The sequence below is a fragment of the Channa argus genome, chromosome 1, assembly GCF_033026475.1.
Source record: "Channa argus isolate prfri chromosome 1, Channa argus male v1.0, whole genome shotgun sequence".
In the NCBI taxonomy this organism is placed as follows: domain Eukaryota; kingdom Metazoa; phylum Chordata; class Actinopteri; order Anabantiformes; family Channidae; genus Channa; species Channa argus.
Genome location: NC_090197.1, coordinates 19,810,971 through 20,316,994, shown reverse-complemented (window position 1 = coordinate 20,316,994; position 506,024 = coordinate 19,810,971). Strand labels below are relative to the sequence as shown.

At 38.8% G+C, this 506,024-nt stretch overlaps 1 protein-coding gene across 2 annotated transcripts; it reads left to right on the top strand.

The window, feature by feature from the left end:
* The first annotated feature begins 189,699 nt into the window (after window positions 1–189,699).
* csmd2 (CUB and Sushi multiple domains 2) lies at window positions 189,700–433,871 on the top strand. Of its 2 annotated transcripts, XM_067505569.1 has the most exons (72): window positions 189,700–190,574; window positions 208,309–208,525; window positions 229,351–229,463; window positions 253,536–253,730; window positions 258,006–258,213; window positions 307,172–307,284; window positions 309,804–309,881; window positions 311,502–311,589; window positions 312,518–312,642; window positions 318,302–318,423; window positions 321,313–321,416; window positions 323,195–323,307; window positions 328,915–329,097; window positions 331,096–331,286; window positions 331,563–331,698; window positions 335,196–335,390; window positions 338,663–338,801; window positions 339,796–339,983; window positions 340,531–340,719; window positions 341,294–341,410; window positions 341,872–342,087; window positions 342,870–343,058; window positions 344,395–344,564; window positions 344,701–344,857; window positions 345,030–345,221; window positions 348,794–348,920; window positions 355,982–356,184; window positions 356,399–356,590; window positions 357,451–357,589; window positions 357,762–357,949; window positions 361,936–362,130; window positions 362,783–362,899; window positions 365,190–365,303; window positions 369,944–370,039; window positions 371,598–371,801; window positions 372,607–372,731; window positions 374,606–374,702; window positions 375,542–375,646; window positions 375,882–376,000; window positions 377,754–377,823; window positions 379,472–379,588; window positions 379,804–380,013; window positions 382,654–382,842; window positions 385,800–385,977; window positions 387,307–387,452; window positions 387,532–387,612; window positions 388,185–388,298; window positions 394,517–394,705; window positions 395,514–395,660; window positions 397,646–397,834; window positions 398,861–399,046; window positions 399,228–399,422; window positions 399,695–399,868; window positions 399,964–400,137; window positions 403,670–403,843; window positions 407,000–407,188; window positions 407,451–407,624; window positions 408,800–408,982; window positions 413,253–413,429; window positions 415,497–415,676; window positions 415,871–416,044; window positions 416,222–416,395; window positions 417,122–417,195; window positions 419,968–420,079; window positions 420,335–420,514; window positions 421,833–421,898; window positions 422,265–422,426; window positions 423,541–423,653; window positions 424,338–424,425; window positions 426,544–426,676; window positions 426,992–427,169; window positions 427,629–433,871. In XM_067505569.1, the coding sequence occupies exons 1-71, from the start codon at window positions 190,400–190,402 to the stop codon at window positions 427,149–427,151; spliced, it is 10,806 nt and encodes a 3,601-aa protein (XP_067361670.1). In that variant the 5' UTR covers window positions 189,700–190,399; the 3' UTR covers window positions 427,152–427,169; window positions 427,629–433,871. The 2 variants fall into 2 exon arrangements, 1 of the variants encoding a protein (XP_067361670.1); XR_010914488.1 differs by lacking the exons at window positions 417,122–417,195; window positions 421,833–421,898; window positions 422,265–422,426; ... (3 more) ...; window positions 426,992–427,169; window positions 427,629–433,871 and having other exon boundaries at window positions 420,335–420,473.
* Window positions 433,872–506,024: the final 72,153 nt, after the last annotated feature.

The following is a 506,024-nucleotide window of genomic DNA, read 5'->3' as shown; positions in this document are numbered from 1 at the left end:
TGACCTAATTAGCATACCTATGGGAAAATAAATCTTGCTTCCTGTGCGGTGCTGTGCTACTTCTTCACATCTTTTTTGGGTAATGTTTTTTTTATATGTTTCTTTTTGTATGAGACAGGGACATGGAGAGAGAGAGAGATCAGATATGCAAAAAGTTCAATCAAGCAGGCATTAGCTCTGGGCAAATGTTAGCCTAAGCCACCCTGTATTTGCATCTCCCCTTGCCAGAGTCTATTTCGCTGTCACTGCAAACATTTCACTTTTCTGCCTTCTCTTTGTGAGTGAAGGAGACAAGAAACTTGAAGACTCGTGGGCATCTCCTGGCTTGAAGCGATGCACAGAGGCATATTGTCAAGCAAAACTTAGGGAGGCAGTGGATAGATGGATGGATGGAGCGATTGTGGGTGGGTGGACAGACAGAAAACAACTTGCAACACAGGAGAATTACATTATATGAATTGTGCGGCATTTTTCCTGAGGGCGCCTGATATGCCAATCACATAGTTCATTCCACTTAGAGATGACAAGGGGCCACTTGTCACAGTCACAACAACATGTGAGGAGAAATATCCCACAGGGGAAACATGTATGATCAATTTATTTAAATGCATGCATGCACACACACACACACACACACACACACACACACACACACACACACACACACACACACACACACACACACACACGCACACACACACACACACACACACACACATCAACTCTCTTGCTTTTAAGGTTATATATAAGGCAATTAAATGAACCCTTGTGTGTAAATTCAAAACAAATAAAACAATAAGTAGCAAGCATAACAGCCCTGCTAGTGTGTATTCAGAGTCTCTTTACTTGCCCCAACAGAGTTTATCTACTCAACTACACTGTGAAGTTAAACACACTTCTGTTGGCATTATCAAAAAGGACACAAATACACACACAACCATAGTGTCACACACCACCTCTCTTTGTGGTGATAGTGTTATGTATTTTTATGTTGGGCCGAGGACTCACTCTAAATAGCAGTGTCACGGGGTGCCAGGTTCGGTAACCTTCTGTTTTATTGTCTCAGGGCTGGAAAATGGGTTTTATTCCAAGCTGAAGATGAGATAAGGCTCTGTCAGGAATACTGGCCTTTTTTGCCTCTCACCCTCACCGCTGGAGGCTTATTGCAGCAGAAAGGACTAACATTCCATCTCTCCTGCACTCTGTCTTGTATAGATTTTCCCTACTGCCACTATCTTCTCTGCTTTGACTTTCATGTTCTCTAACTCTTTCCTCAACACCCACAATTTCACCCATCTTCATTATGCTGTCATTAAAACAGTTCTGAATTTATTGCAATCATTTATCATTCTCTTGCATGGATTAATTATCTGGATCTTTTATTGTTTTTTCTCCAATGTTTCTGTCTTTTTCTCAGTCTGACCCTGCAGTGAGACGGCCCCAGTGCATTAGGATTGTACTGTACTGTACGTGTGTGTGTGTCTGATTGTGTGGGTGTGAAAAAGACAAAACAAAATAAAAAAAAAAAACAGCTAGAGAGAAAGCAAGATTGTACAAATTCCTCACAATCCAGACACTCGTCCTTTCCTCTTTCTCACATACAGTGTCACTGTGACCACTACTTTGTCTCTTAGCCCATCCTCCTCATGCTGTTCCCATGCTCTCTTCCCCAGCTGAGGCCACGTATCATAGGGTCACATCTGGTGACAGGCTGCCCTCCCCATAAATTGCTGCTGCTGGATAAATATGTGTGCAGCTGTTTGCCAGAGCTGACACTTTACCTCTAAGTGCCCCCTGTTGCCAAGGGTTGGCTGGCCATAAATTGTTCCAGGCTGAGAGGCAGGAGGCTGCAATCACTGTGCGATGCTTCCCGATGTTATATCTTATTCTGTTTTATGCAGTAGTGAAACAACTTTATAATTTTGTTACATATTAGAATTATAAATAGAATACAGCAAATACAGAAGTTTTTCAGTTTACAGGTGTTTCATGACGCTATTGGGAAAAACCTGCACAGTTTTCCATCCAAATGTGCTGCAAATGTTACAGAAAATTCAAGAACAAACCTACATAAAAGTGTGTTCCCAGCTTTGACCAAGTGATGCTCATAGCTCAAAAAGAACAATGATTTGCAGCAAGATAATGTAAGGAAGAGAGTGCAAATCAAACATAAAATAATCAAATTTTTCTTTATTTCTATTTTTATAAAAGCTAATAATAGCTCTTTTAACTACTTTGATGTCAGGGTCCTGCTGTTGTGGCTCAGTGTAACTTTGCAAAATCTTATTGACACACTTAAAAATGCAGCATTTGTTCCTGTTACCATTGTAACACCTGCTGTTGGCTCCGCCCCTTCCCTTCTCTAGCTAATTAGCCCAGTTGTTGAAACCTACTGCTACCATTGTTTTTGTTTGTTGTCATGTAGCACTTCATAGACAGACTGTCCCACTAACAAGTCAATTATGTTGTTTAAAGATCATTTTATGAAGGATTAACTGCTGCTGGACCAAGACTGTGTTTATTGGCCACCTATCATGTTAACTGTTGGCCTTCAACTTACACTTAAACATGGAAGTGAAGTTTTCCTGTTCTGCCTTCCTCAACTTGGGACAATGTAGGGTTTTTAAAAAGGAATAACTCTCTGCTGACGTGCTTGACAACACAGCTTCACTTCACCTAGGTAAGTGTTTATGAGTTAATGTTTTTGCATTTGTTAATGTCGTGAGGATAATTAAGCTTCTGGCTGTTTGTTTACTCTCTCTGTTTGTCTTCTCTTAGACCTTGTAGAGATATTTGGTAGCTGCTAACCTTTGCTGTCCTGTCTGTCTGTGTTTGTTGTTTGGCACATGCACTTTCAAATTGTTAATTTATGTAGAAGTGCAACATGCATATTCATATTTTCGTAGTAATAAGTTCATATATCCAAATCATGTCAGGTTGTTGGGAGTTTTTCTTTTAGCTCCATGCAAACATTAAACCTGTTAACATGAATTTACCTTGTGTTGAGCTCATTAATTTTCTGGATGTCTAAAAATGAAAAAAGAACTCAACTTTTGTCAAGTTTATTTTCAATTGCTGTATGTTTAGTTAATGTTAAGCAGTAGAAAAACATTTCCATTCTTGGGCTTATGTCAGCTTGCTTTACTATTTTTCATATCATAATTACATCTAAACTACTGGGCTCCTCTTCTTCTTGCATGGCTGCTACACTGAGCTGCTCTCATTGCCAACCTTAAGCTTATATATTTATGTACTGATACTTATCAATGCAACACAACGTTTGATCCATAAGAGGAGACTGTCTGCCTTTTCCAAGATATAAAATGTTGTGTTTAATGTGCTGATGTTAATTACTCTACGATACATAATTGAGATGCTTTAGCCATGTGTGGATTACTGAATAGACACAGGACAGAGCCTGATTTCTTGTTTAAAAGTCCAGAAGCTCAGTTAAAAGACATTAAATGGCCATACACAAATGCAAATTAATCCCAAAGAAAGCTGTAGCATCCACAAAGAGGCTCAAAACATCCATAAAGACACACAAAACAACCAAAAACAGATGTGATTGAGCCTTTTTAGTCTGGGGACTCTTTATAAGAGGGGTAAAGGCCTTTTTATCTGCCACTGCTCAATGGCCTGTTTTCTCATAAGCTGTCCATGTCCTTGGTCTCCTACTGTACATTTGGGAGACTTGTGTGCTGGGACTGTGTGTATGTATTCACCTTAACATTTAGAATTGTATATACCAGACAGGTTTTTAAAGGGGTAGTATGACACAGTGAGGATGATACAGTGGAGACTCTAGAAAGTCACTGCTCCCGGCTATAACCATCCCCCATTTCCAAAGATTGGGACGGTACACTGTAAATTCTACTTCATCTTACTTAAATAAAAAACAGTTGCCTTTAAAAATCCAAGTAAACTGGAATAGCAATTGTACTTCTACTTACAAATGCTTCAGCATACTATAATACAATTTAGCTACAAAACTAAAAAATGTTGAATGTATTGTGTGCTGTCTTTGAAATGACACACCTATTTAAGTTGGGCTTACTAACATGACATTTCCTGCAACTTTGAATGTCTAAGTTGCAGTCACTTGAACAGCAGTCTGATTTAATTACTAAAATCATGCAAACTCATTGCCTTAACAGGATATAGTACATAACTTTCTACTTTAGTCAAATCGTCTTCAGTCATGTTTTTTTAACCACGCCCCTTCCCCCAAATGAACTTACATTACTATTGTAACAATGCACTATACCACAATATTATGCTATTATATACTATACAACAAAGGTAGATAGGGGCCCATCCTTCCAGCCCTTGTGCTCAAATCACTCCCACCATAATGTAAAATGTTATTCACATCGTACTGCATAGACGGGTTATATAGTTTGCAGCAGTGCAATTTCAAAAGATCCCATCCTCCCTTCATCCTTAGCAAATGTCAGTGGAGGATTTTCCAAGAGCAGAAAAAACTAAATGGACTGGGTTTATGAATTGCACCAAGATGTTCTGACCCCATTAATACTTACCTTCATGACCCTGTTAATACCTGCCTAAAGGTTTTCATGGCAGATTAACTTGATGAGCACCTGGGTCACCCACTGTACAAGATATTTCACAATTGCACCAGTCTATCCCAAACAAAAGTCGACAAACTATACCTTGTTAGAAAGTAGAAAAGCTCACAATTCCAATTATATAAAGCAATCTAAGATTGAAGAACCACCACAACAATGTCTGGTGGTCCCAGCACCACACAGAAGACACCTTCCTTTCAGCAAGTTTTCTCCTTGACTTAGGTTTTTGCTTGCCTTGTACCACAATTGTAAGTCGCTTTGGATAAAAGTGTTTGCTAAATGATTAAATCTAAATGTAAAAATTTAAAAACAGTTTCTCAAAATGTAACAAGAGTTCATAAGTTGCGTATTGCCATCCCTTATTTTTATGTTTGCAGGGGTACGGCGTCATTGAATCTTCAAGTGCTGCACACCATTATCTCCGTGAGACTCCAAAGAATGAAACGGTATCAAGTTGTTTTTTTTTTAAAGTCCAAAACTATAAGAAAGAGAAAAAGCCTTAAAATTGCCATTCCTCACTTTTTAGTTGTTACCAAAATTTTGTATTTTTCTTTTATTTTGGCTGCATTTGAAAAGTAAACATTGCGTCCGTCACCATTTTGAAATTGGCCAGCCTTCAGGGTTCAAACAAGCCCACATCAATGTTTCTGAGACATGGATTGGCCCTTCAGAGGACATTGACAGACGCACAACATTGACGGGCAGTAACAATTCTCGGCCAGACAATGGTTTGCGTTGATGATGTAACAACACTCCATAGTCAATGAAATAACGGTTTAAGAGATGTGTAGTTCATTGGCACTCTGTAAATGGCAGTGGCTCTTTATTCTCAGTGAAATGTCCTATTTTACTTAGAATAATGGGCATGCACAACTGCAGTGCGCATGCAGAATGGACAACATTGAGTTTAGCACAAAGGAACCCTTATATAAGCTACTTATGATTAGTTTATCTAGTTTTGTTGATTTGTAATAAAAATATGTTTTGCAGTTCTAAACATCTATGAAGCAATTTGGTTGCCTGGTCCAATTTTGAAAATACAAATTGCCACTTTGGTGTCCGCCTGGCCATACCCTTAAAAGAAACAATCCAAATAGCTCATTTTCATTTATTTCTTCACATAATTTAGAAGATTTCTGGTTCACAAGTGTGCCTGTGAGGCAGTTTTGTTGTTTTGTTCAGCTGGCAACCCTCCATTTGACTATTTACAGTCAAAAAAACAAAAACTTTGTGCCTATGTAGGTTTGCTTCAGTATCACTTAACAAGATTCTGATAAAACTACAAAATATCCCCATTCCAACCAAGTTCATTAGTATAGCCCTTACTAGTTAGAAATTACAACCATTTTGTTTGGATATGCTTTTTTCGGCCTTGTGCTTTATTGTGCACAAAAAGAGGGGTGCAATTTTGTGATTTGCTGCGTCTCTTTGGTTAAGTAGTTTCACTGCCGCATTTGCTGCTAGTGTACTTGATTGTTTTATGTTAAACGTCACTTAAAACAATGAGTAAAGTGTTTTTTTTCACCCTGCATTTGCCTTTAACTTGAAAAAAATTAGTAAGAAGTGCATTTGTTGAAAACTAAGTAATGTTAACAAAAAAAAATCAATGCAATACAATATTATACAAATCAATTGAAACCTCTTTTTTGATTATAAACATAACAATGATATTATATCAAATGGCCAAAAGCCAGTTTGGAATGGCTGTGATCTTGATGTCCTCAGGCAGCACTGGATTAAAAAACAGATAAGATTCTCTAACTGAGCACCTTTATACCATTGTCAGTGAAGCCAGTTTGTTGCTGCATCCACACCTCTACCATGCAAACTAAACAAGTATACTGCACATATAAAAAAAGATTCAAAAACACAGTGGCCTTGTTGTCTTTTTACCATTTATAGTCAAAAAAAGGTTTAAAATGACTTTCAAATAATTCCAATTTCACTTTATTAACATTTTAAGTAGACACACATTGTCTACTTGCTTCAAGAAAACTTTTTTCATATTTTGCATTATTAAAAACTCATACTAAAAGGAAAATTAGACCATTCCACCATCTGATATTTCTGCAATCTTTAATTTGTTTTGGACAAACATGACTGTCCTTCCTCCTGTTGACTTCCATTACAAATGCAAATCTGTTTTTGTTCTTTTTTGAGAATTCCAACCTGTGGGAAACAAAGTCTGAAATACAATGTGTACAGGGTGACAGTGAGTAATTAATGAAGTAATTACTGTTTCCTTTATGTCATGTACCTGATTCTGACAGAGAGAGGTTACATTTTCTCCTGTCACCTAAATAAAACAAACATGACCCACACTGTTCGTTTTGAGGTAAGCTCCTTAACCTCAGCAACCTCACTGTTTTGTGAGCTTAATGTATAAATGCCTGTAATGCCAAAGGAAGACAATGACCCTAAATTTAATTGGTGCCACTGCCAGTTCCAAAGCACATAAATCATATTCACCTGTTTCTATTAACTAGTCAGTCAGCTTAATTGAAACTGTAGCATTTTTCTCGGAGGAAAACTGTTATCTGTGAGACATACCAAATGCTGTTATATCTTAGAATCTCGTGTTGCGTTTTGTTTTATTCCCTGTGCTTGCAGTGATCACTGGTGGCTTGGCTAAAGGGTACATAAATGAATCGGGTAGTGCAATAAATCAACACACTTGCCGCAAACCAAACATAAAACCAGAATGCCAACTTTCATCCCTCTGCGGAAAGAAGGGATGTTAATTGGTTGGACAGAGTTGCAGTTTAGCCCAACTGTTTGATCTCAAACAACAAAAGTCTAACATGCCCCAAGGGAGCCACGAAGTTAAAGCTAGGCTGGTATAACTCTGACAGTTGGTAGAAGAATACATTTTTATTGGATGTTTTTTCACGCATACATAAAACTCAGCAAATGACATGATCTAAACTACTTTTGAATACTGTGAGCTATTCCGAATTACAAGTCACCTGTCTATCCACCTCATTAGGCTTATTCTAAAAAGCAACAATGATTTCTGCCTCATTCACATTGCAGATCCAAATCAAGGTCTGAACAGTCAAAGAATTGCCATGTCACATTATTATGACTCGATGAGTCAGTTAGATGCTGTTAGCTTTAATTGCCATGTCTGATTGGTTGCTTCTTTGTACACATAATCCACCTGCGCTCCATTCATCACATTTGTCCTGCTGAACAATAGTTAGGGGTCATTACCAGTAAGCGAATATTGTGCCTGCGGGATTCTTGGGGGACAAGCTACTTGTCTTGTTCACAGTAGGAAGTTAGGGCTTTAATTAAAGAAAGTTAATTTGACTCTTTGTGTAGAGTTGGGCCATCTTTTTATCGCAAAGCCAATATGGTTGTTTCTTGCCTGATTGATGTAGGATAATTTGTGCTGGTGTCCATTTTGTGAGGGTGTGTGACTAATCTATTGTGCAGCTGTGAATGGCCTTCCTCCATCTGCCTCAGTTGCCATGATACATCACAGATGTGCTCCCTTGTTGCCTCACCTCCCCTATCCCCTATTTACAGAATTTTTTTTTAAAGCAGGTGACAAGTTCAATTATAATATTGAAAAAAAAACTGCTATCTGTTAAATAGTTGTGAGGGTGTTATCAACTTCAGCATTGTAAGAAATGACCAGTTAATGAAAATATGACACATAGGTATGCTGTTCAGACCAAATGTTATGGGAGGATGATTTGTCTTAAGATCGTTAAAAGAGATTACTTTACAAGGCCTATAATGTTATTCCAATTTGGGTCAGAGTTGGCTAAAAGGCAGGCATGATCATGTTTGACTTGCTGCTGAGATACAGCCAGCATCTTTGACACAGCAGACGAGTGTGATGTGAGCAGTCTTCAAATTATTCAAAAACTGTTTATCTGAGGAGCACAGTGAACTTTTGATTGATGTCTATCCTCATCCTGGAGCAACAACGTTTCACAGAAACACTTTCGGTTAGATGGCAGAGAGGGGGGAATTGGGGGATACAGTGCTACTGACAGAGAGAGACTGCCGCCTGGCTCAGTGAAGCTGAGAGCCGGTGTTTGGATTCCCCCTCATTCTGTCACTGCAGAGAGTCTCAGTGCTTTTTTTAGGTCAGGATGATCACAGTGCTGCTGCTGCAGCAGCAGCAGCAACACACACAAGCACAAATTCATCAACTCAGCCAGATAAAATTGTGTATGTTCATGGACTTGAGAGTGGATGTAGATAAGTGGATGCACAGAATAAGCTTTAAATGCTTTTGATATATACATGCACTTGAACTTCAATTTGTTGTCTTGTCTACTCTTCTTAAGCCTGTAATGCTGCTCTCTTTCAGAGACAAAGACAGTCCTATTGTAAAGCTGTGATTGTGCAGACCAACACAAAGCATTAGGTCATTTACACAAGGTCAGGGACTGTGTATTCAGATTGTGCTCCTACACTGTACATCCAATGCAAAAGTGCTGGCTAAGGTAGAAGAAATGGGGTTTTATTATTAAAAATTTTCCTCTCAGCCAGTTATATTACACTTTTTTTTAAATTTATTTATTTTTTTTATATCTTTTGAAAACAGTTGAGTCAATCACTGTGCAGCGTGATGAAAATTTCTCACAAAACTGAAAGTACAGCATCTCTGAGTAGGAAAGTAATATTGTCTGAGAGGATCAGAATGGAAACGTACAGTGTTTTTATCCAAAAGAAAATGATCCACTGTTTTGAAATTTAATTTGCGTTGAAACGGAGATATCCACAACATATTTGTCATCTGCAGTTATCGATTTTGTTGTGGGCTGCATAAAAAAATTGTACAAAAAAAGTTTCAAAAAAGGGGAAAAACACTGCTTTTGCTGAGATTGTTTTACTAATTGTATAGCATTTAATTGGCTCTGGCTACATTTATGGTAATGACAATCTCAGTCCTGCCAATACTATGGAAATTCGTTTAGGGTTTTGGTATGGTTGGAATTTTTGACAATTTTGTATAATTCTGCTTACATGACTATCTAGTCAGTACTCATTCCCAAGAAATCAAAAAACACCACTTTGTCCAGTCCTCCTTCATTACAAGTTGAAGCATAAAGTACTCGTTTGCTTTGGTGACCGATGCAGGATTTTTAGTTAGGTACAATGGAAAACCTGGCTCGGAAATTTTTGACACCTAAAGCAGTGTATAAACTGAAAAGTTCTTGTAGGGAGGTGGATATAACAAGACACCAGACTTTCCCACAATAGACCGGGGTTCGACTCTAATGCGAGATGTGTGGTAAGCAATGATCGTTACACAACGTGATGCATGTGGTTACTATAGTAAGGAAGTAGGTGTGTAACATTGTCACAATGTGGCACATTTAGTTTTTATGTAAATGGTACGGTGGCCCAGTGAGCTCAAAGCACTGCAATATATATTGATGAAACACAACAAATTTAAAAATCCACTTAATCAATTTGACAACACAGGTGCAGCATAACGAAACGTGTTGCAAAAGCCTCAACACAAAGCATATGGCTCCAGGAGCAACTAAAATTACATTTACAAATCTAAATGGTTTTTTAGTGTCCCCCTGAAACATTGCTATGATAGGTGTTGGTTCCGGAGGACACTAAATGAAGGACATTTAGGGCGTTTCATAATACTAAGCACACAAAGTCTGCACTCCAAGGATGGGAGAACAATTTACAATTGGGGCAGCGATTTTCTTGGTGACAGCAGATGCTTAGCTCATTACTGATAATTACACTGAAACACAACTGTAGAGTAGTTGATGTACAGTTTTAAGTTTTATAAATAATAATAAACAGTAGGCTGTATGTAGGCCTGTATATTAAAAACAATGTAATTTACTCTGCAATACTTATGTTTTCATTTATATAATCTTTTTATATGCAAGCATGTATGTACCTCTATATTGATTTGTGTGAATCCAAAATAATTTGTAATATCCAATAAAACATGTAAAATCTCCTTCAAACTGGCGTCAACCTATTTCAAAAGCTTTCTGTCTTCTGAAATGAATAAAAACCTATATAAAATGCTAATGAAAAAGAGCTAATGGCAAAACTACCACAGCTTACTGAGATAGATCTGTCCCCTGGGAGGAGTGCAGACGTCATCTATCAGCTCCTCTCAGAAGCTGGGCTGCAGCCTGCTGACATGACTGCTTTCTTAGCCGAATGAACGGTTCTCACGGTGTCAAAAATGTCCGATCAAATTTACAAATAGAAATTATTTGGACAAACAAACCACATATCATAAATATAAAAGGATTCTCCTGAAAACAATATTAACACCTGATAAAGTGGTGCAATAGCAGTACTAGAATTAATTTATAATCTGCTCTGAGCTTAGCTGAAAGTCTCTGGAAAGACCGCTGGCTGACGTGCAAGGCACTCTGGGATGCCTGGCAACCACAAGTCTGCATAAGCTCCAAAAGCATCCTTGATGAAATGGGCGGGGCGAGAACACTTCCAAAACTATCTTACCAAGAATCCTAATTCTCTTGCCATAGGTCATATCATCTCAAATAAAAAATTAAAAACCACTTCGGAGAAATTGGAAGGTGTGACACAAAAGGTTGCATGCATCAGGATTTTGTAAGCTGAAGTGTTACTGAATATGAGTGGTAAACAAAGTTCAAACTCTTTCTCACCTATACAGTGGAGCACTTTGCTTAATGTGTGCAGTGAGAAACCTTAGAACTGCAGTGCTGAAACCTGTGAATTACTCTACGGCATACATCGTCAAATGGGTCAGAGGTCAAATGGGTCAGAGGTCAGTGTTTGTGAGCAATGCGGTTTTTATAAAGCCCATGTCGTTCTGTTTGTGAAGATCCACCTATTTCGGTGATTTGACAGACGTACGCCGGATGCCCTTCCTGCCGCAACCCTCTCATTTTATCCGAGCTTGGGACCAGCACCAAACTACAGATTTCAGATTAGATAAAATTGTATCGATCACCCAGCAGGGAAATTTACTTGTTAAGCAGCTCGCAGGGATGGTATAAGGTGCAAACTGCATTTACAAGTAAACATTGTATATCCATAACTAAAATAGACAAACACACAGTCAAGAGAATTTACAGTAATCAAAAATGACCAGAGGTAATCATCTTAACTGTCGAGTTGTAGAGCCACAGCAGTGGGAATGAAAGATCTCTGGTAACACTCCTTCCTACAAAACAATTTAACTATTCCTTTTTTTTGCAGTGCAAAGCAGGACAAAACTAAATTTATATCTGTTATGTATCCAATAACTCCCCTAAAAAACTTAAATTCACACATCTATGTGCTGGGTATAAAGTGACACAGAAAGCAACTCGTTGCAGTACTGGCTATGCAACAAGAAATTAGACCCCAGCAGTGTTCTGAGAAAGATGGCAGACATAAGATTGAGGAAACATTCAGCGGAGTACCTTTTGAGATGGCAGAGAAGCTTGTTTACAAAAGGAACAGGCTGCCATTACCCCAAATTAGTAGCAAAGTGGTCAAAGAGCCCCCCCTGATTAACAGAAATGGCTCTGTCAGCCAAATAGACAGTGCCAGATACAATTTAACCATCAGTTCTTGAGACACTAATTAAAAGCTCTCTGTAAACAAATTACATTATAAAGTTCACATTTCTATTTATGCTTTTGTCAAATCTCCATCCAAAACCGCCTCTCCTTCACCAACCACTGAGACTCCCTCACGAGGAAATACGGCTCCACAAAGCAGGCATCTGAATGGGAGAGAAGATGGAGCCTCAGAGATTTGAACCTTCATTTATAAGTTGCCATGTCAGTATTGGCACCATGTAGAAGAACAGTTTGCACCAGATAGATGGGTACACATATCAAATGGGGAGGAGTGCAATATCACCGAGAGATGAGCAGCCCTCAGATGAGATAACATGCTTTGCCATTGAGAGACAAACAGAAGAGAAAGAATGGGAAGAGCTACACAAACAAACAAAACATACAATAATGAGCATTCCCCTGACTGGTTTGATTGCATAACTCATCAGCTTTCAGCATTGTCTTTTTAGCACTTTCCCTGGAGTTCCTGCTGTGCAAAGTTTGCAAGCCTAAGTTTGGTAGTTTTGTTGACTGTTTCCTGAATGCTGAAGGTTTTCCGGGGATAGGGGCGGGTAGATCTTACAGATTGTCATCTGTAATGGCTAATCGGACAGTATAGTGATAAAGCCATTTGTGATCACAGTTTAATGTGTGAAAGGTAAAACACGGAAGAGATGCACCAACTTGTATGTCATTTAAATGAACCGAGTACTTTCCAGCTGCAGGAATCTGCAGTAGTGTCATTGTGTGATGTTTTTGTTTGTTGTTGACGCCACATGCAAACTGATGCTGTCTGACTGTACACATCATTGTGCGCTGACACAATATGTTGTGACGTTCCAATTAAATCCATGTTGTAAATTATAGACCTTGTGAGGCTCTACAATCCTGTTTCCCTCACTACTGAACTATTGAAACCCTCATGTATACACAGATTTACTCAGCTGTTCTATTCCTCTGTGTGTGTGTGTGTGTGTGTGTGTGTGTGTGTGTGTGTGTGTGTGTGTGTGTGTGTGTGTGTGTGTGTGTGTGTGTGTGTGTGTGTGTGTGTGTGTGTGTGTGTGTGTGTGTGTGTGTGTGTGTGTGTGTGTGTGTGTGTGTGTGTGTGTGTGTGTGTGTGTGTGTGTGTGTGTGTGTGTGTGTGTGTGTGTGTGTGTGCGTGTGTGTGTGTGCGTGTGTGTGTGTGCGTGTGTGTGTGTGTGTGTGTCTTCTTGTCCCACCATAGAAAGCCACAGAGACCTAACAATAATGTGGCAAAGTTGCTCAACATGGCGTGAAATGACTTTATTGCTTTTTTACATTAAAAGCACTGATAGAATACATTTCTAATAAAAGGACCACAGCGCCCCGGGGAGCAGGCATGGGGTCTGCCAGTCATGCGAGGTGACATGCAAGTGTGTATTTTTTTTGTGTGAATGTGAAAGTAAGTGCGAGTGTGGAAAAAGAGGGGAATGACAGGCTAATCAAAATGGCACAGGGAAACAAATGAAACATGGCAAATTTGCTCAGTCAGAGGCACGTTGCTCCATTTTAATGGTGCTAATCAGTGTTAAGTTGTCGAAACAAACATGCATGTTCCCCCAAAGATGGATTACCTGTTTAACGTGGGGCATGGGGGTGGCCATAAGCATGATCAAGGTGCAATGGAGCAGGCTTAAAGGATCGATGGGAAAACATGGTGATTTGCGCTTTTTATGTGACGACATTTCAGCTGGTATTTTTCCATTTTTATATTAAGAGAATATCGATTCTGTCTCATAGTTTTATAGTAATGTTTTCTCAAATATTTGATTAGCATCTAATGTAGGGAAGAGAAAGCACTCAAAGCCATGAAAACTACTGTGGCCTACAGAACGTGGTCTTATGAGAATCTCTGTTTGCACTAATGGACCTGCAGTAATACTCGCTTCAGGAAGCTTGCACAATGAATCCACCCATCTACATACTAATTTCCTCTTTCCTCTAGAGACATCTTTATAGTTCAATAGGTTTTAGACCTAATCCAGCATTGTTTTTACCACTGTCATCTAAACGGTGTGAGAGTTGTTTGTGATTTCCATAAAACTTTCAGACATGTGGGAGCATTTTTCTTTAGCTTGAAAATGCTAGTTTTTCTGGGTTTTGAGCAACATGATTAAATATTTAAAATAACGTTGATACACTATTGTTATTTTTAACTAGAATTACTTGAACATGTTAAATACTAAACATAATTAATGATTTTAGGTCCCACATTTCACAAACTGCATTTTCAGTTTCCCTTAAGTCTGATAATGATGCCTGGTACATGCTTTCCAGTGCTTTGCTATGTGTCTGCTGTGTGGATTTTTTTCTTCTCTCTATCTCCTCCGTCTTTCCACATCACCTAATATGAGCTTCCAGAACTGTGATTTGTCAGTCTACTTTGCGGCTGGACCGGCATTACTCCCAGCCTCCTAATGTGTGTGATCAACCCACAAAAGCATCTGTCTTGCAGGACCCTACAATAGTTCAAACAAATCACCAGCTAGAAAGGTTCAAAAAACCAAGTCCACTAAGCTGGGACATCAACATTCTGAAGAATTTTGTCAATAAAAATATGTTGTCTGTGCTATCGTCTGAGAAACCATTTATAGTGACCGGTGGGCATTGGCCATACATGGCAGAAGCAGGGGAAAGATGGAAAGGCAACATAAACCTCCCAGATTTGCCTCAGTCCAACAGCAATTGGTCATGCTTTCACATCCCCTCATCTGACACGTTATAATGCTGTCAGCCCTCACCAGATACCCTGATGTTAGACAACCGCTTAATTGCCTGGCAACATGTGTAAATAGCCCATACTCTGCTAGGGAACAAGGCTAATTCTAGCTGAACCCTGTGGCCTGGGGGACTCTAACACATAAAGTGACCTAGCAACAACATTGCGGGATGGCTAATGTGCAAGTGTGAGGTTTTGTGTTTGTGTGTGCACAATGGAGATTGAGACAGAGACTCAGGTTATCATCATTACAAGGCTAATCACCAACATCTGCAGTGCACTGTCACATGGGAGCAAAGTTGGAGGACCGTTTAGTCAGTGCCAGTTAGTGTGTGTGTGTGGGGGGGGCACAAGCACACTGCAACCAAAAGATTATTTTTGGGGAGACTACGAAGAGCCAAGGCAGATGAATCTGTAGTAGATGTAATTTGGAAAATGAGCATTGAGGCCAACAAAGCAAAAGTAACCACTATTGTGATGGTAAGCAAGATTTAAATGGTCAAGTCAGTGTTCTTAATTACTGGATTCTTGAAGACTTGATACACTTTTGTCTTCATGGCTGATGAGTCGTTCTTTTATGCAACAGAGTGGGTGATGGCCAATAGACTATTTTGGTGTTCAATTTCTCATTGCTTCAGAGTTTATGGATACTCCATCAAAACTGCTTGTTGGATCATGGAACTGCTTTACACCACTCAACCCCCCCAAATATTTGTTGCATCAGAAAAGTCCAATGTGTTTGCAATCTCTCTGTCACACTTTCTTTCTCCAAAGTGTGCAGCTTCAGTTACTATTCAGTTACAGAAATACACGTACACGGGATGCAATTCCACATAATGCCACTTGGCAGCAGCTTTAAATAACAAGTTTTGTGGGGAAGCTTATTGGGAAGCATACAGAACTACCCACATCTATACACCTGCCATCTACTGGGTGTGTCTGCTGCCTTTTTCTCTGACGTGACCATGGCTTCTGTTTATGTTTTGAAAAGGACAAAATTCACAAGAAAGAACAATTTACAATTTGCTCTGTGTGTTAACCCTGACTCTGATGATGCTCCCATTGTATACCTGGTCCCTTACAATAACTTTGCAAGGCGCTATGCAGAGTGTGGCAGAGTGCAGCAGAGCACAGGAGAGCAGAGAGAGGCAAGGCTGGGCAAAGCAGAGTGATTTGGAGCTTCTATAGTAGCTGAAGTTCCACATTCTGGCTTTAAGCTACATACTGTATACTATAGCTTTCTGCCCTCCTTCTCTCTGTTTTGCTGTGCTCTGCTACAGTCTGCACAGCACTTCAGGTAGTTGTCAATATGAAATAACATCAAATGCATATAGATTTAGAGATTACAAAGTAGATATATAAATATAGATCTATATCTATATCTATAGATATCTTTAGATGTAGAGAGAGAGAGAGAGAGAGAGAGAGAGAGAGAGAGAGAGAGAGAGAGAGAGAGAGAGATAAAATAAAGAATAAGATTACTGACCACACTCAGGGCAGTGAGTGTGAAATTATGTCTCAATGTGGTGTTTGTCCACTTTCTCTATCCCATGCTCCACTGCAACATCTAATTAGTGCTTTACAGATGCCCTGTGCCAACACAGAGATGCTGCTCAGGCAAACAGAGATTGACAGAGGATTGAATCTTAAGAGACACATACTCAATTTTATCATTGCACATACTGTCACATGCACAAAAGAGACATCTTATTACTTTATTTTTTACATTATCATTTACATTTTACATTATCAGTGTAAAATCAACTGTGTCTTAATTATGCAGGTATAACTAATTTTCTGCTCAGTGTGGCACTGTATGTGCACCTATGTTTAACAAAGGTGAGAACACTTTAAAACCAAAACATGAGTTAACTGTAGATATTAAAACACGATCTAATGTTATGCCTGTAGATTCACTATGAAAGTTTTACTATTTATGAAAAGCTGTTGTAAGCTGATTTTATTTTTTATTTCCTGAATTCATATGTGTGACTGTGTATCGAGTGATTTACAAGATACACAACAAAATGGGTACTTCAGTTATAATTAAAGACTGTGTTTCATATCATGATCTTATGCATCATGCAAAAGATGATCTTGCTGGAAGCAATTGCACAGAGTTTCTGGCAAGCTGTTCTTTAACTTTGTAATTTTACTTTATAATTAATTAGAATAATTACCTAACAGAGTTACACCCTCTGACATTTTAAAAAATTAATCACATTGTTATTCGTGATTCACCAAGCAAACACATGGCCAGAATTGTAAATCACCAAATAAGTGCAGCTGTTAATATGTAAGTAAATACCCACCACATCACCTAATATATCTTTTGTATTTAATTAAATTGCCAAGCTTGGTTTAGAGGATCAACAGCTAAAATTTAACGTCATAATTCCATAAATTAACACTGCGGTTAAAACTTCAACTGCCACATATTTCCTATATTCCACTTCATGATTAAACAACATAATATAAGCACCATGTGTTTCCAATAAAGGATTAAATAAAAAACCCGAGATATGTGAAATACTGACACACACCAAGGAGAAAATGAGCTATTTCATTAGCTTAGCCTGCTGCTGGGTGCTGGTCATGTAGCACACAGAGGGTTTTTGGAGCTTCCTTGCCTCAAAACAGTGCTGTGTGTGTGTGTGTGTGTGTGTGAAAATGAAGCAGATGAGAGCAGTGAAATAGAACCAAAACAGTAAAGTTGCAGACTGGAAAACTAAAACAGTGAGATGGAGGACTCTATAAAACTCTTCAGACCTGTGAGGAGGTGCAGAGCTGGGTGAAAAGTTTATCTAAAAATTTGGACCTTTTAAATATATTTTGAGGCAGAAATTGCAGCTACGTAAGTTGTAACAGAACTCGTTTAGAGTAAAGGAAACATGTTAATTAATATGGAAACAACTACTATGCCAAAACCTTTTCAAAATTAGAAAATACGGTCGTTGCTATTGGTGAATATCAAGGTATTAAAGTAAGCAGTGTTATCTCAAGCATTCCTTGTTCAGTCTGGATGTTATCGCCCTGTTCAATGGGCCATTTTCTGTTATTAGCTCATTCATATTGGTTTAGTAGGTGCTCGTTTTATCTGCAGACCTTCACTGTCACAGTTAAAATGCTAAATGTAGATCTGCAACTATGTTACACTTTGGCACAAAAACTACATGAATGGGTAAAAGATCTGATTCTGATTAAGGAGAAGATTCAAATTATATTGAAGTTGCATAGACTACATTTAGAACAATTTGGTATCTCTTGTTCTAAAGGCCCATGTTTTGTTTCGCACCCATCCATTATGACCTATAATATAACATGAGAAAACATCCCGACATATTGCAGGAGTGCCTACTTTTCTATATACAGTATCTCTTAACTGTGCAGTTTTAACAATGAACTATTAGTCAATTATGTAAAATGTATTTGAAACATGCAGTTGTATTGCATACATTTGTTTGACCAACTGGAGTGTTTAAGCAGCTTATAAATGTTCCAGCAACAAATGAACAATTGAGTTTAGCCTTTGTGCTCAGTGACCTTTCGTCTTTTGTTTTTCTTTTGCTGTAGCCCTCTGCATGGGTTACACTGGAATGAATAAAGAGCCTGTGTTAGATGGAGCACTATTGTCAGATCCATTAGATTAAAATTCTGTTACCTCCACAACTAAGATTGGGTTAAAGTTAAAGCTTAATCTTTGTAGAACTACTTAAACTACCTGAATAAATTTAGTCAACAATATATTACTCACTTTTGGATATCGAATTAATGTTGCTCACACATACTCATACTTAAAGCATTTAAGAATTGCTTTTAATAGAAAAAAGTGGTTTCATTGGGCACAGCATTCATTCAGTTTTATATCATAGTGTCTGTTGAATGCTACTCTGGCCAACTGCTGATCAGTCTACCACTGTTAAGAGAATGAGGATTTATCCCCAATCATTCTCTAAAGCTGCTGCAAGCAATGGAAATAAAGATACAACGAAGCTGGAAAATATGATTAGCTTGGATTTTAAGAGTGATGCAAAATCAAATAATGGCATTTGGGAACATAGTCTCCCAAAAATATATAAAATTCTAATGGTGGCATCAAATCCCAGAGAGTTGCACAGGAAAAATCAGCCAAGCAGACTGCAGTAAAAAACAGTGTAAAACAATGGCAAGGCAAAAAAAAGTCGACTAGAAATGCAAATTGAGACTTTGAAGGGGTGCAAGGGACTGACTGTGACGGCAAGACAGAGGCAAGAAGATGAATGTATAGAGATTTGAAGGAAATTGAAATGGAGCACAGGAAAAGAACTGAATTGAAGCAAATTGGGAAGAGGGAAGATATATAAAGGAGGTAAGGGACAAAGCTACTGAAAGGCCGTAGAGACGGAAAGAAATTAGGGGTGGATGAGGTTTGGTGAAAACAATAAAAATGACAAAGAGCGGAGAGCAAGACAACAAAAGGCCCTGGAGACAGAATGACGAGACCAGCTAAAGAAAGAAACACTCCAGTGGAAACAACTGAGGGTGATGGAGGTAGACTGGGATCGAATGTTCAGAAGTGCAGGGAAAGATTTTGAGATGGCTACATGTAGGTGCAGAAATAGCAGCTGTATTTGTGTAGAGGAAAATAAACAGATTTAATGGCAAATAGTCTTTCTGTTACAAGGTTACTGTTAGCAGTAAAATCAGCAAACATATAGTCACTCTTACCTCTTTCATTAATCTGTGATATTACAGTATGTTTAAGTGGGTCTTGGGAATCCATCAACAGCCAATAAAATGTTTACCATGGGATTTTCAAAGGTCATGTCTTTTTTTTTTTGTTTGCCACATTTTCTGGAGACCTGTGGGCCCGAAGAGCTGTACAACTTTCACACTATTATCAGAAATATAAAATTAAGGCACGAGTATTCAGAGTGATATTTTGGATGCTGTAGTCTGACTTATTTTGGCTGAAAAAGAATCAGTGTCATTAGTGACTTTGGAGTGGAAACATGTTGAAATTTTATTTTCTCAGGGAACAGTACGTGAGTACGTTAATAATTCCAATATTTTTGGTTGTTAATGCCAGCACTCTGGCTTTAATCTGGTTGCAGACAAGATATTTGCACCAAAACGTGCATTTATTGTTCTTTTATTCACTTCACTTATCAACAAGATTGATTTGTCCCAGGCCAAACTTTTTTGTTTTTGTTTTTTTGGTACTAATAGTAACATTAAGGTGTGTTCACAGGGGAACAGCATTACAAAGGCGATTGGGAGATTTGTAAAAGTATTGCACAGTTGGTCAATAAGACCAGAGTGTAGGCCTTGGGTTCTTCATATCCTCTAGCTTTATGTCCTCTCTCATCCTCTTCAAAATCTATTCAGACAGGCCTGACAAGTGGTAGTGAAGCATTAACACAGAATTTTGCTGCCTCAGAGACCATCAGCCGCACACAAGACAGAGTGATAAAGACACAGAAGCCTGAAGGACCAAAAATATAATGAATTCAGCCACCCTGGACCAACAGTAAAATATGGTATATGGCCTTTGGGATTTAAGTGTACTCTGACTCGGCCTTCAAGAACATACCTTGTTTAAAATGAACAAAATTCACACCTACACTTGACAGCAGTGGCACAGAACACAATGCCATAAAGCATCCGCCAACCCACTCCTTGCCACGTTCTATTTTGCTTTGCCAGCCCACAACTTTTTTTCCCCCCCCTCGCCCAGCGATGTAAAAGTGTTGCTTGGGTTGCTAATGGCAACGTTCCATTAACCAGTGATGATGAAGAGCCCGGTCAGGGAGGATTGCGGTGGCCACACTTCTGCTCGCCATTAAGACAACTGGAAGAACAAAGAACAAGATCAAGAAATGAAAGCAACACCTCCACAAACAAACAGCATTTGTTAGTGGAGAATACAGTTAATTAGAGGACATCCTTGAAAGATCTGACAAATCCCACAGGTATCTATGGCTAGTGGCCTTTGGTTACTGTTTCTTTCTCTCTTTGAATAAGTGGCAGGTCGGTTGTTGTGAGCTTCCTCACCTCAAAGAAGATCTGGTGTTGGTAATTTTTTTTTATGTGTAGCTTTGTTGTTACCATCTGAGAGTCTTGTACTTCATTGTTTTCTTTTTTTTTGTGTCTTTCACCGTGGGGGGAGGAAGACAAAAAAAAAGAGTGAGAGAAAGGGGAGATTTAGACTTAACTAGATTTTTTTTGGAGATAGATGCTATGCAATTATTTGGGGTTATGCAAACATGTGTTTGCTGCATGACTCACAGCCAATGTGGGTGGTATTTTTCCATAGCCCTCCAAATGCAAACCAAAACAAAGTGCTCTGTCTCTTGGTGCATTGGAACCCCAAAGGACAATACAATATCTTGTGCCGAGGACAAAGTAAAATAATGCAAGCAAATAATCACAACAAGAACTAGAGATTTAATACAGATGATTTATTTGCCTTGTACTTGTTACTTCTAGACTTGCTTTGTGTCATACCGAGCAAATGCATTTTGGGGGATAAAATTAACCTCAGAAAACAAATTAACTTTATATCAGCTTGTGAGAACATAGAGTATACTGTTGTTAAAGGGCATTTTCCTTCTAACATGATTAATGTAAACAAGGTGATATATATGGTATGTTAATCTACACTTATCTCTTGACATGTTCTTGGCATGGTGTATCAAGAATGCTCATGTACATACTTTACAGCATAGCTTCAGTGATGGCTTGTATCCTGCAGTCTCACTCTTAACAGTGAACTGCTCTTTGATTTATAAATGTGTCAGAAGTAGGGGCCTTTTCACTGCCGTGCATGAACAAAAGTGGAAATTATGTGGCATGTAATACATAAGGACAGAATGGATAGCCATAAAGGGATCGGAATGATCACTACTCAATGTGCTTCAGGGGGCCATGGGGGAGTAAGTAAAGGGACACGAGGTAAAACATCTCTTGCTATAGCACTTAATCTCAAGGACATACAGTGCATGAGGCTTTTAATATTTCTTGCAAAGAGAATTAGACAACATGCATATCTGGAGGGATGGGGAGTGTATCGTGCCCTCACTGTGCAACACTTATGTGAGAAACTTTTTGTTTTTGCATGCATTATTCAGATCTATTTTAAACACCTAATAATCAAGACATAAGGGTATAGATCAAAAAAAGTGTGAAAGACTCGGAGCATCAGCAACTTTGGCCTGCAAGGAATATATTTTGTTACTTTGAGTCATTTCAGTTCTTTGAGTTCTCTTTGTCAGCATTATTTTCTTTTATTCTACCTCCTGGGTTTTATATCACTCTTTTACACAAATGCAAAGGCTCCTTCTCTTATACACAGATACAAATATTAAAACAGTGTCTTGTCCTCTGTGTTTTTTGACTCAGGTGAGGCCAACTGGCAGTATATTGGCATTGTGGCAATATACTGCCCCCCCATCCCCCCTCCCCCCGAGTCTTCAGCCTGTTCCTCTGGATGCACCTTGGCCAGGAAATGTCTGCATAGTAATTTTTGTGTCTTTCTGATTAGAAATATTTTGCCGTGTTTGTCTTTCAACATTTAACATATCCAAATAAATTACAAATGACATAGAAATGATACAAAAATGTATATAGAGATGTGGCATAGTGAAACAATGCTTTGATTATTTAAAAAACAAATTCTCATGTGTACTTCCATACCTTTTCCTAAGGGAAAAAATGTGAAAGCCTTACAATTGGTGATAAATAAGTGGATTGTTAAGACATTTCAGGCAGACTATTGTGTTTGCTGAGAATCACAGGTGTGCTCTATCTTCAGCCTATTTAAATGGAGGAAAGTCCTCATTGTGCTGTATCATTGTGTGCACCACACTGACCAGGGAGAGGAGAAAGAGAGAGTTTTCTGCAGAGATAAGAACTTAAGTAATTGCCAAGCTAACAAGACTACAAGACCATCTCTAAGATGCCTTATGTTCCTGTGACCTTTTTATTACAAATATCATGTTGAACCTCCATGTAGCTGTGCTAGAAGTGGCTGAAACAGAAAAATAGTCCCCACATTGAAAAGAAGTATAGTTCAAGTGGCAGAGAAACAAAAGAGATACAAGCTGACCTCCATAATCAAGGTTACAGAGTTTTATACTATAGAACTTCACTATACTATTCATTGGTTTGTGAATCAAAGTGGCCTCTGTCAAGGAACATCTAGCAAGAGCCCCAGAAACTAACCATAAACATGACAGCAGTTTGCTAACATCCATATTGACAAACCACGATGCTTTTTGGGAGAATGTTTGCAATCCATGTCTTATCAATTAGGCATTTATGGAAAGAGATGAGGGTGACACCATGGTGCAGTGGTAAGCATTTTATGGTTTTCCATTAAGTGCTCCAGCCTCCTCCCATTGTGACAAAACATGTCAGTTAAATTAACTGGCAACTCATCGACGTGAGTATCATATTTTATTTTGTTTATTTTTCTCCTCAAAGTGGAAGGGTGCAGACATCTTTTTATTCAAATCTAAATGTATTTATTGCCAGCATCTGCAAAAACATAGCCAAACCTTTTTTTAAATTTATTTATTTGGTTTGTTTTAATGTTTTATATGCGGTTTAAATGGATTTTAAGTAATTCATTTTCCAGTTTTAATCCTGTGATTGCATGGTCATGTTTTCTCACTTCTCTAGCCCATCTAATAGCAAACATTTGCATCATAATACTAACAAAGTGGGAGAATGCCAAAGAAGAAACCAATAATACTTACTCAGTCTCACTCATCTGTGTAAACATGGACTTAAAAAAAAAGGGAAATGGAATGAAATTAAAATGAACAAGAAACAATAAACTCAAGATAAAAATATAATATAATTGAAGATAAGAAATGACCGTGGAAAAAACTGGATGTTCAATTTGACCCCCTCTGCTTGATTTACATGCAATCATAACCATGCACATGCACACACTTGCATGTACACCATGTGCCGAAACCAAGCCTTGCATTTACACATGCGCGCACCTTCAAAGGCACACAGAGATGTCCCTCAGGGCTAAATCTCATTATTTCCCTTTATTCCATATAACAGACTCGCTCTCTTTTCACACTTGTCATACACTCACCTGCCACTTCATTACTGTAGGTAAACCTTTGTAGTTCTGGGTTTGGCCCCATTTTTGTCTTCTGCATTAATCCTTTGTCCAACAGACTTAATAAGGTGCTGAAAACATTTAAGTTCATATTGACATAACGTTACCGCAGATTTTTCGGTTTCACGTCCACTTTTTCTCAAGTACCATCCTAAAATCCTAAAATCAATACATATTTAAACATACTGTAATTTACTACAGATGTTCCTGATCCGAACAGGATGAAGCCTACTGACTTTGGTGACCTTTCTCACCTTAGTGCTCCCAGGATCTAGTATCTCAGTATCTATACTGCCCTGTAGAGCCTCTAGTGTGCCTGTATATTTGTTGGGGTTGTTTTACGCACAAGTGAGACAATGAAATGTAATCCAGGAAGTCCAGCTTGAGTAATGAATTTATGTGTTAAAAGCTTTTGAGACATCAAAACCCAGCACAGGAGTTGGCAATACTCCCAGACATCATTGTACACCTCCAGAAAGTTAGTGCAGCAGCAATAGTCTGTGTTTTGTTGTGATGATCTTGAGGTAAACAAAAGGAATACAGCGTTGACATGAATCCTCCTGGAATATGTGCTTGCTTGTACATGATTGGTCAAAGCAAAACCTTACCAGACCACATGGTGTTGTTGCAGATAAGTAGAACAAGTCTTTCTTTTTCTGCATAACTGTATATTGTTTTGGAGGTAAACCCCCTGTGGTGCCAGTCCCTGCTGCATAACAGACTTCTCCACCAAAATTAATGGAAGTCTCAGTTGAGACAGCTTTTCTCTTGTTATGGCATATTTCACTACTTTGATAGTCACAGAAATGGGTTTCTTCTGGGATAATAGGAGTTGCAGACCTGTGGTCCTCTAAGAAACTACTCTCTGTTTGCAGCCACCAACACAGTCAAAAACCTACTGACATTAACTTATGATTACAGTGGGTAACTTTAAACTAACATTTAAAGCAACTTCATTCCATGGATTAAACCTTAAACCATTATTGATCATGAATGATCATACTTTCCAAGATTTATTCCTAAACCTCTCTTTACTTACTATGGGAGTGCAATAAAATGCAATAATTTCCTCTTCTTTTTAGGGGAGGCGTTTTTTTTTTATTTTTTATTTCAAGAACTCAGCTCTAAACACCATAGGAAACCCTTCAGTTGGGAGTGCTGACACCAGGAAACCTCAAACTATGATATGGGTGATAAATAGTTGACAGGTTTTCTTTCCAATTAAATGCTATTGCAGTTGATTTCACTGATTAGCACATATTAAACCATAGGGGCGAACTAATCAGTGAAATCAGCTGGAGTGTAGTGTTGGGGGTTCAATTACTTTTTTTTTGTTTGTTTTGCTTGCATTGTACCTCACTTGTAAGTCGCTTTGGATAAAAGCTTCTGCCAAATGACAAAATTAAGGAAAAGCTGCAGACTCTTGGCACACTTTGGGTCCTCAGTTTTGAGACCTCCTGCTCTATGCAGTATAGTATGTGTCACAGCCAAATCAGACTTGCATTTTAACTCTTCGTCTTTATGTTTAAAAGGGAGTGCACACACTCTTTTTGCAAATCCAGACCCATGATTATATGCCAAAAAACCCGATAGTGATCTTAATTTATTCTCAACAGTCAATGGACCAGAAAAAGTCTTAAAGGCAGTCTTGTCCTCTTTTTCTCAATTTTTCAATCCTTCCTGTCCACTTCTCAGCTAAGGCGTGCAATTCACCCCACAGGCGACACGTGTTTCCCAGGGCTATATTATTATTATTTTACATTCTCATTTTCTTTTAATGCTGCAGACCCTAATAAACCCAGCCTGTTTTTTTTCTTGCTCAGATCTTACTCAGTGGCACAGTGGCTCTGCATGGAAATAAGGACCTTTTGAGTGCATGATTCACTGTGTGTATCCTCTGAAACACTGCAATAATAACACGATCATTGCTGAGCAGCATAAAACAAAGTTGTTAAGTGACTTGCCTGTGCAAATAAAAGTGAAATTATGTAAACAAATACAAATGGATAATATTTCAAGAAGTTAGTAAGGGATTTTGAGCCCCACATTTGAAGCTAAAGGCAAATAAAATCTCCCACGAATCCAAATGAACAAACAATATAAATAGAACAAAGTATGTTTTTACTGCTCCTTACATAGCCTTGTTAATTGTTATTTCTTCTTATTATATTCCCTATATGTTTGATTGTTCCCCATGCACCACTTGCTGCTCCCTTAATCCAACACATGATCTGCATTTCAGAGCAATCTTGTTATTTTTATCTGCTTCTCTACCCCTCTACCCATATTCACAAGAGGCTATACAGTTTCCTTTCAATTCTAAAAAAATTCTAAACAAACTCAATCACAAGAAGTCACGTTAACATGTATGCATCATATCAGATCTTTGATGCTCTTTTATGGCGAGCTTACTACTGCTGCTGCAGCTGTTTTTAGCTACTGATTGGTATCTACAGGATTTTAAACCACCTAACAGCTTGACTGTATTGACAGCTGCATTACTGTAGTTTGTTGGTTGGTTAGTCCATTACTTTAGTACAAATTGAAATATCTCATCAGTTGTCACACAATATCTGCACCTGCAGGCAACAAGTCAGGAGAGAAAAAGTTTAAGGGGCCCCTCATACTGATTTGGGAATGGCCATTCTCATTCTCACATTTTGCAATGACACCTGTAAAGCTTGTGAACCTCCCATAAAGGCAAAGCTGCTTCCCAAACACCCCGTAGTGACGCTATTGTACAGTCAGCTACTTTAGCTACCTGTGACTACAGGTACAACTATGAGCCTTAGATAAGCCTCAGTGGGCTTATTTGCCTGGGGCTTGCCCCAAAGTTTGGGATTGACACACACACACACACACGCGCTTGCGCTGCATTTAGACACTTTTTAACAGTACCTGCTTAACATGCAAGCTACAGTTTTCTTTTAGCCTGGTTAATTTGTGACTACGTACAAATTAACTATCAGAGAAGCCGGTGTGATACGACACAACAGAAACAAGGAATAATCAATGATGGCCATGTATAATCTGAGTCAGTGCATATTCTTATGCATATGTAATTATTTACCTCACAAATTTTCCCTTCACATATCTGTATGTGGATAGAACAGCGTGCGTGTGTGTGTGTGTGATAATGATGTCAAGAATGTGGAAAAAGCCTTGAAGTGAGCAGAGCTGAATATGAGCAGCAGTCTAGCGTCGTTAGTGCTGTCTCAGAACAACTTGTCAGCTACAGTAAGTGACAGGGGAACAAGCAAAAGCTGTTATTGTTGTGGCTGTCAGACAGAAATTCAGGACAGCACACCCATCCTTTGCTCAGACGTTTATCTTTTCTTCCAGCTGCTTGACTTAAACCCAAATTAACACTGCAACATTTACTTTTACACATTGTTCATGAAGAATTAATTAGACTACAATTGGTTTGTGTTTGCCAACACTTCATCACTACAATCAATCTACCATTATATGCATTTAAAATAATAAAGAAAGGATAATTTGTTTATCCACCAAATCCTTTACAAGCAAATTTCCTCTGAAAATGTGTTCGTAAAGGTACTTTAGAAATGAGTTGTATATAGTAATACACTCAGTAAATTGTGCCCACAGTGATCTTTAGTTGTGATTCACATGTTGCATCTGTGAGTGTTATAAGTATTGTCATTGTTATCATTGTTATGATAAGTTGCAGACAGCATTGTTATGAAAAGCTTTGCAGACAGCTCTGCAAAGCTTTGATATTGATCAAATATAACAACCCAATGATTGTGCTCACATTGAAGCTTAATGCGTCTGATATGTTGCTCTTTACTGGAGAAAGCTGTCGAAGTCCTGCCAGGTTCATTCAGTTTGGATGACAACCAACTAAAAATGGGTGTAACCGAAGCTGCAGCCAATCTCTACCATACACTATGAACAAAATTAGTGGGAAATGACACTCAAAAAGTTTTAGTCACTTTCTTCCTGTTGTATTGCTCCTGCCTGTTTTGTTCTCTGGGGTTTGATCTGTTTCTCAACATTGTGGTAAATGGTTAATTTAAAACTAGGGTGACAGGATTGTGGGAAGTTACCAGGGTTCGTCACATCCTGAAGGATCGCCTCACAATAATCATTTTTTTGAAACCATTTTTTTTAAACAATATTTTTTGAGGGGGAAGGGGTGGTAATTGCTTCATAGAACTTTTTTTCACCAACAATCTTTTCAGCCTCTCTTTTCTCTCTCTCTTTTTAATTGCCAATGGTTCACTTTCTTGAGAATAGTTACAGTAACAAAATCTAGCCACCAGCACCTCTGAAGTTCTCTAATTAACTTGTCACCTTGAGCAAAAACTTCAGGAAATTAGCTTTAACATTTTAATTAGTGAGCTTGAGAGGTGCTGTATAGTGGCCCTTACATCAACATTGTTTTCGCGAAAAAAGAAAATGCAGACACTGATTCAAAAATAATAAAACAGGACAAGTATCAAATTGAGAAGGTCGTCTGAAGGAACAAAGCACCTTCAAAAAAGCTCATGTCTAAACACGTCTCAAATTAAAAAATAAAAAATAAAAGCTTCCATGAAAAAAGCTTTGTTTCCAGTCTGTAGTTACTGCCCGTACCTACATGCCCAGTGTTTTGTCCTGTTGCTGGCAGATGGCTGTCCACCCTGAGTCGGGTTCTGTCCAAGTTTTCTTCTGTTAAAGGCACTTCCTCTTCTCTACAGTAGTGCTGCTCCAAAATCAGTATGTGTACTAATATGTTTAGCAAGCTCAAAGCGAATTGAATATACAACAGTACATGCTGCTTCCAGAAACACTCAAAAGCCCTACACTGACAAAAGCTTTCACCTTTTATATGTTACCCAAATAACTAGCCACCATATAATGAGTGCTAAAAACTCACTTGAATACTATATGACAATTTTACGTTTTAACATGCATTGCAGTGGAAGACACGTTTCTCCTCTGGCCTTCATGTGTTTCTGCTGGCTGCTACTGTAACTCTATTTAGTATTTCAGTAAAACTCTTTGAATCATGGCTGAAATGACGCCGGTACCAGCCCTCCCTTGACACTTATCGCATGTGCTGAGCTGAGCTCCTGATTATTTTTCTGCCAACACTAACAGATTTGTGTGGTTAATGGGAGCCAAGGCCATCTACCGAACTATTCACAAAAGCTGTAAGACTACACACACTGCCTGTCCTCACATACTGTTCCTTTAGTGAAGTATTTTCTGACCTTTAGTGTGTTTACTTCAAAGAAATAAGGCAAGAGGTTTCTTAACAAAAACACTGGTGCAGCATCTTTCCAGTCACAGATCCTCAACTTATGCTGGGGACCCACCTGAAGACTAGCTGAAATTTTAAGTACTGCACAGTTCACCAACATTGTTTCCACAACTTGTCACAGATTTCTAGTCTTTGAATTCTGTAGAAAACACACAATCCTTAATGTAACTTTTTGTTTTTTTTAAATTAACACTGCAGTTTTTAACTTTTTACTGAAACGAACAAAAGAATAAAAGTAAAGGTTCTGGATGAAGAGGTGAGAACAATGCAGAGTATAGAGCTTATATAGAGAAATGATGTCATATACAGTATGTAACTTTGTAAAATGAAGCTACATTTGGTGAGTTGTGGTAGTGGTAGTGAAGTCATCACCTTGGCCTTTAATATTGAACACGTTTAAAAAGATATTTTTGAGAACGGCTGGTAGAGACCGGATTATAAGCCTCAAATCTTTACGCAGAAGAGGGCCGACTACTGTAGGTCCAACAGGTCATCCTGTTCAAATAATTCATAATCTTTAAAGTCCTTTAAAGGTATGCTGTCCTTTGCATTGAGAAAGATGGTTGTGTGTTTTTATATGTTGTTTAAAATGACAATCAGAATAGGATGGGTCTGTGTTGTTGCCATGCTGCTCAGCACCACAGATAGCTGTCTCTAAAAACATGTAAAACATTCTTAAAAGAGCTTTATATAACCAGAAAAGTCTCAGTAAGTGTAAGGTTTCAAAACTTTGTCAAAGGAAGCTGCTTTAACACTTTTTAAAATTAATGTGCTTCTCACAACCCCATGATCTGCCATTCAGACAGACTGGAATCAATAGGTGAAGAGGTCACTCTTCCTGTCACCCAACTGAATTTCATTTTCCACCTCATATACATACCACTTTTAAATTTTTATATTCTGACCACAACCAATTTTAAGCCAGCAAATATTAAACTCCAATCTTGGTGTGAAGCACTGCACAGATCAACATAAAGTCCAACCGCAGTTTTATACATCAGACATCATCCAGCCAGTGTCACCAAAAAGATGGAGCAGCTATGTATTCTGATCATACGTCGATTTTAAAAAATTAAAAAAAAAGCTAGTTTTCTGTCATCTGTTGGACAACTGCATTGGCGTGAGCCTCTTTCAAAACACAGTGAATTAGGCCCTTCATGGATGTATAGCCTTAAAGGAAGTAGTTTAAAGAGAACAAAGAATATTGAGAGGCAAAGGACTGAATAACAAGTATCTTTCTGACCCAGGATCATATTCATTCATATTCATGCTTCCTTTTTTTCCCTCTCCTCCAATATGATAGGCCTTCACTCAACTTAAACATGTATGACACATGTTTCAAAATGCAGCACTTAGTATAAAAAATGCAGACAAGAGCAACTGCCATACACATTTCGGTTTTAATGTAACATAGCTGAATGCATGTGGTGGCATGTGTGTCAGGGCCAACAATTGTCTCAACCCAGTTCACAGGAGCCATACGAGGATTATAGAAAATGTTTCACTAGGCACATAGAGTACAGTATGTTGATGTAACGCTTGTATGGGCAGAGGCCACAGGTTCATGCTCTTTTGTGACTAATGACAAGCTCCTGAAAGATTTGATATAAAAAAGGACTTCCTTGTTTTGTTTTTTTGCCCTCACAGACTAATTTCCCTGTAGAAAACATCTAAAAATGCCAATGTGCTGAATCACATTGTTTATAAACAGTGAAGAATTTAACAGATGGTTTCTCGAACAGTGTCTTCAATAACAAGAAAGCTCCTACAGCAATGGTGCTTTACATTTTGGGGGGATTTTTTTGATCTGGCCTTAAAAGACAACTGCATTACTTGTCACTATTTGATATGTACACCCTTGTAATGAGCAATACAATGACCCGAGCTGCTGTCTTCGCCCTACTAAGCTAAATAAGTGACTTACCCACCAACCCCAAGGCATGATTCTTTGGTTTCAGTCATAACAACCAGAGCTTGTCAGAAAAACAAATGTGATCCATTAATAAAGGGAGGCCCTTCTCAGTTTAAATGTTCACTCTGAATATTTCTACTGATAGAATTTTTAGCACAACAGATTGCAATTAAAAGAAATGACTCATCACATCTGTTATGAATGGCAGTTTTTTCGTGGTCGTAAAAGTTTCCTGCATTTTATCATTTTACTGACGGCACTCTTTACATTGGATGTGAACAAGACAGAGTTAGAATTATTAGTGGGAAAATGAGTAGTTTAACGGACATAAGCGTTTTTCACTAGTTTGATAATTGGCTGATGAATTGACTATTGCTTTAGTGGATGAATCTGAAATGGCTTGTTGTAAGTCAAAATGATATTTCTAAATCTCTATAAGTAATGTTTCTAAATATACCATATGTAAAATCTGTTGGCTTATACCAAGTTTGAGAATTAAAAGCTTTGTTGTTTTAAACACTTGCTGCTCCCCTAAGTTTGCGTATACACACATACACACACACACCGTCCTAGTAGTATCCCATATCTGTATTTCTGATTAATACTGCCCCGTGGTCATCCATCAGCATATGGCTGTCATTACCTCAATCGAATCCTCACTCTGAAATGCATTTAGGGGAAAAAAATCTGACTTTCTTTTGCTCGTCGTTCCATCTGGTGACATGGATAATTAATCACCTAAGCGATGTGCCTCCTTTCTTCATTATTTAGCCCCGGAAAAGAGGCTGACGTTCAACTGCGTGTGTGTGTGTGTGTGTGTGTGTGTGTGTGTGTGTGTGTGTGTGTGTGTGGTTTGTTGCGGCGAAGAGCACGAGCGAGGTCTGGCTCACTGCTTCAGCTTGCTTATGGCAGCTTGTTTGCTCAGCTCAACACAAACATGATCAGATTAACAAACAGTATTTCTCCGGCAATCAGCCCTCCCGTGCTCCAGTGTAACAGTAACTAATGAGGGGAACGAGGTGCAAAGGTGCACTTCTTTAGTTATTTAAATGGAGGTCACATCATTTTTACAAAAGGTAATGTAGCATAAAGAATAGCCAGCATGTGTGGAAGACAATGGTACAAAAACCTTATGGAGTGGGCAAGATTTCGACCATGCAGAGAGTGTTGCCTATACATGTAGAATTCATTTGTGCTGCAGCTTTGCCAGGCCAGACCTTGGCCTTTAAAAGTGCTGGAAAAATTGAGTCTGTGGGTCTAATCACAAAGTTTGTTATTGCTAGTCACCCACCAAGTTAGTGGAAAATCTTAACATTATACTTTATTGCTTTTCTGCTTTGTTGATTGTTTCCGCTTTATTTTAGTTGGCTACATATTTAAAAATGGAAAAATGAGAACTGCACCATTTCAAGGCGCTATCAATGAGTCATGAAGGCAGCATGTGGTTTAAAGAACCAGTTGGCTGGATTCGTTTTTCTAGGTTTGAATACATGGAAATTAGGGAAACAATCGAAAATGTGTAACTGCCAGATTATGTGTTGATAAAAGCTGTTGAGAGAAGGTGATGGCTTCAGTGGGAAAACAGGTACTAGAACAGCTACTTCGAATAAAACTCTTTAAATTATGGGCTTTAACCCACTGAACCACAGTACTGTGTGACCCTGCTTGATCCTAATATCTCACAAGGTTTGTTAAAGAATGGTGAGCTGCAGAGTCATCTATCTACTTAGTCTAGGTGTGAATCAATTACTTGCTGCTTACAAGTGGAAAATGTGATTCAACGTTCTTGAGATATCAAATAAAGCACAGACAATGCATTTTACTGTGAATCACTTGCAAGGTAGAAGATCATAGGACACAACAATACAGGACACACATGCATTAAAGATTTATATCTTATAATTATTCCCTGAATATGCATTTGCACACTGCCTTTAATAAACAGTTTGTATACATGGTCTGAAGTATACCGTAGGCGTGCATTTTACCCCCACAACTTCTGTGTTTCTACATACCAGTTAATTTGTGGGAAAAGACATATGCACATTTTCTCTGTGTACACATTGTTTAAATAGCTGGCTCCCGTTTGCATACATCTTGTGAATGACACTTTCCAAACTTTTGAAAGTTTTCTTCTATATAATGACCCCAAACATAATAGGAATGGAGAAAAGACAATATTCTTCCTTACTGAAAACTCTCTCTCATAAAGCCTGCAGTAGCAAAAATAACCTGTCCATTTACATTTTGTAACTGCTGCATGCATATAAGCTTACACAACGGCATTCTCATTTAAAGTCCCTAAAATTAAATATTTCTCTGCTTCTAGCTGAAAAACTGAAGGTTCCTCCAAGTGATGTGATCTTGAGGTGTTTTTTGGTTAGAAGTAGAGAGATATTTCAATGTAGGGAAGCCAGAGTGACGTTTACTGGCACATAAAGTACATAAAAATATGTTAAGAAAACAGTATTGTGTCACTTTAAAGCTGTACTCTATAATGAGTAATATAGTTTTAAGAAATGCTGTTTGTATGTATGTATATATGTATGTAAGACAAGTGGAACAGAAATGATCTTACTCAAGAAACAACTTTTTAACCAGATCATTTTTTAATCTGGAGAGTCAAAGGATTTGAGAAATGTCTTTAGGATTTGGGTAATTTATAAAGAATCCCCTTGTTCTGCTTTCTGGAGATAAAGTGCACTGATTCAAATGTATGTAATACATGTGAGACACAAGCATGAGCCTGGGGACAGAGGGAAATATGATATGTATAAATTCATGTATTATAGTGTATTAAGCAACCGTGAATATAAGTGTAAAATGATCTGCACACTGTAAGCTTGAAGTGTATATACTATTGATGAGAATTTGTAATCTGTTTATGATGGACAAATAGTGTAAATCAGGGAGAGTATCTGCATGCTATGTGCCTCCAGATTGTTCCCACATCTTGCCAGCGTTAAAACAAGTGCTTTTGTGTTTCATGGCTAATTTCACTGGCCCCTCTAAAATATCAACTGGCCTCAACAAATGGTCCAGAACTGCCTCTGAACCCCAGCAGAATCACCCAGTCAATCCAGGCCCTTTTTGCTCAAATAAGCTCAGTTGAAGGCATTATAGCCACAGTCATTCAGATCATGAGCATGCCATCCAATTTTCCAGCAAGAAGCATTAACCAGCATTTAGATATCAACACACACACACGGGATGAGAAAACACACAATTTCTGGAGCCACAGAAACATATGAACCCAATTTTAGACACCTAGGAGTGGTGATGATTGAGCTACCAGTTACTCAACTTGCACTGATTTCACTGTAATGAAACCCTAACATGTTCACTAATCAGAACTTTATTACACCATGTCAGAGTAAACTGAGTGGGTGTTGGGGGAGAGGAGAGGGAAATCAGGGTTTTGACAGAACAATAAAACGTGCATTTGTGACATGAATCACACAGCAAAGTGGGATCATGTTGTAGTGTACAGTTTGACATAACCACTCTGAGGGTCATCAGGAGGTTTGTGACAGTAATATGTGAACCATTGTTTTTAGCTTGACTACTGCAAATTGGATTTGAGAAAAAACAATGACACAGAGGCTCCATTGCTGACTTCTACCTGCAGTGTGTAGCTAATAGCCGATCACTTTACGCTACAGTGTTTGTCCATTTTGAACAGTACACACTGGGAGTCTGGCCCAATGCAGTGATCTTAGCCTGCCATTCATAAATTCAGACAGCCTTGCACTTAAACTAACTCTCTTAAAGTTTGACAGCAATGCTATAAAACTTAGCATCAGGTGGCCTAGTTACAACCTAATTAGAGTGATCAGTGACAAACCATAGTTTGTTTAATATTTTAGTAATTTGTAGTAAATTACTGGCTAAACTCACTTTACTTAAGCACTTTACGTTTCAGAAATGGGACTTTTAAATAACTGGAAGAGGAACTCAAGTTCAGAGCTCAGTCTGGAGAGCCGATTTCAAATGCTGTAAACCAAGCTTAATTAGAATGGATAATTCCAAATAGAAAAAAAAAAAACAATAAGGGGCGGCTATAGCTCAGTTGGTAAAGGCAGTTGCTTACGGACCACAGAGTGAGTGGTTCGATCCCCGGCCCTGGCTATATGTCGAAGTGTCCCTGGGCAAGACCCTGAACCCCTAACAGCCCATTCCCCCTCCCCAGCGATGCAGTGCCGGTCCAAGCCCGGTAGAAATTGGGGAGGGTTGCGTCAGGAAGGGCATCCGGCGTAAAAACTGTGCCAAATCAACATGCAGACAATGATCCGCTGTGGCAACCCCGAACCCACGGGATAAAGCCGAAAGGAGAGTAGTAGTAGTAGAAAAAAAAAAAACAATAGCCAAACTATGTTTTAATTATTTCTACTCCTCTGTGATCCAATCTTATTTGTTTCAATTTATTTAGTTTTAAATATTCACGTTGTACATCGCTAGTCTTATACGTGTGTTAATTGTTGGCACAAGTGTTTAGTTGGCCTTGGCGTTTGTCAGACCAGCCAACCATCTCTAAAAAAACAATTTAATGTAGTTGATTTTTCATTTGGTGTCAGAAAAGCAATTTTGAGGATATCAGCTTGGCCCGAATATGATTCTATACACATGTACAAATTCTCACATACACAGTGTAATTATGTAGGCCAGGCATCTAAAAATTGTTCAAAAACACAGTAGTATGCAAAAAAAAAACCTACAGTAATGAAATTGTGCAATCTGACATCAACATTTATCTCTAAGTACCACAGTACATTTACATTTAGCCATTTAGCAGACTCTTTTATCCAAAGCAACTTACAAGTGAGGTACAAGGCAGCAAAAATCTAAGTCAAGGAGAAAACATCAAAGCAAACATCAGAAAAGTGTTTACATTTCATGAGATGCAAGTGCGAGAAAGCGCAGAAAGCAAGTTAGTTTTAATTACATTTTATCGTTGGATTATTGCGCTGAAGAGTTTTGCTTGGTGTCTTCTGTGTGATGCTGGGACCACCAGACGTTGTTCATTGGCAGACCGCAGCGGACGGGAGGGATTGTAGACCTGAATGAGAGTTGAGGTAAGCAGGAGCAGTTGAGGCAAGAGGCAAGAGACAGAGCTTTGAACCTGATGCGAGCAGCTACAGGAGGCCAGTGTGAAGACCTGAAGAGTGGTGTGACATGAGTACTCTTTGGCTGATTAAAAATGAGGCGTGCTGCCGCAATTTGGATCATGTGCAAGGGTTTAATTGTGCATTCCGGCAACCCCATTAACAGAGCAGTTACATAGTACCGCTGTAGCCTTGCAGAACTGCTACCAACTGTCTAGTCTTGTTATAATTGATGCGGCTATACTGTGCAGCATTATTTATGCAATATGTTTGTAATTGCGCCTACTGTACATGGTAAACTAAATCAATAATCTACTTATTCCTATCTAGATCACCCGTGCTTCATTATTTATGTGGAATAACTGTGTGTTGCTGGGAGATAAGTCTTAGATAATTTCCTATTCCATCTTGTCCAATCCAATTACATTAGTGTATTTATTTATTTTTAATATACAGGTATATCATGTTTGTTAGTTTCACTGTCTTTGCTGAAGGTCTCCAGTGGTTTCCCATACTGTTACAAGCTTCAGGTAATAAACCATCCTCTTCCTCCTTCAGCCTGCATCTCACGCCATCTCTTCTGTTTTGCAGCTCCTGTCTGCCTCTCTCATTCTCGCTTTCTCCTTCTTCCCCCAGTGGGCATTGCTGCCAAAGGACGTGCTTCCAAATGCATGAAGGGTATCTTGAACGCTGGTTTTAGGCAACTTTCTCAAAATAACGACTGTGCAGTAAAAGCTGCCTCTATGTGCTTGCACTTGCACAAAAATTACAGTTCTGTTCCTTATAAGACAGCATCCTCTCATTTGTCTTCCACACTCTGGATCACAGAGCTGTTTGTAAAGCTGTCAAAGTAATGATTCTTATCTCTGTTGATAATGACATCTGTTCCTCTTCATGTGTTCAGTGCAAAGTGCCCTGAATAAAATGTACATGTTGTGTGTGTGTGTGTGTGTGTGTGTGTGTGTGTGTGTGTGTGTGTGTGTTTCTTGTGTCTATATGTGACCATATGCCCCTGAAGGATGAGTTTGAGGTAGGGAAGAGACGGGCAATGTAGTAACACCAGTCTTGTGTAAAAGACATTTCTGGGGAAACGATGACAAGTGTCTTGTCAAAGATTTGGTTAAAGACTTGTTACCTGAACTAAGACAATTCAGTGTGAAACACACTTTAGTAAGAAAAGAGACCGAGCTGATGCAATTAGGCAACAGAAGAGCCTGGTTTTCTGAACTTATTTGTAACAGTACAGAACAGCCTGGATATTATGGTGGCTACTAGAAAATACACAGGGTCTTAAATGTTTGGTTAGGATAACTCTGATTTACAGGCACCTGTGCATTAAGTCTGATAAAGTAGACATCATCATTTTCGAAGAATACTGATGGATTTGTTTATTCCAGAATTCATATAAAAGGAGTCCTAGAATAGAAAGTAAAGATTTTTCATTGTTTTTATCTACTTTCATCAGATTTCTCTGCAGTGACACAAACTGTGGCAGCAAATAAATAAATAATGGCATCACCATATGAGATAAAAAAAAATATCATGAAACAACCTTGGCAAAGGCTAGGTCCAATTTTTGCTTAAAAAAATCCCCCCCCTCCTTATTTCTGAAATTGCATCATGGCCTCGAGAAGAAAGCATCCATATTTATAAGACCTTCTCCATGACAAGAGTCGCTTGGAAGGTAGAGGCAGGGCCAGAAACAAGGGGAGCCTTGGACAAAAGGTCAAGCTGAAGCTCAATGCCTTTTTCCAAAATGTTCTGCCATCGTGCTGACACACAATATCGTGCCAAAAGTATAATGCACTCCTTCGCAAAAATCTCATCAAGTCTGGTTTATCTTCAGGAACAATAGCCAATCCCATAGGGCTCTATGAATATGATGAATAGCTCAACGTTTGGTAAGAAATGCCCAAATTATCATCTAAATGACACTGTAGTGGTAATTATGATGATAACAATAGCAGCTGTGATCAATGAGATAATACTTCCAATTATAAACATGACATCTCATGGAGAAATAATGGGGATCATGTACTGCAGTTAGCTGTTCTGATGTCCTTTGTGAATCAGATAATTAGAAAATGCATGGGTCAATTACAATGCAGCTGAGGACAAATCCTTATATCAGGCAACAAAAAAGTAAGCCAACAATAGATTAAACTGCAGCTTTTGTTGTTCTGTCGAGCAGTGGATAATGCTTAATGACAATATGACCAAACAGGACCATCCTATAAATGCTTCACGTGAATCTGTGCCTCGAGCTGTCTGTGTGTGTTCGGAGCAACTGCTCTCTCTTTTTTTCGTTAAAGTCTTAGATTTTATTGTAGCCTCAATGCATGACTGTGGAGCTGTGCCTGGGGTTGCTTCTCAACAGAGGGTAAGTGTGATGGACCCAAGTCCATCAGTGAGCGCTGTAACCTGAGCCTGCTCACCTCTGCAGAAGGGGAGTATTCAGCAGCAGGCCAGATAACACAACCACTCAATAGCTTTGTCTGGCTGGCTAGTATTCAGGCCTGTGAAGCCTGTCCAACTCAATCTACTGCTATTGTTATGCTGAGAATGCTACAGCAGCTTTGTTACAGGCTGCTGTGTTATATGCCCATTCGCTCTCCATTTCTCTCTCTCTCTCTCTCTCTCTCTCTCTCTCTCTCTCTCTCTCGCTCTCGCTCTCGCTCTCGCTCTCGCTCTCGCTCTCGCTCTCGCTCTCGCTCTCGCTCTCGCTCTCTGTCCTCCTCTTCTGAGCGTCACTTTCTTGCAGCCACCTGCCGTCTATTCTCTAACTGGCATCATTTACTTTGCAGCCCTGTCAGTCTGCTGTTTATTTTGTGTGCCAAATCATTTTGCTCCTCTTATGTTTCAGGGAGCAGAAGCATTGACAGGAGACATGGAAGTTCACTTACGCAGACAGGAGCAGCCCGGAGGCACAAACAGAAACCGTCGGCTTCATATAATGCCCATGTCTCCTTGGTGGGGTTTAAAACCAAAGCAAAGAGGGATTATCTTTTTTCCATAAACACTGAAACATGGCTCACTAGTGCGAGCTGTTAGTGTGACTAGTCGGTTTGTAGTCACTCATCTTTAAAGATTCAAGCTGGTCAGATTTAAATGTCAAAATAAACATTTTTGGACAGCCAAAATCATAAAGTGGGACAGCCATAAAAAAACAAGCAGCTCATCCTCTGAGATTGTGAGCATTCACAATGTTGTGAAACCAAAAAATAAACAGAAAACAAACACATGGATGTAATAAAAGAAGACTGCAAAATGAGCAGTTTTTTAACATTTTCACGGACTCCATTGGCTTTTTAGTTAGAGACACATGTTTATAATGAGATGCCACATATGTGCATATGTGTGAAGCCCCTAAGGGAACAAGATGTAGTCCTCCCCAGTCTGGCGAAGGACTTAATATCTTGAGCTCAACATGTGCAGCATTTTTATGCTCACATCCCTTACCTTGATGCTCTGTGATGACTAGTGTGGTTAATTATCAAACCAACGAGAATCGTGACTATTTCTGTGGTGCTACTGGACATGCTTGATGGTTAACTACACCTGTCACCCAACAGCCTGTCAGCCTCCTGGTACTCGTGACTTTGTAATCAACTTTCAAGAATAACTAAGGTCATATTCTAAACAAATTGTACAGTATTTTTAACAAACACTAAAACCAACAATGACTTGGCAGTGTAATGTACACCAGTCTGAAATAAGCCTGTCAACTGTGCATACAAAATCAAATCACAATTTTATATTTAAATAATTTTTTAGTTTCTTTTTTTTTCTACATATTTTCAAACAAAGAAACATGTCTTCCAGTAAAGGGTTGTTTTTATGTTTTCTAGACAGCTGCACAGACGAGTAAACTAGTCAAAGTTGCAGACTGACAGACATTGACTTTTATTAGAGGATATTCATTGTTGGTTTTAATGTATGTATGAGCATTGTTAAAAATCAGATTAATTTATAAAATGGTCTGCTGTAAACATCAAACAGAGAAATATTCTCCATTGAAGTCCATTTCAATGATTTCTGCTTTCCAATCACCCTCAACTTAATATGATCCTATAAGAATTTTTGGGGCAGTATCAAACAATCTCAGTAGTAGCTTTGAGTCAAAACAAAAATAGCTGAAAGTGCTGGAAAAAATTACTGAGCTCATTCAAAACTACTTACATCTACCTACCTAATATTTGTTTTCATTGCTCTTTACGCTACCATAATCTCAACGTGACCCTCTATTAAATGTTGCTATGGCTTCTGTTTATGTTAAAGAAAAGTGTAAATTAATAAGGAAAAAATCCGTTGTCAATCAGAGATAATTAGACCCAAGTGTGCCCCAGACATACAAAAAGTAAACAAGGAAGCAGCTGTGGAAAGGAGGAGGAGATGCCTTGAACTTGAGTCAGGCTGGAGACATAAATTTGATGACTCAGGACATGATGAAACTTGTTCAGCAGGCTGACTGCAGCGGGGAAGAAACTGTTCTTGTGGTGTGAGGTCTTGGTCCTGATGAACCGGACCATCTTGCCAGTAGGCAGGGGTCAGAGTTTGGGATGAGAGGGCCTGGCTGCGATCCTGGATGCCCGTGCCTGGATCCTGGAGACGTACAGCTGTGTCAGAGGTCCAGGAAGTACTAGCCTGCTAATTTGCTTGGAAATAGAAAACAACCCCTCATTTTTTACTTGCTAAAAAAGCTAGATTTACCACACGTTATCCCGAGCATTAATGTTGACGTGTTACACAGTGTCATTTATACTGTAGGTACCACTTGCTGGCATCAAAGTGTGTTCAAAACTTGTTGAGGCTTTAATAAATGAAATCGAGACAAACAGAAGATGAAATGAAAGTTTATTTACATTACGTCTGTGAACACAGATTCAAAACAAAGTGAATGTACCACCTGATGTTAACACTCGCTCAAAGAGGTGAGAAAAATACAGACGGTGAGATGGAGTTGTGCAAAGCTTGAACACAATGCAGAATGGATAATCTTGTATGCATTACATTCGCAGTCACAGGTTTGTTCGAATAGTTCTTCTTAACCTGTCCTCCTCTTCGGCATTATCAGTCAGTCTCACCAGAGTCGATAATGTCAAGACAACATCACTCAGGCTGAAATCATCCATTTGATATGCAATGGGAGGCCTTTGTGCCTCATCACATTTTCTGTCTGATGTCCAGTGCTGCTCTTTAGGAGAAATTATCACGTCCCGTCCCCATCCTGTCTTGCACTCTCATCTTTCCTACGCACCCTGAAAGTAAACAACACTCCTCCCTCTACCACAACCCTCCATCTCTGGCCTAAGATGTCCTCTGCAACATGCTTTAGTCCCCTGATCCATTTCCTGCTTGAAAGACCATCTGAAAATTGTAATTGGACTCAAATACTTAAACTTGCACTCAAACTGTACCTTTCTACATCCAGTGTGTGGACACATGTAGAAGCAACCCACATTCCTTTGATCCTTTCTTCCTTTCTTGCTGAACATTAGTAGGCTACTCATCACTTTGGAGGTTTTCATTAATCATATGCTGTGATGAACGGACAACTCTCTGAACCCCATACGCTTATCTTGTAATAGTTCTAATTAGCTTGTCCTAGCGTATTTAGTCCTGCATTTTACTCTCTCTCTCTCTCGCTCTCGCTTTTGCTCTTGTTCTTGCTCTCGCTCCCCCCCCCCCCCCCCCTCTCTCTCTCTCTCTCCCCCATACCCATATCTCTGTCACAATTTCCTTTTCACACTCCTTACCACATCCACCTTGGAAATGTAATTGAGGCAGTGCTTGCGAAAGGGCAGGCAGCATGTACGTGCAGGATGCGAGGAAGTGAGTGACACTGCAGTGGACTCCATTGGCACAGCAACTAACTACCTCCTCAGCCATCCAAAACCCCCAACACAACTTAGGTGATTAAATTAACAAATTCTGTAGCGTGGATTTTGCTTCAGGTATTTCAGCATCACCACAACTTTTATTTTCTGCACTATATCACATTTATTCCTTGGTGGGAGATTTCTGAGATGACATTATTGCATTGTTGTCATCTCAATACATTGCACTATTTTTACTTATTTGAATAAAACAATTGAAGAGAGGGTGATTTAATCAGATTTTACTGAATCAAATTATATATTTTAATTAGCATCATGACTATTGATGATATATAATCAATTTGTCAAGGTCAGAGTGCTCAATTGATCCATGTACAGTAGCAGGAAGCAAACAGAGGAAGATATTGGGAGGGAGCACGGTCAGAAATAAAGACTATCTTACTAGCAGAGACACATGTTAAAAAACGAATTCAATAAAGGTATGCAAGGTGTGGAACTTTGTTGCCATTGGCTCTTTGTCTAAACTCACCGTACCCTTGGCTGTCCCTGGAATTAAAGATCATTTTTAATCACTTTGGTAATGGAAGCTTCTTTTTTTGTTAAGAGGAAGCTCTGATGGATATAAGAGTTTATGAGAGTTGACAAGGGACATTGCACTGAGGGCATTAAAACTGGCAGCTTGTCAAACAGCTCACTGGAAAAAGAGCAGCAAGTCAAGAGTGGTATACAAAGAAAAAGTGAGGGAGAGAGTGAGGTGGAGGGAGACCGCTTTGGGGGCTTCTGGGGGGCAACCAGCAGACCACCAGACAGGATGAGTTCGCACTTTGTCTTTTTCTTGTTCTTCATCTTCCATCTTCTAATCTTCCTTTGTCCATTAATTACAGTATAGGGCACGAGGGGTGCAGCTCGCTCTCATTAAGCTACAACAAATAGCCGGGACACAAGAAACCTAATTACCTTGGGACTGGAGATTGTTTTGTTGGACTACTAAGAAGATTCTGTACCTCTAAACAAGATCTTTGCCCTTGCAGAGAAAAGCTCAGAGTGACTTTAAAGCCAGGAAGAAGGACATTAAGGAAATTTATGATTCTGCTGTGCCATGATCTGCACGGATGACCTCTTTAAAACCTTTCACTGTAGTAAATATTTGTTGTTCCCAGTTGTTTCTTTATTAACAATGAAAATGTACCATCCCAATTTGTTTCATATTCTGATGCCACTCTTTAGCCTGTGTTGCGTGTGGTATTTTAGGATTTTTAATAACTGCTCTCCCTTATGGTGTCTGTCTTATTCAATTAATGACTTTCATTTCCCTCGCCTCTCTGCATGAGATCTGGACTGATGATGCTCCTTAATATCTCAGCAATTGTTTCACGGCCCTTTAATTCCGGCATCTGTTCTATCCCAATCCTCTCTTTTATGTCATGTATTTATCAGTGTAATCACAAGGTTTGCCTATAAGCAGAATAACTGATCACACAGGGTTTACATAGACAGCAGCCTTAATCTGCATAGGGCCCAATGTAGAGCCATGCAGGGTGCCACAATGATGATTATCTTAATTAAACTCTGTGTCACTGGAAAACGTGCACAAACAAGCAATAACAACATAACTTCCCATCCAAAGCTACAGCCACTTCCCAAACAAGCCAACGCTGCGCACCTCCCTAACGCTTTTCATAAGCCTCAGCAGCAGCAATCAGATATTCAAGTCAATACCGTGCCCTCATAAGGCTCCAGAACGGAGCAAATAAGAGAATAAAATGGGAGATGCAATATTCCTCATGGAATGTTGCCCACACCTTTGGGTTTTGTCAATAATTGTCAATGTTTTCTAATCTCTCGCAATGACTTGGAGGGTGCATATCGGAAACCATTTTTGGTATGCAAATCAGGACGCTATTGTCATCCAAGATGGATGGGCTCAGGAGATGGGCTGAGGGCTGTCAGAGAGAAATGGGGTGCAGGGAAATTTGTCTTGCCCCTGCTCCCCTATCCTCCCCCGACTCTCACATTTCTTTAGCTTATCACTTCCCCTTGGCTCTGCCAGCATTACCTCCTGTTTCAAATTCCCCCCAATAAAATCTGCCCTATAGTCCTCCATTTGCCAAGTCTTTCATGTTGGTGTGTGACCTCCATCTCTCTCTTTTTTTTTCCACCCTCTGGCTGGCTCTTTGAGTGTTTGCAGGTTTATGCTGCAGAGATCTGTCCTTTCCCTCTCTTGCCCTCTAGGCCACGTGCAGGTGAGTCCCATTTTTACAGCCCATAGAACAGCCTCTCTTCTCAGAATACAAAAGGCTTTCTAATTTGTGGGATTTTATTTAATTATCATGGATGAGGTATATTCTGGTGATGCTGCAGCTTTCTTTTTCTCAAAGTTTCCATTTCTTCATTAAAGGCCTGTTGTAATTTACGACATCATGCTAATTCACACGGTAATTTGATGAACCCCAAATTAACCTGGCCGGCTAGTATTTTCCCCATTAGCTCATTTCACTTCCCACTTCATTGTCTGGATAATTAAGAAACATCAATGTCCATGAGCTGAATCAAACGTTGTCAGCGAGCGGAGGAGCCGGTGTCATTCTGTGTCTGAGTTCACCGGAGAACAGCAGCCGCATATTAAGTACAGGGATGACGGGTGAATTACAGCCGATTAAGATCTGGTAATCACATCCCCTGCTTGTAATATTATTACACTGTTGTGCCAGCCTCATCTAGTAGGGCAGGAGGATAGCTTGGGGAGAGCAGGGTGGTGGAATGAGTGCGGGTCAAGGGCTGTAATTCTATACCAGTGTACTACCAAGAACTCCTCTTTAAAATGTCTCCTCCTTAACTTTTAATTTACCTACACTGCATGGTGTTGATAGGATAGGATGTGCCTTCCCTCTGTTTCCTGCCACCTGAGCCTGTATGTTACAACAGTGTATTTTTGATGGTTAGATGGTTAGGCTCAGCTACTTATACAGAGCAGTATAAAATGCATATTATGAATGAATAAATTAAATAATTTGTTATGCAATTAGTTGCAGGGGTTGAGAGCATAAAACACTCAAGACCAAGTCTACAAGAGTACTTTTACATTAACTTATGCAGTAATGTGCCACACAGCCACACTTATGCCAGTGTTTTGATCCAAACACTGACCGTAATTGATCTTCTTTGAGAAGTTGTCAAGTGGCTCTTATTTGACAAGCCAATTGTTCCACTCTGCTTCTCAATGATAGCGGGCATTACTCATATCACTGCTGCCAGCTGGACTTGGACATTAGACTGGTGAGCTGAGGCCAGTTCAGTTGTATCAGAGACACAGTAATACACATGGACACACGCACACACACGCACACACACATATATATGGAGGGCATAATAGACCTGACCTGTTTTATCACATCCTGTCAGTAATCCTTAGCAAGGGTTGTCTCCACAGTGTGCTTTATGAGAAATGAAGGCCTTTGAGTGTTCAAGTGATTCAACACCATGAACCATCTCTCCTCTTATGTGTACAAGAATCAAACCTTAGAGAGCCTGTAGCCTTTAAGCCTTAATATATTTCCACTCAATTCAAAAAGATTTTTATTTTTTTGATTGTGATCATTTAGCTTGGGTTCCACTAAATACACACTGTTTCAAAGACTAAAGTCTTATAGATGGGAAAATCTCTAAAAGGGTAATTTTTTTATTTGATATTTCCCAGATATACATCTTATCTAAAAGTTACATGTGAAGCTTTTGCAATATCTATCTCATAGTGGAGTCATGTCATACAGAGATGCTATGCATCAGAGCTTATCTAACTGATGATTATCTTCTTTTGTAGATGTCTGAGTTTTGTGCGGATCATTTGATTTGGACTTTGTGAATTTGTTTTTCTTTTTTTTTTAGAATAATCATTAATGTCACATCTGCTGCAAGAAATCTTATCTCTAGGCTCTTTTATTTCTTTTTTCAAACAAGGTATCACATCCCTCTCAGGTGCTCTTCAACAATCATATGTACACTGGTATTTGTGGGTTTTTAGTTTGAAGTGGTTCATTTTAATTATAGGAAAGTTATCTTAAAGAGGCCATATTATACATTATTTTAAGTTTATTTTTATTCTGGGGCTACTAAAATAATTTTGGGGTATTTACAATTCCAAAAACTGCTTATTTTTCTAATAATGAGACTTTTAATGATATTAATGAGAATTATTCTTTCGCGGTGTGAAAAGGTTCATTTTTCAGTCTCTTTATGGCCAAACCCTGAGTGTACTGTTCTGTGCTCTGACTCTCTCCACCACCAGGCGTCCATACGCTAGTGTGCTGAACAGAGCAGAGAAAACATTTACAACGTGAAGGCCTGACTGTGCACTACCTAGGTTTGTGGACCCAAAGAGGAGGTTTATGCTTTGCACTGTCTGGAACATGTTGTACTGGTCCAGAAAGTATTCAGGAGCTGCTCAACTCCAACCCTCATACCTTTTGTGGAATGAACAAACATTTTTTTCTTTAAAATCAAAGTTTTATGTTTTCAAAATAAGGTTACGTTTTAAGTATTAGGTTAATTTTTTTTTTTTGCTAACAACTTATAAACATTAACTTTTCAGACATGAAATTTCTTAAGTTGAATTGAGTTGAATTAATGCAATTCTGCGAGTTCACTTAACTGATTATATTAATTTTTAAAAGAAAATCTAGCTTATTAGTAGACCTCTTTGAGACTTTTTTTCTGTGCAGAATAATAATAACAGTGCTTACTATGATAAAGGTTGCCATTGAATTCAGTGTCTAACCCTGTACAGAAGTATGTACAGCTTCAGAAGTTATCTTTGTACTGATTTCGGTACTAAATGACTCCATCGGCTGCAGCTGTTCATGTTTAATGAAGAACTCACTCCAAAGGAAATCTGCTGATTTTGAGTAATGACTATTAATGAAAACTTGATTGGTTAACTGCATCTAATGAAGGATTTATGTTGACACGTTTAAACCTGTTTAATTTCACCTTTTTAAACCTAAAAACGTTTAAAGAGGTTCCCCTACTTTTATAGTAAAGCCAACAAATTCAGTTTAAGAGTGTGGAAGTCCTGAAGAAAGTCACGTGAATAAACAGTGCAGACAGAGACATTTTATTTTTGTGTGATTTCTTCTACAGACAGTACATTCAGCAAACGTGGTGTTGGAGAGGTTAGTGATGCCACCTCGCAGCTAGAAGGTCCCCTGGTCCAAATCTACCTGCTGGCTGCAGCTTTACTGTGTGGAGTTTTCATGTTCTCCCTGTTCTTGTGTGGGTTTCCTCCCACAGTCTAAAGACATGCATGTTAGGTTGATTGGTGACTTTAACTTGCCTGTAGGTGTGAATGTGAGTGTAAGTGGTTGTCGGTCTGTGTATGTCTTTCTGTGTTGGCCTTGAGATGGACTGGCAACATGTCCTGGGTGTACCCTGCCTCTCTAACACCCCATGACCCTGAACAGGATAAGTGATTAAGATAATGGATGGATGGATGTTGGTAATGTTGGTTTTCTTTACTGGCTTGCTGATGGTGGTCCATCTTAAAGTAACAACTAAAAATACGAAAATCATAATGCAAATCTGTTAAGCTGCCCCAAAAGACAAAGTTGACAAACTCACTAACCATTATTGATACCTAGATGGCACACCAGATAACCATCTTGGATCACAGACTCATCCCACTCGCTTCTCTTTTTCAACAACAATAAAAATCAGTTCCCTAGTGTTGCTGTGAAGATGTTTCACTAATCCAAGAGCAAACTATTGTTTAACCATTATTGTTTCAAATGCACTTTTGTTGTTGTCCATGTTTTCAAGTTAAAATATGCCTTACAACCCCCCTAAACCACTTGCTTCTAGCTGATTGGATGCCTGTCGGGTTTATCAATGAGTACGCATATCCCAGAAGGGTTTCTTAGTTTAAACAATCAATCAAGGATCTAAGACTATCAACTAGACCTAAAGGGAAATGAACTATCATGATGCTTCATACTGGGGTAAAAACAATACGGTCTGGCAGTCTGGGTCAGCAGGGCAATTAGATAACCAAGAAACGCACATTCTAAACATTATGTCTGTCTTAAGATTCACTTGGAATCTTTGGCTTCAGAGCAGCTGTTGCTAAGCTGCATTTACTACCATTTATTTATGGTATGGTGATATGTATTTATGTTCAACTGTAGAAATCCAAGTATGAGGAAATACTGAATATCTATATCTATCCATTCACTGAAAGCTATTAAAGTCAATCCTTTAGACACCTTGCATGTTCATGGAGCTCACTAGATGGCACTGTTCCCACTTTCCTTAAGTACATAGTGTGGGAAGTGAAGAGCAACCTTATAGTCTAAAAAGGCTTCTTTATCTTGTAATGAATTTCCCACCCAATCTAATCTTATGTGAAGAGTGAAGTAGATCAGATGTTTGCAAATAGGTGTGTTTTCAAAAGTTTAATTCTATTTTATCAGATCAAGGTGAAGGGTCTGCAGAAATGGAGGCTTTAAGATAATCATGCTATTCCATTTCCATAAAAATAACTCAAAGGACACAAATCTTCTCTGACTTTTATGCAAGTGAGGATTTTGATAACTTGTGTGGCTGCTCACCGACTCAAAGTATATTTTCTAATTGAACAACATGTAACACAAAAGCAGCTAAAACAGGCAGAAAGTTAAACTCATGAGTGTGGAGGGGGTGAGTAAAGAAGGAGGGTTTAAAGAGAGGAGGGTGAAATGATGGTTGTGTGGATCACTGCTTATGACACAAACAACCTTTTGCTTTGCCTGCCATCATGGGGACTCACTACGTGCATGAATGGAAGCCACACATAGAGAGAGAGCAAACAATACACACCTCAGTGCTCCTCAGTGCTTTCTCTTGTTTGAACGATACACACACCTGCTCCACACTTATGGGGCATGAGAGAGATAAGGTGTGTGTGTGTGTGTGTGTGTGTGTGAGTGCAAGGACACTTACTTTAAACATTCCAGGTGACTTTGTTTTAGTTTTGGAGTGTTTGTTTGTTATTCTGCATAGAGAGCATTCGTCAGCTATATTCTTGAAGGCCTTATGGCGATGTACCTGTATAAGCTGGCCATGTTCACTTGAATTTATAAGCACCACAGAAATCCAATTTCCTTCTGTAGATTCATACCAGTACGGCGTTGCAGAGCGAGGAGCTTAGAAACTTAAAATATTATTTCTTAAAAAGTTAGGGAAAGAGTTGGTGGATTAGGGTGATGTTGTTAGCTTTTTGCTCTCTATCACGCTGGCTTGGTGAGCAGCAAGGTCTAGCACAAATCACATTGTGTTATGACATTGTGTAGGTGCACCCAGTACATTCTCTACCTGTGCAACCTCATCCCCTTGTTTATAAATTTTAACACACCACTAAACCTGTATCTATCAGATCCATGCATGCAAACAGGGGAGGTGCATGCCAACACGCACTTTAACACACCTGCTAAACGAATTATACTCTGGGTTTGACCTGCATATTCACATGCGGTGTGCACATTCTCACATAATCGTATAAACGTTTCTGCAGGTGCACACGGTTTTACACACACACACACACACACACCTCTGCCCTCCTTTGGGATTATCATGCTTGACGCCTCTGAAGCTGAATGGCTGGTTTCACGCAGACTGGTGAGCTCTGTCTCAGTCTGCTTCTGAGAAGCAATGGAACTTCCCTCCATCCTGCTCTCACACTCCAATCCCTTTTTTCCTCCACTCTGTGTATGTAAATCTCAACCTAAGTGTATCTCAGCAAGAGAGAGTGAGGCAAGCAGAGTGTTTGAGAGAGAACGAGTTTGCTTATATAAAAGAAGCCAAATCCAGGTCAGACTGTAGAGTCTTCATTAGGCACTGCTTCCTTTTTTTTCTTTTTCCACATGGGCACAAGAGGGTTCTATAGTGGATACCATGTGTCCCAAAGACCTGCAGTATAAATTTTAACACATGTTGGCTTGAAACCTTTGGCATATGAGGATTTGCTGCTTCTCAGTTTAGCATGCATATTAACATTGGGATGTGAAAGTGCTTGTAAATATTTTGAAAATTTTGAATATTTTGACAATTTGTAGATGATGAACAATGGATCAATGCAAAAAAATAAAATAAAATCAACTGATTGTATGGTGCACTGTGTGGGTATGCGATTTTGGGTAGAGTTTCTTTGGTTTAGGGATTCCCTTTTTAAACTGTGACTCTTTCACCTACAGATACCTGCTTTGTACCAAAGATGGGTGTCTTCCTGAATCTTATCCGTTACCTTTTATTTTACCTCTCAGTCCTTAACCTGGCACACTCTCACTCATACTACCTTGTTAGCACAAAGAGGGTCTTTAATTAGAAAAGCAGTACTAGGTATCAGTGAGTCAACTAGGAAAACACAGCGTGTCCATGTAGACACTATTCATCCACAATTGTTGCATTTGTTGGCCAATGTCAGTATTTCGTATGTGCTCAAATTATATCCTTATTGCTCAGGCCATAGGTGGGGGAGTGACAATAAGGCGCTGATTTAGTGCCACTCCAGGATGAATATGTGGAGCTTTAAAAACAAGCCAACAATAATGATGGGACTCTTAAAACATAAAGCAGGAATCTAATGAAGCAGATGGAAATTTTAACGTGACTAGGGACTGTTTTGTATCTCATTTAATTGCAGTTGCACTAAATCAGTACAGCCTTGTCAAGCATCTTGTCCCGATTTCCTCATGGGAACGTTATCTCCTCCTCTGAGAGCAGGCGTGACTTCAAGTTATCCTCTTGGTAACTCTCCAGCACGTATTTATGTTGGTAAGATGGGGTATAACTGTGTTTATGATGCTATAAAGTCTTTTTGGCCAAAGCTCTCAGCAGCCCATGGCATGTCTTTAGGTCCATCGTAAAGCTGGAATGGGCTCTGCCCTTGGAAATGTACTGTGAGTATTAGTGCATGTGTGTAGTTGTGTATCCACCCTCTTGTATATGCTAAGTTTATAGTCATAGGGGCTCAGTTTCAAGGAGTTATCTCTGTTGTTCCACAGCATTTTAACTTGAACAAGTAATTGCATGAGTCAATGTAAAGTATACATGTCTTGTCATTGTGCTTTACAAAAGACATCTTAACTTTGAACTACAGACACCAAAGCATTTTATTTCATTTTGCAAACAGAATGCATGACCTGACTGCTGTTCAGCTGGAAAATGAACATATTTTGGAGGTGCTATGTGACCTACGTTACCTTGTTAAAAAGGGTATGATATTTAAATTATACTTAAAGTTAGTTTTTAGTATAACAAACTTTATTCACCTTTTAGGCTTTAAAAGTGACTGTAAGCAGATGTGATAAAAATGTGATGAATTTTATAGGTGGTAGGTATTAACTGCAAAACACTTTTTGGCTGACTAACTTTTTGGCTTTTAATCTATATCCTATCTATATCTATATTCTAAACTTGTATTTTTACCAAAATTCATTATTTCCAATTTATTGTATTGCCCATTTTCTAGCACCAAAGGTCTAGTGGACAATAATTGTTTAGAGCATACTAAGCTTACAGACAGACAACAAGAGACTGTGTGTTACTCTGCAAGGATGATTTCTGTGGACATGTTGTTACTTTCTCCCCATACTGTGGAAACTAGACATCATTAAAATCCATTATAACCAACATGCTGCTATTCGTTTTAGCAGCAACCACCTTTCAGATATGATAGGGTTGGTTTTTGATTCACTAAAGAAAGCTTTTAGTTGGAATATCACTTTAAGTTGGCGATTTAAATACATTTTAGTAATTTACTTACCGAATTTTCTGACAATACTGCCACTGCACCATGCACCATTTGGAATGACTGCTACTATTTCTACTAGAATTGTTTCCCCACTCACCTTCCATTACACAACAGAACAGCAGCTAAAGGTTTTTCTGCTGTCAGAAAGTGTGTGTGTCTCTAAGATAGTATTTAGGGTTAATGACAGTTCACAGCTCGCCACCTCCAGAGTGCACACTGGAGTCGCGGTGTAAGAGAGCATTTTGACAAACAAAAAGGGACAAATAGGCACAGAGAGCAGTCAAAGAGGGCAAATGAAATGACAGAAAACAAGTGGCACCCTGTTAAAGTCATGCCGACAAACAAGTAATTGTCAGAAAGATTAATTGGACTCAGACACACCTTGTTGAGCACAAGGTGTGTGTGAGTCCAGTACATAAATGTGTGTGTCTGTGCATATGTATACTGTAGGTGGGAAACCAACAGCATACACTATCAAACCAAACTATGCATCTCTCTCACTCTCTGAATATGTGTGTGCAGGTGTGTCTTCCTATGTAATGTGTTGCCCACTATATCAAGCTTGCTGCAGGCAGTCAGTTTCAGGTGGGTCTCATTACCGAGGTAATTCCTCCGGAGCAACAGCTCTTTAATGGCAGGAGATAGTAATGATTCTTTAATAGCCCTCCACATCGCCCACTGGCCAAATCCTAAAACCTGATTTGCCTACTGTTCTCCCACTGATGAATAGGAAGTTAACCATCATTGTATCTGCCAGAGAAATCAAATGAAAACACCCATAATCTACTTCTCAGCACCCTTCTTTTTGTCTCTTTTTCAAACTGTCCACTGCTCACCCTATACATCACTCCCCCGGCTTCTTCTTTCTTTCTTTCCTTCTACTCTTGTGACGTTCTAGCTCTTATCCTCAGTTCTTACTCTATTGCTTGTCTTCTGTCTCAGGCTGAATTTCTATACTTCAAAAGGCGTCAGTAGATTGGATTCTATTTTATTGGCATTTGGAGGTAATGAAGGATGACACAATGTGAGCTGAGAAAGTAGAGCACCCAAAGCACAGCAGCTTCACCAAGCAAAGGATGGGAAGCAGGCTAGAAGAGGAAGTAGGCTAAGTAGTATAGTGCACATCAGTAAAAGTGTAAGTGTCTTGGCTGCATGGGAATGTGTCTCAGTCTCAAAAGGTCTTGTTCAATGCTTAAGGATTTTGTTTTTACCCTTTAAAGAGTCAAAGAAAACAATTGTAAATGTTGAAATTGAGTGTGTATTTGTGTGCGTGCATGTGTGTGTTTGTACGCGTGTGTGGCCATGTGCATGTCCGACACTCCCTTTTATCTAAAGTGAAAAAATCGAGAGAGGCCAAAACTCCCCACTAATCTCCTCCACATATGGCTGGGTTTCTCCCATATCCTTGATAAGATTTATGGGGATTAGTTTGTCCCCCAAAATAGTCACAGTGTGGAAAAATGGCTTTCTGGAGGGTCCTTTAATCTCTGAGCCATCGATGCTGTTGACACGATAGGCTGACACAGAGGAAGGGACAGCAATTCTTTGTTTGGTTTGGGAAAAAAAAACTAAAATCAGTGTCCAGGACCTGTGCTTGCTCGGTTTAAAAAGCAGGGAATGATTAGCAAAAGAATAGGTTTACATGTGTAAATGACCACACACATGCACAGAGTAGTTGTGGTTTGTGTCCCTTAGGGGCAGCTGTACAGTGACTCAGATGATCCTTCGCTTAATAATCCTTCCCCTTTTTTGATATTTCGACTTCTCTTGTCTTTTTCTATTTCTTAGCGTCTCTTGCTCTCTTCCCTCTGTCAGTATGTTCTTCTAAATAATTCAACCCAAATCCAAGCCGGTCTTTAATCAGATGTCACTACTTGTCATCAGTGAAGGGTGCCCAACACATTAATATAATTATTCGCATATTCAGACTTCCCAGCTGCTGAAGTCTAGGTACCGTACAGTGTTTCCCCTTTTTGCTTAAATATTAATTTACATCTTGTCTGATGTATTTGTGAAATCATGATGTTAATGCCTTTCAACACTATCTCACATCCCATCTCTTTTCTATATTCTTCTTAGTCAAACTGACCTTGAATTACTGTAAGTTATTTAATTCACTTGCGGGATAAACTTCATAATAGACAAGAGTGTCGGTTTGAAACTGCTAACAAGGAAACTAAAAGATGAATCCAGTGCGACATTGTTAAAAGGTGCATTGCTGTGATGAATGTTATACAGCCAAGTCAATACTGAAATATAATGCACCTAGTAAAGCTCTGTTAACCTTGGAATGTTTTTATTTATTTATTTATCTTCAATGCCCATACAGCTGTTCTGGAGCTGTCAATCATGTCAAATCATGTCATCACACACATACTGTATACTTCGCACCACTGAAATAATTTCAAGTACCAAAAAAATGTACACCATCCAGCGACCTGCCTTGAAAATGATTTACTAGAATGAAGTGTAAAGTTAAAACTTGCAACACCTCTCCAGGTGTAGGAGAGCCTACGGCTTCTACCACAGGTCATGTTGTCATGTTGTTGTCTCAGCCATGCAGAGTAGCAATATACCAAATGATAAGGTTATTTTGAGGACAAGGTATTTAATAAAATTAATCATACAATAATAAAATTAAATGAAACTGCATGAAACAAGGAGGAAACGAGATGGAATTCCATTTTTTACAGTCCTCTTAATAAGAGACATGCAAACTGTATATGGTATGTTCAAGTGAATTGTGATTTGTCAGAGGCATCTCCTGGAAACAAATTTGTTTAAGGGTGTGCATTAGTGTGTGTGTGTGTGTGTGTGTGTGTGTGTGTGTGTGTGTGCGTGTGTGTGTACTTGGAAAGCTCTGTGGTCTGCAGTTTCACAACAGTTGCTTGGCAGCTTCTCTCCACTTTTAATTAGAGAAAAAGCATCTGCAACAAGGGGCACAACTGCAGGAATGAGAGAGAAAGAGACAGCAGTGTTTGCATTGTAAACTAGCCGAACCCATTTATCCTGAAGAAATGAAAAAAAATACCTCAAGGTGGTTTTCACCTAATTTGGAAATAACTTAATGCGTGCATAAGAAGGAAAATCAAAAATCAATATCAACATTTCAATCAGTGTACATTGTTTAGCTTTTAACCTTTAATTACTTTTATTAAAGCAAGTTAGATAAATATACTTTAAAGACTATAATGACAACATAGGACTATTCACACTCTTTTTTGGGGGCCTCTATATTGTGGCCTGGTGGATCTTGTTTGATTTCATTTTTATTCAAATGTGTCTAGACTGTGCCTGGAACTGGTCCATATAATTCTCTGTAGACCTTTGCTTTTAAATTGTAGTAAGTGATAGATCAGGTCAAGGGTATAAAGCCATTTTTAAAGTTTTCAGTAACTGGGCTAAAGGGCCCTTTGTCACGAAGCTGACCAAAAACACAACAGGTCACTCATGAAGAGCTTCAGTCCTCAGCAGTAGGAAAAATAAGCAGCTGGAAGGACAACCATCTCACTAACAGTCCTTTAAAAATGTCTATTACCATAATACTACTATATATTACTGCTTCTATTACCATAATATGGAGTGGCTAGTTAAAAGTAGCTTGAGTCTAAGCCATATGACATTCTGCTTGCTGTTTGTCAAACAGTATTTGAAGAGGTCATTTTATTATTTTTGGCGTAGATTTTTTATCATGGGGTTTTATGGAATTAGTTTTGGGTAACATAAAAATATAAAAAGATAACGTTTATTTTGTATTTAAAGTGATGATTTATTATTGATTTATTTTAGCTCCTGTTTATTTAACATTGCCTGCATCTCAAGTCTGCTCTGTTGTGACTTGTCAGCTTGTAGAAGCATGCCAGTGGGCTGAGCAGAGCAGTGGAAAAACTTTACAGCTAGCCTGAGCTATGGATGTAATATGAGGACAGGTGGGCATACTTGGTGGGCATGCACACCCAAAATGAGGATACTTTTACAAGACCCAATACTTTTCCATGGGAGACAGGAGTGTGACTCTTGTGTGAGATGTTGTTCGTTTTATTAATGATTGTGGCGCACACATGGTTACTATATTAAGGAAGTATGTGTGTGCTGTTGTCGCTGTGTGTAGGATTTTGGTTTTATGTAATTTTTCTTCTAACTTAAAATTACCCTGAAATTTTTGTACCTAGTGTACTTTTTGTGTATATAAAGTCATTCCTGTTCCATTGAATAACATTTAAATCTACTGTACATACTGTATGTCCTGACACTACTGTAAGTCAAAGCAAACGTGACCAAACTAGGCTCATATCTGTTCCTTTTTTATCACAGCATAGCAGTGGACGATTTATGGTCACTAGCATTGCATTGTTCAACAGATGATCTCAAATCCTAGAAATATTGCAATAATGACATTAGGTTTTAGTCAAATGACTGAAATCTGTATTCCTTTATGTCCTAAATTAAGCACAATAGAACTGCTCTCATAGCATTAGTATTATTAGCAGCTGAATAATTACTCTGCACAACGGGCTGCCCTGGTCTTCAGCAGCACGCTAACCTGTAGAGTAATCTCCTTTTTTTTTGTTTGTTTGTTTGTTATCCTTGTTCGTCCACGACTCATTTCCCACCTCCTGTTTGCTACTTTTTGTTTTTCCTCAGCTCATGCTACTTGCATGTCATCTCCTGCACACTGCCTAAAATCCAAAATAGTATAAAGTCCTTCAATTTTTCTCTGTGTGTCTTCCTGACTGAAGAATTAAGTCTCTTTCTCTCATTTTCCCCTCTCTTCCCGTGACTCTCTTTTTTTTTTTTTTTCTGCCCCCTGCTGTCCACTTTCATTGTCTGCCAGGTACTCTATAGCTCTTTTTCTTGTTTCAGGTGTAAAAATTGGATGACATGTGGTGAGTTGTGGATTAAAGTGAATGTCAATCACCTTCTTTTTTATCCTTTCTCCCCCAGGCAAACTTCCCGGTGGCTTTATGTACCTGCAGGGATTTTACAACACATGAACTCTCTCTACGACTTCCATAACTTTGTTCACATAAGCTACACCAAACCACATGTTATTTGCATTCCTCAAGTAACTGTAGCCCATTCACCATGTAAATTTCTGACCCATCCTCAGGTCCAATTTGACTCTTCTCAGGCTTCCCATCTAATTTGTCTCTCCCTTTTCTCTGTCACTACACATCTGTGGTACCTTCTACTTTCCTTCTTCATATGCTACCTTATAATTCATAGGACCTGAGAAAACTAGAAGAAAAAGATCTCTCGTCTTTCAACATGATGGAAAATCACAGAGCTGCTACTGAAGTCACTAAGCTTGTGAACGAAGAGTGTTTTGACAAGCAGAGAAATTGGCAGAATGGGCTGATGGAAAAATAGTAAAAGAAAAGTCACATCTATAAACTATGGAAATAGATGATCACCTAAAATTGCCCCTAAATGTCTACCAGTTCATCAGCCATTGCGATCCAAGGGCAGTAAGAACTGATCATTATCAAACAGTTTTTGAGCATTATTTTGTGCATCAAGGTGCAGACTCAGGGAAACTTTACTTTTTTTTTTTGTAATAACATCCCCAGCTGTGTCACTGGGATACCTCAATGTAGAAGAGGTTGAAATTTGAAGTGTGTGTGGGTGTGTTAGAGGCTGACATCAATCATGACCAATCAAATTAGCTCTTCCCCTTTAAAATTAGAGCACTCTCCACCACAGTGTGCTGACATTTTGATAATGGAGAAGAGACTAAAGACAGGCTGCCGGGAAGAGGAAGTGGAATATGAACCAGTGCCCTGGATACCTTGAATACAAAGCCTTTTTTAATATTGCACTGCATCAGATGGCTGTGAAAATAGGCCTGGCATTTTTATTAGTTGTAGGAATTTGGCAAATGCGTCAGAGCATTAAAGAATACATAGGATACAATCAGACATCTCCTAGGATTCTCCTCACAAAAGGAATGTGAGGATTTGTGAAGCTCAAATGGTATTATGATGCCAAAGGGGTATTTTGTGAAATTACTATCCATAACTCACATATGGAATAATTCATACAGTGAGATATTGCTTCTTGAAAGTATGCATAAAAGTGGGGCATAGCCCTTCGTGCCAAACAAGAGAGGTCAAACTGAATTACAGCTGTTTTAAATCATAATTAGTCTGATTTCATGGAGGCAAGTTTCCTTAATATCTCAATCATTGCTTGTGAGATATTGATCTTTTTAGGATAAGTGACTGAGATGCAAGGCCGGAAAGCACATTGAAGTTTAGCTTTTGATGCACATTTATTTCTAGCACAGTAGGTGACAAATGGTCAATCATAAGTACACAGAGTGCTGATAGTCAGCATCTATAGGGACAGACAGGCACACATTTGACAGTTGTTATTCTTTTGATTGAGGACATTGTTTGGGGTCATTTGTCAAAGCCTGGTGCTATATCTGCAGAAGGATTTTAGGGTTTCTTCATGAGATAAGAAATTTCAAAATATGCAGCATTTTTAAAACAAACACAACCACCATAGAAAAGAAGCTGTAGAGAGCTTATTCTTTACATGGCCATGAGAATTTAAAAAGTTGTAATAAACAGTGGTTTCCTTTCAAAATATGTGCAACTGTTTGTTGGACTGTGAACTGTCTCATATAATTTAGTTAAATCGACCTAAGCACATAAATGAAATGACTTGCATGCAGCACTTTCTAAAAATCCTATACGATTTAATCCGCTACAAAATTGGCAAAGCAGAAGAAGAAAAGGGAGAAGGTGTGTCCATGTCAGCAGGAGAGGAGAAAGAGGTGGTGAGAGGAGGACTCTTGAATGCTCACACATCGATGGATAAAGGGAGCTAACGGGCTGATATAATGGAGATGAGAAAGTTAGATATACTGTGAATAGGTGGAAAAGGTAGTAATGCCAGAAACCCTGGTAAAGGGTTCAAACTGTTTTGCAATGGCATGGATAGGAAGACAAATGCTCTCGGGTAGTCAAGAAGGAAGAGTATAGTAAGAGTGTTTTGGAAGTGAAGAAAGTTTTTAAAAGAATCAAAGGAGTGAAAAAGGAAATTGAAGGAGTAATGATAAATGTCATCAGTGAATATGCCCCACAAGGTGGGTGTAAGATTGATGAGTAAAAGGATATCTAAAGCAAGCTGAAGTGACGGAGGGTATACCCAATGAAGAAAGAGTAGTGATTGGAGCTGACATGTCCATTTGAACACATTGGTGAAGGAAACAGAGGCGATGAGGAGGTAATGGGTAGGTATGGTGTCAAGGGCAAGAATTTGAAAGGGCAGATGGTGGTGGACTTTGCAAAAAAGAATGGAAAAATTGGAAAACAGGTGGACTACATATGCAGGAGATACAACCTGAAAGAGATCCAAGACTGTAAGGTTGTGGGAGAGGACAGCAGACACAACACTACAGACCCAAGAGGGATTCCTGAATTAGATTCAGGCAAGAAAACCACTGAAGTTATGGTCACAAAAAGATTGTGAATGTTTTTTAAAGCAGTCAAACACGTTTTGTGTAAAATGTTACATTCTCATCTGGTACACCAGCCCTCAATATTCCTCTGACACAAACCAGCAGCTGTAACTGCGTGAATACAACAAACAGAAAATGAATGGGATATGTTACTGCAAGATAAATATATTGACAGACAAAAATATGTTGTCTGGTAGCATTTTATTTATATGTTCAGTCCCAACATACTTGTAGCGAAGGATAAGGAAAAGGTATATAATGAGAGGCATGAGAAGCTGCACTAAGCAAGGAGAAAAGGACTTACTGTATATTGACTGACCAGACAGCAGGATGGAGCTGGAAAGGATGTAAGTCAGGTTAGAGTGTTAAAGGATGCAGATGGAAATGTGCTGACAAGCCAAGAGAGTGTGTGAGGAAGGAGGAGGGAGTACTTTGAGGAGCTGATAAATGTAGAAAATGAGAGAGTTAGAGGAAGTGGACATAGTAAGTGCAGGGCATTAGTAAGGATAAAGTGAGGAAAGCAATGAAGAATGGAAAGGCAGTTGGTTCAGATGACATACCAGTGGAGGCATGCAAATGTTTAGAAGAGGTGACAGTGGAGTGGTTAACCGGTGTGTTTAACACATTTTTGAAAAGTGAGAGGATGCCTGGGGAGTGAAGAAGAAGTGTACTTGTTACGGTTTGTACAGAGCTGCACCACCTACAGAGGCAGAAAGTTGATCAGCCACATCATGAAACTGTGGGACAAAGTAATGGAAGCCAGGCTAAAAGGAGAAGTAACAATCAGTGACTGTCAAAATGGTTTCATGACAAGAAAGAATATCACAGACACAATGTTTCCTTCGAGAGTGTTGATGGAAAAATATGAGGAATATAAGAAGGAGCCACATTGTGTGTTTGTGGAGTGCTAAGAGATGAGTTGTGGTACTGCATGAGGAAGGAGTGGTACAGGGCGCTATAGAAACAGTGTGACAGCAGTGAGGTGTTCAGTAGGAATGACAGACGGCTTCAAGGTGTGATGGGTTTGCATCAGGAATTGGCTTTCAGCCTCTTCCTGTTTGCAATAGTGAGAGACAGGTTGACAGACGTGGTCAGACAGTTGTATCCATGGACTATGATGTTCGCAGATGACATTGTGATGTGTAGTGAAAAAAGGGAGCAGACTGAGATGAACCTAGAGAAGTGGAAGTGCAGATCGGAGGGAATGAAAGTCTGTAGGAGCAAGACGGAGTACACGTGTTAAAATGAGAGAGGGTGGTGGAATGATGCATTTACTGGGTTCAACGATACTGTGAAAGAGGACATGCGAGAAGTTTGCGTGACGGAGAAAGACGAAGGGGACAAAGCGAGATCGAAACAAATGATCTGCTGTGGCGATTCTTAAAGAGAGTGAAATAAAAAAGACGATGAAAAATTTTAAATTGTGAGACATTCCATTGATTTAGTCTAATTAAAATAAGCTTACTTGTGCAAGCACCTTTTTTATGACCTGTAGTTTTACTCTTTTCTGAGATCTAGATATCATGTAAGAGCATGATCTCCCGCATGTAGCAGACACTACATTTATAAGAGACAATGGCCTCTCGTGGCCATAGTAATTATGACAAGAACAACAGAGAAACTTCTATACAGTTAAATGACAAAGTCAATGCAAGCAGAAGTCAGAGTGAATGGACTGGTCAACAGACCATAGTCTTTTCCTAAACCCAACTATCCCTTTCATATACAGAGCTATTACCTGGTTATTAGTTTAGGAATTACCTTTGGAGTTTTTATTATTTTTAACACCATAAAAACTCTGTTACATTGTTATTACAGAAATATTATAACTATTACCTTTTAATAGCCTGCATATTACACCAGTATTCACCTTATATTACTCTGGTACAACTTAGCTATAAAAGAAAGTGCTATTCATTATTACTTTTGTGATTTTTAACAGTTTGTCCTTGAGATCTACCACCGATGAACGTGAGACATGTGAGCTCGTTTAGTTTGGAGGACCTGTTGACCATAATAGGACGGAAGGAGCAGTGGTAACAAATTGCAAAACTGTGTCAGCAGAGTCATACTTATTGTAGAAGTCTCATGTTATAATCGCCCTGCTGCAAATTGGCATTGATATAATTTGATATGACTAGTCTCCTAGAAGCCCCAACTTATAAATGAGCCAGTGAAGCATGAAGGTTTTATCAACTAATGCAAACATAACCTTAAGGGACCCAGTCAGAATTAAGACTATGGCAAGCTTTGCTAACAGGTTAATGTAAGATACATTGAGAAGGCTTTTACATATGTATTTCATTTAAACTTTTCATTTTACTTCCAACTCAATAAAATATAAAGGCCATGCCTGTGTTACATTTGACCTTTATATCCTCATGTTACTATCGCTTTGCTTATTTTCAAAACGGAAAAAAAAAAACATTCAAGGGATCCAATCGGGGTTAGATGATGGAAGCAATCAGTAAACAGGTGGATCACTTTCTTTATGATGTGATTAGCTTTTCTCCATTCTGACAGCAATCACCAGATCCAGTGTAAATGCTAAATGCTAGAAAAACATCTACAGTACATTTTGAAAGTACATTGACTGCACCTTCAGCATGTGGGGCTATAGATTATCATAGTTTATTGTAATATATTGCTACAGTGTGGTACTTCCTCTGAATGTAGAGTGACAATATGCTTGTACAATGAACTTTGCCAATGCACATGGCAATGCTCCAGCTTCAGAAGTGCCTACTTATCATGGAGGTGCTTTTTCTTCTTGCAAAAGAGTCTGGGTCAAATGATCATTACCAGTACCTAAGGGCAATTTACTTCACATTTAGCCTACGTAGCACTTTGATCTGAACTACCGTAAATCACTTTAGGCAGCCATTAGGGTAGTAAGTATGGACCACTGTGTATATAATGCAAAGAAGAGTTGGGGGTGTAATCTTGACATCAACCCTTCCAGCAAACACATTGGACTCTTTTGCTCTTGATGTCTCTTTTTAAAAAAAATAATAATAAATGTATGTTTCCTTCTTTTTTTTCTTGTCCGATCCAAAATAGGCTTGATAGATGCCTTATGTCTGGAACTGGGCAGTAGCTGGGCCTTTGGACACATTCAAATCAGGACAAAGGAAGGAGGCAACTTGCACTATTTCAACACACATGTATAATGGATGCTTTGATTGTCCTACAAGAATATTTTCTATTGGGAAAGTTTGTATAGATGAGTGGAGTGGTTTGTGCTACTGCTTCATAGCTGGAAGGTTCCTGGTTTGACTCCATCTGCTGTCTCCGGCCTTTCTGTGTAGAGTTTGCATGTTCTTCCAGAACTTGTGTGGGTTTCCTCCAGTACTCCAGTTTCCAAAGACATGCATGTTAGGACAAATGGTGACTAACATGCATGTCAGTGCGAGTGAGTTTCCTGCAGGTGTGAATGTGGGTGTGAATGGGCGTCTGTGTACGTCTCTCTGTGTTGGCCCGGAGATAGACTGGTGACCTGTCCAAGGTGTACCCCACCTCTCGCCGAGTGAAAGCTGGGATAGGCTACAGGCCCCTGATGACCCTGAACAGTAGATGTGGTTAAAATAATGGAGGGAACTTTGTATTAAAAATTCTATGATAGTTTAAAAGAACGGAAATGTTAATGTTGTTTAGGGATACAACAGTAACTCAGTTCCACTAAGCCATGTATAAATACCAAATTTGATTTACATCCATTGCTGGCTTTGCATTATATTTCAAGTTTTATGAGAATTACGAAACTAAACCTTCCGATTAATATAAACTTGAAATATCCACGAATACCATTTGGGGATTTATCCCACTGGCTGGCATATAATGTTGTGTTTGTGCAATAGATCTAAATAAGTGATGATTCAGCCAAACAACTAAAATGTTCCTTGTATTATAGTCTATTTAATTAACTAGGGTAGTGGGTTATGCTTTTTCTGACTGCAGGGCTAAAATGTTCCTTTATATGTTTTATGCGTAGTTAACATAAGGTTTCAAAAGGTCACACTTTTCAAAGGGAGCTAAAGTGAACTTTTAAAAAGATGGGAAAAAAAGAACAGGATATAAGTTGTTAGGGGACGAAGGAGTGGGAGATGGAGAAGCAGAGTAATGTATCATGCTGGCAGAGGTCAGGCAAGAGCAGGCTATGTAATTAGCTATAGAGGAGCTTGGTAATCATGCAACTAATACAGTGTTTCAGCAGACAATTAGTCACAGCACTGTACCACAATGGCTTATACATATATAAACATATATAAGACACACGCACACACAGACACAGACACACACTCACAGCACTGACTTCAGAGTATCTTCACATCACCCACATTCACTACTACAAAGATCGAACAACCTCCTAACACCACCCTCCCCTTTTGTTTTACTTTACTTGCACACCACCTTCCTTCCATCTGTGGTCTGTCTCCATCTCCATCCAGCTCCAGCTCCCCCCCCCCCCCCAACATTGGGACTAATGAGGGCTAACAATGGGAAACCATGCTGCCGTTTCCCTTTCATTACCGGGTCCACACTTGTACACTGAACACAGCTTTTCATCATCAGCAGTCTGTTTTTTTTTTTTTTTTCAGTGCCGGCTCTTCTTCTCCCTCCATCCATCACCTCTTCGCTCTGTCTCTCACCCTTCGCTTACTTCATCGCTCAAATGGAGTGCTTTTTCTTCATTTTTTCCAATCTATACTTACAGTATCTTTTTTTGTCTTTTGCTGGTCTATCACTTACCACCACCATCCCCTGATCTTTAACACGTTAGTATTCAATGTGGCTCTAATTACTGCTCAGTATCATCTCAGTGGGCAGAAACAAAGTCTTTTGGTAAAACAAAGGTATCTTTAAACACTAATTTCGGATTCCAGAATCTTTTGAAACTGAAGCCATTATTTATATTTAGCACAGAAGTTAGAAAATGCAGCAAGTGGTGGAGTGGTTAGCGCTGCCTCCTCACAGCTAGAAGGCTGCGTGTTCACACTCTGGCCAGCTGTGGCCTTTCTGTGTGGAGTTTGCATGTTCTCTCTGTGCTTGCGTGGGTTTCCTCCGAGTACTCCAATTTCGTCCCACGGTCAAAAAGCATGCATGTTAGGTTAATTGGTGAATCTAAAATTGCCTGTAGGAATGTGAGAGTGGTTGTCTGTCTGTGGCCATGAGATAGACTGGCGACCTGTGCAGGGTGTACCCTGCCTCTTGCCGGATGACAGCTGGAATTGGCTGCAGACCCCCCGCGACCCAAATGGGATAAGCGGTGACAGAGTGGATAGATGGATGGATATTAGAAAACCATTTTGGCTTGTTTCCTTCCTTTAGTACAATAAAATATAAAGCCTTGTCACCCTATTACACAATTATTTATATACATTTTTTCTGAATAAATCTTTCAAATATGAATTCTAGGACTGTCAATCAATTACAATTTTTAATTGCAATTAAAGGCATTACTGGGCTCCGTCTCCTCTTCCACTGGCAGCAGGTGGCAGCTGTTCTGTGTGTGTAGGAGCTGAATGCCTCTTTTCATTTGACAGAGGCCCAGAGTAGCAAATCTGTATCATGAACCACACAACTCCTGTTTAACTGCACCTCCTTCACATGATCTTACTCTGTGTACTTTTCAAGTGTAAATAGGGTATTCAGGGGATTGACTCGAGTTACATGACATGACTGGAGCCAAGTTGGAGTCAATATTTTGAAGACTTAAGGCTTGCTTGACCAACACTGATAAAAGACTAATATGTTTTGGTTGATCTTCAGATACCTGGAAAGCTACCAGAATGCACGGTTGACTAGAGCACCCAGCGGCTCTCATGAAGAAAACTGGTCCAAAAATTTGTATATTGTTTCAACTTGTATATCATGAAGAAAACTGGTCAAAAAATTAACATATTGTTTCAACTTGTATATCAGCTGTAAGAAACTATGCACAGGGCTGGCTCATGGCTCAGGGTGCAAAATGCAGAGGGGCACAGCACAAGACGAGAGGTGTTTTTTGTTGGTGGTGGTGTTGGTGTGTATGTGTGTGTTGTTGGTGGTGTTGTTTTAGTTTTGTGGATCCAGTTTGGCCATAGTAAATTCATTCAGTATGCGTTATCCATTGTCATTACTCCAGTAAGCAAGCATCACTACTAGCATAGAATCAGTAATGCCCTCAGTAAGATGGTTTGCACTGCATCCTTCACTCCAGCTTCTGACATCCACGTCACCGTGCTAGACTGAACCCCTGTCTCAGTATCACAGTGTGATATTTGTAGTCACACTTTTGTCTTAAAGATCGCAGCTTTCAGACACTGTCTCACTGTTGTGTCTGAAAGATGAAACTGTTGCTCCTTTACCTTAATTTATATCTGTTGCAGTCACAAAGCAGCAAAATAAATGTTACTCCAAAATGTGTGAGAGAGGGACAGCGCACAGTTATGAATATTAACATCAACATGTTTAATTTTTGGATCTACAGTAGAAGTTTATCTAATAACCAAAGTACAATTAAAAACAAAGTTGGTCTATTAATGAAAAAAATTGTTTGTACTTCGGTACAAGGCATATGTCAGTTTTAATACAGAGACAATTTTTTAGTGATTAGTGAATTGGTACAAATCAATTCTTTATTGGAAATATTCCTGTAATTAGGTTGAGTCTGAGGTCAATTCCCTTCCCCTAAAATGATTTTTTTTCTGAATTACCCTAGTTAATATAATACACTGTACATAATGTATTTGCAATAAAATATTGCCTGATAAATCTTGGAAAGCAAGTGTGTGTGTGTGTGTGTGTGTGTGTGTGTTTATGACATCAAAACAAAACGGGTACCAAGAAGGTCAGGGCTGACTCTGCATCTGGATGTAATGTTGAAAGAGTCCATGCTATTTTTCTCTTGAACAGCAGCCAATAATGTTTTATATTTGTACAGGTTTTTTTTATTTTCATTGACTTGATGACAAGTCATTTATTGTGCTGTGTATAAGTGTAGGATGTAGAACTTACACTGTATTGTAATTTAATTTAATATTTAATGTATGACAACACATGTACAATATAAAGTTGTAAACAAAAGTGACCTTTCTAATGTATTTATTAATTTATGAAACTGAAGTAAGTGAAGGGTTTAATGAGCAGCCATTAAAGCTTCATTTGTTTTTAGTTTTCACTGTAGGTGATGCTGGTCACTCTGCTCATCAGGATGCCATAAGCAGTGTTGAGGGAAACTTGTTATGTATAACATGGTACAGTGTATATTACATTTCATAATAAATGTATATATTGCCACCGCAGCCAAACTAGCTCCTCAGTTGCAGGTAGTTTTGTGTATAAATGAAGCCGTTTCAGTTTTAGGGTTTGTGAGTTAGAAACATGAGAGTAGTCTATGTGAGAGCTCTGAAGCAAACTACATTGTTGACCTGTCATGAAGACATGAGGAATGTCTTAGAGATGTGAGGATGATATTTAGCAGTTATTTTGGTGATGTGGGCTTTGTAATGTTACTTTATTCTTTAAGACGTTCACATTTCCTCCAAGCTGTCATTGAAGTGACACCTACAGACTGACAGCTGGATTAGGTGTTGTCAACGTGAACTCTCAGTAAGATTTGAAAGCTGCAAGCATAGCGGAATAGTTTTACTAATGTTGGAATTGCAACCAAACTAGTCCTTTAACAGATTTAAATATGAAAATCAGAATTTTATATGACTTGAACTGTGACTTGTTTTGAATTATAGCAGGGACTCTACTTGCTTGACATTCAGCACTGTGACTTCGGATTTGAAACTTGAAGGTTATGACTTGAGATTTACTTCTGACTCTCAAGTATGACTTTGTCCCATGTCTGGGTAAAGTTTTTTGGCATTTACATAGACTCACTTGCACTGTCAAGACCTGTGAGGCAAGGACTCATCATAAGAAGAATCAGCAATAACTGTGTCTTAGAAATTACCAGGGTTAAAAGATCGGAGTTAATATTGCATTAGTGTTGACCGACCTAGTGAATTCATTAGAATGAAAATCATCGGCTATAAAGTGTTTGTTAGCAGCATTGAGGGACACTGAGGACAAATCCAAAACACAAAAAGAACAGAAAGTCACGGGCTTAAAAGAGAAAAAATAGAGATGAAACCATTACATGAGCTGCAATTGACAAGTGTTGTTTTACATGTGCAGTTCATTGTTTCACTCTGGAAACTTACTGGAAACTCACTGCCATTGTGAGCATATTTGGACGTTCTTTTCAGGTGATGGAGGAAAGGGAGGGAAGCTGCTTTGTTGGGCTTAAGCCACTCTAGCTGCCTCAACCTTTCTGTTTCAAATGCTACTGCACCATGTAGTTCATGTTTCATATAGCTATAAAAGTTACATTTAAAAGCCACCAAGAAAATAAATAAAACATCAGTCAGAATAGGAAAAGCTGTTCTGCTTCTTGGCAAAGCCTAGTGGTGCACCTCATGTCTGGTACATGTATCCCACACACAACTGACTCTGTTAAACTAAACACAACATCTCTGGGATTTTCTGAAACAGATGTAACTGTAACTAATATCCACTGCTGTTAATTACCACTATAGTTCAAGAAATAAGTATGGCTGTTGTTTGTTTGCTTTACAGAATTGTTTTATTCTGGAAAGCAAACAAACAACATCCATTAGTCCCTGCTATAACACATTATTACTGGCATTGCACATTATAGAAATATCTGCTATTTTTTTGTTCTTTAGACACTTAAAGAAAGTGGACTGCTGAGAAACTTGCTGTAAAGTAATGGATAAGCTGTGGTTTCATTTTGTAACTATTCTCAGACTCTCTCAGTCTGAGGGACTGGGAGTGTTTCCAGGTTTTTGCACATGATTGGTGTCTAGCAGATGTGTGGATAAAACTCTGATCACCACTGGGCTGCCTGTAGCCACAACACCATCCGCTTTCACTGACGGTCATTAATGATTTCAATTTTGCTGTGTGATTCCTTTACGCTCCACACAGTCTGGGGAATAGATTTCTCGCCTGTTGCACTTGCTGTTTTTGGCTCAAATCGATTTGGTAAGCGAGACATAATTAGATAGCATTGCGCTTCGTTATCATTCCCCATGACGAGTGGCTACTACGCATGACAACCATTTCTTTCTTCAATTCACGCTGTCTTGCTCTTCAGTTCTGCTCCTCTTTCTTCTTCATGGCCTTTCTACAATCTGTCTTTTTCTCCATCTCTCTATTAACATCTCTTTTTCCCGTGTGCACATTATTTTGGTTTATTCTCTCGTTAGTACACTAAAATTCCCTCTCTCAAACAAATGTTGCAATTAAGACTTTCTCATTAAAATTTCTCTGCCATGCTCCCTCTTCTCTTCCAAAATATCACCCCTGCCTCATCTGTTTCTATCCTGGTCCTGAGGGCTTTGCAAGGAAGAGGTGGTTCCCTGATATTGTGGCAGCTTCTAACTGATGTGTTTTGTCCGTGGAGCCATGGTTCAAATGCTAAGAGTACACAGTAAGAGTTTCTCACAGTACTCAACTACAGCAAATCCTGCTCGGCATTAGTGGCATGTAACTTATTTGACCCCACACTATTTTAGGGGTATTTAGTCATGCACTTGCATGCTTTATACTTTTTCTCTGCAGAAACTAATGTTGACCTAAAACAATAAGTCAATTAATATATCAGTCAGTGGATAGAATCAATTGGCATCAAATTATTAAAATTCTACGTTGTCAAGACACTCAGGTTCCAAATTCACCATTGAGAGGATTTATTGCATTTTTTTTTCGTACCACATTGTGGAATAAATATAGTTCCACTGTTGGATGAAAAAAAGGTAAGCTTAGGTAATGCAAGATTGTAACAAAGTAATTTCAACAGTTTTGTTTTTACAATTTATGCACTAATTAGGAACTAAGTTTAAAAAAAAATCTTCAGGTCAATCAAGAATGACAATTAGTATAGGTTGCAGCCCTGCCAGATGTTAATAATACTGGCTCTGGTCTTTTTATCAGTTTAATTTTATTTATTTATTTGTGATTTAATATATATATTTTTTTGTTATCTGTTTCTTGTTGCTCCGCTCTTGTGTGGCATCAGCAGAAAGAAACGTGTGGACCCTTTTCACTGTTTTTCTTGCATGCTTGCATTTTTTGCTTGTTTTCTTGCTTGATAAATCACTGCATATTTTTTTTCACCAGATGACACATACTGTATGAGCTGACGTAATTAACTGCTACCAGTTGTTAGACTAGCCTGAGTTTAGCGAAGACTAAAAAATTTAAAACCACAGTTCCTAGTGGCGGGTCTCTGGCTGTGTTTGTCTTCTGTTAGCAGTAAATTATTAACCTTGCTCATGTGTTGTCGTCACCATGTTCTCTATGACATGTCCCATTGTGAGGAAAAGCAGGGTTAAAGAGAAACCAAGAAAACCTTTCAGCTATCAGATATTGTAGAACATGGAAAGGGATGAACATGATTTTCCTTTAATAAATTTTTGTCTATTGTCAGAAAATACATGTTTACACTAATATGATTTATTAAACTTGATAGCACAATAATGACTAAACCAAAAGATAATTAATGATGATATTGGGCAATACATGTGATAACACCAAATAGACAAAAAATGCCACCTACAAAAAGTAATCAAGTAGTCAGACACTGAAATGCCAAAATAAAAATCATAATAACTAAAAAAAGCTCAAACACAATGGCTGCCAAGAACAAAATGTGAGCATTGCTTGATGTTAAAGTAAAAACAATGATAACAAAACAGTGATATGCATCGCTGGGCTGATTAACACAAATGCAGGTTTAATGTTTTTCTTTTGTTTCATGAACAATATGTAGACAGAGGAAGAAACGTGTTTCAAATGCAGATACTTTTGTATCTATAGTTTTTGTCATTTTACTTTTGAATACCCTCAACTTTACCTTAATCTTAATCTTGTCTCTTTTAAACTTTTTAAATTTTAAATTTTATTGACAAAGAAATGTCTAATCATAGATCAGAAGTACAAAATCAATCAATAATAATTAAACAAACAAACCAGAAAACCACCTGGAAATAGAATGTACTTCATACGGTGGTATTGTTGAATGACATATTTGGCTAATTATCTAGGCCTATTTAAGTCATAAAATCAAACATTTTACAAGTGTGTATATATATATTGCTCATTTCTTCAAAAGAAACACTAGAAATAAGTGGGGGTGTATTCTAATAATGTTGAAAAAACACTCCACAAGTTCCACAAGGCAAAATGGTGTCAAATGCTGCTATTTAGACTTATGTAGCTGTGAATTTTGACTGTGTAAAACAGGTGACTAATTATAGCCCAATATGAAAGTTTACTCAAGGAAATGCCACATACAGAATGTCACATGTAACACCGTCTTGTTAATTGTGATAGACGAATGAGGGTGCAGAGATTAGAGCTTTTCTAAAAATGGAAGCAGCTCACTTAAAGGCTTAAAAGCCTCTGCAAATACCTGAAAATGACTAGTAGGACTTTGCTGTCAATGGAACAGTGGGAGGCCTTGACAGTATTGTCTTTGATTTTAGGGATATGACTAAAGACACTTGTCTGAAACATACTTACTTAACACATATGCACAAGAGAATGGAAATAGAGGTTGAGGAGCTCTAATGGATCTCCAAAACCCCTATGGTGTGACATTCCTCCACTACTGAGTGTCACTGTCCACAGTGCTAAAAGGTTAGTGGTAGATGCTCCTTACTGAGATCTAGTAGAGTAGACAAATCAGAGGCAGGCGTACTTCTCCCCAAGCATGTCCTCTACTACATCCCAACAGTGACTGCTATCGGCAACCATCAAGAATATCAACACTCGCTCGTCCACACTATGGTCAAGTGGATTTTCTTAATGAGTATAAACAGAGATCAGCTTTAGCACTGATACCACTGACAGATGAATGACATTGATTATCACATTATAGTGGCACCCTGTCAAGGCATGGGATTAGATTAGGCAGCAAGTGACCAGTCAGGTGTGAAAGCTGAAGAGTTGAAAGAAGGAAAAAAGGGGAAGCATAAGGATCGAAGTGACTTTGACAAGGGCCAAATTGTGTGCTACTGTAGCAACAACTGCTGAAAACTGCTGGCTGTGACTGTTGTGTTGGGACACACAGAGCATCACCGCTTGCCGCATATGGGGCTTGCAGAGCAGCAGAGTGGTCAGAGCACATGTCCACCACCAAAAGAATCTACAATAGGCAAGAAATTACCAAAACTGGGTCATGGAGCAATGGGAGAAGTTGGCCTGGTTGATGAATCCCATTTTGCTTTACATTATATGAATGGCTGGGTGCTTGGTCATTGTTTATCTTCCTGTCTTGCTTTGTCCCTCATCACAAAAAAAAAAAAAAAAATGCCATTTTACAGAAATAATAAGAGAACAGCCTCTTGCTATTTTTAGAATATTTCCTTACAAATGTATGACACGATAATAGTGCTAATTGTGCTCTCAATTTGTTCTGCTACCCCCAGCTGGCCAATCAATCAGCTAATGCAGCTTTTAGTTGATTGTGTTGCCACTTGCTCTAGAATAAAGCTCAGTTCGCAATGAAAAGGAAACACATCAAAAACGTAATCTATAGAGTGACGATTAAAGCTATCGTCATCTACATGCATGCATACAACACAAACACCTGTTGTGTGCAACATCAATAGATGTTAACTTGAAGCTGCACAAGGAAATTCCTGGCATTGACAGCACTGTTTTCCCTCCCACACAATTTCTTGCACATTGCCTTTCATATCGATATACAGACATTCAGTCATCACATTACTGCAATGATTTGCTGTTGCGCTGTTGCCTGCTCTCTGCGAGTTTGAACTAGTGATATGCTCATCATCTTATGTTCTGGGCTGCTCCTTTGAATTCTGGAAGATTTGAAAGCTTTGGCAAAGCATCGAAAACGATCCTGAAAATTCACTTTGATAAACATGTATCTTTAGGCTAGATTAAAACAGAAAGCAACAAACCGAGCACATAGGGTATCATAGCACTGCTCTTTTGAACATCCACCAGTGGGAGTCATAATAAGCTGCCACCCCCACTCCCCCCCAACTTTCTGCATTTTTATTTTTCTCCTCACACTGGAACAGAAAGTTGGACACACAGTGGTACGTGGGAGGAGCACAGCTTGCAACATTGACATTTCTGCCATATTGGGATATCAAAGAAAATTACCTAAGTGTAAGTATTAAAATTCCTTAACTATATTTTTTACACACTCCCAACAAAGTGACAAGGCAGACGAAATGAAGAGACAAGACAAAATATTTCCACATTAAGGTTTTTTTTTTTTGGTTTGGCACATTTGTGGAGTCAAATGAAGGGAAATAGATGACATGCAGTTAGACCTTTATTCCTTTTCTCTCTCTCTTCCTGCTCATTGAAGCACACATTGACTCCTTGGATTTTTGTTGTACCCAAATTTACTGTCCTTTTGTACATAACTTAACACATATTTCAATATGTCAAGCATGCTTTGCTTGAGTATGTGGGTGACTACAGATGTTTGCGTCATTCTTTTGTGATGCCTCATCACAGACCATCAGCAGTCGGCGTTCATCTCTGCCCACATTACATATCTATGCTTTATCCCATTTCCAATGCATTACATTCTTTGTGTCCACTTTCTGCTGCCTCACTGTCTGCACCGCATGCTGTGTGATGAAAGGCCAATCAAGTGGAAAAAGAGGATCCTGACATGGAAATAAAGTGCTACACATTTCCACTTATCTTCCTGCTCTCAATGCCAGTGAAGTAAAACTTTTATCCCACTCATGTGTAGACAAAATGTGTGTGTGTTAAAGAGTGTACAAATATAGATAACCTGAGAAGAGCACAATAGGAGAAAATACAGTACAAGTCTAATATTAACTTGTCGGTTCCATTGTAATAAAAGGTGTACCCGTGTGCCATTGCAGAAATCTGTGTGCTGTATATGTGTGTCTGTGACATGGTGTGTGAGTAGGTTAAAGATGAATAAGGATCATTAAAGCAGTCAAGGATGTCTTCAAGGCTCCCCACTGTGAGGCAATGGGCCCTCTCTCAAGACAGTTTTTAAATGTCAGCCCCTCATGGCCCATCACAGAGTTCAGGGTTCCCTTCTACTGTATATGGTGTAGTATTACTGTGATATTTCCATCATGACTCAATTTGGGTCTTGTAATCATCCAGAGCATCTCACAGTTGAAGATATACTCTAGAAGTACTCGCTTTTGCCAAATATTGAAAAAGGATGTCATTTTCTTTGTCTGTATTCTCCACCACAAAATAATTTAAACAAGTCATTTTGAAAATGTTACCTCTCATACATTCATGCCACATACTATGACATAATAATTATCCATGGACCAATATGAGTGTAATATGCATTTATATTGACTGGGTGGCATTTTGCCATGACATTCAAAAAGTCAATATTTGTTATAGAGCGAAAACAAGCACACACATAAATGTTGAACTTAAACTGTTAGGTCAAAAGTAGGGTATGTTATAGGAGTGACTGGTATATTTGGATTAAAGCTGCAATATACAACTTTTGGCAATTAAGCTGACTGACATGTGAGAATCGAAATCAATCCACCCAGGGAGTCACACACTGTAGCAATGTCAAAGCCGGTAGTGTCTCATTTATGCAGCCCCGTTTCCCGTCACCACCTAATGCAGAGTTTGATGAGACTTTCCTTCTGTAAAATACAACTAGGTAGAGAACTTTCTCATAGGAGATTGGAGTCTGAGTTTAGTGTGAAACAATTGTTTCTTTGTTGTAACAAGCTGTGTGCCCTGAGTCATGTAATAGATGTTATGCTATATAGTAAATAAGCTAATTGAAGTTATAAGCCACACATTTGGATAACACCTAACCATGTATTTTCAGACCCTAAACCTAAAGTGAAGCCTGACAGTTTTGTGCCTAACCCTAAACTAAAACACTATGTTTGCACACTTGAGTTCATGGGGGGGATCCATTTTGACTCTCTTTTGTGATATTAAGCACCATATTGGTGCCTTTCTTCATGGGGGCACTATTTCATTAAACAGTCCTGTCGGCCATAAGAAAGGGTAGGGACAAACTACTAATATGGGCATTTAGGTTGCAGAGTTTGTTGAGTTTGGCCTCCTCTGATTGCTTGGTGGAGTTAGCCTCACCCTAAAATCTTTAGTTATGGTAGTCTTTTATCCAAAGCACATTACAATGTTGCTTTGCATTTGCACAACTAGAACAGCACCTCTCCACAATAAGATACGTTGTGGAGCATATCTCTATTAAAAATATTTGGAGAAAAAAGTATTTTATCCAGCATTCATGTCATTCTTCAGCATTTGCATTGACATTACGTGTGCCAATGAATCAGTCTAGTTAAATCTGTTGGTTTATTTATTCTTCTCTTTCTCAGACATGATGAGAATATGTTCTAGTTAGTGAATATGATTGGTCTTACAGGGTTCGTGTTTCTTTAGTTTGTTGGTGGTGTATGGTTGCTTAAACATTCAATGAAGTGAATAGAGTTGTGATAAAGCGCTACAATGTAAGCAGATGGACATTCCTTTTTTTCTTAAAGAAAACATTCCTGGTAAATCCCCTTCCTTTTGTCTGTCTAATGCTAGATTTTGATTTCTAGCAGGACAATACACATGCTTCTATTTATTCCTGGCTGGTGACCTGAGCAACTTTAAAAGCCTTTTATAATGTTTTTGTTTCGTTATGTGTGAATGTGAAAAACTCCAGTGAAGTACATGTAGATTTTGGCTCCTTCACTAACTCATGTTTAAATTTTATACAGATTATCCACACTGACTTCCACGAGTCAATGTGAACCACCTACAGTAGTTGAAAGTCACTATACCAGCTTTTTAGACATGCACATGTGGATTTTGCTGCCTACATGGAAGGAAAAAAATTATAGACAGGCAATGCATGTTAAAGTTTTAATGTATAGCTGCAGTTTTTATCTGTCAAATAATGCTTTACCATCTCTTCTAATCACCTTTGAGCCAAATAGAAAAATATTGGATAAAAACACAAAATCATAAGTAACACTGATTTATTCTCTAAATCAGTGGTACTGGGGGACAAAAACTATATGTATTTTCCACATCACTTTCTTACCATTTCGTTTTCATCCCTTTGTGAACAGAGCTGCATTTCTTTTCCATGAAAAATAACACTATGTTGCCTGGCGGGCAAGAATTTGCAGTGTAGTTTAACAGCCCCTTTATTTCATAGTGAACCTGTTGGCCCCTGTAGGATATTAGCTTTTGAAGCCATCAAGAGTATTCTGCCAACCTACCACACACATAGCAAAGTATTTTGCTGTGAAAAGTGTATTTTTCTTACCTCTTTTCCTACATGCCTTATTCACAACATGGCTGTTTTCCTTTTAATTCACTGCCACCCCATTTGTGATTTAGCAATATCACCAATCAGCTGCCAGGATCTCTTGTACAAGTTCATGTGATGGTATTACTGTATTGAAGTCATTCACCTGTTCTCAAAACCTGCTCCAACCAGCCATGAATGGCTCCAAGGCAGCCTCTCAGAGCATGAACGATGAACACTACAAGGTGCATTAAGATGTTCCATGTTTCATGATGTGATCCGTGAACTTTCCCACAGCAGTGTGTCTGATAAAAGCGAGGGAAACTGAGAAAAGAAGGAGCAAGTAAAAAACAAAACAAACAAAAAAAAACCCCGTTAGCCTTTTATACTCAGTGTGTTTTCGTTCAGGGGGGACACTGGCTTAAACTAAACATACTCATAGTGTAGGCTGTGCAGGTGTATATTTTCAGTAGGGAAGATAATGAGACGCATTTTATTTCAAAGTTTCGTGGCTTGTGTTGTACGCTTGTCACAATCAGCAAATAATTTAAAAAGAACTGCAGTGCTTACTGTCCTCATAATGCCCATTTTATGTTCAGTAGCACTGTCAGGATGCACCAGCAGTGTCAGCTAGCAGTTTTCATTCAAAGTCTACAAAATGCAAAGATCAAAGCCTGTCTAATTTGAACAAATGGTCTGTTTCGTTTCACGCTCTTTGTTCATGTACAGGGATCAGTATAAAAGTGCAAAGCAGTCTGGTAGTCATTTGTTATCCCACTGTCAATCTTGAGTCAATATAATTTACAAATATGAATATTTATAACCTTTGGAAACGTTCAGATAGCTCTGCAGACAATTACTAAAGGTTGTATAGGAGGTAGAGGAAGTTCAATGCAGTAAAATCATTCTCTCTATCCACAATCATTTCACATCCCTCTACACTGACAATTGTATTAAGTTCCACGTTTCTCCTATTCTGAGTCTGTTTTACCTGTTTCTATTCTGTTAAAATTGCAAAGAAAAACAGCAAACGTAAAGGTACTCATTCTTTGAGTATCTTCTATACAGTAGTAGTACTTAGTGTTTAGTCACTGTATATTAAAAATAAAAATAAGACATACAAAGGATTGGATACTGTCTGTACACACTATGTATGGAGACATTTGTATGCCTTTCTGTAAATGTGCCTCATGTTGTGTACAAAGAGAATGAGTGAAGATAGTGGGACAAAAGTGCCAGAGTGAAACAAAAAGCACTGTCATAAAACATAATCTATAAAAAGGAAAGACAGTCACAGTAGAGACACAACAACAGAACAACTCAGTGTGGTGCATCATGGGGCAGAGTCATCTGAATTTCTGGTGATAGCTTTGGCACTCCGGGACGGCAACAGCAGCAACTCTAGTCTCATGCAGAAAATGACAGCAAGCAGCGCAGGGAAGGGGGGTAAGAGCACTGGGTGTGGTGGGGGAGAGGAGGTGCAAGAGAAAGGCAGGGGTGAAAAGGTGAAGTGGGGCTTCAGGTTAGCACACATGTGTGTGCTCCCTGCCCTCAGCCCTCTCACCCCACAGTCTCAGAGTGGGTGATTAGTGTGGGCAAGTAAAAAGGACGATGAGCCCTCTCCAGCTGTAGAGAGGAGGGATCATATTATCTAGGAAGCAATGTTTAACAAATGAACTGGTAGGATATGCCATGTTTAGAAGATTTCCCGTTTGCAACAATCAGTAAAACAAAGAAGTCTTCTGCAATGGGTTTTAAATATCTTATATAGCATTTATGGTTTTATTTCTGAATGTGGCACATTACTGCTCAAAGTAAGACTATTGTTTAATTGACGTCTGTTTTTTGATGGAGTAGTTTAGTAAAATTGTTTTGAAGAATATTTTTATTGGTCCTGTGTTGTTTGAAGTGTCTGACAAATGTTTTAATTAATTGACTCCTAAAGAAATAAGAGATTTTATTATTAATCAAATCTGAAGGACAATGAATAAAAATAAGCATAGTTGGCAAACAGTTTAATAGAGCAAGAATTATTAAAAAAGGAATCATATTAAAGATATAAAGTGTTTTTGTCCTGCAGACAGAAAGTTATTTACTATGCTCAAATCCCTGTTAAATGTGCTCTCAACTGATATTACACATGAAGGTCATGATTTTTACTCTTCTTCTAAAAGTATGCTTAACTTTAGAAAACATCTGTAAACTGTCTTTGTGGCTTTGGGGGAGCATTGTCATCTGGGCACCCTGATGATGTCATCAAACCGGCACTATCAGGTTGCATTACGGTTAATTAACTAAAAGCACTACAAGTCAGAGACTGTCCTTCCATTAAAAAAACAACCCATAGCACTTGTGCAAGGAGCGTATTACATTCCAAAATGGCAAAGCCCTTTAGTGGCCCTGGTGAATAAGGAAACCATTATAGAGCTACAAGATAAATTACTAAAATAAAATAAAAAAAAATACTAAACTCTTTGAAAATCATAAGGCAGAATACTGGGAGAAGAAATTGAATCACGAAAATCAAACACAGAAGTTGCACTGAATGGATAAGCTTTGGTTTTAATCAACTGCCAATTCTGACTGATTCATGTCCCACGGACGTTAAATGAGCGAAAGCTTGTAGCTTTTTTTTTTTTCATTACTGAATGTTGCTCATACAAAGGAGCTATGGTACATCTTGGGAAGAGTTATCTGTCCATCTTGTTAGTCCTTACCATTTTTCATGCCATCCCCATCTCTACCATATCCACCGGAAACATGGACCTCACCTTCAAACAAAATTATAGCACCACAAAGATGACATATTCAGTAAAATGCAAATGTTATTTGAGGGTTTAGAAATAAATAATGATCAAAAATCTTTACAGTACGTCTTTGGTATAGCTCCTGCTGCTAGGACTGGCAAGTAAGAGAAACTGCTGATGGGAGTTTTTTGTAGTGCCCATGTCGGTTCAAACACTGTAAATCTGCCTGAATGGAAAGGCAGAAATGGATTTCAATAAAAACAACATTTGTGTGCAAATTGAGTTAATCTAAAACCACTAAATCAAAGAATTGATTAAGCAAAGAATGCGGTTGCTACATATGTAAGTATTTACATACCTTTCACCCGTTCTCTGTTCTGCTATAGATGGAGAGAATTCTTTTATCCTAATTGGATTTCTTATAAAATCTTACAAGCCTGTTGCTATGATGAGAATTACATTGATATTTTCATTTCTTAACTCTCATATAAAATCGTATTTATGATGAGTATGTTGCATAAAAAACCTATATGCCAGTTTGGCCTGGAGTTACAAAAACCCATTGAGCATAGAATTATCATCTCCTTTTATTAACATTTCTCCTCGGTGTACATGTGTACCTGTAACCTTGTTATCCTGTGACCTATGTGGGGTCAGTGTGTTATTAGCCTTAACAAAATGGTTTGTATACATCAAAATGGAAAACACTCCTTCGGGCCCATTGAATTAAATGGAGAATACAAATCTGAATCTAATGTACAATAATAATATACTGTATATTTAAACCGTATAATATTTATAAATTATGATTGCCTTTAATATTTTCTAAAGAGTAAAAAGGAACCTTAGTCTGTAAACACTACAAGATATTTAGTTTCTTGATAGAAAACAAATAGAACAGTAAATGTCCCTAGATACATTTTACTGTAAATCAATAGTCTACCGTAGGTAACATAGACATTCAGCAAGAAAGCATACTTACAGGATGTGGGACAGTGGTTTGTTTTTAACTCAGGATTTTGCAGGATCAATGATTTTCTTTTTACTAGTTTCCCATCGTCCTGGGTTTTTCCTAAGTGGAGAAATGTGTTTAACTAATGAGAAAAGGAAACCATGGGACATCCAATAACCACAATTCTCTGTAAGGGTAAAATAGTGGATTGGGTAAAGGGATACAGGGAATTTATTTGGGAATATATTTCGGAATACTTGGGAGTAACAGAAAACCAATCAAGAATGGGTATTGTTAAGGTACAAAGTTGACTCACATTAAAAGTCAACTAATTAATCTGGCAGACAATTGACCATCATTAAATAAAGCAAAATTATGTTTTTAAGAAAGAGTTTCAAATGTTACTTCACAAATAAAGTGAAAAATGCTTATTTGATCTGCCTTTCCTTTTTTATTTTGTGGAAGAACAGTACCACTGCTCAATAAATTACTTTTGCATGTAATGGCAGGGAGGTTTCTCCAGTGGAGATGCTCATATATGCTGACAAAGTATCCAGTTACATTAGTCCAACCAAAGACAGAGTTGATGCCCCACATTCTGCAATGAGAGAATAGGCACAGTGATGTGGCAATGTGAATGAGGGAAGCGATCTATTGGTGCTAACACGACATGGCTTTAAGTAGGACGATGAGATGGGGAGAACTGACTTTAAAGAGATCATTCTGATAAATAGACTTGATGAGGCTAGATGGTTGAGTGTTCTGTCCACGGGGTAAGCGAGCTGAGCCGTCATGGTGGTAGTTCTGCAGTTCTGATAAAGTGGAAGGGATTATGACATTAAGTTGGGTAAACGTCTCCGATTTTTGAGGGGGGGTTTTGCTGCTGCAGCATTAAGTGTGTGTGCTCCTTCTGCACACAGACCAATATATTCCAGTTTAATCATGGCCTTTTGATTTAACCATGAGGATTGGCTGGTCACAAGGATTCATCTTTGATTAAATCAAATGCTCTGGTAACTACCCCAAGGTTGGTCACTAAAAAATTTGGATTTATCCTCTGGAGACAATAAATAAATAAATGCATGAGTTGGTTTGTGAGGTATTTATTGAAACTCAAGGGAAACCCATGACCTGGCAGTAGCAGAGGCATTTAGGACATTTCTGGAAAAAGTCAGTCATCTCTAAAACAGGTAACAGTATTCTTCAAAGTAATTTGTTGCCAATTGCTTTTCACATTGATCACCATGAGCATCTTTATAATCTAGACAATTCCAATTATTTGTGCCATTCCAAAATGACTAATGTGATCAAATATACAAGTCAGTTGCTGCAGGATTTGATGGCCCTTTTTCTGATTGTTGTGTCCTAAAATGCCAGATTTTAAGACTCCTTCTCTAAGAAAACTGCAGTGCATTCAATGCTTTTAGGATGCTTTAATTTGCAAGGTTGGACAGAGTAATTGTTATGATCACTTTACAGTAGTTGTCTGCATAAAGTAGACTATTATGATGGATTATGATGGGTTCAGTGTCAAATTGTCAGAGCCTTTGCACATTCAAGAAGGATTAGTGGCAATATACAATGCATTCTATGCACATGCTTCTGAAAGGGGATATTGATTTATTCTGTAACCAGAAAATATGTTACAGAAAGTGTTATGTGTTATGTTATGTTATTCTTGTCTGTAACTGCCATTTACAATGACATCTTCAAGCACTGTCTAATCTGCTAGCCCTATCAGAGAAGAGAAAGATAATTGGCAAATATTTGAATAAAGTTTATGTTCCACGGTTGATCAGAGTTCCAGCCCATTGTAAAATTACGGCTACTGTTGTAATTGTAACCAGTCGCGTACCACACGGAGCAGTGATTTCCGCAATTTTTAGTAAGCCTAACCATGTTTAAATAAAGCCTAAACCTGACCAACCCACTCTGTTTGTCAGTATTTTTGACTGTTTATTGTGAACATTTGTGTTGCATCATGATGAAAATGTTAGTTGCATCTCTCAATTCAATGCAATTCTGGTAATACTACACATGCATCAAAGCTATCACACATGCCACCATGGGATAAAAGACCAATGTAGGCATGTCCCCTGAGAGTTTCAATGTAATTCAGTGGTAATCATGCTGAGTTAATTGCTATTAAGTTTCTTTGTGTTTACACTGTAACCCCCAGGCCTTCTCTTCAGTAAACGTCACTGGGGGCATACGTCTGACGGCCAACACGAGACACTCTGGGTGTGTAATTGCTTTGGAATTAGCACCAACTGGGGCCAATATGTTGTAATGCTTTGTGGGTAACAACTGCTTTTTTTGTTTGTTTGTTTGTTTCATGAACTAACCACAAATGCTGGGTCAGATATTCTGTAACTGTAGCTCAGCTGCCATGATATGAACACAGTGTGAGAAACAAGAAAGGGAAACTAAAAAAGTAATAAATCCACAATTTCGTTTTAAAAATGTGAAACCCTTTTATTATTTAATGAGACATTTTTATTGTTTGACCATAACTTTCATTAAATATCAACAGCTTTTCTGGGGCAGTTTTTTATTCATATAGTAAGACATTTAGAACTTTAATTCTGTACTCATGAACATCTGCACCTAACAAGGTTTAACATTAATAATTGCAACAAAAAAAAAGATTTGATAAAATAACAAAATAATAACTGATTTCTCTATAGCTGATTTTCATTAGATCTTTCAAAATGCTGCTTATTGCTCATTTAAGTATGTGCTCTGTTAGATCGTAAAAATAAGTTTGTTGAAAAGTTATCATTCCGATTGAATGACACAAATGGCAGCGGGGCAGGAGGGACAGACATTACCAAATGCTATTAAGACAATATAAACAGACGGAAAGCTAGCTTCATTTGAAACATCATTTTAAAATTCTGTTTCATCTAAAAGTCATAATCGATGTAACTTGAAACTGATGCCAACCAGTTGTAAATTTGTTTACAATGAAATGTTTTCTTGACTGTAAGATCTGAAAAGAAACTCCTAGTTTAACTCCAGCACACAGACAGTAGCGTCCTGGTTGCAGCAGGTGTTCATTCTGGCTAATGAAGGTGTGTTGTGCACAAAAGGCACTTCAATCACCTAACACTAAGGCTTATCTCTGGGACTGATGCTTACAGAAAGCATCTCGAGGAGACAAGCTGACGATGTATGTTTGCATCCTCGTGTGTCGGCAGAGAATGGCTAAAAGGACAGGAGCAGCTATGCTCTCGGAGGATGCCATGTCTGCTTTCAATGGCATGACACTCAAAGAGGTCTCTCCTCTCTCTTTCCCCCACGACACCCTCCTTCTCTCGAACAAGACAGACGACATGTGCAAATCCCAAAACACAGTTCCATTAAAACCTTTCGGCTGCTGACAAGACCCCAGAAGATGGTTGACATGTGCCGCCTTTGGGGAGCAACGCAGGGCTTTTGTCATGTCACCCTATCTCTCTCCCTGAAGTGAGAGAAAACGGAGAGGAACTGCCTGACTGAAGCTTTGTGAGACTCACTCGTGTGTGTGCATACAAAAAAAAATATTACCAATTGATGAGCATTTTTTTAAGATGTGAGACATCTACAATCAAGCATTTAGGATGCATATGTGGCAAGATTTATCTGACAGTCATAACATAAGCATTTGGATAACGAAATAAGGTAAACCCACCATTCAATCATAAGTTTACTTTTTTGTCATAATGAATTTAATCCAAATTAAAATTGATTTCTACATTACACATCTGTCTAAGCTACAGGAGGAACACAATAGGCAAAAATGTTGGTATTTGCGAATGAAGCCTGCATTAGAATGGAGTCATGCAGAGTGATAAACAATCTAATCATTTGTAGAGTATTAAACAGTCAATCAACATAGTTTTTTGTTTGTTCATGAGGCTCAGTGCACATATTGGAGGTACACAAATGTATTCAGTTGGGAAAATATCAGCAGCGATTGTAATTAAAATAGATTTTAGTGCAGTGTACAAAATATGCAAAGTTCAATGCAGGATTCAAATGTAAAACTATTTTCATGAAAAAAAAAACAAGGCAACAGGACTATGGTAAAGAAATAGCTCACATATGATGTGAGTTTATCTAAATTTAAGTTTCCTTGCAAACTGTGGAAGTTTAAAAACAGCAAAATTAGCTCAGTTCTATGAACTCTTTTATTAAAACAAATGTCACCAAACGAGAAGTTGGGGGAGACTATCTCTTACAACAGAATCACTCCAGAAGCAGTGACACATTATTGACAATAAATGGACTTTATATTTCAACAGTACTGCTCTGCCTTTTTCATGTAGGCAGTAAACAATGTGTCGCTCCTGTCACATCGACACGAAACGAATGTGGTTGTGTTAATGTGGTGAACTGAATGGGAGGGTGAAATGTACCTGCCAAGCACTTGTTCCCTGGGGATTGTGGCCATAATAGCAGACAAGGCCAGTTATCATTAAGCCGGTTCCTCTTCCGCGCGTCCAGTCATAACATTATAGGTTTGATTAAGAAGTGCCTCGTGAACATGACAGGGAGAAAATTGGTTGGAATAAATCAGCTAAAACCAATGCAGTAAAACCTGCCCTCTCTGAATGATCAGATTCATGGAACACAGCATTTACATGCTTTAAGGAACTGGTTTGAAATAACTTAAGTTCCCCAATAATCTGAGTTTACAGCAGAAAGGATGGTTATTCGTTTACAGATTAATGTACTATTTCCAGTTTTGACTGGCCGCACATGAAATAGCGCGCCTTTTAGCCAACTCGGTGGTGCATCAGTATGTAAGAAAACTTAAGATATGCAAAACAAAAGGAATAAGCAAAGTCACGTGACAGTTAAATTAAAATACATGGAAATAAATGGATAGCATGAAGAGCAAAATTGAAGATGAACAAGGTGAAATAAAAATGTTTAAACATGACAATGTTTGCTAGAACAATCCAGAAACAGAATGCACCCTTTTGTCTGCAGCAGTAGTTAGATGTGACATTGTTCACCTTGAAGAAAAAAGAAAAAAAAGGAGAGAAAGTAACAAGTTTCTACTGTACATTAGGTTTTTCTCTAGAGAAGAAATTTGCTTTGCAAATGAATTGGGGTTATTTCTTACTGATGTGCTGTCTCTAAGATTTATTTTTGCAACAAATCACTTGAGATCAGGAAAATACTGCTGTGATTAACTATTTCGAAGTTAGGCTCCACCTCCTACTTGTCCATTCTCTAAATTTGTTACATAGGTAAAAAAAATTGTACTGTACTATATTCGTGCTGTTAATTACTCAACAGCAAGACACTCAAAACTGTCTGCTTTGTTTCATATGCTGATTTTCTTTTTCTTTTTTTCTTTCTTTTTTTGCCTTAGTGTTAGGTGATTGAAGTGCCTTTTGTGCACAACACACCTTTAACCAGACACAATGTGTTATAAGCCGCATGCAAACATGTATAAGTTCACATTCTAGGAAAACAGGATTGGGACACTACACTGTTTTTGACAAATACATTTTAAACCAGACCAACTTAAAATTATTTTATTTGTCCACTTTAGATGCCATTAGTAATTTAAACACAGGCTGAAAGACATAGAAAGGAGTATGTCAGGAAAGTATTGAATACATTGCAGTCACCACAAAAAAATTGGCGCCCTTATCTTTTAATTACGAGATACAGAAATATGTATCCCATAATTATGAGATGTTTATGACTGTGATACTGAAGACATTTTAAAACCTTGTTATTCTAAGGCAGGTTCTAAAACATTTATGAGACCACTAAGTTATAATTACAAGAGCTTGTAAACCTTTAAACCTTTAAATATGAGATACATCAAAAGAGATCAAAACTGCTCTGATCTGATCGCTAATTAATCTTTTTTTTTTGCTTTGTTTAGGTTATACTGTTGTAGAACAGTGAAATCTGGCCGTCAAGACAGCCTTCACTCTGTATGAGTGATGGCCTTCTTGCACTTGTATCTGCAAACACAAACTTGCAGACAGAGATAAAACTTACTACTAACCTTTGTTTTTCATAAAGGATGCATCCTATCAATGAAAAGAAATCTGATATTAAACAATCTTTAATGCTGTGAGTACCTAACTGTTACCATTAAAAGATACAATTATGTCCTTGGCACATTCATAGGTTTTATTCTCATTATTTTTCTCACAAAATAAATTTTCTGTTGTATTGTATTGTAGCAAAGAGCAAATAGTATTGCATCATCCGAACCGAACTTAAATTATCTATACGTCTGTTAAGGTTGATGTCAAGCGCTACATTATGCATGAATATATCACTGAAACATTCACTGAGCAGTCAGCAGTCATCCTGATGTCAGATTAAAATGACATGCATTCATACCCTTCTCACCCTCAAGTAGAAGATGAGCAAAAAACAAAACAAAAAAAACAGCACAGTACCTCCCCCTCTCTTTACTCCTTCTCCAAATAAAAAAGGCAAATAAAAATCCATGGGATGGATTGATGAGCAATGAATTTGCCAGGAGCATCTGCAAGGGGTACAAGGGTGAGTTGCCAGCTGATGACACAGCGTCACATTAAGACTGAAGCACTTGGACGATAAAGCGCAATCACCGCACCACAGTCAGATTGCAACCATCCGCCACAAGTTTTGTTGGAGGCAATTGACTTTTACACCTACTGATTTCTCATCTCAATCTTTGAAGTGGGCGGTGAAAGAGCAGGAGGGAGAGGCACCAGACATTATCAACGTCTCCTTACCTGCAGCTCCATTCACCTAGTCACAGTGAGGGGCTAATTATTATCCTTATCTCCCAACTACCACTTCAAAGTAACCCCATTGACAGCTGCCTATTGATATACAAATCACTGATTGAAAAAGAGGCAGCTGATATTTTCACTTCCTTTTATAAAAAAATTATGACAGTATGCTGATGATATTATCCTTTTTCTCATTCATGCATATCGAGATTAAGTGGGAGGCAATGCGGTGGCTGTCAGCCCTGGCTTTTGATAGCAGTTTTTCTATTTACCCATCAAAACACTGCAAAACATCTCCAGTAATGAGCTGTTCCTCCCTCCCAAGCATAAAGACCCCAGCTGTCACTGTGAGCAGAGCGTCCTACACTCATGCCTGCCTACTGTATAGTGGGCTGATGTGTGGATGATAATGCCATCACGAGGATTAGTGTCTCTGCAGAGAGCAGAGTCGCTGCTGTTGTCTCACACCCATCACTTCCACTCTGTCTGAAGTTGAAACAAAGCCTCACCGCTGAACAGATGACTCAGATCTTGTTTTCTTTGATATAAAAGTTAACTCAGTGACATTGACAGAACCAGGTCTTGCTGCAATTGCTGTTGTGGTTTGAAATCTATACATTTGCAGATAAGTTGAGGTGTACCATACCTGCAGTTATAGCATTTACAATGACAAGCACTTCTAATATGTACAAAATGTATTTAATATTCAATCATATGTTGATGCATGGTTGGAGCAGTGACTTCTTTTGTTCCCTTTATGTTGCTTGGATTTTCTAAGAGATTATTTTCAGCACTCTTTCCTTGGATTTTACTCCCTAGCAATATTTTCCCCCCAAGGGTTGCAACATTATCAGATGGCTGTCTTTTCAGAGTAGGTGCGGGGAATTGAGTTAGACGTTTCAAAGACAAAAATGCCTTTGTTATAGAAAATTCTCTTAGAGATCATAATGCAGATATACTCTAAATTAGAAATGGTATTTTCATACAGCTAAGCAAGAGCAGCAATTGTATACCAACTGAGACCTTTATTTTTTAAAGCCTATTCATCCAACTTCTTTCGTCAACTCTCCTTTCTCCCCCTCCTTTTTTTCTCTCTGATGACTAATTATTCTTTATCAACTTTAGTTAGCTGGCTAGTATAACTAGTGTATGGCAGCGTCTGCCTACCTCTTCCAATATCCAGATGGCTGCCTTGCCTGTTCTCCACCTAGTCATGCTATATTAATGTCCCTTCCTCTGACAGTTCTTCTCATGCACAGATGTAACCAACTTTTTAAAAGAAGATTGCAAATCACCTATTAACGCTTTGCACCACTGCCATAGCATTTTCTTCTGCTCTGCATTCTGACTCGCCATCCTTCATGTGTCATCCACGTTTTCACCCAGATTTTCTCATTTGTGACTCCTTCAGCTGCCACATTAGCCTTCTATGTCAGTATCTCTCTGTCATTCTCCTAGACAAAGCTCCTCATCGCTCTTTTCTCTCGCTTTCTCTCTCTCACTTCTGTCCATCTCAGGAGCTCTTCCTCAGTCTGTTTTTTTTGTGTGTGTGTGTAGGTGTGTGTGTGTATCCCTCACATGTCATCATCAAGCTGCAAGGTAGACAAATGTGGCTGAAACAAGCTCAGAATCCTCACAGACCACAAGCTGATTGAGAGATGAGGGACACTCCAATTTCCAGCCAGAGGATAAGTATGCATAAAAGGGAAATAGAGTAATTGCCAAAACTGCTGCTTGACCTCGGGAGGATGAGCTCAAAACCAAACATAAACTCTGAACTCAAGACTTTATCGTGTGCTTAAAGGGGCTAGAGATTTTCAGCCCAAGCTTGAGAGACAGGGACGGAGATAATCTATTATTGGACATTCTAATGATGGTTATTTTATTCATAATGACAGTGTATATCACTTGTGACCACAGTGACACGTTTCACATTTCAGCAGAGTGAGCAGAGATTGAGGCGTTGAAGAGGGAATGACTTATGGTTCAGCACGAAAGGAGCTAATCATACTATTCCCATACAACATGCTTGATGATAAAATAGAGGAGAGGAAAAGAGACAACCACACACACACACACACACACACACACACACACACGCTGTATTTAGTCCTACAGATACACCAAAGGATTGACCTTCAAAATGGACTCTATTAATTACAAACTCTTGGCAGGCCTGTCGATTCCACTTCACACAGGGTGTTGCTCGTTAATTAAAATAATAAGGCAATTAATAACAACATGACTAAGGTCACTGTACATACTATGCTGGACTACTTAACACAGTCTAAGAGGCTTTGTGTGTGTGTGTGGTAAGGAATTGGTTATGCATAAAGAAAAGATTGACGTGTAGCTCTTCTCTTCATATGCCCTCTTTCTCTCTTAAATAGCCACTCATCCACCCACTGCTGCTGCCGCAGCATCCACCCCCTTTCTTCAAGCATCCCATTTCACACCCCTGAAGCTGAAAGACAGTGTGCCCTTGCTCGGTGATTATATTAGGTTTGGTGATAGGGGATCATAAAACTTAAGGTACTCCACTACCTAGGAATTAGCTTTGGCGAATCCTGCTGCTGTGTTTGATGCCGTATCAGGCCTGTATACCCCCCCTGCTTGCCTCTTGTAAATGAAGTCATCATGCAAAATAAATAGGCATACTAAACAAATAGTCTTAAATCAGCATCCTTAGGAATGTAGCATGTGCCACCTTGCTTATTTACAGGCTTAGTCCCTGCATGGCTGCACAGGGTGATGATATTTAGCTTTATGGCCTCCTCACCTGCCTGCCACCACCTCTACCTATTGTCCTCTTGAACTTTCCTCCCTTCTCCCACCTTCCTTACCAAAGCCTCCCCCATGGCCCTGCAGGTCATAAAAGCAGGGAGAAATCCTCCTCCCCAGGCTTCGCAGCAGGTTCAATAACTGCTCAAATGATCCTTCAGTTGTAATTAAAGCATGCCACAACAGCCCAGCTTACAACCTTGCCAAGCTCCCTGTCCCCCACCCCTCTCACCATACCCCATGGACACTGTCCTCGTGTCCCACACACAGCCACATGCATACACACCCACCAGCTAAGTGGTCCACGGTGGCCGGGTGCACACCAAGGGTGATGGTTGAGTAATGACTATGGATTACTTCATTATCCCTCCCCTAACAGGCTGGCTGGGTGCTTACGTGGGGCTGCCTTTAACAAGCTGAATGAAGGGAGGAAAGAGAGGAAATGCTCCGAGTACTCATGTCCCTGTTACTGTCAGAGATGTTAAATACCAATACTAGCTTATATGTTCCAACACAAAATCTATTTTCTCTCAGTCTGCCCTACAGTTAAACACTCTCGCTGTAAAGATATACTTTCAAGAAGCAACACAGACTAAGAATAATTGTTAATTAAATGTTATCGGCCAGTATAATAATCCCTTCCTTTTATCTATTTGAACCTTCATCAGGTCCAGTAGTCCAAGTGACACAGATGTGACCCCAGTCAATATCTTATCATCTGGAGGCAAAGAGTAGCCACCTAACCTTCCAATCAAGACGAAGGTGAGTCAATGAGTGATTTGCCATTTAGTTCAAATTATGTTATGATTGTAGTTAATGATTTAAAAAGTGAGGGTATTCTATTAGTAGAGCATATAGCTTCTATATTAATTATTTTTCTAATTATATGAGCAAGATCTTTCTTCTTGTTGATTCTTCATCTCCTCATGGGAATGTGTAATAAAGTACATAATATCTTTGTATTTAAATTAAATTACTCATTGGTGTGTATACATGCCATATACAGTATGTCCTACCTTGCCATACAACCCACGAACTGTCCGTTCAAACTGCATGACTTTTGGCACCATGCACCAAAATAGCAGATACTGTTTTTTATTATGGTGCCATGGCTAGTAGTTTCACACAATTTTATATCACAAATTTATATATAATAGTATTTTAAATAATCACACATATTTTATAAATATAAACAAAGGAACAAATGGTTGTTTCATACGGGACTTGAACTCCTGTCTGCTGTAGGAAAGTCATTTTCTTTGACTTTTGCTTTGCACAGTCTCGCTGTTACAGCTTACATTAAAAAGCTAAATTTTTACTTCAAAATGAGATTAAAAAGCAGCTGAATTGCAAAGACCTTCTTAGGCTCTGAGATCAGGTTGTTAGGATGTTTTTGGAAATGGTGTGTGCATGTAGATTTTACATTTTGGGCTTTCTTTATTTCCCTTCTCTCCCTTCCCTCTTTTAGGAAGAAAGAAGTATGTGCTTTCCTTAACAAGAGGATAAACCACTGTTTTTTTTTTTCCCCTCATCCAAATTGAGGCTCTAAAGGTTAGAATTGTGACACATCCTGCAAAAACTGTAAGCCCTTCTGAAATAAATTTGTGATATGTGTTTCGGTTATATTGATAAAATTGACATCCTAGGAGCGGGAGTAGCCATCAGGGAAGTGGATAGAAGGCCCCTGTACTAGAACCACAAACTGTTATATTTACAACTGTACAAAATATCCTTTACCTGAAAGGAGAGAACAGGAAATGTGAAGGAACTGCTTAGATGCATTGTTCCTTTGACTTTCATGTCATTACCCATACTCCATTGCTGTTTGGAAAGAAAGGTCCTTGCTATCTTTTGAAAGGAGTGATGGCCATGAAAATAAGAAATACTGCAAGATAAATGAGAGTGAACAACAATTCATTGAGGAGAAGTTATTTCTCTGTCAGCACAGAGTGGTCACCCTCAGGCGCTCATTTGCATGTCTTTGTGTGAAAATCATAATTGTTCCCATATATAGATGCACATCTCCTGAAATTCTTTGTGTTGTGTTAAAGTTCACATATTTTTCAAATAGAAATGTGCTCCTATGCTTAATGTGAAGAGAATCAGAGGACGCGACACAGGCCCATTCAAAATCACTTGTTGCAGAGATTTGCTGAAACATGTTTTGAGCGAGACTCGGTCCACTGACCAAAAAGAAAAAGCTGCTCCTTACACTTGATTGGTACAGTTTGTAACATGCTTATTTATTGTAATTTGATAACTACCTGAAGGGCTGTGCACAGCATCGTGTATGAGTGAATTAAAGCAGTTTTAGAGCAAAAAGAGGGAGAGCTGGGCAGAGCAGAGAGGACTGATTCAGACTCTCTGTTGGCGACAGCTTAAACTGCACACTAACTTTAACTTACATGTTGACATTTTACACAGTTTGAGAAGAACAGCTGACGAATCCAGCTTACAACTCTATTATTAACTTTGGTCACATTGTTCTTATTCAATCATAACTTTTAAACACAAAACATGTTGTTTTTTTTAGGTTAAATGTCTGCGAATCTGTGGTTGAGGTTTATTCACTAAAAATTCACTCAAAATTTCTGTTAAAAGACGAAGAAATACAAAATGAACAGAGGCTGTGCAGAGTTGTAACGACGTAAAAAGGCAAACTGTCTTCAACCAAGGTTTTTAAATGTGACCAAAGGTAGAATTTTTCATTTGGTTGTGTGGTCTCTCCCACAGTTTTGTAATTCTACATTGAGAGAGTTTTATCTCCGGCGTGTATCCACAGTCCTACTTGTATTGGTGTCAGCAGTTTGAGGTCTGATTATGCAGACAGCTGAAAGCCCTTCGTGAAAGAATATCTCTTCTCATTTCATGAAGATCATGTAGTTCATTCAGATATTTTGCTCAGAAATGCTCTATAAAAAATTCAGTGCATATTAATTGTGGCGATATTGTATCTGTTCCAGGTATTTCAATAAAGAAAACAACAAAAACAAAAGTGAAAGGTTACAGCAGTGTTATCATCCCTTAATATAGAAATTCCATGTAGGCGTGTGATATTTTCACCCAGGTTTATACTGGTTTGTAAAACTAACAAACCAAAAACTAGTTAATTCCTTGGCTGCCTCACAGTTGCACAGAAAAAAACAGTGAACCTACAGACACTGTCATGGATCCACCAACGTGTCTGACTTTGCAGTGAAGCTTTCTTTAGCTTTCTTCAAGTATAAAAACATGCAAATAAAGGGGAAACAAGAATATCATGTCAGTGTATTTTTTCCGCCTAATTTTTACATACACTTGTGTTCCAGATGTATCTTGTTGATTTATTGATGAAGGGCAGTTGTGTAATAAATTGGCAATTTGTAAATCCTGTAATATAAAATTGTTGTTGATTGTGCCACAGGTGTATTTTTTTTTCCGGCAGTAATGGTATTTAGACAATACTTATGACTATAGAGTTATTTAGAATTAGTTTGATACTGAATCACAGTCATTGGACTAACAGACCACTCTTCGTTACACTAGATAACTTGTGAATGGTGCATTCCCACAAACAGCTATAGTTGTTTGGCTAAAGCTGGTCTCTAAACCAGCAGTTCTGCCCATGTATTCAAGTGAACACGTTATTTACATGCTCTACTCCAACTGGGCAGTTTTTTTCTCACTGCTGTATCTGCCACCATTAAAAACAAACAATGGTGGCGAATAGTTTTTAAAAGTCTTTACTGTTTCATTTCCACCCACACAGCATGTTAAACGGTCACCTTTTCATCTTTCTACCTTTTACTGACATTGAGTAGTAAATTTACTTTAGACACACATCATTAACAATCAGGAAACCATGGCAATCAGCTTTTCTTCTTTTTTTCCTCCACGTCCACTACCTGTTTTGTTTTCAAAATTATTGGATGTTCCCGATTGGCTCTTGGCCACTGTTGGAGATATTAAACGTGCAGTTGACCAGCTGTCACACAAGGAACAGCCTAAATGTCTGACTTGTATGGGAACACAGCACAGTATGTTCACACTTGCTTATGTGTATGCTATCATTGTGCATTGTGTCAGTGTTTTTTTTCTCCTTCCCAAAAACCTCTTGTAAAATCCCTCTAATACACTCCATTTTATGACATGTTAGTAAATTGGTGTTTGCCTGGAGGTGTCCATGTGCCATTTGAGTGAGGCCTAATGTGTTTACCACAAGATGTGCTTTTGTGCTGCTGATGTCAAATTGCTGTGAGTACTCCATCTGCAATTATACAGCGACAGATGACTGGGTTGCAGCATTGATCTGGCTCAACTGATTGCATCTTAACCATGCACTGCATGAAATTAAAACAGAGTGGGGGATTAATATAGATGCATCATGGATATATGAAAGTGTCCAAAAATCCATGATGCATCTATATTAATCCCCCACTCTGTTTTAATTTCATATAATTTCATATATATATATATTAAGTGGCAACAAAATGACAAGGTTGCTCACAAAGCTTATCTTTGAAAAGATCAATTTGTGTATTGGGTATAGCACTAAATTGATGAGTAGTAAAAGAAAAATAATATAGACCATTAAAGTTTGAGCATGTGCACTAGTGTTTGCAGGAGTTCATATTATAAAATATGTATGGATGAAAAAATATATTTTTTAAATATGTCCTTCCTACATTATTGAATTTGGATGTTTATGCTTTTTTAGCTTTTATTTCCTCTTTCAACAAGCACTTGAACCTCCCACAGTGTACTTACTTTAAGGGTTTCTTCCTCCCAGCTCTCTTAGGCTGCCAGTCTATTTCTTTACCTTTTCCCATTTGCATGTTTGAGTATGAATGTCTGCCAGTTGAATGATTTACTCTCGGGCGGAGAGGTCTTTCAAGATTGGCCCTCCTCCATGCATGACCACATGTCCACTTCATTCAACAGCTCTCTATCCAGCCACTGAAGAACTGCTGTACAAGCATTTTGCTTTATTTTTACAAAGCATTTTTACTGCCTACAAAAATCACTGCAAAAACATTTGGATGTTTGTTGTCAATCTTGGCTGAACAGGGGATTGAAGTCTCCAGTGTTACTGTATCCACTGTAGAAACCACACAGACTTCGACTGCTGTAACATTGCTTAGTTACAAGATGTTACCTGTACAGTATCTTGTTTGCCCTTAGCGTTGTTGTCCTCAGTGTTTTGTCTCTGATATTATCACAGTAGAGGTTGGCTTACAGTACACAAGCTCATTGTGTTTATAGCGCTGCTGATCGCCTCTAAAGCGTTTCATTCGCTACAGGTGATTGATGCTTGGACAAATAGGGCTTCTATTTCACTATGATGCAGGGTATTTGCAGGCATGTTTATGCGTGTGCATGAGCAGGTAGGTGTGTATGCTTCATTATGTATTCATTTCCATGAATTTAAATATACTGCCAATAATTTCTTGTGACCAAGGTCACTTTGGCATGAACCCAGGTACAGTATATGGCACTGTACCTGATATATGACTTGCTCTTAAAGCCTGCTGCATAGTGGATACAACCTTCCACTAACAGGCTGCAATGTCATAAATTTATGGATTGTAGAGGGCGAAGGGATGCACTGGAACTAAAAAATGCAAAAATGCAAACTGCTTCATCCATTTATATAGGTGTCATTGGATATGCCCATTATGCTGCCTAAACTTTAGAATAAATACGAGCTAAATCAGGTCTAAGCAATTCATAGTCTCACTCCACTCTCTTATTTTAGGTGTTTTTATTAAATCTGTCTGACTTGGCTTATTAGGCACTATATGTGATATCTAGCCTCACTTTCCCATTGGTATGTTCTCAATGAAGTGCAAACATCTGTCACTTGATTCATGTTTGTCGCCTATTGTGACCCTCAGTGTAAACGACAAATGGGAGATCACTCTATATACAACCGCACACCATGAAAGTGCTTTCTCCTACTGTATAATAAATATTATTGCTGACATTAATTATCGTTACAAATCTTATTGTTCATCTTGACAAAAACGAACAAGTGCTTTCAAGATATTTATGTAATTGATGATGTTCGGTAATCAGCAGTCGTAAACAGCACAAGTTGGCTCAAGTTGAGCTGACTTTGAACAGAGAGCTTCTAACACTGTGACGGAGGATGGAGGTGCCAACAAAAGCTGTCACAGAGTAGTTCCTTTGCTAAATTGGTGCCATGCGTATCATATTAGGCCAATCAGTCAACCTCAATGATGCAGATAATTACAACATAAATCAAGGTGGAGTGATGCCCATTGAGGTGTGAAGCAGCATTACAGTAGTGGTAATGCAATTTTTTTTTAACTCCTTCTCTTCATCTAGCTTTCTTTCTGTTATCCTGCTGTGCATCCATCTGTATCTATAGATGTATTTCTATGTGCTTTTTTTTTTTCGGAATGTGACAGAAAGTGGAGATGGTGTCAATTAGATGGATCCCTCTTACTGATGCTGAAGTCTTATTTATGATTCATTGACTACCCTCCCTAGAACTAATGCATTATACATATTGTATATTATATGTTATACATATCTCTGTCATTGAGAAAATGTTTCAGGTTTTGGCATCATAAAAAAAATGGTTAACAGTTTGCTGCACTTTTTTGTCCTGTAATGCTCAGAATCATCAGTCATTCTGTCCACTAAAGCTAACACAGCATTTTACTGTATGTCATTATAATGCCATCCTCCTGGAATGGCATTTTTGGAATTTGGTATTCAGTCACTAACTTACTCAAAAACATGCTCGATAATATATTCTTCATGAGTTCAAATGTTGACAACTTTGGATGAAATTTTTCAGAGATTAAAAGGAGATTAAAGATCACTGAACCAATCTGTTTTTACTTTATTTTATAATAACCTGAAAATGATGCGCTAACATCATTTTATAATTTTGCATCTTGCCTAAAAATCCTAATTTACGCACCCGCACACACTCTTACTCACTCAGACAGTCTTTTTTCCCCTCTTCACTGCTCATCCAGGGCCAGTTATGCACTTCATGATCAGCGGTCAAAGGCGCTTCTCAAACAATCACCTTAATGAGTTGGATCACCTCCAAATACAGCTCCATCACTTGGGGTGTCCACTTGTGAATGTGTGTGTGTGTGTGTTTAAACGAGAGAGAGAGAGAGGCAGTATTTCTGCAGTTCAGCAAACACAGTTTGATAGTAACAGTATTTGTGTAAGACATTGATTTGAGGCATCAGCAGTATTATATCACTGATTATGCATAGGCTAAACACCATGACGGACTCTTTAAATGATCTGATCAATGAGTTATCTTTCCAGAATTTAAAGATGCAAAGACAAAAGACTTATGAATCTTTGTGTAACATCGTTATCTTGTATCACAGCATTAAGCACCGCCGAAGAGCAGAGCAGAAGGGCATCATTAAATAATTTAGTGCTATCTCGACCACAACTGGGTACAATCATTTCTGTGTTCCTCTGTTTTCTTCTATAAAGACTTTAGGAAACCAAATAAATCTTTCAACTTCATGCTAATTCTGCTGCTGTAGCTCTCTAATATAATAATTCTTCCTCCACATACTGAGTAGCCAGGGTTTTGAGATGAGTAACAAAGGTTTTGTGTTTGTTTAATGAATATTTAACTTTTCAGTTTAAATGGGAACACTACCAAGAAATCGTAGACACGATGCTGTAGAATACAAGTAAATTTATGGACCCCTCCCCCCTATCCAGCTAAAAAAGTTTTTGTGAATAATAAAAAATGACTTTATAGCATTAAGGATTTTTGACTCATGCACAAACCAACTAGTCTGGCAAAGGTAACCCAACAAAAATACAGTGAATGAATTTAACAATCTCAACTGTAACATAACATGCGTAATATGTGCATAAGTAATGCTTTTATTATTACTACTGCCTACAATAGTAACATGACATTTCTGTAACACTTTAGATTACAGCTCATGACTTACAGGGTAAGTACAGTGAACTTACTGGTTACGAGATGACAACAAGAAAAATCCTTCAGTGTAAGTATTTTGTAGTTATGGGGTAGTTAAGTTCTTATAGTATATCTACTGTGTAACTACAAATAAGAAGAGGGTAACAGGCTCCACTTTAAAGCTATCACACCTATCATGTAATTTTTAATTATTTATCAATAAGTTTATCCATAAGTTTTCTTTTTGTTATCAAGCAACAACACACATGTATACATAGGTATTGTGGAGGTACACCTTTGTTACTAATAAGTACACAGTAATTTCACGGTACTTACCCTGTAAGTCGTGGACTGTAATCTAAAACCTTACCGACATTTTACCATACCGACTAATAAAGTTAGTTGTAGAAGATGTAGCTACAGTGAGATATCATAGCAACTCTGTCCTCCTTTAAATTGGGTTAAATGGCCAATTATATACATTAAGAGAGGTATTTTTTTCCTTTTCAAAACATTAATCTTTTTCCTAGAAGCCTTGTCTGTACCGTTAAAATTGAAACATCCTTTTCTGAAGCACAAGCTCTAAGCCATCTCTTATTAGAATGGAAAGAATACTTTCTTTTCTTCTTATCAAATGCACATTACACGGATTATGCACTTCTAAACTGCAAAACAAGAACAATGTTGTTTCTATATATTTTCTATACACTAGTCATATTGTTGAGGCAAATGTTGTTTTAGCCTCACCTTTTTAGCGTGATATCATTTATCAATCCACCCATCTATTATCTTAAGCACTTCTTCTGTTAAGGTTTGCAAGGTGCTGGAGGAAAATAGTTGGGTACATCCTTGACAGATTACCAGTCGATCTCAGAACCAACAGAGAGACATACACAGACAGACAACCTTTCCTGAAGGAAGTTGGATAAAGTGTTGCTGGCCAGAATTGATCAGCCTTCTTTTTTCTACTACTACGATTGTCGACTAATTGTTTAAAATATAATTTTAAAACAATGCTTTCATATGTGCCATGCAAGAGCAAAAAGTTTAACAGATAGAAACCACAGCTAAGAGGTGGGGCTTAAAAATGATAAATTGAGCCAACCTTTGACACATTAGAAAGCAAAACTAAATTGTATTTGGTGCAATACTCAAACTTCCTGTCCTACAACTGATGCGTTTGCTGTCTCTGTCGAGTCTAATTGGACAAGATTGAGCTAAAATCCCCTATAAATGTCAGCTGTCACCAACAGGCTATTCACCCAAACCCTGTTGCTCAGTGAACTGTTTGGGAGTTTAGAATCTGAAATCTGCATTTTGTTTCATTTTATCATGTGTACTGACAATGTCCTGGCCATCTGCTCTGCTGAAATATTTAGTCATGCTCTGTTGGAGCATCCCTCTCCGGGACTGTGTTACAATGTGGAAAGACCAAGGGGTGATGCGGTGGCAGTTTGCGAGGAAAGGCCACTGTCACAGCCACATCTGTGCACAAAAACATGCTCATGTATCACACTGGTATGAGGGGGAAACAGCAGGGTTTTTCAGTGCCCCCCTTCCTTAAACAAGTCCCGCTGAGGTACTTCTTAGGCAATGCACTGTATCCACAACTGCTCAACTGTGAGTAACAGTATTGTACCAGCTCTTGAACCAGATATTGCTGTATACATTTAAAATGAGTGTTGATGGTAAAGAGCATGTATGCTTAGGCCACCTGAAAATAAATAAATGTTTAAGCACATATACATTACATGTACACTTGCCACATGTCTTGCAGCCAATTGTTTATTGTGCATCAAACAATTCCCCTAGTGCGATGTACAATATCATACAATTTCATGCTGTGTAGAAACGCATTGTGCATGATCTACAATCCTGTTGATGAAAAGATGGCAGGAGCAAAACCGATTTAATGTACATGCAGCTGCGCCTGCCGTTTATGCATGGGTGACTCTATCCACTCAGGCGTTTGTGTACATACTGTATGTGTGTAGGCGCATGCATTTTTGTGTGACTGTGCATTAGATTTGATAGGCAATCTGATCATATCATTTGAACTTGTTATTTTCATTTTCAGAAATGGAAAAACCAATCATTCCATGCTGTCAAATCTCCATATCATAGAAATAAACATACCACAGAATTTCTTCTGTGGGTTCCAACAACTGTGTAAATTGTGTGCCAGTACTGTACAGTGTATGATAACACTGCTTTGCAAAATTGCTACTTATTGGTAAATAACAACCAATGCGTTTGCCAAAATTATTATGTCGAAGGTGCTCCCACTCAATTATTGTGAATATCTATTAAGGGGTGCAGTTGCAAAATGAAAAAAAAAAAATGATTAGAGGAGTAGAGACAGTATTTTCCTAAACAATTACATCCAGCATTAACTAGGAGAAATCCAAGTGCTTATGGCCAGATGGGAGATGTAGTCCCTCCAATATGTTGTGGACTTGCCCTGGGGCATTTTCCCAGCTGGTCATGCCTATTACATGTACAAAGGGATCTACCAAGGGGCATGCACATCAGTGACTTTCCATCTCTACACAGAACAAGCTGTTATATAGAAAGTGAACACCAGTTTCAGCAATCGAATCGAAGCAAAGTTAGCAATTTGAAAACAGGTTAATATTAAATCTTGTGATAATTTGTTGGGTTCCTAAAAATATATATACAAATATATATAGTAGTATACAAGGTTTTTCTTATCCCATTTACTGCATCAAATCATGTCATACACAAATACAGCAAAGGGAATACTGTACTATATCCATCTATCTAATCTATTTTCTTTGTATAAATGATAATTTGTTGATTTGTAAGTTTTAACGATTCCAGTGAGACCAGGAGCATAACATCAGCCACAAAAACCAGAAAGTACATCGAAGCGCATGCTTTTTAAGTACCATGATATTTTGGCTATGAATGTTGCACAGTGTGATGACTACCTTGCGTAAAAATGGCATGAATGCAAACAAAGTGCTTGCTCTGGCGTTGGACACAGAGACTCATCTAATCACTGTCTTTATCTGCCTTTACAGCCTTGTTAAGTGTATAAATTAGAATCACTAGCTTTATCGTGTCCCTCTAAGAATAAAAGCTTTTGCATAGGAGGAAAGTGCACTAGACCAATATACAAATTGAAAGTTTACTGGTGGTGACGATGACATCATGCAACCAATGTGTAGTTTGTTTTTAGCCTTACAAAAGCTTTTTACTTCTGCTGACTTTATTTAAACGTAGACAAAATCCTAGAAGTGGCGCTAATCTGTGATGGTTGTATTGCTAAACAAAATGTGCAAGTATCATAAACCTCTAATTGTCTTCTTCTTTTCCTTTCGGCTGCTCCCTTTCAGGGGTCGCCACAGCGAATCATGTGCCTCCATCTAACTCTGTCCTCTGCATCCTCTTCACTCACACCAACTAACTTCATGTCCTCCCTCACTACATCCATAAATCTCCTCTTTGGTCTTCCTCTAGACCTCCTGCCTGGCAGCTCCAACCTCAGCATCCTTCTACTGATATATTCACAGTTTCTCCTCTGAACATGTCCAAACCACCTCAATCTGGCCTCTCTGACTTTATCTCCAAAACATCTAACATGAGCTGTCCCTCTGATGTACTCATTCCTGATCCTGTCCATCCTCGTCACTCCCAAAGAGAACCTCAACATCTTAAGCTCTGCAACCTCCAGCTCTGCCTCCTGTCTTTTCTTCAGTGCAACAGTCTCTAAGCCGAACAACATTGCTGGTCTCACCACCGTCTTGAACACCTTTCCTTTCATTCTCGCTGATACTCTTTTATCACACAACACACCTGACACTTTTCTCCACCCGTTCCAACCTGCCTGCACTCGCCTCTTCACCTCTTTTCCACACTCACCGTTGCTCTGAACCGTTGACCCTAAATACTTAAAGTCCTGCACCTTCTTCACCTCTGCTCCCTGTAACCTCACCGTTCCACCTGGGTCCCTCTCATTCACACACATGTATTCTGTCTTGCTGCGGCTAAGCTTCATTCCTCTGTTTTCCAGAGCAGACCTCCACTTCTCTAGATTTTCCTCCACCTGCTCCCTGCTCTCACTACAAATAACAATGTCATCTGCAAACATCATAGTCCAGAGAGATTCTTGTCTAACCTCATCTGTCAGTCTGTCCATCACCAGAGCAAACAAGAAGGGGCTCAAAGCCGATCCTTGATGCAGACCCACCTCCACCTTGAACTCCTCTGTCACACCTACAGCACACCTCACCACTGTCTTACAGCTCTCATACATGTCCTGCACCACTCTAACACCTCTCTGTACTTCTCCATCAGCGTCCTCAAAGCAAATACTGCATCTGTTGTACTCTTTCTAGGCATGAAACCATATTGCTGCTCACAAATGTTCACCTCTGCCCTTAGCCGAGCTTCCACTACTCTTTCCCACAACTTCATTGTGTGACTCATCAGCTTTATTCCTCTGTAGTTGCCACAGCTCTGCACATCTCCCTTGTTCTTAAAAATTGGTACCAGTACACTTTTCCTCCAGTCCTCTGGCATCCTCTCACTCTCCAAGATCTTGTTAAACAAACTAGTCAAAAACTCTACTGCCACCTCTCCTAGACACTTCCATACCTCCACAGGTATGTCATCAGGACCAACTGCCTTTCCACTCTTCATCCTCTTCAATGTCCTCCTCACTTCACTCTTACTAATCTTTGCTACTTCCTGCTTCACAACAGTCACCTCTTCTACTCTTCGTTCCCTTTCATTTTCCTCGTTCATCAACTCTTCAAAGTACTCCTTCCATCTTCCCATCACACTACTGGCACCTGTCAATACATTTCCATCCTTATCTTTAATCACACTAACCTGCTGCACATCCTTTCCATCTCTATCTCTTTGTCTGGCCAACCTGTACAAATCCACCTCTCCCTCTTTAGTGTCCAACCTAGCATACAAGTCCTCATATGCTCTTTGTTTGGCCTTTGCCACCTCTATCTTCACCTTACGCTGTATCTCCCTGTACTCCTGTCTACTCTCTTCAGTCCTCTCAGTGTCCCACTTCTTCTTAGCTAACCTCTTTCTCTGTATACACTCCTGAACTGCCTCGTTCCACCACCAAGTCTCCTTGTCCGCTTTCCTCTTTCCAGATGACACACCGAGTACCCTCCTACCTGTCTCCCTGATCAAATTAGCTGTAGTAGTCCAGTCATCTGGAAGCACCTCCAAACCACCCAGAGTCTGTCTCAGCTCCTCCCTGAAAACTAAACGACATTCTTCCTTTTTCAACTTCCACCACTTCGTCCTCTGCTCTGCCTTAGTCCTCCTTATCTTCCTCACCACCAGCATCATTTTGCACACCACCATCCTGTGTTGTCTGGCTACACTCTCCCCTACCAATGCTTTACAGTCACTGATCTCTTTCAGATTACAACGTCTACATAAGATGTAGTCTACCTGAGTGCTTCTCCCTCCGCTCTTGTACGTCACCCTATGTTCCTGCCTCTTCTGAAAGAAAGTGTTTACTACAGCCATTTCCATTCTCTTTGCAAAGTCAACCACCATCTGACCTTCTGCGTTCCTGTCCTGAACACCAAACCTGCCCATAACAGTCTCATCACCTCTGTTCCCTTCACCTACATGCCCATTGAAATCTGCACCAATGACAACTCTCTCAGCTCTGGGGATGCTCTGCATCACTTCATCTAACTCACTCCAGAATTTCTCCTTCTCTTCTAACTCACATCCTACCTGTGGGGCATAACCACTCACAACATTGAACATCACCCCTTCAACTTCCAGCTTCAGGCTCATCAACCTGTCTGATACTCTTTTCACCTCTAGAACATTCCTCACAAAATCCTCTTTCAATATAACTCCTACTCCATTTCTCTTCCTATCTGACCCATGGTAAAACAACTTGAACCCTGCTCCTAAGCTTCTAGCCTTGCTACCTTTCCACCTGGTCTCCTGGACACACAGTATGTCCACCTTCCTTCTCTGCATCATGTCGATCAACTCCCTAGCCTTCCCTGTCATAGTACCAACATTCAAAGTCCCTACTGTCAGTCCTACATTCTTAGCTTTCCTCTTCTCTCTCTGCCTACGAACACACCTTCCTCCTCTTCTTCTTCGTCTTCGACCAACAGTAGTCCAATTTCCACCGGTACCCTGTAGGTCAACAGCACCGGTGGCGGTCGTTGTTAACCCGGGCCCCGACCGATCCGGTATGGAAGCCTTTGTCACGATTCGCATGTTTGATTTGGCATGTATTTTACGTCGGATGCCCTTCCTGCCACAACCCTCTGCATTTATCCAGACTTGGGACTGGCACAAGAAGACACTGGCTTGTGCCCCCTTGCGGTTGCATTATAAACCTCTAATTGTCATGGAGTTTATTTTCTGCAACAATCCATTGCCAAAATCCCACTGGCTTTCTGTTTAGGGAACCAGGAAGATGCTCTTCAGAGTTGGCGCACTTCTTGCAAACTCTGATCATGTATAGAATTTTTAATACTTTTTATAAATTTCAAAACATTTACTCAGTCCAAAAATTAACATTATTTACAACCTTCTCATAGGCTGTTTGTTACCTTTGTTTTAGGGGTTATGTAAAGGATACTGACATTCACTCTGCTGTGTATTGGATAGGAAAGGTGGCAATAGGAGCCAGGCAGATCCACCTGAGAGATGGCCTGGGTGATGAATGAGAGACATATTGCTTCCTAGATTAGGTTTGTTTTCCAATCATCTTCTAGCCATATACCATATTGATTAAAACCTAATAACCTCATAAGATGCTTTCCTCAAGCTTTCTCATCCTCCACCACCACTCTTTCATTTCTCCCTCCTTCCTCCCTCCTTCCTCCCTCCTACCTCCTCCTACTCCCTCTCTCCTCCTTCTCTTTCTTTCTCTCACTGTCTCGAAAGAGAGACGACTTCCCGGTTCTCTTCTCACTATTAAAGAAGCACTGACAGCAAATCACTCTTCCTGACCTCAAAGTTGAGCCTTTAATTTTGATGATATCTATCAATCATGACAAGGATATCAAAAAAAGATTGGCTGGGTTATACATCCGACCCACGATTAAAAGATATTACCTTGCAACACACACATCAATCTGGGGGTGTCAGGTGTCAAATAGACATGAGGGTTAGGCAACTTGATGACATTAGCTTTTATTCGTGTAACATTTGGCTGACAAACCTTTACATTTATTTAGGGGCAATTGCTCATTGTAAAACTCACATTTTAAACATTGATGCCTCCTAAAATTTTCATGAAGGTGAAGGTAACCTTGTGGCTATATGCACTTCGCTTCGGCAGTTTGTTTGCATTTGTTACTCTGAGCTTTACATGAGCCGAGAGTGTTTGTCACCACTCCATTTCACAGGTGCCATTCTGCTGCTACTTGTGCAACTCGTGTTTCCTTCATCAAATAGTCCATAATGGGTCTTAAAGTATCATTTAAAACTTTTTTCTCTTCCTATCAGGGCTCCTCACACTCTTTTCTATGCCTCCTTCATCTGCACCAAAACATCCTAATATAACATACCATCACACTTCAGGAGTCTAATGAGCCTATATTTTTAGGAGCGAAAAAAAAATTCAACAGTATTAGAAGGCACAACGCCAACCAACACACGCGTGCAAGCAAACAGACACAGCAGAGAACCAGCATAACCTTCCTGTGGGCTATATTTTACTGCCGATTAACCGCTCCATGTTTGATCGCCTTTTTGAGTGATGGTCACATTTGCCCCTTTGCCACCCCTCCACCATCCTGCATCAGCTTACATTTTCTCTGTCTTCATCTTTGTTACTTTCACTTTAATCCCCCTAAGAAAAAAATAGAGAATAGAGACAACACGCACCGCCACTTCCGCCTTACACTTGACATTTGTGAAAGTCCGCTCAATTTCTTGGGATCACTTAATTTCCTTCCTATTCTTTGCCCTGGTCACAGGAAAACAAGTCTTGGTATATTAACCTTATTAGTGATATTTGCATTCTAATTAAAGGGGAATTTACTAGCATAGCAGGAGGGATTAAGGAGAATGAGGACTACTGGGGCATGTGGCAGACGGCAACCTTTAACAAGGCTCGCGCTTTCATGTTGTAATGATACAGTGGTTGGTTGCCTTTGTGGAAATGCCATTTTTCTCCATCTATCAAAATTTCCTGCTTTTTTTTTACTGTTAAACATTTTCACAGGAGGGTGTCTCATAGCTAAACCCCTGAGTATGCCAAGGTCCCTGCATCTCTAATGTGCCACCAGAACATCATATCAAAATGTGCTGAATTTAGAGCTGAGGGTAACTTACTTTAAAACTAAAGCAATAATCTAAAAAATATTAAACACTCCCCCCTGTAGAGTTGAAAAATAAATGGTAAATGGTCTGCACTTATTCACCGCTTTTCTACCAGTTGGTACTTAAAGCAGTTTACACTGCTTCTCATTCACCTATTCGCGCACACACACCAATGGGGCAGCTGCTATGCAGCTGGCCGACACTCAATGGGAGCAACTAGTTGGGGTTTTGTGACTTGGTCAAGGACACTTCGACGCGTGACTGGAGGAGTCGAGGTTTGAACCAGCAACTAGGGAATTGGCAGACAACCCCTCTACCTCTTATGCCACAGCCACAGGAAGTACACGATACACGTCCATAGTTTTCTCCTTCACTAAGAGCATTAACTGCAAGTTGTCAAACTATTATTGCACTATAATCAACTTCTCCACCATTTATACTGGGGATTCAGATAAAAATGACACCATGCGTCAAAAGTGGGGGTTGTATTAATGTGTCAAATATTATACAAAAATGTACCAGAGACACCAGAACATTGCACAGTGATTTATTTTGTGATGAAGGATTTTACTGCTGCTTACTGCTGCTTAATGCTTGGCAAAGTTACCATGATATGATTTAGACCACAGATCACAAGGTAAAGAGTTGACCTACAGAGTTTGCGTTACAAAGCTGCAATCTGCAAGTAAAATCTCTTTTTGGTGGATGACCATGCATTTTTTTTTTTTTTATTTACCCTGAGCCCATTGCATTGGCACCTGGAGTGGTCTCATTAAAATGAATGAGGAGGCTGTTGCTTCATGCTAGGCCAGAGGTTTTCAAACTGTGAGGCTCCTCTCCCCAGGGTGGCACGATACTGTGTGAGGTGAAAGGGGCAGATGCATGCAGGTTTGGCCCACTCATGTGGACTACTAAATTGTAATATTTGCATTCAGTAATTACATTTAGTTACAAGTTCACTGCAACAAAATTGACAGAAGGTAAGGTGAAGAGGATGGTCTGTATAACTTCAACTATTTATATGAATAATAATAGTTTCAAAGCAAAGTGATTTTTGTTTTTGCTATTACATGTACATTTCAGGCACTGGTAATAGCAAATTTGACATATATTGAAAGGTGGAGGAGGGGTGATTGTCCAATGTTAAAAAGCCCTGTACTGGACTAATGCAGCAGTAAAGAAGAATACAAAAATTCATACTACTTTTATTAAAGCCACTAATACTCCATTATTTGAGATTCTGGGGTTAGCTGGAGTTAGATTTGAAAGCTGATATCAGTTTTATTTCTGCATGCCACAAAACAAAAAGTACAGTGCTTAAATGCCTGAAATTCTGTTGCAATGTTAATCCAAAGGAAGGGAGACCTACTTTCGGTTTGTTTGTGTTGGTTTGTTTGCTTGTATCATCTGATGTGATTCTGTGCTTCCCTGCTTCTTTGCAGTGTCCACAAGACGTCACAGAGGACACACGTGATAGTAAACCAATTTAGGCAGGTAGACATTTTAACTAATAAAACTGCTTAAGGGGGGCACTGACACTAAAATGATTTTAGGGGTGAGGGGCCTTAGCTGTGCACCTACTCTGCACTGGCACTATTATATGAATTGACGTTGAGGGGGGTGAATTCTAGTCCATGTTGTGTTTGCTGCAGGGCAGAAAGTGACAGCTACTGTAAGTTGTCTTATTTAAATTTGTTTTATTAGTTGGGTGGGTAACCACTATTAGGCTTTATTTCCAATTCACTTGGATTTTATTAAGACTTGTGTGAAACCTGTAGGACTAACCTCTTAGAGGGAGGCTGTCTACCTGTGATTCTATACTGTCTTGGATTTATATCTTTGTGGTAAATACAGGAGGTTTGTGGATATGCACAATGTAGGTGCTATGGTTTGGATTTTGGAAAGCATGAAGGAGCAGGGCTGACAAACAAAAAGCCAAGACAGCAATGCAATACATAATGTAAATGGTCATTAATACCGACTCAAAGTATTGCAAACACACAAGCTTGCAAGCAGTTATCAGCATTCTGTCCATGCCGGCATTACATTTCAGTTTCTCTCCAGCCTAAATGTCAGTCTTGCGTATACTTGGCCCCATATTGACTCTTTGCTATTTTGTTTCACTGGTTTTGTCAGGTCTGTCTTGCTGGTCATTTTCAAGCTGAGTGGATCACTGTGTCTGTCTCCCTGATGTCCTCTGCTTGCCTCGCTGTAGAAATCTAAAGTGACGATGAGGAGATCTGAATGGATTTGTTCTTGCAGACTGTCCCATTGTCTCAGTTTTACTGTTCTGCTCTGTTGTCATATCTTGCCGTTTTTGTGTAGTCAGTAGTCTTCTTCTCCTTTCTCCCTTTTTCCTACTTGTTACCCGTATAAACAAAAGAAACATAAAAAAAGAGCACACAAAGTGACACTACATGTCTCATGTGGCTATTGGTGCAGTCAGCGTTGCTTGTTGTGCAGAGAAGTAGTTATAGAAGCAAACAAGAAGCTCAGACTCTTAAGTGGTTAAAGAAAGTAAATGAGGTGAGGTTAAGATCCATGTGATCAATAGGAATCACTGACTGATTACAATCAATCAGATTCACTTGATAAGTCAAGGAAACATGTGACTTCAATGCAGCTAACAAGCTTCCACTGCAGAAAGAGAAGATTTTAGATTCTCAAATTAAAATCTCTCCTCTTTTTTATGACTATACATTATTTATACATACTGGCTAAAATATGCTTCAGTAAAATATGAAGATGTCTAAATCAAATATTCAGTGCTTGGGCTGACGTTTTTCTTTTTTTTTCCTTGTTTATTCATTTGCAAGGTCTTGATTGGATTAAGCAGTAGCCTGTCTGCCTTCATTCACATTTGACATGTCTGCTTTGTCCTCCCTACTTAGTCCTCTTTTCTATGCTGTCTGAGCCTATATTGTCCTCCACAATGACCAGCAAAGCCCATTTCACCTGGTAGACTGCTAAGCCTTCCACATGGCTGCACTGAGACGTTTATCTATATTTACATTTATGTGCATTCGTGCGTGCAAACTGAAACGTACATACACCTACATGTGACACTTCCACATCTGAAAAAGAGGTGGTAATGTTAACTGTAAATGTTTAACTGTAAATTAACTTTAAATATTGAAAACTTCCTGGATTTTTACGTGACCTGCTGTATGCTCATGTTAAAATACCTTAAACACAATAAACATTTAAAACTGCAAGAGAGCAGTCAGAACCATTAATATGCATTTACTCTCAGTCTTACCACCTTTGCTAAAAATCTAATCTTTACTTCAGCCTCTCTTTTGAGAAGATTTAATGTGGTGTCTAAGAATGTGTTTCTCAAACTTCTGTTTGCTGTTAATGTACTCAGACTCAGAGCTGATATTTATATGCTCTCTGCTTTCCAGTCTTGGGTCAAACCATGACTTTTAACAACAAATTGTTGCTTTAAAAAAAATGGAAATACACAACTGACCTCCTGTCTGGTGCATGAAATCGCATCAGAATTGCTCTCACAAAACTGTTTAGATAAAGTAAGAATAACCGTCCTTTTTTTTTTTTTTAGGAAATAGTGTGCTTGAGAGATGTGTTGTGTGCTTCAGAGATGCATAATTGGACAGTGCAGCTGAAAATGTTTTGTTCGAAAACTGAGGCAAGGGAGTAGTGTTTTATTTAATTTGCATTTGACTATTAAAGAGCATAGTGTGTGAAATACAGACAAAGAGAAAGGTGAGGAGAATCTTTCCTCCAAGAGCCTCCATTTGAGGGTGGGTTGAGGTACTAGAACCAGGCTGCTGTGGCTGTACTGGGTCATGAAATTTTCATTTCATTTTCAACTTGCAGAATGTACTATGCTCACAAACCAAGCTGGTTGTTGAGCCTTCACTATCACCAGATTACAACATTTGTATTTGCCTGCTCTTCTACAAATTCCTTTGAGGCAAGCAAGGCTAGCTATATAACATACTGATGATACAATTGAATGCACAATGTCAAACATACTTTACGATCACTGAGAAAGCTGTCTTTCCATTTATACTGTACATGTTTTCATTTCTTTCACATTCAGACGATGTGTGAAAGGTGAGTTGGCCTTGGTGAGGACTACTCTTTAGCTACCTGCAGAAAATGGCACAAAGCACAGTATCTATAGTAACCAAGTGATCACATATAATCTGAAGCAGATTTTTGTTGATTGCAAGCTCAGCTGAAGGACAATATGCGGTGGAAATGAAAAAACAGAGCACCCAACTGATGTATGAACATGCACGAACGTAAGCGACTGTAAGCTAATACATGTATTAAGAACAAAGTCCGCTGAGTAATGAAGCTTCTTACAAAGTATATTGCAGCCCACCAGCAACTATAGCTGTCATAGAGTATCGCTATCAACTGAAAATACATATGTATGCCGTATTCATGTTTAAATAATTTAATTAATAATTCAATACCTAAGTCACCCTGACTGGATAATGGCTTCGTTGGGCTATCACACTTGACAAGCCACTTCTGTGTTGCATTGATGTGGGTAACAGTGCCCTTGGACTGGGAAGGTTGATTTGAAAAATTCCAAAAATAGACAGTGAAGGATGTAGAAACACACTGACATTTTTCCTGGAACAACTTAGTGCACAATAGTACCACATTTCTTGAAGATTTGACATTCATAAATGTAGGTGACACCATAGTGCATAGGAAGTCTTCAACAGCTGTGAGGCTGCTGAGCGTGCAGGGTTACATAGCTCCTTCCACCGTGGTGACACCACTGAGCTGGAGAGCTTTGCTTAGGATTATTTGCTGTGTGGTGTAGGACCCCCAGGTACTGTTAAATAGCAAAACATAATGGGAAGGAGGGATTGACAAGGTGTTGAACTCAGTGTGTGCCATTAGTGGAAGCCAGTGCAGAGATCTGAACAGTTGTGTGAGATTTGTCTTTTGCCAGATGAAAAGAAATGAAAAGACCTGCTGCTGCATTTTTGGATCATCTGGAGAGGTTTGATTGTGCATGCTGGAAGCCCTGTCAGCAGGGCACCTCAGTGGTTAAGACAAGATATAACCTGTGCCTGCATGACGAGTTGGGTAGCATATTCAGAAATGACTGATATTTCTGATGTTGTAGAGGTCAAGTAGGAATGTCTGACAGATGAAGGGGAGACACGTCAGTTAAGCTGGTTGTTAATGATGACGTTCAGATTTCTGGCAGATCTTAAGTTGATGCTGATGCTGTGTTGTATGACAAGTAAATGGTAAATGGCCACTTATATAGTGCTTTTATCGAAAGCACTATACAATGTTGATTCCCATTCACTTACTCACAGTGTTGTAAGACAAGTGAATGGGGGCAGTGGCCGCTCACCTGACCCACTGGGAGCAGCTTGTGGTTCCGTGTCTTGCCCAAGGACACTTCGGCATGTAGGTGGGAGCGGGAATCGAACCACTGACCCTTTGGTTCGTGGACAACTGCCTTACCAACTGAGCTACAGCTGCACCTAGTCTGGCTACAAGTTACAGAAATGCAACACATATCCTGCAGTTAAAAAAATTGCACTTACATTATGATTCTCAATTTGGAAAAGGACCAAGTGCTTTGCAAGGAAGAGACATATGTACCCCAAAGAGGACAAAAGTGTATAAATTGTTCAGCTGTCCAGCAGGTAGGGTCAGATTGTAAACGTACCCTTCAGGGGTTTGCAGGGGCCCGAGGGTAAACAAGATTTATTCTGATCTAAGTGGAAGGAGACAGGTATTTTAAAAAGAATGGACAGTCGGGCTGACTGGCGATATAAATTGAGTTGAACAATATAGTAAAGCAGTTAATCTTCCAGCGCTCACCTTTGGGTAAACTTTGAGTAGTGATCAAAAGTATGACCTCTCTGTTACACTTTTCTGCAAGTTCTAGAGACAGCAGAGAGCAATTTAGGAGAATCTATTCACTGAACCACTGATTTCTTCCCATTAAGAGAATTAATTTGAAGTAGTCTGCAAACTAGAAGAAGTGCTTGTTGGTTGCCGCCCTTTGGAAATATTCTGGGCACATTCAAGGTGTTCCAAGGGTACAACTAAATGCTCGAGGGACTACTACTTGTAGATGCCCTCAGGATGGTTGATATCCCACAGGAGGAGTTCAAGCAATTTGCTGTGGGAAAAGACATATAAGCTGTTCTGTTCACCTTCCTTGCTCCTTGACCATGATCAGAATGATCAGGAAAAAACCTTGAAATGCATCAGTGAATTGATAAGGAAGATAGGTGAGCAACTAAGAGTCATTATAAACTAAACTAAACTGCTTTCAATGAGGTCTTCTATCCTTCCATTCCATTTAGTTGTGGAATAACGCAACATGCATCTTTCTTTTACCTTTTTGAATTTCCAAACGTGATTGTCTAGAGAAAAACAGGATTCATGAAGGATCAAGACTGCTGTAGTAGCGTGACAAACCATTCGAATGTTTGTGTGTGTGTGTTTGTTGATGCATGGTAAATTTGTTGCTTATCTCCTGTTTTGAGAAGCAATCAGTTTTCACTCAGTGAAGTGGCAGTGGTGACTTTAGCAATTTAGGGTGCTAAATTAAGAAGAAATCTCTTGTTTTTATGTGTACCTTGGCAGATGCCGAAAACATTTGATGAATCACATGCAATTTTCTGCATCAATTTTCAATGGATTTAGAGAACCACCCATTGAAAAATGATTTTCAAGAAACTTGGAAAAAAGTGTGTAAGAGAAGATAAATGGTGAAAATTAAGATACAATTAACAGTAGTGTTTACAAGAAACCCATTCCACCTATATAATCAGATCTAGCACACGTAGTAGGGGTTAATGTATAAATGGAGGATTATGCAAATTAGTGGAAACATTACATTTGTCATCAGGCAGCAGTCAAAGCGTTCATTTTATTAACCCAATTACCATCTGAGACCAATATTACAATGGTGAAGTTCACCATTAAGTCACTGTCAATGTGTTTTGATTACTTACTCTGTCCCTTTTCTCTGTTCTCTCTCCCTCACTCTCTCTCCCCTCCTTTTTTCTCTTTCTCTCTCTCTCAAACAGAAAATGCATCTTATTATGCAAAGGCCAAGCTGTAGAATTAGCAAGGTAATAGATGTGATCCGCTTGCTAACCTCAGCCAGCAGTCATGCACAGAATATCAAAAAGGGTCTCACACACAAGTGAGCTGCATATTGCTGCATAGGGCTTGTCATCACCCTGTTAAGACACAGCAGAGTGTGCTGTGCTCCATCACATATGTGTCCAACATCTGTTGCTATAGGACACATTTTTGAGGTCGTTGGGAGCAGATGTGGTCCTTCACTAGACGTACAACATATCGGGTATTTTTGTGAGTGTGCATGTGTCTAAAGATTTTGGTCTATATGGTTACACGTATTTTTTATTTTTTTGGACCATTGGATGCATTACACTGTCAAACCCTTCATCCTGCAATCTAACCTTAAAGCCAACTTTCCGCCATCCAAAAAGAAGCCAGAACTGATAAAATGTCTTGAGTTTGGAAGGTTTTGGAAGGATAGAAATACAGGGATACACACAAGCAGGCTAAGTAATATTTTCAGATGGAATGAAAGGCAATAGCATCGCCTAACACTGGCAGCAGTGGCAGATGTGGGTTGCCAGGCGCTCTTGCCCAGCTGGAATGACATTGCGCCTTTCAGTCGCATATCAAATTCAAGGCTAGATTCTGATCAGCTGAGGGCTTGTACTCAATCTGCATAAAAGGCATTTCAAGCCATCACAATGTGACTTTCAGAGTGTGTGTGCGCACACATTGCTTGTAATGCTTGTGTGTGTGCAAATGTGCATATGGCTGGAGTGTGCTTGGGTGTTCACATGCATTTGTGTCTGCTTGTGTATTACTTCCAGATTTTCATATACTATTTTCAGAAATGATACTATAATTAGGGCAGGTAAGATGATACAGGAAGCTAAAGTGTGACAGGCTGAGGGCACTAAAACTATAATCTTACATTAGGAACATCATCAGACCCATGCCTTTTAAATACATTCATTAAGACTGGAAAAAGAGGAATGCTTCGTGGACACAGGATCATCTGAAGGATGTTTTTGTTCTCTTAAATCCTCAACTCTTGTTTCTCTTTTCTACTCCTTTGGCTTTCAGAGAAAGGTTTGGAATCAGTTGAATAATGCATGGTGCAAAATGACTGAGCTATCAAAAAAGAGAGCAAGCAGAGGGAAGAGGGAGTAGCACTTGGCCTTTTCATCCATTTTGGTTGCCATGGGCCTGTGCCCCTTTTCCAAGCCAAGACAATGACAAAGGTAATGATGAGTGAAATATTGCTAATGATATGACTTTTTTGATAAAAGTCAAACTAAGAAAATGGGGAGCAAGAAATGTGGAGGTGTAAAAAGGAGAAGGGTGGAGAATTTAGGTCTGGAGGGCGCTGAACCTCTGGGTTGTTATCTGCAGACTGTAGAAGGATGGAGGGGTAGAAAAAAAGGAGAGACTTTCTTTATGAGGAACCAGCAATCATTGTTAGTAGGGAGCGAGCAATGGATTGATATGAGGGAAAAGCCAGGAAGATAAAGAAGGAAGGAACAATGCATAATGTGAGAAATGTCAGCTCTTTAGAGAATACTTGGCCTTGGCAACTCCTGAGGACTGCAGAACTCAAGTTTATTTTGTTTTACATTTAAAAATTGCATTCAGTTGCAAAATGTACAAGACAGCAAAAACAGAGTCATGGCAACAATAAAGTATCTGCAGTAACAAATAATGACCTGATAGTGACTGAAAACTGCCTAGACCTGCAGACTACAATGGTTTTTATTAGTGTAAATTATTCTAGCAAACCTTTCACTCTTCAGGTGGTCATGATATTAAATCTTTGTATAAAAATAATTGCTCTGTATCTCCATTAAAACCATGTTGTAGAATATATGCTAGTTCTCCTTCGAATGACCAGAATCGTGCTTAACTGGATGCCCTGATGGTTATTGTCTCCGGACATTACGCACTACTTAGTAACTACTACTTCTTTTCTTTTTTTTTATCATTGACTAGAATGATAGTGTATTTTTTTGTTTGTTGTCAATATATCATAAACAGCTGTTCAGATAATTTCCGCATTTATGAAATTTCTGTTTTTGTATAGTGAGTCACTACAGAAAAGCATTATTGTTCTCATTGTCCTTAAAAATTACTAGAATTTATTCTTTGTCACATTGCTCCAATCTCAACTTTTTGAATTATTTTTTTTTTCACTTTATAGTGTGTAGCCCCTAACATTTGCTTTTTTGAAAGGGTCCATTTTTCAAATAGAGAAAATAAAAAATTGCAAATGGAAATTTTAGAAATAAGGTTTAGTAGGTGGATGTCGCCTTGAATTTATACATTAATTCATTTTAAAAAAGACCATAACATTTTACATTTCTGCATAGAGCTTTTCTATGAGGCACATGCAAAAAGTCTGGTGTAGCACTCAGTATCAAGTTCAATTGTTTATAGAAATCTTTTCCTCTTAGAGGAGATCCTGTACTTTAAATTTTAAAACATAAACTCATTACTTCAACTCGAATAAAGAATCTGAAGTAGTGCTTATAGTGGAATGCTTTTCATGACAAGTATTTAATGTTTTATACTTGAGTATTGAGATTGTGTACTTGCCACCTTTGGATGCAGACGAAAGCATGTGCACACCAAAGTATCAAGGTGTTGATGGAGTGTGGATTTGTTTTTTGTTTTTTTCTCTTTACACGACCCTGTTTTACCCTAAAGCAGGGCATTGTTCCTGTCCTCCCTTCCATCTTTCTAGAGCAGCAGAGAAGACCTGGCCTGACCTGCAGGCAAGTGTACAGCAAAGGCCACAGAACCATCCATCTATATCCATTCCCTCTCTTCTTAAATGTGTGACAGAGGTCACCTTGCAGCCAGACACTTTTTAAATGTACAACAGAAGAGCCAGACATACACACAAGCTCTGAGCCCTCATTCTGTCCTTGTCCATCCCTAACCCTTCCTGTCTGTATCCTCAGGTATCTTGTGTCTGACCTCCTCTTTCACTTTTGTCCACTTTAACATCCTCCTCATTCCTCTCTTTTCTCTCTGTCCTATTATTCTTTTAATATTTTCTAAACCACTGAACATATGCTAGTTAGCAATACTGAAAACTGCCAACGGTAAGATTTCTACATAGTATTAGTAAATGGCATGTGAATCTCAAGTCATCAGCATGTCTGAATGTGTAAGACGCTGAGGGGAATACTAGACCTAAAGTGATTAATTGGTGACTTTATTGGTTGATTAACAGAAAATTAACCAATTTTTGCATAAATCACCATCAAAAATGCCAAATACTCTTTTGTTCCGTTACTCTACAGTACATTGTTAGAAATTGTATATCTATGAGTTCTGGACTGTAGGCTTTTCTAATAGCATGAAACTTTAAGACTGGGTTCTGATCCAATTGATTCAGATCTTTTTCGTTGAAGTTCTATAGACTTACAGATTTCTATAGTTTGTATAAATATATGAAATGAAACCATGGAACAGACTAACATGATTATCCCAAGTGTTGCTAAAACCAACAAGGGCCACAAAAATACAGATCAGTCATCATCCGCAACTAGGTTGCACTGAAAATCCATGTTACAGCTCGGCATTTGCGATTAGCGGTTGCATGGTTAAAATGGACAAAAACAGCTTTCAATGTCCACTGTTGTTAGAGTAAGAAACAACACAAGAAAAAACAAAGGGTATGAGGTGCATTAAGCCAAAAACTATCCACAACAAAATAACATTTCTGAATCCACAGATATTTTCTTTCTATGTATTAAAGAAAAAAAAACAATTGTTAGTACTTTTAAACTGTTATTGTTACTTCTATTATTACTGCAGGGTCTACTACCAAGCAAAACCTACAAGCCAGTTCAGAAATCCTCTAGTAGTATCACTATAGCTACAATAAGTAGTTAGACTTTGTATGTAACCAGTAATGCATCAATTAACCCCATGCCTGTGCTGAATGTAGTGTTTTTTTATTGTTTCTATTCTTCAGTTTAGATTTTCAAAAATAAATTGACTAATTTACCTCTTGATTAATTATTCAATTTTGTCACAGAGAACAAGATTGCAAACACAGCAAGTCTTCAAAGGTCACACACGCACCTGTACGAACACACACATTAACTCTCGCACACAAACCACACCTCCCGATCTTACAGAGAAGGACAGATGCCCTTATTCAGCATCAGTTAACAGGCGGTGTGTGAAGACACTTAGAGCAGCACATTCAACATCCCCACCTTGTCTCTCACCCTATCCGGAGTTGTTTATCTTCCGCCCTTGATAAAGTGAAGGGCCCTTTGTGTGTGTGTGTGTGTGTGTGTGTGTGTGTGTGTGTGTGTGTGTGTGTGTGTGTGTGTGTGTGTGTGTGTGTGTCATGAACAATCAGTTGAAACATTTCCCACAGTCCCAAACCAGATCAATTGACCTTCTGCAGACATGTGAGCAATGAAGAGTGATGGACGAAATGGGAAAGAGGATCAGTACTGTGGAACAGTTGAAGAAACAACAGGGAAGGAGAGGAAGTGGGGTGATCCGAATAAAGTAGAAGGAGCGGGGGGGATCATGGAGTGGGAAAGATGACAGGTACGGCTGTCTACACGTGATAAGCAGTTTGAGCGGCACTCACTGCTGGATTAGAGTCTGTGCTTAGAGCTCAGCTTAACGCTCATGAGTCATCATGTGATTCATGTCTTTTATAACCACTTTTAGAAGTAACATTCACGCTACACCAAATCATATTTTTTAAGACTACTATTTAGACGTTAGAGCATTGTTGTATGTCTTAAAACTCAAAGAAAGTCATTGTGTGTTTGAACTTCCAAGTTACCTGTGGGTTTAAAGTTCCAATAATTTGGATTTCAAGGTGTAAGACAGTCACATCTCCTAAGACGGTACTATCATGATGATTGACATCATCACTGTCATTACAACTGTAACAACTTTTGTTTGGTACTTTGGCCAAGCAGATAACACAACCCTAATATATCATCCTCTAACTGCCAACTATGACAGAATGAATTTAAGTAATTGTTACACTCAAACCAACCACATCCTCCTCTGTGATGTATCAGGTCACTGCAAAAGAATTAGGTTCACATGTATCACAGACCAGCTCCACAACTGGCTTCAGATCACCACCTCTGTGGCCTGACATTATTCAACATGGTGCCGTTTCATGTGGCCACCTGTTGCACCGGCTCTCATTAAATTGTAGGGTATTTTTGATTTTTCTGTGTGTTGTCTACGTGGTTTACATTTTTTTTAACCTTTCTCTTAAAAATGTCCATCCGGGATTCATAAAATATCTATCTAACTGGTCGCACACACTTACAGATGCTACGTTTTTGCCTATAGCCGGGCTCTAGCGTAGCTGTAGTTCTTAGGGTGTGTTGTGTTCAGCACAGTAGTAACTGGGCTCTGCTCTGACTGAGCATGACATATATTACATAAAATTATAAACGCACATTGTTGATTACTTGACATCAGGTAGTAAACTGACTCTCTGTTTCAGTTTTCCCAGGAATAACAATTTTCCCATATTTGCTCGCTTCCAACTGCAGATGAACTACACCAGAGTGTATTTCCATAAAGTTGAGATTTCTTTAACTTTCCCCTATCATGCAGCTGGGCTCCTGTTGCATCTAAGGTGCACAGCTGGTGGTTCTCAGTGGCATAGCTGGTTTTCTATTGACAATGAATGGGCAGCTGTCAGACATTTGTAGCTGTATGTGTGAACTTCCAGTAAGAGAAAGGGCAAAGTGAAGGTCTGTAGACAGTAACCAACTTCTCCAAAAGAGCTAAGTCAGTTACAGCTAAGAAAAAAGAAGAAAACCAAACCAGAGAGGAAGGCAGAGGAGTAGAAAATGGGAATATGAACCAGAACAATCCAGTAGCAATCCCCAGAAAAGAACATTTTTCTAACAAATCCTGTGGACATTCAGATCTCTCAATAGCCTCTCTAGAATTCCTCTAAATCTTTTCCAAATCCAACCTTAAAAGACACTGTGAAAAGAGAAGGCATGTATGAGCCGAGGCCATCTTATTTTGCCTGCTACCACTCTATCCTGACAGCACATAAGCCATGTGCTCTGAGAGCTGCTGAATAAATGTCTTTCCTGTAAACAGCCAACAAAGCCAGGTTTAGGTGTTCAGCTGAATAGGTTTGTGTGTGCAAGAGCGTGTTTGTCTGTTTCCGGTGGCATGTGTGGGCAAACTGTTAATTATGTCTTCTTCAGAGCTACATACCAGTGTGATATATAAGATGAATGCAAAAGGTTTTCTGGTTCAAGACTCTAGAGTATATTATGTGTTGCATAACATAAACAAAATCTGAGTTTTTTTATTACTCAATTTATATAAGTTTGTAAACAAACATAACCACTGTTAATGGAAGAGAACATTTGTTGAAGGAAAATATCTCCCATTGTTACCAACTAATACTTAAGTGAATTCTAATTTAGGTCAAATCACACAAGACCACTGTCTGATAGGTGTCCAACTGCATACCAAGCAGGTGAGGCAGCTTTGTCTTCATGTTTACAGCAGCTCTTTGTTTCACATCCTTTGGTTCTCAAATTTAGAACTAGGGTCACTGTGTTGTTTCTTAGGTTTAGCTGAATAAGTTCACATGGTCTGTGAAGTTTTTCCTTCAGCTGTCTTACTTTTATTCAATTTTTTGTCAGCCTCACCTTTAGACATGTTTGCACAGAGGCTTTTAACATTACAATATTTGTACTACTACAGTATAGTTTCTTTTTTTTAAATATATATTTTTTTAATATATCAACATTGCATTAGAGTTGTCTAGTTATTGTATATACTTATTGTGTATGTAACAGAAAAATACCTGCAAGCATGTTCATCCTCTGAAGGGAAAGTACTGGAGCAAAGGTATTTTAACACAGAAATGCTTATGTACAATTTCTGAGTGGAAATTAATAAATGAGTGCTGTGTGTGTGTTGTTATTTTAGTATTTAGAAAAAAGTTTAACTGGGGAAATAAAACAGTTTTATTTAACAGTCATAAGGTATCATCGTAACAAAATGTTGCCGTCTGTTAGAAATCTACAATATACATTCATACTTTCAAAATTTGGACGGCAACACGCTAGCAAAAACAAAGTTGCTAATTAGGTGAAAAACAAAGGCATTAAATCATGGATGTATGGATGTCACTGTCATGGTTATTTAAAGGTGTGTAATTTGAGTGGCTTCACTTATAGCATTGCCACAACACACTACCGTCAGTGTTTCCCCACAGGCTCAGAGGTGTACTCATCCTGTGATGTGGTTTTGGTGCTTAGTTTCAAAAATACATTTTCTCCTTTCTTTTCCTCTGACAATCACTGCAGCCTGGCCGACTACTGGAACCCAGCTAATCTCCTTTGTCTGTTGCCTCAGCAGCCTTATGATGCTTTTGTCTTTACTGCAGTCTGTGTGCTCCTTATCCCCAGATTACCAACAGGTGCCTAGAAAGCAACAAGAGTGTCACAGAGCAGCTGGTGCTTGAGGCGTTGACTTGAGTCTCCAGCTGCGCAGTGACTGCTGACGCCAGGCAGCGGTGTCAGGATGGAGAGGAAGGCCTGCAGAACATGAGACCTGCATCATAATGACTGCAGGCTGCTGAGGTCAAAATCCTGGTGTCTGCAAACCCTCTTTCACACTCACCAATTTTAAGCAATTAATTCTTTTTAGATATCCTCCTCCTTGAATGATTTTTTCCAATGTCCCCTCCTTTTAAATAATGCCTTTTGTTAAATCGCCTGAGGATTGAGGTAATCAGCAATGTGAGGTTTGAATGAATTAAAGGGTGATCTGTGAAAAGGAAGCAATTAACTATTAAATTCTGGGGTCTAAAACACAATGTTTAAAAAAATGTATAATTAAATTAACTTACTAATGAAAATGTAGAAGACTACCTGTACTTAACAGCAATTTTGAAAATAGAAAAGTTCCTATTGTATGAATTATGCATATCTTCTCAATTTTCTCCCTAACCTCACAATTCAAAACTCAAAAGGGATTTTACCAGTCTTGGTCATCTTGAAAAACAATTAAAGACTTTAGTGAAAATAATATCAGTATTAGAAAATAAATTTGCCCTTCACTTCTGGTGTGTACTAACATCATGCTAATAATTAACACTTCAATTATCAGTGCTAGGATTAAATTAGCATGTGTCAATGAGTGTTGCTCACTTTTAGTGAGCAGTGTTTAATGTCTGCCTAAGACCAAAGAGAAGATTTATGGATGTAGTGAGAGAGGACATGAGGTTAGTTGGTGTGAGAGAAGAGGATGCAGAGGATAGAGTTAGATGGAGGCACATAATTTGCTGTGGCGACCCCTGAAAGGGAACAGCAGAAAGGAAAGGAAGAAAAAAGAAGTTTAATGTCTGCCTCTGTAAAACACAGGCGGCAGCCTTTTGAAACAATTGGACTCTGTTTTGCTGTATATACAGTAATATATTAAACTATAACGTAGATTGTTGTTGGTGGGTTTCCAAAGTTTCTGGAGCTGCATGAGCAAGTTTTGTTTTTTGGGGCGATAAAGCACTTCAGTGCATCATGTTGGTCTGCACAGGGCACCTGTGTCTATAAACTACAGAGTGTTTTGTAGGAATAAAACGCTGTAGGAAATCCTGGGCTATGAAATAGCATATTGAACTTCTAAATAAAAGTTTATAATAAAAGCATAAAGAAAATTTAACCAGCTCTTGCACGTTGTATAGATTGTACAAAAGTGACTGGATTCTTCGGTGTGAGTATATCAGCCGAGAAGAGACACTGAAATACACGGTAGTTTATTTAATATCCTCCTGGTACTATTGACAAAAATGGAAGGAACGTAACTACCGAAACCACTGCTAGTAAATTAATGTTCTGGGAACTGCACATAATAGAGGAACATCAGTGTTAATTACTAACACACTATCACACTGCTGCTGTTGTGTCAGGATTTTCACATACAATGGCCTCACATTCAGAACCTCATTAGGAAATCCTATTATCATGTATGCACCCACGGACTCTTGTGTACACACAGTGTGCTACTGTTGCTGTGTAGGCTCCTGCTCACACGTCTGTTCTGTTAAATAATTTGTCACATCCCACAATCTGTTTGTCTGTTTCCCACTTTTTGTTCTTACATCTTTATGATGTGTCTTATTAAGGTTTATGCAGTGTAGCCACTGTGTTAAAAAGTGAAATAAGAGATCTCTGATACTGCAGTAAGTACGATAGATGCAAAAAAAAACATAAAAAAAAAACAAGAAAAAACATCTACTTGAACTGACTGCTACATTTATAGTCACAGTGTTGGGATGTGTCAAAACAAGATTTGGGACGGTCACTCAAGGTGAGACTTTGCTCTCTTTATACTTCAGGGATGTGAAATTCTGCTTGAGTTTGCATCAGATGTGTGTCTATTCTTTACAAGGCGAGGAAATGACAAAACGTATCCCACAAAATTAGCTACCTATGCACATGTAAGCAGTAACTTACTGCTCTAAATTTATTTGGTGATACAAAATGAGAAATTGCTTTCATAATGTAAATGGAAATATAAGGTAAATGCATTTCATCTTTGATTTTTCACTCTATATTCACTTTCAACTGTAATTACCTTTGTGTTTTCTGTGTGACAGGCCTACAGAGAAACAAAGTGCGAGCGTGCATACGATGCGCTGTTAGTGACACCCTCCCACCACCATCTTCAATAAAACAACAACAAAAAAAATACTATTTACACTGGAGCCCATCAGTGTCATGTAAAAACACAGATGCTATGTCATTGTCACAAATGCACCATGGGATTGCGTTGAACCTGTACTTCTTTCATATACACAGTGCAAATCCTCCACTAATCATAAATCATAGACCCATCTGGGAGCAATGATTGATTTCATCGCAGTGAATAAAAGGCAGAATCAGCGTCGTCTCTCTATTGCTCACAACCCCTGCAACGCTTCCTGCTGTGCTCACTCTGCCAATCCTGTGAAGTTACATAGTAGACAGCAGCAGGGTGTGTGTGTGTGTGTGAGTGTGTGTGAGAATTTCTGGGTGTGCGTCAGAGGGAGTAATGAAGCAGAGGATGAGGCTGACATGAAGTCTATCAGAAGGTGTCAGTTTGGGTTAATCCTGATGTTATCCTGTCTGTGTACACTATGAATCAAATACACACCCAAAGTATGAATGCATGACCCCCCCCCTGACACACACACATACACACACACGCATTTTCTTACATCTCATAAGTTTGACACGGGACTAAGTGAGGAGATCGGTGTTAATTTCAGTGGCATGCTAAGTTGATTCTGTTCTCTCAGGGAATGGGTGTTTAAGAGGCTCTCAGGGATACGTAACATTGTAATCATTTTAAATACCATGTGTCAGTTTCTGAAAATTACAAGGTAAGGTTTTACTCTCAGAAAGCACTTGTAAAATTTCTTATTGCACTGGTTAAAGGACAAGCCCAGCCACTTTCAGTGTTTTTACTATGCTCAAAAATTAAAAGCCTTAGTAGTTGCAAACGCTGAGAATGAGCATCATTTATTTTACTGACTCTAAAGCAAAAGAGAAGCACTATGAAATATATCTGTTGCATATCCCGGCAACCTTTACTTGACAGACAACAAAACTTATGTAACATTTCAATGCACCATCACAATGAATTAAAAAAACAGCCTGCGCTCCCGTAACAGCGGAGCTTGTGAACACACCTTTTGTCGTACATCTTCCAGCCCAAATTAACACACACACAGCACTTGGTTAAGGTTAGAGGAAGATTATTGTCTCAAGAGAGAAAAAGGTAAAGTCCCTCACTCACTCAATGTGTTTATTTGCTTTTAAACTAAACCACAATCTTTCTCTAATATTAACCAAGGTTAATTTCTTGCCTAAGCTAAATCGCGCATGAGAGTTCGAAGTCGAACTCAGATCTGTAAGATGACACTAAAGCTTAATTCCTTCAAAAAATACATCACATCGGAACATGTTCTTACACTAATTGCACTTCCTCTGAAAACGTAATCGCTATTGCAGTTTAACTTTTTCCCAGAACCCCTGCAGCAGTGGCTACTGTCTTCAAATCACATTTTTGGACATATCACTCAGCCCTACTGGAAACACGAGTTTAAACCCTGCTGATAGTTTGCTGATAGGAGGGGCTTTCAGGAGTTGTTCTATCGCACTATAGAGGCACTTTTACTTTCTTTTAAAACTTTTAGACCTTTTTGTCAATTCTCCTGCAAACAACTGCAATCAAGAAGTTTATTCATTCTTACTGAACAACTAAACCCTTAAGAACTGACCTTAATGTTTCACATTTACAATAAATGGTGTTCTGTTAGTTTCCTAACAGAACTGGCCACTGTACTTTTAAGCAAATGCAATATACAAAAGGTACATATTGCAATTCTTGGAAAACACTATAATTACAGCTGTGAATTAACAAAATATGGTAACGTAAGTCAACAATGGAAGATGTCAGTGATTAACTTTTTAATTTATTTTTTATAGTATTTGTTGAAGCTAAGGAAAATATAAATTTATAAATTATAAATGACCTTATTCTGTTTTTAAAATAAATCCTGTTATTAATACCACTCTCTCGGAGGAAAATATCTTATAAAGTCTTAAAAACTTCATTCATTTTCCTGTAAAATTTATCTCTTACCAATGGCCTTTCTCGGTCTCTCCTCCTCTCTCTGCCCTGCGGCCCTTCCCCACATGGGTCGACATTTCCCAGCAGTGCTTGATGTATATCTGACCTTTGATGTTGTCACTGCATGTCCTGGAGCCTGAGGCCAATTAAAACTAACAACCCCTGAGGCCTTCAGACCATCCCTCGAACACACCCTCCCCTCTCAACATATCCCATCCTGTTCACTGTGCACTTTTGCTCTTTCCTTATCTCCTCGAGTGATTTTGCCCTCCGTCTTTTTCTTCTTTGCCCTTCTTCCTCTTTTCCCTATTTTATCCCTAATAAAAGAATCCGTCTTTTGTGGTCTCACATTCCTTCTCTTTTGTCAGTTGCCAATTTGTCTTTAATGGGCAGACAGATTTTGCTTTGCCTCTCATTTGAGTAATACAGATGCTTTGCTGGAAACTTCAGAACTCTGATTTCAGCATATTGCTCATCTACTCACTTGATACACTGCCTGCTTCATGTGGAGATAATATCCATACCTCATTTATTCCATTTGAAGAACATTTGGTAATTCCAACAAGTGCAGGTGCTATAAGGGTCCCACAATGTATTCATTGTGATGACTTATGGATCTAATTAATCAGCTTATATGAGCGTTGTTTCAGTGCCCAGCTTCTCTTGTTGGCCTTATAAAACATTAGTGCCATACCTTAACAGTACCATTTATAATATCCGGTGAATGAAATAAAACGATATACTTTTTCTTAATATGACGGGTCACTAAACATTAGATTAATGCACATATTTCTGAAACCAACCAGAGGAGGGCGACTGCTCGCACTGAGATGAGCCTCACGGACCGTCAAGTCTTCCTCCACCAGGTCCTGACCTGCTGTCCACCTCGCTGCCCTTCTCTAGTAAATCATGCATGCAGACTAGTGACCTCCCCAGCTCTTCCTGACAGCAGTGCTGCTATATCTCACAATCACTTGCACTTACAGTCTACATGGTTAGAAAAGGTTAATGTGCAAGCACACATGTAAATGTGTAGATATGCTGTGTCACTGAGGATATGGATTGTGAAAGAGATACATGCCTTGCGCTAAAAAAGGCTCAAACTGTCACATAGACAAACTTCTTTATATATAGAGTAGGTGTGTAGTGCAATAGGTCAGCATTGCCTCCTTCACATATTATAGCATTGTAGAATTGTGACAAAATGGAGCAGATGGAGCACGAGTTTAAACCTTAGATGTCAGCTGACAGAAGAAGTTAAGGTTCAGACAGTTTCTTCTTATCCTTCCTGTAACTCACTATGTCTCTCTGCCTTTTTCTACATCTCCCTCTCCTTGGGGAACAGAATGAACCGAAGTGATTACAACGCAGATAGCTCTCACCACAAAGAAGCTGTCAGACCTGAACAAGACACAACTGCTTTTACGAGTTTTATCCTTCAGATTACCATAATCATGTACCTGAACATAGGCCATACTTCTATTTCATTCTCAGTCGATGTTGAAATATGCCTGCTCTGCAATTTAGACACAGTGTGCATATGTAGAACACACAAACGGAAGCGTATAGGACTTGATCCACCATGGGAGGCCTTTATACTTGGGATACTTTCACATGTTCTACTTGAAAATGAAAGTATTTGAAAGCTTCCTTTTTACTGAATGTGTATTACGCAGCACACGTAAGCTTTCTAACTTTTTAGAAATGTTTGAATTTTGGTTATAAAGATTACCGGTTAATTAATTATACATGTTTTGTGGCTATGTGCTGATATGCAGAGAACACGTTATTTCAATCCAAGATGGCACTTTGGAAGAATCAGGTGGTTTTGAAGTTGCTTAGTCTCAGTGTGGCAGCCCATGGGATTGTCAGACACCCTATGGAGTGTTACAACACAAGCTCATTCATCTTGCCCTACTTCATTGTGGAAAGACATCAGTGGGGGGGGGGGGTCAGGGTTGATGGATGCCGAAAAACACGGGGGCTGTCAGAAAAGGAAGGTGACAATATGGGCTTTCTGGGACCGTGTCACAGTGCAACTCCAGGTACGATGGCAAGAGCGGAGGGAACATGTTGTGAGGGTACATGAAGGCTTCCCGCTCAAGGGCGAGAGAGCGGTGTCAGCACAACACCGTTGGCTTCACTTATGTCTCCTCTGTACCCTTCCCTGCAACACCCCATTCCAAAAACAGCACAGACCACATAGTTACACTGCGCACACACACACACACACACACAGTAATCTGCCTTTACTTGCATACATACACACAAATCAACACACTCAGCACAGAAACACATACTCACATGGCCTCCAGTCAGTTCCCCCCTCTGCCTGATTGACCCCCAATGAAGGAGTACCAGAGTAGTTGGCAGTGCTTCATTGACATACAGAATAGTATGTGTGTGTTTGTGTGTGTGTGCGTGTGTGAACATGAACCTCTTTAACTACAGACAACTGCAGCACATTCACTGGTAAGCCAGTTGACTTGGTATTCCTCATGGCAGCGCTACTAAACCACTTACTGACGTGAGCAATGCTGACGCAGAGAGGTGTAGAGAGACTGATCCATCATACGTCCCACCAATCCTCCTCAGTGTCACTGCCTGTCATCACCCCAGTGCGAAGGTAAACAACAATGTGTTTAATAGATCTCCACATTTGGTTGCATTTCCTAATTTCATTAAAAGTTTACTTTTCATTTTATCCCTTTAAAAATTTATAAATACAAGTGAAACAGCTTATGACTTTCTCTCTTTGCTTTTTGTGGTGCCTCAAGCAACACTGGACACAGTGGACACGAGATCTTTTAGAAAGCAAATGTTGTAACTGTATAACTGGGGCATGTAAGCTAGTTAACAGCCAAATGGTGGGTCAAGTAGCTTTTGGCAGCTAATTAATATTTCATGGATTTCAAACGGAATTTTGGTTTGGATCAATAGTTGTTAATAATGTACACATTTTTTTTTTTGTTCTTGTTTATGTTTCCCAATGTATATCCATTACCTCCTGTCAGATACTGCTGAAAGTCTGATTTCTAACACTTCAATGTGAATAAATATCTGTTTTTTCTCTCATCACAGACTGATGATACATAACGGTGAATCAATTGTTTTCATGTTCATAAAACCGTCCAATTACTGTTGTGTGTACCCAGTGATATGTGAGTTATGTTTCTTTTTGAATTACTTGTGCAGCACACTGTGTCTCTCTTGAGAAAACCCAAATCCCCCTCTTCATTTTGGTTTGTAAGACACAGTAATTTAGTTCATATTAGCACAGCTTTTTTCGTGAAAGCTTGGCGGATGAACCCCTCTGAAACAAGATGTGAAATGTCATGAGCGCATAGACGATGTGCAATTTCTCCACACGGGAGAGCTGATTATCACACATTGAAATCCAGCTTGCAAGGATAGTGACCTCTGTCATTAGATGCTGTGTGAGTTCTCTAATTTTCCAGTCTTTATCAAAATGCGCAACACCGTGGAGCCTTCCTACAGTGCATGATATTATAATTGTGCCCCACAGAAGTTGATCCACTAACTCTAACTGCATTTGAGACTGCAGGAACAATCTCAGCGTGGCCACTTTAGCAAATAATTTCACAAATTATATTACAATCTTTACAATGGAAGACGAATCCAAAGTTAAATACTTGAACAAACCCAGTTCTGTAATACTTTTTCAGTAATGATTTCGTTTTCTAAATTACAGTAATTTACACGGTCCAGAAATAGGGTTTTATTCAAAATTATTCTAAATTCTGAGTTCAGCGTGTACTTTTCAAAGCCAATTGCAAGGCCTCATTAGGAAATGACGAATAAGCCAAAAGACTAAAAGCAAATATAAAATTTCATCACAGCAGGAATACATCTTTTATAACTAACTTTGACCCCAGGTTTTGCATGTGTACTGTTTGCCAGACATACCTGTTCTCAAATGGGATTATATTAAACATGTGTAAGAACATGACATTTATTGCACCCCATACATCATATAAGACAAGTCCTATACAATATCTTATTAAAGAAATATGACAAATGTTCGCTATTTCACTCTCATTTTCCCTTCTCCCTAGTCTCACATTGAAATCAAGTACCCAGGATGTCTAACCTCATTTTCACATTCTTCCTTTTTTTGTTACTTTACTCCATGGCATCTTATTGCTTTGAAATCCTGAGGTGAAGAAAAAAAATACCTTTGATGTTCCATTGCAAATCTTCAAAGCAGAGTGCTGCTGTAATTGACCTTGAAGTAATTAGGTAGTGAATTGTTGATCCTGACAGTTTTTACAGTATGACGTCCTGCTGGTTAATGCAAATGCCGAGCCGAGCCTCACCACTGCAGTCACATGGACTCAGATAAAGGGTCACTGTATGTACGTATACGTACAGTTTGCAAATAAAGCTTTGTGTAAATTCAAACAGAATCAGCAGAACATGTATGAATTGAGGTTTGTGTGTGTGCTATGTGTTAATGTTGTTCTCTGAAAGCCCTGCCTCAATTGAAGTGGCTTCAGTGTCACTAATGAACCTTCAGGAACAGTGACAGGGATACGGGCCAAAGATAATGTGTGTTTGTGTGTGTGGTTGGGTGGCTCATGCATGGCTGCAAGTAGCCCAGAGATTGTTGCGTGCGTGTGTGTTGGCATATTGTGTGTATATATGAGCGATATCTTGTGTGGCCAGTGGGGTTGAGGAGGCTGCAAGCGGCGATAGCACCGGCCTCTGTTAGTGCTCAAGCTAATCTACTGAACTGCAAGACACGAGAGGAGGGGGTCAAGGAGAGGCCTTGTCCTCTTGGGCAGCTCAGCACAGCAATCTAAAAACACACTCGCAAACTAAGTGTATTCCTCCTCTTCCTACATGAATGTGGAACAAAACGCAGGTGAAATGATACTGGAAAGTCAGCCCTGTTGTTTGTCATCCGACCACCTTAGTTTGATAAGGAAGTTAAGAAAAGGCAAAAGTTAGACCTGTATGAAGTGTGAAAGTAAGTGGTGCAGTAAGAGTCTCTCTGCTGTATATATGTTTAACATTGTTAAGCAAAGTGATTAAAGGCTTTATTTTTCCCTGCTAAGCTATGTCTCCTGATTTGTGTTTGTGCAGTGCTATCTAAAAGCAGAAACATTAAATGTGGAGGTTTGGTTTTAGCTGGATTAAGCAATTTCTCTGGCAAATCCCATGTGATTAGAGGGTAAACAATATAAGCCACACAATTGCTTTTAATAAAGTGTGGGAATGATTAGACAAACACAACTTATTAGAAATGTACTCTTTGTTCTTTTTTTTTAAAATTCAGTCTTTTTATAATGCCCAAGGTTTAAAGAATAACCTTCCAGCACAACTACAACTAATAATAATTGTAAGGTGAATCCGTCAAAGCCTTGGACCTGGTAAAAAATGACACCCAGGAATGTCTGTTTTTATTATTGGGAATAGAACAATAACACATTCAATCTGTCTATTCAACCCATATTGTACATCAAAAGATTATTCTTGCACATCACAGAGCATCCTTGATTATTTCAAGGCCTCCCAAAAAGAAGTGGCATCTGCCATAGTAGCTGCAGCAGGCTCCTACAACAATTATTAAGCCAAGGTTGAAATCAGTCAAGAGCCTCTACTTCTGCCCACTCCCTGCTATGTCCGCTGTGCCCCACAGGAGTAGAGTTCAGTGATTAAAATGTCTGTAATTACTCCACTGGTGCGCACACTCTTGCACACAGACGCACCAGTGTGTGCGGGTGTGAGTGTTCAGGATTGTGTGCGCATCCACAAGAAGATGTGTGTCCATGATAGTGTTGTTAGTAAAAGGACACCTTCAATGTAGGCCCGGTAGGGAGAGAGTTGTGTAAGTGCTCCCTGTGTGAAAAGTGTTGGATAATTTGACTCAAGGCATTGGCACCCAGAGAGGTTTGTAATCAGTTTATCAGAAGCCAAGTATCACCAAAGCCCTTATGTATGATCATGTGTGTGGGGGGTGGTGTTTGAGTTCCTTTATGCATGTTATATACTAAAAGCTCTTTATTAGGAACACCTGTGGACTCCTATATTTACGCAATGATCCTCTCAGTCGCATATGTGGTAGCAGTGCAATGCATCAAATTATGCACATACAGGTCAGGAGCTTCAGTTAATGATCAAATCAAACATCACATTTTGTGGCATAGTTGCTGATAAAACTGCTAATTTCCTCAGATTACTTTGATCAACAGTCCCACAGTTAAATCAGTACGGTGCAGAAAACTTCTGCCACAGGAGAGGAGCTTGAAAACTTCTGAGAAACACAGATAGTAGTGTTGGAGTGGCACTGACACTGACGATTATTGCTGATAGGTGCATCACTTTATGGCCAGCATGTTACAAAGCAAAAGTCATCTCATACTGGTTTCATAAATGTAGTGATACATTCAGCTGAAGAAATCTGCATAACATAATTCATGCAGACATCATGTCATCATAGACATGGTCTCTTGTAGAATCAATACCCTAAAGATTTGAAACTTTCGCTATCCAGGATTACTGTGATTTTCCTAAAAAGTGCTCTATCAATAAAAAAAGGTGCCCGTACAGGGTATGCACAATACAACAAGTTAAAACTAAAGTGACAGCACAGCTATATTTGAAAAAAAGTTTTCTATCCTTTCAGTTTCTGATGTTTAGTCACTCAGTGTGGTACCAAGCTCATCTCTGAAATGGTCTCAAGTTATTACACTGAACGTCCTTAAGATTGTTCTGTGCTGAAGTCTCCCTGAGATAAGACAAAGTGGCAAGATACAAAGAGCCCTTGATTGAAGTGGCACAGTTAACGCAAAATACGAACGCATTGTGATCGAAAGGTATTGTGTCAAAACTGCTCCTTTGTGTCAAGGTGCACTAAGATGGTAGTCGGCACACAGCTTGGTTCTTTTGTCTGCTAAAATTACCCACTGGCTCTGTGTGTGTGTTTGCAGAGAGGCAACGGGCTTATCACAGTCTAGTTTTAGACGAACACGAGCGATGTAACTCTGTACATGCCCTATTTTTTTTTATTTATTTATTTTAACAACCACTGATGTACAACTTATGATTTAGTTGTGCACAAGAGTGTGTAGTTAAAATGTTAGGTTAACTATAATTGTCAGAAGTGTGGCTGAAAATATGGAGCTGTTTAATTTTAAATATTTAATTGCATAAATAATAAACCTCTGTCTGATATGCTATATATAAATTCTATATGTGCTATATTTAGCTGGTTTTCTTCCACATGATTATATATATATATATATATATATATATATAGAATGCTTACACAAAGCATCATTCTATAAATCATCTTTGTCCTGGCTTGTTTTATTAAAAAGTGGCAGGTTTATGTGCCATTGTGTGTAAAGACCAAGAAATCAAATAAAGATGTTTGTTCTATATCTAGGTCTACACCAGTCCCAACATAGGATTGGCTCCTTTTTTTTTTTTTTTTTTTTTTTTTTTTTTTTTTTTTTTTAAGGGTAAGGATAATAAGGATAACGATTATCCTGACTAACAATATCACAAGGATGTACCTCTGGTTACTCTACTTAAACTGAAATAAATATCTATGAAAAGACAAAAATAAATTTTAAAAAGACAAGAACTTCTGATTACATTGCATGAATTTCCAGAATTCCTTTGGACATTCCTGGAACCTAATGAAGTCTGCTGGGAGGTGTCTACTGAAAAAAATTACCTGGAAATCTATCTAGCTATTCAGGGTACAGGGGTGATGAATCCTATCAGCTTATTAAGTGTAAGGTTCAACTCTTTCAGAGCTGTCACCTTCACCCATGCATAACAAGAGCTTTCCTTAAAACATTCAAGCCCTCTATACACTCATGCTCTTTTTTTTCGACCCAACTTTCAGAGCGAGGTCTCACTTTTCATTCAGTTTGCAGCAACTAGGTATCACTGGAAAAGAGGGTTTATAGTGTTGAAGGATTTAGAGATGTAGGTAGGAAGCCAGCAGTAGCTAGCTGTTAACATCTAAAATGATCAGTTTCTTTTAGATTCTGCAGAACTAGTAAATGTAAGTAAACAGCATTTCTACCAGTGATAGAACTAAGCTTTAAAACATCAATTAGACAAACTACAGCTAACACCTAATGATAATTATACACCCTTGGGTTGCAGTTTTAGGGCTGTAAAATACTAAACTGCTTCTTAGGCTGCTTATGTCAGCTGGCATGCATGGGCAGTTAATTTTGTTTAGCATAGCATATACAGTATTGTACATACATACAGTATGTTTGACAGTCAGTATGCATTTATGTATTCTAAACTAATCTGTGGTGACTCTGCAGTTATATGGGACTCTTTTGTAATATCCAATAAAATGTGTTTTGTAAACTTTCCCTTCGGGTGAATGACAGTGTAATGTGTCATTTTCAACTCTGACACCAGCTTTTAGCTTCAGCATGAATTATACCATTTTAAAATGAAAATTATGAAAACACGCTCGCTGTAAATTATTACACGGTTTGCTGAAATATTGCTGAAAATTATGAAAACACGCTCGCTGTAAATTATTACACGGTTTGCTGAAATATTGCTGTTTGCCTCCCCAGGAGTGATGGCAGACACCACTTACTCTATCTGAGCTGAGCTAGTCAGCTGGGCTAGTCTGATCATCACGGTCACCTGGCACAATGGGTCACATGATGCTCAGATCCACATTGCGGATTCTGCATAAAGTTTATAAATTTGGATGAACTAACCACATCTTGTACATCTAAATAGGAACTTTCTTGCAATAAAAAATATCAAAATGCAATAAAGCAACAGTCCCAAGAGAAAAACTACATCCTTGACCACTTACATCCCTATTCTCCCCTTTGGGGCGAACAATTGGAGGGGTGCTCTTAAAAGCTGGGCTACAGCAGTCTTAGATGGCAAAATGAATCTTGTGGTGATCAAATCCGCTTCAGATTAACCTGACCACATTCTCTAACCCAAAGATGAGGCCTTCTCACATAAATAAATTCAGTTCTCAATTCCCCTTAATTCAAAAAGCACCGATTTACAACAAAGACATGTTATAGAATAAGCACTAAGCACATTGGTAGGGCCAGTACCTGAGTATTAGAAATACACAGCTCCAAATCCAGGCATACCTGCAGAAAAATGAGAGAAGGGGATGAAGAGGGAGAAGCACATTTAGAAAGTTAATGCCATGCAATGGTGACATATAAAACTATATTTTTTATCAAGAAGGAAAGTTTTAAGACTAGTCTTAAAAGTAGGGAGGGTGTCCATCCATTCATCCATTATCTGTAACCGCTTATCTCGTTTAGGTTCGCGGGGGCTGTAGCCTATCCCAGCTGTCATAGGGCAAGAGGCAGGCTACACCCTGGACAGATCACCAGTCTATCTCAGGGCCAACACAGAGAGACATATATTAGACAGACAACCATTCCACGCGAACCCACAACCTAGCTACTTAGCTTTTTCAGAAAGGATGTTTGCCTCCCAAATCTTTAATAGGAGATGGTTCCACAGGAGAAGAGCTTGATAGCTAAAGACTCTACCTCCCATTCTACTTTTGGCAACTCTGGGAACCAAAAGTAGGCCTGCATTCCGAGTCCAGAGTAGGCTATTATAGTAAAGCAGCACTATGCAGTCTTTTGGATATGACTGAGCTTGAGCATTGTATGTTAGGAGTTTAAAATTTTGTTCCAAATGGGAAGCCAATGGAGAGGACCTAATGAAGGAGAAATATGATATCTTTTGCTACTTCCAGTCAGTACTATTGCTGCAGTATTTTGGAATAACTGGATGCTTTTAAGGGTATTTTCGGGACATAACAATGGTGTGGAGGTTCAGTAGTCTAATCTAGAAGTAACAGCACTTTAAGACAGGATTTTCTTCATTTTGATAACATTCCGACAGTGGACAAGGGCTGTTTTAGAGATTTGCATTACAGTATATGTAAGTTAAAGGACATATCGTGGTCAAAGATAAAAAAAGAGGTTCCTCACGGTAGTGCTGGAGCCTGTAAGTAATATATGGGTAGACAGCATATTTGTGAGCTTTGTAGCCCCAAATACAATGACTTCAGTTTTGTCTGAATGTAGAAGTAGGAGATTACAGGACATCCAGGGCTTTATGTCTATCAGGTTGGACTGATTTGTTTCATCTGGTTTCATAGCTTGGTGTCAAGTGTATAGCAACGGAGATTTATGGGGTGTGTATAAATCTGGTTTCTTAAGTCTAGGTAAACACACTGAGTGACGTGTTTTAGTCTGTAATAAAATATTGTGGTCACTGATGTTAAATGAGGCACTAAGATCTAACACACAAGTAAAGAGAGTAGGGTTTGATTACAGCAACCTCATAAGCCTTTAGTATATAGCCTGTTGTGTATGTAGAATACATACACAACAGACCTAATATATATGTTTGTAGAATACACAACAGTAGCATATTGAACTGGGGACAATGAACCATGTGCATGTGTAGTGTTTCCACTACAAAATGTCCTCAAACCACCCATCTATGTTATTTTTGCCTACCCTCTCATACAACCCAATGAACCTTTGTTTAAATAGCACCTCAATGCAGGGGGACGGGCGTCTGTTGAAATAGCACCCCAGTTTAACACTAAACCCTCAAATTTAAACTGAGGGATTTAAAGTGCAAACACAGCAATTTGGTCAGGATTAGGCGCACAAACATAGGGGTTAGGTGACGTTGGAGTTAGTTGAGGTTAGGGTTAGGCATTAAATCTTATGGTAACGGTTTCTAAAAAATGTTAAGGTTTGCTGTGATCCTGAACAGATTGCCAGTATTATAGGGCCACATGAGACATTTTTTACACCACAATACACACCTAGAGGCCATTTAAAGCCGATAGGGCTATGACTTATTATGTCACTCGTCAGCAGGTGGCCAAGACTTGGCCATTGTTAAGCATTTGTTGCACTAATTGCTGTTGGCAGCTTCTCAGCTCATTCAGTGTGTTGAATTTGTGTCTCACCTGCCAGTGAGACCGATCACTCTAAGCACTCAACTTAGCAAATCAATGCATGAGAAGAGAAACAGAAATAGCAAAAACAGCCACCAACAAAGTTTAGAAGACACACAAGGAAGACTGTTCTAATTTTTCATCCAAACATTCCAAATGCAAGCACATTCTCACAACGTGGCCATCTGGAATGAAGAAACAGAAATTGTCTGGTGAGTGAGAGTGATGTGAAAATGGTAAGCAAAGACTGTTTTTTTAGTTTTCATCCGCAGTCTTAAGTTTTCCACTTCTTTGTTCAAATGATGAAGGAGGGTTATTTTCTTTCATCTAGGTGCAGAATATGCAGTCATGTGAAAATGTTAGTACTTTTAATTTTTTAGTACTTTTAACTTTTAAATGTTTCTTTATCTAAAAATATAACAAAAATCATCGTCAACAACAAAGTGTTTTTTTGTGTTAGGTAAATACAACTTTAGACTAACGTTTGACATCAGTTTAGACAGTTGCCAATCTTCTCAGGAGTGGACATTCCAGTACAATTCACCCATGGTCAGACCATGCAATGCTCAGAAAAATACAAAAAATAAAAAACCCAAGAGCAACTGTACATCCCAGACCCTACCCTGCATCACTGTGAATGGTAATTGTTACTGTCCATGACAGCACATTTAGAAGAAGACTGAACAAGTACAGCAGTTTGTTTGGAGGGGTTGCCTGGACAGAGCCTCTTGAGAAAACAATTTAATATGGGGGATACTTAGTATTGCCCACTTGCCACGTTGTTTTTTTTTTTTCTTTTTGGCTTCATCCTTTCATTAATGGTAAAAAAAAGGTATCTGTTTTTGCCCGACGTTTATTTGGTAAATGGTAAATGCAAACTCCACACAAAAAAAGTGCCCCATCAACTGGTTGGTTCGAACACAGGACATTCTTGCTGTGAGGTGCAAATCGCTGCTCCCCATGACACCTATAATCTACAAATTTTTACACAAAAGTTTTTGGAATAATAATAAGGGAGAAAAGGCTTGATTGGGCATAAAAGTGTTTTACTGTTATAGCAGTACAATGGTTAGACTGGCACCAGATGTGTGATTTGTCATCCACAACCATCATAAAGAATTGTGTGTTAAGAATAATAATGTGATTAAGAAATGAAAAGATTCTTTGCAGTCTTAATGCAATGGACAGTTTACAGCATAAAAATGACAACAGGAAATGAATTGTTACAACTGTATTTAATAAAGGAGATAAAACACAATGAGGCACAATACTAATAAAGCAGATAATATCCACATTGTGCTACAGGACTAACCCTCTTCTATATTAATCCAAGTGTGGGCATGTGGCACAAAGAATCCTGTCACCGAGTGGAGCGAAATGGGATCTCTAATAACTACATTCAAGACATTTTAATACATTTCAAGGTCTTAAATTGTAATTACAGAAGTGATTTTAAGGTCAGATCAGGGCAACTAGAAATAGTCTGGCTTACATAAATCAAAATAGGCTAGAGAAAGTAAAAAGATACGAAATGGGAGGATTTGGACGATAGAAGGCAGCATTAAGTAGAAAAAGGCAGTTGAAAGGATGTGAAGGATGCAAGTTTACATAAAGGGCTGTGGGAGCAATCAGGTCCATACGCTGGTGGGGGTTAACGTCTCATGACCTGTCAGGAGGGAGTTTGCAGACATGGATATCAGTAAGAAAGAGAAATAAGGACACAAAACAATATAGCGGAAGACAGTGTTTATGTGAAGTAAAAACGGTATTTGAAAGAAAACACACTAAATCTCTAAGATGTACGTATGTTTCACATACGGTCAAAATCTAATCACAAATAATAGAGAAACTGGTAAACATGTCGCATAGGAATTTATTAAAGGCCATTTCAGGCACAGGCACAAGACGTCAGAGCCACAACATTATTCTTAATTATCCCTGCGTTGTTGTTCTCCCCTTCCGATCTCCCTCTCTTCCCACACCTCTGCTACTTTAGCCTCTATTGACGGAACTGATGCGGCACAGATCCATATTGGCTTCTTTTAACACATTCATATTATAATGACGCTACGGATTAGAATGGGAGGAAAGGTGGTTTAATGCGAAGCCTTCTGGAGAGTAATTCACTCAATCAGAGAGATTTGTGTTAACCTCAAGAAACCTCAAGGACTTGAGAGCAGAAAATACTGAGTGCTTGAAAGGGAAAGCATCAGAGGTATTGTTGAAATTACTTTCAGTATTTCTAGTCAACCTGTCATATCCCTCGTTATCATCCTTCATCTGTTGCCATCCTAACCCTTATGCTTCCTCTCTAGGACTTATCAATGTCATCACAGGGAGGGAATCCAATGCCTTGCAAAAAGATGATTTTGGACATGTGAACTTGTGTCCTTCTGGTTAGTTAACCATCATCTTCCTTTTCATAATTAACTCTTCATTACCTCAGTTTCCTGTCTATTGAGACATCTTTAAACCCCCACTAACTCAGTGATTGACCTCCATCGCTGCCTGTCCTCACTGCTGCCATTGTCTCACCCCTCTCTATCTTAAATTCATGTCAATATAATGTCCCTGCTTGACGTGAGAGGGAAACAGGGGAACATTTAGCGAATGACCTGCAGCCATTAAAGCTGCCAACCTGCTGAGTGTGCCCTTGACCAACTCTGACTACACTGCAAACCACAATCAGTGGGGGGGTGATGGGTGCTAAGGCCCCATACTGTATGTAAATAGTGTGTATGAAGGTGAATCTTTAAAGACCCTTTTCCCTCCTCCTTGTACTGAGTAAACACAGAGTACAGGAAGGGTATTTGAACATGTGCAGTAAAAAGTTGCAGAGCCACCAATGTGCATTAGCAAGCCTGACAAAGCTCATTTAGGTTTTCTGGTGATGAAAGGAGTACACAGCCCCATCCCACTGAGCTTTGTGGAAACGTTGTGACAACGCAGAGTGATCCACTTAGGAGGTGCATAGTGCCCCTCAGGGGGTGGGAGACTTTACTCTCTGTTATTGGAGATGTGAGCAGTGCACTAAATGTTCCAGCCATGTCCCTCTATGTTCCTCAAGACAACGCATAGAAGACACCATGCTGCACTGATGGCTAGTAGCAACAGCACAAAGGTGGCACTGATTGACATGCTTGCACGGGCAAATTCAAAGTGTACATTTGCATGTGTGTATGTGAGTAGGAGTGCTTTGTGTTTGTCTAATTATGTTTTCCTCTCCAGGTTTTTACTTCTCTCTGTACAAAATTCCCTCAAATAAAACTTCATTTTTCCTCTTTCCTTTTTACTTTCATTTATTATAAGTAAATTGTATGTTTTTTTGTCTTTTCTTTTTAATCTTTCTATTTCTGCATGTTTTGTTCGCTAATGTATTCCTTAAATGTCTTTTTTCATATGTGATGCACAACCAGCTCCCAACCTGAGAAGGCTATGATTTGCCTTTTTCCAATGAACTTTTAAAAAGTTTTACCAACCATTATGGTCTTTTGAGATTCTCCTCTTGTGAATTACAACAATAGGTCATTTGTACTGGCCACTGAAAACGGCCAACAGATATTGATTACTGCTTGGGAACATCTAGCGGCTGTCACAAAAAACAGGAATTTTATACACTTGGGCTTGGACAGACTGGCGCTTGAGTCCAGTGTTAAACAACTACTACTGTTATTGTTTTCATGTCATCTGATGCACATCATGTAAGACGTGACGTGATGTTAAGGAAGTACCTAAACTCTTAATCAGTGCCTAACCTAACCTACCCCAGATGGTTTGTGCTCATCATAACCAAACTGCTGTGTTTGTACTGTACAGTTTAAATCCAGCTTGTTTGTGTGTGTTTGGAGCAAATCATGCACTGGCTGCCATTTTGGCTCCATTGTTACGCAACAATTTCCCTCGTTTGGTTGTGTAACTGCAAAAGGCCTGTCTCCTTATGATGCTTCAACATTTCAATATCTAGTTCAAAGGGTCATTTGAGAGGCTAGGTTTGATAAAGTTAGAGGACTTGTTGGGTTAATGTATCTGATACCATTTGTTGGATTTTTCAGAATGCAAGTGTTAATTATTTAAAGTATGCATTGCGTTAGTTACAAAATGTTAAAGTAAATGTTTTTTGGAGCGGCTGCAGCTGTTGATGGCTACACTCACCATAAAAGTACTTGTTGTTGAGCTTATACCACAAGCCTTTTAGCTTGGTGTACCATAACAAATGCAAGCAGGTGGAAATCACTAGCTCGGTTCTGTTCAAAGGTAAAACAAAAACAAAAAACATCAGCATCTCTAAAGCTTATTCACACTTACTTTCTTACTTTCTTACCCTATATAAAGATGCAAAACAAAATGTAAAATAAGTGTTAAGACAACCAGCAATTTCCAGGAGGCTCTGTTGGTTGCCTGGAAACTGCTCCCAGACCAAAAACATTTCAGCACATAACCACCCATAAAAAAGCAAATTTTACTTTGTGATTCTTCTGTGGATTACTACTGTATGTGGCTGCAGCCGCAAAGCATGTCCCCACACAGACACGAGAGGTATCTCTCCCCTCATATAACTCTTGGCAAGAAAGTAAATAAAAATTAGCCTATTTCAGAAAATGTTAAATTATTCCTATACATTGCTTAAGCTTCTGTTTTATTTATTAAATCATATAAGAATACAGTCTTCGTCTCTTCCTTCTAGAGGACAAGGGAGTGAGATGTGTTCATCAAGGTTTCTGTGCGACACTTGTTGTGTGCCAGAAGGCACAGTGGTCACAGGGGGTGCCGAGGCACAGATGGCAGCACAGGTGTGGAGATGCCACCACATCAAGCACAGTCATCAGCCCCATCTAAACACAGTCTTATATGCATCCATTTACAAGCATGCACGCATGCAAACACACACACACACACACACACACACACACACACACACACACACACAGTTTGCATCACATCCGATAAGATGACTTAAAGTTTTTGACTTACATTTTGAAATGAAATCATCAATGTGTTTTTATTTTATTTTTATTCATTTTTTTATAGTCTGTCCTTATTTCTCCTCATCTTTGAGGAAGCTGAACTGTAAGTAGCACTGTTCTGTTAATAATTCAATCTAAAGTGGAGTTGGAATGGCCATAGCTCTGACACATTAAACATTGATGTTGGGAGTAAATGCTTCTTTAATCGTAACATGAAACAACCCCCTCTGTCCTGCTTTACTTTCACATCAGCACTCTGGTTGACAGCTTTCCCAAAGCAGAGATTCTTTGAGCTCTCCTTTTCCAGCATATCACTTGTTTGTCATATGAACTAGCAGGCATGGAGGAGTAAACAAAACAAGACAGCTTGAATGATACCCTGAATAGGCGTCGCATGGGAGAAGGTAAAATTGATGTTTGGAAAGTGACAGCTCTCCAGCACGACACTTAAATACTTGCATTCGTCTTGGAGTACATATGTTTTTTGTTTCTTTCTCTCTCTTTTTTTTTTTTAACCAATGACTGATGTTTGGTATTTGATATATATATATATATATATATATATATATATATATATATATATATATATATATATGTGTGTGTGTGTGTGTGTGTGTGTCAAGGGTGTCCTTTAACTCCTATAAATGTTGTTGGTGTTGTTTAACATATCATTGACCTCTTACTAAGGTAATTAGAAAACAGTGCTCTGTACAGTAATGTGTGTGTCCTGATAGCAGTAAAAGCATTTATAAAGCACTGTGCTAGATTAATTACCTAAAAAGAGTGCTCTTCATGCTAAATTCCTAAGAGAACGGGGTGATTTGGTTCATAATGAGGCTCGCTCATTACAATGACAAGTCCTCACGGCTCATCAGCCTGACTTTGAGAAGACAAACTCGAGTGCCGAGTCTGCAGCCTTAATTTAAGCTTTTATCAATATCAAATTAACAATAAAAGCACACTGACAACTATTTGGTACTAGACACTTAATCCTTGTTTGCGGTTGTCAAAAATTAGCATTTTGTCACTGTGTGCCAGTTTTGATTTGGAACAAGTCTATTTCACATATTTAGTTTTTTAAAAAAAAATCTATAATATGAAAACTGTAGCAAAATGAGACTTATGCATGACTTAAATATAATCCTGCTTCAGTTTAAATGATCAAACGAGCATTTTTATCTACACTGTACAATACTACAAAGACTAAATGCTCCATGAACAGGAACATGTACTGTACCAAGTTTACGGAAATGTGCACACACTTTGCCTAATGAGTATTAAATGACCCCTTACAGCTTGCTGGAAACAGGACACATATTATGAGTCTATGAAAATATATCGAAGACAACAGGAAAAGAGGGCATTATAACCATGGTGCTGATCTTCTTTTCATACACAGCCAAGTTCCCGGCTGAAAGAAAAAGAAAGGAATTCGCCCGATGGCCCTAATGCATGAAATGGCCTGTCACAGAGCAGTGTTCCCAACTTGAAGCCATTTATAGCAAACAGAACCCTGTAAAACTCTCCCTCCACCTTCATCAAAACTGGATTAAACTCTGTCTGTGGCTATAGGCGCTGAACACCTGCAGAGAAGATTATGGTTACTGGTGCACACAGTTTTAAGGAGATATTATCTTTTTTCAACTTTGTTAGTCAGTCTGACTCTTGTGCTCCATCGCAGAGTCCTACTTTGTACCTCATTTTTCCAACCTCCCTCTTTCCCTCCTCTCAGATCCATTTCTCCCTGTCACACTGCTGCTCTTTGTAAGTCTTTAAGTCTATACTCTCTGTAGAGCAAAGCTATGTCTTTATGTATAGGATCTTTGTAGTTATAACACATAGCAACCACAGCAGGAATTATCCTGGAGTTCCACTTGCTGTTTGAAAATAATGGTCATATTTCTAACGACCAGACAGAAAAAAAACCACACACACAGCTAATAAAGTCTCACTGCAGTGTGGGCATAGGTCAGCTGGATAATATTACAAGTGAGAAGGTGCAGTCCTGGGATAATACATACGTGTCTCACTGCAGTGAGACACATACTGTATCTGTAACTGCTGATATTTGTCTAAAACAGGATTTGTTTAATTATCTACCATCTATCTCTTCAGGATAAGTCCTTCAGCAGCTAATTGGATAAATAACCTGGGTCTTCCCCACTCCACAAACATTAATGATTAAAATGATTAAGTCAAAAGTATATTAACATTTATGCAATGTTTGAAAGCTCCTTGAAATCTGGAAAACAGCATAACCCTATACTCAATAGTAAATAATATAGTTTAATCCACTTGTCTACACAATGAATCATATTGTTTTAATAATACATTAATGCGGGTTACCATTTCTATGTTTAGCAAGCTTATAAAGCTAAGGCAGGTAGGGTGATTTGGCTTCTATTCTCATGCTACCACTAGCTTCAGTTGCATATTGTAGCTTTATTGTTCCTACTAGCCCAATACATTGATGGTTTAGGTGAAGTGGACATCTATGACACGGCAGAATGGTGGTGGGGTGCTGCCCTAAAGCTAGAAGTTTGAGGGTTCACATCCACGACCAGCTGCAGGTTTTCTGTGGGGAGTTTGGATGTTCTTCCTGTGCTTACATAGGTTTTCCCCAGGTACCCACAGTGTACACAATTCAAAGATATGCAGGTTAATTTGTGACTCTAATTTGTTTGTTGGTGTGAATGGTTGTCCATCTGTGTATGTCTCTCTGTGCTGGCCCTGAAATAGACCCTGGAAAATACACGTGTCCAGGGTGTACCTCACCTTTCACTGACAGCTGGGATAAGCTAAAAAAAATTCCTCAACATAAAATTGTGAAGACTCTGAAGATCTATACCATCTACAGTATATACTATCCTGAAAAGATTCAGAGAAGAAATCTCTGTGTGCAAGGCCAAAGGTCAAAACTAGATGTGTGTGATCTTGGTGCCCTCAGGCTGCACTGCATTAAAAACAGGAATGATTCTCTAATGGACATCACTGCATGGGCTCAGGAACACTTCCAGAAATCACTGTCTGTGAACACAGTTCACTGTGCAATCAACAAATGTAAGTTAAAGCCGTATCATGCGAAGGAGCCATATGTGAACACGATCCAGAACTCTGCCGTGTTCTCTGGGCCAAAGCTCATTTAAAATGCTCTGAGGCAAAATGGAAAACTGTTCTGTGATAAGATTAATCAAAATTTGAAATTGTTTTGGAAAACATGGAGGCCGTGTCCTGTGGACCAAAGAGGAGAGGGACTATCCAGCTTCTTATCGGCGGACAGTTCAAAAGCCTGCATCTCTGATGGTATGGAGGTGCATTAGTGACTATGGTGTGGGCAGCTTACACATTTGGAGAGCCACCATAGAGGTTTTAGAGCAACATATGCTCCCATGGAGACAATGTCTCTGTCAAGGAAGCCTTTGCATATTTCAGCAAGACAATGCTAAACCACATTCAGCATATTATTGGATTCTGTTTTTATTTAAATTTACATTTCCTCCAAAGTTATTTGGGGGTTATTGGGGTTGTAGATGGATGGATGACATCTATGAGAATAGATGAAAGGTGATCTTAAGAGAACATGTACCCGCAAATGCAACAATACTACAGTGGTGCAAACTACAGGATGCTGCAATAACTGAGTTTTTAGAGCCAGCAGGAAAAAAAGTTGTAAATACTAGCTTATTATCACAGTATGAAGCTGTTAACATAAGAGTGCAATTGCATAAATATTAAGTAGAGTTCATTTTAATTTTTACCAAGCATCTTGTTTGCACCTATTAAGTATAAGCTGCAAGGTTTGAAAATTATCAGCTGGGAGTTTCTGAGGCTTACACAAAAAGAAAAAAAGTGAAAGAAGAACAGAGGGTGAGAGCAGGAGTGTGTGTTCTCTAGGGGAAATACAGCATCTGTCTCTTTAACTTCTAAATGGTGATTTAATCCATTTCTTCTCTTCTTTTATTAATCTGATTGAATCCTTTGAACATCATTCATCTTATTAGCAAATTAACCCATGATAAGGGTCATACTTGGGGATCTAACGCTGGCATCAATTCAATTCCCCCCACATCACACTTGCATATGTTATCTTAACTCCACCTTAGTCATCAAGGTTAAAAATTAATCCATATAGTTTCTGTGTTGACACCTCTTAAATAAAAGAAAGTATACTAAATATTAGACTAATAGAAAGTATTAAGGATTTAAATTAAATTATACCATTAAAGTAAATATAAACCTTACCTAGATCATATCCAGATATTACAAGAAAAAAATGAAAGCAAGGGCTCTTTGACCTTCCTTAATGAAACTTTACCAACATAGTGCTGTACCTCATTTCCTGTAATTCTGGAATTTTATTTTAACCTTTTCAGTCAGAGATTAGCTATTTTGTCCGCCAACTATGTTGTTTGTTTGTCACTTCACAAATAATACAAACCAGATTGTAAATTCATATCCACAATTAGAAATGTGTACATCTTTTTTTATCTCTCCTGATCCATTTACTCAATGTGAGGCAACGTAGCCTTTCAACCCTTGATAAGTTCTGTTCTGTCTCTGTTACTTGGACTTTCACACAGTTAAGCCAAACATTTTATCCATATCCTCTGATAGAGTGTTCTATCAGAGGTCAATTTTAGGTCGTCTTTTATTTTTGCATTTGTTGCCACTTGGCAATGTAAAATAAATAAATAAATAAAGCTGTATAATTTTTATGCTGATGATTAAGAGTTGTATGTTGCTCTTTAATCTGAGGAGTCTGCAAGTATTTTCCGCCTCCTAAACTCTGTTTCTGATCTTAAGAGCTGGATGGCACGGAAGTTTCTTAAGTGGAATCAATTATAGTTCTTTTATTTTCCACCATTTTTGACATCTCCTTTTTGGTCTAAACTTGGCTGTTTAACATCTTACAGTGTACATGTGTACATAACTAAAGGGTCATGTTTGACTCATCCCTGTTACTTAACAACCACCTAGTCAAGGTGATTTGATCTTATTTTCTTCAAGTACGAACAAAACTTTAATAATTTGAACTGCAGCACATCTCAAGAAAGTAATGAGTGCATTTATTTATTCATATGTGATTATGGAAATTTTCTGACTTATGACTCGGTCATAAGTTAATAGCTCACCTCCAGTTGATCCAGAATACTGCTGCTAGGCTTTTAAAAAAACACCAGAAAATCATGTCACATCACACATATTCTGTCATCTTTTGTTGGCTTCCAGCCAGCTTTAGAATTGATTTTAAGATTATTCTTATAGCTTTTAAGGCTCAGCATTGTCAGGTCTAGCATTATTGTTGACATGTTAATTCCTTATGAACCACAGCACAGACTGGAATTCTCAGACAAGGGCTTACTTAGTCCCAACCTCTCACTTCATTTCACACATTTGAGTTCGATTTATACTGAAGATAGATTAGATCAACTTCAGCATTTCAATTTTTATTTATTTATCTACATACATTGCACGCCATAGCTCATAGTAACTTGTCTATCACATCAATCAAATTGTATTTAAATAAAAGGATTCCAAGTAAGTGTCTAGTAAATAAAACAGTTTTGGTTGCATAATCTTTATTTCCAATAACTGCATCCAGCCTTTGACTCACTGACATCGACAAATTATTGTTCCCTGTTTTGCTTTCCGAGGCTTTTACTGCTGCCTCCTTCAGTTCTTGTTGATTTTGTGCACTTTCTCTATTTTTTCGTCTCTTTAGCAGGTGACATGCGTGCTCAGTTAGATTAAAGTCTGATAATTGGCTTGATCAGTGTTAAACTTCAACTTTTCCCCTTCTGATTAAGTCCTTTGTTCCCCCACAGGAGCTTTCTAGTTTTCCCAGCCTCTTGCATTATGACTAAAGGAAATTGGGCCTTTTCAGTCATATGTTAGGAAACAAATTATGTGGTGTCTTTTATATATGTATAGTCTATAGTCAATTCTAAGTCATTTCTAATTTTCTCACATTCACCAAAATCTTCCAAAGAGCAAAGAGCAGAGATGCTCTTCTAGTTCTCTGTCTAGAGTTTGGGTTTAGAAAAACTCATGTGGCTGTGTACAGTATTGGATGTGGGTTGGGCTTGTAATTAATAACACTACAACACACTTGCAACGACGATAGAGAGAAGGGGCAGTGGAGCGGTGGGGGTAAGTGCTCAATTGCATTTGCTGACAGTGTGCACGGTGAGAAAAGTGTTCCATGTCTCCTAAACAGGTCAGTAACAGGTGCTTTGTTTACCACAGGCATTCAACTAACTCACTGGCTTGCTAATTTATCCTGTAAAAAATAGTTATATCAGCTTGAGTTTTTGATGAAATATTAGTGGAGTCGGCTTAGTCAAAACTAACTTTACTAAAAAAAATAGTATGTTTTCTACTTATGTGGCTACATTTGGTTAACGGCATTTTTTTTGACATTGTGAGTGGATCTGCAAGTGTTGTTGCCATGGCAATGCACATTAATTAATTATAGGGCTGTGGTTACACAAATCTAACAGAAGGGAGTAGTACAATCATTTAGGTGCTGAAACAAGTATTAAAAATAACTAAAGCCAGAATAACGGACTAGGAACTAAATCACTTCTTAAAACTTACAAAGTTAGCTGTTTTCCTTCAAAGGGGATAAGAACAGTGCACTTACCCCGAAGAGCTGAGGAGAACTGCAGAACTGATGATAAATTCATTCATTCACTACAACCCCTTTTATATGATCCATCTTATTCTTAATTCAGTGGAAATATTCAAGCTGAAGTCTGAGCTGTAATTAGCTGCTCAGCAACAGCTGTAAACAAGAGCTGTGACTTCAAATGTTTGCAACCAGGGGGTCGTGTGAAATCGTGTGAAAGTGCTTCATGTTTATGTTTCACTCTTGCTTTTCTCCTTTCCCTTTTCCATCTCCTCCACCAAACCCTATTGATTCCTCTGATCGTGGCAGGTGTTGGCAGACCGTTGTTTGCCAAGAAGTAATTGTCTCATCAGGGGTGCTGTAATGCGTGCTTCACCCTCACCCAAGAGAAGGCAAGCGAGGCAGGGTTTACAACTGCAGCGCTGTCCCTCATTGATTTGCAGGGGAAGGAGGGCTCTTGGGTCAAAATGCAACGTTCAGAATACATATGTGTGATCAGTGGTATGGAAGAGCAATTTCCAGGGGTATGATACTGGGCTCAGCTTCCTATGTTATTCTATTGCTAAAAGCATAGTTTTATTACTGTATTGATTGGCGAAATTGTGTTGCATTGACTATGTATCTGTGTGTGTGTGTGTGTGTGTGTGTGTGTGTGTGTGTGTGTGTGTGTGTGTGTGTGTGTGTGTGTGTGTGTAGGTGTGTGTGTGTGTGTGTGTGACCAAACATCACAGTGTGTGATATTATCTGGGTGATGTTTTATTTTGCCCAGGGGTGCTAATTGCTGTTTGGCTTTTAGTGAATCAAGACTGGTCACTTGAGGATTTCAAAGGTTTTTATTGATGAATGTAAAACACTTTTTTCTGATGCTCATCATCACGGGTACTGATTTCCACTGTTGTCATGTGGATTTTAATTTGCGTTGTGCAACAGCCCTGGCAACAGCTGACAAAGCTTACACATTAACATCCTTACAAACACATTTTGCTCAGTATGTGTGAGGTTTGACATGGTTAATGGTTTTCAAATTTAAGTCAATGTATACTTCTTTATTTAGAGTGACAGAAGTGTGGGAAATTGATATTCTTAGAGTAAACTGACAGTAAAGGCATTTACAAACTAGAAGGTGATTTTCTAGCATGTCAATGAGTCATTGTACATCAAGCATTGCTGTGCAAAAAAGGTAGCATTTGGGGGGGTGGGTTGTCTTCAAGAAGGATTGACCAATCATGGTGCAGCTTGCTTTAACGTCAGTCATAAACATTAAATATGGTCTAATCTTTGTGGGGTTAATCTGGTTACAAGTCAGTCCATGCAGAATAGTTCCATCCATCATCTGTAACCACTTATCCTATTTAGGGTCGTGGGGCGCTGGAGCCTATCCCAGCTGTGATTGAGAGAGAGGCGGGGTACAGGTTTTCAGTCTATTTTAGGGCCAACACAGACAGACATACACAGAAGGACAACCATTCACACTCACATTCACACCTACGGTTAATTTAGAGTCACCAAATAACTACCATGGAGTGTGGGGGGAAACCCAGCCAAGCACGGGGAGGAGATGCAAACTACACACACTCCCCACTCCGAGTCAAACTGGGATCAGGCAAAGAAGCATCACCATCTTTCAGATTACTTGGTTCACTCAAGCTGTAACATTTTCGTCACAGGTTCGCTGATGCACCTGTGAGCTAAAACTACCGATTTATTTGTCAAAGTATTTTTTTAGAAAACATCTTATCCTTCAGAAACATAGCAAGACTGGATGGATCTGCTCCATCATAATGCTTCTCTGCTTCTTCATGTGTGGTGCCAGACACTCCTGAAATTGCTCCGCAGACATCCTGAATACATAACTTTTGCAACAAGCTGTGAAACTCTCCATGATTTTTCATTCTCAACATGGGACGTGCACATCATCTATTAAGCAGAATCAGCTTCAGGTTGTCATTGCTTGACAACCTGTGACACATCTTTTTGGAACCTAGTTGCATAACCACTTTATCTTTAAAATTTATACTTGTGTTGCATTTAAATCGCATCCATTAATATTGCTTTTTGATATTGCTTGTGTGTCATTTCAGATGTGTAAAGATCTTAAGCATATTGTATGCAAAAATCCTCTGTCTGGCCTCTTTCAAGAGAATTCTTTATTTAGACACATCACAGATCTTATTGTGGTTAATCATGTTGACAAACTCAGCATCTTTGCAGTCCAGCTATAATGGGAGGCTAAAAATGCACTGACAAAGGGTAACATTAATGCCACAACATCATGCTGATGATCATGTACTGAAATCATCAGTGTCAGTTTCGTCCTGGGGTTTTATATTGGACATTAAAAACCATGTCTGATTTCACTGTAACTCAAGCTGCCATCATAGATAGCTGTGGATGGAATTAGATTCCATATGCATCTTGTAAAGACGGATGCCTTTACAAACATCTGGCTAAAGAATGTCTCAACAACTTCCTAGAGTGTCTCAACTGCTAGGTCTGAATCATTCTTAAAAGTATTTCATATTAACAATGGATTCAGCTCAGTCACCAATTTCTTTAATTGCTGTAACAATGTGTTTCTCCAATGTTACTTATTATCACAGTATGTTTCTACTGGAGGGGACAAAGAGTTTTAAACGTCATAAGTACCATACAGCACCAACCTTATAATCATTTAATTTACTGATATTAAAAGAACTCTCTCTTTTTATACACCACTTTAAACACATAAACACATTTGCAAATTGGATGTGTAGCACTATGATGGATGGCCATGAAATGAAGAAATTATCTAAACAAGGTTACATTCCCCATCTGCTTCTCTGATATCTGCAAAAACTCTTCAGGTGGCAGTTTTTGCCATCAAGCTTTCCTGATTAAAGCATTAAATATCCAGATACTACAAGCTCGTCTAATGTCCTTAGGCAAAGTTCTGTACCTGACAGCTGTGAAGCAGTGATGACAGTTTCAGTTGACACTGATAAGCGGACTGTTTTTTTGGTTTTTTTTAGTTTTTTTTTCATCGTATGTTGCTTTAGTACTATAAATAACGTACAGAAGCAAGAACCACAGAAAACAAATGAAATTTAGAGTGTTCGTCCTGAATCCATTGTTATATCACACAATTCACTTTCTTTAGCCTTTCTGAATTACACTGAAATCATTCACAGATTTTGGCTTATCTTCCTGGTGCCGTGCCTTCTCACTATAGGGATTTACTATTTTGACTCTGATCAGGGATCATTATAGAGTAGTTTAGTTGAGGATTTGGCTTTGCTGATCCTTGGCCTGAGGTTGAGGCAAGTGCAAGCTTTGGACACAAACATTTAAGTTGTTTTGAGGTTGAGAAAGCAGCGTGGCAGCAGCAGAAAAGTTTTGCATGTTTTTATTTGTTTATTTATTTATCCTTTTTATCTATTAGACGGGTGTGGCTAAAGGCAATATGTTTTGGGGGCATTTGTCCATTGAACTTTCTGCAAAAGTAATCACAATGAGTGAATTTACATGTGCTTGCAAAACCTGGTCGCTGGAAAACTGCGTGCACATGCATCAGAAGATAAATCAGATTTCTCCACCTTGGACTTATTTTTGGAAGCCTGGCGCACAAATTTGAACTATGTACGGACTTTTCTTATTTGTCTTCGTGTCGCAGCAGAGTGTGAGCCAAGGGCGAGAGATAGGGGGGGGAAAGGGGAGACACACACAGCTGATTCACAACAGGAACTGTCTGAGTTAAAACAAATAAATGTATTTCGATGTTTACGAGGCACTTTGTTTTAGTTACATTTTCTGTCTGACTTTAGGCAGCCTTTGTTTTTAAAATGAGGCGGCATCCCTCCTTTCATTCATTCTTTCACTAAGCTGCGTGTTCCTGTCTGCAGCCTTTTGTTATGCACATGTGCAGTTGGAGAAAGCTAATTAGAAACATGGTTACTCGTGTACATGGCAGAAATCGACCTGGGAAAACTGGGTTTCCCCTCACTTGATTTCTGAAACCCGGTTTCCCATTTACATAACAGTTAAGAAATCAGCTTTCCTGAGAAAGCAGACTGTAACCTGGTGTAACATGGTGTAAACGCTTCTTATTTGCAACCTCATTAAACATTAAATGCATCTATGACATACATTTTTTAGTAGCTGGAGCCAGTCATTTTCTGTAAACCAAATTCTTGATGCACAATGCAAAAAATAAATACATCTTAAAACACTCACTGTCTATAAGTTAACTATATGGTAAACCTTGCACTGTAATGTCAAACCTATCTACCCATCTCAGCATCTGAAACAGCTTGAATCATTACAAGAGGGGCTTTTCTGCAGTCCTACTGCTGTCTGATTAGAGCCTTCTTCTCACTAGAAATCGCTGGTAAGAGAGCGGGTGAAAATATTCTTCCTGTCACAACATGATTTACTCTGACCTTAACTCCAGGCATGGTGACGACATGGGAACTGCACATGAGCACAGAAAGAATGAATGCAATAATGGTTAGATTCTTTCTGCTTTTCTTCTCTTTATGTTCTTTAAAGTCACTCACTTTTGTCGTCTTTGCCTCTTGATAATTTATTATTGTTAGCGGAACCCTACAGACGATGCTGACTGTCAAAACATTTAGAAAACGTATAATGTTTGAAGCACGAAACAGCAAACTCAGCAAACTCTGGAAACACTTCACTTGAGACATTAAAAGTGGAAAGAAATAGGGTTGAATATGACTTACCAGCAAGCACGTTATACATTTTTGGCAGAAATATGATTTCAGAATGAGGTTTTAAAATGGAAGCAGCAAAGAAATGTGTTGCTGCAATTATAATGAAAATTTAGGCTTCATACCACACTGAGAGGCTGAACAAATCCATTGGTTCACTGTGTTTAATTAAGCATCATGTTTTGTTTATTGCCTCCTTACATATAACTGAAGTTGTTTCAGTTATATGATTTTAATTCTCAATTCTCAATTGTACTGTTTCAATTCTCAATGAAACTGAATAATATATGACTAAGAATTTATTTTTATGAGATTTTGAGAATAATGTTAACTATTCTCAAAGTAATAATGTTAATAATAATGTTAATTATTCTCAAAGTACAAGATTTTCAAAAGAAAAGTGTTGGTTTTGGTGAAATTTCTTTTCAAATGTTTCAGAAATGGCAAATTGAAAGTTATGCCAACTTTTGACTGACTGGAAATCTCTGAATAAAATCCCATGTTTATTCGACCCATCTCTTTGTTAATACCAAGCCCACTGGGGACCAAAGGGCTTAGCAGGGTACTGGAACAACAAGCGGCAAGAGAGCTTAAGAGTGATTGTGAGTTTTGATGGAGCTTCTAATGTCACAGAGTGTATTAACCTTGTAAGGAGTTGATGATTGCAGACGCTATACAAAATAAAAAATCCAAGAGGAGCGGAAAATATAAATTGTTAAAAAAAAGAGAACATCTAACCACAAACCACTTTTGGCTCATTCCAGAGTTCACCTCTCTCCAGTACACAGTAAAAATGCCACGGAGTATCAGAGGCAGTCAGGCGTGAAGGACTGTTTGGTATCATAGCTTGAGAGTGAGCCAAAGCCTTCAAGGCAAACTTAGTCCCATGAGAAAACACTTTAGATCAGCCTACTGTCTGAGAAATCTGAAATCAGGTGGTCTTAGTGAGCCCTGGGACATCTTAGTGTTTGTATTTTCCAACAACCCTAAAAGTGGTGAAGGTATGATATGCGTGAAGAGGAGATTAATCTGCCAAATGGAAACTGGATGGCAGTGAAAAACTCCTTGACTAAGAAGTTGTTCTTTTGACATTTACTGTACTTTAGAAGGTGCATCCACTGTCTTATTTTGTCTTATTTAGTCATTAAATCCACACTCACACTCCAGATTCAGATTCAATCAGAGCAGAGGTGGAAATCACAAATCAAATTGCTGAGTTCAAAAGCTCTTCAGTACATCAGTAAGTAAACCTACGACCAGTTAAAGGTACTTTAGACGTCCAAGTCACAATGTTCAAATAAAGTTCAGTACATACGAGACTAAATAAACTTCCTGCCACAACATTCTGACAGTTTATTAGTACATTCAGTGTTCAATTTCTGTGATTTTTGAGTGCTTTATTAACAGCCAATACAGTACGCTTTTAGAATTTTCTCTTTTTTACTGCTATTGTGGCTGATTTGACTAATAATAAGGCAAGAGCAACACACTTCCTTTATTTACAATACATCAGGTTTGTGTAGTTAACCTGTGGGAGAAGCAACATGTGCAACAACACATGGTGCAGAATAAAAGAGTGGGTAAATATGCTGTGTGGTAGCTTCTACTGTGGAGTAAAGTGTTAGGCCTGTTTGCTCAAAACGTTTTTGCCCACAAGAGACTCATGCTCTCCAGCTGAGAGTGTGTGGGCATTAATAAAAAATGGTGAACAGAACATCCTTGGAAATGTCAAAAAATGCATGTGGAGTCGCTTTTGCCATACAGTCATGTCGAAATGCCACACAAATAATGAATAAATATCTAGAAATTGTGCAATGTAAAAATCTATGCAGAAAACTTGCTTGCAATGCTTGTTAACGTGGTCTTAATATAAGTTCTGAGGCAGAGTAAGATGGCAGGGACATGCCTGTAAGCAAGGCAGTATCAACTGAAAAGAGCCAAGAGAACAGTTTCCTTATGCAACACTTGAATTGCCTCATTTGCCTAAATCTATTTTTGTATTGTGTAACTATGAGAATATTTATTTTTAACTTTGGTAGCATTTTTTTAATACTTTTGTAGTTTATTAAGACTTCTTCTTATTAAGTCTTTGCTTTAGCATTCTGATTTATTACAATTTTTGTCCATTTTTTTCTCAAACCTTATGATATACACTGTAGAATAAACATAAACAATAGATATTTAAATAAATAAAGCCTATGCTGTATTTTTTAATATTTTACAATGCAAAATGATATGAAAATGTATTGAGGGTTATGTACCAAGGGACCTATGAGGTTCATTATGGCCAGCTATTACACTTTGATTTTTTTTTAAGTATATGAGCAAAAGGCTGTGGGTGCATCAACAGGAAAGCTGTATCACATCAGGCGAAATGACACAGGAATGGGAAAGGTTGAAACCTTCATTTTGTTCTTGCATGCTCAAAGACGCTGCAGCACTAATAAGAGAGAGAGGCCATTAAAATGCAATTTGGGCTGTGTTTAGTTTGAGCTGAATGGAGGAGTGTACAGATTAGCCATTCGTTCACTGGCAGGGACCACGCATACAAGTGTACAAGCGTGTGTACGTGAGTGTGTGTCTGTGTGCAAGCGTAAAATATTGATTTCTGATGGCCATTTATTTTTTGGGGGGGGTCATTCTCTTTTCATTGACCTCTGTGTAATTACCTTTGGGATGAAGGGGAGTGTTATTTAAACTCATGACTCTGATCTTGTTTACCTCCCCTCCAAGTGTTAGAATTGCAGTACAAGAACTAATAATAGGCTCTAAACATCATTAGAATGTGACATATTCAACATTTTCTCTCGATGTGGCACCGTCAAATGAAGTGCAACCACCTGTACTGTTGTGTGGCCCCTTTGAGGCACTTTGTTCTTTCATTATTCCTCTCTCTTCCCACTTTGATGTATAACCTCCCATTTATTAACAAAAAGTTTGCAGAGAACCAAGGGCACAAACTCCCAAGTTTGAGCAAATAAAAGCTTCGTCTGATTCATCATCTGAGCTACTGTTTGTAATTATGACAGTTACCTTTTAAATATTTTATTCCATTTCCCATTGCATTAAAACGTGCCTTCAGAAGTAATTTCACATTCATGCCTCAATCAGTAAATCCTGAGTAAATGCAAAGAGGGCCTTCATAGGTTTTTTAAACTTCTTTACTCATCCATTAACAATGATGTTTTTGCCAATAGATAATGTATTCATGTAGCACTGGACAGTTTTTCTTTTCGTAAATAATTTCACATTTAGAGAACTGCTGCCACTTTTGTATTCTCTGTATATCAGTAGTCATATTCCATCTAAAGCATATGTGCTGTTGCACTTGCAAGGTGAGAAACAAAACGACAGCCTATTTGCACTCTTCGCTCTCCCTCTGGGGATATTTAGTCTGTGGGAACCAACACATTTGAGATTGTTGGTTTTTGCTTGAAGTGATACATCTCTGCAATTGAAGTAGCTGTGGTAGAGCACAGGTACCTGAGGTGTGCCTACATTGTGTAAAAGTCCCTCGGCGAGACCTCAGAGTGACTAATAAATTTAGTGTATTGTGCATCCAGATACAAAGACATGACATTTAGAGAATACTAATTGCTTTGCCTAGGTTCCCAGTCATATTTAGCTGTTAAATTACAGTCTTTCATCATTAGCTCTGCCAGCCAATTAAAATGCAAATACCACAGACTTCATGCAAACACTGGGTAACTAGTGATTTGCTGTTTATTTTCAATTTAACACACATATCGGTAATCAAACTTATCAAGCAAACAATTCAAAACCAGGCTATCGCTAATCTGTTCATTGATTTTTTTTTCCATTGTGATAAAAAGACAAATATGATAGTAGGAATTAACAGTGTGAATAGATTTTATTGCAGCAGACACATGGCTGCATACTTGAATAAATAATTACATAAAAACTGGAGAAATTAGTCACAATGTGCCATGAGAGCTGGGAATGTGCAAGTTGTCATTCCAACAACAGCTCCTCCAGCCCTGACAGCATATAGGTTGTTTATCCCTAGCCTCTCATATACGACCCACAGAACACTGTGTTCAATAAGCATCCTCTTGTGGGGAGCCAGGCATCTGCTGAAATTGCGTATACCTCCTCTGACAAATAACTTTCACCCTAAAAATAAAAATGTTACTAATTAAATATGGTAAGTGTTGTTAAACTGTTATCCTTTTGTTTTAATTCACTGATTCATCACATGACTTACATTAAATGAATTGTAACAAAGCAGCTAACAGTTGTTTCAAACTCGACTCAGACTCTGGCAAACTGCTTTGTTGACCCACCCAACCACCTCCTGGCAAAGATTATCCCATTGGGGGTCGCCACAGTGGTCACCATAGTGATTTGTCACAGGTGTCACAGGGGTTGACCAGTTTGGGGGTTCAGTGCCACTTTGACATATGGCCAGGGGGAGCCAGGCCTCAAACCACAGTGGGCAACCTGTCTACCTCACTACCACACACCAATTTAATTTTTATTTTTTCAGCAAAATGCTTTGCATATTCTGATATGAAACAATATTACTAAATAATAACTATTTGTACCTCCAAATAGCCATAAGCAGTAAACAAAAGCAGTTTTCATCCCACGTATTAGTTTTTTATTTCATTTATACTGTTGTAAATGTCAGCTTGATTGATAGATGGAGAAATAATGTAACCACTCTCTCATTCTCATTCTCATTTCTGCAGGTGTCAGTGAATGATATGACTCCAACCTATACTTTTATGCCTTAGATATGTGCACTCAATGTAAAATGAATAATTTATTTGCTTTTGCACCAAGAATATGCATCACTGGTACAGCATATGTTGCCTTTGGCCACCCCTCTGGCTTTGCCGCATATCTTCATATTGGTAGTTGGTCATCAAGAAGGATTCAAAATCAGTAAGCTGATGGATAACTTCTTCCTTTATGGCTCGATTATATTTCCCTATTTTTTAGAATATAGCAGACCAACCATTTATAAACTCCAAACCAATACTGTAGTCACAATTCTAAACCAGAGAAATGTTTTTAAGCTTGTGAGAAGCTTTTGGTAATAAACAGGACATAGTTTTAACCGGTCATTGATCTGATGTTGTCTTAAAATGAATTTTTGTTTTGACCATTTCATTATAGTTTCTGTGAATTATGAAACAGATACTGCGCAGTATATAGCATGTGTACTGTATATATGATACCTAATACTTTAATGATGCCACGAAGTCCCACATTTGACATTTCTTATCTTTGAAAGTCATTTAAAATTACAGTACTTGTGCATGGCAATTACTGTGTTATCCTGTTTGTTGTAATAACAACTATAGGACATGATAAAAATGGATCATGGTTACAGTTGAAACAACCAGTATATGAAGCTGAGAACCAGAGCGTTGGGCACTTGTACCTTAAGAAAGATGTGCTGTATTCCAGCCATAATTCTGACTTCCACACCTTTCATTTATTCTCTCTACACAAAGTGCACAGTACATCCCTCATTAGCAAAGGACATTGTCATTGCATGTGAATCATGACCTACAGAGGTGACTAAATTAATTTCTGAGTTACTGTAATTTACTGTTGAAAGTGCACACATACGTTTAAGCCTCTGAGGGTAAATATCAGGGTTTTAAAGGTTAAAATGTTCAAGTCTCAAAGTGAATGCATGTTAGTCAGAGGGCAGGGCTGCTAGCAGCTGTGTCTGCAGCTACAATAACTCAGTGGATATGGAGAAAATTGGAAGGATATTGAGCTGATAAGTTGGGTTTGGGAACATAATACAACTTGTATCCACCAAAACTTAAAATCACTGGGCGACTGTGGCGCAGGAAGGTAGAGCGGTTGTCCACCAATCTCACAGTTGTTGGTTCAATCCCTGGCTCCTCCGGTCACATGTCGAAGTGTCCTTGAGCAAGACACTGAACACCAACTTAGTTGCTCCTGGTGAGTGTTGGCCAGCTGCATAGCAGCTCCCCCATCGGTGTATGAATGTGTGTGTGATTGTGAGTGTGAATGGGTAAATAAGAAGCAGTGTAAAGCGCTTTCAGTGCCAACAGGTAGAAAAGCGCTATATAAGTGCAGACCATTTACCATTTGGAGGAGCATCATTCTCTTTCATCAGAAAACCCTGCCTACACAAGCATGTTTTGTTTTGCTAACACTGTGTAGTAGTTTATAATATTTATTTTGTGTTGTTATTATGATTGAATCTTTTAAAAGCCAAAATAAACAAGAAAGGTATCCTGGTAAGTATTGTTTGCATAACCAAATTCTGATAAGACCACAGAAAGAACCACAGTGTCAACAAAAGCTAATATTCATCTACTTAAACAAGTTCAAACTTGTTATTTAGATACTTTTTGTAATATATTGCCTATTAAAAAGGATTAGTCTAAGCAAGAGTACAAGTTTCCATGTAATGGAAAATAAATCCAATACGTCAAATTCATTTATTTTTCTAGTGCAAGACACAGACAAACACACGTAAATGCATAACATTCAAGAACACACAGCAACTTACACATACAGTGCAGTACATGTGCATAAGGCCTGTGGATGCGCACAGGTTCCCTGTAAATGTATTGGGATGACACTTGTGTTTGTTTGCAGACTTTTGGGTTTGAGGTCAAAAAATGGTCAAAACTTTTTATTTGAGCTTTCATTTGATGGTACTTACACCTTTATATGAGAAACAACGCATAATTAGGAGTGACCCAAATTCCAAAGTATTTGAACAGATATCATTAAAATAATGTAAATCACACTTAAACACTCACACTCATATTTAGGTTGCATAGTTATATTTTGCAAGACAAGACGTCAAGATTAGTAACAAGCGACGAATAGACGTAAAAGTGTTATGGATTTTTTCCTGGCATCCACTGTATCCTGCGATTTCATAAAACATCAGATCATTTGCGTAAAACATTGGATCATTTGCTGCATGATAAAGCTTGAGCTAATTAGTTTATGCTTTTCTCTGTAAAATTACCAACAAAAGCTTTCTGTGTGAACCCCAGAATTCTTTCTACTACTACTGGGTTTTATTATCAATACAAATACAAATTTGCGAGCCTCTTCCAGAAGCAGCCGTGACTCTACCTCCAGTGTGAATGGTAAATGTTCTGCACCTATATAGCACTTTTCTACCTTTTGGCAGCGCTTTACACTGCTTCTCATTCACCCATTCACACTCATAACCACTCACACACACACACTCCCACACCGATGGGAGTAAGTTGGCGTGTGAGCAGAGGAGCCGCAGATCGAACCAGCACCTGTGGGATTTTTTAACGACTACTCTACCTCCTGCGCCACAGTTGCTCCACAGCATCTGTGCTTTAGAGATGAGCTTGGATAGTTTGGATCATGAGCAAAATGTCTCAGTGTTTCTTTTTTTTCAGGATATTTCAAAAATTGCTGCGCAATGGCATTGTTAGTTTTTCACTCTTAGATTTAAAATGGTATGCTCTTCACCCATAGACACCTCTATAGTTCACGTTGAGGTTTTTTTGATTTTATTATTATTATTTTGTTTAACAACAAATACAGTAATTTCAGGTAAAACCCACAGCTAAAAAGCTTGGGTGTCATTTAGAGCCATTCATTGTTTAAAAAAAAAAATCTATCGCACAGGACAGTGCTAGTGGGTAATAAACACCCATCAGTCACATGTTTGCAATCCTATTGCATATGAATAAAAAAGTGCTAGGTTCTGTGTAGATGTAAATACTATTAACTTTCAGCTCAAATCAATCTTTTTATCTTAAACCCTAATGTCTTCAGTGAAGAGCAAAAACAAATGAATTGTTTTTTATAAATACAGACACACCAGCACCACAGTATTTCATCCAGACTTTACAGTTTTTTTAACCTAATCCTAACCTCGAATAATAAAATATGAAAAACTTGTACACTCTCTCAATTCAAAAGCATAAACAAGGAAATGTAGGTGCTGTATTCTTTTGTAGGCAGAAGTTCTTCTTCTTCACAAGTCTCTATCTAGTGTGCACCGTCATGATGAGAACACTAAGTACAACACAGAACAGCATGCTGAAAGGTATGAGAACATTGAAGGTTTTTCGGGGGGCAAGGTCAAGTTTTTGATTATCATGAAAAAAGCCTGCACCCCTTTTAAAAAATGGAAGCGTGTATTATGGTGAGACATATTTCCCTACAGAGCAGAACATCAATTCGGCTGTGAAAGTTGCAACCACATTATGTTTTTTTTTTTTAAACATAATTATTTCTCAGTTTCTATTTATTAAAGCAGCACTTCATTCACTCTAAATTATGTTGCATTGGATCATAATCCATCCAGTGATCACGTTTGCAGTTTAGTTGCATGGAAACATACAGGGTTGTTATGCTCACTGCCTTCTCTCATTTGTACCTCTGCTGAACATACTGTACGCGCACATACCAAAGAAGCCATATGTTGTGGTTTCCAGGAGAAGCAACTGAAAGGGCAGACAGCTCGCCGGAGCACTGCAAACTGTGGTGAGACAATCAACATGACACAAATGTTGACATGGGTTAATAAAACCTCACAAAGTACTGTTTATGCAACCACCTCATTTTATACTACTTTTTTATTACTTTCATAATTATAACTTTTTAGAGTTACATCTGTGGGAACATCATATTTAATCTGACAGTACATTTCATGTCTCATGAACTCATGTTCTGCATTCTCCAATCAAGTCTCTTCCCTCTCCTTTCTTTGTGAGGTTTATAAGGCTTCTCTCACACCTTGTACTCAACCACGCAAACAAACAACGATGTGGAGGAACACCACCACTAACATGCACACACAGAACACTGAGAATAGACAGGAAAAGGGCCGAAAGAGTCACTTTTCCAGCTATAATGCTGATGTTTCTTTCATCTCGCTGGGCGTATACTTTTCTGAAGAAAGCCCTTGAAAACAATCAACAAGTTCATAAACATGGTGGTGGAAATGCCAAGCTTTTTATGGCACAGACATCATTACGTAATCTACAGTATAGGGTATCTCACTGGATTTCAGCTCACACACACATGCACACAGAGACCCCAAGAAACAAGTACTGCCAACTAGCAGCAAAGCCTGAGCGCCTTACTGCAGTGATATTGCTGCACTGCTTTCTTTCTATTTTCTTTCGTTCTTTTGCTCTTTTGCTGTTTCTCTTTTCTCCCTGAGGCCAAATTGAGCTGTGAATCTTCCTCCTTCACAATATGTGATGCGCATGGACATTTAGACTCATCAACTGTGTCCTTGCCATACTGCAATTCTGCAGTGATGCAAATGTACCGTAGTGTTTATGAACATTTCGCTTTATTCATATATTGTGATCATGAGCAATTATAGTAGTCAGTGTTTAAAGGGTTTGGTTCAAATAAGAGCCTATTTTCGTGCTTGCTTGTGAAATTCAAATAGGTCTAATGGTCATTACCCTGCCATTAAAAGCCTATTGTGGACGGTATTCAATATATTTCCCCATTAGCTCCAATCTTTATAAAAAAAACGGAACATTTGATGATGCTCCTAACAATCATGGCAGTTACAACTCAGTAACTGTGCAAACCACTGTCTGTGTCAACATGTGAAAGGATAAACACATCCCAACTTCTGCAGCTTAGTTTCGCCATCATACAAATCAGTCAATTTGTCACCACTCATCTACACCACCAATCAAAGGCATTAGCTGTAATCATTTTGAAAAGGCACTGTTAATTTATGTATTCAATGCAGGAGTTGTCATTTAACATACATTAACTCACAACCGAAGTGATTATAATGCAATATGTATTCAGAAACAAAAGTTATCTGAGAGCTTGTAACAAGCTTAAAAGGCTTAGTAAATTGTACTCAGCAACACAGAACTGCTGTGGCATCACAAGTCAGCCGCGTACTCGAGTGACAGAAATACAAAGGTAGGAGATAAGACAGAGTTTGTATGTTATTATTTTATTCGAACAAGACATTTAAGCACGGAGACCTGATGAGGATACCAGCGTTAAATAAGAAAAAGTCATCAAAACTGAGAAAGCCAATAAAATTACTTAACTCATACAGTTGCCAAATAACACAGCTTATTAAGTAACTAATGTAAAATTAATTGTGTACTTGTTAGCAAATTACTTGCAATTTTCCCATAAATGCACAGAAAAGCAATCGTCCAATGCAAGAGCAGGGAGAAACTGACACAGCAGGTGCCAAAACATACTGGCCAGCTGCTGACATCCAAAAATGACTTGGTATTTTACACAGATCAATAGAAACTGTGATGCTACTTGTAGATTTGATCCTTTCATACAGAAAACAGGGCAAAAATGAAGTGCAGCAATTCCAGCTCAGTGCCAGCTAATCCTGCCCTTGGCAAGCCATTAATTTGCTGGTTTGTACACTTTTATATAGAAATCACTGAATAGTATAAAACTGAAAATGCTATCGATATACTGTAGCTGCTGATAACACACACCTCAAGACCAGGAAGAGGTATCTTGTTAAAAATTACTAGTAAGCCACTGAGATCAAAATACTGCACACAGTAAAATCTGGTCATCTAATTGGGTTCACAGAGTAGCATAATATGTCATGACAGCATAATGTTTTTCATGCAGTACCACAAACGCAGTTAGACGCTTCACTTTTTTATATGTTTCTGTGAATACAGTAAGATCAACTCTCATGCAAATGAGAGTTGGAAAAACAAGAGTCACATCAGTTTGGACATCGCCTAAGTCAACAAGGTCCCCTTCAAGTGTTGAGGACCCAGGGCAACCTGATGAGAAGTGGGCTACTGGAACAAGACATTCATGGACAAGAGATGAGAATAGGAAGTTATTGGAATGCTACTATACAAATAACACTAGTCACTCTCGCAGGGATACTTCGAAACCCAACATCTAGACTAATACCGAAACAACTAGTAGCTCAGTGTTCTAGTATCTGCAAGAAATACCAGCTTTCACAACTAGAGACTGTCGAGGTACAACACAAATGCTACGGCAAGGGGGAGCCAGGATGACAGGTCGGGGGAGACATTATCATCATCAATCCCACAATCGGAGATTGGGTTCCAAGCCCTAATAATAACAGATGGGTTTAATGCAAGAGCAGCTGACATAAGATTGAAGATCGTGAGTAAGATGGATACCTGGAACCTCTGTGTCCGGTTACCAAGAATAAATGAAGTACTTTCTCAAAGTCTGCTAAAGGATGCGAATGCAGCACTACAAACAATCCCAACTACAACCATCCCTGAGAGTAACAACTGATCAACAATTGGCAACCCCGATCCCTGAGATGGTAAATGGTCTGCACTTATATGGCGCTTTTGGCACTCAGCACTTTACACTGCTTCTTATTCACCCATTCACACTAACAATCACATACACACTCACACACCAATGTAAGAGCTGCTATGCAGCTGGCCAACACTCACCGGGAGCAACTAAGTTGGGGTTCAGTGTCTTGCCCAAGGACACTTTGACATGTGACCAGAGGAACCGAGGATGGAACCAACAACTGTGAGAATGGAGGACAATCCAAATCCTACCAGTGGCTGGATAAAGCTGGAATGAAAGACAGCAAAGAGACACTGATCTAAGCTCATGTAGGACCTCCAGATACAGACAACAAACCCGACATAGTAGTTGTGGACAAACAGAAGAACAAGGCTGTGGTGGTAGATGTAGCAATCCCAAGCAACAGCAACATTAGGAACACGACAAGCTCGAGAAATACCAAGGGCTGGAAGAGAAGTTAGAAAAGATGTGGAAGGTGAAGCCACAAGTGGGCAGATTCCAGGAACAAGTTCTGAGAACTCTGTCCAGAAGTGTGCAGTCCAAGGAACAGCTAAGCTATAGCTTTATTTTCAACAGTAGCATATTTTGTCTTTAATATTAAACTGTGGTAATAATTTAAAATGTACAAGTCATCAATTTACTTATTTTGGTCCAGTGCAATTTTGATGTTTTTGTACTTACTTAATATTGCTCAACTACTTTTAGAAGAAGACGTAACTGCATTTAAAGGACAGGTTTACTTTTCAGATTAAGATTTCACATATAAAACTTTACATCCGATTATGAGATGTACTGCATTGTTATAGCTCAAACTACACAGCTATAAAATATTGTTTATGTGTTAGTGTAACAATAAACCTTAAGTAACACTATGCATAATAACTTTTTACAATTTTCTTTTAATACTTACAGTACATATTGTTGCCAATAGTTGTGTCATTTTACTTACATAAAGGATATCAAACCTACAACATATTACATGTGGTTTATTTTTGGTATAAAGTTAAAAATGGCAAAATGAAATTGAGATTTTAAATCTTGCATCATGTTGCGAGTTTGGGAGTAAGATTGCCTATAAACCCGATTTAGAGAAAATCCCTCAGGGTTATTTGCAAGGTTGCAAGGAAGGTGATTTTTTACTTATTTATTTATTTTTTATTTTTTTAGGTTAGGTTTTGTGGGCCTATAAAATTTCATTTAAGTAGTTTGCAAAAATGTGCTATTGCTGTAATAAAAAACACGTCCCTGTCTGTGTTTTGTTTCCTATCGACTATGAAAGGAGACATTCAGGTTTGAGAAGATGTTGTGAAACTGCCTCAGTCACACCATTTTCCTGTCACCCAAATCAGCTGCACCTGGGCCAGTAGTATCAATCTGAGCACCTCTGACACTAGTAGCCGGGAGACGGGAGACAACAGCGCCTTGTTGGTATTCAAATACTACTGTCACTGTAATGAAATGGATATTGCCAAGACAGAAGGCAATTTGTGATGCGCTTACTCAGAAAGTACAGATTTTATTATGGAGATGGAGCCACAGCCTAATTGGCACAATGAGGTCAATCAGAAAAAGTCAGACCTTTGTCCTGTTGGTTACCAATAGACTGTAAATTTGTTTACTTTTCCTGACATAACTAAGTTGACATATTAGTTGCAACCTTTGATCACATTCCATAACTTCTGTGACAAAAGATATGGAAAAAACCAGGATGCAAATCACAAAAGATCATTGTCTACCACACAATGTAGCCAATGGTTCCATTAATCAGCTGTCAGACACTTGGTCTCAGGTGACATCACAGACATTACAGGCATGAATTTAATAAAGCTTAAAGGGATCAGCACTGTGTTGTTGTGTTCTAAAACAATATAGTAACTGCCCTCAGGGACTTGGTTTAATTAAGGACCAACAAATTTAACTTTGATATACCCAAACTGATACATATCTGATCAGATTACTGATAAAACATAGAAGGGTGCCTCTTTTTGGCACTTTGTTCCAAAGTTTTAAAACACATAGGGCTGCATTCATAACCACTGCATACACACAAAACAGGCTTTAAACATGCATAAACTGCTTCCCAAGGAAAACGTGATATTTATTCAAATAAGCTTGATTGGAGAATCTGTGTATCTATAAGTAACGTCTGCTGAGTTCTGCTTTATCAAGGGCATCTAATACCGTGAACTATTCTCAGTAAGCTATAGCTTACTGAGAATTTAATTGGTTTTCAGTCACCTGTGTAGCTGGTGCCAGGAGCACCAATCAACTTTAACTTGAAAAACAATGTTTGTTGACACTGTGGCCATGATTTCATCAGGAACTTCCAAGAACTACCAAGAACTTCCAAGAGCTTCCAAGAACTACCAACTGGTGGGTTTCAGTGTCCCCATTTCAGTGTCCTCCTGCAGGTCTTTGAGGGCGTGCCGTGTGTACCCTCATGTGTGACCGCTTTCATTTAAAATAGTCCTGTTTGTTGCATTGGCAGCTGCCGTAACCATCAGTTTCGTGAGGCCTCCAGGAAGGAAGATAAAAGTAAATATCAAATTATATAAACCCAACATTTAGACAGCAATGGTCCAGTTCGTATAAATCTTTAACAACAATGCTTTTCCAAAAAAAATAACTTTATTGGCATAAGATAAATGATACATGATAAAACTCAAATGAATGGCTACAAAGACCATCTTCAATGACTAGATACCATCACATGCATCAGCCTCATATTAATTAAGTAGGGAAAAATTAGCTGATTGCATCGTTTGCCGTAATATGTGTTCTGATGGGAAGTCAATCTGTCAGTGTTGACCAATCTGATAACATAGAGGATGAGATGAGTCTTTTGAGTAATAGCTGATTTTTAACTGCCTACTACTTGAACCAAATCCACAAGCTCAAGAAAATATTCACATTTCTCTCAGTTTATTTAGAAAAGTGTCCACTTTTAAATGTATTACTGTAAATGAGAAGTGGTAAAAGAAAATGTGGCAATACAGATATATGGGGATAATACTGGCAGCTGATATTAATGCAGATTTTTTGTTGTTTCTTTTAGCCTGTTTGGAGCTGTTTCCTAGTTCCAAAAAACAGACAGCTCTTAAAATGAAGTTTAAATTGATGTGCATTGAGTGGGTGTTACTGCTTAGCTTGCTTTTGTTTGATTAAATCAAATTGTTAAATACTGAAAATGACACAGGGGTAAACGACTGAGAAAAAGTGTTTCTGTATTATAATCACTTAGTATGGTACATTTTTTATTAAAACAACGAATTGACAATTTGCTTACTTGCTTTTTGGACAAGGTTTTAACAAGAACATGAAATACAATAAGCATCTAAATGTTGAACTGTTATTTTAGTTTGAGATAACAGCCATATTTAAGTTTTATGTAAATTGTGACAATTATCTGTGATATTTGCCTCATATTACTTCTATTAGCTGCGCATCTTAATGCTGCTAAAAGTAACATCACCAGCTCATCTGCCAGAGGCTAGTATCTTTTCAAATAAGAGAACTGTTCAAAACATTGTCAGATTTGCTCTGCATCCTCTAAAACTTTTACAACCAGCGAATCTTCCCATATCTGGCAAAGAATAACTTCTGACATGTGGGTAAAAGTGATAATTTCACATTTGTTCAAGATTATTTCATGGCATGACAGTGGTTTAAAATACAGCCCAGTACTTTTATGAAGAAAAATGACACAAGGTTTCAGACTCAGGTTTTCAAATCCCTACAGCAGAGGGTGGTTTAATATAAATAGGCTTCTTGTTAATAATTAAACAGCTAGTCATGTTTTTTTCATTTTTACATAAGGGGTTAAGAAGCAGCCCTTTGCTTCTATGTTTTCAATGTAAATCCCCCAAAGCCCTCTGCCTCCTCCCATTTCTCATTAATCTCCTTCACCTGAACAACAGTAACATTTTTAATTCTGAGGGCAGTGGAAGGATGAAGAGCTGCACAGTTTGAGCTTCTTTAATTTCAATCAGAGGAGCTGGAATGAGCCCAACCTGTCATTCAGCGCTGAGCCCTCATATAGATCAATGGCCTCAGAGCCTCGATAATCTCTCATATTGATTGGTTGCCTCACTGATCATTACTCCAACATTAACCAATCAAACATCTCGCCCGTAAACATACATGCCATAAAAAGACAACCCCGGAAGTTCGGCTCTGGAGGAGACACGATTAATGTGAGGAAAATATATAAACTAAAATCCCCCTTGGAAGGGAATATCAAATCATAAGAGTGCTTAATATTTCACTGACTTGATGAAATATGCATTGTAGCCCGGAATGGAGGAAAAATGCAATGATTTGGATGCATTATTTATGAGAAGGTCCGCTGGCGAAAATGACACTGCGCTGTTGAATAATCGCCATTTCACTATCACCCTAGCACAATGAGATTTTGTTATTACTACGCATCACTCAATTCATTTGGAAAGTGCATACAGTTTGCATTTTGTATTTAGAGCGTCACTTGTGTGTGCAGAGCAGACAGTTGCTCACTAATGAACTGAAGCACTGACTAGGATGTGTGACACTTGATGTAGCTCGCTGTGGTTCAGCCCCTAAAGAACAGTATATTACCCATAAAAGCATAGGTGTATGAAGCAAATGTTTATTTGGCTGAAACAAGAGAAAAATCATTTTTATGATGTCCAGGAGTGTCCCCAGCAGACACACAGGCTCTTTGCATCCTCACACCTGGCTGTTCTTGGAAAAGTTACCTCTGGCCTGAAAAACAGAAATAGAGTGTACTTACTAGATTGTACTGTGTACTTTAACTTTTCAAATTTCCGATGAACTTTAGCATTTAGTAGCTGTAGCCATATTTGATGTCATTTATTTGGGTTCTGCGCTGTTTCCAAAAGGTATCAATAGCTTAAGATAGTTATAAAATCTATCTTACAAACTTGTGTAAGTATAAGTGTTGTTTTAGAAAAGTATCTAATATAAATGAACAAGGATCATTTAGGTCACAGATGCTTTCTGTTAAGTGATATTTGTTTCAATGTTTCAATAAAAATAACAGAAATCAAACTAATTATTTAAAGATTTTAGTTAAATTGTTCACTTCTGGCTAAATTAACTTATTTTCCATATTTTTTCTTTTCCATATATTTACTTAGCGTGCATACTGTCATTTAATGCATGCTTATAAATAGAATTTCTATGGGAACCGCTGACAACATGACATTCATGGTGAAGATGCGTAGAAACCTGAAGAGTCTAGTACTGCTTGGTTTGAGTTTTAATTTTTGCTTCAGAATAACAATTTCCCTGAGCAGCTAAAAAGATCAAAGTTTACTTTATTGAAGTTAATGAGACTCTTAAAGGTAACAAACAGTACTGAAGTTTTGCTTTCATTTGGTATAAAATATCTCTTTGTGTAGTTCAAATATATATTTATGTACACTATAGTGTACAGACTCTTAAATGCACCTCATTAGTTTAAAGTGTATTCAGCATCCCACTCAGCATAATAGAAAGCCAGTGTTTAAAGGATCTTATGTGCTGTGCATGTACACGTTAAAAGGTGCTTCCATGGTAAAATGTGTGTTAAACTAGAAGTAGTTTAGAGTAGTAGAAATGTTCATGAAAATTGTCTTCATTTCTATTCTCAACCCTTATCAGGAAACTGGGCAGTGATAAAGGTTGTTACCTTTTTGTTTCCAGACAATAATAAAAAGTTTTCCAGTTAGTTAACCAGGTAAATGTCTTCATCCAAACAGAATGTAGGTAGCCAGACTTGCTAAACAGGCATTGTTATAGCATTTTTCTGACACTGATCATTTCTTCTGACCTTCAGCAAATAATGACGGTTTATTAAGTAATAATTGCTTTAGTAAACCTCAACCCACAGCAATGCTGAATGACAGAGGTCAGAGGTGGGAAACTTTATTCCTTCCAATTTGTGTTGCTTAATGTGATTATTATAGATGAAATGTTTGTCGGGGTGTAAGTGATTTACTCATTCCCCAATTCACAATTTAACTCCAGAAATTAGATGTGACATTTCTGCAAATAGATGTTGACATATTACACAAATTTCTCAGACATCCTGACACGAATAGAAGCTAAGGATGCCACACATGGTGTTCCACGTTAAAGCTGCACCACTTCCAACATGTTGATATTTACACACAAATCTTTTGGACAGGAATTTAAAAAAGTAGTTGCACCAAAGCAGGAGGCTGGCTTTGATAGGCACAGGCTCCACTCTTTGCTATGGACTTGTATACCCGGCGCAGCGCCTAACTCTAAGTAGCACAAACAATTAAATGCTCCAGGCTCAAACAAACACTTTTATCAAGGCAGCATGCAGGGAGGAGTGTAATTTGATGTAGCATGTCTATCCTGGGCACGTCTCTGTAAAGGGACTCGTTTCCTAAAGTGCTTTACTCAGTGTTTTACATGAGTGATTTCTAAATGTTAAATAAAGAACTCACATCTGGAGTTCCTAGAGATGTCTGGAACCTCCAAGTTAACTTCAAGAAAGCTGACATGGTATTATTTTCCATTTGACTTAATAAAATCTTCACTTTTGCAACTGATATTTTGAACAAGTTTGTACTTAGCGTGTCACTGTAAATGCACCTGGGAAGATGTGCTGTGCCTGAGACAGAATAAGGGATTTTTGATAGTCCCACTCAAAGCCAGTAGTTGTTTAAAAATTGGAAGTAAAACGGCCGCACATTCCAGCACCACTTTTTTACAATGTGTATATTTAACCTGAGTGATATGAGATATTAAAATATTTGAATTTACATAGGAGACACACTTAATAACCACAAGAGCTCCATGAAAACATAGAAAATACTGAATGCCCAAATGTCTTGGCAAATGGCAGATTGATTTTCCAATAGAAACACAACACAATATTCCTGGCCTTCAGCCACCTCCCTAAATATCATTCAGAGGCAGCTTCTTCCGAGCCTGATCTCAGCCCTCCCGAGTGCCAGCATTTACATTTGTTATTTCCCATTTAGCTTAACTTTACTCATTTATCATGTTTGTTTTTTTTAATCTTAAGTCTGGGGAGTCTTGTCCTTGGAGGAATGAGGTCAGAATATGTGGTGTTATTGCTGGTTCGGAATGAACTAATTCACAAGCTATTGCATAATCAAAAAGAAGTCAACTTTAGAAGCATCAGGAGATATAGATGAACATTTTTTTTTTTCATCCTTAAAGCGTGGCTACTAAACAATAAATGAAGGTTGATGCGAGATTCCGTAGTTTAAAGGAACTGACTGTGTGGCTTTGTGTCAGATGAGAGCCTTGATAGACAGGTGCTTCTGAGGGCTGCATTCAGCCTGCCTTATTACTGGTTTCACTTTCAAGGAGAATAAAACACCACCATAAAAAGGATGCTTCAAACTCGCTTTTCCCCCCTCTCTCTGTCAAAGACTAGAGAGACAATTTTCCTCAAGTAACAATAAGAAGATCACTCTCAGCCTACACAGTGTCCACAAGCAATCTTCTACCTATCTTGAATCAAGCCGTCCAAAAAGGCAACTTGACTGTGCAATAACCCAGCCATACAGTACAAACGGGTCTGATCCCATCTTTGGTTTCTGAGATGAGTTCCTTGTGATGGCATCCTGCTGCTTTTTCATGCCCAGTGTTTTCTGTTCATGTGTGTGTGTGCATGATAAGTGGACTGAGATCTGCCTCATTCAAATTCATGTATGCATTTGATGTCAAACAGTTTGAATATTTAAGACACTAGAGGGCAGAAAGAAGAAATCTGGGAGTCAGATGATGCTGTACTGCTAATTGATTGTCCTCACTGATCCCACTTTGCACTGTAGTCTAGGTGCTGCATGCACTTGTGCACACGTGTCTGTAGGAGTGATCCTAAATGAGAGGATGGCTGGTGTGTGACTAGGGGCATGTGCATGTGTTACAGATACTGTAAATCTCATAAATATAAAATACTAGCACCTGACTCAGTGCACTTGTATAATGATGTGCTACTGTGTGCATATGTGTTTCTTCACTCATGTCTAAATAATGATATTCACATTTTAAAAAATGTCAAGGTAAAGATAATATTTAGATGGGTGTTTGGATGACAGGAAAATTTTGGCCTGGCAGTAAAATGCCTTTTATGCCATCATTTTGATGGTCAACGAGAAAAAAAAAAAAGAATCCTCACTTTCTTGTTCTCACTTCCTCACAGACACAAGTCTCACACTGTTTTCACAAGATCTGTTGCCCAAAACCAACTCTCTCCAACAAAAGCAAGCATCAGAAATAAAATCTCAAGTTCTATATTGGTATTCTCTGTTAATCTAAACCACTGACTGCCAGCAAAGGGACTTGAACACCAAGCTGTACTTCTGCAGTTGCTAGGATGTACAAAGAAAAGCTCACCTCATTCAATTAAACTCAACGAAAGCTCGGAAATTAAATTTGCTTACACATATCTACAAGACATAAACAACTGGAATATAGTGGTTATACATCAGAAATAGCTACAACATAGGTAAGTAATAGATAAATCTTAAATGTATTATGAGAACTGCATACTGTACTCAAGCAAGATTCAAGGCGCCTTGTCAACTCACTGAAAATTGCTCGCCTGGAATTTAAACCAAAATTTATTTCTGGCTTTTGTGTTATATCTATAGACTTGAGATGGTGAGAGGATACAGATTATGAAAAAAGTTGATGATGATTCTAGGCTTCAGAAAAATGTCAAAATTGTTGTAAGTAATAAATAAACAGTCCCTATAGGAAGGATAGGGGAAAATAACTTTTTAACTATATAATGTGTATAACTATACATGTGTAACAGTATCTATGAGCAGATGTTAAATAACATCCAGTTTATAGTTCACTCATGAAGTAATTGGAGCATCACAGGGAACGAAAAGGAACAACAGGTCTAAACCAGCATACCCAGTCTTTTAATGTGCCAGTTATGGGAGGCTAAGAACATGCAATGTACAGACGCAGGGACACAAGTATGTGTTGCTGCTTGGTGATACTGTGCAAGACAGATAGACAAACGGGTGGGAAAAAAAGGGATGTGAAATAAAAGCTGGTGTTACTCATGGAAAGCAGCCCAGAGAAAAGGTGACAAAAAGAGGGATGAGCAGGAATATGGTGAGACAGAAAAGAAATGGTCTAATGGCTATAAAAATGCATGTCCTTCTTTTCTTTTCTCTCTACCTCTTATATTTCCACAAAGGTACTACTGAACCATAAAATGCTGCAGCCCTCACCTTTTACCCTGCCTTGTGTCTGACACAGATCGGGTTGCGACAGTTTGACACCGATAGTCGCCTTCACCGATTGTTGTAAAGTTCCAGCTATCAACGCCTGCTGCCGTCAGCCTCAATCCCACATGCTCAGTGGAGCCACACAAAAGGAGGCAGAGAGAAAATGGCATTTGAAATTTGGAGAAAATAGAGTGGCACAAAGAGACCGTTGATAAAAAAAAAAGCATTGCGGAATTTAAGAGGGATTGAAAAAGGGTACACTATTTCATTTCAAAGATATTTTGTTCTCTGCCTTTGATGCAAGAGAAAGGAGCTTCACTTGATGTTAGAAAACAGAATTCCTTTTTCCTTTTCCACTGAACATCCTACTACTGCAAATAATGCTGCTACAAAACTAACCTTCTATAAAAACACAATCAATTGGACATTGCCTCCCGGCCTATTCCTTTCTCCGTCATCCTTTAGTGTTAATCCATTTCATGTAAAAAAAAGAAGTTTACTTTCTTTTGAATGATCGATGTGCTGATGCCATTTACCTACAACTGGTTTTATCTCCACATTTGCTGTTCCAAAGTAAAATCCTCTGGCATAAAAGAAGTGATGTGTTTTACATTGGTGGCTTGTTTAAAGGAAATAAGAGTGTTGGTATAGGTATCAGCAACTGAAGAGGTCAAATATGAAAACTCATCTTCTTCAGATCCAGAGCTTTTTCTTAAGATTCATGGATAAATCTGAAAATACGAGTTTCACCTTGTAGCGTTGACAAAGGAATCAAAGCTTTTCTGCAGTCATTATACTTGCCTTCACAATAATTGTCAGATAATTTCCTTCACCTTCAACTCTAATAGCAAAAGACTGATGCCAACAATGCCGTCCACACACTGCATGTGCTGTTTGTCATCTGTATTTTCACACAGGTTTATTAAGGAAAAACACACTGTAGTTTTAGACTTGTAGTCATACGCTTGTTGACATATAACAGCTAATTGGAACATTATCTTATTGTAAATTAGCAAGTTAACCCACTGGCAGAGTTAATATAAGAAAGAAATGTAGGAAATTAAAAACATCTAGTGGCAGTAGTAAACTTTACAAACACTAGAGATGCATTTGATGAAGGGTTTTTTTCTGCAAAGCCGTATCTTCTGTGGCTAAAACAAATGTGTTTGCAATGCTTTAAATTGCATGATAATGAGCTACTGAACCTACTTGCAGTGGCTTATTGCTACTGTGCTGATAGCAGAGGACGGTCATTGAATGGTATGATAGGACTTGTGTGTTTTGTTGAGTTGACTGCACATTTTAAAACACCGAATTTTTTTATTTATTTATTTAAAAACATGAATTCTGTTTTTTTTCCAGGATTGAATAAAAAACCAAAATAGATTGAGTGGGTAATACATGTATTTATACTGTGGGGTTAAGCCCAGAAGTTAAACATTGCTGCGTAGGATTTAATTTATACAGTAGATTCAGCTTAAGCAATGAAGCAATAGCACCATGGCAACATCAGACAGACTGTAGCAAACATGATCACACCACATCCTGCCTTAATAATTTTCCCCGTAATAATCACGCTAACATTCATTTACTCTATAATACAATGATGTTGAGGAGGTCCCTCTTGCTTCATTAATGAATATGAGACTCTTCTGTGCAGTCAGTAAATTTATTTCATTCAATGTGATAGACATCGTGTTGCATTGTGAGCAGAAATCCTGCAGTTGAAATTGCTTTGCTGGATGCATGTTTCCGAGAAGACAATTACTTTACTAAGATTTCCTTAATGTCTTTACTGGCATCATAAACTTGTGTAAGAAAACACAAACAGCCCAAGTCTAATAATCGCAGTTTTTTGTGACTCCCCGTTGCACCGAGTTGTTACATAGCAAAAACATAGCAAACTACAAATCCGGCTTTACTGGACTTCTGTTCTACAAAGACCGTACAGTGTCAGCCCCGCAGTGCTCTAACTCAGAAATGTCACCGAATTCACAAAACAGAACCTGTAGATTTATATTGTGTTGTGAAGGATGTGGGATCCTTTAAATTTTCAGACCTGAGCCGAAGAGGCAGATGTGGTGAAGTAAAGTCAATAGGAGTCACTGGCATGCAAGCTGTAATGTTGGCAGAACTCAGCTGGGGCAGATATGAGAGGAAAATGAAGCAAATAAAAGCAATGGTGCAATATAAACCTGACTTGTTAACATGCAGTTGGCAGGCCTTTCCCTGATTAAGATAACCTAAATAAGAGCATCAGATAAACACAGAGAATGTTTTGGAATAATCTATTAAGCATCCCGCCTCCTTGTCATCCTCTTCTACTCTGTTTTTCCTCTCATCTACACATCACCACTTTTTTCTTCTCCCTTCATCTCCTCCCCTCTGTCTTTTGCGTGAAGAGGTGGGTGGAGGCATCCCCCATAATTCAAGCTATGCACTGAGTTTTGCTGTACCAATGCACATCCATGCACCACAGGGTGCATGTTTACTCATTTACGAAGTCAAGACATGAGCAGGGAAGCTGTCACACTGTCTCCCGCTAAGTCATCACACCACAGAGGACCAGTGCATGCTGCACTTAGCCCTTTAGTTATGGAAAAATAAACAAGTACATTATCATAACTTTAAAGGTAAATGAGTATTTTCAAAGCCAAATATTTAAAAATGTCCCACTAATTTTTTGGACTAACCATCTTGCAGCCAGAAAGCGTTTAGATTAGGATCTGTTCTTTCCCTGTTTCCTTTGTTTCTCGCTCATTTACTTCTTTTGTTCTCCTGCTTCTGTTCTGGTTAAACTCGGCAATGGCGCCATGTAAGTTTAAAGAGCTTTGTGAAATATTAATCACGGGTTTCATCGACTCAGTCAAAATTGTACTTGTTTCACTGCGAGAAGCCGTATTTCCACCTAACCAAAAAAGAGGAGAGAAAAAGGAAGATAGTTGTAAGTGTCCTTTGAGCAGCTATTAGACTGTGTGTTTGAAACTAACTGAGAAATGGGCCCCTTTGGCAACTGCTGATGAGGCCAGTGATGGAGTACTTTCCAACTTCTATACCCACCTATCTGATGTATGATGCATCACAAGCAGACGCATACAGACACAGTTGCACACAGAGCCAACACTTAGCACAAGTTCACATAAGCCTTTGAATCACTGTAATTACAAATTATAAATATAAATGAATACAGCAAGTCACATTTTTTTGGATTGAATGATAATTTAGAGAACAATCAGGGCACTGGCTTTGAAGGTGAAGGCTGCAGATTCAGTACACTCACACTCACACTGTGCTCGGCAAAAAAAATAAGCTGATGTGGAGATATGCACTCAATATTTCTAGTGACTTTAATAACAATAAAAAGGGTGAGGGTTTTGCTGCTGTGAATAAGGAGCCTTGATATAAGACACATAAAAAAAGTAAAAATGAATGTCAGCTTTAACCCTCTGCGAGCTAATAAGCTGACAAGTGCAAGCAACAGCGGTAAAGTCAATGATTGCTCTGACCACAAAATTGACTCTTCACCTTCTATAATGTGATAACCAAGCAAGCGAGAACTGTTTTATCTTTTAATATTATATGGTACAGTATAGGTGGCTGATAAGAACCATGGTCTGTCATCACTGGCATGTACTGTATCTACTTAGCTGACGGCAGGATATGTACTGTGTTTCATCTTTTTCTTTTTTTTTTCTTCATACAGCTACAAAGCAAAGGAAGCATCCTTTGCTTAAACTGAAAAAACTGAAAAAAATACATCCCCTTACAAACACTTTCTATCTCCTTACATTTTGGCAAGTCGATTTTATTCTAATGCAATGAAAACTGTAAATTGGGCGGCACATAAGCAAACTTGCATGGCCAATAATCTCACAAGCTGTCTACACCAGATGTGTTTTTATTGCTTCTCTATGCACGTAACTGCAACTAAAATCATATTTTCATAGTTTGAATTTACTTTCACCGCCTGCAACGCTACACTGATTTTCTATATGGATGTGAGTATTGACAATGATTGTAAGGCACACAGCAGAAATCAGAAATCTGAAGCAACTCTGGTACCAACAAAGCAGCTTGACAGTGGCTTAGTGGCTTGTTGAGTCCCTGTGACCTGTACGAGTTCTGTTGAGTTTCTGACCTGAGGTCATTCATGAGCAGTACAGGGACCACGTTGAACAATAACTCAGCGTACACGACACATTCGCAAGTTAACCTTACATGCTGGAAAAAATAAAGGTGTCACCATGTTCACACTGCAGTAGATATTTTTATTTTTTTATTTCCTTTGCTTAACAGAACTTGACAAAAGCACCAAAACAATATGGAGAAAAACCTCCAACTTTATAGTGAAGGAAAATCTAATGCTTGATTTGGACTGTTCTTTGTGGTTCAACGGGGGCACATGCCTGTTAATAGAAAACCCTCTATTGGAGTAAAGACTTTAACTTCCACTCTCTGTTAGTCTAACATTACATGACAATGAGCACACAGTGTGAGACGTGCTCCACTTGGAATGCTTGTGGTCACAACCAAAAATGGCTCGTATCCAAAACGTGACACTCAAAGGGCAGACGAAATACACAACTGTATCCAAATTAACGTGGCCTAAAGTGAACCACCCCATGCAGAATGTATGGTCCTCAAAGTGGAAAATTATGTACATAGGATGGGGCAAAGCAAAAAGCCACCTGTTGTGAAGCTCTGTCACGATGGTCATAGGACTTATTATTAAAGACAGCCCGCCTTCTTCTCAATTAGGACAGAACAGACATAGCATGTGGCAGCATGAAATTCAGTGGGACACTGTTAGCTACCAGTGCCAACAAAGAAAAAAAGCAGGGAAAAAAGAGTAACTGCTGGGCTAAGGGAATAAAATATGATGGAGAGAGGCAAAGTAAGGAGTGGGAGGAAAGATGAGGAATGATCCCTGATTGTGCTTGTCTTATGAGGGGCATCCATCAGTACTGACACCCGGACAAATAAAACCTTTTCTCCCTGTATTCAATTATATAGTGTGAGGCAAAATTTTCCACACAATTGCACACATATATACACACAAAAAAACCAGAAGCAAACATGCAGAGAACCCTCACATTCATACAAACACATGCACCCACTCTCACTTCTGATTCCCATGTGTGCCACTTATTTCAATCTAATGGGACTAACATTTAGCTTCATTCTCACAGACGATTGTTGAATATCTACTGGGGAAGATTTATTGCACAAAGGCAGCACTTTTTCTGTGTAATATAAGCTGACAGTTTCATGAAATAAAATAAGAATCAATGTAGAGCTAAATCGTAGCTGCAGCGTGCGTACACAGACTCCCACCTAAATTAGAGTTTGACATAAATTCAGCAACGCAGATTAGAACTGGCGCCAAATTTGAGGCATGGGATAAAAGGAGACCGTTAGAGGCCTCACCTGTTGGAAGGGAGATGGGGAATGTGTGAATACTGGAGGATAGTTGGCGCGGTGTGCCCGGGCTCCAGAATGCTGGAGAAGGAGAGGAGATTAAACAAGTGATTAGGAGAATATAAACAAGTGATTGAATGTGGTAAGAGAGAGAGAAAGAGAGACAAGTGGAGGATGAAGACAGATGAAGAATATGCCTGAGGATGTGAAAGAAGGAATCAATGTTTAAATAGTTTGTAAGCCAAGAAAGTGTCAATGAGGAGTAGGTCTGAGCTATTCCTTTGCAGATAAACAGTCTCACCAGGTTGGATAGCTTTGCCTTGGCAAACTGTATGAATAAGTAAAGAGATGAGTATAGTGGACTGTCTGTGTGTAATATTTCACAAACACAATGGCACAGAGGTAAAGATGCAGCAATATTTTCAGGAAAATAATTTGGTTCCAAAATTGCTTGTAAACTGTAAATTGCTTTGAGTTTCTTATAAAGAAAAATAAGAAAACACATACAGTACACTGCAATATCACAGCAATGCCAAAGGTACCGAAAAATCCTATAACGCTGATGTGAGTTAAAATGAATTTCTCCGAAATGAGTAAATAGTCTATATCCTATATATCACAAAAATGATTTTAAATCATTTTATTTACTTATTTATTTGAAAAAGGTGATAGTGTTCTCTTTTTACCTCCAGCTGATGATGCTGCTACTGTAATTTAACCAGTCCAGTTTTTTAGAGGATGGGCACTAAATATAGTTTATTATATGATAACAGTTTGAACAACCACACGTGCTGAGGGGTTGACATTGCTAGTTGTTCTCTCCCATTTGTAAGTTCAAGACTTCCTCTTAAGACTCAATGAGTCCATACATTAGTGCATGCTGTGAGTATGTGATTAATTTGTACTTCCAAAATGAAACTGCCCCACAATCTCCCTTAACTGCTCATACACACCAAGTGAACAAAGCCTTTTCATTGCTGTTAATGTTCATGTTAATGTCCTTTAGTTGCAAAGTGATGCATTCGGTTTACTGCCTTCAGAGCTAGGAAGCTATCAAGCAAACTGACCCCACACAAAAATTAGTAATAAGTATTTATTTATATTTGTAAATATATGTATATTATCTGTATATTTCTGAGTTAAAAATCATTTAAATCAACACAAATATTAAAACATATGTCCTTGTTCTTAGGTTAAAATGTACTTTAATTACATTTAAAGTCTACATGTACAGTAGCAATGCACTGAATTACAGTCAAAATTGTAATTGTAATAAATAATGAACACAGTAACAAATATGCTGCTGTCACAGTTTGGTTACTCGGATGCACAAAACCAGCTCTCTCTTATTGTGGTTACATAAATAAACACACTGAAAAAGTAAACACATGGATTTAAAAAAAAAATAAAAAATTCACACTGGATCGAATGTCATGCTTTTGTTGGAGAGTCTTGTGTTTTACAACATGTCCACTCAAATCAACCCCCCACCCCCCCACCCCCCCACACCCCCCCCCCCCCCCCACCCCGGAATAATATTTTCCATTACCCATGTTATGATTACTACATCTGCTATAGATCACCTCATTGCGATATAATTTTAGTTTTGCTTGTGATAACATGCTGTCACAAACAACTTATGGACTCCTGCTTTGCTGGAGAACAGTCTCTGTGTGTTATATCAAATACTGCAGTTATGCAAGACAGCATGAACCACCAGTACCTCTATCGAGAACCTGCCACAACAAAGACACCTGCTCTATCTCTACAGCATTAGCTTTATTTTGACTTTATATCATCATAAGCAACATGTATTAGTCATATCCATACTCCTGTATTCAAGACGGCCAGAAATATGTTTAAATAATACTATGATAAAATTAAAAACTAATTAGTGGCTTGAATGGCTTGAGATATTGTTTCCTTTAGTATCATTAGACAGCTTATTGCAAAGTTTGCTTTTGTTTTTGCCAATACAACACTGTTTTATATTTTGTAGACAAAATTTTCAAAACCCTTGAGCGAATCAGCTTAGTAATGAATAGCTTATTGCTCTCACAGACCTGTATTAACACACCATTATAATAACAAAGAAGCACAAAGTTCAATCTTTCCGATTAAATATTAATTGTCATTAATTAAGGTTTATTATGTTTTGATGGGCTGTAAATCATAGTAACCATAAAATCCACAGCAGAGATAAGCAAATTAGCTAATTAGAGCAGGGATCCAGTTGATAATTGCAGTGAAGAAGCAATTTATCACAATGCAAGGCATTGCAGTTATAACAATAATAATAATAAAATTAATAATGATGGTTTGTCATTTGCATTTTGGCTGGAAAGTTAAATGTCTTATGATGCCAGGCACTCACTCATAGCACCATCCTCCATCTTTGAGTATCTGAAAATGCCAGAATGTGGGCGTGGGGGTTGATCCAAAACAGAGTGCGGACTGAAGAGTGAGCTCTGAAAGCCAAAAACCTTAAGACTTGGCAAGTAATCTTTGAGTCATGAGTAATGCTCAACAACAATCAAATCCCCACAAGTAGATTATGGTCATTTTTAGCTCTGGTGCAGTAAAAATCATACTTACTGTTAACTGTTGCACCAGTCTCTAGTTAATTTTTTTTTCATATTTTTTTTTCCTTCGGTAAATACATTATGTAAAGCTCAGGGATCTTCTCCCAAGGACTGAAGGGGCTAACATGGGGGCTGGAGAGGGACGAGGCAAAGAGCCTGCCACACATTGCCAACACATTGATTGGACCTACAACCAAGTGGTGTCTTGCGTGCCCATTTCAAAACCAATCTACAGATCTCTCTCAGAGACTTGTTAGACTTGTTAGACTTGTTAGACTTGTTAGACGTGATAACTACCTTTGCACACTCATACACAGTCACACGATGGAGAATTGTATGTTTATTCCGGGTTTGGACATATTTTTTGACACATATCACAACACATGCAACTTTATTTTGTTGCCTAGTTACTAGGTTTTGCACACTCTTTACTTTAAAGACCGCCTAGGCCTAATGGGTTTGCAAAGGTTCAACATGTCAACATAGAAACACATGTAACTGAAGAATGTGTGACAGGGTTGTTTAAACTACATGATAACAAGGTGAAGAAGTAGCCCAGGGTTCAGGGTCAAACTCTGACCGTATTTCTCAAATTTCTTTTCACACTGCCTTTCTGTCTCTTTTCCTCTAAATTTCTCTGCTTTGTTCAATCCCACATACTGTACACACATGAATTCATGCATACACGCACACACAGAATGGAAGAAGGAAAAGGCCACCTGCCAGAGAATAACAACAGACCTGTGTAGCCTAGCAACAGCTCGGAGATAGGCTTATTAGCTGGAAGAAGAGAGAAGAAAGAGGGAAAACTTCAGCCTATGTCTCTGCCAGTCACACACAAGCCGAAGGGCACACAGGCTCAAATGCACAAACCTCAGTCCCACCAACCCCCCTGTTCTCACATCCCTCTAAACCTGCCCTGTTTCTGATAATCCCACAGCTGCAATAACCCAGTGATGTGGCCGCTCACTTCTTTTTCTCCATTTGCCAAGAGTGAAACATTGTTAATTGTCAATTTGTTGTACTGTGTTTAGTTTGGATGCTGTGGCACCCAACTTCCCAATCTTCCAGTCAAAGTGTGCCAACTCCTTGATACTATTAAGGGGAGTTTCACATAATTGCGTTCTCTTAGAGGCAGTATCAAATATCTTGGATTTGATTACACAGACAGAAAATGTTTAAATTGGTGCTAAATAATGGTTATGGTGGCTGAGTGAAGGCCTGGGAGAGTAAAACCCTCAGAATTCAGAATACAGGCCTATGTATTTAAGACTTTATTTCTACTTTAGTGGCCTTGGTGTTTTCAGAAAGAAAGCCAAATAGTTACTATCTCCCATTCACAGCACATTCTCATCCATACTCCTACGCTTGATAAAAAAGCTCTTTAGCCTCAACTTATCAGTTTTTTCCTTTGCTACCTTTCTCCTTTTTGCTGTAAAACTTTAATAGCAGAATATTTAGGTTATGGTCACCAGAACAAGAACAGATAGTTGCCTTTGACACGGAGTTTCTGTGTGTGTGCGTGTGTGTTGTTGTTTTTATACAGAAACAAAGAAAGACTAAAAGATTTAGAAAACATATCATTTGAAATGGTTCTCATAACTTTTTTACATCTATTTCATCTCAGCATCAGCTGTTTTGCTGCCAAAAATAAAACGTTTATAAGGTCACTCTCCATCACCATCACACATTTTACAGTCTGCCTCTATCTCATTCACTCTCACACTTGCCTCCTTGCATCTCATTTCTGAAATGACACCAAAGGACCCCATATTGCCACTTCCACCCAGGAGGAATGAGCAATGCAGCTTCAGTAATTATCCTATTGGATTGGAAGTGCTGAGGCCAAAAGGGATAACCTCCGAGTGCAGTAAGCCTTACTGTTACTGTCACCACCACACATGGTAAAAGAAAGTGCAACCTAAATTTAAATAGGTCATAGATGGGAAAGTCAAAGCCAGTTAAGATCGAAAAAGAGGGGTACAAATTGAGGTGTAAAAATATAGTGTGGTGTTTTAACAGGGACAGGGGAAAATATTCTTGCAAAATTTTCTGCCTTCGGACATGCAAACTGCCCACCGAATCACGAAAACCCAAAATGAAACTTATTTAAACTTGGAAAAGGACAGAAAAAGCACTAAAAGACCTGTTTTCAATACTTCTTTATACTGGTCATTTGAGTATTTTTACAGAAAACACCGTCCCGGGGATAAGCCTGGGGACGGCAGCGGCTCAGTTGGTAGAGTCGCACCCCGCTCTTCCTGACCACATGTTGAAGTGTCTCCGAGCAAGACACTGAACCCCAACAGCCCCATCCCCAGCCCGGAAGAAATTGATGGGAGGGTTGCGTCAGGAAGGCCATCCGGTGTAAAAACTGTGCCAAATCAACCGGCGGACAAATGACCTACTGTGGTGACACTGAACTCACAGGATAAGCCGAAAGGACAAAAAAAAAAAAATTCTCACTGGGGTAAACTTTCAAAGCTCCCTCTAAAATGAATTTTTGCTGTGTGTTCACAGATATAATGTCAAGAAACCGGAGGCTGTGGAAAATGAAGTTTCAAAATACTTCATACCCTTTTCCACACTGCCAGTGCACACCTCTAATGCTTCATTTAGCAACAAGTTGGCCCATGCTTTTCAGAAAATTTCCCATGTTACAGTATGTTGGATGGTTAGTAAGAGACTCGAAAAAGTTATCGTAAAAACAATACATAATCATTTGGGGAAATGCTTACTTGGTTTTGTTTCCAGTTAATAAACGAGAACGTCAAAATCACTCTCTTGTCTGTACGAAGAAGCTTAGCAGAGACTGGATACACGGAACCAACTAGTCAGGGACTGCCTGTGAGCAAATATTAATAGGATTAAAAGATTCTTCCTGTCTCTGTATGCTAATATAAGCTAATGAGCTGCTTAATCATTGTGATTTACTTGTACATGTCCACTACTGTTCTGACAGCTTGTTGTTGTTGATTGAGAGGTGGTCTTAAAGTAAATATCTTCCTTTTATCTGCACTCTGCATACTCTGAACACAAGTACCACTTTGCTGAATGTATTACCCCAGTATCCCATAGAGACCGGGGTTGCTGTAACAAAGTCATATTCAAATCATAAAGTCTATCAACAAATTCATTTCCAAGCAGCTCTTACTCAAATTTACATCATTTCACACACAGCAATTGGCCTAATTATAGACGACAGGTCTCAGGGTCACTTTAAACACCCTGAAGTTTATGAGAATCGTGACACTATTTTAGACATACACCGAATAACTCACAAATACATGCATGCATTACCCTAAATGTCTCCAATGAAGCAATAAAATTTTGAAAATGGAAAGAAGGGTTCTTCTAAAGCCAGTAAATATACTACATGTGATAGCTGGCATTTTAACACCACAAAATTGATGAAGTTTCTTCCTAAGGTATTTTTATGGCTCAGTGAAGTATAACTGCGCAGAAAGCTTGGTTAAACAGATATTTACTGTAACCATGCCTCTGACCAGCTGTAAATGGTGTTTAACCAAATAATAACACACGACACAGTAGGTCACAGTACCACCAAAACTAATACAACCCCCAGTGTTTCAGGATCTGAACACTGAATAATCTTAAAAAAGTTTCTTTAAGCCACATCAGTTATACTACTGGATTATAGTAGTAGTTTTATCAAATGAAGTACATGTATAGAATTTATAGAAGGAATCAAACAAATCAGACGAAATCCGAGAACATAGTCATGTCATTCTGCACAAATGGCTTAGTGTATATTCAGTTTCAAGCGCCACAATACTTTGTACTCACCTGATCAGGAGGATGGCAACTAGATGCAACCTAGGTCACTGGGGTGATGGCTATGGTGACAAGTGGCTGTAAAAGGACAAAACTTGTAGCATAAGGAAAATGCCTAAGTTATGTGAAAGAATTTACAAAAATATAATGATACTAGTACTAGTTAGAAAAAGTCTGCAAAAAGAAACTATGCAATTACATTTCTACTATATAATAATTAGCAACTGTATTTCAGTTTTTCGCTCCACAACTTCAAGGGATTCAAATGTCCTTAGCAAAAGAATCAGGGAGTATCCTTTCTTTAATATCTTTAATATTATATATAAAAATAACTTTTATATATTCAAAGTTTCACTGGTAACGCCACTGCAATTCCAAACACATGGTTAATTAACTTGTCACCTACACCAACTCAATCAAATGCACACGCCATGAATCAGATTTTGCACAAAGAACGCTGTGACTGCACAGCCTCCACCCAAGTTAGACCATTATTCAAGCAGCCACCAGCAGCTACTTCTCCACGGAAGCAGCTGACTCAATTATTACATTTAGGTGATGGTAAACGGCAAATTTTACAGACTGGCTGTACCCAAACATGTGTAAACTAATTCACAATCTCTGTCATATCGAGCCGAATGTGTTTACTGACAATGTTTCAAAGAAAGTTTGGACATTTTCCAATCACAAATAAGAATATGCTTATGGGAATATCTGCTTTGAAACTAACTGGATAACTTTCTTTCTTAAAATGTCATTTATATATTTATATCAATTTCAGCTGAACTCCAACTCTGCCAGAAAGGAGTCAGTGTTCAGTGTTGGGCTGGAGAAAAGGCATAGACTACATTGATGTTACAAACGGTAACAATGCCACTGGTGTGAGACAGACGACCCATCATTCTTAACCGCAGCCCCATTTGTGTGCAATAAATATACTAAAATATCACAATTAATTTGACGAAGATGTAATGATGTTTAAAAATCCCTCACTCACAACCTTTAAAGTACGGTGCATTAAGGGGCGAGAGGACACGTTGAAGCCGTCAGCTTAGCGAGTGCTGTAAAATTAATGTGCTCAACCAGTGATGATCATGATGAATTCTTCATGTGGCCCACCGTAGAACATAATACCCACCCATCCCCTGCACACACACACACACACACACACACACACACACACACACACAGATTAGATAGAGTTGCCAAAGGATAAACTTACCTTTGGCTCTGTTAATGGTAACTATCTGCTGAAGGATACAAGGTCTGGCTTTCTCCTTGGGGGCAGCTGCTTGCTTCATGCCCTCTTTGGCAACACTAGCCCAGGACCTGGCATTTACACCCATGCCATCTGTACCTGCAACTGCAATATGCACAGCAAGGGGGCAAGGATTAGCACTATACCCATTTCACATGCACGCCATCTTGTCTGGCCTGTGTCATGGTAAGTGTGATGCAGAGGGTAAGCTCAATAGAACTGTGTTCTCTTCCAGCGCAAAAAAAAAAAAATGTGCATCAGTTCCGCCTCAGGGGATCAACTAAGAGTCAATGAATCAACAGGGCTGTACTATCAGAGAGTAAATTCTATCATATCAGCACTGACTGCAAAGTGCTGGAGGACTGCCAGCAGTATGTATCACATATGCACATTTATTGAGCAGAGCAGCCTTCACCTACAGTCATGCACCTGTTTAGAAGCAGAAGGGAATTCTGAACCAAACATAACTGAATCCTCCAATGGTTTATTTCTCATTTCCGTTGCACAGAAATTTGCAAAAGTTCGACTTGATTTTGTACTCATAAATAGCTAGAAGAGCAAAGGTATGACCCCATTGAAAAAGTGCGTAGGAGGTGCTGAATGTACCGCGCAAGCCTTACTCCCCAGCAGAATTAACACCGTTTATATGAGTTGTTGTCAACTCAGTTTGTGTCTGTGTCCACTGTTCGGTTCAGCACCAGCACCCAGTATGGAAGGCTCACCGTGTAATTCACTTTGCCACTGCACAATAATCCCCTCATTATGAAAACATTTTCCCACTGAGTCATCCAACTGAGGAAGAACTTCTCTGCAACACTGATGCAAAGTGTCCGTGTCTCACCGCCTACACGGGGGGAGACGCAATACTTGCGCATGTGTGTGACCGTTCCTGTGGAAAGGTGGGTGAACTTGTCGGGGAATACGAATGGCACAGAGCACTGCCCCCTGATTGATCAGGCTGTTTTGATGTGGCTTTTCGATCTGGCTATTGACATGACTTCATGATCAGGAAGGTAAACAAAGCAGTTATGTCGCCTGTTTTGTGGCAGAAACAAAAGAGCTTCATTTAAGTTTTTCTAATGGCTGAGGGAAAAGGGTAAAACTCTGTAAGCTTGACTGCTGAATGTGCACTCAGCAAACTCTGAGTCTGAGAGAGGTGCTGCTGCTTCTCGCCTGCCCTTAATTAGCCGAGTGTGACGCTGTGATTAACAGCAGAAATACATTTTCTGTCAGACATTTACGGGACTTTGTGCATTTAAAGTATTAAAATTAAAATTAACCAGATTATTTGACTGATATGAGAAAGAGAGAAATAAATGGCAGATTTTTTTACCTCTAGGAGATGATCCCTTGTTGGCCTTCAGTTCCGCTGTACTAAAGGTTTGGAGGTCCAGCACAGATTTCTGAGCTCCTGCACAGATGGAGGAAACCTGGTGTGGCGCTTTTTCCATTTTCCTCCTCCGTTGGGAAGTCCCAGTCCCTTGGCTGTGATTTAGTGGGTAAATAAGCCCTCCTTTTCTCTTTGCATCGTTGGTCTTGGGAACCCGGTCATACAGTTTAGCCAATGCTAAAGGTCTCTCTGGAGGTTGGAGAGCAGGAAAGTCAGCCAGTAGGTCATATGGTCCCCGCTGTTTTTGAACTGTTAGTGGTTCATTGGTTTTTGCCTGAGGGGTTTCTTTGCTTTGGACAGGCACCCGGAGAGGAGCGGTCAAGCCTCTTGCCAAAGTTTCAGTGGGGATGTTATGTGGGTGGAATGAAAGGGGAATCTCCCACTGTCCCTGTACCTTCCCTGTGGCTCGATGCCTCACGGGACATGGTGGTACGCCAGACCTGATGGCTGATAGTGGAGGAAAGTCCATCTCTGCACTAGAAGCCTCCTGCTTGCTGTCAGTGTCATCAGACGAGTATGGAATTTTATTTTCCTCCACCTCTAAGTCATATATGTCACTCACTAAGTTGTTATCATAGTTATCTGAAACGTGACTTTGCACAAAAAGTAGAGTAACGCGCTCATCAGCGTCACTTGAACTGATGTCTGAGCTGCATCTTGAGTCCTGCTCATCTTCAATTTCATAAGTATCCCTAGGTAGTTTAGAAGAAAGTGGAGGATCTTCCTCATCCAACAAACATAGTGCAGGCTCTTCAGTGGCATAACAGATTTGATTTCTTGTTTGTTGTTCAGATGCACAGCTCTGTTGGTTGCTTCTGGATTCAGGAACCCAAATCTTCCTGCGGGAATCTTCCACCCTGCCTCGTTTAGCTTTGTCCTGACATGACAATAAATTGCCCACAACAGAATTATTGCTATCACTTTATACAAGAGTCTCTATAAGGTTCTGACATTAGAGTAAACTAAAGCCTCCAAAGTCGTCATGCTCACCAAATTTCTTTTCCTCTCTGCTTCTTCATTATTGAGTTTCATCTTTTTTTCCATCACAGCGTTTAGCACCAATGCAGGCTTGGTCACATGAGGGTGTCTGTTGCACGAGAGATAAGGGCAAGGAAGGGTGAACTCAGTGAGGTGTTGCTGCTGGTTGTCTTTATACTGTGTGCTCACACTCAAATCTTTTGTCTTTTGTCTTTGCATGTCTTTCGGCTGCTCCTCATCCCTAAAAAGGGAGAGAGACATGGACATGTGGGAGTGTGGCAGGGTTATAACTCATACATAACAAACTGCCATGGCATGGTTACCTTGATCATGGAGTATATGATACTGGATAGTTTACCCATCACCATGATGCCTGGCAATGCGTGCGTGGAGTTTATAGTTAAACCCAACACTTTGCGTAAAATAGTTTGAAACACTAGGTCTGCGTCTCTATTCTGTATTTGTGGTGTGGCACCAGCTTCAAACCATGACTTTTTAATGAGGCCACTCTTTAGTCACCAGCTTGTCGACTGTCAAGCCGCGATGCGGAACAGACGGTCCGGTGAGACCCGGGATGCTCATGATAACGGAGACGTCACAAAAGCTCCCGGCGGCCAGTGAACAGATGGTGTACATTACCATTATACAGTGGGTCTATGACCACGTAACAGCCCACCTGATCTACACTACCGTATTGGGATCTGGGTTAGAGATACACCTACGTTCCTAAACATCACTTCATCCTTCACATTCCAACTGACCTGCCCAAAAAATAATAATAAGTTTAGAGATGACCCAGTAGTTATGGCTAATAACCAATACCTTGTGTACATGCTACACATTGGGGACTTCAGGACTTAGTCACTGCAAAATCCCACACTTACAGACACAATGGCTTAAAAAGAAAGTGGGAAACCAGTAAGAATTAAATAAAGAAACTCTAATACAGGATACAAACAGGATACAAATCTCCCAAAAAAAAGTTCACTACACAAAACTTGTTCTGGGTAATGGCTCATAACTGCTTACTGACTCTAAATCATTGTAAAAAGCATGAAACCTAGTATAGTTATGTCCATGGACCCTTTTTGGACACATTAAAATGTTACAGTGTATTAACCAAACATAGTTAATGTCATTGATTGTAACTGATTAAATACATTATGGTAATGACAAGTTACCATTTGTGTTTTATTGTGTATAATTGACCAGACTGCTTCCCAGACTGTCGCATTGTGTGCCTAACCCAGCCTTACCCGTGTATTTGCTTGTCATCAAAGGGGAGGCATCTTTTATTCTGCGGCCTGTCTGATGAACTCTGACCTCTGCGATACCTCTCCTCAAACTGATTTGCTCTCTCCCAGATCTTTTTGCAAACGCGATCATAGTAATCAATGGGCACTTGTGGATGAATCCAGATGGAGCGAGGAAATGGTGCAAATGCACTTGTGAGATGATCTGGGGTTATTTGCATCCACTGCTCTTCAGGCAGCAGCATTTCTTCTCTGTCGTTTTACACGCTTGGGCCTGTTAGTCCTGAAATGGTATTTATTAGTTTTATTTTTAATGTTTGGTGTTTCTAAGGAAACAATATCTTTGATCCTTGATCCTGGCAACAGGTTACAATTCTAGAATGTTAATCTTTTGAAGGGCACTTCCTGAAATACTTGGGAATGTTACATTTCAATTCTAGAGTGTTATTGGTTGATATAGAAGGGAATTTTTTCTTATTGTTTTTTAAAGTTTCAGATTTAGGCAGGAAATCAAAGTCAAAGAAGTTACAAAATGAGGGTTCCTGGCCCACCTAGGGTGCAAAAAAAAAATAATGGAATAATATGTGGATCAATTATTTAAAAAATACACATACAGCATAAAGGTAAAGGAATGTTTATTTACAAATTCATACATTTGCTTTTATGAAGCAGTTAGAGAGAGAATTTTGAAAGAATTAATGTTGGGCCTATAAACATGCACACATCACTGAAGTGTGCAGACAACAACTAAAACTTAGTAGACTTTTATGTTATTTACCTGTGTGGATTATTCCAATCACAGACGAGGCTGCAGAAAAGACTGATCTATTTCTTGAAACAGATGCAAGATCATGTTCCAGTACAACCTGAGTAGGAGGGACAGGAGCAGTCCAGCCAAGTGATAGCATGACTATTTATGATCTCCATTATATAGGTAAGGGTTGGAGGCCAAAGCGCATTTCATTCCCTTGACTGTTGTCACGCACGGCGCATTGCGGAAAACTAATTACGCTGGTCATATGCAAAAGTGGAAACGACATTCAAATTTATTGGCGAGGGTTCCAGCCTGTTAAGCATCAATTTCACGTTTAGTGAGCAGGAAGTGGACATCTATGTTAAACTGCGGGGCAATCCGATGATTGGTCTTAATGAACGGAAGCAATGGCCTTTTTGTTAGCCTCTAATGCTTTCCATACCCGGTTGGAACAGGGTTGTTATTATTATTATTATCATCATTATTTTTATTATTATTATTATTAACCATTTTTTAAATCAATGTATTGTGAATAGAAATAGATGTTTCTCAAAATGCTTTGGAAAACGTGAGAATAGGATAAGAATGTAGAGGTACTGAGTCTAGTAGAGAGAGGGAGGGTGAGGGAGAGAGAGGGGGAGAGAAAGAGAGAGAGAGACGCGCAGAGAAGGAGCAGGTCTGCAGTCTGAATCTTGGCGTCGCACAGATCCGGAACGACGCTGTGGCCAAGCGCCGCTATACTGGGAATACATAGTTAAGCTTTTTCCTATTTCTCTATTTAAGATAAGATCGTTCTCCAAAGGTGGTCGAGAAGTTTTAAAACGTTGTTGGGTTTTCTCGGATTCGGATTTGTGGCTCTCCATCATTCGCATTTCGCTCATTTGAAAGCTCGGTCTAACGACGAGTTAAAACGTGGATTATCGACACTGCAAATGCTGTCATTAATTGGGGATAAATTCACGAGAAGGACAAACAAGTGCTGCCGGACTAACTGAAGAAAGGATCTCCTGGCTTTTGACGTGTGTCTAATAATATCAATTACATATGTGGAGAGGACCAGGGATTGTCGTGATTTTTTACGCCTTCGGGGTAGATCAGTGACCACTCGATTCACCCTCTCCCCTTTGAGTTTGCCTTCCCCTCTTTCTCCCCCCTGTAGGTGTGAAATCTATCTTCTCAGACACAGACTCAGAACCCCTCGGCCCCCGCATGACATGGTTCAGTCCAGCTGCGAGATCCGAGCCTCCTCCATGCATTGGGATTTTTCTCAGCGCCGACACCGAGTGAATCTCCCTTTTCTGACTATCTGAGAACTATCGTGCCTGTCAGACCAGAGAAAAGCCCTGCCATGACCGCCGCTTCAAATCGGGACGGAGCAACGGGACTTGCGAGGAGACCGGAATGCGCATGCAGGAGAGGGGACGGAATACGGTTTTTTGCTCTGATGAAGGCGGGAGTACAGGCGCACCACTGGAGCCGGGTGCTGTTCTTATACATGGGGCTACTGGCCGCCACAGTAAAGGGTAAGTCCCCATCCTTAATGCTGAAGACATGCAAAATGCAGCAGGCTTGCCCCCACTCCACCGCCCACCTCTCCGATCCCTGACTGAATGCAAATCAGCATCAGCAACACGCACTCATCCTGAAGGCGCATTTAGGGTGAACCAGGCTGCGATGTCGGTGTCCCAGCATCCAAAGTTATTAATAGGAGGAGGTGCTCGGTTGGGTGGCTATTTTGGTGACAAGCGCATCCTCGGGAATTCCAACTGAGCTTCTGCCTATTATTGATTCTGCTGATGACTTCCATTAAAGGATTGTGTGTGTAGGGTATTTTTTTTTTATGGATGGAATGAGTTGTGGGGTTGTTTAACTTACATGAGCGCGCGGGCGTGTGTGTGTGTGTGTGTTCACAGGTAAAGAGACAACGTTAGTGCGCTGCTCAGATGAGGAAATCTGTTGAGGTGGTCAAGCAGGCGACTGATTATTATGCTGTTCAGAGTCCAAAAGTGTGTGTGCGTGTGTCTCCGTGTGTGTGTGTGTGAGAGAGAGAGAGAGAGAGAGAGAGACTGTTGTTGATTTTCTACATAAGATACCCCACAATATTCTCCACTTGTCCAAGTAAACATCTGTGAATAACATTTTGTGTTCAGGTCACCCCTCTTATAAGTGTGTGTGTGTGTGTGTGTGTGTGTGTGTGTGTGTGTGTGTGTGTGTGTGTGTGTGTGTGTGTGTGTGTTTGGGGGGGGGTATTTGACCGTGTGTGCGCGCGTGCATGTGTGTAGTTGGTAGGCCTAATTAACTGACTCTTGGATTTCTGTTTTTGATTAATTGCGAATGGAAATCTTGCAACCGGAGCTGGGCATTCAACAGATTATCATTACTATTAATTTACTTCCACGTAATGTGTTTGTGACAGGACAGACTGAGTCACTGATCCGTGTTTATGCTTTTTTTAGGGGATATGCTTCCTCGTTACTATGAAAAGGTTGTGGCGTTATTTAGAGCCCGGGCTTTTCGGGCAAGATCCGCAATGGGTTTTTTTTGGTAGTTGTTTTTTTTTTTTTCTTACATTTTTTTGCCATCCTGAGCAGGTCGTTTGGCAAAGAAAGCCAAGCGTTTTATCACTGTCTTGGCTGCACACCACAGAATGGGTACTATTTTTAGCAAAAGCCAAGAATACTGCCACGGCCACAATCTGAATTTGACAGTGAGTCATGGCTGTGTGTTCGCCCACTCATACCTTTGGTTGGACAGCACAGAATCCACCAGTGAGTGGAAAATGGGCACATTTTCAGTATCACCGAAGCACAGTAGGCCCTGTCGTCTGTGTAAGTGTGGTTTACACTGGAGCATTAGTCTTTAACAGAAACCTCAGTTCTCCCGCCTCCCACCATATAACTCCCACTTTGTCACCCACTTTTGATCAAAACTTGTGTAATCAACCACCCAGATGGATTTATCACACACTCGGCTCCTTCTCTGTGGACTTGGCTGTGGAGTAAATCTCATTGCGGTTATATTCTTAGGTGGCTGCGTGCTTTATTTGAGCCCGGGGAGCCTTTTATTGCCCACTCTCTCCCTGTCTGAGTCTACTTTTGGAGCCAGTAAAGCGACTCTAACTTATTGCACATATTTACGAAGAGCAGGAGAACGCTCGCCTATCTATCCTCTCTCCTGTAACTACGTTTACTTTAAACGACGTCGATAAACGGGGCTGAATATCGCACGCAGGCGATGGGGTGGTCTGGCGCGTCCCTCGGTGCTGCAGCCACCAGCAGTTGCCCCATCCTCCCATTGAGCGGCACCAGAGCCTCACACTATGCTGAGAGGCGCAGCGGAGAGAAGAGGAGACCCGGGGTTCGTGGCATTACTCTACCCACATACTTCATCAAACCAAAGCAAGGCTGTTCAAAGGCCAACAAGGAGTGATACATGCTGTTGCATGATGGCCAACATCAGTGCCTTTATTGCAGCCTACTGTCTTCACTTTAAAAATCTCCAGACCCCCTTTGTAACCTTATCATCATTCCCAAGGGCCACGCTGTATGAAATGTAACAAAGAGGCGTTGAAGAAAGCACAATGGAGAATTATCTCCATGGGATCAAAACCAGCTGTCCCGGTAGACCCCTCGTTCAATATACGGTAATCTACCGCTATTCATTTAAACTTACTGAGGAGTTAATGGAAACGCCAGGAGGAAAAGTAGGGAAGGTGGGGGAAAAGCAGCGGGGGGAGAATACATCAGGGGTGACGTGTCTGTCTACTCTGTGTTACAGCCCCTTTTAACTCCTGCTCGCTCCGTATTAGATCATTCGTCAATGGCGCATGAGACAGTCGCTCAACACGTCCATTTACACGCAAGATCACGCTTCGTCGTCCTCTGCTCTCAACAACGCGCTCCTTTATCTAAAGGCACCGCGTTGTGCTCATGATGCAACTTGCAGTAATGTTATGAGGACTGTGAGGCTTGATGCCCCTTTTCCTTTTTATCTTTTTTTTTCACTGACATTTGCTTGTATTCGCACAGTCATGAAGCTCCTAAAGTAAGAAGCAGGGTGTGTGTGTGGGTGTGTGGGTGTGTGTGTGTCTAAGTTTAGATGATAAGGAATGAGCCAGTGCGTGTGGGCGGCGTGTGCACGGGTTTTCAGGCTGATACACCATGAACCATGATACACCAAGAAAGAAACTTGGTATGAAGTCATGTTTAAGTTTCATAAAACAAACAATGAAAAACTCATACTTGAACATTTTTAATTTAAAGTCCTTCGGGCTCAGAACCACGCAGTGGACCTCAACTATATGATTTTAATTGGTAACATACATTTTTGACACCTAACCTGACCAGAAGTTCTAAAACTATACGGAAATTCAGTTAAACAAAGAAGAAAACACTTTGTGCTACTACTGTTTATTCACGTACTGAGAGAAATGTGTTATCTGAACCTCTATAATCTAGGGTATATAATCCTCTATACCCTTCCCAGGAGCGGTTGACCAACAAACATTAAACCAAGAGCAGGGTGTGTAATGATACAGGTTGGCACAAGGAACCCCAGGCTAATATCTAGGAAAGTAAGGCATCTCTTGCAGTGAGTAACATGTTCACAAGTCCACCATCAGAAGGAGACTCAAAAGGCCACTACTCTCCAAAAACAACATTGCTGCGTGTCTACAGTTTGCTGAAGGACATGTGGAGACTGTTGGAAGAGTGTCCTGTAGATGGATTAGACCGAAGTAGACGTTTTAGCCTGGACAACACACTCTGACCATTCCACCTTAAATATCTTATTCATTGTGCGAAACATGGTAGTGGTAGTATCATGATTTGGAGCTGTTTTGTTGCCTCCGGACATGGTTGGCTTGGTATTATTATCAGAGCTATGAATGTTGAAAATTCTACAAGAAAATGTCTCTGGACTAAAGTTCAACAGAAAGTGGATTATAGAGCAAGATAACAACCCTAAACACACAAGTTGTTCTGGTAAAGACTGGTTAAAGGAGAATAAATGTAATACTTTGGAATGGCTAAGTCAAAGTCTTAACCTTAATCCTATAGAAATGCATGGAAGAGCTGGAAGCAGACAGTCAATGCAAGCAAGCCAGGCAACATCCCAAATTCAAGCTGTTTTTTAAGGAAGAAAAAATCCCTCCAAGCTAATGTGCAGGGCTGATAAACAGCAGAAACATTTAGTGTCCTTCCTGAAATCCAGTTCCTAACGGCAATAATTCACATATTTTTGGGGCATACAAATATTCTAGATTGAACAATTTTCTAGAGAAATCCACTTGTTTAATTCGGTTTCTATATGCACTAACATTTTCAGAACCTCGGACAGCGACGCAGGCCCAGCTGAAGTTGCCATTGGTTGAAGGCACCAAGGACAGCTCCCCTCAGCATGAGCAGCTCCTCAGTGATGGGCTTGCTGGCTCTATATATTGCAATTTCTCCAATGTTAGAAAGATCTAGAAAGAGACTTTTGACTCCTAATTCAAAAGAACATATTGCTTTTTTTATTAAATATTTTTGTATTAAATACCTTTGTTAGAGAATATATGGCAGCATGTCAATCACTGTAGGAAATATTGCAGCCATTACTAATTTTTGCTGGGCACTGCTAAGGATCTTCACTTAAATATCCATGTGGTTTCCCAAACTTCCCTTGGTGAATTACCATCATGGAGGGACTGTGTTGCCTATTTAATATTGACATTTAACTTAACTCGAGTTAGTTTGGTGATCTAGTGAACACACTTAATCACATGGATAAAAATGTTGAATCAACCTCCTGGAAGTCCTATTACCCTTCAAGGAGGAAGGGCTGTGGAGAGAAAGTTGTTTGGCCACAAGATGGAGATTCTAAAGAGGTTGAATAAGTGGCAAAAAACATCAGTGCAGCATGAAAGAAGCAACAGAGAGGGGAGATGACTGTTGTAGTTGAGGGGTGATAAGCTTACACCAGCTGAGAGATAATCTGGGCTCTATGTTTCTCTGCTTTTTGAGTGCTGGGTGATTTTCCTCTCTTTAGTAAATGATCTATTTGGGGGGCTCATTTTCTTATCAGGCATCAAGCAGACTCCCTTTTTAACAACTAACAGCGTGTAAGTAAGCTTGTGGGCATATATGTGTATTGTGTGTGTGTGTGTGTGTTTGGATGAGCCTGTGAGTTGCCACCCCTATTCACTGTTGATGATTAGACTAAAGTGTTGACAAGCAGGTCATTAGCAAGCTCAAAGAGTCAGAGTGAGACTATGTGAGCATGTGTCTGTGCATGGGTGTGTGTGCACAGCTTTCAGACCATGTAAATGGTTTGTCCTCATGACACTCTTATTTCCCCACCTACCTGCCATGTGTGTCGTCATCCTGCTTCTGTGTCCGTCTGTCCCTTGTACCTTCTTCCTTTATGTTTCCTCCATCCATCCCCTTTGTTTCTTTCTCCACCCTCCTCTCTGGTGATTCACACTGTCATCTGTCTCCAGATGGCCAGAGCTCTGTCGCTGTGCCCCATCACAGTGATCCCAGCCACACCAGTGACACATGCACACACACACTCACACACACAGACACAGTCATTAATCCATGCACTCTGGCAGATTAAAAAAAAAAAGTGTATATTTCTAAATACATTTATGCAGCCATTCGCTAGTTTCATTTTTACACACACAAACAGACACAGAGAGAAAGTGAGAGAACTATGGACACACAACACAAATTGGACCATTAGACCTTATGAACTTATCATCAAATACACACTTTTACAGAATTTCTTGATTAAACTGGCACTCAGTGAGATAATGGAGAACATTGAAATCATTTTCAGTAAGGTTTAATTGTTTTCTTCCTGTCTCATCTATAAAATCTTAAACAATAGTATTTGAGTTAGACAGATCTGGTTTTCTGTAAATAAATATTATACATACACATGTATATATCTGGCGGCACTGGTTGTAAAGTCAATAGTTTATAGCTAACAGCAGCAGAGAAAAGCTCTATGGAAAATAAATGATGCTTACTAATTTCTTTCAACTATGACTCATGCATGTCCCTGAGCATGGCACTAAATTAATAAATGTATATTTTGGCTGCTTCGCTTATCGAGGGAATGCAAATCTAACACTGTTTATTCTATTCTGGCAGTTCATGTGCTTCACATGCACAACATACAGTTCATTTAAAATCCACTGTTCTAAAATTTAGCATTTTCCACCCTGTTACAAACAACCTCTGGGGTTGGCAAGGGAGGTTATGACAAAGTGCATTGCCCAAGGACAATGATACTGAAAGAGGAAATGATTCTTATCTACCTTTCACTGCCTAGTAGAATACACTACTAGCTTGGAAGTACTGGTCAAATTCCAATCTCCTGTAACTACTGTTCACCTTCTATGAGACAGGACACGTTATGACACATACATCCTGTATTTCATGTCCTAAGTGAATATTCCCTGGATAACAAAATATAAAGACAAATCACATTAAAAACCTAAAACCTTCCACTTCTGTGAACAAGGTATGGGAGCAAATCTGTAACTGAGAAGTGTAGATCTTGATACAGATTCTCCACTTTGTGTTGTTATCAGACATGGGGTTTTGCTCCAGCTACTGTAGATCCACACAGAATGTGAAAGACAGATGTAGATGCCCTGTCTGTCTTGCATAGACAGGCAGGCGGAGGCAGGGGCTCTTTAGCTTCCTGCTTTACACGGTTCTTATCAGATATCAGTGATCCCAGAGATTGAAGATTAGATCCTAGACATGAAATATCTTGTCCCTTGTCCTTGTCTTTTTTTTCTTTTGCTTTTCGTGCCTCTCTCTCCTTAAACATATAGGCAATCTGTCAGTGGTATCCCTGGGAACAAGACATGTGGGGAAAGGCACTGAGTGTGTGTAGGCAGCTCATGTGCATCCCTACCTTTGTAAGATCCTTTTTTTTTTTTTACATCTTAAACGTGTTTCCTTGATCTTTTTATGGCACAACTCAGGTTATTAGGATACAGTGGTTCTACACTGGTACTGGTTGTAGTCAGTGCTGATATGGTCTTTGTTTAAAGTTTTTTTTTGTTTTGTTTTTTGTTTTTTTTAAATGTCTGATAATAAAATCTAATTAAAAATCTAAAATCTGGTAAAGAGAATGAGCTCCACCATTGGGGTTGAGTTGGACCACGTTCAGCATTCAGCTGAGTTGAGGATGCTCAGGAAACTGAACTGTATACTAAGCAACGATTCTCATCCACTGCACTACCTGGAGGTGTTTTGGCAGAGCACTTTCAGCCACTGAACTATTCCACCACAATGCAGTACTGAATGTAGCAGGAAGTCCTTCCTCCCAGCAGCCATCAAACCTTTTCACATTGCATATGTTACACTGCTCATTTGCACTAATTCTGCATGTTATTTTGTTTCTATTTTTTTATATCTATGTTTTTGTTTCTAGTGGGCCGCCATACAACGCAATTTCCTGTAAAGGATCAGTAAAGTATTATTCTATTCTAAACGATTTTATTCTATTCTAGAGTACGATTTTTACAAACATTTGTTGTTGGGTGCGTGAGTGCCAAAATGTGAACCTGCAAGTAATTTGGACAGTGGTGGAATATGTAACTTACAGTGTGTTTGATGATATTGGTGAATTTTTGCAATCAAGTTATGCTAAACTTGTCATACAGAAGGGCGTGGAGGTAAGAGGATGTAGCAATATGAAAAGAAATTACAGAGAAGAACTCGCATACAGTATCTCAGTGCCTTTTACTGTCTTAGAAAAACATTCAGTCACTGAAAAACAAAGGTGAGACCCATTCATGTCATTTTATGGGCAGCATTCACAAAGACCTGGCTCACTTATATATTGACAGAAATGTATCAGCAGGCTTGGAGTTCCTCTCCACTTGGATTTAGATTGTAAGGAGGAATCTGCTTGTAAGTAAACCACTGATGTTGTACATGTGAAAATACTCCTCCACACTGTCTTGCTTGGAAAGCAGTATTTATTAATTCACAACACGATTCACAGCTGAACTTAAGAGCAATAACACAAAGACAGCTTGGCAAGTCTCGGAAAAAAGGTCATAATATGAGAGGTTCACATCATGTAAAGAACTCAAGGGTTACTCTTAATGTGTTAAGCTCTGACTCATATCTTGCTGATGAGTTAAATGTGTTTCATACATGATTTGATAGCAGTGGCTTCACTTCTGAAATTAATTATGTGAAGGAAAGGATAAGGTCTTCCCCAGAAAGCACATCAGTGTCTTTAATTTCAAAGACAAATGGACTCTTTTAATATTAGTTGAGCCCTGATGGCTCTGCATTTCAAAAATCGGTTTTATCTTTTTGCATTGTGCTGTGGTGTAGAAATCTCAGCTTGTTAAGTACATTTACCCTCAGCAGACTTGTTTGGGAAAAGAGGCTCCAGTACAATTACTGAAGTGAGCCAGGTTCAATGCATGGCTCAGGCTCAGGCTATTCTGGCTCATCCAGATCATATGAGTGGCTTCCATCTGGTCGTTACTTTAGGGCTTGAGCTGCAAGGTCTGAAATGACTTAATTTCTATTTGATTCAGGGGCTATAGGCCTGTTTCACAATTTTCCTTACTCAACCCTAGAAATGGTTCAGGCCTTTGATGCTTATCCTCTGTTGTGTCTGGCACGAGGCGGAGGGATCCCTTTAGGGAAGGAAACAAATGACTGTGTTGTGTGTTTTGTCATTGCTACTGTTTTGTTCGTTACTGTTGTTGTTTTCTTTATTGTTCATCTTCTCACCTGACAACAAAACGTACTCTTTTGTGACAATAAAGATTGACAGTGATGTTTTGCTACAGAGGTTTTATTATATATAAATAAGTGGAAAATATTTTCCACTACCTTGACTGCAGATACAGACCAGAAAAAGTTGTCTGTCAAGCAGTTTTATTAAAAGTTATGTTGGAAACTAGAAAAACCATCATAAAATTCTAAGAACTGTAAATGTGTTATACATTGTCCTTTGGCAAAATGTATAAAAGTTTGTTAGTTTAATATTGAGAACATTTTAGTGAATATCCTTGCCTAAGTTTTAGTGCAAATCAGATAAAGTCTTGAACCTGAAAGACCTGAGGATGAACAAAAAATTATCAAGTAATCATAAGATAAACCAACTACATTATTTTATCTGATCATCGCATTTGCTAATATCACACACTGTCACAATATGTGTTTTCCTTGTAATGCTGAAAAACAAAATTGGCTTTAAAATTGGCATCTACATTGCATGTTCAAATGATTCAAATCCAACAGGGTCAGCATTGGCTAAAGGCAACATGCAGGCAGCCTGCAACAGCCTCTTTCATCTCAATTGAATTTCACATCTATTTGATTGGGATTCTGACTGCCCCCTAGGAAGCGGTTGATGCTTCCTGGGGGAGGGGGGAGGTTGGGGCAGTTAAGATCTCAATTGAAAGGTGAAAGTGTACTACAGCATATTGAAGTGAGGGGGACTGATCGCCTGCTGCTCATCCATCTCTCAGTGATAGATGACATAGTCCTGCTGGGATGGTCGTGACCTGACCTTTGGATCAGCACATCCTCCCAGGTTTAATACACACTTCACAAAAGGGATCAAACCTCCTTCTAACACACACACACACATATAGATGCTTGTCCAGGATAATCATCTTATGCTATAAATTTAACATATCAGTCATGTTGATGTCATTCATTAGTCAGAGTCCAGAAAGTGTAGTTAAAATGCAAATAGAAGTCAAGGTGTAACAAAGACTTACTCTTAGAACAGGTTGGGGCTTATGTAACCGAAAGAGCTTGACTGTCAGATGTGAGGAGAATAAAAATTAGGTGATAATTGACTTTCATTGTTTCGCACATTAGTGTCACATATAATTGTGCTTTTCCCCATAAGTAGCAGGTAGACTGGAAGTGAAAACTCGAATTATTTGAGGACTGTACTCTCATGAGTGCGTGTTTAAATATGTGTGCGTGTGTGTGTGTGTGTGTGTGTGTGTGTGTACGCACATGCACATACTGTATATCCGCATGTGCAAGCGTACACTTTAGTAATAATATAATTGTGGTAGGAGATTAGACTTCGTATGCACCCTTGTCTCCTCGTTGTCATGGCAACAACATACAGCATCTGTGAGAGGATCGTTGAATGAGACTTTTTTTTTTAACTCATCACTTACTTTTTAATACAAATGTGGGTAAACATGCAAACAAAAAAAGAACAATTACACAAACACACATTACATTTCTGCAGGCGTGCAGCATCACCGCATTTTCTGTGGGAGGCCCACTAGTTTCAGTGCTGAATAAACTCCCCCACAAAGACAGGGGTCTTCCTTAAAGGGAAGAACATCAACCGTAACAAGCCTTTGACTCTGAATGGGCTATTTTCTATTGATCAGCTTGAAGCTTTAGTGTGTGGGTTGTCGAGGAGCTGTGTTGTTCACATCAACACCAACGTACCAAAGGGCTATTTAAATGTAAGAAGAACAAGGATTGAGGACCATAACACACTGCAGAAAACACAGGCAATTGTATCTCTGTGGAATCCGAGGGCAGAGCGCTTACATAGTTTTAGGGATGAGCTAAAAAAAATTGTGTTTAAAGTATTTGGGTGTTTTACTTTTGGGGTGAGTGGCTGGGGTGCAGGTCCTCTTGGATGGCATGATGATTCTGCAGATTAAATATGATCCAGCTGGAAAGAACTACCTGCCTCCCCCCTTCTCTTCCTCTCTGTCTCAGAGAACACATGCTGTATTGTACCTCTTTTGCCCTGCCTGATATCAGGCAGAAATGTGTGCATGCACTCATGCTAGAGTGCTGACTTTCTGCATGCACGCATCTTATGTGTTTTAGCATGCAGCCGCTTTCTTCAGCCGCTTTAATTTTTTGGCTCAGTCTTTGCACGTGGGTGCTGTTTAATTTTTTACCCCACACATTTCACCCTGCTGCGTTGCTGTGAAAATGGGTTTTTGCGCATGTGTGCGCAACAACTATGTGTTGCCATAGGCATCAACAGATCTTTGAAAGAAATGCGAGACCCTGGGATGTGAATGTCACAAATGCAAAGCAAGGCCGTTGTCTGTGTGGTATATACTGCCTAATTTACAGGTGAGAGTGTTTGCTGCCAATTGCACTCACACATATGTTTCTTTGAGCATCATCTCTGTATCTGTTTAGAAAAATCTCCTTTTTATTTTGCACATTCATGCAGCAAAACTTCAGTCCAAGCATCAAATATGTCCCATTATACTGTCAATAAACAAGCTTTATTTTACTGCCCTTTTAAGGAAACATTTACCCTTCAGTCCAGTGGAGGCAGGAGAGGGGGAGACAAAGCAAGCTTATTGGTAATGCCTTCCACTGCATTTGGCTTGTCTGTAATGGCAGACAGTGTCGTCCTGGCCCGGACATTAGCCTAATGTATGGAGGCGAGCTGGAATGCTGAGCTCACCCATTTCCATTTTAATGGTGGCTATCTAGAGGTTAATTCAGATATGATGCGGTCAAGGCGTGCATCCACACTGACATGTCAAGAGACAAATAGTGGTGATGAGAGGATCTATGGGGCGGAACGGTTTATCTTTCCTACCAAGGAAGGTGCTACCGGCACGCACACACAAAAAATATGATGTTTGAAGTTTACTCACGGGTTAGGTTAAACGTAATCATGGATAGTTTTGTTACTCAGCAAACCCTAAGGGATATGCAAATTTGGTTTGAAATTATTGCTGTTTGCTCCAGTGGGATGCTTCTATGGGTAGAACCCCTGATGTACGACTAATGTACTTTATGGTTTCTCTTGAGACTACGAAAAGGCTGAACTCTGCATTTTAGCTATGTGATATGCGAGAATTGGGATGGGTAGTGCTATAGAATGCTAAGAAATGTGGAAATTCCAGGGGACCTCTACTAAACTTCAAACTATATTCTTTGCAGTAGCCTTCATCTCACACAGAATATGATGTAAGGCATATCTATTATTGACTGCAAGAACAGGATGGTCTCTGTATCTTTGTCTTTTGACCAAAGGCAATTGTAAGTTGTAGATAAAGAGAGTAGAGAGAGGCAGGGAGGAATAAAGAAACTGCAAAACAATGGAGTCTAGACAGAAGATTTGCAGTCCTGTATTGTTAGCCTTGTTTGTGTCTTTGTGCTATTATGAGAATAAGGAATTGGGATTATGTTTGCCATGAGTCAGATATGAAGGCAGATATGTAACACTGTGTTCACACAAGGTATAGGGATTACACTCATGCACGTGCACTCTTGTTTCACACGAAAAGTAGACCTCTAGTACTGGCTAACGGTGCAGATTAAGTGCTTTCTCGTTGCGGATGTCACACTGGCTGTCTGTGACCTCAGCACAAAAGGGCAACATGTTGTTGAAGACAAAAAACATCTCCCTCTGAAGTCTTCATCCTCTTTCCAAACCATTTACTCCCATTGGCTGTTGCTCTTCCTCTCATTGACCTTGTGACATGTTCTCACTTGTGCACTTTCATTCCTCCCTTTGTCCTTTTTCTGCTGCTATTTTTCATTTTCCTGCAGTTTGCCCCTCATCTCACCTTTGCTTCTATTATTTCTCACATAACATCTTCCATATCTATTTTTTCATGCATTCATACATTCAGACTGTCAGTCAGTGCTGTCTGTCCATCTGTCTGCTTTGCCCTCCTCACCGCCATCTCTCTCTCTCTTTCTACTTTGGTCTCTCCTTGTCTCTTTCCTCCACTCTGATGGGTTACCGTCCTGCTGGAGTACAGCACAGTGACCACAGATTCATCAAAGTGTCACAACGAGCTGCCGTAGCAAAGCAAACAATAGCTCCTACACATAAGCGCGCTCGCACACACACACCCTGCAGCCCTAGCAAGGTCACTCTTTTCCCTATACACCGAGTTGGCAGTGTGCGCACCGGAGATGTTTGTGCCAAGCAGATGTTGCCAGTTGCACAGTGGGCTAAGCACTGGACAACATGCCTGTTGTACATGAACAAATATCAAGCATACTGTTGTTAAGATTCCAGCACAAGCCAATGCAAACAGTTTCCACAGTCTTGGTAGGTAATAAAACACACTAACCACTAACACAGGTTTGCATTTTTATTGAATGCTGAACCAGCATATTTGTACTATTCCATATTCATAATTGGTCACCTGAACTTTTACAACATGAGAAAACATGACCTTTTACTTTGCAGATGGTTTAACTGGACTAAAACAGCACGGCCAGCAGTCTGTTTATGGGGTCTTTATGGCGTATCAGTGCGGTCAACTGCAGGATGGGCTTTTCCCTGCATATTTACACCGAGGGGCTTTAGAGTAGGTCACTTGCTCTCAGTAGCTAATTTCATAATGCACCCTGGGGAGACTTAAATAATGCATCCAAGCAGAATCTACTTAATCAAAAACTCGGGTATTTAAAGACTAAAGAGAGTATCCTGGTTTATCTGAACCACACAGCTTTTGAGTAGCTGTGCAAATATACTGTTCCAAAGAACAATAGTAGTCAATGTAACTGCACAGTGTAGTAAGAACATCTGGCAAACCTCTCCGTTATTACTGTGTAGTGTGAAAATCAAACCTGATGAGGTTGTAAATCAGGCCTTAATGCACACAACAGTGCATTCTCAAGTGAACTTCTGCTTTTGTCCAATTCACTTCTGTGCATTTATTTTTCAACGAAGATAAAATGTTTCTAGCTGCGGCCAAAAAAACCCTCTCTAAAAGCACTATGTTAGACTTTCATCCCAGATTGTGTGCATCATTATCAATTTAAGAGCTGGTCACTTGGCACAGGTGCTCACGCTTCAAAGTAGTATTCAGCCGAGCTCTGGCAGACCCAGTAGACTAATTCTCTGTCATGAGAGTTTTTGGTTTTTTTTGCTTTGTTTAATTGTACCCATAAACGGAGAGCCTGCTTCCCTGTTTGGTTGATCGCCTGTCATATATTAATATGTACAGCATGTTCCATCCCCTAATAACGCATGCACTCTGATGATATGAAATGCTTTTATTCTGTTAAAAAAACATACTCCTTCTGTAGCCTTTTTTAGCTCTTTGGTGTTTCGTGGGCCATTACATTTTAAACATGCTGATTTCTAACAGGAAAGTCTCAGCACTAACAGTCATTTCTTTCTTCTAGCCTTTTTAGCTTAAACTAACTAAAGCTGAAGAATAATAGTTCAGTTGCTGTAACATCTTTAGTATTGTTTTGTAATTCAACCCTGCCCACACATCCTGTCTCTGTGCCTGTGTACAAAGGGTTCCCAATCCACTCTGACCCCTATCAAGCTCTGGCCATCAGGCTGCTGTCTGAGCCACTGATTGGCATTTGTCTGATAGAGCCTTGTAATGAAGAAGATGATGAGGAGATTATTGACTGGGCTGCGTATATGAAAATCAGGTGGCAGAGGTGGACGTGGAGGTTTTACTTGGATATTAGTATTGACCTGATGATAATGGGAAGGGTGGATGCCTACTTGCTGGGTCTATTTAAAGGCTTTCATGAAACAGTCAGATGGAGACAGTGCTCACTTTGACCTTTTTTGTTCTTTTCCCCTATTACCAGTTAAAAATGAGGACTGAGAATAGACACGACTAGAAAGAAATATGACTACACGATGTGATGCTCAGTTATTTTCAGCTCTCTGTACAGCATAAAGGCCATATTTACCTCATGTTATTGCATTATGCACTAATTTTCACTACTTTATTCATTTCATTTTGTATTTTTCTCAATAATTATAATTATTATTATTAATTATTAATAATAATACTTGCAGATCTCAACAGTCAACATAGACCTGAACTCTTGATGCTAACTTGTACACCTATCGTAGCTTAAGTGTATTTAAGTGGACAGGGTTAAAGTGCACACACATTAGCATCTTTTGCAGCATATGAAGCATTGAAAACTGACAGCTGAGAAGCCCCCGCCCGTTTTTTGACGAGACAGGCCCCGGGGAGTCAACACTGGTTTGATGGATATATTCTGACTGGAAATGCTATTATGCTCCTGCTGAGGCTGATTTCGCCCAGATGATCTGGGTCTTTACCGCCCGACATTATTTCACTTTTCACCTCCTAACCGAAAATGTATCATGATACAGATTTGCTGCGCTAGCTGGAACACAAACTATACCACATGTGTCAGCTTTCCCAGTTCATGAACAATGTGATGCAGCGTGAAGCCTCTGAAATTTTAAAGGTGCAGTGTGTACAATTTGAAAGGATGTATTATGTTTCATTATAGGGTGATCACCTAAGAATAAGAATTGTTTACTTTAGAATGAGCCTTTTATAGCTTCATAGGGAGCAGGTCCCTTTTCACAGAGGCAGCCAAGTTGTGCCATTATGTTTTTCTAGTAGCCCAGAACAGAGAAAGGAAGCAGTGACTCTGGAGAGGGAATTCAGGGTTTCCACTGAGGGGAATAAGAGTAGGGTTCGGGTGGACCCAGTAAACTAGATTCTACAAAATTATACAAACTTTACCTTTAAACATCAGGCCTAACTGTTGCTGTGAAAACAAATGCAGCATACGCTTGACTAGCTAACCAGAAACTAAGCTTTATATGCCTTAACACCTGTAAACCCCAATTCAGAAAGAATGTTTGGGCAAAGTAGCATAGAGAAACTATGTTTCACATATCATTCAGTAATGGAGACACATATTAACCCTGGAGGAATTCACCAAAGCAGCCTTTGATTACATGTTTCAAAGCTAAAACGTGTTTACTGACATTTTGTTTTTTTAATGTTCTGTTTTAATGCCCTCAGGTAGTTTAGCTCATTTTCATGCATTGATATATCATAGTCATTTTACACAGTTGTGTGTAAGAATATAAATGAGCAAAACAAAAGTCCAATCTACTGTGAGTGCTGCATTATTTGTGTTGTTGAATAATATGGGTTATGCAGATAACAGATGTCCTCCAATTATAGTCTCCTAATTACATTTTAATCAGGCTGCATTATGATTCAGGTTTGTGGCTGAAGCAAGGCAGAGGGAGAATATAGGCCATTTGTATAAATAGCATGTTGTCTTGCATGACATTTTAATTTAGTCCCCCTGTGAGGTTATTTATTGGTGCAGGTTCCATTTGTTTGAGCATAACTGCTCTTATGTTCCGTTTCTTCTACATGTGTAAATGATTTTAAGACATGATGTATTCGTGTTGTCTGAGTTCAGCAACCATAATGTATGGGGCTACTTATTGAGTATTTAAAGCGACCCATTGAATTCACCAAAGAAAAAAGATTTGAGACCGTACCGTGTGTACCTTGAGATACATTTCTTGTAATTACGGGATGCGAGACTTAGGGATCTCATAAATATGAGAACGTTTCAGAACCTGCCTTAGATTAATCTGGTTTTCGGGATGTCTTCAGTATTACAGTAGTTTTATGATAGTTTTCAAAACTTCCAAAACTCTGAAGTGAAACAGACCTGTCGATAGATAATTCAACGAGTTTAGCTTTTCAAAATGTTGAAAAATAGGCTGTAAACCGAGCCTCCCTTTATTCAATTTGCACCCTCATATCCATGGCAAGACGATACTTCCTGTTTCCTGTAGAAGTTGGTAAATCGGGTGAAGTCTAAGATTAATGTGACAATCTCTAAAATTCTATGTCGAAAATCAAACACGGAAATTGATATTTAAGATCATGTTTAGAATGTCTTTGTATCGCCTAAAAAAATTGAGAATCAACAATAAAACCATGATGTCATGGTCGTCTCAAATAGCGACAAATAAATAACCACTCTAGCTTTTGAGCACATCTTGATCTCTGGATCTTTAGAAATTATTAAACATTGAATGTTAAAAGTGTTCGCTCATGAGAAGAGAAACAGGAAGTGTTGCCATAGATACAGAAAGTTGCACTGTGGGCTTCAACTTGGCTTCATTTTAGCCTATATGTTTACATTTAGCAACATTGAATATTCCAAATTGGCAGTTCATTTTTGCTTTTTACCATTGGATGTACAGGTAACTCACTGATGTCCTTGTATCATTGAAGGAAACTTGATGATTCTCAGGCAAGTTCTTAAGTCTAGCCTTCAAATTCATTACAGCGTTATACTATATGCTGGTAATTGAACCTCGCTTTACAGCCTATTTGTCCAACAAATTATCTGTTGACAGTTCGGTTTTACTGTAGAGTTTTGGAATATTGAAAACTATCACTCACTACTGTGATACTTATGACATCCTAAAAACTTGATTTGTCTAAGGCAGGTTCTGAAACGTTCTCATAGTTATGAGCTCATAATTACAAGACCTCCATTTTTTTTTCTTTGCTAGAATGCAATGCGCTGCCATATGTATTATTGTGCAGGATGATCAGAAATTATCCTTCTGTTACCCTTAGAGGCAGACTGACAGCTGACTGCTCACATTTACTGCAGCTGTCAAAATGATGAGCATTAATTCTTATATTAACCTGTTTTGACTGGGAGAGGTGACCATCACAGCTCAAGGTCAAACAAATTATTAGTTATACATGATGCTATCTATGCAGACACCAACACTGAAAACACTCTAGCCAGAGGCACAAAATATACAGAGTGCAGACACTCACATTCATCAGTCCACATTAGAGTTGAAATACAACAAAACCCCTACCATTGATTAAGAGCATCAGCTGTGCTTCAAATCAGTCAAAAACAAGTAATTTAACTTGGGGATTCAAGACACACTCACACAAGCTCACACTCAACAGATCCATCCCAAGTTCTGTTCTGATAGATGGCAACACCCACAATTAAAATTTAAGATTGAAGGCAGCTGACACACATGCAGGATGAGTACAATTAATGTACTACTCGAGTGTGTACTCATGTGTGCTTTTTTTATTCTGCTTTACGCCTGCCCCCTTGTCTTCTCTCCTCCAGCTATGTCATGTATAATGTGGGAGCCTATTACTAATGTGGTGAGAGGGCCAGGGAGTGAACAATTGTGTGATGATGGAGGTGGGGAGAGCTGGTAGAGGGTGATCCATTTAGCACTGCTATATTAATGGCTTATGCTGCAAGCCGTAGGTGATAATGGATGTTGCAGCACTTGGTGCAAACAGTTTGACTGTGGGTGTGCATTTGTGTGTGTGTATATGTGTGTTTATTTGTATAATTTATGTTCTTGGGTGCCGAGGAGTGTTGTTTTTTATTTGGTCTTAAACTCTTTAATACTTTATGTTAAATTTCTACACTCTTTTCACCTTACACCCTTTTAATAACTGCCTATTTCTCTTTCTCTTCGCAGCTCAGAACTGCAGTTACACGCTACACAGTCCCAATGGGACGATAGAGAGCCCTGGCTACCCGTATGGTTATCCTAACTATGCCAATTGTACATGGGTGATTGTGGCAGCAGAGCACAACCGGATACAGCTGGTGTTTCAAGGCTTCGCTCTGGAAGAGGACTTTGACATCTTGTCTGTATATGATGGGCCACCGAGCCCTGGGAACCTGCGGACACGGTAAAATATTTTTTCACACCCAGGCTTTTAATTATATTTAAATGCTGAGATTGAATTTCATAACGTCTTCACGAGGAGCTCCAAATATTTTATAAATGTATTTAACAGTTTTGAATTTTAAGGGTTTTTGTAATTTGACAGTCGTAGTGCCGATTGATTGGAAAAAAAAAAACCCTTATAGATTAATTCCAGGTTATTACAATGTGTGTCATTATTCATATAAAGAATGTGAAGTTACATCATGCTGTGGTGACTGTTGGAAGAGGCAGGAACCATTTTGTGATCTATGTTGTTTACCTGGGCATTCTGCAGTGGTTAGAATAAATTAACTTATCTTATCTCTTATCTTTGGCTGTAAAGTCGTTCCAATTTAATGGACATGGGAAGAAATAAAGAACAAGAAAAGTGACCTGAAAATGAATCCCAACAGTAAGCAACAGTATTCAGAAGAAACTAATCTTAGAACAGTTTTCCAGTGGCTCAGTGCAAGATCAGCTAATTTGAGGACATTCATACTGGCAGCACCAACATGCTGTGGAGAAAGTCAGAACACAGCCTCCAAAGGCAGTACAAATCTTACAATATGGCACCTGCATGTCCCCAACAGTAAACGTCAGACAACATTACATTCTCTGATAATAAAGACACTGTAATCAATAGAACTGAATTCAAATTAGTTGTTTTAGTGATTATACATTTGCATGGATTTATTTAATCGTTTATTGGGAAGAAATCTTTTATTAAAGGGATGTAGGGTAGCTTTAGGGTTTGAATGTTCCCAAGAAAGAAAATTCTATTCTCTCTAAAAAATTACAGTATTGCAAGTACCAAAAAGTTGATAGCCATATCTACTGAAAATTCCACATAGTGCTGCAATGTTTTTGCAGCACTGGTACCACATAAATGTTCCCACTGGTGAATGATTGAGAGGTAAAAGAGGCTGAGACCTGAGGAAACTGTGAAATTGTCACACAATAACGTATAATGGGTAGCACAAGCAGTTCGGTTTTAAACAAACCCCCAGCTTAGCAAAACTGACTGGGAGGGGAAAGAAACAGTTATTATCGAAATATCTACTATGCATCAATCACATTTCAAAGCTTCAATTTCAAAGCCCAGGTTATCTCAGTTTATCTTTATAGGAAGAGGTAGTTATTTAGGCAGTTGTTAGTAGAATAGAGTAGATACTACTGTATTAATGTATGTTGAGACACTCCAGTTTTCAGATTGTGGCTTTACTTCAAAAACATATTCAGGAGAAGGCAGAGGTGACAAAGAAACAAACAGCTAATAAATACCAGGCCTCATGAGATTTGACAACAACACAAATGTATATACAATGCTTCAGCGATTTTCAAATAAAACCAAAAGCTAACAATTAAAATGTGTCTCTCCCTGATATACTTTTATGTATATGTGGTAAATGTCAGTATATTCTAGATTTTAGCTTTGCTAAAAAAAAAAGAGATGGCTAAAACCAGGAAATTAAAGCCTAAGTTGTAGTGAAAATGTCCTTCATAGAGTTATTTGGACTTGATTAAGGTAATGGACTGGAAACTGGAAAAGAGGCAACTATAATCACAACTATAATTACTGATTGTTGCAGCGCATCATTTTAGTGAACACCAGACTGACTCTGTGGACACTGTGACAGCACCTGAGGTTATTCGCTGGAACTCTGGGTGCATTTTGTCCTTTAGAGCTACTAGCAAAATAAAATGAAGCCCACTTGGGCATGAAGACTCAGACAAACAACTTCTGAATCAACAGTCTCATCCTCTTGAACAACCATCAATTTAACACTCTCGGAAAGAGCTGCCTTGTGCTAACATCGCAAGCTGAAATATTGGCTCTCTGGTTTGCTGAGTACCATGCTCAGTACATTTACACATTTTCAGCATTTGGGACTTTAGAATTAAATGTTGTTAGGCTGAATTGCAATCCAAAGAGCCAGACTTCTGTTTTATTTATTTATTTATCTGTGATTATAATACACAGCCACAGAGCTGCTATTCACTGATGCGTTTATTCATTTTGGGATATTATTGCTTGCAGTCTAATATCTATCAGATCTCTTGGCAGCGCCTCATATACAGACTAACTTAATTAGTGACAATATCTGCATCTGACAGTTGAAGCTACACCAAAGCTACTTTTTATTCCTGTCACCTCTTTCTATGAGCTTAGCCTTGCAGATAGTTGAAGCATATGTTATGCAAGCAACTAAAGCCAGATGAGAGAAATATTCTTAAGGGCTTTTGTTACTGACACTGTTTTGGGTCTCTGTCAACCTCTGTGTTTCCCCCTGTCAATCTCTCTCTCTTTCTCTCTCTCTCACCTCTCATGCCCCACTCCCTACTGTGCCCCTCTCATTCTGTGCCAGTGTTGCCTCCATTGCATCTCCCTGCAGAAAATGAATGAAAGAGAGAAGCAAATCCATTATGGATTGGTGTTGTGCTGTTCTCCTCAGCCTTTCTCCTGTCTGGACCTCTGGGCTCTGTTGTATATTGATGCTCCAGTGGGACGTAGAGAAGCACTTTGAAAATAAGTGAGGGTGAAAGAAAATGAATTTGGGGGAAAAAAGAAGCAAAAGGTGGTTGGGGAAAATAGAAAAAATACTGGAAACATCTGAGATATTGAAAAGCACTAAGATTATGTGGAGAACAGAGACTTGATATGCCTCTGTTGTCTTCGACTAGAGTTCCTCTTATTTCAAATGGGGCATTTTGTAAAAGTGGGACTTTTCATTGAGTGAGTGAGCTGAGAAGGGCTACAAAGATTGTACAAATGTCACTCAGTCAACGGCAGTCTGTCAAAGCAAGCATGTATATTAACACTCACAAACTCTCTCACTTACACCACAGACACATGTATAGGCACATTTTCATACACACACAAAGATGCACAGCTGATAAATCAGCCCTCCCTTTGCTCTCATCTGCTGCTCGTGTCAAAAGTAATTTTCTTTCCATCTTTCTTGCTCCTCTTCCTCCAATTTCTTTCTCACACTCCTCATTTCGTCCTCACCTGTTTCTTAATATCTTATCTCGTGCCTGTTCTCAATTTTGTGTCCTTCAAGCTGTGTTTGCTGAATTTGATCAGTCTTTCATTGATAGTGCACTATAGGTAGTATTGCTTGAATTATAACTTTTAATCCCAATATTCATCAAACAGTAATGTGTTCTCTCACATCACACTCAATGATTACTTTTGATTTGATTTGATTTTTCTTTAGATGTGCTTATTTATCCATTAATTTATTTGCTGCTGTCACAGCAATGCTGGGAAAACTACTAGGAGAAGAGCTGAATAAGGAGCTGGCAGTTCAGCTAAATATGTTACTGTATGTGTGCTTGTGTTCCTAAGTATGTATGCCCACTGCTGTGTGAGTGCCTGTCCTCCTGCAGCAGCCACTTTATGAGTCACTGTCACTTCTAAGAAAATGCATATACGAGTCAGTCAGTTGCTGCAGCACTTCATTGAATTGCAGATTCAAAAGAAAAACAATAACTCAATGGATGTTTTGGTTGTTTTAAAAAATAATCTGCGATGATATACTGTATGTCTTATAAGCACTGCTGTGTTTGTGTGACTGCTGTTAATTAAGCAGAGCGTTATTTTCCAGAGGTGGTGTAGTGATTAAGTGTTTAAGTGTGTCTTTTACCCTCAGTGTTTTGGAACCTATCCGTTACTTCACACAAACAGGGCCTGAACAGCAGCCAACAGTTACCATGCTTTATTTTATAGGTTAATAAAGTGTTTTTAATGGCCACACATTGATAGTAGTCTGACACATTGTTCAGTTAAGATGTAAATAAATCTGATCCATGAAATAAAGCCGATTATTGTAGTGAATGGATGCTTTAACTGATACCTTAAAGATACAGTGTATGCAATTTTTTTTTTACCCAGAAATATGCTTTAAAACACATTTGTCTTTCCTAGAAGCTTTTGGAAAACCAATAAAATAATTATTTCTGATTGACTAGTAAGTTAGTAGTAGTAATAACAAATACTAGAAAAAACTAGGTGTAGCTTGGTGTAGTTTTGCGGAGCACAGCAAATAAAGGAGATTAAGGGCTGGGCAGTGCAGAGTGGATTGATTTTGAGTCTCCTGCTATCTGTAGCTTAAGCAATTTATGTAGCTTTGAATATTTACATGTAAATGAGAGAAAGCTTTTGGTAATGTTGACTTGAAATGTGTATGTAAATACACATTGGGGCTGGAGTTAGGATGTGGTCAATTTCACTTAGCATATCAACAAGCAGAGAAAGCCCAGATCCTACCAAAGTAATTCTAAGCTGCTTTAATTGTTTAGACATATGTGCCACCAGGTGTGATTATTACTGCTTTTTATTGCTTTATATTGTTTCCCTCAATATAATTAATTCCATCTATTTATAGGTAATCTTTATCCATTCAACCTGGATTAGCTTGTTCGTTCATGCCATTAACCCCTATTGTTGACCAATAGCACTGAATCCACTGGATCACGTTTCTTCAGTACAAAATACTTAGTCGTGATATTTTTAAATATATTGCCCCAGATGCTCAGAATCACTATACAGTGACTTTGTGCAGCAGTCTAATATAAGCAAGAGACAGCTACACATCTGCAACGTCTCCTCCCCCCTTGTGAAACAGAACATCTGGCTGATGTGTTTTCAATCGTTTTTGAATAAGAACAGACATCTATAAGAATGACAAACAAGCTAATCCTGGTTACAGAGTTTTCCTGTGCCAAATTATTGTTGATCTTAGTGATAATATTTCACTTTGTTTTTTGTGCAAACAGAACAGGTTATATAAACCCTTCATGCTGAGAGTCAGTTACTAATCCACCATGTACCTTGTTAACATAAGAGACCCTTAGATTCACATCATGTCCACAGGAAATGACTTATCAGGGACATACATCATGGAAGCAACTGAGGCTCAACCCTGTGATGAAGTATTATGTTTGAATGTAGCAGTCAAATAGACAGTGTTCATTATTACCATATGACAATAGCGTGACCCTAAGAAAGGGTGCTGTGATGGATTGTCTGCATCTGGTTTCTACAGGTTGATACTCTACCAAGTATCTGCCTACAAGTTAGAAAATAAATGAATAATATCGATGATATGGCCTAAAATTAGCTTTTTATTCCCATTTTCCTGTTTTTTTCATTTATCATCAACGTGTTTGTAGTAAGTAAATTTCACTAAAATAATGCGGGTAAATGACAAGTTATCATCTGGCAAAGTGCTTTTGTGTCCCAACCCTTTGGTATCTAGCCAATAATTACATTTCCTACACAACATATGGGATGCTGCAGTTTACCGCTATAGGAAACACATTTTTTAGGAGACGGCGTTGGAAGCACGGTAGTGTGTTTTTACTTTTGTGTCACATTTCACCTTGTAACTGCCAATCAGGGAGTCGTCGAGTACATTTCAGCACAGGGAAAAGCTATTGGGGTGTGTGAAGGCATCTCTCTCCACATGCCTTCCTCTCAGTGATGGAGTGATGGAACGGAAGGACTTAAGGCCCGGCAGTCTGGCGGGGTGGGAAAATGAGGGAGAGGAGGAGGCGTGAAAGAGACAGATTTTCAGCCTGCGGGCTCGATAGGACCTAAATAAGGAGCACTAGTGCATAGTGCTGGGAGTGGCATTAACAATACAGTCAACCCTCAGAGCTGGGAGGTTGGGGTGACACAGGATGGGTTTGCGTGTGGAGAGCAGAGAGAGGCAGAGTGTGTATGTGTTTGTGCCTAAACTGTGCTTACATAGCGAGATCTAGGTTAGTGCACGTCCCATCCCTGCAAGCTGATTCAGTGTCAACAAAATCAAGGTTTATTGGAATACAGATAAAATGAACACCACGCTGACAAACACACACTCAGACACGCCCTTTTGAGCACAGAGTAAATGGCAGTGGGGTGGAAAACTGTTAGCCCTGTAATTTATCAGACACATAAGGTTTCAGAGATGTTTCTGCTTTTTCGGCAATCACTTGAGAGCTCAAGTGCTTATACAGTATATGCATGCAAGGGGAAATATTATGTGTAGGCTTTTATACTGTATTGCTTTTGCGTGTAGTTCAAAGCTGTGATTTGTGCTACATAAATCTCCTGTCTAAGAACAAGCCATGAAAGCAAACCATAAAAGACTATTTACAAAAGAGATTCACAAGTGCAGTTGATCCTTACGACAACAAAACACATACACCATAACAGTGCTTACACGATTAGGGACTAGTTGTTTATTGGATTGCCTACACAAATCAGTTGAGAAAATTTTTTCTTGTAAATCATTATTAATTAAAAATGCTAAATTCTTTCTTGATTAAAACCGGTGCTTTATTTATTAATTTATTTTTTTTAGCTGATATTCTTGTACATGGATCCTTGCATTTTTGATTGTTTCAGTCTAGTTTCTATACAACTGACACTAAATAAATAAAACTGGCTAAAGAAGTCAATCTGGTGCAATTTTGAGGCTTAAAATTGGTTAGAACGGTGAGCCTCACTCAAAAATATGTAGCAGAGAATATTTCTGCATTGCTGTCAAACTATACAAAGAGTCTTTAACAGCACCTTTTTATATTAAGAGATGTTTTTTAGCTTATTTCTTGTAAAAGCATTCTGTACAGTAAAGCATTCTTTTATTTACACCTACACTCAGCAATATTATCATTCATGTGGAATATTGTTTTGTCCCCCAAACATATGTAGGGCCTGTACCTTATTTCTGGTGAACAGCTAGTTAAATTAACAACCACAAATCACACGACGTGAGCAAACTGTAAAGTTTCCAGCCTGATTATCCAAACCAGGATCCGTGAGATGCTAAATGACTTTAGGGGGTAACTGTCTGTGCGTTGTCACTACATGTGACTCTTTTCACCTGAATGAGGTGAAAACACGTGAATGATTAGTGGTACGAAACATTGTTTTTGTAGTTGGTCTTCAGTATCACCTATTTAAAAAGCAGTTAAACTATGCTGGGTTTGACATGTTTTATTATACATTATGCTTCTTTTAAATGATACCAGCTGCTTACATAAAAAGAAATGTTTGTGTATTTTTAATGATATTTAACACTTGTATTTATCTTTATAGCAGCTATAATTTCTTATTTTATCACCCCCATTGTACAAAAATGCTAATCTTCCACCAAGGAGTCATATAGAAAGTCGGTGAGCAGGGAGCATCTAAAGCTTGTGTTTATTCAGTCTCTTCTCTCTCCCAGGATTTGGTGTGTTAGTGTGCATCCATGTCTCATACTGTATGTGTGAACGAGTTCAGTGTTAGTGAGCGAGTCAAACATGTAAGGAGCCAGTTTCTGGAGGTCAGGGCTATTTCAGGTGATGTACAATAGCATTTCTTGGCTGAACACTTGCTATAACAATGATTCTGCTTCTGTGAAGTCCTTGGCCGTTCCGCTCCGTGGGGACTGTGGTGCACATGTGTTCAATGTACAGTATGTATACAAGCACACTTGTTTTTTTTCTACAGCTCATCCTGCAATACTGTACACATGTCTTGATATGAACACACTGTGAGAAAGCTGTGCAAGGAGTACATTTTGACAGCAGAAGGAGGAGGAATGTTTGTTTCTCTGTGTGTGAGAAATACGACTTCAAGGCTGCATGGTTTTATTTGTTTGTAGTCATGATTGAGCATGTTATTCTACTGTAGCATCTCATAATGTACATAAATGTGCTTTATGTAAATATGTAGATTAATTTTTTTTTATACACTGCCCTGAGCAGACCATGCACACACACACACACACACACATAAATACTTGCACACACACACAGTGTTGGATTTATGATCCTTTGAGGCCGGGATGTTAATGGAGAGACTGCCACTTATCAACGCCAGCTTTAACAACAGACTGCTAAAAACAGGGGGAAGAGTGATAGTTTGTTTTTCATCATCTTGCACTGGTAAAAAGTGATACGATGTAGAGATTTATGGCATTTCCTCACCTGTGAGGCAGAATTATTAGGCTCTGTAACCCCAGATTAGAGAAATAATCAACTAGATGGGCGTGAATTTATATCCTACATCGTGTGTATCACTCATTATGTGTATTGCTATTGATGTTTTCCGATCTCCTGGCCTATCAATGTTCTCAACAGGATACACTTCACCAGTGGCATTAAATGAAATGTTTTTCTGCCGAGACCAAAGATTAAATGTGCCATTTTCAGCCCTTCTGCGGTAAAGGTTGAGTTCGTTCACGTTGAACGCGCCACATTTTTGGGAGGCCAGCCTGTTGAGCTGTTTAAGCCTTCGGGGATGAAAACATAACCACTGAAAATGGGGGAATAATTACACCAATGTGCTGCTCCCTGCACAGATTACACAGATACAGTAAGCCTTTTGCCTTGCACAGCCCCAGCTAATACATTTTATATGTAAACCTTTTGTTCTGTTAAAACACTGTCAATTTCATTATATTATTAAAGGGGAAACAGAATTAGAATAAATAATCTCAATCTCAATAATCTCAAAGCTCAAAATTGTTGCCTGCGCCAGCAAATCAAGATGTTGAAAAAAGTAAGAAGATGTAAAATATACATTACAATAAATTAATGATGACTTATTTTGAAAATTTACACTCATATAATGAAGAAATTATACAGATCATCTTTACCAACTGCAGTTACTATACACTGTTTATAAGGTTCAGAGCGTATTCATAATACTGAGCAATTACACACAATATGACAGAAATTATATAAAGCCAAGAATTTCATGATTTAAATTGATTAAATGTACCAAACAATAGGATGGTGGGAGGCAAATGTTGTGCTTTTCCCCCTGCCGAGAACGTTTTTTTGTTTGTTTTTGTCTGACAACTTATGTAAATCAATTCGTAATTTCTAATTACAGTATGTAAGGCACAGTAATATTCACAAGCACACACGTGCAGCAGATTTAAAATGAATAGCATGTCTGAGTTTTTAGAAACAGGGAAGCGATCTTTTAATGGCTCTTTTCACTTCCAATGACTTCCCTTTGTTTTCTGTAATTTTAAATTGATCAGGCTGTAATAATGATAGCAATCATGAGTTGACAATCTATAATTTCTGTGAAAGAGAGTGATTGCCAAGTGGAAATGGTATCTGCGAAACCTCTGAGAGATAAAAAAGGGCATTTTAGTATTGAGGAAACCTTATGAGCGTGAAAGACCATGTGTGGTTATTCACAATTTCAGTTTAAAATAGTGAGTAAAACGGATTAAGATCAAATCTTCTGTTTTTGTGCTCATAATAATATGGGGCTACAACTAAAGCAACAGTAAGTGCTTTACTCCTGTTCAAACGCTGATCAACTTATCGTAGGCAATTTGATTTTAGCTAATATCTAATTATTGCAAGTCAGTGATGATTAAATTATTAGGTGACTGATAGTTGAATGGTGTTTTCCAGAACCTTGTGACAGTTCAGTAAAAGAGTTTGCACATGCATTTTTATAAATAATGCTGTCTGTCATGCATATACAGCACAAGTAGCGATGCGCTCATCAAATTCTCTCAAGCACTTATCTAAATAACGTAAACATCTCTGAAAAATGGCAGTGATAGGAGCACTGAAGGCTTCCTTTCCCACAGTATACCTTTCTCTTTACTCTATTCCGTTATCTTTTATATCACTTCTTCCCAATAATATTATATGTTCTGTCATTTGTGGCCATTTATGCTGCCTTGAAAAGTGACTCAAATATCTGGTGATCTGATAATGGGAAAAAAAATACCAGCAATTTGTTGCTTTTTTCATGGTTTCTTGCACACATCTTCTTGTGGGACTGACAAGGCTGGTTCAAATGCCTTGGTAACAAAGGATTCTAATTCACCATAAATATTCCTGCGAGTTTTAGTGGAAAAGCAAAACACATCAAGCAGAGCACACAGCACGACAAACAAGGTCCAATGAAGACTCATCTACCTGCTGAGCAATTTTAGTCTTGATTGGAGGAAGAATGGGATGTGCAAACTACCTCCTGTTTATTTCTGCAATTCCATAGTTGTCACAGCCAGTCAGGGTGACATAAATGTCACACACTAAGCCTATTGACAGAACTGCAGGAATAATCAGTCATTGCTGTGGGAAACCAATAAATCTTTTTAACCGTGTGTAACAATAGAGCAGTGTAGACATTAAAATCACCACATGTGCTTGACTATATCCTGCAAACCTTTTGATTTTGGCGTGTCAGTCTGGATTAATATAAGGTCTGAATGCTATGTATAATACAGGTATGTGTTAGTGTATTAAAATTGAAAGGTGAGATATTACCTTTGTCAATTCATTTTAAAAAAGTGGCAGCACTCACCCAAATGCCCACTTAAAACCCATTTGGTTTGCTGCAGAGCAAATGAAAGAAAAATCGAAAAAAATAAGACAGTCATTAACAACAATATAGTGGCAGAGAACAGTTGGCATTTCCCTCCCTAACCACATGCCCAAAAACAGGAGAAATACATTCCCATTAGTTGTATTTCATAGAGTGGTGAATCTTGTGCGCCATTTGTTTCCCAGCTTAGGCAAATCCCTAGCATATTTTTTTTATCCTGTGTTGATATTGCTGTTTTTTCCTCCTGTTTTTTCTCCTCCGTGTTGCTTCAGTCACATGTTCCTTCATTGATTTCACTCTTTGCTTTTGTTTTTTTCTTGTTCATCCCTGGGAGACACAGAGCATAGCAGTCTAATTAGTTATCCTAACACCTTGTGAAACGTGATAATGGATAAAGCACACATATTTTGTACACACACATACACAAACACACACACACACACACTGACTGTGCTGTGTCAAAAGGATTTTCCTGGCATGTAATTAGACACATGTTGCATGAGACCAGTTGCACTTCAGCTTATTTAGTGGTTGGAAAAGGTTAACACTCCATATTCGTCTGTACAGTAACCGTATTGTGATCGGCTCCATCATAAAGGATGTGAATCGGTCTGCATATAGAACAGAACAGAGATGCTGAGGACTAAAATAGAACAGATCAATCTGCTCTCCATACCAAAAATACACATAATTAACAGATAGAGGGCATTAATGTTGAAATATGCCCCGAGCTTATGTCTCAGTGCACATTGCTGTGGCTTTCTATGTGTTTCTTATCCGTATTATAACCAGCATTTGCACCAACTCACTATACCAAATTCCTTATACTGTATGTTAATACCTATGTAGCAATAAATGTATTTTTTGATTTTGATCTTCAGCCAGAGAGGGACACATAGGGAGACCTTCGACAGTATACAGAAACAAGAAGAATGACATACTGTATAAGTAAACCACTGTTTGTGAAAGCCTGTAGCTATTTCTAGATCAGAACCACTGCTTTTTTTATTAGCAACATACACTCAAACACACCACCGCCATCCCCTCCTCCTTCCCCCGTCTGTCTCCTTCCCTCTGCTGCTCTTTGATCATCCTTGCCACAGGAACGAAAGAAGTGCGACGAGTAGAAGGTAAATAGGATCGGTTAGGCGCTCCATCGGTCACTGTGTCCCTGTTAGCCCTGCTGGCTAATCAGCTCGTCTGCCCAACCTTGTTTTGGAGTTTATTAGTGGCATCCCTCTGTGGAGCTAGGGAGAAAGTGAAGATCAGAGAGAGAGAGAGGGAGAGAGTGCAAATGATAACATTCTGAATATAAATTCTGAGCTTCATGCAGTGTCTTTGAAAGAAACCTCAATGCCTTAAACTTAAAGCCAAACTGCAGCAATGCATCAACTCGCAAACACACTCTTTATCCACTGAGATGTTTCTGAACATAAGTGCCTTAGGCCAAAAGTATGTGGATACGCATGTTGTAATTTTGTTTTGCCTGGCAATTATTAGCTCTTTAGACAACTTTATTTTCTGTTGTCTTTGTTCAGTGTGATGCCAAAAAGCTCAGGGGGGACTTTACGCCATTTTAAATAGACTAAATAACTGAGTATAAGATAACTGTGATACAGTACCAAAAGCAAGTGTCAATAAAGTAAAGTATCACCTCAATCCACATATTTAACACCAATTCTAAAGGGTATCAACAGGTCTTTGTGAAATACACAGCTCTTTTCACAGCTTCATAGTTTTGTTTTATGGCAAACCAAAGGCACAGACAAGTGTTTTTATTACAACAAAGAACAAAGCATTGCTTTAGTGAAATGTAAGGGCACCAACACATTTGGCCTGTGATATTGTGTGTGCTATACACACAATAACAACTTTTATATCAGAATTTTGCTTTGACAAAATGTTATCTGCTCTGAGCTCCCACTGAATGTCATTCACTACTGATTGGTAAAGGGCTACAAAAAGAAAAGTTGGGTAATAAGAAAATCCTTATAGAATGTTAGCTGTTTTGTAAAGAATGACGCAGGGTGAGGGGATGACTCATAGGAATAGAAAGAAACCCACAGTACATAAGTAAGTGCCTCTGTTGGTGAAGAGGGATTGGGTGTGCGCCTTACTAAGTGGCAAATGAGTGCATTTGATTAAACAACAAATTCTTTTAATCTGAGAGATTCTGGGAAAAGCAAAATTGCACTCATCCTTTACTGATGCTTGCATTAGTGGTTGTTGTGTGTATGTTTTTATCACTTACATTTGCATAATGACACATGCCTTGTCCCACTACTCTTAACTATGTCTGATACACATCAAATTCTTGATGCCTTTAAGGCTGACTCACAAATGCCTTATTTGAGCTTTGAACAGGTTATATAATACAAATCTTTTCAGTATGCGTTACATAACTTGTGTATTTAGACATTGCTAGACCCTCTCTTTACAATTGTTGTTGGTAGTATTTCTGAATAGATGCATCTTCACAAAGTGGCCTTCAGACACTGCAGTTTCCTCCTATCATTCAAAGGAAGCCATTCAGGTTGATTGGTGACTCTAAGTTGCTCTTAGGTATGAATGTGCCCATTAGACCGTTAGACGAGCGGCCTATCCAAGGTGTGCCCTGCTGCTCACCCACTGACAGCTGGGATCGGCTCCAGCACCCCGTGACCCTAACAGGATAAGCAGTTAAGATAATGGATGGATTGGATAGATGGTGTACACTGCTACTGTATGATTACTCCTACAACTGCCAATATCAGCAAAGTCATCATTAATTGTGCAGCACACACAAAAAAGACCACACAGGCGTTAGCTTTCTGTTTCTAAGACAGTAAATACAAATAATACACTTTTAAAATGTATTATTATTACATATTTTTAAATATACATATACTGTTTGATCCCTATGGGGAAATTGTTATGGACAACTGCTAGATAGAAGGCGCTACTGCTTGGGGTTTTTTCTGACATGTGGAACCAGAAATCAAACTATTGACCCTGCGGTTTGTGACTACTCTACTAAATGATGTACAACTCTGCAGGGTTTCCTTATGTTTGTGGTCATTGTTGCAGGATTTATTTCACCTTGTGTCCAATTCGCTTTCAATTGAGTCTCTTACTTCTGTCCTTATTCTCTCCTTGATCATTTACCACATCCTTGTGTGCCATAATTGCTCTCCACACACCCCCCACTTCATGCACACACACACACACACACACACACACACACACACACACACACACACACACACACACACACACACACACACACACACAAACACACACATACCTCCAAACCAGTGCTGGCAAGTAAACAACGGCATATCTCGTAGCCAGCACTTACTGTTGCTTTGTCACTTTCCTAGTGGCAACAGTGGCACAGCATTAAATTAGTTTTATATTATTCCTAATTGTTTTCTGCCCGAGGATTATGGGAAAGCCATTTGTGCGGAGCAGAGGAAAACACAGTGGACGTGTGAACGTAACCTTGTTTCATTTGTCAGCCTTGATGTGTTTGCTGTAAGTGTAATTGACTTATGTCTCTACAGAGGGGAAACAAATGAACAAAGACTGCAATTCTTCTTCTTTTTTTTTTTTTTACTTTTTTACTTCGACTGTCAAAGCATTGATGTTGTTTGTTTGAGGATTTCACATTTACGCTTCAAATGATTATGCTTTTATGGCATACATTTCAGTTCATTCACAGTGTAATTTGAATTTGTATGTGTATGTGTCCCTTTAAGGAATACAAAGCGAGCTATTGCGAACGATTAAAGTTTTTAAATAATCATAAAAGCAAGATACGTTTGCACTTGCATTATCTAAAGATCCTGTATGTATGTGCAGCCAACTGTGCTGCCTTACAGGTATCTATGATGCTGAGCAGATGCAAAGAGAATCAGGGCATTGTAATATGCTGGTAATGGAGTGCAGATAGCCTGGAGATAAACCAGTCTCATCACTTACTTGTTGACTCTCCAGGGGAAGTAAATCTGTCTCTACATGTATTTCATAACTCTACACTTACTCCAATCCTTAGGTGGGATTAGATTTAAGAAATTCAAGACCATAGAGCACTTATCTCTGCTAAAGCCGTTCCATACATGTAACTCCTCCACTCATTCGCACACCCTTTAATTTAACTGGTAATGACTTTAGTTGTTCTGCACAGCAAATGCCAACCAATCAAGTCCTGTGTTGCCACCCGTGTCTTTTTATGGCCCGAACAATCAGCACGGCTGATGAGTAAGACATCCTATCAAAGATCTGAAGATGTCAATTATTCACTTCCTTTTTATCATTGTTTTTTTTTTATATCACTCCTATTTCTCTGTCTATTCAAAAGTTCATATTGAGTATTGTTTTAAAAATGTCAACCGCCCCTCCCCCCAACACACACACCCACACAATCACACCTCTATTTACTTTAGCTCTATTTTCTATTCTGTGTGCTTCATCTTTTCAGATCACCCCAAATCACTGCTAATATTTTCTCCTACTACACTATCTTCTTCCACACCTCACCTTCCCATCCACATAACTCTTTCTCTTCTATCAGTTTCTCTCTGACTCACGCTATCTCCCTTTCTCTCTCTGTTTCTCTCTCCTGCTTTCTCCCTAGAGACACTGGTTACTTAATGACTTCACTGCGGTTTGTTTCTCAGTTGGCGCTGACTGCGGTTGATTATCTCCCCATCAGCATTCAGCGTCAGAGACATCTGAGAGACTCTCCCACTCCTTCCTTTCAGCCGCGATGCGCAAATACCATGTGATGTTTCACGCGTATAAATATTAATAAGGAAATGCATGCTACTGCTCATCTTGAGTAAAACTCAAGCAATTGGCTTTTTGTCTTCATAAAGATGTCAGTCTTTTTTTTTATATATTGATGAGCTGTGTGGGATGCTGCGTATAAGATTTAGAAATTGTTGCTGCCTCTAGCTAGGTTCACCTGTGTGGTGTAACTGTATCCTTTCTGGATAATGTCATGTCAGGAAAAGTAACAGAAATGTGTTAGCAGAAATCAAAAAGTACAATATGTACTTTACTTTTACATTTTAAAGGTTGTAATCCCCTCTTCTCCTACAAAACTGCAAACCACTATGACTGCTGTTAATACATTTGCAAGCTTTCAGTTTTAATACCATGAATTTTAACTGAAATTGAAAGTGCTGAAGGCTAACCATAAAACTTTATCAAGGCAAGATCACGCCCTTGGGCAACGTGACAGAGTACATTAAAGTGAAAGGATAAGAGAACAGGTAAGAAGGCTGATAGAAATACTTATAATTGCCTGTGAAGATCTTCCTATTAGCTAGAGGAATCAAATCATGTGTGTGGGAATGGAGTGCCATTTTAACCTGCACTAGGCAACACGTTCAGAGCTTAAGAGTGTAAGGGAGGCAAGTGATGAGTCACACACACACATACACACTGAAGAGTACCGATATGAATTCTTTAAACTTTAAACTTTAAACTACAACAAACATCTGACTGACAGAATATCGTTCAAAAACATATGGAGGAGCTGGAGCAGGAAATTAGTGTGTATGTGTGTTTGTGTTAGCGTGCATGCTTGTTTGCTGTTGCTGTTGTTGTGTTGGGCAGTCAGTTGAGATCTAGAGCTTACAGGGCACAACAGGGTAGCAGCCGCTGGCCTTGACCACTGACAAGTTATAGCTGCACAGGGTCTTACATTGAAAGACTACATACACACACTCGCAGAAATACACATCAAAATACACACGTAGTTCTTCACTCTGCACTTAAAGTACCGTTCTCTCTTACCACCCATCATTTATTGGCTAATGTCTCCCCTCTACTCAGCCATCAAAATCTTGCTGCTGTATCTATTTTTCTTTTTTCATCCTCCATCTTCCTTCCTTCTGGGGGAAAATCAGCTGCATCAGCACTGTGCTTCTACCTTCCACCTCGAGAACACACAGACACACACTTGTACATTGACTGAGGGAATAAGATTAAAGAACGAATGACCTGATTTAGACTCAGCTCTAAACATGCATTTATTTAGGTGAGAGATCACAAGAACACACACACATGCGTGAAAATGTTCAGACGAAGAAAATTGTGTGTGGGTGTATGTGTGAGTGTGTGTGTATGCGTGACTGTTTAAGCATGAGTCCCTGAATAGCTGTAGAACCTAATGAAGGAGTTCCTTGCCATGACTCATCCTTACTTAACTCTTACTCCTGCTTAGAGTTTATACATTCCCATGTACTGATGTGTCTCTCTCACCTTCTTGCTTTTTACACGCTGCTTTCCTTCTATCAGCTCGTCACCACTGCCATCTCCTCATTACTATGTCTCCACTTTGTCCATATAACGACATCTTTCTGCACATATGCTACGTCTCCCTGTCGGTCTCTCTCTCTCTCTCTCTCTCTCTCTCTCTTCCTTTCCCATGGGTAGTTGTGGGATAATTGGAAGCAGAGGTTCTTCATTGAGATGATGCTGAGGTCAGTCAGGTGGAAAGCCCTCTTAATAGACCTCTGCTCTCTTCGTGGGTGCACACACTTATGCAAACAGTTACAAACACGCATACAGTATATACTCTTCAGTGTGGATGCAGCCATGCGCACACGCGCCTATTCTTCTCCTCAGAGGCCCATCATTTCTGAGATTACTCAGCTTCTCCATACAGTATAGAAACAGCCGACGATTTCCCATAACTGCGTTATTTTTTCTTAACTCCTCTCTGTCTCTGTGTCTCTTCCTCTCTTCCTCTGGCCCTCACTCTCTTTTGCCCTCCCTCCATCAATTTGCCACTCACTCGAGACACCTGCGCTGCAAATCCATTCTTTCGTATCACTCAGTTGCAATCATATCTCACACCTTTTGCTTGATAACAGCAATCCCCCAGGTGGCTTTTTCACAATGCCGGCTGCACTTCTCAGATTGCCACAGCCCATATCACATTGCAATATTTAATCTACCTTCGCATGTGAAGCCAGTTTTTGTGTGTTTCCCGACTGTACCCATTTTGTTTTCTCTTAGCTTGGAAAAATGATTCCGAGCCATATCGGGCTTATGCCAGATGATCACGATTTGGATTCAACAAGAATCCCTCTCAGTTTGTAGCCATTCCCGCCCCCCAACCCCTCCTTCACACCCTCAAACACCCACCTGCCCATCCTCTTTCCCCGCAGTGCGCTGCCGAACCAAGATGGCTGCCGTCCAACTCAATTTGCGGTCAGCGAAGGGGCTATTTGCATGAACATGTGTCCCATCGTTTAGCTGATATCCTGCCGTGACAATCTCACAGAGAGAAGTGAAATCATGCATATATTAAAGTCCTGTTCCTTTTTTGGTCCAATTCATCTCTCACTGATGTTTTGCAATTTTCCCCCACCTCCAATGTGGTACTTAAGGATTAACTGAAACACTAAGGCCCCTTTTAACACCAAGAGATAAAAGGAAGGGATGTAATAGATTGTAAAGAATGGGATACACATGCAGTCAGAGAGTACATGTGGGAACAGAAAATGAAAATGACACTTGGGAAGGGAAATTTCAAGGATGAGTTAAAAGTAAGGAGAGCAACATTGTCCCTGAAGCTTTAACCAGGGATCTATACATAAACATACACATTTGTGTCTCTGCACAGATAAATCAACATCTTGTGACTAGCAACAAATGAACCGTGGATATCAGGTTTTTAAATGGTAGGTGTGTGTGTGTGCATGTGAGTAATGCCAGTATGTGGGTGGCAAAAATCTTAGCTGCATTTTAAAGTTGAACCTGATGAAGCTGCTGCTGAGAGTTAGTCCTAAAAAGATGAGGCTCATTTATCTTGTTTCCAACACAGTTTGAGTGCTGTACACTTGTTAGTCCCTCAGAGGTTTTATTTTCTACATTGCTTGTTATGTTTTGTCTCAGAGCAAACTCCTAACACTGACAATACCAGCTCTTAGAGGACACAAAAAAACTAGTTTTTCGTATTGTTTTGATTAAAATGATCAGTAGCACTAGAAATAGAATAGTCCAGTAATTTAAGATACATTATTTAGAAATGGGTCCTTCTGCCTATTGAGTATTAGTACTTCCAGTAGGCTATTTTTGATGTGGTTGCTTAACAGAACATCCAGAGGCATATTGTTAGTGGCAGTGAGACTTTAGTAGTGTGCTAACTTCCTTTTAGGGCAAGAAAAACACTAAAGAATCAATTTAGTATTTTTTATATTTTTTTTGTCCTTTCGGCTTATCCCGTGAGTTCAGGGTCGCCACAGCGGATCATTTGGCAGTTTTTACGCTGGATGCCCTTCCTGACGCAACATTCCCCAATTTCTACCGGGCTTGGACCGGCACTGCACAGATGGGGAGGGGAATGGGCTGTAAGGGGTCCAGTGTCTTGCTGAGAGACACTTCGACATATAGCCGGGACCAGGGATAGTAAAGAATCCAATGTACATGAGTATTTATTTATTTTTTACCAATTCTGACTGGTATTGACAGTTGTCATTTAAGTCTGTCCAAAAATGAAAGTACACTATTAAACGTTTATTGGAACATAATTAAAGGCGGTACATTTTAAATGACAATTTTTACTACTGTACAATTTTAAGTTGACATAATGTTACAGTATGTTTAACATGAACACGGACCTACACAGTTGACTTTTGTTCAGTTGACAGTTGTCAAGTTCTTGGGCTTTGTTAATTGAAGCTGCACGCTGCTGCAGGGACACAACAAGCTCCGGCGCAAGATGTCATTTTATTAGCTAATCTATTGAGGTGACACTAACTAAAGGAATATTATCATCAGAACTAGTTGCTGGTTTAGGATCGAATAGTGTACACGGAAAGGATGTATATCATTGCGAACCGGACGAACTTTACATTTCTTCGTCTTAGCTAGCAGGTTAGCTGCTGTTACAAGGTTAGCTGAAGAGCCAGAGTTAGCTAGAGTGTAAGCTAACAGTAGTGGTTTTAACTGTAGGACGGAGCGAAGGTAAGTTAGCGCACATGTTAACCATAAATCGTCAAGTTAATACTCTACCGTGGTTGAATATTTATATTATCTAGCTAACTAGGATAGGTTAGAACAGAAACTGAATACTGTCTGTTTTGTTGAACTTTGTTGGTATTGTACGATTAAACATAGGAAGGCTATTAACGCTATGCTAGCTGCATGTATTTAGCTAAATGAAAAAGCCAAAAGAAGGAACAAAACTTAGCTTCAACTGTATATTAATGTACATGTACGTTTTATGCAACAATAGGTCAGTGGGTTTGACTTTTGTTTTTAAATTAATTGTCACTGTCAAATTTTTTATATTTTGCATGGGCAAAACTGTCCACACATTAATGACACTCCAAATGTGTTGTTTGTTTCAGAGTAGGCTGTAAAAATTGCAAAATTGAAACTGTTAAAGTTTTTGAGCATGAATGAGAACAGCTTCACTTCTATGTCAAGGGACCAGCACACTAGTTAAGGCTGACTAAGCAGCTAAAATGATAAATGATTTGTTTATTGGTTTACATTTCTTGTGGCAATTGAGGTCAGTCTAGATGGATCTTGCACTGTTTAACCCAAAAAACAATTTTTGTTTTATTTTACTTTGCATGAAAGTCTTACAATTGTGTGTGCTTGCACAAACAATGTTTTGCCACGGCCTTAGGTCCACTATTAGTTTCATCATGTGCATTATTATGCATGCAAAACCAATTTTTGTTAATCCTATGGTATAGATTAATTTTGCATGTGTCTTCACATGTGCTTGGAGCAGTACTATTATGTATCGTAAGCTGTATGACAAAATACTGACAATGTAGTGTATTAAATATCTGTGTTACTGGTGCTAAAGTTGAAAGTTGAGCAATTTCATTCTCTGATGTGTTTGATGAATACGGGTCCAAGTGAGTAATGACAGAAAACTGATGCTATCTTCCTAAGGGAGAAGCCAAAACACACAAAGAGTAAATAAAAGTACAAATGAACAAGTTAATTGTCAGAATTGTGTTATACTGATTAAACAGTTACAGTAGAGTACAATACCTTACAATAAAATACCTTTGGGCTAAGACATATGTATACAGGAGGAATAAATTGCTTATATATTATCTGTTCCAGTTACATTTTAGTGCTAAAACCTACTGGCTGGTTATTAGAAATAGCTGCTGAGTCAAATTCTGACAAGTGTGTTGTCTTTTCAACTTTTGCTTAATTTCCACACTGACTGCTGTGTTTCTAATTCACTGCTGGTACATAATTGCATTTACTCTCTCTCCACTGATGGAGAGAAATCTGTTGTGGTTTCTGTCCTGTTGAGGTCTCTTGGCATTTTAATAATTTGTGGATGATTCAGAGCCTCGTTACACAAAACGTTATCCTTGAATGCCTGAGGGAACAGCTGGCTTGATTGAAATGGACTTCATACCTGACCTTGCAACCAACTGTGCTGTTGATTGGATCTTTTTTTTGTCTCACTGTTATTTGTCCTTCTGTCCATTTGTTCTCAGGTTAACGGGGTTCCAGCTGCCGTCACCCATTGTGAGCACAGGCTCCAGGCTCACACTGTGGCTACTGTCTGACTATGCGGTCAGTGGGCAGGGATTTAAAGCTGTCTACGAAGGTAATTCATCTTTCATTTAGTTTGTTTTTTAGCAGTAGGAAACATATTTCTTTCTTCAGCATGAATATGATTAATTTGATCCTATCTTTTAAAAGTACTTGTACAATAGCCACATGAGCTTGACATTTGTGAAATCTTTAATAATTCAAATCTACATCCTAAGGTCAGTGATTGGCTTTACGTTGATAGTTTTAGTGTTGTTTGATCTTTCGACCACTCCTGTTGGTGTGGCGAAAAACAAAGCAAGAAGAAGAGATGGTGTACCATGACTTATACCTCAAAGCAAAATTAGCTGGATTAGCTAGTATATAATTTCTTCCTTCTTAGGCCAGAACAGGGACCTTTATCATGGTGACATGGAATGCTTTATGACCCACGGCATAATGATATAAATTATGGGAGTTTTCAAACCTACGCAGGAGGAAAGTTGAACCCGGGGGGGAATACAAGCAAGTAACTAATTAGGCTAATTACCTGACAGGAGTTTGTGAATGTGGGGATGTGGCTCGATGGAGCAACATCAAATGTCTCAGGAGGCTTAAGACCACATTGCATGTATAGATAAAACCCAAGATTAAAGAGACTGTTTATTCCTTTTAGAGGCAAGTAGAAACAAAACTGTAAAACGTCTTGTATTTGCCTTATGCTGTAAATGTAATAGCAGACTTTAGTACTTTTATTAATTGAGCTACTTTCTTAGTTTTTGGTATTACATTTACTCACATAAAACACTGTAGATTTCATGACTTTGTTAATAGTGTGCAATATTGTTTCAGAAATCTGAAATCTTTCGTAACTTTAGTACCAGAGAGACTGGTTGAGAAAAATCAGCCCTGTTGAGCACCAAGGGAAACACGTGCAAAGTTGTAATTACTTGTCACCTGCCTTACACAACCCTGGTGAAAGCAACTGCAGTGACCCGTGTCACAGGGGAATAGAGGAGGACCTGCTCTGGTGACATGTGATGCTGCTCTGTAGGTTAGAGTGAATGTTAATTGGAGAGTGAGCAAAGCACAGCATCATTTCACTGGAAATGAGTCCTGGGTCCTGGTCTTTATTACACAGGATATGTGCAAGTCAGTGGTAAAGCATTGGGTTGGGATCCAGAAGGCTGCTGGTTTGAATGCCACCTGACCAGGTGTGGCCCTGCCCACCCACTAAGGCCCATCTTGGTGCCGGTCCCAAACCCAGATAAAAAAAAAAATGGTAGGGTTGCGGCAGGAAGGGCATCTGCTGTAAAAACTCATGCCAAATGAACGTGAGTAATACATTCCTCTGTGGCGACCCCTGAAGGGACAAGTCGAAAGCCGTTGATTTTGATGTACATATAAACTTTTGCACTCAGAAACCAGAACCGAGTTGAGCTTGCCCACATTCTGTTTTGATATATTCTATTCTTTTATTCCTTTGAACCTCTTTTGCAATTTCCTCATTGCCTTTGGATTATCTGTGCCACCAAAATCCCACTACAGCTCTCTGGTCAACCAAGGCCAGAAAAAATATACCTCCATCCTTTGGGTACCAAAGTAAATACTAGGCAGATTTTATAAAACAAAATGACACTACAGTATAGCCGTTTTCTGTTAAATGTCTGCTAATATTGAGTAATGTCTGAAACATGCAGGGAAGAGAAAAGATTTAAAGTTTTAATTTAAAATTTCCTCATTTACACAATAGATCTTTTCTTTTTTATTTTATTATTTGGCAGCCCCATACCTGCTGTCAGCTGGTGTAATATGAGGTTTCAAATTACTTTTCTGCCATAGAACTACCCAGGAAGCTGAGAAACACCAGGAACATGTCACACAAGCTGACACACTGATTTGTGCTTCTTTGTATGAAAGTCAGATTGACCAGGAGCTACTGGCATAGAGCCACTTCTCCGCTTTGATTTGATTGGCTCACAGTTAGAAATAGTGCATAATGGTCAGCAGGAAACAAGCTTGAGGACAACATTGTACGTATTAGATCTCACTGTATATCATTTGAAGAGTATTTAGTGTTTTGTCAGGTAGCAATTTTAAATTACTCTATGTCCACGTAGAAACTGACATCTTATTTAATTCTTCAGTAATCTCTCGCAGATGTATATTTATCCATGTAGCTAGAGGAAAGCTCATTTGGACCATTCTAGGACCATTTGAGCCAAACCTTAAATTGTGTTAAGGAAGGAAAGACTGTGTGTAGGTGATATTACCCAAAATGCAGCTTGCTTGCATCACAGCAGCTGTGTCATATATCTGGCTTGTTTTTAGTGAAGCTAGCAGATGTTCAATTTTATCTGTTTTTAAATATACAAATATTACTATAGAAGATTTTGGAATTTGATTGCTAATGTGTAAATATGGAATTCAGCAATAAATGCCAAACTATACACAGGGCTTTTCTTGCATTTGGATTAAAAAGCTGTTGAAAAATAGGATGTGCCAAATTCAATAGTCTGTTAATATGTAATCAATATTTGATATCTTCTGTTGCTGGGTAGCCTTATTTTTACTGGGTATTGTGAGCATCTTGGCACTGAAAACAGCATACAGTAGATGTACAGCATGATTAAAGCTGTTGATGATGTTGACTTTAGACACTGTCACTTAAGAAAAGTCAAAAGTATGTTAATGTGATTTTATTTTTTATTTTGTGTTTGTATATTTATTTTATGTTTATTATGTCTGTAATAACATCTTATCTTAACATGCATTTACAATGTATAAGGTGTGGTACATGTGCGCATATGATGAGGAAGGTACCAGCTATGCCTCGTTTGGAGGCAGGAAAAGGCTGATACATGCAAGCACATTTATATTTGTACTTGCGGGGACATTCCAGATCCCACTCAAGTAGCTTAGAATATTGAAGGTACAGTACTGTGCCAGTGAAAGCAGTCGTTACTGGAGAAATTACACTCCTAGAGTAAATATCTTTAATTATGGGTTTTTACAGAGGCAGGGTGGAATTTTTGGGTATTTTAGTAAGGACAAAATAATGTCGAAAATTGATGTTACTGCCATTGCTTTTTTCCCCTAAAGTTTAATGTCCTACTGATAGGACAAACATATGTTTTGCTATTTCTGTTTATACCCTTTACATATGACCCACTTGAATGACAGCAAATGTTGTTCTTGGCTTCCAGAGTTGTAATTGGATGCTGTGAGACAGGATCCATGTACCCGATTACATTTAAGTGTATGGATTAGTTTGTGTGCGAACTATGTCTCTGTGCAGATGTGACTGATTATGTATGTGTGGGTTTTTTTTTCCCCACACTGGATGTCATTTCATTTTCCTAAATGGGATGATGTCTTTTTTTGTTAGTCTGATTGGCTTTTCTCAGCATAGCTTTTGGCAATAAAACTTTTTTATTAAGACTGTGCTTACCATCCACCATTTTGGTGTGAGCCCATCTCGTCTATATTAGATATCTGTTCTGTTTCAGCCCACACTGCAATAAGCCTAAGTACTGCACAGTCCATCGCCCCAATACTGCGTAATGGCTGAGACAAGTCTGAAATCTCTCCCCTCTCATCACCATGGCAACCACCAGACTCCTTTTTTCCAGTCTTTTTCATCTCCTTCTTTTCTCCATCTCTTTGCAAACTCTTTATTCATGTTTAATCTGTAGTTATAGAGAAGGAGGCTAACGGAAGCAAAGGGAATTAGAAACATTTGCTGAGCTTCTGAAAATCTCTGCTGGGAATAGAAGAGTCTTATCTCTAACTCTTATCTCTTCATGTCTTACTGCTTTCCTTGTGCTTCACCTGTTTTTTTTCTTGTTTTTTTTCTATCCTTCCATATTTTCCGTCTCCCTTTTGTCTTCCACACCTCAAATTACTACATCGGTTCCTCTTGCCTAATGCTGATGATATGGTTCAATCTCCCTATTGCTCTTGAATATTCAAGAACCATTATGATTATTCAGTCATATGTTGCCAAGTTTCTTTTCCATCTGTGTCTTAGTTGCATAGTCAATGGGCCTCCCAGCAAAATCAAACAAACAAACAAACTAACTAACTAGCTAACTAACAAACAAACAAACAAAACTACCACACAACTCAGTCTGCCTCTTACAAGATTAAATCATTATAGGTGTCTGAGGTCAAATTTATACAACATTTTGTATCCTAATGTAGTGTTTATACATCCAACTTTAAGTTCATTACCAACTGATAACATAAATCCAGATCTTATGGATATATTTGAACAATGAGGGCTTTTGTCAATCAATGAATATGTTACAACATTTTTGCCATAACACTAAGCCAACACAGGCAATCACAATCTTTCTTTCTCTCTGAAACTGAGTAAAGGAGGAGAAGAGGGAGTCTTTCCAGCAACACCGCTTCTCCTGATTCATAGAGCTGATCTACAATAGTGTCTCTATCTCCACCAACCCCTCCCTCTTTCTCTCTCTTCTTCCTATTAGTATGACAGAGACGAAAGTGTGAGCTGGGTAGATGAAGGTGAAGGGAGAGCAGTGAAGTATGGCTGACTTTAGTGCGTAATTTAAAAATTTCAGTCCCTCCCCTTAATTTGGAGAGTGGGCCAAAGAACAGTATAAACCTGTATCAAATTCCATGGTCCTTTTCTTCTTCTTTTTCTCCAACGGGATGACTACAAATTTTACTCAGGGATCTAATATGGCCCTGTTTTTGTATTTGCAATTTTAACGGAGGGGTTGGGGGGGGTTATATAATCTGCTGAACACCTAAGAGGTACTTTCATTGGATGATGTTGCTGCATGCTCTGGTAAATTGTCTTTGATTAGCAAAGATGTACAAAAGCAATTGTTTGCCAAAGAGCAGTTTTCATTTATTGTTTGAATGATTTTGATTATGTATTCGTAATCATTCAACAGCCTTATTAGATTCTCATATTTTTTCTACTGATGTATGCAGCCTTCTTTCAATATGAGCAATACAGTCAGCCCCTTGGGTACAACCATACTTAGTAATTCAGCAAATCCAGCTGCTGTGCACTTTTTAATGAAATGTTATAAGTAGCCTTATAATTGTCATGTGGAAAGAATGACATGCCTGCAGCACATATTAACACATTTCTATGACAATACATCATGTAATTTTCTTTTTTTAACTTAGGAGTATGGCTGTTGCAGGTGAAGTAGTCTTGGTTGCATTGCATGATCATTCCATTTATTGTATGTTTTGAGAGCTCTTGCTCTGTCAGGAAGGATTGCTTTTAAGTGAGATTGATTAGGTGTGTTTGGTTATTGTAAGGTCAAAATTAACACATGTTCAGCTGAAATATAACTTAACTGGAGGCGATGTTAATTTAACGTGGATGAACCAAAAAACCCACACGTACTATAGGTAGGTCGTTCAGTTGCAAGTGCTTTCGTATAAGGTGATTGACTGGATGGACAGTATGGTTTAAGCTGTTGGCAAGCCCATTTGGTATCCTTTTTAAATGCACATATTGTGTAATGGATTCTTTGAAATACAGTATAGTTTACAACAGAGTGAAAACACTGCTTTGTCGGGACCGTGGTTGCTTTACTGGTTTCTGGGTGGCGCACTATGTGTGGTGTTTGCATGTGTGCACTTATAATTAGCGTTTTTTCCTCAGCTGTGAAGACAAGAAGGCTGACGCCACTACGTTTGCATGCTAATCAGTTTCTCTCTCTGCTTCTTTGTCCTGATCAACTACTTACAATTTGGGGTATGTGTTGCATATTTGCATATTGTGTTGTCATGACAACATAACCTCTAAATAGGGTTGTGCAATATGACTAAAAGGTCATATCATGATATCTTTAGTCAAAATCAAAATCCACAGTCTTTTTACTTAGTGTCGAAATATGTCTGGATGTCCTGTTAAAAAATAGCCAACAGAGAAAGTAGCATAAATTAGCATAGCTGTAAGGGTGCAAAATTATCTCAACAGTTTTCTCACCCAAGGGGCATGGTTAACTTTCCAATCTAAATACAATATTGGATTTGCTAGTTTACACTGAAATATTTGTAATTTACAACCTATAAATTTGACTTCCATGCTGTATTTGAACACCATAAAAGCTTTTTAAAGAGAAGCTAATATAATGTTTCCTGATGCATTAGTGAATATCAACACGGGGAGAATGTTGCTACTAAAACTACTACTATGAACTAACTACTACTATTTTTTATTTAATTTTAATTTTTTAAAATGTATTTATTGATTTATGGTTTAGTTCGATGTATCCTTCCTGGCCCAGAGTTTTTCCATCTACGCCCACCTCCTTCCAGCTTCTAAGGATTGTAGCAAATCAAATCTCTTTTATCATGGGCATAACAGTTACTGGTTTGGCTTTTTTGTCATTATCCAAATCAAATATAGCTCATAAGGAATGGTTAGGTAGTTTTATTATGAGGTTGTACTTACCATAACAGTCATGTTGATGGAAAGTTAAATCAGGCATATACAATAAGACTAAAGTTAAAGTGCCCAACTGAGGAGCTCTGCAAGTGGGTTAAATACTGAAAAGCAGCACATGAATGAGTAAAGGTCATCAAGTAATCTTGTATTATGTTCAGGCACCACCAGTTGTGTAGTTGCCATAGCAGCACAGTAGCACCAAAGATTTTTGTAATTGAAAGCTGACAGCTCGTCAGGGTTCAAGAGAGACTCGAACAGTAATCTACTGCATAAGATTTGGGCCATGAGATCATTCCAAATATAGCCACAGTTCAATTTGTTGTATGTCCACAGGCATATTTAGATTATATATTTTGTTTACTTATGTACACTCTTCTACTAGTAGTGACTACTTGTTGTTATTTCCATGAAGCCATATGAGTGAAACAGAAATGTTAAACATTTTCCTGTGTGAATTTTTATGTGAACTGGCAGATTATCCCATATGTGACTGCTTTGTACAAAACCTAATTCTGGTGTTGTGAAACATTTTTATCATCTGCTTATAGAATATTTTTTGAAAACAACTTCAACAGTGCCGGCTTACAAGCATTCTATTTAGTTTCCCAAGAAAATATTTTTCTTAGCCATTGCTGCATGTTGTTACAACTGTGTTTGAAAAATCAGCTTCAGTGAAGCACTGAACTTTGAAAGGTTACTGCAGTTCTCATAATTGACTGCATGGTGCATCATTGTTGTTCAAAAAATCCAAAGCAAATGTAACACTTTGGGTTCAATACTCTGAATAAAAATCTTGTGATTCTGGTTGGACTTGTAATTATGGTCTCAGAACAGCAGGTTGTATCTTGGATGTATTAGTAAATTTGGTACTGCTGTTGCACCAGAGAACATCCCTATAACATGCAGATTACAGTACAGGGAAGACGCAAAGAAGTGCTCCCTTTTAAAATAGTTTTCAAGACCTTAACATACTGCAGTCAATGGTAAATGAAGCCTCGCCTATTGTGGCTGTAAATTTACTGAACGTATTTACACGTTTTTCTTGGAAACTGTGGGCTGTCTGGCATGTCTGTGTAAGCAAAGCGTGCGCTCTGACAGACTGTAGCTGTTATTAGAATCTGGCATAGGAATCGGCTGCCAGCGTGTCTGACCATTTAAATGCTTCTGACACTTAATTAATGGCTGATTGTTGTGCAGCAGTTCTCCATCAGCCTAATGAAGACTGTTTGGCTTGCACAAATTCAAGCAAACACACATGATACTTTCTTCCATGTGTACGGACTCACAAACACACACTCCACACCTAAATTATTTGTACACTTGTCAAACAAGTGAAAAAGGTTAAACACTAACTCATTGCGTGCAGTTAAATTTTAATCATGCATTATATTGTTTTTAACCTAAAATGACTGGTGCTGTTGGGTTCTTCCAGCCATCTCCTTCCCCGTGTCAAGTTATTTTAATATTTGATACTGACTTCTACATCTGAGCCTTTTTGCGATTATTTTTTGTATTTTCTTTTTTCTCTCTTTTTATACAACTGAAATGAACTGAGAGAACTCTTGACAGTTCTCATTGCCAGGCATGTCTGCTCTGCACACCACTGCAAGATGCAGTCATTTTTTGGGTCTCTACCCTCATTTCTTCTTGTCCTCTGTTTGTTTTCTGGGTGAATGGGCTGCAAGACAGACTCTGGTCTGTGGTCAAGACAGGTTGTTGTTTAGCTCTTCAGAGAAGGGAAGTAACACTCCACCATACTCTGCTTATACTCAGAGACATGCACACATCTGCACACACTAGACACCCAAGTGCACCTATTCACACAAGTGGACACAGGAGTGCACACTCAAAAATAGCATAATGTATCTGCTATGCAGTGGAGCATGCACAGAAAGGTTATCCTTCCCTGTGAACTTGTGGTTTTGAGTAAGCCTGTTTGCTGTGCCTCAGAGGAGCCCAGAAAGTGTGTGCATATGTCTTATAACACCAGTTTCTGTAACTGCCTGTATGGGCATCCGATATCTTTCTTAATAGGGATGAGAGGGATATCTTTATGGACTGTCAGTACCATGATAGTTATGTAACTGAAAGTTTAAGTCAGTAGTCAGTTTGGTGTTGCATTCAAACATGAGTCTATAGAGTACAGCTTATTGTTAGGAATATACCAAGCGGATTATGTGGCTTTTGTGGTTTAAGTTATGCCTGGATCACAAATACAAGCTGTTTGTAACTATATAATAATAATAATAATAATAAGTATTTTTAATACAGTGCTGCAACAAATTATTAAGATATTGAGATTATTTTGGGATCAAAATACAGTCTAGACTGTATACAAAAATCTAGATCTAGTGGAAAAAAACATTTATTTGAACTGTTAAAAAATGTATTGAGTAAAGTCACATGAACTCACAGTGATGTGAGTTCATGTGTAAGGAAATTTATGTACATTCTGCTTTGTGTTTCTTCCAGAGTTCAAATGTGAAAAAACATGTTGTGCCTCTGGAAATTAGACTGCATAGGGGTGCTTAACCTAGCGCCTGGAGCAAGCAGACTGTGTGTGTGCAAGTTTCTGTGTTATTGTGCACGCATAAAAAAAAAAGAAATGCTCGTGTGTGACCTTGTAATGAACACATGTTGGTAAGTTGTACTGTAGCAGATGAATCCTGTCCCTCTGTGGAGAAGCAACTGAGGTGTGAGCAGTTTGACAATGGCACAAAGTGACAGACAGACTGAGGCGAATGCTAGAGCAGTGGGCGGGATGTGTTGGGTTGTGTGTCTGTCTATGTGCACAAGTGTGTGCAGTTGAGTGGATTTCTTTAAAGCACATACAATCAAGGCTGTGTGTGTGTGCAGTCAGGAAGAGTGAACTTTGAGATGTTTTTCACATGCCTGTCTTTATTTTGGCTTCTCTGAAAGGCCCTCTGTACTCCCTGCTGTTTCCACACTGACAGACTACACACTGCCAAGGCCTATCCTCACTGCATCCTAATAAAGAATGCGGGAGATGGTAAAGAAGACACAGGGAAGATAAAGGAAAAGAGACATCCACTGGTGGAGAGGTTAGCTATGAAAGGAACTCAGGGGGGATGGAGTTGGGGATTGGGAGCACATTGAAAGGAGAGAAGAGGGAAAAATCGGTAAAGACGAGAACAGGAAAAGATAGAAAGACAAGGATGACTCATAGCTCTGAGGTAAGGGTTAAAGCAATGATGAGGGAATCTTCTTTCTCCACCCTGTTCGTGGTGCATCATCACAAAAAACAGGTCAGAGGAACACAAGGAACACCACACGACACATTTGCTGCACTCTCACCAATGCACAGAGCTTCCTTCCAAGGGGAAGGATTTTTTTAAGTCAGTGAGCTCATCTTCCCAAAACGAACCAGGAACCTAAAGTGCACTCACTTCTCCTTTGACATAGCACTTTGTTACTGGGTGTTGATCACATGAAATGTCACGGAAAACACTTCATCCCCTTTGCCCGTTTTGTTTGACTTCTTCGAAAGGTTGATAGTGTTGTTATTCCTGCACTGTTTATTCATGAAAGCAGCCTGGCACACTAATTCAGACACTTTATGAAAGTCTGTAATTAAGCGCTTCGGTTGGCTTCTTGTAAATGTCATCTGCTCAGCCCTCTGGATCGTAGACTTTGATGTAATTAATTCTAGCCAGAGATAACCCCCATCCACCAGCTTGCTGTGAGTACAGGTGATAGTTCACCTTTTGAAAAGGTGACCCATTTTCAGGGAAGGGTGTTAGGGTAAATCCAGTGCTATGTATGGTTTGCACAGCAGCTGCAATACCATTTTTCCTCAACTTGCAGGGCCTTGTGATGGAATTGTCAACCAAATGCTATTTATGTAGCTCAAAAGTTGATGGTTTAAAGTTTAAATTTAGGTAAGGCATCATAACTGAGTTTTGATTGTTTGATTGAGTTTTGAACACTGGTGGATAAAACTATAATCATATCTAGTTAATATTAGTTACTATTATATTTGTGTTTTGGGTTAAACAAAATCTGCCTAATTTTACAGGTAAGGAGGAAAATTGGCATACTTTCTGCAAACCTTTGGCTAGTGGTACAACAGTCTGATAAACTAATCAGCTACATATTTAAAAGTACCAGGTAGCTGTAATGATGTTGCTGAGTGGTGAACGACATCCTCAGTTAAAAAGAATAAAGGCTTATTGTGTGTGTGCACTATTTGTTATTTCCAGTCACATATTAAAATTCAGCAATGCACAGGCTTTTTAGTTTAAGCTGCCAGCAATCAGTTTTTGCCAGCAGAAACGACAACAGTCCTTCGATTTTATCAGTTGTATTTTAATCTATAATAATAGCTAAGTATCTTTTGAGTAGGCCAGTGCACAACATTTTAATCTTTTTGGTTTATTAAATTCACTCCTATGTCTGGATCATTTGTCTGAGCCTTACTTCTCTTCTTTTTCTTACTTTCACCCACTTGCTTTTTCTCTTGCGCCATCTGTCTTGACTTCCCCAAGAGTATTTTTTTTTCATTCGCTCCCTGTCTCTATCTCTCATCAGGATTAGCCTCCTTTGCTTGTTAGCGAGCTAGCTCTTTTCTCCCTCGCTCCCACGTTTGTCTCTCTGTACAATCCCTGTTTTGTGTGGATTAGTGCCCGTATTGTCCTCGGATTAGGGTGTCATTGTTTCTGAGCTGGAATGATGTAGGGACATGCCTCTGAATATGCATGTGAGTGCTTGTGTGTACATTATGTGTAAATGTGTCTCCACATTTGAGACTGAGGTGGGGAATCTTCCTTGGTACATGGCACTTGTTTTGCATAATATAAACGGTACCTTTTTATGTGATGCACTTTTTATTGTATTTTATGTGAAAATTTCAATAGATAAAAATCTGTTTTATTACATGTCAGATGACCCATTTGGATTAAGCAATTCAATTAATTTAACACCAATTGTGCAAAAAGCACAGGGGCCTGAACACTTTCTGCAGGCATCTGTGTGTGCTCTTTTTTTATATAAATTGCATTTGTCTTTATTACCAAATGTCATTGCAAGAGTATGTGCTAGGTGTAAGAACTATTGTAGACAAATCTTGGAAATTGAAGTGAGTTAGTGTCCACTTATGCTTAGGTAATTAAAAGGCCAGACCGGCAGGGAGCTCTTGATGGGAGAGGAAGTTGAAGTGGGATTGTCATGTTTTCATGTCATGTTCAGTGACTCATCAGAGACAGTAAGGAAGTGATATGTCTGTATTGATTGCATATCAGGGATCTCATGTTAGTTTTTCGTGACACACGCATACTTACTCATACCCGACCAGTTCATACAGTACCTGGCTGGCTCCTCCTTACTGCCAATCATATCAGGAGCGCTCAGCTCATGTTTGTGTGAACAGCTACACTGGCACCACAACAAACTTAGCCACAAAATAAGCGACTATAAGTTCGGGAGTACAGGCATGGACACCAGTAAGGAAACAAAGCAAACCCGCTAGGCACAGCAGCTTTTTCGCCCTGCCTGGGAGTTACACCCTACGTTTAATGGATGGCTTCAACCTTTAGCTGGAAATGAGGCTAAAGCCTTTTGCCACTGCTGCGGCATTCAATTGGTGTTGGACAATACATTTCTGAAGAATCATGAACTATGCACTGTCCTAGCGTGTGATTTTTTTTTTTTTTTTTTTTTTAAAGTTGCTTTAGTACATTTAGTTTTGTTTACGTTTAGTTGGGTCCAAACACAATAATTTTTATGTAAAAGTACCATATTTCTTAATTTCCCATATGGCAACACTGTTGGTGGCAGAGGCTCTGAGCTTTCTTCTTTTTGTTTTTATTTTTCATTTCAGCTTAACCCGTGATTTCAGGGTCGCCACAGCGGATCATTTGTCCACTTGTTGATTTGGCACAATTTTTTTGGCATAGTCTAGGCAATTAGAAACACACATCAATATTCGATGCCTAAATCGAAAAAACAGCAAGACAAAGGACCTTTCCACGGGGGAGACCGTGGTTTGACTCCAGTCTGAGACATTGTGCGCTCTATTGAAGATTCTTTCACAACTTGGCGCACATGGTTACTATAGTAAGGAAATGCGTGTGTGCCAATGTCACTGTTTGTAGTGTTTTGTTTTAATATAATTTTTCTTCTAACTTGTGGAGTATATTTAAGACTCTACTATAAGCCACCTCAATGAACCCACATTTATCATTAAGTAACTGTGTATCTAATACATCATTAAGATTGCCTTGCATGCATGTTACCATCCATGAGGAATTACCCAATGAACGGTAACCAGTGCATTTTCTCTCGTTGCGTTAATTGATATCAACCAAGCGGCTTATTCCAGGCTGCTGTATTTAGTCACTTTTGCATTTACCATGGAGCTGTAACATTCATCAGGCCTGATCTATTGATCAGCCTTTGCCAATTCCTTCTACTCATGTCTTATATACCTTAACCTCAATTGTTGGCCACCTAAATGTCCAAGGTCAAATTATAGCCCATTAGTTTTAGGATGCAGTCAAAGCTGTAGGAGGTTAATTGTGTTGTAGTGCGGATATTTTTTTACTTGAAAATTAATTATTGTTCAACTGTATTGGAATTTCCATGAATACTGATATGTAAAGATGTTTCAAATGCTTCCATTGCTGAATCTTTACAAATAACACACAGATACATAAGCCAGGAAAAAAATGCAGGCATTGATAAACTCCAACGTAAAGCATATACAAAAGCACTGCATAATAACTTTCCCTCAAAAAACCCATGGGTCAGCTGTGCTTGTTATAGTTCTTCACCTATAGAGAATCAATGTTTACCATACTCTGTGTCCCAGCCCAGACCATTGTAGTTTAAATTTAAAAGAGGGAGAGAGACAATAGGGAGGGTCTTCTCCACAGTAGGCAAATGTCTTTGTGAGTCACGTGGTGTGTATATCTTTGTGTTGATTTGTGCCCCTCTTAGCATGTCTTACCTGTCTGTTTCTGTGTGTGTGCCTGACAAGCTACAGCTTTCAATGGAAACATACCATCACTGAAGCGTAAAGTGAAGGCACACCTGTTTGTTTTGTGTTTGTCTCTTACCCGTCATTTGGCATTGCTATGTGCTCTATTTGAGGCCTTAATTCGCAGTTGCTATTCAGTCTACTGTGGCAAAAATTAGGAACAAGCTGAGATGTTGTGTCAAAGGGAGGAGCTGGTGGGCATTTTTGCATGAGCCATCATCATGAGTTAGTCTCAGTGGGAAGTAAAATTTGCAATTGTTGTGTGAGTTTGAATTGGATTTCTTAGTGCATGGTTGTGTAGTTTCTGAAAAATGTGTTTGGAGTTACAGTGAGATGATAACATGATTTATTTATGGCCTTTACTTGGATCAATTCCAGATGCCACTTGATTTACCTGCAGCATGGACAAGGAGCTTTCTTTACATTCCCAGAATGGTATATGTATGGGTTTTCATCTCTGTTCATTTTCGGTGGGTCTGAATAATGAATATAATTTTTCTTTCTGGACAACATGTATCAGTATTATTATAAAAAGGCATAGGTTCTGATAGCTGCTTCTGTTTTGTATTTAGATCCAGATCCTCTGTTCAAGTTTTTTTCTTAACCTAACCTTATTCTAACGCAGCCACGCTTTTGAACTGTGTACTGATAGCAAGTCAGATGGACCCTTTCCTCTTTATCCTGGAGGTCACAGCATCCATGATTTCTAAAATATATTTCTATTTCTGACTCGTCAAACCACAGGACAGGTTTGTACTTTGCCTCAGGCCAAAAATGCTCCAGCTCAAAGATGGCAGGTGTGTCTCTGGACCTTGTTTATATTTTGCTTGGTAAAGTTTTAATTTGCAGTCATGGATGCAGTGATGGGCCACGTTCACTGACAATAGTTTTCAATAGTACCTGAGTGTGTTTTTTCTAAATGTGGTTTGCTTGGTGATGATTGCAGAGTTGAGGAGAAAGGCTGTAATAGATATACAACATAATCAAAATGAATCCAATGAACTACTGTACTGACTTTCACATTACGATAATATCAAATAGTTGTTTCTTATGGATATATATAAGACTCTTCTGCACAAGATGGTACTAAAATGCTTCTATTAACCTTTTGTGTCAGAAAATATTTTTCAAAATGCAAGCCACTAAAGATCTATATTATTACTTACAAAATATAGATCTAAATATAGATATAATACATTTTCAGTGATCCAAAATGAAAAGCTTACAACTTGATGGTTGAATTAATTTCCTTCTCATCATCAACATCGTCATAATCATCATTGTGGTTTGCAGATTTACTGAAGTATTGCATTTAGTGATTCTGCCAAATTCCGCACAGTGGCTTTTACTTTTCTGTATCAAACATTTCATGTAGTGCTTTTCTTTAGATCATCTTAACTTCATGTACAGTGCTTTTCCTATTTGTGTCATCATAAAGATTTGATAATTTGACTTCCAGCTACACTGTGAAATTATTTTAACTCTTCTATGATGAAAAGAAGACAACAGTACAATATAGAACAATATTAACAGTATAACTATTGATTTTGCTAATATTTTAGACATGCTTATAATCGTGCCTGAAATCCATCCATTTGGTGTCTGTACTGTTTTGAAACTACAGTATACACAATGTGATGTGAGCAGAAAACCTCACTACATCACTGGTACATGAGGCTAAAGCCATTTGATGTCAAGACTAGTGGGTCTGTATCAAAACTTCTGGCAAAGTAGTGGTAATTCTATGATTCCTTTGCCTTCCACTGTAGCAGATGACAGAAAAGAGAGAGAAAGAGAAAAACTAAGAGATATTTATGTCAAAACCCAAGGTTAAACAAAGGTATTGATTCATCTTTCTGATGCAACTTTTGCTTCCTTAAGCCATTGCAGCTGTATTCTTTGCACAAGCCAGACAACTGAACTGATTAATGTGCACTGAAAGAAACACGGTTAATTGGATGTTGGTTTGAACTGGCATATGATCTGTTGACTGGTCAGGGAGGAGATGCTTCTCTATAATTGTTGGGAACCTTTTCTACCCTGTCACAGTTTGTGACATTAGAAAAGAAAGTATAAACGTGCCAACACTATTTATCCACAGAAGTAATGAGTACATGCACCAAACAGCCACAAGGCTGGGTTGGGAATGTTAGAATGTTAGCATTATCTCTCTTTGTGCTGTTTTAGCTAATTTATCTGAATGTAATACCAGTTTTCTCATATTATCATTAATAATTATTATACAATTTATATGCTTAGAAAATGTTTATATTCGTAGTCTGTATACTCCTACCCTGTACTTTCCTATCCCCCCCCCAACTGTCATTTCTCTTATTATACCCCTTCTGCTTATCCTCACTACCCCTCCTCAATCCTCCAATGCCGATGCACCTTCACAAGCAAACACTGTACATAGGTAACTCATGTCTTGTCTTTTTGTCGTATCACACACTGTTGCTCATATATTTTGTGTAGTGTGATCTGTACAGTTTTTTTGTGGGGAATAAAATAAATAAATAAATAAAAAATAATGTTAGCATTAGTTCATTATATTTTTCCCATGCTGACTCCTGTCTACCACAACCTTAAAGCCACCAGGTGCTTTTAATGTTGTAGCTGATCAATGTGTAGTGAAAAGGATTTGCACCTGGTGATGATGGATTTGGAGGTTCACTGCATTCTAAGACAATTTGTATTTGTTTTCTCATATCCTCCACAAAACTGTATATTTACGCATCAACACATCCCCGTCCACAAAGCCCCCTCTGGTGGGGCTTTACTGTTTCCAAGGCAACCTACAGAGCTGGGGAGAGACGACCGACTCGGGAGGGCAAAGCAAGACAAAATGTAGGAAAATAACAAGATGGAAAGGTAGAAGGTTTCTAGTGTTTGCTTCAGTAGCAGGCTCTGACGATGGCAATGTTGGTATTAATATATACACATCATACATGGAAAACAGGATGTGTTGGCTGGATTACTGAATTTGGTAGATATGTTTGTTTCCTGAGAGGATAGATGTTAATATTTACTTGACACTAACCTACTGTATGTATTGGCAGTACTTATGCGACAATGTTTATTTCAAACAAAATAGAAGTAGAACAATCCTTTTAGAAATGTCCATAGCCAATTCTAATTATTGGTGTTGAATACAGTGCAGCAATCTGCAGCACAGGACAGTAAGAACATGTGAATGTGAAACTTAGTTTAGGCAAACTAAAGATATTTTATCTATGAGGTTGGCAATATGTTTATCATTAGCACATGCCAGTGTGGATGTTGCTGTTGGAGTTTTTGAAGTAGTTGTGGTATTCAGCTTTACCATTTGGCCTTTGGACAAGAAACCAGAGCAGTTTGCATGCTCATATAATCTTCTTGATTTTGGATAAATGAGTCTGTGTGCCTTTGTGCACTTCAGCTTGCACATAGAATTTTTGTATTTTGTGTTTGAAAAACAGTGTCAGTTGAGAGAAATGCCTGAAAAAGCCAGGTGATTTAGATGCTTTAAGTGAGATAGAGTCAGGGCTGTACACAGAACTGTTGATCTCACCTCTCAGTATCCCCAGTCCTGTCTCTCATCTGTCTTCAGCTTTTCCTTGAAGTTTTGTGCTCTCCCAGATCTCTCTTACTTTAGTCTCATATATAGTGAATGGCTGCTGAATGGAACATTATACCGTTTTGCTGACATTGTCAGCAGCCATCAATTCTGTATGAGCTTTCCTTCACACCTGAGCTCCTCCCACACAGCAACTGGCCCTTACTGCACTTGCTGGCATGGATCTGGGGTTCATTCCAGTGTTTAGTTGTATGCTTTCTTGTGTGTGCATGTTTGATTGTGTGTGTGTGTATAGGTTCAAACATGCAGTCTCACTCTAGAATTCTGCTTGTTGTCAAGTTAGAGAAGCTTTATACACAGCTAAGCACAAGATCCGACTGCGATTTCCAAAGCTGGATCTCTAACCTCAATCCATTCAGGCAGCAACATACAGTGTAACTATTACCTGTAGATGTAGGTACACATACAGTACACCTTTACACACATCACCACACCTAAATATAATTACATTTGGCAGCTTTGATAAGGGTTTTCGCCTGGGTGTCCTAATCTACAGTGGCTGGGCTAAGTGTTTCCAACTAAGTCAGAAACTAAGTTTAGTGCAGCAGAAAATGCAACACAGTAATTATATGATAACGTGGGATAAAATTGAAGTTTATGGCATTGAAGGGTGATAGGATTCCTAGTATTGGAACTCTGGCATTTATAGCCTTAAAACTATGTCATATAGTATTTACCCTTCCTCTGCTATATTAAATGAGTTTTAATCTGAATTGTTTTGCATTAGACTTACATGTTGATCTGCTTCATAAGGAACAGAAGTATTTTTTTCTATTAACCACACACTTAAGCATGAATACACACAAATAAAAATTTATTCTGGCAGTTTTTACCTAATTGTCAATTTATGTTTTAAACTACAGAGAATGTTGTGCCATGTTGTATCACAATTGCCGTACCCCACTACAAAGATCATCTACCTCTACCCCTGCCATTAAATGTTAGTATAAACAAATGTCAAAGTAATCAGACTTATTAATTTACTCAGTGTGGCTTGAAATTGAAGGGAAAAAAATCAAGTACATTTGTAAGCACCATGAGCTTTGTGTGATTTAACAGCATTTAACTAGCAAATATCTTACATCTGTCTACAAACACACTCACACATGGACACACTTGTCTGTTGGATGGAGAGTTTATTTCTGCACTGCTCAGCCTCTCTAACAAGAAGTGATGGGAGTTGCCAGCTTTTGTCCAACCCATACGTAGGGAACAGGAGGCATTGATGGGATTACTGCTTGACAAAGCAGAAACTGCTTATTGAGCTAATGCATCTGTATGTTGAGGTCGATTTTACAATGTCACTTCCAAATGCATAAAAGGAAGACAGAGAAAAAAGGAAGAGGCAATGGAAAAAGTGAGGAAATCAGAAAGGAAGACAGAAAAAACTAAGAAGAATACAGAAGTGGCTACATAAATACCCACAGAGAATTAAACCCTCAATCTGTAGAATACTGGATTGGCTTTCTTACTTAAACTGTAGCAACGCTCACCAAAATATGAGTCACCTCCAATCCAACTTTATTTCTACCACCTGAAAAAAAACAGTTGGGCAAAGTGCTGTACACAAACATGAATGAAAATAAAACATAAAATTTTATATATATATATATATATATATATATATATATATATATATATAAAAGACATGGAAAGGACACAAAAAACAAATATAAAACAAAGGTAAAAACAATTAAAAAAAAACAGTATAGTTATCTTGTATTGCTTGTCCTGCTTTCTTTGGCTGGAAACTAATTTAGTGCCAGGTGCTGCATAATGTAGCTTCTTCCTATTGATGACAGTGCTGTTTCTTCCAACAAGCCTGTAACTATTTATTTCTTACCATCCGTCTATCTGCATAGTCTCCCTCTCTCTTACACTATCATACTAGAAAATATAGTTCTAAATCACTATCCCAAAGAAGTTCTGCCCAAACACCACATTATTTATATTTAGTTTTTTTTTAGCTAGGATTGATCTTTGACAAATAATACAGATTGCAGGAGATGAAAAGGTTTCAAGCAATATGAGGGAGTGAAGTCATGCGAGACTAAAGTTCGGAAAAAATGCACATTCTCTGCCTGTTCCATGCATTTTGTTTTGTACTTCCTTGCTACTTCTCAAGTCTTGTTTGTGTGCATATACTTTTCCTGCTGTGTTACACTGTCAATCATGCATCTTCTTCAGCTGTTTGATACATTGCAGACAGGGCGATGTTGTATCATCTGTATCAAGACAGACTTGTCTCCACACCTGTCTCCACATGTTTCTCTCCTTCTCTTGGCCCTTCTCTGTCATCAGTCTATGACTTTAGATTTACTCCAGTGACTTAGGTTCCCCTACAACTACAGTTCTCAGTAACGTAAAAGACACAAGCAAATCAGTCCTAGATCATAGCAGAGATCCATTTTTTATCTGAATCAAATGCAGCAACTATTTGAACCTGTCTATCAAAATATGTAAAATTTCCTGATACAAAGTCTCACACTACAAAATGCCACACTCAGGATTACTCTATTTTTCAGCATAAGCTTTTTAAGAACCTTTTTGTATCTGTGTTCTACCGTTTGCAAGGTTATATGACTGTTGCCTTTTTTTAAGAAAGAGACAAATTGAAGAACAGGCATGAAGACCCCTTGGAAGAGAGAGCGTCAGTCTTTTTAGGGTCAAAGGTCACCAAAGAGAAGTTGAGCTTTATGCCTTCTTTCCTGCCCTTTGTCCTATAGTCACCAGGAACGAGAGAATAAAAGAATGTAAGAATATGATGTAGGAGGAGGATGGTGTGATGGATGGCAGACCTCCTCGCTCTTAGTGTATGTGTGCACATGGTTTGTACACTCTTGACATGTGTGTGTGGCTCCACTGTGTGTTCTGCAGACTCGGATGCATTGATGGAAGAGTAACATCCTTTGCAGTTTCAGCAGCGGCAGTGCTTAAAGTGTCTGGGCTCCAGGGACAGGCCATGTCACAATCGCCAATCCAAGTGACTTATGGACCTGCCATGACACACAACCAAGGGCTATTGTTGTGGTGTTGAGTGTGTGTGTGTGTGTGTGTGTGTGTGTGTATTTGTGGATAGGGGGGTTTGGATGTAAAAATCCAAATGGAATGAATGGTAAATAGTAAATGGTCCTTTATAGTGCTTTTCCATTTATTGTTAGAGATTGGTGGATGACCGCTCTACCTTCCTGCGCCAAAGAAAAATTTGTGAAATAAGTCTGATGTAGGAAAGCGTATGCAAGGGAGGAACTTATTGGAGAATATGAAGTTGTGGAACAAATATTTTAAATTTGTTTTTTTTAATTCTTTCTCTCAAGCGACTTTTGTGTGTGCGTGTATGTGTGTGTCTGCATGTCTGTGTGTGTGTGATTTGTCTTTCTAGTTCTGAATATCTCAGTTTTATTCATTCTCTGTTTAGGGTTTATCATATAGGAATAAATGGAAAAGATTGAAAGAAATGAGTTCAAAGCATATAGTACAAAAACAAATTGTTTGTTTGTACAGTGATGCTACCTTGGTTTCCTGAATGTTGGCTTTAAACAGTAGACACTTAGTATGATTCTCGTGGTTTATTATATACAAAGACAGATCAAGTTTGCATGAATTGTATTTCTGTAAGCTACAAAATCATTCAACTATCAAATCAGTTTTGGAAATAGAATAATTGCAGTGGAACACAATGGGGGAGCCACTTTATTTTCAGGTTTATTATACATTGCTGCTTTGTTGCACTATATGAAATACTGCCAATGGTGTTTATTGTTGATGTTTATTGGTTACAGATAAACATCACGGTAATAGGGAGGATAGAAAATATAATAAGCAAAATATTTAGTTGGTTAAAAAAAAGCATTTGGCACTTGAGTGCTCAATGTATAGCCCTGTTCTGGGGATTGCACTAGTAATGGAGCTATTACACTTAATTTACTGCCAACAATGAATAAGCTAAGATTGAGAGTGTGACAAAAACTGCAAATACATGCACGGACTCACACACACACGCACACACACATACTCTATACAATAAATGGCTGTACATATCACGTCACCTTTTTCCTCTCTATGTAGCCTCTTTCACACATGCACTGGAATCCTGAAATTTTTGGGACCTTAAGTACAGTAGTGTGTGTGAGAATGCAAACGTCTGACTTAGATGCTCCTGAGATTATCTGTGCTACAACCCCCTAGTTGAAAGTTTGGATTACTGTATGTGCATGAGACTGTGGGTGGAGCATGCTGCTCTGTCCTGAATTGTTTGGATGATTCAAAGCAAGCGAATAAATTGATGACATTTCTATCAGTCAACTGCCCTGGCATCTGCCTTTTTTTTTTCTGATGAATGGCTCTGATGGGCTGTTAACAAAACACTGTTTCCCACAGTCTAATTTGTGCCTCCTGTTCGCACTGACCCAGTTTCTGACTCAGATGATCTCCCGCTGTGAATTACATGTGTGAAATGCAACTCCGGACAATGCCAATAGCTGATTTGTTTTCAGAAATTGTCAAGATTTTATACGTAAAAGAGGCTTTTCTCTCTATTGGCCTCTCTCTTTCTCTCTCTCTCTTACACACTAAAATACACACACACACACACACACACACACACACACACACACACACACACACACACACACACACACACACACACCTGTTCCATGTCCTTCTCACAGTCTTGCTTACACCTTCTCTTTGTTACACATTTGTCCTGTTTTTTTCTGCCTACTCAAAAATAGACCATTCCACAGCAGACATTTTGACTTTACATAGCAGGAAAGGCACAGGTGTAACTAATAACATTAATGATGGCGCTGTTCCATTTAGCATTGCCAGTAATCAATGCCAGTAAGCCAGCATGTACACTATCAGGGCTCTGGCACTAGCACATCTAAATGGATTGCAGCCAGTGTTGATGTTGTTAGGTACAGTACACCTGTGTTTGACAAGTCAAAATGTCAGCTGCGAGGTGGAGCTTTCCTGTAGCTACATGATGCATACCGGAGACACATTTTGCTCTATGCATGTGAGACATGCAACGACTTAAAGTTAGGGCAAGATGATTAGGTGAAGTGTTAAGAAACTACCATGAACTGCTACCTACCTTGCCCTAAAATTTTTATATTCCTCAAACTTTTCAGATACAATTGTTTTGTGGATCCAGCCATACATGGTCAAAACTGCAGGGTTAAAGTGTTACGTGATATTACCCTGTGGCTAATATGATATTTAGCAGAGTCCTTCTGTATATGCTAACCTAGTTTTGATGGAAAGAAAGCAGTAATAAAGTGGCTTTGGCTACTAAAAATAAACACTATGGAACATTGGAAAATGAATATTATTAGAGTATTGGTTTAGGCCAGAGTGACCAAGCAGTGACCGGCTTCTTTAAAAGATAAATCAGCACTGACCTGGTTCTGTAAAAGGTAAATCAGCACTGAGTCATTTAGAGCAGATTCTTTGCAGGTGTCCTACCTTCAGCAGATGATGGGAAACACCTGCTTTGAAATTACTGATGGCGAAGTAGCTGGAAGTGCTAAATGCAGCTGCTATTATTTGCACTAAGTGATGCATTGCTTGTTTTACCCTTTAAGAGCCTCTTTAGGAAAAGTAGGAAAATGTTTTTGGGGGTTAAAATGAGTATTTAACTGCTACATTTTTCTGTTGCCAACAATGCTAATGTAAATTTCTGAAGCTACTCTGGGCTTGTATATTTTTAGAATTGGAAATCCTTGTATATCTAGAATTGGATTGGGTTTGCCAGTTAGCACAGTTGCATAAATACATTTATGCAGATATGAATATGTTTTTATGGTGAGAATGGACAAAAGTCCATCACCCCCAAATCCCTGTACGCATAAATATTATACCTTGACAGGGTTAGAGACCCAAATAGCCAGGATTCATATTGAAGCCGTAAGTGTAATTAAAACCTTACACTGACTCACAGCTACATAGCTAAAGTAAAGTTACCATTTTGTGTACATACACACATCTTCAAACAAGTCAAAGCACATATGGGCATGTTTGATGTCTGATGTGTAAACATGACACACAGTGTATCCCCCACCATATGGTTAATCACACTTCAAGCTCTGTGAAATGCACTTTTAGATAAAATGATTGAGCCATCCTGGTTAGACCATGCTGTAGAGAAGATTTGGTTAACATGACTACAAATAGGAAATCTTTAATAAGAATAAACAATTTTTTTAGGTTTTAAATGAAATGTGCATCGCAGAATTGTTGTTAGACATAATGTAAAAATTAAACAGACTTTTGTATTATTTGTGAAAGGTTAGAACCATCCTACCAAAACACAACATCTTGCTTTGCAAACAAAATAAGCTAGTTGCCTTTGAATATTTCTTAATCTTTTGTGATACATAATAAAGCGGGAGGCATCTGATAGAGTAGAACGAAAGTGTGTGATGATAAGGTGCCAGTGAGCTGGGTTGCTGTGTAGGAGCCATTCTGTCCTCTCTAGAGTTCAACCCAGTCTCTGTCGAGAGACTGAGCTTCATCCAAAGTCCAGCACATGCTTTTGCCAGCTCTCTCACTGTGTAGGAGTGTGTGACTTGGTCTGTAAAGAGTGCATGTGTGTGTAGAATGCATGTTTGGTCATTACAGATTTATTCATAATCTAAGGATGTATTTATTATTTGAGATGTAGCAAGAACAAAACCATGGACTTAGTGTACACACTGAACAGTTATTGTAGGGTTAGCATTCTGCTGTCAGATCAGAACAGGGGCTTTAGGGCATTAGATTGGCTGAACCTTCTTAGAACTTAATTTACATAATAACACACAATTAGACAGGGTTCTGTCAATGGTTCTGTCAACTTATTTGCATGCAAGTACATGACTACTATCATGGCATTCATGACTTACCATGGTGATAATCTGAACCAAAAGTAATGTATTAGTGTTGGTAATGTAAGTCTACAAACATCTTTAATTTTGCGTGTAGTTATCAAGTAAAAAACTTCTGTACCTTTCCCTCATTTTTTGTTTTTTGTAAGTACTAACATGACAGTGACACAGACTTTAGTACAAAGTGCCTCATTAACTGTCTGTTCTCTTTCCCCTTTCTCTAGCGCTGCCCAGCTATACATGCGGTAATCCTGGACAGCTACTAAATGGCCACCAGCAGGGGTCTACTTTCAACATTGGTGACAAAATTCGCTACAGCTGCAGCCCAGGCTATGTGCTAGAGGGGCACACTACCCTGTCCTGCCTTGCTACTTCAGCTGGTACAGCTGCCTGGGATTTCCCTCTTCCTTACTGCAGAGGTATGTAATAGGGACAGTAATAACTGTAACTTTGCCTTAAACTACATATATTTTGGCCCACAATATAAACATTCAGTTTAGCTGCCTCTATTAAAGTTCTGACAACCAGTCTGCACATGATCAAATTCATTTTGATCAAAATTTGATAATATTATCAATGAGAAAATTACATTTGACAATAATGGCACCTTTCAATTACAAGCACCTCAAAGTGCTGTACAACAAATACATATAATAATTGTATTAATTACAGTTAATAACAAAATATATATTATATATAAATATATAAATAAATATATATTAAACAAAAATGACTAACCAATCTTGGAATCAGAGAGATGTCATTTAAAGATTACATCCAAAGCTTAACTCAAAATCAACTGTCAAAATGACATTTTATGTGTTCACTTTCAGGAGCTCTCTGCAAACAATAACAGTCCATTTTAGATGACAATATTGACATTGCTTTTAAAATGTCAATCAACCTTGCTTCTGTTTATCACCAGCTGGAAAAGGCCAACCACCCTCTCCATACATACACTGACATATATTTACACATGCCTTCAGATGACCTGACAAGGTTTACTGTGCCTAGAGTGATATCTTATTTACCATGACAGGACCTCATGTGTTAGCTCCCAGTCAGGTGCTTGTGCCAGTTGTCCTCTGTCACAGCTAGCAAGCACCCCCATGGCAGCGACACCTGCCAGTGAGTGTTGTCAGAACCAACGTGACACAGTTTTTGAAAATAGTCAACTGTAGGCAAATATGATACCGTTGTATCATTTTATGGGATTTTAGTTCGTATTATTTTGAATTCTTGCAAAATTACACTTCATGCACATGTTATACACATGCAAGTTTGCATGTCCATGGATGTCTATTTGCATGTGTGTGTGCTTCTGTGTCTATGTGGCCAATGGTTTTGTGTCAGTGGGCTTGCTGAGCAGAGCGCTGAGACTCTGTGCCATCTGCAACCAGGCCGGGAGTCAGGAAGCCCACATAGGAACACACATGGCTGGGCACAATGCGCCAGCACAGTCCTCACCCACCCAGTCACATACAGTCACATGCACTTGCTTCTGCTCTACAGCTAAATGCAACATTTTCCATGCTTGCACGCTTTTTTTTTTTACCTGTTAATTTTCTACAATCACTGTCAGTGCCCTCCCTTCTATGTTTTTGCTGTTCAGACCCAAACTCAGATCCTTGTTTCTCCTCATTTATGCCAACCTAGGCTCCTTCCTAAAAAAGAAAAGAAAAAAAAATACTCAAGCACTCAAGGATGTGATTATGCCACCTTTTCAGCAGAAATTACACGCCAACAAGTTTTAGAAACTGGCAATTTCCCTTGTGATTAATTGAGGTCTCCCACTACCACATAAAAGTCAGCGTGTACACCTGAGTGCTCTTTCTTAATGCATAAGTGTATCGTTAATGTCACTCCAATTATAGAGCCTGCCCATATATGTAAGAGCAGAACATGCTGTGTACTTTAGGAGTTGGGTGGGGGTGGACATTTTGGCATGTCATTGTTCTGGACTTAGCTGAGGGCAAATGTGCCAGCACTGTCAGGCCACAGATGATAGCCAGCCATTGATGGCAGAGATAAGGCTTCCTGTCTTATGCTATAATTTTAAGAACTACTCACTTGTCATGTAAGTACACTTGCAAATGATTTACCATGCTTATATTCAGTTTCTGGCACTTTTTCTAACCACAACCTGCTCACAATGCAGGCCATCATTCTTTTCAGAATGAATATAACTCCTCTTTTGTTGCTGCATATCTCTCTAGAAACAGGCTTACTACTGACAAGTTTTAAATGTCACTGCATATACATACAGCATCATACACACACAGCTATTTATCTTTGGTGTGTGCACATGCTTCATTCTATTACAAAAGCACACATTTTTGGTGCTTTCGTGGCTCTTTTAGTTTTTCCATTTAAACTACTAAATATATTTTTTTAACATTTTTTGTGTGCGTGTAAACACACATGTATTTTTTCATGCATATAAAATATGAATTGTCCACGCTCCCCCATAGTTACCCTGCCACTCAGAGGAATTGAAGCAGCTCCTCGCAATTTATGGAAAACCATGACATCTTAAGTGACAGCTTTAAATAATGTACTGCTCAACCGTGGGAAGCATCCTGACATCTACGTTTGAATGATGAAAAAAATTAATGTTTTGCATACCTCGCTTTTGGTTTCATATTTTTTTATTAGATTCATTTTTAGTAGAACACTTGCGTTAGAACTGGCAGCCACAATATGGACAAAGAGCAACAGAAAGACTCAAGGTGAAGGGGAGAGTTTGGCATCAGAGACTTCTCTTCAAGTGTGAAGAAACTGCTGCGTGTGGAATTTCAATGCAATTCCTCATCCTTACTTTGGTCTTCTTTCTACTTCCTGTCACTCCCACTGCAACAATCACCTGTCACACCTCTCGTCATCTCTCTTTTTCTGTGTCGTCCACCCTCCCTCCGCACTTTCCTTGCGCCTATCCTCGCGTGTCACCTGTCATCCTCTTCATCACTTTCTTCTTGCCCTTCTGTCGTGGTTTCCCCCCTATTCAAGTTCACACCTCACAGGTTTCTGCTCGTCCATACACTCCCTCCCTCTCCCTTAGGGGTGTTGCCATAGTGACAGTTAGGATGGATGATAGACAGGACCCGGCGCCTCTGAGCTCCTCCCCCCCTCTTTGAAACATCCCACACATCTAGCTGACCGCCCACTACTGAATCTCACAACACCCCAAAACAATACGCACGCACAGACACAGACCCCCATGAGAGTGGAGGTGTCACTAAAAAAAATTGATGTGTCCCTTCTGTTCAGTAGTACATACTGTTGCGATCAGATTCCACACAGGAATATCAGTCAGGTATTACATGATATTGTTATTGTTCAAAGCAGTACTGAACATGTTAGAAGTCAGGCATGGGAATTATCCTGGCAACACATTAAATGCATGCTGTATTATTTAATGCTCTGCTTAAAGCAGTCTTGAGGAGGGAAGAGCTGCTTTGATAAATACAAATATGAATTAATCAGAATGTAATCACTTTTCCCCACATTGCATTGGGTTACATCACACAACCTGCTTTGCTCCCTGATGACTGTAAAAGCACTGTAGGGCATTTGAAATTCTATGACTGCTGTTTCTCTGGCCTATGGCGAAAATTGCAGACAAAGAAACAATATGCTGTAACTCATTGCACATTTTTATGCTTCTGAATTCTAAAATCTGCACTTGGCAGATGGCAAAATGATAGTTTTGGTCCAGAAAAAAAAAAAAAAATAATTATTATTAATTATGTATTTTTAAAAATCTAAAGAGTACACAAATTTTATTTATTTATTTTTTGTCATTTCGGCTTTATCCCGTGAGTTCAGGGTCCCCACAGCGGATCACTGTCTGCGTGTTGATTTGGCACACGCAACCCTCCCCAATTGATACTGGGCTTGGACCGGCACTGCACAGCTGGGGATGAGATTGAGCTGTTAGGGGTTCAGTGTCTTGCCCAGAGACACTTAGACACTTGACATATAGCTGGGACCTGGGACCTGGGATTGAACCACTGACCATGTGGTCCGTGGACAACTGCCTTACCAACTGAGCTACAGCCGCCCTTAAAGAATACACCAAATTCCTGGCAAAATGTCAACTACAAAATTCCTACTAAGTTATGTTTGTGTTTGTTTGTGTTAAGTTTGTGTATAATGAACTTATTCCAAGTTCTGAAGGTTGGTTTAACAACGGGCTGTTGTGTTACAGAGTAAGGCTGATAGTTTGAGAAGCAATGTATTAAGGGTCCTTTGTTGCAGCTTCTATAGGTCTGTGTAGATCATCTCAAACGGGACCCAAATGCTGGCTCCTGCTATGTGCCTCTTGCTAAAAATAAATTCCTAACAAGTGAAAACACATCCTGGCATATTTACAACTGAAATGGACAGGAGCCAGAGAAAAGAGATATAGTTTGCATGACAAAAAAGGCTTGTATTGAAAAAAATGTTTACCTGTCCTGAAACTTCTGGCCTGTGAGTATATAAAAATTGTTTCAAAAATTCTGCCCTCAACAGGTGTTTCGCCTCATTGAACAAGCTTACTGCTTACTGCTCCCGGGGTCAGTGTTGACCTTTTCATGGCTGGTTTTCATCTCTCTGTACACCTTTAATTGCCTCTGCAACAACAGTCTGTGATTGTCTTTGTTTAAGTTGCTGTCTTTTACTAAACTTTTCTCTCCTCTGTGTGCTCCCTGCAGCAGATGATGGGTGTGGCGGGACTCTGCGGGGCCAGAGTGGGGTGATCACAACTCCCAATTACCCTGCAGAGTACAACAACAATGCTGACTGCACCTGGACTGTGCTAGCTGAGCCAGGAGACACCATTGCCCTGGTTTTCTCGGACTTTCACCTGGAGGATGACTATGACCTGCTGGAAGTCAGTGGCACTGAGGGCTCTTCACAGTGGTGAGTAGTGAGCTGGGGACAGGAAGGAGTCCCCGTGTGTCTGGCATCATCTGACAGCACGTAATTTTTTAGAAGATGGAATGAGCTGCTTGGTAGGGGATGAGCATTGGGAGCTTACTTGTCCGGTATCATAGTACTCTGACATGTCTCTGGAGAGTAGTGGTGGAGCAGGAATTCATTCAAATACCTGGATATTGAATACTGAGTGCTACTGGTAGTATCTTTCGAATTAAAAAATGAATAGAATGAAAAGTTAATTATGTTGTTCATAGGTCTATCCCTGTCAAGGTGTATCACATTTGTGGCTTTAGAGTGTAATTTCTTGCTAATTCTTTCAATTACGTGGTCTCACACAAAGGCTCATGCTCAGCTTCAACTATGAAGAGGTAGGATATCTTGGCGTCAGTGTGGGTCTCTCACCATCTGTGACAGCTCCTCCTCTCTCTCTGACAACTCTCTCAGCTCAGGAAGTAATTAGTGAGCTTGATTACTACTGTGAGCCATATATAGTTGTTTCCCTCTCTCACTCACATACATACACCAACACACACACACGAGGTAGTGCCCACATGGCCAACCAATGGACATGTACCCATGTAATCGCACTTTGATCGACACATTCATATATGTGTGGATCAACTTAACCAACTTGCACAAACACATGTACTCTATCAGACTCTCTCTGCCACTTTGTCCCTCCATCACTGACTTAACACACATACATTGGTTGAATTCACTTGGGGTAGTTCATCTATCGTGCACCAGTAACATCTGCTACATGTATTGAATGAAATGCAAAATTGCAGGCTTAGTTTTAGGATCATATAGCTGAAAGAAACAGAGAAGACTTTGAAGTTAGAGTCACCGGCAGGAAAGGACAGGGTATGGTGCTGGCTGAGCTATTAAACTGTTGAAACACACACAATGAAAGACAGACTGATAGAGGAGTGTTGATAGAAGAAACAGGTTCAGAAAGAATATAGGAGAAGTCATCTTCGTGTGAGACGGCCCCTGGAAACTGGTGTCAGTTTCATTCACTGAGGAGTTCAGCAAAAACACTTCCCAAGAAGAACTTGATTGACTCTGAGCAATCTTCTAACTGAGGATTGTGCCTTGTAGCCTGATATTGAAATCTCTTTGAATCTCAGCTTGGCCAACTGAGAGTTGATATTTTTCCAGACTCCCACAGACTTCAGCCTGACTATGCTCCTTTTCCACATTTACGATGTCATCAGCTTCTAGTCCCAGACTTTGATTTGCTCACTGTTGTCCTTTGGGGTGTCCAAATTTCTACTGAGTCTGTCATCTTTGTGGCAATTGTTACTGGGCCATCTACAGTGGGGCATCTACAGTTTGAGTGCGCTGTCTTAAAGAAAAAGAACCAAAAAGAAAGCAGAAGGGCTCCTGGCAAGCGATTTAGAGTGCAAGTCACAGTTGATCATGCACAATGCAAGGAAAAGGCAGCACAGAGGACACAGTACGGTGCAGATGTACGCACTTTTCTCTCTTGTTTCTTTTTCCTTTTTATTCATACTGGCTTTGGTTATATCCACTTAGCATTGACTTCCAAAACATAAAAACTCAGTAATCAATTTTTAACAACAATAACAAAAAAAAACTTCAGTGTGTCTAAGTAGTTGGGTATTCATCATTTTAGAGTGTGTCGTCAGCAATAAGGACAAAAAAAGAGGGTGGAGTGGCCACACTGAAAACGAGAAGATACCAGTGGAGAGAGGAGGAGAGGAGAGCAAGACCTTCTGAGGAGAAAATGGATGTGGAAGTGCAGAACTAGATAGATGGGTGGAGGGATTATGATGTCCAATGTCGTGGCCAGTTAGAGAGGAGCACTATGATGGTGCTGACCTGAAAGCGCACAGCATCTCAGAAATGGCTCAGTGAGCCTTCTAATCATACTGGTTTGTACAGGAATATGTTATCGTTAAATTTAAAGTTCTTTATCTTTGTTTCAGTTTTGCTTTTAATTAAATTCAATTAGGGATGAAAGGGATACAAATGTTAAGTTACATGAAAGTGTTAATTGCAACAATGGACGAGGTAATGCACTTGTTTTAACAGCTATTGAGCAGTTACAGTTTAGAGTTGTCATCCCACTTTCCCATTGGTCACTTCAGGGTCAGAACATGCTTCACTGATCGATCTAAACAGCTTAAAGCAGGCCAGCTTTATATGATTCCTGTTGTTTGGTTGCCTGTTGATGTGTTTTTGTGTATGTACTTTGAGTGGTAGAGAATAATCCCCCCCAAAAAAGTCAGCATCAATTGCAGTCAATAACATCACCTCTTTGCATCTGATCTTACTCAATTACATTATTGTTTACTGAGCCATCCAGTGCTTTGATTGACGGCTCTGCAGCATTAGCGTTCTGAAAAAGTGGTGAGACAAGACAGCCCTTAACACTGACTTTGAGGAGTTGAGATGCACATGTGCACTTCCCACTGCACAAGTGTGGCAGTGAGAAGGGGTGATAGGAAGGACTTCTTCTGTGTTGCTTGCCCAGGGGAACACATTACTCTGCCATTACACTGTTGCCTGCATCCACATTGATTTCCCCCCCATCACCATCAACTTTGAGGCAATGTAAATAACGCCTGACACTCACCAATTGCCAGATGCTCATTTGATCAGTTGCTACTAAGTGGAACTCAGAGCTATTTGAATTTGGTGCTCAATTGTTGTGCAAAGTACTATAATAAATTCATCTCCCAGTAACTCACCCTTTAGGAAGCAACGTTTGCAGCACCTTTGGTACTGTAAGTGCTTAAATTTGGAGTTGAAAGTACTCTGAATATTGCTATTATTCCTATGGTTCTACAAAAATGTAATTCAAACAAATAAAAATGCAGCATCACAGTTGAGTGATCACACCGTTTTACAGAAAGTGTTCCCAAACCAAACTTATATCTCAGTTTTCCATTCTGGTAACTTCAGCAAACTCTATTTCCCATGGGTTTACTTTTTCTTGTTTTTTTTTTCATGCATCCATTGCTGACACAAAGCTCTGTGGGTAAATGCAACTTATTTCTTCCTGTTAGGAGATCTGAGTGCCCATTTAGTTTTGTTCCCTTTAGGTAGCCTCTCATCTTTTTCATCTCTCTTTTTACCCTCTACCCTATGGACTTAAGACCCTGACATTTAGTGAGCATATGAATTATCCCTGCAGTGCTGATATGTGTGAACCTTTCCCAGCCCGTGGAGCATTGTGTGTGTGTGTGTGTGTGTGTGTGTGTGTGTGTGTGTGTTCTTGTACTTCCTGCATACTGAGGACAAGAGAGCGTTTTTAACCAACAGAGTGAGGACATTTTTGGGAAGGGAGGACATTTTAGCTGGTCCTCACTTTATTTGTCTTGAAATCAACTACTAAGGCAATATGGATGCTACCCTCTGTTTTTCACAAAAGTCCTCATTTTTGATGAAAAATGAGTTACATACCCCTGGCCTTTCACACTGCTTTTGCTCGTGAGCTCCCACTACAGGTAATGTTGTGGTATTGCAACATAATTATTGCATCTTCGGAATTGCTCCTTACTGCCCCTACAGCTGTAAATGTGGTACTGACCCAAATTGTATCCAACCTGTTTAATACATAATCCTAAGCTCCTATGTTGTGCTCAATAAATAGCATAAACAGAACTGGACAGTTTTGTACTATATTGTTATAATTCTTAATGGCTTTTGAACATATTTAAATTTAACTTGCTTTATATATTAGTTTAATGTTCTATGTGCATCAATACTGTTTTTCTTTCTTAATATGGCAAATTAGCACTTTCATGGAGTTATGAACACATTTAAAAATTTTCAAATGCACATCTGAGCAACAAATCTAACGTCATTTCCTAAATATTAAATTTATAAATATATTATCAAACTATCCAGCTCCCCCACAGTTGTACTGTCCACACCTCAGAATCACAGAGACCCTGTGTCCACACCTTCCAGTGTCTTAAACCCCACACCCTCCAGTACTCAGTCATCTTCCTCTCCACCTGCTTTTTCCAGTACCTGCACTGTTTTTTTTTTTTTTTAATCTGCATCTTTGGACTTAGTTTCCCTGTTGCTCAGACCCCCATATTTGACATATACAGAAATCTCTAATTTGGACCAGGATTTAGTGCCCTTTTAATGGATGATAAAGCTGTGAATGAATCTGTGCATACGTTACTTTGCATTGCATTTCAACCATCGTTTAGCTTTAATGATGGAGACAAGGTAATAAGGTGGAAATAAGGTGGAAACAAAAAAGGTATGCTCCCAATGTGATTCAGTAATGTGTTTCATGGTTTGCACTGGAAACCATATCAGAATTAAAATAGTTTTATTGGTTATTTTTGTTTCTGTTATTGTATGAATTTATATCTTCATTTATCTATTTTTGTGTGGGGTCAGTAGCATAGTGACTATTTCAGCTATTTCACAAATGTAGTAAATGTAAACACCGTCACTGAATTCCAGTTTAATTATTAATCTATCCATCTATGCATCCATTTTATTCTCATTGCACATGGCTAAAATAGGACTATCAATGCAAATACAAATTTGTCTTTAAAACCTAAATTATTTTATGTTTCTCCAACATTGGTACTGCATAAGCGAAGTGCCTCACAGTTCTTAATTCCTCGAGCTACATAGACCAAACTGTCTCTTTCCACCCGGCTGTTTGTTCAGTGACCTCTGAGGTCAAGCTGCCATGGTCTGGCTCTGTAACCTCCGCAGTAGACACGGTGCCAACCCACAGTCCTCTGGCCCTGTCAGTTGACCAATGGCCTGTCCTGACACTGGCCTGCTCCTTGCCGCAGCCCTAGCTGTATGTGATTATTTGTTGTTCCTTCACGGGACTTGGAAACCAAAACCCGTGAGGTGGAGCTCATGCACCTCAGAATAAGGACTCTGAAGCTAGAGAAGACCACTGAGGCCTCTAATCCCAGTAGAGTGTGTTCCCCCTCTGCAACTGCAACGTATTCTGATCAGTTTGATGTTAGTAGACATATTGCTTTAGGAAGTGCGTGCAAGTGCAACACAGCTTGAACTATGATGTTGGTAAGCCCACTGCTTTCCGTGCCTATCAGCTCGTTCATGAGGCATATCCGCAAAGGTTTAAAACCTGTGAAAAATGTATTTTGAGTTTGCAAGGGAGAAATCTGTTTTGTTTGATAAGTGGTGCACAGCCAGTAAAGTGATGGAATCTGAACAACACCGTGAATTGATGTTGCAGGAAGAATTAAAAACATGTCTTCCAAAGAAAATTGTGGTTTATTTGAATGAACAGAAAGTGGACTCTCTGTCCAAAGCTGTGGTGCTGGCAGATGAATTGGTTTTAACTCATCGTGTTGTGTTTCCCTATGTGCGCGGCAAAAATAGGCTGACTGGTAGCCCAGACAAAAAAACTAAGCTGTCTTCAAAAACGCCACAATACTCCAATCCCATTTTCTCTGAGGGCCGGGAATACTTTTATTGTCACAAAGCCGGTCATTTCATGGCTCTTGCCCTGTGCTTCAAAGAAAGGAGCTGAGTGAAAGTGCAAGAAGCCTCAAACTGTTGGTCTCATACAATTAGCCCCTATTCTTTCACTTCCTGAGAAAACTGGCTCTGACGGCCATAAAGCTGATGAGAGCTACAACCCTTTTATCTTAGAAGGTTTAGTCTCCCTCACAGGGGATGAAAAGGATCAGGTACCCGTTACTATTTTAGGGGATACTGGAGCAACCCAGTCGCTTATTTTATCAAAGGTTTTGCCGTTTTACAGTGACTAATTTTGTGGTTCAGATGCGCTTATTTGGGGTATGAAAATATGTCATATGAGAGCCTCTTTGCACACTGTCTTTTTAAGCTCTCTGTTGTTTTCTGGCCCAGTAATACTTTTACCAAGATTACCCGTATAAGGAGTAGCTCTAATTCTTGGGAATGATTTGGCAAGAAAGAAAGTTTTTCCCACTCCCGAGGTAATTGAAAACTCACAGTCTCTTCTTTTTCAGCTCCCGCTGCTGTCAGCTCGCCCTCTGTGTTTTCTGCTTGTGCTCTTACGCGCTCACAGATGCGCAAGTTTGATGATGTGATGGATTTGTCTGATGAAGCCTTGCTTGCCGCGGGTTCTAAGAAAACAGAGCCACGCTTAGATAGCTGTAAAAAGCCTGTAACTGCCAACTTACTGCCTACTGCTGCTGATATGTCTTTTGCTGTTAACAAAACCAAGCTTATTCACGAGCAACACAACACAACAAGTTTTGTTGTCAGGTACAAAGCTTTGCCTATGATAGCGTTTCGGCTCATTTATGTATAAGGAAAACTTATTTATGCATTCTGCCTTATTTCTTTTGGCCAGGGTTAAAAGCCAATGTTCCCAGCTACTGTCGCACCTGCCATGTCTGTCAGCTTTGTGGAAAACCCAATGAGGTTATTGTCCATGTTAAAGAAATATTGTTTGGAGTCAGGAAAAGAATGGGATGAGGGATTATCGTTCCTTCTCCTTGCTACATCTAACAGAGTGCAGGAGTCCACTGGTTTTAGCCTTGCAGATTTAGTGTTTGTGCGTGGTACTCTGCGAGTATTGAAAGAAAAGTTTTTGTCAGAAACTACAACCCCTAATACGGATGTGGTAGATTATCTGAGTTTGAGCGTCTGCACAAAACTGTGACTTTGCACGCATGTCACTCTCTGCAACGCAGACTCAAATGAAAAAGAAATTTGACAGAAAGTCAGTAAAGAGAAATTTCCAAGCTAGAGAGCAGGTCGTAGCACTACCTCCAATACCTGGTTCTGCCTTGCAGGCCATATTTTGTGGCTTTTATGTTGTGGAAAGCAAAATAAGTGACACAGACTATGTTTTGTGCACCCACGATAGGAAACGAAAATCTCTTACTTTGCTCATAATACTGCTACTGCTTTGTCCTTCGCCACGCCTTCTGCTGTTTCCACTGTTGTGGTTGTTCCTCCCTTCCAGTATTGTCCTGAGAGTGATGGCCTCTGCCTCAGTGGCAATGAACCCTGCTCCCATCTCCAAAATTCAGAAATTCTTAAGGATTTAGAAACCCATTAGGGCCATTTAGACAAGTCTGCTAGGACTGATGTTATGCAGCTGATCAAAAATAATCTTGTTTTTTTTTCAGATACGCCATCATGACATTGATGTCGCTGACCATTTGCCAATCAAGCAGCATGCCTACCGCGTAAACCCAATGTAGCGCGCTCTGCTCCAACGGGAAGTTATCTACTTGTTGGAGATTAGTTTAGCTGTCCCTAGTTCTCGTACATGGAGTTCCCCATGTCTTCTTGTGCCCAAACCTGACAAAACCCCACGTTTCTGTACTGATTTTCTGAAGGTAAACGCAGTAACCAAACCAGACTTGTATTCTTTGCCCCGAATAGAAGATTGTGTGGACCGGGTTGCTTCCGCTAAGTTTGTTACAAAGCTGGACCTGTTGAAAGGATATTGGCAAGTTCGTTTAACCCCACGTGCTTCTGAAATGTCTGTTTTCGTCACCCACGATAGTACAGTACATAGTCATGCCCTTCTGTCTTAGAAAATACACCTGCAATGTTTCAGCGCCTAATGCACTTAGTCCTTGCTGATGTTAACCAATGTGAGGTATACCTAGATGGTATTTTGCCATATTCAAGTACATGGCCTGAGCACATGGAAACATTAAAAACAATCTTTGCACAACTAAGGGAACCTTCCTTTACCTAGAATCTGGCTAAATGTGACTATGGTAGAGCCATAGTGACATAGCTAGGGAAAGAGGTGGGCCAAGGACAGGTGCATGTGCTCACTGCAAAAATCTAAACCATCTTGGATAACCCTATACCTAAACCCAGACGTGAGCTCCGCCGGTTTCTGGGCATGGCTGTATACTATTGAGGATTCCGTAGAAACTTTGCTGATATTGTTGCTCGCCTCACCAGTCTCACAAGTGTCACCAAACCTTTTGTCTGGTCATCTGCGTGTTAAAATGCTTTTCAGTCTGTCAGGCTCTCCTGTGCAGCAGCTGTTTTACCAGCACCTAATTTTGCCTGCCCCTTTAAACTGGAGGTAAATGCAAGTGCCAGTGGTGCTGGTGCAGTCCTGCTGCAAGTGGATGAGCAAGAGGTCAGATTAAGAATATGTCAGTCTCAATGAGTCAACCCTCCCAATTATAGACTGATATCAAATCCTCCTTATCTCTAAAATTCTGTGACCACCTGTAGAGGAATAACCTGTCTGAAGATTTCCAGTCAGGATTTAGAGTACATCATAGTACAGAAACTGTACTAGTGAAAGCCACCAATGACCTTCTCTTGGCTTCAGATAATAGACTTGTGTCTGTACTTGTCCTACTAGACCTTAGTGCCGCATTTGACACCATTGACCACAACATTTTATTACAAAGACTGGATCATGGATTTAATGGGTTAAAGGAACTGCACTGCATTGGTTTAAATCTTATGTGTCAGACAGATTCCAATTTGTTCATGTTAATGTTTAATCTTCTATATGCACAAAGGTTAGTTATGGAGTTCCACAGGGCTCTTTGTTTGGACCAATACTTTTTAATCTGTGTATGTCACCTTTAGGCAAAATTATTTGGAAACATTCCATAAACTTCCATTGCTAAGCAGATGATACCCAGCTATACTTATCTGTGAAACCAAAAGATACTAACCAATTAGTCAAAATTTAAGCATGTCTAAAAGAGTCCTGGATGTCCTATAATGTCCAACTTCTAAATTCAGACAAAACTGAAATAATTGTATTTGGGCCTAAAAATATAAGACACGTGCTGTCTAACAATATAGTTCCTTTAGATAGCAAAACTTTGGCCTTCAGTGCTGCTGTGAGGAACCTTGGAATTACCTTTGACCAGAAGTTGTCTTCTACTTCACATATAAACAAATCTCTAGAACAGCCTTCTTCTACCTACGGAACATTGCCAAAATTAAGATCATCCTGTCTTAAAGTGATGCCGAAAAACTGGTCCATGCATTTGTTACCTCTAGGTTGGACTACTATAATTCCCTACTTTCAGAATGCCCCAGTAACTCCCTAAAGAGCCTGCAATTAATCCAAAATGCTGCAGCAAGAGTGCTGACTGGAACTAGCAAGAGAGATCATATTTCACCTTCACTAGCTTCTCTCCATTAGGTTCCGATTAAATTTAGAAAAGAATTTAAAACCCTGCTTCGTACATATAAAGCTGTGAATGGTCAGGCTCCATCATATATAGAAGACCTCATAGCACCATATCATCCCAGTAGACCAATTCGATCTCAGAATGCAGGTCTACTTGTGGTTCCCAGAATTTTCAAATGTAGAATGGGGGACAGAGCCTTTAGCTATCAAGCTCCTCTACTGTGGAACCAGCTCTCAATCCAGATTTGGGGGCCCTCTCTACTTTTAACACTAGGCTTAAAACCTTCTTTTTTGATAAAGCTTATAATTAAAGCTGCTTAGTTAACCTGAACTATATACGAGTTGAGATACTATGGGTTTAGACTGTTGGGGGACTCCTCCAAGTGTAATAAGATCCTCTCGCTTTTCTCTATATACATTTATTTGTCTCTGCCGTATGCTATTAGCTTTGTGTCTTCTCTCTCCCGTGGTTGTGATGCTCCCTCTCTGCCTCCTTCTCTGTCTCCCTCTATGCCCCTGGGTTGTCCCTTTATGCGGTCGTCACCGGCTTTGGAGCTGTGTGTTTTCCAGTGTGCAGCTGCTGGTCCTACCAACCTGCCCGATGCTTTTGTTGTTATTTTTTGTTGCTCTTTTCTTTTCTCTCTCCACTTTCCCCAACCGGTCAAGGTAGATAGCCGCCCACCCTGAGCCGGGTTCTGCTGGAGGTTTCTCCCGTTAAGGGGAGTTTTCCTCTCCACTGCTGCCTAGGGCTTGCTCAAGGGGGAATTGTTGGGTTGCCTCTACATACTTGTATATTGTGGACATTGTTATGTAAAGTCCCTTGAGATGACTTTGTTGTGAATTGGTGCTATATAGATAAAGTTGAATTGAATTACTTCCACACCAAATCTGACTTCCATACCGGATCGTTTGGGGCCACTCATGCTGTTGACCTACAGGGTGCGGGTGTAAATTGAGCTACTGTTGGTCGAAGAAGGAGAGGGGGAAGACGTATCTGTAGGCAGAGAGAGAAAGCCAGGAGTGTAGGACTGACAGTAGGGACTTTGAATGTTGGGACTATGACAGGGAAGGCAGGAGAGGTGGTTGACATGATGCAGAGAAGGAAGGTGGACATACTTTGTGTCCAGGAGACCAGGTGGAAAGGTAGCAAGGCTCGAAGCTTAGGAGCAGGGTTTAAGTTGTTTTACCATGAGTCAGATAGGAAGAGAAATGGAGTAGGAGTTATCCTGAAAGAGGAGTTTGTGAGGAATGTTCTAGAGGTGAAAAGAGTATCAGACAGGTTGATGAGTCTGAAGCTGGAAATTGAAGGCGTGATATTCAATGCTGTGAGTGGTTATGCCCCACAGAAGGGATGTCAGGTAGAAGAGATGGAGACATTCATTCTGGAGTGAGTTAGATGAAGTGATTAAGAGCATCCCCAGAGGTGAGAGAGTGGTGATTGGTGCAGATTTCAATGGACATGTAGGTGAAGGGAACAGAGGTGATGAGACTGTGATGGGCAGGTTTGGTCTTCAGGACAGGAACGCAGAAGGACAAATGGTGGTAGACTTTGCAAAGAGGATGGAAATGGCTGTAGTGAGCACTTTCTTCCAGAAGAGGCAGGAACATAGGGTGACGTATAAGAGCGGAGGTAGAAGCACTCAGATGGACTATATCTTGTGTAGACGTTGTAATCTGAAAGAGATCAGTGACCGTAAAGTATTGGTAGAGGAGAGTGTAGCCAGACAACACAGAATGATGGTGTGTAAAATGACTCTGGTGGTGAGGAAGATGAAGAAGACAAAGGCAGAGCAGAGGACAAAATGGTGGAAGTTGAAAAAGAAGAATGTCATGTAGTTTTCAGGGAGGAGATGAGACAGACTAGAAGGTGCTTCCAGATGACTGGACCACTACAGCTAATGTGATCAGGCAGACAATGTTTCCATTGCAAAGCATTTCAGGAATAAAATGTAGGAATACAGGTTAACGTTGTTGTTAGCCTATGATATGCAGCTTAATAACTTGTGTCTTACCTGCTGCTTGTCTAACTTGCTTCCTTTGTTTTATATAAACTCTGCATATTTGTAATACATTGAAATAACAATCATGAAAGTCTGCAGGAAACTGCAGGGAATTTAACTGACCCATAACCTGACAGTTTTCTCAAAAACGGGCTGAAAGCAGCACAAAAAAACAAAACCTGAACCTAGAGCATAAAGTTGAGTTCTGCCTCATGTTACAAGGTCAAGAGTGGACAGAAAAAGATGTCTGTCTAATCTCTATATAAATTAGTGGTATGGGTATTTATGCATTATGTTTTTGTTCCTGTATTTTGAATGTTAGACATAGTTCGACATAGGTTAGAAAGGCGCAGACCTGAATATGTAATGCCAAGCCAGGGGCAGGGACAGTGGTCAGAGTGTGAGAACTTCCCTCTCAAAAAAAATCAGACCTACAATTATTGGCCAAGAGACTTAAATATTAAATAATATTATATTTAGGTCTAAATAATTAGGTAAATATGAGTTTTAAAAAAAATCTTTTTTAACTTAATTTAAAAAAAAAAGGTTTAAAGTTGTCATTAATTTAATGTGTAAATTAACTTTAGGGAAATTAACAAAAATGTGCAATATGGTTGGAAATGTGGGATGTAGAGGTGTTGGGACACTAAGTCTTTCAGCTTGGTTTGTGCAAACCATGCATGGGACACAACTTTCACAGCACCTTCAATGTTCCTAAGCAACGCAGTGCTCCCAGCCAATTATCCAATCAGAGCTCTCCGTGAGCAAAGCACCCAGGTGAAAAGTTACATTGTTTCCACCAAGCAACAGTTAAGCATCCAATCACAGCTCTCCGTGAGTTGAGCACTGAGCAGCGAGGTGAAGAGTTCATTTGGTCAGAAACGTGGATTACTCCGTACGTGTAAGACTGGAAATGGAGCGTCCCCAAAACAGCGGAACGTCAGGTAAGACATTTCTATTTATTTGTACCATGTTGTGGTAAAACTAAATACGCTGTAAACTTACTTCGTTGTAGCAAAAAGGCCATATCGACTTTTTTATGTGTATAATAGTAGTATTTTATTTGTAGTGCACTTTACATTTGAACCAAATCTCAATGTGTTAGCAACTTATTTACAATTTCAACGGGATTTAGGAGGAAACAACAGTTTATATCGATAGACGTGACGCTTTTCATAGCCCTCTCAGCTCATCCCACAACACGGAGACACGTAGCACACGTGATTTCTCCTGGCAGTTTCTCTATGTACAACACTGCTTTCTGACGGTGTTTCGCTTTTTACAACCCGATAAAGGCCTCAGACAAAATAAGCAGCACCTAGTGGTGCTTCCTCTTTTTTAAAAAGTTAAAAAAAAGGAAAACTAACTGAAACGAACACGAAGTCACTTGTAGAAGTCTAAATACGAACCATTTTTTTTTTATATAGACCGTTCGCTATGCGGTTCTCCGGTCACTGCCCCATCCACTCACTAACGTTAGAGACAGCGCAAAATGCCAGGAAGCAGTTAAATTTGTCTGGCTTTCTTACGTGCATGTAAACTCGTCCCCAGATTACCAGAGTAACCTGAGCTCCACAGTAAATGTACGAAAGAGGGGGGAGGGGGCGTTAAGTGTGATTTTTATAAAAGGGGTCGGGTGGTGGCAGAACGGGTAGACCAGTGTTTCCCCGCACCTAAAAAAATTTACTTGAGCAGCCTACCCGATTTAATGTACCAGCTGCTCAAGTGTATTTGGACACATGTGTGTTTTGTTTTGTTTTTTTTAATCTGTCCAAGACTACAACATGCGCAAATAAATAACCATAGGACTATTTCTTCTTGCTCTACCACTTGTAAACTACTAATTTACAGCTTAAAATGTAAAACAGCATTTTGGATCACCTGCCAGTAAGGTTGACTCCATGATTTAAGTTGATATCAGGACAAATGAAACCAAAAACTCTAAAAACTAAATTAATTTCTTCAGTAAAATAATCAACTGATCTTCAGTCTAATTTCCCTGTATACATGTTCATTATGTCAAAAAATCTAATTGTTCTGAATCAGGACCTTGGCCATCAGTAGCCTATTTGAGGCAAGTAGCTGTTAATAATTAAATGGAGCGCAATAAATTGTGCTATTTACACTGAGCTTCTGTGACACAAATGCTTGATAAACTCAGACTTGATAAGGAAAATTACTGTAGTGTAATCTAAATATCATTGATCCATGTGTCTTTTATATTTCTAATAAGTTTTAGTTTTTTCCCTATACTGTTGCCTTTCATTTGCAAAAAACAACGTTTTTGGGCTCTGTGTAGCTAAACATTGTTATTCAATGTTGTTTTGTCATGATATATTTGCAACTTTAACAACTTGCACATACTAATTGAGCTGCTCCATATTGGTCATTGCCACTACATGTGTTCTCTTAAATTTATTTTACGTACATCATGTGTGGTATATGGAAGTGGCTTAATTGCCTGATTAGAAATACTAGTATGATAAGGGATCTGAGCAGTGATTGGCTCATCCTTCTATAGTCTAGGCCAACCCACTAACCAGCTTTAGTTGTGGGTATCATTAGGACCCTATTCGTCTGGCTAATACTATTAAGTACTTTAATGCAAATGAATCAATATCATTCTCACAAAATGAATTCAGACCGTCATTAGAATGGATTTATAGTTTAAATAAAACTACATATTGTTTCTACAGCAGCATGAATGTAAACTGCAGGGTCATGGTAAACTCAATATCTTACTGAAAGGAAATTTAAAGTGTCAGTAAAAGTCATTGAAATACTTGGTGAATCTTAGAAAGAATGAATATAGGCATTATTCAGTATCAGTCTTTCCTCTTTCATGTGCTGCTGATGCCTGAGGTTACCATTGGCACAGAGAAAGGGGGGCTGGTTTGTCTCAGCCAGTAGCTAGGTTTACTAGATTTTTAAGATTTGACAAGATTTAAGACAATCAAATTATGTACAGCTTTTGCTTCATCAGTTTGTCTTTAGCTTAACCAGCCTGCTATGGGTGTGTAAAATGAAGTGACTTCAGTAAAAATTGATTCTGCATGCTTGCTAAACAGGTGGATATTAATGTTCTTTAAAATAAAGTAAGTTTTCATGCACTTTGAGTAACAAGCATAGTTGTAAAAACTCAAGTAATCTTCAAGTAATGTGACCACCTTATGCATGTTCTCTTATCAGATGGAGAACTGCCCCAGCTTAAGAGCCAGAAGACGACTGTACTTGATCGAGGACATGGTGGTAAGTCAAAACGTTGAAAAACAATGTTCTCTGTCTAACTGTAGTATTCAGTGTCCTTACTTGGATGCCAAAGTACGATACTTTTGATACTCTTTAAGCCAGCTCATCCCCTCCTCCTCTACCCAACTTGTTCTTATTCCTGTGGCATAATATTATGGCCACCTGTGCAATTGAATACAATCCAATACAGCAACTCCGCCATTAAGTCTACTTGTACAAGGTTATAATTTCTTAGTTTTTAGGTTGAAACTGTTAGAAAGGTGAAACTCCTGTTTATTATTGAGGTCAATGTGGATAGTAGAGTGGTACTGGACTGAATTATAGGAGCTGGTTTTAATGTATTGACCACCCTATTTAAAATGAATGAGGTGGCAGTCACCTTACTGGAGTGCATTAAGTTGCACAGGGGGACTTAATGTTGTGGCTTACTGGTGTATTCTGCCCATTTGTCACCCCCTTTGGCATTACTGTGAGATGCATTTCATATTTCTCATATAGTATTGCATGGACCTGGTAAAATTAGGATTATTTTGGGACTTTAGGCCCTTAATTATTATATATATTTTCTTGTCTGTTTTACATTAAACATTCTTGGTAACTTGGAAACTTAAAAATTAATGAGTTTACATTTCAACAGTCAAAGGATATTGCATAATGTTTTACAATATTTTTTTTTACTATATTGCATGGACATGGAGTCAATATCTATAGACAAGGTTCAGTTAAAAGGCCATTGGTCAAGTTATGACTGAGGGACATGGTCAGTGAATCAAACACGTTTGGCTTAAATTCTGCCTAAAGCACTGCTCTTCAGGTCATGGTACTGCTGTCAGAACCAACAGAAAGAAAAAGATCTCTCTCCTCCCTAAAAAGTGGAAGGTTTAAATCTGTGATCACACAAATGTACAGTGCATCCAGAGAGTATTCATATCGCTTAACTTTTTCCACATTTTGCAATGTTACAGCCTTTATTCCAAAATGGATTAAATTCATTATTTTCTCAAAGTTCTAGAAACAATAATTCATAATGACAACATGAAAGAAGTTTGTTTGAAATCTTTGCAAATTTATAAAACTACAAATCACACAAGTATTTATGTCAGGTCTTTTTGAGTATGATGCTTTACGTTTTGTACACCTATTTTTGGGCAGTTTCTCCCATTGTTCTTTGCAGTACCTCTGAAGTTCAATCAGGTTGGATGGGGAGCGTTGGTGCACAGCACAAAAAGTTTTCCGGAAACATATGTAAACTGATGTTCACCAGACAACGCCACTGCACAGTTAAATTATTAAACTTTCTCTCTGTGGGGTGCTCTATATCTCTCTATATAGATATAGAGAGATATAGATGGATGTATATAGATATAAACTGTTGGCCCATTTAAATGCCAAAGGATATGATGCCATGGGAATAAGAATGGGTGGGGCTCATTCTATCCCTCTCCACCCCTTTACCTCTCTTCCTTTCTCCCTCTGTACCCCCCCTCTGCATGTCTCACTCTTTCAGATAATTTTGACATTTAAACTAGTGTATAATTATGTATAAAGCACTGTCATGTAAATATGAATATACAACTTCTGTACACCAAATACCAAAAAAACAGATCAATGTTCCATTATTTATGAACCTTCCTGTCTTATCAGATGGAGAACATTCACACCTGACCATGCTAAGCTCACCTGTTAAGAGTCAGAGGACTGTAACTAACAGAGGACATGATGCTGAGGATGCTGATGATGAAGCTGATGGTAATTATGGTAAGTCTAAGCATTGGTCTGAGTTTAGTACTTAATGTCATCTTAAATTTTGACTTTTGACTTTCAGTAACAATAATAAATAACAATAACAATAACAAATACCAGATAAAATGTTATGACTCGTATTCCACTACTCAAAAGATTCTTCCATAAACTTGCAGCTTCAAAGATGAGTCTATCAAGCAGCTTCTTGACATTTTATTAGCATCCAACATAAAATTTGAAAAGAACTTTTCCATCTTAAGGTCATTTAACTTCTTCCTTCTTCTTTTCCTTTGGGCTGTTCCCTTTCAGGAGTCACCACAGCAAATCATCTGCCTCCATCTAACTCTATCCTCTGCATCCTCTTCTCTCACACCAACTAACTTCATGTCCTCTCTCACTACATCCATAAATCTCCTCTTTGGTCTTCATCTAGATCTCCTGCCTGGCAGCTCCAACCTCAGCATCCTTCTACTGATATATTCACAGTTTCTCCTCTGAACATGTCCAAACCACCTCAATCTGTCCTCTCTGACTTTATCTCCAAAACATCTAACATGATCTGTCCCTCTGATGTCCTCATTCCTGATCCTGTCCATCCTCGTCACTCCCAAAGAGAACCTCAACACCTTAAGCTCTAGTACCTCCAGCTCTGCCTCCTGTCTTTTCTTCAGTGCCACTGTCTCTAAGCCGAACAACTTCTCTGGTTTCACCACCGTCTTGAACATCTTTCCTTTCATTCTCGCTGATACTCTTTTATCACACAACACACCTGACACTTTTCTCCACCCGTTCCAACCTGCTTGCACTTCCCCTCTTTCCCACACTCTTCATTGCTCTGAACTGTTGACCCTAAGTACTTAAAGTCCTGCACCTTCTTCACCTCTGCTCCCTGTATCCTCACCGTTCCACCTGGGTCCCCCTCATTCACACACATGTATTCTGTCTTGCGGCGGCTAACCTTCATTCCTCTGCTTTCCAGAGCAGAAACTATTCAGAAACTCTGCCACCTCTCCTAGACAGTCCTATACCTCCACAGGTGTGTCATTACGACCAACTGCCTTTCCACTCTTCATCCTCCTCCTCATTTCACTCTTACTAACCGTTGCTAGTTCCTGCTCCACACCAGTCACCTCTTCTACTCTTCATTCCCTTTAATTTTCCTAATTCATCAACTCTTCAAAGTTCTCCTTCCATCTTCCCATCACACTCCTGGTACCTGTCAAGCCAGGGTGGCTCGCATGATAAATTTACTGGAAGCTTATAGCACAGTTAAGACTTATTATAATAATTCAATGTACTTACTCAGAACTTACTCAAATATGTAAAGCTGTTTTGGTCTCACACACTCTACTAAACAACTATCTTTCACAGGAGAGGTGAAAGAACTGACCACCGGAAGGACACTCATAAAGAGGGGGAAGAATTCAACAAAAAAAAACCCATATGAATTTGATGGGAGTGATGATGAAAGGGGTAAGCCCAAGCATGTTCTACCTCTCTCTGCCTTTCTCCTTCTTTTGCTTTTCCTTTGTCCACCTCTACCAGGGCCCAAATCTGCCCTGTTATCACAAAGTTTCAGAATTGGGGTACATTTAGGAAGAATAATGAAAATTACTTTAGTGTGCCTTATTCCACTAAAAAGTTAACTAGATCATGTATATATTTAAATGATTATAAACATGCAGAAAAATAATAATTCTAGCTCTGATGCGGTCACCATTCCATTGACACATTAAGCACAAACTTATTGGCTGCTTGCTTTTTGCTAACAACGCATATAAATAGGAGTTATGTAATGCTGTATATGCATTAAGATTTGCACAAACTGTTTATCCTAATACACCACATGTTCTGATGGAAATTGGGCGACCTCTGCACTCCCAAACCAGGCAGAACCCTGTAGCACCTGTAGCTGTCAGCAGTGATTCGCCTTCAGCAGCAGACAGAGGATGACAGGGATCAGTGATAGACTGGTTTTATGTTCATTCTTAAACTTCTCCCAGTTTGTATTTAATAAAGGGGGGGATATCATTGAGTCTATGTGAGGACTTTGCTGTTCTATATATGAATGAATTTCCAGTCAGCTGTAAGTTTTTTTTTTTGGGCTCAAAATAAGCCCAATCAACAGTCCCACAGTAAAGTAAGTCTTCTATGTTCAGTTGGTGTTCAAACTCAAATGATTCCATGCAGGTATAGCAAACATTGCAGCTCCTAAGAGGTAGATGCAGTAACAGTTGAAAATGGGTTATTTAAGATGGGCAAAGCACAATGTAAACTTTAAACTGGTGTACTATAAAGTTGAGCCAGAAGAAAAAAGATTACAATATAGTTGTGAGTACAAGGTGATCAAAAAATCTGCTGAATGTCATTTAAAAATGTATAAACTGATATTCTAGCTTGAATAACGTTTAAACAGCAATATTTGATACTTCATTCTACTAAACAATTATCTTTCACAGGAGAGGTGAAAAACCTGACCACAGGAGGGACAATTGTTGAGGAGAGTGGGAAGAAAAATTCAACAAAAAAAAGACGTGAAGAAGGGGGTAAGTCTGGCCATTAAAAAAACTAATTTTTTTTTTTTTCAGCCTGAGTTCAGTATTTATTTTTTTGCCAGCTTAAATATTTTTCTATTAAATTGGTACATTTGAAGACCATACAAGTGGTGTAGGACTAGGGGATTGCGTTGGTGATGCAGGGTCATTTCTTGAGTGTTAACCACATGATTGGTAGGATGTTTTTTGGTGTTGCTTGATAGGACCTAGGTAATTTAAGGGTCTTTGTTAGAATTTTGCTATGCCCTAATATGCTTTTATAGCTGCAGAAGCAGTACTGGTGTGGCAGTCAATGCCAGGAGTAGTCAGAGTTGATTAAAGGTAGAGTGAACATCTGCTGCAGGGATTTTCTATTGTTTATTAGGTAAATAAAGTAGCTATGCTGCTTGTAGTGGTGGCGAACTAGTAACAACCAAGTGCCTACCAATGCTTCTAACATTAATGGAAGCATTGGTAGACATTTCTCTTGTAGACACTGCAGTAAGATTAATTGTAGTGCAGGGCAATTAAAATGGGCCCTAAATACAGATAGTCTGAGGCAAAACGTTGGGATATATATTTTATAGTGAGTATGTAGTGAGTTTTATAGAGTATAGTGATTAATGCAGGAACCAGACCAGAAACCAAAGACCTGACTATTAAACAAGGCACTCCACCAACCAAGAGTTCCATTTACCATAATACACACGCCAGATATGCAAGTAGGGGCTATAGAATGTCCACAATCCTAGACATACTAACTTCAACATGGAATCTTCTGTACTTGTAGTTCCCTAATGCCAGCCTGCACTATCGTGTATCTGCCCCATAGACCTTCATTGTTGTCCAAAAACTAACAAAACACTTCAGCCAGACTTACCTTTCCAATGTGCAATATGTATGGATACAAATTTGACTGGCAACAGTACAATGAAATGCAGAGCTGAAGCATGTGGGATAACATTTACTAAAATATGTTAACCAATAATTAGATTCAAAAGATAAACAAGACTATAGGGTGATAAGAAAACAGTGGTAAGTAGAGAACATTCAGTGTTGGTATTATCTGTATGGTTATTAACTATGTTTATTTTAGAAAGTGACTAAATTTATTCTGTTAATTAGTTCAGCTAATACAATCCAAAACATGGCACAAGACAGATGGGCAGACTGCTAAAAATAATGAAATGATGTAAAAGAGCTGAACCTGGAAACATTGAGGGATGTAAGCACAGCAGCAGGATTTAGAACCGGGACCCATAGATTACAGTCATGCAGGCAACAAAATATTGGATGGCATGATAAATTTTATGTATCCATTGTGGTTTTAAGGAGATTGTGTTGTATCAGAAGATTTCTTAAAGATAAGTAAAGCTGTTGTCAAAGTAGTACTCACAGTTGAGGAAACAAACTTGGTAGCAATAGTAGAATCTTTTAATAGTAGTAGTTTTGCCAGAAGTGGTATTTTTACCATTTTTGTTGAACAATTGTACATTAAGATGTTAAGAGTAATGTATCTGTTCATTTATGTTTTATAATATTTGCAAATATTCTAATCAGCTCCTGTAATTTTTGATAGATTCCTCAAAAATAAGTAAGGAGACCCTGGACTGGACAGAAGACTGCAATCCAGCAAAACATGCTGAAGGTTGTTGCACTAAGGAGGGTGCCAGCAGAGACTGATTGCCTTCTGTCCATTGGTAAAGTGTCAAGCACTCTGACCTGGAAGGACGTTAAGTTTTTTGTTTACAGTTAAATTGTTCAAATCAAGACGAAGCTTTTATTTTCGTTTTCAAGATCTATTTTCCTTTTGAATAGAGTTTTTAAGTGGCTGTTTTTGTTGTTTAGTTGTTTTTTTTTAAAGTAAAGTATATATATTTTGCAGTTTAGTACTTGAAAAATTGAAGCAGTACTTCTGTTTTTCGTTTTTTCCTGGGCATGTATCTGCACTTTTTGGTTTGTGTCAGGTGACACATGTATACATGTTTGTATAAATGGTTTTAATAAAGTTGACCTTTCTACATTTTTATTACTGATTACTGATCATTTAATTCATACAACTCAATTCATTCATACTATATTGCATATGTAACAAACAGATGTAATTACTGTCAATACATTTTTATTTAGATACAGACTGTGATTAGTAATATACCATCAGAATTCTCAATGTTTACCCACTGTCTGTTCCATATAAAAATGGCTACGAAGTTGACCACTACATATGTGCAGAGTGGTGGGGAGCACAAATTAAATGGATGGTCCTCACATGGTTGGTGAAATACTTTTTCCTAAAACTTGTTTTTTAATGTAATCTGAGGCAGTGTAATGAATAAGGATGTCACCTAGTGTCTAGAATGACTACTTTTGTGTTGATGGGGGTAATGGAACTGCTGGTTCTCACTTTGTAGGTCTTTTAACTCGGCCCTCACTCTGCAGCAAGTACAGGACTGTGTGTGTGTGTGTGTGTGTGTGTGTATGTGAGCGTGAGACAGAGGGAGATAAAGCGCTGTTGTAGAAGAGTTCAGAACACTGGATATATATTGATTGGCTGTTAGTTTGACTCACCTGAGAATGAGTGCGTGGTCTTCGGAACAGCTTTTTAAGATTTTTTTCTAGTTCCCGAAGGGAGTTGGAGCAATATGAGTGTGTTTTATTCTTGCAGAGATAAATGCCTCAACTTTTGTTTTTGTGTTTTCAAAGAGATTGGTAAAGTTGTTTCATGTTGGTGCTCTAGAGAGTTAAGTTGGGGTTTACTCCTGCTCAGATTTTGGTATATTTTACCTTAGATGATCTATTTCCAGATGTGTTCACATTGGTGTCTACACATTCATACAGCTATAAAGGCGTATTTAAATGTTTTTACATGCATGCTAACTGCTGTTCACAATGGGAGGAACACACTCGTCCCATACTTTTTCCCAGCAGAACTACAGCGTCGATCATGTCAAAAATTTTGCTGCTAATTATGATCTTTCTTTAAAGTATTCCTGACTCAATATTGCTCATATTTTTAATGTGAGCTTGAACGGTCGTCAGTCTGTATGTATGCCTGTGTTGGCCCTGAGGTTGATTGGCGACCTTTTTCGGGTGTACCCCACCTCTTACTCAATGGCAACTGAGATGGGCTACAGCCGCCCCCGACCCTCAATAGGATAAGCAGTAAAAGATAATGGATCAATGGATTTTTGCCGGGCAGCACAAGAATAGTTAGATGCCCACCTGTGATCCCCAATGCCCCCTGCTTCAAAAATAATTTACTGTATATTTGCGCCCTGAGGCAGTTCTTTTTGGCATTTGAATACAGTATATTGGCGGTGTTCACAGAGGTACTTTGTATAGATGTGTTTATAAATGGACACTGTGTAATGTTTAAGTGGGTGTATATTCTCGGTGTGAATGTTGAATATATATTTTTTTATTCATTTTTATGCTGTGGCCTGTTTCTCACCACTCAGAATGTTGAGTACACAGAATAAAGAAAGTGTTATACTTTGGAGCTTTACTGGTAATTCACCACAATATCTGTGGTCTGACTATAGCGTTTTTCTCCCTTTTGCTTGTCTTCCTTTGTCTTTCTCAGTTTCTTCTCATCTTTCTCTCGTCTCAGTTCTCTCTCTTTCGCTTTCTCTCTCTCTCTCTCCCTCCATGTGAGTGCCATAAAGCATTTGAGTGGATACTGTAGTTTGGTCTGATTGTCCAATGAAAGTCTATAATGTTTTATTATATGTTCTATAGTCATTTACTATAAGTATTGCTCTCATCATAAAATCCACAAGCACATCATTCAAAACAAACAAACCTATAAATAATGGATATCGTGCTAGAATTGCGTAAAGTTTTGCATATTTGACAGTTTGACATACCCAAGGTATTAGTGCTGTGCATGTAAAAACATTTGTTTGATTTGTGCATTCACAAACACTGGTTGCTTTTGAGTCATGTATTGTGATAAGTTTTCATGTCTGTGCAGATGATGACAATATCTAAAAGGTCACAACTTAACAAAGGCAAAAACTCAAACACTGGTTAAGATTGAAATGTCTCATGACCGATGTGTCGATTGCTTTTTTAAAGTAAACACGCAAAGTACTTCTTCTCTTGTTTGCACCTGTATGATTATGTCTTCTGATATTTCATCCCGTTATATTGTAAATTTGTGGTTTATTATTGCTATGTAGGGTCTCATGTTATATGGATAGGATTAAGGAATAAATAAAATATATATAAATATAAAATAGGTTACCTTGAGAAAAGGATCTGTGTCATTGTTAACCAGAATGATAGATAGTCCTCTGGAAAGAACCTTTGAACTACTTGTTTGTAAAACTAGATCTAAAAATGTTCATTTTAATTTGCCCAGTCATTTAAAATGTCAACTCTCCAGTCTTCTTGGCTGTATTGCTAATCCTCACTTCTTCATTTTCCTGCAGTGTCAGCTTAATACATCCAAAACTATAGTTTGGCTTATCAGCCTGTGCTCGACTAGTGGATCAATAGCTGTCGTTGCCAGTCTCTCCACCATGGCCCCTCAAAGTATGTTTGTCTGACTCAGGATTTATTAACAACAGCACTTGGTTGAGGACTCAATCTGCAATGTGCCATCGATCAAAACTGCAGTTATGATGAACTTTGTGCCACCCGCCAAGAAGTGCTCCAGCGGAACATTATCTCCAACACCTGGTGCCGTGCTGCAGATTGGCTCACCGCAGCAATCCACACTTTGTTACTGACTCTGTCACATTGCTCAGGCTAAGAGCTGTAGTAGAGAGGAGATTTGGACTGCAGAATGCAAGGTTAGCGAAAACAGGCCAAAACTTACCCAAGTATTCAATCAACCTTCCAGACTTGCTCGTGTGTGTGTGTGTGTTTCTGTGTGTTTTCACAATCTCTGGACTATATTACAGGACAGCAAATGCATAAAAGAAAACATTTTCTTTGTGATTATTACATGTCATTAATGGATATTCTGTGTTACCCTAAAACCAGAAAGTCCAGCAGTTTACTTAAAAATTTACCTATAAACCAGCAACCTGAGGCAAATGCTTGCTTGGCAATATGTATGTGTAAGCATGTCTACCCATGTGTTATATCTCCATCCAGAGAGACTAGAGAACATGCAGAGGTTAGAGTTAATGGGCCGGATCACTGGGCACTGACTGGGTATCTCTTTACTTGTGTTTACTAAGCACTGCACCACTGGGATCCAATCTGTCGCTTTTAACAGTCCCACAGATGCACTGATGGTGTATGATTTGTACACAGAGACATATTTTGAGTTATCCATATTGGCACCCTGGGCCTGCAAATGAACTGGGGCCTTTTTTTGAGATGCACTGTTTCATTTATGCAAACTTGTTTTTTCATCATGTTCTCATGGGAGAACTTTGATAGTGAATTAATGTCCATATCTCAGTAGCTATGGTATAGTACATTTATGACTATTAGAAAACATATTTGTGAGTAATCCTCTTATCCTAAAGTTTTCACCGTTTTTCTCTTGATCTGTAATCCCCAAACTTCTTAATTCTGTCCTTAGGGCACTGGAGCACAGGGTTGGTTTATCCACTTTACTTTCCAGTGTTGTCCGTCTTTCTACTTACATTATTCGATTATTACATTAAGAAAGAAGTTCAAGGATCAGCCGAGTCAAAGCCAAAATTAATCTCTTATTCCCTGTGTCCTTCATCATTTGTTACTTTTGTTTAAACAATTGTTTTACACTCATTTATTTTGCAGCTCCAGCTGTTGCTTTGTCACACAGCTCACTTTGATCCTTTAATTTACTTCCTGGGTCAAGTACAAGTAACATGACATTGTATGGTTTGCTTCAGAGGCTTTTTTGTTGTGTGATCAAAAGAGAATATTGGCTGTATTCAAATTAATTTTTATGGCTTACTTGGTCACATCTGACAGATTTTTTATACCTCTATCCTAAGCCTCTTTCACACGTTTTAAAATCTTGATATTTTCTGGTCTTTTTTGGTGGCATTGTTATATATTATATACAGAGCAGAGTTTTTTTTAGAACACCTTCGCTTTTTTCAATTTTGTTATGTTGCAGCCTGATACTACAATGATTTAAAGTAATTTTCTCATTAATCTGCGCTCAGTAACCCATAATGACACATGAAATCAGAAAAAAGTCTCTAAATTTAATAAAAAGAAAACCCTGAAAGTCCACATGTGCACAAGTATCTAGACCCTTTGCACCGTACTTTGTTGTAGCACCTTTTACAACAGTTACAACACCGAGTCTTTTTGAGTATGACACTTTGCACACCTGGATTGTGGTGTTTTTTTGCCATTCTTTTTTGCAAATCCTCTCAGGCTCAGTCAGGTCTGGATGGAGATTGTCAGTGGACACCAATTTTCAGGTCTCTACATAGATGTTCAATAAGGTCCAATTCAAGAGTCTGGCTAAGCCAATCAAGGACATTCAGAGAGTTGTCCCTAAGCTGCTCCTGTGTTGCCTTGGCTGTGTGCTTTCGATTGTTATCATGTCAGAAGGTGAACTTCGGCCAAGTCAGAGGTTCTGAGTGTTGTCGAACAGGTTTTCATTGAGGATATTTCTGTACATTACTCCAGTCTGTTTTTCCTCAACCCTGACCAGTCTCTCAGTCTCTGCTGCTAAAAAAAATCTCCACGGCATGACGCTACCACCATCATGCTTCAGTGTAGGGTTGGTATTGAGCAGGTAATGAGCAGTGCCAAGTTTTCTCCAAAGATAATGTTCAGAATTGGGGCCAGACATCTTGGTTTCTTTAGATCAGAGAATCTTGTTTCTTACAGTCATAGTCTCAGAGTCTTTTAGCTCCAAGTGGGCTATTCATGTGTTTTGTACTGATGAGAGGCTTCCATCTAGCCACTCTAACATAAACCCCAGATCAGTCGAGGGCCGCAGTGATGGTTGTCCTTTTAGAACTTTGTCCCATTTCCACACGAGATGTTCTGCTGTTACTGGAGCATAGTCACACTGCAAACAAAGATCAGTCCTTTAATAATAAATATTTCGGAAGGTTTTGAGGCCCAAATGAATTAAGAAGGAAAAAATTTAACATCCTTTGTATAACCCTTTGTAACAACACTTGAAAAGTCAGAATAAACAATCGGGTTCTTGGTCACCTCTCTTATACGTGCCCTTCCCTCCGATTGTTCAGTCTAAATTTCAAGTGTTGTTACAGAGGATTTGAATACACAATGTGATGTTTCATTTTTTCCTTCTTAATTACTTTGTTTCTGAAAACCCTTAAAAAATATTGCTATATTATAAATATAATATATATAAATATATATAATATAAATATATATTATTAAATATAATATTAAAGGGCTGATTTTTGTTTACTGTATGGCTATGCTGCAGTAACAGCAGAACATCTTGTCCCCGAGCATCCTCCTGAGTGGACGAGATGTCACTGTCTGATCTGGGTCACTGCTCAACCACAACACATCCCTATTCTCTGTCTCAAATCTCACATTTTCACAGAGCAACTTGCAAATATAACAACAAAGGGCTCAAACACACCACATAACGGAGCGTTGGAAAAACTTGCCTTCTTGACAAGTAATTTAACGTGACAGCATCAGCCAAAGGCATCAGATTTGCCTTCTTTCCAATGCAAATCATCTCTGCTTTTGTTGAATCAAGCACTATTGTGTTGATACTAGTGGAGTGATCTGCTTTTTGCAGACAACAGCAATTGTTTTTCGTAAATCTCTGAAACAAGCGAAACCAGTAGAGTCCTCTCCAATACGGCAGAGGAAAAATATGTCTTGCCTAGTTGCAGTGAAATATACCCTGGCCTTGAATTAGATGGGAACCCATGTGCCTTATTTCTTAACAACAGAGTACCTCTACACACCTGGAGACATATAGACAACTTGCAGGTTATTGGACTAAGTCATTATCTCCCTAACACAATTGTGGTCATGATCATTCATACGGTAAAATATCCCTGTTTTTGTGAAAGTTATTTCTGGCTTCTAACATCAGAATAAATGAGGGATCAAGAGAAAAGGCGTGAACCTGCAAGTTGGAATAAAGCAAGGATGTGCTCACTGGTTTGGAGTGTAATATATCTTAATCTCCTCCACAACAGGGTTTGTACATTCAGAATGTATTCACTTTTCATGTGTTGCCACTGTGAATGTGTGGGTGTGTGAGGAGTTGTGGTGAAATACCCTTCTTCTTCTCATTCATCTGACAGTTTTTTTTTTGTGTATGAGGTGACACTGAGTCAACCTGAATATATTTACAGAGGAACCTTTATGAACTCTGGTAAACGTGCCTTGACCGGCAATTACAGGCTGCACAGCAGTGTGTTGCCATAAAAACTCTTCTCAACTGCATCAATAAACAAGGCAAGGCAAAGGTTGACAGGCAGTGGTGGCCCGTTATCGTGAAAAGCCTAAGCTGTACTGTCAAAGGTACACAAATAAGTTAATTTTAAACTTAGACTAGTTTGAAAAGTTCTTTACACTATTATTACCTTATTAGTAGTTATCACTTGATTTGATCTGTATTTTTATTGCACTACAGGTACGCTTAATATTCATCATTTTGATTGCATTTTATGACATTTTATTAAAATTTTTTGTCGTTACATTACAAGTTTCTGGCTTGTTTTTGATAACTAATTGGACTCATTGCACACAAAGCTCTTGCTTTGCCAGAGGTTAAGTCAAAGCTAAAGTGATATAGTGGTTATGTGATCCATTAGAAGCCATTCTTTAAGTGGGCTTTGCTTGGTAGATATTTTTGGAAAGTGCCAGAGAGGTGTCAGCATCATATTGATCCCATAGCACTGCGATCTTTCTTAATCTCACTTTCACCACTGACAGAATGAGACAGAAGCAAAATGAAGAGATGGGGAAAAAAGTTTATCTTGACAAAGCTCTAATAATACCTCTGTGGTGACAGGATTTTGAAAGCATACCAAAGTGCACTTTTAATAAATTGCTTGCTGGTTTTCATGTAATTGTAGTAATGTAAAATGCTATGGTTAATTTACTGTTGACATCATAGAGCTGCTAGATTTTAAAACGGCGTTATCTCTATAGTAGCACGCTCTTCTGTCTTTTTCAACACTGAAGCGGCCTGCTTGCCACACTTCCTGTTTTTTAATTAGATGGTCTGATTGTAGAGCATTGACAAGAGGAGCGGGCAGGGGTGGGGGCAAAGAGAAAAAAATAATTAAAATGGGGATTAGTCTGGTTTGGGGCTTGTGCAGAATTACCAGCTACTGCTGCCTGGCTCTATCACTTGCACATCAGTGTTGCTAATATAACAGTGTTATTAGCTTCACTATCCTCCCCAACTGTGTGATAACAGAGGATTACTGAAGTTGCTGTGGCCAGTGAGCCAGAAAAAAACAGTGTGATTTGTCTTAGCATGGCTAATTAGTGCCCTGTTTGCATGGATAATATAGGGATAAAGCTGATCCTTTGACAGAAGGTGATCTTTAGTTTCTATATTGTAGCTCAGTATAAAATAAACAAATGCAGGGTTGTTGCTGTCATGGACACTTGAACAGCACCTTGATTGATTTTACAAGCAGAGATGGTTTGCCTTGGGTTCCACATTCTAATAATGACCTGTAGAGATGTTTCTTCTTTTTTTGTGCATAATTACACTTACCTATACTGACATGACCTGAGTCTAAGATACTGTCTAATGGAGGGCTTTGTTTGATCTATTGCTTTGTATCTTTGTAGGTTTGTAGCATCTATTGGATGTTTTCAGCATAAAATAGTCTTGTAGTTCTTGCATTACACCCACTGTATTTATAGGCATCCCTAATAATGCCTGTGCAATTAGCTCTAATGAAGAAATTTTAGAATGCATTAATCATATTTGAAGCGTAAATTAAAATAATGCCTTAACTAAATTCTATAATAATACATATTTTTGGGGAATTTGTTTCTGGATAACCCTTGACACTGAAAGTTTTGCTTCTTTCACTTTTTCCCTTGTCGTTTGAGTCGCCTACGTTTACCCACTTGATCCTGTTAGTAGAGTTTTAAAGGGTATTTTTAGTTTTTGTATCAGAGGTGATGAAATGGCTACCCCCCCTTAACATACTATGAATAGCACCATCAAAGAAAGGCAGATAGATTGTGTTGCTGAGGGATTATTATGCCTTTTCTTCATTTGGCGTGAAAGCCAAGGGGAGGGAATGGGCTATAGGCTACACCAAAGCTAATAAATTAAATTACTCTTTAGCATTCTCCTTTTTTCCTACAGTATGCTGACACAACCTTTCTTTGGAGTTTACCTCCTCTGTTTTTTTCCTCCCAGCCTATACCATGCACATCTTTGATCTTCATCTTTTGTCATTCATTCATTTTGTCCAGGATCCTTTATTTAGGCTTGCACTGTACAACACTGTACAATCAGTCCATTCAGGATTTTGCTGACCTTTTTGTGATTGTTGCAGCCTAAAATGCTTGATTTCATGACACCTTGTAAATTTGTAATGCATGTTACCGTGTTTCTACAATGTTTTAAATTGCAAGGTGACACAAATACATGAGGGCTTAGTTGAATTAGTTCTTGTGATGGCAGATTTCTAGAGAACTGATAAACTGTAGCTTCCAGTACACCTACAGTGCTACCATGCTCTACGATTTCGTGACCACTGTTCTCTATTTCTGCCATATACTATACTGCTATTTCTGCTATTTTGCTTGCACAGTAATTTGGCTTAGTCTGTGTTCAAATTACATGCTGAAATGGTCCAAATCTAGCCTGTCCTATAAGGTGAATATCGCCTGATAATTAATTATTTCAAGACATTGTTGTTTCAGTTGGCACTTAAGAACTGTAAAAATGCAATGGAATTTTTTTTTAATAAATCAAGATTTAAATTCTAAATAAGAAAGAATGGAACTTGTGAATTTGTATTTTTGTTTTGTTTTCTTCTCTCACTCCATTAATCTTTTTTTTTGCTTTTGTCCCTGTGCCATATTCTTGATTCCAACTCTTGGCCTGGTTAGAGCTCAGGAAGCCCCACAGCAGATTAGCTCAGGCTTTTGCTGTGGTCCTGACATCAATAGGGCAAGGAGACAGGAGGGAAACAACAGAGGAACAGAGACACACGGCAGTAAACACACTGGCACCAATATGGAAAGGGTGAGAGCAGCAAGTGGAACAAGGCCGAGCAGGAGATGTGGAGATTGAAGGGCCACAGCAGGACAGCTGAAACTCAGATCCTTAACTGCCTGTTTGGCTTTAAATTGGCTTCAAGTGGCACTAAAGCAGTAACTTGCTTTGAACCTCAACACTGAGAAATCATGCACCATGATGCCAGAAAACAACACAGTGTGCTTTGCATCACCTCAAATCCATGTGATGGGAAAAGATCCAAAGCCTTATCTTTTTTGGCTCATGGCCCTTTTAAACCGTAATTATCACTCCCTCTTGCAAGCTGCCAGTCCAAAGCAATAAAAATATCATGATGTACTTTCAAGTTGGTTCATTGGATAAATTTTTAGAGTTTGACAGGAGACAGGACATTGCTCTTTAATGGAAAAATAGCTAAAATAAAGAAATAAGGGGCACAGACATAACAATGACATTGCCTTTATTTCCCTAATTATTTTATGATCCTCAAGAGTTTATGTCTTGAAACGCAGCTGATTTTATAGTTGTCTTTTTTTCTTTTTAATGAAGTGGGATATATAATTATACCTGAGAGGAGCAAAGCTTTTGGGAAAATACAGTGAATCAACCAAGGGCCATCTATGATGCATGTGAGAGTCACTGTTGAATTTTTCTATTTCAGTGAACAGTATGGGTTAGCACATACACTAGATGATTAACAGATGCATTCAAATGCAAGCATGCAATTTTGAATCACAATTTCCGTCACTTGCTCACCCTATTCCAGCTGCCATTGGGTGAGATGGGGTAGATCCTGGACATATTGCCAATCACATGCAGACTAACATTTAAGCTTACATTCATACCTACGGGCAATTTAGAGTCAACAGTTAACCTAACGTGCAAGTCTTTGGACTGAGGGAGGAACCCAGAGTACCCAGGGAAACTAATGCAGGCATGGGGAGAACATGGAAACTAAACACAGAAAGGCTGCACGCAGCAGGCAGATTTGAGGCGAGGATCCTCCAGTCAAAGCACTGATACATGCACTTTTTCTTAGAGACCAAGCTTTATCGAAATACTCAGAAAAAGTGAAGGTATCCAATTCATTTTCAAAATATACGCCTTTTCCATAATTAGTTTTTCTTATTAAACAAGGTAATACTGTATTTATGTTACAAAAGACAGTACTGAATGTCCTTGGTGTTTGTTTTCTCACCAGCTACTACATTTTAGAGCAAATACTAATTTAAAAAGCAAGTAAACACTTCTTTGTTGAACTGTTTTTTTTTTTTTTTGCTCTATTGGTTGTCACCCAGGCATGTGTTTGCAAAAGTGGTGAATTTGAGGATGATCCCAAGACGGAAGAAGTATGAACACACAGTATTGCAAACCTACACACCCAAACACACATTTGTGCACTCATGGGCAGGGCATTAAAGTCATTCCATTTATTTATCTGTAGCTAATTGAGTCCTACGGGATTTTTTTTTTTGTGACTGACATTTTTTTTTATTAGCAATGGAAGGGAGGTAGAAGAAAGACAGAATTTTACTTCAACATGCTTATATCTCTGTCTTGCCAGTTCCACTTTGTAGGAAACATACAGTACTTTTCATAGTTACACATTTCTAAGTGTCTTTTACTGACATGGATTATATTTATACGCGGTTTGAATCCAAATGCGAGACTTTATTTCTAACTGATTTCTGTAAAACAGAAAATAAACATCACTGAATTTATTTCTAACCTGAAACCAAAGCTCAGCTCCTGCTGTTTACTTTTCAGTGCTGGTTAATGATCTGCATTGGGTATTACTTCAGGGATGTCATTTAGAGATGTAAGATGATTTTCTCAGAGTGATAGAATAACTTTTGAGTACCTTTGCTCAAAGAAACAGGCCGACATTGTCATATTGTTTGGCTATATACCTTTTTTTTCACAGATAAACCAGAGTATTACGCAGCAGTCACGCAGTAAATAGACAAGTATATAATTGCTATTCCTGTGGCTTCAAAGAAAGTATTTCCTATTCCCACTCTTCTTCTCCCATTCGTAGAAGCTCATTTTGTATAAAGTGCTTATATCTTACTGACAGATGCCTTTGTTAGTTTTAGACCATAATCCGTCTTTACGCCTTCTGGAGGTGATTATTTTAGCAGGTAAGAGTCCATGTTATTTTTGGGTAACGACTTACTAAGCACTAGAGTTCCTGTTCAGTTTTATCAGATACAGATTTAAAATAACCTCTGCCCTGAAGACACATTTCCCTTATGAGTTTGTTTTTGTCATGTTCTAACATACCTGTACCACAACAAATTCGAAACAAAGGTAATTACTACAACATACTTATCTAAAAATATCTAAAAATGTCACTCTTACTACAAAGTACTAAGTACAAATCTTACAAATCATGCAGTTTTAATATTTGGTATAATACAGTGGTAAGAAATACTATGCACTCTATAAGATAAACTGGTTCTGTGCATTAATTGTTAATAAAATGTGATCTGAACTAAAGCATCGGCTGTGTATAGGAATGATCTGCTGATTTGAAATTTAATTGCCAAAAAGATATCAAGTATAGGTGTGATGCATAAAGGTGAAAAGAGTAACTAACTAATCTAAAAAGTTAGTAGTCATTAGTTCACAGTTAGATAAGCTTTAGTTTGCTGAAAGAAAGTCCAGCTTTGGAGTGGCCCAGAGCCCAGACCTTAACCTAGTAGAGAAGCCAGGGAACGGTCTCAATATCATTTTCACACCAGACATCCTAAGATTATAGCAGAACTGAAGCAATTCTGTAAGGAAGACTGGTCTGTAGCTGACTAGCTAAATATTGTACAGTTTAAATTCGCAGCTACCGGAAGAGCTTTTGAGGCTCCAGTATTTGAGAGCTTTTTGGCTGTTCCTGTTATTCCCCACCAGTTAAGTGTTTTGCTCAGATTTTACACAGTCGTCAGCTGTGTGCTGCTTCTAAACTGTCAGAAACAAAAGATCTGTGGTAGTTAGTACAGTTTATATGTGTGAACAGTCTTTGAAAGATTTAGTGAGTCTTCAGTTGTGTCCATATCTTTAGCTGAATGTCCAAGGCAAACAAAGTACCCATTGCTCATCTGTTAGGACACTGTGTTTTCCGGGTCATGTGCAAGTGCACTAAAAACCACTTTAGTGTCCGGTGTTAAATATGTTATAACTTTGAATCATGGACTATAGCTTTAAACACATTGTTTGTCGATACCTACAACCTAACATTTAATGACCAATTAAAGCATGAAACTAGGTTAACTTGAAATGTTCACACATTTATTCTTGCCACTGTAGCCAAAGTACACAAGATGGAAAATGCAGTTGTCACAGGTAAATCTTGCCTGTGCTAATTATCCTGTGATCATTTTGACCTGTTTCACTTTGAGTAAGCAGAGGCAGGCAAGGTTATATCATAGTTCTTTATCCCCTTTACCCAGGATAGCAACATACAGCACTTTACCCTCTGTGACTGTGTTATTGCCTGCTCTCTGTCTGTCATGGAAAGATTGATGCTGATTGACAGCTAACACAAGGTCTCTGTCATAGCCACTGTAATCACCTTTACCATGGCAGGGCTGAACCATACTCAGTCTTTGACGCTGTAACGGTTCAGGTGTATCAAATACATGAAAATATTTTGTGCCATAATGTATTTTGGATATAAGGAAGCTTACGTATGTACTGTATCATTTGGTAGGTTTGTTGCGGTGTTTGAAGCAAGCATGCTTCTGTAAAGGTTTGTAGAGATTCTGCTTCTGTTAATCTCCGTTGGCATCTCTCGATTACTGGATTACTTGATATTCATGTATTTTGTTACATCACATTACATTGTATTGCATTGCAGCATCTACTATATAAATGTTATCTTATGACTGCCTAAAGAGTACTAGCAGTAGTCTAAGTTACATTTATTCTTTATCTTCTTAGGATATTCTTAGTAAGGAAGTTATTTAGTTGAATTATATTTAAGCAGGGATCTGCTTCCTTAAAAAAATAAATTCAAGTACAATACAAATAATATATGTAATGTATGTTTGTATTAAATGTAAGCGATAGGTTTTAACATTGGACCCAAGAACATACCAGACACTAGTGCTCAGTTTAAGAAGTTTATTTAAGACAGAATATAGTTGGCTAAAGCAGAATGGAGATGTAGTAGGCCCTCCGACCCGCTAGATGGTGCTGTACTCCAGTCTGAGGGACAGTAAACAGGTGATTAAAGCCATATGAAAGAGTATGCAGGCACTCACACTTGGTTAAACATCTTGGTTAAACATAGCGTGATAAGACATTTAAAAAGTGGTTTAACATCCTCCTTAAAACAAGGAGAGAATGCAGCCAGTCTGGCAGCTTGGTAAGGGGAACTGTGGAGGTATACAAACAATATGTGAGAGCAGGTGACACAGATTACCGTTGATAAGTGAAGCGGTGTGAGCGGGAAGGGACCAAACAGGGAAGACAGCAAAGTAAAAGCCTGAAGCGGGAAGTGAAGTTAGCGATCCTGACAAGGCAATCAGAAGTTAGCCATGAGAAACAAAGACAAGACAAGAAATTAAACCTTTTAATGTTTTATTTAATTAGTCATTAAATTAGTTAAGTAGTTGATTAGTATTTGAACAAATACTGATATAAAATGGCATGAAGTACACAAAGAAGGCTTGGACTGCAATGTATTTGAACTCTTTCACACCCTAACTAGCAAATGCTAATTACTTAGAATTTAACCAAGAAGATACCTCACTTCCCTCAAAAGCACACATTTAACTGTAAACACCAGAAAAATGCAAAGAAGTTCCACCAACACCTAAAAGCCTTTTTGTTTTTAGTTTTTTCAGAGGTTTAATCTGTTTCTACAGGTTTACTCAAATGTCAGGTGTTTCCCCTTCCAGACTGTCAAAAGCCTGTTTCATATATAAATGAGAATTCGGCCTCAGGCATTGTCTAGAGTGGCGTTTCAGATGTAACACACAGCAGAAGATCGCCCAAGTATAAGAACAGTCCTCACGCGTGAAAATCCGCTTGGTTCCCTTGCCCAATCAGTGTGTGCAGGAGGCACGTCATGATATAAAACTGAGGAAAAGGTTCGAGCCGACTAAGCAACTACAACAGCAGTTGAATGATAGAAACATCATCAACATGCCCACTTCCTCTCTTTTAATGATCCCGACGATAGAGCAATGCACTACCTGCACAAGCTCACGCTCATAATACATTGTACTAGTTGAATGTCTTTGTATAGTATCAGTGGCTTATAGTTTTTGGGTAAAGATGGATCTCCAGGGTGAGGTGGCAAAGCTTGATATTCTCATCTTTGATTAAATTCCCATTTTGACTGACAGACATTACTTTTCAATTGCCAGATCCTCTATGATAGAAAGGAAAAACACGTTTATGCTTTTTGTGTCCTTTGCTTACTTTCTGCTTTCTGTCTATATACTGGCCTACAATATGTTATTATGAAAGCAACTCCACAATCTTTTGCAGTGTAGTTGGTGGTCACCAAACCTACTGACAAGGGCAATTAAGGCTCCATTAATCCACACAGTGAGGGAATGAGGATGGTGATGGTGTGTCTGTCCACTTACTGCAGCCACTGCAATGTCCTCCATGGACCCAGATTTTAAATATATCCTAGGAGTAACTTTGGCAGTGACACCACAAGAGCATTTTGTTGTCCTGTGAGATTGGCTAAAAGTAGGGAGGTGTAATACAGAATCACACAGATACACACACGTATAGTATATGGACACACACATGCATTTATACACACATATCATCTTCCACATGATTTCAGTCACCAAAATTCCAAACCAGTGTAATACTGTGTGTGCCTTATTAAAAGTACGAGGAGGACAAATACCAAAGGGCACGTAGTCAGTGTTTTCTGCTTTGCATCTGTTTTTTTTATTTTTTTTTTTTACAGCAGTTTATTCTGAATTGATTACAGTCATGGATGCTAAGAATAGGTTTGCAAATGAACCACTAAATTAATATATATATGTATATATATATATATATATATATATATATATATATATATATATATATATATATATATATATATATTTGTTTATGTATTTCAGTAATGGGTTGATGACTGCAGCATCAAAAGAGGATGCTGACATCACATTTATGGCTTTTTTTTGTGATGGTATTTTGTTTTTACAGTAAACCTCTAATTTGTGGTGTTTGATCTGTGTTGTGATGTCTATGTGCCAAACAAAATAAAAGAGTGATATGAAAGTGAGCATTTAAGGCTGACTTTGCACCATTTGCACTTCTCTTATCTTCTCTCTCTCTTCTTTTTTCTTCTCTCCTTGCCTCTCCTATCTTTCTATTTTTCCCTCTTTACTTGATTGATGACTTCAATATTTACAGTACCTGCAGTGTTTTTTTATTTCTCATTGTCGGGTACAACAATAAAAGAAAATAAAGCAAAAACGCTTAAAACAGATTAAATATATTTTAAAACTGAAAAACGTATCCAACCATAGAAGATTATACGTGTACATGCTATCTCCTTTGAATAGTTTAAGACTAGAAGAGCAGTGAAGGCTAGTGGAAGAAGAGATCAGGCTCTGTCAGCCAGGGTGAAACTCTTCTCTCCCTGCTGTATAATGGAAGACAACTTGGCCAACTTCCATTTTTCCCAGATAAGCTAAAGTTATTCTACCTGGCTTGTTTGAAGTTTGTAGTAACATGTGGAAGGAAGATCAAAGATTGCTTTGAACAGATTGAGAGCTCCAGCCCCAAAGTCAGACGATGTGACAGTAGTGTGGATACAATTCAGGTGTTTTTGAATATGGCTAAAATCCTTTTTTTTTTTTTTTTTTTGATACTGTCATGATTGTAACTGTAATTTAGTTTCAGATGTATTCAGTTTTGCCACATTTATGTTTTTTGTGTATGTTTCATTTTTAGTCAGTCCATATATCTAATTTAACAATCTGTCAAATCACATGCATGCTGTATTTGCTACATACCCTCAATTGTTTATGGTTGCCAAATGTAGGACCTGACAGGTGCGCTGTCCCCTGCCATATAATTCCCATCTTCATCTTTTCTTTCATCTGAAACTTGTGTTTGAGAATGCAGAGACAGAACAGATAATACTAAATATGGAATCTATTTGCATTGCGTATTGTCCAAAATGTAGGCATGGAGCAGTAAAGTAAGACAGAGGGAGGGATTACTGGGAGTGATGGCCAAAGGGAGAGAACAAATGCTAATCTCTCAAAAAAACAAACTGTGAAAGCCAGACAAAGGGCTCGTGAACACAGCAGTGGAATAAAGGCCTTCTCTGTGTTTTTTGCATACCATACTTTTCAGTTCACGCTTTAGGAAGAATCTTTGTATGGGTTTACAATAGAAAAGCTTTGTCAGCGACCCTCAAACTAATTAAAAGAAAACAAATACATAGAGCTCCTGGGGGAAGAAATGCTGTGGGTGGACAGCACAAGGGACAGTGCAGAAGAAGAGGCACTGAATGTAGAGGTTGTGGATGATTTTTGGCTGTGCTTGGTGCCTGGATGACTCATTCTCTACATCATCAAGAAGCTACTCTTCTCCCAGTTTCATCCCTCCTGTCTTCCTCCCACTTTCAAACCAACTTTTTCTCCCACATTAACCATTCTTCCATATTGGAATTCACTAAGCTTGTGTCCATCCTTACAGTCTAGGTGAATTCTAAAGGCATGCACTTTAATTTATTTGGACATTGAGTAAGCAGTACCACAAGGGACTAAGGAGTCTGAATGAGATGAAAGAGGGGAGTAACTAGGACACCAGATGTCTATCTGGGGTTCACCCACACTTCTTTTCCAACTTGTCTGACTGACTGGTTCATTACCAAAATGCAGGAGACAGCTAAACATGTGGCTCAACAATCATGAGAGAAAAATCATTATTTGAGACAATCAGCCTTTAGCTTTGTTGTTGTAAATAATTCTTATTCCAAACTAAGACAGTTGAAGAGAGATTAATTTCTTTTAGATGCTGTAGCATGATACTGAGAGAAGAATAATGAAGAACTCGAGCGACAGATAAATATATTGTCCATCTATGGATGGCATTTATCCAACTCAAAGCTACAAGTTTCTACATCGTCTGCCATTGAGTTTTCGAATACTATTTTTTATATAATTTCATGATTCAGTAGTCTTATGGCAGATTAAAATTTTAGTGGCAAAACTAGCAGGTATGTTGGTGAAACTTGAGGCACACACCCAAGGCAGTACATATGTATGGTCACCTAATTGCTTTCAATTTGATGACCAGAGGCTGTGATTCTGATGCACCACAGGACCAACTAGAAAAGTGGCTGAGCTGGATGATAAGCCTCACATCAAATCAGCTCCTCTCATCCGCATTAAAAGCAGTAGATAGTTTGATAATGGGCTGGAAGAAGCTGATTTCTCTGAGGAGAAAATGGATTTTAGCCTCAGAAAGCAGAGTTGCAAAGCTAAAATATAGACGTTAAATATGCCTCCAGAAGCAAATACTGTCCCCTTTGTAGTTAGAATTAAACTTCAGCAGACACAGCAGCCTACTGTCCAAAGTTACTGATGCACACAAGAAAAACAAATGCAAGTAGTTTTTTTTTTGTTGTTGTAACATTTAGTTACTTTTGATTTTGCTTATCTCAAATAAATTTCTCAATGTTGTGCCAGTGTGCAGAAATGCTGAGTGCATCTATTATATTGGAGATTGTGAAAAGAGCAAAAGAGACTGTGTATAGTAACTTCTAATGATTCAGTTTAAATACATAAGAATGTTTTTATTTAGTGTGTTCCTTTCAACAGTAAGAAGCACATAAATTGTTCTGTGTGTGCTTATGTTTGTAATTAAGAGTAATCTGAGTAGGTGCTAATTTGAGCACTAGTTCTTGCCAAAAAGCATTCAAATCTGCACTGCACCACCTGATCTGCATAATCACTACCTCAGTAGTTCTACTCACTGTGGTGCATGGGGGAAGGATTTGGATCCTTCACCAGGTGCAAGTACAAAAAAATGGACCGACCAAAAATTGCAGTCTATTGGCAACTAGAGGTTTAGTTTTATTTATTTCTGCTCAAAGAGACCCCCTAGAGATTTCATCTGTAAAGAGTAAGAAATCGCTGATAACTTAAAATAATAAAATATAATTGAGACCATTGCAGGTAATATAAAAGCTAAAAGAGTTATAGTACAGTATATTGAAGTGGATAAATTAGAGTAAAGCTAAAGTGAGTGGGTGGTAGCTATTAAACCAAAAAACAGTGCACAAGGTGGAGGTTTTGCTTTTTCCCCCCCAATCACTCTAGTGTGGTTAAAATGCTGCCTTATGATTAATTTTCTCCTAGTCTGTTTCTTCCCACAAATTCTCTGCTGATTTAAACAGACAGTGTCAGGATTTGCATATGGTCCCAATTAAAAAGGGTTAAAATGAAAAAATAACATTTAAGTGATAAGTAAAAAGATTACATTGCAACATTTGAATTCTCCACAAACAGACCTTTAGAAAAAACATAAAAGTGGATTTTAATGTTGTTATGAGATTGCATGTATATATTTTTGTAGTTAATTAGCTTACCTTTTATTTTGCCAACCTTTATATACTGTAGTACCTTTTAATAGGTGGGAACCTTGGGGCTTATTGTTTTAATGGGAGAATTCTGACTCTGCATTTTTCAGTGCCTTCATTATAAAAAGTGCTTAGGAGCAGTTTGTATAGCAACACAGGTTTATAAGCCATTAGTTTTATGAATACCAGTAAGTTACTGTTACTAATGGGCTGCTGTTAAATCATGCATGCTTTTAATGACCACATGAACCTCAAAAAATAATAAAAATAATAATGCATAGATTTGACATTTCCTGAAACCAAAAGCAGTCATTTGAGGTGGACATATGGTGGTGCATCATTACCAATAGACTTGCTACTTTGTGTAACAAAGGTATGTTTTATAGGTATACCTCTGTCACACAAGTGTACATCTGTAACTTTCTAAATATAACTAACCTGTAGCCAAAGTTACACACAGATTTAGCCAGATGTACATTCATGCATGTACACTAATGTTTATGAGGCTGAGGATACAGGGAGAAGATGGAAGTCAGGGTTAGAAATTCTGTAAGAATTGAATGAAGGGTCCTCACACCTGTTCAAACTATCAGCTGAATAGTGAATGTTCTTTAGGGATAAACAGGACATGTAGCTGTGCCTCTGGGCCTGGGTGAGAGCGATGGCATCCGTCCACTTGAGGAGAACTGTGCACTTGGTTAAAAGGTAGGCAAAAGACAATATGCTCCATTTAGCTGGAGTGATACGATCACAGCCTCTCAATTCCAGTATGGCATTGATTCTGCAGGCCATTATAACATAGTTCTTGAGCTTATGAACAATTGTAGAACATATCTTGATATGTAGAGGTCAGAATAATTTAGCAAGCTTTAGAGGGTTTTAGGTGGTAGGATCTTAGGCCTTAAACATACTAATTGCAGTCATTATACAGTTTGTTTGTTTTCTCTACCTGACTTTTCTTTAGCCTGTTTCACATATAAACTCCAGACAATGTCAGGAGAATTCAGATCTGGACATTGTCCAGAGTTTGTTTTACATATGTAACGCACAGCGGGGGATGGTCATTAGCATCCTCAACATAGAAACTGCTTGATTAGAGTGCAGGGTCAGCGCACACAGGAGGTACAACATGATAGAAGACTTGGACTGTGGGTAACACTGTTGTGTTTAGAGCCCAGCCGTGTACCAAAAAAAAAAAAAAAAAAGGTTTTTATCACTGCTGTGGCTATCCACATGACACCCATTCGTCGCTTTTATTCCTCCTAACCAAGCAGTGTGCTCCACACACGGACTCACGCACAATGTGGACTTTGTACTAGCCGGCTCGCAGGATAAACTGGATAATGTGGGGAGAGTTTCACTCAGACATTTTCATTCTTACATGCACCCCCTCAGGACAAAGTTGGGACAATTTCAGGATTTCAGTGCATGTGTGAAAGGGACTTTCGTCAGGGACTAGTCATACTGTGATGGCTTCGTTTTTTTTTTTTTTTTTTTACTGCCCTGTCTGTCCATCTGCCTTCTCTAGAAGAAAAAGATGGCGTCCCTGTAATCGGCCCTAGGACATTATTGGGGTGTGCTTATTGTTGTGTTTGATAGATCTACAGGGAAGGCTCAATTATCACTGTTCCTTTTAAGAGTGACCTTGGAAACTCATTTGTTTTTCTCCCATTAACTACAGATCCAATATCGCCTGCAGACGATTACTCCCATTAAGACTATATACTGAATGCACACATATTGTTTTGAGTTGTTTATATGTGTGCTTGTGTATTACGCTGTCTGTGTGTGTCTTCATCCATCTTTCTTGGTAATAAAGGCATTGCGTCCTGTTAGCTGGGTTTGATAGAAATTAATCAGAAACTGCCCCATGTAGAGAGAATAGCCACAAGTTTTACAATCTCTGTATTTGTCTTTTGCTTAATCTTAGTCAAACAAGTAATTGTGACTGCATGGGTCATTTTCTAAAAGTCAAACCTTCAGTAATGTAAGCCATTAGACTCTTTATTGTTTTCTCATTAGCATTGTTCCATAGTCTATTGTATAGCAGTTCAGTCCTATTGCTTTGCTCTTTGTGACTTTGCCTAAACCCCCCTTGACTTTTTGAACAAGGGTAATAAATCACACTTGGACGCTTGGATCTTTTGCAGAACAAGTGGCACTAAATTCTTTACTTCCGTGAATTTGACCAATCGAGTATATGTTGCTGCCATTTTGTCTGCTTCTCTATATATCGCCGCTTACATTTTTCAAAATCTGCTTATTTTTTAGCCAGCGAACCAGCTTGTCAACTGCCAGTAAATGGTGCAACACCATCACTTAAAAACCTTGTTCCGATTGGAGTCCAGTCCATTCTAGAATTTAACTGTTGCTGACTTGACATAAACATGCTCTTCACCTGTCTGTCTTTTTATACACCCTGCTCACTGTCAATTTGACAGATCATCACCATGATCTAAACTATGAAGATGTCAGATGACACATTGATTGATGTGTATGCCATGTCCTTGTAAGAAAAATCTGTTCACACTTCTTCAGCTTGAGGCTTGTGTGCCTCCTATACATTTGTCTTTGTTGAAGGAGAGGAAACAGCATGGCAGAGCAGCCATTAAGCCACACACACATATATACACACATTTTTCAATTTTGTTAAGTTGCTGCTTGATAGTACAAACATTCAAATGATTAGTTTTTTCCTATTAACCTACATTCATTAGCCTATAATGACAAAGTGAAAACAGACTTTTAGAAACTGAAATATCACATGGCCCTAAGTATTCAGACCTTTTGCAACAACACGTGAAATTTAGTTGAGGTGCCTCCCATTTCTCTTAATTGCTGCTGAGATGTTTCTACACCTTGACTGTAGTCCACCTGTGGTAAATTAAATGGATTGAACCTGATGGTCACACTTACTGAGCTACAGAGATCCTGTGAGGAGATGGGACAAAGTTCTAGAAAGACACCATCACTACATCCCTCCACCGATCTGGGCTTTATGACAGAGTGGCTAGACCGTAGCCTCACAGTGAAAAAACAACTTAAAAGGCACCTGAAGGACTCTCAGACTGTGAGGAACAAGATATTCTGGTATGACTAAAACAAGACTGAACTGTTTGGCCTTAATTCTAAACATTATGTCAGGAGGAAACCAGGCACCACCGCTCATGACCTTCCCAATACCATTCAAACAGTGAAGCACTGGGGTTGGCAGCATCATGCTGTGTGGGCCAGTCTCCTAGTCCCTGCATGCTTTAGGGAAAGCTTAATCGAGTAATATACAGAGACATGCTCAACGATGATATTAAAGCTTGCGGTGTCATATCCAAAAACAATGTCTGTAATTGCTGAATAAGGTGCTTCAACAAAGTACTAAGAAAATGGTCTTTTGTACATGTCCAAAATTCTGTTTTCATGTTCTTTTTATTCGGTACTGAGTGTAGATTGAGAAGAAATTTTTTTTTTACAACTGTAGTATCAAGATGCAACATAACAAAATTGAAAAAAGTGAAAGCCTTCTGAATATGTATATGTAATGTTTCAATACTTTGGCCATAAAATGACACACAAACGTGACTTTGCAGGAAGCTTCAATATAGGCTTAAAATAAAAATAAAATAAAATAAGGGATAATGAGCCGAGATGAAGATGAATGAGTTGTTCTTCCCAAAAGGACATTTCTTTCAATCAGTGGCCATATTATCTGTTCTGTGATGGCAGAAAATGAGTTGTGGGAAAAGGAAGAAAGGGATCCCTCAGAAGATTTAACAAGGCTTTCTGATGAGGCCAGAGGTCTACCCATGAATAATACATGAGAGCTGAGAAAGGAAGAAGAAGTGACATTTTGGCTCTGTTGGACCAGGGAGTCTTAGGAAAGAATGCGCATGTTGGCTACACGTTGGCTATGATGTGTCTACAGTTTTATTGGCTTGGCCCGTAGAGGTTTCAACCTCTTCTCTAATGCATTTGTTTTTACACTCACGGTTTCTGTCCAATGCAGCCCAGACCCCCCGAGATATAACTGCCCTGAAGGCCTCTTTTAATACTTTGGCCTTAACTTAGAGAGTAAGGTTGATTGTTTTCACTGCCTGGGTGGTTGTTGTTTGAAGAAATGAATGAACAGTTGAGCGTTCTGTTTTGTTTGGAGCAGGGGCCTCTGGTGGTTCATTTAAAACCCCAGTGTTTGTCTGGTCCCAGTTTCATCTGAAGGTCACAGCTACAGCTTCACTGCCAGCACTTTAATACTGCCATTTCGTACGTCTTTTACACTGATCAGTTTTACCTCAGAAGGATGTGTGTGTGTGTGTGTGTGTGTGTGTGTGTGTGTGTGTGTGTGTGTGTGTGTGCGTGCGTGATTTAGGGAGAATGACAAAGAGAGATGAAGAATGTTTTGCTATCTGCATATTTGTTTGTACAATGGATATTTGCTAGTGATGGTGTGTGCATATGTGTGCAATGTATGTACATCTGGATAAACTGGCCTGTGCTATTATTCACATAACCTCATTAAAATATTAAAAGTTTTAACTTTAAAGTCACCGTGACCCTCAGTCTGCTGTAAGCATCAGGACCTGCATACTGAGCAGAGCCGTGATTGATCTGTCTAAGTAGCTGCAATTAACCGGGACATTTTTTGCTTTCATGCCAACATCCACATGTAAAGGCACGTATAGTCATCAGATGCTATATTTCAATGATTACATTGCCTAATGGTGATTTAAAGCATTTTGACCCTAATGTGGAGCTGAACACCTTTGACACTCAAACTCCACCCATTACTGATTATGCAGCGAGTCATTTCACACCTTGCCCTTTGAAAACAGATGACATGAAATGATGAATATAAAGAAGACAAAAAGATGCATTAGTCTTGGAAAGGTTGCTAAATTGCCTCATAATGGCGACCTTTGTTCAAAATTCTGAAAGGCATTAACAATTTAATGAATCACATCCCATCAATATGTAAAGTATATTAGCGCTAGTGTTACATAAAATGGATTTTGCCCAGTGTTGTATATTCCTAAGACCCTCAGTCACAGTATGATACCGACAAGTCTAAGCGACAAGGATTTGCACATTTGACTTAAGATGTCCATAAATTGGATGTTGTCTTTGATGGTTGTGTAACCATTAAGCCCCGTTGGGTTATTTATGAAGACTGATAACATGCATTGTGAATAAAAGTAAAAAGAGCTGCTTTTAAATCCAGCTGTTTTTCAGAAAGCTCTATGTGTCAGTGTGTGTTTCACATTGGCTGCCTCTATCACCTTGCCTTGCCCTAAATTCATTTCTTGGACAATCATCAAAAGTCTGACTCAGACTGAGGAGCTTTGGGGCCTGGAAATGGAAACTGATTTAGCACTGCACTCTCAAGACAATTCCACATAAAATTGAATATAGTCAGCCAGACAAAGAGAAAGCAGGAGGGTGAGGTGAAAAGGAACTACATAGGTAGCCACAACACCCTTCAGGAGACCTCCATCAGCCTATCCAAAGGTCCCTATTGCCACTTTCACCCTAAAACTTAAAACCTAAAAAGAAAAGCAGGATTGTGAAATGGGGAAAGGCAGAGGTGACATTGGGTTAAAATTATGTTCATGGTGGTCTGTTCATTTACTGGTATATTTATTAATTGCCTGGCAGTTTATGGCAAACTTGTTCAGTTTTGCCAGGGTTTATCAGAAACCAGTTTTGAGCTTTATTGTTGCGTGTTAATGAAAGTTGATTCCAGCTCAAATTGCCCTCTAATTCAAAGGGACATTTTCATTTGTCCCTGTGGGGAAGAGTGCAGTAACACAGTGCAGCTTACATTAAAACCTTGGCACTGCTGTTTGAGGGGCTTTGTGTGCATGTGGGTTCGGTAGAGAGTATATTGTAATTTATTGGTGTGAGATTTAGCACCCAGGACTTGAGCTGTCAGAGGACCCAGCTACTTAAAGCTAGAGGTGATTCTGGCGCTCTACATCCTAGTAGCCCTCCAAATGGATATGTGCCAGCCACTACATGTGCCCCCCTCAATGCTTCATTCTTCCCCTTTTCTTAAGTGATAAAACATCCCCTGAGGCATGCTGATTCACTTTATCAGTCTTGCACTTGCAGTTGTAAATCAAGGCTGGTGTCGTAAGACATGGCTTCACATTTACACCTTGTTTTCAATATTATGCAGGAGAGAAAGTCAAATAGAGAGGAGAGACAAATACACAGTGTCAATTGTCAGAATTTTAAGTGTCAATTGTCAGAATTTTAAGGCATAGTTCAATTTTCTGTCAAATATTAGGCGGACTCTTTTAAAAATGAGGTGGCTTTACCCCATAAAGAGCTCTTTTTTCATTCAGTATTTCACTCAGTTGCTTCTTCCCATCTTTGGCCCTTTGTTATGCAAATAGACTGTTGAAGAAAACTAGAACATTAGAAAACAGGTTACATGTATGCATGGGAAAACACCTGTGGCAGAAATCTACTGAGGGAAATTTGTTTTCCCTAATCCCCGGCCCCGATTTCTGAAACTAGCTTCTCTGTTTACAGTGCAATCAGCAAATCAACTGAAGAAAGAAGAAAGCAACTGTAACCTGGTTACTTATGTCCATGTAAATGTACTGATTTTTTTCCTCTTGCAAACCCCCTACCCCCTGTTGTGTTTCACAAGAGGACAGTCTCTCACTGGTAGTTGTGTGATGTTTGGTAAAGGAAAATACAACCAGAAAGTTGAGGTGTTTAACATAACCTCCATGTTTGATCGTCATTGTTATAATAGACAGTTTTGAAAATAGCTAAAACCATTTAATGAAACCTTTAATTTAATTCTTTTAAAACCTCAGTGGTACGTCTCAGGGCTAAAGTTGTTTGGTACAAGGCTAGTGACGTATTTTTCCATCATCAGTTTGTCTAAAGCAGATAAAAGATGATCTCAGAGGTTAGCATTAATCACAATATAAACAGTGGGTATTATGGTGAAAAGCTTGCTTTAGAGATTGTGCCCTAGGCGCCGCTGAATTTCACAATGTGGCTTGAGCATGGCTTGTTGTGGAGTGTATAAACATAAATGCATGTTGCACACTCACGTTGCTTCACACCTACTTTTACACACAGGTTTACCATCCCCATCCACGCACTGATTTTTGGTAAGGCTTCTGATATTTTAAGCTTGTTCATCTGTTAAGGAAACGGAATCAACTCAGGTCTGTTCCCTACAATGACCTTAACCATTTGTAAGGGGAACATAACCATGTTAGCTGGGATATTTTCTAAGAAGTCAGCATAAGGAAGACAAGCTACATGCTGAAAGCAGCCATGAGAAACAGGAGAAATGCTGCCTGCATGCAGTGTTGCTGGAAAAACTGAAACACTACCATTTAATATACCAACTTTCTTACCTACTTCATTTCTAGGGGTGTAGTGATTCAGTCAGCTCGGGATTTGGTTTGATAGATGATACAGGTCTCACAGTTTGATGCTCCCACAATTCAGTTAACTAGTGCTAGTGTTATGTATTCCTTCTCTGGTATATAAATTAAACAAAAAAACATAGTTTTATCCTTTTCACGAGATTAGAGATGTCATAATAAAAAATTCAGAATGTCTTAAATGAAAGTCAGCTTTTTACTGCCCAGCATATCTCAGCTGTCTTAACAATAAATATGAAATGGGCTAAATGTATGAAGTCTGATTGAAAGTAATCCAAAACTAAAGATACACTTGTGGCCAGACCGCAAAACTGCGTTTGACTGTCAACATTTCAATATTTTTCAGGCAGAAGTTGAGGCCTTTGATAGTACTGTGTGTGATTCAAATGTTCCAGTGTTTCCACATTATGCCCCACTGGCAGGTGATAATGTAACAGTGATGCTGCTTTGAGTAGCCGTGGCGGCAACTGTGATGTTCTCTGGTGTAGATGGTGTAACAGTTTGTTAGCATGTTAGTGGTGTTACCTGCCATCTAACCAAACCATAGTGCATAAACTACTAATTTATTCCAACTTTATTGGCAACTGTGTAGTTATACAGCATGGTGCATTGTTGTACCTCTACTAACTTCTCTCTTGCGGTTTGTCCTGCCTGCAGTCCTAAATTGTTTCCTAAATATTTTTCACTCTTTATGTTTCTCCCTGTGACCCTGTGACTCAAGTGACTTTGTGTCAAGTTAAACTAATACTGTAACTTGAGCAACTGTATAGAGAGGCTTTGGCCCCAGTGTAACAGAGACTTACCTTATTGAAAAAGGCTCTATTTTCATTATACTAAAAGTTATTTCTGTTTATATCCAGAAACTGCTTTCAATCAGTGTATGCTTTCAATCAATCATAAAGGACATATCCTTAGCAAACAACCTCACTAGACTACATTTCTCTTTAGAATCTCTTGTTTTTTATATTGTTGTTTTAAGCTATTTTGTTCTTTTATTCTTTCAGCATTACTGCACATAATTCTAGTAGTATTTTTAGATTGCAAAGAGACAGTGAGCAAGTTTTCTCGGTTATATGTATTATCCGATTAATTTCTCTTTTTTGTCCTGCAAATATGTTAATATATGTTTATATATGTTTAATAAAATTAATGAGAACTGGGTAAGGGTGTTCCTCAGTATGCTAGTCTCTACTCTACTCTGTCTACTCCATGGAGTGAAGCAGATATGTAGGTTGGGGAAGATGAGTTGGATCCAGTTATGGAATTGCAATTTCCTGTAAGGGAATTGGAATTTATCCATGCACTTTTCTAAGTGCATGCGGCTTTGGGGTTCACATATTGTACATGCATGTAGGTTCATGTGCGTGTGGTTGTGTTAGTGTGTTTCAAGATAAAGCATAATTTGTCCCCAAATGACTTTGCTTTTACAGCTAAAGAAATGCCTGGTAAGCAACAGCCCTCATTAGCATACAGATCAGGAGGCACTTTTAAGTGTTTGTGAAGTATAATTCACTATTGCTTTTTCAAAGTAATAAACGAAGTGTCCCTTCTGTGCAAATGCCAAGACAGTTTTTTCCTGGTTGCATTATTTTATTAGGGTACAGTTTGGCTAAGAGTCATTAACATTACATGTCCCCCTTGAGTGTCAAGCCCTCCCTTTAAAAGATCTTAAAGGTGCAGCGTTTTAACATCTCAAAATCATGGGCATATTCATTTTGAAACATTAGTATAATTGCCATAAAGAAACAAGACAATCACCAGGAAGACTGACAGGTTCAGCCCACAACTACAATATGTTGACTGCAATTGAGCTTGACATTATGTGAAATTTGATTTATTGTACAAAAGAACAAAACAGAAGCAATGGGAGAGCTGCTTTCCTTAAGTGGCCATTGCTAAGAATAAAACATAAAAGAGAAATGTGTTTCAATGTATTTCTTCCCAGATAACTCTCAACAAAAATAGTGATAGGAAAAAATTATGTTTGCACTTATAATCGTTCTTACAGTATATAGTATTGTTAAAATTCTAAAAATTACTGAGCAATGGTGAAATCATCTGAAATGAACAGTTTCACCATCTTAGTCAATTAAACTGGCACATGCCTAAAAAATCTTAATCTATTTATGTAGAGAATTTTTAACATTATAACATTAATATGGTAATAACCTAATAATTTAAGTTGCTCTTTCCTCTGTAACTGTGTCTGCAGGTTCACTGGCCCCAACCTTCCCTCACCCATCATTAGCAGCAAGAACTGGCTCCGACTGCATTTTACCTCTGATGGAAACCACAAGTTGAGAGGTTTCAGTGCTCAGTACCAAGGTAAGAAATAAAACGATTACAATGTTTTAAAAAGTCATTAATATTAACAAGGATCAGATCAAATCCTCAGCTATCTATTGTGCTGTTTATCTTTATAGAAAAGCATAAGGAAATATTTCGATTTCCTAGATATTTGATATGAATATGTTCTTAGTTCCCCCATGGACACTTCCTAACATTAAGTTTTTTTCTCTAAAACAGAATATGCACAAACCCACATTTTAAGGGAAATATTAAAAAACAATAACGTTATTTATTTGTCAAAATAATACAAGTGATCTAACAGGTGATTACAGTAGACTTTCCTGAAATTATTCGTAAGAAAATTAAGTATTATTGACCGTAATGACCTTAGTGTGACACTATTCCCATCAATGTTGCACTACCGTCAAGACAAAACTGAAAAGAGAATCAGTTTGTATGTTGTCAACATGTAGTCCAGTAAAGAAAGAAATCCGGTAGGGACACCAACATGTTATGTTCTTGTGCAAATGAGCTCACATTCCTTAAAGAATCATGCCTTAATTGCCAGTTTTAAAACTGTACTGGATATAAGTTTATTTCTTTTACTAGTTAGGCAGCATTGCTTTCACAAACCAAGGATGCGCAATGGTACATCATCCTACCTTCACCTATACTGTAAATGTACAGACACACAAAACGCTCTGTCTCTAACATACATTTCTTGTCCCATTACTGTTAAAAGGTTCAGGGGTCAGCCTTAAGAAGGAATGAGCTTGGAAATAGGATTGGGTCTTATCAAAGAAAAATTATATTAAAAGATCTCCCCTATAGCCATGTGGTGGAAATCTCAGTGAAGATGGGAAGAGATGAATTTAAGAGGAAAATGAGAAGAGTCAAAAATATGGAGAAAAAAGTCACGGAAAATATAGAGTTACAGGTTTCGCATTAGATACATTCCCCCCTTTGGCAATTTATTTGTTATACATACAGATAAAATGTATGCAGTCTAAGAGCTGTGACACACCAAGACGACATCAAAGAATTAGCTGCAAGAAAGAACAGCTGCTGTGTTTGCTCATGTCTCTTTTGGTCTGGGCCCACAAATGGCACTTGAAAATACAGGAAAGACGACAGGGATAGCAGAAGTCCTGGGACTTAATACGCTAATAAACTAGGCCTACTTCTAAATCTTCCCCACTGACCGCAGGGTCAGTGGTTCGATCCCTGGTCTCGGCTATATGTCGAAGTGTCTCTGGGCAAGACACTGAACCCCCAACAGCACATCCTCAACTGTGCAGTGCGGTCCAAGCCAGTAGAATTCCTGGTAGAATTCGGGAGGGTTGCATCCGCTCTGGGATAAGCCGAAAGGACCAAAAAAAAAAAAAAAAGACTATTTTAAAGACGTGTTGATTCTACTTTGTTTTGGATGCAGCTATTGTGTGTTGCTATTGGACTGTGTTGCATTACAGAGAGAGGTGGGAAATAGGAGTTTAATACCTTAATTAGATTAAACACTGACTCTGTCTCTACCGTCCCTCATCACCAGCCATTCTCATCAGGATAGTTCCCATGATTTCACAGCAGCAGCAAGTGATGAAATAAAGATTGAATATCTCCATTGGCTTTATAACTTTTTATCGACAGTGTTCATTAGCACACACGTAGCACAGAAAACAGCTCTACTTAATCAAACTCTAATGAATTAGTTTGCTTACTAGAAAACATGATTATATTCTTTCCCTTTTTTGTAATCAGGGTAACACATCTGAAAAGAGAGTCGTCAATGCGATATTTCTTTTTTGTCCAGACAAGTAATAAACAAAATTTTTGACACCACTCAGATGAGCTTTGAATAAAAATGCAGCTGAAACTAGGCAAAGGATCGAAACACATTTGCACAAACCCAGTAAAGTTCTTTTGTCAGGAACCATCAAAGTAATTAAATAGGATGAGTGTGAAGGGGGGCACAGACAATGCTGATAGTGTTTTTGAAACTGGTGAATAAATGCATAATGATGATGAGCCAATGATGACTTTGTTTTGACTTTGTTTGACTTTTATTTTTAAAATTTTAAACTTCATGTTTTGATTTAATAAATATGAGGGGATTGATCTATACATACCCTGTTTGCTAATCCTAATAGTAAAATAAAAGTTATTACCCACACTCTTTATTCCTCTCTGTTGTAAAGAAGTCGCACATTACTGAGCTCTTTTATTCAGGGTTAACTATGTTAAAATAACTGTTTGCCTTTTATGGGTTAACATTAAACAGATCTTATAGATCATTGTAAACGAAAAAGGTTATACTCGATTAAAAAATTGTTACAAATTTTTTTCTTACTTGACAGGTTTTGTTACAGCTTCAGTTTTGTTAAACTGGTTTTTCAAAAATGTGTGAACATAACTGCAATGGGTGTGAGCAATGGCATTTAGTAAAGGATACATTATGTTATATATTGGATCTGTTGCAGGGATTTACCACTGCTGGACTGTTTGGGTGTGATTTCAGTGCTGTGCTGTCCTCAATATGTCTCTGTGTCTTTCTTCAACAGTGAAGAAGATGACTGAACTTAAGTCTCGAGGTGTAAAGATGTTACCTAGCAAAGACAACCACCACAAGATATCAGTGTGTAAGTGACAAACTCTAAGTGTTTGCAGTCTTATGAATTTAAACTGGACACGAACCGTTAGATGTATTCAGAGCACATACACTGAGTTTTTAAAGGAGATAAGAGAACAATTTGCAGAAAGGTTTAGTATAAGGTGTGGGGAGTTGGAACTACCTCCAATTTGGCATCTGCATCGTTTTTTCTTGAGGTGCTGTAAAGGGTTTAAGAATTATGCTGGAAGGTAAGCAGCATGTATAGTTGCAGTAACTAATCCTAGTGACGGAAGCTGTACAAAGACAAGTCATCCCTGCCTGACACAACTTGTGAATTCCATCTGTCTTGGAACAACTGTGGCCTTTAGAGGGGATGCCAGGCCATCCTTTTCATCTTCATCCTTTCACCTGCCTCAACTTTTGTTCAAAGTCATTTAAAAGTTTTCTTCTCCATGAGCAGAGAAAGCAAAAACTGCTGAAAGAAGTACAAACACAAAGAAGGCTGTGCTAGAAAAGCACTTCTAATAGCAAATACACAGCAGTAATTGCACTGGTTGCTCTTTTTGCCATGGCAGCCTTCTTTGCCCTTGTTCTCCCTCACCTTATGTCTGAGTTCACTGTTCATTATCCTATCCAGCTTTATTTGAACATCTGGAACATTAACAGCTTGACATCGCAGCGTGCCACATGACTGGAGTGGCAGAGAAAAATGGATTTTGAAGGGTTTAAGAACAACCTGTTGAACAAAAAAAGAAGTGCATTGATGTTAATCCCACCCCAAGGCCATTTGCAATTTGTTTTATCCACTTTTACTTTATCTTTTGGTTTAGTACTTATATTTTCCAGATAAAATCACTTTTGTCTTCTTTCTTTTAATTTGCATTGCTTTAATGTTTGTTTCAGTTTTACCTTGCTCCACTTTAGATTTTTCTTTATACATTAAACAACATTTTGTTTTTTAATATGGAAGTTTACTTGGATATTTCTGACAAACTTAAAATGTATTAAAACTTTGCAAATGTTAAGTTAACCTTAACAATGGATTAGTCATCATTACTTTGTCAAAGTGTCAGGATGTCTTAATCATATTTTGCCCACATTTAAAGAAATGATTTACTCATTCTAATTCTTATACACTTCAATTAAAAAACTACAATTCCCAGCCCTCACTGATTTTCCATTGAATTCTTTAAAATCTAATCTAGCAATGATGGAAATAAACATACAGTAGTTCTTTTAACCTATGCTGTTACGGATGATTCACTGCTGTCTCCCTCATATATAACATTTCTCATGTGAAAGTATTTAAAGGTAAATGAGCACGTAAATTTCATTGATCAACCTTGTAATTTTTAGATTTGTTCAGTAACCATAAAGAGTTATTAAGCTATTATCGATCACCAGAGGACAAAAAAGACAACAAAGACTGTCAACTTTTCATGTCACAATACTTACTTGGTGTGTTACAATCTAACTATGCTATATGGCTTGACGGAAAAGATGAGTCAACGAGCGAGTAGACATGCTTAAATTTTTCACAAAGAAAAATTACCTCACCTGAATGTGATGAAATGACTTAGGCCACACACTTTCTTTTATTGAACCCTGTGTACTTTCTTAATCCTTTTATTCTGTATTTTCCAAATAGTATCTCAAATGGGGGTAGCCCAGGGGCACAACATGTGTCCAGACCCAGGGATCCCAGATCGAGGAAAAAGAAAAGGCTCAGACTTCAGGTAAACACAAGTTAAAATAATGATTTTGTACTTTGTAGCAGCTATGCGTTTTGACCTTTATGGCAGTGCTTCAAATAAGCAACTTCTACCTTCGACACAAGGTCTTCAGTTTTTTGATTTATTCACAGCGTAATTAACTTCTCTTCTAATTAAGTATAACGAGTGCACGCTGTGACAGTTTGATGTTAAGATATTGTTCCAAGTTTAATGTGGAATGTAATGTGGGTTCAGCAGGGCCGTCTTGTCATAATTATTAATCATTAGTTAATAAATTTTCTACTTTGGTTCTTTGGATGTAACGTATTATAGTTCTTTTTTTTTTCAATGTTTAAAATATACTTTTGTTAAAAAAAAATAGAACAAGCTGCTACACTGAAAATGATTTTTTTTTTTGTAATTTAATGTCATCATCTCTCAGTTCAATGTCAATAGCTTTTCCACATATACGATTTAATCAACGGTGAGCTGAAAGTGGAATTCGGAATTTATGGACAAATTTCGGTGCTAGAACAGTAAAAGTACTGCATCTTAAAATTTGCTCTGGCATAAAGCACATTTCTTGGTGTCATGCCCCATATAGCCAATGTAACAAATACAGTTGGACAAATGTGGTCACTAAAACAAATACCCTACGATTTGAGTCACTGCACACTAATAGGCTGCCTCTGCGGAATACTGATATTACTATTGGGATTATGGAGTTTCTTTCCTGTAACACAGATAAATGGCTAACATTTATCTCATCCAATGCAGCACTTTTGGAAAGCAAGGCCAGGAAGTCAAAACATATCTATATCTATTTCCCAGTAAACATTTTTTCCCAGTAAACATGTCCTCATGTCATCTGCACTTCCACTAGTGAACAGTGTTTTTTGCAGGAAAAGTTTAAGGTGCTGATGTGTTGTCTCTCTATGCAATCTTACTTCAGAAGAGGAGCCACAGTGCATTTCTCTTGTGATGAGGGCTATGAACTGCAGGGCTCAAAGAGCATCAGTTGTCTCAAAGTGACGGACAGCTACGTAGGCTGGAGTGACGAACGGCCCATATGCAGAGGTAAGGCTTGACATGTTGGTTCTCCATATGTGCACACAATTATTGAAGATACTTCTAATGTGAGCTCCACTTATTATCTACAGTATACACAGGTCAAAATATGTAAATGTTAACTTGTGAGACAGTCTTGCTGCCCAGTTTATTTTCTTGTTTTCTTTAAATTATTGATTTAATATTCATGATTTTACTCTGACTGGCTTTATTTTGAACTTTGGCCAGCATTTATTCCTTTCTACTTTTTAGCCATGCTGACATAGCGCTACTTAGTTAGGTTTTCCTCACTTCTGACCGGTTTGTGACAGGCAAGACAAGAAAAGTACCTTAGGTAGGAAGTGTATTTCTTTGACCAGGACATATTTATATGCTACTTTTCTTGATTGTGGTATTTTCAGAAAACTTAAAAAAATGAATGTATATGTTAATAAAGAAATGTCTTCTATAACCCCAAAATTAAATCAATACGACACATCTAGTAAAGTGGTCCTTACTAAAGTTTCTCAGTTTATTAGATTTTTTTTCAATATGAAAGCACTCAGTACAAGCAAATTAAAATAGCCAAATTAAGTATGATGAAAACCGTTATGTTCCTGATGCCTTTTATACTCCAGAATGGCACAAAAAATAAAGTGACAATGTGAAAACAGCGAGTTGATTATAGTGATGGTGTATGACTTGATTTTGCAGCTCTGTAGAAATTTATATAGTGTCAGGTCATTGTTTTGCTCTCTGCCCTCCAAGTTTCTGGTTCTATTCAGTTGTAAGCAAGTCCACTATTCTGTACTCGCTCAGCACTAAATTGTGAACAGACAAAGAACACAGAGCATTTAGCAGCTAAACAGGCCTAATGTCTTGTGTGTTGGTACTGTCAGTAGATCAACAGCTTTTGACTTGTCCCATCAGGGGTCGCTATTTCTGCACGTAGATTTGGCATGAGTTTTTTATGGTGGATTTCCTTCCTCCTGCCCATTTTTACCTGGGCCAGCACCAGCACCAGAGTGGCCCTTAGTAGCTGGGCAAGTCCACACCTGTTGGGGTGGGAATTGATCCCTTGGCCTTCCGTATCCCGACTCCGATACTCTACCCATTGAGCCACCAGGCCCCCTTCTGTGTTGGTATAGATGGTAATAGAGAAAATTGAGAACATGAATAAATATTTAACCTGCAATTGTTAGGTGGCAAGAAACATTAGTCGACTAATGAAAATATTGTTTCACATTTAAATGTAAACTTTGCCATGTTGATTTACATCGATCATTCACAACATTAACACCAGTGGACTTAATAGGGGCAAGGAGGAAAATGTTTAAAATGGCCACTCTGAGCAGTCAGCAGCTACACAGCCCCACTGCAAAATGTGCTGATAAAAATAAAGAAACTCAATACTCAAGTAAAACTAAAAGTATTTGTGTAAGGAAAATTCCCCACTAGAGGTACCACTTCTACTCTTTTACTCAAGTATTTTACTTAAGATACAAAACAAATGTGCTCAAATAAGAAAACAATGTATTTTAAACAATAATGATTATGGTAATTATGGCAGGGGTGGCAGTGGCTCCGTTGGTAGAGTGGGTGCCTACTGACTATAGGTTTGGAGGTTTGCGCCCCGCTCTTCCTGACGACATGTCAAAGGGTCCCTTGGCCAATACTGAACCCCAATAGCCCGTCCTCATCCCAGCCGCACAGCGCCAGTCCCTAGCCCGGTAGAAATTGGGGAGTGTTATGTCAGGAAGGGCATCTGGCCTAAAAACTGTGCAAAATAAACATGCAGACAAAATACTTTGCTTTGGCAACCCTGAACTTACTGGATAAGTTGAAAGGACAAAAAAATAATACTAAAAAAATGGTATTTATGGCAAAACTTGTACATAATTGTACATGTATTGTAATTATAAAAAATAAGGTTGAAAGTTCACTTGATCACTAAAAATGTAATTACACAATAAGGAACCTCAGAAGGGACCTCAGAAGGACTAGATGAGTAGGGAGGCTTGAATGTCCTTATCTCATCTAAGCAGATCTAAGACAGTGATGAAGGCCAGCTTTTTTCTTTCTTTCAGAGTTTCTATGAATAAAGGAAAAACAACAAGACTTTTTCAGTGCAGGCCACAGTCATAATGTTTCTTCCCATTTATCTAAAGAGACACTCAGAATTGACATAACATCCATTAAAATGTCACTGTTATGTGCGTTAAAAATATTGTGTTCCATCCTCATTCATTCTTATTTAACCTTTGGTACCGTGGCTTTTTTCAGTCTCACTATATTTAAATGAAGATTAAATATCATCCGGAAATAATTTAGGATCTGTATCCTAAATTAGCATTTGTCATCATTAAATTGAACAGCAGTATCATTAGCACAGAAAAAAATTCATCTTTGGCTGCAAATTAATTCTCATTGTCTTGATATGAAATTCTCCCTTTTTTGACATTTTTGGTCAAACTAAGCTGTTGCATATATTGTATTTTTCATCATGAATATTGACAGCAGTTTGGCTTGCAGCATTTTCATGTTTGTCACCATATGTTAAGGATTTTGTGTAACAAGCATGATGATCTTCATGATTTAAAACACACTCACACACACTTAAACTTGGTAAGGCAGTTGAGCACGGACCACAGGGTCCGTGGTTCGATCTCCGGTCCCTGCTACCTTGTGTAAGACTCTAAACCCCAAGTTGCTCCCAGTGGGTCAGGTGAGCACCTTGCATGGCAGCCACTGCCATTGGTGTGTGAGTGTGTGTGAATGGGAATCAACATTGTAAATTGCTATATTGGTGGCCATTTATTGTATATAATAGATTCAGTTGACTTCCCCTCTGCTGTATTATTTTCATTAAGGTCACCCTCACTGTCAGCACAACTCATTAATTACATTAATTACTTTATTCTCCCCATAACTTGGCCAAAGATCTTTAAAAATTTAATAGGGGTGATTTGGTATTTGGTGGTTGAGGTTTGGAGCATAAAGCCACTCGGTGAAGCTTCAGTACCCAAAGGACCTCTCTGAGGCACAACTCATTAAAATCAGGATAGCTAGTTCAGGCCCTTTCAAATACTTTCAGGTTATCCCCCACATATGTACACACGAGCACACTAATTTCCCCTTAAAGTATTCATTTGAAATTCTGGTTTCATTTGAAGGGGTATTTAATAGTTCTGCCATAGAGACACCCTCAAGCATCAGTAAGAAAAGTCACATTGTCCTTCAAAGCTTTTTTTGCACACTGCTCACCTAGCCTTTACACTATCAAAGTGTAATACTTCATTTTTGTTTTGTTATATGTATTCTTTTTCCATGATAAGCTCTACTGTGGAAATACCCAAGCAAATGAATTTGACATGTTGTATAGCAATGGATTATGAAGACGTTCTGACATCACTTAGTTTGATTTATTGTTAGAATAATTGCATAGCCTGAAACTATTTACAAACAGATCCTGTTGTCAGGATAAAGTAAGTCAACTTAATTTACTGGCTTGATTCAGTTGTTCATCAGTCTCTTTTTCCTCATGACACAAAATTGGCAAGTCAAGTGTTTAGAAGGAACACTACATAATTTTGTTTAGATAGTACTTTTGTTTATAATTTGATAAGAGTTTAGCCACCTTACCAACCACTTGTTAAAGTGCTTCGGTCTGTCAGGAAGACTGAGCTAAAGTTAAACAAATAAATTGTGACACAGTTATACTAGGATGCTGTTTAGGATGTTATCCATGTCATTTAGTAACGATTGAATTGCTAGTTGTGAACAACCTGCTTACTCCTTCAGCTCCATGGGCAGCATGTTAACAAAACTAAATTAATTGATAGCACATCATATTGCTGCTCTCCATGTTCAGGTCTGTTTTGTTCGCGTGCATTTTGTATTAGATCAAAATATTCTTGGATTAGGAAAGTTCTGGCTGTATTGAGTATGTGTTGGATCGGGTCTATATGTTTTGAGGTCATTTATTAAAGGTAGAATTGGATGGGCATTCCGCTGGTTTAATTTAAGTCTGGTCCAAAATGTTTAACCTGTGAAGACCTGTATAACAACGGTGTTTTTAAAACAGAAGAAATCGACATAGAGCAAACAGCAAAAGATACAACTATAGCCCTAGTGGTAAGAAATCCTAAAACATACAGTAAAGGTTGTCAAAACACTGATAGCTGTCTCAGCTGATTTTTGTTATTTAAAACGTTTAATTACCTTAGTTTTGAAACTGTAATGCTACGCTGAGATCTGTGAGGAGTCCACCTTCTGTAGATAGAGCTTGCACTACGGCATGAGGAATAATTAAGCAATTACTACCTAGAGAACTTTTAGAATATGCACAGCCGTTAAGATTATTTCTTTCTGTTATTCAGCTTAAGGAATACATTATATCTGCAGTAAAAGCTAAGCTAGCTGCCTCTTTACTTTGTAGGAAAATGTAGACATGATAGTACTGCTCTAAAACATTCACGATCACACTCTAGTTTACAGACTGCTGTATATCCAATCCTTATGACTATAACTTACAACACATATATGAGATATTGCGTCATTTTGTGACCTGGCTGAAGAGCCCTATAGTCATGCCATAAAGGCTGGTATGCTATATTAGAGACCCGCCTCACATATGCTATGGTGACATATGTGAGACCCGCCTCACATATGTTACAGTCATAACAATTTGCTCCCTTTCTTTTGATACTGATGGTACAACACATGTATGGGACATATATACAATGCCCATTACTGCTGAGCCCTTGCATATAGCACACCACCCTCTCAGAGAAGCATTCCTTGACACCATTCCTTAACATCACCTGCATTCTGGAGTATCCTGACACAACACTTTGGGTTTCCACCATGAACCAGAAGAGCCAGAAGAGCTGTCATGCAAGGTGGAGTCACCACCAGGCTTCTGTGGAGGTGGTATGATGCACACAGGTAGTGACAATGAAATCCAGCATTAAAAGGTTACATCTTTAATAGCCCCAGAGGCACCACAGCAATCATGGATGCCATCATGCTCACTAACTGTAAAAAATATTCAGAAGCGCAATTTGTGTCCCAGTTGAAACAGAACAGGGCAGCACTGAAAAGCGGCAATTCTGTGCTCCTACAGACATGCTTGGCTGCTGAAGGAACAAATCTCACGATTGAGAAATGAAATCTGCTGACTCTTGACTCAGCAAGCTTTGCTTTCTTCATCATCATCATCAATGTTGGCCAATGCAAGGTCATTCTGCAGCTGACTAGTTCTCGGTTCTCCAAATGCTCTATAAAATTCATATACCCTCACCATCTAAGAGAGCTGTATAATCCAATCAGTGGATACAGACAATCTTGGTTCAGCGGACTCCATTCCAGAGTTGAGCACCAGAGCTGGCTAAAGAATGCGCACGACTCAGGCTCAGCTAAAACTCTCCAAGCAAGGAGGATTTCTAGACATACAAGGCAGGGTTCATGCTGGCCTTTCTCATGCAAAGAGAAGCCACACTCCTGAGGACAGGTGCAGATAGAGGACCCTGAATAAGGACATCTGGTAATGGATTTAGAGAAATTACATCTTATTACTAATAGTACAGATATGTTTAAAATCCATTGAATACTGAAAAACAATTAACAGATCTTGAACCTGTCGTTGATAGGTGTGTTGATGTGTCTCTTCCTGTGTCTTTTTTTCTAGCACCAATGTGTGGAGGTCAGTTGAGAGGACCCAGTGGTGTCATCACATCTCCAAACTACCCAGTCCAGTATGATAACAATGCCAACTGCACTTGGGTCATTACAGCCACAGACACATCTAAGGTAAAAAAAAAAAATAAGCAAGAGTGTAGATTCCAGTGGTGTGTCAAGTTGTGTGTTTAACAGGCAACAACAAATGTTTGTTTTGCCCCTCTTAGGGAGGAACTTCAGATAAAGCTCCTCTCTGACACACATGATTCATTTCATACCTTTTATACACTATTTATAGGTGACGGAAGCTTTGTCATATAAAAATGTCAGTGATAAGGAAAATATAGTGGAGCACCGAAACGAAGCCAACAGAAGACAGAGCTAGTCTTCAGAAACACCTGTGGTGTGGGAAAAGGAAGAGAGTAAAATAGATGAAAGAGGTTTTGAGAACATGTTCAGAAGATATCATGAAAGTGTTATAGTCACTCTGTTCAGACCATTGACTTTAAAGTTGTGTTCAAGGCCATCCACCTGCTTTCCTGCCAATAATCCTTCCTTGAACTCAAACAAAATCGTTTAACGAAACTGTTATCTTATTGTATTGTGCTGAATAAAGGGGAGGCTGCATGAGGTAAAAGAGGTGCCAGGAGGGGTTGTCATACACAACGTACCCTCTTGAATATACAGTACAAGTATTCAGACGCCCACCTCTTAATGACAAAGAAAACTAAGAATTTTAGAAATGTGTTCTGTACTTCTGTATGTAAGTCTTTTTGGGTATAACTCGGTAAGCTTTGGACACCTGGATTGGAGGCTTTCCTGCCATTTTGTTCCTCAACAACATCAGGTGTGGGTTTTTTTTTTTTTTTTTTTTTTTTTTTTTTTTTTTTTGTTTGTTTTTTTCAAACTCCAAGCTTTCATGTGTTTTGCATTGAGGACACTCCACTTTGTCCCATCTCCACACAAGATCTCTGGAGCTCAGTCAGAGTGACCATCAGGTTCTTGGTCACCTCTCTTCTCCAAATTGTTCAGTTTGACCAGGTGACCAGCTCTCGGAAGTGTCCTGATTGTTTCAAACTTCTTCCATTTGAGAATTATAGAGGCCACTATGCTCTTGGGAACCTGCAGTGCAGCAAAACACTTTTGTCCCCTTGCATGTTGCACAGATCTGTGCAATAATCTTGTTTCATAGCTCGGCAGACAGTTCCTTTGCCCTCATGGCTTTTGCTCTGATGCAGTATGTGCTGTCTGTTGTAGGACCTTCTATAGAAAAGATGTTTGCCTATCTAAATCTAATACATTTACCAAAGGTAGACTCCAGTCAAGGTGTAGAAACATCGATCAAGAGAATCGTCGATCATTCATTTCCTATTTCATTCATTTTTATTATTTTTGAAATTCAGTTTTCACTTGGTCATTATTGGGTATTGGGTGCAAATTAATGAGAAGTTTCTTTTGTAGCATCAGGCCGCAACATAACAAAACTGAAAAAGTGAAGGGTGCTGAAAAGTCTCTGAATGCACTGTACACGGTGAGCAGACTTCTAAAACAGTCAATGGTACTTTGGTCTGTCTCTCGCCCTGTGTCTGGTCCCGATGAAGATGAAGTGGGGCTGTTCTTTCTGTTTAGCGATCTAATGGACTTCTATTTCTGCCTGCCTGCATAGGCCCAGCCCAAGGAGACATTAGGTCAGGAAAGAGACTGAGGCAGAGTTGTACAGGCAGGCGGCTGTGATTTGACACAGCTCTTCTGGACGTAAATTCAACCTCATGACATCATGACTAATGTGGTTTCTTGTCAAATGTTGCTTCCTCACAATGTCCTGAAGGTATCATATGCAGCTGTTTTTAGTTGACAATCTTTCAAGTGTTTATTCGTCAGCATCAGAAAAAAACGAGGCCTCTGTTCCGAAACAACCAAAATGTCAAAAATGCCCTCAGTGATTGCAAACGATATAAAGTATATGCAGTTGCTTTTTTTTTTTTCTTCCCCCACTTTACCTCAACTGTTGGCTGACAGATGGGAGATGACTTTGTGGTATGAAACTCTATTTATCGAGTGATCTGACCTATTTTGCCTGCATGCCATCCATCTTTTCTCTCCACCTTGGCAATTTTCATTAGGCACTGGGTTTAACATAGGACAGAATGCAATTTGCATTTATATAAGCTTTTTCATTAGGCCTTGCTGTCTCAGCCCTCTGAAAACATTAAGAATTTGGTGGAAATCAGGGGCAGCCAATTTAAAATAGAGACAAAGACTGTCCTTCCTTACTTTGCTTTTATTTATATTTCATACCTCTGTGTTATCCTGCATTTTGTCTTATCAACATTTTGCAATATCATAATCAAACCTTATTTGTTTGTCTGTTTTTATTAGAGTTGCCCCTTGCATCCCTCAGCTAGGGGCATAAGATGCTTATTGTTTTTCTTACCTTTATTCACCTATTCTCCCACACTCCCACCTGCTGCATAAAAATTTAATGAAATGAATAGGTGTTTTATTTTTAAAGTTAAAAACATAATCTTTTTAAAACTTTTGTGTCACCTTGTGACCATCCTCAAATTACCTGCCAAATCTCCTGATGTGCAAGTCATCGTAAGACTGGCTATATAGGCCACAAAGGCATCTGCAACCTGCTGATTTGATGAGCAAAAACTAGAGGTCCTGCAGACTGTCTGGCAGGCAAAGGACATTTGATTAGTTGGTGAGAGTTTATAATCACTAGACTGGGAGACAAATGCAGCAAAATATACCCACATTGCTACATATAAATCGCCAAAACTTGGTCAAACTTGGTGTGGCTACACCAAGCGGATAATTCACATTTACAGAATGTTGTTTGAGTTAACAGCGATTAATCTTTATGAAGTTATTAGTACATAGCGCATACATATTGTGGATGGATAGAGGGATGGAAAGTCACAGATGGGAAGGGTTCTCTCCTCTGCACCTGGTGTCAGGATCGTTCAAGCATCTGTCGTTTACGGTTGTTTTGGCAATGTACTCCTTTTTGTCTAGGTGATCAAGCTGACATTTGAGGATTTTGACCTCGAGCGAGGCTATGACACCCTGACAGTGGGAGACGGCGAGGTGGTAGGAGACCAGAAGACCATCTTCCACGTGTGAGTGACTCCTTTGACCTCCATCTTTTTTGCCTTTAATCTTCCCTCTGTTCTGTAACTTCTACTGGCTTTTATGACAGTCGTCTCTAGCAATCATTTTCATTTTTGCTACTCGTGTTCCATGTAATTAAATTCTCTCTTTTGCTTTCTCTTTCCTCCTTAACTCTCTCCTTTTTGATACACTTGTCTTTTCTCCTCCTCCACTTCTCTGCGCCCAACAGCATTGCTGTCTCTTCCCTTTCCCCTTCCAGGCGTTTTCTCTCTGTTGTACTGTTTCTCTTTCATTTCATCACCACCTGATGCAGTGGTGCATAAAATATAGATGCCATGCCAGATTATCAATCATCACTCTTTCCAATGTTAAAAACAAGATTATAGCCATGTGGTGCAGCTTTTTTAAACTGCATATTGATACTCCCTATAGTTTGCAATAGCAGATGCTCCATAACAATTCACAGGGTGTTGTTATTAATTGTGCTTAAATTTACCACCTTAATAAAGTTTTTATAGATTGATTTTTATGTGAGGCTCCCTCACCCGGCTAGAAACTGGGAGGATCTGGGAGATAAATGATGGAGAGGTTTGTAAAGGAGGGGTCTGTTGATGTGGGAAGATTTTCTCACCTAAATATTTTGGTGTGCTGAAACTGGCCTAATCTATTATCTATTAAATGCTTTCTCTCTCCTTGTGTTATGAAAACAGAGTGAACATTCCTGCCATTGAGATTGGATGCACTCTTGCACACAAGCAAACTACAACAATTTAAAGACAGAGAATATACTGCAGCTATCAGCATAGTTTAACTCACAACTATATTTTGGTGAATCGGTGGTGCAGACAAGCGTGGACAGGGTCTCGGTAATTTTGTAGGTAAAGGTCTAAGGTTGGAGGGACATAACCCTTCAGCAGCACAGTCATAAATGTGGTGGTTAATAGGCAAGGAGTCATAACCAGCAAAAGTCAGTCTTGTTTCGTTAAAGGATACTGTGCATAGGGAGAGATTTACATAAAAGCATTTTTCTCCCAGAGGACAGGAAAGGATTTGAGCATTATTTTAGAAAGAAACTACCATGTAGGTAAATTACTACACATTTACAGATTTTGTTAGGTTAGATGTTAAATGACATTAATGCCACATGCACACCGTCTTCAGGATGAAAACTTCAGTGCAGTGCTTCTTCGAGCACACTACATTACATAGTTTCTCTCAAATACAAACAAGACGTGAATATAAAAAAGCAAACACATAGACCTATCTTAAGCAGACATATAGTACTTCCCTATTATTTCTACCATTCTTCCATCACTAAAATTAGAACCCTTAGTCATTTACTCTGATGCCATACACCTCCTAATTAGAGTTGCGTGGAATTACTATTCATATAGGATTAAATTACCGCTGTGGCATTGACTGATGTTGCCTTCATTTCCACTTTTGTGTCCCCGACTGTTTAGAACTAAAAGGTTGGGATAAAAAAAGGCTTCTCACGCTGGAATTGCCTGCAACAGCTTTAAAGCACTTTTTTTGATGAGAAAAATCAAATAGTTTAATGTATAACTCCCGGTGTTGTTTTGCTGCTTGCAGTTGCATTAAAGTTTTTAAATTATGCAGTGAAAACTGGGCCTTTGGCTATTAAAGTCACATACAATGCAGTACGTGCAAACATAGCTTATGATACCTGTAACAACTGGTCTGATTTACCAGTCATACTAAATGGAACATACAGTCTATTTGAAATAAATGTTAAAGAAAGTTCTTGTCCTGTCTTTGTTTATAGCCTGTCTGGTACCACAACTCCAGACCTTGTAGTCAGCACCAGTCACCAGATGTGGCTTAATTTCAAAACTGACGACACCAGTGGCTCCCTCGGCTTCAAGGTGTCCTATGAAGGTAAGGGTGCTTCAAACAATCTGGTTGTCAGTCAGTGAGATTCACTGGCTGCATTTAAAAAAAAAAAAAAAAAAAAAAAAAAAAAAAAAAAACTATATATATATAGATATAGATATAGATATAGATATAAATATAGATATATATATATTTTTTAAAGTTTTTCAGTTGATCCTTCAGTACTTTGTTGTTTCAAGCTTTTGATGCAGATTCGTGTTAGAAAATTACTTTAAGGTCTAGGTAGCTGACTGCAACCCAGTACAACTATTCCTTTGACAAAATTGAATTAAATATCTTTTTGGTCATTTACTCCTGTGCATTGGGGCTCAATGCTCAAAGCTTACATTAGCAGCGCTGACAGAGCATGTTTTGCTTCACTTGAATATAGAACAGTCCTAGTCTTCATTCATCATACTGGGTTTAGTTTTGGAAAAAAAACAACAACTGGTATATCACCTAATCTAAGCCTTAATAAAACTTATAACAAACGAAGCAGGGGACTTATTGCTGGCTGGCTTCTACATAGTATATGTTGCGTAAGTAGAACTAGATTACAAAGCCTTTAATTGGACCCAGGGCTCAACATTAATGCTTGAAGCATTGGAGCTTGGATATTAACATTTTGATCAGATGGTTTAAAATCTTGAAAGTGGCAAAACCTTTCTATCTAGGTTATTTTACTATGATTAACCTTCCTAAACACAGGTGCTACCTGTAAATATCTGTGTAACTATTGGTGCATCAACTGAATAACACTCCTGCCTGAATGTATCTTATCATGCATTGATCAAATGCCCCTTAATCTCACTGATGTCATGTCAATGTTTTATGGTGCCAAATACAATTGTGAATCGGGTCCATCAGTATTTGGATTATTTAGTTTGTTAAACATAAAGTGTCAGACAGATTTTATATCAATGTGTCAGATTCACATTTATTTTATTATGTTTTGTTTTTCAGTTGTTCATCTCATTCTCTGATTTTTATCATGACCTGAGATCACTATTTCTGTTCAACTACTGCATTTCTCCCCGCTCAATGAACAAAAAATACAGATACAACATGAAATCTTTTAGGTATTTTTAACTTCTATTAAAAAAGCTCACATCTGCTCACATTCAAAACTACCATCCCTTAGTCACGTAATACTTTTATATGACCCTGATAGTGGTACACAACCCTTTCTACCAGCCATAGTGCTCCCAACTTTGAGTTATTTTAACAAAATATCATTACCTTGCAATGTTTTGAATGTTAATAAAATACAATAATTGTCCACATCCCTGTTGATTTTATTTATCTTTTAATAGGTCTACATTTTCTGTTTCATAAGTAAGTTTCATAGGCAAGTTTGGCTACAGAAATCTTTCAAAAATATTTTTAAAACTTACAAGCAATGTCCGGCCCTCACATACACATCTTATACAGTATACCTTAAAAAAAGCCACAATAGTGTTCTAGAAGTTATTTTATGCTCTGTGTGACATCAAGCAGGGAAGGTCAGTGTCTATTTAAGCTATACGTAAAAGCTTTTACACAAATTATTTGTGTCACATTTGATGCCTTGACCACTAACAAGGTAGCACAGTGGAGGTATATGCGCTCACTGGCCACTTTAATAGGTACACCTGTACAATATATTGCGATCAAATACAGCGGTACTGCCATGAATTCTCCTTTTACAAGGTTTTAATTTCTGAATTTCTAAGTTATAATTATGAGAGGGCAAGTAAAATGATGCCCAAGAAAAACCAAATAGACTGACCTTGATATAAATAAATATTTTATTATATAAACATATTCAATTCTTTGAAATAAGATTCTGCTTCTACTACTACTATTAATACTACTACTACTACTTAATAGTATATGCCTAGTGGTAGTATTAGTAGTAATAATAATAATAATAATAATTAATAATAATAATAATAAAATAGTCTATTATTTTTAAAAACAAGCTTAAATCATACATCAAGTCAAACTAAGTTATATCATTAACCAGTTGAAAAATGAGTTTATCCGATTTTTCACGGGAACATTATGATCAGAAGAATATCTTTCATAAATGTTTAATAATAGTATTAAGAATTGTCTATTTGAAAAATATTTTTAAAACTGCATAGTATTTGACTATAACAATTATTCTGCGTATATACTTTTAAGATAATTTTTAAGATAATCCAAAAACTAAATACAACAAAAATTAGTGCAAGCGATTTTGATTATTGTGGGCGTTAGAATTCTTGCTGCTTGCATAATTCATCTGTTATGCTCACTATTGTGTCCTCCCTCATACTTAAATCATACGGTTGCATTACAAATGTTAACTCACTGAAAAGCCCTTGAAATTTTTGCTGTGAAATACTTTATGCTGTGTCTCGGTGTGTATGTGCAAGTTTGCCTGAGTTGTTTTAGCACATAAGTCTGCTGTAGAGTTTCTTTTCCCCCAGCCCCACAAATGCTTATTTTTCGTCAGTAAAAATAACAATGAGAGTGGAACAGCATGCTAAACCAAAGTGTAATTAAAACAATGAGTTCTACTTAATGAAGGGGAAGAAACGCTTTGAACCACTTCACCTCCCAGATTGGAGCATCTAAAATCTAATTTGCATTCTGAATTACTTGTATTTTTAAGACAGACCATGAAGTGTAATTGCGAACACAGTTATACTAGTTCACACAGTCCCATCTTCCACATGCTTTTTTTAGTGTAGGTTGCACACACTCTGCAGCTGAACCAATTCTTCATTTGAAATTGTAATACTTGCACACAAAATTGGTGTTAATGCACAAGTTTAGGTCTAAAGCAATGAGTTCTAATGTTTTGGCTGTACTGTGGCCAAAGCATCAGAACCACCTTTTAATATACTGCACTCTAGTATTACTTCACATCTCTGTATTAGATCAGTAATAAACACATAGTGAAATGATCACCCTTTTGACTACTTAAACCCTGAGAAATTATAACCGTATAAAAGTAGAATTCATGGCAGACCTGCTGTACTGGATTACATTAAACTGTACATGTGGACTGATTGTACTGTACATTAGTGCACACATCAAATTTCATGCACAAACAGCACAGTAGCTAATATTGAGGACACAGAGGTCATGTTCATTGTGGTTTTTTTTTTTTTCTTTCAACACTACCTATGCCATGGTTAACCACCTGTTGTTTAGAAAATGTTTTCCTCAGTGCCTGATTAATATATGTCTGGTAGCTACTGACTGGGTATTCTAATAATATTAGTACATGTTATTGATACTCAGTATATTATGCTTTAATTCTGTGGTGGAAAAGGTGGCTTTGTTGCCATACTGGGTTATGGCACTATGCTTGACTGTTTCACAATTGTAATTCCAGGTCCCCGAAGTTTGCAGTGTAGTTGCTGAATGTAAAGTGACTTTATGTCCCATATCAGTGTTTGAATTTCTCTGGAATGTTAGTCAGAGACAGCAAATATTAGTCATTCCTCTGTAAGATGATCTTACATACATATGTGAAGCAAATGTATTACAGCAGACATTTCTGGGACCTGTAATTATATCCACACATACCTCATAAGGTTCTTATTTATTGCCCCATTTTACTCATTAGGCTCATTCATCAATAGCTCTGTAGGTCCAAACAAGTGGTTGCATGATTTCCACAAATATGTATTTTTTTGTCTTTTAGCATGGTTGTTATGCTTTATATTTGATGCATATACAGTATAACATATGTTTTTTCACTCTTAATGCTCTCAGGCTCACCTTAAAACTTGCTTTCAGCATTCCCTCTTTTAAAGGTGACTTCCACGTAAGATCAATGAGTTGTCTTGTGAATGAGGCTGCCTCAGGACAGCCATACATCTAGCACTGAGCTCTAAATATGCGTTCTAAATGATGATCATCATTAGAGCTGAGTATGGATTTATACCCAGCATCACCCCTGGTGCGATTTAAAATCGTATTAGGCGCTGCCATCATTCCCTGGATGGATGAGCTTATTCGCTCTCTCTGTTCCCCATCCGGATGCTCTGATAGGATGCCTCAGCATTCCCATCTGCAAACTGTAGTCTCAGAAAAGTTGGTAAAAAAAAAAGCATGCATTAATCTTATGATAATAAAATTAAAATGTGTGTTTTTAAGGACGACGTATGGTCATGGAGGCACATGTTTGTGTATGCTTCTGAAAGTGCTCCTGTCAGCCTCCAGTGTAAGTTAGAAAATTTGGGGTGGCTACATTTATACAGGGGAGAGAGGAAGGGATAGAAAGATGAGAGAAATGTTTGCAAGATTAGTGAATAACATTTCGGGTGGAGGGGATAAAGAGACATTAAAGACTACTTAGTGGCAAAATAAATTATAGTAAAAGTAAAAGCATGACGAGACAATAGGAAAATCATATCACTTTTAATACTGTAAAGTATAAAAGCTCATCTGTCGTCTTTGCCCATAAAAATCTTTACACTGAGCAGTCCTTTGCTAATATCCATTTTATCTATTCAGTCCTAGCTAAGATGCCAACCAGGAAGATTGTCTTTGATGCATTTGATGTCGGGCATGCATTACCCAACTTAAGTTACTGTTAAAGATATGTACACATAATTGTGAACACTCACATATTGTTGGCTTTTTGCACAATATATGCTGCAGTGACATGAGAGCAACATCTTTTCCATTGTTCAAGTAAATCTTAAACTGTCTCTTAACATACTCCGTATTTTTTTAGATACAGTAATGTGTCATCAGTCAACAATTAAGCTATAAAGATACATGTTTGACCATTTTTGTGTTTTTTTTTAGTCCAACTAGTTCATTTAGTTTAAACTAAGCAATGTTAAACTTTGGACCTGTCACTTTACTGAACTTGCAGATATCAGTGCAGATGAATTACCAGGCTATAAAGGAAAGTGGATTCAAGCATATTTGTCAAACTTTTCTTGCTCCTTTTTTAATGCATTGGACAGATTCCATAGATCTGTGGTTCCTGGTCCTCAACAACACCTGCTCTGCTTGTTTACCAATTACCCACTGCTGATTACCTGCATCAGGTGTTTTCAGTCAATCAAAAGCTGGAAGATACCATGCCAGGTGAGGGAAAGACACAGTGGATTGGTATCTTTCAGCTTCTGATTGACTGAACACACTTGATCCTATTCTTTATCTGTCTTTATCCTTCAGTATATCTCGCAAGATAAGAATTTATTTTCCTAGTCTAACCTGAAGTCAGAAAGTGGAGTGCTAATATTTCAATCCCAGTAGCATTTTCCCAGTCAGTATGATTGTGCATTATGCAAACATGTTACAGGTTGCCTCAAATGCCAAAACAAACAAAACAAAAAACAAAAAACAAAAAAAACAATGTACTTATAAATAGATGTTGGAATGGGAATAGATAATCTCTTCTCGATAAGATGGAATGTAGGTTAAAGGGAGAACAGTCAGGGAGGTGCCCTATGATAATTATGATTTTGGCATTTACATTTATAGCTTAATTAAAAATGTTTATAAAAATAGATGTTCATTTGTGCAGTATAACACTTATGCACTCACTTTAAATTACGTATTAATGCCAGTTTTCGATATTGAATGTTCTGTATTATGTGTTTGTTTCTACCTACACAGAAATTGAACAAGGCAGTTGTGGAGATCCTGGAATCCCAGCTTATGGCAAAAGAGAGGGGACAGGTTTTCGTCACGGGGACAGACTGTATTTCGAGTGCCTGCCTGCCTTTGAGCTGGTCGGGAAGAAGAACATCACCTGTCAAAAGAACAACCAGTGGTCAGCTAAGAAACCCAGCTGTGTTTGTAAGTTCTTGGATGCTTTATGGTGGTCAGACTTTTCATATGCCATGCTCAAATAGGTGTATGAGCATGACAGAGCACACAAGAGCACATAAATGTGTATGTGTGTTTGTACAGATGAGTGCAGCGAGGGCTGCATAATAAATGGTCAGATTATCCCTGCAGTTTGCCTAGCGGTGGCTGCAGATTTTAAAACAATAGGAGGGCTTAATAGCTAATTACCACCATGAAACCCAAACACAGAGAGTAAGTAAGAGAATAAAAGTGTGTGTATATGCGTGTGTTGGGGGGGTTGTATGCCTACTCTTGTATTATTCATAAGATAATAGGATGGACAAAAAGCTGCAGAATCAAGATAAACTTTATAGAGTTGAGTGACACAAAGAAAAATGGCACAAAACTCAATTTGACTACATAATGCTGGGAGACAATGTTAATATAATTAACGTTTAGGTTTATTAAGCTTGTCTTTGTCATTGAAGTTGATAATGTAAATACGATTTCCAAATTGTTTGCATGTGCATTGAACTTTATGGATATTTATTCATAACCCTATTCATTCAGGTTTATTCAGGTAATCCTAAACCTTACCATCCCTTAGTTACGGATGTTGCCTTGGGAGACTTACTAACAAATATGTCAGATCACATTCTCTTGCTTACTGCAGTGTACAGTTTCCAAGGAAAAGCGAAGTTACAAAAATCACATATGGATGAAAAACTAAGTGAAAACTGGTCATTATCATGTTGATGCAAAAAGCAGAAGTAATCCCTTAGCAAAGACACTGAGCTCAAACCCCCTACATTAACCTTCTGTGATTCATCGGTGCTGATCCTAGCCTAGTAGGACTGATTTTAGACTCGATTGTCTGTACGGAGCCACCCAGAGATTATTTGTGAAAAAAGATCGTTCCCCCTGTAATGCCACTATACAACTGCAAGAGAGTTGAGTGTTTCTAATGGTCCTAAAATTTCAGTGGAGGGACTCATCTTAACTCTAGAAAATCCTTTAATTTCAAGTGTGTCTGATGAAGCTATACAGCTGTTTCAGACACTATTTCATTGTGCGAGATATATTTTTAATTGAAATGATGTAGGTAATGTATCAGAATCTGTCCTGGGTGTACCAGGAACTTATAAAATATCTTTATAAAACAACGCTAACTGCCTTCATTGTGATGTCATCAATCGCCCATAACAGTTATAAAGTGTAATCTATTAAATTTGTTTTAAAAAATCTTTGTGAGAGCGACTGGCCGAGACTGGGTCTTAAGACTAATGAATAGAATCTTTACCGAGCACACATAACGATTGTCTGCCAACTGGTAGCGCCGACTAAGCCAGACCGGCAGTGACCAGGTCCACCTAGGTCCAACCTGTTGTCATGACCTAGTCACATTCACCCATATAACACTTTACACTTTGATAACAACAGAAACTTTTTGCTGCCTTCCAAAAAAATGTAACATCCAATTATTGTGCTGTTTCTCTCTAAACATATTCCACTGGTGCGACTGGGATACAGTGACAGCCTTGACAGAAGTTAGTGTGAGAGATGAGACCATTTTTCTTTTTCATTACCCACTCATTTCTTTTTAATGCACACTGATAGAAAACAATGACTCTTTTGTGATAACATTTTTTTAACATTTTGAAATATTTTTGACAAACCAGATATGTTGTTGGTATTCATCTGCTCCTGACAGATGAAGGTTCAATTGGTCCCATTACGGCTTCTCTTATTAAACTATTCTATTCAAATTTGGCATTGGTAAAGATACTTTTGTGACAATTTTGTCACGATAAACTATAAATCTATTTTTGTTTTTGAATTTTATTGACAGCTTGTATACCATCCAGGCATATTTCATAGTCTGTGAATGTATTCGATAAAAGGAATTAAATCACATTATCACGTAGTAAGAAAAAGTAAAAGGAATTCTTCACCAGCTAAAACAATTGTTTGTTACTTTTTTACTTCTTCCCTTCCCTTTTCTTTCAGTTTCCTGTTTCTTCAACTTTACCACTCCATCTGGGGTGCTGCTATCCCCCAACTACCCCCAGGAGTATGGAAACAATATGCACTGCGTGTGGCTGATCATCACCAACCCTGAGAGCCGAATTAATCTGGCCTTCAATGACCTCAGCATGGAGAAACAGTTTGACTTTCTCTCTATTAAGGATGGAGGAAAGGTAGTGTTGAATTATAAGCTGTCTTCCTCAGTCACATCTAATAAGTCTTTGTGAAACTTCATCATTGACTTGTCTTTCGCTCATTGTGCTTGTCAGCAGCAAAAAGCAGCCTGCGTAATTATGTGAACTATCTAAACAGACTTTCTCTGGGAATCAATGGCAATGCAAATGCTAGTTGTTTTATTTGCTCTTTGCAGTGTTTACTTGTTGACTTTTTCCCATTTTAGTTTATGACGCTATTGGTTCCATCGCAAAATTGTTATCTTTCTTTGTCAGGCTGAGTCTCCTATCCTGGGCACCTTCTCTGGTGATATTTTACCTCCTCCCATTACAACCAGTGCTCATGTTGCACGGCTGGAGTTCCTTACTGACCACACATACACAGACAGAGGCTTTAACATCACATTTACAAGTGAGTATTGACTATTAATTCAAGGGGATGAGGGAAAGTCTTTAAAGCTTATGTCAAAAGCCCATCCTGACTGGATGTATTGTATTCCATCTTGTTTGTGCACATGTGATTATGTGTACGTGTGTATGTGTGTTTCTCTGTGAGTCTGTGTGTGTGCACATGGAGTAGGCTTCATAAGTAACTTGTCATATCTGTGCGCCGCTCACACACTGCATTACGTCACATAGAGAATTGACAAAAATCCTGTCTTTATTGTTTAAATAGAGACTTGACATCTAAATAAAACCCAAGCAAAGCTGCAGCATCCTAACCTGACAGATACATTGCGGCAGTTCTCATTATATTCTATTCTGGGCACCTGCTGACTTCTAAGGAAAATCCAGATGGGGTTTATACTCTGACGCAGTATATGTTGGCTGTATGCTGGTAAAACCTTTTCGTGGATATACTGTAAGGTCAAAGTTGGATAGAGTTGTTCTATTAAGTGTATATGTACTATTGTGTAATGTATCCCATCCCAAAATAAATATGTCATTATGAAGTGTCTAAATATAACCCTTTAAAGGCATAAGACTATTCCATAGATAGTTAAGGTGCCTTTAGGAGGTTTGTCTCAATAAGACACTAAAATTAGATCCAGTGATTCACTTTACACAAGCAAGGTCATGTTATTTTTACTTTTAGGGTTTGTTTTCTCTACCACAGTTTACTATAATGTTTTAAATAAAGAATGTTTTATTTAACTGCTTGAAAACATATTAGTTGTAGTAATAGTAGTTATGTTGTTGTCTCATTGTTTGTCAGAAAATAAAGGATTGTTGCATGTGAAGAAACATTTGTACATAACCTTTTATAACATTACAGACATTTTTTTCTTTTGCATATTTTTCTGTTTTTTTTCCCTATATAGTTACTCAACAAAAATGAAATGCATTTCACCAAAACAGTGCTATTAAATAATCATAATGTGGAAAGTACTGTTGAGTGGAAAAGTTTCCATTCCTTTATTTTGAATAGTCAAAAGGTGTAAAACTACTTTTTTTCATCAACATTTTTTGCACATTTGGTAATTACAATTGTTCTTTCATCAGAAAGTATTAAACGTTATTTTTTTAACGTTTTTTAAATAGACAGGGATGCAGCCTTTGCACTTAATTATAGAACATGAAATAGAATTCCATGTTTTATCTTATCTAAACCACTGTTAAACATAACACTCCAACAGAGGTTTTTATTTGTATTTTGTACGTTTGGATACAAACGTAAGAGTTTGAATGTGTTTCAATTGAAGCTCTGCACTGTGCAACATGTTGTAGGACTACAACAGTTTCATATTGTTAGTTTTTAAAACCCCTTTTGTTGTAGCTAAATGACTGTGATATACCTTTACTACTATACCTGAATGCATTAAGGCTCCGACTTGTCATTTACAAATAGGTCAACAACCTCAGATCCCTTTGTAAAGCCACCGCATGGACAACACACGTCAGCAATGCATTAACTTGCAAGTTGGATGAATAAATAAATAACCAATGCAGCATGATGAGTGAATGTCAAGAGCACTTAATTGAAGATGACGGTTAGTTGCTGGGAACAGTGTCATCTAACTGCAGGACTGTTTTTAGGGGGCTGTGGGGCAGAGCAGACAACTTCCATCATTCATGTTAATTAAGGACATGCCAAACTGTATTGTGGGGATTTTTGGCACATTAATAAATAAAATGATCGTGATGGATGAGGTGTGGCTGACACTGTGTTTGGGTCCAATGGATACAGAAGAGGGATTCATCAACACCTACACGTGTCACCCACCAGCCACCTACCACCAGTGTGCGTACAAGAATAAGAGCGAGAGAGATAGTGGCAGAGGTGATGTATTTGTTTACATGCCTTGTTCCAGGGTTATGCCTCTTCTAGCTTGACTGTGTTTCTTTGTTGCCTTTCTAACTGGTTCCTTCTCATTCAGAAGTCCCATGGCTAATGTTTTGAGGATGTATGCACACATTTGTCCTTTTTTGTTTACTATTATCTGAATAAGGTGTGATTTTCCACACTCTAGAATTACTTTAGCAGGTTTTGTGAGAATATATGCTGACATTGATAAACAATGACAGTAAAAGAAAAACATGGCTAGTGACTTTGTAATTAAATAAGTTTTAATTTTTAATTTTTTTATGTTTTTCAGACATTGACACTTGACTTCTGAATTTCTTCTTTTCAACAATCAAATTGTTTTAGGAATTAGGAAACCAATTTTTTTGAAATGTCGTGGTATTATGTATCGGAGAGGAGCAATTGGTGACTTATTTTATCAATTTTGTAATCACCTTTGTCTTCTCCCATACAAAAACTACATCTACGGTTCCAGCTATTAATTATTTTAGTAATCAAGTACTCTATTGATTATTCCATCAAGTAATCAGATTAGAAATTATTTTGTTTTAGTAAAAAACTTGTGTAGATCCCCATTTCTCAATTAACCTTTAACCATTAAAAAAAGCTCAAAATCTGTTTCATGTCAAGCCATTTGTGCCCAGAATACAGGTACCAATGGATACCCTCTAAAACCACTAGCTAATTTAGCCTACTTTAGTGATGTAAGTTAATGCTTGTAATAAATGGTGCAGATACTATTGTCTTTAAGCAGCAAAACAAAAAAATTACTTCAGCGAAACTCTCAGCACAGCAGAAACTCTTCAGAGGAAAGGATATGTTGTAGCTAAAAATGTTGAAAAAGATTACATGGTTTTGGACACATCCTTAACACAGTCGCTTAGTTTCACTGTAGACATTGTGGGTCTGTGTTCAATAGCTGCTTGCTTGCTGTACAGAAGAGATTTTAGACTCATACTGCTTCCGTAAAAGCACAATGTCACAGCAGATGATTAAAATACAGTCATTGAAGAAGTTATGGTGCCTGTGCGTAAAAAATTTGTCAATCTGAAGACACATATCGATTCAGTTGCATTCTGACTGCACATCAACTTAATAAAGTGAAAGAAACTCAGCTCCAGTCTGTATTTGATTGATCAGAGTCGCATGCAATGCTCAAAACAAGTCTATCAAGTTAAGGAGCGCTGGGTGATTTTTGGTTGCGATCAGCTCCAGTGCACTCTGACCCCTGTCAGGGTGCGATGTAACCCCTGAATAATTGTTTGTGGTTTTTTTTTTTTTTTTTTTTTTTTTTTTTAATGACCAAATCTTAGCTAACTAGATACCATGACTAACAACCATATTGATTTACATTTAATGACCTTAACATTAATGTTAACCGTGTGTCAGGTTAGATTAGTTGTGCAATATTACTAACCTTTTTTCAACTTGAAGTGATCCCAGACATTATGTTATTTTCTCTTGTCTGTCTCTTCTTGACCTCGCCTTTCAGTCCATGCCATCAAAACATTTAGTTATGTAGAGTAACCAAGTTACTTGAGTTACTCTTGTTTTTCAAGGTATCATTTAAGTTTAACCACATCTTCTCATTGCATCCCAAATAGCATTTCGACACAACGAGTGCCCAGACCCAGGTGTTCCAGTTAATGGGAAGCGTTTTGGTGAGAGCCTTCAGCTTGGCAGTTCCATCTCTTTCCTGTGCGAAGAAGGCTTTGTCAAGACCCACGGCTCCCAGACTATCTCCTGCATTCTCAAGGATGGCAACGTGGTGTGGGACAACGCTGTTCCCCGCTGTGAAGGTGATTAAAGAAGAGATTGCCAATTTTTTTCAATCCAGTTATTTTAGCTACATTCTCCTCCAAAGTTGTAGCATTGGTGCATGAAACAGTATCCTTAGATTTACTGACATAGTTTTAGTGTTAGGAAGGTAAGTAATAAGATGTTTTCTTCTGAAGACATTTGCTTCATGGTATTGCCCCTCATTAGCTGGTTCCACACTCTGTTTTAATGCATAGCACTGATGTAGCCAGACCAAAAAAATAAGAGTTTGCCTCAGAAAAACTGGGTAGGCCACTGCTATTTTGTGTAATCACAGAGTAGTTGAATAAAGCTAAAACCACTAGTGCATTTAATGTTGTGGTTGATCAATGTATATTCAGATAGAGTGCACAGTTAATAAAATGCTTTTCTGTCCAAACTCACACTTCAACAATTGTTGGACTACCATACCCGAAGCATCCCTCGGAAAACTAAAGTCAGTCTTTCTTTGTTTTCCTCCTTCAGTCCATCTTTGGCATTAAACCGCAGCCGTTATTTTCCCATCAGTTATTTTTTCACAGCAGCTGGACACTGACTTTAGACAGACTAGCCACCCTGTCCATACCACAGGGCACCAGAAGTGGTGCACATTCCCTAATAACTTCCTGTCAGCATTACCTCACTGTGGCTGGCAGATGTTTCTTGACAAACACAATTTATAATTAGTTACAGCACACTGGCTTTGAACAAAACATGATTGTTAAGCTATAAATTGGCTATAACAGAAAATAATTTTAAATCTGAAAAGCCAGGGTCTGCCTGTGTTTGCCAGGCACACTCTGGCAAAAGACTAGAAACTACACTGCTGCAACATTTTAATAAACTTATCATATGATTGTATGTTTGTTTTAATGTTTACTACAGCTAATAATAATTTCTCTTAGAATATTTATCCATCCATCCATTATTTGTGAACGCTTATCCTGTGTAGCGTCACAGGTGGCTTGGGCCTGTCACAGCTGTCATAAGGCGAGAGGTGGAGTAAACACTGGACAAGTTGCCATTCTATCTCAGGGCCAACTCAGAGAGACATATACAGACAAACAATTCACACTCATATTCACACTTATGGGCAATTTAGAGTCACCAATTAACCTAACATGCACGTCTTTGGACTGTGGAAACTGGAGTACCTGAAACTGAAGTACAGGGAGAACGTGCAAACTCCACACAGGAAGGCCACAATCAGCTGATAATGCAAATTCATGACCTTCTAGCTGTGAGGCAGCAGCTCCAAACCCTCCACCACTGTGCTGCTTGTTGATTAGAGTATGGGGAGTCTTAGAAGTCTTCACTTGACTGATTAGACTCCATTGTGGTTTTGGTTTTTTGATTAAGCTACACTCAGTAACCCATAATAACAAAGCAAAAACTGACTTTTAGAAATATTTGCAAATAAATTATAAAGGAAAAAATTAAATATCAAATATTCCAACCCATTTTAACAACACTGAAATTTAGCTCAGGTGTCTCCCATTTCTCCTAATTGTTGCTGAGATGTTTGTACAGTTTGACTGGAGGGAAATTGATTGACCTGACCTGATGAGTACCAGAGATTCTGAGTGGAGATGGGTTTCAGAATCACTGTAGCCTTCTGCCTATTTGGGCTTTATGGCAGAATGACGAAAGTCTCTTCTCAAAGCCTACTTAGATTTTGAATTCTCAGACTGTGGGAAACAAGATTTTATGGTCTGATGAGACCAAGATCGAACTTTTTGGCCTCAATTCTAAAGGTTATGTCTGAAGGAAACCAGGCACTGCTTATCCACTCTTCGATACCATCTCATCATGGTGGCAGCATCAAGCTTTGGGGGGATTCCGCAGCAGGGACTGTAAGAGACTGGTTAGGATTGGGAGACAACTTATTGGAAGTAAAGTACAGAGATATCATCAATGAAAACTGGTCCACAGCAATGAGGACCTCAGAATGGGCTGAAGGTTCCCCTTCCTACATGAGAAAAATCTTAAGTACACAGCCAAGATAACACAGGAGTAACTAAGGGACAACTCTGTAAATATCCTGAATGTCATATTTTCTTATAAGCACTGTATATTACCCCTAGAATTTAAACATTGGTGGTGGTGAGAAGGGGATGAATGAGATTTAGACATGGAAACACAAGCAGACTGGAAGGGTGAACAAAGACCCCAGAGATAACAAAGGAGAGGTCAGCGTAGCATGGAAACGGAAGCAGGTTCTGAAGAACCTAGTGAAAGATAGGTTGCAGGAAAGTTGATCAATGCCATGCAGACATTAAAGCTTATAGGTGAGGGACAGTTTTTATTTTGACACCTGTGAGATGATTGGACCTGTAGTAGACCTGCAATGGAGTGGCATTGGCCAGAGAAGGAAAAGCTCCCTTGAGCAGCAGATGTGTGATGTGGAGGAAGAGAGATGGTACATATGGAAAAGAAAGAGATATGTATAAACTGTCTTCTCTAAAAGGCCAATATACTGTAGCTGGCATAGGTAAGATTAAATTAGGTGTTAACTAGCTAAAGTTCTCAAACATCAACAGCGTAGCCCACAGGTAGGAAAGTAAAAGGCCAATATGGTTCTCTTTTCATGATAGGCAAAGGAAAAGCCATTACTGAAACATGTCACTCGCCCCTGTTTGCCACCACAGCTTTGTATTCCTCTGAGACCATCTATCATACTGCTGCATTTGTAGCTTAATGCGTTTTATAGATGTCCTTCAGTAAGCTGAGTTTGCTGATTAAATAATTTCACTTCAAAGCCAGGGAGGGGCTAGCACTGTAAGCCCTTCACTGTGTCTGTGTGTTCTGGTTAGGCATAGGCGGTTAAAGAGATGCGTGGCAAGGTGAACAGCAACTGAGAAGGGGCCAGTGGATGTGTGCTAGCGATCAAAGATGGTTTCATTTATCTCTTTGATGGAGACACCAGCAGCATCTCTGTAAAATGAGTTTGAATTAAAGACAACAACATAGGGGAGAAAGCATGCAGTGCATGCATGCAAATTGATACAGTATGTTAGGCTTATGCTTGTATGGATATGTACTGTGCACACACATTAAAAATAACAGGCATGTTAATAGGAGTATTACTTAACCTTGGAATTCGTGGTCTCCACCTTATATTAGGTATACCATGGCATTAACAGAAATGAGATGAGCCCTAACTAAAGCATGCGATCATCTAGGAAGGTTGTCATATATCAGCTGGGAAAGTCATACGTAATTCAATATCCGTCTGTTGTTCCTCTCTCTCTCTGCTTTCTCTCTCTTCCGTTAGCCCCATGTGGAGGCGATCTGAAGGCTCCCACTGGGATCATCCTCTCCCCAGGCTGGCCCGAACTCTATAAGGAGGCCCTTAACTGTGAATGGATCATTGAGGCTCCTCCAGGCTACCCCATCAAGATTATCTTCGATAAGTAAGTCATTGAGATAGCAAGTGCCTGTCATGCAATTTTTGCTTTGAATTTTTCTTGCTCTTACCTTCTCATAATGAGCATGTGTGCTCACCCATCTTTCTACATTCTTTCTCTATTCTTTATCTTTTCGGCTACCTTTTCTTTGTTGGGGTAAGACAACAGATCTAATGAACATTAACATAGAGCCTAACTAGAATAATTCATACTATGTCTATTTAGTGCTCTAAATTCTTTATCCTTTCGTTTGATACTCCACCTCCTGAGTATCCACAGATGTCGTTTCACTGTCTGTACACATTTACATCGAAATGCACATAAAGAGACCCAAACAAGACCATGCACTGTAAGTAGAGATGGTATGTCAAGGGGAACCAGAGACATGGGAGAGACGGTAATTTGTCCTGATGTCTGAGAGAGAGAAAGAGAGATACAGTCATAAGATCAAACGCTACATTAGCGTTTCACTAAAGCTCATCCTTGCAAGCCCATCTCATTCTTGTCCCTGCCATGATAGCATGCCATGCAAAATGGATACAACAGAAATGTTTGTTGCTTTTTAATTTTTATGTAACATCAATAAAATATCACAGACTGCTTCATTTAGCCGACATACTTCTGAAACTAAAAATGTATTCGTGGCTTTGAAGATAAAGTGGCTCTGGCACAAAGACACAAGTATGCACACGCACACACGCACACACACACATATGCTTCAAAGATGCGCTCACCAAAGCCTAACAGATATCTTAGTATTTCCAAAAACTCACTTTCTGCAGTTTAAAGATAATTACATTTAACCATGCTAGTTTTCTAATGTTGGTTATAAGCTAAAAGGTAAAAGTTTGATTAAACACAGATGTATTTTAAAATACTGTAGACCCCATGTATATTTAGACATCGAGTCACTGTAAGTGAGGTAATCAGACAGAACCTTAATGTTTCAGCAGTCAACAGAAACGCAGCAAATAAAAATATCTTGTTTTCCGGGTTTTAGGTTCCGCACAGAGGTCAACTATGACGTCCTTGAGGTCCGTGATGGACGATTCCCCTCTTCACCTCTAATTGGCAGTTACCAGGGCACCCAAGTTCCCCAGTTTCTCATCAGCACCTCCAACTTCCTGTATCTCCTCTTCTCTACTGACAAGAGCCACTCTGACATCGGCTTCCGTATTCGCTATGAAAGTAAGAGCTTTGAGCTTAGACCTGAAGACACAGGATGCATATACTGTAAAGCAAGGGCCTTCCATGCCCAGCCTCTAGAAATGAACTAGGTACAACTGCCACAAGCCTGGTTCACTGCACTAGTATAAACTGTTGAGTTTTGGCTGTAAATACAATATCACCAGGCTGTCAGTATCACCATGAAGCCATTATAGAACACCTATGATTGGAGAGTTGATGCGTTGAGATTGAAACACATACACACGTTTTCATAACAAAATGTTTCACTCATCTCATATTTCAGTCTTTAAGACACACTGGTATCCTCTTTCACTATTAGCACTACTGTTAGAAACTGTGTGATGAGGACCAGAAAAGACCTTGGAAACTTCTCATTGTTTCATTCCTGTTAAAAGAAGATGCTTGTAAAAATGATTTTATCAGACTGGTTTTGGGAGTGCAAACTACCTTTAAACATTCAAGGACTTGTTAAAAAAGATTATAAGCAAGTGGGTTTGCTGTATGAGTGGCTCTGAATGTTTTATCTATGATTTCTCTTTCTGTGTAGCCCTGCAGTTACAGTCAGATCACTGTGTGGACCCTGGAATACCTGTCAATGGACAGCGGCACGGCAATGACTTCTATGTGGGCGCGCTGGTGACATTTAGCTGTGATGCCGGGTACACACTTAGTGACGCAGAGCCTTTAGAGTGTGAACCCAATTTTCAGTGGAGCCGCCCTCTGCCTAGCTGTGATGGTATGTTCTATAATATTCATCTAAAAATGAGTAGTCACCTGCCAGAGTTCCAAATATTCATAAATGGGATTAAATTTAAGTGTACTGTTGTATGCTGTTATAGATAAAATGAAAAAATGTTTTTGAACACTTCATATACACTTCATCTAACAATCCTCGTCAGATCATAACATTCTTTTCAGCAATTCTTGTTGTATAGTTTAAAAGTTTCTTCCCCATTTCATCTTAAACTTTTTATGTGTACAGTATGTCACTGAGCTTGCTCTTTGATGTTTCCTCTTTTACTCGTCTGTAAATACTTTCATATTTACCAGCACTATTGATTTCTGACTACTTTGTAATAATATTGATGATTCAACTCTCCTCTCTATGTCATCATGAAGGGCACTTCTTGTAAAAATGCGTTTTACAACATTGTAGATGCACCCGCGAGTTTTACCTGTTTTTTTTTTTTTTTTTTTTTTTCTGGAAATTTCATTTGTCTTCTTTGCTTGCTCCAATATTACCTCTGCTCTTTTCTCATGTCTTTCCATCATCTATCTCCTGTGCCTTTCCATTCGCCCTGTGTCACCAGCATTGTGCGGAGGTTATATCCAGGGCAATGTCGGCACCATCCTGTCACCTGGTTTCCCAGACTTTTACCCACACAACCTTAACTGCACATGGATAATCGAGACCTCCCACGGCAAAGGTTAGCAGAGAAATTCAGTGTCAACACATGCAGCAGTCAAATTCAATTTCCTTTTCCGATGTTATTTCCCCCTACCGCGTGGCCTTTTTATTTTACCGAACAAGCTGTGTGTGTGACTGAAGTGCTGAGAGGCTGGCCTAGGGCTACAGCACCACGGCACGACTCACCAGTCTTGTCACCTTTAGTAGAGCGCTCATATCAAATCGACATAGCCTTATTTGCAGATTCTCGCTCTGTGTTGGTGTAATGTGTTTGATAAGTAGTAGAAGACGGAGACATGGAATTGATGCTGTACACATCATGACACTAAGAGAGCCTTAAGCTGTTAAAATTGTATGCTGATTAAAAGATTTAGCTGTGAATGTCCTTTTTTTTGTTACTCAAATTTTAAATTCCAATTTAAACAAAAACCACAAGACTTCCAGTTTACTTATGCAAAGCACTTAATTTTTCCTTTTCAGGAGTCCAGTTCACTTTCCACACTTTTCACCTTGAAAGCCCTCACGACCATTTGTTGGTGACAGAGAACGGCAGCTTCTCTCATCCCCTGTGGAGGTTGACAGGCTCTACATTGCCTCCACCTCTAAGTGCAGGCCTGTTTGGAAACTACACAGCTCAGATCCGCTTTCTGTCTGACTTCTCTGTTTCCTATGAGGGATTCAACATTACCTTCTCTGGTAAGTCGTAATAATCAATTGGAAGTGACTCTGACCAAGCGCTTGGGTTAAGAAGGGCCTGAATGTTAAGCACTTAAGGGTCGTGTTGAGAGAGGACATCTCAGGCTCCTGAGTATTGGTCAGTGACTTGCTGAGACCATTTAATAACAGGGGACTCTTTAAGTCATTGAAACAGACACAAACATTGATGAGGAGGACATCATACATGAGGAGAAAATAATTGATCTTTTCTGGAAGTATGTAATGACACGCACTTTAGCATGCATAATGAAATATATAAGAGAGTTGATTCATTTCATTTAACAATTAGCATAGAGCCCAGGCAGCTCTTTACCTACTGAGAGCATCATTTCACCTTGTTTTGTTTCACAGCATCCGTTGATTTGAAGAAATTGTAATGACACAATATTACAAAATCCAATATACTGTAATGTCAGTTTAAAATACCAACAAAGGAAATAGCTTTACAGGGACAATGAAAAACAGTAGCTGAATTGGTTTAGCATTGGATGGCGGGGTTTCATTCCCCTCATTGGCCCTTGAAGGCACACTATGCTTTAATCATTTAAATAAATGACTTTCAGGCTTCTACTGTTAAGGATACAAAGGATTCAGTGTTTTTATTTACCTCCCTTTTCATCAGTGAAATGCTTTTTGTCTGCCTTTCAAAACACAACTCAAACTACCGTTACCTTTAAACAAGTTTACACATTGTAGGAAATTATATTGACAATTAGCATATGATTTATTAAGGCGTTTTATTTTTTTCTCCATTTTTCTAGAGTATGATTTGGAGCCATGTGAGGATCCTGGAATCCCACCCTACAGTACAAGGAAGGGCCTGCAGTATGGAGTGGGTGATGCCCTCATCTTCTCCTGTTTCCCAGGTTACAGACTTGAGGGCCCAGCAAGGGTGGTGTGCTTAGGGGGCAGGAGGCGGGTGTGGAGTTCCCCTCTGCCAAGGTGTGTTGGTAGGTGGTCACATGCTTTATTTTGGCTTTTGTTACACCCTCCTCACAGTAGCCCTTTCACATACACCCATCAATTAAAAAATGCACAAATTTGTCAGTCAGGCTGGAAGACAAACCATTTCCCTCTCAAGTCCCCTCATTATTGTCTCTGCATTCACCCACAGTTTGTCTCTTTGTTGGATGGCGTCCCAGAAACTGCTTTTTTGACTTTGTCTAAATTATATAGAGAAGCAGAGGATGACATTAACGACCAAAAATATATTAATTAATAAGTATGTATGTTACTGATAGGGGACTATGATGGGTCAGATTGTAAAGATTCAGATCAGTATGCTGATTATAGCATGCACTACTTCACTCACTACTTCACTCATCCTTGTATGGTGCTATTCTGAAGAGCCATACATGTAGTTTGCAAATGAAGGCTGCTACAAAACCAAATATTAAATATGAATCAATAATTTATATTAGATTATAAAAAATCAACTGATCTACCATACTATTCGTAACACACCAAGTCATTTACCTGAGATGTTGAGAATGGCCGTGGACCAGGGCTGGATTTTTAATAAATGGTTTTTGAAATGGATTTTGATTGGGGTTGTATTATTTCTGGAACACAAAGTGGAACCTCTAGTTTGATTTTGCATTTCACTCTCTATACATTCAGACTTTTCCAAATGTTTGTATTTCAGTGTTTAAGCTTGTGTGAAGTAGGTTGAGTAGTTTGTTGACAGAAATTCACATTCACTTGACGGGTTCTTTTACTCCTGTGTAGCTCGCTGTAGCTTTTAGCTGCGAGTTTGTAGTTTCTTTCTCTTTTATGTCTGCTGTTAAATCCAGATCTTAAGGGTTGTTTGTGATGACACTCTCCGTTTAATTTCATACTACCCCCAAACAGTTCCATTGTCTCAGCTCATCTTAACTCAGTGCATACATGAAGTTTAAATTCATTCTGTGGTCATTTAAATTCTGGCAGCCTATTTTTCTATAGAAAACTTTGCAGACCCCGTTTTTCGCTCTTTCCCCAATGTAATTCAGAAAAAGTAATTTTCCGATAGAGCTGAAATTACTGTTAATCATATTCAGATTGCAGCATGATTATGATGATGCGCCACTCAACATTCAGGTATAGTCAGTGACCACATTCCTCTTCCCGTCACCTCTTTCATCTCCCTATGCAGGACATCATGAATGAATACACTCCTGAGTTTCAAGCATATAGCGATTGACATGTCCTCTGTTCTCTCCAATACCACCACCTTCTCCCTACCTCATGTCCTCCATCTTTCTCTCTCTTTCCCTGTCTCTCTTTGCTCTCGCTCTTTTTCTCTAGCTGAATGCGGCTCATCCGTGACTGGCATGCAAGGGGTGCTGCTTTCACCCAACTACCCCGGTTACTATGGTAACAACCATGAGTGCATCTACTCCATCCAGACACAGCCTGGCAAAGGCATCCAACTAAGAGCACGAGACTTTAGACTGGAGGAGGATGACATTCTTAAAGTAAGGGGGTCTGAGGAAGATATGTCCTACGTGTGTGTGTTTGTGTGTGCAACCCTGTTGGAAGCATGAGTGTGTGAACACCTTATAAACTTCGTCAGATGTGTTCTAGTACTCTCTCACTCTCTCTCCCTTACAGGTCTTTGATGGCAGTAGTAATAAGGCTCGTCTGCTGGGGGTGTTTACAGGCAGCGAGCTGCTAGACACAATCCTGAACTCCACCTCTAGCTCCTTGTGGCTGGAGTTCATAAGCAATCGGGAAAACACCAGTAAAGGCTTTGAACTGCACTTCACAAGTAAGCAACATATTTGTCACATTTTACTGTAACCCTTTCCCTAATTTCAATTTTTAAATGTTAGCAGACTTTGTGCCGAATATTCGTACTTCTTATTTTTCAACTCTTTTTGTTGCCTCAGCCACATAAACATACCAGTCATGCTTTATTCTCTGACAATCTTTTTTAAAAGGCTTTGAGCTGGTCAAATGTGAAGACCCTGGGGTTCCTCAGTTTGGCTACAAGCGGGAGGACAAAGGTCATTTTGCAGGGAGCACTGTGTCATATAGCTGTGATCCAGGCTACACTCTGAAAGGCCCAGAGGTGCTCACCTGTCTGAGGGGCGAACGGAGGGCATGGGACAGTCCTCTCCCTCTCTGTGTTGGTGAGTCAGATGCTCCAAGATTCAGTTTGAGTGCTTATCAACAGTTGGTGTGTGTACAGTGTCTTCCATATTATCCACTGAAGCTTGTAACACCTTCAAAGGAATCATAGGTGCCTCGCTCACTGGTCCTTTTAATCACTGAACTCAAGTGATATCAATTTGACTAACATCCAAATTAAATTTGAAAATAAAAGGCGATAACTTCCAAAGGTGGTGATTTTTATAGTTACTGTATATACACATTAGGTTGGATTGGGTTGGGGCTGTCATCGTTGTGCATTATATTGAGTTTCTATTACTTAACACATTATTATTCAATAAAGTTATGTCAGGGATACAGGATGTACTTTCACCACTGTGAAAAAAAGATGATTGTTATTATATATAATGTTTGTAATTTAATAGTAAAAAAAAACCCAAGCTAATGTTTCTTGTATGAACACTTTTAGTGTCAGCTAAAGAAATGTAGTTAAGCAGAAGTGGAACGTAGATAAAATGGAAGCTCTCAATTAGAGTACGTGCATCACATATACATGGCTACTTTTCTCTACTTCCTTCGCTTTGTCAGCTACTTTATACGATTTTATCCCCATGTAATTTTATCCTGCCTTATAATACAGTGCATTATTATTAGTATGTTTAGCTATGCTCTGGTAATATATAGGGTTATGTAAAATAATTTTGGTTTGTTATTATTACATTATAATACAATGTCAGTCGTTGCTTTGGCTCAATGTTCATCCGCAGTGGTTTCATTTTTTAGCTGGAAAATATGTCTGACCTACTTCCTCATCTTAATAACAATGGGAACATACCAGTGAAGGTTTAAAAAAGCTCTGTGGTTTGTTTTAGCTCTTCTATTTTTGGGCATCCATTTGGTTGCTTTCCCAGCACCTTATTCAGTGCATTATCTCAAAATGACTGCTCTATTTACTGTAGCGCCTCATATTCATATTGCATCATGGTTTCACTTTCTCGCTATTCACATTGTTTTTACTAAAATAAGACTTTCCCAGGCAGGTTGTTAACCCCTGGCTGCTGGAGGTAGTCAACTATTTGGAGATAAAGTTAAGCCAAGAGTTGTTTAGTTCATCTACAGTTCACCTGTCACTTTTTCCCAGCTGTAATCTGTATGTGTGTGTTTGGTGTTGGGGGCGGGTTGTTGCTTAAAGACACAGAAGAGGAAAGTTGCAATGTTGAACCCCTTTGCAGGTTTTAGTTTTATTAAACTATTTTGAGTAACAAATGAAACGGGAAGAATAAACACTTGATTTTAAAAATATATACTGTGTATAAACACATGGACTAAAGGGGTAGGATAGCTAAGGATGTAGAACAAGTCAGCAAAAGAAAAAAAAAAACATCTGCCTGTGGATGCAGATTTGAAGTGTTGCGTGTTCTGATTGTGCCCTCTGCACCATCCTGACAACAAAGTAATTTCCTGTAACCTGTCTTTATTTGTTGAGATGTTGTTATTAGGTGTGACATGATTTAGCTGTTTTAGATTGATGAAACTACTAATTTAAGTGTAAAATTATAATTACTCTCCATTCATGTTTTACCTCACCCAGCTCTCTGGTACCATGCTCTAACACATACCATGAACCAAAATGGCAGGTGGTCTTGGCGATGACTTCGGAGTCTGTGTGCCTATAACCTACTGCTTTGTGCCTGGTGTTGCATTTGCACGATTAAAATAGAGCTCTAAGGGAAGATTGTAAACATAACAAATGGCTCATTTGTCAAATAAAAGGTAACTAACTTCAACTGATAATGTATGGAAACCACCAATTGTTCCTGTCCAATGTTCAATATGCCGTCATGGACAGTATTACTACTGCATTGTGTTAAATGAGAACTGGCAGACACTAAAAGCAACACTGCATCTTCTCTGCTCCTGTTCTGTTATGTAAGCAGCCGGAATTATTTCGCCTGTCTGTATTAACGACTTTTGTTGTCAACTGCTGCGGTGGTTTCCAAAAATGACAAAAACACATCAGCACGACACAGCACTACACCAAATGAGACATTCTATTCCTTCATTCCAAATTCCCCAGACCTTGGTCAGTTGACTTCACAATATTCTCTGGTGGAATTATACTGATTTACATTAATTTGGACAACATTTTTGATGATCACAATTTTTTGGTTTCGAGACACATATCAACTGCTGTGTTGTCAAGTGAGGTTTATGGTGTAAACAAGCTAACCCAGGCTGACCCAGATTTATTGTTGGTTTTAGCGCCTGTGTGATGATTGCTGACAGTGCAATTAATTTAGAAAATGATGAAAATTATACTAGTCTGTCTCTGTCTGTGGGCGTCTGCCATTTTTGCCGTGTTGAAGTACAGACTCTACCTGTCACAGATGTATTTCACGACTGTCGTTATCACCATTATCATCAGTATGATTCCTAGACTTCCATTTTCCTCCTGTTTGAAGGAGCTATTTTCCTCTCGGGGGAAGGAACAAAACAAGAACACTTTTACTGTCCTCTTGTCAGTTGAGATAGCACCAAAAATGTGAACAAAACACTTCAAATCTGAACATTTTGCCTTCCCCCCCACCCATTCACTTTTTGAATGAAGGTGAAAGGGTGGCAAAAATTGCCTTTTAGTCACAAACTGTGCCTGATGACGATTCATTATTGAGACTTTAAGAAAAACTCCAATCTTTCCACTGTTCTTGACAAAATATTTTGCCCACTAGTTTTGTTTTGTAGTTTCATAAATGTGTGTTTGAGTTGTCAATCTGTGAGAGATAGAGCCTATGTTAAGTGGGTACTGTGTATCTCAGGGGGACTTGTTGAACCATAATATGATACTAAAGCCATCATATTTACTACTACTGTACTTCTACTACATCATATCTATACACATGCTTACAATCCTTAGGAGTGTATGATATGTTTGGCGTGATCAAATCACATGATTCGCTCAATGGGAAACATGTTTTAATGTGGTATATTAGGGATTAAAAGCGATGTTTCGAACACAGTTTCCAAAAGCAACTGTAGACTCCTTTAAGGGTTAATCAAAATCTTCTGATGAACGAACAATCTTTGACCAGTCTACCACACACTTACATGATGTATTACCTATCACAATCCCAAGCAATATTGGATATGTGGAATAATTTGTGCTGTACACAAATTATTCAGTTTTCTGGTTGATATGTGACAACATTTTTGCTGTATCAGTGAAAACAGCCATCTTTGAAATTTCTAATGAAATTTGTTTCGATATATTGAAGCTTGTAAAGTCCAACAAAGACAACAAGATGAGATCATAGTTGAGATGGTGAATTGCCTTTGCTGAGTCAAGGAGATGCTAACTGAGTATATTGAGTTGGCTGCTGGCCCTCCTATCATTTAAATTACAGGCAAAATGATGAAGCCCATCACATTTAAGTGTATGATTTCTCCTTTATGTTGATAATTAAAAATGATGAGAAATACTGATGTGATGCACTTTACTGGAAGTGGGGAAAATGCAGTTTCTAGTATGTTACGTATGTTAACCTTGTTCTTAACCTTCTCAAATCTGTCATTCTGTTTTGATTTCTCTTTCTAGCGGAGTGTGGGGGCACCATCAAGGACGAGCCTTTTGGCCGTATCCTGTCTCCAGGCTACCCAGCTCCATATGAGCACAACCTGCACTGCATGTGGACTATTGAGGCTGCCCCTGGAAGCACTATTAGGTCTGATCGAGCAACATTCTTTGTTTCCTTTTTTTGTACTTTCTCATTTTCCGATTACATTGTTCTTTTCCAGGCTTTCTTTCAATCTACCACCTTTCGATATACTTCCAATTTACCTCCCACCCTCTTCTGGCAGTGGTATTCATCACTTTCACAGGCAGCTGTGTAATCAATCTTCAGTGAGCTGCTGTTGGGCAATAGTTGCGTTACCACTCTTTGAGGGGAAATGCCACCTCAGAACCTCCAGGTTTAAAGTACACCAAATAAAGTGTTTTTAAAGGACTGGTATTGTGGAAAACAAGAAAAAAATTACTTTGGGATGTACACGGTAGATGGTCTGGGACCTTCTGTTCTCTAAAATTACTAAACTTTGCTTCGTTTCACTTAAAAAAAAAAGCAACCAGTTATGAAACAGTGCCCAGTATGACACCTTAAAAAATGGAATCACATATATTATATTTGAAAATGTGAATGTTGCTGTTTTAGGAATATATCATTCTGCTTTGACCATTCTTGAGTAGAACAACTTGCATGTTTAGGGTTGCTGCATAATCCACTTTTTTATTGAGCTTAAGTTCACATATGGTATTGTCCTGTAGAATGCATTTCAGAATTCACATATCTAGCAATGATGGCAAACCATCTTTGACATCCTTGGCAGTGAAACAGGGCTAAAGCGTGCATCCAACTTGTTTTGCGATAGGATTCTTGTGCTCGAAAGCAGACTGTGCTCATCATTAATTACCAACTCTGCACACACAGCTCCATCGCAACAATGAAAGCTAGGCATTACTGTTGAAACCATAAAGGTAAAACATTACAATAATATTAATAATATTAATATTTTTTCAAAATATTCTAGATTATGTAAAGCTTTCCTAAATTATTTTAACCAAAACCACACCCTCATATATGTAGACAGAATACATGTGTGTGAATAAGAGGGACCCAGGTGGAATGGTGAGATTACAGGGAGCAGAGGTGAAGAAGGTGCAGGACTTTAAGTACTTGGGGTCACCTGTTCAGAGCAACGGAGAGTTTGGAAAAGAGGTGAAGAGGTGTGTGCCAGGTGTGTTGTGTGATAAAAGAATATCCGCGAGAATGAAAGAAAAGGTGTTCAAGACGGTGGTGAGACAAGAGATGTTTGGCTTAGAGACAGTGGCACTGAAGAAAAGACAGGAGGCAGAGCTGGAGGTAGCAGAGCTTAAGATTTTGGATTCTCTTTGGGAGTGATGCGGATGGACAGGAATGGTGCTCTTCAGGAGGAATACTGTTAAATCCATAAATAATATACATGCAATGAACACAATAGGTGGGTTAAATGGGGAGTCTGTAATGTCTCCTAAATCGCTTAAACTTTTGAGGAGACCTCACGCTCATCATGTAACAGTTATGACTAAATGGGCGACTGTGGCGCAGGAAGGTAGAGCGGTTGTCCACCAATAAATCGTGTGTAATAAATTGGTTGACATCTGCTGTCCTGAGAAGAAGTTTGGTATTTATCTTGGTATTGGTCTATAAGGCTCCTAAGACAGCAATCTTTAGCCAAGTGTACTCTTGTTACAGGAACCATTTACTGTAATTTTAATGTACTTCATTTCTAATCCAAAAATGCAGAAATAGAGCTAGAAACAATGTAGCACATGCCGTAATACATCCCGACTGCACTGTATATAGTTTTACTTTTCACTGTCTCTTACCATTGGTATAGTGTACAGTTCTGCATGCTTGTCTGCATGTATCAGTTTGTGTGCAGATGTCTCATAGCTGCACATCTGACATTCATGGGTCCCTCATGATTGCTAGTTTAGGTTCATTAGCACCTTCACCAGCTCCTGGTCCCTAGCATTCCTCTGCAAGGTATGCTGCATATCCATGCCTTTGATCCTACCGCTGCAATTCATTATTGAGAAGAATTTGCAATGCATTAGCTCAGGGATTCCTTGTATATCATATGGTGGAGCTGAGGGTAGCCCACTAATCAAACTGTACTGAATTTGTGACAGACCAGGCAACTAAAATGTCTTTGGACTGATTTGCCAAGAGTTATTGATTAAAATAAAATATAGGTGGGAGGCAGATAGTGGAATACAGACATAAAAAGATAATAGCAAGATAAAGGAATTGTGATAATAAGGGAGGCAATGAGCCATTTCACTGATGGCACATTCAGTGGTTACTGCAACACTAAACAATTAAGCCATAGGTATTTATATTAAAACTGGTATTTACTTTAAAGGGATAACAAATAATATGTAGTAAAATATACAAAAATATGATTCTGTTAATATTGTACACTTCAGCCGTGGGCAGTTTTGTGATGTTAAGGCAAGTGTTAAAAGACAAATGTGACAGATGGATTGCACACGTGAAAAGGATGTGTGTGTGTGTGTGTGTGTGTGTGTGTGTGTGTGTGTGTGTGTGTGTGTGTGTGTGTGTGTGTGTGTGTTTAATCTCTGCCTTTATCTGTCTGATTTATTTCCCAATTTCACACCTTTTCCTGCCTGAAAATAATGAGCCTTCTTTAATTTTTACAGCTCACATGCTGTTACATCATGTTCCTTAACAAGACATTGACTGAAAAAAGATTGCTTGTGGCCACAGCTTAGTGCAGTATACAAGACCATACATTGGTTGTACCCATGGAATGGGTCTGAACCTTGATGAATGTTCTCAAAGGGGGAGAACCTTAAAGGAGCTTCCAGAAAGGTTGATGTGCATTATGTGTGATGGACAAAAAGTAGGCAGTTACAGGCATGTGTTTACTCAATATATCTTTTCTTCCTCAATACCTCATACCACACACCCCCACATACTTATTTATTTATCATCTTCATGCACACATGCACCTACTCTGAAGACTCCCCATAGGACTTGAAATTGCAGCTCCACTGCTTTGTATTCTGAGGGAGTCTCAGTACACTCTTTCTCTCTATATATATCTCTCATATGAATACAAAATAGTTAAGGCAGAATCAAAAGAGACCTGGGAAATCTCTTCCATCTCCTTGCGGCATTTCCTCTGACACTTGATTGAACTATTTTATCTTGTTAAGAGGGGGGGACAAGTGTAAAGAAGAGCCCGCAGCTGTAAACTTCAAAACATGGTTTCCTATGATTCCACAAAATGTTAACTGCACGCTTATACCCAAATTTCCTCTTCCTTACCGAGATGTACAGTAACTCTGCTTCTTTCAACCTATTGTTTTATTCATCCCTTATGTATCCACATCCATCAGCTACAGCACCTGACACCCCCGCCCCCTAGCATTTGTGTTAAGTGGAGAAGCTGTCTCTAAATGGACTTTCTCCATTGGGAACTAACACTTGTTTTAACACTAGTTCCTTAAGAAATGAACAACTTCTGATGACAAGCTGTGAAGCATTTTGTTTCCATTTAAAAAGTGTGAATACACGCACACACACACAAGCACACACACAAACAATATAGCGCTAGCTGTGGTACCAGGGGCTGCATTCACAGAGCACAACAAAGTGATTCACCCATAATGAGTTTAAACATTTAAAAGAACAAAGCCAAGACGATTATTTCATGTTCATTAAAAGAAAGCTCTCTCTCTCTCTCTCTCTCTCGCTCTCTCTCTGTCTCTCTCTCTCTCTCTCTCTCTCTCTCTCTCTCTCTCTCTCTCTCTCTCTCTCTCTCTCTCTCTCTCTCTCTCATATATATATATATATATATATATCTACTTAGACCTCTGAATAAAAGAAAGAAAAATTGGAAAAACAGGGATTTTTCACCTGTTAGAAAAAACATCTTTCCTTACTGCATTACTCTTCTCCCCTCACCATTGTCTCTTGTTCACTACTTATACCTCAAACTACCTTCTTAGTTTTTGCACTCAGTAGTAAGTAATATCAAGAGATATACTTTTTAGATCATGTAAAAAGGAATCAATAATCTTAAGATGCAGCCCAAGTCATCCTGTCCATCATTTTGCTCAAAACATCTTTCCATTCCTCAGAGCTTCATCTGCTCTTTATCAAACTCTTAACCCCTTGCCTTCATTCTCATCTTTCTGGGACCACTCACTGATTAATGCTGGGCTTGTTTGTGCTTCCTCTCTTACCTCCTGCTTACCATCACCCACCTTTCCAAAAATATTTCTAGAAATAGAAGATGACGTCAAGATGACATACCAGTCCTGTAGGTTGGATTAGAACATAAGAGCCATCAGCACATGAGCATGGACCTACCACATGACTGGTGCTTGATTCCAACATTGCTCATGCAAATCCCCAGAAAATATTTTTATGCCTGTTCACATCCTTGAGTCATCACACTCAGGTGCACATATGCTAGAAATATACACACTAGCACTCTATACAGGAAGACACACACTTATACACATTCTAAAATATGTTTTTTTTGGTTTTATTCATGCTGGCAAATCCTATAAAAATAACTTCATTTCTCCTGTCTGGAGTATGGGGAGTTGGAGCATAAGTAAAAGGATCGTAGTACATAAAGGTTTCATAACAGCATTTGCATAACAAGCATCTGACTGCCTTAGGCACTAACATGACAGGGGAGGAGGCACTTAACTACAACCTTTGCTTGCTGGAAGGATAGCCATGCTGGTAGAGGGGAATCAATAGTTACTACTGTTAACTATTACCAGAAAGAAATAGGATAATAGGACTGGTATAAGAGTCATGAGATTTCTGTGCCAGTATGTGTAAAGCTTGACCCTGCCTCTGTATACAGTACAATAAGTTAGGGAATGTGTACTGTGGATTATAAAACACATTTGTTCTTTTTTGCTACGTTATTAATACAATATATAATGGTTTTCATTGATGCTTGTATATAACAGGGTCTCATCAGTGCTCCAGTGAATATTAGTATAAGATGTGTAAAATAAATTTGCTAGTTCCAAAATGATAAAAGCATACTGTATATATGCACATCTCTGCACCTGCATGTTTCCCAGATTTTCATGCTTATGTAGAGTGTAATGCAGCATGGCTCTATATGTACCTATCAGCGTACATTTGCGTGAAATTGTACTGGTGCATGTCTGCATCTGTTTGTTTCATCTGCCCTTCTTTTGCAAGCATTGTGGTAGGACTTGTCAAGTAGGTTATGTACAGTATCCACATGCACAGCACATTGTTGAGTAGCCTCTGGCTACTGCTCACACATCAGACAGTATGGGAATCAGAGTCTGACACCAATTATGCAGAAACGGTAGGAACTTGTTGCTAAACCTGACATATCGCTGGGTTGCTGTTTCTCCTCTGCATCATTGGTAGCTCAAGGCTCTGTGTGTGAGTGTGTGTGTTAATAGATGAGGATACTAAAAACACATAAGGCACCATGATTTACCGCAAAAGACTAGGACAGACATTACTATTGAACCTGCTCAAATTAAAATTATATTTTGAGAAGTTGACTACTGGACAGATTTATAATAAGTTTAAGGTTGGGGAAAAAAATCATAGAATAAACAGATTTACTACTAAAAGACTACTAGCCAATTTGTTTAAAGACTACACTTTAAAAAGAAAAAGTGCAGTAAATCTTATGTGAACTATTTTAATAGTAGGACTGTGTCTTCAAAAATTGTTTTCGGGCAAAACAGTTTTTGTTTTTGTTTTTTTTTTCAGAATAAAATAGTTTTCACTGTAGATGTTTAAGTCATTAAACAAACTATGATATCCAACATTTCCAAAGATTTTAATATTTGCATCATATTTTCTAATTTAGTATTAGAATTTTCAAGCTCCAGCATTGGGATACTCAGGATCATATTTCTCACTGTGTTTATATTCACCCACAGCATTCTATCTTAATATATCTGTGAAATGCACGTTACATTATGCAAGTTGCTTTTGAAGCAAATTTAGAGAATTTTTTTTGTTTGCTGTAACAGATTTGAATGAATAAAAATGGTGGTGTTGTGTGATGATTGCTTACACTGTGTTTGTAAAGGAGGTGAGTTATATTCAGTGTTTGCATTATATTGAGTATGCCTTCATCTCAATAACCCTTTATTTTGAAAGTGTGTGAGACAGCAGTGTGTTTGAGAGAAAAAGCTTAAAGGCCCAAATTAAATCAGCCGAATAAAAAGCTCCTGTTTTTACATTTTTACAAGTATTTTCGTCAAGATAAAACTGCTGAAAATGCTGTTTGTCCTTTAAATGATTCATGTATATTATTGAGTAACCCATGCCAACATTATCACCAGTCTGATTTGCTGTAAAATACCACTTTCTATCCCTTTAGCCCTGCTGAGCTTTTCTAATACACTTACAGGCGCATGCTCACAGCAACATAACATCTGAATCCAATATGAATCCACTGCATTGAGGATTGTACACTTATACACATCAACAACTACAGTGCATGCAGTTGTTGCATGTAGTGGACCACCAGCTGGCTGACAGCTGTCTATGCTAAACTGAAGAGTAGATATTTTGACAGCATCATCTTTCTGATGTCTAGACTGAAATTATTAAATGCCTTGGCAGATGTATCTGCTTGACTGACATTGTGGAACAACCATTGAACATTCTGGATCTGGCATCTGTGATTTATTTTCAAATGTTATTTATCTCAATTATACTTGCCCCTAGCTGTGTTTTTCTTATCTCCTTTAATCATATTATTACCTGCTATACATTGATTTCTTTAACTACTATTACTTTGATCATTTTTAGTATAAAAAATAATGCAATACTGAAATGTAATTGTAGCTTTTTGGAAACATGAAGCCTGGAGAAGGATTTATAACATTCCCCTAGTCTATGTACAGCCAACACTAAGTTACAGAACAATTACATTATAAAAATTTCCCTTGACTAAAGCGGTAAATAAAAAAAGTTGCAGGATATTAACTTCTAATTACCTTCAATTTAAGAGACTTAATGGATATTAAAATATTTGTAGTTAGCAATATTCAGACCTAACTTTAGAATTTTCAATGAGAAATTAAACTATTTAGTCTGCTTACTGCAAGGTTGAATTGTAAAGGGAGATGCAAGGACTGGCATCTATCAATTGTCACATCCTCTAAAGTATCTTTCTATTCCTGTAACAGTCTTCATTTCCTCGTTTTCCATACCGAGGAGGTCCACGACGTGCTTCGGATATGGGATGGGCCCCAGGATGGAGGAGTCCTGCTGAAGGAGCTTAGTGGTTCAGCATTGCCCCCAGACGCCCACAGCACTTTTAACACTGTCACCCTGCAATTCACCACAGATTTCTTCACGAGCAAGCAGGGCTTTGCTCTGCAGTTCTCCGGTGAGGAAGAAGGATAATGAGGAGGGGAGGAAGCTAAAGAAAATGTTAAATGAAAGTGGGTTAAATGGCTGTATGGCAACTGGCTGTGGAGCAAGACAGTTGACTATTCAGCAGGTTTAACTGTGAAATATTACAATACCCTAACTTTTTCACCCTTTAACTGAGTATCATTTTTATGTCATTTCACTGACAGAGTCTTTTCTTACTTCCTCAGTATCTACTGCAACCTCCTGCAATGACCCAGGCATGCCTACTAATGGGACCCGCAGTGGCGACAGCAGGGAGCCTGGGGACCATGTGGCGTTCCAGTGTGATCCTGGTTACATCCTGCAGGGGGCCAACAGAATCACCTGCACTGAGATCAATGGTCGCTTCTTCTGGCAGCCAGACCCTCCTACTTGCGCGGGTACTATGTTAACATAGCATACAATCATCAATCAGTTATAAATAAAGATACTACCTGATCAGAACTAGCATAGTTATTGTCATCTATTATATACTACATGCCGTTTCCCACCATTCCCTGTGTTCCACATTTTTCTTGTCTAAAATTTTTTAAATAGCGATGTAATAGGGGTGTATCTGTTTCTGTTTATTTTTTAGCTAACATAAGATTTGTATAGTAGCGGTGGCAATGAGATTTTAACTTTAGAACCTGACAAAAGAGGACAGCAAAACTATTTTACAAGCCAAGAACCTGCCTGTTGCAGACCAGTGTTTTACTGGTCTGACTTTTGTCAGCCAGGTAGACAGGACAGATTCCTAACTTGTTTACTTAACAGACCCCTTAAGTGAATCTTAAGTGGGAAACCTGATTGCCTTGTTCCCTAGACATTTCCTGAAGTCTGCAGACAGAGAGATGTGATTATCCTGCTCCTCAACAACAACACAATCCACTCAGACCTCTGCTTACTCCGTACCTATATGATCACACTAGACACTCTAAGAAACAATATGAAGTAATATACAATGGCAGTTAAGATCTTGTAATTAGCTGCCTTCTTTAATTAGCGCTTGGCCTAATTAGGTTAATCTTTTTTTGCTGAGGGGTTAGGCAGGACTGTGCTCTGACACTTACAGGTGAGAACATGGCAAGTCAGTGGTAATTTGCATCATTTATCTCAGTTGAACACCTGTGTCTTTAACATTGTGCAACAGTTGTAATTCTAAATAACTGTAAACTGGGGTTATGAATTGATATTCAATAACCATAAAAAAATCCTTTGTTTACCATTTGGTTTGTAATCGTTTTCTCCCTTCATATAGCACCATGTGGCGGGAACTTGACAGGTCCTAGTGGTCTAATTCTGTCTCCAGACTATCCTGAGCCTTACCCTCATGGGAGAGAGTGTGACTGGACAGTTACTGTCACGCAGGACTATGTCATCACTCTTAGCTTCAACCAGTAAGCTTTACACTCACTGCACACATTTGTTCTCATTTGGACACTGGTTATCAGAAGGACTGATTACTGTTATAGCTGACTTATTGTATCAGAGTACATTACAAAACATTAATTGTTACACAAGTTACTTAATCCAAGCCTCTGATGTCATTTTATGTAAATGTCTAACTAGGTTTAGCTTGGAGCCCAGTTATGATTTCTTACATATCTATGATGGGCCGGACTCACTTAGCCCCTTGCTGGGGAGTTTCTATGGGATGGACGTTCCAGATCGCATTGAGAGCAGTTCCAATACACTCTTCCTGGCATTCCGCAGTGATGCTTCTCTCAGCAGCAATGGATTTGTGCTGCAGTATACAGGTGAGCAATTACTTGAGGAAAAAAAAAAAAACAATATCACAAATACAGGAAACATATATTGTGTGTTTGCATCTTCCTAGGAGTTCCCCCCTGCCATCATTATCTTATGTTTCTAAACAAAACTGAATTTGAAATATTATGAAGGGATTTATCCCCTAAACAAGTCATGTGTTAAAATTCTTCCTCTGGCAGAATGAGAATGGATTTACCATATGCTGCCTATTGACTCTGCAGATTGTTATTTTTTTGTCTAGTCCAAAAACAAGCGAGATCGGTACTGTGAACATTGTTCCAAAGAAAGAATGGGCTGCAGCATCTTGATCACTATCATTATTGATCTTTACCTCCTTTAAGTGGCAGACTAACACAAAAATAGAAAATAAAAACCCAGCAAGAGTGTGCTTAAGCTCTTTTTGAGTTTTGCAGTTACACAAAAGCCGTCTCATAAAAAACAAAGGAAACAAATTTTTGTTGTCTAACGCTCAACTGACCGCAGCTTCCAGTTAGGGGGAGCCACATTTTTTTGCTCACATGCTGTTCCATATAGATGTTGTGAAAAGACGAGGGATATTGTGCAGTTAAAACTTTTATTTAAAACACAAAAAACAAGCTTACTTAAAGTTCAGGCCACTGAAAGGGGAAAGTGGAGGCAAGGCAAAAGTCCAGGCTAGGGTAAAAAATGTCAAACCAAGAAGACAAACTTACCGGAAAGCTGAGACATGGAACAACAGATGATCTGGCAAACAGTGTGTGTGGAATGGCTGACTATATAAAGAAGAGACAAATTTCAACAGGGTTGAGGTGTAGGTGGCTAAAAGTAGAAGCAAAGCAATCATGATCAGTGACTGCAGCTAGAAGATGGTGGGTGTGACAGGTAAATGAGTGTGTGTGTGTGTGTTTGTGTGTGTGTGTGTCAGGTAGGTGAATGACACAAGGAAAGAACTGTGTACCTGAAGGCAGAGAGGAAAATGGATAAAAATAAACAAAAACGAGAAATCAAGAAAAAACAGGTAGAAAGCTGTGATGGGTACTCTGTTACTGTGCAGACGGTGCAGAGTGATCACAGACATTGATAGTTTGTTTAGGGATAATATAACACATCTGTGTTTTCTGCAATCATGTTTCACACACAAGGGAATGACTCGGTGACTGAATGGTAAAGCCTTTTTCTAACAAATACAGAGACTGTGAACAAGCTCTAAATTAGACAGGGCATCTTCGTTAAGGGATTTGCTTGAGAGAACAGTGTTAAATCTTCCTAAATCTCCTAGCTTCAATTAGGGCTGTTTAAGGTATCAGACATTTAACCAATTCCACATCGACCCTGAGCTCTATGTTTCTTGGCTGGTCATCAGATGGGATTTGATCTATGTAAACAATTTAAGTGATTGTAGAACATTTGCCATTATGCAGTAAAGCTCTCCATTCATTTACAAACTGCACCTAAATGGGGTGGCACAGTCTTTTACAGAGCCTACCCCTTAACTCACTCCAAGCAGTATCTACTGCAGTGTGTGGCACAGTGTGTGATATTGTATGGCCAATCTGGTAGAGCAGATGGACTCTGTGTGTGGCTCAGGAAAAAAACCCTCTCCCCACTTCCAATTCTCCACACTAATGAACCATAACCAAATAATCCATAAATTACCTCCTCAGTTTCAGACAAACAACATGGCACAAAAGCAAGTCTGGCTGCAGGTTTGGGTTGGTTTAGTGAGAAAGCAGCAAATTGTTGAGTTGGCCCAGCTAAAATTTGATCAGCCCAGCACTAAAAATGTCATTACAGAATCTGCCTGAGGTGCTGTCAGCTTCTTTACAAAGCGGTCGTTATGTCTTTCTGTTTTTGCCTCTCTGTCCATGTCTGGTTAGGCTCTCCAGGGAAATATGTGTGTCGAAAATGTTTCCATGGCTCATCCCCATTTAAATAACACATATAAAAACACTTACATACAAGCCCGACCATACTCACTTTTAATTTAATGTCCGGGCTCATTATCACATCACATCACCTAAACTCCTTTGAGTAGTTTTTTTATTTTAACAGATTGTGTCTCTCATCCATTGTCTCTTGCACCTGCAGTTGTCCCAGGTTGAGGCTTGCTAAATTGGCTATCTTCATTCTAGCAACCAGGCCTCATCACCCTTAACTTGTGTCCAGGGCCAGTCCATACCTAATCTTTGCCACATCCATCACACCTCCACTGTCTGTTGCCAGATGGACTGTTTTAATGGAGGTGGTGTCGAGGGAAGGTCCAGGTCCAAACCCTTCAAGGAAAGGGCTCAGTGTGTCTAGAAAAGGTGCCCAGCGTGACAGACAGACAGATCACATGCATGGCCTTAGCACTCTGCTCAGCCATGAAGGGTAGCATCCTGTTTGGCCAGCAGGTTCCTAGCTTTCAGCTGAGAAACTGGGCATCCATCCAGTGTGTACTTGCTATCATGAATAATTTGTTAAAACTTTAGTTAGGCTGACTTTGTTTGTTCTATTACACAGATTTAATATATGAAATATGCTTGTTTTTTCCTTAGTTTTCTTTTTTTAATACTCTTTAGAGGGAATTTGCTTTTTGCTGTTTATTATGCAAATTGAACACTTCTCCAAATGGCCAATTGTGGAACAAGAACAAGCATCACTTCTAACATGTCAGTCCTCTTCAGTAAAGTTAGACAGGAACGAAACACAGTAGAGTTAAGATTGTGAATGTTGCATAACAGGTAACAGCTTAGCTCTTGTAAATACAGCTGGCATGAGAAAAAAAATCAAAAGTAGTTTTAAATACTAGTCTTAAACGAGTACAGTGAACTTATTGTGTACTTACTAGTATGAACGGTGGACCTCCACAGTACATATGGATATAAATTTGTTGTTACTTGATAACAAGATAATAATAAGAAAAATACCTTCAGTGTAAGTATTTTGAAGTAAAAGGTAGCCTATTAAGTAATTACATCATATGTGCGAATACTTACAGTGTAACTACTTTTCAACTAATAGAAGAAGAAGTTAAAGGACTTTAAATTACAGCTCTTATTTGTACCTACTGTGTAACAAGAGGTAACAAAGGGGTCTACATATATTAATTTTTGAGAAAAGAGATGGCAGCGCTAACCCACATCTAGTATGTGATATTATATTTTATCAGTAAGTTGTTTAGAATACTAAAGTTTAACTGATAAATAGAATTAAATTGGTTTTCCATGCTTTGAGGGAATAAAAATAAAAACATGATTGCTATTAATTTTCCGAAAAATGTGTATATATATAAACCCCTTTTTTACCTGTTGTTTTACCTGTGTGTCTGTTAGGTCATCAGATATTGCCATTTTCTGTGAGAGTAGAGAGTTTAGAAATTGTTTTGGGCATTTTTCCTATATTTATTTTAGCTGTATGGGTGCAAAGTGCACCCAGTTGACAGGCCTCCTCTCACATGCACAATTTCCAACTAGAAACAATGTGATGGTAGATTGAGTAAGACATCTTTCTCACGACCTCAGGATTAGTGATTGATATGTGGTTAGATATAGTGTGTGTGTGTGTGTGTGATAGTGTGGGAGAACGAAAGCTTGCGTATGTGCATTGTCTTCTCTAGTTGACTGCACAGCGAAGCGTTGCGTTAGAAGTGGTTGTGTGCAGTCAGCAGACCTTGGGCCAGAGCAATGCCACTCTTAATCAGCTGCCTGTCTGTCTCCACAACCATACATACCTCCAGCATCCACAGATGAGGGGGCACCGTCAAGGGCCAGAGAAAAAAGTGTCAGTGAGATTTATTTACTGAAATAGGAAACGCAGAGTAACGGGGAGTAAAGGGGAGAGCAACGAAAGCAGCAAAGGAAGGAAGAAGTCTGAGGATATTAGGAACTGTAGGGAGAAAACCATTTTTATTTCGGTATCACCTCTGCCGCCTGATGTAAAAATCTTTTTTATTGAATACCGACACGCGTTCCCTTCTGTCACTGATTTTCCACTGTGTTACCTCTCTCCGCAGAGAACCCCAGGGAGTCTTGCTTTGAGCCAGGCTTGGTGCGCAATGGGACACGGGTGGGTGCCGATCTCAAGCTGGGCTCCACTGTCACCTACCACTGTGACAGTGGCTACACGCTGGAGGGAGACCCAACCCTCACTTGCATCATGGGGGGAGACGGCAAGCCAAGCTGGAACAGACCCAAACCCATCTGCATTGGTAAACACTGGCATCTGTAGACAGTTGTTAGGAACACAAACCTCATCATTGCTTATAGATTTAGGACATGTAAACATGCAGGTATTTGATCTGCAAGTAGAGCTTTGATTTAAATAGAAGTTCAAAGAGAGCTACATATTTTTAAATATCTGCTCCACCTACTCACATTCTTGCTATTTGCTGACATTGTCATGACTATCACATGCTGTATACAGTACGTTCCCCTTGAAAGCTAGTAAAATATGTAAATGCCTCTAAATCTGGCACAATGTTTGGTTAAATGGTGGAATACATGCACCTACTCTGCACATTTTTACAAGGGAAAAAATGGGAAAAAACATGGTTATAATACTTGAACTAAAAAGCCAGAACATGTGGATGTATTTTTAGGGGCTTTAAAGAGATTCAGACCTCATCTCAACCAAGCTAACCCTGAGGGATACTTGGAAAACATTGCAATTTCACTGTGGCAAACACCAGGGACATCTTCCACCCAAAGCCCAATCAGACACGAAAAGTAATTTAGGAGTGATGGAACAGAGGGGATGGAAAAGCGGGAGGTGGGGAAGACATAGAAACTTACACTATTGGCTTTAGGCCTTTCTTCTGTGTCTGCTCTGTCTCTTTACATCCCATCTCTGCATCTCTCCAGCTCCATGTGGTGGACAGTACACAGGTTTGGAAGGGGTTGTCTTGTCTCCTGGTTTCCCCGGCAACTACAGCAGTGCACGGACCTGTCTGTACTCTGTGGTTGTGCCCAAGGATTACGGTAAGCCAAGGAAGAGCACTAAACTACTATATTTGCCCATTTTTCCAAGCCAGTTTTAAATTGTGCATGTCTGTGTGAGCCTGTGAGTACAGAGGTGATTTATTCTCACCTTTATATGAACTTTATTATATCGTGTATATTATCCTATCTCTTTATATACTGTCAAAATTGTAAATGGTTCCACAAACTAGCTTGCTGTTTATCTGCTTTAATCAGACTTATGGATTCCTCATTTCTACTTGCAGTAAAAATACACAGTGACTGATAGTTGGCATATTCATCTGCCTTAATGATATATTTTCACATTACTTTGGTGGGCCACTTTAATCACTATTGTACACACTAGGCATACTCTGTCTGAGACATGCACCAAAAAATAATTGGTATCTAAGATCCAGAGTTCCTAGAGTTTTTTTTCGGCATTTCCTCCTTAAAGGTCACAGCTTGCTTTGATATGTGAGCTGATACTGTGGGAGCAGTAATTTATTCAGAAAGCAAAACAATGCAGAGGTGTGACACTACTTGAACATGAAAATACAGAAGCAAACATGTAGCATTTCTTCTCTTCCTGTCCTTCTGTCTTTTTTATCACCTGCCTTCATTTCTCCCTCCTCAAGCTCTTTAATGAGTTATCAGTGTTATGCTTCTCCAAGGGAAAGCTCAAGCCCCATCATTGTTAAATTACCTTAAATGGCAGTCGCCAGCATGTGTTTGGCTTTGGGGTAATTCACCCCAGTCTTTTGAAATGCCGAGGTCACGACGCCCATTCAGAGGTCCGGCTCTGTTCCAGAATGACTGGGCAGCCATCCGTCTTGGACCCTGTCGGCAACGTATTTTACTCACTGAAGTCAAAAAGGAGAGAGGAAATTGAAATAATTAAAGTCTGCATTTGCATTTTCCTAGAAAATGACAGCATTGCCCAAGGCAACACACTTTGTCATGTAGAACCTCAAATGTTGTTGCCTCCATTCTTGCCACTTCTCATTACGCTGATGTATAGGCTATTTTCCTCAATGCCGAGGACAGGGTTAGTGTCATTGCAACCACAGGCTTCTGATGATAGACACAAATGAAAAGGATGTAAAAATAAAGGAAACTACTGGGGATGAGTACATGACAAATGCTGAGCAAGTTTATTGTGGTTTAACATTTTCAAATTAGTTTTTATTATTTTGGATTTAATCAGAATTTCTGTTTCACCAGTGGTTTTATTAGTTTCATTTTAGTTTTTATTTCATTGGCCCTGGATAGTATATTATGTTAAATTTTACTTACTCTGTAATTTTGGTTAAGGATAAAAGGTGCCAAGGACCAGTTTTTAAAAATTGATTTGAAATTGTCTCCCACATTTTCTCAGCGACATCCTGACCTGACTTCTTCCCTTGATAAAGCCTGAGTTTAGATACTGGAGCACTATGTTGCCATCTAGCTTCTAGCAGACCTTTGAAGTAAGAGCTGCAGCTGTAATGGAAGGGGGTAACCTGGCGCTTTTACTGTACTGAATGAAACACTATAAAGAATAACAATAAATATCTTTTGTCTTTTATTATTTAATTTTAGTTAATCTCAAGCAGCCATTAATAGCTTTTTTTTAGATCTTATTTTCTGTAGGTAAAATATATATATATATTTTTCAGTTTACAAAAATGTTTCAAAGACAGTAGTTTTCATGCTAGTTTCTGTTTTGGTTTACCCTGAAGCTGAGTGATGTTGAACGAGTATAACTTAGAAGAGAAGCTTCTGCCATCACATCTAATAGAGGGCACTAGTCGTCTGTCCTCTCCAACCTCTTCTTCTCTCCCTCATTCTCTTCATCATTCTCTTTAACCTGCAATATTCACATCAAGTAAACTAGACATAGATTGGATGTGATAGGGCTGAATATGTTCAGGCAATCATGGTAGAAAGGGTGGTTTGAAAGGATGAAAGCACCACAGTGGAGCTTTAGCTGCGCATTGTACAACAGATTGGCTGTCATTGCCAAAGCCTTTCATCTACTGACAAGCCATCAAACCCAGACAGGACTGCAGATCTTCCCGTGTAATATCAGTTTTTGGGTTGTGTTGTCATAACTGCTGGCATTATCCACCTTGCATAAAAAGAGACATTTTGATTGAAATTGCTTTTAATAATATTCTTTTTAATGTGGATACTACTGTACTTTTCATAGATTTTCTATGTTATTTCAATCAAATTTGAGAGTTTTCAAGGAGACTGCAATGCAGTGTCTGATTTTTAACTAATTTCCATTTGCTCTGATGCCAATTTTCTGTCTCTCTGTCTTTTGTAGTGGTCTTCAGTCAGTTTGCCTTCTTCCAGACAGCTCTGAATGACATTGTGGAAGTTTATGATGGGGCAACGCAGCACTCTCGTGTTCTTAGCTCACTTTCTGGAGCACACACAGGTAACTTAAACACAAATATACAGATGGCCGCATGCATTCATATTCTCGTGGAGCCTATATAGAGGATATTTCAGCAGGTTTTAAACATGAGTGTGGTGGAAAATAGACGCTGATTATGTGGAATTGCTCAAGCAATACATTGGTAAGCATTACACGACTTATACAAACTTGTATAGCTTTTGTTTCATATCAATACAAGCGTTTTCCAAATCAGCAAATGCGATTTTGACTGCTTCAGCTCCAAGCAATTTTTTTTTTTTTTAAACGACAGGGGACTAAATAAAATTTTGCTTTAGTCTCATCCCTTTCATATGGATCCAGTTAAAGTCAGAGACAAATTGCTGACACAGGCAGAGCTGCCATAACTGCAGGTGGGCTCCAGTGAGCTGTAAAACTATTCACCAGTGACAACTACTTGAAGAGTCACAGGGATAACATATCAGCAGACAGCCTTGGGAGGACTCCCACTTACTGTACACCTGAATTGGTATTACACAAACACATGTCATCTCCCAGGATATATGCATATGCTTTTATGTGAGCAAGGAAGTGTGGGCACAAATAAACAGTTGTGTGCAAGGTTTAAGCCGGAGAGATGAGATTTCCTCAGTTTAACTTTGGTCTTCACATTATTATAATCTTGTTTTTTATTGTTAAATAGAATAATTCTCTATCAAAATATCCCCATATAAATCCCTATGGAAAGCAAACATTTCTGTATAGAAAATGATAAATGGAAAATTATCAAAATAGGTGCAGCACAGTGGGCCACTGTGGCGCAGGAGTTAGAGCGGTCGTCTACCAATTCCATAGCTGGTTCGATCCCCGGCTCATCCGGTCACATGTCCTTGAGCAAGACACTTAGTCTTGCTCAAGCAAGTTAGTTGGGACATTAGGCAGAGCTAGCCTCAATGTGTAAGTGTGTCTGTGATTGTGAGTGCAAATTTGTGAATGAGAAGCAGTGTAAAATGCTTTGAGTGCCAATAGGAAGAAAAAGCATTATATAAGTACAGACCATTTACCACAAACACACAAAGACTGAATAAAACTTTTATATAATAGAATGCAGAACAACAAAAATGGTAGTTGTAGGGTTAAAAGTGAGAAGCTGAAGAAGAATAAAGAATTTATGTTGTAAACTTGTGAATGTCATGGTAAATGGTAAAACTATGTTGATAGGCTACAAAAGAAAGCACTTGAATAGGATAGGTGCAAACTCCGACGAGAGAGCAAGTGAAAAGGTCTTCGGGTTTAGAGCAGCTCTCCATTTCGGCATGCCCCAGCCATGTGGCTTGAGAAAAGCAAAAGATTAATATTGTTTGTGTCCAGAGCAGCCTCAGAAAATCCAGTTTAATGCTCAGTAAACGCAATGCTATAATAACTGCTGCCGACTCCTGGCAACAGGTTCAGAGAGCTCTCTAACCAAGCAAGGTTGAGCAGAGTGGATGCTCTTTGGCAAGGAAGGAGCAGTTTTTAGTCCACACAGACAAGAACTAGTGCCCATAACTAGCATAACATAACACATAACGCAGTATGAAATAGGCACTAAGCAGAAGCATTTACTGGCTTCTATAGATACTCAGAAGCTCACACATTGATTAACACACACATTTACAAGCTTATCAAGGAAGAAATTCACCGTTAGAGTCTAAAAATATACATCATACAAGCTGTCATATCATGCAGTAAATACATAGTCAGGTAATCGGTATTTTTGTTCGATGACAGGATATTTGCTATACAGGTTAAATCACAGTAGTCAAAACACAAGGCACTGTGCTGACCTTGAAAAGTATATTACATTAAACTTGTCTTAGCAAAGCGTTCAACAGTATGGTTTATTACATTCATTTATTGTGAGGCAAATAGTGCTTCTGGAAGTGAAAAGGAAATAATCAGGGAGAAATAAATACGAAAATAAGAATAAAGTTAGAGGGTAATAAATGAACGCTAAAAGGTGGGAATTAAAACAGAAAAGAAAACAGCATGTAGGCAGAAGGGACAAAAGAATTGAATCAAAAAAATCAAGGAGACTTATCTAAATGCAAATTTTTGAATTGATTAAAAAAGCCAATTGTAACTTACTTGGCCATCATTTTTAAACGTGACAAGGAAGTCCATTGTTATTCATTTAGGTTTGACCAGTTTTATTGCTTTTAGTGCAAACATCCTACTGAATAAATTACATTTTATGTATTCATAAAATGTAAAATTCACATCCTGTAATCCCCACTGGGCTAACTGTTTTAATTCTAAACGTGTTTGAATTGTGGTTTAACAGCTGGTGCATTAATCTCGCACTTTGTTCCCCATGAGTGCAATATCTGAATCAGTGCACACCTAGCAACTGCCACTGAATTTTGACCACTGACTTCCAGCCAAAGTCAAATTTGTCCTTGTAACTTTTTCATGTGCCAATGCAGATTATTTTTAGGGCAATGTGGTTTGGAGCTGGAATGTGGCCAGGGGTTTGATATGTTACATGCTGACACATGTTTTGATCTGTCTGGATAAATACCTGCCATGCACAGCAAATTATGAAACACTGTCACCATGACAGCACACAGCAGGGGCTTCCTCTAATAAACTACCCAGCATGCCTTGGGAATTCTAGAGTGGAACTTGAACTAGTGTAGTGATGATGCATAAAGAAACTGTGTCATTGGAGTTATCTGAAAACACTACACTTTAAGGCACAGAAATATTCACACACCAAAATGTGAGTGAAACATGCATGCACAGGATAGATTCACTGGAACACACACACACAAACAGATACACAGATGTTGCCTCTGGGGTTAAGCATGTCTGCCACCCACTACAGTGTGAAAGCAAGCAGACACAGAGTAATGAGATCCACTGCAGAGAGCCAGTCAGCAGCACACTGTGAGAAAGATGGAGGCAAAGACAGAGATGCTCACACTTCTGTATCATGTTCTATGTCAGTCAACAAATAGTTTTCCACCACAGTGGATAAATCATGGGGGTTTTAATTACAATATGAGCTGATGAGGATAGCAGGGCACAATTTCATCTCTTTCAAAGATTTTATTTATGTTTTCACAGGAAAACTTTAAAGAAACCTAGCTTTAGTAAACAGATAACAATCCCAAAAATTATCCAAAAAAATAGCTTTTAACTAATCCAAGCTAAAATCCTTCATTCATTAATTAAAAATGCACTGACCTGCAAAATAATTACACAGATTCAATATCTCTGATCCATCGATTATCTGTAACCTCCTATCCTGTTCAGAGTTGGGGGCTGGAACCTATCCCAGTTGTCATTGAGCAAGGGGTAGGGTACACCCTAGACAGGTCGTCAGTCGATCTCAGGGCCAACACAGAGAGACAATTACAGACATACAACCATTCACGCTATGTGGGAGGACCCGAGTAACCAGAGGAAATCCATTCAAGCGCAGGGAGAACATGCAAACTCTACACAGAAAGGTTGCAGACGGCTGGGGATTCGAGCTGGGGGCCTATTTAGCTGTGAGGCAGCAGAGCTGCCCGATGCTGTCAATTACACAGATGCTATTTTAAACTTAATTCGTAGCTGCAAGACCAAATGCCCTATGTCTGTTCAAAAAACCTTCAAGCTGCAGTACCACAACAAAAGCACTTTCACCCCTGGTCATGGATTTTGAAGGATGGACAGCCACTAAGCTCTGGTCACGTGACCTTACAATTCAGCCTGTAAGACTTCTGAATGTAAGCAGGAGTTTGATTGTTGAGAGCCTTACACAGCAGGTGACAAACCCCAACCTTGAATTTGATTGTGTATTTCAAACATAGCCAGTGAATAAAAGCCAGGGGAGGTTTGATCTTTGCCGCTGATTCTGCAGCACGTAAGACTCTTGCTGCACCATTTTAAACCAGCTGCAGAATCTCAAGTAATGATTTTTTAATTGGTTGTGTGAACTACAGTTGCAGATAGGAATAACAATAGCCCAGCTGGGACATGAAAGAAAATAGAGAAAAAAAACCTTGAATTAGTAATATGTTTGGATATATTGTTATAAGACTGCCCTCAGAGGCCCAGCTGTACCTGTAACATGATGCTATCACTACCGATGATAAGGACATCCGTTTAGTCACAATGTATCTAAATAAAATTATTGGCTGGCCAATAAGCATCAGATAATGTGTCTGATAATGTAGTCATGTGTAACAGTAAAATTTAAGCTGATGATCACAATGAATTGTCATATTTTGAAATGGTCACCATGCCTTGTCTTGTAAACATCTTACATTTTCATCATAGGAGGTTCTTCCATGAGAGACAAACACTGCCTGTCACAGCTATGGACTAAACTGCAGAATTTCACTAAAATCAAATATATTCACAGGATTCAGAGCAGCTAAATACATCCATCTTTAGAGACCTACAGTATGTCCAGTTTCACAGAATCTATTTACTTGTGTGTTTTTTTTTCTTGCTGGGCACATATTTAGTCCTTAAATAGTCCCTAAGATTCACTTGTATGTTATATTATGAAAAAAAATATTTGATAGTCACAGCAACTGCGTAGGTGATTAGATGGCAATTAGGTAGCCAGAAACAGTTGTATCTACCCACACAGATATAAAATGAAGGCAGCACTGCTAGAAACAAACTGTAACTTTTCTTCGTCTCAGGCGAGTCGTTGCCATTAGCAACATCCAACCAAATCCTGATCCGCTTCACCTCCAAAGGCCAATCCAGCTCTAGAGGATTCCACCTTGTCTACCAGGGTAAGTGTGTAATACACAGGCAGGCACACAAACAAATCCCCTGTCTTGTTTCTTTTGGATTTGCTGTGTTCTTACAGTCCCAGGTTTACTCCATAATAAATGAGTTTAATTTATAATTGTTTTAAAGGATTTTAAGTGTACTGGAGCATTAACACTAGTATAGTACTGTACATGTGTTGAAAATCATGTGGTATACTTTGTGTTTAATTGTTAATAAGCTGGAAAATATTCAAGTTAAAGAGTTTTATATTTTATATTATTTATTTGGACACACTATGGTGATACAACACTAATAGTGGTGTTTCTAAAGAATAAGCATGTAGTGAGATTTATACAAAGCTCATTTCCAGAAAAGTTTGGATGCTGTGTAAAATGTAAATATAAATATAATGCTTTTTTTTTTTTATTATTCATTATATCTAATACTAACCTTTTAGTTGTAAATAGTACCAAGAAAACATATCAAACACTGAATTTGAGAAATTATTTTTTTGGAACAGTTTTTGGATTTGATGACAGCAACTTATTTTAAAAAAGGAGGGAGAAAGGCTTGATGATGTAAAATAAGAGTAGAAAAAGTCTCATATGGAGGAGGACGAGGGTGGTGCATGGTACAACAAGGCAAAGGACTTTTCAATGGGAGAGTGGGTTTTTTTTTGTGTGTGAGTATATAAAGTTGTTCCTGTAGCGTCATAATTTGAAGCCCCTGATGCCAAAGTGCTCCTGCAGTGTCAATACTGGACGCTGTTGTTCCCAGGGCATCAAATAGTAGCGCACCTGGAGGGTCCAATAGTAACGGCAAAGGGTATCTTTGGCGTCAATACAATACGCCAAAAGGATGTACAAATTGGCACAATTTGACACCTCACGATGTGACCCTGCAGGAAGAGAAAGTAACAACAGTCTGTTTGGAAACTAAGGACACGAATTACTTTAAGTTTTAGCAGTTTTTATATGTATTCCTGTAGGGACGTCCCACTACTGATACCAGTATCCGTTAACTGCACAGTAGATTGATGGGGATTTTATTGTTTCATACTCATACCAGCATCGGGCCGATATTGCCATTATTTATACGGACACGTACTCAGACTCACATCAGTGAGTGGGTAGCCAGAATTGAAAGAATTTAATCAATGGAGGTATTTCAAGATAAGAGTTGATGACAAAAGTAAAGCTGGTTTCAAGCTCTGTTCTGCTAAAGTCTTTAGATACTGCTAGTTGTCCCAATAAATGTGATAGCAACTACAGCTTTACATGAAATCTACCTCATTCTTAAATTTTATCTCAATTTCCCTTTGTAGGGTCTGCAGTACATGTTGTCTGGACGTCTGTGAAAGCCGTGCTTTGCTCGATTTTTTTTTCTCTTTCTATCCTGCATCATTCTTTTTACACAAAGTCCCAACTTTTCTCAAAGTGTTAAGCGAACACATTTTAACGTTTTCAATACTGAAGACCCAAACAGCCTCATGTTTTCTGCAAAATGTCTCAGATATTTGTCTCAGAAATCTAAAATGAATTACCTTAAATGATCCTGTTTCTCTCCGTTTCTCCAAAGCTGTGCCACGAACCAGTGCCACCCAGTGCAGCTCAGTCCCTGAGCCCCGAAATGGCCGCCGTATGGGTAACAACTTTGCCGTAGGTGCAGTGATCCGCTTTGAGTGTACCCCAGGTTATGTGCTTGAGGGATCGAGTGCCATTGAATGTTTGACAGTTCCCAACGCCCTCGCACAATGGAACAGCTCCATACCCAGTTGTATAGGTATACAACTATACATGAATACTCAACACTAAGACATGAACATTCATTGTGTTTTTGTTTTCCGATTTCTTTCTACTTTATTTTTTTTTATCTTTACTTTTGGTCTCTGTCTTTTCCTATTTTACTGCTCTCCTATTTAAAAACTTGATGGTCTCTTTACTCTGAAACAGCTGTAGGTTGCCATCTATTACGGAAAGCGATAAAGAAAGATTCATCCATGTAGCTCACAGGTAGCAAGAGCTGCTGAGGGTCAACCACACAATGAAAGGCACTCGTATATATGGATATGGACCATATGTATATAGTCTCACTCACACAACATACCTGCACTGTCACCAGATGTTTGTATGCGCAAAGTGAACTGGCGAGACATTAGACGATCCTGAGCAGTGTTACATTGTGTTTGGTATAGTGCATGTGTGTGTTTACTCGGCCAGATGGATCAGACTCTGTGTGTTTTTCTCTAGTTATGAATAATCATTTAGTGAATTCAAAATTTGATAATAATGTCGATAATAACTAGATGTACTTTATAATTTTCAAATTTCTTCAAATAAACTTTTTGGTTTGGATTTTTATTTCATGTTTTTTGTTAGATTCTCATGTAATCTCCATTTTGTTTGCGATATTGACACTTGTTTGGAAAGTCCTGCTGTATTTCCTATATTTTTGAGGAAAACCCATTATGGAATTTTAAGCAAGAATATTTTATGGTATCAAATTTAGTGTGTAAATTCATGCATGCTTGTACCGTGTGCTTTTCTCTCCATGCAGCCTGTAACAGTGATTTTTCTCTGTCCTGCAGTTCCGTGTGGAGGGAATCTGACCCATCGAACTGGCACTATCTTATCACCTGGTTTTCCTGAGCCTTATCTCAATAGCCTCAACTGCGTATGGAAGATTACTGTTCCCGAAGGATCAGGAATCCAGGTTTGTTTAACACCCACTGTGTAGTAAGTAGTCTTTCAGTAATAATGCACAGTAAAATAAATAAATATAACTAAATATATAAATAATGGCTACCCACAGTATAGCATTTACAGTTCTATGTGTGCGGAAGAGCTGCTAAATCAGACTATACAGTGGCTCTAAATTTGGCGGATCATTAAGATTGCAAAAGATTGCAGTAGGTCCTTTTGGATCTACCAGTCGCTAATGACCTCTGCGCTGTCCCTGGGCTATTACCTCATCTACCTCAACTGACTGTCCCTGCAGGTCAAATAAATGAGATAGTCCACAGGAGCACATACAGTAGTATGCCGCACTACAAAGCAACATTGAGGTGAAACTTAATATTAACAAGCATGGCAAGCATATATATATATACGTATGTGACTGATAATTATATAGTTTAGCTATAACATATGAGGGTTTCTGTTAAAGTATAAGGGGCACTGTCACCGACTCAGTCGCACCCCTCAATAGAAAACCGTCACTGCCTGTGAAACCAAAATATGACAAGCGAACTGTAGAGGGCTTGCTGCTTTGTGTCTAAACTCACGGCAACTAGTTCATCCTCATCCCCACTTCTCCCGCTCCACCTCATCTCGTTCACACTGTTGTCCTCTTTATCTCTGTCTGTCTTTCTCACTATTGCTCTCCTTCTACCAGCTAGCAGACACACATTAGATTGGAGTGTCACGATCCAGAAGAGAACTTAAAGGAGCGATGTGCCTGGCCGGCACATTTGCTGTGGCTCCCTAATGAAAGATCAATCTGTGATCTGCCTCGTCTCCCCGAGGTGCAGCAGAGCCCCTACCGCCCCTTTAATTGGCTCATATCCGATCTATAACCATCAGAGGCAGAGGAGAGGGCCGAGGAATAGATGTGAAAGGGAACAGAAAGGGACAAAGAGAAGGAATGAAAGGGGTGACATAGAATTCTGAAAAAGTAAATGAGTTTTAGCTAAAGCAGAGAATAAAGCTAAAATATTAAGATAAAATAGATGGCACAGTATAGCCCCTTTCACACTTTAACATATAGGTGCTCTGATAGATCATACTAAGTCAAAGTCTAGCCATCCAGTGCTTCATTATTTTGCTAAACATTTAACAGAAGAGTAACACCCATCATTTGGTTGAACTTTGTCAGAATTCACAATGTAATTTTTTCAGTATTTTGTAAAACGGACTTGGCAGTGGAGCAGTGGAGCCTGTATTTGAGGATTTTGAATAGTATTTAAAATTCTGTGGAGCTGTCATGCAGTTCCCTTAATTACAAATCCAGTGCCCAGTACTTGAACAAAGCCTTCCAAGGGTTTGAAAAAAATAAAAGAATGTAAGTCCAATACTGTATTGGCCAGTGTTTTTTTTGGTAATTTGTTTTTGCTTTGATAAATATGTGTTTTACCATTTATGTTCTTTAAAATATGTACCAAGGAAAACTATGTTATGTGTGAGAGTTCCAGTGCATTCTTACCTTAATCTTCGTTACACTTGATCACTACTGAGGAAAGGACTGTGGACCGGACTGTCATGTTGGCACACAGATATATCATAGTCATCTTAGTTCTTTTCTTTTTTATGATGACTTTTTACCAGGAGTTAACTGTGTCAGAGCCTACACAACTTTTGAAAGTAGGTGAAAGTAGTTAATGCTTATAGTTGTGTAGTTGTGGCCCTTTTTCTATACAAATCGTTAAGTCATGTTCTCATTAATCTTCAACCTCATATATGATTTCCCTACACATACAGACACATACAGGCATCTTTGCTACTGTGCTGTTCGGTAAACCCCATCCTTTTCCTTTTTTCCACTATTTACTAATTATGCTGCTCTTCCATCTCCTCTTTCCCCTGTGTCAGATCCAGGTAATCAGCTTTGTCACGGAGCAGAACTGGGACTCGCTTGAGGTGTTTGATGGTGGAGACAACACTGATACCATGCTCGGCAGCTTCTCAGGTATTAATGCATATGTGTTTGTGCATTTTCAGTGTTTATTTCCACCTCATTCTTAAACATTAAAATATTGATAAATAACTCTTAGACTCCAGGCAACATAATAGCCTAGTGCATTTTCACAGAGCAGCATCTATGACCTGAAACACATATTGTATTTTTTTACAAGCACATGCAGCACTAAAAGTGAGGGCCTCATTTGCCACAGTTGGCACTACAACAGTGCTGAATTAATTTCAGAGTACATAAAGGCAGCTGGGAAAGTATCAAAATTCCAATCTGTTAGAGCTTCCCTTGGCAAATTTGTGGTACATTTCTACAAAGGTTAGCCTTTTCTTTGTGGACTTTGTGGAAGTAAACGTTTTTTCATAGTGCCTGTGTTACTCTGCTCATAGTGGGGATATAGCAAAAGGGAGTTCCCTTTTTGTTTGTGCTTGGAACCAGACCAAAAGTAAATATTAGATGTACCCTAAAGTAAAGACATAAAACAGAAATGTGACGCTCAGAAATTAGTTATGAAGACACCGATTTTAGGTTGTACCTGTAAAACATTGGATATTGTTTGTTTTCTAAAGTATATTATTGTTTTCATTCATTATCAGCTCAATATATATCCATAAACTGATATAATAAAATGCTGCTCTGTTTCTCGTTAGAAGTAAATAGGTCAGACTGTTTTGGACCTACTTTACCAAAAATTGTAATGCACAGGTGTTTTCTTCATGCATGCACAGACATAAATCTTAAATGTGGAAATGTAAAAAAAGGTTGATATAGTAAGTTATAGTCGATCTATGCGGGATATGGAATCACTAAACTCCCATATTAATCTTCTCCCCAAGGTACCACAGTCCCAGCTCTCCTCAACAGCACCTCCAATCAACTCTACCTCCACTTTTTCTCTGATATTAGCGTGTCTGCAGCAGGATTCAGGTTGGAATACAAAAGTAAGTGAAAAAACAGATCCTAATACTTGAGTACTAACACCCTGACAACAAATATTAAATCAAAAAGAGTTACGTTTCTTACGAAGACCTGCTGGTTGTGTTTTTCTTCAGGATCAAATAAACGTAGTGAAATGTTTATTCATGTTATACATTTTAATTTGCCATTTTATTTGTGTTCTTTATAATATTTCTGTATAATAATGTTGTCTCTTTTATCTGTTCTTTACCTCTTAAGCGGTGTCTCTGACTAACTGTCCAGAGCCTGTGGTTCCTATGAATGGTATTAAGGTTGGGGACCGACTTCAGATGAATAATGTGGTGTCTTTCCAATGTGAACCTGGATACACGCTACAGGTAACATCTACTAACTTCACATAGTTGGTCAAATTGACCAAACAGCCACAATGATGCTCAAACCTTTCTTGCTTTTGTCAGTATCACTCCTGTCTATTTTCCCTTTCCCTTTCCCTATTTTCTAAAGCAGAGGTCAGATTTTACACTAGTCGATCACCAAAGTGTAAGAATAAAAAAATGGGGTAGACTGGATGGACTGAAACATGTTACTGGATGCTCTGAAAATTGTCTGTGGTTTTATAGATAGTCATTAATCAAATACACTATCGAAAAATATACTATTAAATGCTTTACAAAGGCTGGGTGGGTATCTAAACAGCCATTCTTTATTTGCTGGCTATAATTTATAGGTTATAATGCTAATGCTAGTCTGACTCTATTGTTCACATCCTCCAGTGCTTCCACAGTTATCATCTCTGCTTCCAGAGACAGATGGTGGCTTCTGTGGCACATACCGGATGCAGTTATTCACACAGCTTCTTCACTCTACAGTACACATCAGGGCTGTGTGTTCTCACCAGTTCTCATTCACTTACCTCACCTAGAAATGCCAGGTTTAGTCTGTGTCAGTTACTTCACATAGGTTTTACTCAACATCTGTTTTGTAAACCTGTAGATCTTAGTCCAATGGCCATCATGACATGTTCTGATAAAATATAATGTGATAGTGCTACAGTAATAAGAAATTAACCAAAATAATTACAATACATTGGGGGAATATGTAAATATGTACGTTAATTTATTATATAAATACACATTGGTCATCCTGAGCTTCATGAAAGAGAATATGGACCAATTTTTAATTTTTTAATTTTTAATGGACCATTTTCTCTAGATAAGCAAATTAAATAAAGTTTTGCTTCATAATTGGAATCAAGTAAATGGCCACAATATTGCTTTTCCCATTTTGTTTGCAGTATTCACATTATCAGTGGCAATTATGTGAGTTTACCCAGCATGAGTAAATGAAGTGACAATTACCGTGTTAAAAATCGCAAAAATCACCCAAAATACTGTACCCAGTCTGACAACAGATGCCTCTCCACTGCTTTGCATCACACTTGTTGCTTTCTTACATGCTTTATAACTTACCTACTACAAGTTCTATTCCATTCTAAATAATCTCCCTCAAGCTTGAAATAATCTGAAGTCATTAGAAGCAATTTTAGACGTACTCCTCAATCAGTGAGATGTATGTAAAAGAGTGCACTCTAATAGTTCAAAAGACCACTGCATCGTCTTGGTCTCCACTTATGGCTCATTACACTGGGTGCCAAGCTTTCTCTGACTATGACTGTAAACACATTTTCCAAAAGGTCAGCTGACAATAGTGCATTATGTTCTAACGTCAGAGAATTCAAAATAAATTATCCGTTTGTTTTTTTTTATCTTTCTAAAAAGTTTGCTTTGGAAGTCAACTCTAGAGCACTCAGAAAAAAAAGGCTGTTGTATTGCATATTTTGGCAGAACTACAATAAATGTGCACTTCTCTCTAATCGTTCTGTTTCTCTCTCTGTCTGATCATTTTAATATGCCTGTGATGCTCCCTCTCTATTGTTCTGTCACTTCAGATGGATTTAGTCATTTAGTTGCCACATGAAATCATGTGGAGAGAGGCAGCAGGTTCTGATAATTAGACCAACAGATGAGTGACAGTGGGGAGAACAAAGGAATTAATCGCCTGCTCTTTGTTTCACTTTTTGCCTTTCTGTTTGTGTGTTTGCAAACATTGGTGCATGGATGCCCTGTGTAGGGGAACTCTCATATCACTTGTATGCCTGGAACTGTTAGACGATGGAACTACCCACCTCCTCTCTGCATAGGTAAAAATGTGTTTTTTTTCACCCCATGACTCTGTTTTCTTGACACTTTGTTCCTAATATTCTTTGAAGATTCTTGCTGATCTCACTAAATGATTATTCCAAACAGACTATGCAGTACTTTAGACCAAGGTTCCACTGCAAAGTGTTATATTATACTATATTTTCACCATCATTAGCCTTTGAATAAATGCAGGATTGTATTACCAAATTATCCATTCATCCATCCATTATTTGTAACTGCTTATCCTGTTTAGGGTCTCGGGGGTACTGGAACCTTTACCTTTGAGCGCTAACCACTCCACTATGGTGCTGCCTGATTACCATATTAGCACATACTTATGTACTCAATACTGTTGAGTTTGCAGAATAAAGCAAAAACTATATTTCACTAGTTTTTGTGTAATACCTTTCACTTTTAAAATACATTTAGTGTTTCTATCTTGAAAGCTAAGCATGTGAGCTGAATGAACTTCGATCAGGTTCCTTCTCCACCTTGTCTTCTGTCTGTGAAAGTGCCTTGACAAACGGGTTCCACTTATTGGAACTACCTGCTATTGCCTAATTAGTTCCATCTCAGACTGTGATTGGTTGAAGTCGAAGGAAGATTCATAGTGTTCACAGGGATCAGCAGTTTCCAGATTACCTCAGGCTTTTTGCTTCCACAGGACAACACTTAACCCTTTACTTATACCTTGCAGTAAAATAACGGTAGAGCACTTTGATTTTCTCTGTGTCTCCCCCCCCCCCTTCTCCCCATTTGTCCCATTTATTTCTTAGTGTGCTTGTATATATTTGTTTTTTTTTTTTCTTTACAGTCCCCTTCTCGCTACTTCTTTTTGTGTTATCTTCAGCATCCTTTCATCTTTTTAATTTTGGTGTCATAAGCTTCCACTCGTTTCATCTTAATTCTATGTTCTCTTCCACTTATTATGTTCATACCTTTTTTTTAATTTCACCTCTTTACTGGCTCTTTTAAGTCCTGGATTTCAGTTGAGGAAACATCGATCTATCAGGGGTTTGAGATGAAAGGAGAAGGATAAAGAGCAGAAAAGATACAGTATATGGTCAATTCATATCACAACAAGAAGAAGCCGAGCTCCAAAGTCCTTTAATAGTGATCTAAATTGCCCTATTGATGAGATACTGCCTCTTTATGTTTAGTTTAAACTATTCTTTTATGAAAAACGTATGTAGGGGAATGTTGAGGGATGTAGAGGAATGAGGCAGTGTGTATTTAGGAGCATTTTCCTAAGAACACACTTGAGGACACCAACTTGCAATTAAAAATAATCTTACTCAACTTCAAGCTACCTTTAAGCAATGCAAAACTATATAAAAGATCAGTGTGGGTTCAGTTTATAGCCTCCAACTTGAGCATTAAAGGTTTTGGTATTTAGGTTTAAATTGACAAAATATTCCACATGTGCATTGTACATTATTCATGTATAAAGTAGTTTAACTAAAAAATGGACTAGGTCACACTGTATTACACTTTTTTCTCATATATTGTCAGAAAGCTCAACTAGCAGTGTAGCTGTTCAAGGGTCCCACTACCAGCAAACAAAAAACTACTCTAAACCTTATGTGTAATATTGTTGAGTGTCAATGATTAAAGATGCTGATGAATGATTTTTCCACCCTCTGTCAGCGCAATGTGGTGGAATCCGTGAGGAGATGGAAGGCATGATTCTCAGTCCTGGTTTCCCTGGCAACTACCCTAGCAACAGTGATTGCACCTGGAGAATCTACCTGCCAGTTGGTTATGGTGAGCATCATAAGAGGTTCTTACAGGATAGTACACTTTGTCATTTTCAGACTTAAGGACCTTCATTTATACACTGTGCAGGTCTGGATTGTGGCATGACATTTGAAGTGTGGATACACCTGGTTAAATCAATTTTGAGCACGTGGAATTCTAGTATTTCAAGAAGAGAGTGGCATTTTTGTTTCAATGTCATTTCTTGTTTTTTCTTTTCTCAGGAGCCCACATTCAGTTCCTAAACTTCTCCACTGAGGCCAACCATGATTTTCTAGAGATACGCAATGGGCCCCTTGATACAAGTGCCGTGATTGGCCGATTTAGTGGCCAGGATATTCCATCCTCCCTTCTCACCACATCCCATGAGACTACAGTATATTTCCACAGTGACCATTCGCAGAATAAACCGGGTTTCAGGTTTGAGTACCAAGGTAAAATTTTAATGATTATCTGTTACAAACTGTTGTCAGAGCTCTTAGTAAAACATGCAAAATATTGGAACAGGAAGCCTCAGGACTGTATTTACAAAAAAGAAATGGTAATGGACATACTCTGAATGTAAAAGTATTTTTTTATAAATTAATATGAGCACAGAATCACTTTAAGAAGTCACCAATTGGTAGATCATAATCTGTGAGTGTTAGCTTTTGTTCTTTATGCTCACTTATTTACGTTCACTTGTGTGTGAGGTGTAGAAGTGTACGCTTGAAAAAGCTGAAACATAACTGAATTAGCCCTAAAAGGGTCTCTGTCAAACTAATCATCCCACACAGCCAGTAAATTCCTCAAATCTGTAAAACTCTGTCCATCTGGAATGTTTTCAGACCGCTTTCAATTTTTTGAATTTTGATATATTGCAGCCTCATACTACAGTTATTTAAATTCTATTTTTTCTCTTTAATCTACACTAAGTACCCCATAATGACACAGAGAAAAAAGAACTTTAGAAATGTCTTTAAAAACAAAAACAAAAAACTGAAATATCACATGTACAAAAGTATTTAGACTCTTTGCTCTGTACTTTGTTGAAGCACCTTTGGCAACAATTACCTTGAGTCTTTTGGGGTATGAATCCACAAGTTATGCACTTCTGCACTTGGGGATTTACTGCCATTGTTCTTTGCAAATCTTCTTAACCTCAGTCAGGTTGGATGGGAACCTTTAGTGGCAGCCATTTTTAGGTCTCTCCAGACATGTTATCTGGGTTAACAAGGTCCGTATCAGGTGTTCGGGAACCAGGGCGACCTGATAAGAAGTTGGCAACTGGAACAAGCGTAAGACATTCATAGACAAGAGTTGAGAATGTTACTATACAAGTAATCTAAGCAGGAGGGGTTACATACGGAGGAACTGATGGATACTTAGAAACCTAACAGCTAGACTAACATAGAAACAACTAGTAGGTCAGTGTCCTAATATTCGCAAGAAGCACCTGCTATCACAACTAAATATGGATGACGTAAAACATAAATCCTGAGGCAAGGGGAAGCCAGGACGATATGTCTGGAGAGAAATATCATCAACACCCTTACAGATTGGGTTCCAATCCCCATTGACAAGTCCAGCGAGCTTAATGCAAGAGCAGCTGACCTGACACTGAAGACCATGACTAAGATTATGACTAAGATGGACACCTGGAAACTCCATGGCCAGTAACTAAGACTAATTGAATTGCCTTCCGAAAGTCTGCTAAAAAGTATAAATCCAGAGAGATTGGAGGCCATGATCATGACAACACAGAGAGGCTTTTAGAATTGCAAAAAGGGGAAAGGAGTACCTAAGAAGTTCAACAAACTGTCGATACGTGAGACCTTGTAGACTACCAATTGAAAACATGGGAAAGTGGCTCCAGCAAATTCCAGGAACATGTGAGATCTTTGTCGAGAAGAGTGCAGTCCTGGGCTGTGTTCGAATCACCCCCTACTCACTCATTCCCTAGTCCCTATATAATGCACACTAAGTAGTTCACTCAAACGTGAGCAGTCAATTGACATTATAGACAATTATATAATAGATACTTATTCTATAGTATACTATAGTATTCGCTGTCATGCTGCCTCTTCACTAACAGCTTCACTAACAACTAATTTTCTCATTTCAAAAGTGGGGAGTATTGACTTTGAGGATTGTTAGCAGAAAGTAGTGTACATGCTATGCGTACTACAGTTAAGTGTTTCATTTTGGGATTATATATATATATGTGTATATATATATATATATATATATATATATATACACACACACACACACACGCACACATATATGTATGTGTGTATGTATGTATGTATACACACACTGTTATAATATATTTAGTTATTGTCTTCAAATGCAGCAGGAACTCAAAGTTAGCATTTTGTGATTCAGCAAACAAGTGGGCAAATGGAAAGTAGAATTGTGCATTTACATTATTATGTGTACATTAGCATATAAATCAAGCATTATATTTGGAAATTAGACCCCTTTTGCTGAATTTGCATGTGTTATCTCTTACAAAAGGAATCTTTGATCCATAGAAATGAAATTTTTCGGTAATATTTATATCCTGGCTCCTGAAGGCTTAATGCCTGCTCTGCTTGCGTAAAAGCGGAGACAATAAAAAAACAAAAATGAGAATTATGTACACACACTGCGTTTGATGATCGCAATTGTTTTTCCTCAAACTGTCTAAGATGGAGGTCAAAGCAGTAGGAGTGAGGGCTCAAGCAGGACAAATGACACAGAGATGAAGAAGGGGAATTAAAACATTTTCTGTTCTACTGAACATGACTGTTTTCTGCAAAAAAAAAAAAAGGGTTAAGGAAAATCAGTGGTGGTTAATATTCTTTGGCAGCACAAAAAATCTTGCAAGTCAAGTGATCAACCGCTATAGGTGGCCATGGCGATCTCTAATCAAGCTCTGTAGGTATTGAAGCAATACTTTCCCTGAGCTACTTTCCTGAGATTATTACATAGGAATTCAGTTCTAACAGTAACTGTTTCACTGTCAAGAGCTCTGCCCGACTGTTTAAACCTCTTTAAAATGGTTTAAGTGGTTAAATTATTTGATCTAATTGCTCTTCTTCTTTCTTCAGCCTACGAGCTACAGGAGTGCCCTGATCCAGAACCTTTCCGTTATGGAGTGGTTGTGGGTGCTGGCTACAATGTAGGCCAGTCGATTTCTTTTGAATGTCTGCCTGGGTATCAGCTAATGGGACATTCTATCCTTACTTGTGAACATGGCACCACCCGCAACTGGGATCACCCTTTCCCTCGCTGCGAAGGTAAGACTATTGGTATTATTTACAAATGACCAACTAAACTGTGTCATGACTGCAGAACTACCATCCATGCTTTCTCTTCCTGTTGAGAACATATTGAGCAATTAGATCATTAGGGTGAAGGAGGGCCATGAAGATAATGATTATCTATTATGAATAATGCAATTAAACAGAATTATCATCCCCCATTAATGAGACAAAGTCTTGCTCAATGAAAACCAGTACTCTGCTAAACAAGAATTGAGACAAAAGATGAATAAAATGGGCTAAATTGAAAAAAGAAAAGTAATGGTCACTGTTTATTTTGCCTTGTCCTTGACCCACATTCTCACGCTCTATCTGTTGATTATTTATTAAGGCAGACAACATAACAGAGGAAGGTTATGACTGTGACAGTAGCACTTTGAATGGGCAAGCAAGGAAATAAATGGGAGTTTGAGAAGAAGCAACAGAACGAAAGGGCTCAGGGGACAGCTATTTTTTCTTTGGATAGGCTGTTGCAATATTCAGGCAAAGTTTTGAGCCTGAAAGATATTGCAAAAGAACTTTATATGAGTATACCTATATGTGTGTCATGTGCGTGCATGCGTGAGTGGGGGGTGGTTCACAGGTGTACATATAATATTTCCATCAGTAATTAACTTTGTTGTACATTGACATTGTTTTAGTGCAATACAGTATGTGTGAAGTGCCATCATCTGTGTTTGTGCATTCATTCGTTGCTTTGTCTGCATGTGTGTGTTTGTCATGTACTTTTTTTTTTCATAGAATATGCCCATCCTGTTATATATTGGTATGCATGTACTGTATGGGCAGGCACATGCATGTTGCTATCCAAAATTGACCAGAAGAAGGTAGACTGATGATTTCTGACTGTGAATGTAATTGGTTTGGCTTCAAGGATGTGACCTGGTGTGAGGAAGAGCAGAAGATGAACTGACTCGAGATACTAGTTCTTTAATGGAATAAATATACCACAAACAGACACACACCAATGTGCAACTGACTGATTGCCGTATTAAATTTAGACTAACTGCAAATGGATTTTCCCTGTTTATTTCACATTTTGAGATTAGTCAGTCAGTTGGAATCCAGTCCCCATTCAGAATGAGAAAATCCAAATTTTGCAGACATTTCCAGCATGCAGACACTTACATACAACGTCCAATACATACATTAGTAGCTTTACGTAAGAGTAAATGTATTGACCTTTGTAGCACATCTCCTATCAACTTATATATGTAGCCATTATTACATAGCAGTAAACTATGTTGTTACACCTTTACTTGACCCCATACAGCTCAGTACACCTTGCTCTTCTCTCTCTGTCTGTCACTCCAATGTTTACATAGCTTTACCGAGGGAGATATGACACATTGATTTTTTTACCTTGGCTTACTTTGGCTCGCTTACCTTCTAGCTTGCCATTGTAATCACAACACAATACATGTATAAAATGGTTTCTGTTTGCTAAACTTTCTGTTTTGTCTCCACATTCATTATTTTTTTACCATATTAATATGTAATTATAAACAGGAGGGGTAGCGGTGGTTCATAGGTGTAAACATGAATAATGTTGTTCAAAGTGATATTTGTGAATGATTAACTTGAAAATGCAGCTTAGCTGAACTTTGTTTATATAAGTAAGATCCCTGGCAATAAAATGTGCAGACAAAATAAGTAAATTAATTAAAAGAAGTAGAAACAGAAGGAAGGATCTGATCACATCAAGCCAAAAAGCACCTACATTCCACAAGACAGAGCTGGGAAAAAAATAAAAATACAAAATCAATACAAAAATATATGCAACTTCTAAAATTGGTATGATGAGATCCACAAGTGAACAATTATCACTCTATTAAATGTTTTGAATCTATAGACACACAAAATGTACTTATTGTTGTATAGTAATGTTGCAGAGTGGTGTATCCTGCCTCACAAAACAATTTAACAATCAACCCTGGCTAAAAATGAGAGGCTGCAAGTTAAATATGTTATGATAAATAGTATCAATGCTAAGCAAAATTGCTTATTAGTTAGAGTTTGTATTATGTATCACATTCACAGACTCTAATTGTCCCTCTTCTGTGAAACAGAATACTAGACTGTAGAGGACATCAGGTCCAACTCCAGTAGGATAAGATAGACAAAAACAGTATAATAAAGAAAGAACCATATTTATTTAGCCAAAAACAAATTAAAATCTCTGCTTTGGAAATGATCGTATACTCATAGTCATCTGACGGTATGGTGTTAAGCTCAATTCCCTGTCTGGGGTACTGGAGATTCCTGCCCTACTGTGATTACCACTCCCCCATGGTTTCCTTACTGCACCATTGTGAATTTGTCTCTAATGGCACCAGTTAGAGTGTTATGCTTTATAATTGTTGGTTGGTAAAAGTTGGTTAGAACCTCCTCGGAAATGTTTGAAAATTGTTACAATTGCATTCAAGTGCATGGGTGTGTGTGGTTGAGTGTTTGTGTTTTACTGTACTTCTGGATATTTGGCATGTGTGGACTTGGGAGGTTGTTGTGTTTTCAGTTTTGATTTACACATGCTATTATACCATTTTATGTCACTTAAACACACAGACTGGTGTATGTACTCGTGCAAATCCTATCTGTATATGCATACTGTACAAACCTCAAAAGCCTGGTCCTCACTAACCCTTGCCTCATCTGTGCACTCTCTCTTCACCCCCAATGGGAAAGACTTATGCCCTTATCTTAGCAAAACACTCTATCCAAGTCCCCACTTGCTAACAGGCTTTACTGGCTAATCTTTAGCTCAGACAAGCGCCTGGGCACTAGACGAAGAGTGAAAGAGAGGGGGAGAGAGACACTAAGAAGGGAAGCAGAAGTAGAGATGAAAGGATGACCCCCCCTTTCTTTTATTTTTACCTTCCTGGACCACAGATATTTTTTCCTCACTCTTTTTTGCTTTTCCCTCTTTCCCTTAGTTCCTTGTGGTGGTAACATCACATCTGACAACGGGACCATCTTCTCACCGGGTTACCCAGAAGAGTACCCTAGCTCAGCTGACTGCTCCTGGTTGATCACTGTAGCTCCTGGGTTTGGCATTAAACTCAACTTCACCTTGCTTCAGGTTCATGGACCACACAACTTCATCACTGTCTGGTAAGAAATACATGTTCCCATGGGCTGTAGATACTGTATGTGTAGTAATGGCCAAACCCAGATCTCAAGCCCATCTCAAAAAAGTGTTGAACACCAAGTAATCAGCCTTGCAGAACCAGTCCCAATCAGAGCTGCATTTACAAAAACCTATTTGTGTGACAGAAAAGAGATTCAAAGGTTTTTGGCTGGTGGAAATGTGTGTGTATGCATGCATGTTTGTCAATGTCTGTGTCAGGACATTTATTTGGTACGAGTATGTACTTTTGCCTGACTAAGTAGCGATGGATAAAGCTCTCTTTGATCACCTCTATAATGCACAGCTGGTCCTTCCATATGTGCAGCCATAGACAGGATTTTGCATGCATGATAGTTGCCAGTCCCAGTTGATCCTGTCTTTTGGAGACATGCTCCAAAGGTCCCAGCTCTCACTGAGACCGGAGATCTGATTGCCAGCCAACCTGGCGTGTTGACGGGCACATGAATGGCCCACATGGGATGGGGTGACGTCTATATTTTGTAGATTGGTTTCTTATAGAAATATGTGTTTAGATTTTCACCAAATTAACATGGCTAAATTGAGCCAAAATGTCCACTTTCTGTCCATTGTTGTATTGCTGTAAATGGCCACAACTGTGTTGATCTTTCCCAGTCAGTTCCTGCAGAGCCAAGAAGAGGACTATCATGTTCCCTAGTTTCCAGTTACCTCCACTGTGTATCTATCCACTAAACTACTGAGCCAAGGAAATGGGTTTCGTAATGGCGGCTTGGCCAGAGAGCTGTCAGGCAGCAGTCCCTAGCCAGCCATTTCCAGAGCTGCTTGTAATCTCTCATGCCCAGTCTGACAGCCAAAGACAGATGGTTTTTAAGCTGAATGGTTGTGGCAGGAATCTGGGAGCTGGCTCACTCAGCCATGGCCACGCCAGGGGAGTGCCAAGGCTGGGCCGCAGCTTCCAAAGACACTCCCATTGGATGGCAGTTAGCAGGAACAACGCAATCCAGACCTGCCATTCCATGCTTATTTGTAATTTTTACCTTATTTCAACATAATCAACCGGACCAGCTGAGAGTAATTACTTTGGTTATATAAAGTGATAGCAGCTCTGTTATTACTACTGTGCTGGTGGAGAATGCTTGACAATACTTTGCCATGTAGCTCTGTTTGACGCATATCTATGAGAACACCAGAAAGCCTTAAAGTACTTTATGGTTAGAGAGCACTTTAGAGCAGAGGCTCCTGGCAGAGCATACTCATGATTAACTATCAACTATAAATCTCTAGACTCCGGCAAGTTATACGTTAGTTGACCGATGGCCCTTTTTTTCTTTTAGGGATGGTCCACAAGTAACAGCCAGGAAACTGGGGGTGTTCACTGATGGAGAGCCAAATGACCCACCCAGTAGCACATCTAATCAAGTGCTGATTCGTTTCCGTAGTAACACAGAGAAGAGTGGATTATTCCGTATCACCTATCAAGGTATTTCAATTTCCTGATTGTTATTTTTATGTATAATTCATGTTTAACTCTTTTTATACCTTTATTGCCCCCTATAAAGCTTACAGGCTGCAGTACTGCCTGCCTCCCCCCATCATTCCCAATGCAGAGATCCTGATGGCAAGCAAAGAATTCAAAATTGGTAGGTGGAAGACTTTTATTCACACACATTTAAAACAGTGACTACTGAAAGTAATGCCACTCTCAGCTCACCCTCTAGCTTTGATAGTTTGCATTTCCTCAGGATCACTGACTACATTTCCCATGAGGCACCATTACAGACTACAGACTCATCAGAAAGTAGATCACGATCAAGAGTTATAAGGCAGCAGTATAAATGAATGATTAGGACAAAACATTCAGAAAGCCAGGGGGATTTGGATGTGGTGGATATCTACCTTTGTATAGGACAATTGAGATTAAGTCCTCTTTTCTGTTTTATCGCAAACCTCCTTGAGTCAGTACTATTTAGAAATACAAAGGAAGCTATAGGAGTCCAGTAGGGATTTAATATGGTAGTTTTTTTACTTTTAACTTTTTCTTTCACTGTAACATTGAATAGGTCATAATTAGTTTTGAGTCATATTAGTGTTCTGGCTGAGAAGCTCTGATTGGTTTATAGAGATGTTTTTGTTACTATCAATCATATGGATTGTTCCCAGATCCCTCATATGTCACTGACTGTTTCTCTACCTCCTTGATTTCCCTTTTCAGGTGATATAGTGCGTTACCGATGTCTTCCAGGCTACCAGTTAAGTGGAAACAGCATCCTGACCTGCCGATTAGGGACACACTTGGAGTTTGAAGGGCCTCCACCCTCATGTGATGGTGAGTGAATAACTGAGGAACTAATTTTTTTTTTTTAGAAAGGTCCTGTTCTCACTCTTACCTGGAAGATGCTCAGCACAAGTCTAGTTTGGCTACTGAGCAGCTCCACTTAGGGAGCTGACAGATAAGGGCTTTACTCAAGAGCACTTCAGTTATGGTTGTGAAAGAGGAGCCAAGTGCTGCGCTTTCTTTTTTTTCTGAATATGATCCAGATATTCCAGATCTCAAAATTTGCCACTAGCTCTTGAATTCACTAACCATGCACTCGTTGCAGTTTTGCCTCAATCTTGGTTTCCTGCAAGTACTTGTTCTGCCTATAGTCACTGAGAAGCAGTCACATATTATTGTGGATGACACTTTGCTTCCCATTAGGCTGCTGTGTGTTGCTACATGCTGAGATATTGTCCTCCCAGAGTACTCAAAAAATGCAGTGTTCCTTACACACCGAGTCATAACGGTGTTACTTGTGTTGTGTGCAACACTTTTCCTCCAGGCAAGAAACTGGGTGCATAGAAAGAGCTCTGTGTTTCTTTATGTTTCAAAATATCATAAGGGCATGTATCTTTTATAACCTTGCTAGCCTCTTTTTTTCTACATCTTAAACTTTCTATGTCATTTTGTGTGCCTCAATCTGTTTGTGGGTTATGTGGTGGACGAGGCAGAGTAGGCGAAGTTTGATAAATGAACCAAATTTCTTGTGCGAAAATTGGAAAAATATGCAGATGATCTCAGCGTGAGGTGAAAAAAGGAGGGAGATAAAAAAGGAGTTAGGCAAAAAAAAGAGGGCAATGAAAGGGGAAGAGAAGCTATGGATAAGGCTAATAATAAAGATGTGGAACAAAGTACCCAGGACACCCAGTGAGAGGCAGAACAGAGGAGGCTAGGAATGCAAAATTAAACAATAAAAAAAGCCACAAGAAAAGGAAATTATTGTGTGTTTAAGTATTTTTTCACTTGTTCCACCACTCAACATTAAGTGTACATTTGTACCTGCATATGTGCAAGTGAAGGGTTAATATTTTCATTTCATCAATATAATACTTTGTGACCAGCTTTGTCTTGCTTAGCTAAACAAATGTGCCGTTTTTAAGTGAAAATCAGTGACAGTTAAATATTTTTTCTTGTAGTTTGAAGTGCATCTGCACTTATGCTCATGATATGTATGCTGAGGGACACATTATACTGGGACAAACTGTTCCAGCATACTCCTGCTACCTGCAACCTGTCACTTCACCTGGAAATACAAAGACTAGAGTGATTGAGAAGAGAGACATAGATAACAAAACCAGAAAGATTTCAGGAGTTGAGTGAGAATGGGTTTGGGTAAGAACTCACTAACTAGCAAGATGAAAGTATTGAATAGGGAGGAGCAGAAGGTGAAATAAAATGGAGCAGGGTTTGAAAATAGAACAAGAGTTTGAAACTGATGGGGGAGACAGAGGAGGAGTCGGGGGGGTAAAGAGGCGATGTGCACAGCTCATTGAAATGCAGGGGACACACTGGCTGCAGCTGCACCTATCGTATCACCAGTTTAGACACACAACACACAGCTCTCAATCACCCGCTCATATATGTACAGTGGCCAATGTGTCGCTTTACACAGCAGTGCATATTGTCTTTGTGGTTGTAGCAACAGAGCCTGCAGACAGTTCTGCAGTGTTGCTAACCCCTCAGTGCTACTACCCTGTCTCATCTTCTGCTTTCCCTCTGTCTGCACCCCCTCCTCCCCCAGTCGCTGCGTTCCATCCCTGACTCACCAGCGTCAGACTTCTGTTCTTATGTAACACATGTACCCTTTATTCTCTGTTCCCTTTTTTGTTATTCTCTGAGGCTGATTCTAAACACAATGCAGTGTATTCTCATAGTCGCTTCAACACACCTGTGTGTTGAAGTGTGTTGATCAGTACCCAGATCTCTCTTTTCGCTTTCTCTTTCTTTTAGTTTCCCCCAAAAATGACATTCACAGAAAACAATCCTGCACACACGCATTGTTTAACATATCTAAATGTAAATAACATCAAATAAAAGGAAACATTCTGAACTTTGAATTCATATTCATCTTTTGATTCTAAACCTAAAATTCTTCACTGTACAACAAGAATGAAACATTTGTCTTTGCTTTGCCAACACTTGTGGAGGTGACTGTAAGTTTAATATCTCTTATATTTCCGGCCATTGGAGCAACCAGTAGGTTTGTACAGGGTCTCATTTGCTTGCTGTCTGGTAAACAGGGTTGTGTTGATCCACAGCCCTTCAAGTACAGCTGCTGTCTGCTGGGACCACAGGCAGCTCCAGCACGCATGCACGCACACACACATACTCACACACACACACACAAAGCAACAGCATCGGTACAACGTGTTGCTTGAATTCATTAATGAAAAACAATGAGCTCTGATGATCCAAAATCCCTGTTTATCCCCTAGACAGATTTGTGGTTAAAACCTTCATAAACACCCATCACATTTGTTTCCCACTGCACTAGCTTTCTTCGTCCCACTACTTCTTTGCCCCTCCCTTGCCTAAACGCCTAACTTTTTGTTCTAATATTAATAATAATTTTATCCTAGCCTGCTTCTTTTGGTCCCACAGAATGTATTACAGCTTATTTCCCCCTACCCCGTCTTTGTTTTTACACTTTCATTGTCATCCCTGTCTTCTCAGAGCTGTTAGGTCCTGATCCAGGGTAATGCTTATGCTGTGGCCCATCCTCTCCAACAGCTCCTTATCGCTACTCAGCTTATGCTAATTAAATACAAACATGAGCATCGGCATCTCAACAGCACTGCGGCACAGTATGCTCTATATTATTGTAAAATCATGCATGTGTGCTTCCATACTTGCAAATTAGAATGCACAAATGTATGCAGTTGTGATTGTCTCTAGGGAAACCTTCTGCACATTTTTTTTCTTTTTGTTTTTGGAAAAATGTAGACAAACAGGAGGGATGTTGCAGATAATTCTATTCATCCTAGCCATTTATTCCATTCCTCATCAGACTTTATCAGCACTGATCTCACCTTGTGTATAGCTGCCTTTTTCCAGCTGTCAGATTCGTCCCCTAATATCCTTTTGTTTACAGCCAAACAGAGTGATTCTTCATTTCAAAGTGGATTAGTTTAATAAGTAGCAGCCTGTAGATAAGAGTTCTGCCTGTCTGTTTCCATCAGCTCCAAGATGAGCTGAAGGCAGTTTTGAAGACATGTCGAAGCTTTATGAAAGGTCACTGACAGCACACATCTCATCATCAGAGAATTGATCGTTTAATGAACTTCACTCTTAGATTTTATATGCTGCTTCCAGGTGCAGTCAGTTTCACTATCAGTGATGGATTGGAGTCATGCCTTCTAACTCCCTTGTATTGAGGTCCTTGAGGTTGTAAATTATTTCACAGATTTTTTGGTTGTCTTGTTTATTAAAATTTATGATTTTTTTAAGCTCATTAGCTGTTTTAATCCACTAATATACAATTAGGACACAACTGGTGTGACCTTTTGCAGATTTGCTGATATCTAGTGTTAGTTTTGTCCTTCTTTTCTTAATGTTTAGTTAAGATTGTCAATTATTGGCGACACAATGAATATCACAAACATTGGAATAAGTACTAACCTGGTATTTTAAAAGGCTCCCTATTGGGTGAGGGCTTACGTTTATTAGTGATTTCTGAAGGCAGTAAACCACACCCAGCTGACACACAGAGCAAGGAAAAACAAATGCCAAGAACTATTTGCAAATGTTGTTTAAACCAGGTTGTCTGCCAGCCCATGTGGATTTAATAATGTCTTCCCATATGAACAAGCAAAGGTTGGAGGGAAGGTAAACAAGCCAAGCCGCAAACACAAACACACACACACGCACACAAACCCAACCACATACACAAAAAGAAGAATATACCAACAGATGACTTGTTGTTAGAATGTAATTCAATGCGTTCAGTTTTTCACCACTGTAATGAATGACCTGTAAGGGCCAAGTGCTTCCTTACCTTGAGGCAAAACATTCATATTCAAATTGCAGTATACAACAGGGACAGTAAGTTTTTTTTGCTATACTTGGTTTATAAACAAGCAAACAATTTCCAACAGCATCTAGGCATGTGCCCTCTAAAGATTTTTGTACAGTACATATTAAGTTGTTTATTTATTTTTTTCTTGATTTCAATGTTATATGGTAAATGTTCTGCACTTATATAGCACTTTTCTACCTATTGGCACTCAAAGCACTTCTTTATTCACCCATTTGCACTCACAATCACACACACACTCATGGACCGCTGCTATGCAGCTGCCCAGCACTCACCGGGAGCATCTAAGTTGGGGCTCAGTGTCTTGCTTAAGGACATGTGACCAGAGGAGCCGGGGATTGAACCAACATCTGCAGGATGGGTGGACGACCACTCTACCTTCCTGTGCCACAGACTTCTTGAGACTGCTGTTGCAGCTTGTTTTTTGACGTACCATGTGTATACAGACAAATCTGACAAATTAGGAGGGTTGGTTTCATAAAGTTGCAAAAATGGAAACTGGTAAGAAACCTGTGTAAAACCTGAAATTTTCAGCACAAACTGAAATGCCAAAGGATGTCATGGAGATGTCCCAAAAGCATACCAATGATGTGGTCTGCTCAGATGTGCTATAGCAAATAATGTTTTGAGGCAGATGTATGCATTAAGTGCCAAGTTAGTTAGCTAGTTACATCTTTTTTGTGTATTGTGTATGTGTGATTAACTCTGTATGTCTGCAGTGAGGTATAGGGTAAAGGGCCAGGCAGGGCAGATAAACAGTGGACAATCAGCGTACTATCGGAAAGCATAAGGTTGAAGAAAAAATAAATTGTTAAGAGTTAAAAATACATAATTACAATCATCATCACAGTCACCACTGCTATAGACAATAATTATAGATTAATTTAAGTTTTTACAGAGATGTGTTTCCGATAGTCAGACAAATGAGCAAAGGGTTTTTATATTCAATTAAGGGATGTTCATCTTCTGTCATGTTTCTAAGCAAACAGAGTGATTGAAATGAACGGATGCTGCAGCTCAAGATGGAGAGTTTCTCCAGGACAGCTACACAGATGGAATGGACCAGTTCACAGGCCCTAAGTGGCATTAAATTCATTGTCAGTGCTACCTAAGGGGCATTGGGAATTGTTTCACAGATTTCTGTCCAGAGTTGCAGGAAATATATTTTTCCCATTTTGTTGTTGGGCGTGTTATTGTGTATTTGAGTTTGGTAAGGATTAGTAGAGTTTGGATTCTATTTAGTTTCTCTTCAAGAAACAAAATAGAAAACAGAGATAGTTTTTAGTGGCACCATATCTAATGTGCACATCCGGCAGCTACAAGCTGACATAAATTTAAGATTTACCATAATTTACATTTGTGCTACAGATGCTCAGGATAGGGTGAAAATAAATCAGATGTTGATTAAATATGGTTTTACAAGTTAACGTTTACTTTGCAAAATCTCATTTTCCAACAGCTCATTGCTTCAAAGGTCTTGAGTGAGAACTGAGTTTATTTAAATGAACAGCTGCTTACATTTTAAACAGAACTTTTACCACAAGTAAGCCTAATTTAGACGAGCCGCCTAGACACCCCCTGTCTTGATTTTATCTTAAAGGCATTGCCATAACTTTAGGGGGACCAAAAGTTTTTTTGTCTCTTCCTCAAGGATCCTAATTAATTTTGTTACCGTTGACATAACTGGCACTGCCGGTCACATTATTCCTTTCGGGTTCCAGTGTTTTTCTATGAGCGATTTCCACTTGATTGATGTTGCCAGCTGTCTCTGTTTTCACTTTTTTATGTTAGTATCATTGAAACATGACTGTACAGTGTGCAACTTCTCTACCACATGATTGCTAGATTTGCAGGAATCAATCAAATGATCAATTGAATCAACTATGCACAGTTTCTGCAATCACACACTGAAATTCAGACCCCTACATGATTTCCTGGTGTTTGATCTTATGACCAGAATGGCAATTGGCTTAGCTACAGTAAACATTTGTTCAGAATAAGTTGCTTTCCCAACAGCAGACTGGATGTTACCAATTCAGATTTGAACTTGAAGGTAAATTACTAATAACAATAAAAAGTCATGAGATGTTATCTGTGATTATGAAACAACATAGCAAAGCAATACCTAAACAAATCATTATTCCTTATAGTCAAATATTTTGTTTTTCTTCACTTGTTTTATCTCTTTCAACAGTGACTTGTCCCATGAATGAAATACTGACTGCTTCCACTGGGGTCATCATGAGCCAGTCACCAGGCAGTGGGTTTCCCCATTTTGAGTCTTGCTCTTGGGTGGTAAAAGTAGAACCAGGCTACAACATTACCTTCACGATAGAACACTTCCAGACCAGCCGTCAGTTTGATGAGCTTGAGATCTTTGATGGTGAGCCACTGTATCTGAAGTGAGCATATTGTATATTTCAGTAGTTGCATATCATCTTATAAAACCCAAGACATGTACAATTCACAAGTCTTTTGACCAGTGCTGCAATGACTGCACACACACTCCTAGCCTGGCTTTAGACTCATTTCAACAAATATCCACAATTAAAGGCTAAAATGAGCCAGACTGCTTAATTTACAATCCCCGACAAAGCTCTGTGGATCTACTAACAGGAAATCACACACAAGTACCCTTTTATGGTGATAGAACATCTACATCTTCCTTGCACATTTACATGTTAATAGAGGCACGGTCAGCAACTCTGCCAGGCTGTTCTGAAAAAATAGTGGTTGTATACACTAGTGTTGCTGATTAGTGCGTTTTTATTTTCTGCCGAGTGGAGAGGAACAGACATTTGCTAACCTTACAGCTGCCAAGCCAATTATGGGATGAAATCTTTTTTCCGCAATTAGAAGCTTAGCAAATTTTGATTTTTACCATAAGTATAGCTAAATGCATAATCCCTCTGAAAGCTATAACTGGGTATAATGGGATTCGTATCAAAAATAAAGTCGAAACCCAGAAAATATTTATACAAATTTAAAAATTTAGAATTGAATAATAAAATCATTGTTGCTTTTTATTTAATCAGAATATAGCTGTGATTTGTGTCAGTAATTGAGTACAAGACATTATTTTAACAACCAAGTTCTAGTATTAGTTTCAATGCTCTTTTTATTTGGCATGAAATCATGGGACTTTTCTGTTCCCAGTAACTTCATTTTTTTCCTTTCTTATCTTTATTCAGGTCCATCCAGGCAGAGCCCCCTCCTAATCACCCTCAGTGGTAACTATTCCAGTCCACTGAGCATCACCAGCTCAAGTAACAAAGTCTACCTGCACTGGTCCTTCGATCATACCACCAGCCACAAAGGCTTCAGAATACGCTATTCAGGTGAGTGGGGATAATAGTATCAAGTCCCATGTTTTTTTATAAATGTGATTTCATTGTAGTGGTTCATTTAAGATTTGCCTTTGTTCATTGTTTTATTTTCAGTCTTATCAGGGGTGTTTATTATGTCAATAAAGCTTTTTTGGCTGCTAAGTGCTGATATAGCTAGAAATATGACCATCTCCATGACAACCTAACGGGGGTGGAAGGCATCTACAACACCCCTTGCTGTGCAGCATTGGCATGGGAATTAGTAGACACTGTTTCTTGTATTGCTTATTATTCCTCCTTTTTGTCCTGCTCCCATGAAGAAACTGTTGGTATACGACACCTGCATAACTTGCTGTGAATTATGACTGTGTAAATATTTAAAAGGCTCCCACCGTTCTGTATCAACACTGCTCAGCCAGACTGACTAATCGTCTCTCTCCTCCTCTCAGTGGAACTTTCTGCCTCCCCAACTTGATGCTCTTTCATTTCTATACTTTTTCCCCCCTTTTGCTTCTTTTACTTTTATTTTTTCTCTTAGATGTGATTTTGCCATATCCATATGCCATAGGTTAAGTGACAGACGGACAGAGTGATGGCTGAGAGCCCACACGTTGTCATAGTCAATATGGAGTTGCTCTATGCAGTACCTTGGTTGGGAGTGAAAAAACAGATGGCCCACGCAGATTCCGTGTATCCAGCTGTGTTCTCCGTCAATACATCTTTTGTCTGCAAGGGACACTTGCAGACGTCTCGTCCAGCAGCTTCTCTCTTTTAGCTTTTCTCTCCACCCATAGCTTCTCTGACTAGTTTTCTCTGTTCATCTGTTCTGCCTATTTAGTCATCTGTCACTTCCATTGCAGATGATTATTTACAGGATTTGTGTTGGCCTGTTAAGTTTCACTTGATTTAAACATTTGGGTTGTTCCTTACCAATGTTGCCATCAAAGAGTACATTTAAGACATTTCATCCCTTGGTAACTGCAGGTATGACAAGTGTTTCAAACCTAAATGTTACATTTCTCAAAATTATCAAAGGCTGAAACACACCTACTGTGTATCATTGCTAAGAACATCTTTCTTAGTGAACCTCTGTGACAAATTTCACATAAAGTCTGCTTTATCTAACATCTCTTCAGTGCCACAAAACGGTCTGTCAACTCACTTGAAAAGTCTCACTGGAACAATTTGTGTGAGGCAGCAACATCTTATAAATGCTAACTATGTCTTGTGCTACTGACATGGCTTTAAGTTTTTATATTGCAAAGGGATTTTATCTGATTATCTGCATGGTGCTAAAAATTCTAGTTGATTTGAAGGAGAAGGCATTTTCATTGCCACATATAATTGTTTTTTTGTCATTTATCATTGTTATATAAAGATAATGTGTTAATAGTGATTAGTAGTGTTACTGAGTGTGATAAATTATTTTTTGTGGCTGTTTTCTGCCTGGGGTTTACTTCCAACGTAATACCCCTTCACAGTGTGTATTATCTGCCCTATACTTTAACTCTTAGTTTCCCTTTAGTTACATAGTCTTCAAGACTGTGGAAGCCATGAATCTGTTGCCGGCATTATTTTGCCGTCACCTATTGAGTCAACAAACAAAACGTTTAATTTGTTTCTGTTATGTTGTATCCTTCACTTTTATGATCCTACTCTGCAGCTGCTGACAGACTCATGTTTTGCTTTGCAGGACATTTGTTGTCCTTAATCAATTTTCTTTGTCTGTAGTCTGCAGTTTTCGCCTTAAATAGGTTGTATTGAAGAATTTATATTATTAGATGTCCTCCTTTACTTTCCCAGGCTTAGAAGACAGATGCAAAAGAGATTTTGGGCTATTTGGCATTGAATGCACCTTAATTTGTCACCTTCTTAATCAGAATTTTCCAGCGTTTCTCTTTTTTTTTTTTTTTTTTTTTTTTTTTTTTTGCATGTTAAACTAAATTTTATTGGTATGCTTATTTATATTTTTTCTTATTTCATTTATTACTTTATAGCGGCCTACTGCAGCCCTCCAAACAACCCTGTAAACGGCACGGTGCACAGTCTTACTGGGGCCAAGTTGGGCAGCACACTGCGTTTTAGCTGTGACCAGGGCTTCCGACTTATTGGCCAGAGCAGTGCTACATGTACCCGGACTGCACAGAGTATTTATCAGTGGAATGCACCAGTGCCTCTTTGCCAAGGTAAGGAGCAGCTTATGAGGAAAGGTCAAAACGTAGAGGTTTCAGAGACTACACTGTTTTATTTATTGTTTCAGAAACCTACTTAGTAAATTAGCTGTGATGCAAGTCATGCAAATCCACACCTACAATATTCAACAGTTTGGAAAAACTTGTATTAACCTTTGACTGTGAATAAGTTCGTTTAGCATTTAGTCACACTTTTCCATAGTAACGAACACAATCTTAAAACTGTTTTTTGCTACAAAATTTCCATTCCAATAATACACACACAATCCATTCGCTTTGGATCAAAGTGTGATTTCAGTCAACAATGGGCCATTGCCTACAGTAGGTCAGCTCCACATGTGCTTCAGGGATGCTCACTTTACCCTTTGTCCGATTTATTTTGAAGTAAAGCTCAGATTAATGATTTTTGGTTACCCGGTCTGAAGTATTAGATACATCAGTCTTTTGGACTGCCTCCTTATTAATGTACTCTGGTTTTCTGATTGAGGCAAATATTACTTTTGTGATCAGCAGTAGCAACTGAGAGACATACACAAGTTTGAAAGCATTATTTGAATTATATACATTATGAACAGTACATATCAGCTTTTTTTTAAATATTTTTGGAGGTTTTACAAATAGCCATTTGTTTGTGCTAATTTTCTTTTATATTTCCTCAAAAATGCAGAAAATTTAAAAGCTATACTTCCAAAATGTAATTTACACTTTTATACAAGCTTTATTAGCAGTATCAACTGAAGTAAAAACTGAGAGCAACAGGGCAGCCTTTCAATATCTAGTCAAGCCTGCACCAGGTGTAATCTCCACATGAATTGTATGTGGTCTCTCTAGACTTGATTGTTTACTATTGGGCAGATGGCGGTCCAAGCTAATGTTTGCTGCACATTAATGCTGGCTTTAGGAGTGTGTTTGTACGGAAAGCATATTCTGAGCTAGGCACTCTGCATACAAATATGGTTGCTGGAATATCCTTTTGTCAGTGTGAATTCATGCGACCCAGGCACATTTATTGCCTTCTAGTCATGTCCTGCGGAATGCCGGTGCCTCCAGTCAATGGAAGTATTGTTGGCCAGGACTTCTCTCTGGGAGCCCGGGCCACTTACCAGTGTAATCCTGGATTTCGGCTTGCCGGGCCTGTCACCACCTCAGTGATCTGTCAGGAGTCTGGGAGGTGGAGCCCCATTGAAGCTCCACCCAGATGTATTCGTGAGTATTTCTCTTTTTGCTGTTTTTTTTATTCTCAGTATTATTATCATCGCACATTTTTAAACTGGTGTTTATTTAATTTCTCACCTGTGCTTAAATAAGAATCAGCCAATTGATACCATACTGGTAACAGTACAAATGTAAATTTGAATTATTATTGGTTTGACCTTTGACCTTCCAGCTGTGACCTGTCCTGACATTGGACACTCCTCTGTTGAACATGGGAGATGGAGACTCATCTATGGAACACAAAACCAATATGATGCTATTATGATGCTAATATGTGACCCAGGATATTACTACAGGGGTCAAAGGGTAATACGTTGTCAAGCCAATAGCACCTGGAACTACCCAGATCCGCGGCCAGTCTGCGAGAGTAAGTGAATACTTCACATACTTTAATCAAGTTTCAAAGTGTAACTTGAGTTGACAGCCAGAAAAATATAATTGGCTAGACTTGAAATATAATTGCATCTAAATCATTCCCTATTTTCACTGTGATATTAAGGAAACTAAACAGAAACTCTTCTAACCACAACAAAATAAATGAAAGCCTAACAAAACAATTTTCCAGTCAAAACAAATGTATCATTGATTCCATTTTGACAGTATGGGATTTGAATATATGATATTGTTTTCTCATTTTAGTCATCTCATGCGGGGACCTTGGGACTCCACCAAATGGCAACAAGATTGGAACACTAACTGTATATGGAGCAACAGCTATTTTCTCCTGCAACACAGGATATACGCTAGTGGGCTCTCGAGTGCGAGAGTGTATGTCCAATGGGCTTTGGAGTGGAACACAGGTCCAGTGTCTAGGTGAGATCCTCAGCATCCAAAAAGAATTAAACTTCATAGGGCCATAAAAACACTTACGCCTGACCTTGGCTCTTTTCTTCCTTCTACATCTGTAGCTGGTCATTGTGGCACCCCGGAGCCCATAGTGAATGGACAGATCATTGGGGAGAACTATAACTATCGAGGCAGTGTTGTGTACCAGTGTAACCCAGGGTTTCGTCTTATTGGGGTGTCAGTGCGAATCTGTGAACAGGATCACCGCTGGTCAGGACTCACTCCTGTCTGTGTCCGTAAGTGCCCAGAGAGGACACACAGTTATTTTTAACACTATTAAGTTAAAATATTTTAAAATGTTACTTTAATTTGAAACAAGTCCAGACATATGTTGCCTAGGAAATCTCTAGTTTAAGGCCAATACCAACTAGCAATTTAGTGTGATTAGAGTCCAGCCATCTGGCACTGATCACCAATAATTCCTGTTATTGAACTTGTTTTACAGAAAGCTCCTTATACAAGCCTATGCACTGTACACTCTAAATTTTGTTTTTTGTTTTAGCATTTTCAAAGATAATTACATTATTAAAAATAATTTTCATTATTATATATAAAATTATAGAAAATAATACAATGCATTTATGTGCAGTGTATATTGCTGTTCATTTTACAAGATTATTTATAGCCCCCAAGTTGTTTTTAAAACAATCAACTCTATAACTAAGCCACCAGCCAGTCCACATAATGAAGCATCCCTAATCATTTTATGAACAATTATCTTGGCTCAAAGTATCAGCCAGAAATCTGGGTGTTATTATTGACAGTGAGCTCTCCTTCGACGTCACACATATATAGTCATGCATTCTCCAACTAAGGAGCATCTCAAATATACATTTTTCACACTGACCTTGAGAACGTCCTTAATGCATTTACAACCCCAATTCATAAAAAGTTGCGAAGATGTGTAAAACATAAATAAAAACAGAATGCAATGATTTGCAAATTTCATCAACCCATATTTTAATTACAATAGAACATAAACAACATATCAAATGTTAAAACTGAGGCATTTTACCATTTCCTGGATAATATTAGCTCATTTTATATTTGATGGGAGCAACACATCTTGAAAAAGTTGGAAGAGGGTGAAGTTTACAATTGTGTAGTATCCCCTCTTTTTTTAACAACTGTCTGTAAACATCTGGGAAGTGAGGAGACCAGTTCTTTGTTTTTGGAGAGGAATGTTTTCCCATTCTTGTCTGATGTAGGATTCTAGCTGCTCAACCGTTTCTGGATTTTTTCTTTTACGATGCTTGCTGAAATATCCAAGGCCTTCCCTGAAAGAGACATTGTCTGGATGGGAGCATCTGTTGCTCTAAAACCTCTATGAACTTTTCAGCATTGATGGGGCCTTTCCAGATGTGTAAGCTGCCCAGGCACTAATGCACCCCCATATCATCAGAGATGCAGGCTATTGAACTGTCCGCTGATAAGAAGCTTGGTGGTCCCTCACCTTTTTAGTTTTCAAAACTCATTTCAAATTTTGATTCATCTAACCACAGTTTTCCATTTTACCTCAGATCATTTTAAATGAGCTTTGGCCCAGAGAACACGGCAGAGGTTCTGGATTGTGTTCACATATGGCTTCTTCTTTGCATGATACAACTTTAACTTGTGGATTGCACAGTGAACTGTGTTCACAGACAGTGATTTCTGGAAGTGTTCCTGAGCCCATGCAGTGATGTCCAGTAGATAATTGTTCTGGTTTTTAATACAGTGCCACCTGAGGCCAGAAGATCAAACGCATCTAGTTTTGACCTTCAGCCTTGTCCCTTCTGCACAGAGATTCGTCCTAATTCTCTGAATCTTTTGATGGTATTATTTACTGTAGATGGTGGAAACTTCACAATTGTACATGAATATTTAAGGAAGACTTTTCTGTAATTTTTTGAAATTTTATAGACACAGTTACAGAGGCTCTGCCTCTCTAAAACGCTCCTTTTCGACCTAGTCATGAATTACTGACCTGTTACCAATTAACTTAATTAGTTGTCAAATGTTCCTCCGTTTGTTTTTGATTTGTGGCGATTGCTTTTCAAGCCTTTTGTTGCTCCTGTTCCAACTTTTTTGAGATGAGTTGCTGCCATCTAATTCACAATAAACTAATATTTTCCGAGAAATGGTAAAATGTTTCAGTTTCAACATCTGATATGTTGTTTATGTTCTATTGTGAACAAAATATTGGTTGATGAAATTTGCAAATCATTGCATTGTGTTTTTATTTACGTTTACACATAGTCCGAACTTTTTTTGAATTGGGGCTGTACGTTATCATATTTGGACCACTGTAACTGATTTTATTCTTCATTAAGGCATAAAACGGTATCATACTTGCAGTTAGCAAAAAATGCAACAGCTAGGCTTTTAATAAATTCAAAAGGGAAGAGCACATTAGATCTGTTTTAGCATCTCTTCACTGACAACTCATTAGCTGTGGAATTGATTTTAACACTTTATGGGTCACATTTACAGCACATCATGGCTTGGCTTCTAACTATAATGCTGAATCGCTACAACAGAAGAAGCAGCCTCAAATCTTTAGGCAGGGCTCTTCTCCATGTTTCAGAAGTGTAACGGCTAAAGACTAAAGGTCTTTACAAGCTAAAGATGATTCTCTCACATGTCAGAAATATTTTTTCAAAGAATGCAATGCAAATTAGCCATTACACATCAAGGATGGCTTTTGCTTTGTGAGCAAGATTCAGTTTTTTTTTTTTTTTGTTTGTCCCCAAGTTGACTTGTCCAACATTTTACTGCTGACAGGATTGCCTCAGGAGTGAACATTATATAAAATCATTCAAGATGGTCTTTGGGGATTTTGATCTTTGGGGATCCAACCATCACATTTCTAATCGAATTTTTAAGTTTGATTAGAAATGTGTTACAGTAAAGTTAAAGTATCACACAGACTGATCACTATCTACTGTTGTAAACTCTTTGAAATAGGGCACTAGTGAGATAATCCTACTGACTTATTATCAAAGTGCAATATTTTACCTCAGACACATGGCAAAGTGCTGCTCTGGATCTGTTGGCTCTGAAATTGCCCTTCTGCTTCTACAGATGGAGCCTACTGTACATGCATATAAGCATAACTTTTGATGTAAATATTTGTGATTTCTATAATTCACCTTCACAAATGTAGCTTTTTTGTATTATTTATTTGTGCAATCTCGAATGTCTAAACACCTTAAAGGTGACTGGACTTTTGTAGTCCCCTCTAGAACACCCAGCCTAATGACTTGGACTTGACACAATTACAGGGACACTTCAATCTAATTAATTTATTATCAGTTATTTATATTCACAATGTGGATTTTATCTTTTTATTTATATAATTTTAGTTATTTGTATTTCTTGAAGTTATAACTTACTGTTTTATTAGTTGGTTTTACTTAAAGTCCTCTGTTGCATTAGAAATAACAAAATATTTTAGTGCATGCAGAAGCTCTATGGGAAACAGTGAAAGCTTAATGTTTTGTATGGATGTAAATCACTTTGTAATTCTGTTTTTTTTTTCCAAAAGGCTGTTCATGAATACAAAAGGAATATTTTTACTAAGAACCTATCCTGAATATTGAGACATAGCAGCTAATGCAGCTAAATGTAGATTTACACTTTGGAACATCGCTTGGTATATATTATTAGTGTTCCTTGTTGTTGTCACATGACCATTTAGTAAACCAGGCCCCCTTATAATTAATTAAACTGATCTGCAAATGTCTAACCTTGATTTTTTTTATTTTTTATTTTATGTTACTTTTCCAGCCATCACATGTGGCCATCCAGGCAACCCTACCTTTGGTATGACTCAAGGAAACCAGTTCAACTTAAATGATGTTGTGCGGTTTGTCTGCAATACTGGATATGTTCTGCAGGGGGCCCTGAAATCTACATGCCAGGCCAATGGGCAGTGGAGCAATGCACTCCCCAGATGTAAAAGTAGGTATCACATAGATGCCCAAGCTTTTCAGTCAATGCCGCTAATGCTTTTGGAGAATACTATGCCAGCCAGGAAAAAAGGATAAAGAACCACACATGTAAAATTGTGTGCCTAATCCTAGATCATGGAGTTTTAAAAATATATCAAGAAATTGTCTTGACACCTCCATGGTTTTAAAAGCTGTGTGTTTACTATTTGTATATGAAAATATAACTATTAAAAACTATACATAACAAGGGCACCTGTTGTGTGGATGTATAAGAATGTATTGATGTGGGAGAGCAAGAATATATTGATGTGGGAGAGCACCTGTCATCTTGGTATTTTTTACTTGTATATAATAATTTGAGAGCTTAATAAGCCAGTGGCACCAGCTTTGTGCAAAGGACATTTACTGAAAGTGTACCCTTTTTGACATATTTGCCTATAGGTCTATGGTTCTATTTTTCTCTCTGTTTGTGTGGTGAGATATTAAATTACCTGTTGTATTATGGAAGGTTATATCATATGTGACCACAGACGACCCCAATCACTGAAAGAGAAAAGATAGAGACACAGAAACACCCAGAGGGAGAAAGGGTTTAAACGACACATATTAGGGGAAATTGAAATGAAAAACCAAAGAGAACCCTGAATCATTTAATTACGGTTTCAACCACTTGGTCTGTGAAGATTCTGGATAATATTTACATTTGATTTTATTTCCTTATAGCCTAACTACCATTGTATCACTCTTAAGACTCACTTGTCTGTCAGGATAACAAACTTAGTTAATAAGTTCGCTGAGGCAACTAAGAACAATCACATTGCTTTTTAGCTTGTATGACAGACAGCTTCCTAAACAGACCTGCATCCTGGCTTTTGCTCAGAATAAGAAGTACCACGCTTTGCTTTGAGTGTCGCAAGGACTTTTATTTTGGTAGTGTTTTTGTGACAAGCAATATATCTTAGCACCCCTGTATGTCTCTTCAGTCCCTACTAACTATGAGCTTTGTGACAGGGTCAGAAAGATCTGCTCTCAAGGTCAAGCCCTGAATGTGACATGGCAGTGACAGAACCAGTGACAGATTGACTTATGAGTTTGTTTTAAATGAAAGGAGAAATGATTTGGCCTTTTTTTTAGACATTTATGAAGGGATGAGGAGGTTAAAAGTCTCACAAGAATATTTCTTTAGTTGTTAAAAAAAGAGAGTTTGGCTGCTGCATGCATAAGCAGCCAAGACTTTCTCTGAGACATACGCCTTAAATCTTCTTGCTCTGGCAGTGACACCATATTAGCATTGGCCTTGTTTCCATGCAGATGCTGACTCTCAGATGCATTTTGTGTACCTCCTTTTGTGTGTGTGTGGTTGGGTGTGGGCATCTGTTTAGATGGCACATTATCCTCACTGCTGATGTAGAGACATAAGTAGCTTAGTTGGTTTTTATGTCAATCAGATTTATCACCTTAATTACAGCATTTAAGACATATTGGGTGATGCACGCTCTCCTGTCTGCCATGTACTTTCTCCCCTGAGCAAAAATCTGAATGTGTGTTGTGAATAGCTTTCATCCATCTCAACTTAGCCTAACTACAAGCTTTATTTTAGAAGAGCAAAAAGTAGATAGACACAGAATCCAGGGAAAGAGGTGATGTTGGGGGAGGGGTCAGTCAGACAGATGTACTGGTTTGCATAGCCCAGATTTTAACTAAAGTTTGTGGGTGCCATCAATAATGCAGGGAGCAGTAGAGCACCGTCAGCTTAGACTCCTGTCCCTCTCTAATCACCACCAATTTGAGTCACAATTACAAAACCTTAACACCTTCTTTTGATGACTCCTATGTGTTTGTCTTTCAGTAATAAAAGGAAAGAGACACAGGCCAAATGAAAAACACCCTTTGACACTCCACTTACAGGGTTGTTATTTGGTGGGAGGCCAAGAGGAGGAGAAAGTGACTAGGGTGCGCACTTCTGAGTGAAACAGAGAGGAATTACCTCAGCCCTTCTTCCCCACTCACTTTTATTCCACTTTTCATTTCATCCCTTTGCTTCCCCTCTCAGTACACACTGGGCTACACACAAAATTTTACCAGGAGGTCATTCATTTAAGATAACTGTTGGATCACTTTTGAGCCTGTGTTGCCTGAGCACATTTTTACAAAGCTGAATCCCAACCTTGAAAAGTCTTGTGCCGAAGCAATTCTACTGCTTCAAATACGCTTTGTAGTGTTATTATGCAGTAAGTTGTAAATGATGGCACCACGGGTCAGCACTCTGGAAGGAATACATTATAACAGGTATTTGGGTGGTGATTTATCTGTGCTGGTCTGCTAAGGAGCATGGAATTGTGCTTTTAGGCACATTAGCATACAATGGGCTCATTTTGGCTCTGGCAAAGGCACACTTATTGGAGTGAAACTGGCAAAGCAAACTGGCGAGTAATAGCTGCATAGCCACTCTCAGTCAATGTTTTATATTACATTACACTTTTTGTGTAATTTTAAACATTCAGCTGTGGGTCACAATATGGACTAGAAGGCAACTGCTACTCACTGGATACTGACTTTGTTGAACTGGTGTAAGATTTTGGTTTGTGTTTTATGCATAAGACACCCAAATGGATTGGTGCTGGTGGCCTGATATTCTGTCATGAATTTTATTTTAATATATTCTGCACCATCAGGGCCTATCCTCTGTTACCCTTTACAGCATTCCCCCCTTGCTGTCCCTTGTCGCTCACTCATTCCTCATTCTCTCTTCTTCTCTAACGCTCTCCATCTGGTGCTAAACTGACATGGTGCCTCCTCTCCTGTGAGCTCTCCATCCATCACCATCTCTGCACCACTGCGGCCTGCAGGAGACTGGCTCTAATGAAGCAAATGTTTATTTCCGGATTATGCCTCCTACTTCATTTAGATTGGGGTGGTTGAATAGAAGCTGGATGGGTGAAAGTAGCAGATGCGGAAAGTAATGAACAGACAGAGTAAAGGCGAGAGAAAAAAATGCTTGTAAAATAGGTGGGGTCTCTGTGTTAGAGAGTCCTATATGTGTAATAGTCAACGAAGGTCCTAGTGTCATTATTAAATTATCTTCAGAAATTTGTTAAATATAAAAATGATGAAAAAGATAATTCGTCTCCTCTCTGTCACATTTATTCTCCCTCCTTTTTTACAGTTGTGAACTGCACAGAGCCGGGTCATATAGAGAATAGCATTAGGCAGGTGCTGCCTAGTGGGCCACATCGCTACAGCTTCCAGACTACCGTGTCATACCGCTGCAACCCAGGATACTACCTGCTGGGCACTAGCTCCATCTCCTGTCAGGGGGACGGCACCTGGGACCGCTCCCTGCCCAAGTGCCTGTGTGAGTACCTCAGGTTATATTTGTGAGTCAAAACTGAATGAATTCTACTTGTTTTCACATTTAACAGCCCACTTTATTGCGAAAATATCTTCTTGTTCCCTGATGTTAGCAGTTGTGCGTAAAGATGACTTTTGTGGGGAAAGAATTAAATTAGTCTTTAAAAAGTGTAGTGCTAAGAAACAGTGTAACCCAACATTGTGTCATTTCTCTAAAACAAGACAACATGTTTCTTTACCCTTATCTCTCTGCTCTGATTTGACAGTGGTGCTGTGTGACCGCCCCAGCATGCCACCCTACACCCAGATCTCAGGCGACCGTCGAACAGTAGGCTCAGTCATCCGCTACAGCTGCATCGGCCAGCGTACAATCATCGGCAACACAACGCGGATGTGTCAGCTGGATGGGCAGTGGAGCGGCTCACCGCCACATTGCTCTGGTAGGAAAAGCTACAGCCAGACTGTTCCATTGACAAGTTGGACATTTTGGAATAATAATTTTGTGGAGAACCCTAGTTTGTGAAGTACAGTGCTTAGTTGATGCTTTAAACTTTACTCTTTAATCTTTTCTTGTCTTTCCTTGATTCTGCCTTTAGTAACTGATTATTTTGCATATAATGCATCACCACCCAGTCACATTCATGCCCTTGCAACACTAGGCCATGAAACAAAGAGCTTGGGTGGCAGCTGTTAGCAAGTAATGAGTGAAGTAGGTGGAGATAGGGCTGCCTGTCTGCTCTAAAGACCTCAAGGGCAAAGAAAGTGTCCTCCATAAAAGTGCTTTAATATGCTCATATTAGACTGAGGCACAGGGAAACCCACACCTCAGCTGGGTTATGAAGCACTATAAAGACATTAGTCCTCATATTCCCACTTCCCTTACAGCGATTTAAATCAGGACTAAAACTTTATGCTCACAAGGCTGCATACTTATGCATATACTCAAACACAAGCACAAGGATGTGAAAAAAAACATCAAAGAAACACACTACTGCACTACCCAGAATGAGAGGCTTTGTGACAATGAATTAGAATGCTTCCAGTTTGCTGTGACAGTTAATGCTTGCTAATATCAGTGATTGCTAATGTTCTTTCAACAGGAGAAAATATAATTCTTCAACAAAAGACTTGCTCAACTTTTTTGGCTATGTACAATAAAGAGATAGTGACCAGAACCTTGCACAATGATGAGCAAGAGCACTTGTAATCAGTCTAATCCTTCTAATCAGTTATTTTAAACAAATTTAGGGTTCAACAATTAAAATATTAAATTTTAAAAATCACATAATATTGTAAACATTTTTGAACAAATATATATAATGACATATACCTTTTGGGGGAATACTGGGATGCTAGTCAGTCTTGAGGAAGCAGGAAAGCATTATCTTTGTTATGGATAGCAAGAGGGTGGCAGGTGTTCTTGCTCTACAATGACTATTACATGATTATTGTATATTAATATACAAACATCACTCATGTGCAGAGTATATTTGTTTTGTGTGCTTCTCACATGATTGATGTCTTCATGTTATACCAATAACCTTGCATTTAAAAAATATGAGCAATTATTTTATTTTATTTTTTCAGATTCATGTAATTTCTTTTATCTTTTCAGGTGATTCTGCCGGGCTCTGTGGAGATCCCGGGGTCCCTGTGCATGGGATTCGTCTGGGTGAAGAGTTTAATGTGGGCAGCGTTGTCCGTTTTAGTTGTGAGCCTGGCTACATGCTGAAGGGTTCACCAGAGAGAACATGTCTTGTCAATGGAACGTGGCTTGGAACCCAGCCAGAGTGTCATGGTAAGGATTGCATACAGTGTGATATATTTTATTTCTTTTTTCTTTAAGTGGTATAATGAGATGGATGAAGATATTTTAAAAAGGGAAACACAGGTGCAGAACTTATAGATCAGGATCATGCTGCTCAGCTTTTTTGGGACTGTTTTAGCCATTCTATTGGGAAAAAAGGCTTTGCCTCTCATCTGTATGCGTTTCATATCCTTGGACAAAGCCATTATGTCCTGTGGTTGAGTATTTGTGGAAACATGAGGTTTTCTGATTGTTGCTGCTGGCTATGTTGGCTGGTCCTTACATAACCTAAGCGAGAGCTGTGTACACATACTGTACTTGGTGGTAAGTCAGGTATGTTCACAGTGAGGGTTTTACAAAGCCTGTGAGCTATCTGCAATGCTGTTGGAGATTTTATAGATATAATTTTATGATGAATATGTGTGTGGGGTGGGGGGTGTTGTTGGGGTCTTGTGAGGTGATGCTAAAATGCTAAGCTAAGCTAGGCAGATTGGTGTGGCATCTATCAGTTTGTGGAGAGAGGAGTAAGCTCTAGATATTTTGAGTAGTGTCCAAAAAGAGTGGAACTCTAAGAGCAGCTTGGATATTAACAAAAGGCTCACAGTAGAACAGCTGCTCCTTGTTAAGGAATTTGATTAGGATGCCTGTCCGTGTCTTCTGTGGATACAGTATATTCTGGACACTTTAACCAGAGACCCGAGAGCAAAACCAGAAGACTCTGGGGAATACATATTGCATCTCATGTAGCTGGGGAACACCTTATGAGTAGCTAGAGGACACCGCTGGGAAAAAATTATATGTGGGCTACTGATTAAGTGGTGGAAAATGAATGGATGGATGGTTTGATGGATGTCTTGGGGAAAAGGAGAGCATGGATGAATGAACACAATATGTGAGCATCTAGTTAAATGTAAAAGCTGGGAGTTAAAGAAGTGCAGTAACTGAACTTAAACTTCACTGAACTTTCAATACACTATTGACATGTACAGTTTAACGCATCTATATTCTCATTATAAGTGTTTATTTTCTGTTGTACATTTTTTTGTTTTTGTTTTTTGTTTTTTATCTTCAGTGGTAAAACACACATAAATAATTTTCTGAATTAAAGTTAATTGTAGTCTTAGTTAGCGTTTTAGATTGTGCACACATTGCTAAGTGTTTATCATTTCTATATTCATATGTTTTCTTAGAACTTTTCAGAGCTATTTGATCTGAGAAAACCCTTCTACTGAACTGCACATTTTAAGATTTTCTTGTGGTTAATTCTGTAGTAACAGTCACTGATTGAGTAATTAGATGCTGCCTTTTCAAATTTTGTGAAAAGCAGTGCGAATTTGCATGTCCTTGCATGTATGTGTGAGTGAGTGTGTCTGTGCAAAAATGCAAAACAGTGATTAAACAAGAGGGATTAGAGGACAGAACAGACAATGTTTTTTTCTGTTGATTACAATCACCATAAGGTTTTTAATTTTTGCCCTTGTGCAACATTGCATGCATTCTGCCACTGACATCTGCAAAAGCTTATTCTTTGATTGTGTGATGTGTGCGACACTATCCATTATTATTGCTGAGACAGGACAAAGACATTGGAGACAATGAAAGAATTGCATAAAACATTTTTGTCTGCTGTCAAACAACTTGCATAAAGCAGAAAGAAAAAAAATAGAGGCTGCCTCTTGAGGTTGATCTCAAGAGGTGATGATGTAGTACCACTTTACTTTGAAGTGTTTGAATTCAGCTTGATTTGTATTATTATCAAGTCAGTTGGTATCAAAAGTATGAATGGTTTGTTTGTGTTAAACAGTATTTGTGCTGCTGTTTTAGGCATTTAACTTCTAGTTTGGTGCCTGTCAGTCATGTTTTTTCTTCCTTTCATATTGTATTTTAACTTGTTTTATTCCCAAATTTCTTTTAACATGATATATTCTGTATAAATGGCAGACATGGTACAGTAGTTTTTACTCTCATCTCCTAGCAACACTAAAATGATCATACCAATAAACATGTTTGCAGTTTTACACCTTCAAGGTGAAGAATTCTACCATCCTCTGTTTTCGCAGCGCTTGTCTAACTCTTCATGAACACATGGCCCTTTCTTTCTTTATCCTTGCAAACAGCTTATTTCTAGAAGCTTCACCCTGTCTCCCAGGCTGTTTTTACTTGTGCACTTAACACCTTTCCTTGCACACCACCACCCCCTCTCTTCTTTGCCTCTCTCTGTCTTACACCCACTCTGGTGTGTGGTATGCCCAGTAGCCAAAGTCCCCCACCTGTTCTCAGTTGGCACAGACTTCAATCGCCAGGTCACATCTGGTCATTACGGAAGGGGCGATGCCCAGGGGGTTCTGAGGGCCTGGGGCAAGCTGGAGACTGTAATGAAGTGAACCATTGCTGGCGGTTGGACAGGCACCAAGGGATTTACTCTGCAAAGGATGTGTCTATCAAAGCATAGTTACTTATGAAGTAGGACACAGGGGAAGAGGGCTGTTGGTTAGCTGGGTGGATGAAGACCAGAGGGAAAGGAAAAACAAACTGAGTAAGGATACAGACATTAAGGGATGTATTTGAAAAACAATCTAAAGTTGATTGAAATTATTTTACAAAATTAGCATATCTTAATAAAATACATGATGTACATACTGTATAGCAACGGGAAAGAAAAATAAACCTTCAAGACCTCCCCCCAAAATAAAAGAGATTTTTTTTTGGCTATATGAGTTATCAGTATTACCTTTGATAATAAGCCCTGCACCGGGGCATCACAATATTGGAGCAAACTGGGACATGATTAATATTTTTCTTTATTCTCATTATAGGGCACCAGATCAGTTGTAAGAGATGATCACTCTGGTATAATCAGTTAATCATTGATTAACCAGAACTAATTAATTACTCAGTCACATATCAAAGGCTGTTCTGCAGATAAGTGATCTTTGACTTCTAATGAATATTTATTGATCTAATAACTACTAAGAAAAATACAAATGATTAGTTTATACAGATAGTGTGACCTATGTGTGTACCAAATTGGAGTCAATCTCTTCCCATGGTTCATGGTTTTATTACTTTTATGTCTCTGTAATCCATCAAGGTAGGGGTGTAGAAGAGAGTCCGTCATACATGTCAGGATCTTCTGGGTTCAACATGAGTTCAATCTTTATGAGGAATTAGTGTGGTCTTCTTGCTAAGGAGTGTTGATAATTCACACCTATAAGTACAGGGGTTCTGTGTCTTTGCATTTACATGTCACAGGAGAGCAAAGTCTTTGTTCATCTAGAGAAGGTTGATTTAGCCTTACCATGAGACGAGGTGTAGTGAAGGAGGGGTCCGTCTCCTTGGGGAGGGGTTAAAGGTCAGTTTGCTAACTTGGGCATGAATTTGTCTCTGCAGCCTTGTGTGTGAGCTACATTGAACTGAGGCAAATTTCCCCTTAGAAAAATATAGTTGGGTAGTTATTGTCTAATGAAGGTACTTAGAAAAATACTTCACACTAATTTGTAAAAAACAGATCAAATTGATATGTGACGCACAAAACAATAACTAAACATGAAATGTCACTCAGTTGATTTTGTTGTGCCTGTTTGTTCACCTAAGCAATAAAGTCATTACTGTGACTAACTAACACAAAATATAATGAAGTTTGGTTTAAAAACATAGAGATTTTTTAACAAGTTACCTGTCAATCCAATTACTTGGAATACTGCTGACCAAAACCTGCTCTAATCTAAATAATTCCATCAGAGTTTCCACCAGAGTTTCTCTCAAGGGCACAGTTGCATGTATTATATATTTTTGTTGTAAACAAATCTGGATATTACATTTTTCTGGCTACACCTACAGGAAATCTGTTAAAGAAGACATTTTTATAACTTTCACATTTTTATACCATTTGGCTGTCTGCAAAATTTGCCAAAAACTGTCTTGTACAATCTTAACAATAAAAACAGTATTCAATTTGCACCACTTATTTAAGTATAAAAAGTTTAAACACTGGACCTATATTTTTTCTTTTTACTTGTCAGAACAAAAAATCTTGATGAACAGTATCTCAACTATGGCCCAAAATTACTTGTTTTACTATACAAAATAATTTAACTACTCATACCATTTTGCCGTTGTAACTTCAGTTAAACAATTAGTGAATCTGCATATACACTGCCCACAACATGCACTTTCACCCCTGGTCACTTAGGATTTAGTTTCTATTCAAATATTAACTAATCCTTTTCGTCTGCCTTCTCATTTTCTCTCTTGGTTCTAGTTATCTCTTGTGGAAACCCAGGAACTCCACGGAATGCCCAGATCCTGATTCATGATGGCCTAACATTTTCCAGATCGATCACTTATGCTTGCAGGGAGGGCTACTACTCTACTGGCCTGCTCACCCGGCACTGCACTGTGAATGGGACCTGGACTGGTAACATGCCAGAATGCTCGGGTAATTACCACTTCTGACAGACAGTAACAAAATCTGACTGCGTCTATATGAAGTGCTTACCTTGTATTCCAGAATTAAATGAAAGTTAATGTTCAACTTCAGTATGCTTTTCTGTTATTTTGGTCTACGCACATTTTTGAGTTGTCTACTGGCTGTCCTCTTCTATTTTGTATCTTGTTGCGACAGTTTACACTTTGCACTTTGGTGAGGTGTTCTTCTGCCAGGAGATTACACATCCAGACCTTGTATACAAGGGAAACAATGGTTGGAATGATAGTATTATGCAAGATATAATATTATGCAGGAGAACATTAAATATGCTGTATATTAATCTCTTGTATTGGCATATGTTTTGTGGTACCCTGGTGCAAGAGGCTTAGAGAAATTTGGTTTGTGGCCAAAAGGACTCAAATGGCCTGTGGGCAACAGGTCTCAGATGCTGTGAAGAGCCAAGGAACCCTGGCAAATAGGGGTCACAAAGAGAACCAGTTTCTTCTCAAAAATAGGAGATAAACCCCAAGCAGTACCATTATAGATTTCAGAACTTTGTAATCCATAAGGGAAAGGGATAGATGGTGACACAGTTCAACAGAACATGTTTGCCAAGAGATAGATGTGAACACTAGGTAAATAATTTCTATTGATCTAGAAAAGGAAAATATGCATAAAAGAGATTTATTTAAAGGGCAACTTCACCAATTTTCAACGTTCTATGCCTTTAATTTAGGGTGTAAATGTAAATTATTGCTTTTAAACCTCTGAAGTTCCTATATTAAAATATTTATCTGCTTTTAGTTTAAAAACTCCTTCAGATGACATCACCCGGAACAGTTTTTTGTCATTAGGAGTACAGATAATATTATCTGTGGCAGCTATGGAAAATCAGGATTACAAACACCATAGTGTAAGCAATGATCTGAACAGAAGGTTCCTCCAAGTGATGTCATCTAGAGGCATTTTTGTAGCTAGAAATAAAGACTTATTTTAATGTAGGCACATCAGAAGGAAGTTTAAAGGCATTCATTCACATGTATTATTCAAACTAGATCCAAAAGAAGCAGGTTTAATATCAGTGAAGTCATCCTTTAACAGAGGTGGCTAACAGTAGTGTCCTCTTCATTGTAATTGTAACTTAATGTGAGTGAATCTTACTTTTTTTACAGTATCATGTATCCATCCCCAGAAGGAAATGTAAGTGGTTGCTCAGTCAGAGACGCTACACCTCCGAGAGCTGCACTTTCTCCTCCCTACTGGGAATTTTGCAGAAATGTTGGTCATATGCATTTAATAATGTCTTTTTGCCCAAAGGGAACTTGGCACAAGTTGTCTTCCTGTACTTTGAGTTTTTTCTTTTTTATTCACAGCAGAGCGGAGCTACAGTGTTGCTGAATCACACGAAGAAATTCTTATAGTTGTTACTCAATCACACTGTTTTCCCTCCAGGATGTAAAAGTTTTTCGGAGCTTCAAGGAATGACTGTAGAGGGATACCCATCACAAGACATAGTTATTCTGCATCCTTAAGGTTCTATACTAGACACAATCTCAGCATAAGGGTTCTTTTTTCAGATAAAGGCCTTAAATTATATTGTAGATGAGTATGATAGAAAAGTCTGGCATTTGCATAGTAACTGAGACTTTTTAAGCATTTTCAGGTTAAATATATACTCTAAAATTGGCAAAAAGAATATTGTCTGTCAAGTCACATCAACTACATTGCTTTTTAGATACATCTTTGACTATGAGGTAAACTGCTTCACACATTACATCCATATGATAGTTCATTACCTCCATGGCTCCATCCGGTGTGCAAGTCTAAATGTTTGTTTACTGGCTTGTATTTTATTTTAAGTCTGTGATATCGATCCCCTACTTTCTAAAGTGCAGTCAAAAGTCAAAAAAATTAAATATGATGACTCAGGTATAAACCAACATCAACTTTTTAAAAATTGATCCAAACAGACTTATTCGACATCATTGTCCTTGGACAAGAACATCTCTAGTCAACATTTAATTTTATTTGTCCATACAAAAGTGATAGTTGTTTGTATTCACTTTTTTCAATCAGTAATCAACTGTGGTGACCCTGGAGTGCCAGCCAATGGTGTGAGATTAGGGAGCGATTTCACCTACAACCACACAGTCAGTTTCCAATGTTCTCCTGGGTTCACCATGGATGCTGACCGGGCCTCCACCCTCATCTGCACCAAGGACCGCACCTGGAATGGCACTAAGCCACTCTGTAAAGGTATAGTTGTATGACAATATGACTGACTATGATAGCAGTTATAAATTTTATAGAACAATGCACTTCTAGCTGGCCTCTCACACAAATTCAACTGTTTTTGCTTCATCATTTGACATTACACTACTAGTTTTCAAACGCGGAACACATAAGTAAACCAACATGCAATCCTGAAATGTTGCTTTGTCTCCTTACAGCGATTGTCTGTGGTCCACCACCAGCTATCCCTAATGGACAGGTTGTTGGTGTAGATTTCATCTGGGGCTCCAGCATCAGTTATTCCTGCAACCAAGGCTACCAGCTGTCCCTGCCCACTGTGTTAACATGCCAGGGCCATGGCAACTGGAGTGGAGAGAAACCACAGTGCTTCCGTAAGTGGCACCATGCTGTAATACTCGATCACATGACATGTCTCTGACTTTGATTTCCCCTGTAAAGGTGCAGTGCGTATGTTTCTGTGGTATTTTGCCAATTGGAGAATGTTAAATTAAAACCCAACATCTTAAATTCCCTTTTTCTCTCCTTGTTCCTCCTCCTTCTTATTGCAGCTGTGTTCTGTGGAGACCCAGGGATTCCAGCCCAGGGAAGGAGGGAAGACAGAGGATTCACCTATCTCTCCTCTGTCTCCTTCTCCTGCTACCCTCCACTTGTCCTTGTGGGCTCTGCCAGGAGATACTGTCAGTATGACGGCACTTGGAGTGGCACACAACCCTCTTGCATTGGTAAGCTACTTTCTGTTTCTCCATTTTTTAGTAAAGTCTAACACAGTAGATATGTTAGAATGACCATCCAAAAACCCTTAAGTACTCACAGCTTTATATGCAATTTGTGAAACATGGTGCTACTTCCATTTTTCCTCATTGCAAGAGTCATCTTTCAGCAAGGAAGAATATCAGCATTATGAGTATATAAAAAATATATATGGTAATGAGGCACTTAATAAAATAAAACTGCTTGGTCTTAAAGAAGTTATGGATAAATTAAAATATATAGTTCAATTACATATAGGTCCAATATTGCATCTGAAGTTAGAATTGAAAGCTGTAAAATATGCACATATGCAAACCTTTGATCCAATAAGTGTTGGTTTAAAGATTAAGTCAACAATAATACCATACCCTATACATCATTTACCAGAAAGACTTAAAACTTAAAACTTCATAACTACTGCTTGTAGTACTTGTAGTACTTAAGATTTAATGATGACCGCATTTAGACTAAATAAAAAACTTGGTAACAATTATTTTTGACTTTAATCATTTGTTAGAAGATGTTTGTCAAAACAATTTATACATGTAGGATTGTTCCTTACATGCAGACACAGTATATGTGTTAAATAATTACAAATACAGTATGTGAAAAATGCTACTTATCATAAAGTGATATAATGTCTTTGATTGCAAGTATTGTATATTTATTGGGGTTTGCTGTCTGTGTGTGTGTGTCAGATCCTACTCACACTACCTGTGGAGACCCTGGCACTCCTTTATTTGGAAATCAGAACAACAGCCAAAGCTACCAGGTATGAATATGTGGGAGCACAAGAAAGAGTATTTTATACAACCCCAATTCAAAAAAGTTGGGACAATGTGTAAAACAAAAATAAATAGGGGATGATGATTTGTAAATCTCATCAAACCATATTTTATTCACAATAGAATATAAACAACATTTCAGATGTTGAAATTGTGACATTTTACCATTTTGTGTAAAATTTTAGCTCATTTTAAATTTAAATGGGAGCAACACATCTCAAAAAAACTACAAACTACACTGGAAACTACATTATGGAACAATTTTAGAAAAATGGTCCTCAACATAAAATTGTGAAGACTTTGAAGATCGCACCATCTACATTATATAATATCATCAAAAGACTGAGGGAATCAGGAGGAATCTCGCAAGGAGAGGGGACAAGGCCGAAGGTCAAAACTGGAGGCATGTGATCTTCGTGCTCTCAGGCAGCACTTCATTAAAAAAAGGCCTGATTCTCTACAGGACATAGCTACATGGGCTCAGGAACACTTCCAGAAATCATTGTCTGTAAACACAGTTCGCTGCACAAATGTAAGTTAAAGCCGTATCATGCAAAAAAGAAGCCATATGTATATAACACGATCCAGAAACGCCGTTGTGTTCTTTGGTTCAAAGCTCATTTAAAATGGTCTGAGGCAAAATGGAAAATTGTTCTGTGGTCAGATGAATTAAAATGTGAAATTGATCCATGGACGTTGTTTCCTGTTTACTAAAGAGGAGAGGGACCATCCAGCTTGTTATCAGCGGTTCAAAACCCTGCATCTCTGATGGTATGGGAGTCCATTAGTGCCCATGGTGTGGGCAGTTACACATCTCGAAAGGGTCAATAGAGGTTTTAGAGCAAAATATGCTCCCATCCACATGATGTCTCTTTCAGGGAAGATCTCGCATATTTAGGCAAATCAATGCTAAACCACATACTGCATCCATCACAATAGCATGGCTTTGCAGGAGAAGAGTCCGGGTGCTGATCTGGCCTACCTGCAGTCCAGACCTTTCACCAATAGAAAAAATTTGGTGCATCGTAAAAGAAAAAAATATCCAGAAAAAAAGCCCAGAATTGTTGAGCAGCTAGAATCCTACATCAGACAAGAATGGGACAACATTCCTCTCCTAAAACTCCAGAAACTGATCTCCTCACTTCCCAGACATTTACAGACAGTTGTTAAAAGGAGAGGGGATGCCACACAATGGTAAACTTCACCCACTTCCAACTTTTTTAAGATGTGTTGCTCCCATCCAATATGAAATGAGCTAATATTTTCCATGAAATGGTAAAATGTCTTGGTTTCAGCATACATATTGCAAATCATTGTATTCTGTTTTTATTTACATTTTGCACATGATCCTAACTTTTTATGAATCGGGGTTGTATATATTAAAGAAAAAATTAATTACACTTGCTACACTGCAGTTTTCTCCTTCTTGCTGTTCCTGTACATTTTGTCAAACCACAGACTACAAGGTTGAATCAATAAATGGTAAATGTTCTGCACTTATATAGCGCTTTTTTAATATTGGTACTCAAAGCACTTTACACTTCTTCTCATTTACCCATTCACACTCACAATCACACACACAGACTCACACACCAATGTGGCAGCTGGTATGCACTAACACGCTAACACTCACCAGGAGCAACTGAATAGGGGTTCATTTTCTTGCTCAAGGACACTTTGACATGTGACCGGAGGGGCCGGGGATCGAACCAACGGCGGGATTGGTGGATGACTGCTCTACCTCCTGCTCCACAGTCTCCCACAATAGCAATCTCAATTCTAATGTTACAAGATAGCACACCAGCAGAGATCAGATGTGTTTGTCTTCAGACACAGTAAAGCACGTTGATAATATTTTCTTCTTTTAAGCTCATTTAGATTTATTTTTTTACATACAATATATACTGACCATGTCCAAACAACATAGACAGATAACTAAGCTTTGATGTACGGTTGACTGAAGGTCCTCTCTTAAAAACAATATTTTCTTCTACACACAACTGTTTTAGCGTCCAGTTAAGTTGCAATCGACCATTTTTCCTTGAAACATTTGGGGATGTGGCAGTGGAAAAAGCACTGCTATAAATAATAAAATGAACAATAGTCACATTCTGTCCCTGCCATTTTTAATGATGCTTCATAAATGACACCTTAATATTACCTTAATTAGTGCAAATAATCTGAAAAGATGGCTACCAGCATGTATTGAGTTTTCCAGCTAATTTTGACCGAATCACAGAGGTACAGCAATACAGCACCTTACTTTTGAGAGAAAAGCAAATACCTCACAGAGCTCTAAGAAATTTAAAACTTATCATTTTTAGTTTGTGTTTTTCTTTTGAAGTAAATGGTAAATGGTTGCTCATATAGTCCTTGCTTTTGCTTTTATCCAGTGCAATTTACAATGTTGCTTCTTATTTTGCCAATCACATACACACACCCACACACTTACACACTGATGATGGCAGCTGCCATGCAAGGTGCATGCCTGACCCATCGGGAGAGGGTTCAGTATCTTGCCTAAGGACACTTCAGCACATAGCCAGGAGGGATCTGGAGTTTAACCACTGACCCTGTGGCCAATGCCACAACTGAGCTTCAGCCATCCTTAAGAAATATTTTATTAAATTTAGCTAAATAACAAACCCAAAACGAACATTAAAATGCCACTTTAATGTGCAATATTAGGTTGACATTATGTACAATATTTAAATTCATTGTCTAACCTATTTTCACATCCACTGTGTGTCCTTTTACAGATAAGCAGTACCGTGTTCTTCAGCTGTAGAAAGGGCTACTTACTGCAGGGCTCCATTTCTCGCACTTGTCTGCCCAACCTCACATGGAGTGGTTTTCAACCAGAGTGCATTGGTAAGAGCACTGTCTCTTTATCTTGTAAAAACATATATATTTAAGCGAAGAACTTACTTTAACGAACCTACATATATCCCGTATACTTATCCTTAACCCCACACGTCTTTTTACCATATTTTGATCCCTCTCTCTGCTAATCTCCCCTTCCCAACTTTTAACCTTCTCAAAAAAAAAACATTCTTTTGTTCTTTGGTCTCTTTAATGTATCTATTTTTTACATTAATTTTTCTTTTTCTCTTTCCATCTCTCCAGCCCACCACTGCAGCCAGCCAGAGTTGCCAGCCCAGTCTGATGTGAGAGCCATTGAACTGCCATCTCTTGGATACACACTGATCTATACATGTCAGCCTGGCTTTTATTTGGCTGGAGGATCAGAGCACAGGACCTGCAGGTCTGATGGGAGCTGGACAGGGAAACCGCCTTTGTGTGCAGGTATAAAAAAAAGAAAAAGGAAGACATTCTTGTTACTGATTACACAAAACATGGATACATGCACTATTTTGCTGCGCTCGCTAAAATTCTCCAATGTTATTTCATCATATAACCATGTTCAGCTATGACCCAAGGAAAGCATGCAGCTGAATTAAACACAAAATGTGTTATGTCATATTCATAATGCAAAGTGTCCATATGCAGTGTCTAGCGAAACTGCTCAAGTCTGGATGAGCATGACTTTCACTGTTAACTCTGGTTAGGATTCAGCTAATGTTGAAGAATAGCACTTTTAACACTTGAATATTCTGAGACATGTGCCAGGGCAGGATGGCCCATCCATCACACAATTACACTGCATGGATTTACAGATATGCTTTAAAACATTAACAGGTGTGCAAAACCTGATTAGGCAAATGCATACCATTGATTATGTTAGCAGAAGTAGTTCTTATAAATGGTGAGCCAGTGTTAACAAAGTCTAGCAGACAAATAGACAGGCATTAAGACACCCTGAAGCAATTGCCTAAATACATATAGGAAAAAAATAGTCATCGACACACAATTATCTAGGGTAGACAAATGCTAATGTTTTAAAGAGAAACGCATACAGGAGGATAGATCTATCTATCCATGTGATAGATTCTTTGCCAAGTTGGTTCCGAAATACAGAATGTGATAGGTATAAGGCCATGCCATTAAGAGTGAAGGCAAGAAAGAGAACTGGCCTTAGCAAATGCAAGATATTAACAGCACCTGTGGGTGCAGTGATGGAAGGGCAACTCAAAAGACTGGCAGCTAATAAAGTACCAGTCTGGAGAGGTGTGCACACGTGTCTGGATACATTTATCCGAGGTGCTGTCTGTGCTCATAAACTACCATCAATATACCTTTCTTTGTTTGTAGTTGCCTGTAATGCCATCTTTGCTCTGTTTCTCTGTTTATGTGTGTGGGTGTATGTTTACTACTGTGGTGTAGTCCTGCGGCCCTGAGTGAGCAGTAAGGCATTATTAAAGTGCTTCCCTTGAAGCTGCGAAACTGTCTGTCAGACTAAGCCATCGCCCCCACAGGGACACCCCGGCTGCTCTTTGACGTACGAGTCAAGTCCCGTCGCAGGCAGCCTTCACTCTGACCACCAAAAGGGTTATTAGATTTAGAGGTAGACAGGATGTGCTGATGGTGACATGACTACTGCAATTAACCTCAGAAAATTGGGGTGAAAATTGGATCTTTTATTTTCAATTGCTCGAGCATACACTGTTTACAGGATAAACTTGACTATTTTCTGTAGTTGATTTTGTGTTACTGTGCTCTCCAGCTGATAATCGCCCAAGCGGTAAGAGCCCAGTGGGGACAGTGCAGGAGCCACCCTCCAAATTACCAGGTAGGACAGGTCCTTCTTGTATTTGAAGTAAAAAGTAGCTGAATTTCACTTAAGTTTATTAGATACGAGTTCTTCATCCAAATGAGAAGAGGTTTTATATCAATATGCATTAATTTATTAATTTTCTTAATTACACTATGCTTTTAATCTGTGGTACTTTTATCGGGGCACTTATTCATAAAATAACATGGCAAGTGATTTAACATCTTTAAAGACAGTTGTACAGTTTGTGGCTAAATCAGCAACAAAGATAATTAAATATTGGGAACACGTGTGGTCTTAATTAAAAACTCTACCAAAAAAAACAAAACGTGAATTGTCTGCATCCTCTGTCTTTACCATTTGTCTTTGCCCCCTTCCCTCCAGTGCCTGGTGGTGTATTTGCTAAGAACTCTCTCTGGAGGGGATCATACGAGTATTTGGGGAAGAAGCAGCCGGCTATGCTCAGCATCACTGCCTTTGAACCCCTTAGTAACAGGGTTAACGGAACACTCATCGACCACAGTGGAGTTGAACTCAAACTGGCCGGTTGGTAACCCACCCATAAAGTCTTTCTTTCACACACAAACACATGCACACTTTTTTGTGACTCTTGTCAATTTTTTATGGACATCACAGTCACATGACAGACCTCCTGTATTGGGTTATATCCAAACAGACAATTGTCAGATAATTTCAAGTGAAGACAAGGAGCAAGAAATCATTGCAGCCCCTGCATGAATAAGATCTTTTTTGCTGTTACAGAATAGCAGACAATTTTTTTCCCTGTGGCATAATCACCACGCAGCTGTGATCATTATGACGCAAATTTACATCAGTAACAGCTTGGATATTTCACTTTGCTGTACCTGGGTACTATCAATCTTCATCACTGTGTAATTTTTTTTTAAAGCTACAGTGTTTGACAATCTGCACTGAAAGTAATGTTGCTGATTCTTACTTGCAGCATAATATACTACCACTTGTGGACAAACACAGTTTGAAACTGTTCTCAACAAATGCACTGTTTACACATTTGAGTTTATAAAAGCCACAGACAAGCTGGGCAGGCACTGAGAGATCATTGTTGGTTTTGATCCCTTTATTATAGGTTCTAAAACTTTTATTGTGCCTTCTTTTGGTTTATTGATCAGAGGATGAAACAGACTTAACTTTCTTGGTGTATCAGTGTTAAAAACTTGGCCCAAGCTCGTTACACACAAAATGTTTAAGTGCCACTTGAATTTATTTAACTTTAGCAAAAATATAAAGGTGTGACTCGTGAGAAGGTATTGGTGCAAGGCATGTGTGCATGAGTGAGAGTAAGCTTGTCAGAGTGTTGTAGAGGGTGTTTTCTATTGAATATTTTATAGAGCTAAGGAGACCATGAATGAGATTGAGACTGCCGAGTGAGTGAGTGAGTGAGTTAGTGAGAAAGCTGGGAAAGTAGGCCTTTATAGCTTCGGTCACAACCATCTCCCAGTTACAGCCAGTTTTTCTGATGACTCACCCAGGCTCCTGCTAGAGAAAGCACAACAGGATTATCAGAGCAAGCCCAGGAGGGTGGAATGTTGAATAAATATGACATATTTGTACCAAATCATAATTTTTAGGTGGTTTCGGTGTGGTTGTTGCTGTAAGTGTAACTGTTTTTTTTTTGCAGGCACGTATAAGAGGGAGGAAGCCCAGCTGCTGCTCCAGGTCCACCAAATTAGAGGCCCTGTGGAGATCTTTGTCAACAAGTTTAAAATAGACAACTGGGCCCTAGACGGACATGTAAGTGTAGGTGCAGGGTCAGGTTCAACACAATACCTCTTTGTGTAATTGAAAAGATTTTACATTACACAATCTTTCTCTCTGTCTCTCTCACTCACACAGGCACATGAACAAACACACACACACACCTGTATTATAAAATATGCACACGCACACATAAACACTAACCTTGTCACTCTTGGGAGATGGAGGGCCCAATGAGAGTGTTCTCTTTAATTAAAATGTCAGCTAAATCATTGCTTGGTAATCAGGACTCAACAGACCCTCTCCACTCCTCTCTCCCAGTTTATCCCCCAACCTCAGGCACCTTTGATGCACACACACACTCCACATATTAAAAAAAAAAAAGGTCACTGTGTATGTGTCTGAGCCAACATGTGGTGTTTCTACTGGATGTGCACATTTCACAAGTGTTTACATTCAGGCTTGTCTCGTGCAAAGTGAAGCATTACTCTTGTGTAACATGCTTGCGTGCATGCAGCAAGGCTGAGTGTGATTATGTTTAGGCTCTTGAGCAGGAAAAACATCATATTAAATGTCAACCATAAGAGCAACTTACAGCTCCTTTGACATGGTATTTCATTTTCTGCATGTACCAGCTGCTGACACATTGATGATACACTCCTTTGTAAAGCCTAGATGTAGCATATTAAGTGTCTGTCTCCCATTTCTCCCTCTCCCTAGGTGTCCTACATCTCTTCATCCAACTCCTTTGTGTACCAGGGATTTGTCAGAGGAAAAGGCTTTGGCCAATTTGGTCTCCAGAGACTGGGTGAGTGAGCTGTCCAATGGGTTATAAAAACCACTGTGACCAAGTGGTCTCCTGGGGGATCCTTTCTGCGATTTCCATCTCCAACATGGCTCATTTAAAATATGTTTAGTGTCCTTCAGCAGAGCTCCAAGTTCTTTCAGAGCATATTATTTGCTATGTTGGAGTTTTCAATCATTTACTTTTCTCCCCAAATGTGAAAACATGTCTGAGAATGTGCCTTTGAACCCAGCATTAAACAGGCAAACACAGTTAAAAAATGTTATGAATGGTCTATAACATCTACACATAAATATTACACTCACATGCAACACAGCTACACAGAATCTTTCCTTAGGGAGTTTGTGGGTTGTGTTCTTTGCATGTAGAGTCTTTGGCATATCAAGTAACCCAGTATATTGCAGTTTTGATACAGTAAAGACAATTTTTTATTCTTTGCTGAGTGTAATACTTTGGTATCTTCGGCAACTTCAGCGACACAGGTGTCACAGGTGTAGAACTTTTTTAAAACAGCTACAGCTCTCCATATATTCTGCTTCATGTTTGTGACCTAGAAATTCCTCCCACGTGATCCTCATTGCTGTGAATTTTGCAACAGTTTGTATACAGCAAATCTTTGCATCCAGGCTCCATGGATCCGAGTGCCTGCGGCTGTAAGGCAGTTTTGTGTGTGAGACTCCTTTTCCTCGCCTTTTTCTCCATGGTTTCTGCATCTGCAACTGCAAACACCCTAACATTCAGAGACTACTACAAAATGAAAAGCACACTACATGGTGCAAAAGTACAATATTTAGTGAGTAGGGTGTGATTTTGGACACAGCCATGATGTTCCAGAGTACTCAACCTTTCTCCCAGTACTAAACACTTCATGAACTATGAGGGCTGTTTAACAAAATCAATAAGTTATTGTCTTGACATCATGAGACTGACTAATACCTTGGTTTTCTGTGGAGAAAAAAGGCTAACGTGTTTAAAATGCAGCTTAATTTATTGATTTTACATGATCTAATCGTTGTAAACATTTAAGTAGATATTGCTAGTGCTTTTGCTGTTTTCTTTTTGCTGATGCTGCTGAAGGTGACAGATTTCTCAAGAATTTAGCAGCTTTTTTCAAAAGCAAAGCCCAGATTGGAGTGGCTTCCATATTGGCTGCAAGACAGACTGAGGAGCAGCAGTGTAGGTACAAAAACATTCACATACGAGCAGCAGCTTGGAATTGAGCATGAAAGCATGCAGTGTTAACATAGATTAAAGGGTGTGTATGCACTTTGGAAGTTGTGTGAAAATCTCCCGTAATGAGAAAGGTGATTGAACAGCAGGTGCAGAACCCTCTCTTCCCTCCCCACCACCCAGGCTCAGTACATTGATTGAGCAAACAGATCTTTATTAATGCAGACGACTGGGGCTGGTGCCAGGGTTTTGGTGTTTATGTGTGTTTAAGTGTATGAGTAAATTGAATGCGAGTCTGGGAGTAAGGTTTGCACGTCTTGGAAATAATCCTACTCAATTTGTCGACGTTTCCATGTTTTGTTTTAACTCAGTGGTGGTGTAACTGCCTGTGCAGTTTGCCTGTGTGAGTGTGTTTGTGCATCTGTTTGTGTGCTCGCGTTTATCCGGCAGGGGGTTGATTGGCAAACACCACAGAACCCACTAATTGAATTCTTTCTTGTTTGTCACTCGTCCTTTATTGGAGTTTTTTGGCATTCTGTGGCAAACAGGTGGGCTGTCACTCCTCCACTGCTGCTGTTGCAGACACACATCTTCATAAATTAGAGAATGAAATGAGTTAATAGCTGTCGGCCTTTGATTTCAGTAATTAAGAGTCATTGTTAGGGTAATGGAATATGACATTCCCGTGGGGGGGGTCAAAAAATAAAGCATGGAAATAAACATTAAAAAAGTCACTTGTCAGCAAGTGGAGCGTTCCTGGTAGCCATTTTCAGCCAGCTTTTTATCTGCAGTTTTGTGTTAAATCTTTGTCAAATCGAGTTTCTGGCAGAGGGTGAGGAGGATAAGTTCGTTTTTGTCTTATTTATGTGGTTTGATTGTAACACCTGCTGCTAAATGTCCTGATGTAATGTTGACGTAAAAGGCTTTATGTCTTATCTTATTTTCCTCCAGAGAGTTTAGATCCCAGCAGAGAAAACCAAGGCTACAACTTCGCCTCCAACAGCAGTTCAGTGGCAGCAGCCATCCTAGTGCCTTTTATAGCCATGATCATTGCAGGCTTTGCTTTGTACCTCTATAAACACAGGTGAGAATCACACCACATCACATCACTGATACTGTAAATTTCACATTTCTACATTGTCTGCAAGCCTATGAGTTAATTTTCCTTTGCCTTTGCTTTTTAAAATACACATCTCGATTCACATTCCAAAATAAAAGCAAATGCATGTTTTTTTTTTAAATTTTCAAACAAATAATTTTAACTCAATATTCGGAGGTCATATCTTATATAGAAATGATACATACATAATACATAATCCCTCTCTCTCCTCTATACTGAATATGTTACCCATAAACAATGTTAACAGAACTAATTACTTTATTTAATGATTGATTTCAGAAGAAGACCCAAAGTCCCCTTCAATGGTTATGTGGGCCATGAGAACACTAACGGGCGAGCTACATTTGAGAACCCTATGTATGACCGCAACATCCAACCCACAGACATCATGGCAAATGAGACAGAGTTCACAGTCAGCACAGTATGCACAGCTGTATAGCAACTGCTTCCTCCAGAGGTATGAATTAGATATGATTAGGTCGTCTGGGTTTATTTTACACTAAGGGCTTTTCGTGATCACATCCAGTGCATCAAACTATTGAAGTAACAAGAGACAGATGCTCAGAACCTAGTTTAAAAAAAAAAAAAAATCACAATTTTACTAATCGTAGAAAAATCAGTGATTGGATATCTTCTGCTGCCCTATTTCTTTGATGTATGTCAGTGTAACTAATAATAATTAATTTGGGATTGTATGTTTTATTTTATCACTGTAAAGAATATGAAATTAATGCATTTATCTTCTCTCTTTGTGGTTTTCTTCATCGCTGTCTATTTCCCCATAACCACCTTTCTTTTTACCTGCATTTCTGTGTGTATTTTTGTTCCTCGTTTTCCAATCCCCTATCCTACAATGTCCTGTCCTTTCCTTACACCCACATCCTATCATTAAACTTTGCATTGATCCTTGATTTAGTTAGGGGAGGAGACGTGCACCACATCTTTCCCTTCCTGCCAACAGAGGACATCCATAGTTCCCTAAGCAGAGGGCAAGACAAAGATTATTTTATTTGCTGAAATACATTCAAGACACATCTCCAGTGGAAACTGCTCTTACCCGCAGGAGACATGGAAAAAAAACACACACATACACAGAAACCATGTGAGGACAAGGACTGTAACAAATGCCAACAACAACATGCTAACTTTACACGGTTTCTTGATCATTTTCCATACTTTGAGGAAAGGCTTCCACTTGAAACTGCACCCAGCAGGAGTACTGCAGGAAGCAAAGCTGTGATGACTTTTCTCACCGCCCTCCGCCTAAACCCAAAGGGAAATCAATGGTCAACTTTAAGTCAAGATATTGACCTGTAGCTAACGGAGCTCTATGTGCAAGTGAACTGTATGGTGGACAGCTTATCTTTGGCCTATGGGAGTCAGAAACAGACAGTCTGGACTTTTTAATTCATGTATCTTTCAGTTTTCCATTTTCTTTCCCTTTTTTATTTAGGTATCCAGCTTGATTTGAGTAAATGGGAATTTTGTTTTTTCCAGCCGTCTGTCCCAAGGCTTTTGACAGTTTTCATCTAAGGCTTGGGCTTTGGGTCTCTCTGAGGATGAATTAAAAATTCCCTGAGTTTTAAGGCTATGCTGGAGACACATATTTTTATCATGTCTCAGTCCTCTTCTCTTCTCCCTCTTTTTTTTTTTTAATTTATTTTTTTTGAAGTAATGATGAAATTTTGCTCGCTATGGCAGCTGTGTCCAGAGCAGAGGTTACAAGGTAGTTAGAGCTGCTGAAGCAAACACTTAGTGAGAATTTTAGGGAGAACTTGTCTGTATAACTGAGTGAGAGCGCTTGCATAAATATGTGTGTATGTTTCTACGAGCTGCCCCTAAAAAATAGCCTGTCTACTTTGGCCCCAAAGAATCCATCCAACACACTACAGATAATTTGCTGAAGTTTCTTATTTTTCTCTTTTTTCTCATTTCATTGAAATGTTAATGATTGGGTTTAGGACTATCACTTTATGGAAATGAACAGGCTCTAACGACAATGTAGAAGTCCACTGAGAGAACTAAAACTAATAGCAGTATCAGTTTCTATAAATTTTATCCTCTTTCCCATGGTGGTGATTTGTGTGCAATCGCTTTACCTTTTTTTGTCTGGGAAGGACTGAAGTGAACGTGTTGATAGACAAAATCGCCTCTCAAACTAATGCTCCCAAATAAAAACGTTAAAGAGGCAGTACTCTCTCTTTGTTTCACACACGCATTGATTACAACCATCCTCCCTGTCTGAGGCACTTGAGGAGAACAAGACATTGGTTAGGTCAAACTAGTCACAGCAACTGTGATATTTCTATGGATCTTTAAATTCCTTGGAATCTTTTTTTATTTTTTATTTTTTTATTTTTTGGCTTCATTTGCAAAAGTCAGAACGAAGCTGTAGCACCGAGAACAGAGCAACAAGTTCTGTTTGGAGAGAGTGCATGTCTGATGTCAAATTCTGAGCTACTTTTCCTGGATCCACCTGTACATGTTTCTCCAGCTTGAAGGTGGCATAGGTACTGTTTTTCTCTGAGATCTAGATGCAGTGTTAGCTCCCTAAAGTTGGCCTTAGGAAAACAAACATCAAAGAGTGGTCATGTTCTAACTCCCTTGAAATGTTCAAGTTTGAAGAATGGATGAGTCAGTGATGCATTCCCTCTGGACTACATTCAGGTCTTTTTCTCAAAGTTAACTTCTGACAGGTCCATCCCTTAGAAAAAAGAGTAATGTTGCTTTGTTTTGTCTTCACTCGTCATGTGTTGCAGGAGGCTTCCTCAGAGCCGTGACAGCGGGGGGAGTAGCTAGCATACTGATTACTCCCATGCATTAAATTGAAAATGATAGATATGATATGAAAAGAAAAACGTGTTTATGTCTCTAATGCTAATACACCTCACATCTGTGGCAACTGGGGAGTGGCATATACAGAAAAGATTGTTTTGAAATTGCCACACAGGAGGGAACTGTCATCAAATTGACATACGCAACAGCAGGACTCTACCTTGGCTGGTGACTGACATGCCTGATAAAAAGAGAAGACTGAAAGCAGTAATGCTTTTGTCACCCTTATAATGTGTGTGTATCAAAAGAAGGAAGCCGAATGGATTTCCAACAACCCACTCCTAACTCTTTACCACTAACTGTCCATATACCCATGTATCCTGTGGATGCTGAGTGGGGTGAATAGTGCTTGAATTTCACTGCAGCAAATTGAGCCATTACATGCAATTTGCTTTAATTTAGCCTTGTTTCATTGTTGAACCCATCTCAGATCCTGAATCCATCTTACCATTATCAATGACAGGACAGATTCTCGATTAGATAATGTTTGGCTCAAAAAAACAATGAAGGCTGTCGCCATGAATCCATACTTATTTGATTTACTTTGTGCTTTCTGGCTTGCTTTTGTTATAACAATGCTGGAGATTAGAAAGAAAATGTAATGGGTAGATTTTGTTTTAATAATTCATTGTATACATTATATATATATATATATATATATATATATATATATATATATATAGTAAATGCAGCAAAGTGGATTTAACTAAGTCAAATCATCCTCCATAACAACAAGTCTTTAAAATCACCTAGGGTACTTAATTTTTCTCTGAAATTCAGGCCTTTGAAACCAATCACTGTATTATTCCTTCAATCAGTTTCGCTGTGGGTCAGTAATTGCTTTTACAATTTTATTACTTTTAAAGCTCTCGCTTATCTCCACAGTACAGATAGAATATTGCCCCTTGCCTGCTCTGGTCGTGAATTGATGGGAAAGGAAACGATTGAATTACCCTGGAGATTTCACAGGGAGAGGAGCAGTTGCACTCATATTATCTTGAAGGTGTTGGTACTCACTTCTCATAGTTTTATGTAGCTGTCGTGTTGTGCATGTCATTTGTTTTTATTCTAAAATTGCTCCAAATATTTCAGCACAGTGAATAGCTTCATGGCACTGCTTTTAGTTTCTTGTGAGGCCACTTTCAAGTGGTCTTTTTGCCTCTATTCATGTTTCCCATGGCAACGTTTATCACACATTATCCAACACTTTATTAAACTGCGTTGAGTATTAAACAAACAAATGTGATTAGCTGGTACAATAGAACATGATGCCCCCATTCCCTAGATGGAACTGATTCTATTAAATTAGATTTAGACTTTAGACCTGGACAAACAGAATACAAAATCATAAGCTCACACAAGTGTGAGTGTTCTTCCCAACAAGGGCTCAGCAATGACAAATTTAGAAATTGTTTTGAAGGGCCAGACTCATCCTTTCTCTATGGTTTTGAACCTTCTCCAGACTTCAATAAGCACTTTACATTCATTATAGTGCCTTTGTAGCAGCCCATAATACAGTATGGTGAACAAGCTTGAGTGGCTCAATTTTTTTGTTCAAGAATTCTAAACATAAAAAAAAAACGTGAGTTTGTTTGAATCATGTTGGATCATCATAGCATCTTTGTTTGCATTTCCTGAATAAGCAACAGGTTCATTAGTACTGTATATTGGTGTGCAAGAAATATCTTGGGTGTTATGTGCTTGCAGACATGCTTGACTTGTCTGTTCGTATCATGTGAGGTCACCTTTTAAGCCAAAGAAAGTTACATGTATTCAACCAAATTAGATTTAGTCAAAAATGCTATTGTATACTTTGTTCTTGACATAACATTTTGCAGTTCCACTAGTAGTAAAAGTAGTAAAATTGTTACTTGCGTACAAAACATTTAGAAAAATGAATGCATGTAATTTTGCAGAAATTAAGGCTTTCATATAAGGGGCACTACATCTGTAGAAATATTTACTCTTTAAACCATATGAGTTTTTCAGAAAAGTACTTAAAGAAAGTGCAGCTCAGTCATATGAAAATGATGATCATTGAGTTCTGGTCAGGGTCATGCTATAGGAGTTAAAGAGTTTTTCCTTATATCACCTGGCTACTTCCTGGTTCTTTTTGCATATTTTAAGACAGAAACTGTTCATCCTAGATTCATTTTCGTTATCAGCCAGACACAGCTCTGAGTTCTCCCTTGCTCACCATCTCTTCTTTCATGAAACACACTGCAGCTATGGTCTTTGAGTTTCCATCAAGTTCACAGATTTTTTTTTTATAGTCAGGGACAAGACCAAATGGTCCCTGTTTCTTTCTGCAGCTATAGCTCTCCCTTTCCAGTATGAGCCACCCTGTACATGTATTAAAACCCTCAAGAACTCTATCAGCCATGCTGTACATCATATTCTGCATCAATTATCACTCATAATCTCCCATATTTCATTGCCACCACATACTGATGGCTCTGACAAAGCCACACTTACTGCTGTGTTATTCAGGTAATTTGCCTTCACTGTTCAGCGAGGGAAAAGAGATGTATTTTGTAAAGCTTTGGAACGCAGATGAATTTTATTCTATAAATGTAGATAAGGGTGGATTGGGTGTTATTGCTGAAAAAGTACTGAATGTATTTCATTTCACTGAGTGCATCAGAATTTATCCACCTATCTATACTGTTTTCAATATCTATATTCCAACTACTGCTCCACTGTTTGTGGGCAGTAATGGAAAGATATCTGTGTTGCTAGAATTTGTCCTTGAAATCAAGTGTCCAATTTATTTGTACTAAAATATAGCATAATATGTAAGAGAGCTGCTTTTTTTTTATTACTAAAGGCTTGACATTGCTGTTGTCATACCTACTTATACAACATAGTTATTACAGTATATTGTCTTTTTTTTGTTTGTTTGTTTGTTTGTTTTGTTTTTCATAAAATACTTTCAGGCCAGTTGTTAGATCTCTAAGTTAGACTCCACATTAGACTAAAAATCAATAGCAACCCTTTGCACCTAACTGAGATCAACACGGCCCTTGATCACCTCAACATAACAACAGAACAGTAAAAGGCAAAGATCCAGTGTCAGTGTCTTGCTGTACACCAAAAGGGTTACCTGAAAAGAACATGGACTTGAAGAGACTGTGTGTATCTGCAGAGAGCAACTACAGAGGGAAAATGTCTCTAAGAAAAGAGAATATGTTAATGAATAAAAACTTTTTTTTGTACAGAGATATATTTTTATGAAAATACATTTGTAATATAAAAAGAAAATGGGTTGACATATATGTAAAGGTTTTTCTTTTTCATTATTGTAGTACAAATGCTAGTGGGGAGTATATGAAAAATCTCTATATATAAATAAATCTCTCACTATATATATATATATATGTGTGTATATATATGTATATATATGTATATACATACATATATACATATATATACAAAGAAAAATAGAAACAAGGCTTTTTGTATATGTAAAAAATATTGTAAATAAAAGTTTACATATATACTGTACATATGTAAGACTCACCATGGCTTGTCTGCAATATATAAAATGTATTTTATCTGTCTGTATATGATGCTTTGCATTGTGTCTAAGCTTATTCTACTTTCTTGAACTTGAAACTTATTTTGAAGGTTTTGGAATAAAATATAAAACCTACTTTCCGACAGGGTATGTGTTGTACTCGATGCATGTGTTTATTGCTTCAAGCCCAGAACCCATTAGCTAATCAAGCTCTGAAGGTTATAAGCAATGTCATTACACAGTGTAACCATTGTTTTTCAGCAGCACTGTTCTCAGCCAAGATAGCTGCTAGTGGAGATTGAAATTCTTCTATAATGTATGTAACCATTTTGTCCTTTGGTTAAGTATACTATGATCATGTATAATGACACTGTTGGACTGTAGTTGTGTGAGAACCACATGAGATGCTCTACATGCTTGTTTACAGAGTACTGCGACACTTACAGTTTACTCCAGTGACATGCCAGTGATGCTGACAGGCTTTTCTTAGCATAAGTATAACAGAAAGGAAAATGTCACATTCCACATTTAGACATAAGGAACAACTTTGTATTACTTACATTATGGTTTACAGCGTCATATTTTTAGCATCGGATGATAATTCATTACTAATTATATAAGTTTAGGTCTTGGTTAGTTTTACCAATGATTCACAAAACTGGGTTGCACCACAAAAGCAGAGTGAATGTATTTTGTAGCTATTAGGGATTGAAAATCGCGACAGGTACTCAGTTCGCCTCCCACAACCACAAATCATGCCTGTAGGTACAGTAAATGTGATGTACTCAAATTATGTACCTAGGTAAAAGAGACCAATACAGCAGTAAAGACTGTTACAAGTAATTTCTAAATGCTAGATTATCCAAGTACAAAAGTATAATAAATTATAATATTGGATTATAATTATTGATCTTCATTAATGCGTTCATAATGTATTGTTATAGCTTATAAACCTTATCTTTTCCTTTTCCTCTGAACATGTCCAAACCACCTCAATCTTGCCTATTTGACTGATGTCCTCATTCCTGATCCTGTCCATCCTCGTCACTCCCAAAGAGAACCTCAACATCTTAAGCTCTGCTACCTCCAGATCTGCCTCCTGTCTTTTCTTCAGCGCCACTGTCTCTAAGCCGCACAACATCACTGGTCTCACCACCGTCTTGAAAACCTTTCCTTTCATTCTCACTGCTACTCTTTTATCACACAACACACCTGACACTTTTCTCCACCTGTTCCAACCTGCTTGCACTCGCCTCTTTACCTCTTTTACACACTCTCCGTTGCTCTGAACCGTTGACCCTAAGTACTTAAAGTCCTGCACTTTCTTCACCTCTGCTCCCTGTAACCTCACCGTTCCAATTGGCTCCCTCTCATTCACACACATGTATTCTGTCTTACTGCGGCTAAGCTTCGTTCCTTTGCTTTCAAGAGAAAACCCCCACCTCTATAGATTTTCCTCCACCTGCTCCCTGCTCTCGTTAAAGATCCTAATGTCATCAGCAAAAATTATCGTCCATGGAGATTCCTGTTGGCTCAGAGCCGATCCTTGATGCAGACCCACCTCCACCTTCAACTCCTTTGTCACACCTTCGTCAAACTCTACTGCCACCTCTCCTAAACACTTCCATACCTTCACAGGTATGTCATCAGGACCACCTTCCCTACTCTTTATCCTCTTTTATGCCATCCTCACTTCACTCTTACTAATCTTTGCTACTTCCTACTATTAGGTTAATTAAAACCTAAGAACTGGTGCATCTGTATGTATCTACTTATATACTCTGTCTGTACCACTTATTGCCATGCTGCAGTTCATCTGTTGAAACAGTGCTGTGGATCCTGTTTCATCTGACCTGTTCTCTGGCCTAACACAATCAACAGGAAAACAAATCAAATACAAGTCATGGCACAGTAATTTAAAAATATTGACAAGTAATGAGCATTTAATTGTGTTAAACTACTCCAATGTCAACTGTAATTTGAGTGAGCTAATGTGGTTGAAGTGTTTACATGGAAGGTGTCTCTTGCCTTTTAGTACAGTCAAAATGTGGTTATTAACATGGCCACTGTAACAAAACGAAGCCATTCTGTTAGGAAATGTTTACTTTACTGGTAATACTGTTTTCTATGTTTGAGCCGCTGAAAAAAGAAAACAGCAGCACACAGAAAATGTGATTTTCAGAAGCCTTAAACTTCAGCAGTTACCTTACTAAATAATGCAGTGTTTATGTCAGTATTATAGGCATAACACAGTTTGGGCCTCTCTGTGCAGTATTTCATGACTTAAAGTATTGTATTTTGTGACAGTATAGACATTAAAGGAGGCCTCCAGAACTTCACTTAGTTGTCATTTTCACTGCAGCAGAGTTCGTTATGGCATCAGGAATACCCTGTAGCGCTTTTTCTTTAGTTAGAAGTAACAAGTATTAGACTGTTGCCTTTATCGTATTGTTTAAACACCAATTATATATTTAATTGGTGAAACATATAGTATTTATTTACTGTATACAATCATTGTCCTCTCTCACACCCTGTTAATGTTATCACACCATTGTACAGCATGCTTGCAGACTCAGTAGATTGGTATCACGTCATATTATGCACCACAATGGTTTTGGCATAAAGAAATAATTTCTTAGGGTAAGTGTTTTGAGTTACAAAAAATGAAGGGTGAGGGTTAAACAAAGATCATGGAGTAGGGTAAAATACAGTAACATTATTGGTTACTGATATCAAATGCGATTTATGAACTGTTGTCTGTTGTTCCTGTGTCCAGGGTTTTTATCAAATCTTATATATAGCTCTGGCAGCTGTAATGTTTATTATGGCCAATAGATTTCACCAATTAACCATGTCTTTCTCATAATAACAGCAGATAGTAAGTCACCTACCAGCCCTTAACTATGGGCTGCAAATGATTGATAACTCACCATTAAATGCCATGACAGCACTTGAATTGGTGGCTACGTCTACCCTCAGTGATTTTTGCATGTAAAGTACTCTTGATTACTTCAGTTAAGTTAAGGAGAAAGTTAAGGGCAATGTCTTGTTTGTGGAAATGTTAAGAAAAACCATTCCCGTAATGTACGTTTTCAGGAGTCCGTGCCAGTGGAACACTCTTTGTTACACAAAATATTTCAAATCCTTCTGCTGTTTTTTACATCAATGAGTGTGTGTGGCTGTGTTTGACCCAAGTTTTGTCAAGGCCAGTATTCGGGTCTTGTCTTGACCGATAAAATCAACAACCACATACGGTCATTAGTCACTCCTGTTGTCGACCAGGTTTCCCACCATGATTAATCAAACCTTGTCACATTGCCCCGACCTGCAAGAGTTTTCATTCTCCGCAGGCAGTTACGTAGCTCTCTGTCCTTAGGACTGGACTTGTTCATGGCCTCAGTGTTTGTGTCCCAAGTCAATGTGGCATAGCTATTAACTTAACAGCTACTCTACTTTATCACTGACTGACAATGCAGATCTAAAAGCTATTGATCTAATTTCCAGGCAGATAAATCATACACGCTGGCGTTTCACAAACTCAGGCCACTCTCCATGATCAAGTTCACTGGACAATGGATTATCCTCATTTAAAATCGCTTGTAAGATCATTGTGAAGTGCTGGATTAAGTTTAAACTGGGGTGTGTCTGAATATGGTAGTTCCAAATACGCTATAAGTTTTCTGTCGCTCTGGCTCAACGATAATTCTGTTTATGTGCACCATTACTTCTTTGAATTTTACTAAGTTGTCTGATTATTTTGCAGTTGTTATATCATCTCCCCCATGAATCGATGAAAAAGCATGCTAATTCAACCTAACTAATTTCTGAGTAACACATATTTTACCAGCCAGTGTTCAGAAGCCAGTATAACGTCAACATCAGTTTTACAGCTTTTCTCCCCCTGTGCCACCCAAACGTCTCCCTCAGGCCTTTTAATATCAATGAGAAAAGTTCTGAGGAAAAAGAATGGAAGAGAAAAGCTCTTTCAGGGGTCTCAAGAGTTTCTTTGCGCATGGAGTTGTGAAACGACAATTAGCTTTGTCACTTTTATCACTGTGCAGAGTCTGACACATCACACTGAAAGCTATACACTCCGCTGTCTTACCCAAAATGACAGCTTCCTCCAATTACCCAGGTGTCCGGCAGCCATGTTCCCTTTGTTGCTTTTTTAATAAGAGGAGCTTATTACACTGCGCTGAAAAACAAGACTGTGCAATTCATTGCAAAGATCATTTGGGACTAAGCAAGTCCCTATCTCAATTTACAATATATGAACTGAGTTGAATTCCTCTCAGGGAGGCTGTGTGTGGTTTTGAGAAATGAAGGATTGAGTCATTACACCTTCATCAGGCTGATACAGTATTTAAGCAGACAAATATAAATGGCTCGGCTTCTTGTTAAAACTTCTTATGTACTGATCATCTTGTATGTATGCTGTGGATTTGGATCATTTCCTTTTTTGCCATGAGCATTAAGACACTAAATAGGGGAAATAATGACATTACTAAAGTCTTGTTTTTTTTTTGTATGCTTCTATTGAGCTGCTTTCTTTTTGTTTTGTAGCAAGGTCAGGAGGAGTGTCCCTTTTGGATAAGGCCACTCAATTTCCCACCATCCCTTGTTTTACGGTGTCAAGCTGGGACATTTGAGGAGACATCAAAGCAAGAGGTTTACCCTCACAAATCCCCACAGCGTGCAATCCTGGGTCTTGGCTAATATCAGGCAAAATCCACCCTCTGCTGTCCCAGAAGACATTGGACCAAGGATGAAGGGATTGACTGATGAGAGGAAGTATATACAGTATGCTCTGTCAGTTGAATCTGTCAGCAGGGGGCCGGCTTTCGAAGTGCAGCCAATGCACCCTGGGAAGCCTTACTCACTGTAATTATGAGAAAATATCAGAGAGCTCAGTGCTTGGTTGTGTCTTTTTCAGGCGAAGTATCTAATCTGGAATATGTGCGATTGTCATTAGCCTTGAGCAGCACAGAGGTACACTGAAATCAACTACAATGTTTAAACTCTATTGAGTTTCGAAAACTTTTGCAAAGGGATTCTACCCATTTCATTTTCAACGACTACCCTGTTAAAGTTGCAAACTTTTCAGGTTAGAAAAAATTTTCATAATCTCATCGCCCCTCCTTTGTACTTAATGCAGCGTAAACAGAAAGCAGAGAGAGGAAAAAAAAACTGATAATATTCTTGTGGGTCTTGGAACGAGAGAAACCTTCTCATTATCTTACATAATGAATGAGTAAAAAGGAAATCCTAGCAATGTGATAACAGTCAACAGTGAATCACCAATTACCACCATACTTGGCTCATAACAATAGGGCAATAACTAATAGGGAACTGTCAGTACTTTGTGGCATGATGAGATAATAATACCCGAGGCTCATCAGGAAGAGATGCACAAACATGGGATCAATTCTTCCTCTATTTCTTATTCTTCCTTTGTCTGCTTTGCTCTTCCTCTCCCACTTTTCAGTTAACTTGAAACAAGCAGGCTTCCCATGTGTGACTGTCAGGTTGATTCATTTGCACATTTGTGTAATTAGCAGGGTAATTTATGTTGAATCGGTGGGTGAGGGTCCCATTGATGAGGTGGCTGAATGAGATGTTTTTATTCTGATTATTTTGCACTGAAAGTAGTTTCTAAATAAATGTGTGTGATTTCAATTTTTCAGTTTTACTTGAAAACTGTTGGGAAAGAATAGCTGGCACAGTAGGTAATTGCTAATATGAATTAGGTAAAAATATCACATAACATAAAGTGGCTATAAGTTATACATTTTTTAATTTTTCAAATGACATGAGGCAAAGAAAGGTTGTTTGTGATGCCAGACTGGCTTTTCTGAGCTATTCACAAGTTTTGCCTTATTGTAACAGTCTGAATTTTACAATTTTACAAAGCAATTTTACAGTTTCGGCTAACTCTTACTGATCTTATAGTGACCAACACAGTGTGGATAAGCGACAATTTGCTTTGCTACAAATAACCAGATAAACTTAAAACGAGATGATACCAAATACCAGTGTTGTGTTTGCAAGTAGTTTCCCCACAAAATGTACCTATTGTAGGTTTAAAACATTTGTAAAGTCAAACCTCAACATAAATACAGTATTTCAGCTGACAGCTACTTGTGAGGAAAAAAGCACAACTGTAATAAACGTGATGTTACTTACAGAGAGACAAACAGGCAACATCACAGTTAGCTCATAAGCTGACTGAAGCATTTAGCATCTTACATGTAAAGAATAGACTAGAATAGAGATAGATAGAAATAGAATAGAGATTTTTTTCTGTTTGGCTTATAACAATAGCCATATGACCAATGAAGCATGATTTAGTTTCTGTAAGTATTCCTCCGGGCTATGAATGCTCAGTTTGTATGGCAGTCATCCACGGACCACAGGGTCAGTGGTTCGATTCCCAGTCCCGGCTATATGTCGAAGTGTCGCTGGGCAAGACATTGAACCCCCAACAGCCTATTCCCATGCCCAGCTGTGCAGTGCTGGTCCAGGCCCGGTAGAAATTGTGGAGGGTTGCGTCAGGAAGGGCATCGGCGTAAAAACTGTGCCAAATCATCATGCAGACAATGATCCGCTGTGGCGACCCTGAACTCAAGGGATAAGCCGAAAGGTAAAAAAAAAAATGCATTTAAAGTATTCCTCCGGGGCCATGAAAAGATGACTATTTAAAGGCCCTTACAATTGTATTGATTGGGAACTAAATCCACAGTCCTTGTCCTGTACAAAAATGAGCCAAAATTAATTCAGTATTCCAAAGCGGAAGTTTTTGCTTTAAAAAAGCTTCTCTGATGCAGTGAAATATATAAATAGTTAAAAACTATAGTGAATGTTAGATTTATAACCATTAGTACATATAAGAAACACCCCTATTATTTACTTATATTTAGTGCTTCAGTATCGTTGTATCCAGGACAGATCTTCTTTTTATGTTGCGTCTTCAACTTTCTTAGCCTTATTGGCACTTCAATTGACATTTCAACTATTCACAGTACATTTGGTATTCAGTTAATGAGCCATGTTAAAAATGTTAAAGTAGTTAACTTAGAATTATGGTAAATTGGAGGCCTTTAAATACATTAATTAAAACTGTGTGTAGAAGTCAGCTGTTACACATAAATCTTTTTTTAGGGTTTCAATTCTTTTTTAACGTGCAAGCAGTTGAGAGTGCACAGTATTCACAGCATTCAGTTGTAGAAGTGATGTGATGAGGTTGTGACTAATGGTTGGGTCCACGTCCAGCCTCTGCTTCTTTCCTCGCTGCTTTGAGCTCCCAGCAGCAGGTGTCCCATCTTATGACGGCTTCAATTATGTTTTCCACTCTACCTGTCCAGGATGATCAGTTTGCCACAGAAGGCTGGCTCACCTCCATATCTTTTATCCACTAGGTGCTGTCTTTCCTGGTCCCAGGGCACTATTGGCAAAGTTGCAAAATGCATGAGGATGAATGACATGATGACAGTATCCACCAAAAGATGAAGACTCAGGACTCTGATGTTAAACAAGCAAAAGAGGAGGATGGGCTCATTAAAATTTGAATTGTACCATTTTTGTGCCAATTCAACTATATACTGGTTTGTCCGTGGTGGTGTAAAATGTGTAACGTTTCATGTCTTTGACTTCATAAAGGAAAGACAGTCCTAGCTTTTCCTTGCAAAAGAGATTAGAACTAATTGTCCAACAAGTATCTTCCACTACAATCTTATCTGCATTAATAAACAGTTGGAAAATAGATGCACATGGAATATTGCTGACATTATTATTAAAGTAATAACTTTCAGCCTGCCGATTAATTTGACAACTTGAAGGCTGCTGGGATAACGCATGTATTTTTAATGTACATTACTTTTTTTTATTAATACTGCACTTTTTTCATTGCTGGGTGCTGAAGAAATTTCCACTACAGGCCATGTAGAGGATTAGAGATTAGAGTCTTATCTCGCTTGCTTTATCTAATTTTGAATTTTGTGTTGATATTGTGGATTAATTTGGCTGGTGAAGTTATTCTTTGTCTTGCAGTGTTGAGTCCTGGTTTGATATAACTAATGTCTGTCAGCATAAAAGCCTGACTTCCAACTGTGAGAAGGCTGTGTATGGGTTTTTGCAGCCATGCAGCCAGACAAACTGAAACCTCTCGATCCTGGTTGATCCTCCTCATCCTACTCCTGAGAGGATCAACCAGGTCCAGCCCCATATAATATGGCAAGCTTTTTGAGCATTTATTACATATCCCTGACATCAAACTTAAAAATGGGTGCACTACTTGGACATGTACGTGAACTTTTTGGCAACTTGGCCATACTAGTTTATCCAAAGTGCTTTCTAATTCACTACTGAGAGCCAAACATGCACACTAGTTAACTAGTGAAGGCCACCAAAAAAGCTCAATAGTCAACTAGTTAAAGCCTTTTACACCTTACTAGTTAACTAGTGAGGCTCAAAATTCTTACTAGTTGTACTAGTGAGTGGTCCAAAACATAAACTAGATAACTAATTGAAGCCAATATTACTATCACTACTACTAAGCTCCAAAACATCTACTGGGTCACAATTAAAGGTTTGTTTGCTTAACTAGTTATTATAGCTAGGCTCAAATGTGATTACTAGTTAATTAGTAAGAGTCAAACATTCCTGGGGTCACACTAGTTAAGATGTACTTAGCGTTGCTATCCAACTATTGAGGCTAAAAATCTTTGCTAGTAAACAAGTAAAAGTCAAAATACCTACTAGTTACACAAGATGACTTGTTCATATCCTTACTAGTTAACTAGTAAGACCTCTTATTCTGGATATATTTTTTTATCTAAATCTATTTAGCCACAAGGGAGACAACCCCTGTGGTATTGCCTTTGCATTTTGCAGGATATTACTGTTTTTTTTTTTTTTTTTTTTTTTTTTAATAGCCACTGCTTTGGGCCTTTATTTTAAAGTATAGAATGAGTATATTTTCTGGGATTGTTTTTTTTGTTGATAAAACTGAAATGTTTGTGTGAAATGCTTTTGGTTTCAAGGAAAGACAAATAATAATGCAAAGGAGTATTTTATTCATTATTTGCTGAACTCAAGACATATTACATAAGTTTTACAGTTAAAAGGGGAAAAAAGTAAAAATAACTCAATCACTGTCAATTTAATACCTTTTCTTAGTTAACTTGTTAACTACTAAGTTTTTTGGCCTTCACTAGTATGCATCTTTGCTCTAACTAGTGAACTAGTAAGTATTTTTGTTCAACTAGTAGGATCAAGTTATCCAACCATGTCCAACTGGTGTGCAAAAAGTGCTAGTAGAGGAAATTTAACATTGATATCAGGCATATGTAATACTGTAAATGCTCCAGTGGTTTGCCATAACTCCACAGCATTGACCACTTCCCCTTGAGTGCCCAGACCATAAATCCTGACGGGTCAGTGATGAAGGGAATGAATGAAACCTGCCATCTGTTCGAGAGGGTCAAGTCCATATTGATCATAAGCAAGAGGTCAAGGCTGAGCAGGCAACAGTGACCAAACCATACTTGTTCTTTAACAAAAGTGAAGGGGAAGAATCTCATGGTGAAGACTATATGAGAAGAAAAGAATCAGAAAACTTTCTGTGGGTGCAGCCAGTCTTCCCCAATCTATTTGTTGGACCTGTTCTGCTAAGCACCACTTCCGCGATCCATGTCCCTCTCACAGAACCCAGACACAACTGAAAAAAAGGGCAGTTGATGCTGAATATGTGAAGAGAAAGAACCTTTATATTCAGGTAACATGATAGCAGGACAGGAAGGGAGGTAAGTAGATGTACTTCTTACCAATAGTTGTCTGTTGTCCTACCAAGACATAAGGGTGTCTTCTAAGAGAATCTTATTAAAGTTTGTCTACACCCTGCTCAGGCTTGTAGGTTTTTGCTGCTTTTAATACTAGAAAAGCTTTTCTTTTTTCAACTTGCTCTCTCTTTTTACACATAATGAATGAAGATGTTGTTAAAATAAATTAAAACTAGTCCTATGATAAGTGCTTAATCATTGGGGATTTTTTTCAAGTAGAAATGACAAAAACGTCATTGTTTCAACTTCTCATAAGTGAGAATTGGCTTTCATGATAATTTTTTTTTGGTAACATGTAAGATTAAGGAAGCAGAGCAATTTGAAGACATCATATTTAGCAGTGGGAAACTAATTGAGAAAACAATAGCAGAATATTACAGTACATAATTAAAAAAAAATCCAAACACAACATTGAAGTATCTGTGCATCAGAATTTACATAGAAGTTCATGAATAATTACTATGTGATAGCAGCTAATTACAGTTGGTACAGTTTTCTTTTCTACATGCTTATAGCCATGCAAGTTTAATATTCTCAAATAGTAACTTATCAATTTCAACCTGTGCATAATGTCTCCACACTGTGCTTTCTACATTATTTCAGTTGTTTTATCTTGTTCTTTGTCTTATTTTTCTGTCTCACTTGAAAGTTTTAGCAGCATCACAACCCAAGAGGCACACTAATAGGGATTTGGTCACCATCACAGGGAACTTCGGAATTGGTTCATTGAGGTCACACAATGCCCTGACCCAGCAGGCTTTGCTCTTTGTGACATTCCTGACATAGCGAGGACCTGTTCATTCACTCAGGTAATGGGCACTCGTCAGGGAGGCATCACTACAAACTGATACACCCCACTTTACTGCCAGATTGAAAAATACCTCTGCAAACAAGGCAGTTTCCAAAGTCATGTTGCCATAGCGACAGAAGCACTCTGCCCCCCTTTATTTTAATAGCAGTGATCTTTATGGCAGTTTTGTAATATTTTCATTTCAGAAAGACATGGTAGCAGCTTCTACCTATGGATAGAATAGTTTTGGTTCTTAAGTGATAAAAAGTCAGTCTTTTACTTAGTAGATTTTAGGTTTAACTATATACATATACTGTATGTGTATGTGGTTAAAAAGTCAAAGTTATAAGTCAGGAATTAATCCAAGTCCACATGTAGCCTGATGCAAACAGTAGACTATCACATGTTGTTCGGGGTGTAAATCAGTGCTGAAACATTTGAGAACCTATTCTGATATCAGATTGAACTGTTACACAAGCAACAATCTAACAAAAGGTAAAACAAAGTGCCTGTAGTGTCTTTCTAAGCATCTCCCAGTTAAAGCTTGTTACTCTGTGTTTTATTCATAGGGACAATAAAAGTATGCAATTTTAGCATGGAACTGAGCAAATCAATGCCTAGCTAGCGGCATTATAATGAAAATACTCCATAGGTACAAGTGAAAAGTTATATTTCTGTGGCAGAACATGTTTTAATATGTGAAATAATAAATAGGGTCACTCACAATGTATTGACTCAAACTATATTGTGTTGTTAAAATTATATCTAAATTTTGTTTTGTGGACTTATAGATGTGTCAAAAGTTAAATGGAATCTATTGTGTTTCCTGTGTTGTTTACGTTGAGACCCTTTTATTTATGGTCTGATTCCCTTTTTTTTTTATAAAAAAAAGTACATGACTTAGCAGAAACCGCACTGTCTGTAGTGAGTAATCAGTTTTGTGTAAGGTCAATAACATGATGACATGAGCTCATTATTAATTCTGGATGAAGGTTGTTCTACATCTGTACCCACTTCCCCCATACGGTTGGACAGAAGATAAATTATGTATGAGATATCCATAAAACATTTCCTTATTTATGGAGATTAGGGATATTTAAGACAGCTCTAATTAAATTTAGCTGATCCAAGGTATTTTGCCAGAAATCCCTAAAGCTTATTTCAGTTATTATAATCAAGTAAGAGCAACAGGGAGCTATAAAAAAGGCAACAAAAGAAATCAGTGTTTACCTGTGGTGTTATGAAAGCCCTTTTATGACCTGATATGGCAAATTACTGGGCTTAGTTTCTCTGTCAAATAATATAGATTGTTTTTTCAAGTCCCGTGAGTTCAGGGTGGCCACATGGGATCATTGTCCGCATGTTGATTTGGCACAGATTTTACGCCGATGCCCTTCCTGACGCAACCCTCCCCAAATTCTATCAGGCTTGGACCAGCATTACACAGCCGGGGAGGGAAGTGGGCCGTTAGGGGTCCAGTGTCTTTCCCAGAGACACTTCGACATATAGCTGGGCCCGGGGCTGGAACCATCTAAGCTGTGGTCCGTGGACAACCGCCTTACCAACTGAGCTACAGCCGCCCGTGAAGATCAACGGCTTCCGGCTTGTCCCTTCAGGGGTTTCAAGTCAATCTCTAAGATTCCATGAAATGCAGCGTGTGGGCCCCTAACTGAGAAAGTGGCTCCAGCATATTCCAGAAGCAACATCAGAGATCTCTGTCCAGAGGAGTGAAATTCTAGGAACAGATAAGATACAGTACAGGATCTAAGGTAGAGGACCTGAGCATGAAGGAAGGAAAAAGACCATCCCGAAGGATTTGTAAGTGGAGCATTTTTATTTTAAATAACTTTTAAACTATAGTAGATATAGGAGTTTCATGCAGTATGTGACTTTATCTCAATGAAGATGCAAGAAAAAACAATTTTTGCACTTTCATGAATTCTACATGTTCATGCATCCATTTTTCATGGTGCAGTGCATTTTTATTTTCAGCAGTGTACACAGTGTGCTCATACATAAATATGTAAAGACACATGGTGGGGTCGCCTCTCTATGCAAGACTTCAATAGTGTAGTATTTCTGAGAGAGATCAGACTCTGTGTGGTTAAGTACAATTATCATGTTGGTTTTTGTTTTGGCATTATACATTTCTGGCCATGTGGAATCAGAATAAAAAAAACGGCTTGACTGTATTTCTGGTCAATGTTAATAAAAAAAGCTTCCAGCCAGCTGCAAAACGCAACACCAGTCCCACATGGCTCGACGCCTGCTGGATGCTGTGTTTTGTTCAGCTCCTCAGGTATTTGTAGAATCAAACTATCAGCCATTCCACTTCAATCACACTCTGCCACCAGTCAACCCCAGAGTGGATGAAGCAGCAATAGTCCACCCACTCAAATTGTGGACAAGTTGGAGTGAACACCCTTTTATTCTACCTCTTAAAAATAAAGTTGCATTTCATCCTTTTTTCCAAAATGTTTTTGTACAGTAGGTCTGCAAAAGGGGCAGGTACACAGGGCATTTCCCCACAGCAAAAATCTGATTCTCTGTCTTTCTACATGGATCAACACTTGCTCAATACTGTCAGTCTTTTTTCAGCAACACCACTGTGGTTTCACTATTGCTCAGCAAAAGCCTCAAGATATTTGGATTTCTTTCATAAGCAGGGAAAATCCACACATACTCTTTACTCGAGTAGAACTACTGATACTTCTGTAAAAAAACACTCTGGTAAAAGTAAAATTAGTGGATTTAACATTTTTACTCAAGTGACAAAATGTGTCAGAAAAAAAACAAACACTAAAGTATTTGCATTTCCCACCTCTGTGTTTGTGGTCAATGTAATTTGGCATTTTTGACCAACAAATAAAAATAAAACAAAATGTCAAGCTTAAGCAAAAACACTTTTCTACAAACTAGTTTCATTATTGTAATACCACAAACTCTCATTTGTATTGAAGTCTAGAACTTGGCCACTCCACAACATTAACCTTGTTGTCCCAGTTTGTCTGCAGTAGCTTTGGCTGTAATCTTAGACTCCTTCTTTTGCTGGAAAACAAGTCTCAAGTCACAGTTCTCTCGCAGATTGTCATGTCTTCCAGTAGAAGTTCCCTCGTGTGTTACTGTATTCGTTTTACCTTCTAACTCTAAAAGACTTTTAAGACAGACTGCAGAGGAGCAAACCCCCAGCATCCAGTCAGATGGCCATAAAGCTCAATTTCCATCTCATCAGACCAAAGAACTATCTTCCAGTTGACTTCATAGTCTCCCACATAGTTTTTGATAAAACATTTCCTTTTGCCACTTTCCTTTTAAGTTTGGCTGCTAAGGTCCTTCACTGTCGCTCTCGTTGCAGCATTTAAACCTTGTAAAGCTTGGTGGGTTCCCTTACTACTCTTCTGATTGTGACTCAGTTGTTTAGGACTGTTTGAGATAGATTTGCACATGTGCCACATTTACTAATTTCTTAATGATGGATTTACTGCACTCCAAGGGATAATCAGTCAAACTTAATCAGGGAAAATATTGTTCTATCCATGCCCTGACTTCTGTTGTTCAATAACTCTGTCGTTAGTTGCCTGAAGTCCCTTTTTATTTTGTCTTTGAGGTGTAGTTTGTGACAGGGGATACCGATTCATCAGTAACTGGTCCCTCCAGATAGATGTGTATCTGTCTGGGGTATGTGTATGTATCACAAAACTGAAACATTTCTCCACGTGGCACTTTGCTGTTAATGACTTCTACATGACATAACTTATTGCCTTAAATCCCTTTGGATAGAAGTAAAACCTGATGGAATAATAATTAATTCCATTAACATAATGTCAATGACGCTTGTAAAAGTTGAAGTGTAATTGCAGTGGCAGGAAGTAAATTCCACCATGAAACAAATGATCAGTTTCATTCTGTATCCGTTACAGCACCTAAACAAAAACTTTAACCTTCATGACAGGTTCACATTGCAATGCTTTTATTGTAGTATACAGTTTTCGGGCAAGTTGAAACCGCTCTTGGAATGTTATAAAAGATAGTGGCCAATGACGTGAGTCGAAATATGCTAAAAAGGACTCACAGGTGTGAGGAAAGAGGTTTTCAGATACAGCAATATCAAACTATAAAAATTTAAAGCACCTTTGCAGCCAGCTACCTGATCCAAAGCCATTACCCAGAGGGTGATAACATAGTTCCTAACTTTACTGCCAAGCAGCCACACAGAAACATTACATAGAGGAACTGAGCAGAGAAATCACAAGTTGAATTGCAGCTTTAATATTTACCACATATATATTCTATAAAATCATTAGTACATATATTTCTCCCATTTTTCTGAAAATAATGATAATGATTTTGTTCATAGGGGTGAGACCATTTATTCCTACAATGTCCAAAACTGGTTTCAAATGTGTCATTGTTCATTGTTCATCTAACTCTGCTAGATGTCAGATAGTTTATTGAGAAAAATTGATTACAAATAAAAAGTCAAGGCCAAAAATCTGGCCACAAAACCCACTTTGACCACAATAATTAACAGAGAGTAGAACTATGCACTGGATTATAAATATTTTACTTAAGTACTAAAGTCAAAAGTACCAAAACTAAAAGAATTTGTGCAGAATGATGATATTACTGAATTGTAATTATTTAAAAAGTCATGTATAGTATAAACATCACTAATGTAACAGTGGAGCTGATTGTAAGCACTTTATGTACTGACATAATAAAACATCAGCATTTATTAGTTCAACAATTTGAATCTGCAAAGTAACTATATAAAAAGTGCAACATTACCTTCTGTAAGTTATCACGATAAACATTCCTGTGTTTTATTCAGAACTGTTAAAAAGATATTGTATTTTTGTATTTCTGCGAGACAGGTTGCATGGTTTCTATAGTAACAACACACATTGTGTCCAGACTATGAACACAAAACCTTATGCGATAGTTTTATCAGCCTACGTTCTGTCATGTTACATTTTTTGCCTCAAGGTGACATTGGTTCATTTTTACCCTGTGTAATACCAACACAAGAACCTTTACATCAACACACACTTCACTGTGTTATAAAGCAAAATGCCACATGTAGCATTGGGTTTATTTTTATTTTTGTCTGCAGGCTATGTCTCAGTGTCATTACATGTAGTCTGTGACTCCTGAATGACAGAAAAACAGAAGCTTGCCTAAAGTCTGTGTTGTCTTCTGCTCCTGTCTTCAACCACTCTGAGTCTCTCTAGCTCCACAGACAACAGACGCAACTAACAGAGAGATGAATATGGAAACTTAGCAACTGTAAGCTAAGCTGGCCCATTCAGCTGGGCAATGGGCTACAGCAAAATAGCTTATTTACTTATATTAAAAAAAAAAAAAACATTTGAAGTGACTGTACTGGCTGGAAACACAGGGTATCAAGCCAAAAAAATAGAATTTAACACAGAAACACGAAGATTTGTGCAAATGTGCAGTGAATGTAGTTTTTCACTTAGTACCTAAAGCAATTAAAAACACAAACATGCATTTTGTGTGTAACCCAGTGGTCCCTATAAGGTGTTAGACATTATTATTATTAATCAGTATAATTCTGATTTGCAGAAAGAGGAAAACCATACATCTGTCATGCAAACCCACATTAATTACATTCCTCTAATCAAACAACAAATGAATGAATTACTTCATCTATAAAAAATCTTCAGATACAAACTGGTAATAGGCAGCATGATGGTGGAGTTGTTAGTACTGCCATCTCACAGCTAGAAGGTTCCCAGTGGGATTCCACCTGCCGCCTTTTTTGTGCGGCGGTTCACTTTTTACTGCCAAAAGCAGTGACATAGTATTTCAAGTGAAATAGTATCATAAGGAGTTGGACAGGGTGTTGAATGGTTCAACAAGACACAGGACTTTTCTTAAGGAGACTGGGGTTTCACATTTCATTCTCTGGTCTTTTGGGCTTGTTTCAACCTTTTGTCTCCAAATTCAGCAGATGGGCACCAACAGGCCAGAAGGGCTGTGGGGCTGTGTGCAAAAACTGGGATGGGTTGGAGTTCAGGAAGAGTACAATATGGAGAAGGACTTACAATCATTCAACCCAACCAGATGTCTGGCTGAATGCTGGGGTTTGCATCGTGCTGCAAATCTGTGGCTTTGTGTTCAAATCTGGGGATATCTGCGTTCCGATTTCATTTTCTTTTCCCCATCTTTTTTGCCAAGGCCCATTGTGTCTCCTTCCTCACTCCAATATTAGGCCTCTATATTGTTTCATCCTTTCACCTGAAGCCACAAAGTATTTGTCACATTTCTTCCTCTCCTCCACCTCCTTGTTTTTTTTTTTTTTTTTACTTTTGCTCCTCTTAGCTCAACATCTCATCTCGATTTTCATCTCATTGCTGCCACTCTGTGCCATCATCTTCACATCTTTTGCCCGTAAATTAGATTTCCTAGCTATTGGGATAGCATAGATGCCAGAGGGGAGCATTCAGATGAAGCTCATACATACACACATACACACACACACACACACACACACACACACACACACACACACACACATATATAGATGTTGAACACACTATGTTGCTTGGGATAAATATGTCACTCATGTATCACCGTACCGCCTAGGGGCAAACTGTTAAGATGTCTTGACACTACTCATCATTGGGGAACCCGAAAAGGCTGCTTCTCTCTCTTACACACACACACACACACACACACACACACACACACACACACACAGACTTCACACTCTTCCCCATCCCAGTTCTTTTGTCACCACAACACAGAAGCCTTGCCGACAGATTAGAATCAATCATAATGATGAAACTGTGTTGAAACAACACCATAAGTGTGGCCTGTACATTGAGGTTTTTGCACATCCTTTAATCTGTTTGGTACTTGAAGTAGTGTTACTTTTATCTGAAGTCAAGGCAAAATGGACAAAAGACCAGAGTAACAATTTGAAGGTCCAAGTTTGTGGCAGTTGCAAACATATTCTTCCAAAAATCCCAAAATGAACCCAGTTTAGTTGGCTTCAAGTTTGGTTCGCAACACAAAATGACATTCTGTAGGTGTAGCTTGATGTCAAGTTGGCTGAAGATGAGGTAGCTCGACTCCATGTGAACCAAATGTTTCATTTCACAGTAAAGATTCATTTGGCAAGTGTGGAGCTGCTGTGCATGAGTCCATCCCAGCTGCTCTGCAGAGCATCAGAGGAAAGGAGCCACATCAGTCTCTCAGGTGATAGATTGGAAATCAAAGTTTTAATCATACACTCTGGGCTGTTGCCTGGCAACAGGGCTCCCCTTGCTGAACTTGTCTGTTAGCTAAGGAGAAGCAAAGATGAGAAGAAGATGACGAGCCAAGCAGAGAGACCACAGGGAGACTGAGCTGATTTGTTTGACGTTTGTAAGTCAATAGACCAATTAAATATTAAATGATAATAACAATGATACTATAGTCAATTAGCAACATTAGTAAAATGTGCTGTTTTAGGTTAATTAAGGTTATTGTTGTTTGCCGCTTGCAAATCTTATGTGTGACTCCAGCAAATTCTCTCCATGCTGCTGCCTTCCTTTCTGCTTTTAGTTACAAAAGAAAAAAATAAATGTAGTCATCGTTTTACCCTTTGGAGCTAGAAAGTATTCCCTCTATTAACAATAGAGCTTTGTGCTTCAAACTGCTTCACACAAAATGCAGAGCAGCAGCACAAACCTCAAGCAGAATCTTACATTAATATGCATAATGCTGCTGACACATTTCTTTGCATATACAGTATTTCCCTCTGTCTATTAAACAAAAAATGTGAGCAGCTAACTGTGCACACCTTGCACAGTCCATCTGTACTGTTTAGGTACAGACAAGTAAACAGGAAACATCTGTTAACCTTTGAGATCTCTGTTGAGATTTATTTGACATGATTTAGTTGTAGCTGTTTTGCGGTATTAATTCAGTGCATTAATTGTTGCTATATTATGTGTCCTACCCTGTCCCAGTTGTCTCATGATCATTAATCATTATCAGTCTGGCTATGGTTGGAAGAACAGTTCGTAAAAAAAACAGGGCAAAGACATCATCTTGGGGATGATTCTGGTGCGTTAAGTTCATTTCTTGCTTGGTTGGTGAATAAAGATACAGTCTTTTCCTACTACTGCAGAGTTTTTTGCCGCAATGAAAAGAGACAGCTTCTGAATTGGTTTGTTGTAGCCTGTTGCTTTGGTGAAATAGGAAACTGATTTTGTCTAATGCAGCTGTCCTCCTGTGTATTTGGGAGGGTGTGTTTAATAATAATAATGCCTTTCTCTGCTCTCTCCTGCTTGAAATCATTTTTTAGAAGCATTGAGATCAGTTTGTTGGTGCATGTTTTCACATAGCATTTTATTCAATAATTATAATCTTAGATTGCTGTTCAAATTTGCGATCGGTGTTCATGGTCCCTTAGGGATTATTCCTAATGATGATGGTGTCACCTTGGGCCCCTGCTTACACGATAGGTTCCTCTTGACCAACAGTGTAAGCCATGACAAATCTTTCAAACTAATTGTCTTATTTCTACAAAATTACTGCCAGTATCCATTGTCCCCTTGGGAATTAATATTTTGGTTTTGGATGACATCCTTAAGCTTTTCTGTAGCTTCACCTGTCAGACAAATATCTGCATTTTTACAGAAAAAAAATAATAATTTGAAATTTGACATGGATAAGCTCATTCATTCTCTGTTCAGCTAGTTCATATTGTGTGATGAATTGAACATTTTAGGTTTTCCTGCTTTTAGCAAAGGAATTTTATTTGTAGCACATTTCAAACACAATGGAAATGTAATGTCATTCTTTAGTTGCACAAAAATACACTAAACTGAAAATCCCTTAGGAGTTTTCGGGTTTATTTTATGTGCAGCATAGTAACAGAATTCATCCGAGTCTTTTTTTTATGTAACACACTTTATATTACTAATGTGACATTCACAAACGATACTGTTCTTTTCAAAGGGTTGTGTATATGAATGAAGGAAGCCCAACTCAAGAGCTGCTCTCTTTAACATTGTCCCTGAATTTCATTGCCTGTTCTACATTCCCTCCCCTCTCATTTCTTTCAAAAAACAGAGGCAGCCAACCTCAGTGCCTCAATTCCACCAAACTGCTATGTTTGCACAGTTGCAATCTGATGTCTTTAAGTATTTAGGATGAGAAAAAGTGCGACGCTAGTCACCACATTGGTGTCGGGGGTGCAGTTTCAAGTGCAACCTGATGGTCAGACAAATGCTTCTCTGCATCATATGAATGGATTTAGGTTGGTGGACTTTGACTGGACAGCTTCTTGACTGCGATTCTGAGTTTGATGACCAATGCAGAACTACTTCCCAAGTAATATTTTATTGACCCAATCTGAAAGCTGAGCTTTCCTCACATTGTTTGTCCTGCATCTCTGTGCATGACATCCACTCTATGTTGAGCTATGGCTAGATGTATGCAATTAAAGTTTGCTTGATTATTTTTATTCATATATTAAACCCAAATCTCTGGTCTGCCACCATTACCACTGTACTTTCAAAGCACAAAAGAAAAACACAGACCCCCAGCATTACAGCCAATTCATCATGCATAAAATACTAATATTACGAGTTTCACTGAACATTTTACACTTCAGAAAATCATAGGTTTCTCCATATCAAATAAATGCTTTATTCATTACAATTCCATATACATTTACAGAATAAATTTTTTTCTGCACTTTATTGCATATACGTCATCGTTCATGCATAAACATTGATCAAGTGCAGCAAAGACAAAGACCGAACACTGTATCCTCCAATAGATTTAATAATAGTCTGCTCTGGATGCTCCAACCAACAGTACTCTATTTACTTTTCTGCAGCTAATATAGCTCATTTTCCTTTCTGCAATATTTTACTCTTCACTTGCAGTAAAAGTCAAGCATGCTGCCATTTGGGATGGGTTGAAGGCTGAGCAGCTCATTGTTTAAGCCTCTAATGTGCTCTGTAAATGGTCTTGTATGGGCACAGATGGATGTCAGAATGGTCCAAATGAAGAGTCGGGCGCTGCAGTGAAGACATGAGCAGTTTTGACTAACAGTCACTCATAGCATCTCTACTGCATTCCAAATGCCCCCAAATGTAAAGGTCAAGAGTTCACGGCAAGTGACAATGTCTTTCAAAACTACTTAAGTCATTGTGGGGATTTCTATACTTGCCACACAAAAAAAGTTGAAAGACATCATGTCCCTGCTTCCATATGTCCTGTTATCATGTGTTGTACTTAATCGTGACACCAGTTTTTCCTCAAGGTCAGTCAGTTCCTAGCTAACTAGTTTTTTACTTGAATTTCTTTTGTTATTCAAAAGAAACTTTTGCTTTAATCTTTTAAGTTCGGTCTGCAGATACACCTCAAACTTATTTTACACTAGTGTTTCAAAGGTTTTTCCTGTAGTTGGGGCAGCTAGGTATGTCACAGGTTGCTCACCTTGTCCATGAATAGCTCCAAGTTAAGAAGTTATACTGTAAAATCAAATGTACTTCTTTTAGTTTTCTTTTATTGTGTTGATGGCTAAGATGGATTAACAAATTTCCCTGAGTTTTGTGTACAGCAAAACATTGTTCTATTGCTTACAGTTATTTTTTTTTTTTTGCATTATGATTTCGGACTGCTACAAGTAAACTACAGCAAATTTTTTGAAGGAAAGATTATCAGTGCTTGGCTATGTACCTTACGCAAACTATTTTTATTTAATGAATTAAATATTGATTGGCATTATTAAATATTGCATTTTTCTCTCTTAAGCCAGACCACAATCTTTCTTTAGCGTTAGCCAAGTGATGTGCATACACAAACCTATAAAAAGACAAACTGGAAAACTGGATGTTTTGCCAGAATTTAAATATGTTATCTGGGAATGTTAGGTTGTTATTTATAGTATTAATATATTTGAGACTTACCATTCCTGGTAATTGTAGATCGGTCTTCCTTGGGGTGGGTGGGCCTGGTGGTTCAATGTGTAGAGCATATTGTTGAGATGCAGAAGGCCACGGGCTCAAATCCCACCCCTCCATGTATGGCCACGCCCAGCCACCTTGGGGCCGGTCCCGAGCCCAGATCAAATGGGAGGGTTGTGTCAGGAAGGGCATTCGGCATAAAAACTCATGACAAATCAACATGTGGAACATGTTTCGCTGTGGAGACCCCTAAGGGGACAAGCCAAAAGCCGTAGATAGTTCTTCCTTATGGTAATAGAAAACACATTCCATTTGCAATTACATTTCTTCCGTAAGGTTTTTGAGCTTGCCTTTTGGTAAGATTTGGTAATTTTAGTTGCAGCCATGAGCTGTGTCACCAAACTTAGCTATGGCATACATGTTTTAGCTAGAGTTATTAATTTACTGTAGTTAATAGAAGCTTTTGACTTTTGTGTTATCAGGTCTGAATAAGAATATGCAAATCTGATCATGTAAATTCTGTCACTTTTTTCCTTAACAAAACTTTATTAAAGCATAATAAACTAACTTTGAGAACTACTGTCTTTTGTTATGTACAGCACAAAGCCCAAAGTCAAATAATCAATAGTGACTAAAGAATAATGACTTTTAACCTTACATTTGATAGAGGTATTGCGGCTATTGTGGGTTGCATGGGGGAATAAAATTCTAGATGACTCAGGCCAGATAAATTGGACCTGTCATCCACCCCGTTTTGTACGTAGATCCCTCACTTCGACAGAAAACTGACAGGATGGGAAAAGGGCAATAGATGAAAGTGCAGATGCAGCAGCCAGAGTTGACGTCCTCATTTCTTCTCCTCTGGTCTGTTTGATTACAGCAGTGTCAGGGATGAGCCTTCCTAATTCTATTCAAGATCACCATGTCTCCCTTTGATGATGCGTACGATGGGAAACAGAGGGAGAATCAATCACAGGGCACCACTGCTCGCTCTGTCATCCACAAGGCAAGCGTGTGTATGGAAAAACCTGCAAACACACACACCTGCATGAAAATTATTCTTTTTCTTATAGGTACAATTCCTGATAGCAAGGCCTTTTTTTTTTTACTTTACCTCTCTCACACACACACACACACACACACACACACACACAAATATATAGCTTCCCCCTTCTTTGCCCTTACTGTACATGATGTGAGAGAAAGTACAATTTTATCCTCAATGAGAACCCACACCAACATCACTCCCCATTTTTCTAGCACACACACACACACACACACACACAAACAGTAAACACATATTTTGTGTTTTTGTCAGTATGACTCACAGTAGAAATTAAGCTGTGCAAATGTGTTCCATCTTGTACTTGTGTGTGTGTGTGTGTGTGTGTGTGTGTGTGTGTGTGTGTGTGTGTGTGTGCCCGTGTGTGTTTGAGTGAGTCATGTGTCAAATGTGAAGTGTTCTGTTACCAAAAAAATGTATTGAAGGTGGCCCTGCCAGCAGTAAAGAGGATTCAGTGCAGGATGGAGGTGCAGATTCAATTAGCTTCCAGGGTGCCATGAAATGGTGCTAATACAGGTGGGTAATGTCAACAAGCATCAAATCATTTTGTTTTTTTGTTTTTTTTTTCAGAGATGGAGCTTCTCTCTCTCTCTCCCTCCTCTCTCTTCTTCCCTGCACACTGCATACTTTGTCCTTCACGTATGTTGGTAGTTAGGGTCACCGAGGCTGTAAATCGCTGGTAGCAGGATGCACAGCCAGCACCATTCATCAATGTAATTAGCGTTCGGCATACGACCCTGCTGCTACGGACATGGCTGCCTGCTTTCTGACAGGCTATCCAACAGTCTCCCCATCCTCCCTCCTCTTTCCTTTTTTGTTGTCTCTTAGTTTGCCTCCACAAAAGAGGTGTGTACACCTGTCACAGCATTCACCTGCTCTGTGCCATTGCTTTCCTGCAGTAAAACGTTCATTAGTGTATGTGGATAAGAGACAGGCTTTCTGGATCCCACGTGAGGCTGTTTGAGCAAACAGGGAGTGAGCAGGCCGTGCTATTGTGACATTTGTTCATTTGTCATTTCGGTTGAGTGGCGCAGTAATTACTGCCACTGGGGGCTCGCTCTTATGTTTGGGGCACAGCCAGAGAGCAAAGAGCGCTGTCAACGGGAAAACACAGAGGGAGAGTTGGAAAAAAAGCAAAGTTCCCAGAGGAACTGCTCTGCTCTGTGCCCTCATTGATAACACTCCTGTTGTGTGAACAGCGTCCGCTGTTGCCAAAATTGCTGTAATTTCTTTTTAATATATTAAAGGGAAATAGGATCTGTGGTTCTAAAGTCTGAATGATGTTAGATATCCAAAAATCCAAATTAATACAGTGCACACAGTAGCATGCATAGTACTGCACAAACATGGAAATGAAGACAAAAAATACAAAGCTCTCCTCCCTCAAAACCTCTTTTATTGGGTTGCATAATGACACAATGCTCATTCTCTCATTCATCCATTTCCACCCACATTCTCATCATTACATATCCTTTCTTCTCAGTAGGTGCTTGTTAATCGCCGGGTCTTGGCTGAAGAGGTTACGAGTGTTCCAGCTCTCTACAGTGAATGGATGTCTTGTTGACTCCCAGTCGAGCTAGAGTATGCCTCCAGAATACCAGAATGCCAAGTCCATTAAAGTGAGAAGGGTTCATTTGTTACAGTTTCCACTGGTGTTGCTGTAATGACCAGGTATGTGGGTGATGAATTGCCTGATCTTTTCCTCCCTCTTATAATCAAGTGTTCCTGGTGGATTACCACACTTGATTTGTGGATGTCTTGGATGCTGACACAGTCCAAAGTGTAGTACTGAGTTTTGAGAAACTGATACAGATGTGTTGATCTTTCATTCACATATTAATAATCCAATTAATCATCAATTTAAATATCTGATGTCAGTTTTTAAACAGCTTAGCTCCTTTAAACAACAACAGGGATTCAGCTCCACATTTTGCTGGTTTACACCTTGCTGCTTGCAAGCAGACATTAATGTTTTTTGTTTAGACTAGAGGGCCATTGAATTTCAGATTTGAGATTCGATTTACACAAAATACGGGAATTATCTTTAGCTGTGTAAAGATCATCACAGTGTGGTTTCTGAATGTAGTAACATGTCACGGGAAATAAGTAACCAAGAATGTTTCTAAACTAATGACATAAAACATTATACTGTATTGGTAGTATTACCTTATATACCATTAGTAATATTTTAAATGTTCTTTTACATTGTAAATGTTCTGACTTCGTCTTCCACCAGTGTTAGTCAAATATATAGTAACATTTTTTACAAGGCCACCGTCATGATTTATGCATTCACACAGTATTTATTTTTTCTTCTGGATAAACTGCTAAAAAGAACATTTGCACATTGCTGTCATGCTGTGTCTGTAAACTGCAGAAGGATAACAGTGTTTAAGCAAGCTGTGTTTTGGTCTTTTAGCTTAAATGTAAATGTTTTCAAGAGATCCCATTTTCACATCAGCAGTGCCAATAGCAAGAAAGAGGAAATTAAGATGTCTGTCATACAGTATTTACCCATTGAGCATATACTGACTGCCAAACAAAGAGCGCTTCACCTCTTCATCGCTCTATCATGTCAACTCATGTCATGTATGGATTTTCAGTGAAGAGCTGCCGTGGATAAATCAATCAATGTACATTATGAAGAAAATTACACTCATTTACAGAAGTAAAAATAAGTTGCCACATAAAAGTTGTTAAAATGTGCAGTATGCAAACACCTGGGGGATAAAAAGTGTGAAATAGCATGTTAAAAGAACACACACCAGTGTAAATGTCTCATACGGAAATGCAAAAGCTACACTCTCCCCCTGCCTTCACTGTGCTGTGCCACGTTCCTCTCTCATTCTGTCATTCCAGATGATTGAGCTCAGAGTGAAACACACCAAGGGTTATGCCTCCTGTTCGATTGTGAATGGGCATAAAATCAAGCAATCAGCATGTGTACAGGCCGACTGGTGAACTCGCCATTATCCTGGGAATCAGAGTCAGTCCTTCCAAGAATTAGCAATGTTGCGATGGCAAGAATTAACTCAACTAATCTCCTGTGAATTCTGTGCAACCCTGTAATTTAAAACATCATCAGCGAAAGCAGTCATTTTTACCCACAACAATCACAAAAAGGTCAACAAAATCCTGGAGGGACTGAATAGTATCTAGAAGCAGCACATAAATGATGACATCAAAGTGTGATAAGACTCTGCAGGAGACAGTGGGAATCAAAAGGGCAGATTCTCTCCTTTTCTTTGCATTCAAATGTGTGTAATCTTGGTGAGGCCAAGGTTCATGTCATCATGCCTCGTTTGTTTATTGAATTTGACTGGTATTTCCATTAATATTGAACATATAGACAGTGTGTTCAGACACGCACTGTGGTAGAGGGTAAAGTGGCAGAAAAAAGCACTGACAGGCTTGGATGTGATAGGGAGAGAAGGAGGAGGAGAACTAAAAATTGAAGAGACCAAAATAGGACACACGAAGATGTACACAAACTTAGTTTCTCTTCCCATCATAGAGACAAAAAGAGCTGACTGTGAACCTATTTTCCAGGCATTCCATGCACAGAGAGGATAAACCATTTGCATTTCATTTCAATAATATCTTGAAAGCTTTTCCCTTGCTAAGTTATGCCTAGGCACACATAAATAAGTAAATCATTACTCTAATGACTTCAAATACTTCAAATAGCATTAATCTTTTTGTACTCACTTTACAAATAATTGGAATGGAGCACACATTTTTTCATATATACATATATATATATAATTTTTTTAATTGAAGTCAGAATTTTGGGCAACGGAAGGTAACTTCAAGAGGAATGCTGCTAAATCTACACTAACTTCAAAACAGCACCGTTAACAGTACAAACGATGTTCATTATCAGGGGAAGAAAGCCAAGAAACAATATGACTTTGCCTCGTGCTTTTCAAGTGTCATTTATTCCAGCTCTGCAAAGTGTTGTGATATGAATAACTAACTAGTATAGATCTAAATTCAGACTTATCACCACTCTTTCCTACTTCATCCCTTGTCAAAAAACACACACAAACACCCTTTTGGATCCAGCATGTTGGAAACTTGCTGTGTTGTGTCCTGCAGTGTGAGCAGTTCCATGGCTTAGTGTTGGTCTGGAGCTGATTAAGAACCCTGCTCACACTTGTACATCAAATGATAACTCATCAGGTCAAAACCTTTTAGAAATAGGACAAGTTTTGACTGATTTTCAACCCATATCTGTGTCTGTGTTGTAAATGGGTGTGAGCACATTTCAGTAGTATTGTTATTTACACATTATATAGATATTGGTATGAGAACAGAACAGATGCACAAGAATGTTGGCCATCTTCCAGACATCTGCAGCTTCATAATATTTCTCCCTTTTTGTTTTCTTTGCATTGTAGAATTTAAAAAAGTCACATTTACTTCTTTTGAATAAGCTTTTTTGGAAATGTCACTGCACAATCCCAACCAGGGCTCGGTGCCAACATTTAGTGTGAGCTCCAAACTGCAACCCGCTGACTGACCCCATATAGTGTGAGTGGAGAGATCAGAGGTGCTGCACGAGCAGGAGGCCAAACATGCAGTGTGACTTCCATGATTAGAAAAAGGTATCGAGTCTGCGCAGCTTAGGAGACTCGTGGAACAAAGAGGAAGGCAAAGAGATCCTACATGGCTTCTTCCAGCAATTAATTTGATCATTGAAGTTAACACATCTCGCCATTTTTGAAATTTCTTAGTGTTTTTTTCTCTCTTACAGATGAGTCAATGTATAGACTGCCCTAAACATGTTACGTGGGTGGCCGTCTCTAGTCCATACCTCTTGGCTGTGTCTATACCATAGCACTACCATGACACGGACATTTATCTTGTCTAAGTTGAAAATGTGAGTTTGTCTTTGGTTTATGACCATCCCTGCAAAACTGAATGCAATTCTCCAAAATCTGTACTTGCTCTTTAGTTCTAATAAGTAAGGGTTAGCTTGGTAAACTGCTGAACTCAGTGCTGAAGGTAATACCCATTAGAGCTCCACTGCTTTGCCAAAGCACATTTTGACATCGGTGCTTCATCTATTAAAATTCAAATAGATGCTTCTACAAAGGCAATTGCCAGTTTTTTAGCCTCAAGAGGTGGTCACATTAGGTCTGGACAGATTTGGATTTGGTTTTAGAATCAGTCACCTGAACACTTGCTGATCCTGCTCTTGGACAATTGGTTTGGTTTCTAGCATGTCAGAAATTTTGGTCATGTGTCTTGCATTTTAAGTAAGACAGTTCACTCCTCTTACAATTAATTTTCTTTTGGCAAAGAGACAGAGGTTTGGATATAGCACTAGCTTGCCACAGGGCACTAAGTGCACATGGTGACCTCTAATACTGATGCTCCATAGATTGCTGTGCCAGGCCTTTACCACGGCACACAGAGACACCCCTCAAGGCTGGTGGGGGGGGGGGGGGGGGGGGGGGTTAGGTCTCTGGAACTCTTAGCCTGGCAAGTCACCTCTTGCACAGAGGGACAGAATTTGGTTGAAGGTCTGGACAGACCTGGATACACCATTTTGCCCATCTGCTCTTTTAGAATCTATAATAGCAGACTAGCATATAAATGTGTGTCCTCTGTGGTTTGCATTACATCAGCTTACAGTTTACACATTTTGAGTTCCACATAATAAAATGGAGAACTGGACTTTATAAGCTGTGAGAAAACACAAGCTTATGGCAGTTTGGTCAATATGAGAACAACAGTAGCCTTTTATTAAACTCTAGATATTGATCGGTCAGTGTCACTGATTGACAGTTGCTTCATGACTGCAGCTAAAATCTGAAAATAAAAGAAATTGTTCTATCTACGTGACCTGTCATGTTCCTCATAGCAAATATATTCTTTATTTGAAGCCTGGGATGCTCATATATTAAGAAGTTGGATATTAAAGAACAACAAAGCTTAAAAAAGGAGCAAATCTTTGGGATCAAATTCAAAATGATTCAGTTTCAATATTTGATTTGTATTCTTTGGACTAGCCACAATCAAATATATGTTTGAAATGATATTCAAGTCAGTGGATTTTTTTTTTTGGTTTACATTCTAAATAATGTTCCAACTTCTTTTAATTTACATAATGCAGGTACTCATAAGTCTTTAAAAAGTGTCGACTGGAAAAAGGGTGACATTTTGTCTCACAATTTGTTACATATTTCAAATCTACTTATTAAATCAATGGTAATGTTGATCTTATTCTTATCAATTATTATTATTGTAATAGTAATAAGAAATTATTAGTAGTCACAGTAGTGGACTGTTCACTATCATATCACCTTCAAGCATCACTTACTGCTATCTCTGCTTAGATGCCCTGTGACCTTGGTGAATGAGAATCTTCGACAGATAAGAAGCAAGTCTTTATCTTAATTCCCACACCCTAAAAAGCATTTGCATAATGATTAATACATGTGGTCTGCATCCAAACAATAGCAGACATACATAAAATCTATATCTGCCTCTTTGTTTATTCTGCTTTAGGACACTTAAGTCATTTCTCTGTGGTTAGGGTTAGGTGTGTGTGTGTGTGTGTGTGTGTGTGTGTGTGTGTGTGTGTGTGCATGTGCGGACCAGGCTTTTGACTCTCACCTGTTAGGACCTGCTCTTACGTAGATCTGTCGCAGCAAAATAATGTACTGGGCAGAGGGAAAAATAAAACAAAGTAGAATTTGTATTACACGACTTGTATATTAAATATTCATAGGGAGATGTTTTATGTACCCTGTGTGTAGCTGCTGGAGAGGGATTTGTTGAAGGGTGAGACGAGGGGAGGGGAAGGGAAGAGGGTTTACATGCGCTAGCTTCCTTCTCATGTAAAGCATTTTCATAAAAATCTATTAAAGTGTATTATCTTTCAGAGGTACATTTGAAGCATGAATGATCATTTAAAACATGAATTGCCAGAGTTCAATTGCCCTTATCCCATTGGTGATAGTGGGGAATCACTTTGCAAGACCGTTTAAGCTCAACTGGCCCCATACACACACGCACGTACACACACAAACACGCAAACACACACACACATGCAGACATTTACATGCTGATCACTGAAGTGAAGGCGGACACAGGGATAAAACGCTTCATGTTTGAGAACATTTAAATGTAACAATGACTCAATGGGCTTTCAAATAGCTGTTAACCTGCTGGCATGCCATAAAATGCTTTTGCAGAGACTGTCGCTGGTGCCTTTTAAATGCAGCCAGAGGGAACATCACAGCACACCATAAAACTGTGAGATACTTGCTGAATCATTATACCATCTATTAGTTTAATTAATGTATTGTAATATCGCCATTGTGAGGATTGGTGTCTGCAGTTCAGATCACAATCCGATCACAATCCATTAGATAAGTCTCCTTCGAATTTAGAGTTTAGGACACTACTAATACAGACGATGTGAAGAATTTATTAAATAAAATCAAGTGGAAATGAATGAGTGAGGTAAATTTCATAGTCCAATAAATGTACAAAACTGCCTCATGCAATAAAAAACATAGTAAGGATAACAAAAATAAAGCCTCAAGGCTTATTTCAGCTACAAATGCAGCATTTATGATAGAAAGGAAGTTTTCATTGGACAGCAACAACAAATTTTATATCCAAAAAGTAGAAGTCTGAGCTTCTTTGATTTATTATGTTGCTCAGGACAGCAAACACAGTTTTCACATTAAGGTTCACATTTATATTTATATTGCTGAACAGAGAATCATGTCATGGTATGTGAAAAAAAAACCCCGCTAACTGTCAGTGCAACATGTTTTATCTCATACTTTAATTCCCAGTGGAGCTACTATATACTAGCACAGTGTCAGCTTATATTTGAGGAACAAATTCCTCTTGTAAAAAGAAAAAATGATTAAAAAAAGGAACTAAAGAGGCACAGAACCAGAATGTTTCAGAACAAAAGTTATCCTGGATAAAACACTATTCGTTTTACTGTAAAGCTCAGAAGTGACTGTTAGTGACTTTACTCATTATATTGTATATTGTAATTGTTTTGTATAATTCTCTCATATGTGTATTGGGGAGCTTAGTATTGCAGTTTTCATTGTAAAAAGCCTTTACTGCAGCTAATGTTTCCTCCTATAATAATTATCTTTTCTCCACAGGCCTCAGTAAGTTGATTGTGCCTGTGTGACAGTGTGTGTGCGTGTGTGTGCATGTGTGTGCGTGTCATGCCTCACCCTTCAGTAGCAGGTGTGTTTTAACAAGCTAATCAAACTGTGTCCACCTGTTTGTAATTCGAGCGGGACGGATTTGAAAGACCTGTGGGCAGCTGGTAAAGGCCGAGGATTACACTCGGCAACTGTAGAACACATGGCTACGCCACAGAGGACGCACACTGCCCCACAGGCACAGATGTGCACGAGCGCAGATACACACACACATGCACACACACACACCTTATATTGGTTCTGCATTATGCTGCAATCCAGCAGGTTTGGGGGAACTGTAATGAGCTGAGCTGCTGCTTTTGGGAATGCTTATTACGCTTCTGTCAATAACAGGCTTTCCATACAGGTGTTTTGATCCAAGATATGAATTGAATTAGGAAGGCTGAATTGAAAAGGCAAATGTGATCAAATTTCTTCATTATCACAAAAGTTTTTCAGTTAGCTTGAGGTAGAAATCCATTAAATTACATTTGGTGAATTGTTATTCATAAAGTGATGCTCATCACGACCTTGTCATTCAGTATGTGCTGTCAGCCAAACCAGAAGTTCTACTCATCATAATTATGTTGGCTGTTAGTCAGTGCATTTGGATTTTACCATGTGCATTTTTTTTAATAAAATACAACCACTAAGAGCTGACATTGAAAAGCTATAAAATTAGCCATCATTTATTGGAAAAAACCTCTCTTCCATTCAAGCCATTTCTTTCTGGTAATGTTTTGTCTGTCTCCATCTAAGATTGGATTTTTTTACATTTTGAGTGATTGCTTAAAAAGTTTGCTCAAAATGTTGACTGTGTTAAAGCTCTGTAAGTGTATTTGTGCGTCTGTACGCATATGTGTTTTGACTGTTTGTGTTCGATCGTGTGTGTGTGTGTGTGTGTGTGTGTGTGTGTGTGTTGGAGAAATCTCTGACCTACCCACTCCCACTGCTGTGCCAGACCATCTCTTACTCTTGTCTGCAGTATTGATTCATCCATTTCTTTTGCATTTGTTCTTCCATTCTTCCTTCCCTTGTTCTTGCCTAACGCATTCTTATTATTTTAATGATGACAGACTTAAGCATTGGCGAGGTGCATGTAGAGTAATTATGGGGAAATGAACCTGCGGGATGCATGAGCCATTGACCAGCATATTGACTTTGACTGCCACCACAAGCAATTAAACTTATGCTGCTCTGTGTCTGTAGAAGCCCCCCCACCTTTTTTTATTACCACCCGCATGCACACACAAACACACTGAGACTGGATGCAAGGTCATCAGAGAACACTTAGTCAGCATGTTTTTCTAGGGCCCCAAACCATCTAACAGCATTATGCTTTCTACGAATGAAAACAAAACAGTCCTTGCATGAAAAAGTTTAATGTTTTTTTTTTTTTTTTACCTTTTCTTCCCTCAAACCCTCAACTGAACTCTCAATCCTTTTGCATGCTTGTGGTCAGCACAGAGGTTCGCATGATCCTGCCCCTCCCCAAGTGAGGACTTCCAAGTCCAAGAACTCTACAACTGTTTTGACATATGCCTTTATCAAACACGTCTGCCCGTGGCTGGCAGCGAGGCACCGACAACAGGGATATAATCCATCTGTCGAGGCATCTCTGAGTCACAAAGTGCTCATCCAGTGGGAAAGGGTGTGGAGAGCTGTAAGTCTGCGGCTATGGCTGTTCACTGCAGTCAGTTTTAGGAGTGTTAGTGAGAAGTTAGTTGAGCCAAAGCTGGAGGGATTGATAGCTTAAAAAAGAAGGTTAGAAAAGGGACATACTGAACTTGTAAAAATAGCAGTGCTCAGTAAAACCACATAAGGTGCTTTGGAACCATTTTTAAACACTGTTATCCTTCGAGGTTCATGTAGAATGGTTCCTAAATGGTTTATCTCGAAGTTGTCAGACAGGTGCGTCTGAAACTTCACATGGAGTCTAACAAGTTTCTTTCAACTGCAGTTTTTTAAGAATCTGTGCCTATACAAATTAAAGAGAGTTGCTCTGTAAATAATTTAAAAAAAGGTTACAGCTAAGACTAGACATATATTTGTTGTATGAGCCAACCAGGCTTTCCTCTGTTTTTGCCTATATTGTGTATTGTGAACGGTACTGTATTGTGTATTGTGTTATGTGCACTGATGATGTAATTAGTGACATCATATGGCTTTGAAGGTTACCTTTGTAGTTTACCTTTTAAGCTTGTTGTCCAATGGTCAAGAGAACAATGCATAGCAAAGGGTTTGTTACAAGAGATGCTTCAGCTCAGCTACTGAAGGGAGCAGACGTGACCCGGTAACTGGAGCACAGAGACTGACTACAAGATGGTGACGACCACAACAAGGTAGAAGAGAAAGGTTCAGTGTGTAGCTGTGGAGGCACACGGTTTCTTATCGAGTTCTGTGGGTTCAGCCAATACTTTGAGACGCTTGTTTGATGAAACTGTTTGTGAACGTGCTTGTGAGATTACTGTTCTTAAGCTTGTATGTATGATTGATCCGTCATCGGCTAAGTTGAGAAGCATATACAATAAACGTTCAATATTCGCCATACAACGATCTCCGGAGTGAAGTACTTCCTGGAGGGTGAGATTCGAGTAAGATCGCCTCTACATTGTTTTTAAGTACACATTCACTTCATGAAGACCCCTTGTATCTTTCATATATTCGAAGCATCTTTTGTGCCTGTTATCACAAAATAGCACTACATGTACAGCAAATACATTCCTGCCTATGACCGACAGGCCAGTGTCAAATAATCTCAGGAGCAGTTTGAGTCACCACAACAATAGCACAAAATGTCGGTGAAAAACTTACTGAGCTAGTTTAACCTCATTTTAACCTATACTTTTGCCTCACTGAGTTTTCTCACCACTGAAAACTTGAACGTATGTCAAAATGTCTGACTGTCCTGTGTCTGACTGCAGGATTAATAGCAGGGTTCATTTGAAGAAGTAATCGTTAGCAAATACAAGCCAGCAGCACGCAGTACTGAAAGGCACAAGTGCCTACTCAAAGGAAATTTGCAAGGAAATGTGTACAGACCTACTACGTTACATTCTTCAGAGGAGTTTGAAAGAACCCTTAAAAATTAGACACACTGATCCATCCCCATCACTTTTATCTGATTTTGCCACTCAATTTGCACTCAAGAAGATGCTTGGGTGCCGTTCAGCTTCTTTCTTTTTCACTGAATGGCACTAACAATTGCTTTTGTTCTAATGGGCACTCACATCCTCCATTTATGTCCTCTGTGACAGCATGGGACATTTTCCCTGCTGGATTCGCATGAAATATGTAAAACACACGAAGAGCTGGCCCATAGCGGTATTTCTGTGTTCCGATATGACAGATCTGACGGATGACAGGAAGCTTCACATAGCAAACAAAATAAAAGCCCATTTACTTTTTTTGTTCCCTTTCATTTTTTTACATATAGGCGTGATGTGTTTCCTATATCTACTATACACATGTTGTTATCATGTTTGTGTGTTGGCCTGTGTGTTTGAATGTGCACATTTCTGCACTGGCATGCATGTTCCTGTATTCAGTCGCACTGCACACAGTCTCACTGGGCCTATGTGTCAGTACAGAGTTGCATATTTTCTGCATTGTGCCCTCTAGCAGTTTCTCTCCCTCTCTCCTTCTCAGAGTGATTGAGAGCAGTGGATTAGTATTGGGCTGACTGACAAACAAACAGGCCTACTGCTAGACTGGCACTGTGGCTCCAGCAAACCTCCTCAGTGTTCTGGGGACTGTGAGCACATATTGACTGAACACCTGTATATAGGCCAAGGTTTTAACTGACTGCTGACACTGTGTCTGGGGTGAGAGGATTTTATACTGTCACAGCATCAAACTGTAGGTTACGTGTCACACCCTGACTGCCACTCAGAGAGTATTGAGAAGAACAATTAATATTGAGGCTTAGTATAGAGCCTGACTTCCTTTGTAAAAGATGCTCCTAGAAATCCCTGAGTCTGTTCGCTGATTTATTGATAAAACCCATGCCTTCGAAGATGCTTCAATGCTTTGTTTGGTCAGTACTCATAAATAAAGGATGAAGGACAGCTTTGTTACAAAAATGTAGGACAAACAAAAATATTAGAGATAAAGGCTTAAATGAGAAATTCCCCCAACCCATAATGCACCCAGATGTGGGCGACTTCTGGTAAAGGTGTGGATCAGCTAGCTATCTAGTGGCACTGGTAAACTGGAACTGAGCCCAGATGTTAACAAAATACATGTAAACCATATCAAGATTGCCAACTGGGTGATATGAGGATATAGTCCAAACTCACTAACACATACAAAAAGGGAGGTTTCAATAAAAAGGTAAAACACTGTAAAAGATACAAAGATTGTTTTTGTTTTTTAATAATATGACCATGAGGAGAGAGAATGCCAGTGTCAGATCAGCCATGTGTGGCTTTCAAAATGGTTGACTTCCATGTGGTATATACTGTCAATCCGATGATTGTGGTAGATATGGGCCAAAACTGGACCATGAACGTGAAGCATGTACTAAGACATTCCTAAAATACTAAAATTCCTAAATACATGTATACCCAAGATTAAAGTACTACCCCGAATAATCCTTGTTGGTATTTTTTTTTTTTTTTGGCCTATGGTTAGCTACACCCTAGAAAAGCCAACATTTTAATGTAGCTTTTATATCTATTTCAAGGGCTAAGGTAGCATGTCAGAGAATAATCACATCTGAGGAGTAATTAAAGCTGAAGCCTGGACTAAAAGCGCTTTTAATTGATTACCCTGGATTCTCTCTGAAATAGGTTAAATACTCTCCTAAAATGAGTTCCATTAGTCTCTAGCTGACTATTTATATTCTCCCACCCTTCTCTTATTATCCAGCTGAGATGGTTGTGATTAAATTGCCCTGTACTGTACCTTCCTCACCTCTGTATCTCTTCTTTAGCTCATCCTCTTGCTCTCTTACTCTGTGCTGCTTCACATCCCCCATTGATCAGACACCAAGTGAAGTGTGCAACACCACCCCACCTCATCCACTCTCTCTTACATGTACTTTTCCAGTGATAATACGGTTGCTGTTATGTATTGGTTGGCTGCATCCATGTCAGCAGCACCAGCCCCAGCAACCTGTACTTATGGCTAAATGACCATGGATACTCACTAATCTGTACTTGCCATGGTAATGGCTCATCTGTGTATCGACTCTTTTTTATCCCAACTGGCCTTAGAGGTATTGGATTCCTTTTTCTAACGTTTTCTGAAAATGCATCATGTTTTTTTCAATGCACCTCTCAACACCCTGGCCTAACTTCAAGCAAGTCCAACAATCCAATAAAAGCCAATACTGTGAATGTCAACCAACCCTATAGGCATCAGTTTCCAATTTGCCATTGGCAGCACTTTTGGGAGAAATTTCTTTCTGTTTTTTTTTTTTATCTTCCATACCTGGCACTGCTACAGTATGAAATTCCCATTCATCATAATAACCAGTGTTGAGTGTCCATTTATCAAGCCCTGAATGCAAGTGCTTTACTGTGGTAAGTTGAGCCAAGAGGATTTACCTTCTAATGACTGTTATAAAACCTTGTAGTTATGAGACAAATTAGACGACAAAGAAGGGGAAAACAAGATGGCTGAAAACCCCTGCACCTCCACTTCCCCCGTGGGAATTTCTGAAGACTTAAACAGTATTCCTGCAAAGCAATGTGCTTCTTTTCTGCAGTTGATTACAATTCACCTTTAGCAGCCAATCTCCTCACAGAGCTGGGAGAGAAGTTCACAAATCAGCAGGTTTTGTATCTCTAACTCCATTTATTGTATCTCAAATTGGTTTTGCTTCTCAAAAGGGCCTTCATAGATCTTTGGATGATATTCTAAGTTCATCATCTGTATTCACTGTATAGCTTGTCATCTTCAGCAGCAGACAGTACTCTATCTCTCATTCTTTCTTGCTTTAGACCTTGCTAGATAACATATTAATGCATGAGGCACCTTCACCAGAAGACTAATCTGTAAAGCACGCCTGTTTGAGCTTTATGCAAGCCAACATGAATTTCCCCAAAATATGATTAATACAACCTCTGTATCCCACAAGGTACCGTTTTGATGAATTAACAAATCGGGTGTGAGAGTCTCCTATTTAATCACACTGAGAGATGAAATGCTGGACTGGTGAGGCAGGCCGGGCGAGTGTATCCGGAGTAATCTTTTTCCCTCCATACGCCAGCTAACATGAGGCACGAGTGATGACTCGACACACACTTTAGCTTGATAGAAGTACAAATGGTGAAGAAGATCCGCCGGAGCTGGAAACAGTTCGTGTTTGCTCTGCCACTTGTAGTCCATTTTCTGTCAAAGTAAAGTCTAATCCTTCTTTGTGCCAACCAGAACTAAGCTCTTTGTAATTAGTCTGAACCCTACAAGGAGATTGGAAAAGTAAATTGTGAAAACAAATATGTATTAATGCAAGATCAGTGTGTATGATGTAGAGAAATGGCAGAACAAGATAATAAGTAGATAAAGAAGTTGAAGAAATGGTTGCAGGAAATTGAATGGTAGAAAATAATGAATCTGAAGTGGGAGAGAAGTAGAATCCATTTGTCCTAGAGGCCACTTGTACTGCCTTAATGAAAAATATACACTGCACACTGACGTGAGAAATTATTGAGATCATTGCAAATTTATTGAAAGCTGCATACAAGCTAGAATACCACGGCAGAAAATAAAGAACCTCAGAGACTGTATTGTCTATTTCTGCTTGTTTTGGGAGATAATGGGTGACAAGGATGTCAAAAATTAAAACTTACCCGCATGTACAATAAAGAACGAGGACCTTGTTATGCAGAAAACCAAGGCTGAGTGCCATGCAAAGTACCATTAGATCAAGTTTTACAACACTAAAAGTACCTGCTGAATGTATCACTGAGCTCCACACACACAAATGTTTTTGATTGCATCCTGTACTGCAGATGAAAAAAACACTACCAACAATCCAAGTAAATGCTACCTGATGCTATATTGAATATATATTTTTTCAAATATTTTTTGTTACTCTATGCCAGCTTGTTCGTTATTGTATGTTGCACTATAATACAATTACAAGATAATTTCCATATATGAGACTTCTATACCTCTGAACTGGACCAATGTGGTTCAGACATGTTCAGATAATACGTCTCTAGATATTACGTATATGTAGATATTTTAAACAAAAGCATAGAGAGGTTACCATTCACATACTCACGTAGAACCAAGTTGGAAATTAGTGAAGTCATCCTTTAATTAAATATCTTCAATTAATTCCGCACTTGACACTGATTTACCTTAATATACTTTTAGGAACTTTGATGAGTTTTTATTGTGGGGCTGTAGCAGGCCCAAGAGGTATTTGAGGAAAAGCCTTCTGGCAAATCTCTTGATTCACCAGGTGCAGATAATTGCTTCACATAATTTTTAGCCCCTTTGATACTCCCGAAAGTGACTGCCTAAGTCTTCCTTTGTCTTAATCCATCTGTCTGTCTAAGCATGTAAAAAATGCAATCTCTGTAGAGAATAGAATGAGCAATGGATAGTGTGAGGGGAATTAGATGGGTAGAGAGACAAACAGTTGCTCAAAGGCAAAACAGCCCTGATCTGGCTTCGTTTCAGTCACAGTTTCTTTTTAACAAGCTACATGTAACTTAAGGTTATGCACGTACAATGGCTGCTGCTGCAAAACTTGGTATGGCAACAGACATCCCAATTAGTTTAAATGTGTGTGTTTTTGTGTGTGTGTGTTTGTTCACAGCTGTATTCCTTGTCCTCTGTATGCATGGATAAAAACAGCAGTGCAAACAGACTCACTATGCTGTGCCCCAGCTGCCTTACGGGTACAGAGGAGGACAGACCTCCCTATGAGGATCAGCTTCTGTTCAACAACAGGATCTACAGTAAGATCTTTGTAGCAGGAGGAAACGTGTTGATGCATTCCCCTTTGTTAGCTTTAAGATGTGATCGTACTTAGAGATGACATATGTCAAACCTATATTTAATATTGTTGTACTGTATGTACTCCTACCTGAATTGACTAGAGTGTGAACCTAAAATTAGAGGCAATAATGACTTTACCCAAGTAATCTTGGATCAATCTTGCAGTGATCAATCTTTGGTAAAGATAAATGACAGCTTAAACTTAATTTCCATTTTCGTATTACCGCAGGAAGCCTCTTTTATCAAGACTAATTTATCTAAATGGACCTGCTTTTAAAACTAATCTCCCTGGATTTCTTTCAGAATCAGGTGTGTGCATTTACTCTAGTGCATTTAGGATATTTTACAAATGACAGCATAGCACAATGTAAGGGTGTCAGTTCAGTCAGTTCAATGTAAGGGTGTACAAATATTTCCTTTAATATTTCTGGTTTTCAGAATAGATTCATATTAATAATATATCCAAACAGAGCTGTGTTAATTGTGACTAACAGCAGTTTTTCTCTGTATAAAGTAGTATCTACACTTGTGTCTATGGGATCCTGCTTTGTTTCTTAAATGTCTTTGGTTGGAATCACAGGAGACTGTGCCTTGCTGGCTGCTCACTGTAGATACCTCTCCTAATGCTTGACTATCGCTCCACAAACGATGGGTATTTTTAGTGGCCCTTATCTCTTTATGAAACATGAGACGCACTGCAGAGGCTTACGTTACACACCTCGGATGCTTTGGCTTAGGATAATGCAGGCATGTGGATGGGGGGTGGAGGAATGTGAGAAATAGAGAAATAAAATTACTGACTCCCTTAGCCAGAAAGCTTTTAGCAAAGTTAAGTCGAGCGTTGTAGCGCCACAAACTCTTTCTATAGGCTGCAAAGGGTCTGTGAAGGGTGGGTGGGAAATGTGACATGGCTGACGTGCAGGTGGGGGTTAGCGGTTAAGAAGGAGGGAAAGACAGGCAGATGGATGGGTTGAATCTTTGGAAAAGAAAGCACCAGTGGAGGACTCATGTGCTGCCTGTGGTCTGCCAAGCTGGAGCTTACAGTTAAATTTTATTTAGTCAACATATTTCAGCTTTAATAAAAACTCTACCTTCAGCAAGCTTGGATTTGCAGCACAACCTGTTCCTCTACTAAATATAATAAATACCGTACGTGTGATCCTGTTGTCAGTGCCCTTTTATAACACAGTAAACAAGTAATATCCCTGCCATGGCTGAATGATATCATGATAAAGTGCAGAAAATCTCTCTATAAATGAGGTGCTGGTAAATGTTCCACACTACTATAAAGGATTTAAAGCTGATGTAGCATGTAGGAGCATGTAAGGAAGCAGGAGTGGCTTGTTTTTCTCTTTTTATATTTCCACCTCCAATCCTATGGAGGCTTTAAGAATATCAGATTCACTTGTTAGCCCCATTCCCTAATCAGCTCTCCGAGGCCTGACACCTTATCTCCTGCACAGTCTGGACAGATCTCTAAACTGACATTGTTTTAACCCAAGATTTTAGAAGAAGTTGTCCCAAACTAATTAGAGTCTGCTTTGAGTCAAAGAAACATGTTTGGGGAATTCTAATCTTGTTTTAGGGTCTGCCCTCCATAGAATGACCGGCAACCAAACAGCAGATGTGTGCGCTGCATTTTTATTATGTTACATGTCAGATCAGGCTTTGATGCAGACACATTTTTGTTAGACTGGTCTCAGTGATAAACGCAGCTTCATCTTTCACATGTGGAGAAGGATTTTTATTCTGTATTAAAATACCCGGCCATTAATTTGACCATGATTGCAGGTTTCAGTTATTTGGGGCTTATTTGATAGTGGCAGCTCAGGCTATGATGTGATCAGCCCACCCTCTAATAGCCGCTGAGCACCTCTACACTGAAAGAACTCAAATGAGGTAGTAAGTATAGCTCCCTGCTGTGTCCCTTTGGTACTACTGTTCATGCAACTGAGCAAGAAGGGACTTCGGGGCAGACCATAGCACACTGGAGAGAGGACATCTTGCACATTACCTGGAAGCATTTGGCTGTCCCCCAGGAGGAGCTGTAGAAAACTAAATCAAATGTTTTCCTGATAGGGGTGTTAAATCAGAGAACTGTCGCACTGTTTTGGAAGTCAATCACAAGTGACTTATTTTTTTTCATTTGGTTTAGAGGAATTGTTGAAAACATTTGTGAAAGGTTTATAATAAACTGTTGTGTCTTTCTTTGTCACAAGTCAGCCCCAGTTCTTGCCTGTACCAACATTTGAAAGAATCACCATTTATGTAAAAAAATAAAATAAAATTCTCTACATTTTTCTAGGTACTGTAGATGGATGAATTAGAACATTCTACATTTATTTTGAAGGGTTTGTGTCATATTGTGTTTGTGGTCATTTAAAGGAAGTTTGTATTCATCCGATGTTTACTTGTACACATTTTTCACCTGTTTTGGGTAATTTTTTACCTTTTTTGTTCCTTTTTTGTTTGTGTTGTAACAGGAAGTCTTTAGTTCAGTTGTAATGTGACTTGGATACAGGTCTTAAGGAGAACACTTACCATTTTGTATCTTTTTGAGGTTTTTGGAATAAAAAGAAAAAAAGAAATATAAACAGTAACTTCAGAGGCTTTGGCAAATGGGCTTTGTCACCTTTTGGGACCCTGGACAGATTTGACACCGCCCTTGAAAGTTTCTAAAATCAACTCAACCACATTTAGCACATTTAGAGTATTCATTGTAAAATAATCCGAGGAAATTATTATTATTGAATTTACTATTAAATAACTACATCACACTAGTGTTCTTCATTAAGGTTGTTCCATTCATCTTACAAAATACCTCACCTTTGTTTATTTTATTTTATTTTTACCCACCTCTAGTTATGGGGATCAATATCATGCTCACAGCAGCACGAGGGCAGAAAGTCCAGTAGTGGAGCAGCTTAACAGCTCCACAAAGACCTGGATGTTTGGGCTGGGAGGCAGAAGATCAATGGTGTAAAATAGGAGAGAATTAACAATGGTTGCAGAGCAAGGGGAGGACAGCCTGCTTTGACCTGGTGTGTTTTGAGACGACAGGCTTCACCCTGTCACCCTGATAATCTCTCTACTGGAAGAGGGATGAGGATAGAATGGCTACAATAGAGTGAAAGCTCCTCAGTATCTGTGTAAAGGAAGAGTTGGCAAAACAAATACAGAGTTTTTATGAGGCATGTGGCAGTTGCATTAAAAAGACTACTATACAGAAAAGAGAAAGATGTTATGTTAGTGATAATGTTATGACAAGAGCCTTTATTTATTTAAGTAAATCCTACTGCAAATGAGTGTTGTTTTCTATCTAACAACAATCACTTCTGACTAGACCTATAGTGCACCTTTTGAAAGCCTATCTTTCTACAAGATCTGCTTCTACCTCAAATTTTCTTTCCTTCTTTCTTTCTGCTCTTTCATTAGATTACCATTGATATTCATTAACCCCTGATCTACCTTGTGTGCCTGTGCATCTGGCGTGGCACTGTGCCTCCATAGGAAATCAATGGTACTTTCATTCATCCAGTTGGGAGGGCCCACGTCGCGTTGCTTCCACATGCAATAGTTGCAGGAGTGATTAACAAGCTAGTAAAGCAGGGTATACAGAGATTCTTAAGTAAAAGCTGTGACTGCAGGTCTTACGACATCACTGTAGTGATGAGTGAACACATTGAAAAGGAAAAGAGAGTTTGAAAGGTGAAGTTAAAAAGCCAGATACTACAGTACATATGGTAAATCACATCCATCATTTTTTCTCCATCTATTACCAATCAGGGGGCGAAGGATGATGATAAGTTGGCCCATTTCCACAAACTCCCAGTGGATGTCCTTGAAAGAGAGAAATGGTCAGGTTAATTGTGTTGGGGTCATGGCCATTTGAAGGGAAAGAGCCACTTTAGTTGGAGCAGAAATCTATAAAGGGAGTTCAGTCCCAATCTGCACTCAGTCTGTTTGAATCCAGTGAGGGATGGCCATGACCCTCTGGGAAGGATCCTAAAATATGACAGACAAGTGAGCGTATAAATCAAGAACATTTCCCTCAAATCAAAAGGTGCCTTGGAAAAACAAAAGTTCTTCCAATGCACCTGCCTGTCAGGATTTGTTTTTTAATCTCCACCTAACTACCTCTAGGATCAACTGCACTTAATTCTCTATGTCTGTAGATCAGACAGGGAACATCTCCACTTGAGAACTATTTTATTCCTGGAACAGCACCTGCTTAGCCCCTATCTAATCTTCAATCAACCTCCTCAGTGCTCCAGTGTATTTTCACATATCTGTTTCACAAACGCTGAAGAGGGGCCATAGAAACAATTTGAATCAACATCTTAATAAGTACATGCAAGGTTGAGAAGGGTCAGAGCTGAGCCATAAAAGAGACAAGCGTTGGGGCTTGTTGGGCTGGTGTGGAGCGAGTCTTGGCATACTGTCAGTTGTAACTATGAGCAGAGATTTTTCTGGGCAGAGGCAAACGAGTGGGGGTCTGTGTATATAAAGTGAAGCCAACTCCAACCTCTCTGCCATACAGAGATTAGGGGAGAAGAGAAGGCTTTCACATAACTGACTCTCCCTGTGGAATGGCTGCGGAGAGGCTGGGAGCGAAGGGAGGCAGGCAAGCATGCTGACCAGGTTGGATGAATGGATGAGGGAGGTGAGGGATTTCGGGAAATAACACGGGAAGTGGAGCAGAGGAAGAACTGTACAAGTGCTGGTAGGCGCATCCTCCAGGAGGTTGGGGAGAGCCAACAGACTTCTCATTCTTACCTGTTTGATTATTTCTTCAGCCTCATCTCTATTTCGATCATTCATGCTCTCTCTCCTTCTTTCTATTAATATAGTTCAGTTTCTGTGGGAGTAGCGAGAGGAACCTTGAAGCTGGAAAGAAGAAGAAGTAAAGCCAGGTGTGCAGGGGGAACATGACGGGCCCTGAGGTTGGGCTGAGAGGTGAGGGACAGACACTGGAGTGTGTGACAAAAGGATGAGCTTCACTGCTAATGACCCCCACAGGGGAGACCAGCTGCTCATTTTGCAACATCTTACACATGCACTACTACCATAAAGGATTGACTTGGTGGTGTGTTCGAGCATGCAAACAAAACACAAGCTTTCCAAGGCAGGCAGAAACACACACATAGTTACATATTAGTATTCTTCCCTCTCTGTCATGCACACCGACAGATACACACACACACACATCTAAATCCCTTGCTAAAACTCCCCCCCACCCCACCCCTTCTAAATTCATCTAAATTTCCCAAAAACCTCTTGCCTGAGTTTGCGCTGTCCTCAGTTTGCACTCTGGTGTCAGGAGACATGGTGCAGTTTTGCTTATGAATTCAGATGTTATATTCCATCTACTCTGTAGTTTCTTGTCTGCGGCTATAAAAGGATATTTCGGCACAATAAAGCATAATCAATAATACATTGGACAGCCATGATAGTGGTAGATTTCTAACAACCCCTCCACTGCTCAAACAAAGAGGAGCTTTACTGTATGGCAATGCGTGTGAGCCCTCTAGTGTTAAGCCATTTAGTTTCATGCACTTGGAGAAGGATAAAATAACAGGAGCAAAGAAGGGTATACTGCCACATTTGTGTAATTTTATTTTCAGAAAACTGTGCACTTACTATTTGTATATTAGGTAGATGTCTCACGTATATCTTGCTGAATGATTGAAGGTCAGTCTTCCCTATTAAACTTAAACACACACACATTCATTATCTAGGCTGCAGTGTAATCTTCTCTAATAAAAAAGACATGACAATGACACATATTTACTTTAATTGACAGGATACCCTTGAAGTTATACAAACATATATATCAGTAGGTTATACAAATCACAATTTAGGTGACATTTGCTTACAGATTGCATGAGACTAGAACTTCTATGCTTTACAAAGCTTGAAACATACAGCCCTGGACTCTATCTGATGAATAATAGTGAAATGCAGGGTGACAGCCATCATAGTTCAGGTAATGGGTTTCTGGATCAGACTTCAAAGGTTCATTTATAGACTGTGAATTTGTCATGGCAAGCTGCCTTGGTTTTCTCGGAATCTGTATTCACATGTATATTGCTACACAAGTTAGTTAGTCATCGACGAGCAAGTATTATAAGAAATAGCCCAACATGTAGGCTCAATGCTGAGAGCATAGCTATGCATCAACAGAGAATATACTGAATCTCATGATAGACCCGGATCGTGTGACTTGGCTTTATCTATGTATTCGTTCATGTTACACAGCTTCAGGGCATGTGACATGTATGCTGTGCAATTTCCTTCAGACAGTTAATTAGAGTACACTTTCCTTTGGAAAAGATATGTTTGGAATTTAAGGGAAAATGCTGCCGTATTTTCACATTGGAAATCTGGACAAGTTATATTGCCCCGGACTTCCCTTGTCTAAGAGGGTTTTTGTTAGAAAAAATCTTTTGCTGCAGGCATAACTGTTGTCAGGTGGAGTTTATATACGAATTTAAAACCAATGAACAACTAGGAGAAACTAAAGGCTAAAGTTTTTATTACTAATTTGTATGAGTGCATATTTTTTAATCAGGTGCTTAGTCATCTGTACAATTTGATGTCTCCTAAACAAATATTTACTTAAATAATTCTTCATTATAAGAAGATAAGAAGATATTACTTGCTAATACATGAGAGGATTGATACCAGCCTCTATGCCGTACGGTAAATGACTACACTTAATGACCGTAGAGCTGATCATAAATCTGATTTGGACGTGAAGACTGGTTGGACCTTATTGTTCCTGGTTGGTGCCAGTGTTACTCAGTCTGTGCTGACAGTCAGCGAAGAAAATAGTTAATTGCCTGCTGTGTAAAGATTGCAGTTTTCAGTCTTAAGACCCAGTCGCTGCCGTTTGTTCTCACAAAGATTTTTTCAGCAACTGATAGCGTCACAATTGAGGAAACTGTTTTCACACATTCACATCTTTAGACTTCACTAGGGGAACTGTATGTGTATGTGTATGTGCACATGTCTGAGTCAGACAGCCCGAGCATTTATCCTCTCAGCCACTAGGTACAAACTCTGGGTATTGTGTGGGTACAGCACGCAGCTTTATGCCACATTGTCGGGACGATTCAAAGCAAGAGCATACACGTGTTGCCTTTTCTATTAGGTGACTGTCACAACTTTGTTTTTTTTGGTGTGGTTTCGCTGTGCTGTAAACAAAACACTGTGATTCCCGCAGCATACTTGCTCTGGCCAGGCACCAGCCCACACTAAAATCAAACAGAGTTCTCCCTGTGACTCGGACAATTTCTGTGTAACGGTGCATGTGTAAAAGCAATGTTCAAATTTGATTTCACCTCACCTTGTCTGGAGTTCACATGGGAAAAGTTATTTTGCCTTCACTTCCTCTGTTGGCACTACAATCTGTGTTGTCCTTGCCTCTGCATCCAGGATCTCATCCTTTTAGTCTGTTTATTGTGTACAAATGTATTTATAAAACGTGAAAACCACAGTTATGTGAATTTACAGTTGATACTGACCACTCTTCAGGTGTGTGCTGCTCCCAGACTGTCAGAAACTACAAATCTGTGACAGTAGTGGAAACAGTCTTAGAAAGTCTTGGCTAGTCTTTAGGTGTGTCCCCAGCTTAAAATGCTGTTAGCTCAAGCTGGGGACACACCTGAAGACAAATTGCCATTGACAAATTGCATTCTTAATAGTAAACTTACAGCTATGATAATAAGTCCTGGCTTGAACAGCTGTCTCCAGCATTGTGCACACATTTAAGCTTAATCCTATAGACTAGATGTGTGTATATATACAGTACCTGCAGTCAAAAATGTGTGTTTGTACTTTTATAAGCATGAACTGAGCTACAGTATGTCCTTTTGAGTTTCTTTCGTCAGTCAGTATAAATGATTCCCAAAAAACAAGGGAGTAATTGATGAATTGGACAAAAGGTCAGAATACAAGGGCATGATGGGACTGCACTGGAAAAAGACTGTTTCACCTCTGAAAGTCTCCGTTGCTGGCACACAAATCAATCACTCCGCCTGAAAAACTATGCATGATGAATTTTGTTCTCCCATATAACCTTAATATAAACAGTTTGTTATGTTTTGTTTTAAGTAATGCAATTCTAAGAATTCTAAGAAGAAAATTGAAGGACTGTGAAAATAAATTGAATGTTGAAACAATTCATTAGTGTGCATAAAACAATGCATTTTTGGATTGTGGGAAGCTTGGAATATGGGCTATACCTTGATATAGAAATACATTCGATGTACAGACGAAACTGACAAACTGAGTTTCCTATTTTTGCTATTTTTTGCAATATCTTGTGGATCCTGCCTATTTACATGCTGTCCTGCATTTGAAGGTCCTAGGGTTTCTTGTGGAGTTGAGAATTTTACCATACTAACTTGGTTTCTGTTGGCACCAACTAAAGGAGTTGGCCAAATGACCACAATTAGTCTAATGTCCAGACCTCCTGCTTCGATTGGTTGGCTGGCAAGTAAAACATTTTGTGTGCGCTTCATGAAAGCCTAATGAGCGACAAAGAGGAAAGCAGATGAAGCAGATTGCACGAGGGAGGGTGGGATGAAATGAGACAAAATAATCCCTAACTGTGAAATCATCCATCTTTTGATACTCTGAATTTTGTAAAGAGATGCCCTCCCCTCCCCATCTCCCCACCAAATGTAGAGGCTCACACAGGCTTCTGAAATCAGTGAACTCCACCAGCAAGCTGAGTGAGTTTGACACTCAGTGCAGTTTGCCTGGCCAACTGCCGTGCTGTGTGAGAGTTGTCCTACAGCTGCTTTGGGCTTATGCTGCCCGCATCCCTCTCCATTGAGACCGGCCTCCTCCTTTTTGCTTCTTTGGACCACTGCTGGCAGCGAGACTGAGCACTCGGTGGTTGTAGCGCAAGACATAACAGGCTACAATTCCCTAGCAACCACCAGGAAAGTCATTGTAAGATTAATGAGTGTTGCGACGTCTGCTGGCTCCAAACTTGGACCAATAGACGCGAGATGACTTCAAGGGATGCAGGGGGAAGTTTTGGAGGGTATTTTTTCAAGCTGTGTCTACAAAAGGCATCACTTTCGTGTCACGGTAGAAAGCACTCTGTATTCATTTGATTTATATAAAACATGAAAACCTATTTATGCTGAGTCCTTGGACACAATATTTCAGCAGCAACTTAACACAGGAAGGATGGGGAAAGGAAATAATGAGTAGATGGAGTATTGTGGAATACAAGGCTGCAACAGATCAGGGTTGCGTGTGTATTTCTTTTCCCGAGACAATTGTGTAGAGTCATATTTCTTTCTTTTTTTTTTTTAATCCGTAGGCTTCTTATGAAAGCTGTCTCATTAGGCATCTAGACAAAAGAAACATATTTCATTTTGTCAGGAAGTCACCCGGACAGACAAGTCTGTGGCAGGAAATGAAATAAATAAGGAAGAAGTGGCAAGAGTGAGTGGCTGGGTTGACATTTACTGTGAGTAGTGTTTGTAGTTGTGAAAGCATTTCTGTCATCTCACTCACCATCTTTGTTTCATTCTCCTCTGCAACCCCTCACACTTAGCATCCCCAGCTGTATGCATGTGCTTGTGACCTTTAGCTTCCTGTATAAAATATAGTATTAGAAGAAAAGGGAAGTGAATTTATTAGTGAATACAGGTGCATTACAAAACAGAATGAATGCAGAGCTGATTGGCGCTGGTGCAAGGTGCCACCTTTTCTATTAAAGGAATAAGAGATGGACAAATATTTTTCTCAGCTTTGTGATCCTAGGAAATTATTAGCAAATGTAGATTAATGAATATGAATCTTAAAAATTATATATCACTAACAAAAATGTGTGTTGTGTACATGAGAAGCCCATTCCCACATTTGCTCATAGTGCGTGTCTGCAGATTTGCAGCATACTGCGACAGTTTTTGGTCTCCTCCAGCCACATCCAGAGTTCTCCTCCATCAAGGGCATAATGGTGCGATCAGTCGGCTGATAATGGCGGTGTGATCCACAGGTCGGCCAGCCCGGCGCCAGAGCAGAACAGCCTCTCTCATGGCCCATTACAGTCTGCTTAATGACCACACTGATGACCCAAACTCTGTGGCAGGCTGTCCTCACTCTGCCTGTTTAAAACAACATTTCACTTCCCTTGCCAAGGTTCACTCTCCCTGGCAGCTGACTAGAAAATGGTGGATTTGTGTTTTATTTCATATTTCGGGTGGTTGCCATAACTTTTCGCTGTCCAATCAGTGTGTGGTCTAATGTGTCCCTGATCCAAAAAAAGTAGCACAAAAAGTATTTCAAAGCCCCATATTCAAAGCCTCTTGCAAAAGAGCCTCACTAACCCTCCAATGCACACACCGTGTCAAGTCCACTGCTGCTGCACAGTAATGATGTCTCAGAAACATCAATGCCATTCTGGTTGTGTCTGTCTCTATGTGTGGGTGAGTGTGTGTTGAGATGAGACTCTACAGTGAGTGATCTGATGACTCTTGCCAGAGGTGCAAAAACAAGACATGGCAAATTAATGTACAGCATGCCCAGTGAATGCTTGCACTCTAAGCATTCATGCTATACAGGCATGTCCAGGTTTGGTCTACAAACCCATGCACACGTTCACACAGAAAGATGGGCCATGTTAAAGAATATTCTCAGTGTAAAATCTTAACATCTGTGCGGGCAATTGCAGTTCAAATGTATTTAGAGCAGTGTGATATTCAGTAATTGTATCCAGCCTGTGGGGCTAAGTGAGGCACAAAGGATTGTTTATGTTTTTCAAGCAGAGTACTATCCACTAGGGAAGTTTGCCTTGTGCCACATTTCAAACTCTAAATTCTTCATTTGTAGTCACAGACCATTAAACAAGTGAAGCGTGGTGTCCAGAGTATTACACTATTTCGTGTTTGTATTATGTGACCATATAAATAAGCCATGGAGTCACATGTTTGCTCAACATTTAATTAGAATTATCTTAACTAAGTTGTTTATAGTGCATGTGAAGTATGACAAGCTCTTAAAGGAACAGTGTTATTTATTATGCTTGACTTGTGCCAGAAAAATCCGCACATCGAACAAAAAATTTTTGGATTCTGCAACAGTAGAGGTATCCCCCAGATATGATAACGTTTTTGTGCTTTCTTTGCCATTTCCAATTTTCCTCTCTCATTCGTCGTTTTTTATGATATGTGACCATGTTGTACAGTGACTGGAAATGACTGATGATCTCTCTGAATGAGTAATACAATCAGGGCCATTTGGCATTGGAGTGGGGAGAGAGAGAGAGAGGAATAGATCAGCCAGATATACAGGACTGAATATGGGTATCTTAATTTAGTGGGCAATAATTAAAAATCTGTTTGCCAGTTTTTCCTCTCCCTGCTCTGCAGTCCCGCCTCCCCTTGACAATTAAAGATTTAATCACCATCTGCAAAAAGGGGCTGATAAAGTATGTCTGACCCAAAACTTAGAATGCAAGATGATGCTTTTCAGGGATGACATTCGTAGAAATAGCAAACTGTAGAAACTGCTGTCCACTTTCAGCCAAATATGAATCTGTTTGCACACATACCATAATTATAGACATAATGATCCTCTGGAAGCAAACAATTCTGACAGTATGTACTTTTATATATTTATGTGACTGTTTGCCAAGAACCGGGTCTCCTTAAGTGAACTGGAAAATACACAAACATAATAAGCACACATATGTTTCAATAATAAAAACAAAAGAAAAAAGAAATGTAATACCTAAAATATGGGGGCATTGGCATATTAGTTGTATACAATTCTCTCTAAAAGTATTGGAACCACAAGGATAATTCAATTATTTTTGTTCTACACTGAAGTAATTTAGGTTTAACATCAAAAGATGGACATGACAAAAAAACAAATTAAGCTTTTATTTGATGATAGTAACTCCTCGATATGTTAAACAACATAGAACATAGTTCCTTTTGTATCAAGTGACCCAAATTTAAAATTTTGAATTATTGGAAGACCTAGATTTAGAGTAATTTAAAGTAAACAAAACATAACATCTGGTTGTAGATCCTTGTTTGTAATAACTGCATCAAGTCTGTGACCCAATGAGAAACTTAATGTTTTCTAGTTTTGTCTGCAAGGTCCAGCGAAGGTTAGGTTAGCCATGCATGTTAACTCGTATCTAAAGAAATTAACATGCTGTAATGTTGATGCATGTTGTTATGTACAGCTACATATGTCCTTGCAGTTACTTACCCTTTGTTTGGAGGCATTAAAAAGACAAAAAGTAAAGAATGAAGTCTCCAAAGTTAAGACCCAAATCTAAAACCAAAAGTAGTTATTTAGAGCAATTCATAGTCTGAAAAAGAATCACTGCTGCATAACAAGCAGTCACAAGTTATAATACGTTTGAAAGAGATTTGGGCCCTATGATACGATGTCCACAAATGTCCATGTGTAAATATAATAAAATATAAAACCTGAATAACTGTACATTTATATCATATCCATCTTTTATTTCTAAACCCACATATGGGTCTATGGATCCACAGACCAAGTATCATAGTGTACAGCAACAACAAAAGACTTATTCTTGACATTCCAATTCTTTTGGATTGAACTATATTTAGAATAAAAATAAAATAATGTTTTGCACTGTATATTGTCATTTAGGCTACAGAAAGCTCATTCATATTCTGCAGAAGTACATTTTGTCCATCCAACAGACCAATCTGTACACAAGCTCAAACAACTCCAATATCAAATATCTGTCTGTAGTGTGCGCTGGGAACAGTGTGTTCCACATCCTGCTCCAACTTTTTTCTGTCTGAATGCATCTAGAGACTAACAAAAATCCTTGAAACATGATATCACACAAAACATTTCCACTCCAAAGTTTTCTGTGTATTCATGAAGACAATAGTAATTTCTTTATACTGTTGTCTTCCCTTAAATAAATAAAAGAAATGCCTTTTTATATGTGGAATGGAGGAACAGCAGTTGTGATAGTATGTCTCTTGGAGTCTCGTGGTTCACTAAGATCAACCTCCAGATGTGGGCATTTTCTGAGGTTTTGTATCTTTCTTTCTGATCCTTTCCACTAATTACCATAAAGAGGGAATTATACTTCTTTACGAAAACAAAGAAAATCATTTTAGTTAGTAGATATACTCCAAAAGCATACTCCAAATGTTTTCTGATGATGCCCTGGCATTTGTTGCTGGTGCTTGGAATTCTAAAGGTTTAAGAAACTGTTGCCAAAAGCCAAAATGTAGCTTATTCACAGCCATTTGGGACATAAACTCAATTTTTTAGGTAGAAAAAGATTCATACAAACTAATCCAAGATTCCCTCCCTTCTCAAAAGTTATAAAGGTTATTTTTTGTTAAAATGGTTTGACATAGGTGTTGAAACAACTGTGTGATCCTTTTGGAGATAGTTCTTTGTGGTGCTGTTGAATTATATTGTGTTTTTACTGACAGGTGCTGTTTTGTCCTCCCAGATAATATCAGCAGAGTTAGGTAAAAAAAAAGTGGGGGCCCATCACTATATTATGCAGCCACATTCTCCAAAATAATCACCTCACAAATTGTACAATAGCATGATGAAGGGAACATTTCTTTCAGGACTGTTATATTAGACTGCATTAGTTTTAGCTAGGGCTGTATGTCTTCTTCTGAAGGGCTGGAATAAAAAGAGTGAGTGAGAAGAAATCCACTCTCAAGTCTACCTTGATTGAATTGATTCTTTATCCACCTTTATAAAGCTGGGATCAGCGAAGAAACAAGTTTTATTTTGAAAGACAGCCACTGGATTCGCTGTCAATCTGGCTTTTACTACTTTTTATTTCACCTATGTTATTTTCTTTCAGTTAATTATCTTTACTATTATGTTGTCTTTTCTATGTTTCGATCTTTCAGTAGCAACACTAGTAGAGTGGATTTAGGGGAGATTTTTCTCTGGTCAAAAGATTGTGATCTCAATGAAATGTCCTGATTAAATAAATCAAGTGACCAACAAATTATCTCTGCACATAAATTACCATGCATATGTGGTTGTGCAGCATCTGCATGTTGATAAAGAGCCTGTATTTGTGTTTGAATGCACAGTATATGCTTGTCTGAACAAAATTGGACACAAAGACATAGACCTGGCTCAATGTGACATTGTGAGAAAATAAGCCATAGCCCTCTTCAGTTTATTGAACTACAAACAAACAAACATTAAAAACAAACCAAAAAAATAACAGTTGGTCCATTTGTGTTATGACGATTTGAGGAATTCAATAGGTACATTCACTATTTGCTCAGACGTCCTATTTTTGTGCTGGGACAAACAATATCACCCTGTAAAAGAGGACTTTATCTCAGACTTACTACTGTCTGTAATTAAGTCACAAAATAGAACTGTCTGGAATTATCTATTAGGAGAAGGTGGGCAGGGAAACTTTGAGACGGTGACTTGTCATGAATTACAACTCAGTCTATTTCCCTGCCAACTCTTATCAGGTTCAGAGACCTGTTCTAAAGGGGAGCTTTAGTTTCGTGTATCAGGCCAGTGCTTAATGGAATTGATGGCTCTGTATCAACTTTGGCTCAACAGGGAGGATGGATCAGAACTGTTTGGACTCCGAGGAACTGTGCCAAAAAAACAGAAAGTGTCCTCTGCCACTTTAACTGAGGTTGCTGATATCACTTTTGGAGTCAAGTAGCAGGATTACGTGGTTTATTACTCTAGGACTCCTCATTTCACTATAACATGACTGTTTTATTTGGGATTGAAGATAGCTACTGGCAAAATGGGATGACGAAGAATGAAGCTCAATATAGTCATAGATTCAGGGAAAGAAAATAAAAAAAAAAAACAGGATGATGCACAGGTTCAGAGGCATGTTGTCAGCTGTGGTGACCTGCTGACTTCTCTTGCAGTGCACTTACAAGGCAGCATCAGTTGTAGGCCAGTGCTCAGAGCAGGAGGAGGTTGGATCGGGTAAGCAGAGGCAAATTATATCCCCGATCCAGCCACACACCGGGGTCCTTCGGATGCCTTGCATAAATGTTTGATCTTGTTTACTGGGTACCATAGTGTGAACAATGTCTGATCTCATCACTGAGTAAGCCTTGCCTATACTGAAAGCTTCAGGATAGGTTTCCAGTAGCTCACTTTTGACAAGAAGAATAAAAAGAAGTCAGAAATCCCAGTGAAGACTGATGGAAAGTAGATTTTGCTTGAGGAATGGATTTTTCCTGACTATTTTAAAGACATTGTTAGTCTAGAAGTGAGGTAGAACTGGTGAAACTGTGGCAGTATTATCTTTGCCCAGGCAGTTTACACTACATAGATCCAGGCAGTCTCTAGTAATTTCAGTCTATTTCTCTCACCTTCGTTAAGTTAAAGTTTGCTTACATTTCCAAAGGGGCCATTATCCACATGTGTGCTTTAAATTCCTGCCAGCTGTTGGAAAAGTTGTGTAACAAAGTGGGTGTCGCCTACTTTGTATTGAGTCCAAGGATGCCAGCTATTCAAACCACAGTGAACTCAGAACAAGGGATGCATTGGCTTTACAGAACCCACAAACTGTCATGCAGTTATGGGATTTTGCAAGGCACAAAACGTATTTAAAGGAGAAATGATCAATTATACATCGCAGAATAAATATTTCAGTGTGCAGGGGAGGGTAGTTCCTTTTGTAGTTGATCTAACCAAGAGAAATTCATTATTTTTTTGCATATAATTTGATATTCTTGCTGAAACTCTACTAAGCACCCAAACAATGTGCATTCTGACTGAAATGACTTTAATAGATCTGACTGTCTTGCCCCTAGAAATTGCAAGAAAATGTTCAATATGGTGTCTTCTCAGATTTTTGTCATTACTAACAAAACGACAGTAAACTAAAATCTGCACTTGCCCTATGCCCTGAGACCCTTTGAGTCCACCAGCAGCACCGTTTCTGGCAGATGGTCCAGGTCTACAGGCCAGAAGGTGATTCCAAATTGGTAAAGAAATGCAACAAAATCAATAAATAAAACGTACATGGACGGTCATATGCAATTGAAACAAGGCGGCAGAGCTTTATCTAATGACATTAACACCATTAATATGTAGGCTTCCTGATAAAATGAAGGATGACATGAATACTCATTAGGAATTTAATTATTTCTTTTCCATTAACTTTAGATTATTGCCTTGTAATAAAAAAAGAAACTCGTATTTGTTACAGCAATATAATAGAGCACATAAAGTTATACTTGTCACTGTAACAGCTGTTATGACTGCAACACTGTTTATTCTGTTATAATTAGATTGTTGTGTTTAATAACTAAACTGTAAGCTGGTGAATAATATCTATTTGATTATCTGATGATCACAAACACAGTCTGCAGTTATTTGTGTAGCATCTATTGAAACTGGGGGCTTTATTAAATGTGATTTCGGATCATTTGTTATATAAAAAGAAAAAACAAACGCATTCACCGAAATTAAATATTAGTTCTTTCCTATTTTGTCTAATATGAACACTGAAAGAACAACCCAAAGGGATAAAAAGGGATGCTTTATTACATAAAGAGACAGTTTGGGATTGATTTGTCATTTGCAGGATCCCACTCAAAATCAAAAAATCAGTGGGACAACAGACTGCTGTGAGGAGATTTAGGTGTGTGTGCGTGCGTGCGGTCGTACTCTCTACGAAAGATATATGATCACCATTGGCTGCTGCTGACCTTAGCCCAAGACTGAGCTCTGACTCACTGTCAGTGCCTGCCCATGCTTATTTGTCCAGTCTCTTTAAGGAGCACCTCCATTGGCCCAGTCGTGATGAAGCAAGAAAAAAAGTTTATTAGGCAACTGAGAGAAAATCTCAAAAACAGAAAAAAACAAAAAGAACATACAACTATGAATCAGGCCAACCCATTAATTTAACATCAACAATTCAGAACTGCTTCACTAAATCACAACTTGGAGAAGTTCTACTGTTTAAAAAGTGAACAATATTATATGCAAACACATATACTGTACTGCAGGCATCTTGCAAGAAAGCTTGGAAAGTAGACTTTCATTTATTTTTCAAAACTATTGTTGGCAAGGTTTTGTATGTTCTTCTAGCAGTCAGGTCGACTTACTGTGGTGAAGTGGCCAAGCTGTGTGGCAACAAATGCAGCATAGTTCAAGAGCCCACAGGCTATAACCCAGTGTTCTGACTCTCTATCATGTGTTTGTCGCTGCTGGCTGCCCCAGCGTATGCCTATTGCATTAGAAAGGTATCTGTTCAGTAGCTGACTCTGTAGCTGAATCATGCATCTTAAATACTGTCAAATGCACACTCATATTACTTTATTTAAAAGAAAAGCAAAAGATGCGGTCAGCACTAAACAACAGATGGCATTAAAGAACGGTTAGGCAGGTTCAATTAAAATGGTGGTTAAGGTTAAAAGAGCTGACAACTCTCAAACTGTACCGATATTACTTTTATTGAAACTGTATTGCTTAACTGCATTTCTTACTTTGTGATATCGGGAGCCTGTCCAAACTGCAGATAGACAAACAGACAATTCATGTACAAAGAAAAAGTATTCGGAAAACACTCATAGAGAAACTTCTATTTAAAATGAATTAAATAAAAGAAAACATGCTGTTGAATTGCTAAAGTATTAAACACGTTAAAGCTCAGAATTTCAAGTGAAAAATATGTTTTCAGGATCAAAAGGTTTTATCTGCAAAACACCTCTTCTAAAAAAAGCTTAAAAATGTAATAGGATTTTGATATTACATATTTACAGATAAAATAGACATTGGCTTTGCTATTTAAGATGTGAAGACTTTGAAGCATAATATCTTAAAACCAATTGGAATGCAGATAGAGCCTCATTCCAAGGTCACATTTTGTGTACTGTGATAAAAACAATGATAATGGACTCTGAACATCAACACTGTAACAAGTAGGTGCAGTATGAAAAATTAAACACAAGCACTTAAGCAGGCAGAGCTAAGTAAGGGCATGAACAAAACAAGCCATTAAGCTTTCATATTCCACTGATCATTGTTAATAAGTAGACTGGCTCACACAGACCACATGGTCCAGCCAGCTGTGAATGTACAGTATGGACACTCTCACATTTAGAAAGCAGAAGTTAACTGGGCAGTGCCTCAGTGTTTTAGCAATTTAACAGAGAAAAATGTTTTAAATAAAACAAAAAAGAGAGAGAGTGAGAGATCGCCTACAGTTTTAGCACTGATCAACGGAAGCTGAATACCCTTACAGAATACTCCAAGAGGTATGTCATACTGTAAAGCTTTCTTCTGTCCAAGTGTCTTCCAAGTAGCTGAAGCCCCACTAGGGCTTGAAGAGATGGATTTTGTCAAGTCTCCTTTTATAACTCTCATGGACAGTAAGGTGAAAGAGATGACCAAGAGATATGGTGGCAGGGCAGTCAAATGGATAACACATCAAATAGACAAGGATTACTTTTGTTTGGGCACCCTAAGGCATTCCTGTAAGCCCTGAGCTGAGTGTGTCATACTCAGGTTTCACTGAAATAGAGAGTCGTACATGCATTTGGGAAAAAAAAAACCCACAGAGGAGCTAGTGTGTGTCTGTGTGTGGTATACAGAATGTGAAGTTATGTCACGCCATGTTAACTGCTGGGGGACGGGGGCACCATCACGTGAGTTATATGCCCAGCCTGCAAGTGTTTTTGTTTGTTTTGTGTTGTTTGTTTAGATTTGATGGAGACATAAGCAGTGGCATAAAACCACTATGCTTAAGATGTAGAAAACACAATAAAATACACACCAGACTGCACATAGCAAAATAACTTACACTAATACGCCGTAGTGATTTACTGTGCGCTTGTTCAAAATTCTTTGCATATAAATTCCATAACCTACCCTTAAGTGCAAATGTAGAAATGGAATAATTAAAACTAAAAGATCTGCAGTACATCAGAAAACTGTTTTCCTAAATACTGATGGATTTCTGAGCAACATAACCAGCACTCTGTGTGTAAGTAAAAAGCAAATCCAAAGGAATGGAATTAACGACAAGATAAGATTGAAAAGTTGTATGTTTTGGGAATAAATGTACGGTTTTATGATCTGTGTTAGATTTATAAACCTGAATACATACAGTTTGTCTTAAGTGAATCTCTGCCTGTTTTATTCTGCTGTCATCTCTATTGTGAGTTTCTGCATTGTGTCACATGCAACATGTGGGTTTCAGTATATTTTGCAGGAATCCGATCTTTATACTTGCTGACATTAGGAATATAGTAAAAGTGGAATGAGACAGCACAGATCTGAACTTGTGAGCAACAAACACTATGACATTAGATTAGCTCTTTATGCTAAAGTTTTAAAGGACGTTTCAATGCCTCTAGGTTTACACTATGCTGTCACTTGATGTTTTTTGGCACATGCATGTTTTTTGTCTCCACCTGTGGTACTAACATTTGTATATTGGCTTGTTTATAATTAACATCACAGTTACAGGCACAATGGGATTATTCAAATTTAGCTATCTGGCCTTTCAGCCTATCAGAAATGTCTTTAAAGGTGATGGGCAGTTGAGAAATCCTGGCTATATTATATGTTGCAAACAAAGTGCCATAAAATATAAATTTTTAGGGATGAATATACTATTCTATACATATAGTTGTGTCCTTTGTTTTCTATTAGTGGTGAGGCTCTAGGAATTTACTGTATTGTCAGTCTGTCAGCTGGTCCCGACTGAATTATTTCATCTTTTAACTATTAGATTCATGGATTCCCTTCAGAGATTGTACAGACACTGGTGGTGGCCAAATTATGTATCACTATGCCTTTGGTGATCCATATCATTTAGTGCTTCCCAGAGTTTGACATAGAGGCTGAGGTTTGAGCGAAATGTCCCAACAGGAATCGGATCGATGGCAAAGAAATTTGGTGCAGACATTTATGGTGCCCTCAGGATGAACACATAACTTTTTAATTTATCATCTCTAGCAACATCATCAGGACTCCATTGTTGATTTGTCCAAGACCTTAGTATATAAATCACAAAAGAAATGGCGGTTCGAATTCACAAGTACAGTATTTACATGCTAACATCGTATTGTAGCGTTGCCTTTGAGAGGAGGTTGCAGTCTGATGTTAGCTTTTTGCTAAAAGCACCACAGCCCCACAGTCCTGCCAACATTGCTGTAGATTCTTGTTTCTCACTGACTAAGCAACTATTCTTACAACTGAAGTCTTTAGAAATGAGGCCAGCAATCCAAACTGGATTGTGGGATTTTTCTGGATTACCTTTTAAGCTTCTTCACAGTCACATTTTGAAATGTTATCACTCTCTATCTCTACTCCAGGTGCAAGTGGAAAAACTGGCCTAGCCTCAGTGGGTATTGTTTCACACAACGTAACCTGGAGCAAGAGTCTGATGAACTTTTATACAGGGAGCACTGCTGCACCACAGGTACGGTGCTGGCATCTTCGAGCAGAGATTTGTTGCCAAATCCTGGGTTGGCAGATAGAGTGCTGCCCTGAGTATACAGAGTTGTTGCTGTTTTTCTTTCTTTTCTTTTCATTTTCTTTTTCTTTTTTTTTTTTTTTGCTGTTGACTTCCATCTCATGTCTTGTTTAAGGCAAACACTGGAACTTGACAGCGTGGGCTCATAAACCTGCAAATGATGACCGGGGTTTGAAGTGGAATATTGTCAGATTTAGGTTAAAGTAAAGTATTCACATCCTGTGTGAGCACGTGTTTGTACAGTATTTGTCTTCATGTCTTGTGTATGCCAATATATAGCATACACAGCTTGTGCACTGTTCACATCTTCATGTCTGTTCTTGTATATATTTAATATGCAAAGGGTGTTTGCATCAATGGCTGTCAGGTTTGAACACTCTGTGTATACTGTCTAGTTTTGAAATTTTGCAGTATATGCTTGGCAGAGTAAAACATTTATATGAAGCCTGTCAATGAGGAGCCAGAGAGGAAAAGCAAGAGAGAAGGAGAGGGGGAAGGAAGAACATGGGCGTCATGACCTGCAATGAACTGTTGCCTCCTGTTGAGCTTTCATTTCATGGTTAAATGTGAAGTTAATGGCCGGGCTTACATGGTGGTGGTTTCAGTGTTTCTGACTCTAGCCTTGCTTTGTCCCCCTGGCTTAAAAAAAAAAGAATACCACCTTCCCCAAGCAACCGAGCAAACAACAGCAATCTTGTGCAGAGGTTGTGTTTAGTACACTCATTGCACATTGAACAAACAACTTCCTTTAAACTACGGCATAAGCGATGCATTTAATATCACAAATGATGTGCGCCAGTGTGCAGTACCATAATCAATATAACTCCTCTATGCACATGTCAGTATCTTCAGTACTTTGTTAACATCAGTAATCTTTAATCTTTCTAGAACAGCCCTGCTGAAAGGACTTGTTCTGCTATGTAAAAGGAGTAAATACAGTAAATGAGCACACAAAAAATTGTATTGTATAAAAGAACATTTTGAAAGTAAGGGAAGCCTTTGAGAAGTTTAGAAAAAGCATAACTCAACTTTGCTTCAAAAACATGATCTTTGAAGTAAATCGAATAATGTATCCATGTTCTACATTTAGCCTGCAGGTTTGTAGATTTTACAGGTCTACATGAGCATTACAGTGTAAACCCAACCCAACCTGTACCTGCTCTTTTAAAGGAACCGTTTGACATCTTGTCAAATATGCTAAGATGGAATGAGTGATACCACTTTCGGTCCAATCAATATAAAAACAGCCAGCAGCTTTGGGGAAACAACTCTCTTTCAGAAAGTACCTCTAAAGAACACTACATGCTACAGTAAAAGAAAAGACATAAATAAAGCTTATTATTTTGGTTTGGCAAATCCCTTGTTTACTGCATCATGCTTTGACTAACTGACTTCACCAAATTGTTGGTGTCTTTTTTATATGATTTTCCAGGCTTTGATGCAGCCTCCTATTTCTTTTTTTGGGGGGGGTTGTGTCAGCCCAAAAAATAAATGCATGTCCATTTTTCTATTGGGTATGGGGGTTGATTCGACCAGTTTAAAACCTCCCTCTTTATCATTTCTTTTTTTTATTTTGCAATGCATGCATGTTGCTCAGTACAACAGTGGGTTCTTTCCTTTTCAGCACATTGCAAATTCTTTTATCAGCTATGCTCAGTGCTTGACAGTGCCTTTGATTTTTTTCTTGTTTCAGATGCTAAATATAATGATTCCCTCCCTTGGACAATTCTGTTTTTCACGCAGAACTCTTGTTTTTTTAAATAACATATACAGCTGTTACATGGAGAACAACATGCTTAAAACAAAAGTAGTCATTTAGATATTAAGAGATATTAAGTCTCATGTGAACAAGAAACATTTGTGAGTCACATGTTCCAATAACTTTAAAACAGATAAAATTTGTTTTGTTGAAGGTACCAGGATGTAAATACCATCAAATAAAAGGTGAAATACTAAGCTTTCAGCAAATATCCATCCGTTTTAGAAGGGAAAGGGTGTGTATCTGTATATTTATGGTCCACTAGCGCAAAACACAAGTGGCTTCTAATAACTAATAGGCCATTCTTCTTTTCTTTATGCCATGTGTTCTCCAACAGCAAGCACATGCAAGAGTGGCTCTCATAATAATAAACCATCTGCTGTACCTGTTAGTTAAGATCATGATTGCCTTTTTTATAACTTCTTACCATCTTTAGTATGCAGGTCAAATGGACAGAATCCCAAACACTACAGATAATATTGTGAATCAGGCAAGGAGAAATGCTCCCTGACTGAATAAGAGTTCCCTGAATCACTGGATGAACTTTACATGTTACCTTTTAGCAAGTTTTTGCAACAAATCACTCAGACTTTCTGTTTTCCTATCTTTCATTTCATTGCACAGCTGATCAATGTCCGCATCTTGATTTGGCACAGTTTTTACGCCGGATGCCCTTCCTGACGCAGCCCTCCCATATTTCTACCGGGCTTGGACCGGCACCGCACAGCTGGGAAAGGGGAATGGGCTGTTGGGGGTTCAGTGTCTTGCCCAGAGACACTTCAATTGAAATACTTGGTAAGCACTTTACTCTCCCCCACTGTGACTTCCTTAATCACACAGCACATGCTGTAGTCACTGCTAAGAAGAGCTGATGTGTCTGCATTTTTAAAGAAACCTAAAAGATTTATTTTAATGATTTTCATTAGTGAAGAGGATTGCAGTTTGGCATGAAAATGAACACTGAGATCATAGTCAGCAAATTGTTTTGAGAAAGATATGTCTTATTCAGATTGGTGAATAGTGTGCATCTGTACGGACCATGAATACACCTGACTATGCTCTGATGGAAAAAAGTTAGAAAATAATGTAAAAGGGCATAGACAGAGGCAGTAAAACCCCAGGGGCAAGAAAAAGGTTAATAGGACAAATAATTGGAGAGAAGTACAGCCACAGGCAGTGTTATTAAATTGAATCAGTGGTGGATGTGAAGACATTATAAATAGTAAAAGGTGTTTTTGATTGGACACCAAATATCTACTGCTGTGTCTAAGAGGACATTGGATGTATGAACCAAATCAATCCAACATTCTGGTATCTATTGTATGTAGAGTTCCATTTCTTTTCAAACATGAGGAGAGCACTCCCCAGAATAAAACAGGACAGGATCCTGAATTAGATACAGAGAATTAATAATTGATGGCAGAGTTGCACACAGACACACACACTCCCAACATGCACATTCACATAGGGTATCTGGATCCAAAAAGGTCAACAGGGAGTTATACCATAGTTCTCTCCTTGTGAGTTACTTATAGACAAATTAAATATTGAGTTCTCAGAGGGAGAAAGCTTGGTATTTGGTTTATTGCAGCAGGGACTGAATTTGGCAGTCTAAGAGAAATGACATAAGCGCTTGGAATAAGCCTTTCTGCATGGTGAATAATGATGAAGAGAACCACATATAAAATCAATTTGAGCATTTATAGAGAGCAGGACATAAAATAAGAACATTTAGCCATTAGATTTTGCCACTAGGACTAGCGGGGGGAAATAACAAGTTATTATGTAATTTCCCATTTTAATAACAGAGCTAAAAACTATGCATTAAATTATCCTTAATTCTTTTTTTCAACCTTATTTAGAAAAAAATGTCATAGAAATAATTACATGTAGCTGCAACTAAGTACTGTTTTCTGCTAACAGAGAAACATTGTTTTTTTTTGTTTTTTCTAAAGACGATGCAGCAACAAGAATACAATTTAAATGTTCTAGAAATACTTAACTCCATGTCAAAATAAGTGCAAAAATACTGCTTTTAATAGCACCTAGATTAAATCATGATTCATCAAAGCTTTATAGGAGGATGGGGTGGCTGATGACATTATGTCCTAGCGCTTTATTGATGAGGGGGCATAGCTGTAGAATATATGGCACAATGTGCACTCAGACACCTGCTTTACATATTATTAAGCCATTTAATGGCTGTTATATATTGTTATAAGGACCAATAGGTGCCTGCTTCAAAAGCTAGTTGGCTCAGTAGGTATTGCAATGATAGGCATTGCTTTGTCACCCACCAGTCCACCCCGAACTTGTCCTTATAAGAACTGTCATTTTCATAGTTTTCATTAACACAATTTTGATACATATTCAGTTAGTAAAAATGTTTCATTATCATCAGAAGTAAAAATAAGTGGTTAAAGAGTATATGAAAAGAATGTTACAGTAAAATAATGAAAATTATATCTTTCTATATTACACGTTTGCATCTCGCTTCATAAATTCTGTAGGTGCTCAACATTGATATGAAAATCAGGAGTTGTTCTTTTGGAACAACACTCAAAGCCTGATGAGTGGCGCCAGGTGTGATAAATAAAGGTTGCACTTTAAATTTGCAAGTGGGTAGATCTCCAGAAGGAGTCTAAACCAGTTTCCTGAGTGGAACAGTGGGATCAGGCAAAAAGCTTTCAGAAAACCCTAAAATACAATTAGTAAACCTTCAATAAAAGTGTAAAAATATGTCAAATTATTTAGGGATATGAGTACAGAAGAAGAAGAAGCGTGAACACATTACGACCCTTCCAAGAAAAGGAAGCCAAAGGAAAGTAAGAGGGGCTAGGAACCTGGCTAGAGACCTATGTAAAAATCCAAAAGGGCCCAGATTATCTGGTCTGATAAGACTAGAGCTGAATTATTTAGTCATAATTTGCACAGCTATGCTGGGAAAGAACAAAAACTCTCTCAATTAAGAAAGATCGCAATTCTTGCAGTTGAACATGGTGAAGGCTCACTGATGTTTGGGGGTGTATATCTGCATCAGGAACTACAGCTCTGAATAAAATGAAAGGATAAATAAATGCAGCCCAATATCAGAAGATTTTAAAGCAAAGCCTCCTACCATCAGTCAAAAAGCTCTAAATTTAGAGGCAGAGGATCCTTCAACTAGACAACGATCCAAAGCAAAAAGCAAAGTCAACTTACAGCATGGTTTTAAAAGACTGAGGGGATGTTTTTAACATTGCCTTCCTAGTCTCTAGGCTTAAATATAATTGAAAACCTCTTGATAGATTTGAAGAAGGTCGCACATGGCACAAAACCAAACAATCTGCTTCTCCAGCTTACTAGTCTTCACCAGTCACAATTGTTTTCAACTGTTCCCTTGCCTTTTATGATCTATCTGTCCCCTTGATTCTCTGTTATCTGTGCAACTCCCTGTTTCCAAGTCCACCCGTCTCATGGTTTTGACTCCTGGCTTCTGTTCATGTGGGTTTCCGCAATCTCTGTCTTGGTCTGAGGTTTGGTTTGATTTTTATTCAATGTCTTAGCCTTTTTTTTTTGTGAACATTTTTTCTGTTTTTTTTTCACCTTGTTAACAGGTTTATGTTAATGTTTAGTCTCTTCATTTTCTTGTAGTGTTCTGGTGTTTTTGTTCAATTTTAATGAGCTCACTAGTTCTATGTTCACTCCCCTTATTTAGATTCTTAGTTCCCATAACCCCTGTTTAAGTTTAGTTTTTAGGTCATGGCCATTGTTGGCCTGACTCTGCCTGCCTCTCTGGTTTAGTGAGTAACAGCTCCTTATTGACTTTCTCTGTTGTCTACTATATAAGTTACACTAAGGATTATGACTACTGCTAAATGCCCGCAAGGAATCGGGGTTCAGCACAGACCCTTGTATCCATGCCATCTTAAAGAGAATGTTTTCCATGCCAAGCCCATGTTTTGATTCACGCCACACATACGTATGTACCAATTCCTGTGATTATCTGCCTGTCAGATCTCAGACGAATGTATGGACTTCGTGCTCATGAATTTACACTGATTATTGAATCAAGCGTCACGGACTTCTTCAGCGCAACCGTGTGTGTGTTTATGTGTGTGTATATATATATATATACTGAGAAGCATTGTCATGTATACCAAGGTTATGAACCAAGTTAAAGTCATAAGAGGAAATTATTGAACCCAGAGTTAAGGGAGCATTCTTGGCCTAGCTTGTTTGTGATTTTGAAGTTATTGAATATTGTGTTGTCAACAAAGGGACTTTTGTGTTTTTGAAATTGTGTCAGCTTTGTCCTCCTTTTTAGGAGCGAATTTGTGTTAGGTGTAGGTGTCCATTCTTGTTTTTGACTATAATCGTAAATAAAGCAGTTTTCTCCTTACACCTCCTTCTCTTCTTGTTGCACTTGGGTCCACCCTAAGAACCACCAGTGACACGAGGACAACACAGACTACAGCAACATAAAATGAATCTGATTTCAGGTAAATCTCATTTTGGCATGGGGTTCAAAGTTAGTGGAAAGAAACAAACTGGTTCATTTATCTTTCATACTCAAGGCAAGTAATCTTTTTTTTTTTTTTTAAGCTTCCTCTTAAAGAACACGAAATAACCACTAGTGTTTCTTGTTTTTGTTTTTATTAGCAGAAAATGGTCTCAGTCCCAGCTACATGTAAAAATAATGTACATTGATCAGTGTTCAGCATGGCAAATAATTAATGATCAACGGGTGTCCGAATCCTGATCCCTGTCTGTGACCACAACAAGACCGTGAGGCGGATTTAATATTGGGGTTGATCTGTGTATGTTGGTATTTGAGTAGAAGCCAACAAAAAATTGTATATGTTTTTGTTATTTAGTTATGTTAGCAATATGTCAGCAATACGTTCTTCTGCCATAGTTCTAATAGTAGTATTAGATTAGACTATTAGATTAATAGTCAACCAGTTAGAATGTGCTGTACATGGATTGAAAAGGGGAAATATATTTTAAATGTAAAACTTAAGTCTAGACCATACCTGCGCATACCAAATGTCACTTCATTGCCTCAGGTTTATCCGAAATAAGTCCATAAATCCCTCTACTCGGTCAGCATGAGTTTCGAGCGGGTGTGATTTAGGTGACCGTGGTTTACCCGACTTTGCATATAATAACTATCCTTAAAGAGCTTTTAGTAGACCAAAGAAATCCAGCGAAAGAAGCCCCTGTCTCTCATCCTTGTCATCTCAGCCAGGACGAAGTATGACTGATTGCACAGACTTGATCGACTACTTTGCATGACGTACAATCAGATAAAATTGCCATCACTTGGGCTTTATCATGCCATAAATCACCACTGAGAAATGGTGGAATATGTATGCTCTTTCTCCATAAATCATGGTTATCCCTCATCTAAGAGTCAATTATCTAAAGCGCAACAAATGGCTCAGCAATAACCTTGAAGGTAGGGGATACATGCAGGGAGGCCAGCTTGTGGACTGTTGAATCTTGTCTATTTTGTAACCACCGGTCACAACACTGCATTATTTAAGAGCTGTTGCGTGATGGATTTATGGAGATTTAAAAACATTTTGAAAATGTTTTATTTGATAAAACCCATCAGAGTCTAATGATTTATAGGCTGTGCATTTGCCTGGCGGAGTAAATGAATACTATGTCATCCAAAAGCTCTTGTAATGATCGCACACTGTTTTGTCAGTTTGGGCTTATAGTAGAGAAACAACCTATATTATGAAGGCATCTGGTGATCTGTACCTCAAACATAAACACCTGCTCTTCTGTAATTCAGCTTTCTAATGTTAGTGCAGTGCAGGAAAGTTACAAAGCATATTGCAGCACATATTGTATTGTTTTGTCTTGTGGTCACATAAAAAAGCAATTATCTTTGTTTTGTTACCCCACATTTATTTTATTTTAACCTCACAGCACAGCCATTGCACTCCATTGCAATAATTTTGTTCTAGGCTGAGTAACTTTCCACAGACCCAACATAAGACCCACATTCTCATGCCAAAAAACACCCAATGACCAAGGAAGCTGGACAGATCTTCACACTGTAGTTCTCTAGACAAGCTATTAAGTCCCTGTGAATCAAAGTTAGTTTTGTTTAGTTTATATAGATGGTTTTGGACTTTTTAAATGTTGCTCGAGTAAGGCTTTAAAGGGCATTTTTGTCTTGTTTTGTTTTGTTTTTTTTAGAATTTGGGCAAAAATAGATAGCCAGTGTGGAACTTATCATCACTTTAAACATTAATGGGAATCACACTGTGTAACACAAGCCACAGAGGACTGGTGAGGATTAACAAGAGACTCCAGCAGGTCAGTAGATAATCTTAGAGCATGGAACCGCTGCATTTTTTTTATTCCTCATTTTGAGACCAAATGGTTGGAGGACTATCTGTATTCTTTCTGTTTTGCCTCTTTCCAAACCCATTTCCACATTTCTCTCTCTGCACAGGAAAATCTGAGCTCTTTCCAAAAGAGGTTTACTCTCTTGATAAAATCTCACAGCCCATCCCTGGGTGCTGACTTCTTCTGTGGCCCCAAGGGATGTGTATCGGTGATTCCAGGGCACTGGTTTGGTGCTAAGGTCATCCTCTTCCCATCTCCAACCTGTGTTCATTTTCTGTCCATCCACTATAAATTGAAAAAAACATTTCTGCAACCCAGTTATTTTAGTTAACAGCCAATTGGTGTCAGTGACCTTCAAATCAATTAGGAATCCCAACATTTGCTGGTGTTCTGCCAGATCTTTCACTCTCTGTTGTCTGACTCAGAACAGATCTAACCCCTTAAGAAACACAGACACTGATTTGCAGAACAACATGTGTGAAGCTCTGTAAACTGGTGTGCAAGATGCAGATGGATGGTGGCCAGCTTGAAAGAAGACTGAAAGAAGGTGGGGAGTTGAAGAGAGAAGGAGTATAGTAGATGTGTTGTGCATCACTGAGGTGAGAAATTGCAGGTGCTGCACAGATGGCATGCTCTCACCTTCATCAAGCTCTCCCTCTATCAGTCTTATTTGCCCTGGCACCGATGCCACATGACATGACCTACTCAACGTGTCCTTCATAGATGCATCTAAACAGTAAGGATGAATATGGAGCATTTCTTCCTTTAAACACCTTGTGCCTACTACTGTATGTCTTTCCAGGGTAAAGTCCTCCTTGGAACAGTAGATGATGTATAGTCACACCAAATGTCATGTAACACAATTATTTTAGCATTTTTACCAATACCTTTAATTAATGTAGAAATGTGCATTTAAAAAAATATAAAGAGCTGCTTAGCGTTATAGTCATATTCACCTAGATTTCCTCTACCAACACTTTGTTTCCTACTAAAAGTAGCCATCCAAGTTTTGTAAGCAAGGACCTTTAAATGAGGTAATGTCATTTAATTCTGCATTTTACATTTAGTGTTTCACACGTGTCAAAGCTTTAAAATGTGCACTTTGTTGGCAGTAGTTATATAGCCTAGCTAACCCTCAATGAAATAAACTGAATTAACACAAAACCACAAACGCTCTTATGCAGTACAAATACAGCACAGAATGCAGCTTACAAAATGATCATTTGAGTCATGACAATTCAATTATGTGTACTGTCAATAATAGCAATTTTAGAGAAAAATTTAAATAGCTGCTAATCACATCCCTCGCACTTACTGTAATATTTACAACAAAAATAAATTAATAACATTTGTGAGTGCTAATTTTCACCTGTTTTCATCATTAAAAATAAATGACTTCATTCTGATGATGACCAAAAGTGGTCAGTAATTACAATCAGTTTTTTAAAGAAGTTATTGTTATAACTAGACTTTTTGTAGACTTACAACGTAATTCTGCACTTTTATGAAAACCATGGAAGGTTTTTGTGGAAATGTTATTCAAATTAACTATTCATGAGCATTAGGAAGTTAGCTATTTAAAATATACTTAATATTCTATAAAATACTACAAAATATAATATACAATGTGGAATATCTTATAAAGCCTGGCTACTGCAACTCTGAAGCACGTGATGAAAACAACTGGACAAACCATGGACTCCTCTGATATCGAAGATTTCAAGTGGTTCTTGAACAATTTGCTGCTCTGAATAATAAATAGCCCTCAGATATTGGATAGTGAGCCACACATGCACATAACCAGTGGTTTTCCCATATGGAAAGACATTACACTGTGGCTACAATTGGTTGAATAATGGACCTTATTTGCTTGAAGTGGCCATAGTTGTCTGTTTGGGGTTTGCTGAAATTTGTCAACACACCTACAGTATCCTCAGTAACCTGTGATTGGAATGGTCTATGGCTTTGAACAACTTTGAAATTGCTAAATTAAATTTTTCTATTTTGAGCCCATTTGTGAACATGTAATTTACAGTTGCCCAAAACTTAAGTTTAGTAGGTCATGACAACCTTATGTTAGATGCATTGGGCGGCTCTAGGTCAAATCCAGTTATGTGTTTTTCTCCATTATCAGCCTTAATAATAGTAGGGTGCAATTTTATAAAGAAAACATCAAAGTGATATATAAAAGAAAAGTATAATCATAAATACACAAAAAGGTGAGTCTAATGGGTTACATCTTAGGAAAAGATGCATGATAACCTACAATATATATGATGGTCTGACCAAAACTACATGTAATAGATCTTTTTAATAACAGGCCTTTCACACCTCTTTTCCAAACAAATATAAAATGGTTTTACAATACAGAAGAAGCCATAGACTGGCTCATGTTGCCTCCTCCCTTTTCTTTCTTCACTCTCTTTTTTTTCTCCCAGGAGAAGAACAGATGCGTAGGCAGCACTAAAGCAGCAGCTGATTGTGTTTGTGATGTTTATCGCTCCCCTAGCTGTTGAAGATTTACAGTAAATATCTCTTTTATTGCTCGCAACGGGCCCTGCATTTACAACGGTGCACCACTTCCCCTCCTATATACCTCGGGCCACCCACGGTCGCCTTGAGGCCTGTAACCACGGCTTGTTTCTTTTGCCATATGCATTGCTGACTTTGAAGTAGGTGAAGGAGGCCTCCTTCGTGTGTATGATATCATTAATTGCAGCATCGTGCTCTAACTCGTAAAATTCTTTGTAGATATATCCAGCAGTAAATAACACAGCCTTTTATTAGTTTGCGTCCCCTGCAAAGAACTTTGAGAAAAACAAATCTGAGTAAAAGTTGAAAGTGTTAACTTATCAAATCTTTCTTCATAGTAATTGCTAAGGCTGATCTGTAGGGGGAAACAAGGCAACTGTTTTGTCACCATTCATCCACTTCTATCAATTATGGCATGCTTTTGAAATAAAGTCATTTGTATTAAGGGAGTGACTGAACTTTAACAGCAATTTGTACACGTAAATCAAATCCAGCTTTAAGTCCTGTCTTTTGTAAAGCACATATAATGGTATAAAGCAGCAAATAAAAACTAAAATTTAAATGAGTGCATGTCTGTGTGTGTTTTGGCATCCATGTTTAAAGAGCATTAGATTACAAGTGTAGACATTGTTTTTATATCCTTGTTAGGGTGTAAGTGTCTTCTTATTGTTTATAGTTCTATATGTGAAATCACACAGATGACTGTGGTTCAGGAGGTAGAGCGGTCGTCCACCAACCCCAGGGCAGTTCAATCTCCACCTCCTCCGGTCATGTTGAAGTGCCCTTGAGCAAGACCCACCCTGGCCCACAGTGTGAGTGAGGATGCCAGCTACATAGCAGCTCCCCAATTGGTGTGTGTCATTGTGAAAGGGGGTATGAGAAGCAGTGTGAAGCACTTGAAGTACCAATTAGGTAGAAAAATGCTATATAAGTGTGAAGTAAAGCTAATGCAGATGTTATGTGTCACAGTGAAATGTTTTGTCTCTAGAATGTTAAATACATGTTTTGTCTGCCAGCAATTGAAAAGCAGGATCTTAGAATGCTACCTGGGAAAGTGGAGCGATTGAGGATTATGTGGTGAAATCAAGGGGCTCATCTTCCTCTTGGCGCCTGTTTAAGATGGATTTCTTTTCGTGGATCACCCATGCTTTCATTTCATGCTTGTGGACACGCTTCTATTTTACAGTTACCCTCTCTGCCAGTTATCGTACCTCGTGGAGCACTGGTGGGTAAGCTGGGAGAGCTGGGGGTAGTAGTGGTGGCAGTAGGGTTGGGTAGTGTTCACATAAAGGTGAATGATATGGAAACTATCCATCCCGGGTGGAAGAGAAATGGTCGGATTTGTTGATGGTGAAAAGGATATGAGGTGATGGAGGGATGAGGTGATAAAAGAATGGGGGGAGTCCAGGTCAACAGCTGAACTCTAAAAGCACCCATTTGATCATGACATGTCAAGGATGTGAGGAGAGGGAAAGAGGTGGAGAAGGAGAGCTGGAGAGAAACATGGCACAACAAACAGAAAAAATGCTCATCGTTTGGCACAAGATTGAATGATCCGTTTCAGGAACCGGTTGGCGTGTGTGTGTGTGTTACCTTCATTTCATGCACTGTCTCGCTCCCATCACTCCTTATGGGTAGTTGGTGTATTGCTTAGCCCGTGGATTTGACGGGCGGCACATCAGTGAGCCACATTGATCTGAAGGGTTTGCTGGGAGGAGGTGGTGTGGTGATGGTGGTGGCCGGGGTTTGGTTGTCACAGACAGAGAGATGGAGGACAGTATCAGGCAGGCAATCTCACAGCAAGGGACCCCAGTGTTGAGAGATCAGTTGGGGCAATCCATCCCTTTGCATTACCCTCAGCCACAAGGACATTAAGCCAGAGGGATAAGGGTCTGTCTGGGGGTGTTTAGAGCTACGCATGGTTATCTCTCTGTGGGGACCACAAGGTTAGGAATCAATGTTACGCCCGGGCAGATGGGCACTTTCTCTGCTTTGATGTCTGTCAACACATAGGAGGAGGAAAGTAAATGGTTGCAGATTTCTCAGTTTCTCTTTACTCTCTTGTCACCACTTTTTTAAAGTGAAAAAAACCTATAGACCTTAAACCATTTGAATGCAGACATGTCTTATATATTTTATATATATTTATAGAGTTGCATGTTCTCACCTTACGTTGGTTTTCCTTTCACAGTCCAAAGACATTCAGGTGTGAATATGAATGTAAATGGCATTCTGTCTGTGTATGTCTCTCTTAGTTGGCCCTGAGATCGACTGGTGGCTCATCCAGAGTGTACCTGCCTCTTGCCCAATGACAGCTGGGATAGGCTACAGCTGCTGCAAACCTAAACAGGATAAACAGGTACAGATAATGGATGCATGGGCTACTTTTACCTGAAGCCCCTTAGAAATGTTTCTTTGTATTTACCCAGTCCAACACATATGCAAGGTGCTTGCTTGAATGACTGGGAGCAGCTTGCCGTTTAGTGTCAACATGTAGCCAGGTCAAACTGGGAGTCAAACCAGTGACCTTGTGATTTTTAGATGACTCTTCTACCAACTGAACTACAGCTGCCCCCATTCTTCATGTGACAGACAGTAAAATTACTGTATTATCCCCTTTAAACATCCAGTATCCCATGTTCTCTGCTGAGGTGAGAAAAGAAAAAAAAAAAACCAGCAGCAAAACTGGGTCTTATTGAGATTGGCAGACGCTTCACCAAGCTCCGTATTCTTAGTATGGCTCATGGTGGCGGAGGTGGCAAAAAAAATCCACAAATGCAATAGTGGAGGATGTGAGAATGAGAAAAAAGAGATTGACTGAGCAGGAGCCTGGACAAAAGTAAACTGGCTTTTACTAAGAGCTAAAAGATACAAAAGGATAAGACTGTTGCTGAACTGGAATGAATTTGCTTAATGTGTGGTTGTGTTGGTAAAGTTTTAGTTTTTGATCATAAGACTAGGATAATGTTGAGTTTAAGCTGCTAGCGAAAGAGCTTAAGGTTTGAAAATACACTAAACCTTCTGGATAACGCACTGGGACATTGGGACTGGTAGTGAGTGCTCTG

What these genes read in the sequence shown, in the direction of transcription:
- csmd2 (XM_067505569.1), top strand. Translation starts at nt 190,400, where the DNA reads ATGACCGCCGCTTCAAATCGGGACGGAGCAACGGGACTTGCGAGGAGA. An exon ending in GGTTGTGCCCAAGGATTACG is followed by an intron (nt 362,900 to 365,189) that starts GTAAGCCAAGGA and finishes TGTCTTTTGTAG; the next exon opens with TGGTCTTCAGTCAGTTTGCC. An exon ending in GCCACCCTCCAAATTACCAG is followed by an intron (nt 421,899 to 422,264) that starts GTAGGACAGGTC and finishes CCTTCCCTCCAG; the next exon opens with TGCCTGGTGGTGTATTTGCT.